This window comes from Ictalurus furcatus, chromosome 6, assembly GCF_023375685.1.
Source record: "Ictalurus furcatus strain D&B chromosome 6, Billie_1.0, whole genome shotgun sequence".
NCBI classification, from domain to species: Eukaryota; Metazoa; Chordata; class Actinopteri; order Siluriformes; family Ictaluridae; genus Ictalurus; species Ictalurus furcatus.
The window spans coordinates 8,548,608-9,125,323 of NC_071260.1; the positions used below are offsets into that span (position 1 = coordinate 8,548,608).

Genomic DNA, 576,716 nt, shown 5'->3' on the forward strand with positions numbered 1-576,716 from the left:
ACATAATCAATTCTGACAGATTCCAGAGCTTCATTCTTGTCTTGATGTTCAGAAGGGATTCCTTATTTAGATGGACACTGCCCTGGAGACAAAAATAGAGGGACACTTAGTCAACTAAAGGTGCAGGTTCAGTCAATTTGTTAAACTTTCCTTTTATTTAACTTCACATGTCCTTCACAAAGAGTCCAAGGAAGATTTGAATGTCATATTCACTCTGTGCTCACAAACTATCTGAATTTGATTTCCAGCTCCCACATAGGATGGGCCTTGGGCTTTAATATTGAAAGGTCAAAATCTGCTTATGGTGCATTTATTCATTTTATTTACGTTTAATTAATTAATTAATTAATATTATTATTGCTTATTTATTTGTTTATTAATTGCTTATTTATTTTTTTTTTATTCATCTATTTATTTCTTTATTTGAGTGGCTGAGTGAGTGGCTTTTTCAATGCCTGTACTGAGCCACAAAACAACAACAACAACGTCTGTGTATGTCTGTTTCTTTAAAATCCTCTACTTGTTCTGAGACCATATACTGTACTGTCCTGTGTTAGTGTTTTGCATGATACATTTTTGCATCTATGTTTGACAGTTTGCTGGATCAGGAAATGAAGTTTCATGGATTGGATCATCCTACAAAAGTCAAATTTGTTTTTCTCCCCCGTCATATTTTAATCTGATGTCTTCTGGTATAACACAAATCACTGTTTAAGTGCTTTCTTGAGTGTGGACTTGAATAGCAATTCATCACCTGATCTGAGTAATCACCAACATTAACCCTTAATATACATTTTTGCTACTACACATATGAGATGTGTGTGCGTTGTAGTGATGCCAAAATAATCTATTAAATTAGGCATATCTGCATAAAATTTCAAAGCTACATAGGATGGAAGGAGTTGATTGTAGTGTTTGAATATGTTGTGTGTAACCAGTTGATCTTGTGCCCTCCTGACATATTATACCCCACCCCAGGCAGTTTTAGTTCAGCAGGATTCCTCCTAATATGCCCTGTGTCCTTTTTTTTTTTTAAAGGAGGCCTTGGAATTGTTGCACCTTCTTCCCCTTAATGTCAGCCATGACAATAACTATTACTTTCCAGCCAATTTAAGTTGAACAGACAGACAGGCTAAATGTTGAAATTTTAGCAGACAGGTAATTATTTGATACTCGTGGAAGATCAAGATTAAAGGTATTACATTATAATGAACACAATACACACCAATACACATTAGTTGTGAAAATATGAAACCATGAAATCATTTAATCATTGTCCACTTTTAATTAAACAAGTGTTCAAATGTGTTTAAAAATTAAACACTCAAATTAAGCATCTGTATGATTTAAAATAGCATTTTACTGCTAATACAATTTCCAACATATTAAATGATAAACAAAGTAAATCATATTGTTTAGCTGTCAGCATCTGAATTGCTTTCAAAAGTCCCAATTAAAGTGTTTTTGTCTTTTTTATGTTTAAGTAAAAGCTGAAATAAATTCATCTCATCACTGGTGGTTGTTTCAGGCTTGCACAATCATTAACGATTACTATGATATACAACACAACAGTTTATATAACACTAATCACATGTTTAACCCAGTACCAAGAACAGTTTTATGTATTTCATCAAAAGCTAATCCAAAATTGAACTCCACACATGGATTGATCATGTGCATAAAGGGTGTTTCCTTTATTATATTTAAAAATGAAAACTTAATCCTGATAACTCACAACTAAGTTCTTCTGGCTCATAAAACATTTAAGGACTAATTTGATAATCCAGATAGCAGAAACCCTTCAGCCTAAAAACACATGCACATTGTTTAAGGATGCAAACACTTTATTAACCAAACAGTGCTGGTCTTTTTAAAGAATCTCACATAAACTTCCATCCATCCATCCATCTTCTCTACCGCTTAATCCTTTTCAGGGTCACAGGGAAACCTGGAGCCTATCCCAGGGAGCATTGGGCACGAGGCGGGGTACACCCTGGACAAGGTCACCTAAACTTTAACAATTTAAAAATAAAAATTCTACCATTATGAGACCATGCTGTTTATTAAGATAAACAGCTCAAATGCTATTTTTTGTGTGATATCCATATCAACCAGTGATTTTGGCCACAGAACTGAATGAAAATATATCAGTGCAAATTGAGTTTTTGTGATGAAAATGCATCTTAATGAAAAATCTAGTGCATTACATCTAATGCAGAAAGAACTCCAAACATATTGTTTGAGCAATGTATTGTTACATAAATGAAGAGCCATCCACAGGACAGCAGATACCCAAACATGAATCTAAACCACCAAAAAACTAATTGGAAATGATGTGTCACTCCGTGTATTTTTATTTGTTGTTCACAACTAGAACAATTAATTAGTTAGTTACAGTTACATTTATATTCTAGACACTCAAAGCACTTTACATAGTATGTGGGGGGGTCTCCTTAACCACCACTAGTGTGTAGCATCCACCTGGATGATGCAACAGCAGCCATAGCACCAGAATGCCCACCAAACAGCAGCTATTATAGGAGAAGAGAGAGTGGTGTAGCCATTTCAGAGATGGGGATTATTAGGTGGCCATGATAGAGAAGGGCTAATGGCAGAATTTTGCCAAGATCTACGAAATGTCTAGAAAAGGACCTTTATGGTAGACCCTCATGGGTTTGCTATTAATCAAAACTAGAAGTCAATTGCCCAGACCCTTTTGGAGAAAACAGAGAGATGGATGGCCATGAAAAAAGCCCAATAACTCAAATTGATGGCAATGTGACAACTCAAATTAATTTATTCAATACCAGCTAGTGGTCAGTAAGAGAGAATTAATTATTAATGGTCAATTAATTATATACTCAGCAAAAAAAAAAAAAAAAACATCCCTTTTTCAGGAGACTGTATTTTCAAAGATTTTTTTTTTGTAAAATGCATATAAGCTTTACAGATCTTTATTGGAAATGGTTTAACCAATGTTATTCATGCTTGTACAATGAACCATAAACAATTATTACACATGCACCTGTGGAACAGTCCTTAAGACACTAACAGTTTACAGGCAGTAGGCAATTAAGGTCACAGATACAAAAACTTAGGAGACTAAATAGACCTTTCTACTGACTCTGAAAAACACCAGAAGAAAGATGCCTAGGCTGCCTGCTCACCTGCATGAACATGCCATAGGCCTGCTGCAGGGAGGACTGCAGATGTGGCCATAGCAATAAACTACAATGTCTGTAATATAAGATGCCTTAGACAGTGCTACATAGAGACAGGAAGGACAGTGGAAAATTACATGTAACCATGTGTCCCCCCCCCCCCCCCCCCAAGACGTGATCAAAAACTTGCAAATGCCTTGGTGGAAGAGTGGGGTAACATTTCATAGCAAGAACTAACAAATCTGGTACAGTTCATGAGGATGATATGCTCTATAGTAGTTAAAGTAGCTGGTGGACACGCCAGCTACTGATTGTTACTTTTGATATCGATCCCCTTTTGTTCAGGGACTCATTATTCCATTTCTGTTTGACAAATATCTGTGAAACCTTTTCAGTTTATGTCTCAGTTGTTGCATGTTTTTATGTTAATACAAATATTTACGCATGTTAAGAAATTTGCTGGAAATAAAAGTAGTTAAATCTGAGAGGACATTTCTTTTTTGCTGAATATGTATTATTATCTGAAAGACATTGTAGTAAAAATTAGATGTTTGGGTTAAACTGTTGTATTCTCCACCATTATATGTAATGAAAATTAGCTGTTTAAATTGAGCTATTGTGATCTCCACCAAATATGCAGGATATGCTAGCAGATCAGCTCAAAGGGGGAAATTTGGCTAATTTAGTATTTCTGAACAACTATTCCTCCAGCCATTAATTGAACTTAGCGTATTCATTAATTATGCATGATATTACCTCCATGGCCACCGGCAATAATATCCTAAATACAGTGAAACATTATTTGAAGAGCATGTAGCAGGATTGGCAATTCAAGGCAGTGGCCCTTGTAAACAAATGAGACGAGTGTGTTTAAAAACAGATGAGACTATAAAACTATTCTACGACATAGAAACTAAGCTAACACATAAACAAACGCATGCACATGCGCGCGCGCGCGCGCGCACACACACACGTAAGCAGAGGTGACAATGGTTTAACCAAGTGCATGAAGTTCCGAATTTATAACAGAGGAAGTTATTTCACAGACCATAACCTGAACAATGATCAATTTTATCAATCCAATTTCACTTCTTTAGAAGGGCTTTAAACTTAATATTATATGCACCAGTCTTAGCTAGATTCTTAGCTTACCTGTTAAGGGTATTTCCTCGTTATGTCCTGGTGTTGAGGGGATGCCCGCAATGGTTATTCGTTCGTCTGGTCGGAGTTTGAGTGGCGTCTCGGAAGACCAACCGGAATGCTGAATGGAACGGCGTCTAGTATGAGGGATGTTTAGAGAGTTGGTGGCGGGAGTTTCGAAAAGCTGAAATGGGAGTGAATGGAAGAGTTGGATTTTAACTCTTTCTGGCTTGTCCCGCCCTCTTACGGTTCCATCCAACCAGAGATTGTCTTACTGCAGGGTGTAAGCCATATGCACTTTGTCTGAAATACTAACATATACACATAATGATATCATATCTGAATTCCCTTACTTTTATCTATCAGAAACGTGTTCCACAAGCACATACATACCACACACAGCATATGTTAAGTACAATATTAATAGTAAAACACAATAATCATACTAGTACTACTATACTAATATATGCTAAATAAATGAAACAAGTAGTTGTAACTTAATGGTTATACACATGAAGGAAATGGAAGGAAACATGGCAGAAAATAGGTGATTGCAATGGTTTTAAAGATATATTCAGAGATTTACAGTCATTGTCTTTGTGGAGTGCCCTGATTGTGGAATGTGCTTATTCAACAAGGAAAGGGGGACTCCTCCCCCCTTTTCTTCCTGCAGTTATCACTTTAAGGGTGAAGGACCTTGGGGTTTATCTGCTGTGTAAGCCATCTGGTTTTGGTGAGTCCAAGAGAAGGGCTTGTTTCTCAACGCGCTTGTGGCATTCGGGGAAGGGGTTTAGTTATGGTTTTACTGCAACATTTAGCCAGGTGGCCACTCTGACAAAGGCCGCTAGTGTTTACTAATGGTGGGTTTGTCCGTCCACCCCAGAATTGTTTGCACCAGTCCCGACAGCGTCTTTGAATTATGGTTTGAGTAGTCGAGGGCTGTGTAAATGGAATGTCTTACATTCTCTTATCATCTCTGCTGCCTGGTTCGATCCTACAACATATATAATATACCACATCATTTATTAGCAAGGTCATTTTATCTATACTGAGAAAAAAGTTCATTGAATTTATTTAATTCAAACTTGTACATTGGATCGGATCAGATTTGAGTTACATTCATACAATTGTTTTTGTACATACAACATGATTTGATCGTGTCATTACAAACCCTGAATAAGGTCAAAGCCTGTACTTTCACCTGTGCTGAGGAGCAAACCCGGGTCACTGGCGTTGTACAACCTCTGTATTATTATTCAACTCTTGTTTCAGTTAAGTTAATTTTAATACTACACTCTTTCTTTGCCTCAGAACCAGCATCCTTGCAAGATTTCACAATGTAATTGAATCCTGTTAATACTTTGACGTGAATTGATTGATACATAATTGAAATTACTATTTATAAACTAGTTTAAATTAAATGTAGTATAAGCCTTTAAATCATGTTTTGATGAGAAACTTATTATTTTTTAATGTAACCTACTGTATACGTAATATGTTCTTTTAAAACTGACCGACGGGTTTGATTCCCGCCACTGCCCTGTATGTGCAGAGTTTGCATGTTCTCCCCATGCTGTGGGGGTTTCCTCCGGGTGCTCCGGTTTCCTCCCCCAGTCCAAATACATGCATGGTAGGCTGATTGGCATGTCCAAAGTGTCCATAGTGTATGAATGGGTGTGTGAATGTGTATGTGAAAATTCCTATAATGTCTTGAAAAAATAAGAAGTTACTTTCAACACGTTATTAGAATAAGAATACACATTACAGTACTGCCACCGTGTATGGACATATTCAATTTGAAAAGATTTATAACATATAATAGCATACAATCAGTGACCACTTATATTAAAATTATTGTAGAAATCAAAGTGACCTAAAAAATGACCTTTAAGGTAAATGTGCATGATAAAAGCACTGATGAGTGTATATTAAAAATGAAATGTTGCTCCTGGGTTTGATTGTTGTTGTTTCTTTTTTTTAATACTAAATAGTAGAAATAAAATAGAAAAATATATATATTTTAGCTGTATTAATCTTGTTTTAGCTACATGCACACTTTGACCAAATCTGTGATCTCTAATTTTCCATACTGCGCTCCTTTTCTGGTTTTCTTATGAGCTTTTATTCTGATGCCCACTCTGTTAATATATCTCTCTGATCACACACACACACACACACACACACACACACACACACACAACCCAATTCCCCAATACGTTGTGGACTTTACAGTGGATCAGGAGTGCAACATTGTGTGAAACTCATTTCTCCTGAAAAGTCCAGGCAGTAAATCACTTGGAAGTCATAATGTCATTGACATGGGCCATCAACGCTTTGCTGTCACTGTTTGCTTTTGGGATTCAACCTTTCAAAGCTCCTGGACAAAACAAAATTAGGAAACTTCCAGAAATTTGACAGAATGATAACATGCTGTAGAATAACAACACATGCTTACAGATCTTGAGCTGAACAAGTCACTTATAAAAGTCCTTGTAATGATCCACTAGGCCATCAAAAATTCATTCAAATGAGCCCAAATAAACATTTATCATATTACATGTATATATCAGGATATTATTTGGTTCCATGTTTACAGGAAGTCTGAAATATATCTGTATACAAGATCAGTATGATGGATATGATAGATATGACAGGTATTAGAAATAACAAAGACTAAGACAGTTCTACACAGTGGTACAATCTCTCTCATCATATGACTGTACTTTGGTCTGTTACCTCAGCACCACACTTGATCTCTCTCTAACTCACCTCTAGACCTTTCTCCTAGACCAGGTGATGTATTTCCAATCTTCAACTGTCCAGTTTCGGTCAGTCTTAGATTCCTGTAACAGCCTTAGATTCCTGTTCTTGGTTAATAGGAGCAGAAACTGGTGTGATCTTCTGCTATTCATAGTTCATCTGCCTGAAGGTTTGATGTGTTATGAGATGCTTTTCTGCTCACCATGGTTGTCAAGAGTGGTTATTTGAGTTACTATAGCCAATCGTGCAGTGCAGTGCATAAAATCATGTAGATGCAGATCAAGAGCTTCAGTTAATGTATAATTCATAGAGTATATTATATGTGATTATATAGTATAGTATATAGTATATACAATACTTTACAGCATGTTACACATACTGTGTTCATTTATGTAATATTTTAATGACTACTTCTTGACTCAATAATTTCATACCTTTCAATTTATACTTATACTTAATTTATAATAAGTATTTTTTTCATTGAATTATTAATCAAAATGTAATATAAAAAAATAAATATCCTACAGTTGATAATTATTAAGCACGAATATATCTTAAACTTAGGGTATTATTCTAGAGATTTTATGTATGTCTAAAACAGACCCTGTCTGAGTCAGTGCATAACTTTTTTCTGGAATGTTGTTTTGAATATGTAGTTAGTATGATCTCTAAAGCATCTATTTTGCCTAATGTGTGCACCAGATTTTGACAGGAAAAGTCAGTGTAAGTAGGTTGTTAAGGCCCTCTAAATTCCCTTTGTGACAAATTCTAGTCAGGAAGGGACATGTGTTTCACTCACAATCAGCTTAACCATGTCAATCCCATCTGTCATTATTTATCAGAAAGCAGCAGTTTTTGGTAGTAGTGCAAGGTTTAAGGTATGTTGTTTCCCTGTTCGCTCTCTTTGTGTTTTGGTAGCTATGAGTTTGACCTTCTGGACAAGCTGATTAAACATGCCAGCGTTTCTTCAAATTTTAAAACTAGATACTTTAATTTCTTATAGCACCACCACATACCTTCTGCTGGATTAAATTCAATCTGTGTCTTGGTGGGGTTGTGCAAACACCCTTATGAGGTGTGGAATCATTGCATTTATTAGTTACATGCATTTATTTTGTTACGTTCATATTGTAGTCTTTCAATAGTTACATATTTTACCATCGTCACATTGATGCTTATATATACAGATTTTATTCCTTTAACCCAGAGCTTCTCAACCTTTTGTAACTAAAGCACCCCCCCAAGCTTCCCCTAACATGTGGCATGCCCCCCCATATTGGAGAAGACCAGGTAGGCCTATAATCATTATCTATTCTATATATAATCTATCTATATATAATCTAATCTATAATCTAGTTTGATAGATAGATCGATAGATAGATAGATAGATAGATAGATAGATTTTATTTTGCTTTTTTGAAAATTACTTTTCATAACTTTTATGATTTTTATGACTTTTATAAAACTATATAACAGACATGTATGGAACATGAATTATAAAAAATGTTTCTGAACACTATAACTACTTTGAACAAGAAAACTTGGTTGTAATAACAGACAAATCCAAAACGTGATCCAAAACGTAATCCATAAACATGCAAGAGGTCAGGCGATTGGCAAACAGGCATACATGGGGCTAGGCAGGAATCTAGGTCGATAACCAAAACAAGACACGAACTAGAACGAGGGACTGGAAGCGGAGAATCCAGCACTAACTTATGACTATGACTATGACGCGAACTAAACTAACGCTAAACATTTACTTACGACTTATTAATCTTCCGCGTTGTGTGCTGGGAAGTGCGCGGTATATATGCGGACATGATTAGCGTGTAAACTGCTATCAGCTGGGAGCAATACAGACCCACGTGAATTCCCAGCCAATGACGGAACAGGGAGGAGACATGACAAACATAAACAAAACACACGTGTCCCAATGTCACTACGGTCGACAGCGGAAAAGCAGATGCTTGCACATTTGCGCTTAGAGCACACTGCTTCAAGGGGGAATCGTGACAGAACCCCCTCCCCAAGGGCACTCCTCCCGGAGTGCCATGAGTCATCCCACTTCATTGGCGGCCCCGGCCCCCTGGGCTGAATGTCCCAAGCAGAGACATGAAACTGCACGGTGTTCTTGGCGGCGTAGGGAAGCAGAGCGAAGACCTCAGCTGGACAGGGAGGCTGAGCGACGACCTCAGCTGGACAGGGGGGCTGAGCGACGACCTCAGCTGGACAGGGGGGCAGAGCGACGACCTCAGCTGGGCATGAGGGCAGAGCGACGACCTCAGCTGGGCATGAGGGCAGAGCGACGTCCTTGGCGGAGCAGGGAAACAGAGCACTGTACTCGGCGGAGCAGGGAAACAGAGCACTGTACTCGGCGGAGCAGGGAAGCAGGGCGACGTCCTCATCGGAACATGAAGGCAGAGCGACGTCCTCGGCGGAGCAGGAAGGCAGAGCGACGTCCTCGGCGGAGCAGGGAAACAGAACACTGTACTTGGCAGAGCAGGGAAACAGAGCACTGTACTCGGCAGAGCAAGGAAGCAGGGTGACGTCCTCGTCGGAGCATGAAAGCGGAGTGACGTCCCCAGCTGAACTGGGAGGCAGAGCGAAGTCCCCTGTAAGGCCAGGGAGAGGAGCGTGGGTCTCCGTGCGGCCAGGGAGAGGAGCGTGGGTCTCCGTGCGGCCAGGGAGAGGAGCGTGGGTCTCCTCGAAGCAGAAGGGGGGAACGCTATTTGCCATGGAGCAGGGGGACTGAGCGACGACCTCAGCTGAACAGGCGGGCTGAGCGACGACCTCAGCTGAACAGGCGGGCTGAGCGACAACCTTAGCTGAACAGGCGGGCTGAGCGATGTCCACAGCTGAACAGGGGGGCTGAGCGACGTCCACAGCTGAACAGGGGGGCTGAGCGACGTCCACAGCTGCACAGGGAGGCTGAGCGACATCCACAGCTGCACAGGGAGACTGAGGCTCTGAGGTCACTAGGTGAACCTTGGGCATGGGCGGAGCTTGGCTGGCCGTGTCGGCGGACTGGGGCGTGAGCGGAGCTTGACTGTGCGTGTCAGCAGACTGTGGCGTGAGCAGAACTTGGCGGTGCGTGTCAGCAGACTGTGGCATGAGCAGAGCTTGGCGGTGCATGTCAGCAGACTGGGGCGTGAGCAGAGCTTGGCGGTGCATGTCAGCAGACTGGGGTGTGAGCAGAGCTTGGTGGTGCGTGTCAGCAGACTGGGGCGTGAGCAGAGCTTGGCGGTGTGTGTCAGCAGACTGGGGCGTGAGCGGAGCTTGGCGGTGCGTGTCAGCAGACGGGGGCGTGAGCAGAGCTTGGCGGTGCGTGTCAGCAGACTGTGGCGTGAGCAGAGCTTGGCGGTGCGTGTCAGCAGACTGTGGCATGCGCAGAGCTTGGCGGTGCGTGTCAGTGGGTTGAACTGGCGCAACCGGGTCAGTAGACTTGGGTGTGAGCAGCATTTGGTCCTTAGGCTGAGATATTAGCAGAGCTTGGGCCTCTGAGCCTGGAGGCTTGGCTTGGGCGTCAGAGCCTGGAGGCTTGGCTTGGGCGTAAGAGCCTGGAGGCTTGGCTTGTGCGTCAGGGACGTGAGACTTGACCTGGACCTTCCTGACTGGAGGCTGGACCTGGAGCTCAGGGACTGGAGGCTGGACCTGGAGCTCAGGGACTGGAGGCTGGACCTGGAGCTCAGGGACGTGAGACTTGACTTGGATCTTCCTGACTGGAGGCTGGACCTGGAGCTCAGGGACTGGAGGCTGGACCTGGATCTCAGGGACTGGAGGCTGGACCTGGATCTCAGGGACTGGAGGCTGGACCTGGATCTCAGGGACTGGAGGCTTGACTTGGATCTCAGGGACTGGAGGCTGGACCTGGATCTCAGGGACTGGAGGCTGGACCTGGATCTCAGGGACTGGAGGCTTGACTTGGAGCTCAGGAACTGGAGGCTGGACCTGGATCTCAGGGACTGGAGGCTGGACCTGGATCTCAGGGACTGGAGGCTTGACTTGGAGCTCAGGAACTGGAGGCTGGACCTGGATCTCAGGGACTGGAGGCTGGACCTGGATCTCAGGGACGTGAGACTTGACTTGGATCTCAGGGACGTGAGACTTGACTTGGATCTCAGGGACGTGAGACTTGACTTGGACCTTTTGTTGGAGCTCGGCGGGTGAGCCCACCTCGTGGGGCTCAGGTTTGAGCTCTGAGGTCACCCTGTCGGTCCCGGGCTGGGTCTCTGCACGGGCTCTCCAGTGGAGTTTCTTATGCTCCCGCCAGCTGCTCTTGAAGCATTCCTGAGAGCAGAAGAAAGCTTCCTGGAGGCCCAGCTTCCTGCAAGTGGGACATTGAAGCTGAGTCTCTCTCCCGCAGCCCTCGGTCATGCATCTCGGGGATTTCGCCCCCGTGTTGGCCGGAAACTGAAGTGGATCGCCGGTTACTGCCCCGTCCATCTCCTCATAATAGAGGTTGAATGGGGGGTCCACCTGGGGCTGTCCATTGACTCTCCACCCCAGTAAATCAAGACCACGAAGTTGTCCAGGCTGTGAAAACTCCTCCATAAACAGCTCTGTAAACTGAGTGACATCATGGAGGGCTGGCGACCCAGCACTCACCAGCCGCTCCGCCCAGTCACGGGCCGGGCCGCAAAACCTGGACACCAGGAACCCGATCCACTCTCTCTTAGTAGGCTTGGGAACCGCCAAGCTGCAGAAATACTCCTGGCAGCTGAAGAGAAACTCCAGCGGGTAGCTCCCCAATCCCGCTGTCTCTGGCGGCAATTCAATGGCGTACCTTTGGGGAAATTGCACGGATGAAAAATGCGGCCAGTAATCCGAGCGTTCCCCGATGCAGTATTGTCCTACGATTTTCCTGGTTGCTGTGGCGTGCCCTCTCTCTAGTCCTCCTGCTGCATCCATGTTAAGGCGGAAGATTCTGTCACACATCGTGACGGAGCAGAGATAAGGCAGATGCAAGTGCAGGATAACAGTTGTTTATTTGTAGAGACAGGCAGGCAGACAAATCCAAAACGTGATCCAAAACGTAATCCATAAACATGCAAGAGGTCAGGCGATTGGCAAACAGGCATACATGGGGCTAGGCAGGAATCTAGGTCGATAACCAAAACAAGACACGAACTAGAACGAGGGACTGGAAGCGGAGAATCCAGCACTAACTTATGACTATGACTATGACTATGACTATGACGCGAACTAAACTAACGCTAAACATTTACTTACGACTTATTAATCTTCCGCGTTGTGTGCTGGGAAGCGCGCGGTATATATGCGGACATGATTAGCGTGTAAACTGCTATCAGCTGGGAGCAATACAGACCCACGTGAATTCCCAGCCAATGACGGAACAGGGAGGAGACATGACAAACATAAACAAAACACACGTGTCCCAATGTCACTACGGTCGACAGAAGAAAAGCAGGTGCTCGCGCATTTGCGCTTAGAGCACACTGCTTCAAGGGGGAATCGTGACAAAATGCTTCAAATTAACAATTGGAATAAGAACTGAGTTAATAATTATGAATGGAAAAAAGAAGCAGCACCATAAATAACTTTACATAATACAAAAAAAAAAAAAAAATTCAAATGAGAGGAACTTAAAGGGTGTCCAACATGTCATCATTATTTAAACAGTATTATTTCTCTACAGATAAAGCATTTCTTTTTATCCATATAGGGCTACTTATATCAGTAGAGCTGTTCAAATCAATGTGCAGTTTAATTTACTTCTTAATGAAAAAAAAATGTCTGACTACCCTAATTAATTTGTGATTATTGGATGAAAATATTTTCTTGTTTTTCCCTTAATTCAGGGTCTTATCTGCAAAGTGCTGGTGTGGCTTCAGATTTTCATTAGTTTAATTAGTCAGTCTGGTTTTGACTGATGAGTTGAATCTGGTGTGGTTGGAATGAAAACATGCATCCTTTGCAAATACAACATGCAAGATTAACTCTAAATTGCTAAGAACTTTCAATATTTTTTAATAGCTAAAAGGGCAGTTTAGTTCCTGTCCTGTGCTGTTGTTTTTTAGCAAAAGCAATAGCAAAATCTCCATGCTAATTACAGAGTAAATGCAGTTGTTTAAAACACATGTGGAAATGTGCTGTATAGCAGTATACATTATGTACAATACAGGTGACAGGAATTCGCTAACAGTGGATCTGTAATAGCTAACAATGAAGGAAAACTTTTTTTTTTTTTGCAAATAATGACTTCTTGAGGAAATTTGGCTACACTATCTTCAAAAGATAAATATCTATAAATGAATAGTTCTCAAAGGTTTTTGTCACTAGACAAGCTGATTGGATTATCTGGGGTTTCATTCTTCTCCAAGTTTGATCATTTTTCCTTGACTTTTCATTAATCAGATATTTTATGTGTAATATGGGCTTATGGGTCATAATAATGTGGAACATGTTTTCCCATCTCCATCCTCTTATTTCCCTTGTTGTCTTCTCCTTGTAACTTCCTGCCTCTCCTGTTGCTCATGATTCATTGTATGATCTTCGTTTTACATTCATCCCTTAGGCCCTGTTTCCTTGTCTTTTTATTTGCTCTTGTTTCTGTCCATTTCTCCACTCAATATCACCTTGGTTTAATTAATCCCCACATCTCACCTCCTAACCTTTGTGATCTTTGCTGTCTTAACACATTTAATTCCAGACCATTCTGTTCCGTCCAATTATCTACCACGACAGATTCTCAGGAGAACCATCAGAAACCCTGAACTCCCTCAGTTAATCACACATATATAGAAACACACATAGACAACTAAGTGGCAATTCCCAAGGACTCACACACTCCCTCTTTAATGGTGTCTCAGCATCATGCTGAAGGATGTCATAATAATCCGTGGGCTATGGCCTCTTCTGCATATCAATTTCCTCCTACAATGCTCAGGGACAGAGGGGAAAGCGGACTTCTTTCTCTCCTTTCTCTCCATCTCCATCCCCTTTAGCTCTTCTCAGTGTCACTAGTTCTCAAAAACACTCCTGTCCACTTCAGGACAAGGTTGGATCCTGCTCCAGGTTGAAACAGCTCTTGCGGGACATGACAAAAATATCAGAGGTAATTGTTCCCGTCTCTGTAGTGCTGGAATCGTCAAACTGAACTGAGTTTGGAGGAGCAAAGTTTAACGGGAGGATATTTTTATGCTGATATCTCCTGTGAGTTTTGAGTAAGGACTGTTCCCTTGTGAAGTTTGAGTCAGTGCAATTTTCCGTGCTGTTAGAATTTTTATTGCCCTGATGTTTATTATTAGATTATTACGATTATTATTATTACAACAGTCTTTTCTAAGTATTAAAATGTATTAAACATTTTATTGATCCCATAAGGGACATCACAGTGTTAAAGCACAAGCTGAATGAAGTACAACAATGATCAAACTCACATAGCACTTAACAACAGAAGATGACAATGTCAGAGACAATATTAACATGACCTAAAATAAAAACAAGTGCTATATGAAAGATAAAACTAATATTTTAAGATTTTTTGATGTGGGTGGACCAGATGGATTCTCCTGTTCACTATTTACATCCTACCTGAACTTCCCCCTCCTCCCTCAGAGAACACCTCTGCCTCAGCATGACTGTAAGGGTGCTTTCACATTTTAAATGAACCATACTCAGTCCCATTAAAGTGGACCTGAATGGAACCTAGTTGCAAATTACCTCAATGCTTTGGGTGTTCACAATACAAGTCGCCTCAAAAGTGGACTCAGTTCTCTTTCTGGACATTTCAGCATTAATGAGATCTCAAGTCACTTGATGTTAACAGCACAACTCCTTCACCATAGTGTAATAGCTCTACATGATGCTACAATGTGACTGTAAAATGTATTTTGCATATTATTTGGATGGGGGGGGGTAAGGGGAAAGACACTCTGATAAGCTGAGTGACTGTAAACATGGCATTGTCATAGGATGCCACCATTGCCACAAGTCAGTTCAACTGTAAGTAATATTACTGTGAAATGGAAGTACCTAGGAGCAACAACAGCTCAGCCACAAAGGGGTAGACCACACAAACTCACAGAGTGGGGCCGCTGAGTGCTAAAGCATGTAGTATGCTACCAAGCTTGTGTCAACAGTTTGGGGAAGGCCCTTTCCTGCTCCAGCTTGACTATGTCCCTGTGCATAAAGTGAGGTAAAAAATAAAGTGAGCCTGCACAGAGCCCCAACTTCATCTACATTGAATTGGAGGCCTTCTCATCCAACGTCAGTGCTTGACTTCACAAATGCTTTTTTGAATGAATGGGCACTAATTACCACAGACACACTCCAAATTCATTGTGGAGCTGCAAAGGGGATCCATTTCCATATTAATGCCAATGGTTTTGAAATGGAATGTTCAACAAGCTCATACAGGTGTGATGGCCAGGTACCCACAAAGTTTTGGCCATATAGAGGAAGTCAACTCCCTAAAATTAAATCTATAAGCAGAGAGAAACCATCCTCCTTCTTCTGAACAAGACAGAATGCTGCATTCTGATAGTGTCAACTTTTTTCAATCATGCCTCTGTTCAAGAGGGAAAGGAAATCTTGACAAGGCCCCAACAAACCCTAACAATTTAGCCAATACACAAACTGGCATGTTTTTGGTCTGTGGGAGGAAATAATCTGACTAACAGTACCCTGTTAGCTAAAACACTTTTGACAAAACAGTTCCTTGAAAGAGCAAGTGTTTCGCACAGTTCCAATTGTGGTGACTGCAAAGTATGAAAATAAAAATAAAGCTATGGTTAATCTAATATTAACGGCTGAGTCCAATGACAAAACACCAGGGATTCAAATTAATTTCTTAATTAAACTCTTTTTTCAGCCGACATCACACTGTTTTATATCCTCTACACTGGTTCACTGTGTGAAAATGGCATTATTTATTTATTTATTTATTTATTTAAAATTTTTAAATAAAAAAATAAACTTAAATCTCCTGTAAGTGGTTGTTTGGGTATCCTTCTGAACTCTCAAATTTCTATGATGATGTTAAGAAAAACAATGAAAAGAATGAATGAATCACATAAAAACAGCCATTTCCGTTATTACCTACAACAGAGTAGCATTCAATCAATTTTGTAATTTAGTCATTCAGTACACTAAATACTGCATGCACAGCAAATGGACATTTGAGGAAATCATTATATCAAATACATGAAATAGAATTACAGTGCCCTCCACTGATATTGGCACCTCTGGTGAATATGACCAAAGAATGCTGTGAAAAATTGTCTTTATTATTTAACCTTTTGAGATTTTGTTAAAAAAAATTCACAAAAATATTCTGCTCTCATGGATATCAAACAATTGCAAACAAAATACAGGTTTATCAAAAAACAAAAATTATATTTTATATATGTAACAATCCGGGGATCTAATGGAGTTGAGTACGGATGCAAATGAAGATAAAGACGTTTATTAAGGAGAGAGGCAGGCAGACAAATCCAAATCGTAATACAATGACGTGGTCAAGACAGTCAAAGGGTCAGGTGATTGGCAAACGGGCATAAACTGGGCTAGGCTGTAATCAAAAACGAGGAAACGAGAAACAAGGTCAATCACAGGAAACATGAAACGATAACTGGAAAATGAGAAACGAGAGCTAGGTCATGAGCTAAACTCAATACTGTATGCTTTGCACAGAGACATGAGAGGTTTAAATGAACAACGCAATCACAGGTAAATCACAGACAGCTGAAACCAATGTTGACACACTTTCGGAAAACAACCAATGACTAAACGGAGGCAGAGACAGAACATAATCAAAACAAATGCACATGTCCACAGCAAACAAAGTCACAGTCATACACAACCAAAAAGCATGAGCACTCGCTCAGCGTTTGCTGAGTGCTCGCTCACCTGGCTCATGCACGCGCATACACTCCGGCTTTTTGAGCACGCTGCAAACTGCAGTGCCGTCTCAAGGGGAAATCGTGACAATACACTCACACACACACACACACACACACACACACACACACACACACATACATACATATATATATATATATATATATATATATATATATATATATATATATATATATATATATAGTATCTCACAAAAGTGAGTACACCCCTCACATTTTTGTAAATATTTGATTATGTCTTTTCATGTGACCACACTGAAGAAATGACACTTTGTTACAATGTAAAGTAGTGAGTGTACAGCTTGTGTAACAGTATAAGTTTGCTGTTCCCTCAAAATAACTCAACACACAGCCATTAATGTCTAAAACGCTGGCAACAAAAGTGAGTATAGCCCTAAGTGAAAATGTCCAAATTGGGAACAATTAGCCTTTTTCCCTCCCTGGTGTCATGTGACTTGTTAGTGTTACAAGGTCTCAGATTTGAATGGGGAGCAGGTGTGTTAAATTTGGTGTCATCGCTCTCGCACTCCCTCATACTGGTCACTGGAAGTTCAACATGGCACCTCACTGCAAAGAACTCTCTGCGGATCTGAAAAAAAGAATTGTTGCTCTACATAAAGATGGCTTAGGCTATAAGAAGATTGCCAAGACACTGACACTGAGCTGCAGCACGGTGACCAAGACCATACAGCGGTTTAACAGGACAGGTTCCACTCAGAACAGGCCTCACCATGGTCGACCAAAGAAGTTTAGTGCATGTGCTCAGCGTCATATCCAGAGGTTATCTTTGGGAAATAGACGTATGAGTGCTGCCAGCATCGCTGCAGAGGTTGAAGGGGTGGGGGGACAGCCTGTCAGTGCTCAGACCATACGCTGCACACTGCATCAAATTGGTCTGCATGGCTGTCATCCCAGAAGGAAGCCTCTTCTAAAGATGATGCACAAGAAAGCCCGCAAGCAGTTTGCTGAAGACAAGCAGACTAAGGACATGGATTACTGGAACCATGTCCTGTGGTCTGATGAGACCCAGATAAACTTATTTGGTTCAGATGGTGTCAAGCGTGTGTGGCGGCAACCAGGTGAGGAGTACAAAGACAAGTGTGTCTTGCCTACAGTCAAGCATTGTGGTGGGAGTGTCATGGTCTGGGGCTGCATGAGTGCTGCTGGCACTGGGGAGCTACAGTTCATTGAGGGAACCATGAAAGCCAACATGTACGGTGACATACTGAAGCAGAGCATGATCCCCTCCCTTCGGAGACTGGGCTGCAGGGCAGTATTCCAGCATGATAACGACCCCAAACACACCTCCAAGACGACCACTGCCTTGCTAAAGAAGCTGAGGGTGAAGGTGATGGACTGGCCAGGCATGTCTCCAGAACTAAACCCCATTGAGCATCTGTGGGGCATCCTCAAACGGATGGTGGAGTCGACATCTGTGATGTCGTCATGAGGGAGTGGAAGAGGACTCCAGTGGCAAAAATGTGAGGGGTGTACTCACTTTTGTGAGATACTGTATATGTATACAGTATCTCACAAAAGTGAGTACACCCCTCACATTTTTGTAAATATTTGATTATATATTTTAATGTGACAACACTGAAGAAATGACACTTTGCTACAATGTAAAGTAGTGAGTGTACAGCTTGTATAACAGTGTATATTTGCTGTACCCTCAAAATAACTCAACACATAGTTATTAATGTCTAAACCGCTGGCAACAAAAGTGAGTACACTCCTAAGTGCAAATGTCCAAACTGGCCTCAAAGTGTCAATATTTTGTATGGCCACCATTATTTTCCAGCATTGCCTTAACCCTCTTCGGCATGGAGTTCACCAGAGCTTCACAGGTTGCCACTGGAGTCCTCTTCCACTCCTCCATGACAACATCACAGAGCTGGTGGATGTTTGAGACCTTGTGCTCCTCCACCTTCCATTTGAGGATGCCCCACAGATGCTCATTAGGGTTTAGGTCTGGAGACATGCTTAGCCAATCCATCACCTTCACCCTCAGCTTCTTTAACAAGGCAGTGGTCGTCTTGGAGGTGTGTTTGGGGTCGTTATCATGCTGGAATACTGCCCTGCGGCCCAGTCTCCGAAGGGAGGGGATCATGCTGTGCTTCAGTATGTCACCGTACATGTTGGCTTTCATGGTTCCCTCAATGAACTGCAATGGTCTTGGCCACCGTGCTACAGCTCAGTGTCAGGATCTTGGCAATCTTCTTATAGCCTAGGCCATCTATATGTAGAGCAATATTCTTTTTTTCAGATCCTCAGAGAGTTCTTTGCCATAAGGTGCCATCTTGAACTTCCAGTGACCAGTATGAGGGAGTGTGAGAGCGATGACACCAAATTTAACACACCTGCTCCCCATTCACACCTGAGACCTTGTAACACTAACAAGTCACATGACACCGGGGAGGGAAAATGGCTACTTGGGCCCAATTTGGACATTTTCACTTAGGGGTGTACTCACTTTTGTTGCCAGCGGTTTAGACATTAATGGCAGTGTGTTGAGTTATTTTGAGGGGACAGCAAATTTACAGTGTTACACCAGCTGTACACTCACTACTTTACATTGTAGCAAAGTGTCATTTCTTCAGTGTTGTCACATGAAAAGATATAATCCAATATTTGCAAAAATGTGAGGGGTGTACTCACTTTTGTGAGATACTGTATATATAAGTTTAAAAATATAAATAATCAATAAAAATAAAAAAAAGTTCAGTTCATTGACATGAGAGCAGAGTGTTTTTGTGAATTATTTTAACAAAAGGTTCAAAAAAAGGTTAAATAATAAAGACAATTTTTCATATCCTTCTTTGCTCATATTTATCAAGGGTGCCAATATTAGTGGAGGGCACTGTATATCTAAAGTTATGACAAATCAAGTGGCATCTAATGGCACTGCATAATGGCACACCAGCATTTGTTTATCAGTAGAATGTGATCAGAGCAGTGGAATGAGCTGCAGAGTAAAATTAACCAATCAGTGACCGAGCAATCAGAGCTGTATAGACATAATGAGAAAACATTTTAAGTATTTATTTGGATCTTGTAAACAGCACTTTCTGAAAAAGCACTCAACCAGAAAATGAGCAAATCGAGGAAGCATTGTAATAATAAATAAACATCCATTATGACAAAGGGTGTGGCACATCATGGCCTTCAGAGAAATTGTTCAGTGAACTGCCAGAATTTAAAAACAACCAAACACAGCCTCAAGCACATTTAGTCTTTAATGGTCTATTCACCACTGCACACAACTCGCTCAAACAGCACGTGAACTTTCCCTTCTTGCATATTCAATTCCAGACAGGTATTTTCTCCACTTACCTGCCATTATGGATATACAGGAAAAAATATGAGGAACCCTGAAGGACACCCACGTCACCTGCAGTGATCCATCACATGTTTGAGTCTTTTAGCTGTCAAGCTTTAAAGCTCCAGATGAGATATAGAAACTAACCAGCTGTCTAGTGACTCAGTGGATCCTTAACAACTTGCATATTATAGTACATAATAATTATAGCTACAGTCATCTGAAAAAATATGTACACCCCATGGAAAATGTTGGTTCCCTTTCAAAGGGAACTCCACGTTGCGTTTAGCATAACACTATGGGGGGAGAGCCCTCGCATGCGACCAACATCTGAAGCTTGTGTAAAATCATGCCTATTTATAGGCCTGCCATGATCAGGTGATGTGGCAATTAAGCGCATCATGTGATATTCAGTATCTCACAAAAGTGAGTATACCCCTCACATTTTTGTAAATATTTGATTATATCTTTTCATGTCACAACACTGAAGAAATGACACTTTGCTACAATGTAAAGTAGTGAGTTTACAGCTTGTGTAACAGTGTAAATTTGCTGTCCCCTCAAAATAACTCAACACACAGCTATTAATGTCTAAACCGCTGGCAACAAAAGTGACTGCAAACAGTTTGCTGAAGACAAGCAGACCAAGGACATGGATTACTGGAACCATGTCTTGTGGTCTGATGAGACCAAGATAAACTTATTTGGTTCAGATGGTGTCAAGCGTGTGTGGCGGCAACCAGGTGAGGAGTACAAAGACAAGTGTGTCTTGCCTACAGTCAAGCATGGTGATGGGAATGTCATGGTCTGGGGCTGCATGAGTGCTGCCAGCACTGGGGAGCTACAGTTCATTGAGGGAACCTTGAATGCCAACATGTACTGTGACATACTGAAGCAGAGCATGATAAGTATGCAGTATTCCAGCATAATAACGACCCCAAACACACCTCCAAGATGACCACTGCCTTGCTAAAGAAGCTGAGGGTGAAGGTGATGGACTGGCCAAACATGTCTCCAGACCTAAACCCTATTGAGCATCTATGGGGCATCCTCAAATGGAAGGTGGAGGAGCACAAGGTCTCCAACATCCACCAGCTCTGTGATGTCATCATGGAGGAGTGGAAGAGGACTCCAGTGGCAACCTGTGAAGCTCTGGTGAACTCCATGCCAAAGAGGGTTAAGGCAGTGCTAGAAAATAATGGTGGCCACATAAAATATTGACATTTGGGCCCAATTTGGACATTTTCACTTAGGTGTGTACTCACTTTTGTTGCCAGTGGTTTACACATTAATGGCTGTGTGTTGAGCTATTTTGAGGGGACAGCAAATTTACACTGTTATACAAGCTGTACACTCACTACTTTACATTGTAGCAAAGTGTCATTTCTTCAGTGTTGTCACATTAAAAGATATAATCAAATATTTACAAAAATGTGAGGGGTGTACTCACTTTTGTGAGATACTGTATATATATGGCACCTGTGAACTGTGCTGTCAGCCTCCATTATCTTCAGCGAGACTGCATGTAGGTTGTTTGTGTAAAGAAACAAAAAGACGCTTCATTTCCTCTCTATCTTTTCTCAAAATCTCTGGACTTTTCTATCCGTTCAAAAAAGAGAAGAAAAAAAGGAATGAGCGAGGGAGAAAAATATGAGTGAGAGAATTCAGGAAATGTGTTATGCCTTGCTCCTGTTTCATCATGGGGAGTAGTGCATACTTTCTGTGTGAAGTGTCTAGGCTTAGAGCATGCAACGGCGCCCTCGAGAGGTCTGACTGCACATAGTAACTCCTACATTAGGCAGCTCCGCTCGCGACTCGCTGAAAGTAAATCCCTGACACTGCAGAAAATGTCTGGGTTACGCATGTAACTCTGTTCCCTGAGAAGGAAATGAAACGTTGACGTTGCGTTAAGCATAACGCTACGGGAGCGCCTCTCGCGCGCGACTGGCATCTGAAGCTTGTGTAAAATCATGCCTATTTATAGGCCTGCCATGATCAGGTGACGTGGTGATATAAATATGGCATCTGTGAACCGTGCCATCAGCCTCTATTATCTGAAGCGAAGACGCAATTCACAGGCCTGCCCTGGTATGACAAAGCTACGCAACGTCTCGTTCCCTTCTCAGGGAAAAGGTTACATGCGTAACCCAGACGTTCCCTTTCAAAGGGAACTTTGACGTTGCGTTTAGCATAAGACTATGGGAACGAGAATACCCACTCCATCATACCGAGGGTACGGCCTGTTCAAAAAGACCCAAGCCCGAGAGTCACTGCAAGACACTCGAGCCCGGGGTGGAATGAATATCCAGGCTGTAATAACGAATGAATGTGTGTGGCGTAGAGCACCCTGCAGCAGCACACAGATCCTGTAAGGATACCACTTTGGACAAAGCCTTCGCAGAGGCGACCACCCTAGTGGAATGAGCCCTTATGCCCAGAGGCGTAGCGAGACCGCGCGCCTCATAAGCATTAGAGATTGCTTCCACTATCCAATTAGAGATGAGCTGCTTTGACACAGCATCACCTCTACTGTCGCCGCCAAAGCAGACCAGCAGCTGCTCAAACTTACACCACTGGCCGGAGCGGTGGATATAAGTACAGAGAGCCCTTACTGGACACAGCAGGTGCATTCTCTCTCATTGGGGAATGGAGGAGGGCAGAAAGCCTACAACACCACAGGGTGGGCAGCTGATGTAGGCACCTTAGGAATATAATCCGGCATAGGATACAGGAAGGCCTTGCGCTAATCCAGGGGGCAAAGTCAAGGCAGGAAGGGGCAACAGAGAGAGCTTGTAGATCTCCTACTAAATTATCACCGGGGACCATATTTGAGCCGGCCAATAAGGTGCTACTAGCAGCAGGCGTAGATGGTCTTGGTGAACTCTCGCTAGAACTTGTGGGAGCAGAGCGATTGGGGGAAAAGCATATCGACGTGACCGCGGCCATGTGTGCAACATGGCGTCCAGCCCCAATGGTGCAGGAGGAGTGAGGGCAAACTACAGTGGGCAGTGTGTTGTCTCCTCGGTGGCGAACACATCCACTTCCTCTTGTCCAAACCTCCGCCATATGGACTCCACCACTTGTGGATGGAGCCTCCATCCCCCGGGCCTCAGCCCCTGCCTCCGATGTCTGCCCCTACATTCCGGCTTCCCGGAATGTATATTGCACTCTCTGACAAGAAATTTCCCTCTGCCCAGATAAGGATTAGTTGCACCTGCCTGAACAGGGGGCATGAACGTAACCCTCCCTGGTAGTTGATATATGAGACCACCACTGTGTTGTCTGACACAACTAGCACATGGTGACTTCTCAACTAAGGAAGAAAGAATTTCAGTGCTAGGAATATGACCCGCATCTCTAGGCGATTTTATATGCCACTCCAGATGAGTGCATGTGCAATAGGCCCAACGGTATGACGTTGGCTGCTGCTGCCATAAGGCCCAACAGTCTCTCATAGAGACTGGAGGGGATGCCCAGACCTAGCTTTAACTTGCTCAAAGTTGATAGGATCGATCCTACGCGTGTTGGGGATAGAAACGCCCTCATCATAGTAGAATCCCATATAACCTCTAGAAAAGTTGTCCTATGCACTGGAGAAAGCATACTTTTCTTGAGGTTCAACCTGAGCCCCAAGCTCCTCATGTGGGCAAGAACAACATCTCGATGTTGACCCACAGTTCCCTGGATCGTGCTAGAATTAACCAGTCATCCAGGTAGTTTAGTACATGGATGCCCTGGAGTCACAAGGGAGCCACAGCAGCATCCATGCACTTTCTGAAGGTGCGAGGGGATAAAGCAAGCCCGAAGGGAAGAACCCAAAATTGGTATGCGTTGTCTCCAAATGCAAACCTCAGGAACTTCCTGTGACTGGGCGATATTCCTATGTGGAAATATGCATCTTTCAGGTCTATCGTCACAAACCAGTCCTCGAACTGAATCTGTGGCATGATGAGTTTGAGCGTCAGCATCTTGAACCTGTATGTCCAAAGAGTATGGTTCAGATGACGCAGATCTAAAACTGGCCGTATACTCCCATCTTTTTTGCGGACCAGGAAATAACGGCTGTAAAAACCTCCCTCCCTTAGGGAATGGGGTACATGCTCTATGGCCCCTTTGTCCAAAAGGGATCTTACTTCCTGCACTAATGGTGGGCTCTGCTCTGTGCTGACTACTGTGGTGAGCACACCTCTGAACCGGGGGGGTCGAGCTCTTAACTGGACCCGGTAACCCTTTTCTATGGTAGACAGAACCCACGGAGACACAATTGGCAGTAGTTTCCATGCTGCCAAAAGGTCTTTAAGTGATGTTAGCTTTTCCACATTCCATTGGAGGGAAAGCATCAGATTTCCGTCGTCCTGTGACAGCTCGCTGACCAGAGAAGGCTGAAAACGTGGGATGGCCTTGGCCAGGGCAGGCACTACAGTAGCACTAGGGGCTATCTGCCCTAACAACCTCATGCCCCCTGATACGTCCCTCCGTGGCCCATCAAGAACGTTCCTTCCATGCCTGCTTTGCTTTTATGATCATTCTTAGGCCACACTCGCCTTCTGTGCCTCCCTCGCACTAGCGCTGGAACTCGACAGGACAGGGAAGGAACTGGCTGAACACCGCCATTTGCTGTTTTGCCTCACAAAACCTGTCGGCGATGGCATTAACCGTGCCGCCAAACAGGCCGGAAGGTTTAACAGGGGCGTCCAGCAAGGAGACCTTATCTTTGTCTCCCATCCCTGAGAGGTTGAGCCATAGGTGCCTCTCCGCCACAACCAGGCTACCCACTGAACGGCCGATATGACGGGCCGTTTGTTTGGTCGCCCGGAGAGATAAATCTGTGGCGTGGCGCAGCTCTGCCACTGCCTCGGGCCCAATTACCTCCCCAGTATCGAGCTCACTCAGCAAGTTTGCTTGGTAGGCCTGCAACACTGCCATTGTATGCAGTGACCCACAAACAAGACCCGCTGACGCATAGACTTTGCCCACCAACGCCGAGGTGGCCTTACATGGCTTAGAAGGTAAAGTTGGCCTCCCTAAATTACCTGCCGTTGATGGAGAGAGGTGCCTCTTCTCCAGGCCAGAATATATTCAACTTTTCAACTACCATAGTAATCACCTCAAACAATATGCTTGAGAGCTGCTGTCAGTTTTTGGTGCAATGGCACCCTCTACCGACTCCTCGGAGTCAGCGAGGGTGTTTTGGCTTTCCATAGGGGAAGGAGGAGTCGCAACGCAAACTCCAGAGTCAGGCAGAGAGCCGGACCCAGAAGACAGAGCAAGAGATAGAGCAGCGCTCGTCTCCGGCTCCTCTTCCAAATCCATACGAGAACCCCACGACCTTAGCTAGCTGGCTGGCTGCCTCAGCAGCGGCCGGCCCAGATCTGTGAGGCTCTGAAACCCAACTCCCTTCGGACGAGAAGAGAGCGAGCTGAGAGCGGAGCTGCCTAATTGTGAAATGTTCACAATGCTGACAGACAGACCCCTCGAGGGCTGCTGTCGCATGCTCCATACCCAAACACTTCACACAGAAAGTGTGTCCGTTCGAATTCGGAGTTCGATGGAGTAGGATGCGAAGTTGGAGGCTCCTGCTGATTTCGATTAAAATTGTAATTAATTTGCGCTTTTCAGTCATACAATAGATTTTGACTCATTCTTCTCCGTTTCTTTGTTTGCACTTTTAATTTTGTGGCACGTTAAAATGTCTGGAAAGAACATGAAAACCTGTGGTAGCTTTCAGACACAACTGACGCCTAGTGTGCGCACCGCGAGCAAGTCCCTTTCTTCCCCTGAATCCGCATCCCCGAGCGGTGACCCTGACTTTGCCGCAATCAGGCTTGAGCTGCTGGCTTCACTGAGGAAGGACATCGCCGATATTTTTAAAAAGAAGCTCCAGGAGACTCTCAGGGATGCGCTGTCTACTATCCAGCTTGACCTGCAGGCCATGAACTTTATCACAGCTGGCTAGTGATAAAGTTGCTACCGAGGCTACCGTATCAACACTGAAAGGTACTGTTGTGGAAATGGAGCACGCTCTCTCTGGTTGCACCGATGACATAGCTCACATGAAGACTACCATCGAGTCTCTCACTGTGACCGTGACTCAATTAGAGAATAAATGTGAGGGTTTGGAGTCGAGGTCATGGCGCAATAACGTTAGGATAGTCGGAGTTCCAGAGGGCCCTGACACATGTACAACTGCTGCTGTGGCGGCCTTGTTAAAAGAGGCGTTTGGTCTGGAGAAGGAGCCGGTTTTGGACCGGTCCCACCGGACCCTTCAGCCCAAGCCCAAGCCTGGTGAACGACCACGAGCTATTGTGTGCAGATTCCACTATCACAGTGACTGAGTTGACATTTTATGCCGTGCGAGAGAGCTCCAACGGATTAAAGTATGGGATTTGACCATCTCCGTTTTCCCTGACTATACAGCCAAGATAGCCCTGGCCCGAGGTTCGGCGTCAACTTTGTGGTATTGAGGGCGCTCGCTATGGAATACTTCACCCAGCTCAACTTCACATTACATATAACAGTGTTCAGAAGGACTTTATTTCAGCGGAGGAAGCAGGAGACTATGTTAAACTCTTGATATCGGGGTGAACTGCATCACCTACACAATGGCGTCTTTTTTGCTCTTCTTTTATTTTTTGCACTCGGCCTTCCAGCTCTACAGTATTCGGATTTTTATTGAAGATATCGTCGTTGCATTACTTCGCCTAGATTTTGTGGACTCACTCCTCTTAAATCTACTTCTGTATTAATGTGGTTCTCTGTTTCGATGCTCTTACTGGGTTAGAGTTTCTGTTTATTAATTTTATTAGTGTTTTTTCCTCAGCTTTACGTGCTACACTGTTATATTATTTGTTACAAGTCTTTAAAAGTTAAGGACATTATATATGTTATTGTGCACAGACTGTTTATCAAACTTGAAGTCAGTAGGGGCCTTTCCTCTTACTGGAAATTTTTGTTTTGGTAATTTTGTTGGTTAGTTCAGCTTACTCTCCGAGTTGTTTTCACATTATGGACAACTTTTGGTTATTGTGGGAAACACTGCTGTCTCCTTTGTTTTATGGAGACTTTGGGTGTGTGTGTTTGGGGGATTGTTGGGGGAGGGGGAGGAGGTCCCACTTCGGCTCTAATTGGCTATTTATATCCCTATGGTTTACTTTATTTAAATGGTTAGTAGTAATATGGATCCCAGCATAGCTGGGACAGGCACGCCTTTAAGATTTATTAGTTGGAATGTTCGTAAATCTTTATTGCAGATATGTAGACTTAGTGGAGGACTTGCATTACCCAATTTTCAATTCTATTACTGGGCTGCGCACATCCATAAACTTTGCTACTGGGTTAAATCTCCTGGATCTACTTGGTGTAAATTGGAACTATCTTCTTGTAGGGAATCCTCTTTACCTGCTTTACTTTATTCCTCTCTACCTACAAAACTCTCCCTATATACTGATAATCAAGTTGTCCACAACACACTTAAGACTTGGTATCAATTTAGACGGCGCTTTAAATTTGTAGGTGCATCCTCTTTGGGTCCTTTAGACAACAACCACCTATTTCCTCCATCGTGTTTGGACTCTACATTTTCAGTGTGGTATGACAAGGGCATTAAACAAGTTAGAAATCTGCATCCCAATGGTGTCTTTGATAGGTTTGCCAATCTGTCATCTACTTATGACCTCCCTGTGACGCATCTCCTTCGTTATTTTCAAATTCTGAATTTCATTTCTAGATGTTTTCCTAATTTCCCCTCTGCGCCTCCTGAACAGGCTTGGGAAAGCTTGTTTTCAAACAATACACATCAGAGAGGAATAATTTCTAGGATTTATGATTTTATTCTGGCGCTAGGTAGTGAGGCATGCACCAAAATTAAGAATGCGTGGGAAACGGAGTTAGGAGTACAGATAAGGAAGAGTGTTGGGAACATGCTATAGGGAGGGTACAGTCTACCACTTCTTGTGCCCGTCTTGGACTTATCCAGTTCAAAGTTTTACACAGAGTCCATCTGTCCAAGTCGAGACTTTCTGTAATATATCCGGACGTAGAGGACAAGTGTGATAAATGCCATGGCTCTCCCTGTCATCTTGGCCATATGTTTTTCTTCTGCCCTGATCTCCATGGTTTTTGGTCTAGTTTCTTCACCATCATGTCCACTATTCTCAGGGTAGATTTAAAACCTTGCCCACTGATTGCTGTATTTGGGATTCCTGATGCCTCAGTTCCATTGAGCTCGATACAAAAGGATGTTATCGCTTTCACATCCCTTATAGTAAGACGTTCCCTACTGTTGCATTGGAAGTCTGCTAAATATCCATCTATCTCCCAGTGGCTAAAGGACATGATGTTTTTTTTAAAACTCGAGAAAATAAGGTATACGATGTGGGGTTGTACTGACAAGTTTTTTTTTTTTTATAAATGGCAACCCTTTATTGCATATTTTATGGAGTTACAGACACTTCCCACTTAAATTTTTGTGCCTGTTCTTGGGTTTTACAATATCTATATAACCAGCAATAGTTATTGGTTAGCCGTGATGAGCCGGGGTGGGGGGCAGGGGGTGGGTTTGTACTTTTCAATTTAGTTTTCCTTTGTTAGTATAAAAAGAAAAAAACTGTGAATGATAGAAAGCGTGTCCGTCTCTTCCCATGCTGAAACGGGAGCAAGGCATAGCACACTTTCTGAATTCTTTCTTGCTCATTCTTTCTTTCTCTTTTCTTTTCTTTTTTAAAAAGGGAAAGAAAAGTTTCGAAATTTTGAGAAAATAAGAGTAGAAATGAAGCCTCTTTTATCACACAAACAACAGACATGCAGTCTCACTGAAGATAATAAGGCTGGCGGCGTGGTTCACAGGTGCCATATATATATATATATATATATATATATATATATATATATATATATATATATATATATATATATATATATATATATATATATATATCATGCGACGCACTTAATTGCCACATCACCTGATCATGGCAGGCCTATAAGTAGAGGCATGATTTTACACAAGCTTCAGATACCGGTCACGCACGCAAGGGCACTCCCAGACTGTTATGCTAAATGCAATGTCGAAGTTCCCTTTGAAAGGGAACCCTCAAACATCTTGCAACTGAAAGAATATTGCATAGAAGAGTGGTCAAAGAGTGGACAATAATGCATAATGCCTACAAGAAGTTATTTCTGCTAAAGGGGGTGTAGTACCTTATGATGCCAAGGGTGCACTTACTTTTTTCCACAGAAGAATATCACATGTATTGATATTTCTCTTTGAAAAAAATCGAAAAACTAATTTTCTTTGTGGTTTTGTTCAAGTACAACCGCATTTCCAAAAAAGTTGGGACAGTATGGAAAATGCAAATAAACAAACAAAAAGAGTAATTTGAAAATTCAATTCACCCTGTACTATATTCAAAACACAATATTAATACATTATTTGATGTTTGACTTTAACTTAATTTATTTTTGAAAATATACATCCATTTAAAATCTGATGACTGCAACACACTCCAAAAAAGTTGGAACAGTTGACTGTTTACCACTGTGTAACATCACCTTTTCTTTTATTAAGCATTTGGGTACTGAAGACACCAGTTGGTTAAGTTTAGCAAGTGGAATTTTCGCCCATTCATCCATGATTAATTTCTTCAGCTGCGCAATTGTATGGGGCCTTCGTTACCTTATTTTGCGCTTCATAATGCACCATATATTCATAATCGGAGACAGATCAGGACTACAGGAGGCCATGCTAGCACCCGCACTCTCTGCTTAAACAACCATGCACTTGTAATCTGGGCAGAATGTGGATTGACGTTATCCTGCTGGAAAATGCAGGGACGTCGGAAAAGACAACATCTGGATGGCAGCATATGTCCAAAATGTCTACATATCTTTCTGCATTAATGGTGCCCTCACAGATGTAAGTTACCCATGCCATGGGCACTGACACACCCCCATACAATGACAGACACCGACTTTTGGACCTGACGCTGATAACAGCTTGTATGGTCTTTTCCTCTTTTGCCGAGAACACAACAGCTGTTTTGTCCAAAAACTATTTGAAATATTGACTCGTCAGACCAAAAAACATGATTTCATTGTGCTACTGTCCATCTCAGATGAGACCGAGCCCAGAGAAGTCAGTGGCACTTCTGGACAGTGCTGATGTGTGGCTTCTGCTTTGGCCCGGCTGACAGCCAACCAGAAAAAAATGTCACCTGGGGCTGACTGAAGCACAGTACCTGGGGTACCAAATCGGCCGGGGGCTGTTAAAGCCACAGGAGAAGAAGCTGGAGGCATTTAAAGACTACCCCCGGCCCACATCAAATTTGCAGGTGCCTTTTTGGGGCTGGTGGGGTACTACAGAAGATTCATCCCTAAATTCTCCTCTTTAGCTTCCCCCCTCTCAGACCTAACCAAGAAAGGCCAGCTGGACTGGGTGAAGTGAACTGAGCAAGCAGTGCAGGCATTCCAGGCCCTCAAACAAGCCTTCACCAGCTTACCAGTCCTCCAGAATCCTGACTTCCCGCTGCCCTTACCCGGGCTGCTGATGTAAGATGGTGGCACGCAGTAGTGCAGCGGCTTCCTGAGCTCCCAGTTCAGCTCTTAGTGTTTCACCGGTTTTTCCGGTTATAGTTAAGGATAGCGAGAGTACATACGCAGGGAGGTTTGTGCATATGAATGCTGCGAAATTAACAGCAGATATTAAGAAAAACTGCCACAGAACCTGATATCAAAGCTGGGCTCAGAGGCAAGACGTCAGCTCAGAGGCAAGAGGAAGTGCTGTGCTCGGAAGCAGAAGGGGGCAAGCGAGCTGGCCTGCAGGCTAAGCTAAAGGCTCACAACAACAACAGACTGGTGATTCCATTTCTTTTTTTTAACCAGTGTTCGGGCGTTGGATAACAAAATGGATTTATTAAGGCTGTAAATGAATGTGTACACGGTGATGAGGAACTGCTGTGTGCTTTTATTAATGGAAACATGGCTTAAAGCTAGGGAGGTGCTTGGAGAACTACATGACAACATATGCTCTCTCCAAAACAAGCACCCAGACACATTCTATGTGATTGCTGGAGATTTGAACCATGTCAAACTGACAGACAGGCAGGGTCCTGAAAGCCTGTGTGCATCAGCTCTCAGAGTTACTGACTGTATGCAATCTGGGCCCAACACACGCCAACAGTAGGCCCTGAGATGGGGGGGTTGCTGTGATGGCGGACCTGCAGCCCACACACACAATGTGCATCACACTCCTCGCACAACTGCCGGCAGGGTGCTGAACAGACAGCGCTATTTCAGCACCCCGATAGTTTTCGACACATCGTTGCAAGGTGGTAGAAACACACACGGCTGGCAGCAGATGATTGGAGTGGTGTCTCCTCACCATCTGGGAGAAGAGGAGCAGCTATTAAAGGGCACAGCAGAGTGCACGGCATGTTGAGTTCAGTCTCCGTGAACACAGCGAGTGATTTGTCTCTCTATCTCTCTGTTTTCAGACGATGATGAAGACGACGACAAGCTCAGAGGAGAAACTCTGCCAGGCCTCCTGGGTCCCGCCACATGGCAGTTCCAGCCCGTTCATCACGCCCCATTGTGGGAAGAAAGCGACCCACGTGGACATACTCAACATTCCTTCACTTCCCCTTTTACACTTGAATTTAAATAAAAAATCTTCACAGTTTGCACCAACTCTGTCTCCCAAGTGTCTGTGTTCTGCCTGGCCCAGCCCTGAGCAGCTACAGTCACATGACTCATCTTGGCCCAAATCTGTGGAAAATCTGCAGTAATTTTGAAAAAATTGCAAGCTCCTCCAAATATTGCAGAGTTTTCTTGATTGTGCATTAATTTTTGTTATCGCAAAGTCACAAAATCCTGGAAGGACTGTTCAGTTAAACTTTTCATCAAAATGTTTTTACTATTTTCACTTTAATTTCCTACATACCCACAACTCCATTCGACTTCCTGCTGATAGTTGTGCCAATGATATTGGAACATCTTCCCTTGGAACATCTCTACATAAAGAGAGCGATGCAGCAGTGTTTTAGTCCTTTAGTCTGTCCAGCTTTCTCACCTCCTCATCAGCTTCCAAAACTTCAAATTTCATGAGAATACTGATTTCATCATCTTGCATCTCGTAGACCACTGACTAGCCACACAGTCTATGCTGTAACTCAATAAACTAGCTAGCACAATCACAAAGCATATCACAAATATTATACAATATTAACACACTGAACATGTTTCATGGTGAAATTATTGTTTAGGTCATTACAAACTTGATCACATGTTTTCTTGGAGTAAAATGATGAGTGGTTGCAACTACAGTGGCAGCCATTATATTTTCACATATTATATATCTAACAAATTTGTTCATTTGCTTTTGTTTACTTTTGTTACCTTATTACACATAGTGCCAGGTATAAATAGTTCATAGTCTCTGTAGTTTTTAATGCTAAGCAGCACAGAGACTTCACATTGTAAGGCAGAATAATTAACACACATTCCAACACCAGTTCTGCTGCCAACTTTTGCATTCACGTCAGTTCAGTTGTAAAATTTTCCTGAGCAGTTGCCATTATGATTTAGGTGTTTCACTTTTCCCACAAAATATTTAATTTGACTAATTAAAGTTAGCCCCAGGGAGAAGATATAGCACGGATATGCTACCAGCATGAAGAAGCTGCAACCTTCATCGAGAGTTTGAAATGTGACATTCTTGTTATGCATTGGATCTTTAATTGGTATCATGGGTTTCTCCCATTAATCTGAGGAAGCTGAGACTGAAACTCACAGCATAAGATGGGGGAACACATTGGCTCGATAAGCTACACGGTATCACACTTGCACATTTGTAACAATTTGTATGAGTCAATTTATATGAAACGTTGTAAAGTTAATACTATGTACAGGGCTAGTATTCATAGCATTTCTTTTTTTATACAGAATTGAACAAAATCCAACCAAATAACCATTACTGATTACACTTCAGGCCACAGTGGTGATGGATAGAAATACATACACATGTGATCAGTACTCTAAGATATAAAGCTGCATTATTGTTTCATTATGAGGTCATTGAATAATGAGTTTACAAGCCATTAGACAACTTTAGAGTTACAAATCTACAAATCAATTAAAATACTTGCTTGTTTTGTTATTTTAGCACAAAAAAAGCTAGGAAGTGTAACATACACAGTTGATAACAATCTGTGCCTTACTGAATATCTTTTCCAAATCAAATAACTATCTGATTCCACAAGTGAAAAAAATGAATTATGTAATATCATTAGCATTCACAACATTAAATGATATATCAAAGCAAAGTGCAGGCACAGATGGACTTCTCAGCTTCAGGGGCAGAGCAGCTGGCATGTCTGACAGGTGGCTGGCACTGATCCAAGTATAGTGAAGGAGCCTCGGGTGGCATGGTGGCACTGTCCACGTCTTTGTGGGCACCTTTCTATGTCATCTGGTGGTCTGCCTGGGCACTGTCATCGTTTGCGGTCCAAAAAGAAGGTTGAGGCTGCCTGGCACTCACAGCTGGCATTGCTGGACACACCTGTCACCATACTGTCAACCTCCTAGCATCCTGGACACCACGAGAATGGCAATGGTGACCACCAGCTAGGTGGCAAATGTATCAATGCTGTGCCTGGAAATTTGTCTTTGGCTGTCCCTATTTCAAATCCATTTCTGTTGTTGGTAATGTGATAGATAGATTAAGTGAATGTCAAAGTTATACTAACGTCAACTTCATTACATTCTATTGCACCAAAATAGCTTCAAAACATTTAAACCGCCCACATTTATTTATTTATTTATTTAAATTGAAAGTTAATGAACAGCTGCTTGTTTTGGACCTGATTACAATTAACGCATCCACTTACGTATGCTGTCATGTGATTAACTGGCCTAGTGTGAGTTTAAAAAATAGGCCACACTTCACATTAGGCTGTTTTTGTGTTTCAGAGGTTTCTCAGAGAGAAAAAAAATGACTATGATTTAGTTTAAATGATTACATACAGCAATGTATCCATGTATTACCCCAATGACAGATGAATTATGTCACATACAGATTAAAACATCTGATTATTCAACATTAGTAATTATATGATCCAAAGTATATTGATAAGTATCAGAATCAGGCAGGTTTTGGTACCAATGCAGTTTTTAGTAAGTAAAGAAGCAAAATAATACTCAGAAATGTTAAGTACTCAAAGGAGCTGTGAAAGACTTGACTAGGCATAGGCAAATTCAAAAACCAGATAAACAACACACTGTCACAGTATAAACAATGAGCAAGACTTTGCAATGAACTGAGAGTAGTCTGGGTTATTTAAAGGGTGAGGGCATCATTTAAAAAAAAAACAATGGTAACTTGTTTTGGTATTTAATTGTACACCTGAAAATGATCTGTTACATTTGGTATCATAGTAATTTGCTGGAGATTTTAGCATCTTATCTTAATTTCAAAGATCAACTCTAACCAAAATCACAAATCTGTCAGCAACACAGCTGTGTGATTAGACTACTTGTTTACACAATTTAAAGTACTGCAGATGTTTAGGGGGAAAAAAAATTGCCCGAGGCAGTAATATACCGAGCAATATTTGGGAACAAATTAAGGTCATAAATCCAACAGCCATGGTGCATAATGGCACAGATGATGTGTTTTAAACTTCTCTAGAATATTTGGGCTGTGTGTGTCTTATCAATTCATGCCAAGAATTCATTACAGACTTAAAATCCAGTAATATGACTATTAATTACCATGATTTGTCATCGTAAAAGTCATTCCTCATTCCATTTTCATTCTAATGCGAATGAGGCAAGAGATAAATAAAGATTTTGTGGAGCATGCAGTAACGCAGTAATTTCAGAATTTGGAGATGTGACCCAATAATGCCACAGCCTTCTTTTCTCTCTCACTGCCACTGCAATTCAACACTGATTATGGTTTCACGCTCATGCAATTTGAATATTTACCTCGTGCCAAATGGTTCGCCCCCAGCTCATTTACATTTTGATTTGCATGCCAATAGGCAGCAGGTTCGTGTAATAAATATGGAGCGTAATCAGTGTCATTCATCCAAGGCTGAAATGAAGGTTTGGGGTTTGTCCCGAGCAATTATGCAATCTAATGGTGGACATGTAGGCTTCGAGGTCACACATGCTAATCATCAGAAAACTCGGGCGCAAATTGGACACACTCTGTGACTCAGGTGATTGGTTGTCTCAAAAAGTAAAACAGGGGTTGGGTCGCTTGACTTGTGCCATCTTGATTGTAATTCTCGGCTGTTGTCTCGTCACAGTCAGGGATACGTGATGAGAATGCTGAAGAAATTTGTCTAAAATTGCCATCCAAATCTTATGCCTGCCATCATGAGGCACACAGGCTTCTGCTCCCATTCTGAGGTTTACAAGCATCTGTTTAATCTTCTTTGATGGACTAGTGATTATGACCAACCTCTCTCATTTACATACTGTATACTGATTCAGGTGATAATTAGCATAATGATATATTTATCACTACTAAACTTATACAGTATACTCTATATTACAGTATATACAAGAAACAGAAAGCTGATTTGAAGCAATATAGAGGTCATAAACAACCCAATTGTCATGCCCAATTCATAATTTAATTGAATTTCATTTTAGTAAGGTCTATTGATAATAAATCACTCGCACTCCCATTTGAAACTTTACATACTGTAAGAGCTGGATGTATTCAAGGCCTGTTTTGATGGGTAATCTTAAAATATAGCATTTAGAACTTGACCACACAAATCAAAGTCCATAGAAACCCCCGAGTATGTTTTGTGACTAGTGATGTATTTTTTAATCATTCATTATAATTCACTGGGTCAGTCACTCACAGCAATGCAATTTCATGAGCCACTCAAATTTGATCAGATGGAGAACAGAAAATGGTAAGAACAAAGGGAGGGATGTCATGCAGCTTGTCTACATCAAGCCATGGTTTAATCCTCTCTGGCAGGCTAATTTGAGATCCATAATCATTCAGACAGAAACTTTCTGTGCAGTCACTCGACTACTACAGAAAAGAGGAAGTAACTGTTTTGAGTTGCATCATTGAAACCGCTGAATAGCTGAACTGAAACACATTCCAGTTTCCTATGTATTTTAATATTAAGCTGATAATATTTAATGACAAACTGATAAAATGTTGGAAAGGAAAAAGTCATAATACAATTGAATTTGATTTCAAATGGTCTCCCAGTTACATATTCATAAAAATTTGCCAGATTCAGGTCATAGTCTTAAGTGCAGGCACGGTTAGCGTTCACACATTTTTTAAAAATAATTTGGTACCTGAAATTTAATTAAATCTATCCATATTTCATATTACAAGTTCTTTTGAGATCAAGTTTGAGATCATATCTAGCAGAGTAGATAATCATAACTTTATGCTCATTTCTGAAAATTAAGTCCATTATAATTTTCTTTTGCTTAATATTATCAAAAGCAAATTAATTCCCTTAAATTATAACAGTACATCTGCATAGAAACGTTAACCTAAATTATTGTTAGAAACAAAGATTATATTGGTGGACCTTAAATGGCTTATATACAGTAGAATCTTTGTGTACTATGCAGTGTTGAATAACCTTTACAAACTTTAGCAATAGATTGAAATTGCACAGGATTGCATCATCATATCAAACATGTTTCACAAATATTACAGTGAAATCGCAAGGGAAATCAGTTTCATACTTACCTGAGCACATGTGGACTGTCAGAACACATAATACTCAACTCTCCTTTTTGTTAGTGGCTAAAAAAAAAAAACAGATGAATAAATCAGGGGTCTGTTCTTGAGGTCTTCATTCACTCAATGTGAACAACAGCATATGCAATAAATAAGTCATGAAACCCCATGTACAGACGTGAGATGGTCACAGTCACGGGACTTCCATGTCCTTTATGAAAAATGCAGATCTCTTAAGCATAAGCTTTTATATTTTAGTCTAAAAGTGCCATACAATCGCTGGTGCTGTACAGTTTTCACAGTAAAATGTATGAGCACCACAGAGAGATTTTGTAATACTGGTCTGTAATGATAATTGCTTAAACTTTCAAAGTCTCAGCTTATTCAGTTATTCATCTTAAAGTACATTATCCAGTAACTACTATAATTTATTAAGTGACTACAGTGAACTAATAGGAAATACGTGTGGATATGAGAGTAACAAATGTAAGTTTAAAGAGTTAAATGTTGAGCATTTTTGCATCCTGGGTTTTCCTATTTAACAGGAATTTCCAATAATGTGATTTTGAAACTGAGTCATTTTGTTCATTAGATTTATGTTGATAGTGTTGCTTGACTAATCATATTACCGTATTACTAATATTACCATATTACTAATCATAAATATACACAGATACACAGATGCCAGATTTTAATATTCAGCTAAAGAAAATGTAAGTCTATGTTTGTATGTTTCCACTGCTTGCTTTTACACTGGACATTTTTTTTTTTCTTACAATAGTGTTCCTACAACAAAATGTTTGCTTGCTCTTCACACTAAAATTTTAGATTATTTGTATTATGTGGGAATTTGTAGAAATACAAATTTATAAACTTTTATTGAATGAATGTGATTGATCCAAATTTACTTTTTAGATCATCTTGTTTTCAAGGGGGTCCTTATAAATAAATATATATATATATATATATATATATATATATATATATATATATATATATATATATATATATATATATAAAACAAATAAGCAAAAAAAAGAAAAGAAAGAAAAAACAATACTGTAAAGAGAAACCATTAGCAATTCTACAAACACAAAGAAATAAGTAAATTAGTGAACACAACCACTAAATGGCCACAGAAAGGCCACAAACAAATTAACAGATGTTTTCCCAGCAATGATATAATATTATATATTATATTATATAATATATGTATATATATATATATATATATATATATATATACGATGTGTCCAAAATAAGAAAACAAACTATTTTTAAACATGTAAAATGATGTCAAGGATCGTATATTTGAAGGTAAATTATTACAATCCAAGGTAGCCTTATACATAAATGCTTTCTTTCCAATTACTTTTTAAACTGTAGGAATGGAAAAGAAATATTGTGTGAAGTGCCTCAGTTGATATATTGAGGAATATGATACCAAAAACTTTAGTAAATTACAAGGATAGTTAAAATGTAAACATCTGAAAATAAATTGCAACCAGTGAATGGACCTTCTTATGTTAAGTGGAGATATAAATCAGCAAGTTAATCACTGACTACACCAAGTTTTGCATTGAAGAAGACTAAATGTGAATGCAGAATGCAGATCTACATGCTCATGTTTGGAAAACATTTTTTTTTTTTTTTGCGTGCACACACACACACACACACACACACACACACATACACACACACACAAAGGTATGATAGGAACATGCCAAGGAGATTTTCTAGTTCAGGTGCCCAAAATCCATAAAATACACCCAAAAAAATTCATGTAGCAAAATACTTGTCCAGTGTTGTGTAAAGAGAAAACATAATGCAATATTTAGGTACTTCTTCAAATTTCTGGTGTTTCTATTAGTTGTTCTTTTGCACAAATTCAACATTTCACAATAGAGGGATCTGCCCTAGAGGGATCTAAAAGTCATTCTAAATTAATTTTGCAATGGATTTGTAGGAATTTTTAAGTGCAAATGCACGAGAAGTACTAACTTTAGTACTATCTTTAACTACAAAAACTTCATGAATTTTCAATTGAAAAATGTCCAAAGGCCAAGTAAAATTAAACAAAGTTGGATAATTTCTAGGTAATTTCATAGGTTTAGAAGTCGATCACAAAGACAAGATCAGAAAGAGAAACAGATGCAGATCTGCTCTACTATGAACACCAATCCACAGAGGCAAAGTTTCAAAGAAATCCAGTCTTAAAAAAGTTATAATATGCGCAAGTGTGTGAATTTGTATGTGCATAAGGGCAGTTTGCAATCTACATAAATGAGGAAGATTACCCTGACAAATTTGTATCTGACACCTTTGGGAGTTAAGGGCATACAAAAGTCTATGAGCCTGGAGCAGCACAGTTCACAACACATGAGTCCTCATCAGGTTATTTAATAAATGAGTCCTCTAAAGAAATAGTCTACTTTAAAAGTCCTTGACACAGTCCAGTATTTTGACAGATGATTACTTATTTGTGTGTGTGTGTGTGTGTGTGTGTGTGTGTGTGTGTGTGTGTGTGTGTGTGTGTATTGGATGGAGACGATAGCTCATAATTTCAGCTTTCATTTCCTGATATTTATATCTGATGTGTTAACAACATAGTAAATGACACATTTGGTTTGAACCCACCCATTTTTCAAGTGATCACAAATACTGGAACATGTGACTGACAGGTGTTTCTTGTTGCCCAGTTGTGCCCTGTTAAACTGATTGTTTAAACAATAAATAGCTGAATGTCTTGGTTTGAGCCCTATGCTTTTCTTGTGAAGACTGCATCTGTTGTAAAAAAAGGATAAACTAGCATGAAGACCAAAGAGCTGTCTATGGGAGAAAAGCAAGCCATTTTGAAGCTAAGAGAAGAGGGAAAATTTATCAGAGCCATTGTACAAACATCGGGCATGGCCAATACAACATTTGGAATGTCCTGAAAAAGAAAGAAACCACAGGTGTACTAACAACCAGACCAGATCAGGTCGGCCAAGGAAAGCAACAACAGTTGAAGACAGGAACGTTGTGAGAGCTGTGAAGAAAAATCCAAAAACAATAGTCAGTGACATCACCAACAACCTCCACAGGGCAGTGGTGAAGGTATCACATTCCACCATTTGAAGACTTTGAGCACAGAAAATTAGAGGCCATTCCAAGATGCAACCCACTCATCAACAGTAAGAATTGGAAAGCCAGATTGGAATTTGCAACAAAATACCGAAACGAGCCACAAAAGAACCAAGATTAATCTCTACTAAATTAATAGAAAGGCCAAAGTGTGGAGAAAGAAAGGATCTGTTCATGATCCAAAACATGCAAGCTCATTGGTCAAGCATGGCAGAGGTAGTGTTATGGCTTGGGCTTGCATGACTGCTTCTGAAACAGGCTCACTAATCTTTATTGATGACGTAACTCATGATGGTAGCATCACAATGAATTCAGAAGTTTACAGAAACATTCTGTCTACCAATTTACAGACAAATGCATTCAATATAATTGGGAGAAACTTCATCATCTAGCAAATCAATGACCCAAAACACACTCCCAACTCAACAAAGGACTTCATCAGGGGGAAAAAGTGGAGGAATTTGAGAGATTGGCCAAGTCAATCACCAGACCTTTACCCAATTGAGCAGCACTTCACCTACTGAAAAGGAGACTAAAGGGATAAACCCCAAAAACAAACAACTGAAACAAATTGCGCTACAAGCCTGGAAAAGCAACACAAAAGAAGAATGCAACAGTTTGATGATGTCAGTGGGTCACCAGCTTGATGCAGTTATTACAAGCAAGGTATATGCTATTTTTTGTTATTTACTTAAATTTCCTTCAAGACTCTTTGTTCCAATACTTTTGCACACATAAAATTGGGAATTGGGTGGAATACATCTGCATACTGTAAATCACTACTAAAAGCACAAACTTTATCTTAAAAGCATGCCTGTAGTGTTATTTACATAATTTATTCTGTTACACTGCATCTGCATTATATATTACTTTCTCATTTGTAGCAACACACACATTAGGTCCATTGTATAAATACCTGCTGGCCAAATACCTGGTAGTGCTAGTGTGCAATATAACATTTCTTGGTATTATTACATGCAAGTTTCAGAGGGAAGAAGGTGTTTCCTGTCACTTCTAATCCACTGAATGTCAGTCAGGTAATCAGCTCAATCTGACAGTCTCTGGCTGCTTCTAATTTCCTTGAAACCTCAAAATGAAGATCTTAATCAGTGTTTGCAAGCACTGGTGTCAAGCAGCACCTGGACTGACTGGATGATTAATTTAGAAATGTGCAGGTGGAAAATGCCTAAGTGTCATTTAAGACCAGGCTGCATATTTTAAAGAAATCTCTTATCCAAACAATTGATTTTCACATGATGGCATTTTTCTAGCACTGCATAGAGCCACTAGAAGGAAATGCTGCCACTTTAGGCCATGTTCAGTATTCATGCAGAAACACATAATTCTACTGCTACTGACAGTGAAAATATACAAGAAAGTATTATGGGATCAGCTGATTCATGCACACACACACACTTTCCTGTCGTAAAGTTTTCTTTTTTTCTGGTTATCAGACATTTGCATTGTGAGAAGTTGTTGCTAACCACGGTCACAAATATATGTCTTATATTTAGAATTCAAATATCTAATTTAGTCAGTTCATTGTGTCCTAAAATTGCTGAGATTGCAAAATCTAAAGCCTCTAAATGTTCCATTATGTGCCACAGATCCAGTGTAAATAAAGACATGCAGCGTTGCAATTGAATTAGGTTTGCAGAAATATTGACTGATTCAGTCAAGAACATTTATTTCCCACTATAAGTTCTGCCCATGAAAATATTTTGCCACACTGAGTTCTTTCTTGCATATAATCATCTTTTTAAATTGCGTGCTTCGGCGTATTTTGTCCTCTTTGTCTATCTCATAGGAAAATAATGCAAAACTGTCTTCATTTTAATCCGCATTTATTGTTTTATCTTTATACAACCCCAATTTCAAAAAAGTTGGGACGCTGTGTAAAACGTCAATAAAAACAGAATGCAATGATTTACAAATCTCATAAACCCATATGCTATTCACAATAGAACATAGAAAATATATAAAATGTTTAAACTGAGGAAATTGATGGCTGCAGCACATCTCAGAAAAGTTTGGATGGGCAATAAAAGGCTGGAAAAGTAAGTGTTGCTAAAAACAAAACAGCTGGAGGAACATTTTGCAACTAATCAGGTTAATTGGCAACAGGTCAGTAACATGATTGGGTATAAAAAGAGTATCTTAGAGAGGCAGAGTCTCTCAGAAGCAAAGATCGGATGGAATTTGGATGGAAGCATATGTTGCTCTAAAACCTGTATATACCTTTCAGCATTGATGGTGCCTTTCCAGATGTGCCATCTGCGCATTCCATAGGCAGTAATGCACCCCCATAGCGTCAGAGATGCAGGCTTTTGAACTGAGTGCTGATAAAAAGCCGGATGGTCCCCCTCCTCTTTAGTCCTCTTTAGTTTAGAGGATGCGGCGTCCATGGTTTCCAAAATGGATTTCAAATTTCGATTCGTCTGACTACAGAACAGTTTTCCACTTTGCCTCAGTCCATTTTAAATGAGCTTTGGCCTAGAGAAGACAGTGGCGTTTCTGGATCATATTCACATATGGCTTCTCCTTTGCAAGCAGCATTTGTGGATGGCACTGCGAACTGTGTTCACACCTAATAAGTTCTGGAAGTGTTTTTGAGCCCATGCAGTGATTTCCATTACAGAATCATGCCTGTTCTTAATGCAGTGCCTCCCGAGGGCCCGAAGATCACGGCATGCAATATTGAGTTTCACCCTTGTACCTTGCCCACAGATATTTCTCCAGATTCTCTGAATCTTTTGATGATATTATATACTGTAGATGATGAGATATTCATAGTCTTTGCAATTTTATGTTGAGGAACATTATTCTGAAACTGTTCCACAAATTGCAGACGCAGTTTTTCGCACATTGGTAAACCTCGAACCTCAACCTGCCCATCTTTACTTCTGAAAGACTTTGCCTCTCTAAGATACTCTTTTCATACCAAATCATGTTACTGACCTGTTGCCAATTAACCTCTAGCTGTTTCTTTTTAGTAACACTTACTTTTCCAGCCTTTTGTTGCCCCCTTCCCAACTTTTTTGAGACGTGTTGTGGCCATCAAATTCAAAATCACCTTATGTTTTTCTTAAAATGGTACATTTACTGTTTAAACATTTATTATGTTTTCTATGTTCTATTGTGAATAACATATGGGTTTATGAGATTTGCAAATTTTTGCATTCTGTTTTTATTTACATTTTACTCAGTGTCCCAATGTGTTCCATGCCGTTATTGAATTCCCGACTCTGATTAATCAGAAGGTATTGATTAATTTTCACCAGTTTTTGCAAAAGTTTAAATCATTGATATAGTTAAGTTTTGTGTTAGGAGATGTTTATTTATCATTCATGAAAGGAGTCTCCAGTATTACCACTTTGCAAAGTAAGTACATTGTACTTTCCGGTTTTTCAGTAAATTAACAAGCTGTGTTTTATTTCTGTTTTTCAGTTCAAGAGAGAGAAAAACTAGAGGATGGTGTGGAAATGAGTGTTTTTAGCTCATACAACATAATTACAGTAATAACAGGAAGTAACTTGTCTTGTGGACATTCCATAACAATAAATACAACTATAAATGGTTAAAAGTTAAAAATGCTAATCATTTGTAAATCACTGTGGTTTAAGAGGAATAACACTTCTGGACATGCTGTTATAGGAAAATATTGTACTTCAGGATGGAAACAGCAACCATGATTTACATCAGGCTATGTCACACCACCCCTGTACTGATTATTTACCTAAAACTGCACTACATGTTATATTTTAATCCCTACTTAATGAAATTAATGAAAACTGTGCAAAATGGTTATACACTTTTGGATAATACTATACATGCACATATGTACAGTATAGCTCTCTGAATTTGGCCAAGGCATCTTTTTTCTCCAGAATATTTGTCATATGGCACAGTATGCCTCTGCCTCAGTGTTCAGGAACTTTGCACCAGTGAAATGCACAAATTTGGTGATCTTTTTTGACAGTTGTTGAACTCCTTCTCCAAGACCTCATTTCAGCTCTCTCTCTCTCTCTCTCTCTCTCTCTCTCTCACTCTCTCTCTCTCAGTGTGTGTGTTTATTTTTATTCTAAGCTCCGATACACAATCTCAGATAGGACAGAAATTTTGTGTCTGGGCCTTGCAAAATATCATGTATTACAGATTGCATGGCATTGTATTATACCACAGTGCTGTTGAATTCTCTTTTCTGATTGTTCTGAAGGTGTTGATTACTTTTCTGTAACAGCAGCTCTGAGAGTAGTGCCAGCTAAACACATATCAAAATAAGCTTCTAAGACTCTTGTGTTTTTAAACGTGACATTTCCTTCCAGTCAACCAAAGTGTCCTTTTCCCATCATATCACTTGATGTAATGCTTGATTGCTCCTTTTCCCCTTCCTCTGTTTGTTTAACTGCCTCGTTATTTATTCATGAATCCATCTTGTTCCATTGTGATTAGCATGAAACCTCTCAAAACCAAATTACAGTGAGTTGATATTGTGATTATGGATGTGCTGGATGCCTGCCACCTTTGTTATCCAGGAAATTGCACCATACTTTGTGCACCTGCTACTTGGACTGCTGTAGCTTACATGCTTCTCTCACTCTGCTCCAAGAAAAAAAAGATAGAAGAGCACTAACCCACAAAAGCTCTAACTCACATTTTCAAACAAGGACATCCAAACCAATATTTAGTCTGTATAATTGAACTTCCCACTCGCTGCCACCTGCCAAATCAATTTCATCATTTTCATCAATTTTCAATTCAATCTTATGCAAAGTTCATACTAATCCAGGATGATTTCATGTAAATGACATCAGAGAACAGCTAACTTTTAAATGCTTCTTAATGTGTCATACACGTTTCCAATCACATGGTGCTACGTTAAAGAGTGTTTCTGTAAAATGGGTAAAATAATTCTATAATCTCCCCAAAAAAGGCTTGGATGGCCACCCGAGCCCACTTTAATAGGGGTCCAATAATCCTTGACATCTGCTCACCAAAAAACATGCTCAGATAAATAGCAAACATGGCTAATCCGGTCTAACTGGCCATGCTGCCTGTTTGAGGGCAGGTCAATCTATCTTTGCAATCAGCAGTTTGTTTGTTAACAGAGCGGAGATTGATCTTTTCCAACAGCTGCAATCAGCAACAAGGTAGACATTTGGGGTTGCAATGAGTTAATCTTTAATTGCAGCTCGGACGAATTGGTTCAGTGGTGCAGAGGTTCTGTGTGTGTGTGTGAGTGTGTGTGTGTGTGTGTGTGTGTGTGTGTGTGTGTGTGTGTGTGCGCGCATTTGTTTGTTGAGTGTGAACATTATTACTGGGTGATTCATCAGAAGATTCATTTTTGATGCTAATGGAGCCTTCGCACCATAACATATATTTCAATGTCTTCCAAACAGTATGCCTATTGGCATATGAGAAAATTATACAGGCTTCCATTTCATATCTTTTGAATCAAAGTTAAGGGAACTTAGGTCATCGACTGACCTTTAAAGGATAACGTTTTTTCTTGCCAATTTCAGATTGATCCAATGTCTTTTTGCCGTTGACCTCCTCCTGTCTTGGTGCTGATTGAACACTAAAGAATAAATCAGGGAGGGTTTTTTTTAGATCAGTGTATTGATCTTTTAGAGAAGTAGTGATGTCGGATCTATTTCCAGCCAATGTTTTTTGCTCATTAAACGCTTTTCTCAGAGGTAACATTTGACTATTTTACCTAGAATGCCTTAAAATTCTGAAAAGCAACCCTCTTTTGTCATTCTTTTCCACAGATTGATGAAGAAAGAGTGGTTTGGGCCTCATTTAAAAGTGTATCTATTCAAAAGGGATCAGATTCATACCACATACATATGTAGCATTTTTGTACTCAAGGCATTTACAAATATAAAATGTAAATCACCCCAAACTCACTTGAGAACACTAGTATCCTGATATTTGTTGCTATCCAAACTATTCAACATTCTCAGTGTAGAATATTTCTGATATCTTTACAAACTTTGCACACAAAATCCCAAAATAAATTTAAAAAAAATTGTACCAGATTTCAATGAATACCACAGCTTTTTAAAATGTGTTATTACTATTATTGTTGTTGTTGAATGTATATTTTTACATCTAGCTGCAACATACAGTCATACACTGTCCAAAAAATAATTCTGTAATAATAATAATAATAATAATAATAATAATATAATAATAATAATAATAATAATAATAATAATAATGTCACTGGCATTTAATATTTTAGACTTAGACTTTAGAAGTTTATTTTTTGTTTATACACACTTTTTTCCCTAGGTAAATGCATCCTTTTTTTTTTTTTTTTTACTCATGGTATTCCCACATTTAATTTTGATACACATTTTAATGTTTAATTTTGAATATAAATGATTTTTTATAATAAAATAAATTTTAAGAATATGGGTAGATTTTTAAATAATTTGTGTGGAAAAGTTTAAAGTTTTTATATATATATATATATATATATATATATATATATATATATATATATATATATATATATAAACACTACAACATCCTGGTCACATAAGTGTGCACACCCCTCTCTACTAATACATTATGGAGGCACCTTTTGCATTTATTACAGTCTTAATCACTACCTCTCTGTCAACTTTGTATACATGGAAGTGCCTTTAGACTCTCAGGGGATCTCCTGGGCACAGCTGTTATTGAGTCATTTCACAGATTTTCTGTGGCACTGAGGTCTGACCTCTGGGCTATTCCAACAATTTGATCTTCCTTTTGTGAAGTAATTTCTTGGTTGACTTGAATGTGTGATTTGAGTTGTTATGTTAGAAGGTGAAATTCTTCATCCTCAGTTTTTGAAACTGGCCAGCAGGTTTTATTCCAGTAGAGCTTGATGTCCCACCTGAAAAGAGGCACAGTCAAAGCATGATGTCACCACCACCAGGCTTCAAATTAGGTATGTTGTTTGGAAGCTGAGCTGTGTTTATGTGCCAAACATATCTTTAAGAATTAAGCCAGAAAGCTTCACCTTTGTCTCATCAGACAATAAGATATTGTTTAGGGTGATCAAATGTATTTTTTGTTGTTGGTTTGTTTTTGCAAAATTTAGAAAAGCTTTGGTGCTCTTGGGTTCCTTTTTGCCACCTTACCCTATAATCCAGACCTGTCCAAAGCATAGTGGCATAGTGACACCTGAGGCGGAGCAGGGAAGAAAAGCAGTGCTCTCGGCCGCACCAGGAGGCGGAGCAACGTCTTCAGCTGAACAGAGAGACTGCGCAGCATCCTCAGCTGAACAGGGATGCTGAGCGGCATCCTCAGAGCAGCATGGAGGCTAAACAACATTCTCCGTCGACTATGCAGGCTGGACAAGACCCACAGTGGGGGAGGGAGGGAGATTGTTCCAGCCTGGTTGGAAGGCCCCCCTTTGGCATACCCCATGATGGAGTACATCACATTGAGCCATTCCCAATTGGCTTTAGTTAGGGAGAATTTTCCCTCCTACTCCCACCTTGCCTTTCCCTTTCATAAAGGGCCTCTTGGCGTTCTGTCACGATTGGAGGCAGAGACAGATTCAAGTGCAGATTATAAGTTTTAATAAAGACCAAAACAAAACACAAAAAGACACTATGACTCTGTGGCAAAACACTAAGGCTAAGAATGAACATAAACCAAAGACCATAAACACAGCAACAGATTCAACAGCAAAGACAGACAAACATAAGACAACCAGTGTAGTGCAAAAATGAAGTTCACTTGCAGGTGGTCATGTGACATGATAGTGTGGTGCATTGGCTGCTCGGAACTGTAGTCAAGAGTTCCTTCTCTGATATTACATGACAGTCCAGAATATGGGGAACTGTTCTCACATGCAAGGAGTGACCACTAAAGATGCAACAGTGTAGACTTTTTAATTTCCACTGTATATCAAACTCCACTTACAATATACACAGTGATTTCAAATATAGATGAGTTTGTTAATTTCTATCTTCTGACTTAAAGGAATTTCAGGATTCAGCAGGTGAGCTCAGTCATAAACTTTACTGTGTCATTACTGTGCCATTTTTATATGTGCCCATTTTTTACATGTTTCCCCTGTTATATTTATTGACTGATTTCACACTCCTTTACTCCTGTTGTCGCTTCACTGTGCTACTGTTTTACTTTAGCCACCTCAAAAGAAGTCAGTGCATAATGCATCATGGCATAAGAGCCATCAAGATGTCCTCTCCTATCCTGATAATGTATAAGCTTCTGTTCACACATGAGACTTCTTCTGATTTCCTGTGAATTGGACAAGGTCTTACATTGACACTTCTACACTATCTGTTCTTAAATTCTGATAGAAAATAATAGATACATAACATCAAACACAAACACAGAGGGTAGGTGTTAAATTGTTGCCATATGGAAACAATGTGCAATGGTGGAAAGTATAATATAGTCCAAAAGGAAGCATGTAAAAGTTTATAAATTAAGATAAATTTTATATTCTAGAAAGGATTTACATTTAGTTGTGAAATGTATGTGGATGGATTTACTTTATCTCTTTAATACTTTCTCTTGAAACATAACATTTACAAAATAAGGTGCAATTGCAAAATGTCTGAAATTACAGAAGTTGTTCTTACATTGAATGTAAAAAAAAAAGGTAAATATACTATTAGAGAAGCTTAGAGTGCATTTGCACAGGATTAGCATATAATGCTGTAATCTTCACCGGCTCGGGCTCAGTCCGGAAAAAGTCCAGAAAAATAACTGACGTGACCAGTTCACACTGGGTTAAAATCACGGAGAAGCTCTGGAAATTATTACATAACACCACCTCCCCATATAAATTTTGTCCTGTCCAAATAGCCCTTTAGTAATTTTTTTTTGCTATGTAGTCCTGTTTCAATTCGTGAATCCACAGTTTCATTATTGCATGTTGTTGCCATATGGCAAAAATTACATTTTACCATTTAACAGAATATTCACAATATGTCAACTTGTTTAAATGACAAAAATAAATCTTACTTATCTCAATTAGTGTTTCAGTTTTTTTCTTTAAGTAGTTTTGCCTACATATTGAATAATTAATAACATTTTTAGATCCATCCAATGATGACCTTCACCATGCCATGTGTGTGGAGAAAAGTAAGTGCAAGTAGCAAATGGCATTTTTTAAATTCAATTTTTTTTTTTTTGTCAAAGTTTCCCCTGTTTTCAATTTACATTGGAAATTTTGTATTATTGCCAATCAAAAATTTGAGATGAATTAATTATTGCCATATGGCAACACCGTGCAGTAAATGATTAAATAATCTTGTTGAAGAAATGTGCTTATGAAACTTTTTCAGGCCATTTTTCCATCAGCAATGTGCAGTGTTACAGCTTTTTACAGGTTTTTAAAGCTTAAGTGACGGCTACATCGCTCAGTAATTTCCACATCACTGCTTGACTGAGTTGGGGTCAAACTGGCAGCCGGCAGCTAACTGTCAGTGTCAAAGGTGTTATCCCACTAGCAGGCCTTACGAGGAATGTGTCATGTCAAAGGGAAATTCCCACAAGTCCAAGAGGGACCCAGAGACAGAAGTGACATGGCAAATAAGACCTGAGTGCTTGATGGGCAATGTCAAAGCTTGACAGTCTGGGAATTGCTATTCATTCACTAAGTTCATTCTTTAGTAGCAAGGGAAGCTATGAAGTATTTCATTTTACAATCAAAACTGTAGGTTTGAGAAGTAAACTGTCTTCTTGTTTTTTTGCTGTCACTGACTTTAAGCACTCAGTGATGACATTTTAAATGTTCATGATGAATCCTGCTTAATAAATATTAAACTTGCTTTATAATTCTGCACAGGTCATTATCAGTCAGGTAGCAGTGCAGTACGCCACATTACATTATGATGACACTATAATTACAAAGAATTAATTGTAGTACTATATTAAAGCCTTAAGAGGCATAAGAGTTTAGAAAATATTTTTAAAAACCTATAATCATAATCATTAAGGACTGTCAGCACAGGCGTGATAGAATGTGTGACCAAATATATTTAAGTATATTGGATTATATTGGATTGGATGGAAATATATTGGATTTATTTATTTTTTAACGTGGCAGAAGATTTGTAAATTCAGAAATGCGTTTTATGTGGCGTTCAAGAATCCAAACAGCAATACATGTTCTCAGGTTATCATAATTTTCAATTTACATTAGCATAATTTGGAGACTTGCTTATCCAGAGTGATTTACAGAATAGATTTGTGTTCTCCATCAAACGAATACATACCCATGCTAGTAGAATTAGTTCAGGGACTAAGAATACCATTAATCCTCTGTAAGACAATTTGGTGCAGGAGTTCATACAAAGCAGCCCATTTCTCTGATTTGTGTATGTGTGTGTGTCTGTGTGCGTGCATCATGCCATGTGCTAGACTGGCATCCCATCTGGGGTGAATTTGCCCACCTTGTGCAAAGTGTTCCCAGCATAGGCTTTGGATTCTCATGACCCTGACCAAATAAAGTGGTTCTGAAGATGAACGAATGAATTCAAAAGTTTATTTCACCACTTGCATGTCAATACATGTAAAAAAATAAATAAATAAAAAAAAATCGTTTGAGATTTCTATTCAACACAGTAGCAAAATGAACTAGGAATAAAACCACTACAGAAAGAAGCACTCAATCATTACATAGCAGTGAAGATTTCATGAAATTTTTCATTGGTAAGATTGAAAATATTAGATGTGAAATTCAGGGTATTAAATTATAACCAGACAGTATTCTAACTAACCCATTAGATGATAATTTAGCAATATCAGATCAATGTTTAGAAGGTTTTGCTCCCCTTAGAGAGACCGAACTTTTGAACGATTAATCTCTTCAGCAAATTCATCAACTTGAATACTAGATCCTATACCTACATGTTTTTTTAAACAGATTTGTCTTGGAGTAATTGAACCACTTTTAAATATAATCAATTCTTCCCTTAGCAATGGCTATGTACCTAAATCACTTAAATTAGCAGTTATTAAACCCCTGATTAAAAAACCTGACCTTGACCCCTCTCAACTGTCCTATAGACCTATATCAAATCTCCCCTTCAACTCTAAGATCTTAGAAAAGGTTGTAGCACAGCAGCTATGCTTGTATTTACATAGGAATAGCATTCATGAAATGTATCAGTCAGGATTTAGACCTCATCATAGAACAGAGACAACGTTAGTTAAAGTAGTAAATGACCTACTACTGGCCTCTGATCAGGGTTGTGTCTCGTTACTTGACCTTAGTGCAGCTTTTGATACTACAGATCATACTATTCTCCTTGGCAGATTAGAAAATGTTGTTGGCATTAAGGGAACAGTCCTCTCCTGGCTCAGGTCTTATCTGACCGATCGTTATCAGTTTGTAGATGTAAATGGAGACTTCTCCACGCATAACGAGGTTAAATTTGGTGTTCCACAAGGTTCTGTTTTAGGCCCACTGCTTTTTACTTTATATATGCTACCTCTAGGTCAAATTATTCGTAAACATGACATTAGCTTCCACTGTTATGCTGATGATACACAGTTGTATGTTTCAGCGAAGTCAGAGGACAGACAGCAGCTTAGTAAAGTTGAGGATTGTGTAAAGGACATTAAACGTTGGATGCTAACTAACTTCCTTTTACTTAATTCTGATAAGACAGAAATACTTTTATTAGGACCACGTGTAGCTAGAAGTAAGCTTTCTGATCACATGGTTACTCTGGATGGTCTATCTGTTTCATCATGTGCAGCAGTAAAAGACCTCGGTGTGATTATTGACTCCAGCCTATCATTTGATGCTCATGTAGATAATATTACTAGGATAGCCCTCTTTCATCTCAGAAATATTTCTAAGATAAGAAATATATTGCCACTACATGATGCAGAAATATTAGTTCATGCTTTCGTCACCTCTAGACTAGATTACTGTAATGCCTTACTGTCTGGATATTCCAGTAGGAGCATAAACAAACTCCAGTTGGTCCAGAATGCAGCTGCTAGAGTCCTAACTAGAACCAGAAGATACAACCACATCACCCTGATTTTATCAACACTGCATTGGCTCCCAATGAAATCTCACATTGATTATAAAATACTATTATTAACTTATAAAGCATTAAACGGTCTCGCACCACAGTATCTAAGTGACCTTTTCGTCTTCTATGATCCGCCACGCCTACTTAGATCAAAAGATGCAGGCTATCTGACGGTACATCGAATAGCAAAGGCTACAGCAGGGGGAAGAGCTTTCTCTTATAGAGCCCCACAGTTATGGAACAGTCTTCCAATTAGTGTTCGGGACTCAGACACAGTCTCACTGTTTAAGTCTAGGCTTAAAACGTATTTGTTTACTCAAGCCTACCCTGATTAGACTTTCTATTATGCTAAGCACACTCCTAATAATCTTTTCTCTCCCTCTCTCCTTCTGCCAAGCCACACACAATTTTATGGAGATACTAGAGATCCTGATCCTTTCTGCTCTCCGGACCTGCCTGATCCGTTTGGGATGTCCTACCGCTGGATGGAGCTCTCATCTACTCCAATTCCAGATTGCTGGGACTACGGCTGCTTTTAAGGCCAAACAGACTTCATATAAATCCATAATGAACATTTTCACACTATCTGTTGTTACCCAGATGAGGATGGGTTCCCTTCTGTGTCTGGTTCCTCTCAAGGTTTCTTCCTCTTAACATCTTAGGGAGCTTTTCCTTGCCACCGTCGCCACTCAGTGGCTTGCTCAGTTGGGATAAACTCGCACCTTTATTGATATTTCTGTAAAGCTGCTTTGAGACAATGTCTATTGTAAAAAGCGCTATACAAATAAAATTGAATTGAATTGAAAAAAAAATCAGACCCTACCTCAACGAATAGGCTACACAACTACTAGTTCAGGCTCTTCTTTATCTCATAACTGGACTATTGCAACTCAGTACTCTCGGGCCTCCCAGCCAGCTCCACCAAATCCCTTCAACTGATTCAAAATGCAGCAGCATGCCTCGTCTTCAACCAGCCCAAAAGAACCCATGTCACACCTATCTTCATCTCCCTCCAATGGCTTACTGTAGCCGCCAGTATCAATTCAAGGCCTTGATGCTCACCTACAAGACCTTGTCTGGAACAGCACACTCCTACCTCAACTCTGTCTTGAAGGCTTACGTTCCCTCATGCAATCTATGATCAATCAATGACCGACGCTTAGTAGTACCTACTCAGCGTGGCTCAAGGTCCTTTTCAAGAACCTTCAAACTCACTGTTCCTCAGTGGTGGAATGAACTTCCAACCTCAATTCGGACCGCAGAATCTGTCACCATCTTCAAGAAACAGCTAAAGACCCACCTCTTCTGTGAACATCTAATCAACCCCCCAAAAAAATACAAAAAATAAAAAATAAAAATGAATAAAAAAAAATGTAATAACTTACTCTGGCACTTACAACTCTACTCTGTGCACTTTGCTTCTTCTGGAACCTAATTAATGGATCTTGTATGGTAGCACTACTTTTATTGTTCTCTGCTTGATATTGCTTTGCTTGTATTTTCTCATTTTCATGTCGCTTTGGATAAAAGCGTCTGCTAAATGAATAAATGTAAAATGTAAATGTAAAATTTATCAAATATATCAATCTAATATATCAAGGTAGTTTAAGAGCTCCTAACAGGAATATGAGTCCAACAGGGTTAAGAATGAATGAATGAGAGATAGAACCTTAGAATAGTATATACCTATTAAAAGACTATTAAAAAAGTACAAATAAAACTTTTGAATACTTTTTCCACTAACAAGAACTGTTTTAGACTCATTACTCATTTCATAACTGTTAATTTCTTGCTTGAACTGCATCTGACAGACTCAACAAGCTGGTTTGACAGGCTGACAGACTCAACAAGATAGTGAAGAAGGCCAGTTCTGTTGTTAGTCAAAAACTGGACAATCTGGAGACAGTGGTGGAAAAGAGAATGAGAGACAAAATCAGGTCCACTCTGGGAAACCCCTCTCATTCACTGTATGTTGAGCTGCTGCAGATGGAGAGCACCTTCAGCCACAGGCTCATCCCTCCCAGGTGCAAGACGGAACACTTCAGATGTTCCTTTGTGCTGACAGCCATCAGACTGTACCTAAAAACCCTGTCCCATGACTTGACTTTCCTTTACTACACTACATATATTGTTGTGTTATGTGTACTGTATTGTACTATTTATATTGTTTACATATAACAATAACTATGAATAGTCATATGTTTATAATGGTTATACTGTACAGCTGCTATAGGTATATTGTATTGTGTATACTGTACATATGCAATATGTATATGGGCTATATGTATATTGTGACTGTACATTGTTGTTTCTGTTTATATTGTTCATAAGTACATTATATTGTTTGCTCTTATGTTTATATATTTATATATGTATCCACTGCATTCTTTATATATCCCTGTATTTTTCTCCTTACTATCTCTATTTTCTTCACCTGTCTTGCTGCTGCTGTGACACACAAAGTTTTTCGCCTGGGGTTTAATAAAGTATTATCTTATTTTATCTTATTGCAATCACGCATCATTTGCATTAATATTTTTGAATATTTCATCCAAATGGTAACCACACATATGGTCTTAATTAGTTGCTTTATCCTGGTCAGGGTCATGGTGAATCTAGAGTTTGTCCCTGGAACACTGAGTGTGAGTCAAGAATACATCCTGAATGGGACACCAGTCCATCACAGGGCTCCATGGATGCACATATACACACCTAGGGGCAAGTCACCAATCCACAATCCAATCACGTTTTTGGGAGGTGGGAGGAAACCGAAAAACTTGGAGGACGCCCAGGTGGACATGGGGAGAACGTACTAAGATGAGGATGGGTTACCTTTTGAGTCTGGTTCCTCTCAAGATTTCTTCCTCATGTAATCTCAGAGAGTTTTTTTTTGCCACCATCGCCTCTGGCTTGTTCATTAGGGATAAATATATTAATTTAAAATTTATATCTGGAATTTATATATTGTCCATATATGTCCATTGCTAAAAGAAATAAAATTGAACTTGAAAAACTCCACACAGACAGTAACCTGAGTGCAGGATCAAACCGCAGACCCTGGAGCTGTGAGATGGCAACGTTACCCATTGCGCCAGCATGCCATCCTTACTGTAATCATGCTTGAGAAATATAAGTTTCATCTGTCATTCTTCACCCTTGATATTTTATCATGACTGATGAAATAACTCTGAGTGGTGTATGTTTAATGTTATATATAAGAAGGTCATGTCTAATCTCCACATAATTCTAGATTATTGAAATTAACTGGAATTAACTTCATCTGGTTAAATCCTTAATTGAAATATTGAAAATTTAAAAAAGAAAAGTTACTGAAATGATTCTTAGGACATTAGATACAAGTCTGCATCAAGGGCATCTATGATTATTTAGACATCTCTGGCAGGTACATTCAGACACTATTGACACTGTCTATCATCATTGCACCCTCATGAGACCTTTCTATTGCCGTCGGCAGAGGAGATGATATGTGATGGACTGTAACCATGTATTTTTATATTGTATCTGGTGGCAATGTCAATTTTGTATAGATTCCCTTAGATTGTCCCTCCCTCAGTCTCCCTGCTTCTCCAATCTCTCAGCTCTTTTGTCCTTTTCGACCTAACCTTTTCTCCATTTCATTTCAATTCAGCTTTATTTGTATTGGTCTCCCTACTTTCTTTCTAATGGACTTTGTCCCAAAACATTTATAGGGGTCTTTCTCACTGTTTGACCATTTCACTTTCAGTTTTTATTTCTCTTTATCTATCCCCAGCACAGATCTCACACTGTGAGTCCGCCATGGCTACAATGCTTGTCCGTCTGTCGCCATTGGACATGGCCCCTCAAGCCAGTGGCATGCTGGGAGGTTGAGCCCACCTAAATTGTCAAGGAAAAAGCAACCTGCTGTTCACTGTGGGTGCTTTAACTAAATTTAACACACTCCTGAGCACAAGAAGGCCAGTGTACATTGTTCCAGTGCCCTTTCTGTGATTGTGCCTACTGTGGCATGCATTAATCACATCAAGCTGAAGTCAATGCATCCATATCACATATCATGCTATTGTGTTATCACTGATTTCCAAAATGAAAGTGCTTTATTTTTATTCTTGAAACAAAATGAAATATTCCTGATGGTTTTAATAATTGTGACTTTTGATGCATTAATAAACAACCTGCACATAAGATAGGTAAAATTTGCTCTTAACTGCTATTAATATGGCACATTTCACTTAACACTTTTGTACTGACAATACAATATATGTGTTATGGGTCTGATAGGAATACATGAAAGGGGCACTTCATTTAGATCAGCCTGTTCATTTGCTGTATTGAAAAGTGTTACACATGTGTAGTGAATGAAAAATATATATTCTTATATAGATTGTGAGAGAAATTCAGATTTTTCTTCTCATATTCATCTTTTGATCTAAAACCCAAATGTCTTCAGTGTATTGCAAAAACAAAAGAATTGGACCTGTTGTTCCAATAATTTTGCAGGGGACTGTACACTGAAAGTTTTAAATACTTTTTTTTTTTTTCATTTATATACCACAGAATTGTTGAATTCTTGATTCTGATTGGTCATAAGGTGTTGATTAATTTTCTGTACTAGTAAATCTGACAGTAGTTTGACCTGCGATTCAAATAAAGGTGTAGAGTAAGGTACTCGTTCTAATTCTGTCTAATAATAATAAATAAATTGGGGAAAAAAACATTAACAAAGAAAAATGTAATCATTGATTTAGTGACATTTTCTGTTAGGAGACGTTTATTTAACATTTATAGAAGGAGTCTCCAATGTCAATAAGTTAATACGTTTTCTGTCATGTCTATTAGGACAGAGGACTGTGCTTTCCACTTTCTCTGTGACAAAGTTGCTTTCTTTTCTCTTATCGACTTCAAGAAATAGGAAAAAAAGATAACTGTAACGAAACAGGACAGTTGGCAGGAAGTAAGCAGGAGCGCTGTCTTTATTAACAATCCACATAAACAGACAACAAAACACAGGGAGTGCGGTCTATACGGGACTAGTGAGTAAACATGAAACTAGAATTGAGGCAGGAAACGGGACATGACAACAAAGACCGCTTAGCATGCTAAACCTAGATGCTACACCCTCAATACTGGTGACTTTCACTCTCAGGTATCTAGCTACAAGTAATATTGTGCGACGTGTGCATCCACCAGAGGGGTTTAAATACCCAACATAATTACTACTAAACATGGACACCTGGGGCAAATTAACGACAACTCAAACATGAAGCGAACAAACCAAAACAAACGTCACGTGTCCACTTCACCCAGTTCAGTCCCTAGTAAGCAGCGCCACAATGCCATCTGCTGGCCATGGCATAACATAACCCCCCTTCAAAGGCGCCAACAACCCCCCTCCAACGGGGGTCCTGGGCCCCTGGGAAAGCTGTCTCTCGCTGACACAGAAAACGAGGCGGCCTCTGCCGGGCAGCAGACTGGTGGATCACCACCCCCGGCGGCACAAGAACGCTGGGCGCTGCCCCCGACGGCACTGGAACGCTGGGCGAAGTCTTCAGCAAGGCTGGAAGGCTGGGCGGAGTCCCCAGCGGGGCTGGAAGGCTGGGCGGAGTCCCCAGCGGGGCTGGAACTGGGCTGGAACTTGGAGGGACTGGAACTAGACTGGAACTTGGAGGGACTGGAACTGGAGTGGAGCTCAGGACAGCCTCCTCGGCCGGACATGGCAGCGGGATGGCCTCCTCGACTGCTGAGCTGGACAGCAGGACAGCTTCCTCGGCTGTGCAGGGCAGCGGGACGGCCTCCTCGACCGGGCTGGACAGCGGGACAGCTTCTTCGGTGGGCAGGAGCTCCACCGCCGAGACCTCCCCGTAGGCCTCAGGCTGGGGCTCCGAGGTCGCCGAGTTGACCTCCGGGGGGAGCCCCACAGCCGAGACCTCGCCGTAGGCCTCCGGCTGGAGCTCCGACGTCGCCGGGTTGACCTCCGGGGGGAGCCCCACAGCCGAGACCTCGCCGTAGGCCTCAGCCTGGAGCTCTGCTGTCCCCAGTGTCCCCCCCAAAAAAAGTTCTGGGCTAGCCTTCAGTTCCAGACTGGGCAGCATGACTGGATCTTCCACAGGGCAGCAAGGTGGAGCGTTGTTCTGCTCCACGGGACGGGGTTGAAGCGGTAAGTTACAGAGCAGCTGATTTACTTCTTCCTCCAACCGCTTCATCTGCTGCCTCCATTGTGCAGCTTCATACTCCGCCTGCTGTCTCCTGACTGCAGCTTGGTGCTCCTTCTGCTGCTTGCGCTGCCAGGCGTAGTACTCCTCCAGTGTCGGGAAGTTCCAGTAATAAAGAAATTTCCTGACTCTGGGTTCTCCTGCTATTTCCATTGCTTGGGCGCGATATTCTGTAACGAAACAGGACAGTTGGCAGGAAGTAAGCACAGGAGCGCTTTATTAACAATCCACACAAACAGACAACAAAACACAGGGAGTGCAGTCTATACGGGACTAGTGAGTAAACATGAAACTAGAATCGAGGCAGGAAACGGGACATGACAACAAGACCGCTTAGCATGCTAAACCTAGACGGTACACCCTCAATACTGGTGACTCTCACTCTCAGGTATCTAGCTACAAATAATAATATCGCGTGACATGCGCATCCACCAGAGGGGTTTAAATACCCAACATAATTACTACTAAACATGGACACCTGGGGCAAATTAACGACAACTCAAACATGAAGCAAACAAACCAAAACAAACGTCACGTGTCCACTTCACCCAGTTCAGTCTCTAGTAAGCAGCGCCACAGTGTCATCTGCTGGCCGTGGTGTAACAATAACAAGTGATAACAAGAACTAACGTGTCTCGTGGATGTTCCATAGCATTAAATATAACTATAAAGCCATGTTCCAAAATCTAGTGGAAAGCCTTCATAGAAGAGTAGAGTTTATTATAACAGCAAAGGAGGACTAAATCTGGAATGGGATGTTCAACAAGCACATATGGGTGTGATGGTTGGGTGTCCACAAACTTTTGCCCATATAGTGTATATTATTACTTAATCTTAAACTACATAACTGTCTCCGAATCTCAACAGACTTTCAGATAAAAGTAAAACCTTTAACCTATTGTTCATCAGAAAGCACAGAATTCTCCCCTTTTTGATGTCAGCTCAAAGCTAAGGTTTTGATCAGTTCACATGTCTCCTTTTGAGCAGTTTTGACCTAAAGTGCCTCATGTCCCAGACCAAAACAAGCGGCTTACACCATGCCATCTACTGGGGACTTACGACCTGGGATTTGGGATGGTTGATTCATCTCGATCCATATTCGCTTATCAGTTAAGCACTATATTTGGCACCGCATTATGCTCTTGATCTTCTTTGACAAGCCTAAGCCTGCCGTGATGGGGGAGATTAGAGCAAGAAGAAAAATTTGATTATGACTATGATTATATCTGTATGCTTATTGAAAGTTTTTGTGCATTTATTCCCTAAGTGTCTCTTCACAGCAGTGAAAATAGCAAAATGGAATTGCATAAGCTCTTCCTGGCTCAACTTTTCCATCATGCAACACAACACAACAGAGATATTTTTCAACTGAACTGAGTACATGTCCTTTGTGTACAATTCAGCCTGGTTTAAAACAACAATCAAGGATTTATGGAATACAACATGATTTGTTAACAGCTGCATTAGCATGAGTTGATGAAATTAGGCGTATGCAAGGTCCGAGATGGAGTTCAGGTGGTTCAGATGGAACCAGCAATGCAAATGACCCACAATGTAATGAGACACACAGAAGCTGAGACATCCAGCCAGAGCACCACTTTGCATGCAATTGTGATTCAAAGCAAAAATGGCAGTGTTGCCCAGGGATCCAAATCCTCATCCATCCAGGAGAGCTCTTACAAACCCAAATCTCTCAGTGCCTCTTGATTAACGGCAGTGCGATGGTAATGGTAAATGTTTTTTTTTTTTTTTTTTTTAAACAGACTGGAGCAAAAGCAAAGAAAGTTATGAAGAAGGAATCGTTTGCATGAAAAAAGAATTATATATATACCAAAAGAAAAAATCTAACACAAATTGACACAAATGTCAGATTAAAATTAACATTTTTAATCTGACATTATGAAATTAATATTGTTAACCTGAGTTAATGCCAACTTTAGACCAAGAATATGCCTACTTCATGGCATAAAACCAGTACTTCTAAAAATTAAGTGCACTAAAAAATTATATAGCTATAGCAGAAATGGAAAGAAAGAGCTGGGGGTGTGGAAGAGAGATAGAGGAAATGGTCAGTGGAGAATACTTGATTACCAGATTATCGCTACACACCAATCCCCTCAGGCAATCTGTGAAAACAAATGCATTCTGAACACGTCCCAATCCATGGCCTCCCTTTGCATAGTAATATGGCCACCCATTTGAGGATGTGATTTGGAGCAAGATGTTCAATGTGGGAGGACAGCAGACAAAGTGAGTCTGGCATCAGATACCCAGGGCCTGTGGACATGCCCAGGGAAATACAGCAGTCTAATCTATTGAATTGGGCCAATTTTTATTAAAACTAACGTAAACTCACAAAAATTCTAATAATTCAAATTAGAGGCGCACAGATTCCAGCTACAGTATCTTGAAATATCTGTCAAAACTGAGTACAGATACTTATATATATATATATATATATATCGTCATTCTTGACAGTGCCAACAAATACAACAATTGGTAATGCAAGAAATGCAGCAGAAGGACAACTTGTTGACAGAAATAAACAGTCCAACAAGATTATGTCTAGTTTAATGGGGGGAGATATCTCTCTCACTTAAAGAACATAAGCAACAATGCTCTAAAGACATTAATCCAATGATTATGGGAGACTAGGTTTAAGCTACCTTTTCTATGCCTGCCACGACATTGGGCTATGTGCACTAGAGAATTTCCATATTGTTGATTGGTACTGTATGTCAATTGTATCAATCACAATGGCGCTTTACATGCTTGGCATTAACATGCATCCTGGGCAATCCAATTGTAAGTGGACAGCTTTAAGCACAGGTGTAAACACGGTCCAATGTGTTTCGGAGATGCATTGTGATCCAATGACTCAAACCACCTTTGGTGGTGGTCTGGGATGTAAAAGACCACATAATATTTGTAGCGTGAATGCAGAAGCACCCCGATGCACCTCGAGACAAAAAATCAGCAGTACTTGCTGTCAGAAAGCTTGTCCATGCTCACAAAGTAAGTGTGTATCTCTATAGAGATTTATAGTTAACTTTATCAGATGTACAATGCATATGAATTACTTCTGGGAGTAGAGAAACTGCTCTGAGGTCCCTGCATGTCAAACTGAATTAATATGCATGAAGTAAAGCTAACATCAAATCTACTGTAGCATTGGCCATTGCCCTTGTAACTATATTTAGCGTCCGGTGTGGTTTGGAGCTCTTAAGAACAGTGTGACTGTTTCTGGCATTCAACTAGGGATCTTAATTAGCTTTGAGAAAACAAGCATGAGTTGGTTCAGAAAAATTATATGAGCTATCTGCGTCCAGTGCTGCCTACTTTCACTTTGTCACTAGATTTGGTGACTTTTTAGATGCTTTTAGGGACCTTATGTATTTTTATATATATTCTTTAATCTAAAGCTATGGATTAATTTTCTATAACAGCCACTGTGACAGTAGCTCCAACTGTATTTTAAATAATAGGTAGGTTTTAATGAGCTCATTCTAATACATTATTGTTTCTATAGTAACAGCTCATTCACAGGCATTTGTTTGTCCGAGGCTCAATATAATCTCTCCTAAAACTAAGCAGATAAAACAAACATGTTGCTTAATAAAGATAAAATGTATAATCGTTGACATGGTGAAGCTTTGGTATTTATTAAACATGTATTGAATGTGTCTCAAGTGTCTGTATTTTGTAACTGTCACGGTATTGTTGAGGCAGAAGATGCAAGTGCAGTTAAAGTTTATTAAAAGAAGGTGCTAGCAAAACCAATGACATGACAATAAGGACAATAAGCATGTATAGAGCATACAAAGCAAAGAACATATAGCTATGAGCGATACTGGGGTACACACCACAAAAAACTAATACAGTGACAAAAGATTGACAATGAAACACACAGAAACCAGAACTTAAATAGGGATGCTTATAAGGAGTAACACAGAACAGGTGTGAGTGATCAGTGAGACATGTGACATGGTCATGTGATGTGCTGGGGCTGAGGAGTAATGTAGTTCAACATCCCTTTGGCACTATCATGAGAGCACCCCCCAACCCCCCAAAATCCTCAGTGGAGCAAGGAGACAGAGTGACATCCTCAGTGGAGCAAGGAGGTGGCGCAATGTCCTCAGGAGAGTAGGAAGTCGGAGTGACATCCTCAGTGGATCTGCATGGCATATTGAAGACTGAGGCAGAGCAGGGAGATGGAGTGACGCCCATGGCAATCCCGTGATTTGTAGTGGCATCACTTGTGGCAATGGGGCAGAGGAACATCCCCAGAAGAGCAAGGAAGCAGAGAGACATCCTCAGCGGAGCAAAATTAGTAGAGCAATGTCTGAAGTGGGGCCAGCCAGGCCCGGAGACCCCTCCCCAAAAAATTCCCAGAAAAGATACATGACATCAGGCCCAGCATTGAGTTGGTCCAGAAGGGCCTCAATCAAGAGAGAGCAAAAAGAGAGGCTGGTGAGGGAACAACTGTTTATACAGTAGCTGCTATAATGTAAGTGATAATATGATTGAAACTTGTTTTGTGGACATTCCACATAAATGTATCTATAAATGGTTAAAAAACTGGAAATGTCATTCATTAATAAATTTACATTCTAATTGCTGGCAAATCTCTGTGCTTTATGAGGAATTAATCACTTTGGAATGTGGTCTTATAAGAAAATAATTTACTTTAGGGTGGCTTTGGGATCATACCAACACAGTGTACATTATTTTCCTATAACATCATGTCTCAAAGTTGTTTATTCTTTACTTATTTTCTATTTCAATAAAACAATATTTTATTCTATTCTATTATATACTGTACTATATTCTATTTTTTGATTATGTTATGTGATGACTTCTTGAGACTTTCCCCTGAAAATAGTCGGCAACACTATCTAGATTTCAGCTCTGGGGATCTTCTTGCAAAGCTGCAGAAAAAAAGTGTTGCAATGGGGATAAAAGCAGGAACCAGTTAACATTAACTGAAATATTGTGAGTTCTGGCAGAAAACAGCCTTAACACTGTAAGAGCTAATTGGCTACTTATGTTTTGGATCTGTAGAATACAAAAAAGGTAATAAAATAGACTTGAAAATAATTTTTGCTACAACCGAAGACCGTTTCAGTAGACTTAAATCAAATACTGTGCTTTCTATTCATCACTCAGTCACCTGCCCCTTCATGCACATTGTCACCAAATACACCATGTCAAAGTTTAAAGATTAGAAAGATGTGCACTTAAAACCAGACACAAAATATATTTTTATTCATTCTAACAGAGGCTGCTGAGCTCGGGGAGTGACTCATTGCTGCTTCTTGCTAAGAGCTTCAATCACTGTCAGTACACACAAGAATGTTCACACTTGTTATGTGTGATGGAGGTGAACCAGGACGGAGTGGTTATGTAAATCACTCACCGCTGCTGTGCACTTTCATCTTCAGATGTTTATGAATCGTTGTTTGCTTTGTCTGATTTGTCGGCTGCACAGGTAGCGATGCAGTTGTCATGGAGCTTTTTGGGACTGTGAGGGACCGTGAATGCCACTGCCTTTCATTATGCCACAAGAACATTGTGTCTATTTCTATTTGAGATGTTTAGTTCTACATTCATTGCTATAGACATTTTCTATCTCTTGTACCAATTTCCCTCTTTATAGTTTGATCTGATATAAGGTAGTACTTAAAGACAGAATATGACATATGACAACAGTAATTTGCTCTAGAAGCCTTGATATGTTGATTTAAGTAACGTTTATACGTTCCAGACACTTTTATATGGAATTCATGATAATCACCATGTTCAAAGTGATAGTTCAAAAATCAAATTCACAGCATTTCCACTCATCCCTGCCAACATTTGTTTGATGTCTGATGTTTCCTTCTTTTGATTTGCACTGGACATTTAGAGAAAACTTGTCAGTTTAGCTTCTTAAAAACTGTATGTGTAGTATTCACACACTTGCCTTGAAATTGGACACATCACGGTGCAGCTGTGTTCACTCAGGCCACAGTGCTCAGGCTCCACATGACAAGACACAGAGCCAATAGCAGTGAATTAGCTACCTGTTAGCTAACCTTTGCTAGATAACTAAAATAAACAGAGTGGAAAAGGAAACACAGAATTAACTCAAAATCAGACTTCAATCAACTTAAATCCAGCAGACATTACCCAGTGTGGACAACTAAAACACAAGTCTACATAATTAGTCAAGTAGATGACATTAGCTAGCTAAAACAACTGAAAACACCTGGGCTTGCTGTCATTTCAATAGCTATTTAGTAAAAACAAAACAAAATGTATTACTTGTCTAAAACTAAATATATACCACTCTTGAAACCTTTCTTTTTCTCCTCTTCTAATTGTTCTGTTAGTGTCTCTTGCTCCTCTATGCGCTTTGTCAGCATGTATCCTCTATGTTTAACCTCCACTGATGATGTCTCTGGGTTTAGGTCTGCAGCTACTTTTGTCTATTTACTGTAAGCAACAGTGTCATATTGTGTCACAAGCCCGTAGTTAGGCATTCACTAAATTCCATGGGTTTCAGTACCACAACATAAAATGGGCATTTCTGGAGGTGTGGCAAAGATGACCCGTTACAAAAAAATTACAGGTCACTGAACATGCGCAGAATAGTTTTTTTGCGCGGGCATTCCCCGGATTAGCGATGTAAGATTAAGGTAAAAACAGTCATATTGGTAACTAGTTTTTCAATTTAAATCCTGTAAATGCTAAATTAACTAGTTCTTCCAACTGTCAACTTTGTTCTTTCCGTGTAAATAAAGTTGAGAATGAAAACATGAATAATTATGCGTCTGCTTTTGATAATGGGGCAACAGCAGAGGAAACGATACTGAGGTTAAAAGGAACTAAGGTTTCACTGCAAATTTTTAGTCTTGCATGATAGGACGCATAATAGAATTGATGTAAACTCAGTAAGACTTTGAGCTTATGTAAGTGAAACAAGCAGTTCATGACAATAGTATTTTTCAAACATGAAAGCCCTGTGATCACGGACAGGTATCTGAAGATATAGCAAGCAGTATAAATGTAAAAGGGTATTTGGCACGAATTCCCTTTGATCACGGACATGTATCTGAAGTTATAGCAGAATTAATGTAAAAGGGTACTTGGCACGAAAGTCCTGTGATCACGGACAGGTATCTGAAGTTATGGCAGAATGAATGGATAGGGTATTTGGCATGAAACCCCTGTGATCACGGACAGGTATCTGAAGATATAGCAGAATGAATGTAAAATCACTGTGATCACAGACAGATCTGCAGTAAATGGCTTTTCTTCCCAAACTGCGCATGATCGTTGACCGATGCAGATTCTCAAAATAGGCAATGCCTATCTGATAATGCAATATCTGTTACACTGTGTTATGTGTTACACTGTTAGGGCAGTGGTAGCTCAGCGGTTAAGACATTGGCCTTTTGATTGGAAGGATGTGAGTTCAAATCCCAGCACTGCCAAGCTACCACTATTGGGCCCTTGAACAAGGCCCTTAACCCTCAACTGCTCAGTTATATAAAAATGAGATAATTGTAAGTTGCTCTGGATAAGGGCATCTGCCAAATGCTGTAATGTAATGTACACTGTCCTGAAATCCCTGGGGAAAAAAATGCCTACCCCTGTAGTTAAGAAACCACATAAAATATGCCAAATGTGTATGACAACAATTGTTTTTTTTATCTCCATTTTGTTATCCTTCATTTTTTAAAATTAAATTTAAGTGAGTTATAATTTTTTTGGTTTACAAGACAGCCTTAGTTAATTGTTGATTTCAACCTCCAAAAATGGCAGGCATCACAATGTCTGTCACATAAAGGAGGCACAGACAGAAGCAAGTACAGGGTATGTAGTTTAATTCAAAAACAAGAAGTCCAAAGGGTAATGCAAAAATCCACAACGTTAAACAGGCAAGGGTTATATGATCAGGCAAACAGGTCAAAACAGGCAAGGCAGTGAATCAAGGTCAGTGGAGTAAACAAAGTCAAAACCAGAATATCAACACATAGTAATTCTTGTTAAGGACAGAGACAATAGCAACTGAGCGTATACTTTGCAAAGACATTGTGTCTCTATATACAGTCTCTATATACTGTGGAGTGAGTGTGTGTGAGATTGGTAACAGGTGTGTGTAATTAGAACCCCAGAGAAGATGAATGTGTTTGTGTGTGGGGAGGAAGTGTAGTCCTGGTAAATGGAGTCACTGGTTTGCTGTGATATGACAGAGCCCCTGGCCCCCTCCTGAAGGGCTCACTCCAGGAGCAGAGTTTTTCCTGGGTTTGCCTCGGGGTCGTGGTCCTGTCCTTTCTGGATATAGGGCATGAAAATCTCTGCATGGGTCTAGAATGTCCTGAGACTGAACCCAGCTTTCTTCCTCCAGCCCATAACCCTCCCATTCGATGAGGTACTCTAGTTTGCCCCTCCTGCGCCTGGAATTAAGAATGTTCTTTACCGATGTCGATGTCCAACGGTGCAGGTGGGGAGTCGAGTGGTACTGCCGTGGCTAGAGTGCCAGGGACTGGTTTGTGGCACGAAACATGGAATGACGGGGCTATGCGGCTGTGTCTGGGTAGGTCCAGCTTGCATGTGACCTCGTTGACCTGTCTGATGATCTTGAAGGGTCCTATGTATCTTTGGCTGAGTTTTTTGCATAAGTATGGTTGTTTGAGATCCTTGGTGGAGAGCCATACTCAGTCTAGGGGTGTTCACTGCAATGACGATCAGCCTTTGGCTTGTAGGTGCGTGTAGCTTGCACTAGGCATTGGTGTGTGCTCTCCCAAACTTGTTTACTTCTTTGGAACCAATGGTCAACAGACAGGGAGTCGGTGGAGTTGGCATTCCATGGAAATAGAGGTGGCTGGTAGCCTAAGACACACTGGAATGGGGTGAGATGTGTCGCTGGGTGACATAAGGAGTTCTGAACATACTCAGCCCAGGGGAGAAATCTGGACCGATCCTCTGGGTTTGATGCACAGAATGTCCAGATAAACCTTCCTATCTCCTGATTGGCTCGTTCCACTTGACCCTTAGCTTGTGGCTGGTATTCTGAGGTTAGATTGATGGTGATACCATCTTTTCCATGAAACATGACCAGATTCTGGACGTGAATTGTGAGCCCCGATCACTGACAATCTCCTCTGCAGTTCATCAGTTGCGAAGGCCGATGGGATGGTTGACAGTGGAATGAGACTTTGAAAATCAATCAGCGGTCACTAAGGTAGTGTTGCCTTGAGACTGTGGTAGGTCAGTGATGAAACACTTTCACCTGGGCAACGGCAGGATGGGACCATGGGCGTTCCAGTATGGGTACAGGCCGAAGCTTGCCTGCGGGCAGTGTTCGATGCACCTTAGACTGAGCACATGTTGAGCAGGAGGACACTGCGCAATGTACCTCCCTTAACATGTTGGGCCACCAGTACTTTTCTCGCAACAGGTGGTAGGTGCATTGAGTACCTGGGTGTCCAGTGGCAATGGTCATGTGGACCCAGGAAATGAGCTCCAGCCAGTGCTGCTCAGGAACAAACTGCTTCCCTGGTGGACATGCAGCTGGGATTTGTGATCTTGGGATGCATGCAAGGGTTTGATCCAATTCCCATTCGATGGTGCTGACTACACAGGAACGTGGTAGAGTGTACTCCTCGTGGGTGTCTCAAACTCCTGTGCTGTGTAGCCGGGAGAGGACACTGACTTTGGTATTCTTGGACCCGGGTCTGTAGGACAAGGTGAACTGGAATCGTGAGAAGAACAGGGACCAACGGGCTTGATGAGGTGTCAGGTGCTTGGCTGTTGAATGCTTTCTTGAGTTGATTTAAAGCTTCTTGAGCAGCTGGAGTCCAGGTTAACTGCTTCAGCTTGCCTCATAGAAGGGATGTTAAGGGGTGTGCTATGGAGCTGAACCCTCTGATAAAACGTCGGTAGAAGTTGGCGAAGCCCAGAAATCATTGTAAATCCTTGACAGTTCATGGAGTGGGCCACTCCACCAGTGCCTGCACCTTGCCTTGGTCCATGGTGACTCCCTCAGGGCTGATGATATAGCCCAAGAATGAGATGGTGTGCTGATAAAACTTGCACTTCTTTGCTTTAACGTAGAGCTACTGCTGCAGGAGTCTTTGCAAGACCTGATGTTCATGGCGTACATGTTCATCGGGGATTCAGAGTAGATCAAAATGTCGTCGATGTACGTGATGATACTTCTCCCCAGCAGGTCTCTTAGGACATCATTAATGAGACATTGGAAAACTAAGGGGGTGCTAGAGAGCCCATATGGCATGACCAGGTACTCATAGTGGCCCGAGGTGGTACTGAAGGCCATTTTCCACTCATCACCCTCCCGGATATGGACCAGGTTGTAAGAACTATGAAGGTCCAGCTTTGTGAAGATGGTTGCTGACCTTACTTGTTCAAGGGCTGCAGGCACAAATGGCAAAGGATAGCGGTACTTGACAGAGCATTGGTGGAGGCCCCGGTAATCTATGCATGGCCTGAGGCCACCTCCCTTCTTCTCCACAAAAACAAAACCAGTAGAAGCGGGGGATGTAGAGCATCTGATGTACCCTTGTTGGAGTGCATCCTGAATATATTCCTCCATGGCTCACTGTTCTGTCTGTGAGAGTGGATACACCCACCCGTGAGGTGGGCTGGTTCTGGGCAGCAGCTGAATTGCAAAGTCATATGGGCCGTGTGGTGGTAGTCCACTTGCTTTCTCCTTGCTAAATACCTCAATGAGGTCATGATACTCAAGTGGAACATGAACTGGAGAAGGTTGGTTGGGATTTTCCACTGTTGTGACTGCTAGTGGAATAACTGGAGCTTGAAGACAGTGTGCATGGCAGTAAGGAGACCAGTGGGTGATTTGTTTGTCAGAAACGGTGATGTAGAGAACGATGTTTTCCTTATGGAGTGTGCTGATCTGGAGGAAGAGGGGTTCTGTGCAGTACGAGATGATCCCTTCTCCGATTGGAGCGCCATCAATGGTTGAATCTTACATGGCTGCAGTAAGGGATGAACGGGGATGTTGAACTAGTTCACCGTGTCTTGATCGAAGAAGTTTCCTGCTGCTCAGGAGTCTCTCAGTGCTGTGAGAACAGAAGACACCCCTGAGTGTTGAAACATAACTGGTAGAACGAAGGCTTGGTGAGAGAGTAACTGGGATGGACTGACCCTTAGGGAGCAGGGTCTGGAGTCCCCGCTCTCCCAGGTGTCCCGACAAGACTTGAGAGGGCACTGCCAGATGAGATGTCTTTTCTGCAGTAAAAGCAGCGAAACTCTCGAAGGCGCCTCTATCTCTCCTCCACGTGGAGCCCTGCACGCCACAGCTTCATGGGCTCTACGGTGGCATCTATCACTGTGAAACTTCCCTTGCTACATGCTGGACAGCGGCTCTGAAGAAGTCGATCAAGTCGGATGGCCAGGTCACTGAGTGAGTTGAGGGTGACTTGATCCTCGTGGCAGGCCTGTTCTGTCACTACTTCCTGGTTAAGTCCATTGTAAAACACCGTCTTTAGAGCGGGTTCAAGCCACTGACTCCTTGCAGCAATGGTCCGGAACTCGAGGGCATATTCTGCAATACGTCGTGAGCCTTGAGAATTAGTCAGGAGCTCCTCTCCCGTTTCCTTGCCATCAGGAGTGTGATCGAAGACGTGCCGGAATAGTCCCGTAAACTGTTCATAAGAGGAGCTGGGCTCGCCACCTTGCTCCCACACCGCCGTTGTCCAGGTAAGAGTATTACCAGTTAAGAGCTCCATAAAGTACATGACCTTATGTGTCTCCAGCATGCCGGGATATCTGGCAAAGAACAAGGAGTATTGCAGGAGAAAACCCTTGCATTATGCAGGATCCCCAGCATACTTCTCCAGTGCTGGTATAAGAATATCAACACTTAGTAAGGCTTGGTAACGACAGAGACAATAGCAATTTAGTGTATACTTCGCAAAGACATTGTATTCTAACAGTCTCTATATACTGTGGAGTGAGTGTGTGTGAGATTGGTAACAGGTGTGTGTAAATAGAACTCCAGAGAAGGTGAACATGTGTGTGTGTGTGTGTGTGTGTGTGTGTGTGTGGGAAGTGTAGTCCTCTTCGACCATGTTTGCAGTTGGTGGTGCAACCTGTGAAATGGAGTCACTGGTTTGCTGTGATATGACAGTGTCTTAGAGTTTTTTCAGAAATTTGCTTTCATATGTCTTGAAAATGACATTGTGACTATGGAAGCCCATGTATGCCACTTTTTTAAAAAAAAAAACAAACAAACCTGGAAGTCATTTTAAGACACTATAAGTCATAATTATGAGATAACAAGTCCTAACTGTGAGATATTAAGTCATACATCTAAGATACTCTAAGTCATATTTAAGAGATACAGTCATACAGTACTGTGAAAAAGTATTTGCTTCTGATTTCTTCTGTTTTTGTATATATCTCATACTAAATTGTTTCATAAATTAAAACAAAATCTAAGATAAAGGCAACCTAACTAAACACAAAATAAAGTTTTTAAATGATAATTTTATTTATTGAAGAAAAAATGTTATCCAATACCAGTTGGGCCTTTGTGAAAATGTACTTGCCCCCTTAGTTAATAATTCCCCAAATCTATGAAACTGCATTCATAATAGGGTTCAGCTGGACTAGACACAACCAGGCCTGATTACTGCAAACCCTGTTCAGTCAAATCAACATTTTTTCAATAGCATGAAGTTGATTAAAAGGTCTTACCCAGTAACACACTATGCTGAAATTAAAAGAAATTCCAGAAATGATGCGGAAGAAGGTGATTGAAATAAATTAGTCTGGGAATGGTTACAAAGCTATTTCAAAGGCTTTGGGACCCCAAAGAACCACAATCAGAGCCATTATCGCCTAAATGAAAAAAGCCGGCACAATAATGAACCTTCCCAGAAGTGTCCAACCTTCCAAAATTCCTCAAAGACCATAGCATTTACTCTTCCAGGAAGTCACAAAAGACCTAAGGGCAACATCAAAGGACATACTTGCATCAATAAAGGTCACTGTTCATGACTCCACTATCAGAAAGACACTGGGCAAAAATGGCATCCATGGACGAGTGGGGACATGAAAACCACTGCTAACCCAGGAGAACATTATTCCACAAAAAGAACATCATACCTATGGTCAAGCATGGTGGTGGGAGTGTGATGGTGTGGGGACGCTTTGCTGCTTCAGGGCCTGGGCAACTTGCAATAATTGAGGGAAACATGAATTCTACTCTCTACCAGAAAATCCTAAAGGAGAATGTCCAGTCTTCATTCCATAAGTTGAAACTCAAGCGCAATTGGCAACAAGACATTGATCCAAAGAATAGGAGTAGGTTCTAGTCCTAGTGAAAGTCTGAAAGTAGTTCTAGTGAAAGTCTGATCTCGGAAGCGTTTGGTTGCAGTTCTTGCTGCTAAAGGTGGTACAACCAGATTTTAAGTTTAAGGGGGCAATTCGTTTTTCACATTGGTGATAGGTGTTTGATAACTTTTTTGCTTAAATTAAAAAAAAATAATTTCATAAAAACTGTATTGTGTGTTTACTCGGGTTGTCTTTGTTTTATGTTGTATTTTGTTTGAAGAACTAAAACTATTTAGTATGAGATATACACAAAAACAGAAGGAATCAGGCAAATAAGGCAAATACTTTTTTACAGCACTGCATTTACAAGATACTAAGTCATAATTAGGAAATAACACAATAGCCTACTCTTCCAATTTTGATCTTAGACAGCATGGTCCTAACATGACAGTATCACAAAATTAACCATTAGAGACCTATTTTTCACAAATCTTATCTAATACACTTAACAAAAACAGACAAGTGGTAGCTTTTATTTTCTACCAGCATCACACATATGTGCAAAAAAGTTTTGGCCATGTTCTGACTCCAGTAAGACTGTTTAATGAGGTACTAAGTAGATTTTTGTTTATTTCTGAATTTTGTTACATGATACAATGCCATTGATGCAATAGTTAACAAAGCGCTTTATCATGGTCTTAGTGTGTTATTAATGAATAATGTTACACAATACAACTTAAAATTTAACAAACATTTAGTGTTTATTTATAGTCAACTAAGGAACTTGTAGCTGAACTCAATCAACTAATGGTACTACAAGTAGTCTAAATAATAATAATAATAATAATAATAATAATAATAATAATAACAAATTGATGTTTGCATTTAACAAACTGCTAAATTCCCTCATAAACACTTGCATTCATATCATATGTTCTCAAAAGTACTCACAGTTTTACATTCCTGGGCAAAATAAAATAAAATAAAAACAACAAATAGGCCAAGCCCAAAATAGCAAAATGTTACACTTTTAATAGTCTTAATAACAAATCATTGGTCAGAAAATTTGCAAAAATTAAACAAATGCACTCCTGAGACCTCCTGTGCCACCATTTGCTTGTTTAGGTTTGCTTTAGTGAACTGTTTTGAGAAAAGCTAGAAACAGGGAAATTCACTTATATAGTCTTCTTGTACAAAAGTAAAATCATGATAATAATTAAATGTGCAATGTAAAATTCAAACTAACACATGTCTGTGTGTACAAAATTAAAATAAAGCAAAAAATAAAATCAATTAAATAATAAAATAGAATGAAATAAAATAAAAATAAAAAGCTATAGGCAAGTTTGCCCACAAGGCTTAAACTCAAAGGCTCAAAGGCTTTAAGGCTTAAAGAAATCAAAGGGAAAAGCTATCCCATACTAAGTTACTTTATATAATTCTTTAATTCTTGGTAATTCCCTTTCCTTGTTGTTAAGACCATTAAAAGCTTAATATTTTGCCATTTTGGCCCATTTTTTTTGTCCAGGAGTGTACATCATAGCTGTGCCACATGCTAGCCTGTGATATGTGTGTTGCATAACTCTCAGATGTTATGGTGCAGCATAAGCCACCACATTATCAGGACTGAACTGAAGTTTACATGACAGTTAAGCCTAATGGCCATGCTGTGTCCAAAGCACATAGTCAAGTCTGTTTAAGAAACTAAATAACTCAACAAAGCGGACTGATGAAAGTGTGAAATAATTTAGACATGCAGTTTGCCAGATGTTAAACTAGAAGCTATAAGCTTACATTACTTTTTGCAACAATACCCTCAGAGACACAGCACAGAACTAAGACTTTTTATACTTTAGCTTGTCTTGGCTGATTGACTACATACAGTGCCCTATATTTATATTGGCACCCTTGGTAAATATGAGCAAAGAAAGCTGTTGAAAATTGTCTTTGCTGTTTAACCTTTTGATCTTTTGATAAAATAAAATAAAATAAAATAAAATAAACCCTCTGCTTTCATGGATATTAAACAATTGCAAACAAAACACAAGTTTATCCAAAAATATTTATGTCTTTGTTAAACATAGGTGTGCAACAATTAGTGGCACCCTTTTAGTCACTACTTTGTGCTACCTCCCTTTGCCAAGATAACAGCTCTGAGTCTTCTCCTATAATGCCTGATAAGTTTGTAGAATACATGGCAAGAGATCTGAGACCATTCTTCCATACTGAATCTCTCCAGATACTTCCAATTTTAAGGTCCACACTGGTGGACTCTCCTCTTCAGTTTACCCCACAGGTTTTCTATGGGTTTCAAGTCAGGGGATTGGGATGGCCATGGCAGGACCTTGATTTTGTGGTAAGTAAACCATTTTTTGTGTTGATTTTGATGTATGTTTTGGATCATTGTCCTGCTGGAAGATCCAACCATGGCCCATTTTAAGCTTTCTGGCAGAGGCAGTCAAGATTTCATTTAATATCTGTTAATATTTAATAGCGTCCATGATGCCATGTATCCTAACAAAAAGTACAGGTCCTCTGGCAGAAAAACAGCCCCAAAACATTAAAGTGCCACCACCATATTTAACTGTAGGCATGAGGTACTTTTCCATATGGCAACCTCTCTGGGTACGCCAAAACCACCTCTGGTGTGTATTGCCAAAAAGCTCTATTTTGGTTTCATCTGAACCCAATCCCATTTGAAGTTAGAGTCTGGGAAACTGAAGATGCTTGAGTTTGTTTTTGGATGAGAGTAGAGGATTTTTTCTTGAAACCCTTCCAAACAACTTGTGGTGATGCAGGTGACATTGGAATGTAGTTTTGGAGACTTTCTGATCTCAAGATGCAACTAACTTCTGCAATTCTCCAGCTGTGATCCTTGGAGATTTTTTGGCCACCCAAACCAACCTCTTAACAGTTTGTTGAGACAATATAGACACACGTCCAAGTCCAGGTTGATTCATAACAGTTCCAGTTGGCTGGAACTTCTTAATTATTGCCCTGATGGTGGAAACGGGCATTTTCAATGCTTTTGCTATATTCTTATAGGCACTTCCCATTTTGTGAAGTTCAACAACCTTTTGCCGCACATCACAGCTATATTCCTTGGTCTTACCCATTGTTATGAATGACTAAGGGAATTTGGCCTATGTGTTATTTCATATTTATACCCCTGTGAAACAGGAAGTCATGGTTGAACAATTTCCTGTCCCTAGTCACCTAGGTGTACTATTTATTTATTTATTTTTAAAATATAAATGGGAATATACTTCAAATATATTTTCTCATATGAATGCATAGGGGTGCCAATAATTGTTGCACACCTACATTTAACAAATATATATATTTTTAGATAGACCTGTGTTTTGGTTTGCAATTGTTTAATATCCATGTGAGCAGAGTATTTTAGTGACTTTTAGATCAAAAGGTTAAACAGTAAAGACAATTTTTCACAGCCTTCTTTGCTCATATTTACCAAGGGTGCCAATATTAGTGGAGGACACTACATAGGAATCTTTTTTATGTTCTTTTTAAATTTTACTTTAAACCTACTAAACACCCAGAATCATCTATAGACAGCAGCTGATAACAGTGTGACCTTCACCAGGTCGGTATTGTGTCTCCACACATTTTGACTACCATTTAAATTAACTTTAATGCTTTAGAGATTCTTCTGCCTTTTTTTTTCTAGGGAGAAATACTAATGTGTATTTTTTTCTCCTATGTCACATGGTTAATCCCTTATACTGTTCTCTATACAGAGCAAAATAATAAATAAATAACACCTTGTTGGTAATATTCAAGGCCTTGCATGTTAATATAATGCATGTTTTTAATCTTCTCCACTTTCAAACTGTCTTTCATGTGCAAACAGTAAATAAATAGCAAAATCATATTCTTATTTTTATGTATTAATTATATGTACAATATGATATGGGTAACCACTATAATCTGTCCAACTCTAATCTCTGAAATGCTTTTTGGTGAGCAACACACCGTGACACAGTGGAGGGACATTTTGTTCAAGTGCATACTTTAACAGATGGCCTACAATTACCTTAAAATGGCCCTTTTTGTCACCAGCGCTCTAAAGTGAGCAGAGAATTCATTACTACATGGTGCTTGTGAAAGGTCTGTGAAGTATAGTCTGCCCTTTCAACTCTGACATCATATTAACAACAATACATCAGGTAATTAGATTTGTGACCAGCAGGTTGGCTAAACTGCAGAGCTATAAACATATAATGTCAGGAAGTCAGCCATTAGGCAAGCCTTTCTTCATGGGTTGAGCAAACACCTCATTCATCTGTGAGGCGTCTGTGAGGCTTGACCAGTGACTTGTAGGTATTAACTGACCACAAAATGCAATTCATATACAATATATGTCTACTTGATTTAAATCAGGTGGTGATGGTCCTGTCTAACTAAGGGTTCAGAAGTCCTGGTTTAGTTGAAAGACAATAAATTAGTGCGATCAATTAGATTAGACTTGGATCAGGGCTGGCAATCATTAAGGTTAGACTTTGATCATGGTTAGCAATTATTGAGATTAGGCTTGGTTCAGAGTTAGCAATCACTGAGATTAGGCTTGAATCAGGGTTAGCAAACGCCGAGATTGTTCTTTGGCTTGAGGTTAGCAACAGTTGAGACTCGGTTTTGGAACAGGGTTGGCAATAGTTCAGATTAGACTCTATTCAGGACACTCAAGATCTTCCAATCCAACCTTGGCAAACCATGTCTTCATGGAGCTGACTTTGTACACAGGGGCATTGTCATGCTGGAATAGGTTTGGGCCTCTTGGTTCCAGTTGTATACTTCCAACTTTGTGGCAACAGTTTGGAGAAGGTTCACATATGGTGTGATGGTCAGGTTACCACGAACCTTTGGCTATATAGTGTATGTGTACATAACGATGGATGAAAAATTGGGGCACTGATAGAGACATTTAAATTTTCCTACTCTTTGCCATCAAGTTATAATGGTGAAATAAATATGATGTTGATTTTTTGGACACTTAAGGCGTTGTAATTTTCCAGCCACACTACAATGAAAAAATTAAAAGGCCATAGAGATGAAAGAAAACAAAGAGCTCTCCCAAGACCTTCATAACCTTATTGTTGCAAAACATATTGACGGATACAGACATATTTCAAAACAAATGAATCCTCCAGTAAGCACCATTGGGGCCATTATCCGCAATTGGAAGCAACATCACTCCATCATCAACCGGCCATGCATAGGAGCTCCTCGGAAGATTTCTGACCAGGGAGTCAGAAGAATAGTCAGAAGAGTAGCCCAAGAGACAAGGACCACACAGAAAGAGCTCCAGAAACACTTGGAGACAGCAGGCGCCATCGTCACAGAGAAAACAATAGGCAATGCACTCCACTGCTCACGGTCACCCTGCAAGACTCCATTACTAAAGAAAAGGCATGCCGACGCTTGTTTAAAGTTTGCTACAACTCATTTGGACATGCCTATGAAATACTGGGAGAGTGTAGTCTGGTCAGACGAGAGCAAAACTGAACTTTTTGGCTGTCATACAACACACCATGTTTGGAGAAGAAAACAATGCATCAGGGCTAGCAATAACCAAGAGTTAGCAATTGTTTAGATTAGACTTTGAGCAGGGTTAGCAAGAGTTGAGATTAGGCTTGGATCAGGGTTAGCAATCACTGAAATAAGACTTAGATACGAGTTACCAATTATTGAGATTAGGCTTTGATTGTAGTTAGCAATTGTTTAAATTTGACTTGGATCATGGTTACCAACAACTGAGATTAGACTTGGCTCAGGGATAGCAGTAGTTGATGTTAGATTTGGATCAGGGTTAGCAATAGTTAAGATTAGACTTTGGATCATGGTTACCAATAATTGATATTAGACTTGGATCAGGGTTAACAATAATTGAGATGGCTTATCAATAGGAGTGCCATCTGGGTTCACATTTGTAAGATATAATTTTGGCAAAGTTTAAAACAAATATACAAATGTCAATTATTAAATAAACTACAGGAAACATAACTATTTTATTTGATGTAAAATGTATATAATTAATGCTATTATTATTATATAATGCCATTCATGAGCAAATCTTTTTGTTAGCTCTCACATTCCATAAAATAGTTAGTTGCATACACTTTTCTCCAAAAGTATTGAAACAGCAAGACCCATTCTATTGTTTTCTCTATACATTGAAGCCATTTACTGTAGGTTTGAGATAAATGGTAAAATAAATGGTAAATGGCGCACTTATGTAGCGCTTTTATCCAAAGCGCTTTACACTGTGTCTCATTCACCCATTCACACACACACTCACACACCAATGGTAGCAGAGCTACCATGCAAGGTGCTAACTTGCCTTCGGGAGCAACTTGGGGTTCGGTGTCTTGCCCAAGGACACTTCGGTATGTGGAGTCATTTGAGCCAGGAATCAAACCACCAACCCTACGATTAGTGGACAACCCACTCTACCAAGTGAGCCACATCCGCTCCTATAAGTATGAGATAAGTATGAGATAAGTATAAGATAAGTATGAAGAGATGAGAAAAGATGAATATTAAATGATAGATAAGAATTTCAACTTTCATTTCCTGACATTTACATCTAGATACGTTAAACAACTTACATCCTAGCACCTTTGGATGCAGACCACCCAATTTTTAGGTGAGCAAAAGTATAAGAACAGATAATCATAAAGTAAATAATACTTAATATTTGGTTGCATATCTCTTGCTTGCAATAACTGCATCAATTTGCTGTCCCACTGACATAACCAAAATGTTGCTTTTCCAGACTTTTACTGCATCTTCTTTCAGTTGGGATTTAAGGTCTGGTGATTGACTTGGCCAGTCTAAAATCTTACACTTTCCCCCCTGATGAAGTCCTTGTTGAGTTGCAAGTGTTTTTTGGGTTATTGTCTTGCTGCATGATAAAGTATCTCCCAATTAGATTGGATGTATTTCTCTGTAAATTGGAAGAAAGACTGTTTTTGTAGAGTTCTGAATTCATTCTGCTGCTACCATCATGAGTTACATCATCAATACAGATTAGTGAGCCTGTTCCAGAAGCAGCCATGCAAGCCCAAGCCATGACATTACCTCCACCATTCTGACTACTGAGCTTGTATGTTTTGGAACATGAGGAGATCCTTTCTTTCTCCACACTTTGGCCTTTCCATCACTGTGGTAGAGGGTAATCTTGGTTCCAAAACTTTTGCGTGTCATCTCTATATTTACTTGCAAATTCCAATCTTGTCTTCTGATTCTTACTGCTGATAAGTGGTTTGCATCTTGTGGTATGGCCTCTATATTTTTGCACTTGAAGTCTTCTTTGAATTGTGGACTATGATACCTTCACCCCTGCCCTGTGGAAATTGTTGGTGATGTCACTGACTGTTGTTTTTTGTTTTTTCTTTACAGCTCTCAGTGTTTCTGTCATCAACTGATGTTGTTTTCCTTGGCCGACCTGTTCCATGTCTGGTTGTCAGTACACCAGTGGTTTCTATCTTTTTCATGGTATCCCAAATTGTTGTATTGGCCATGCTTTGATAGATTTTCCCCTCTTTTCTTAGCTTCAAAATGGCTTATGATCTGTCGTCTCTTTTTTTTTTCCCATCTCAAACCCGCATGTCTTCAATGTACAGCAAAAACAGTAGAACTGGCCTTTCTGTTCCAATACTTTCAGAGGGGACTGTAAATGGATCCCAACCACTTTCACAAATACACATTGTGGTCTACCTTTTCAACCATTTTTCAATTGTGAGAAGCATACAGTACAGCTTTCAGTTTCTAATTACACAACCAAATAACTCTTGTTATTTATTTATATATAATATATAGTGTAAGGCGTTTGTTGGATAATTTCAAGTTATTTTCTGAACCCCTTCCACAGACTAATCGTCCAGACCTTGGCCCTCATTTATCCCCTTTCTTCACTTGATTGCTGCTTCATTTTCTGCTTCATTTTATGACTTGTATCCAAAATGCAGCCAGTTGCATGTAATTAATATGAGTAGCCATTACCAGTGTGTTTCAGGGAGGGCCACCAATTAGCCTGTCTGTCACTCACTGATCCCTAATTAGAAATTATCCCCGTTAATGGCTCCAAATGCTGATGCAAATGGAAAGCATACCTGCCAAGCAGCAAATGCAGGCCCTGGTGAATATCTAATTAAGTTCTACCAAGTGTTGGTTTCTGGCTCAAAACCACAGCACTTAACCGCTCTGAACTGCACACATCAAAACTGCCATCACTAAACTGGACAGCTTGCTTTATTTATTTATTTTTTTCCTTCTGAAATAAAGCTGATTATATGCAACAGAGAATGTAGATTATCAGATATTTTAGTGGAGGAATCTTAGAGGCAGATTAATTAGGCTCTAATTAATCAGGAAGCAACAGAGGTGTAAAATTATTTATAAGTTGCAAATAAACAATTAAGAAAACAGGTTAAAATAATTGTAGTATAGCAATATGTAGCATAGTATGTATAGATAAAGCTCAAGAATATTAATTAACAAATAATAATAATAACAACAACATTTTATGGCCTATATTTTAAAGTACAACTTTAAAATGTTGACCATATTGATTCATGAACATGTATTCACATATTAGGCATTTCCTGCTTGATTTTTTTTCTACTATGTTTGAAGGAATATGACGGGTGCAAACAGGTAAACTGCTCCATAGTCTCTCTAACCCTTTCAGTCACACACAGCCTTTGCTATAATTATCCATTAATATATACAGTTGCAATCAAAATTATTAAACCCCCACGGCAAATCAGGTTTATTCTCAAAATTTACAGTTTCAACTGTTTGAAATGAACAAATCAAACAAAATCAATTAAAATAGTTCAACGCAACAAATGCTTCATGTGGGTTCCCCAAATTCACCTGAAAATGCAACTTATAATGACTTCTCCAGTCTCAAAATTATTCAAGCCCCTGAATAGAATCCCTCACAACAGCACAAATATGCATACAGGTGTTGTTCTTAGCACACCTGATGCAACTTATCAAGGCTTCATTAGTTGCACCAGGTGTGCTTGAGCTGGAACACATAAAATACCTGAACTGGCTAGGGGTTTGTTGAGTGTACACTACCTGGATGGGGCAGGAAAAAAGGAAGTTATCAACGGCTGCAACCAGATTTCTGAGAAGGCAGGTTGTGGAAAAACCCTCAAGTAACTGCAAAAGACCTGATGCAAAACTTGGTGGCAAAAGGCACTGAGGTTTCAGTGAGCACAATAAAACACATACTAAACACAGAAGGTTTCCATGGCAGAACTCCAAGACGTACACCACTACTGACCCTGAAGCACAAGAAAAGTCAGCTCAAAATCATATAAATAAGCCACAGAATTTTTTGGATTCTGTTTTGTGAAGCGATGAAACAAAACTGGAACTTTCCGGCATGATGGATCAGCGGTATGTCTAGAGGAAGAAGAATGAAGAAAGAATGCTCTGTCCACAGTCAAGCATGATAGTGGCTCGGTGATGCTCTGGGGATGCTTTGGATCCTCTGGCACTGGAAACCTGCAACATGTGGATGGCAAGATGGATTCATCGAAGTATCAGGAAATCCTAGGAGAAAATGCCATGCTGTCTGTGAGGAAGCTGAAGCTTGATTGTCATTGGACCTTCCAACAGGACAATGATCCCAAGCATACCTCAAATTCCACCAAGGCTTGGTTGCAGAAGAAGTCCTGGAAGATTCTACAGGTCATCACAGTCACTTGACTTGACCCCCATAGAAAATCTCTGGTGGGATTTGAAGACCACGGTTGCAGCACCCAAAACAAGAATATAACTGAACTGCAGGCCATTGTTCATGAGGAATGGGCTAAGATTCCTCAGGAACACTGCCAGAAGCTGGTGTCTGACTATGCATCTTGTTTGCAGTAGGTCATAACAGCAAAAGGGTGCTCTATTAAGTACTAAAGATGCTTGTCATGAAGTGGTTGAATAATTCTGAAACTAGAAAAGTCATTATAAATTGCATTTTCAGTTGAATTTGGGGAAACCACTTGAAGCATTCATTGTGTTTGAACTATTTCAATTGCTTTTGTTTGATTTGTTCATTGCAATAGCTGAAAATCTGTAAGTTTTGACAATAACCCAAACAATGCAATCGGGGTTTTGCAATGGGGGTTGAATAATTTTGGTTGCAACTGTATCTTACAGGGAAACAAAAAAACAGCAGTTTCCAGAAAAATAAGTTTAAGCCAGTCCCAGGCATTCTGGACACGATCCAAAATGTGTCACGGAAGCAAGCGAGTCTTTCTTCCTGGTTTTCTTCCTGGAAGAGACAGCATGTGAGTGCCAAGAGAGTTACCTATTGAGTCAGAGAGACACATTGTCGCAGATGCGGCTATTGATTTTCAGGTGCTTTTCTAACTGACAAGTTGTCAGTGCCACTCAAGGGAATGTGTCCACACAACCAAATGTAACATGAAAAGAAGAAGGAAAAAATGTGAACAGCAGCACAAACTAAGAGCTGGAAGTAATACAATAAAATTATATATAATATAAGACTTTGTGAATTATCACCGGTTGTGACATAATATAGGTTATGTAGGTTTGGACGCAAGTGCAGATAAGAGCTTTATTAGAGTAAAGGCAGACAGACAAGTCCACAACATGAGACAATAACATGGTCAAAAACAGGCAATAGGTCAGGCAATTTACAAATTGGCATAAACGAGGTGAAACTAGAATTGAATAAGGAGAAGGAGAACAGGATCAAAACTATGGCAGAGAAACAAGGATCAGTGGCTTGGCACAGTGATAACACTCAATACTTCGTCCCGAACATGGACACACAAATGGTTTGAATAACAAACGTAATTAAGGGTGAACATGAAACAGCTGAGACTAATGATGACACATAAGGGAACAACCAGTGACAATACATTGGTAGAGACAGGACAGAAATCATCACAAATGTACATGTCAAAAGTAAACAAAGTCAATGTTACTGAAACCCGGATGCGCACGCTTGCGCTTCAAGCGTCGGAGCGTGCTTCGTGCTACAGTGCTAGTGTGAGTGGAAATCATGACACTGATCCTGTTTATGAAAGTGTTTTACAGAAAATTACCACAGTGTTTAGTTAATAAATATAACGGATAAATTTAAAGCATCCACACAAAACTCCAAGCTAAAATGATCAAGAGTGTTTACACAGAGACAGCAGCCATTTTGGAACAGAGTTTACCTGGGAAAGTAAAAGATTTGAATTAGACTTCCTCATTTAAAGATTTTTAAGTGGAAATGTTTATTCTAATCTGCAACAAACATCGTTTTAATTTCAAATTGATCGTACTGATGTTTTTTTTCTGGCTTTTATTATCTACCTGATTTTAGACACTACCGCCTGAATACAAAAACACAACAATGAATAAGAAGAATAAGAATAAGAATGATTACAGGAGATGTACACACGTAACAATTGATGGCAAGCATGGCCATAATTCCCCTAATATACACCCACAGCAGCTGTAATAACATAACAGCAATGCCTACTTCGCAGTTGGTTTGTTTTAAAATCAGTAAAGCCATGAGCTTCGACACTGTCCCAGTCATCAAGCATCACTAAATCAGTGCCTATGAACTCCACTGAGATCCCTGGAGAGGTTATCGAAGCATGGAGCACACCACAAATCAGTAATCAGTACAAACCTCTGCCATGCCTCAGTGCTTACTATTCCATAACAGTTTTCAAGAAACTCAGTGGGGCCATGCTACTGTTTCCTCAGGGACCTGTAGCTGTCATTCTGAGCGCAAAGCTAGAGTGAAGATGATGACACAAATACACACACACACTTACACACTCATACTCTTCAGCACAAACTTTTCTCCTTCTCCCCTTTTTATTTCAAACTTGCTCAGATTACTGACCATATAACATTCCAAACCTCAGAAATCCAGCCAAATAAAAAAAAAAGTTCCTCACAGATTTGATTATACCTATTTGTTCTGCAAGGTTTGCGGGGTGAGTGCTCAGTGGAATTAAATGCAGCAGGTCTGATTAGTGCTGAAATTGGGCAGCTCAGACAGAGATAAATTCCTCCACTATCCTTATGTCTACTGGGTGTCCAGCACCTTTTAGAGCAAAGACATTAAGAAAAGGTCATGTAAGGAAACACCAAATCTAATACATTTAAAGGCTTTTTTTTGTTTTTTTGTTTTTTGGAAAACTGATTACATTGTAGTTGATTCCTTTATGCTTTCTGGGCCATAATATTACAGGAATTGGACCATGTATTGTGCCTACAAATAGTCAGTGTGTATGATGGTTAGTGACACTTCTCTGTAGAAAAACATGTTATCATGTGTAAATATCTTGAATACTGTCAGATTTATCTAACATTTCCTATTATAAGATTACAATAAACCATCCATCCATACCGCTTATCCCATATAGGGTCGCAGGCAGCCTTGAGCCTTTCCAAGTAAACTCGGGGCACGAGGTGGGGGGCACTCTGGACAGGGTGCCAACCCATGACGGGGCGCAATCTCACACACTACGGACAATTTGGAAATGCCAGTCTGCCTGCAGTGCATGTCTTTGGATTGTAGGAGGAAACTGGAGTACATGGAGGAAAGCCCCGGAGCACGGGGAGAACATGCAAACTCCATACGCACAGGGCCGCAAAGATCATTAAACCAATTTCTAGACATTTGTTTACTACTTTCAAGCTTGAAATATACTGTTGGCAAAAATAATAATAGTAAAAATAATAGTAATCAGCAAACAGAATATAATTTCAAGAAATTACTAAAATCATCAAAAAAACAGGCTGCATTATCTTATATTTGATTTATAATAGATACTTAATAAGAAATATTTGATGAATAATCAAGATATTTTCACTTGATAAGATATTTTTTCCAGTGTTGTTAGTGTCTGTGTTGTGCTGCTGGTTGCAGGGATGGATCATGGTGCTTGTTACAGGTCAAATAAAATGCTCCGCCTGATTTCATTCAGTATTCATAGCATTTCTATTGCATGAGAGTGATTCTGTTCAATTTCAGTCATGAAAAGCAAAGAAGGCTACCCTTAACCTTTCAGTGCATATAAATTCATGTGAATATCAATTACATTTGCAATCAAAATTATTAAACCCCCACTGCAAATCAACTGTATATGAACTGGCTCACGAAAGTTCTTTCACAAAATATGCATAGATGACATTTAAAAAAAATATTGCAAAATGCTGAAAATGTAAGGAATCTGACTCAACAATTGGTTCGGGTATAAAAGCATGCACTGGACTATTTCCAGTCTGCTAATGAAAAGGAGCCACAATGTATAAGCTAAATTGCATTGCATATCTTTTCTCTTTCTAGTACCAATGCTAACTGATTCAAGGTAACTGATGATCTGTTATGTATTTTCCTTTAAACAGACTTTATCACAGTAAACCCTTGATTTAGGATGAAAATGGTACACCAGTAAACTTTTATGAGATAACTGAGGTACTTTATAGTCCACTGTAGAAGCGTGTAGGTCACAGAGCTTCAAGGTTTATGACACAGCAGCTGGTGGGCAGAAATTCTGAGATTTGGGATGTAAATGATATTAATTAATAGGTAAATTATATCAACAGGCACCTGCATTTCCTGAGCGTTGTAGCTCACATTAGCAGAACTTTCCCCGAAAGCTGGCAATCATGAGCTGCACCTGTTCTTCATTCAGGGAGATATTTAATGGCGCTTTACACATACCCTCTCTCTGTTCAGTCTTGACTCTCTTCTGTTCTCTTCTTCACTGTCCATGATGCCATTAGTACAGTGCTTTTATTAAGTTGCACTGTGATTTCTTTCAACTGTCTATATTTTTGTTCAGTCCTCAGTCCCTTTTTGAAAAGAGGAGGTTTAAAATACCTTGGTGTCTACCTGGGAAATGAAAATTTCTTAAAGAATTGGAAAGGACTAATTGAGAAAGTAAAAGTATGTTTGGAAAAATGTAAATGGTTACTCCCTCAAATTGCATATAGAGCACATATTCTTATTCTCTATTAATAATCTTGTGGCATCTTCACTATGGCATAGACTTTCTTGTTTAGATCCCCAAAATGAACTTCTTGCAAACATTCAGAGAGAACTGGTGGACTTTTTTGGGATAAGTACCACTGGACTCTGCAAAGCATCCTGTTTTTGCCCAATGAGGAAGGAGGCCAAGCTCTAGTTAATCTTGCCTGCAGAGGAGCCACCAATATCTGTCTCCAATATATCCAGAAACTTTTAATGGGAACTTATAAACTTGAGTGGGGACCATTGGCATTAAGTATTTGAAGGAAAGTGGGTAACATGGGACTAGATTTAGCCTTGTTTTTAATGGATCATAAAAGTCAGAATTTTAATGGACCCCCCCCCCCCCTTTTATCAAAGTTTATTAAAAAATTTTATATCTCTGTTGAAGACATTCCTGATCTAATTAACCTATTGTATCATGAAAATTTTTTAAATTAAAAAAAATATTGTAAATGAATCAGGATATGAGCTACAAAATTCTGACAAATCTGTTAACCTTTTAGGAATTGCAAAGAAATTTCTTGATAAGTTAGCTTCGATTTTAACCTCTGAGGAGAAAGCATGTTTGAAGGAATTTGGTACAGGGATGTTAGTCCATGTAATAAAGATCTTATTGACAGCGATTCAGTTGGTACGTCAAAATTCAAGAGGAGACTAGCAGCTTTTTCTGAGTAGCTGCAAGGAGCTGCAAATTCTTCACTATTATATCATATGAAAATATCCCTGATACTATTTTTCAAAACATTGTGATATCACTAGTTTTGATCAGATTTCACAAACATCCACTACCAGCTTGTAGCCTGCTAGCATCATTCTAGCCGGCTACTGCTAGCCAGCTACTGCTAAGTCTTGTTTACATTTTTCCCACTCAACCACCATTGTTCACAATGGCAAATGTGTCAGAAGTTTGCCTACCTTTTCGTGCAGGTGAGGACACTTTCGAGTTGCACACAGTGCAGTTGGAGCTGGAGGCCGTGGAGAAGCAGATCCACGACCTACTAGAAAATCAGGCCCAGCTGCATGAGCACTTGAGATCTCATGCTGATGCTTACAACTCTAAAGTAAGTTTGCGATGTAATACATTTACTCCCGCCAACTCTACTCTGTGCGTTTCTCTGCACAGGGACCATGCACCCAGGATGCGACCAGCCCAGGTCTCCTTCACTCTGGCACCAACATACCATGGACCCTGGGTACACCAGCAGCAGAAGGCACGGGCCAGACTGTGGGCAAGGACCTTTCCCCCTCCACCGTCCCCAGTCTTTGAGACTTCCACCTGGATCTGCTTTGCCCCCTCCACAAGACCAAACCCAACGCTGTGATCATCAGCGACTCTGTCATTTAGAATGTCCGACGTCACCTCAACTAAAGGTAAGGTACGCACCCACTGTTTTTCTGGTGCTTGTGTTCTTGATGTTTCTGCACAGGTAAATCCTGACTTTGGCTGCCTGATCGAGACAGCAGATCATCCATGACAAAGATCATCGTGTCCAGACCTCTCCCCATATACAGACTTGGGCTTGAAAGGTTCAGTAGACTTTTTGCTCTAAACAAGTAGTTACTATCATGTTGTAATGAACAGAATCTGCTCTTTGTGAATAATTGGAATATTTTCTGGGAGTGACCTAGGTTGTTCCATGCTGATGGCCTGCACACCAGCAGACTTGGTGTGGATCTCCTCTCAGACAACATCTCCAAGATGCTACATACCATATGACTATTTACATCCCGTGAACGAGTAAGTACAAACATCAATAACAGTTGTGATAATCAATGTTCAAATGACTTATATAACAATACGACATTTGTAGTCCAACCTATAGAGACTGCGTCTGTGCCCTGAATAACAAGAAAAAATAAAATTATTATAATACATGATTTAGAAAAAATCTGATTTCAATTAAACCGGACAATAGCAAAAGAGATGAACAGAGAGGACTTTTAAATCTTGGGCACTAAACATTAGATCCCTCGTGCCTAAGGTAATAGTTGTAAATGAAATTGTCACAGATAATAATTTTGATGCGCTCTCTCTTACTGAAACCTGGCTTAAATCAAATAATTATATTGGACTAAATGAGTCCACACCACCTGGTTATTGTTATAAACATGAGCCCTGTATGATTGGTCATGGGAGAGGTGTTGCAACAATATACAGTAATACTCTTAATATTACTCAGAGAATAGGACACAGGTACAACTCATTAGAAGTGATTGTGCTTAATGTTACACTTTTAGGTATAGGAAAAAAAAAATCGTACTATCTCTTGTTCTGGCTACTATGTATAGACACCCAAGGCCCTACGTAGATTTTTTAATAGTTTTCAGATTTCCTTTCAGACTTAATAGTTAATGTGGACAAAGCACTGATTGTCTGGGATATCCACATAGATAACAAAAATTATGTATTAGGACTTGCATTTACAGATCTACTGAACTCCTTTGGGGTCAAACAAAATGTCACCGGACCCACTCATTGCTTCAGTCATACACTAGACTTAATTATATTTCATGGAACTGAGGTTAACAATATAAATATTCTACGACGTAGTGATGATATCACAGATCACTATTTCATTTCATGCACACTGCCTGTAGCTGAGATTAGCCATTTAGAACTGCGTTATCAAATGGCTAGAACTATTATTCCAACCACCATGGACAGATTCATAAGTAAGTGCCTGATCTGTCCCAACTGCACCTAGTACCTATAAATATGACTGAACTTGATATGGTGACTAGCAATATGGGCACTATGTCCTCTAGTACTCTAGATAATTTTGCCCCTATCAAATTAAAAAGGTTAGAGAGAACCATCCTGCACCTTGGTGCAACAATCATACTCATGCTCTCAAGAGAGTAATTTGTAATCTTGAGCACAAAAAACTAATCTAGAGGTTTTTCGAATTGCGTGGAAGGACTGTATGTCTAGCTATAGACAGGCTCTAAAAGCTGCTAGGGCAGAGTATCTACGTAAACTCATAGAACGTAACCAAAACAACCTAAGTTTTTATTCAATACAATATCTAGATTAACAAATAATGTGACGTCGCCCAAACTGAATATTCCAGCACAGTTTAGTAGTAACGACTTCATGGATTTCTTCACTGAGAAAGTTGAAAGCATCACGAATATAATTGGAAATGTACAACTAACAGCAGCATCACAGGTTTTAGCCTCCAATATCATCTCCCAAGTACAATTGCAATCCTTTACTGCTATTGGACAGGAAGTGTTTACAAAACTCATCAACACATCAAAATTACAGACCAATCTAAAACCTTCCATTTATGTCTAAAATATTAGAAAAAAAGTTGTGTCTGCCCAATTATGCTGTTTTTTGCAGAATAATTGTATCTATGAAGAATTTCAATCAGGTGTCAGGCCCCGTCACAGCACACAGACTTCACTTGGCAAAATTACAAATTACTTACTTCTAGCATTTGACCAAGGCTGCATTTCTTCTTCCACCTTAGGAATATTGCCAAGCTACATAACATCTTATCTGTTTATGATGCAGAAAAACTAGTTAATATGTTCATGACTTCAAGACTAGATTATTATAATGCACTGCTAGGTGGTTGTCCTGCATCCTCAATAAATAAGTTACAGTTAGTCTAAAATGCAACTGCCAGAGATCTTACCAAATCACAAAAATATTAACACATTACCCCAATTTTATCATCTCTACACTGGTTACCTGTTATGTTACGTATCGATTATAAAATACTGCTACTCACCTATAAAGCCCTAAACAGCCAAGCTCCTATGTATTTAACCAATCTTCTATCACGTTACAATCCTTCACACACTTTAAGGTCACAAAACTCTGGACTTTTGATAATACCAAGGATGTCAGTCTACCAAGAAGGTAGAGCTTTTTCACATCTATCTCCTAAACTCTTTAATAGTCTTCCTGATAATGTTTGGGGTTCAGACACACTCTCTCAGTTTAAATCTAGATTAAAAACACATTTCTTTGACCTAGCATTCACATAAGGCATCTCATAATCTTGTTATGCAGTCATCTCTGATAAAATGATAACAATTGCGCATGGTTACCTCATGAGGAAATTCAATGAACAGCAGCCACACTAATCCTTCTCCATTTGTTTCCTGTTCCTAATCAGTGAATGTGCCAGCTCCAGCCTCTACGAAGATTCCAGATGACGCCAAGGCCTGTGAAGACTTTGGATGATACCAATGCTCTACACATGTTGCTCCTGGCATAGCAGTGGGCCTGAACCTTTCTGTTCTTAAGGCCAGACTGGACTGTCCTAGTGCACTGCTTCTGGAGTTCTCGTCACTTGGAGGCCAGTCACTGTTGATGAGGAGGGCTCCATATGGACAGCCTAGGGACCCTTGGAAGCCATGGAGATGGCATTGGACTGCAGCTGATGTGGGCAATTTTGGTGCGGTGTCTTTTTGCACCTGGGTCTCCATCAGTGGACAGTGCATGATTTCAACAGAATAGACTTCATGTTGAGACTGTGGTGAATCTCCTGATTACACAGCTGCACTTTTATTTTATCATGTAGCACACAGTTATAGAAGGGATTTATTTATAATTATACTATTCGTTTGTACCCAGATGAGGAGTTTCTTCCGTATATCATCTCAGGGAGTTATTTCTTGCCACCATCGCCATCGCCTCTGGCTTGCTCATTAGGGGCAAATTTATCAATTTAAAATTTAGATTGGAAATTTATATATTTCTGTAAAGCTGCTTTGTGTCAATGTCAATTGTAGCAAGCACAATGCAAATAAAACTGAATTGAATTTAATCTTTTTCCAGATATTGAGATCACACCTGTTTTAGATAAGCCTCTCATCACTTGTCCTCTGTTGAACTTGGGAGTTAATGAAACATTGATTTTTGTTCAGTAGGAGGGAAAATTTTTATATAAATTTGTTGTGAAAGTAATTCATCAACATAATCTAAGTAATAAAACAGATACAGTATGGAGAGAGACACTGGGGATCGAAGTTGAAACCAAATCTGTCTGGAGAGCACTTAAACCACCATTAACAAAAAATTGAGAATCCTTCATGGGGCCATTGCAGTAAATGCTTTTGTTTCTATTTTAAACCCCACTGTAAGTGACAAATTGCCTTTTTGTTTGGAACAAGAGACCATTTTTCATTGTTTTATATATTGTAAGCAACTCCTTCCTCTGTTTGATCTTTTAACTGTTTTGTTTGATACTTTCAATATTCTCTTTACAAAGCAAGATTTTATCCTGGGTTTTTTGCAGTCCAAAACAAAATCTGAAATGTCATATTATTAATTTTATTGTGGGAGAAGCAAAGTATGCTGTTTATATCACCATTAAGAATAAGATAGAAGAGAAATCAGGACAAGATGTTGTATTAGTTTTTAAAAATATGGTTAAGTCAAAAATATTTATTGATTTTAATTTTCATAAATGAATGAGTGCAATCGATGATTTTGAAATTCAGTGGTTGTCACGTTTTAAAAATGGTTATGGATGCAATCGCAGATTTCCAAATTATTTAATGAACAAACAAACAACAAAACAAAGACATGGAGACAACTCGCCAAAATACTGTGGCTAAGGCTAAACATAAACTATCAAACAAAACATAGTACAGGGACACAGGTCACGAAGACAATTACGTGAGACAAACAAGCAGTGCAAACAGTGGCTGTATATACGAGTGCTCATTAAACAAAAACTATTACAGGTGCAGGTGGTCATGTGACAGTAATATGGTGCAATGGCTGCTGGGAAATGAAGTCCAGAGTTACCTCCTTGATATATGACAGTGGTGTTATTAATGCTTTGTGTTCTGTTGTTGATGAAGAACAGAGAAAAACATAGATCTTTGTAAGAGAGTCAATCCAAAAAATTTGTATTGAAAGTTTTTCACTTTAATTACTTATGGTCACTTTAAAATGATGTAAGTCTTTGAAGCACTGTTCCAAAAAAGTAATCGAAAAATAAAAAAAAATCTCTCCTGGGTGGGGGGGGGGGGGGGGGGGGATAGATGTCTCTAATCACTCTCTTTGCTCTAACTTCACAATGTTAATGTTGCTTTATTAACTGTTAACAATCAACAATTTTTTAACAATTAACACAATTCTTTTTTCTTTTTTTTTTTTTTTTTACATCAACTTCTTTCTTATTTGGCTTAGTTCCTTCATCTTGCTTCAGCTTCAATCTTGTTTTGTTTTACCCCAAATTTTTAATCAGAATTTGCTTCAAAATGTACAGGGGTTCATTTATGATTTGTTCTTGAATTATGATTATGTACAGAATCATATCTGTGCTAATTAGCCAGACAACATGCTAGTGGAATAACTTGCTAAGAATAAGATTGTAATAAATGATAGTGTCTCCTAGACAAGTTCATATTGTCTTGATACGTAAGAAGTTAGACTCCTCAAACTTTAACTTTAGTTAATAAATTTGAAAGACTAGAGTAGCTGATATGACTTTAATAGTCATAAATTGATTCAGGGAATGTACAGTATAATGCATTTATGAATATGTAATACGCTCCAGTGTTTCCATAATTTCATATGGCTTTCATGGTATTTTACTGATATCTGCTACATAATTTCAGTTACAACAGTGAACATTCTTCACAGGATCTGAAAATGTAAAAATCTTAATGTTGTATATACAAAGACTATTACAAGAAAACCTCCAGCCATTGAAATAGATGAAACATGGATTGCTTCCAAATATCCATACTACTCTATACAGTAGGCGAAAAGCAGTACACCAAAGAAGTAGTATGTTCGAATTGTCAGTGTTCATCAAGAAATACTCAGATGACCTACTGCTTCCACCAAGATTCTGCAGTATGGAAGCAATTAATACTGTGCTATCCCATAATGCAATGGGAATGGCGTGGAAGAGCTGCCAGAATCAAAAATGGCAGAAGGCAGCGTGTTGGCTCTTTTGAAGTTCACATGACAATGCCAGCATGGCACCTGTAGTATGTCTGGACTGTATTCATACTACAGGCATATACTGATCAGTATGTACTGTATCAGCGGCCGAGCAATAGGTACTGAATCGAATGCAGTAGGTATTGTCACAGTACGCAATTTCGGATGCAGGGATGGCTATGCATCAGCCAATTCAAGATGACCTTGTTGGGGCTTCAGTCATTAATTTGTTCACGCTGAGGAAGATAAAATCGCAGCTAAACACATTTTTTAGCTAACACATTAGCTAACTATTTAAACATTTTGAACCATGCTCATATATGTATGTTAACAACAAACGAGCAAATCAGTGTGTTTTCGATTGTAGGCATGTTGTAGGACATCGTGTTCATCATAATAATTTTTATGGGATTGCTTTTGTTTTGTGTGTCTTTTTTTTTTTTGCTAATTGACTTAACTATTCAAATATTCCCGTAGAAATAAATTCTATTTGAGTGTTGTAAAATAGGCCCCAATGCCAAATGTAATTAACTGACATTTGTTTTAAAGAACATTAATAAATCAGTCTGTTTGATAAAATATTTTTTTTAATGTCTGACTACCACACAGAAACATTTTGTTTAAATCTATATTTTGTGGTGTAAAAGTTTAATTATGTAAAAAAAAAAAAAAAAAAAAAAAAAAAACAACAACAAAAAAACAATACTAATCAAATTCACAACACAAGCTTGCTGAATTATCCACTTTAATCACAGTATAAAGCTCCATGGTAATTAACTGTGATTTGAATATTAGATACAAGCCTTCTCATCTTTTTTAATCCCTGAAAACAGCAAGTGAGGCGTCAGTGGTGTGAGCAAGGTCAGATTTGGGAATACATTGTTAGAAAGCAGCCCATTATACAGTTAAATGGTGCAGAAGATTCAGCCAGACCTCCATCAGTTTGATGTTCAATTAATTAATTTGTAGAGGGTATGTCTTGGCTCACTTTAGTTTTCTTGTGTGTGTGTGTGTGTGAGAGAGAGAGAGAGAGAGAGAGAGAGAGGGGGGGGGGGGCTGTTGTTGTGAGCTAATTTGCATGCTCATGCACATATCCACATTCGCTCTATTTTCTGCACCTGACATGTCACTCCAGCAACCTGCACAATCAAGATTGATGAGACCTGGACATTTGCATCATTCGAAACTCTTTTTTTTTATGCACAGGCAATCAGATGGCAAGAAGGGATTGTCAAATTTGATGTGACAAGCAGTTGGCGGTGAGAGTTGGGTCACAGAAGAAAAAGGCAGTGAAATGGTTAATGATGGGCCAAGTGACGGCCTTCCTGTTGATTAAACAAAGGATAAAAACCTCTGAACATAAAAAGCAATGACAGATATTGCAGAATAGGATATATAAGGTCAAGGAAACATAATTACTACCTAGAGACCAAGAGAGAGAGTCTGAAGGCTTCTTCCAACTGACAGTCATGAAAGTGTGAAGCTGTAAATGATAATGACACCTCAGGATACATCTTCAGCTATGTATCCTGACAAACTGTTGTTCAAGGAACAAAAGGGTTTGTTCTGGGCTGTATAGTGCAGGAATGGCATTGATGTACTCGAAAATCTTTAAAATGAAATGTTATCTTGATGCCCATGATAGATGATTTGAAAATGATTTTAAGTTAACGATTTACATGCAAAATCAAATTAAAAGGAAAAATACTTACAAGCTGTTTTATCTGACACTTTTATGTTGTTTATACTACGTTTATACTACACCCAGTACTTGGGTGCCGGCCCGATACTGTGCTCATGTACTCGTACTTGTACTTGTAAAACTACCCGCACCGATATCACTTTATGACAACGTGACAAAGCCTAACCTCTCGTCAGTTGAGCAGGTACTTGGAAGAGGAGCAGTGTCAGCATTTTGATGATATTTTAAGATAAGGGATGATGATAAAAGTAGAGCAGATTGCAAACTATGTTCTGCTAAACTGTCAAGAGGAGGGGTAAAAAATAGCTCATTTAACACAAGCAATTTGATTAAACATCTAAAGAACAAACATAACGCCGAGTGCAAAGAGTTTGCTAATGTTAGCAGTGGGAAACAGCAACAACCAACTTTGCAGCAAATGCTGGAGAAGCGAGAGAAAATGTCCAGAGACAACCCACGGGCAGTAAAAATAACAGAAGCTCTTACCCAGTTCATTGCTCTTGATGACCAACCGTTGTCAGTTGTAGATAATACAGGATTTCGTTGTCTTCTTGGTGTACTTGAGCCGAAGTATGAGATTCCCAGCCATCACCACATTACAGATACCGCATTACCACAGCTGCATGACTTGGTGAAAAAGCACATCAGGAACCTGTTGCAGGACATTTCGGCCTTGAGCTTCACCACTGATATTTGGACTAGCAGTGTCAGCCCAATGACTCTTATAAGTTTAACAGTACAGTGGATTGATGAGGATTTTACTCCCCAGAGAGTCGTTTTACAAACAACGAAGTTTAGGGGTTCGCACACTAGCCAAGCCATAGAAGGTGCGTTTGATGACATGCTTCAGATGTGGGGCATTCCGAAAAGTGTGAAATACTCATATCGGTACTTGGTATTGGCATCTACCCAAATGTAAGTACTTGTACTTGTACTTGGTCTGAGAAAAGTGGTATCGGTGCATCCCTAATTTGATTCCTAATAGCATACAGCTGTGATTTTTATCATAAGCGACATAGGCAAATCATTCTGAATGGGGCACCATTTTGTATGTTGAATTAGACTCGCACTCAACATACAGTCATGCTTGAGCACATACTACGGTATTGTCCATCATCTAATTTTTTTCTGGCCTCATCAGATCACATCTCTCAAAACATCCACAGTAGAGGCCTGTTTGAAAGTCGAAAGGTCAAAATTGAAGATTAAAATAGCTCTTCCTGATAGACATGACATGAGATTACTGGTTAATGTTGTTGTTTCACTACCTGTGTATCCATGGTGATGTATTTAAAAAGGCATTTTAATTGATGAATTCAGAAACATATCATAATCCCTCACTCCTATTGTTAATCGCCAAATCACTTTGCTTAAAGTTACACCTCACTCAACTTTGTGACATCACTTGCCCCTTGCACCTTGTGTTATTAATACCCGCTTCGATTCCTGTCACCACAAATCATAAACTCTTTTAGAAAATGAATGACTTTTGGCTATCTCATCACATCGCTCCACTACCAAATTACTGAAGATGAATGAATGATTTTCTGAGAACAGCTTTTTTGAGGAAATTGTAGATATGTTAAGTCAGTAGAACATCCCTCTGCTTTCAATATGTATTACATATTCTGAACCATAAACAGGCTGTAGGTGAATATTGCTTCATTTGACTACATAGGTTATAATGATTCATACACCCTAGAAAGTGAACTGTATACTCTTTTAGGAGTTTGGAATTTGGTTCAGAGTGAAAATGCTCAATATTAACATCTCAGCCCTTGTTGTCTGGCACTTTAAGGCAGATGTATTCAAACTTTTTTCTCTCCATGAGCCCTTGCCATTTTCTTTTAACCTTGTTTTTTTCTTTCTGCTGAAAACCGTTTTTGACAATGTTTTTAAATTGATAGTTGAGTCAGACATACTACACTGATTTCGCAATAATCAACAATAAAAATCACATTAAAGAACTTTTAATTTTATGACAGAAATCATAAATCATTACAAATTTGCATCAATTGGCTAATCTGATGTTTTTATCAGGGAAAAAGGAAGACTGCACTTTTGGTTTATTTTTGCATTATGTTGTTAAAATGCAGAGCTCCTAGACAAAATGTCTGAATCAGTCACTGAAATATATATGCCTCACAAGCAATTCCTGGGGCGTGCCGCACAGTTTGAATACCTCAGGTTTAAGTGCTTTAAGGGGTTAGGAACCTTGCCTAGGGCATCTAGAGCCTGTGCTACTGACATGTTTCTTGATGTTAAAAGCTTGCCTGGATTTCTTACATGCATTTGGTCTCACAGCTTTGTGATACTTCGTGTGCATTATGTCATCAAAAATATCCCCAGTTGTTCCACATGTTCATGAACTGAACCTGTTAGCTACAGTATGAATATTTTGAGATTTGCAGTTGATAGCTTTCAGAGTGCATGTTCATCAGCAAGCTTTAATTCAGTTCAATTCATTTTTTATTTGTATAGCGCTTTTAACAATGGACATTGTCTCAAAACAGCTTTACAGAAACATATAAAGTGATTTTAAGTGTGTGAATTGTATCCCTATTGAGCAAGCCGATGGCGACGGTGGCGAGGAAAAACTCCCTAAGATGATATGAGGAAGAAACCTTGAGAGGAACCAGACTCAGAAGGGAACCCATCATCATATTGGTAACAACGGATAGTGTGAAAGTAAAAGAAAGTTCATTATGGTTTTAACATAAAGTCTGTTTGTTGAACTAGTCCACTGTTCACCAAAGGAAACCTGAGTGCAAAACTGCATGTGGTAATTGCAGTCCCAAGGCCATAGTAGCAACCGTAGTCCCAGCAGCCACAGAGAAAATGTCCATGTGGACTTGAGGTCCAAAACCATTTCCACCATTTCCGTGTTTATTTGATTCCAATGGACTTATATAAACACTGTAGGGTTTAAATTCAACACTGTGGTGTTAAATCAACACTGGTGACTTTGCTGTGCATGGTACTTCAAGCGGTACCATCCTAAGCAATCTCCAGGCTGTAGCCTCCAGTTGATGAGAGCTCCATCCAGAGGTAGGGTATCAGGATCGATCAGGCAGGTATGGAGAGCAGAAAGGGTCAGGATCACTGGCATCTCCATAAAATCATGTGTAGCTCGACAGAAGGGGAGAGGGAGCGGGAGTTAAAGAGAGGGAGAGATTATTAGGTATGCTTACTATCCAATAATGGATAGGACTGTGTACTTTGCATAAAAGAAAGTCTATTGGTAAGCTTGAGTAAACAAATATGTTTTCAATCACCAGCAGTTGTGTAAAGCCAACAACTTGCAGTTCTTTCACCCTGTTCAGTAGAAGAGTGAAGCCCAAAGTAAGTAAGCAGGATGATAAAGTTGCTTCTGTTTATGTATAGTGTAGCTTTTTTTTTTACTATTCTGTTGTGATTCATGTGGTTACATACTGTAGTAGGTACTGCTATATAGTGATGTGTGATACTATTATCACAAAAATTGTTTGTTTTTTTTTTTTCTCATAAAATAATGTTTTCATGTAGATGGCAGTGATCAACATGTGTTTGGACACAATTTTATCAAAACATCCAGAGTTTTACTCGTTACAAAGGCTTAATTAAAATTAAATTAAAATGCTGTAATGTGTCACAAACTGTAAAAATCTGACTTAAACCTCCTGGTTCAGGTGTAAGAGTTTACAACATTTGTGCTACAGGCCATTTGCCAATTATATATAGCCACTGCAAAATTGCATTGCTTATCTTTTCCCTTCCTATTTTAGGACTCCAGTAGCAGCACTGATCCAATGTGGTCAAAGCTGATAATCTGCTATCTTTTTTCCCCCACTTTAAGCAAAATTTATCTTGGTAGGCCATGGGTGAAAATATTCATTTCCACATGGTTTTGCTGCCCTTATGGAGTATACGTCATCAGAAATTTGACTTATATGAATTATCCCCTCAAACATGACTTTCTTTTCATTTAACTTCCCATGTAATCCACTTTCCACTGATTTGCGTGAAATGTGTTTTAACTGAATACCGTGAAGCACAATGATGAAAATATTCACAAGAGCACAATGTGACAAGTTAATATACACTGCAGACTTTCACGCATGGCCTATTTGTCCATTCTACAAAGTAATGATGTCATGGAAAATGTTATGCATGTTTACATTTCCTGCAATTTGAAAATGTCACTGCATACTGAGCAATGCAGGTGAGCTTATTCATTCCAGTTAACATTTAGCAGAAAGTCAGGAGTTTCAGAGCATACACAAGGGGTCGTCCAGTGGTGCAGATAAGGACCACTGGAAGCTTCACCCAGTGAGGAAGAAGCTTTATCCTGGAGCATTGTTTAAAAAATTAACTTGCTCATTTTCTTAGCAAACTCACACTTGATGGTGGTTAGCTACAGAACTGGCTCAGCAAAATCAAACACGCTACGACAGAGCTGTAAACTCAATCAACATAAAAGAAACATAAACCAAAATGCTGGTATAAAATGTACAGGCACAGATAAACACACAACACATTTCTATGTTCAGAATTAACACCAAATCTAACAAAACACAAATATTTAACTTCAAAATAATAGACAGTGATGAAGGATCCTGGGGATGCAAATTTGAGTCCTCTCTACAGCTGAGCACTCAGGAAATTCTATCAGAACTATGGATGTAACCAAATGCGAATGTACCAAAAGTGCTGCTCTGTAAGTAAACATAAACCATTAAGTTCAGACACTAGGTCAGAAAAAGTTTCCAAAAGTTAAAGACATTTTCCCCCCAATCCTCTGTATTATCTCCATTAGCTTTTAGTCTGCAATTACTGTACGTAGCAAGATCAGATGTCTGGTGCTATGACAATAAAAACCAATCAGCCATAATATTAAAACCACTGACAGGTGAAGTGAATAAAAGGGAGTATCTTGTTACAATGGCACCTGTCTAGTGGTGGGATATACAGTATCTCACAAAAGTGAGTACACCCCTCACATTTTTGTAAATATTTGATTATATCTTTTCATGTGACAACACTGAAGAAATGACCCTTTGCTACAATGTAAAGTAGTGAGTGTACAGCTTGTGTAACAGTCTAAATTTGCTGTCCCTTCAAAATAACTCAACACACAGCCATTAATGTCTAACCCGCTTGCAACAAAAGTGAGTACACCCCTAAGTGAAAATGTCCAAATTGGGCCCAATTAGCCATTTTCTCTCCCTGGTGTCATGTGACTTGTTAGTGTTACAAGGTCTCACGTGTGAATGGGGAGCAGGTGTGTTAAATTTGGTGTCATCGCTCTGACACTCCCTCATACTGGTCACTGGAAGTTCAACATGGCACCTCATGGCATGAAATGAACAGCTCATTTCTGTTAAAAAATATGATTTGTTGCATTAATATGTTTTTTTCTTTATCTTATTAAAACCATTATTGTTCAGTAGTAACATTTACAAATAAACAATTTTAACCCTTTTTTTACCAGTACTCACTCATTCCATTCCGCCGGCGGAATGGAAACCGACTTATCGGACATTTTCAATCAGTATAAACAAATGAATTATTTTATCACCGCAAATCTGTTATAAGATTGGCTTTCTGTGTGTGCAGTGTCATGACAGTGCTCACATGAGGCTAAGCATGCGTATTTTTATACGCCGCTGCGAATATGGGCACAAACAGGATATGACATCATCAGTCAAAACCAGGCAGAATCTCGTTTTAAGTTTTTATAATCTTTCAAAGCTGTGTTGTAAAGTACAGGATAGCATGATACCGCTAAAATTAGCCCTTCCATTTTTAATTAATTAATTGATTTATTTATTTATTTTACTAAAAATGTCACACAGTGACGTCACGATCATCTATTGGCCATACATCTTCACGTGATATGATTACCCAGGTCAGAGTTCACCAAAATTGAACTTTCATCATGTAGCGATCTTGCGTTTCAGGTTTGCCGTTTTCGGATGCGTCTGCGTGTTAAAGCCTTGTGTGACCGCCCCATGACTGGTGAGTTTTGTTTTGGAGGAAGGCAGCGTGGATTGAGCCGAAGAGTATTCCAGCATGGAGTGGACACGGTCCTTGAAAAGTACGTAAATTATGTTGCTTTCTATTTTTTGCAATTTTTGCAGGTAGTGTGGAACTATATTTTTCTACATGTAGCATGGCAGTAATTGTTTTAACATGTAGCAAATTCACTAGCATGGGTTCTTTGATAGCTAAATAGAAGTATAGAATTATTATATAAATATAAAAGTCACTTTAGCATTTACTATGGGTGATTTTGGGTACTTATTGTATTTTTTGGGTACTTATTGTATTTTTTGACCAGGAGTATTGTAAAATACTCCTGGTCATCCTCAAACTTCGTCTGAGGCCTTCTCCCCCAACACCCACATGGAGGTTTCCACTGCAAAACTAACAGCTCCATCTACCCTCCAGAGAAGTCAGAGAAGAGGGGTCACTTGTGTGTCACTCATTTGAGCCATTAGGAGAGCCAGTGCTCCTGCACCTACAGCACAACCTGAACAAGTTCAAGTTCAACAAGTTCAAGTGGTTTTATTGTCATTTCAACCATAAACAGTGCATCCGGAAAGTATTCCCAGCGCTTCACTTTTTCCACATTTTATTATGTTACAGACTTATTCCAAAATGGATAAAAATTCATAATTTTCCTCAGAATTCTACAAACAAGACCCCATAATGACAACATGAAAGAAGTTTGTTTGAAATCTTTGCAAATTTATTAAAAATGAAAAACAAAAAAAGCACATGTACATAAGTATTCACAGCCTTTGCTCAATACTTTGTTGAAGCACCTTTGGCACCAATTACAGCCTCAAGTGATTTTGAGTATGATGCTACAAGCTTGGCACACCTATTTTTGGGCAGTTTCTCCCATTCTTCTTTGCAGGACCTGTCAAGCTCCATCAGGGTGGATGGGGAGCGTCGGTGCACAGCCATTTTCAGACCTCTCCAGAGATGTTCAATTGGGTTCAAGTCTGGGCTCTGGCTGGGCCACTCAAGGACATTCACAGAGTTGTCCTGTAGCCACTCCTTTGTTATCTTGGCTGTGTGCTTAGAGTCGTTGTCCTGTTGGAAGATGAACCTTCGCCCCAGTCTGAGGTCCAGAGCGTTCTGGAGCAGGTTTTCATCAAGGATGTCTCTGTACATTGCTGTATTCATCTTTCCCTTGATCCTGACTAGTCTCCCAGTTCCTGTTGCTGAAAAAATACCAACAGAATGATGCTGCCACCACGATGCTTCACTGTAGGGATGGTATTGGCCAGGTGATGAGTGGTGCCTGGTTTCCTCCAGACATGACGCTTGCCATTCAGGCCAAAGAGTTCAATGTTTGTCTTGGTCTTGGTCTGAGAATCCTTCAGGTGCCTTTGGGTAAACTCCAGGCGGGCTGTCATGTGCCTTTTACTGAGGAGTGGCTTCTGTCTGCCTACTCTTACCATACAGGCCTGGTTGGTGGAGTGCTGCAGAGATAGTTGTTTTTCTGGAATGTTCTCCTCTCTCCACAAAGACAAGCTGGAGCTCTGTCAGAGTGACCATCGGGTTTTTGGTCACCTCCCTGACTAAGGCCCTTCTCCCCCGATCGCTCAGTTTGGCCGGGCAGCCAGCTCTAGGAAGAGTCCTGGTGGTTCCAAACTTCTTCCATTTACGGATGATGGAGGCCACTGAGCTCATTGGGACCTTCAATGCTGCAGAAATGTTTCTGTACCCTTCCCCAGATTTGTGCCTCGATACAATCCTGTCTCGGAGGTTTACAGACAATTCCTTGGACTTCATGGCTTGGTTTGTGCTCTGACATGCATTGTTAACTGTGGGACCTTATATAGACAGGTGTGTGCCTTTCCAAATCATGTCCGATCAACTAAATTTACCACAGTTGGACTCCAATGAAGTTGAAGAAACATCTCAAGGATGATCATTGGAAACAGGATGCACCTGAGCTGAATTTTGAGTGTCATGGCAAAGGCTGTGAATACTTATGTACATGTGCTTTTTTTGTTGTCTTTTATTTTTAATAAATTTGCAAAGATTTTAAACAAACTTCTTTCACATTGTCATTATGGGGTATTGTTTGTAGAATTTTGAGGAAAATAATTAATTTAATCCATTTTGGAATAAGGCTGTAACGTAACAAAATGTGGAAAAAGTGAAGCGCTGTGAATACTTTCCAGATGCACTATATATAACATTATATAACACTGTATAACATTTTATAACATTATAAAAATGCAGGCTGCATTTTTATGAATACTTTAATGGAACCTTAATTGATATGTATAAATTGATGTATAATGCATTATGAGCATGGTCACTGGAAAAAGCAAGTGTATCACTTAAGTAATTATAACAATAATATAAATGTAGCTATAACTTATAATAACGAAGTATAAGTCATTATGTGTCATTAAAAATGTGTTTATAGAGCAGTAATACTTGCTTATAAGTAACTATAAATGGGGCTATGATTCATCATAAGCATGGGCTTCATACAAAGTGTTACCGGAAAATCAATTAGAGCCATTGCACAAACATTGGGTATAGCCAATACAATAATTTTCATTGTCCAGAAAAAGAAAGAAACCACTGGTGTACTAACAACCAGACCTTGATCAGGTTGGCCAAGGAAAACAACAGCAGTTGATGTCAAAAACTTTGTGAGAGCTGTGAAGAAAAACCCAAAAATAACAGTCAGTTTATCACCAACAACCTTCACAGGGCAGGGGTGAAGGTATCACAATCCACCATTTGAAGACCATTTGCAGAAATATTGAGGCCATACCACAAGATGCAAACCACTCATCAGCAATAAGAATCAGAAAGCCAGATTGGAATTTGCAAAGAAATACAGAGATGAGCCAGAAAATGTTCTGGAACCAAGAGTAACCTCTACCAAAGTGATGCAAAGGCCAAAGTGTGGAGAAACAAAGGATCTGCTCATGAACCAAAGCACACGTATGGCTGCTTTTGGAACAGGCTCACTAATCTTTATTGATGATGTAGCAGCAGAATCAGTCCAAAAGTTTACAACAATCTGTCTTCCATTTTACAGAGAAATGCATCCAAACTAATTGGGAGGAATTTCATCATGCAGTAAGACAATGACACAACACTGGCAACACAACAAAGGATGGAAGTGAAAGGTTTTAGACTGGCCAAGACAATCACCAGACCTTAACCCAATTGAGCAGCATTTCACCTCCTGAAGATCAGACTGAAGGTAGAAACCACCCGAAACAAACAACAACTGAAAGAGGCTGCGGTAAAATCCTGGAAAAGCATCATAGCAAGAAATATAAAACCAAATATAAAGTGTTATTTACTTTAAATTACTTAGAGACTACCTGTTCCTATACTTTTGCTCACCTAAAATTTCTAGATGTAAAAATCAAGAAATTAAAGCTGAAATTCTGATCGATCATCTCATATTCATCTTTTGATCTCAAACTCAAATGTCTTCAGTGTATAGCAAAACCAAAAGAATTTGCCTTGCTGTTCTAATACTTCCAAGTGGGACTGCATTTTTATGCACTACAGAAACACATTACAATAGTAGATATAAACCAGGCAAGAGCTTCTAAACTGACTATTTTCAAGTCTGTCCATTAAAATATCACGGTCAATAATGTTAACTTAAATACTGCACTTAAATCATCCAACAATAACATCACAGAAACAAACCACTTTTTCCAATGCCAGTTCTGTTCTATGTGCTTGAAAACAAGAACTGAAATACACCATACTTGTTATTTCTCCTTAAATAATCGTCCAGTATTGATCCAAGGTGTTTCATCTGCAAATTTGTAAGACAGCTGACTGAAAATGTTAATTTGTTTGTTTGTTTGTTCATTTGTTTTTGTACTGTGTGAGATACAGATACAGAGAGCAACTAGCTTTTCAAGTGATTTTCTGACTCTCTCATTCATCATATTTTTTGCCCTAGAAATCTATGTACCATTCAGCATGTTCATGTACACTCTTTAACATATTTTGTAACTTATTCTAAATACTTTTATCACACTAGCAAATACAAATGTAAATTTACCAATTAGTAAATTTTTGAAATACAGCACAATGAAACAGTCTTCTTTCTCGCTTAGCAGTTACATATACATGAGCACCACTGTCTGTGGCATTTAGCTCCAAAACCAGATAGAACAGACACACACTGGGATTTAACAGTACGTTAATTAAATGAGCACCCCAAGTGACATAACACTGAGCACAACAGTAGGGGAGACTAATTTGCAGGAAGCTGCAGAGATCCAGACCCACAAATATTCTTTCTTTCACTGTATATTCAAACCTGGGTATTCCACACCAATTTAGAAGGCAGGGATGCCACAACAGAGTCATATCTTGTAGCAGACCTTTTACCAAGTCTAAATAGCCAATTATTCTGAGTTTAAGCAAGATTATTATAGGGATAACACATTGACAAACAGTCTCAGGCCAGTTGTCATGTTGCAAAATAAACACACAAAATGTCCAGAATTTTTGTTCACTTTCTTCTTTATTAATATAAAAATCACTATTAACATTGTTTTTACTGTACTGTTTATGAAAATATAATATAATAATTGGCAAATGATCATCAGCTCTATCATTTTTCAGTAATACAAATTACATGCAAACAAAACATCTGGGTTACGTATGTAACCCTATTCCCTGAGAAGGGAACGAGACGTTGCGTTTAGCATAACAGTATGGGAGCGCCCTTGCGTGCGCGACTGGTATCTGAAGCTTGTGTAAAATCATGCCTCTATTTATAGGCCTGCCATGATCAGGTGGCGTGGCAATTAAGCACATCGCGTGATATAAATATGGCACCTGTGAACCATGCCGTCAGCCTCTATTATCTGAAGCAAAGACACAATTCACAGGCCTGCCCCGGAATGACAAAGCTAGGCAAAGTCTCATTCCCTTCTCAGGGAACAGGGTTACATGCGTAACCCAGACGTTCCCTTTCAAAGGGAACTCGACTTTGCGTTTAGCATAACAGTATGGGAACGAGAATACCCAGTCCGTCATACCGATGGTACGGCCTGCAAGACACTCAATCCCGGGGTGGAATGGATATCCAGGCTGTAATAACGAATGAATATGTGTGGTGTAGACCACCCTGCAGCAGCACACACATCCTGTAAGGATACCACTTTGGACAAAGCCTTCGAGGAGGCGAACGCCCTAGTGGAATGAGCCATTATGCCCAGAGGTGTAGCAAGACTGCACGCCTCATAAGCAATAGAGATTGCTTCCACTATCCAATTAGAGATGTGCTGCATTGACACAGCATCACGTCTACTGTCGCCGCTAAAGCAGACCAGCAGCTGCTCCAACTTACACCACTGGCCGGAGCGGTGGACATAAGTACAGAGAGCCCTTACTGGACACAGCAGGTGCATCCTCTCTTGTTCCGGTGTGAGGAACGGAGGAGGACAGAAAGCCTGCAACACCACAGGGTAGGCAGCTTAATGTAAGCTTGATGTAAGCACCTTAGGAATATAATCCGGCCTAGGATACAGGAAGGCCTTGGCTAATCCTGGGGCAAAGTCAAGGCAGGAAGGGGCAACAGAGAGAGCTTGTAGATCTTCAACTTGCTTGAGAGATGTCAGGGCTAGCAGAAAAGCTACCTTTAGAGTCAGAAGCTTCTCAGAGGCTGACTCTAAGGGCTTAAATGGGCCCTTGACAGACCTTCCAGGACCACAGAAAGGTCACCGAAGGTATGCGCGGCCTGCAGTTGAGCCTCAGCCACCTGACAGCACGCATAAACATCGAAGTTAGAGGATGTTGCCCCACAGAGGCTCCATCAACAGGGGCCTGGCTGGCCGAAATGGTAGCCACATAAACCCTGATTGTAGAAGAAGCCGACCCCGCTGAGAAATGTTCTTGTAAGAACTCCAGGACTGTAGCTATTGTGCAGTTCACTGGGTCTACAGTTGATCCTTGCGGATGGGAATCTCCCAAGGCATTCCATCTAGCAGGGATTTTATCTCTGAGAACCATATTCGAGCTGGTAAATAAGGTGCTACTAGCAGCAGACATAGACTGTCTTAGCGAACTCTCGCTAGAACTTGTGGGAGCAGACCGATTGGGGAAAAGCGTACAGATGTGACCTCGGCCGCATGTGCACCATGGCGTCCAGCCCTAATTGTGCGGGAAGAGTGAGGGCGAACCATAGTGTGTTGTCTCCTCGGAGGTGAACACGTGCAGTCCCGCTTGGCCAAGCCTCCGCCATATTGACTCCACCACTTGTGGATGGAGCCACCAATCCCTGGGCCTCAGTCCCTACCTCAACAGGATGTCTGCCCCCACATTCCAGTTGCCCAGAATGTACATTGCTCTCACTGTCAAAACTTTCCCAATGGTATGACGTTGGCTGCCCATAAGCTCCAACAGTCTCCCATAGAGACTGGAGGGGATGCCAAGATCCAGCTTTATCTTGCTCAATGTTGATAGGATTGACCCTACGCATGTTGGGGATAGAAACGCCCTCATCGTAGTAGAATCCTTATAACCCCTAGAAAAGTTGTCCACTGCACTGGAGAAAGCATACTTTTCTGAGGTTCAACCTGAGCCCCAAGCTCTTCATGTGGGCGAGAACAACATCTCGATGTTGAACCGCCAGTTCCCTGGATCATGCTAGAATTAACCAGTCGTCCAGGTAGTTTAGTACACGGATGTCCTGAAGTCACAGTGGAGCCAGAATGACATCCATGCACTTTGTGAAGGTGCGAGGGGATAAAGCTAGCGATATTTCTATGTGGAAATATGCATCTTTTAGATCTATCATCACAAACCAGTCCTCATACTGAATCTGTGGAACGATAAGTTTGGGCATCAGCATCTTGAACCTATATGTCCGAAGAGTACAGTTCAGATGACGCAGATCTAAAATTGGCCACATACGCCTCTATTTTTGTGAACCAGGAAATAACGGCTGTAAAAACCTCCCTCCCTCAGGGAACGGGGTACATGTTCTATGGCCCCCTGCACTAAGGTCAGGCTCTGGTCTGTGCTTAATACTGTGGTGAGCACACCTCTGAACCGGGGGGGGCGTGGGGGGGGTTGAGCTTTAAACTGGACCCGGTAAGCCTTTTCTACAGTAGACAGAACCCATGGAGACACATTAGGCAGTAGTTTCCACGCTGCCAGACGGTCTTTTAGTGACGTTAACTATTCTACATTCTATTGGAGGGAAAGCATCAGATTTTCGTTGCCCTCTGACAGCTCGCTGACCAGGGAACACTGAAAACTTGGGACAGCCTTGGCTAGGGGAGGCCCTACAGTAGCACTGGGGGCTAACTACCCTAACAACCTCATGTCTCCTGATACGTCCCTCCATGGCCCCTCAGGACCGCTCTTCTTTGTCTGCTTGGCCTTTATGACCATTCTCAGATCAGGACTAGTAGCAGGCCGTGACTGTGGCCGCCTGGTCCCCTGGCTGTCTGTGGGGGTTGGCGGGCTGATATACTCACCTTCTGTGTCTCCCTCGCACTAGTGCTGGCGAGTTGTGAACTCGACACAACAGGGAAGGAACTGGCTGAATGCCGCCATATGTCGAACTCACTCAGCAGGTCTGCTTGGTAGGCCCACAACACTGTCATTGTCTGCAGTGACCCACAAGCAAGACTACTACTGCATAGACCTTGCCACCCAATGCCACGGTGGCCTTACACGGTGGCTTGGATGGCAAAGCCGGCCCCCCTAAATTACCTACCGTCCATGGAGAGAGGTAGCTCGCAAGCACCTCCTCCACCTTCAGCATAGCTAAATAGCCATGCCGTTGATTCCCCAAACGGCCGAATAATCCAACATCGTGGGGTTATAAATACGGCTTATGCATGGTTTTCCCCCAGAAGCCTGATATTATGTCATGCACTTCTGGAAGAAAGGGGAGTTTGCTGCAGTGTGAGGGATTTACTTTCACTGGGGAGAAAAAAGCTCATCCAGCCTTAGTAATCACTTCAAGCAGCTCTTTATTTTCTGTCCTCAGTTTTTAGTACACCATTCTGTTCCTATTACTTTTATTTTTGTGTGTAGGGGCATGCGGTGGCTTAGTGGTTAGCACGTTCGCCTCACATCGCCAGGGTCCATAAGAGATCGAATCCATAAGAGATCCCCCGGACCTGAGTCAGCTAGCTGCCTCGGCAGCAGCTGGCCCTGATCCACAAGGCTCTGAAACCCAACTTGCTTTGGCTTCCGAGAAAAGCGCGAGTCCCGAGATGAGCTGCCTAATGTAAAGCGTTACAATATCCTTAGACACTTCACACAGAAAGTGTGCAATCCTCCCCCGTGATGAAATGAGAGCAAGACGTAACACACTTCCTGAATTCTCTCACTCATATTTTTCTCCCACGCTCATTTCCTTTTTTTTATAAAGGGATAGAAAAGTTGTGAGATTTTGAGAAAAGGTAGAGAGGAAATTAAGCATCTTTTGTTTCTTTACACAAACAACTGACATGCAGTCTCACTGAAGATAATAAGGCTGGCGGCGAGGTTCACAGGTGCCATATATATATCACACGACGCGCTTAATTGCCACGTCACCTGATCATGGCAGGCCTATAAATAGAGCCATGATTTTACACAAGCTTCAGATACCGGTCGTGCGCAAGGACGCTCCCGTACTGTTATACTAAAGGCAATGTCGAGTTCCTTTTGAAAGGAAACACAGGTTGTGCAACAATTATTGGTACCCTTTTAGTCAATACTTTGAGCTACCTCCCTTTGCCAAGATAACAGCTCTAAGTCTTCCCCTATAATGCCTGATGAGGTTGGAGAATACATGGCAAGGGATCTGAGACCATTCCTCCATACAGAATCTCTCAACATCCTTAAAAATTCAAGGTCCATGCTGGTGGACTCTCCTCTTAAGTTCATCCCACCCAGCTCTATTTTGGTTTCATCTGACCATAGAACCCGATCCCATTTGAAGGTCCAGTAGTGTCAGGCAAACTGAAGATGCTTGAGTTTGTTTTTGGATGAGAGTAGAGTCTTTTTTCTTGAAACCTTTCCAAACAACTTTGTATTGTAAACTAGTGGTGATGTTCGTGACTTCGGATTGTAGTTTTGGAGACGATCCGACCCCAAGATGCAAATAACTTCTGCAATTCTTCAACTGTGATCCTTAGAGATTTTTGGCCACTCGAACCATCCTTTTCATTGTGCGTTGAGACAATATAGACACACATCCTCTTCCAGGTTTATTCATAACATTTCCAGTTGACTGGAACTTGTTAATTATTGCACTGATGGTGGAACACTGCTCCAGTATAATTTTTATTTTTATTTGTTATATAGCTCTATTAGTGACAGCTCAAATCAAGGTCAGATTTTTTAGATCAATCCCGTTTGTACTGAAGTTAGTTCATTTAGGTCAATGTTTTTCTCACTGCACATTAATCAGGAATTATTTTTAATATGTGCTTTAATATGTGCTACCATGTTTAAATATTTCTGCCAATGGACAGGCTAAAAATGGAAGAACCTTGCTAAATTCTCCGTTCTCAGTGGAATATGGCTCATAACTGTCTAAACAAGTTCTAAAGGTCACAGCAATTACTGGATATGCACGGTAAAACTTCGCATACAAAACAGTCTCTCCTTGATGATAAAAAAAACCTCCACAGAACGTTCAATTAAAGGCCCTATGCTAATTTGTGTGCAATCAGCTCTCGAAAATTTCAGCACACCAGATGCATTTTTTTTCTCACTCACTTCCCATTTTTCCAGTCATCTACAAGTATAGTGGCCAAGATAATAATAGCATCTTAGACATTAAAACTTAATTAATTGTATGAAGCATTATGGTGGCAGTATTGATGAAAAAAAACAAAGCAAATGTGAAAACAACATGTAAAGTCTGCTTTTAAAATATAAAATCAAGTACACACTTAAGAAGACAGCTCTTTGAAGGGATCTTGGTGGGGCTGTAGGTGTTGAGATAGTCATCGCTGGTTGTAACTGGATTTCATATAAATGAATAATAAAAAAAAACAACTTTAAAGTTAATATATCCACAACCTTTACATTTATCAGATATAATTTTCATAAGAGTTCATGTATGCAAATTTTCCATCATAGGCTATATTGTAATATGTGGTAGTCCACCTAAAATGATTACAGAATCATTCCAGTATGAATGATTGTTCATGCAGTCGGACCATTGATAAGTGAAGAGGCATCCATGTAAATGTTAAGGTTTATTAATTAGTAGGGCTATAATGATGCATCACAATGGCGAAAAATTTACGTGGGAATGTGCAATTCACATCATGGGAATCAGCATTCTATTAATTATGTATGAAATACAATTGCACTGTTTGAACACCAGAGGTCCCAATCTGCGCAACCCATAGAGTTAAAATAAGGTAAATAGAGTGCTGTATATTTCTTTCTTTTTCTTTTTTCGTGTCGAGGTTCCATCATGGTGGTAAGATTAGCCACTCAGTAGTATGATACTGAATATTGCCTGGGGTGCGCCGGGGGGGGAGCTCCTTCCGTGCACACACATTCACACACCCATTCATACACTACGGACACTTTGGACAACTTTGCCAATCCGCCTACCATGCATGTCTTTGGACTGGGGGAGGAAACCGGAGTACCTGGAGGAAACCCCTGCAGCACGGGGAGAACATGCAAACTCCGCACACAGGGCCACAGTGGGAATCGAACCACCATGATAGACCATAATGGCATTATATGTTGTAAAATTACACAGTCATGTTATAACAGTTGAAAAGAGATCTTCAGTAGCTTTCAAATCCTACCAGCAGTGTGCTGCTACATATTACAGTGAATGAGAAAAAGACAGTGGAAGCCGGCCATTTTAGTCGACTCTGGAGCTCTATTACCAGGTAAAATTATGCCTCAGGCTTTGCTGCGAGCTGATTATGTTTCAATCAAGACATTGTTTATTCAATCAAATTATTGGGAGAATTTATAAATTATTAAAATGTGCATTATTTCGCATTGTTTATGATTAATAAGTAAAACAGGAGTCTTTTCAGTCATCACTTTTTTCATTTATATTCTTTTTCAAAATATTCTGTGAATCTAATTGAATAGAATTGAGAAGCCAGAATTTTAATAGTGACCAGAGTGTATCCTTACACCCTTAATAATTAGTTAACTAGGGACTAGTAGCATCGCACTATTAATCAGCTGAAAAGGCTGAAGCCATAGCACACCATGATCTTATTGGTACAGTAATGTGGAGAAATTAACAAAGCACATTCTGTAACCAAGTAAAGCTCCTCAAGGGTCTTGTCATTACCTCAGTACTGTCTCAGTGTGTTGCATTACATTTCTCATCATATAGAATGTTAGTTTCTCCCACTTTTCTCTAAACAGTTTTCAATCCGTCTCTAAATTCTTGATTGTTCAGCCAGTGAGAGACAAACCAGACACCATGCTCCTTTTGCCCTCATTTTTCAGCCAACGAGGCAGGCAGCCCTCTGAACTTTAATTAAAGCAGAAGATTAAGGAAAGCCATTGAGGTTGGTGGAGAGGGATTAAGTCTTATCTCTCTGTGTCAAAAAGTCAACTTTCAGCATGTCCAGTCAAACCTGCTATGGATCTGAGCACTTCCAAGCACTGCCAAGATGTTCTGGGCCTTAGATCACCTGAGGTACACTTATTCTCCTGGATGATGAAACATCACAAAGCTGAATGTGTCAGCTCTGCCAGAATCCTGGGATGGTTAGCAGCGCAAAGTGACTGATTAAAGAAAGCAATAGTCAAAAAAGACACTGTGAATTCCCAGCAGTGTTTGTGCAGCTCGAAAGGTGATGGAAATGTATTTTTCTACCTCATTAAAAGTTCCATTCTGCCAAGTTGCTGTAACTCTGGAAACTCTGATTTGAAAAGGCATCACAGATTGTATACACCACACATTTGTACTGTTGGCCATTGGAGTTTAACAACACAGTGATTGGCATTTGCTGTAACACAAATGGTAATTTCCAATGAGGAGTCTTATACAGTGTCATTGGTTTTAAAACTTTTTTTTATTTTTCTTAGTTGCTTGTGCAGTGGGGGGAAAAAACAACCTGTGGAACAAACTTAATAAGGTCTTAATAAGCTTTCAGACCCAATTAACTATTTAATCTTCTTTACTCATTCCTTCTGAAATGTCCATTTCTGTTTCCTTTGATATGTCTTCTTAAATATTCCCAGAGATTCCTTTCAGGTATTTCTTTGTTTTTAATCCATTTGTGTTTTCTAGGTACAGTTTACTATAGAGCCAATTTCTACAGGTTTCACTGAGGTTACTTGCATTGTCAAAGAAAGACAAAAGTATACACTTTCTTCTAACAACCTAATTGATCCTGTGACTTGTTTTGTATCTTAATACATATATTATGCAAGGCTTAAGCAGAACTTTTTCAGAAACATGCAGAAAGCACTGTGGTCCATTGCAATAATGGAGGATGGATCTTAACACAGATTTTACACTTAAGCCGCGTCCTACCTCATCTAATCTGATGAAATATTCATTAATCACAAAAATCCCAGGATCCTTCTTAATGTCCAGTGTGCATATGCTAATATCACCATGTCTAACAGCAAGACCAGAGATATTACAGAGGTTCTCAGAACAGAGTGATTGCCATATGTACTTGCCTGTAGGGTGATAATACCATTTTAATAATATTTATAATATTTATAATATCTAGGTAATATCAAAATACCACTATTTGCAAAATAGGTAGCAATTTTTTGTATTGAGGGATGTGCAAATTAGGAACTGAGTTTCTTACAGATTTACAGATTTGTTGGCTTCATCCAAAAAAAAAAAAATGTCCTTATGGTAGTATTATTTGTATGATCTAAGATTACCACAACACTAGAACCCTGTTAGAGAGGTCTTAGTGTGGTGGAGGTATTAAAACCCAGTATAACTAAAGTACTAAACCTACTCCGGTCACTTGAGTGTTCAGTACAGAGGTTCGATATTCATTTGAAGACAATCAGTGACTCACCATTTCAGACAGCCATAGGAAGTTCGCTCATTGTTAAAGTTTTTCATTGTTAAGTCTTTCATAAATTCTCCAGCAGCACTTTATAAAATATTTGTGCAATGCTTATGAATGTGGAACTTCGCAAAAAGGAACTATGCAGGTACCCTTCAAATAAAGTGTTAATCATTGGCTTATTTTGTTTGCTTGTTTGTTTTTTAAGAGGATGTCTGTAAATTCCTTGCCTTTGGTATACAATGTTACAGTATCTCACAAAAGTAAGTACACCCCTCACATTTTTGTAAATATTTGATTATATCTTTTCATGTGACAACACTGAAGAAATGACACTTTGCTACAATGTAAAGTGGTGAGTGTACAGCTTGCATAACAGTGTAAATTTGCTGTCACCTCAAAATAACTCAACACACAGCCATTAATGTCTAAACCGCTGGCAACAAAAGTGAGTGTACCCCTAAGTGAAAATGTCCAAATTGAGCCCAAAGTGTCAATATTTTGTGTGGCCATCATTATTTTCCAACACTGCCTTAACCCTCTTGGGCATGGAGTCCACCAGAGCTTCACAGGTTGCCACTGAGTCCTCTTCCACTCCTCCATGACGACATCACGGAGCTGGTGGATTTTAGGGACCTTGTGCTCCTCCACCTTCCATTTGAGGATGCCCCATAGATGCTCAATAGGGTTTAGGTTTGGAGACATGCTTGGCCAGTCCATCACCTTCACCCTCAGCTTCTTTAGCAAGGCAATGGTCGTCTTGGAGGTGTGTTTGGGGTCATTATCATGCTGGAATATATGCTGGGATCATGCTCTGGGATCAGTGCCAGCAGCACTCATGCAGCCCCAGACTATGACACTCCCACCACCATGCTTGACTGTAGGCAAGACACACTTGTCTTTGTACTCCTCACCTGGTTGCCGCCACACACACTTGACACCATCTGAACCAAATAAGTTTATCTTAGTCTCATCAGACCACAGGACATGGTTCCAGTAATCCATGTCCTTAGTCTGCTTGTCTTCAACTGTTTGCGGACTTTCTTGTGCATCAAGTTTAGAAGAGGCTTCCTTCTGGGACGACAGCCATGCAGACCAATTTGATGCAGTGTGTGGCATATGGTCTGAGCACTGACAGGCTGACCCCCCCACCCCTTCAACCTCTGCAGCACTCATACGTCTATTTCCCAAAGACAACCTCTGGATATGACGCTGAACACGTGCACTCAACTTCTTTGGTTGACCATGGCGAGGCCTGTTCTGAGTGGAACCTGTCCTGTTAAACCGCTGTATAGTCTTGGCCACCGTGCTACAGCTCAGTGTCAGGGTCTTGGCAATCTTCTTATAGCCTAGACCATCTTTATGTGGAGCAACAATTCTTTTTTTCAGATCCTCAGAGAATTCTTTGCCATGAGGTGCCATGTTGAACTTCCAGTGACCAGTATGAGAGAGTGTGAGAGCGATGGCACCAAATTTAACACACCTGCTCTCCATTCACACCTGAGACCTTGTAACACTAACAAGTCACATGACACCGGGGAGGGAAATTGGCTAATTGGGCCCAATTTGAACATTTTCACTTAGGGGTGTACTCACTTTTGTTGCCAGCGGTTTAGACATTAATGGCTGTGTGTTGAGTTATTTTGAGGGTACAGCAAATTTACACTGTTATACAAGCTGTACACTCACTACTTTACACTGTAACAAAGTGTCATTTCTTCAGTGTTGTCACATGAAAAGATATAATCAAATATTTACAAAAATGTGTACTCACTTTTGTGAGATACTGTATATAATTAGAGCTGTTATCAGTTTAGTGTATTTGAAAGTATTAAAATTAGTTGTTAAGGGTTAGGGTTAGTCTCTAAACCACTCAAGTAACAGTATTCAAGCCATTATGCATATACAGTCATGTGCAAAAATAAGTGAAATAAATGGAAATTGATGACTTTTTTGACATATTTTGGAGTCCCGCCAGGGCCATGTGTTTGAGGTTTGCATGTTCTCCCCATACTGCGGGGGTTTCCTCCGGGTACTCCGGTTTCCTCCCCCAGTCCAAAGACATGCATGGTAGGCTGGTTGGCATGTCTAAAGTGTCTGTAGTGTATGAATGAGTGTGTGAGTGTGTATGTGAGTGTGTATATGAATCCTGTGATGGATTGGCACCCTGTCCAGGGTGTACCCCGCCTTGTGCCCGATGCTCCCTGGGATAGGCTCCAGGTTCCAGGATGTTGTACATGCAAAAGTCTGTAGTTTTCACAACTATACATACTGGGCAAAAAATTCCTAGGCTGGCACATATTTTTCACTCATTCAGTTTTAGCTAATTTGCTATAAACAAGCTAATCTTTGCAAACATCATTTGGCTGATAAGTTTGAATGCCATTGATAATAATGATCCAAATTGCTTTTTAGTGTTCATTTTTCCGCCATGTGAGCAGTAAGGTTAGAATTACAGTTGTTATTCTAATGCAAGCAATTGCTAAAATGGAACATGTAGGTAGTCTACCATGTGGTTTTAATCATAATTGGGAACACTGCACGTTAGACATTTTCAGCAAGAAATTCATGAATGTAAACACATCAGATGAACAAAGCACATATGATTAGCTTTGTAAATGAGGCGATTGTGAAGGGCATTGCTGACATAGAGAGACATACTTTATATACAGTATATTAATTTATAATTATAACATAAAATTATAAACTGATTATAACCTGGGTACTTTTAGGTTAAACTTTAACAGTGCCAACATTGTTTTCGCAAAACATAGTGCAATTACTTTTTAAAACACAAGGTCATTTTGATTTACAGCATAATCATTCTCCATGAATATGCGATCATCTGTTGTGTACTGCTAACATTTCAATAAACACATAAAAAATATTAAAAACATCTGCCAGAGGGAAGGAAAGTGTTTAAGGCTGAAAAGCTGATGAGGCCTCATTATGAAACTGTAAGCAGGTTATAAAAGAACATCAGCATCAGAAAAGCATTTGGCAAGCATGTGTTTGGCACTGACTGGTCTGGCACACCTCTTCATTTAATTTGTTCTCTCTCTCTTTGTGTGTGTGTGTGTGTGTGTGTGTGTGTGTGTGTGTGTGTTTGTGTGGTGCAGAATAATAAATGCCCCCTATGACTGCTAACAATAATGAAAGCACAATTCAGGAACATACTACAATTGTTCCCTGGTGTTGATATTTAATTGCATACTAGTCTAGAATATACATTTAATAACTCTATTTTGTGTGTGTGTGTGTGTGTGCATGTGTATGTGGGCGTGTTTATGTGTCTGTGTTTGCACTAAATCTGTACTTTGCATTGCAGCCACAATATTTTTGTTTCATATCCATTACTGAACATTATATCATTTTGTGAGCATCATCATAGCAGAGAAATTCCAAACATTACACATGCGACCAATCAGCACTGTCATTAACAACAGCAACCTAATATAGTCTATTTATCATTTTACATTGTTTTGTCTTGGCAGGGAAATACTGTAAAATTGTTTGGCTTGAGTTAAAGTACTCCGTGATTATTTAAATAACAGACTTCACACTTCCCGCATAATATAATGCTCTTCTTGCATCAAGTTTTTCATATCGCCAGTGAATACTGTACAACTGCACAGAAACCAAAAAATAGTCTTGTGTTATAACTGATATAAATGATTATATCCTTTCTTGGAGTTTTGTTTAGATTTTGTCCATTTAATTTTTTGTTATGACATAGTAATCATTATTATTATGTTATTTTGGATATAAAAAAGTCTACACATCCCTGTTACAATTGCAGGTTTTTGTGTTGTTAAGAAATCAAACGAAGATCAATCATATCATATCAAATCATTTTCTTACCTTTAATGTGATATAGCAACCAACAAAATTCAAGTGAAAAATGAGCAAAATTTTCAGAAAAAAAGGAAAAACTTACAATAACCTGATTGCATAAGTGTGCACATCCTTTTGTAATGGGGCATGTGACTGTGCTGTGAATTAAGCAAACACAACCAAACTCATGTTCAAAAGAAATCATTGTACACCTGTCATCAAGGAAGTGATTCTGATTAACCCCAAATAAAGATGCATCTTGTACGGGATCTCATTGTCGAAAGGTATCGAGAAGGAGAGGGGGACAAAAGCATTTCCAACAAGTGGAGAAAATGGGGTACCACAGTGACATCACCATGAACAGGACATGCCTCCGAAATAGTCAAAGGACAAGAAGAAACCTCAGGGAGGCTGCCAAGTGACCTAGAGTACAGCAACAATGAAGGAGCTGAAGGAATATCTGATAGACCAATTGATTGATGATGCAGAGCTTATAAATTACATTATCCTTTTTTGTTGCTTGTTTTTATCTATTTCCATAATATTTTTTATATCGTGTTAATCTTTATTTTTATGATACAGTATGGCTACTATGGTTTAACTATAATTGTATGATTTTTTTTCAAAGGATGAAATCTTTGTGAGCTCAATTTACAAGTCATCCTTGCGAGTGTGGGAATTCATGTGGACACATCTTTTCTGACACTTTTTGCTACGCTTTAGGGTCAAAGTGCATTTTCTAACATGTATTACAATTGTACTGATTCAACCAGGTTTCTCACAGTCTTGCAAACAGAAGTGGCATGCACAAACTCTGAATACAGTTTAGTGCTGCACTAAGTGTGTAAACAACTGTACAGAATTTAGTGGAACATTAAGGAAATTTTTAGACATTAAGGAAAAATAATACTCGAAATATACTTCCAGTTGTTTTTTTTGTTTTTTTTTTCTTCTTTTTTCTTTTTTTTTACTGGCATGGCTCACATTTGTTTTGTTTTTTCACAAATATCTCCATCAACTGATTTTTCCAACACACCTGGAGACTAACACACCTACAATTGTGCTGGCTCTCTGCTTGCTCCTTTTCTCTGGCCCCATAATTGTTTTCAGTGAGAGTTCAGTACGCACAGTCGAGTGTGAAATCCATTTGCAAACATAGCTGTGGTCCAGGGAATTGATCTATACCTTAACAAATAGTTGAGTATTTGTTGTGCATTTTGCATGCCACTTTATTACATTGCCTCATGTAAGTGCCAAGTTGTATAATAAGTAAGGTATAAAACAGTCATGCTGTTATAGGAAAATAAGTAATACCTTCATATTATTACCCCAAAGTTGATTATTTTCAACTACGCATCCTATCATGCTTAAACCTCAGCAATTTGATAACGAGTATTTTTTTTATTCATTAGTTAAGGGCATGACATGCTTTTTAACCATTTCTAGTTACATTTAATGTTGTGGAATATCCACAAAACAAGTTACTTCCTGTTGTCACTTACACCATAGCAGCTAAAAACATTTACACCAGCCTCTGTTTTTCCTCTATCTTAAGGTTAATAAGACATGTCATGATACTAATATTTTTTTTATTTTTTTTTTATTTTAATATGTTTGTTATTAGGTTTGGATTATTTGGAGAGTCCACCATAGTGTATAATGTATGCCAGTGTGACTGAGCCATTACAGATAGCACATTAGAACACATTAATATAAGCCTGTGGATTGAACTAAAGCTAACACTAGTGTCATAGTTGCTCAGTCATAGAAAATTAATCTATGACAATTCAACAGTAAGCATTTTTCAATGTAACTCACAGCCTGGACCTAGATGTGTGAAAGTTGTACATGTAAAGCCAGAAATGTAAAGACAGCAAGGAGTATTCATAAACCTCACAAGATTTGACACCCAAAAAAGCAAGCTGGATCGATGTTGCAGGAACACATGCATAAATTCTGATCTGATTGTTCAGACTGACGTCACACTGCTATACTGTATTTCAGTGTGGGGTTTCAGTCCCACATATGAAAGTGGCTCAAATCAGAGTTGAAACTGTCAGAAGTGATAGATTTTTTTTTTAATTCACATGAAAAAAATAGATCTGTGTCACATACGAGGGAAAAGATTGGACTGGAATTTGGGACACTGTTGCCTGCAGTGTAACCTAGTGTCACATTCTTTATCTGAGCTGACAAAAAACTGAACAAGCTTAACCTTCAGCTACAAGGAGAAGATGAAGACATCCAACACGTGATCAGTGCAGAGAATACAGTCGGGGTGAAGCTGAGTGTGTGGGTCACCCATCTGAGGATCTGAAAGCTGGGACACTTACCAAATGTGGAAAAGATATCTGACAGTGATGCATTTCAGCCTAAAACACTTCTGTGGCCACCTGGACAGAGTTCAGCCAGTGTTTTTAGGAGTTGAATGACATGTGATGTTTATCTCAAACTCTTTCATGGCTACACAAATTGAAAAGTGTTGCTATGTTAGAGAAGGTCTTTGTATTGCCAAAAACATAAACATTGAGTTAATTTGGTTGCACAGTGACACTGAACTTGAAGTGAGGCTTTTCGAGATTTTTTTAATAAAGAGAGGTGGCCTTTTGCTGTATACTTTGCTTCAAAAGTGAGTGCATGTTTTGGATTCCAGAGATGAAAATAATAAAATAAAATAAAATAAACCTCTTAGCCATGTCTTAGATTCAATCTGTAACTTGTACATTGTATATGAACATGTACATATTTTGAAAGTTATGTAAATAAATTGACATGTATTTTCAAATATGAACATATTATGAACATGTACATTTTACAGAAATAATTGACTCTACCATATGTTTAATTTTTGTTGCATATTTTGAAAGTGATGTGAGTAAATTAGCCTGAGTAAAAAATGCTTGAGTAAGGTCCAGGGCCCAGGCCCTTCACTTTGAACAAAAAATGCATGTTTCCATACACATAAATTGCATGTAGATTCAGGCAGCCTATCAGTGACAGTAATATCAAGTGTAAACACAGAGTGAAACACCCCATACATTTCATATGCCCTGGGGCTAAATTTATTCAAGCCCACTTTGCTGACACGTCTGTAACACATCGTCAGCAGTGAGTGCATGTGAACTATAGAAGCAAGTGTTGAAATGAACAAGATAGATTGTTTCAGTCAGTCTCCTTCAATATTTTTTAAAAATTCATTCGGAGGTATTAGAAATAACTAGACTATACTATCTAATCAAGCTACAAATCACACAAATGGACAAACAAACTATAAATTTTATGCCTATGATGAGACCCCTACTATAAGGCTCAAACTTAATGTTTTCATAATACTAATGCTGAGTTTCTGATGGGTAGTAAACTGTTTTACTCCTCTCATTGAATATTGTGATAAGCATTTAGTAGCAGTAGTAGCAGTACTAATAGTATTAATATTAATAGTAGTAGTATTAATAGTGTTAGTTTTAGGAGTAGTAGTAGTAGTAATAGTAGTAATCATTACAGTAGTAGTAGTCACAATATTAGTAATAGTATTAGTAGAAATGGTAGCAGTAATAGTATTAATATTAGTAGCAGTAGTAGAACTAGCAATAGTAATAGCAGTAACAGTCATAGCATAAGTAATAGTAGTATTGGTAGTATTGATAATATCAATAGTCATAGCAGTAGTAGTAATAGTTATAGTAGTAGAAGAATTTGTCAAAAAAAAAATTAGTAGAAATAGTAGCAGTAATTGAAGTAATATTAATAGTAGCAGTATTCATAATAGTTACATCCTTGCGAGTTACAGTAATAGTCGCAGTAGTACTTGTAATAGCATTAGTAGAAATGGTAACAGTAGTAGAAGTAGCAGTAGTACATATAATAGTAATAGTAGTCGCAGTAGAATTAGTAAAAATAATTAGAAGAAATAGTTGAAGTTGTAGCAGTAATAGTAGTAATGTCAGTACCAGTAGTAGCAGTAGTACTAGTAGTAGTAAAGGTGGTAATAGTAGTAGTAGTATTGATAGTATCAGTAATAGTAGTAGTAGTAGTAGTAGTAGTTGTAAGGGTAGGAGTAGTAGTAGTAATAGCAATGCTAATAGTATTTATAGTAGCAGTAGTAGTGGTAGTGGTCAATTTGGGCTTAAATTTTTCATTTAAAAAATGTAAAGCTATTATAACCTAAGTCCACAGGTCTGCGTGCATAAGAAACTCTATTCAAATATGTGATGCTGACTTTGACAGGTGGCTCAGATCCTGCCGACTGCCCTGCCTTCCTCCCACACAGACACCCAGCAGATGGACACTGTGAGCTAGCAAGTTGCCAGACTGGCATCTCCCCGTGTCACTGCCTCTCACCTGGTAGCCTCTGAGGTCATCTCTGCCAGCCATGGGCACCCAGTCAAATAAAGCCAGCTATTAGAGAAAGGAGAAAAGAGGGTAAGAATTTCACAAAAGAAAAATCACAAAAGCTATTGAATACACCATTCAGGTATAAAATGTCACATTTATTTCCTAAAAAGGCTATACAGTGCTTGAAATTTGAAGCAGTAAAACAGTAAAGGACAACAATAATAACTCCAAAGAGCAAGGACTGTATAAGACTTTCAAATTTTGCTATACTCTTTTTGATGTTTGGAAACAGGATAAGTTTAAATTTGTATATCTTAATTAGATTTCTTAGTCCAAAGTATTTGTCTCAGTGAAAAATGGCATTATTCATGAATAAATCTAAATATATAAATAAAAATAAATCAAAAATCTAAAAATAAATCTGCTTGGTAGTGCAGTTTAAAAAAAAAAAAATTGATAGCACATCCTCATCCATTTTTCATCTGTCTGCCAGCAATATTAGTCTGTTATTTTTACATTAAGGTTATGTTTTGAGTGATCGAGTATCCCACATTGGCACTGATGTCAAGCAAAGTGTCCAAGCGGACTTCAGAACAAATAAATCAACACAACCCAAACCAGTCTATTGTTTTTGTAGAAGTGAGCCAGGCCACCCATCTGTCAGGGCATACACAAACACACACACTGTAGCCAGTAGCTGGCAGCTTGACCCAAAATAACATCTGCGATCTTTTGCTGCCTGCGTTCGTTATGCAATATTCATGCCCACAGGAGCAAGCATGAGAGTGTGCGGAGCCCGATGGCATCTAGAAACACAGACATGCAGCTAAAAACAGATTTAGCTCAAATGTTAGAGTGTATATTAAGAGTTATTAAGAGCATGTACACTGAGAGAATCAGTGATCATCAGACAGTTATAATGCTGTTGTTTGGGAGCAGTTTGCACTTTATATAAATTCTTCACCAAACACCATCCAGTGCTCAAAATATGTTGTTGTTTTTTTTTTATCAGTGTATTTACAACTCAATAATAAATACAGTCATTGGTTTGAAATAGTTTAAAATGAATAGGACAGGTTTGTTTCAAATCAATGCCCATACACACATCCCAATTCATCTAAAAAAAAAAAAAAAAATCACATTTTTTCTTTTATTATTTTTGAATGAGTACAATAAGCCAACATTTTGGTCATATTAATAAGCATTTTTTCACACACATATACAATTTCTTTTGTAATTGTCCTCAATAATCAAGGTTAGCAAAAGGATGTGTAAAAGTATTAAACACAAAGAAAAATTCTTGCAATCTTTATATGGTCCCATAAAGGCTGCATTAAAATTGACATTACCACCAACATATTTCATGTAGACATTTATCATCTCTTTATAACCTAAATGCGGATAATATGATTACCTGAATCCAAGGTAGCACAATTTATGTCTTAGCCATGCCATAGTAGCTCCCTTACTACTTGGGATTTTGGCACAAAAGCGTTTTTTTCTTTTTTACTGAAACAAAAGTACATGGCATCCACAGAATTAAGAGCTAGCATGTACGCATTGGCAGGATCTGCCTTATTAATCCTGATACTTCTTCTGCTTGGAGACTTGCACTTACTCACTTTCTCTTCCTGTGGATGGTCCCAGATGGATACACTAAAGATGTGCACTTCCCAAAAACTGGATTCACGCTGGCTTCAGTGTATAATCTCACCTTGATACTATAGACTTGTACCTAAGTACTGATGCTCGTAATGAATATCCATTTTATGAATAAACAAATTTAGTACAGTTTGATTTTATAGTTTATAATTGTGGAAGAGAAATGATTTGCAAACGCACTGTCTGCTGTCACTAAGAAGAGGACAAGTTCCCTTTTTGAATCACTCAAGGTTTCTTCCTCATGACCTCTCAAGGAGTTTTTCCTCTGCCATTGTCACCTCTGGCTTGCTCATTGGGAATCTAAATATAAATCTACATCTGGATTTCTGTAAAGCTGCTTTGTGGCAATGTTTGTTGTTAAAAAAAAGTGCTATATAAATAAAATTATTTGAATTGAACTGATTATAGATTTATTAGAAATCTGCATTTTTTAATACATATAACAAGATACAAGTGCCACCAATAACATCAACATTTTGCAGTTTCATCTTCACTAAATCTACCTTTAGTAATATTCTGAATAAATAAGAGTCACATATACAGTAGTAGCTTCATCCTAAAGTACCCTGTGTTGTCACTTTCAACTCACATGACTAAAAATGTTAATTAATAATTAATTAGTAGACAACTAATCACAGGAAAATTATGGCAGGTATGTACATATACCACAGTGTTTTTGAATTCTCGATTCTGATTGAGACATTCTGAGATGTGCAATTATTTTTTTTAGTAAATGTGCAGTGGTGCCACGCGGTAAAGTTACCATGGCGTGTCTAGTTTCATGTCATAGTTAAATGAGTTTCATGTGTTACAACCTGCTATCTTGGGACGGGAAGTTTTGTGTGCTGTGACATTTTGTGTGCAGGTCCGAACTCCCTCCCAGACTTTCCAGCCTGCCCTAGCCTGCCTTGCTCCGGCCTCCAGGATGACCTCACTGATTGGTGGCCATACTTAAAGAGGAAGACAGAGTGAGAATGGGTGGGATGTTGGAGGTGTTTATGTGTGATTTGTTGTTCAGAGATTGCTTGGTTTATGTTGCTTGCCCTTGTGGCTAACTCTGTATTTTGACTGCTGTTCTGGTTTTGACTTTTGCCTGGTTTTCAACTTTGAGTTTGGTTATCCCTATATTGTTATTGAGTATTCTCTTCACTTGTGTGTGTGTGTGTATATATATATATATATATATATATATATATATATATATATATATATATATATATATACACACATATACATACACATATATATATATATATATATATATATATATATATATATATATATATATATATATACATACACACACACACACACACATATATATATATATATATATATATATATATATATATATATATATATATATATATATATATATATATATATATATATATGTATGTATGTATGTATGTATGTATGTGTGTGTGTGTGTGTGTGTGTATATATATATAATATATAAATAATGTTCACTTGGTTCACTGGCAGTAGGGGTGTGGCTGCCATTTCTTTTGGGAGAGGGTTCCTTTTGTCTCTGTTTCTTTGCTTAGGTAGTTAGGGAAGAATCCTTGTATTTTTCTTTCTTTTCCTTTTAGGTAAGCTAGCTACCTAAACAATAGAATTCTTTTGTTTATTATTTTGGCCTTGGCCCATCCTGAAGATATGCCTGGTTGGTTAATTTGTACAATTATGTATATATTGTCTGTTACAATATGCCACAACCTTTTTCGCACAACCTTGTTTGCGTTGTTATTCCATTATTTAAAGATCAATCAACTTGAATCCCGAGCTGGTTACTCTGGGCGGCCCAACCTAGACTGGGCCGTAACAGATGTCTTATGTAAATGAGTTTCATGTTATAGTTGTACGAGAGTCCCATGTTATTCTTAAACACGAGTTTCACGTCATAGTTAAACGCGAGTTTCACGCCATTGTAAAACGAGAGTTTCATGACATTGTTAAACGATGGTTTCAGGCCGTAGTTAAAAGAGAGTTTCGTGTCATAGTTTTGTTCTAAGTTTGTGTTTCCTGCCTCATTTCTAGGTAATTGATAGATGTTTAAGTTAGTTAAATGTGGTAGTGTTTCCACGCCCTGTTTAAGTTCATGTTTCTTGTTTCAGCTCTAATTTTATGTTTAGACCTTATTTCCTGCCCCATAGTATCTTGACTTTAGTGTATAAATAAAGACTTTACTCCTGCACTTACTTCCTGTCCTTGTATCATAACAGAGAGAGAGCAAGAAAAATAAAGAGAGCATGAGAGAGCACGTGTGCTAAGCAAGTATCAATATTCATTTATTCGTTGTATTTTTTGCAGTAAAAAAAAATATTAAAAAACCTGTGAATAAGTATGCTTATCAATATTTATTTATTTGTTCTATTTTTATATTATCAGCATATATTATTAGCATGAAAGGGGAAAAAAAAACTTCTCTCCCTCTCCAATAACTGCACATAAATGCCTCAAGCCTCTGTTACTAGCTCTATAATGACAATTTGGAATTAGCAATGGAGGCTTGAGATGGGATATGTAATAAATTAGTTCCACATGCGAGAGCATTTTAAGGACAAAACCTGACAAATGTCTTGAAATAAAACCTCTGAACAATGTTTTGAGTTGTGGTAACTGTGGTATAAGCGGAATAATTGACTCCAGTCCGTTGAGTTATTAGAAAATAATGCACATCCGAGGTGTAACGACCGCATTACCACCTTAGGGTGTGCATTATTTTCTAATAATTCAATGGCCTGTTGTCAATTATTCCTTACATATTTCATATAAGCAATAGTTATGTGTGATTTAAATAAAAAAAATTTAACTGCTGATGTAACATGATACTCAATTTGCATTTTAGTGAAATGAGTAAAAGACAGGCAGGTCCATGCATGCATCAAGGGAAAAAATTAACAATCGTATTAGACAGCTGTTGTCACTTCTGTTGTCACATACAATAGTTATCATCTTCAATGATTAATGCAATCATGCTTTAAAAAAATTAATTTCCTTTCTGTTGTGGAGATAAAAACTCCACAACATTCCAATGCTCAGATATCCCTTTTAATTTAACAAGACCACAAACAGCAGCGAGGTCAGAGTGCAGCTGCCCACAATTCAGCAGACATGAAAAGGTGAAAAACAAGAAGATGAGAAGTTCAAACAGTCAAGAGAGAAATGAGGACAGTGTTAGCACTGCTCCAAATTATCCACAAGACTTTATAGCAGAATCTCTTCAGTTTCATAGTAAAAAAAACTAGTACTGTGCCTTCTCAGTCAATCAGAAGCATTGAGCTGTACTTTGCTGGAGCACCTTTGCAATTACTGTGAGAAAGAAAAAGCACCTCTGTTTCTCAAAATACAATAACAGATTGGGGGAAGATATCATCTTGGCAGCTTTCTTCCAAATTACAGAAGGAAGGAAGAAAGAAAAAAGAAACCTAACCAGCTGTTATTGCTTTTATGTCATCCATTAGTGAGCATCCTGTCATATGTACTCATCTTTAAAAAATATTTCTCTAAATACCCTAAATACCAGGCTCAACTGAGACATTATTGCAGAATAACAAGCAAAGACTAATAACAATAGCTGGGATGAAGTAATTATATTGATCAATACCACAGGAATTTGTAAAACAAATCCACATTGAATCAGATCAAATGTGCAATTGATGCAATATTTAGGGAAAGCTTACTGTAGGTTTAGTTAGTTAGTTAGTATCTGGTGTCTAACAAGGAGCCAAGCTATGGCATTTAAATGTCTCAATTTGAAAGGTCAGATGGTACTTAAGGTCACTCAGTTAATTACTGAACTTTTTAAATGGAGAGAAACCATAACAACATGTCTGTATTTTCCTGAAACAAAAAGCATAAGAGTGAAAACCCCTAATAATTTCAGTTTAAATTTAAATACATTCTGTAACTAAAGGAAAATTGTACACTGCAGGATTTCCTCCTAGACTATTTTCAATGCACTTTCATTATCTCAAGGCAGCTGATGTGGTGAGATGTTTGCGTCTCGACACGGCAACATGATCACCTGAAAGGCAAGGTGCCTAATTAACTTTGACTGCAAAACCATGTCTTGAACAGATGTTTGAGAAGATCCCTGTCTCCATTCTTTAATTACAAATCTGTGAGAGTCCTCTTCAATTTGTTGATAAAGATTCACAGATTGGGATAATGGGCCATAGTCATTTACATCAGAGCTGGCATAAGGGTAACTTTAATTGAAAGAGAAACTTGGAAGGAATTGTGATTGCGTTAAAAGTTGATTACATGCAAGTTTGGATTTTTTAGTACATGAATGGATCTACTTGTCCCTTCATATATTGAGATGATGTCATGGTAGTGTAGGGGTTTGTGTACTGTCAGGACTATCTCACCAGAAGGTTCTTTCTGAGGAGAAAGTTCAGACAAAGTGCATGACTAAAAAAAATAAAGCTCATGAAAGGTACAAAAAATTGTACCTTGCCTGGATTAGGGTTACTGGGACTGACCCCTAGACCCAAGCCTGTTGTTGGTGTCCGCAGATGAGCATCTGATAACCAGTCCATACTCATAACTCAAAACTTAGAAATGGTGTCAGAGAGCCATCTTGTGGGTTCACTACCTGTAAGATGAAGAATGGGTATCAGTTGGGCAATAGGCACGTGATAGACAATCTTAGAATGGATCAAGCTGTAGTTTGATCAACTGGGTCTCAGGAGAACGTTGTACAAATTCAAACAGGTGAAGTCATAATAAATGGTACAAATGCTCCTAAGACCAAAGGATTGTGGACACCTGACCATTACACCCATATGTGTTCCTTCCTCAAATATTGGAAGCACACAATTGTATAGTCTTTGTATCCTGTAGCTTTACAATTTCCCTTCATCAGAACTAAAAGGCCCAAACCTGTTCCAGCATTACACTGCCCCTGTGCACAAAGTGAGCTGTGCTACTGTATCTAACCATAGAGATGTAATTGGAAAATGGGTCTAGTACTGACACAGATATAGATAGATAGATAGATAGATAGATAGATAGATAGATGGATGGATGTGCTCTCAGGAAAACAACTTTTGCTGTCTTGTGTTCACAAGAAAAATAAAAGAAGAAATCATGCATGGCCTTTCTGGATTTCTGTAGGAATGGTATCTTCAAAAAAGCACATGTGGATCTGATGGTTAGGTGTCCCCAAACATTTGGCGATATACTTTATATGTTTTTATACAAATTGGAATTTTTATGAATTTGTACATGAGACCATATCGGTCCAAACAGTTTTAGCCTGCTACACATACTGCCTACTTTGTAATAAGTCTTCATTTAGTGACATCAGATCCACTGCCTGAATGCATGAACACTGCACCTACATGATGCCAAAATTACTGTATTAACAAGCTTCAAACTTATAAACGCCTCTTCTCTAAGTGGTATTTTAGGAACTTTTTGACAGCCTTCTATCTCTGACCAAATGTGAACCACCCAGATGTGCTGCAACTGTCATGGCTGCCAGTTGGCACCGTTTTTTTCTGGGATTTTTTTTTTTTTTTTGCTTGGTATCAAAATCATACCAAGCTTCATAAAGCCACTTATGTGCGCATCACATTCTCACTAATTCATTACATTAGTTAAGGAAGATAAAGCCTGAGACGTATTAGAAAAGTAGCATCATCAGGGTTGTCAGCTATTGCTTTCTTACTATTTTAGTTTCCACTCCCTGTGTTTGCTCACTCAACTGCCTTCAGCAACTCATCCATCCCCTCAGCTCATCTAACACACTTCATTTCATGGCTAGAAATGGCTATGAAGCTGGTGTAGCACCAAACCGTATCAGGGCTCACAAAATTAGAGTTTATATTGCTTTCGCTCATGGAACATTTTTAGAAAGTATAATGAGCAGGAGTGATTTTTGGTTGGAAAACCTAATCCTAAACACTCTGTTCACTCTAACCTTAAATATTCATAATGTTGTCAAGCTTTTGGGAATTCTTGCAATGGTGAAACCATGTATTCATTCAAATGCACAAACTTAAAAATCACTGACTGACTGTATTTTCAGAAAATACAGCAGTAATCATTATGCTATGAAACTTTAGAGAGACCAAACCAGAATGTTCAGCATTCAACAGCTGCAACTGAGACTTGCATCACCTGAGTCATCTGTTTTATTGAGTGGAGAGATTCTTCAGAATTCTCCAAAGTACCAGACGGACCCTACAGTGCAATACCCTCAACAAAAAGCTCTTTCAGCTCTGCGGAAAACAAATCAGCCATTGAATACAAACACACACACACACAAACACACAAACAAGCACACACACACTTACTTTCAGCACCTGTACAAAATTGCATTTTCAGATTCCATTCTAAATTGTGTTTGCCCATTTGCGAGCTTTGCTTCCCTTTTCGATCGGCCCATTTTGGTTATCAAACAAAGCCCGGGATCGCTGTGTCTGAGGAAAGGTGTTGACTCAAAGTCTGCAGGTGCTTTATATTCACGCCCAGCCTGTTGACAAAATCACTAGAGACTCAATAACCTTGCATGGAATATTCTAACTATTACACGGCTAACGTGACCGTCCTGATTAGAAACAAGGGCACACCTGCTAAAGGTATTGCTTAGCAGTGCAGATGCAGACACAGACGCTTTCATTCTTTTCATCTACATGTTATTAATAATTACCTTCTTAGAAAAAAAGTTTATTTTAAAACCTAGAAACCTTAAAGCTTTTGGTAGTTGCAACTCTATGTCAGTTTTCCTTTTTTTAGAAAGAGTTTTAAGTAATATCACTTCAGGAAACAAAAGAACCAGTTTCTATCTTTTCAAAAAAAAAAAAAGTCTGAAGAACACCTTTTCTGAGAGTGCAAAAGAGAAAATGCAGTATTACTTTTCTACCTTACATAAAGTAATTTCATAGTAACAACATCCTTGTCCATGAGACACAAAGCATATGATATCTTTTACATGTTTCTGCCTACAAGCATCATTACGTTGAAAACCGTGAGAGCTTTTCAGAACACAATATAGGCACTAGACTGAAAATAGTTCATGGAATCTTACCTAGAGGGTATAGAGCTGTAGTAAAGTTTGTCTCACATGTTTGCCGACAGGTTATGGAAAAATAAGTCTGCAGGTGGTCTTTTGTAGGTAGTACATTTTGAGTCCTTGCTGGTAAGACTAGTAACTACATTTGTACTGTGCTGTATATATTTACATTCCTCAATGGTTATTTGAAATAAGGAAGTTAAAGGGTCTGGGATTCAACCTAGAACTGTCTCTGAAAAGGAAACCCTCTTGTAGGGTTATATCTTTACAGATTCCTGGATTTCCTGTTTACTCTTAAAGCACTGTTTAGGACTGTTTGGGGGAACTGCTAATTCACAGAAAGTAATCTATTTGTATTTAATCACAAGAAAATCTACCGCCATTAACCTTGCCCTTCACCTCATCCGAAATGCTTTGCCTATTTCAAACCCATTTGCAACTTTGAGACTGTGTTAGTTCTTCAAGTTCTTCATTCTGCACATTAAAGTTGAACTCATGGACAGCTCCAGGCTCTCCAGGCAAGAAGCAGATATCAAACAGCAGTGGCTGTTCTCACACAGAGGGATTACCTCAGCAGACCCCTGTGAAGCTACAGAGACACTATCCTTACTGATCACAAAGACGGCTAGATCACACAGCCTGGAATATAGGTGCCAATTAGGGATGAAAGGTAGCTTCAGTATCTCGCATGAGGGAGAGAGGCTTTTTGTTTCTATCTCTGCGAACAAGAAAGATCTTTTCATCATTCCTGAGAGCTTGACTGGTTGAACTAAGTATTGCTGCTTCTCACTCAATAAACTGAGCTTCAGGACTGTGCTTATGACAAATCCATGATGACTGGAGATGGTGATGGATCTGAAGCTTTTGGGTAATGATATGGAAAAAGGAATCTGTATTGTTGTACATTGTTGAGTGAGGTGAATACACAATTAGAGTAATGCAGAATAAGGCACTGCATAACATATCCAAAAACTAGTACTGCATAAACTATTCTAAGAAAAGAAACATACAGCAAAAATGTTATATATGAAATATCTAAATGTACCATATAAAAGGGTGTAATGTTCATTTATGTGATGTGTAACACTGTCACATTAACTGATATTTCTTCTGAGTTTATCACTACACTAATTGTTCAGTTTCAAATTTTCATTGATGCATAACTATTAGAGATAAGACGTCCTGTATATTTACTGAATAAGTCTATTTCTCTCTCACACTCTTAGATTCCCTTTCTTGGTCACACTGTATTCTGAGAACAATTCATTTCCATGAGCTTTATTCCCTTGGGGAGTTCAACATGTCAGAGTTTGGATGGGTTCGACAGATAGTCATCCAGGCGGAAAGCTAACCATCTCAGTTACTCGGACACCTGATGCCAACGTTAAGGCTATTAATATTTAAAAAGGACCATGAGCACAAAAAAAATGGTGCGCTCATATATAGTTACTATTGTCTGTTACATAGTAACGAAGCTAAACCGCTTCTCTTTCACTTGATGATCAATGGGTATTCTGGTGTTCCTGTGTTTGTTCGAGACAGTTGCTAATAATTCTACTGAGAAACACAATAGCTTATCTCAATATTGCAGACAACTCTTATAAAAATGGCAAATGGGTAAGGCCAGAGCTAGATTGAGCAGAGGTGGGCAGAGTAGCCAAAAATTTTACTCAAGTACAGGTATAACTACTTATAAAATTAATTATTCAAGTAACAGTAAAAGTAGTAACGTTAATAATTACTTGAGTAAGAGTAGTAAAGTATCGAATGAGAAGACTACTCAAGTAGCAGTTGCTAATTATTTCAGATCTGATTAAAATGAATGGGAAATCCTGAATCTCAGGGCATTTTCACACCTGGCTTGTTTGCAGTGTTTGTTTTGGAACCTGGTGTGTTTTCTCCCTTGGTTCGGTTCCCTTAGGCATAGATGAACACAACAATCGCACTTGGATCCACGCCAAAATGCATTGCAAACAATTGCAAACAAACTCTGGAGTGGTTCACTTGTGGTCAGTGTGCGAATTTATACATTGACTTTTGGTGGGGTCAGCTTCTTTCAGTTTGCCCAGATTAACTAGTTCATGCATCAGTGAACATCATAACTTGTGTGCATCAGTGAACCACTGTGCTCTATCCTTAAAACAGCATATGAGCACAACCCTTTAAACGCTATAATTCATACAGTACTGTTCAGCTTTATGTGACAAATAGTGCCATGAATGCCTTAAAAAAGTAGTGTGTACTTTCTGAACTACTCCTCAACTTACTTGTCTTTTCTTGCCAGTAAAAAACTGCCTTATGTCTGTTCCCATTCTCTTACTCATGACATCACCAGTGCTAAATGAAATCTGAGTGCAAAAAAGGCCTGTTATTTATATGTGAAAAGGTCACTGCATTAGGTTTCAATTAATTACCAACCTAAATTATACATGGATAAAACAGACATTCCTGAGTCATGAGTTTTTGTATGAAACAGCATCTCAGGATGTCAAAATTATATTGAAATGATTCCTAACCATTTCACTGGAGTGGTCATGAGATGATGATCATGAAAGAACTCGTTTTACCGAGACTTTAAGGTTTTTGTTATGCATAAAATGATGTGATTGGTCTGTTTGGCTTACCAAACCAGGAAGTACCTTACAGGAAGTACAGGAAGTCACTGTAACTGATCAGCAACGAGCAAGTGACATTCAATAAGGACCTCCTCTTTGCCCCTTTGAGTTTTGAGGTAATGTTGATGTGTTTCCCACTTTGCTTTGGTTTTGTTGTGTTTTCTGATTCTCTGTTATGTTATTGGATTGATAATGTGATTTGCACTTGCGGACCACCGTAAGCTAGTGCTTGACTACAAATGTACTAATGTACAAATGGTTGATTGGTGAGGGATGAAACAATTCAAAGGAGCATTAAGCAAGATTAATTGTAATAAGTCAAGATTAGGTCTACACTACATGGCCAAAAATTTATGGATAACTGACCATCGCTCTCATATGTGGTTCTTCCTCAAACTGAGGTCACAAATTTGAAAGCACACAAATGTATAAGGTGTCATTGTATGCTGTAGCATTACAATTTCTTTTCACTTGTACTAAGTGGCTCAGACTTGTTCCAAACTTGTTCCAACATGATAATGTCCAACATGAACACAAAGCAAGCTTCATGTAGACATGGTTTGCCAAGATTGGAGTGGAAGAATTCAACCCCACTGAACACTTTTGGGATGAAATGGTACACAGACTGCACCCCAGGCCTCCTCACCAAACATCAGTGCCTGACCTCACTAATGCTCTTGTAGCTGAATGAACACAAATCCCCAGAGCCATGCTCCAAAATCTAGTGGAAAGCCTTCCCAGAAGAATGTAGCTTTTTATAACAGGAATGGGGGACTGAATCTGGAATGGGATGTTCAAAAGGTCCACATACTTTAAACTACAAAGTGTTTTTTGTTTTTGTTTTTGTTGACCCTTTTAACTTGCCATTATTCTGGACTATGTAGAAAAATCTCCACCCCCATGATCTATAGGTCCTTATAGAGTTCAACAAGAGGTAGCATGCTAACTGGTGTTAGCATTAGAAAGGATTTTCATGACAACACTTTCAAGCAGTGAGGTATACTGTTTAGTATTAAGGGCATTGCTTTATACTGATAAAAGAACTTTGTTTTGCATCACATTGTGGATATTAGCTCACAAGTAAATGAATACCTAGCTAGCGTTATGCTAACATTGCTTGATAAGAGATGCAAATAAATAAAAACACTATCATGTACCAAAAATGCGGTCCTCTGTCATAGCTAAAAACAAGAATTGTACACATTTACATTACATTTCAGATTATAGCCTGTTATATTCCAACAGTCCTGATTCAAACACACACATTTTAATGCATTATATTTCAAGATAATAAGCAAATATTCTGAGCTGTCAAACTCATTTGTGGCTGCCACATACAATAGGTATATATGGAATCAAAGAGAAGGTTTTGGAAAAGCTTTAAAAGGATTAAAGCAAGCACATCTGATGCAGCAGGTTGATGAGGTTTGAGGTAAACAGGACTTAGGAGGAAAAACAGAAGTGAGTGTCCAAACTACGGAAACAATACAGGCTACAAAGACAAATGTGAAAGAAAAAGTATGAGTGAGGGAGACTTGAGGCTGCAGTCTGTTTGCTGTAATGAGATGGCTGGCTGCCCACATGAAGTCAGGGACAGGTGAAGAAAGCAAAGCCACCATAGCTACATCTTAGCCACCACCTGAGTCAGACTTGTCCTGTCAGCTCCAAAGCTAATTGGCACCTGCAGAGGAGAAAGGACTGGTTCACACATACATACGCATGCACACACACACACACACAGACACACACACATACACACAGTCCTTTCTCTTTCCTCTAGAGATTTAACTATTAGGCAGCCCACCACTCATTCAAACTTAGCCGTGACTCAAGCGCAAGTCACAGAATCAAAACAAGCCTATTATTATTTTGTGATTCGAGAAGCATAAGTGTGTGGGTGACTTCAATAAATGTGCCAGAAAGTTGTGTGAGTGTTAAGAGTGTCTCAAAGTGTTGAGTGTCATGCAATTTGCAGTCTTGACTCACTTTCTAAGGCATTCAATGTCACACTACTATGCCTAATATATCAACACGAACCAAATTGGTGAGGATTCCTCAGTTCTTATAACACTTCCTCCAGGATAAACCATTCCCAACACTCTGAAGCTTTCAGACAGGTTCAGGATGGGGCAAAGCATGAAAAAAAACTGCCTGAGGACAAGCACTGCGTTTTTGGCTATATCAGGTTTCAAGAATATAGGAATACTGCAAGGTGCCAAAATTGAGTTTTCTGATTGGTGTCTTCCTTGGTTATAAGAAATTACACATTTCTTGAGGGAGAAATATTCAAAATCCAAAAATACATTCCCAGCTTAATGATATAGAGATAACAGGTTTAGTTTTCCACAGCATTTCTTTATTTAAAATCACATTTAAGTCATAATAATTCCAATAAGTAAGGTACAGGAATAAAAACATGATCCTGCTGGGAGGTAGCAAGCTTGGGACACACTCAGATTCGACAGATACCTCAGCCTGTTTCCTGTGCCTCAGGATCGCATACTGGAGAATGTTTTCCCCTCCCACATGCATCAACAATCTGACGGAGATAAGACGGCCCTATCTCATGGAGTAAGACTTTCATTACCTTCACCGATAAGCCCGAAGCGAAATAGGTGACATTCCAATCACGCTAAAACCAGCTTTCCTCGGCAAGAGGATCTCAGGGCCAACTGACAGCACTGATCTCCAGACATACCATCTACATAAACCCTTATGTTTTATACACTGTTTAGAAATGAATATGTCATTGACCCAACCTGTCTGTGAATTTGATAAAAATGCAATTATTAAAGTAATTATACAATACCAATTATTAACTATTATTTCTACCATGTTCTGAAAATTCTCAAATCTGTTTGTTCACAAGACATTAGTAGTAACACTTTTCTGTAAGAATAGCTCTGACAGTAGTTCTAACACTAATTCAATTGATTTGAATTGGTTTCTATTAATGGCCTACTTCTAATACATTATTGTTTCAATAGTAACAGTTCATTCACAGAGATTTGTATGGAGGTGGCTCCACATAATCTAAGACTAATAATAAAACCATTTTAAAATGTGCTGTTATGCATTTAACAAAACAAAAAAGCATAATCATTGATCTGGTAAAGCGTTCTGTAAGGATGTGTATTTAATAGTCCATACTTCAGGATCAGTACATTTTGGACAATGGTAAAACTTGCAGAAACAGTTTCTACATGACAAGCAGTGCATTTTTTCTGCCTTATTAACCTCAAGAGAGAGAAAAAAAATAGAGGATGGTGAGGGAGCAACTGTTTATAAGTGATATAATATGTGATAACAGGAACTAACATTAAATGTAACTATAAATGAATAAAAAGTGCTTTGTGTCATTGGCAAATCGACATGGTATAAGAGGAATAAAGTACTTTAGAATATGCTGTTATAGGAGAAGACTCAAGTTTGCAGAGGTTACAGCTCACCACTTCACATCAAACAATATTAAACAATAAAATAGACACATGGTGGCTTAGTGGTTCCTTGGTGGCTGCAGGGCTGGGGGTCTGAATCCCGCCTCTGCTCTGCACATGTGTGTGATTGTGCGCTGCGATGGGCTGGCCTCCCATCCAGGGTGTCCCCCACCTGGTGCCCCAAGTTCCCTGGGATAGGCTCCAGGCTCTCCCACAACCCTTTGTAGGATAAGTGGTACAGAAAATGGATGGATGGTTGTAAAATATACACATAAATGCTTAAAGATCCTGCTGTTGGCAAGGAGTGTTATTGAGATCGAGATAAATGGGCAAATGATTAAAACTCAAATAACAACCATTTAAGTATATGATCATACATTATATGTGAACCTGAACATAATTTGTGTAACAAATCAGATCTTTCAAATGAGTTTTGTTATCCATTAGTAAAAAGCAAGGGGCGCATGGTGGCTTAGTGGTTGGCACGTTTGCCTCACACCTCCAGGGTCAGGGGTTTGATTCCCACCATGGCCCTGTGTGTGCATGAAGTTTGCATGTTCTCCCTGTGCTGCGGGGTGCTTTATTCCTCCTGGTACTCCGGTTTCCTCCCCCAGTCCAAAGACAGGCATGGCTAAAGTGTCCGTAGTGTATGAATGGGTGTGTGAGTGTGTATGTGATTGTGCTCTGCGATGGATTGGCACCCTGTCCAGGGTGTACCCCGCCTTGTGCCCGATGCGCCCTGGGATAGGCTCCAGGTTCTCCGTGACCCTGAAAAGGATAAGCAGTACAGAAGATGGATGGATGGATGGATAGTAAAAAGCAAAGCACATTGTCATGCTGTAGAATAATTTGTGGTATTGGTCCATATTATAGCTAAATTAAAGTAACATTAAATATTAAAATGGGGCTTTTTTCTTAACATAATGTATGGGGTTTAAAAAAGGAACCAAAAAGGAAAAGGTTATATTTGGTTTTGACGAGTGAGTCTGCCAATCCTGTTCTCCAAACCCTTCCTCTTTCAGCTTCACCTCTCAACCTTTTAGTTATGAGTCAATTTCTGTTCCTTTCCTGTGCCTTGAGTATTTGCTCCCTCTTCATCATCACTGGCTCTGAACTTTTTTTTTCTGGCAGGAAGTAATATCGTTGGGTTAATAAAGTGGCTTGAGGAAATGTTCATATAATGTACATGGTTCAACATTATCCTCCCTCTCTCTCTCACGCACACACACGCACACACACACACACACACACTTTTTAGGGGCCAGTGGCTTTAGAGGACACCTGAAAGAAAAATGGAGTTACACTTTCTTACAAGAGACATTTCATTCCTTCGCCCTTAACATGAGACAATGCAAATTACCCTCTCATATCCATTTTTTACTCACTCCTGCTGATATCATATTCAGGAGATATTAATAATCTATTAGGAAGCATGTAAATGGTTGACAAATGGCTTCTTACTAATTCATCTGTATTGTAAAATTCAATTTCGCAAGTTGAAAGGACCCACCTGACCCCTTAATGCATCTTATTCTAGTTTTAACAACTTTTAAAATGATCTTTCACTGTGGAGATGAGGGTAATGTTACTGGAGCTACACATTCTCTATATGAATATACTACTGAAGGGAGTGTTGTTGGAATCTGGCATCGCATTATGAGCAAGTCTAAATGAGTTGCAGTTCATGATATTGATTTTGGGCATTGGTAATGATGTGTATGTCATTTTGTATTTTTCGACCAGTGTGTCCAAATTATTGGTACCCTCTGATTCAAAAACAGGGCCGTGTTTGGGGTTCCACCCAGCATTTAATTGCATCTACAGCCTTTGCCAAATGATTCGATTGCTCTCTCACACAAATTGCATGAGCCGTTGGGTTGTGTCACGTGTCATGGAGGAAACATGTGTTAGCCTTCACCCTCCCTGGTTGGTAGCTGTCATGTCGTAGGAGAGATTTGAAAGGGACTTGGCAGGTGACCAATTAGGGTAGAAAATTGTGAGGAAACAAACGAATGACAGACATATTATTAATAGTTCACCTTAGATAAAGCGGAAACTGATTGAATGACAATGGTTCTATATCTTCATTTATTAAAAATAACAGGTTCAACAGAAATGCCTTACCAAGTTTATTCCAGTCACTGCTAATTTCCCAGGACCTGAACAATTCCTAGCTATTTCAGCAATAATAGCTGTTAAAAAGTTCCTCAATTAGTCATTTGAGGAGCCTCTAGATCAGTGGTCACCAACCCTCTTTCTTGAGCTCTACCTTCCTGCAGATTTCATCTCCAACCAAAATCTAACACACCTGTTTGAGTTGACCAAGAACTTCTTAGGGCAATGATTAGATGGTCAGGTGGGCACAATTATGGTTGGAGCTAAAGTCTTCAGGAAGGTAGATCTCACAGGACCAGGCTTGGTGACCACTGGTCTAGGAGACCGAACCAGAGAAGGCAATCAGTTGGTGCTCAAAAGATATTGCAGTTGTTCAAATACAGTATATTTCTCACTTTTGACCAATGTACCATAGTCCAGACACCCTGTGCTTTTCATATCAAATGGAAATACACTACCAAAAAAATACTCTCTATAAACTTGGCCTCTAGCCCTATATTTACCACAAAGTGACTAATTTGTCACTGCTGACGCACAAAGGCCACAGTCATAATCCTAATCGATGGCCTTGGGAGTTGCAAGACCAATCCATCGCTCAGTCACAGAATCTTTCCCTGTGCTGTCTGTTCACGCCTGAGGATGGCATGCGCCAGGCCAATGACTTTTTTCGAAAGTAAGCAGGCTGCTCTTGTGTGTTCCTTGGAGGAAACAGGAGTTTTTAATGGAGTATTGATTAAATGAGAATAGGGAGCACGCATAGAAGCAGTGCAACATTCAGTTATTACAAACTGCTTCAGCATAGGCTAAGCACAGCATGATCAATAGTGATTTAATTGTGCTTTTTTTGTGGGGAAAAATTGTCTCATAATGAAAGACAACAAAAGACACCAAAATAGCCTAAACTATAGGGGACAGGTTTGCATACCTGGAGTTTAAATCATCGTGGTTTTAATGAACGTATTTTAAGGACTTCTGCACTTTAAAAAAAAACTCATTTCAATACAATCGTTCATGAACATACAGTGCATCCGGAAAGTATTCACAGCGCTTCACTTTTCCCACATTTTGTTATCTTACAGCCTTATTCCAAAATGGATTAAATTCATTATTTTCCTCAAAATTCTACAAACAATACCCCATAATGACACCATGAAAGAAGTTTGTTTGAAATCTTTGCAAATTTATTAAAAATAAAAAACAAAAAAAGCACATTTACATAAGTATTCACAACCTTTGCCATGACACTCAAAATTGAGCTCAGGTGCATCCTGTTTCCACTGATCATCCTTGAGATGTTTCTACAACTTGATTGGAGTCCACTTGTGGTAAATTCAGTTGATTGGACATGATTTGGAAAGGCACACACCGGCCTATATAAGGTCCCACAGTTAACAATGCATGTCAGAGCACAAACCAAGCCATGAAGTCCAAGGAGTTGTCTGTAGACCACCGAGACAGGATTGTATCAAGGCACAGATCTGGGGAAGGGTACAGAAACATTTCTGCAGTATTGAAGATCCCAGTGAGCACAGTGGCCTCCATCATCCATAAATGGAAGAAGTCTGGAACCAGCAGGACTCTTCCTAGAGCTGGCCGCCCGGCCAAACTGAGCGATCGGAGAAGAAGGGCCTTAGTCAGGGAGGTGACCAAAAACCCGATGGTCACTCTGACAGAGCTCCAGCATGTCTCTGTGGAGAGAGGAGAACCTTTCAGAAGAACAACCATCTCTGCAGAACTCCATCAATGAGGCCTGAATGGTAGAGTGGCCAGATGGAAGCCACTCCTCAGTAAAAGGCACATGATAGCCCACCTGGAGTTTGCCAAAAGGCACCTGAAGGACTCTCAGACCAAAGCTTGAACAAAGATTGAACTCTTTGGCCTGAATGGCAAGCGTGAAACCACGCACCACTCATCACCTGGCCAATACCATCCCTACAGTGAAGCATGGTGGTGGAAGCATCATGCTGTGGGGATGTTTTTCAGGGGCAGGAACTGGGAGACTAGTCAGGATCGAGGGAAAGATGAATGCAGCAATGTACAGAGACATGCTTCATGAAAACCTGCTCCAGAGCGCTCTGGACCTCAGACTGGGGCAAAGGTTCATCTTCCAACAGGACAATGACCCTAAGCACACAGCCAAGATAACAAAGGAGTGGCTACAGGACAACTCAGTGAATGTCCTTGAGTGGCCCAGCCAGAGCCCAGACTTGAACCCGATTGAACATCTCTGGAGAGATCTGAAAAATGGCTGTGCACCGACACTCCCCATCCAACCTGATGGAGCTTGAGAGATCCTGCAAAGAAGAATGGGAGAAACTGCCCAAAAATAGGTGTGCCAAGCTTGTAGCATCATACTCAAAAAGACTTGAGGCTGTAATTGGTGCCAAAGGTGCTTCAACACAGTATTGAGCAAAGGCTGTGAATACTTATGTACATGTGCTTTTTTGTTTTTTATTTTTAATAAATTTGCAAAGATTTCAAACAAACATCTTTCATGTTGTCGTTATGGGGTATTGTTTGTAGAATTTTGAGGAAAATAATGAATTGAATCCATTTTGGAATAAGGCTGTAACATAATAAAATGTGGAAAAAGTGAAGCGCTGTGAATACTTTCCGGATGCACTGTACATATGTCTGATTGCTGAGTTTTTATAAGAAAATATTGTTCTGAGGAAGCAAAGGAACACAAATGAGACAAACTAACATAGGCAAGTGTCAGTTCATTTTAAACACTTGAAATCTGTATAGTAGTCTCTGTGTCCATATCTGTGTGATTTTAAATGATTTGTCTATATTTAGCACCTCATGGACCTGGTTTATAACTCATTCATTCACTCACGCACTCACCCACCCTTGTTTAGCGGGCTCAGGTCCTCAAGTAACATTTCTGTGCAACCCTGTTGAAATGAAGGAAACTGGCATAGCTCTACACTGACAGAATCTGAGGAATCTGTATATGTTTGCTCTCATACAAGCAAAATAGAGAAATATAGCCACAAGTGGCAATCAACGTGGGTCCAAGCACCTTCAGCAAATATTGCCCCCAGTGGCTAGTTCTAGCCAAGTTACATAGAACAATAAAGAGTTCATAGTTAAACATACTTAGCAAGTTTTGTGAATTTTGCTCAATATTATTTGCATGAAATGTTGCTGAAAGCCTAAAGGGCCATGTTTAAGAAGTAACCCAATGGTCATTAAAATCCAGTTACAGATAAGCATAATGATGCTACTTAGCAAATTACAGCTCAATCAGACTTTCGGTTTCTGAGAAATAGCTATTTGAACTTAATTCTGCGACCATCAGCATTCATACCCCAAACTTCTGTAAAATACTATGGATTACTCCTTTGCACATGGTTTCCATAGTGACCATCATTTGCTTTTGTTTACGTTTGCCATGTGCCTTTGTTTTGGTCCTGTCTCTGCCCCGTCATGTCATTGATCTATTACCTACTGTGTTCACCTGTTTTGTATTAGTTTGTTCAATTTATACCATGTCTCGGTTCCATGTGAAATCTTGTCATGCTTTAAGCCTGCAGGTCCAAATCTTAGACCTCGTACTCAGCTTCATGTTCTTTGTTCCTGGTTTTGACCTTTGCCTGTTTAACTCAGAATATCCCAGTTTGTTGCTGCCTTCTTATGTATTGACCCCTGAAAACATTATAATGTACCATTAATTACTCATACATCATCTTTTGGCTTCTATAGTAATAATAGTAAAATTGGCAAGAGATGCAGTGACCTTGTTGGGGAAAATTGGCCACTAGAATGAAGGACACTAAAATGAATTTGTCCCTCCCTCAGTCTCTCTCCTCAGTAAACTATAAAAGGTAATGTGAATCAGTGATATTAAATATGTATGGGCATACTCTTAGGGGATAAGCTGCCCTGTGGCCACCCATGCAAAAATGTCATTTCTGCAGCTAAGATAAGGAATTAGTCAATACAGACATCACCGTGGGGATCTGATAAGCCTTCATCACTTCATGGCACTTTTCAAACTTTCCTTTAATACCCCCCCCCCAACACACACACACACTTCCTTCCTTTCTGTAATAATAGCCCTCTTCTATTGATGAGCTGAAAATGAAGAATATGATATTTAAAAAAGCAACATAAAGATCTTGTCCATGTTTAATATAAAAAAGATGAATAGGCTTATAAGAAAATGGTGTGATATAAAATGAACTCAGGTAAACTGGAAATGATGGTAAGTTCTATGAACTCTTAGTTGTGGACATATACAAATGCAAACAGAAGGATAATGTCAGTCATATCAACACAGTGGCATGTCTGCAAATTCATATAAATAAATAGCATATGAAAAGTTTAATGTCTTAAAATTGGGTTATGAGTAGGGGTTAATGCATTTAGCTTTCTCTCTCTCTTTTAAAACTGACCATGCTCAGATTCTTTTGTATGAAACCGTATCTGATCACCCTCAATCATTAGAATGCCTACACATTTGGTATGAAGTTGTTTGCATTTTGTCTGAATGAGACTTCCTTTCATCACTGTACAGTATTTAAAACTATTTCATATCAAGTGAATGTTTTAACATGGAAATGTAATTAACGTAGTTTTCACAGCCATCTACAACAGATCCCCGCAATATGTCCTAGCCATATTTAGCATTACGATGGTTTTCCAAGAACCTGCCAAAAACTGATGTGTAAGCACAGATGGCCATTATGGCAACAAGTGACAACATCCACAGCATGAACAGAGTCTTGACAAGCAACAGCAATGATACAACCTGCTCCTGTGCTAAACTCCTAGCAACATAATATAATAATTAGAAGGGGCTTTATTTTACATCATAGAAATAAAGAAAAGGTGTAAGCGCTATCCCTCATCCTTGCCATAACCTTAACCATTTCTAACTTGTGAATTTGTTATTGGGACACAATTTTGAACATCAACTCATCTTCATTATCTTTTTTGCCCATAAGTAGTTCCAGCAAGTTTTCAGGGAACAGACTCATTAAAACACACGCAGACCTACTGGAGAATACTAATGTTGGATTGCAAATAATTTTACCATTTATGATGGTAAAAAATTTTAAAAAGTTTTATAGCTCTCTCTCTCTCTCTCTCGCTCTCTCTCTCTTTCACACACCCATACACACATTTTATGTCATACTGACAGTAACGCTTCCGTGTCCCACCTCCCTTTTTTGCTTTTCTTAAAAGTGCTGAAGCATGAGGACCTCCATATTTCAAGTGTGTCCATGCATGACGGGCGAGATGTCAGTGCCTCGGCCTAGCTAATCTAGGGCTTCCATTCTGTCACGAAGGCCTTCACCAGGCAGTAATTCCATAATAAATGTGTGAGCTGTTGCTTTAATGTGTGTAGAGCCCCAGGGGTGAAAAGGTTAGGGTTTATTGCAGGAAAGCAACTGGTGCAATTTGGAAACTGCAGGGAGGATCAGAGGAAGGATTCAGGAGGGATTTGAAACATAGGCTACACATTCGATTATTTAGGCTGGTTGCTGCTATTTACATTAGAGTCGAGTCCAAAAGGCTGAATCCACTATCCAAGACTGCATTCTTTCACCATTTTGCTTGGTTGATCATAATTATTATGTAAGAATACAATATTGAAAACTATTTTTAGGTTGTATGAAAGTGGCTTACAGTGCTAATCCCTCACCCAACCCCTTTCTTTAATATGGAGTTGCTGCTAAAACAGCCTCCACTCGTCTAGGAAGGCTTTCCACTAGATTTTGGAATGTCGCCCATTCAGCCACAAGAGCATTAGTGAAATCGGGCACAGGTCTGGGGTGCAATCAGTGTTACAGTTCATCCCAAAGGTGTTCAGTGGGGTTGAAGTCAGGGATCTGTGCAGCACACTCAAGTTCCTCCACTACAACCTTGGCTACCTACAACTTCTTAGTTCCAGTGAAGGGAAATTGTTATGCTACAAGATACAAAATCATTTTAAACAATCATGTGCCTCAAACTTTGTGGCAACAGTTGGGGGAAGGAACACAAATGGGTGTGATGGACAAGCATCCCCATACTTTTGGCCATATAGTGTATAATAAGGTGGAGTTTATCTGGAGGGTATCAAGTACAGACTAGTGATAAAATACTTTACTTTTATAGGTACATTGCCTATTTTATATTAATATGTACTGTAAATGCTGCTGGCAATAGTGTCTTTAAAGAGTAAGTCGAGTGTCCACAACACTAGGCACTTGGTAGATGTATAGCACCTATATGTAATACCATATGTAGTAAACAAACATTGTGAATATGAAGCCATTTAAAATTCAGGCTCATGGATCTTAGTGTAAGTTACTAAAATGAGCTGCACTATGTGATGGACAAGCGTTACTTATGTAAAGATTATATCAGGAAAGTGTTACTGTATAAGGGAGGTGCTTTAATAGTTATTACAGAGACAGGAAAGACATACTAAGTATGTGTATATATATATATATATATATATGTATATGTTTGCAACTGGTTTTATGTTCACACATGGCAACCAGGTTTTCATAACCTAAAGTTCTTTTACTTCAGACACATAGCAATGATTTGCACATCCACTGTGAGATATTCAAACTGAGAGCTTGAGAAAATAAAAGTTGTCATGATTTCCCTCATGCAAAGCACTGGAGCCTGAAGCACTTCCAGGTTTTTTAGTGACATTGACTTTATTTACTTTCTACACGTGATTTCTGTCCTGTCTCCACCTCCGTATTGTCATTGGTTGTTTCCCTTATGTGTCATCATTAGTCTCATCTGTTTTGTGTTTACCATTGATTATGTTTGTCATTTAAACCCCTCGTATCGTGTTGTTCGTGGGGAAGTATTGTGTGAGTATCACCACCATACCAATCCTTGGTCCTCTTGATGCCCATTTGTAGATCGCCTGACAGATTGCTTGTTTCTGACCATGCTTTGTTTCACGGTTTGGATCTATCTGCCTTTCTCCAATAAAGCTTGTATCTGCATTTGCAACCTCCATACATAACAAAAGCTAGAGAATTTTTTTAATTAAATATGTTGCATCAAACAGTTTCAATAAATTAGTTTTCTTACTAGCTTTGACACAATTCTATTTCTATCTCAATTCACATCATTTTGGTATTAAAGCTTTAAAGGTCAAAGCTTTCCATAAGGGTTACTTCACTTGCTAATGTGGCAAACAATGATGAGAGCTACCGAGGAGCTCTTAGCTTCCAGACCTTTATTAGTGAAGCTACCAATTTTTGGGTTAAGTGCTTCTAAGTTAATTAAGCCCCCTGGCTTGTGTAGCATTTTAGTGGAATTAGACCAAGATCTTAACAGCTTAAGGTCATTAATAGCCCTGGTGCACAAGATGTTTGTGTAGACATCTATGAGCAGAAATCTATCTGATTTTATTATTTAAAGATGAGAAAACTAAGCATTCATATGAAGGTGGGCATAAATAATAAAGTCAAATGACCCATTTTTGTTAGCATGTGCATATTAGCATTTGGTCTCTGATAATGAGTGTTTAACACTTCCTGTTGGCTTTGCTCCAATTCACTCCTTTAGTCTCTTCTTCGTTATCTTGTATTCCCAAGCTGTTCATCAAACTTCACAAATGAGGTGTGAACACCCAAACATGCCATTCTTCATGTACCATACTTAAGTGTGACCGAGTAGCTTTGATTATATGGTCAAGTTGAGCATATGCTTAGAAGCCAGATGTCTAGGTGGTTCTTATATACTAATTGTAGACAAGAACCACCTACTTTTCCAGGAAGAGGCCATTTGACTGACATTGCAGACAACCCCGGACAGATGTTTTACTGTAGCTTGTAGGCATAGATATACAATAATCTTGTTTACTCACTAACTGTTTCAAACTAAACTCTGGAACAAATATTAGATGATTTGACTTGTGTCATGGTGTTCGAAAGTTTTTCTTCCCCTGTGCAAGAAAGTCGGAATAGCCAATCAGATTGCAACATTCAAGATTCTCAAGTTTATATAAGTTTATAAAAGTTTATAAAAAAGTACAAGAGGCATATACGATGCTGAGGCTGGCCCAGGCACAAATTGCATTAGCAGTGGCCATCTTTTTTCTTTTTTCCCCCAAGCCACTGAAAACTACACTAACCAGGTTTTATAGGGAAAGGAGGGTCCTCTTATGTGGGAGCTGTCTCCACAGCTTATGACCAAGTGAAGCATGGAGGCTTCATTAACAGTGGTACATTAACTATACTTCCTCAAGAAAGTTCTCTTAAGAAGAGAGAAAGGGATACTGAGGGCTAAAGGCTGCAGGTCAGTATGCTATAAAAGTCATTGCTTTTCATGGCCTTGCCTGCATGGGAGACCTCCCACTCCACCTCAGGCCATTAACTCCTCTTTATAGGCCACAGTGGGGCTGCTAAAACAGGCCCCCATAATCCTCCCTGCCACCTTCACCTGCCCTTCCAACACCCACAGGGAGTGAAGATGGCAACTAACAGCTAATGTGCCAACCTGTTAGATAAAGAGACATCCAGGGCCAAGTTATTCTCAAGCTTGTAGAAATGGTTGACCAATTGGAAGAGGTCCAAGGATGGATCGCTTAATGTCAGGGAAAGCATGATGAAATAATAGTTAGTACTAATTCCACAAGCCCAACAGACTTTAACTTTAAGTAACGAATATTTTTTCCATACCCAGCTCATTTTCTGGCCCAAGTTGATTGGGAGCTGTTTCGTGTATACACTAGTGCCCCATTGTGCCCCTCATACAGCCATTTTGCCATCAAAGCCAAACCCACTGGAAAAATAATTGTCTGGAAGGTTCATGGTTCAATGATATTGGTGTCACTAGCTTTAAGCATGATGAAATAGTCAATAAATGCTTTTTTTAAAATCACAATTGCAACAGATATTATAATCCATTGACCCAACGCAGGGCACAATTGCACACAAATTCACACACCCATTCACACACTATGGACAATTTGGAAATGCCAAGCAGCCTACAGTACACATCTTTGGACTGGGAGAGGAAACCTGAGTACACAAAGGACGGAGAGAACATGCAAACTCTGCGCACGCAGGGTGGAGGAGGAATTCAAACCCCCAACCCCAAAACATGAGAAAAAATTAGTTTCCTTTTTTTATTTACATGATCAAGTCTGGTGTTGGGCATTTTCATAATTCTTGTGACAACACATATAAATGTAGAGAAGACAACAATATATACGACAGGTCCTTTTTGATTTATGATCCTGTTTCCTAAAGTGTGGATGCAGCAATATTTAATGTCTAGGCAACAGTACTGTGTCAGTTGTTTGGATTATAATTTGACAAGTATTTGAAAATAAACTCTGGTATTTAAAAAAAAAAAAACAGTAAGAGCTAGAAGTTCATTTGAAGCTATTAACGCAATAATCGTTCCCTGACTGGAGAAGAAACTAATAAAAGACAGACAGGTCTGCTTTTCTTAGCTCTTGGAAAAAATATTCAGGGATTTTAGCCTGCTGCTGTGCCATGTTCCACTGTCACTCATCCTCTCACTGTCACTCCCTTACTCACACTCTGTCTCACACACACACACACACACACACACACACACACACACACACACACACACCTCATGATCTTGACTGAACTGTTTGTACCTGCTAGTGTCTAATTCAGAAAGTCAGGCAAGGAGGATGACTAACTGCCACTACATCACAACCGATGACTGTTTGCCTATTTTTGTACATTTAGATTCTAATCCAGAGGGGTACGTTTCTAATTCTAAATGTCAATATTATCTTCTAGCAAGTGCAATCGAGATCATAGGTATCACAAGAACACAACGTACCAAGACACCAGTCTAAACCATTTCAAACTGCCCGATTTGGACTATGTAACATTATAGTAACATATAAAGTAAAGAATTTCTTTCTAAACCCACCTGCTCATTTTCTGGCACAAGTTGCCCTAAATAGCCTTCCAATTTTTATTTTTATTTTTAAAGATACTCTTCTAATGGCTAACACAATCTCATTATTTTAGCCAGGGAGCTGTCTCGCATATACACTGGTGCCCCACTGTGCCCCTCATACGGCCATTTTGCCATCAGTGTCAGAGCCGATGGGAAAAATAATTGTCTCAGAGATGGGCCGGCCATGTGAGAGGTGGCACAGCGTTTGAGGTGCCACAGCTCCCTCTGCAGGATGATTATAGCATAAAAACAATCCATGCCCAAAGTTGAGGATAAAAAACATTAACAAATATGATGAGCCTGTCTCAGTAGACAAATAACTTTCTTTTAATTTAGACATTAAATGTACTCTATTATATCTTATCCTCATGGAAAGTATTAGCGAGATTAGCATTTGTAGAGATAGACAGAAATGCCTGTATGAAACTTGAAAGAGGTGAACGTCATGTGACATTCTAAATATTGCAATTTTACAAAGATGATTTCTATTTTAACATGTTAATATATAATTACCTGAATATGACATGTATATGTATGTATATATAGGTGGGGGCGGTGGTGGCTTGATGATTAAAGCTCTGGGTTACTGATCAGAAGGTCAGGGATACAAGCCCCAGCACTGTCAACCCGCCACTGTTCGGCCCTTGAGCAAGACCCTTAACCTTCTCTGCTCCAGGGGTGCTGTATCATGGCTGACCCTGCGCTCTGACCCCAACCTCCTAACATGCTGGGATATGCAAAAAAAAGAATTTCACTGTGCTGTAATGTATGTGACAAATAAAGACTCAGTATCATTATATATATAGTCAATAAAGCACCTGTCTAAAAATAGTGTTCCATTTTAATCTGTCCTGAGAGAAATACTTTTTGCCTTAACCATTTAACCATGACAGCTGTAATCTCAGTTTATGAGCTGGACCTGAGCAATATTTAATTTCTGAGCAGACATGATAGTGTTGTCTACCTTTCTCTATATTCTCTGGGAGAGTATAAGAGCTTTTCTAGCATGCCGAGCCTGCCAAGCCACTGCTGTCATGCTGAAGCCTGTTGTTTCAGCTCAGCCAGCAGTCATCTTTCAGAGGGAACAATGGCACAAGCCAATCGACTGTGCACAGAATCTGTTTGAAAGCTCTTTTCACATGGACAAATTTTAAGGCAGCATTTCAAATCAGCGCCAAATACTGAATCTGTGCATTTTCAGAGTGCCAAGCAACTAATTAGAGTGTAATTATACAAGGACTTTGGTCATTGGAAGACAGGCTTCTCCAATCTGTTCCCTGTAGGACATTAGTAGATGTATTGCCTCTCTTGCAAGTTAGCATTCTTCAACTTTGTATCACTTACAAATTCCTTTGTGGCTAGCATTTAGAGTTTTTGAGATTATTAGTTAATTACTAATAAACTTGTAACTTTGTGTATATATGTGGTATACAGTGCTGTGAAAAAAATATTTGCCTGATTTCTTTATTTCTGATATTTTTTTGTGTATATCTCATACATGAATAGTTTTAGATCTTCAAACGAAATACAACATAAAACAAAGGCAACCTGAGTAAACACACAGTGCAGTTTTAAATTTTTTACTGAAGCAAAAAATAGTTATCCAACAATGTGAAAAACTAATTGACCTTAAACTTAAAATCTGGTTGTGCTACCTTTAGCAGTAATAACTGCAACCAAACACTTCCGATAACAGGAGATCAGTCTTTCATAGAGCTGTGGTGGAATTTTGTCCCACTCTTCTTTGCAGAACTGCTTTAGTTCAGAACCAGGTTTTCGAGCATGAACTGCTTGTTTAAGGTGCTGCCACAGCATTTCTGTTGGTTCAAGTCAGAACTTTGATTAGGCCACTCCAAAACGTAAATTTCGCTTTTTTTTTTTTTTTTTTTTAGCTATTCAGAGGTGGACTTATGCTATGCTTTGGATCATTGTCTTGCTGCATAATCCAGTTGCGCTTGAGGTTCAATTTACAAACTGAAAAGTTACTTACAGACATTCTCCTTTAGGATTTTCTGGTAGAGAACAGAATTCATGTTTCCCTCAATTACTGCAAGTTGCTCAGGCCCTGAAGCAGCAAAGCATCCCCACACCATCACACTTCCACCACCATGCTTGACTGCCGAAACGATGCTCTTTTTTTGTGGAAGTTGGTGTTTGGTTTACGCCAGATGTAACAGAACCAGTCTTCCAAACAGTTCCACTTTCGACTCATCAATCCACAGAACATTCTCCCAAAGGTAATCAGGCCTGGTTGCCTCTAGTCCACCTGTACCCCATTATGAATGGGGTTTCATAGATTTGGGGAATTAATAACTATGGGCAAATACATATTGGATAACTTTTGTTTCAATAAATAACATTATCATAAAAACTATATTTTGTGTTTACTCAGGTTGCCTTTGTTTATATCTTAGAGTTTGTTTTCAATTTAGTATGAGATATACACAAAAACAGAATAAATCATATATACTTTTCACAGCACTGTCTACAGTTAATCAAAGCATCAGTATATTAGATATGAAGTAAATAATTTACTGGTAAACTCAGTGCTATAGTTTGTTGTTGTTGTTGTTTTCTTCTGCACTCTCATTAAACACCTCTGTGCTTGAATAATTCTGTGTGGGTTAAAACCACTACCAGCCTTTAATTTAAATGGAAATGCTGTAGAAGAATATTTTTCTCAAACCTACATTATTGCAGAGGTGAACAGGAAGTCTTCATCCTGTGAAGACTGCCTCACACATGATGGAGACCGCTATAACCTTTTTGTGATTTATAGATATTGGAACAATAAACCGCAAGAAGACAATTTTGTGATTGTAAGTTATTGAACAAACTGTAAAACATAGACAAGCAATATTTTTGATGTAAAAACTCACACATATTCAATGGCGTGCAAAAAACATTTCTGCATATAAGTCACATCATGCTTCAGTGAACAATCATACTCGGATACTGGACATTTGTACCTAAGAGCTGCTACTGTAATCATAATGAGTGTCCTATTTTCAACTCAGGACTCATTCACAATTATTCACGCTCAATACTGAATATTCAGTATTCTTTTCCCAAATGTAGGGCTGTTTGCCTTTTACCTGTGTAAATGGTGTCACCTGGAGGTAAATGGGCCCCATTTTGGGTCTCCAGGTTTCATCCTCCTGTTGTATTTTCCTTGTCACTGTTGCCTCTGACTTGTTCATTAGGGATCTAAATCTACATCTGGATTTCTGTAAAGCTGCTTTGTGACCATGTCTATTGTTTAAAAAAAATATATTATACAAATAAATCAAATTAAATTCAATTGAATATTTAACTGTTTTACTTTTATTTCCTGCGAGGGTTCTAGGCATTTATAGAGGAGAGAGTTATAGCTTAAAACACACGTGACTTGTCACACTTTGTGACACTGGTTACATTACAGATATTAATCCATGTTTGACAAGAGAAGATAAACCATCTCTAGACAAACAATACTGACCCAGACTGAGAGATTAAAGGCTCAGGACACCATTGCAGGTTTTTTGAGTTAATTAGCTGATTAGAGCTCTTCTCAGATCGACATTTCTGTATTATAAATTCTTTATTATTTTGAGATACTGGATTTTTTTATTTCCATGAGCTGTAAGCCACAATCATCAAGATTAGAACAAAAAAAGCTTGACATTTTTCATTTTATGTGTAATGAATCTAGAATCTATGAAAAAAAGTCTCACCTTTTGAATTAAATTATGGGAAAAACTTTCACAATATTCAAAATTTTTTGAGATGTACCTGTAAATCATTACACTTTTCTAACACTCATCACAGTGCCTACATTTCTCTAACCAATCTTAAGCAATATACTAATGCTAATATGGATAATAGTGAACGCTAGTCTTATGTAAACTACCAGGGTTTGTGATTGCTGTTTGCTTGATCAATTTAAAAAAAAACTCTTTAAAATTAAATCTTCAATAGAAACTCCAGACATTATCTCTCAAGTTGATATCAGCTCAATTGGCCAATTGGTAAATAGCACAAATGTATTGAGAAAAATGGCTGCTGGAGAGAAAATCAATATTAGCACATGAGCATAAAGGGTACGGAAATGACTTTCCAGACTCAAAGTAAATTTGAGTCTCACCTCCTGTTCTGGAAAGAAAAGGAAGAAATTTCAATTTGAGCTCATGTGTGACAAAAAAAAAAAAAAAAAAAACACAACAACTTGAAGTTAAATCCATTACATTAATGGTATTTGGCAGACACCCTTATCCAGAGCAACTTACATTTGTCTCATTCATACATCTGTGCAATTGAGGGTTAAGGGCCTTGCTTAAGGGCACAACAGTGGCAGCTTGGTGGGGCTGGGGTTTGAACTCCTGATCTTCTGAGCAGTAGACCAACACCTTAACCACCGAGCTACCACTCACAATAAAATATTAAATTCTGCAAATTAATCTAATATTGGTATGCCTGATATCCTCCTAACGTATTGTGTACACACATATACAATCACCATACACAGATGGATGCAGATACAGGTCAAGATTTTCAGTTAATGTTGACATCAAACATCAGAATTGGGAAAAATGTGACCTCTGTAACTTTAAAATTTTTTAACATTATTTTACATCATGTGGATGGTCGGGTACATGTGTATCGCTTAGCTGGGGATGAGATGGCACCAAGATGCACTATGGGAAGAAGGCAAGCCAGCAGAGGGAGTGTGATGCTCTAGACAAGGTTATGCTGGGAAACCTGACATTCATGTGGATGTTACTTTGACACCTTCATACCACTTACCTAAACATTGTTGCAGACCAAGTCCACTCCTTCATGGCAATGGTATTCCCTAATGGCAGTGTCCACTTTCAGCAGGATAATGCGTCCTGCCACACTGCAAAAATTGTTCAGGAATGTTTTGACAAAGAGTGTAACGTGTTGATTTGTCCTCCAAATTCCCCAGATCTCAAGTCAGATCCATGGATGCCCTACCTCACAACTTACAGGACTTAAAGGATCTGCTCCTTGGTGCCAGATACCACAGCAGACTTTCAGAGGTCTTGTGGAGTCCATGCCTATATGGGTCAGAATATACTGAATATTAGGCAGAGGGTTTTAATGTTATGGCTGATTGGTGTCTATAAACAATGAATAGTGGATGCCTCAACAAAAAAGGGTAGCTGCAGTGAGGAAGTGATTGATTTCACATGCTTCACAGGGTTCAAATGTCAGAGCATGCTAGGGGGATTGCAGCAGGATTCACTGATGACAGGATTCAAGTAATGACAGACATGTTTAAATGCTACAGCCAGCACGCACATGCTAAATGTACTCCATGTCTCTATCTATGTATCTTTCTATAGGGAGTATTGTGAAACTACAAGGCATAAACAGTAGTTATATGTCAGTGTTGCTCATTGCTTGCAGGTCTTCCTGCCTATTTATTCTTACAGGCATGGCTGAAAGCAAATGGAGATTTTTTTTTCCTTGAAGAAGCAATTTTTGTCCAAAAATGAAAATCGAAAAGGCCAGCAACCTCAGTACTTCCCTCGAGCTGTTTTGGTCATGATACAATGCAAAATGCTCCCATTAACAATAAATAATAGCCATACCCATTTTAGTAGTCCTTACATCATGTAAAACGACTTCGCTGCAGTTTCACGGCCTCTCCTTCCCTAGTGATTACACTGAAGTATTGAACGCTGCTTGGAAACTAACTATAGATGGGTTATTTCTTGACCTTCTTCTCTCTCTCTTTCTTTTTTGCTCCCAGCCCTCTCTCCTTCCTTTGCCTCAGCAGGCTCACTTCTTTTTCCATCTGCCTTGTGTCACGGGCTGATCAATGAGAGGGCACAGTGCAGGTCTCTGCCTGACAGGACCGTGTTTCATTTTCCATTCTCATCTCTTATACAGTGGTGCTCCTTTCATTTCTCCCTTTTCTCTCTCTCTCCATCTCTGGTCACGGATGGCACTTACAGGCGTGTCCCAGCAGGGTCTAGATGGATGACACTTTGTCAGAATTCTCCTGACAAAGCCTTCGATGTTGCCGCTGTCTGCTGTTACCGATCCTGATTGTAGCTTAGAATGATGCATGAGATCTTCAGATTGTATAAATGTTTAAACATTCGTAAACAGGCAGCACCCACAAAGCTATTGCGGAAAATATGGTGATTTAAGAAAATGTTAGCTGTTCAGACCAATGTCTGCAGTTGCTTGAGGGAAAATAAGCAGATTCAAGTAGGAACCGCAGCTATTAATCTTGGGTAATAAGACATGCTGAAAACAAAGAGATACAGAATTTAGAGAATGTTTTGTAGGACTTGATTAAATGCTACAGAATGTTATAGACAAACCTTTAGAAAGCTTTATCCCGGGGGAGGGGGGTCCCACTTCCGGCTGGGACAGGCACGGTTTTAAGATTTATTTGTTGGAACGTCAGTGGTAATCCTGTCAAGAGATCTAAGGTTTTTACATATTTGAAACGTCTTCCACTCGAACTTTAATTTGAAAGTAGGAGGGGTCACTATTTTAATTGACAAAAGGTTACAGTTTTCGTCCACTAACGTTATCGCTGATGCGAACAGTAGATATATTATAGTTGCTGGTACTCTAATGCAAAGACAGGTATTGTATACGCTCCTAACTTAGATTAATTTTTTATTTATTTATTTATTTATTTTTATAAATGGCATCCCTTTATTGTATACTTTATGGAGTTACAGACACCAACTGTGGTCAGTTTTAATGTCAGGTTCATATAACACCTGAGTCAAGTGACACAGATTTGTGTTATAACACTTTACAGACTGACTTACATTAGTGAGATAATGAAGGTGAGCATTAGCAAATGATGCCCTGAAGAGTATAATGAGTTTGATACATGAGGCAACATCAACATAAGGCATGTCAATAATTACAGAGTAATAATGATGAGCTTTGTGTCTTGACCGTAAATTAGAGTGAAGTTGGTCTTAATGTTTAACATGTTACAGCACAATTTTTATACATTATTCAACTCAGATTATACAGAGGTTGCCATTTAAGTCCCTGTGTAAGTTGGACTCGGATTGTTCTGTCAGGTTCTGTCAGGTTGACAGCAAAAGCAGTCTTTGGCAATTTTATGTAAGTTTTCATTATCATCACTCATGGAGTCCTGAATCTTAAAGACAACTTTTAGAAGTGATTGGAAGTATTGGCATGGAAATATATACAAGTGAATGACAGACACAGAATTACTAACTAGGTGTGTGTGTGTGCGCACATGGGCACTTGAATTTTCCAAGAGCTTCTACATTACAATTGATGAGAAACAGAAAAATGGCCTGAGTTCAGCTTGTGCACCACACACATCCTTCAGATATTGGATAATATGAAAAATGTGATTAAACAGCCTTTGAACTGACATTAGAAATGCACCCCATGCCAGCTGGAAAATATGTAATCACAGTCAGAAATTGTTTTCACAAGACAAAAATAACAAGATCATAAACACTGCACACAAATTAATGAGACATTTGCCACTCTTTCTCCGACATCATAGAAAATTTATTTAATCTAAACATGGCCCAGGGCAAAATAATAGCAATTTTCATTGCATTTATTTTTCATTGTTTTGTGCCGTTATTCTGATCATCGAGCTAATTGGGTATTAAAGCATCCAAATCTTTGTTCTTGAAGCCTGTAGTCCAAAGAACATTAATTAGATAATTGGGAGCTGGAGGGGAATTTGACACACGTTATTCCTGTCTCTGTTTTAGATGATGCCTGACAGCCATTTATTTTCACTTATTAAAAAGGTGTATCATAAAATGTCCTATTAATAAACTGTCATTTTATTATTATGATTAAATCAAATAAACTAAGTGCATATACACTGTGTATAATGTATACTGTATAATATACCCTGAGAGGCCAGTTTATTAGGTATATTAACTATTTTATGTTACAGTACCTTGTTGGGAAGCAAGCGCAGGCGGTATGAAACAGGAAGGCAAATCAGGAAGACGGAACAAGGTCAGGCGATCTGGCGAACAGTCAACACAGGGCAAGGCAGGTAATCGTGGTCGAGAAACAAAGTGCAAGATTCGATAACCAGGTAAATCCAGAACTAGTACAATGGCTTGGTCAACGACAGAAACGAGAATTCTGTTTACTTCGTGAGCTCATACTGCGCGAACTTCCTCTTAAATACTGTGTTTGTGTGTGTGACTGTGATTGACTGCAGGTGTCCGTAATCAGAATTTGGGAGAATGTGAGCGTGTGCGTGTCTGTGGAGTGTAGTCCTCGTCGGCCATGTTTGTAGTTCGTGCAGCATTCTGGGAAATGTAGTCGCGAGTTTGCGCCAACGTGACAGTTTATGGTGTATTAACTAATAAACTGGAAACTTGGAGTAAAATAAAAGTAGAACACGCTGCAAAATATGAGGCTTGAAGTGTGTTTAAATATGTTGAAATATGAAATATGTTCTTAAACAGTGAACGATTAAGAGAGGGGTAGGAAGGAAAGGAAATAATTACTGTCATGTCAATGCCAGAATCAGCATTAAACTACAACTCCCAGAATACAGCACAGCCTACAAACATGTTTGTGATGAAACAATTTATGAATCTGTTCACTGAAAGTGCTAATCTTTTGGCCATGGCCATTTGGTCTCAAGGAGGTGAGCAAATTACGTCCTACGAACACTTCCTGCAACTCTTCCAAAGAGAGTTTGACCATTCTCCCGAGGTAAAATAGATTGGAGAGCATTAAAGCAAGGGACCCAAAGCGCTGCTGAAGTTGCACTCAGCTTCCAAACATTGGCAGCAGGTAATAGCTGGAACAAGCCATGATGACCAGGTATCCCTCGAAGTACTGTTAAACTAGACACCTTACTCAGGAATAGAGGAATCACAAAAGGAGCCTCCCACCAGTTTCAGAACCCATGCAGCTGGGCCAGATTAAGTTAAAGGATATGGAACACCATGTGGCAGTTCCCAGCACCAAGCAGCACAGTGCTTATCACGGTCTCCTGGCCAAGTCCCACAGTCTACCTCTGAGTGAGCATCCTCCATGACTCACTCCAACACAGTGAGTCCATCCTGATACATTTCTCACCCAAATTTTATACTGCTAATTCAAATCACACACTCAGGGAATGTCTCTTATGTTACAAAAGGTTGCAGTGGACCCCATCCACTGAACAACCATTCATTAAATTCAAGGAAGCATTCACTTCAAATCAAGTCAATCCAGTGGGTTTTTATTGTCATTCCTCTATATAGTTTGTATGCACTGGAACAAAATGACATTTCTTCAGGACCATGGTGCAACACTGAACAGTATGCAAGACTACATAAATTGAAATACACAACAGTGTGAGATGAGTGCAAAACAATAACTACACAGAACAAAACAATAAATACACAGGACAGTAAATACATAGGATAATAAATACACAGAACATGGACTATAAACTGTAAGCTATTGTGTAATGTAGCAGCACAGGTATAGCAGCAAACAAAAAAGTTCCATAATATAAAGTGACTGATGCAGCTTTGTAAAGTGCAGTGTGCAGTAGTACTGAGTCTTACTGGATTAGTACATGTGCAGTGGTACAAGTCTTACTTGGTTATGTGTTTGACTAGCCCAGGTGAGCATTGGGAGGCAGCAGGGTGTTGAGTAATCTGACTGCCTCAGGGAAGAAACTGTTGCAGAGTCTGCTGGTGGTGGCACGGATGCTCCTGTAACTTCTGCCAGATGGTAGGAGGGTGAATAGTCCATGAGAGGTTAAGAGGTATCATCTGCACTGGTGGCTTTGCAGATGCAGTGGTTGTTGAAAGAGATGTCGATAGTGGGTAGAGAGACCCCGATTATCTTTTCAGCTGTATCTGTTCGCTGTAGGGTCTTGCGGTCAGAGGCTGTGCAGTTCCCATACCATGTGGTGAGACAGCTTGTCAGGATGCTCATCTATCGTCCCTCTGTAGAAGTAGGTAAGAATAGGATGGGGAGGTTTAGCTCTCTTTAGCCTCCGCAGGAAGTGGAGGAGCTGCTGGGCCTTCTTGGCTGGGCAGATGGTTTTGAGAGTCCAGGAAAAGTCCTCAGTCATGTGCACATCAAGAAACTTTTGACTCTCTCCACAGTTGTTCAGTTGATGTGCAGTGGTGAGTGGTCCACTTGGGTTCTCCTGAAGCCGGCAGTCATGTCTTTAGTCTTATCAGCATTAAGAAATAGATTGTCTCTATTGTCTCTGCACCATTCTGTGAGCTGGTTCACCTCCTCCCTGTATGCTGACTAATCATTGTTGCTCATAAGGCCCACAACTGTAGTGTCATCAGCAAACTTGATGTTGTGATTAAAACTGAACTTAGCAGCACAGTCATGAGTCAGGGTAAACAACAGTGGACTGAGCAAACAGCCCTGGGGGGTACCAGTGTTCAGTGTGGTGGTGCTAGAGGTGGAGTTGCAGATCCTGATGGACTGGGGTCTCCCAGTCAGAAAGTCGAGGATCCCATTGCAGAAGGAGGTGTTTAAACTGAGCAGGCTCAGCTTTGTTTTCAGTTGTTGTGGGATGATTGTGTTGAATGCTGAACTGAAGTCTATGAACAACATCTATACATAATTGTCCATGTTAGAATTCCCTAAACACTGTCCAGTGGGAAAAAGGTTCATACTCTTTGCCTTCAGATACAAAGTGATCATAGTGGCCCATACCTCTCCCACCACAGGACACACTAGCAATCACAGGACACAACAACTGCTACAAGGGAAATGCTGGTTGCCAAATATGCTACAAGACCTTCATAATTTTGTCTTATCATGTTAAGTTTGTGCCCAGGCCAAAGTACCTTGCAGGTGGGCAAATTCCAAATAAATATATAAATAAATAAATGCAAATAAATAAATGCCCATCTCAAGAATCTCAGGACAGTTTTCATATGTTACAAATGCTGCTGCTGGCATATGTGCTGTGCAGGCTGAGTATTCTGTCCATGAGATGTTGAAACATCATTGGGGCTCCAAACAAACCAAACCGAAGGGTGATAAATTGGTCTTACACAAATGGACTGGGGGGAAAAGTAATTTTTTTCTCAGGATATTGGAGTCAAGGAAACCTGCCAACCCCTTGGTTAAATCCAGTGATGAAAATAAAGCAACCTGAACCTCCCCAACTGAACAGTTCATCAATACATAGCGTTGGGTATGTGTTAAAAATATGTGTCAAAAGTAGACACAGTGGTGACCTTTCTTAAGTCCACACAGAACCAGACCAACAGGGCTGCCGCAACAATTGTGGGACTCCATGATTACTCTCATGTTGAGCATAGCCTTGAGTTCCTCCCAAACTAGCTTTTTCATGTGTTTGGGTAAACAATAGGGGCAGCTGCATACAATCACACCTGGTGGAGTCTCGACATGGTGCTCTCTGAGGTTTGTGTGCCCGGGTGGAGGCAAAAACACATCGGAAAATTCCTCTTGTAACACAGCAACCTGTCTTCTCTGGCACTGCAAAAGATGGACTCCACAAGGGTAGAATGAGCCAAGTTTTGGGAACCTTCGGTCCTAGATCCTCTCTCTCTGGAACCACCATTGCCAGAGCCACAGGAACCACCTTTCTCTGTAGTTTAGATTGAGGTGTTATATCGGCAATGCAACACCTCTATCCCCAACTCACTGTGTGAACTCAAAGGGAACCTTTGTGAGTAATGTAGAGGTCAATGTGGGAAGTAATACAAGCATATTATCTCCTTGTGTAAATTCCCATAGCCAAGCTACCCTGTACAGTCTGGACTGCCGTTCTTGGGCCTTCTTGCCGTTCTTGGGTGTTAGGTGACTCAAGGTGTCAAGTTTTGCTCTCAGGTCCAAAACATATTGAATTTAGTTTTTGGTGAAGGTGAAGATCCTCCCTTGAAATATTCTCTAATGGTTTCTAAGATACCACAGGGCTTGCACCTGTACAATGATTCAAATGGGGAGAACCCTGTGGTGGCTTGTGGGACCCATGGTTTCCAGGTATCATGTTGCATAGTCCACTAAAACTAACACATAGTGATGCCCTCATGCAGTCTGTTCTAATGAGATCTATGCCAATTCTTTCAAAGGGATCCTTGATCAATAAAAACGATGCAATATCACTTTTGGAGTGCCCAACGAATTCACCAACTGACATTTGTGACATGCCGCACACCACCTGCGAACAGTGCCGCAAATGTGCAGCCAATTAAAATGAGCCATGAGATGGTTTTATCTTTTATCCTGCCTGAAATGACAAGCCGTGGGATTATTGTGAGCCACATAGAACAGCATTTCCCTATGGCTCTTCGGTACCAACAATTGGGTCATCTCTTCCTTGGTACGATTGTCCTGCATCAGTTGATATAACCTATCCTTGATAATTGAAAAATACAGGTGGGAGAGCACAACATAAGGCTCAATTTGCTGACCTCCAATTATTCTCACTTTGTCAGAGGTATGCATCTGTGTCTCGTCATGCAGTTGTTCCAAGAAGAAATCCTTGCGGGGAATCCCCACAAATCCCCATGTCCCCCTAACATTGATCTTACAATGACGGCCCTGGCACTGCCACCCCAGTCAACTCTGCACACATTCCACATCATACCTTGCTAATGCAGGACCCCATTCACAAACATTTCTCACACTAATGTCCGAAACCCTGGCCAATTTGTCCCAAGTTTTAGTATACGGGTGAAGTGAAGTGGGCTTCCCCTGACAGCAAGGGGAGGAGGCTTATGGCCTACTTCTGAGTTGTAGTCACTTACTGCTTTTATCACAGCAGAAACAACAGCACAGTTCTGTTTATGACACTGTTCATTTGTAAAACACCCAACTGAACACTGTAATTCCAATTAAATATGGATAAAATCTATTCATGCATACCAACTGTACACCTGTACCAACATGATAGATCAGGTTTCTTAACATTATTACTGTAAAATACTGTTCATTTTTATTATTTGTTATGCTTGTATTACATCTGTTCATTTCTCAAAATGCATGAATAATGTAGGCTTTTCCCTAGATTTTTACTAGCCCTAGCTCTGTAACCAGTGGGATCTCAAACTCAGCGTGCTACTATAAAGGACTTATTTCTGTGAAAATTTCAGGTTTGTATCTGGTCCCCCACAGGAAATATTCAACATGAAAATTAGGAGAATTTTTTTAATTGCACTTTCTTGCGCACATAAAAAAGAGAAGTCTCAAAACTAAAATGTTCTGCCTGCACATTTTACTTACCTAGGTACCCCCTAAAAAAATTAAGACTGAGACTTGAACCCGGATAAAGTGACCCAAAAAGTGGAACTGTGAGCAATCTTGAACATTCATTTGGACTTACATTCTAATTCTAAGTAATAAGAATGTGCAAAATGTTTATATATGTACATGTACAGTCATAGTTAAACCAAGTAAAATAAAATAATAAAAACTGGTGGTTTTGTAGTGCCAATATATAAAGGTAATCACTCAAAAAAAATAGGAACATTAAAATTGGTTGAGCAACCTGTATTGGATCACTTGAGATGGAATGACCCAATTAATATAATACATACTCATGTTTACACACTTTTTAAATTTGTTATGGTATTTTAAACAGTTTTCCATCTTCTCACTGCCTTTAGTCATCTTTATTCTTGAGTTGAGTTCATTTACACTGCCATGGGTATCTTTGTTTTCCAAACTCACTGTAGATAGAGGAAATATTTAACTTTGCAAATATCTCATTTGCATATTGTAACCCCCCCCCCCCCAACTCTGTATAACATACTGTAACACACACTAGTTGTGGACGTATTTACATATAATGTATATCCATAACCATTATGTATCAGTGTTTGTTACACATTCAGTTAATTTGTGTACATGAATTGTGTAGGTCATCTCTGTCTCTCTATCTATCTATCTATCTATCTATTTTAAACATTACATATATATAGTGCTACACAAATTACATTCCCCAAATATTCCCCTCGAAATACTCCATTACCAATGTCCAGGTAAAATGTATAGCAAATTATGAGCAAATTAATACCTTTTTGTATATTAACAATTAATCTGGGATTGGCACTTGAAAACATAATTTTAAAAGCCAATCCCAAACCAATACCCTGCTAAATAACAGCATTTTTTTTTGTCTAGCTAGTCTGTCTCATGCCTTGTGGAAATGCTGCCATAAAACTAACTTGCACTTGCATTACAAATTTACAACTTGGTTGCTCTTTTCCCCCCCTTTTACTTTCCCCCCCCATATACTCACAAGAAGGCACACCAAGGCGAATGTTTCATCAAGCCTCTATCCTTTCTTTCTTGAGCCGGGCCTGCTGTTACACTCAAGGCTAATGCGATTGTGCGTTAGATAACAGCAGTATTGACAGATGGCTCATTAGGAAACAGCATTTTGGCACTACAGTTGCATGCTGAAGCCTTGAAACTTGTTTACCACAATACAGAATCTTTGGAAAGACAATTTTAGTGATGCAGCCCCACTTCCTGTCTTCCTGACTAGGCTTGTTGCCATGGAGACAAAGATCTGGGGTGAAAGGTTGTTGAAGAAAATGATGACTGCACAATGAATGCCCTGGAAGTGTCTTCAACACACTGGTAAGTAAAAATGAGTTGCTACTCACAAACACTGAATGAATCTGTTATACTGTACATTGAGTTGCCTGTTTATTATGTACTAATGCGCTGTAACTAATGGTGTGGATATTTAGCGTATACATATATACACAGCCGTTGTGGTGAGAGTTTATTATGTACCTACAGTGTGTACCTAACTTGTTGCTATACTCATTAGCCTTTATATCTCATAAATCTACCATAAAGGTCATTTTATAGGCCTTTTCAAGTGAAGTATAGGCATAGACTGTAGGGCTGTATTCAGAGTTGGGTAGTGAAGCATGCCTATGGAGGATTAGAGTGGACTGGAGTGGTTTTCTTAAATCTGTTATGTTTTACACTATAAATACACACCAAAAATCTATGGAATGACATTTTAGGCTAATATAAAATACATAAACTTAAAAATTAACAAATTGTATCATCCCTGTACAGTAAAGGAAAAGGGATCCTTCCCACATGGAGGACATTGAAGCAGACAGCATCTTATTCTGAGCCATTTCTTATGATAAAGTTATGAACAGCATTTAAAGTGAGTTGTTTTTGTCTGCTAATTGTCTAACTCTGAATACAGTACTTACTGACTGTAGATCATTTTCTACTTTACACAGTTTCTCAGCCACCTCTTCCACATCCATCAATGTAAAAAGAGAGCAGATATTGTTTGGGTGGTATATATTCTCAGCACAGCGGTAACTGACATGACAGTGTGTATGGTGCTGTTCTTAGTGTACTACTTTTATTTCACACAGAAGACACAATAATGTCAAATATTTATTAAACTACACCAGTCTTCTCTAATACAAGTCCAATATAGTGTGTGCTTACTGACAGAAAGCCAGTAAGACACAATAACACATAATATACTGAGCCAAAAACCGATGATGACAATTAATGTTGTGTATTCAAAGTGTGTATGTGCTACCATTTGAATGTAGTCTTGTGTACAAACAAGATATTCAGACAGCTTTCAATGTCATATGAGGACTGTCGCCATATCACTATATGTTGTTTAATTAATAGGTATCAACTGAACAAAAGATCTTTTGGTTTGTTTATGTTGCCAAATCTCCAAGTTCCAGAATGGCTCAACTGAAAGTAATTTGAAAGTCAAACATTTAGAAAAGGAAAGATCTACATTCCCGCCATTTCTGCCATTACAGGAAGAGATGGGACCTCCCTTCATCTGCCATCCCTTCTAACGCCTGCCAAGCATTGCCCAATCACATTACAGCCTTATTGATGTCAGCTATTATCCACAATGCCCGCCGTCTCCGCACCCCAGCGCGGATTTTATAAAAAAAAAAAAAAATAGAGAGAGAGAGAGAATAGAGAGAATGGGGAGGCAATAAAGCCCACTTATGAAGACGTATGCTCACAATTTCAATAATTTTATATTCCCGCCATTTGAGGAGCTAATGATAAAAGGGTTCTCTCCGTAAGTGCGGCTAACCTAATTTCAGGCCTCAAAAATGTATTGGAAGCTCGGGTCAGCGGTCGGGCCTCTTCTTAATGCCACACTTATGGATTGCTCTTGCCTGCAGCTCAGAGTAAAATCCGGGATGCCTTAAAAGCCTTCTTCTCTGATCTTTAGATTATGCTAAGTAATACTGTGGCAATGGATTTCACTGCCCATTAAGGAAAATGTGAGGAAGGTGATTCACTCTGTCGTGTAGTGGTAGAGGATTATTTATTATTTTTTTGCATATAATGAATCTGATGTTTTATCATCCCTAATGGAACATTATGCTAATTGCTTGGGAAGAGTACAGGAAACACGCAGATCTGGAGTTTTTGCATTTCATGTAATCAATGTGCTTATGATGCAAATCGGTAGGTTGGGGTTGGGTTACTGATCGGAAGGTTGGGGTTCAAGCCCAGGTACCGCCAAGCTGCCACTGTTGGGCCCTTGAGCAAGGCCCTTAACCCTCTCTGCTCCAGGGGTGCTCTGCTCTGACCCCAGCTTCCTGACAGGCTATGTGTGAAGAAAACAATTTCACCGTGCTCTACTGTATATGTGACCAATAAAGACTCATTATCATTAAAGACAGCATGCAGTTTAAAGTTTGCTTATTTGGAAATTGATCCAACTGTGAAATTTCCCACATACTTTATCAGCCTTGTGTCCTTGTGTGTTCATCTCCATAAAAATTAATAAATGCTGTGTAATAAGTACGGAATAAAACACGACAAAGCACATCATAAAGTGTCTTATTCCTCTATACTACAGAAATTCGCTAACGATAAAAATGTTTAAACTATTAACGAACAACAACAAATGCTTTTTATCCATTTATAGTTACATTTAATTTTGTGTAATGCCCTGTTATCACTTACATTATAGCTCCCTCTCTCTCTGTAAGATAATAATGTGGTAGCTCAGTGGTTAAGCTGTTGGACTATTGATCAGAAGGTTGTAAGTTCAAATCCCAGTACTAAGAAAGGCCCTTAACTCTCAACTACTTGGTTGTATAAATGAGGAATATAAGCTGCTCTGGATAAGGGTATCTGCCAAATGTCATAAATATAAGACAAAGAAAAATAGATACGAAGAAATCAAAAAGTGCAAACTCCTCTCTCCTGAAGACTCTCCTGTGCTGGAAACTTATTGACTTCTTACTGAAATCTCTGACACCCAAGACGCCTTCCATAATTGCTAAATAAATAAAGAAAACATCACCATATCAATGGTTATATGTTATTCCTTGTTAAATAACCAATCTAAAAAAAAAACAAAAAAGATCTAGTAATATCTCTGCCTAGTAATATCTTCATAATGAGCTGTTACTATAGAAACAATAACATATTAGAAGGATGTTTTCATTAATATAAACATGTGATTTGAATTACTCTGAATTATTATCAGAGCTCCTGCTACAGAAAATTAATCAACACCTTCTGATTTCAGATTTTAACAGCACTGTGGTATAAAAGGTAATAAATGTAATGATTGGCAACCATGTACTTTTTTCTTAAAGCAACCTCAGAGTCCTTTGGAAAACCTGCTCCTACTCCAGACCTAGAGAGCCAAAGCAATACCTTTTTACTTCATATAACACACTGATTCAACTCAACATTTAATTGCCAAGGCTTTCATGGGCCAAATGTGGTGCCAGATGAAAAAAAAAGAAGGATAAATATTCCATACCATCCATAGCTCCTCTTGCACATAGTCGATAATCATATAAAAGGAGGTATCACCACTAGAAAATAGAGAGTTTTAATTTGGTTGCCTTCCAAAACCTCATATTAGTCACTTCTTAGAACTCCCAAAAAGAAATATATTTTATTTTAGTCCCTTTAATGACCTCATCCTGAGCTGCTTTCACAGACCTCCACAATATCTTCCTCTAGTTTCACCCACAGACAGCAGGATGTTAGTCACTGCCTCCTAAAGAGTCTGCTTTATAAATAGTCGAGCTGAATCATTGGCCTCAATAAACAGGCTCAACGACATTAGGCCAGGCGCAATCTATTTACCGGAACTTCTCAGCAATATATTGGCTCGCAGGAAATGGCAAATGATGAAACATGGTTAGGAAAGGCAAACCCGAGTTTGTGAAATGCAGGCTGGAAATCCGTTGCCTAATGTGCCCATTAACCTGACGATACCCAACGTGATACTAGCAAGAATTATGCGCGAATTAGGGCGGCGAGAGTACAGTGATGAGCAGTGATTTAATATGATCATCGCCGAGGCGATAATATTATGTTTCAAATAAGGGCAAGGGAACCATCATCTATGTTGAATTGGAAAATGTGTTTATCAGAATGTAATGTGATTTGGTTTTTCTGCACCTGGTGCTAGTCTACCCACCAACACTAGCTCCAAAACAGGTTTCCAGAGTCAATGTGCAAAATGTTCTTGATTCTAGGAAATTAATAGTAATGTCAAGACTTTCTAAGAACAAAATGTCCCATCTGAAATGGTTCGTCTCTCTGTGAGACCCTTAAGAATATATACTGTACAGTATATAGCCATACAACTTTTGAGAATTCCTTTAGGAAGAATTTTTCCTAATTACTATCCAAAGAAACATGGTGGAACCTTAAAAGTGGAAGACTGAAAAACAAAAGCATGAAGAAGTGAGTCAGCTCTGACAGAAAAAATGGCCTGCACTAAAACCACCCTAAGAAAAATACATCACACAAGTTCCGCAACTCTGCTTCCCAACTTTGCAGAAGCCATTAGTCGGTCATTTACGGTTTGTTTTTCACTCTGTGTGTTTGCTCAGTGTCGATCATGTAATCTTCTGCCACGCTCCACGGCTACAGTGTCTCTCCTGATGCATGGCTGATCTGTAAACAAGCTCTAATTAGCAAGCACTAATGAGAGTGAGAGAGACAATCAGAAAAGCGTCTGATGTCTCTGCAGTACACCGCTGTTCCCCGCAAAGTTGTTGGAGGTCATGGACCCCCCGCCCCTTTCCTCCCTGAGTGACACTTTCTCAAGGTAAATTTGTGTGTGTCTTCCTTGCACTCTCTCTCTCTCTCTCTCTCTCTCTCTCTCTCTCTCTCTCTCTCTCTCTCTCTTTTGCTCTCTTCTAAGGTGGTGCCTTGGCTCAGTGCATCATTCATTAGATTACAGCAAGCCATTAGTGTCTTTAGCCAGCATGGGAACTTGCAAATTCATTGTGACTCCACGTTTGGCATATAAAGCAGACCGGAGCATCTTACTAAATACTAATGATAGGATGAGGTTCACAATTATACAGAACTTTGGACTATTAATGAGGCTTGCAAATAAATCTTTCCACTCTTGAGTTTATTCCTGCTTGACATTTAATTGCCACAGAGACCAAATTTGGTGTGTGGGTCAGGTTTTTGGCAATCCTGGCCTCGCATGATTGTAACATTTCAGAGGATTGAGCTGTGCAGCGAGCCTTTTGCGGTATCTAATTTTACTTCTTTTTCAGAAGACCAGAAAGAGAATGTTAAGACGGTGAACCTAAAATGAATTTAGAATAAACTTTACAGTGTTTTAGTTTAAGGTGTGCACACACACATACAGATACACACACACATAAAAAATCTGATATATGAAACAGAGATTGTGGAAGTAGCTGTTATCACCTGCACAGCCTTCATTAGTCTCAGTCGGACATTTCCAGTATGCCCTACTCTCAGCACGGAGATATTGATGCTCCTCTGAGCTTATGCTTCATTTGACTTGTGTGCCTTAAGATGTAATTGATGATTCCTTTAAGGACTATATAAATGCTTGTAACAAATAATAGACCTATTGATTGATACTTCAATTCGCTATGTATAGAGCCGCACAGTAACCGAGGCACTGTAGGCCCATAGATGTGGATATAATAAACAGCCTTACTTGATAATAAATATCATAACTTGAGATGAATTCATCTTAATGATTCCCATAGCCACACACACACACACACACAAACACACACACACACACACACACACACACACACATAACTACAACATATATAGTACAGTACATAGAGTATGTAGAAAGAAAACAATGCTTAGGCAGTGTTAAATAGTGCTATACTTGCATATGTGCTCATTTGTACTGAATTATTACTAATCTGCATGTGGAATATATTGCAATCATGCTTTGTGTGTGTGTACTAAATGTACTTGCATGTACTTGTACTGATTTCTGGGCAATGTAAAAATAAATAAACATATAATTGAACTGGTGGGAGCACGGTGGCTTAGTGATTAGCACGTTTGCCACACTCCTCCAGGGTTGGGGGTTCGAATCCCGCCTCCGCCCTGTGTGTGTGTGGCATTTGTATGCTCTCCTCATGCTTCGGGGGCTTCCTCCAGGTACTCCAGTTTCCTCCCCAGTCCAAAGACATGGACATGCATGGACATCCAAAAATCAGTACAGATAAATGCAAGTTCATTTAGTATACATAAAACATGATTGCAATATATTCCACATGTAGATTAGTAATAATTCAGTACAAATGAGTACATTTGCAAGTATAGAACAGCTCTAAATTGTCCGTAGTGTGAGTGTGTGTGCGATTGTGCCCTGTGATGGATTGGCACCCCATCCAGGATGTCCCTTGTGTCGCCTTGTGCCCCGAGTTCCCTGGGATAGGCTCCAGGCTTCCTGCAACCCTGTGTAGGATACGTTTTCCAGACAATGGATGGATGGATATAATTGAACTATATAACCCGGGCAGCAGACTAAAATATGAATAAGGAATTAAACACTTGAGGGCGTACTGTTACAGGAAACAACAGTGGGGTGGGGTGATGTGGCCTGACATGAAGCAGAGTTACTGTTACCATCCTGAAGTTGATTTTTTTTATTATTATTATTATTACACTACATCAATTTGCCAACACTACTATATTTTATTTATAAAAGAAGGACATGCAATATTTTTACACATGTATAGTTATGTTAGTTATTTTCAAGTTATAGTTATGTTTAACACACAAAAAAAATACTGGACATATTATTGAGAAACCAGAAACACAATGTCATCTGTTGTGAAGACTATCCTGTGGTGGACAAATTACTGACTGTTACAAAGCACTGACACTGAACACTCCTTCCATAATTGTCAAACATTTTCTTACAGAATCTTCACCATATTAATGGTTAGACCTACCTAATTTTTGGAAGTGCCTTCACACAAACAAAACGTGTTTGACATGCAGGATGATTCATCCATGACAATCAAATTAATCTGATGGCATAGTCGAGAAACAGGAAGTGAGTGCATGTCTCAGCGATGGTGTAATCTATTCAATTTTGCAGATAAGTAAATGACTCCAAGAAGTTTTGTCTAAATTCCCTCTAGGGGGCGATAAAATTCACAAATTCTCAAAAAAGCTAAAAATTTCCAAACCACTCAACAAATTCTTCATTCTCTTGATTCTCTGGAAGATGGAAGTGTTCTTTGATGTAACAAATGTGTGATTAGCCAAACAGGAAGTTGGTCATTTTTAAATTTAACAAAAGAAAAAATTCATCCTTGTGAATTAAAGAGTTAAACTCATCAAGCGCAACCACTGTGATTTCACTTTCAGGGGAATGGCATACTTCATTTCAAAACTAGTGTGAGAATCAATGTTAAGTGAAATTATATGAGGCAAATCATTTTAATGTTATAAAAAAGTGAACCCTTAATTAAGTGTTTGTAAATGTTATGTACTGTATATGGAAGTGCAATGTAAAAGTGCAACTGAAAAATCTAGAAATGATTTTTCAAATATTTTTCTTTGTTAAATAACAACACGTTTTATTTATTCCATTTATTATAAGCCTCAGATTATGTGGCCTGTCCACTATTCAAGTCCCTGTGAATGAGCTGTTACTATAATATACTCAGCAAAAAATGAAATGTCCTCTCACACTGCTTTTATTTCCAGCAGATTTCTTAACATGTGTAAATATTTGTATTAACATAAAATCATTCAACAACTGAGACATAAACTGAAAAGGTTTCACAGACATTTGACAAACAGAAATGGAATGAGTCCCTGAATAAAGGGAAATATCAAAAGCAACATCAAAAGCAGCTGCTTTAAGTACTACAGTGCATCTCATCCTCATGAACTGTGCCAGATTTGTCAGTTCTTGCTGTGAGGTGTTACCCCACTCTTCCACCAATACATTTATCTACAATACAATGTATCTACAATACATCTACAGTGTTCTGGGGGACACATCCATCCATCCATCCATCTTCTACCGCTTACTCCTTTTCAGGGTCACGGGGAACCTGGAGCCTATCCCAGGAAGCATTGGGCACAAGGCGGGGTACACCCTGGATAGGGTGCCAGTCCCTGGGGGCACATGGTTACATGTAATTTTCCACTGCAAGGACGATCAGCTGTCCTTCCTGTCTCCCTATAGCACTGTCTTAGGCGTCTTACATTACAGTAATTGCAGTTTATTGCTCTGGCCATATCTACAGTCCTCATGCCTCCCTGCAGCAGGCCTATAGCATGTTCACGCAGGTGAGCAGGACCCCTAGACATCTTTCTTCTGGTGTTTTGCAGAGTCAGTAGAAAGGTCTCTTTAGTGTCCTACGTTATGGTAACTGTGACCTTAATTGCCTACCACCTGTAAATTGTTAGAGTGTTAAGGAATGTTCCACAGGTGCATGTGCAATAATTATTTATGGTTCATTGAACAAGCATGAAAAACATTGTTTAAACCCTTTCCAATAAAGATCTGTAAAGCTTATTTGGATTTTACAAAATGCGCTTTAAAATATAGTCTCCTGATAAAGGGACGTTTCTTTTTTTGCTGAGTATATAAGCTTAAATCACTTGCAGCCAGAAGGCAAATCACGCTTCCTGAACAATTACAAGAGCATTTAACTACTGCTCAGTGGTATAATACTATATGTTCATATTGAAGAATTTTTCCACAAGGGACTCACACAAACACACAAGCAAGAGAAGGCATTGACCCAGACTTGTGTTCGAGGATGGAAGTTGCTCGAATGCTGGGCTGCTGACTGACCACTTATCCTGTCTGCTGCAATCTGGCCTGGCACACAGCTTGACGAGCTCAGGCTTCCACTTGACTGCTAAACTGAAGGCAAACAAGACCTGGAGACCTGTGGGAATAGAGAGAGATAAGCTCTGTGTGTGTGTGTGTGTGTGTGTCTATGAGTGTGTGGCTAAAATCAAATATATATAAGTGACTGCCATATATATATATATATATATATATATATATATATATATATATATATATATATATATATATATATATATATATATATATATATATGAATGTGTATGTGAGTGTGCCCTGTGATGGATTGGCACCCTGTCCAGGGTGTACCCTGCCTTGTGCCCGATGCTCCCTCGGATAGGCTCCAGTTTTCCCTGTGACCCTGAAGGAAGAATAAGCGGTATAGAGGAGGGATGGATGGATATATATATATATATATATATATATATATATATATATATATATATATATATAATGTAACCACTTTCAGCTGATAATCATATATATATATATATATATATATATATATATATATATATATATATATATATATATATATATATATATATATATATATATATAAAATGTAACCACTTTCAGCTGATAATCACTTTCATCTGATAATCTGTATGTGATATATGTGTGTGATTTTAGCTTGGTTGGTGAACGTGGTTGTGTATGAAACTCCCAGCTCTGGGCTGACTAGCACCAACCGTGACAGGTAGAGATGAGCCATGGTCTCTGAGTTCAATAAGGGGCTGTCGCTCGTGGCAAAAGCCACTCGTGCTCTTTCAAATTAAACTGATGCCTCATGACCGCACGTGGCAAAACAGATTTGCTCATCATGAAGAATGACTTCTAATCGCTGGAAATGCGGTTTTCAATAACGAATGGGGCGGCGAGACTGGGGGAAATTATGATAATGATCAGGAGGTAATAAAATCTGTATCTATCAAGCTGCTGAATGTGGCACCGTGCTGATGGTAATGTGCGTTCCCAGAAAGGCCTGAGGAAAGATCTAGTACAGAGGATAACCTCGAAATGCTTGATGTGACCATTAGAAATAATTAGCAAACAATGGGTAGGTGGTTCTGGGCAGATTTCATGCTTCTCTAAGTTTCGGCAGAAGTCACAAGCTCATTGGCAAAGACACCATTCTTTAATGAGACAGCAATTTGCAGTCGTTAAATTAGCATCCCTTTTGTTTTTAATTTCCAGATGATTGAACTCCAGTCCTCTGAGCATATTGCTACATCTAAACAAATCACAAAAACATGTAAACCTTACAAATCCTCAACTGACAACACCAGGCATTAACAAGGCTTTTAATACCTTATCTATGAATTTATGCAAGCTCCGCCCACAATACATATTTGACAAAAAGACAATTAAACCACTCTAGCTGACAACACAAATTTCTCAATTTATTAGCATCTGTCTGTGACATATGTGACTATATGGGAATGTTTAATTTATTCAGTGCTATTTAGCATAACAGTATTTTCATTTTCATTCAGCATTACAGCATGTAAATAATAACACAACAATTGACCATGAATGGTATGACACTATGTTTTTCCAAGCTTAAGAAAAGAACAGCATTAAATACAATATTTTGAGCAACTACTGGACTATGGGATTCCAGACCAGGTGTCAAGTTAATGCCATGACCCAAGATTCTTTGTAGACTTTCCATACTTACAATATGAACTGGCTGGAGACTTTGGTCCTAAGATGACTTCCTGTGGAATTTCATGACGTCAAACACATGCACTGACAAGAGCATTTTAGAAGACCTGAAAGAGGAGCAAGAGTTTGAAATCCTGGGAACACTGTTACAAAGTCTGCCAAGAAGTATCGAGTGTGAAAAATGGAATGTCACACCTGGACACATACCATACAGGATTTGGTTAGCCAAAAATGAGATAAGAGAATGAGCTGATGGGTCCATGTCCATGCCCAGCATCAGCACGCTTCAGGATCCTCACCTTCTGCCTCTGCATTTACACAGTATCCTGTGCTATAATAGCTGATCCTAACGCACACCAGTCTGGAGGTGAATGGTCTTCTTCTAGGATGGCAATTCCATTGTCATGAAAATGCTGTACACCAAAACTGGGTTTCGGTTACTTCTGGTATTTCTTTAGACAAAGTAAAGCTAGAAACATCAGTCATATAGACCAGTGGTTCTCAGTGGACTCCTGGAGAAAGCTGTGATATTTTAATTTATTTATAGCATTGGAAATTACAACCTACCATGATCAAGGTAATTATACTTATCATTGAGTTCTTATAATTATTAGACTGTTTGACTGGTCAGATGAAATGAATGGGCCTAATCCCAACCTTTGTCACTCAAAAACAACAACAGAGAGCCTAGTGTATTCTGTATGTGGAAAGTTCAGGAATAAAAAAAAACTAATATTTTTATTACACACTTAAATAATGTTCATAAATGAAATCTGTGCTAAGGGAATCCGTGGATTTTGTTTTATAGGGGTTTGAGGCTGTAAAGCATTTGAAACATTTGCTTTTGTTATTCAATACAGCAAATAAAACTCTAGGCAAAGCTGTATATACGTGTACTTCAGAGCAAAAAATTCAAAAAGTTAGAAAACTTCCCAAATTGATGTTTACATATAATGTATTTCTCCATCATAGCTCATAGGGGAAAAATTTATAATTAAATTGGGCACCACAAACTTTCCATCAATACCCAATGAATAATTTGTGTATGTAAGTAAATGAGTTATTTTATTTTGTCAGGTGTCAGAGATGGTGACCGTTGCAGGTTAATTTCTTTATTAAATCAAAGGCAGACAAATCTAAAGGTCAAGGTCAATGAAGGCAGAAGTCCGGTGATGTACAAACAATGATTCTTGGGCAAGAGACAAAGACATGAACCAGAAACCAGAAACTTAATTGTCACCATAATCACTGTAGCATAGGATGGAATGGCTCGGTATCACCAGGTACAGGACACTGAATGTATACTTCAAAATGAAATGGTGTGAAGAGAGTCCTTACATATCGTGTGGCTGTAATTGTGCACGTGTGTGATCAGTAAGATGATGAACATGAATGGATCGGATTCATTTGTCCAGCACATCCCACTGATGCTCGTTCAGATTGATAGCCCAAGTCAACACCTCAAAGTCTTTTTCATGTTCCTCATGTTTTTGTTCCAAATTCCTGAACAATTTTTGCAGTGTGGCAGGGTGCATTATCCTGCTGAAAGAGGCCACTGCCATTAGGGAATACCATTGCCCTGAAGGGGTGCACTTGATCTGCAACAATGTTTAGGTAGGTGCTACCTAAAAGTTACATCTACATGTATGCCAGGACGCAAGGTTTCCCAGCAGAACATCACACTGCCTCTGCCGGCTTGCTTTCTTCCCATAGTGCATTCCCATGATGTAAAAGAAAACGTGATTCTGTCACTGGTTCACCAGTTGTCCTTCCTTGGACCTCTTTTGGTAGGTACTAACCACTGCATACCGGGAACACCCCACAAGATCTGTCGAGTTGAAGATGATCTGACCCAGTCGTCTTGCCATCACAATTTGGACTTTGTCAAAGTCACTCAGACCCTTATGCTTGTCCATTTATCCTGCTTCCAACACATTACTGTCAAGAACTGACTGTTCACTTGCTGCCAAATATATCCCACCCCTTGACAGGTGACACTATAATGAGATAATCAATGTTATTCACATTATTCACTTCACCTGTCAATGGTTTTAATGGTATGGTATATACAAAAAAGTTGGGCTTCCCCAATTGTACAATCTTAGAATACAAATTCTTAAAATTACTGCAGTAAACATAGTGAGGGTAGAGCAAATCAGTTTACAGTTATATAGCCTTTAAAGAGTTGATTTAACACTGTGATTAAAATGTGTAACAAATGTAAATCTAGGCAAGTACACTTCACATACAAAACTGTTCTTACTGTATAACTGCTAAATGCAAAATTAGTTAACAAAGCAGTTTGTTATTGTGCTGATATGTTTCATAGCTCAAGGGAAACTGTGTGGGTTACACTCAGGAAATTACGGCAATACTGCATTACAGTGTATTTGCTGCCAAGGAGAAGTGAGTTTTTACTGAAAGATCCACTGCATATAGTAACATCTAGGGCATTTTTTTGTTTTCTATGATGTAATTTATTGAACAAGTATCCTATTTTCCATGCAATACTTTTCTATTCCATCCCTATTCTATGAATCCCTTACGCCATTATGAACCACTTTGTTGTGTAACATTAAACTGTCTGAATACACTTTATTAATCTATCATATGACTCAATCCTGCAATACTTGCAACACAATTCTATAGAAAACTCCCAGAAACTACCCCTTTTGCCATCAACAGTTCTCATAGCTTCCTCTGCATAGGTTTTTTTAAAGGATGATAGCTGCAGGTCTCTGAATCACACCTCAAACACTATACTACACTCAGAGCCATAGATATAATTTGCACTACATTTACATTTACATTTATTCATTTAGCAGACGCTTTTATACAAAGAGACTTACAAATGAGAAAATACAAGCAAAGCAATATCAAGCAGAGAACAATACAAGTAGTGCTACCATACAAGATCCATTAATTGAGTTCCAGAAGAAGCAAAGTGTGCAGAGTAGAGGTGTAAGTGCCAGAGTAAGGTTTTTTGGGGGGGGTTTAGTGGTTGGTTAGGTGTTCACGGAAGAGGTGGGTCTTTAGCTGTTTCTTGAAGGTGGTGACAGATTCTGTGGTCTGGATTGTGGTTGGAAGTTCATTCCAATACTGAGGAACAGTTAGTTTGAAGACTCTTGAAAGGGACCTTGAGCCATGCTGAGTAGGTACTACTAAGCGTCGGTCGTTGATTGATCGCAGATTGCATGAGGGAACATAAGCCTTCAGGAGAAAGTTAAGGTAGGAGGGTGCTGTTCCAGACAAGGTCTTGTAGGTGAGCATCAAGGCCTTGAATTTGATGCGGGCGGTTAGAGAAAGCCAGTGGAGGGAGATGAAGAGGGGTGCGACATGGGTTATCTTGGGCTGGTTGAAGACAAGGCATGCTGCTGCATTCTGAATCATTTGAAGGGGTTTGGTGGAGCTTGCTGGGAGGCCTGAGAGTAGTGTGATGCAGTAGTCCAGTTTTGAGATAATAAGAGCCTGGACTTGTAGTTGTGTAGCCTGTTTGGTGAGGTAGGGTCTGATTTTTTGATGTTGTACAGGATGAACCTACAGGACCATGCAGTTGTTGAGATGTGGTCTGTAAAGGTCAAGCTTTCATCAAGAATCACCCCAAGGTTCCTGATCGTCCTGGTTGGGTTGAGTGTGGTTGAGCTGAGCTGTACAGTGAGGTTGTGGTTGATTGAGGGACAGGCTGGGATGACGAGAAGCTCAGATTTTGCCAGGTTGAGCTTAAGATGGTGCTCCCTCATACTGTCCGAGATGTCAGACAGGCAAGCAGAGATTCGTGCTGAGACAGATGGATCATCAGGCTGGAAGGGCAAATAGAGCTGGGTGTCATCAGCATAGCAATGATATGAGAAGCCTTGAGACTCAATCACCTGCCCCAGAGATGTAGTATAAATAGAAAAGAGCAGTCGACCTAGAACTGACCCCTGAGGAACCACAGTTGTGAGTTGCTGAGTTTCAGAAAAACCTCCCCTCCACAACACCTTGAAGGATCTGTCTGAGAAATATGATTCCACCCAGCACAGAACTGTTCCAGTGATGCCCAGGCTGGAGAGAGTTGATAGGACATGACACTATGATGCATTCCCATCTCTTTTAGATGTGCTTCACTTTATGCCTACCACTTTTTAAACGTATTTTATTCTATAACAACTCATAGCAGAAACCTGAAAATAATCATTGCTAAGACCAGGCACACAAAAGTGTCTTTGGTCTTTTGTCATCATTACATTGTCACATGATGCTCTAACAGTTATGCAGTGCATGGACAGTAAATAAGAATACAGGTGCACCTCAAAAAATTTTAATATTGTGGAAAAGTACTCTTTTTCCCCATAATTTAATTCAAAAAGTGAAACTTTCATATATTCTAGATTCATTAAACATAAACTGAAATATTTCAAGCTTTTTTTTGTTTGTTTTAATCTTGATGATTACAGCTTACAGCTCATGGAAATCAAAAATCCAGTATCAAAATATGAGAATAAAGAATTTATAATACAGAAATGTCGACCTTCTGAAACGTCTGTTAATTTATACACTCAACACTTGGTTGGGGCTTTGTTTTGCATGAATTACTGCATCAATGTCACGTGGCATGGAGGCAATCAGCTTGTGGCACTGCTGATGTGTTATGGAAGCCCAGGTTGCTTTGATAGTGGCCTTCAACTGGTCTGTATTGTTGGGTCATTTTCCTCTTGACAATACTGGGTTAGGCGAGTTGGCTGGCCAATCAAGCACAGTAATACCATGGTCAGCAAACCAGTTACTAGTAGTTATAGCACTGTGGGCAGGCGCCAAGTCCTGCTGGAAAAGGAAATCAGCATCTCCTTAAATCTTGTCAGCAGATGGAAGCGTGAATTGCTCTAAAATCTCATGGTAGATGCTACATTGACTTTCGACTTGAGAAAACACAGTGGACCAACAGCAGCAGATGACATGGCACCCCAAATCATCACTGACTGTGGAAACTTCACACTGGACTTCAAGCAACTTCTGTGCCACTCCACTCTCCACTCTTCCTCCAGACTCTGGGACCTTGATTTCCAAATGAAATGCAAAATTTACTTTCATCTTCCCCATGATTGTGTTTGTGTGTACTGAACCAGACTGAAAGATTAAAGGCTCAGGAAACCTTTGCAGTTGTTTTGAGTTAATTAGCTGATTAGAGCCCTTCTCAGGTCAACATGTCTGTATTATAAATTCTGTATTCTAATATTTTGAGGTTTTTTTTTAATTCCATGAGCTGTAAGCTGTAATCATCAAGATTAAAACAAAATAGGCTTGATATATTTCACTTTATGTTTAATGAATCTAGAATATATTAAATTTCCACTTTTTGAATTAAATTACAGACAAAAAATTGCTTTTCCACGATATTCAATTTTTTTTTTAGATGCACCTATAGTTCTGTTGAGATAAATGCTTGGTGCTGAGATGAGTATTAAATAAATGCTAGGTTTTTGCTTACTTGTTTTTTTCTTACCGGGTGATATCATGTGAGCTTTTTATGAAGTTAGCAAGTGTTGATCAAAACCATGCCATAAAGAGAAAACCATGTTGTAAATAAAATATTTTGAAGATCATGGAATGCTTCTAATGACCAAGCGGGTAAGGTGTTTTATGTATGTTTTACTGATTTCGTTATATTGTGATTGTCAGTGATGGAAGACCAGTAATATTTGTCATCAGCTTGGTTTCGTGACTGGCGTTATTGTAGATAGTCCCTTATGTTAGCAGGCTGGAAATTGGACTGTAGGCTAAACTTGGTTAGACATTTAGCTATATCATCAACATGGATATGCTAAAATACATGATGGTCACAAAAATTGTAGCAGCATGGCTCAGACAAGTAGCTATTGTAAGAACTGTAATGTACTATACGATCATACACATTATAGAAATAATTACATACTATTGTAAAGTATACATAATGGTTACATTACTATGAGATGTTTTTCTTGCCATGCCCCTAAACCTCACCCATTTCCATTTGTATTTGCATTTCTCAGTCACCACTATGGGAAGATGAAGCCAATTCTACAGTCAACTGCACATTGTGTAAAACTACACTGAGAAGTTTTTGTAATTTATTTGTATATGCTTTAATGGAACATTAGCACTTCACTTTGGATGGAAGTTTATGCTGTTTATGCAGGCATAATTCTATAATGGAAATCACTGCATGAGCTCAGAAGCACCTCCAGAACTCATTGTCTGTGAACACAGTTCACTGTGCCATCCACAAATGCTGGTTAAAGCTCTATCATGCAAAGAAGAAGCCATATGTGAACATGATCCAGAAATGCCACCGTCTTCTCTGGGCCAAAGCTCATTTAAAATGGAGTGAGGCAAAGTGGAAAACAGTTCTGTGGTCAGACAAATCGAAATATTAAATTCTTTTTGGAAACCATGAACTAAAGAGGACTAAAGAGGAGAGGGATCATCCGGTTTATTATCAGAGCTCAGTTCAAAAGCCTGCATCTCTGATGGTATGGGGTTGCATTAGTGACTATGGAATGGGCAACTTACATATCTGGAAAGGCACCATCAATGCTGAAAGGTATATACAGGTTTTAGAGCAACATATGTTTCCATCCAGATTCCATCGCTTGTTTACTTCTGAGAGAAGTAAACAAGCTTACCTCTCTAAGATATTCTTTTCTTCTCTACCTCTCTAAGATATTCTTATCTTACCTCTCTAAGATATTCTTTTTATACCCAATCATGTTACTGACCTGTTGCTAATTAACCTAATTAGTTGCAAAATGTTCCTCCAGCTGTTTCTTTTTAGGAACACTTACTTTTCCAGCCTTTTGTTGCCCCATCCCAACTTTGAGACGTGTTGCGGCCATGAAAGTCAAAATGACCTTTTTTTTCTTAAAATGGTACATTTACTCAGTTTAAACATTTGATATGTTTTCTATGCTCTGTTGTGAATAATATATAGGTTTATGAGATTTTCAAATCATAGCATTCTGTTTTTATTTCCATTTTACACAGTGTCCCAACTTTTTTGGAACAGAGGTTGTACAACAACTAGCACTAAGCAATAACATGATAACTATTTTTATTATTAATCCCTGCACATTTATACTTTACTATGTCCTCTAGTCTAAGGGTCATGTTTGTGTGCAGTAAATGTGTGCACATGGACACTGTCAATGTACCAAAAGAACAAGTGAAGAACAGCAGCTGGACTGTATTATTTCAATGAGTATTAATACTACTAAATCAGTCCAGAGCAAAGGAGATAATTCCAGTAAGATGAGAAGAGAAAAGGGGGTCGTTTTATATTTCAGTTGATTCCTGCTTGTCAGCAGTGGTCAGAGACTGGCAGGTAGTTAACCATTGATGGATGCCAAACTGACACTGACTATATAGTTTCATGTGATTTGATTCCTCATTGTGGTTTAACCTAGAATGATTCCAGTTAACATGGCCTGGCAAAAAAAAAAAAAAAAAAGTATTCCAGTCTCAAGATTCTCACTGTAAAACCAAGAGGAACTTGGATTGTTTTCTTCATTTCAAGCGACAATTTTCACCAGGCTTTATTTATCATATTTTGTAAATAACATTTGGTAAAAACTGAGGATTTGACAGGACTGTTTTTAGTGTTCAGTATTCTCAGATGTCTAAAATGGAGCACAACATAAAAATAATCACAGATGAGACCAAAAGGAATGAAAAATGAAGTGGAGCACGGTTGCTGTCGAAATCTTACGGCAAGGTTTCAGCAGCGTTAAGAATATACCTGCTTTTTTTTATCATAGCTCTACACATCTTGTCATATTTACATGTGAAACTGCAGATATACTCCTCTGTTCTTTGTGTTCCAAGTTAAAAAAAACATGAAGCGGAATCCTGTAGCATCAGTAGTGGATTCGATCTTCAGAAAACCAGCAGTGTACAACCATGGATATAAAAGCTTATGTCTGCAATAAAACCAAAGGCTTGTCAGTCAAAAACTTTGCTTGTGCAAGGTCAGCTGAAACTATGAGCATCTACTTTTTCTATTTCAACTCTACTTCAACTATTTTTTTCTAAAAGCAAAGTGAAGGAAAAGTTTTTCAACTTTATGACTTTGTTATGACACGTCACTAAAAATAGACATAACGTGGGGTGTCAGCATGAAAAATTAAGAGCTGTAAATGATATCAAAATTATCCTTATTGCTCATTATAGTATAATAGATAAACTGATGTTTTTTAATGATTTATATTAAATGCTTTCTGTGTTTATGCTTTATGTGTTTACCTTAATGCTTGGCATGTTTTGTTCAATATTTTACATGTTGTGTTTTAATGCTTTACATGTTTCATTCATAGCTTTTCTTTGTTTACTTTAATTCTTACATGTTTAATGATTTAGATACTTTAATGCTTTATATTTAAGGCTTTACATGTTAATCTTATTACACATATATTTAATACTTTATTTGTTCATTTTAATGATTTATGTTTGCTTTAATGCTTTACATCTTTAATGCTTTACATGTTTGCTTTAATATTTACACTACTATGCAAAAGTTTTAGGCACCATATTAACTTTGTTATAATATAAAAATATTTTTTATTTTATGACTTTTACATTATTAAGTTAGTAAAAAAAAAAAAAAAAAAAAAACAACGACAACAATTTACATTCCCAAACATTAGTTTTCTAGCACAAAATTAAATGTTACAGAAAAATGATTGTATGTCAGTAAAGAAAGCAGCATATTAAGTGGTAAAAGACACATTTCAGACAAAAAAAACCCCAATGAAGGCTGCTGGGTTTTGCTGTAAAAATAAGAAGCAAGTGCGACAGTCAAAGTTTCCAGGAGAACTGTGGCTGGTTCTGCAAGATGCTCAATAAAACTTACAGCTCATTTCCTTATAAAACTGTACAAATTGTACTGGCAGTTACTATTTTTATTGTTGTTCGTCACACCATATATTGACTTTTTTCATTTACTACTGTTTACTGCTCTTTACAGCATTTCTTTGCATGTGCCTAAAAATTTTACACAGTACTGTACATGTTTCCTTTAATGTTTACATGTTTAATGTTTACATGTTTGCTTTAATGTTTAGATCTTTAATGTGTACATGTTTGCTTTAATGCTTTACATGTTTACCTTAATGTTTACATGTTCACTTTAATGTTTGGAGTTGGAAGTTGGATCTTTTAAATGTAGTTAATAAACAATGTTAAAAATGTACAGAAAAAGAACTCGTTGAATTGGCAGCACAGATTTCATTTGAATTTAGATGTAGTTGGAAGGTCTGGTAATAAAAGCATGAATTCTGATTTTAGGGTAAATACAAATCTCTTAAAAGGATATTTAAGTAGCAAAACACAATTACTTGAATACTTTGCTTTTGTCTATTTGTCTTACAGATCTCATGCAACCGTGAAACCGAAGCCTCATGATTCATGTCATGGGAGTTTCCTCTCTTACCTTTTTATAACATTCTTTGCTTGCTTCACCTGTAAGTCACTTTAGATAAAAAAATATATATATCCTCCAAATGCTCTCATTTTGGCACCATGTACAAATGCACATACAATTAGAAGGAATGTGTCCGTCTTGTGGTGTAATTATGGATCTGTTGCGGATTACCATGCCACTGTCCCTGCTTTCTGATTCTTTGATTAGCCTAAAAACTCTCTACATGTGTATCCTGGCTGTTAAAACTTTCCCAAATCATCACATCACATTTACAAATCTAACATGTTAATGTGAGACTACACATTTTGTTTTATTCCAAAATATAGTAAGTAGCTGATCAGAGATGTTTCTGAACTTTAACTTGTGGCCTTTCTTTGTTGGAAACCTTCATGCATTTTGTTTATCTGATGAGAACATGAAATACTTAGTACAATAATTTTCCCTTAAAAAAATTGACAGAATGCACATGGCCTGACCTTGGCATATTCTCTGTTAAAGGGCTGTGTTTGTTCACACTCTCCTTCAGCAAGGCCAGTTAGTGGGGTCTTAACGTCTGTTGCACCTGACATAACAACAGCTGTGAGTGTCTCACACTCTTACTATGAGTGTGAATAACATCTTTCTTTATTTAAGGCTCCAGGGAATGAAGGCAAATGATTGTAAACAGATTTAGAATGAAAGTACCAGATAAAATGCTTGTGTTTAAGCTCTGTATTGTTGCACTTTTTTTTTTTAACCATGTATTTTATTTTATCATTGTGGTCTAAGAAATAAACATGACACTTAAATTCACTGTCTCAGGCGTGAGAAAACAATATCATGTGGCACATACACCGATCAGCAATAACATTAAAACCACCTGCCTAATATTGTGTAGATCTCCCTGGTGCCACCAAAACAGCTCTGATCCATCAAGGCATGGACTCCACAAGACCTTTGAAGGTGTGTTGTGGTATCTGGCGCTAAGACTTTAACAGCAGATTCTTTAAGTCCTGTAAGTTGAGGGGTGGGGCCTCCATGGATCGGATTTGTTTGTCCAGCACATCCCACAGATGCTTGGTCAGCTTGAGATCTGGGGAATTTGGAGGCCAAGTCAACAACTTGAACTCTTTGTCATGTTCCTCAAACCATTCCTGAACAATTTTTGCAGTGTGGCAGGGCACATTATCCTGCTGAAAGAGGCCATTGCCATTAGGGAATACAGCTGCCATAAAGGGGTGTACTTGGTCTGCAACAATGTTTAGGTAGGTGGTACGTGTCAAAGTAAGATCCACATGAATGCCAGGATCCAAGGTTTCCCAGCAGAACATTGCCCAGAGTATCACACTGCCTGTGCTGGTTCAGTGGTTGTCCTTCCTCTGAACACTTTTGATAGGTACTAACCACTGCATACCGGGAACACACTACAAGACCTGCTGTTTTAGAGATGTGCTGACCCAGTCGTCTAGCCATCACAATTTGGACCTTGTCAAAGTCCTTCACTTGCCCATTTTTCCTGCTTTCAACACATCAACTCCAAGAACTGACTGTTCACATGTGCCCTAATATATCCCACCTCTTGACAGGTGCCATTGTAACGAGATAATTGTTATTCATGTCACCTCCCAGTGGTTTTAATGTTATGGCTGTATGGTGTAACATGGTGTATTATATGGATACATTCTATATTTTATGTATATAAGGTCACCTTGATTTTTCACAAAGCTAGCTTTAGCCTTTTGGGTCTCTGAGCAAGATATGAATTGGGGTCCTCCTCACCAAAATGACTAATTTAGCCCCAGAACTATTTTGAGGTGGGGTTAAATTGGTGGTAGAATAAACAACTGTATTTAATGTCTGTTTTCATGTTCTTTTTAGAAACTTGGTTAGTAGAAAGTACTCCAACTTTCACATGCATGGAACATAAATCCATCCTGTACATCAAACGTGTACGTACACTTTCAATAAGTATTTTATTAATTACACATATTTGGATTTTTTGTCTTTTTGCTGGATTTTTATTCAAGTGTTTCTTGTTGATTATTTAAAATATAACATTAATATAATAATGAGTCTTTATTGGTGACATATACAGTGAAATTCTTTTCTTCACATACCCCAGCATGTCAGGAAACTGGGGTCAGCCATGATACAGCGCCCCTGAAGCAGAGAGGGTTAAGGGCCTTGCTCAAGGGGCCAACAGTGGCAGCTCGGCAGTGCTGGCGCTTGAACCCCTGACCTTCGGATCAGTAACCCAGAGCCTTAACCGCCGAGCCACCACTGCCCCCCACTGTAATATACAAAACTGTAAGCTTGCATACAGTACAGCCAAGTGCAAATGTTTGTATCCCCCATGAACTCTGGGCAACAAAAAGAAATATATTCAGGTATGTCTATTTTACAATTTATCTACAAAAAAAAAACATAAAGGTAAGAGAAATTATTAGTCAATTATGTCCTTTATGAACGGATTTGTGATCAAGAAAATATTACAAACAAAAATAATGTGGTTTATTCCACCAGTTTGAACATTTCTTTATAGTTCAGGCAAGAAATACTATCACTAGGTATATACGTATGGTTGTGTGTGAAAGTTTGCACCCCCTTGGTTTATCTACAAAACAGGATTTAATGTTGTTGGGTATAATTATCTAAAGGTGTCGAATCAACTGATTTTGATTTTTCATCCGCATCCTGGTTGACAAGCTTATTTAACATTTACATTTATTCATTTAGCAGACGCCTTTATCCAAAGCGACTTACAAATGAGGAAATACAAGCAGAGCGATATATCAAGCGAAGAACAATACAAGTAGTGCTACCATACAAGATTTTTAATTTAGTTCTAGAAAAGCAAAGTACACAGAGTAGATGTGTAAGAGCCAGAGTAAGGATTTTTTTTTAAAGCATAATGTGGGGTTGGTGTTTTTAGGAGTTAGTTACGTGTTCAGAGAAGAGGTGGGTTTTTAGCTGTTTTTTGAAGATAGTGACAGATTCTGTGGTCTGGATTGAAGTTGGAAGTTCATTCCATCACTGAGGGACAGATAGTATGAAGGTTCTGGAAAGGGACCTTGAGCCACACTGAGTAGGCACTACTAAGTGTCGTTCGCTAATCGATCGCAGATTGTGTGAGGGATATAAGCCTTCAGGAGAGTGTTGAGGTAGGGGGGGTGCTGATCCAAACAAGGTTTTGTATGTGAGCATCAAGGCCTTGAACTTGATACGGGCAGCTACAAGAAGCCAGTGGAGGGAGATGAGGAGGGGTAACATGGGTCCTTTTGGGCTGGTTGAAGATGAGGCATGCTGCTGCATTCTGAATCATCTGGAGAGGTTTGATGGAGATGGCTGGGAGGCCCAAGAGTAGTGCATTGCAGTAGTCCAGTTTTGATATGGCAAGAGCTTGGACTAATAGCTGTGTAGCCTGTTTGGTGAGATAGGGTCTGATTCTGTTGATGTTATTCAGAACCTACAGGACTGTGCAGTTGTTGAAATGTGGTGTGTAAAGGTCAAGCTGTCATCAAAAGTCACCCCAAGGTTCCTGGCTGTCCTGGTTGGCTTGAGTGTGGTTGATCCGAGTTGTACAGTGAGGTTGTGGTTGATTGAGGGGCAGGCTGGGATGCTCAGATTTTGCCAAGTTGAGCTTAAGGTGGTGTTCCCTCATCCTGTCCGAGATGTCAGACAGGCAAGCAGAGATTCGTGCTGAAACAGATGGATCATCAGGCTGGAAGGACAAATAGAGCTGGGTGTCATCAGCATAGCAATGATATGAGAAGCCTTGAGACTCAATCACCTGACCCAGAGATGTAGTATAAATAGAAAAGAACAGTGGACCTAGAACTGACCCCTGAGGAAACCCAGTTGTGAGTTGCTGGGTTTCAGAAAAAAGCTCCCCTCCACAATACCTTGAAGGATCTGTCTGAGAAATATGATTCCACCCAGCACAGAGCCGTTCCGGTGATGCCTAAGCTAGAGAGAGTTGACCGGAGGATCTGATGATTCACAGTGTCAAAAGCAGCAGAGAGGTTGAGTAAGATGAGGACAGATGATCTTGAGGTTGCTCTTGCTAGTCGAAAGGCTTCAGTGACAGAAAGCAGAGCAGTCTCCATGGAGTGACTGCTTTGAAGCCAGACTGCTTGGTGTCCAGGATGTTTTTCTGTGTGAGAAAAATGGAGAGTTGATTGAAAACAGCTCTTTCAAGGATTTTGGAAAGAAAAGGGAGGAGGGAAACAGGTCTGTAGTTGTCAACTGCAGCAGGGTTAAGTGATGTTTTTTTAAGCAGTGGGTTAACCCGGGCCTGCTTAAATGAGGTAGGGTATGTGCCAGTAGAGAGGGATGTATTAAAGATGTATGGGAGTGCAGGTAATAGTGTGGGAGAGATGGACTGAAGAAGGTGAGAAGGGATCGGGTCAAGAGGACAGGTTGAGGGATGGCTAGAGAGGAGGAGTTTTGAGACATCAGTCTCTGCGAGAGGATAGAAGGAGGACAGTTGAGAGTTACATGGAGGAGGAGCCGGTCTATATGTGTCTGTGGTTGAAAACTGGTTCCTGATTGATGTAACCTTGTTGGAAAAGAAAGTGGCAAAGTCGTCTGCAGTGAGAGAGGTAGGGGAAGGGGTAGGAGGGGGACAGAGAAGAGAGGAAAAGGTTTTGAAGAGAGTACAGCTGTTGGGAGAGCTGCCAATCTTCTCTTGGTAGTATATGGCTTTGATAGTGGAGATGCTATGGGAAAAAGAAGGACAGAAGTGTTTGTAATTGGTTAGGTCAGTCAGATCATTAGATTTACATCATTTCCTTTCAGCTGCTCTTAGTTTGACCTGGTTGTTGCGCAGAGCTTCTGAGAGCCAAGGGCTAGGGGGTGATGTGCGAGCTGGTCTGGTGGTTAGGGGGCAAATGTTGTCAAGAGAAGATGTTAGAGTGGAACATAGCATTTCAGTTGCTGTGTTTAAGTCCAATGAGGAGAGGTGGCTATCAGAGGGAAGTGAGGTTATGACCAAGGAAGAGAAGTGTGAGGGGAAAGGGAGTGAAGATTGCAACGAAAGGAGATAGAAGGTGGAGACAGTGAGGGGGGTGAGGGGAGAGAAAAAGAAAACTGGATAAAGAAATGGCCATAGGTGTGGAGAAGAGTAATAAGAAGATTTTGTGTGGTGCAGTTACGTGTGAGGTTGAGGTTGAGCTGTTTGCCGGCTTTGTGAGTTGCTGGGGTGGCGAGCTGCTTGAGGTCAAACGTGGGAAGGAGTTCAAGAAAATCAGCTGTATGCGGCTTTACTAGGTGAATGTTGAAGTCACCGAGGACCACAAGAGGAGTTCTCTCATCTGGGATGGTAGACAGTAGCATGTCAAATTCTTTGTTGAACTTCCCCAGTTAACCTGGCGGATGATGAACAACAAGAAAGTGCATTTTGGCAGTGTCAGAAACTGTAACTGCATGAAATTCAAAGGAAGTGAAGGATCAACGGGGAGAAAGACATGTAGATTTCCATGTTTTGCAGAGAAGCAAACCTGTACCACCCCCTCATCTGATATGGGAGAAGTTGAAGTTGGAGGCTAGGGCAGCGGGTATGGCAGTGTTCTCAGTATGGATCCAGGTCTCAGTCAGAGCCAGCACACTGAGGTTGGAGTGGGTTGCAAAGGCAGGAATAAAATCTGCCTTGGTGACAGCAGATTGGCAGTTTCAAAGTCCGACAGAGAATGAGAAGGAATCTGCAGAGGCCACATGTAGAGAACGTAGGTTGTTTAAATTGCATACTTTTCTGGTCTGTGCCTGTGTTGAATAACAGAGATAAACTGATGACACATGTTAGTGTGTTAACAGGTAAACAGTGAGGGGAAGAGAGGAGGAAATAGTGGAGAGAGGGAGAAAAGTATACTTAGCAGCAGGAGTGGTGTCTTGTCTATGTCCTTGCTTGGTGAACTCACGCTGGTAGACTCGCAGGTCTTTACACGACAAGGGCTGATGCTTCCGCGTCAGCGTTTCTTAGTTCTTAAGTGCTGTGGTGGGGTGCTTCACAGCTGAGCATGCCTCTTTAATTAGCAAGACAAAGTGTAATCACGTGAACGAGCGAGTCCCGACCAAAATTGAATATGAATATCGGAATTAGCTTTAATCTAGCAATGTGTAAACAACTCGTAGCAACAGGGAAGTGCAGTTACAGCTTCTAGCTGACAATCGATGCTAAAACTAGCTTCAAATAAAACTCAAGAAAGAAATAGTCCTTGTGCCTCTGGGGTTTCCTCCGGGGGACACTGGTATCCTCCCCCAGCCCAAAGTCCAAAGACATGCACTGTAGGTTGATTGGCATTTCCAAACTGTCCATAATGTGTGAATGGGTGTATGAGTGTGTGTGCAGTTGTGCCCTGCATTGGGTTGGTACCCTGTCCAAGGTGTCCCCCGCCTTGTGCCCTGGGTTCCCTGGGATCTGCTCCAGGCTCCCTGTCACCCTGTGTAGGATAAGTGGTATGGAAGATGGAAAGATGTTTAGTGACTCCATAACCAACTCTAAAATCCATCATTCATTCATGTATGAAAGAAACACAACCAGAAAGAAAAAAATCCAAATTTCAATCTACTTGAGAAAAATATATTATTATGATTGCTTCACTATTAGTAGCTTAACATACTGTATTCTAAACATTTTGTTAGATCATGATCCTTGATGGTTGGCTTCACCTTTTTTTTTAAAACATATGTTTAATAGTTTTATACATTTAACACAAATGTTAAACAGATGCAAACAGTACATGCAACTGGTCTTTCCCCCAAAACAAACATGTGGCAGTGTATGAAAATTATATATATATATATATATATATATATATATATATATATATATATATATATATATATATATATATATATGGCTATATTTAACTGGTCATACGAGCAATTGAACAGCTCGATATACTATACTGCTCAACGAAATTCCTAAATAAATACTACAGAACGAAAAGAAATCATAAATATAAATAAATGAATAAAAGCAGGTGACACGGTCACACACTTGTGCGCGCGAGCTGCGTCACTTTTTCCTTACGCATTCCGCGTGCCGCTCTCTCCCGGCTACGCGTTAACGCGTCAAACCGTGCGTAAAGGCGGTTGGTGAATGTCCTTCCTGCGCCCCTCACTGGCCTTTTTGTGCGTTTCCGGGTCTGCTGCGGCGTCTGCTGCTGTTTTTTTTAGTACCGAGCGGAGAGGAGATGCACACGGCACTTGAGTGAGGTAACTATATAAAAAAAACCGCGATTTTGTTTTCACACACTCCCACAACATGGATTCGAGTGGCGTATCGACGTGTAGTCAGTGGTCTTGTATTTTATTTGTTTTTTAAAAAACCGATAAAACTGGAGCTGAGATGTGGAAGATCCCGGGCTTCTCGTGCTCTCGCCTCGCTTAAGGCGCACATTGCGTTGACGTGTGCCTTTACGGAGCCTATAGCTTAGCTTAGCTTAGCTTAGCTTAGCTTAGCTTAGTTTAACATAGCATAGCATAGCATAGTTTATCGTTAGCTTCGGTCCTGCTGTATGTTTTGTTTACGATAGAGATTTACAGATTAAACGGGTGTAAAATGATTGACTGTTTAAGCGAACAAGGCAGAAATTGAATGAAAATTTTAAAGTTTGCTGTTAACACTACAAGTGTGTGTGTGTGTGTGGTTCACTCAGGTCTCGTGATGATTAGCAATAGTAATGGGGAGTTTGTTTTAGCGTGGTCAGAAAAATAAATAAATATACAAGCAAATAAATAAAAACAGTGTTGATGAATTTGGTGTGAAACTGTAGCCGGATGTTGTTATGGACTCTGTGCTGCTTGAGGTAACTAATTTAAATGGCTCATCTCTTAACCCTTTCAGTTCTCTCTAATGTATACACTTTAATTTAGACTTTTTGTCGTTGACTTTTTAAACGTGACTCGTAATCTTAAAATTTGTGTCATTTAGAAAATGTAAAATATTTTTTGTATAACCTCACTTTCTGTGAGGGAACTTCTTAACTTTCTGCCATGTGACTCGTGTTGCAGTGCTGTAAAAGTGCGTTTTTTTAATTATTATTATTACAACTATATTTTTCTTTATTATTTATTTGTTTATTTTAAACAACGAAATGACATTTATTACACATTCATTGTTTGTGTTTAAGTGTGATCCCCCCCCCCCCCAAACATGTAAAGTCCCGTATAGGGTTAAAGCACGCTGTAGCCTGAACCCGGGTTGTGTCTCAATCCGCGCACTACTTCGCGCGCTATTTAGTGGACTTGCTATAAGGAAGTACAAGTAGCGGAGTGGCACTATCTAGTACACTGACTCGCGGTTAGGAACTAGTCACGCGAATGTCAGTTATGTTGGTCACTATTTACAGCACAGGTTATTGGAATTATATACGATTATGTAATAAATGAGTTTATAAGTTATTTATTAAAATGATCATGCATTAGCCACACAAGTTTAAATTATTTGTTAAGTATTTTAAACTACCTATGTTTTAGTTCACTCTGTGCAGTGGGGAAGTTTAACAGCGTCACACTGGATGTGCACTGCATTACAAAACAATGTTGTGAAACGTCATTATGGTAACTCGTCTGACATAATACAGGATGTGATACGAAATGTCTAAATTTGGCGTTCCTTTACGATGTGTCACTGATGTATTTGGACTAGTGTACATGTATAGAAGCTTGTGTAACAGGTCCTAATACACTACCCACATATCTGCTGTAACAGTGTACAATAACAGCAAGGTTAGATTGTGTTTTGGCTTTAGCACATACTTCTGAAAACTAAGATGTGCTGGTAAATGCGTGTGATAACTTGAATTCAGGATACACTACAAGTCTGTGGTATGTTCCTGATGACATCCTATACCTACCTGTTCACCAGTAGTTTAATATTAATCTGACGAGTATTATTTTGATTGGATACGATTTCTGGAAATATTTAAGTAAAGAGGATGTTTTTAATAACTGTGAACGCTTCACCCAGGATAAGCGAGCTCTCTTATCCTGGATGGGAGTGTTGTCATGTCAAGGTACACGTGAATTACATTCACTTCATTGTCGGATTTGTGAGGCGATCATTTGTCGATCACATGGCAATAATGTGTAAGTAGGCGCTACTTGCGCTAAGAACAACAACTTTCCTAAAATGTGTCAGTGGTAGCTCAAACTGCCACTGCTGGGCCCTTGAGCAAGGCCCTTAACCCTCAACTGCTCAGTTGTATACATGAGATATATGTAAGTCGCTCTGGGTAAATCTGCCAAATGCCATAAATGCAATGTGAATGTAAAACCCCAGAGAGCGTTGCTTGTCTGACAAGTCCTCTTAAATGGCTGTTTATTGTTCTGCATTTTCTGTGCCTTCTTTCATTCTGCTGTCAGCAGGAGATGAAAGAAAGAAGTGCTTCCTGTAATTAATACTGAAGAAAAAGTGCAGAAATTCATTTTTCTACAGGATGTAATGGAGTCTTTTCCAGCATGTTCAGTCAGACAAGGTTACAGTGCTGTGAAAATATTACGGACTGATTTCTTCTGTTTTTGTGTATATTTCCTGCTAAATTGTTTAAATTAAAACAAAATCTAAGATAAAACAATGGTAACCTGAGTAAACACAAATACAGTTTTTAAATTACAATAAAGTGCTATTTATTGAAGCAAAAAAGTTATCCAATACCAACTGGGCCTGTGTGAAAATGTATTTGCCCCCATAGTTACTAATCCCCCAACATCTATAAAACTGCATTCATAATGGGGTTCAGCTGGACTAGGCACAACCAGGCCTGATTACTGCAAACCCTGTTCAATAAAATCAATACTTAAACATTTTAACCAGTAACACACTATGCCAAAATTTAAAGAAATTCCAGAAATGATGAGGAAGAAGGTGATTGAAAGGTGATAGTGTTAGAAAGCAATTTCAAAGGCTCTGGGACTCCAGAGGACCACAGTGAGAGCCATTATCTCCAAATGGAAAAACTCTGCACAGTAGTGAATCTTTCCAGAAGTGACTGACCTTCCAAAATTCCTCCAAGAGCACAGCAACTCCTCATCCGGGAAGTCACAAATGAGCCAAGGACAACATCAAAGGACCTACAGGCCTCTCTTGTATCAATAAAGTTCACTGCTCATGATTCCACTATCAGAAAGACACTGGGCAAAAATGACTTCCGTGGAAGAGTGGCGAGGTGAAAACCACTACTAACCCAGAAGAACATTAAGGCTCGTCTAAATTTTGCCAAACCTTGATGATCCTCAATCCTTTCGGGAGAATGTTCTGTGGATTGATGAGTCGAAAGTGGAACTGTTTGGAAGATTGGTTCTGTTGTATCAAGTGTAAATCAAACACCAAATTCCACAAAAGAGCATTGTACCTGCAGTCAAGCATGGTGGTGGAAATGTGATGATGTGGGGATGCATTGCTGCTTCAGGCCCTGGGCAACTTGTAATAATTGAGGAAAACATGAATTCTGCTCTCTACCAGAAGATCCTAAAGGAGAATGTCCAGTCTTCAGGCCGTAAATTGAAACTCAAGTGCAACTGGATTATGCAGCAAGACAATTAGTAAGTTTACATGGACATCAATAATCCAATATTAACCTGATTAAGACAATACCTAGATTAAGAAACTACCATGTAAACAAATTTTTGATTACCTTAATCCGACCAAAGTCATACTCGAAGTAAGTACAAATTGAATTAAGACATGTGGAGTATTCCTGTTTTAGTCGCATTATCGACGTCCATTACAGACATGTACACATCTTAACACTATTAACATCGTGTGGGAGTTTCCGCTGCATTTTGCGACAGGACACATACACACATGGCGGTGCTCAACCGTTTGACGGCAAACAAGAGCATGGCTGCGTCCGAAACCACGTACTTACCTACTATATAGTAGGTGAATTACATGTATCTCAGCTGCTACATAGGAGGTAAGTACACGGTTTGGGACGCAGCCCACAGTTTCAAGCAGTCGTCTATTTGCACGTATAGCATGACCAATAATTAACTGCACTTGAAGCTTTCTAAAAATTAAAAATAAAAAAAACCCAAAACTGTATACGGTACCATAACGAAGACAAACTGTATGTCGATACGTGAAATTCTGGAGGGAACATCAGAGGTCGTGGCGTGGGGACGTAATGACGTGTGCCGTTCATCAATCTGTGTTCTATAACGTGTAAAACAGGAACGTGAAAGGAATATTGTAAAAGTGACTTATGTAAACATCTTAATCACCATATTGTCTTATTCAGAATAAGGTCAATAATTAGATTATTGCTGTCCGTGTAAACGTAGTCAGTGATCCAATGCATAGGAGTAAGTCCACCTCTGAATAGCTCAGAAAAAGCTAAATTAAAGTTTTGGAGTGGCCTAGTCAAAGTCCTGACTTGAACCAATAGAGCTGCTGTGGCAGGACCTTAAACGGGCAGTTCATGCTCAAAAACCCTCTGATGTGGCTGAACTAAAGCAGTTGTGTAAAGAAGAGTGGGCCAGTTATCGGAAGTGTTTGGTTGCAGTTATTGCTGCTGAAGGTGGCACAACCAGAGTTAAAGTTTAAGGGAGCAAATAGTTTTTCACAGGACTGATGGGTGTTTGGTAACCTTATTTTGTGTTTACTCAAGTTGACTTTGTTTTATGTTGTATTTTGTTTGAAGCTCTAAACCTATTTACTATGAGAGTTACACCAAAACAGAAGAAATCAGCATTGGGGAAAATAATTTTCACAGCACTGTATATATCACCAGCGGTTATTTCTACATTGTATAGAAGATTAGGACAGGACTAAAATCCCAGACATATTCCGGTAATAATTGCATCACCCCATCTCCTTGTGTAAAACTAACCCAAATCGAATCAAGCTTAAGACTCTTGGTCAGACCAAAGCATCCCGATAAAACTGTGTTCCAGACTGATGTTGTCTAGGTTTGGCGATGTAAAACTCTGAGCGCTCCACTGACTCTCAGACTCCTTGTGACTTTTTGTCTCACCTCCTGTAATGATGTGTGGATAGAAAAACAAAACCTGGGTGAGAAACAAAAGATCCCACGATTTTCAGGGGAGTAAGAAACTCTAGTTAGGATCAAGAATTGACATGAAATCCCAGAAGTAAAGGCTCATCGCATTTTTTACTGTGCAAAAGATGTGAAAAGTTTGAAAAGCAGTATGCAGTTGTGTTTCCAATTGAACTCGAGTCAGACTGTGCTTCATTGTGGACTAGTTTTTCATACACATGATATAAAATTCATGGTTTGCTCCAGTCTCTTAGTAGTGCTTAGGGCTTTTTGTGTGAACATCAGTGTAACGACTATCCACTTTGAGAGTGGTTTAGCAATGAATTTTCTGTGCAGACTCTGAACATGATTGTATAGGAGTTCAATTGCATAATTAACTTGTGTATATAATAATTTCCAGTCACGTGCGCTAGTGCATGACTGTTCACAAACCACACAAGGGTCCTAATGAGTGTGCAAGGAAATAAGGCAAATCCCCTTTTCCTCAACCTACATAATTATTACGTCTATAAGGAAGTTGTGTAATTGGTGTTTTATTAATATGGTGTATTAATAATAATATTATTATTATTTATGCATAATACACATAGATCTATTAGTGTTTGTTAGGTACAGGCTTAAATAGGTTGCCTCACCGAAAGACTTATGCCAGTAAGCTCTGGATTTTTCATGTGTTCCCTCTTCCTCTTTCTCATGCTTTTTTTTTTTTTTTTTTTTTTTTTTTTTTTTTTAAATATATATACATTTTTTTAAACTAATTTTTTTTATACAGCTGATTTTCATGTGCTTTAGCATATTGGCACTTTTCCGAAATACTCCTGCTGTGCACATTACTGCTGCTGTTTAATGGAATGAAGAAACTCCACAAGCTACTCTTTACTCTCAATCAGAATGGTGAAAAGGACAAGAGGAGAAATAGTTTTTGTGCAAAACAATCATTTGGTTCAATGTTTCCTTTCTATGAGCCCATTGAATATATTAATCACTGGTTTAATTACAAAAAAACAAACAAAAAAACAACAATGGGCCTCATTTATCATATTTTGTTGTGTGTGTGAAAGGTTTACGTAAGCCAAATGGAAGTACACCTTTCCGCCAAGTTTACAAAGGTTTCAGAAAAGCTTTGTACTCAAGTGCGTATGTATATCAGTTATAAAGTGCAAAGCGTGTTCCTCAAGCAGCTCATTTGCATGTAGTGACGCCCACAAAACTCCATAAAAGGTCAAATGTACAGACAGCTGGGAGCACGAAATGAATGATCAGGGTAAAGGTGAAAGTTATTTTGACTCACTTTTATGGCAATAAAAAAACTTTAATAACAATAATCCCCATTTATACTGTGCCATTTTTTAAAGTAATAATTGAATGATTCACTTTATTTGTCTTAATTTATGGGTTTGCGTTAGCTCGCTTCTTTATTTTTTAATATTCTTTAATTAATTCCAGTAATGTAAAATGACTGGTACTAGCATGAGGATGTGTTTCTGATGGAGACTCCCAAGCACTTCTATAAGTTGCTCTGGATAAGGGCGTCTGCTAAATGCTGTAAATGTAATAAACGATAAGCAATTTAAACTCGACAGTATGTTCCAGATATAAAAGTGCAGTAATCCATGCACATTTTATAATTTGAAGTCGGTCACATTAGGTAGTCACCTTATATGTAAGTTTACACACAGGAGCCCAAGTAGGGTGTTTCAAATTTATGGGATTTTCCTGAATACCAACTTTTTGTGTAGACGCTTGTAAGGACGATTGAGGAATAAATCCGTTTGTATACAGCTTGATAAATGCAGCCCGGTATCCTCATCATAAAAAAAAAACAGCCTTGATCAGGGTTTCTCAAACTTCTTGCACAAAGGGACCCCTTTAACAGTAAAATAATTTCCATGCAGATTTACTTCATTATTTAAGTTTGTCAAGTATTATTTTAGAGATATGGTGCTTTCTATTGCTGAACATTCCAGTGATAAAACAGTTTATGTCTGACTTGCTTTGATCATGTGGGTTGTGATTTCCATCACTGTAACGAAGTTAAAAAAAAAATCATAAACCCTACTTTGAGCACCACTTGATCATTATCTCCAGTTTATGCTTGTTGAGAATTATATAAAAAAAAGAAACTTAATTTAAAAAAAAGAAATAATTAGTTGTTTAGGACTGACAAGGCTAGCCAAAGGGTTGTTGGCTAAACAGCTTGTTAGCAGTTTGTGTGATATTGAGTTTTCTCCCTGCTCGTGGTTTAGCGTTTAAAAGAAAAAAAAGAAAAAAAAATCAGTTTAATGTAATTTTGCAGTTGTCAACATCATCTTACACGGACTCATTTAATTCCGATTCCGAAGACGTGAATATCTAGTAATTACGGTAATTCTGACATGGAGTGACTCCATGGAGACACCTGTGAAAAAATATTCCCGACTCATATGCGGTTCATCTCCTGTTTCACCATAAAGAACCAGACTGCTCTTTGGCAGTATTTTTCAGGTATAACTTGTACTAACGTATTGCAGTGTTAAAATGTGGAGCTCCTGCTCAAAAGTGTGTAGAAGTTGGTGGGTCTGGTAATGTAATATAATATAATTGTAGTAAATGTGAATGGATATCATGGCAGTGTAATACAAATCGCTATATTACAGAAGCATAGTAGCTATGTAAATCAGCTAGGGTCTGAAGGATATTAGTTGGCAGATCAAATCTGACAAATCAAGCTGACAAAGCACCGATAAGGTCCGTGTAAGGAAGCCACTCTGATTTCGTGTGACAGCATTTTAAAAACACCCAAAAACAGTGTTAAAACATGGCTTTATATGTGACCTCTTTTATTTGTAGGAATGTAGAACGGCGGTGTGAAAATCGACTGTGGTGAGATAATTGCTCTTTGGTTAATGTTTTAGTAAAAACACACTACTTGTGTGGGTGGATCGATGGTTCTGCGTGGAGTTAGTAATCTATCAAACGCTAACAGTCTTCTCACACGTTTCAGTTCCTTCTCAAGTTCTTGATTGTGTTCCTTTTTACTCCGTTGTGACAATAACAGAGATTGGCGTTCATGACTTGTTTAGTCTGTGGGTTAAATAAAACAATGTAGGGAAGTAAGATCACACAGATGACCTTGTATGTGTGTTTTTTTTTTTCTCAGTAGTGTGTAAACTTTGAGGATGGACAGAACAGGCTGTTCTTATTAAGGGATTAATGCATCAACACGAACGTGTGTGTAAAGTAGATTTCACGAACGTTTTGTCAGCATTTTCAGGAGATTTTACTGCAGAGCAGCCAATTTTGAATCACCGCAGAATGATTTGCTGGTAAAAGTCTGATTAAGAAAGTGGGCTAAAGGTGTAATATTAACCTTTGTGTGTCTGTATAAGACACGGATTTAATATACGGGTTTGTCTGTGCACTCAGTGACCCATCTCTCCATCTTGTTTACAAAGCAGATAACATCGTGTGAGATGTCCTTCATGGCTCTTGTCAAGGACTTGAATGAAGTGCTGTATACTAGGATGACTTTTTACATGAACAAATGTCCTTCTGTCTGTTTTATTATTATTATAATTATAATTATTATTATTATTATTATTATTATTATTATTATTTTTGTCTTGTTTAAATTGTAGCTAGAGAGAAATCTATGTCTTCTGAGGTGAACAAATTAAACAAAATTAAGTTAGGTATTTTATGGCCCATCAACTACGAGACATCTGAGGTAACGTGCTCGTATTTTTAATTTTTTTTTGTTCTCATGTTGAATTACAGTCAAGCGTTTTATGGTTACCTCTCGTCAAATTAGTGCTTATCAAATAAGTCTCGGCACATTTCATTACCTCTGAATTAACTCCAGCTCAGCCGTGTTTATGAGCTTTATGAGCTTCACAGCAGCCGATGCAGTAGGACTGGGTGGTACAGCTAAAAAATGTATCACGATATAATGTTTCATATCATTTGGTATCGATAATAGTTGATCAGTTTAAATCTTTTTTTTAAACAAAGACAAGTAGGAAATAAAGGTTTGAATTTAACCACTGTATTTTAAATTTTCCACTTCATTAAGGCAAACAACAAATAATTTTTGTTTTAACAGTAAAATGCAAAATAGAATTTAAACAAATATCTTCTCTTATATCTTGTATGAAGATTAAATAAATAAGTGTTAAAGAAACTCTTGAACTTAATAAATAAAATATTACAAAATGTGTGCAATGTAAAAGCAAACTTTTAAAGGTGATTAACATCGCATTATAGCGCAGATTGGGACTCCTGGTGCTCTGGTTTGCGCTCAGCCTGTTAGCCTAGTCTCGTATAAAACTTCCACTTTAACACTTGCTTCCGGATAACACTGTGCAGAGGTCCGCGCCTGACGAGTCAAGCTCCTGCTCTGAGGACACTCACTGTCCTCCCCAGAGCTGACATTTTAACAGAAAACACAAATAGTGGTAAGAGGTCACATTTCTTCCTTGCCCATTGTTCAGAGTCACACACACCGTACATATGCAGAGCACTGCGCATACACACTACAAGTCTCTTGCAGCTTGTTTCTCCATACTTGGCCAGGACGGTTTTTTGCAAAGCTCACACACAACAGTGTTCTGATGTTGGTCAGATGAAAAGAAACCAAAAATTTCCTCGGCAGGCTCTGAACTCATTTTCACATGTGTTTGTGTTCTGATGTTACATGGCAACGGAGCAACCGAACCCCACAGATACGTAGCTTATTATTGGCTGTTTGCTTGTCATTCGTCGCAAACTCCTTTATCAAGACATATGTTAGGCTGTTTATGATCCAGGGACGGCGCACGCTTGAGGGTTGTTCATGCAACCAAACTTCATGTCTGTTTACTGTATTGCGCGTTATACCGAACATTTTTTCTATCGTTACCGATAAAGGTGTACTGTTGATGAATACCGATACCGTTTTATCGCCCAGCCCCACGATGCAGTATCAATACAACTCAGTATCTTGGTTTTCAGTTGATCCGAGCGGGAACACACTCCATCCACCATACACGTTCACACCATTCCAGATTTCCCCTTCATGGTGTTTATCATAATGCTGCTGTTTCACACACCTTTTGCTGCTATGACTATATAAAATCAACACAGCAAAGTACACCACACTGTGCTTTATTTACTGTGAGCATTCAGAAAAACTGGTTAAACTTTAAAAACGTTAAAATATTTGTAACATTTATGGAATGCGCAACATTCCATAACCAGCTCACGATGCTTTTCCTTTTACACCAGATGTGAATACAGATGTGTGTTCAGCATTCATTTGTGCCTTCTGGCTTAGTAAATATTATGTATAAATAATCTGTCAGACCATTACTAAAAAAGTCTTAACTGTATTTGATCAAAGTTTGTTTATCCAATGAAACTTTTTCCCCCGTACTTTTGCAGCTGGAACACGACTGTAATTTTAAGACACCAATGTGCACTGCTCCTGTAAAGTTTTCTGAACTGCAGCTCTTGTCCTGTTCAAGCATATTGTCAGTGTAGTCACTGTACTGCTTTAACAGATATATAGTCCCCTCCAAAACTATTGGAACGGCAAGGCCAATTCAATTGTTCATGCTATACACCAAAGACATTCAGGTTTGAGATCAAAAGATGGATATGAGATAAGAGTGTAGGATTTAGATGTGTAAAACATAGGACCTTTTGTATCCCAATTTTTAGGTGAGGAAAAGTATGAGAACCGATAGAGCTTGAAGTAAATTAAAGTAAATGACACTTAATGTTTGGTTACATATCCCATGCTTGCAATAACTACACCAAGCCTGTGACTCATTGACCTCACCAGATTGTTTTGTGTTGCTGTTTTGTGTTGTTGTTTGTTCTTTTGTGTTGCTTTTCCAGGATTTTACCGCAGCCTCTTTTAGTTGTTGTTTGTTTCAGGGCGTTTCTCCCTTCAGTCTCCTCTACAGGATGTGAAATGCTGCTCAGTTGGGTTAAGGTCTGGTATTTGACTTGTCCAGTCTATAGTCTTCCACTTTCCCCCGCTGATAAAGTCCTTTGAGTTGGCAGTGTGTTTTGGATTGTTCTACTGGCTATGCCCAATGTTTGTGCATTGCCTCTGATAGATTTTCCATAATTTCTCAGCTTCAAATTGGCTTGCTTTTCTCCCATCGACAGCTCTCTGATCTTTACATTGGCTTATCCTTTTTAACAATGAATGCAGTCTTCACAGGTGAAACTGAAGGCTAAAACCAAGAGCAGATGTTCAGAGCTATTTATAGTCAATCTAACAGGACACACCTGGGTAACATTTTCCAGTATTTTTGCTCGCCTACAAATTGGGTGGTTTGATTTAAAAATGTGCTATGTTCTATGTTGTTTAAGACATTACATATAATTACCAGGAAATAAAAGATGAAATCCTAAACTCTCTTCTCATATTCAAACCCAGATGCCTTCAATCTACAGCAAAGACAAATGAATTGACCTTGCCGTTTCAATAGTTTCGGAGGGGACTGTAAATATCATGATGCGCATTTGGTATCATGGAAGTATCTTGTTATATGTTTTTGACAAATTAGTCCTATTGGGTATCTCGGTTTTGTGTTTTCCTCCATGTAGCACACCTCCTAGTAGGCACATTAAATGTGCGGTGTGTTTAAAATTTCTTTAAAATCTAATAAGTCCCAGAAAGAGCGCTAAGGAAATGAAGACGTGCTTTCAAATTTTGCATGTCATCAAACTCTGTAATGCTTTAGATTTGGTAAAAATGTAATGGCTCATCTGAACACAGTAACGTTACTTTATTATGTAAATGTATGACACTTCTTACATTTATATACAATTACATGTTATAACCCCATTACAGTTACTGCTCTCATAAAAACACAATTACTTTTGTTTCTAAATATAGCATCAAACAACATATTTGATCAAAATGTTAATTTTAGTCAGTCATTTTGCTTTAGAATTTAACTGCCTTTAAAGTCCTACATTTATTACATTATTATAAACAATTTTATCTATTAACTTAGAGCATTTATATTTTTCCTTTAGATTTTATTTCTGCATTTTCATATATTTTATATTATTTATATGCATTTTTATTCTGTATATTATTTTTTTCTGCTTTTCATTGCATTTCTATTTTTTGTCCATTTTTCGAAAAAAAAAATTGACTACTTTTCGTACTTTCTGTTTTAGCATCACACTATAAAGCACACTGAGCTGCACTTTTAAACATACTAAAGGTGCTTTATTATTATTATTGTTGTTGTAGGAGTTCAGTTCCTGTGTACTGGGATGTTTTTCTTTTCCATTGCTTTCTGTCCTTTTTCACACTTCACTGAAGACTGTAGTCATTAAAGTTATTGGGAGGAAGCTGGTGAACCCTTAATTGTCCAGCATTGTTAAACACGCACAGTTGAACAGGAGTAAACAGGCTAAATGCACAAAGGGCGCCTTGCACATCGATCTGTATGTTCTGTTACTGAAGGAGTTTAACATGGAATAAAGGTGGTAGTCAAATCTACTCCTACAGTATGTGCAAGTGGTCTAACCGTATTGTTATCGATCTGTCTGTGGCTGAATATCGGCCGAAGCTCACCTGCAGCTATTATTTTTCTTCTCCGTTATCATTTTGTAATTCACCATGGCACAACACAGAACTGTCTAAACTGGTATTTGCATTTATAACGCAGGCTTGAGGCAAACCTGATTAGTGTGTCTTAAGAATGTTGCCATTACATGGCTTCCTTTTACAGAGAATTACAGTATGTGTGTGGCACCAACGCACCCTGATTGTTACATGCAATAAATGCAAATGTCATTAACACAGCACATCTGTACTGCATCATTAGTGGGGAGAAAGGAGTATTGGTGTAAAATAAATGAGCCAGTGAAAGGAGTTTATTGTACATAAGAGGCTTGATGCCGTGCATCGCATTTACATTTACATTTTTGCACCTATCCAAAGGTCTATTACAATTGAGGCAGGACACAATTAAGTAGGTGAGGGTTAACTTTAAATATATTGGCCAGAAGAATGATGGTACAGGCCAGTTAACCCTTGGGGTTCCCAAACTAGGTCTTGCTTGATTTACAAATAGGTTCATGAGAGAAACAAACAAACCCCTTTTTTGTTTTCATTTATTTATTTTGCAGATGAATATTATGAAGTACTGTTGTAAGTATTATATGCTTCAGAGAGTTTCTGTTGATTAACCATTCACACTAACATTTTGTAAATTAAACAACATGAAAAAGATCCAAACCATGTTAAAAATTACGTCCACTACATTTCAGTTCATTAAAGAATTGTGGCTGGAGAAAACTTAGGAATTATCCCAAAAGCTTGCAAATCCACAGGGGCAAAAAAAAAAAGAAAGAGGGGAAGCAAAGACGTCATTAGTTTGATTTGATTTCAGGCCAACAATCAATAAAACAAAATACATATATGGGACATCCTTAGCATTGGCATTTGTAATTTAAATAACAAAATGAAAAGTGTGTAAATGACGTATGTGTGCTAATATTTTGAAATGTTACTGGGACTCACATTCAAGCAATCCAAGTACGTGCTATGTTCGTGGTTTCTGCTCCCCGATTTGCTGCACTAGCAATAAACAGTCTGTACGGGATTTTCCTGAGGTTTTTTTTTTTTTGTAGATTGTTGTGTCCAAAAATGCTTCATTTTGCTGCAGCTTTTTAAAAAATTTGCGATGCAACATTTTTGGGTTTTTTGTGCGGGAAAAACTACGTGAATTGCCGAAATCGCAATTGCACAGAATTGTCTTTTGCAGTGACTACGTTTACATGGACAGCAGTAATCTAATTATTGACCTTAATCTGAGTAAGATAATAATGTGATTAAGGTGAGTCGCTTTTAGAATACTCCTGTCATGTTCCTGTTTTACATGTTTTAGAACATAATTAGATTAACAGCCCGCGTCATTACGTCACCGCGCCACGCCGTCCGACGTCCCTCCAGAATTTCACGTATCAACATACAGTTCATCTTCGTTATAGTACCGTATACAGTTTTGGGTGTTTTTATTTATTTTTTTTACGAACGCTTTAAGTGCAGTTAATTATTTGTCATGCTATACGTGCTAATAGACAACTGCTTGAAGTGGTGGGTGTGTCCCAAATCGCGTAGTTACCATCTATATAGTAGCCAAGATACATGTATTTTTCCCCACTACAGGCCTATAGTAGGAAAGTATGCGATTTGGGACACAGCCGAACTCTCTTGTTCGCCATAAAACGTAAAACTGCCGTGTGTGATCGTGTCCTGTCGCAAAATGCAGTGAAAACTCCCAAACGACGTTCATAATGTGATTAAGGTGTTTACATGTCTCTACTACATGTCCATAATGCGACTAAAACAGGAGTACTCCACCTGTCTTAATTAGATTATTGCTTACTTCAATTATGACCTTAATTAGATTAAGGTAAGAAAAAATTGCTGTTTACATGGTAGTTTCTTAATTAGAGTATGGTCTTAATCGGATTAAGAGTGGATTATTGTTGTCCATGTAAACGCAGCTAGTGATGATTGTTGGTACATGCGACCTTTTTAGCTGTACTCATGCTTGACACACGTGAACTGCAGAGGGCTTTGGCTGCATGCACGTTGTGATGATGTCAAATGATGTGTCTTGGCCCAGGTCTGCAGAAAACCTGCAGTAATTCTGAAAAATCACAAGCTCCTCCGAATATTGTGGAGTTTGCTTGATTCTGCGATATCTGCAAAATCCTGGAGGGACTGAATAAACAAGAGCAAATTTCTCTTTCCATCTTCCTTCATTAGTTCCTCAACACCATCTAGTGACTCAGACTCAAGAAAACACAAAGCTACGCAGAAAGTTATGGATTTGCAAGAGAGATGAAGTTAATGAAGGAAAACCAAAAAAACGCCAAGGCTAGGGAAAATTCGTCATATCCATAAAAGTTTGGGAACCGCTGAGTTAACTGCTAACAAGTGAGCAAATAATGAGTATCTCTAGCTGGTTAATTATATTTGTTTGAATGGCAAACCGAGATTGTCCTGCAGTGAGAATGATCTTCTGTTATAATCACATGAAGATGTGACGCAAGGTGATATTCTACCATAATAAAGAAATCTGATTAATTTATTCCATCTTCATTATGCTTTACTATTTTTATTATTTTTAATTGTGCATCTCACTACCCTATAGTATTGATTTTTAAAATGTATCTTATTTTTTATTGTTTTGGGGAGGAAATAAGACATTATATATATATATATATATATATATATAAGTTGTATATAAGTTATATATATATATAAGTTGTGTCCCAAATGAAGTACTATACACTTACACTATGCACATGTGTACTCTGCCGTCTAGTGTGTGGATTTTAGAACGGTAATATCATCTCAAATATATCACTAGTAGTTTTTTTTACTAACCGGAAGTATAAGCCGCTTCCTAGTCGACAACGCATGACGTCATACGCACGCTAGCATTAGCAGACACCCGAGTCACCGATAATGACTTTCTTCAGTTTACTTTCTGTCAGCGTTACCTTTTATTCCCAACATGAGGAAGAAAGTGTGTAACCTCCAAGTCTTCTAAGGCAGGGGTGCATTTTAAACACCGTGGAAATCAAACTGATGCACGAGGACAAACTTATGTTTATATCCAAAATTCTCCACTGTGTGTAATGGGCAGCGGAAACTGGTGCAAGCTGCTTAAAAGGTTTAGTTTAATTTAAGTTTATTGTCATTAAATGCTGTATTTGCGTGCTTGCAGTGTAAATTCTGTCATTTATTATAACGGAAGTGATGTGTTAGTAACGAGGCCGCGTTGCTGATCATGCGCTGTGTAGACGCACTGTGTGTGTATTGGGTACTTTTCTGTTTTGAACAAACAGTTGTGTAAAGTTTTGTCTTGTTTATATTTGTAATGCTCAGTTTGTGAATTTTATTTTAAATAAGCAAAAAAAGGTACCCACATACATCTGTGAGGTCATATCATGAGATTATTTTAACATTTAAAAAAAAAAAATTATTAATTCTAATTAATTAATGGCCATGTAGAATATCTGCACTTTATATTCACTATAGCATTTAATCACCATCTTATAAACGTTGCACCACTACAAAGTATCCATCACTAACATTAAAGTATCGGCACCCTAGGCTTTGTTTTGGGTCTCTCGTCCTCCACCCAACAAGAGCCGTAGGAGGAGAACCACCACCACAACACGCATTTTAACATAAAACAGACCAGAGTCACATGGTTCTTTATTCGTGTCAGGCCGAAGACTTTGAATAGAACTTTACTAATCGATATGATTATTAGACCTGCTATTATGTTATGATGTGCTTAAAGTGCTTGATTAGCTGAACCCTCAAAGCTGTTGCTATTGTTGTTGTTTTAATTATTTACTAACTTTTTTATGTGGTAGTTTAGTTTACTCCTTAATGACATCAGAATGGACTATTTTATAAGCAACATAGAATCTCAGACAAGTTTTGCATCATTCTGGGAAGTTTTATAAAAAGTACCACATTTTTCTCTACATTTTTTTAGGATGACTGACTTCTAGCAAATTTCGTTTCCTAATTCCAAACCACCATGTCACATGACTCCTAGTGTTCTTCCACATGATTTTATTTCAGTACAATTTGTGCTTTGGTAAAAAGTGGAATATGGACGACGAGGATTCATACATTGTTTCTATGTGCAATAATAATATTGTTGTCTGGTTTCTGTAGTTTACATGTTATAACCCCATTACAGTTACTGCTCTCATAAAAACACAATTACTTTTGTTTCTAAATATAGCATCAAACAACATATTTAATCAAAATGAATATTTTAGTCAGAGTTATTTTTATTCCTTTCTATTGCACGCTTTTTGATTGACGCGTGGACTCGCGCTCATTCAGTGAAGTTTAATGGAGACTCATTTGCTGTCAGGATGAGCCTTTATGTAAAATGGAAATACTGGCATGAATTTCTAACATTTGCAGATAAGGATATAAAGGTGAAAATTACATTCCTGGCTGAAGAAAACATGTCTGGAACACATTAAATAGCACACACCTCTGTCGCAGCATCTGACACGACAAGCCACGTTAATACACTTACGAGTTTGTTTGAAGTGCTTAATGTAAAACATTCTCCTGTTATGGATGACCGGGATCATGCACTTTTCCCAACAGCAGCTCACTCTGACCTCCGCTGTTTCTCAGATGTGTTTTATTCGTAGAAATGTGTTTTGCACCATTATGAAGTGACGTCATTGACGTGGGTTATCCACTGACCCAACTAATCCATAATGAAGTTCATTGTCGATTATTTTAATTGTCGATTTTTATAGATTTTCATCGATTAGTTTTTGCAGCCCTAGTCGATTTTAACACATTTTTCATGTTACTCAGAGGATGTAACTTATACCACGTGTACCATCTATTGTTAATGATTTTTGGGTAAACCTCATGATCATGATGAGCGTTGCCATAAGAAATTTTTCATGAAGTAACCTGGAGCTCAACTGGCCTTCAATTAGCACCCAGAACTTCAGACTTGTTCGTTGAAGCATTCCTAATGCTGGTTTCTGCACATTTTCACAGCTCACTGATGTCTCCAGGCTTTTTTTTTTCTCCTGCAGCATGTGGTCGCCCCAGTAGCCGATTAACTTAAATCCCCCTCTCCACCCACTCCTATGCATACAAGTCCACATCCACGCCTTTATGACATGAAGGAGTCAAGCCTGCAGGCGTTCTGAATGGTGCTATAGGAGAGCATGTAAGGCTGATCATCTCAGTCCTTCTGCATGACTACTTCTCCTATCCAGACACATCTTTGGATGAAAGGTACGCAGTTCCAGGACTTTGCCACAGCCTGGACACCATCGCAAACTAAACCGCAGGTGAATCTTGGCGTCATGATGAACTCGCATAGCCCGACTTGGTAATGGTTAGAGGTGCTGTTTATAAAAAAAAAGTGTAGTTTTTACTCTCATTCGTTCCACTTTATTATAGACTTCTTCTTGTGGAGAGGGCCTGAAAAGTCGACCCCTGCTGTGTGGAGATCAGCTACTGTATCCTGGAGCGCAGCTTGAAGGTGACAGGGTTGGATGAAGTACCTTTGGAAAGCGGTACTATTTCTTAACGACACTAGTGGTGGTGCTTACAGACTTTTTGAATAGTGTGCACAATCTAAACATCTTTGTGACACTGATCTCCGTATTTATTTCCTGTTTGCATATGAGATCGGCTTGCTTTTGAGCGAAGTTTCTATTTTGCTGTATATATGTGAGACACTGTGAAACTTTGTAGTGTTTTGACAGGGTGAGCTCGAGCATCAGATACCCATTGTCTCTGGTAATCTTTCTGGGGTCGTATGTGTTTAGGTTTATGGTGTGGCTGTTTATTTTTAAGGTGGGTGTGTGTGTGTCTTTGTGACTGAAGGATCAAAGATCTTTGGGCTTGGCTCACAGAACCCCAGGCATTCCTTTTTGTAATTTTTTTTTCCTTTTATTTGGATCATCCCCTAACCTTGCACAAGACAGATTTAGACAGCTGGGATTCGGTTGATGTTTCGATTTACTGACTACTACTGTATGACCTTCAAGCGATCTGTGTTTTATTAGAGGGCTAATAACAAATAACATCAGTAGCATTTTTTTAGGTTGTTTTGGGGTTTTTTGGTACTCATTGATAACGGTACAGATAATGAGTAAACAAATTATTATTAATCAGTCAGAGACATAATGGAATATTTTATTTTGCTGTTTGTGAATATTTTCTGCTTAGTTTCATGTTTAACATGTTTTATCAAGTCACTTGTGTTGCAGGAAGTTGCATGAGTTCCTTGCCTGGATCCTTTCACAGAGAAGAGTTTGCGGTCCGTTTTGATTTGATTTTCCATCTTTAATCGGGAAATATTTCTAATGTCAACTAGGCGTGCGTCATATAGTATCATCTGGTATCGAATATTGGTATTGGAGGATTTTTATGAATTATGGTATCGACCAATACGTAATACCAGTACAGGTATCGAAGCATCCCTAAATTTGCTCCTGATTTACAGAAAGTTCTGCAGAAGTTTAGTCGACTGAATCCTTCGCACAGCTCCACCATGCTTAATTTCCCCAGTCGTCGCAGAGCACACACTGTTCCTCCCACCATCTGCTTCTGTGTTCAGATTCATTTGTTCATCGCTATTGACCCTGAGGGCTTTCCAAAACATATGCACATGATACACTTTTGAAGAGCTGTGTGCTCATGTGGACTTCTGCTTCTGTTTCGTCTATATTTACATCTCTGCAGTTTAACCGTTGTCAGACGGTACAATAGAAAGTGGAGCGCGTCATTTCTTTTGACAGGAGAGAAAATGGATTGCTCACGTTCTCCTAGCTCATGAAGGGCATTGTGATTTCATTAGGCGAGTCGTACAGTATGTTTGGGGGGGGGATTGGACAGGCAGCCTTCACCTTCTTGCGTGTGTCATTCTGATAAAACGATGGGAAGAGTCAGCAATATGGAGGCTGTTTCCACCGATCCAGGAGAGGGACTATTACATATGAACATGAGTCATTGTTTGTTCTCACTTTCTAAACAACCTCCTGTCCGAGTCACTGCATACATCAGATATTTTAATGTCTAATATACAGGGTGTCTGCGAACTCAGGAACCGATGTGAGAAAAACTACATAGAATTAATTTTGTTTGTATTATTTACAACATATGCTCCGCATGTTCACCCTTATGCTCTACACATTTTCTCAGCCGCTGTTTCGCGTTATTTGTTTTTTTCCCGCCAAAACATTTGGATTGGTATATTCACATCTTCCCATTGGTTCCTGACTTTTCAACCACCCTGTAAATGCTTGATTTAAAGCTTATAAATGTGCTTAATTTTTAATAGAAGACTGGAGAATGCTTGATTTTTCATTTGTAAGTGGACTTTACATGGACCATGCAGTTAAAAAAAAAAAAAAAAAGTTCCCCCGTGTATATCACATCGTGTTGTGGCACCTTGAGTTCCCAGTAAGCCTCTTTAAACTAATCGTGCCACACTGGCAAACTCCTGCTTTCTAACATTATCATTACCATTAAGCCCAAATTCCAGTTCAACTCAAATTGGCTAGAAAATTGGCTTCCCGTCTGTGGGCTGAACACACAACACGATCTGCACGCAAGATATCAGTGTTGTCTTGACGTTCATGATTTCTTCCCACATACCTGTGTTGAAATGAAATGAAGACAAATGACAAACTGTCAGCATTTTAACACACACAAAAGCTAATACCAGTCCATGTGGTACTGATATCAACATCTTGGTTTAGTTAGAAGGTCCCAGAGCGGAAACCGCATTGTGATGGATCAGAAGCTTCACTGAAGTTCAGTCAGATCTTGTCATCATGCTTTCCTTTACTGAACTTAATCAAAGTTTGTTTGAATTAATCATCCAGTTTTGGCTGATTGATATCCGTAGACTCACAGCTCAGTAGGTGTTTATATATTATATATTTTAGATTGTGCCTGCTTGTGTGTGTGTGTGTGAGAGAGAGAGAGAGCTAATTAAACAAATGAAGCAGGGTGTGATTAATGCGATAATTCAGTTGGCTAATCGAGACCCTTTTACTGTAAGCCTCATCAATCTGGGTTACATGTTGAGCAGTGAACCAGCCATGGACTCGTGCTTGTGAAAGACAGGAGAGACGAGGAGAGCACATGAGAGTCAGTCATATGAACTCAGCTGACTTAAAGACTTTGGGAAGTGGGTGTGTATGTTTCCCTCCTAAAAGGGGCAGTTTTTGTATTTTTTCTTTTTTTTTTTCTTTTTCTTCTTCAATTTTCCTAGCTATGCTCATGAACGATGAAAGATCTGTTCAACCGGAAAAAAAAAATTACCTGCTTTAGGATATTGCTGACCTTCTAGTGTGCAAATTTTTTTCCCCCTAGAATTCATCTTAGCTGTGTTCAGCCTCCTGACCCCTACCTGACACTCAACAGAGGAAACAATACATTTGGAAGCAATTCGCCTCCTGTGCGCTTGTTGAACGAACACCCATGAGGAATGTATTTTTGTGTTAGACTCGGCTCCATGCTGTTCAGCTTCTCCACAACCTGCGATCATAGAATGTGTACATTTGACAGCATGATGCCATTTCAAAACAGCAGCCAATCTTTCCTTGCACTCTGCATTCATTAGTAGTACAGTGTGTAAGACCACACACACATCTATAGATTTTCAGGATTATACTATAATTCTAGGCTTGATGTAGTGTTAATAAGGGATAGATTAAATAACAGGAAAAAATGATTTAATATTAATAGTGGAATCTGCTTGTATTTCAGTTTCAGAGCAGAGTGAAGAGCTGGGGAAAACATCTTTGGATCAGGACCGGGGCCAAAGTGGCGGGCCATAGTTTTATGGTATGTACTGGTGTTTATCCAGCTATTTTAAGAAAACTAAGTTTTACTTCTAGTTCTGGAAAAATTGTTGAATTAAATGATCTTGTTCAAGTTCAGTTAATGAAACTTCACTTCAGTGCTTTCAGCTACTTGTGACCCTCAGTTTGGCATGAGAGGCTGTTTTTATAAGGCTGTAGTGCGTGTGTGTGTGTGTGTGTGTGTGTGTGTGTGTATGTGTGTGTATGTCTATGTCTGTCTGATTTTCTCCTAGGCCTGAGGTGACCTGATCACAGCCTTCATGTAAGCAAATATGAGTACATTATCAGATAACGCCTTCCGAACAGATTTAAACACAAATAGGAGGAGTACTTGTGGGTTTTTTGTTTTGTTTTGTGGGAGGTTTCAAGCAAGTAGTTAGATCTGAAGCTCACGTGACAAAGAAAGGTCAGATTAATTAAAATTGAATGATGCATTTACAGCATTCATTCACTCATCCTTATTATCTGCCTGGTCAGGGGTGCAGGCTACTAGACCAGGCTACAAGTTTGTTTATATTTTAAGGAAATAGAACCAACTCTATTTGTTAGAAAACGAAAACAAAAAAACAATTTGAGTGGGATTACAGTGGGATTAAACCTTCTGGTTTACGCCATACCCACTTTGGGTTTAAGTCTAAATACATGTACGAACAGTGTTTCCCACAGGTTGAGAATTTACTTGTGGTGGTGGTTGATGCGGCGCGGGGCGGTGCCGCTTCAGTAATAAACTGGTCAAGCAAAGGTTTATGAATAAACTATTTATTTAACAGATAACTACTCAAAATAAAGAACTATCTATATGTCCACATAAATAAATATTAGGAAATAAATAACTACATATTAAAAAACATTTTCAAAATATATTAAAAAAGAAAACGGACTCAGATTTTTGATGAACATGTCAGAATTAACTATTTCAAAATAAATAACTATTAACATTATGGATTACGTTTTCAAATGTGCCTATTTGCACAGTTGGCATTGCTTGCTGGAACATTTTATTTTCCTTGGCTTGGGAAAAAAAACTTTTCCAACGCCTGTCTGTTAGGGTATGGTTCAGGGGCAGGTCCACTGATGGAGATTCTGAGGCATGCAGCCAGGTGCTATACTTTCAACCTGTTTCTTAGGTCAGTTTTGTTCTGAAATAAAAACAAACTTGCATAACCATTTTGAATGCAATCATTTTGAAAATTTACGTGTTTTGCTGTCATGCATGGTTGAAAATCACTTACGTTAGAAAGCTGTTGTCTTAAGTTAACATTAGAGCTACGTCACTTTGCACAGAATGTTCAGTCCAGTGTCGAGACTAGCTCTACCATTACTAGAGAGCTAGCTAGCCAGACCAACTAACGTTACTTTACCTTTTGTAGGTTAAAATAATGTGTAGTGTTAATGTTTAATGTTAACACATTACGAAAAAGCATTCTTTTTTAGGCATCCAGTACACAAACTGCTAAGTGTGGTATTTTTATTATCAAGTTAGGAAAAAAGTTAACTTATAGTACCTCAGAAAAAGTTGCCGCTGCTAGTCAGTCTCCCATTGAATTTTGATTTACCAACTGAATCATTGTGTCACACATGCCTGACATGTGCATTATCTTGAGAAAGTGGGGGGAGTTGAAGGTCCGCTGGTTTGTGTTCATTATGAACTGACAGTTGCGCATCTTGATTGAAAAGAAAAATTGGAATTCAGATTTTATCTACCTGGGCGGGTCTTAATCTACCTGGGCAGGCAGCCCAAACAGAGCCTATGCTTGGGAAATATTGATGAATATTTTGAGCACTAAACAGACACACCCAGTGTCGTTGTGTTCTCTCCTAGTGTACATGTTCGAGCTCCTCTAAACAGTAATCTCTTTTTAAGATTAAGAGAGAGATATAATACTCGGCACGGTTATGACTATCAGAGTGATCATTATACATGCATCTGGTGCTGAACATGTGACTTTTCTACAACACCTCTAAGCCTCACTGAAATTCCTTCAGCCCTGTTCATCTGCGCATGCTTCTCCAGCAGCATTCCGAATTGTCTCATGATATTTTTTTCCAACATGTGCCTTTGCTAAAAACCCCTTTTTGCAGGTAACAAAGAGCACATTGACAGCAGGCAACACAGTCTTATTTGTGAGTGCCGGATTGCCTCAGAAAAGGCTGCGCTATTGCCCTATGCTATCTCCTCCGGGGTTCAGAGGTCACTCTAGTTGCATGTTTATAAACACAGTCGGCGAGAGCTCAGAGGAAGGCTCATAATTACGCCAATGTTTGAAACTGAAAGCCAGAACGCCACCTCACTTGCGTGTCTTTAATTTGCTTTAGCGCGTCGATCGGGAAGCCCACACAGAAGCTGGTGTAAGTACTACACATGAGACACTGAGGCACGAGAATCCCATTGAAGTGGCGCCGTTCATGTTTTAGGGGCACGTTTTCAAACAGCATGTGATCTAGATTAGCTGTTCTAGTGACGCGTGAAAGATCTATCGTCTGCTTTGAAGTGTAATAAAGAAATATTTAGGCAGCGATCTTTTCATCATAGCTTAGAAATAGACTGTTTGAGGATATTGCTGACCTTAAAGTGTGTGAAAGTTTTTTTTTTACGCCCCCAGGACTAACGACGTGATTGTCTGATTGAGTCTTGAGTAATAGCAATTTCACAGAAAATTTAATCTTAAATGTGATGTAGTTATAAGAATGAAGAGCTCTGTGTTGCATCTGTATTGCTCTAAGAGAATCTGTTCTTCTGAAATGAGAATGCTGAAGATTGGCATCTCTGCTGCACCGTTACCTTCTATGCCGCTGATCCTTGAAAGAATGGAAAAACAGCGGTGTTTCATTCAAGACACCGTCAGCTTCTTTCGCTCCTAATCCCTTAGCGCACGTGCATTTATTTCTGTATGTGAAGGCTGTGATGGAAACCTCTCTCTCTCTCTCTCTCTCTCTCTCTCTCTCTCTCTCTCTCTCTCCTGCACAATGCATTCTTTTTGTAAACAGCACTTCTCCATTGCAGTGTCCTCTTTCTGTCATAAGATTCTCCCACAAAAAAATAGCAACATCTGTTTCTCAGGCTGTAGTCTTTTCTGCTACTTCTGTCACTCACGCCTCTTTTATTGTGACCCCATCCCCAACATCAGGCTGTTGTAAGTTTGTCAACATCTGTCTATCATCTTTGCTCATAAAGCTCGTTCATACTTTGGGTTCTGCTTCATTTCCAGATCAGAACCTTTTTGTTTTTGTAGTTTTTTTTTTTACTCAATCTAAGGCAATATAATAATCAGCTGCAGATACGAATCCAGTAAAGTCCTCGATGTATGTTTATTAAAACTGTCTACCCTGTTTGAATTTATGGTGTTCTGGTTGTTTGGTGCTATTCAAATTGCCAGAGGCTGGCCGGAATATTATTATTTATTTATTTGTTTGTTTGCTTGTTTGTTTGTTTGTTTAAATGCACTGATGTTCCACTCATTTCCTGAAACAGCATGTTAAATTCAAACTGCAAAGCATAATTTTTGGTAATTAGCTTGCTAATACTTGAGCAGTCCATACAGGATTTAGCAGAATTTTTTTGTGGTTGTTGCTGCCAAAAATGCTTGATTTTTCTCCCTTTATTTTTTTCTTCAAAATGTTTTTTTTTTTTTTTTGTGCTTTGTGCTTTTATGGGAGGAAAACTATTTTAATTGATGAAATCGCAAATGCACAAAATTATTTTTCACCGTCTTTCACAGTAATGTTTGTGGGTTAATGATTAGCTGTATTCATGTCTGAACTTTTAGCTGTATTCATGTCTGATGCACATGAATTGAAGAGGCTGAGTTGAGCTTTGGCTGAATGTGCATTGCGATGACGTCACATGGCGCATCTTTACCCAAATCTTCGCTAAATCTGCGTTAAATTTGTCAGCCCCTCTGAATATTGCGGAGTTTGCTTGATTTTGCATTAATTTCCGCGATCGCAAAATTGCTAAATCCTGGAGGAACTGTTTGAGCTGCCTCACTTTACCTTGCACCTTGCAATGTGTGTATTTCAAATCCCTTTGTACGAAAGCTCTTCAGCATCCTTGCTTTGTTATTACTCCAAGACAAAAGATGACATTCTGTCACCATCTGACCTCTGTCTCTGAAACAAAAGAAAATGTCTCTGAAACATTAGGAAAATGTGTGTACTAACCTCTCTGGAATTGTGTCATTACTCATGGTCTCATCATTTAATAAAAGAGATTATATTTTGCATGCTACATGAAAGCAATTTTTATTTATTTTTATTATCTTTTATGTATTTGCAGTGGTCTCGAAGTGAAGAGACGATGAGAGTTCACGTGCACACCAAGTTTTGCTTTCTCTGTGTCTTCACCCTCCTGTTCCATCAGTGCACTCACTGTCATGAAAGCGGCCATCACCACCACCACCACCATCACAGTAATGGTCATGGTCATGACCATGACCACGACCACGTCCATGACGACCACCAGATATCAAGGGAGTCTTACTTGAGTCCACCAGATCACCCAGTGCCCGAGAACCAGAAAGAAGCAGCAGAGCATGAGCAGCAGTTCTACATCCAGCAGCTATTTCGCCGCTATGGCCAGCAGAACCGACTTGACTTCCGAGGCTTCCAGAACCTGCTGCTGAGCCTGGGGTTAGGCGAGGTGCGAGTGGTGGAGCTGGATCATGACAACCTAGGCCATGACCACGTGGCCCATCTGGACCTTCTGGAAGTGCAGGAAGGACTGCATTCGCATTCAGCTGGTCACACACACTCACATCCAAAGCATTCCCATCACAACCACCGCCATCACTCCCATGGAGAGGCTGATGGAAGCTCTTGTAGCCCCAGTCTCACTGCAGTATCCAGACCTACTGTAGAGAGCAAGCCTCATGGACGGAAGGGCAAGGATGGTGACCACGATTATGACCACCATGTACATGATCATAAACCTGAGCATGGAAATAATCAGACTCTCAGTGTTGATCATGACCACATGCATAACAGTCACGAACACTCAGATGGTCACTTACATGACCCCGATCATGAACAGGACAATACTCAGACTGAAACACCTGACCATGACCATACACAGGACAGTCACGAGCACTCACATGTTCACTTGCATGACCACATGAAGCAACGAACCAATGAGCGTACACAGGAAACCAATGACCTTTCTGGACCCTCTTTAGACAACACCTTCCCCAGTAGCCATGACGATAAGAGACAGCCTCATCGCCATGGCCATCATCACCATAAACACCCCCACCCTCACCACTACCATCATACTCCAAACAACACAGACCAGATGAAGCCTACACAAACAGCCTCGGCATCCCTTCAGCTTAGAAATTCTGAGGCACTCACTCTCCAGCCCTCCAGTCTGCCTCCTACCTCAATGCCTAAGAGGACAAGGAGGCCACAAAAGGGTAAAGGACAGCGTGGACGAAGCAGAATGCCCAACTCTACCCTAAGCTCTGTGGTGGATGATAACTATCATGATCATGACCACCATTTGCACCATCAAGGACAGACCAGCAAAGAAAAACGTGCAGTACCAGAAGAGTTGACGAACCCAAACTCATCTTTGGCTGGTCAGTTTGAGGACATGCCTCACCAACACGAGGAGGTAGCTCACTCTTATTATCTCATTATTTCTGCAAACTCTTAAATCATGTTGAATCGTGCCTTACTCTTTGTCCTCATCTTGTCTTTCAGTGTCTAAATCTCACCCAGCTGCTACACCACTATGGCCTGAGTCCCGACTCGCTCATTTCCCCAGCACAGTTCACCTACCTGTGTCCCGCCCTACTCTATCAGATAGACAGTCGCCTCTGCATCCGCCATTACCATCAGGTCGACGTTCAAGAAGCACCTCAGAACTCAGGTACAAGCGTGGGTTAATAAAGTCACCAAAGTCCTCATTATTTCATGCTTTAGGGCTGTATCAAATGGCACCACACTCCCACACACACGCATCGACATTGACGGTAACACGTCAGCTTAAGCTGCTTCAGGTTTCGGAATTTTTTCCTCAGATAATACATGCAAACTAAAACTCCTCAGGAGTCCGTGCCAAGTTTCTAATGCACCATTTTACTACATTGGTAATTCAAGTGTCGAACCGGTACTATACTGTACGGTCATAATGTGATAGCTTTGCTGATATCTGAGCCGAGTGACAGAATCTGGGAAGCCAAACAAACGTGTAGTTAACAGTTTTACCTCAGCGCATAACCACATTTACATTTCTCTCAGGAATTTGTTTTTATTTTAAAAAAAAATGGGTGTTATCTAAATTAACCCTTTTATACTTAAATTATTTATGTGCATAGCCAGATTCTTTACATTTTCTTTGTTTTCCTCCATTAAACTGCATAATATATGAAGTTTGATTCTGTTTAAATATCTAAATATCAGATAGTACAAAGTAAATGGATTGTCCATGAGTAAAGGCTGAAAGTAAAAGGCTAAAAGTAAAAGGCTAAAACAGTATGCCTGAAATAATAATAATAATAATTAATAATAATAATAATTAGATTAAAAGAATAATTATTTTGAAAATCTTCCAATCTCCAAAATCTAAAATATGTAATGCTGAAGACATAAAGTTGAGAAATTATCAATTTGATAATTTTTTTTTATGTTTTCAGTTAAATCTGGCAAAAACATTTTTTTTAAACTTAATTTAAAAAAATCTCTTTTAATGTAGAATGTTAGTACATTTTGAAAACAGCAAATAGTATAGAGAGCTACATTACATTATTTCAGGTGAATTACATTTATACTATTATATTATAAATATATTTTCCTAAGAGATGTATGTATGTATGTATGTATGTATGTATGTATGTATATATACAAATCTAAAAAAAAAAAAAGGAACAAATTGTCAAAATGACTGAGGGAATCTAATTTTATATGATGTGCGAGAGTTCAGTGTGAATGATCTGTTTGTTTTTGGCTGTGTCTTCCCTGAGGAAAGATTCGCCTATGTGGGTGTGAACACTGGAGACTTCTTACATCTGCAGAAAAAAAGACATTAATACTGAAACTGTAGCAGATATTCTTGTGTTTAGATGCTGAAGCAGAAACTCCAAAGTGGACCTGAACTCCTCGAAGCCAGTTGTATAGATACAACCTAAAGTCTGTTTTACATTGTGCGATCTTTTTGGCACACTCTGAGACCCGAAATGAAACCATGGCCCAATTCTATAACATACTGCCTGATAATGTTTTCTTCTGAATAGTTTCTGAATGTTAGTATGTTCTGTGGACGTCAGCTCAATGTGAGCTCATGCATAAAACTGGCTTGCATTAACAGAAACAGCGCCAGGTCCAGAGAAATGATGCTGAAGAAGAGGAATGAATGCCGGTTCTTCATTGTGTGCTTTACTTAATACAGAAACAGGGAAATGTAATTCATCCACCATTTCCATCTCTCACATGCTGTCACCATTCAGCAATCGCGTACACATTGTTCTTCATCGCCACTATTGTATTTTTAGCTGTCTGGTGAATTTTGTGTCATCCTGTGCTGTCCTCCTATGGATACCGAGTGCTGTAGCAATGTTTACCAGTCCCTCCAGAGTCACAGAAATTAATGCAAAATCAAGGAAACTCTGCAATATTCGGAAGAGCTTGCAATTTCTCTAACTTACCGCAGATTTTCCCAGCTTTATTTATTCAAAGTTTTATAATTGACCGTCAATTCATGTGAAGCACCGTGATACTTTAAAAAAAAAAAAAAAAAAAATTGTATTCAGTATATTTCTTCCTAATCCATTAAAAAGACCTAGATAAACCAGTGACTCACACTGATAACTAGGCCAGCACATGATTAATTAATTGACATGTGTACTAGTCATTAGAAGTGGGGAGAAATGTGTGTGTGTGTGTCTGTGAGGGAGAGAGAGAGAGACTGACACGAGTGTGAGGGTGCTATTTATTAGGCCTATATAATTAGCGTGTGGTCTCTGTGCGTGATTGCTTTTTCCTCCAGAGACAGCGTGCACTTCTCCTAAACGAGCGTGGATCGTTTATAAGTTTATAGTCTGTAATTTTCTGCTATTCCCTTCAGAGAAATACAGTTTTAGCAAAAAAAAAGTGCTAATTGCATTTTTTTTTTTTAATGATTCCACATATTAATATGGTTAACTGTAATTAAAAATATCGCAATGTGGAGTCACACAGTGATCAGTGTTCTTTTTTCTTCTTCTTTTTTTTCCCTTAACATTTATCCCAAAATTAGGAAATCTGTACATGAGGTGCCACAATAAATACTGTGTTGGATTCAGGCATTTTAGTAAAATTGATGAATTAATTATGACCTTGTGCAATTTTTTCAGAGGAACAGGATTTGCAGTTGTTATAAACAGTACCGCCCAATGAAAAAAAAAACAAAACAATAAAAAGTCTCCTCAATGTACGACCTCTAAAACTTTTAAATAACTCTCATTAAAATACAATTAAAGTGATTGCCTAATTAAGCTAATTAAGTAAATTTTTGCTTAGTCTATTACCACACCAGCATATCTAATCAGGGTTTCCATTGTGAAGTTAATGCATATTTTCTTGTGTGTAACCTCACGGTCTACCTTAGTCTGTACTTAGGATGCTTTCACACCTAGTGGTCTGAATCAGAGAGATTCGTATTCGATTTTTAATTTAGTTTGCTATTTGATTTGGTTTGTTTTTATGTTACACATAGGGCTTTTAGGGCTGAAAGCAGCCATGTAAAACTCTTGCATTGATTGGTTAAAATTTTGTGGAGTGTAGAAATCTCAAAAAGTACACAGAACCCAGAGCCTTTTCATTTTGTGTGTCAAATCCATCTCTTTCTCTCTCTCTCTCTTTCTGACTGTGTTCATCAGTCCAGATATCCAGACCACATATGGAATTTGTGCAGTGCGACAGCACTGTTCTTTGTCTCATTTTGGGCCCCACGACTCAGTTGAGTAGATCACATCAACAAAAAATACTGCACATAACCCCAAACGCACATGTTTGGTTCACTTCCTGCAGTTTAGGATAAGCGATATAGAAAATGCAAGGATAGGTGGATAGGTCTCTAATGGTTAGATGGTTTAGACATGATTCCCTTCCATGTTCATTAAGCTCCGCCCCCAGGATCTACGGTGCCCTGTAGAGTCTATATAAAATGGCTGACAAAATGGCAAGCAAACATTCTGGACAGGAAGTCATTTTTCCAAATTGTTTTTGTCACTGATTTAATACACTTTTACTAACACTTTTTAATCATGTTCTACTTATCTCTCAGGTTATTTGCACAAGTAACAGACTAAAAAAAATCGACTGTTGCACCTTTTATGTTCTGTCATTCATTCACACTGCGTCGAGCTGATCTAATTTACACTTTAGCAGCACTGAGTACTTGCTCTTGTTGTTGCAGTATGGATCTGGGTGTGGAGCTTTGTGTCCATCACCGTGATCAGCCTGCTGTCCCTGCTGGGCGTCGTGCTGGTGCCCATCCTCAATCAGTCCTGCTTCAAGTTCCTGCTCACCTTTCTGGTGGCTCTAGCAGTGGGCACGCTGAGCGGCGATGCCCTCCTCCATCTGCTGCCTCACGTAAGACCAAATTCAACTTGATGAGGCTGAGTGACGTGTTTAACAACCTCTGATTGCATGTGTACTGCGTGTTATTGGGCATTGCGATAGAGCTTGAGGATTGTACTTTGTCAGTTCATGCGTTTATTTTTATTTATTTATTTATTTATTTTACATATTCTGTTTTGTCTTCTAGTCTCAAGGAAACCATGACCACAGTCACGGTGAGCATGAACATGGAGACGAGGACACAGATTTGCTCACGGAGTTTGACGGTGTGTGGAAGGGTCTGACGGCACTGGCAGGAATCTACCTCCTGTTCATCATCGAGCACTGCATCAGGATGGTCAAGCATTACAAAGACCATGGGGTACGAGGCTGTTTCAGACAGGACAGTGACTGCTGAGTAGGGCTGGGTCAGCGCTATTCAGATCCACTTCCGAGTGGCCAAATGGGAATATCATGTGGGTTGTGAGGTCTGAGACAGAATAGCGAATCAGAGAAAGACTGAAAGATAGTAGAGTAGAAACACAAAATAGTACACATTGATATGTCATGCACAAGCACATCCTAGTACTAGTAGTGTGCAAGTACTGACTGAACAAGTGTTCCAGTATAATCTTTGGCTTCAGGATAATCACACTGAGCGTTCTAATGTGTTTAGCTAACATTAGCTTAATTGGTGATCTAATCGAGAGGGGGAAAAAAATAAAAACAAAGACTAAGTGGAATTTATCCAAGTCAGGCATGATCGCATTGATTTGAATAAAATGTTGGTATTGCTCACTCATGATTATTTTCTGTTTGCCATTGTAGTAAATATAATATGATTGATTAACAGACAAACTCACATGGGCCATTTATAGATTGATTGACGGACAGTTGGTTGAAATAGCCTGGTTTAGGATACGGTATTAAATCTGAAAACTATCTAGAAACTGATAACAACCATGACACCACAATGCAGGTATTTTAGAACAGAAAGGAAAGAAAGTATAGAAAAGGGAGCGTTTTTAAAATTTTATATATATATATATATATATATATATATATATATATATATATATATATATATATATATATATATATGTATATATATATATATATATGTATATATATATATATATATATATATATATATATAAAAATTTAAAAAACGCTCCCTTTTCTATTTCCCTTTCCAAAAAAAAATATATATATATATTTTTTGGCTCTGAAGTGGTTTTCTCTGTGCAGGGTGGCTTCAGTCGGAGGAAAAAGAGAGGCGAGGATGGGAAAATCGGCAAGAAGCTGTCAGATCACAAACTAAACAGGCACTCAGATGCGGAGTGGGTGCATTTAAAACGTTTAGATGATGGTAAGTCACTTATCAGGCCACTTTTGGAAAAAGGTGATTTAGATTTGCAGCATTTAGCAGACACTCTTCTAGAAAAGTGCTCATTTAAGTGCTTAGTGAAGAGGCAGGTCTACAGGCTGTGTTTAAAGACAGCCAGTGACTCAGCTGTTCAGACACTACCTGATATCTAAAGGTTTTTTTTTTTTTTGTTTGTTTGTTTTTTTGGGCTGGCGTTCAAAATCAACTTTTCCGCAATCAGCTTCCCAGAGCGACACTCCGATGATAGAACCGCAGCCTCCAGATTCTCCCAGCAAGACTCCGCTGGCCACCACAGACTCGGAGCATACTGTGGCCATTGAGGAAACAAGCAAGAACGAAAAAACGAAGAAGCAAGGCCACGGCCACTCACATCATGGCCACTGCCATTCGGAGAAGGACATGAAAGATGCCGGCATCGCTAGCATAGCCTGGATGGTTATCATGGGAGATGGCATGCACAACTTCAGTGATGGCTTGGCTATAGGTAAGGAGTCTAGAACTTTCTATGTGCTTAGACAATAAACAATCACAAAAACAATAATCAGCACAAATGGCCACCATAATGATGTCATATTAATAAAAAGATGTGATGAAGAATGATGGAAACTAGAGGTGAATAAATGCTAAAAAATGACAATAGTTTGTTATTTCTGCATTACATGATATATATCATGATATATAGGTTTTGTGAACAAACATCAGCAAAGCAGTAGCACTGAATTACAAATTATTTAATTCTTGTTTACAAAAATATACTATTTAGCACTGAATTGGAGAGTAATTGTAATAATTATAATTTTAATATCTAATCTGCTTCTGATCAGAGTTTTTCATTTCTATAAAAATACTGTCAGTATAATATAGATATAGTGATAAATTGTATCACAATACACTTTTCTGACATCGTAGGTAACGTCTTGAACAACAGCGAGGTTGAATGCTCGATTCTGATTGGTCAGAAGGTGTGCGTTATTCTCATATGATGTGCTATAATATGAACAATAAACGAAAAATTATAATCGTTGGCAAATCGCTGTGGACTTGACACATTCCAGACCATGCTGTTATACAAAACAATTCACTATTCTGCGTATCGTGCCACATCACACCCCTCGATGTGCATTATTTTCGTATAACAGCATGCTCTCGGAGTGTGTTATCCCTTACATATTGTCCAGTCATGATACAAATTAATTTATAATAACAGGCAATTCTGACTATGAGTTCATCTCTCCAGCACTTTTTATTTCATGGTCAGTCTTTTCTTTACATTATCACCCACTTCAGAATATTTACTAGAATACCAGAACAGTTGTGGGAAATGTGTAGTAATTAACAAATTCTTCTAACAACTAGAACTTTGTGGACATTTACAAAATATAGAAACCTACCTATATATCAGAGCTGTATTCTGTATTTCAGGTGCTGCATTCAGTGCCAACATTACAGGGGGCATCAGTACATCTGTTGCTGTCTTCTGCCATGAATTACCTCATGAACTGGGTAGGTCATTTTTCCCAAATAATGCAAACGTTGACTTGGTTGTAACTGCTTTATTTGTCAGAAACTGAAATACACCCCATGTCATTCTTCCACAACATACTGAATATTACCATTTAAGTGGTAACTTTGTGTCGATCGTGCATCTATCCATCCTTAATGACTGACAACTGAGAAGAACTCTTTTCCTATTGTCTTTTATGCGTTACTCATCTTTGTTACAATTTTCAGTGAATAAAAGCAAGATTTTAGATTTCTAATATCAGGCCAGTGTTGTATTTCAAGTTAGCATTTACATTGACATTTACAGTGTTTAGCAGACATCCTTATCCAGAGCGACTTAAAGAAGTGCTTTGCACATCCTCATGCTAGTTCACTAGGTCAAGCATTAAGAGTACCATCAGTCGAAAAACCCTGCTGGGAAAGCTAGTACAGCAAGAAAAGAAGACACAAGGTCAAGGGATTTTTAATAGATTAAATCATTCATAATTCGCATGCTTGGTGAAGTGGTAAGTCTTTAGTCTTGGATTGAAGACGGTTCAGTGACACAGCTGTTCGGGCAGCCAGGGAAGTGCATCCCACCACCTGGGTGCCAGAACAGAGAAGTGTCTTGATGCACGTCTTCCTTGTTCCTTGTAGCATGATTCGTGTACTCACTTGCTTAACTTTTCTGCACCTGGAGGATGAAACGTGATACTCATCTGGAAAATGTTATGGTATTTTAAGTAGCACAAAGCTTTTCTTCAAAACTTTCTGCCGTTGTCATGGTGGTTGTCATGAGCGTGTCTCAAATAAGATCTAGAAGATGCAGAAGACATGTAACAATCATGACAGGTTTATTATTGCTAGGGTTGTTACGGTTTCATGGTTAGTTATGGTGTATGATCCGATGCTTACTTCACCATTGACTTTTTAAATAAAATACAGGTTAAAATCCTTTGATTAGTCTACCCATTCATTTGTTAAAAAAAATAAAATAAATAAATTAAAAAATAAAATAATTAAATTATTTATTTTTTGATCAAGTTCTTTTCTCCAGTGGTTCTCATGCCTTTATTGTACGGCTGCAACTTCCCAAAAAGTTAACACCGACCTCCCTCTGGACTCGCCCTAAATCACACTACAGCAACTTCTGCTTTCTCCACACAGGGGACTCGACTGCAAGGAAAACCCTGTGTCTGTGTAATCACAGCTATCAAACACACAGAAGCGCATCGTGTTGCTGACCAGAACCATGCGAAACATATCTACAGTGGATATAAAAAGTCTACACACCCCTGTTAAAATGGCAGGTTTTTTGTGAAGAAAAAGACAGACACTAAGATAAATCATGTCGGGTGTTTTCCTACCTGTAATGCAAAATTGCAACGTAAAATACAAATAAAGTGAAAAACAATTTAAAAAATAAAATTGGGGTGGGGGGGTTGTGGTTGGACGTACAATAGCCTAGTTGCATAAGTGTGCACACCCCTAAACTAATACTTTATGTTGAAGCATCTTTTGATTTCATTACACTAGTCAGTCTTTTTGGGTACAGTGAGGAAAAGAAGTATTTGATCCCCTGCTGATTTTGTACGTTTGCCCACTGACAAAGAAATGATCAGTCTATAATTTTAATGGTAGGTTTATTTGAACAGTGAGAGACAGTATAACAACAAGAAAATACAGAAAAAAACGCATGTCAAAAATGTCATGAATTGATTTGCATTTTAATGAGGGAAATAAGTATTTGACCCCCTCTCAATCAGAAAGATTTCTGGCTCCCAGGTGTCTTTTATACAGGTAACGAGCTGAGATTAGGAGCACACTCTTAAAGGGAGTGCTCCTAATCTCAGCATGTTACCTGTATAAAAGACACCTGTCCACAGAAGCAATCAATCAATCAGATTCCAAACTCTCCACCATGGCCAAGACCAAAGAGCTCTCCAAGGATGTCAGGGACAAGATTGTAGACCTACACAATTCTGGAATGGGCTACAAGACCATTGCCAAGCAGCTTGGTGAGAAGGTGACAACAGTTGGTGCGATTATTCGCAAATGGAAGAAACACAAAAGAACTGTCAATCTCCCTCGGCCTGGGGCTCCATGCAAGATCTCACCTCGTGGAGTTGCAATGATCATGAGAACAGTGAGGAATCAGCCCAGAACTACATGGGAGGATCTTGTCAATGATCTCAAGGCAGCTGGGACCATAGTCACCAAGAAAACAATTGGTAACACACTACGCTGTGAAGGACTGAAATCCTGCAGCGCCCGCAAGGTCCCCCTGCTCAAGAAAGCACATATACATGCCCGTCTGAAGTTTGCCAATAAACATCTGAATGATTCAGAGGACAACTGGGTGAAAGTGTTGTGGTCAGATGAGACCAAAATGGAGCTCTTTGGCATCAACTCAACTCGCTGTGTTTGGAGGAGGAGGAATGCTGCCTGTGACCCCAAGAACACCATCCCCACCGTCAAACATGGAGGTGGAAACATTATGCTTTGGGGGTGTTTTTCTGCTAAGGGGACAGGACAACTTCACCGCATCAAAGGGACGATGGATGGGGCCATGTACCGTCAAATCTTGGGTGAGAACCTCCTTCCCTCAGCCAGGGCATTGAAAATGGGTCGTGGATGGGTATTCCAGCATGACAATGACCCAAAACACACGGCCAAGGCAACCAAGGAGTGGCTCAAGAAGAAGCACATTTTAAGGTCCTGGAGTGGCCTAGCCAGTCTCCAGACTTTAATCCCATAGAAAATCTGTGGAGGGAGCTGAAGGTTCGAGTTGCCAAACGTCAGCCTTGAAACCTTAATGGCTTGGAGAAGATCTGCAAAGAGGAGTGGGACAAAATCCCTCCTGAGATGTGTGCAAACCTGGTGGCCAACTACAAGAAACGTCTGACCTCTGTGATTGCCAACAAGGGTTTTGCCACCAAGTACTAAGTCATGTTTTGCAGAGGGGTCAAATACATATTTCCCTCATTAAAATGCAAATCAATTTATAACATTTTTGACATGCGTTTTTCTTGATTTTTTTTTGTTGTTATTCTGTCGCTCACTGTTCAAATAAATCTACCATTAAAATAATAGACTGATCATTTCTTTGTCAGTGGGCAAACGTACAAAATCAGCAGGGGATCAAATACTTTTTTCCCTCACTGTAAGAGTCTATCAGTATGGCACATATTGACTTGGCAATATTTTCTCATTCTTTCTTGCAAAAGCATTCTAAATCCATTGGATTTAAAAAGGCATCTCCTGTGCACAGCCCGCTTCAGGTCACCCCACAAATTTTTAGCTGGATTCAGGTCTGGGATCTGGCTAGGTCATTCAAAAACATTGATGATCTTGTAGTTAAGACGTTTCTTTGTTGATTTGGATGTATGCTTTGGGTCATTGTTGTGCTGAAAGGTGAAATTCCTTTTCATCTTCAGCTTACTAGCAGACACTTGAAGGTTTTGTACTAAAATCGACTGGCATTTGTAGCTATTCATGATTCCCTCCACCTTGATAAAAGCCCCTGTTCTGGCTACAAAGAAGCAGCCCTAAAGCATCTACTTGTAGTAAAAATCAAGAATAATGTTCACAGAGAAATAAATTTGAGAAAGGTAGTCTGAGGTAGTGGCCTCAGACTTCTGGACCCTGCTGTATTTTAGTATAAGCAAGGTTAAGCTGGCTTTAAGGATGCTGCCAGTCAGTATGAATCACTCCTAGTGCAGCCGGATCTTTTGTGCCTTCCTGCAACAATACTATGCTGCAATATTTCTCCTGCTTGTGTGAGTAATTGCTTTTCATTTCCAGTGATGCCTCTCGCATCCCAAAGCGATCGATCACCTCATCCCAGACATCAGCTGGGGAACAGAGACATTCCATCTATCTCTCTGTGTATGTCTGCCTCCTTTCATGTTTAAGTGGAAGGAAAACAAACAGTAACCAAAATGGCTATGCCATAGATCGATCAAGTCTGAGACAAAACAACAAAAGCGCAAATATTCTTCATAGTGTTTGGGTTACCTGGCCAGAAAATCTGCTTGTTTTTGAGTGAATACCTAGGAATCCGCATGTATCCTATATGTATATATGTATATGTTTATAAATGTTTGCTTCTTTGACTGACTTTGACTTTCACCGACTTGTTTTGTTTATATTTTTGCCATCCCAAGGGAATGATGGGTCTGCCAGCACCTCTTCATGAGGCACGGCGTGGTGGTAATGAGTGCTCTTTAGCACCTCGAGGCGCAGCTAATTTCCATTTGACGGCTGTTTTAATTGTGCCTGTCGACACAAGGGAAGTCGAGAGCTAGCACACAAGCGCCGCACAGTTGAAACTGTCACGTCTCCACCGGTTTTCCTGAGATGGATTGATGCATGAGACACATTAATGCATTCTAGACAGTAATTAGCAGGGAAGGAGGACAGGAGACACGACATAACAGGAATCTAGGCCAACAATCGACTTTTTTGGCATTTTCACTCCGTCTTGCTTGGGGATTGAGACCAAGTGCCAATCGGCTGTGTTCATTTTTAGCCGTCATCTGAAATGATGTGCTTTTGAGATTAGCGCAATGGAAGCATGTACATACTTGTACATGTCTGATGGGTCGTCCTTGAATAAGCCATTGTTTGTGCTGTGGTGTGGTGTGATGTATGGGTCTGACATTCTACCTGTTTTTGCCTGTAGGTGACTTTGCGGTGTTGCTGAAGGCCGGTATGACCGTAAAGCAGGCTATTGTGTATAACTTGCTGTCAGCTCTCATGGCCTACTTTGGCATGGTGATTGGCACAGCCGTGGGTCAGTACGCAAATAACGTCACAAGCTGGATTTTCGCCGTGACTGCTGGGATGTTCCTCTACGTGGCCTTAGTGGACATGGTGAGTATTAATGCACTACTGAGGAAAAAAGCTGCAATTCCTGTAGATAAAAAAAAAAAATCACATGAATGTTTGTTACTGAACACCATGTGGATGTGTATTATATTTCCACGTTATCATCCAGTCAGTAGTAATATGATACAGAAGAGCGGTTTGTGAAGTATTTTGCAACAAAAATACACTTGACAAACAACGTTGTTCATAAATGGCAAGTTTGCCTGAATTTCCATTGAATCTAACGTCATTGAAGTTTATTTTCTTTTTTCGAACAGATGCCTGAGATGCTGCACGGCGATAGTGAAGAGCAGAAACGCTGCCTTCTGGGACACTTTGTCTTGCAGAACGTAGGCATGCTCACAGGCTTTGCCATCATGCTGCTCATCGCCATCTTCGAGGACCGCATCGTGTTCGACTTCCAATTCTAGCTTTGTCTCGACGTCCTCCTCCGAAAACAAGGCACGAAGTGTCCTCGCGTCTCATTCATGTCCTCCTGTCTTCATTTGCTCTCCAAGAGGGCCTCGGTGGCTTATGGTGGACATGCAGACCAAAACATTTCCAACTTAGCAACATTTCCCTCCCTATCGAGTTTAAAATGCGAGTAAGCACAATCCAAATGCAGAAACGCAGATGTCTCTCTCTCTCTCTTTCTCTCTGTCTTCAAAAGCTCAAAGCGCATGTCCCAGTGCTTGTCTTAACATGTGTATCAGTATGTGAACATCCTCTATTGAAGGAATATCCCTTTAACATCACGATTATTGATAGACTGTTGAGAGAGGCAGCTAGTGCATCTATCCATCCATCTGAGCGTAGTAGTCCAGTAATACGAGTTGTGTTTTTACGTGTATTGCACTTGCAGGCCCATTCATGAAGAAATGTGATGTCTCGCTGTGTTTTGTCTCGTGTTGTCCAACCATCATTGTGCTAAAGCACAAGTCAGAGCCACAAAATTCTCCAGTGAAAAAAAAATATATATATATCTTTACACACTGTACCAGCAACAAACAGCAGCCATTGTTTGTGCCTGGCTTACAACTTTAAAAAAAAAAAAAAAAAAAAAAAAAAATGTCTTAATGTGCGTTCCAGCAGCGGTTGCGTAGATTTGCCTGCTTTTCACTATGCTGTAGTAACTCTACTGTTCCTAGTTGTAGGAAGCGCACTACATTTCTCACGCCCTTCAATTCCTTTCATCAGCAAATCGTGTGAAAGACATCACCTGCCATCCATTTGAGTATTAGTCCAAAAAAAAGTGCAGTGTTTTGAAGCAAGGTTAGAATAATCTAACGGCAAGGTCGAGCTGCTGCGGAGTAGTATTTTGTTAGCTGTGATTTATTGGATCTGCCAGATCACTACACATGATATTTATTAGTGCGGGTCAGTCGTCAAGCTCTCGTTGTTCTCGTTTGCTGCACAGCACATTGTTTTAAATATACATGTTCATACAGTATATCTAAATGACAGTGATTTCTTTTGCCTGAATGAATCAGTTTAATGCTGTTTCTTAGCAACATTCATTACCATAATTATGCTTTTTATTTCAGCTTGTTCTACTGGTCAAATCAAGGTATTACACTTCACCCAGGGTGCTGAATCTTTCCTCATGACACACAATCAGAAACAGTCCTTTGACAACGGTTAGTAGATTTAGTGTAAATTCGATGATTTATCGTCGTAACTTCTTTGACAATCCAAACTCCAGGTTATTATTAGGCTAATTTGCACTTGCTCAGATTTCTTTGTTATTGAAACAAATGATGGATTTTTATTATTTAAAAAAAAAACGATGCAGTATGTGATGCTGTTTTGAAGACGCTGACCACCTCACAGCACTGCACTCCACTCGTAAACTTTCCCATCACACATTCCATTGGCCGTGTCTGATTAGCTTCCCAAGCTAACACTCCTGTGATCTGTTCTCTTGAATGTATATAAAGATCAGTCGCCTTCATTTTGCCAACATTCTCAAGTGGACCTGAAACATGCATGTGGCATGAGTTAAATGGAACAAACTGTTTTTTCATTTTATTTTTTTTCTGTTTTGGTCAGTGTTTGATTTCTATTAAATAGAGTAAGACGTATGCTATGAGTGTTGAGCATTTTGTTGGTTTTGCTTCTCAGTTATTAGTGTTAAAACTTTAGCACAACGAGGTGGACTTGTGAGCAGAAAGTGATGGAGACATGATTTCTGTGTTCACCTTGATGTTGGAGTTTGGTCGAATGAACTAAAGCACAAGGTGGTTCAAACAAACTTTTAATCTAATTTTCTGGATTATAAGTTTGAATAAGTATGAACTCGCCTTAAGGCATGTGGTACGATTATAAAGCGCTTGTATAACACTCATTTACATTTTAATTTCCATCATGGTAGTGCAGCTTGTATTTAACAAAAAAAAATTAATAATAATCAAATGTCTAGTCTTTATAACCCAAAATAACATTTCATTACTTTAAAGATGAAAAATGTGAAGGATCTGGCATTGACTTTTTTTTCTTTTTTTCTTTTTCCCCTGCGTTTCTGAAAGCCTGGCTGTAAAAATGTCTTCATCACATTTGTTAGTCTTGCTGATGTCTCTCTGTCTAGAAATAAAGGTCCGCCAACAGCTCTTTTTGTGTTTGAGCGTGTAAACTTTTTAGCCTGACAGGATTGAAGGCTTTTTCCAAAATAAATAAATGGTTTTAAGGCCAATGTCAAGATCTGAAGTAATGGAAGCCACTTTGCCACTTTATAAAAGTAACCCAAAAAATGACAAAGCTGAGAAAAGGCTGTCACCTGAAGAATCTGGAACATCTGAAAGGACTACGAGCCATACTTGAGTAAGTTTTATGGATGAATTCATTACACTTAAAGGTCTTGAGATTAATAACAGTATAAATGTGAACAATATAAATGTGAGACTTAAATATGCCACTTTTAGCAATTGCTGCTTTATGAGTTCAGCTGGCAGAGCAGAGCAACGCCACGACGAATCCAGTGCTCAGGTGGCACATCTGAGTCGAGGCTCATGGCGATGACGTAGTTGGTGGAGTGGCCCGTGGTGGACAGCGTCCCCCGTCTCTCACTCGTCTTATACACGGGTGAAATGTAGCACAGGCGCTCTGGGATGTCCTGCTTCCTCATGGGCTTGAGCCAAATCTACAACAGTGCACATTAATGAGGAGAAGCAGTTCATATGCACACATTCAGTCAGACGTAATGCAACTCCCAAGTACTACGTGTGTGTAGAGAGATTTTCAAATCAGTTACAATCACAGTATTACATAATCAAAATTTTAAAAAACCTGATGAGAACAGTGACTTTTTACTATTTGTGTGTTATGCTGCATTCCCGACAACTGGGCAGTTCTCTTCCTACGTAACTGCATTCACACGAATTCAACCGAAAATAAAATTAATACTCATTTTACAGCTGTCTGCAAAAACTGAAATTTAAGTGTTATTTGGTTAGGGCTTAATTTAATTCAGTTTTATTGGTTAGTGCTTAATTCTTATTTAAAGTGGATTCATTTTATTTTCATGAAATTGCATGTTGATAAAAAAAAATCTTGCAGAAAATGAATTAACAATTAAATGATCAAAGTATCACTGTGTTTAATCATTTCAAATATGAACAAAAACTTAAAAGACCATTTAAAACCCTTAAATCATGCTGGTATTTCTTGTTCTTACTTTTCACTTTGAGCACTGTCATGAAACACACCTTTCCTTTTGGGAAGTAGGATCTTTCTTACTTGGTCATGAACACAGCATTAGCACTATAATACAAGAGTAAGTTCACTAACTAATGCTAGCTAGCTACAGTGCCCTCCACTAATATTGGCACCCTTGGTAAATATGAGCAAAGAAGGCTGTTAAAAATTGTCTTTACTGTTTAACATTTTGATCTTTTGTTTAAAAAAAGATCACAAAAATACTCTGCTCATGGATATCAAACAATTGCAAACACAAAACAGGTTTATATATATATATAAAAAAAAAATCTTTGTAAAATATAGGTGTGCAACAATTATTGGCACTCTTTTAATCAATACTTTGTGCTACTTCTCTTTGTCAAGATAACAGCTCTGAGTCTTCTCCTATAATGCCTGATCAGGTTGGAGAATACATGGCAAGGGATCCGAGACCATTCCTCCATACAGAATCTCTCCAGATCCTTCAAATTTCGATTTCAATTTTCACCTCTTCAGTTCACCCCACAGGTTTTCTATGGATTTCAAGTCAGGGAACTGGGATGGCTACGGCAGGACCTTGACTTTGTGGACAGTAAACCATTTTTGTGTTGATTTTGATGTATGTTTTGGATCATTGTCCTGCTGGAAGGTCCAACTACGGCCCATTTGAAACTTTCTGGCAGAGGCAGTCAGGTTTTCATTTAATATCTGTTGATATTTGATAGAGTCCATGATGCCATGTATCCTAACAAAATGTCCAGGTCCTCTGGCAGAACAACCTTTTGTCGCACATAACAGCTATATTCCTTGGTCTTACCCATTGTTATAAATGACTAAGGGAATTTGCCCTATGTGTTACCTCATATTTATACCCCTGTGAAACAGGAAGTCATGGTTGAACAATTCCCTGTTCCTAGTCACCAAGGTGTACCAAAAACAAATTTTCAATATCAATGGGAATATACTTCAAATATATTTTTCTCATATGAATTCATAGGGCTGCCAATAATTGTTGCACATCTACATTTAACAAAGATATATTTTTTTGGATAAACCTGTTTTGTGTTTGCAGTTGTTTGATATCCATGAGAGCAGAGTATTTCTGTGATTTTTTTTTTTTTTTTTTTTTGACAAAATAGCAAAAGGTTAAACAATAAAGACAATTTTTCACAGCCATTTTTTGCTCATATTTGCCAAGGGTGCTGATATTACTGGAGGGCACTGTGCATACAAAACACCAAAATGTCTTTAATGTTATGAATAAAAATTTTTCTATAAAAGTGCAAGTTAATAGTAATACATTATGAAATTAAATGAAATGTTCCTCTCATCTTGGGGCATCTTCTTTACTTTTGTGCTGCTGTTAATGTTGCTAAAAGGTAATGGAGGTATATTTCACTAAAAATCTTTTCACTTGCAGTTATTTGAATGACAAAAATTGATTTTAAATTGTTTTTCTGAACATATTAAGTTCAGTACGTGCTTTATCCTGGTCAGGGTTGCGGCAGATCTGGAGCCTATCCCAGGAAAACCGGTTGTAGTAGGTAGGAATACACCCTGAATTGTATGCTTGTACACACACATTAACACAATTATTTATCTCCAGCAACAATTTAGAGTCCTGATTATTCATATGGTCCAAAATATACTCAGTAGTTGTAGTTAAACAGGACATTTTACTCGGTTGGTTACTCAAAGTTAATAGCACCCCCTAGTGCCCTATAATGTGTTGGGTTGTTCAAAAACGTATCACATTTATGGTGGTTGTTTACCTATATAACATTTTAAAAATACATTTTATTTCGATCTAAATATCAGCCAGTTTTATTAGACAAACTATATCAAACAAGCCCTAATGTAAACAAGTTTACTCAAGCTTTAGGGTAAAAACCTTAAATGTCATCCTGCATAACTCTTCCTGCTGTAAACCATAACCCAACCAGTGTGTATGGGTGGACACATTTTTATATCTTGGTAGGGACTAAGTATGTGAGAGTTTTGAGTTTGTGGAGACTTTTGGCTCATTCCTAATGAAGAAAACTGCTTTTTGATTTTTTTTTTTTTTTTTTTACAACAAAAATGGCAGCTTATACTTAAAACCCTAAAGATTTCCTTTTAGTTATTGAGGTTAAGGTTACAGTTAGGTTTAAGCATTAATTAGCTGCATTAATAATGTATGCGTGTGTTAACTTGAATAACAAGTGAGAAGCTAGTAAAAAAAAGCTTTGTTATAAATGTTTAGCTTTTTGTCAAAACCTGATTCTTGAATTAAGTCACCTTGGAATTTCTGACTATTAAATGTAAATTCGTGCGTATTTCACAGCATGTGACTGAGGAAGCGAATTTGAATAGAGGTTTGGGAAAAAACAACTTTGGCAGCTGTAGATTTTACTCTGCAACATTCATGCAGTATTTTGTATAAATATGTAATTGGAATGTCTTCCAATCAGTGTGGAACAAAGACAGAGTGAACTTTTTTGAGTTGCTGAGCTGAAATGGCTTTGCACTTTTCAGAAGCCCCAAGATAACACCCAGCAAGACAAAAGCTCACCATGTGCGTTTTGTCTCCCGGGTCACAGCAGCTATAATTAATCATTCGTATACTGGCTGTAGTGAAGGCTTTGGGGTATTGTACAGAGATGAAAAGCTCTGCCTCCCAGAAGCTGAGCCACATAATGTCTGGAGGAACTCTGTTCTCCTCCCTCGTGTGCTGTGTTTGAATTGCAACACATTCTCAATTGAACTCTGTGTTTACAAGACTTCGCTGAGAAGGTTGGTGACGACCTGAGTTAATGAAAAGGAAACATGGAGGAATCTCCGATTATGAAGTTTATGAAGGTGTTCAACGAACCCTTTTATGCAAAGTTTCAACTCTTCAAGTTGTGTACTCAAAAAAAAAAAAAAAACCCACATTCACCACTGGCTGTAAAGTTCTTCTGCCCCAATGACTTCAAAAGTGTGCAAAGGGGAAATGTCAATCAAATGATCGACGCTGTATCATAAAGTAGGCCACTGTGATAAAAGTGTCATGTAATGATAATCACTACTCTAACATCTTCTGGGACTGGTAGTGTGTGACTCAGGAGATACAACCTATATATATATATATATATATATATATATATATATATATATATATATATATATATATATATATATATATATATATTTCTCAGTCAAAACCAAAGGAAAAAAAAAAAATATATATATTTTCGGTTTTGATGGAGAAATGAATAATGCATGTCCTTTAACTTTTCCAGCTTAAACATATGCACGCATAGCACCTTAAGGTTAGATCAGATGTGCCGACTCTCACACTACTGATGTGCGAGTCTCGTTGTCTCGCATATCATCTCCGCTTAAACGTTTGGCTCAATTATAATCAGTGAAGTTTTTGAACATAGCAAAAAGGGTTATGTAGTGAGTGTAATTTAGGGTCACAGTAGCAAAGTCTCTAGTCAGTAACCAACTTTATAAATTTATAGCACAGCGCTGTTGAATTCTCAGTTCTGATTGCTCAGTGGTGATTGGTGATTAATTCTCGATAACAGCAGCTGTGACAGTAGTGCAGGCTGCCAAACAAATCACAGGTTTATATTAATGCGCTCACTCTAATGTGTTGTCATTTCTAAAGTGACAGCTCGTTCACAGTGAATACTCCACATAATCAAAACTAATGATAAACTTTTTATTATTATTATTATTATTATTATTATTATTTTAATATAAATGTATTCTTGTTTAACCCAGGTGCTATTAGAACATGTAAGCAGTACCATTTTTCCTCAGAAGTGTTTTGACACATACAACCAATTTTGTAGCCAGCTGCCTGAAGGAGCTCTAAGCTTTCTGGAGGACTGTATAATAGGGTGATGTGTAAGGACATGCAGCGCTGTATGTAATTTCTGTTTTATTTTTACCCTGTTGATTAAATTAAATAAGGTGTCAGGTGTTATTATACACCGTGTCGATGCACAGTATGTAACAAAACTCAGAGGGATTTAAATATGGAAAGGTAATAAATAAGGAAATGATGAATAATTACCACTGGCATGGTGTCGTGGAGGACCTTGGGGTACGACTCTGCCAGCAGCTTCTTTTTTCTGTCCCAGCGCGCCCCGTCCAGGAACAAACCACGGATGTAGACGCCTGCCAGGGATGAGAAGAGACACCATGGGTTTCATAAACACCCACAGCCATGAACTGCAAACAGGCTAGGTCTATCTCTCTCTCTTTCTATCTCTCTCTCACACACACATGCACAGAGAAACTTTTACAAACCCTGAGTTTCGCCTGAAGAAGAAGCCCTAGGGCAGGCATAAAGGAGTCTAAAACTTGGTAAACACTAGTGGATACACACCCACACACACACCAGCTGTCAATCTGTGGATGTGTGTGCATGTATGCGTGTGTGTGTGCATTTGTACAGCCCCCTGAGGAACAAGAGCTTCATCACATGCTGATGAACGAGCGACAGGGGTCTGATGTAAAAGAGCGAGGTAATGTTGACTCTGATTGATAGCCCATGGGCACGGCGAGGGGTTAATGCGTCCTCTCTCCTCATGTCTCCCTCTTTTCCACCATCCCTCACCTCCTCTCATCTGTTCTGTCACATTCACTCAGGTTTTAGCCTTCCTTCGTTGCTTTTTCTTTCCTCTACGTATGTATCCGTATCTCAATTTATCTGTCTGTTTGCGCATGCATCTGTTTGTCTCTCTATTTCTCTTATTTTCTGTCTGTACATAGGCTATATATGATACAGTCTGGAACTCCATGTGTTTTTATATTTTTCTTAATCCACCCATGTCTATCCATCTATTCAGCCATCCCAACCAGCCAGTTTAATAGGAACACCTTTATAACTGCTGTTTCCAGAAATCAGCAAATCAACTGGCAGCAATGCAGTGTATAAAATTATGTAGATACAGATCAAGAGCTTTAATCATATTCACATCAAACATCAAAATGGAGTTAATATGTGATCTCAGTGACCGTCTCACTGAGAAACTGTTGCTCTCCTGGGATTTTCACACACAAGAGTCTCTAGAGTTTACACAGAATAGTGTGAAAAACAAAGAAATATCCAGTGTGTGGCAGTTCTGTGAGAAGAAACACCTTGATGATGAGAGAGGTCAGAGGAGAATGTCTAGACTAGTCTGAGCAGACAGAAGGCTAATTCAAAGCATCCCTCTTTATAACTGTGGAGAGCAGAAGTGCATCTCAGAACACACCAAATCTTGAGGCAGATGGGATACAAAACAGCAGAAGACCACATCTGGTTCCAATCCTGTCAGCCAACAACAGGAATCTGAGGCTACACTGTGCACAGGATCACTGAAACTGGACAGGTGAAAGTTGGAAAAATATTGCCTAGTCTGATGAATATTGATTTGTGCTGCAGGATGTCTGGTAAGGTGAGAATTTCAGGTCAGAAATCAACAGCATGAATCCATGGACCCAACCTGCCTTGTGTCAAGATTTCAGACTGGTGGTGGTTGTGTAATGGTGTGGGGAATGTTTTCTTAGCAAGCATCATTTGAATGCTACAGCAGTGTAGAATATTTATATGCACAAATTACCATCTTATAATAGCTACTTCCAGCATGACCATGCATCATATCACAAAGTACAAGTCCTCTCAAACCGGTTCCATGAACATGACAAGTTCAATAGCTTCTACAGTCAGCAGATCTGAATCCAACCAAGCATGTGGTAGAATGTTAGAATCCCAAAGGAAAAGGTTTCCAAACACCTTGGGGAATCCATGCCACAAAGAATTGAGGCTGCTCTGAGAGAAAAGGGGTTCTAACCAGTATGGTGTTCCTAATAAACAACTCTCTGTTTCTGTCTATATATATCTGTGTTTCTGTCTGTCTCTCTTTGTCTTACCGTCCTCAGGAGGCTGTGTGTACTCCATTTCATCCATGACGTGGAAGTCGAAGGCGAGCAGGTCAATAGGGATGGTGTGTTTGCGAGCGTAGTTCTGCTGTGCACCGGTCAGGAAAGCCTGCGTGAAGAAGAAGCCTGACATCCAGAACACAGCCGGCATGCCATTATTATACCAGTCCTACACAAAGAAAACACACAGTTAACACACCATATGCTTATTACTGCTATCTCGTACAATTCTATTAGAGCTGGACAGAACCCCGATCTTCATTAACCCACTACACCATAATGTTAAAATACTTCAAGAATATACTTTAATATAGCAAATCATCATACTTACAGTATGTTGAAAGTACAGTGATATAAATAATAAACTTAGGTCAGTGGTTTGTGTTAAACATGCTAACATGTTTACACTGGGGGTATTTAAAGCCAAACGCTGCATATACAGAACAATACAACAAAATTAAAGGCTCTACAGGAAAAGTATGTTTTGTAATCCATGCTGAAAAGTAGCCAGTGGCACAGCTTAACGGCTGAGGTCATGGTCTGTGTGAAAGCTAATAAGTCGTTTACAGGAATGTGATAATCCACACATTAAACTAAACATCAAAAAGCTTACTACCTTACAGCAGTGATTACACAGGATTATGATTAAAGTGCATAGCAAACTATTTGAGTCAGATGGTGAGCATGTGACTCCACCCCAAACCCCCTGGCTCTTACTGTATGCTGGAATACTCTCTGGCAGTGTTTTTGTGACCACAGCAACTGTACAGCATCAAGAAATACGAACTCATCATTGTGAGAAACAAGTACTCCTATTGCATTTCTCTTTTAAATTTTATAGCAATATGACTGAGATCATTAGGTTTAACGTTCAATATATCCTACGTTCAGTTATTAGCAATAGGAACAATGTTTATGGAAAAAAAAAAAAAAAAACAGGCCCAGAAATCCTTACTCATGCTTCCCGATGGCCTTTTAACCCGCTGGTAGAGAGAGTGTTCAGTGTGATGCTCGTGCTACAATTGCACAATGATCTTGGGTTGTTTTTTTTTTTTTTTTTTTTTTTGGAAAATCAGCCCTGAAAATATTCTATACAATAGAAATAATTAGCGAAATGGGGTTATACAATCATAACGAGCCATTTATAAATCTCTTACAAGATCATTCACTGATATGTGTCAGTTTAATGAAATCTCATTTACATCCAAAGGTAACAACATAATGTTGCTATGACATGGTTTTTAATCACACAGTAATAATTGCCAGGAAAATGTGTACGTGCTTGGGGTTAAGCACTGCTTTACCTAGCATTCCTCATCAGAGGCACCGAAAAGCCTTAAAGCACAAGCCTGCACTTTGTAAATGTGTCATCAGATACGTGAAGTGTTCTCTGAGATTCGACTAAAAATGACACAACACTTGGCACATGGTGGAAAAATATCATCAGAATTTTAAATAAGGGATGTAGATAATTAAGAGAAAATTAGCATATCGACTGTGTTACTAATTACTTGTTCACACTAGACGAGCGTGAATGTTCAATAGCTGGGGTTGGGTGGTGGAATGTTGGGAGGGTTTGGGCTAATCCTGATAATACAAAAGTACTGCTTCATACAAGTAATGTGTTTATGGGGGAAAAAATAGAAAGTGAGTGCAAGAATTTGTGTGTCAAAATGTGAAACAAGCTAATGAATGAAGTAATGAAGTTCAGCTAACACTGATCAGCTTATTGCACATCATGTTAATGAACTGCTGAACACACCATAATAACAGCTTCTCTAAATTTCGCCCTAGCTGCCCAACAAGATGTAACACTGATTTGCATGGATTGGAGACTCTACAAGGTTCACGTTCAAGGTTATATTAAAAGATATAAAGAATAAGAAGCACTGTGTGAACAGCCTTTTCTCTGTTATAATTGCTATGTATTGTAGTAGAGGAACGTACAGTACATCATCTAGAAACTACAGGATGTAACTGAAATTCTCTTTGAGAAAATAACACCAATTCCTCTAAACTTGATTTAAACAATTAAAACACAGTTATCACCGTAAGTACACTGTCAAATTCAGCATAGAATACAAAAGCTTCTCTTTTCTACAGATTCTTCTATTTTATGCCTGATAACTAAAGTGTTCTACTGCCCCCCTGAGGTGCAAATAATATGCCACTACATTATGTTCAGCTCAACACAGATAAATATGCAGCTGATTTGGAGTTTATCTGCAGGACCGACACATAACTCAGGACAGCCCGATCTCACCTGTAAGAATCTGAGCCTCTCCAGGAAGTCGCTGACGTATCCTCCGAGAGGTTTGAGGCTCGGGTACGATTTTTTCATCCACATACCGGGAACACGGCCCTTCAGAATGCTCGTCACTACTTCCTCTAACTCAGCCGACATCACCACCAGACCCTGCCGCACAGACAGGAAAATTTGTAAAGGTCTGGCACATATACAGTACACACCTCAGACAAAACAAATTGCTTAAACCTAAGCGGATTTTTACATTTAAATCACATTCTGAGGTTTTGGAAGTTGTGACATTTTGACATTTTTTTTGACCAAAGCACACAGTGACTTAGCCTTTGAAAAAAACTATGGGAACCCTTACCTTCATTTATTCCAACCTTAATGTTATTTACTCCAACCTCATATCCAAAAATGTGAACAACAGACATCTGAATAACATTTTTTCAGGATTTTTTCCACTGACTTTTGTGTGCTTCCAATTTTTTGGAAATAGTTTGGAGGAGGAACACATAGGTGTGATGGTAAGTGTCCACATACTTTTGGCCATACAGTGTATGTAATGTTTCAGCACAGAAAATCAAATTTGAGATATCATTATATACCAACTGATTAATTATATACCAAATGATTATACCAGTCAGTTGTACATTAAACATTTTAATACATTTTAAAGATACTCAATCTCCAACTATAGATGTAACATGAAAGAAGATAATTAATAATGATTGTTTAATAATGTTTTATCAAATAGTCTTTCAAATATTAAGTTTTCTAACCATAAAATGCTTTTGTAATTCTCACAGTTTGTTTGTGGATTCAGGAATTTACATATTTATGTTTATTTTATCCATGATTAATGTATTATCAAACTAGCAAGGCTGAATTAATTAGCCTCATGGGAGTTTCCACTTGGCAGGGAAGCTAACTGGTATTGAGAAGCTGTCAGTACTAAGAGCAGATTTTGTACTTCTTTGAGATAAAACTGTGCCTGAAGTTGCATTGTCTTCAAATCGCCTGCTGAAATGCCATATGTGCGCGAGCTGCATAAAACTCACATATTGCTTGGAGTAACAGCATTTTAAAGTTGAACTTTGGCCAACTGTCTCCATGTTCCCCTTCAGCCAAAATTTAATCTAACAAGAGCTCATATTGTGAGACTCTGCACAAACAGCGGCCGAGATTAAAGAATGACCGCCTTTTAGAGCGCAGCGATGTGGAGGAGAAGGAAATAGAGAAGAATGAAAAAGGGAATAGAGAGGATAAAAATCATGAAATGAGAAGTAAAAAAAAAAAAAAAAAAAAGGACAGGCACCCTGGGGCAGGCAGGAATTTAAGTGGAGAGATGGAGGAGATGAAGGGGATTATATTAGGGTTAGATTAAGGGATCAGGGGCCACAGGGTGTTCAGTAGTGCTGCTCTCTCATCAAGAGAGGAGGACAGCGTTAACCAGGATTGGAGCTGTCAACCACACAACAGGAGGAGATCCAGCACAGGTACAGAATCTTCAGGGCCAGGTACACTAGTAAGAAGTGAGGCAAAAACTAGGGCATCTGTCATTACATCTGTCATTTAAATTACGCAAAAAGCATAATTTAAATATGTTTAAATATGCTTATCATTCCTAATTATTACTAATATCGGGCTGATAATGGGTAGAGAGAAACGTCATCTGTATCAGTGATATATCTGTATCAGTCATATACATATGACACTAACTATTTTGCTGGCATTTACATGAGACCTGTTTTTTAGTTCATTTTAATCAGAAGGTGGGAGGGAAGAAAAGAAACAACACTGATTTCATATTCAAGGTTAGTACAAGGAAATCCAAAGAAAGTAATGCAGCTTTGTATATGGGATTAATATTAACAGTTGATCTCAAACTGAGTGTTTATTGTATCACAGCTGATTTAACTCAAAACTCAAGGCTCACCTTCATGCATCTTAGCCCAAATTTATAACTTTAACTTCAAAACCAAACCCATGACCCATACAGACCTTAACTTGAGGTTCCTCTAAGGTACTTCAAAGACTCCAAAGTTTGCCTAAAATTTCTTTAAGGGTCCTTGTGACTCTAAAGCTCCTCTAAAGTTTCTTTAAGGTTCCACAGAGACTCTAAAGCTCGTCTAAGATTTCTTTAAGATTCCTCACAGCCTACAAAGCTTGTCTAAGGTTTCTCTGAGGTTCCTCAGAGCCTCCAAAGCTTGTCTGAGGTTTCTCCAAGGTTCCTTAGAGCCAAGCAAGCTTGTCTGAGGTTTCACTAAGGTAACTCAAAGAATCTAAAGCTCCTCTCAAGTTTCTTTAAGTTTCCTTCAAGCCTCCAAAGCTCCTCTAAAGTTTTCATGGAGATTTCTCAGAACCCCTAAAGCACCTCTAAGTTTCTCTAAGATTCCGCAGTTTTTAAAGCTCATAAAAGGTGTCTATAAGGTTTGTCAATGCATCCAAAGCTTGTCTAAGGTTTCTCTAAGGTTCCACAGAGACTCTAAAGCTCATCTGATGTCTTTAAGGTTCCGCAGAGCCTCTAAAGCTTGTTTAGGATTTCTTTAAGGTTCCCCAGAGCCTCCAAAGTATCTCTAAGCTTTCTATAAGGTTCCTCAGAACCCCTAAAGCACCGCTAAGATTTCTCTAAGGTTCCAGAGAGCCCCTAAAGCTCGTCAAAGGTTTCTCTTAGGTTCCTCAGAGCATTGAAAGCTCATAGAAGGTTTCTCTAAGGTTCCTCAAAGTCTTCAACGTATCTCTAAGATTTCTCTAAGGTTCCTCAGAGCCTCCAAAGCTCCTCTAAGATTTATCTAAGGTTCCTCTATGGTTCTGACCTTGATGGCCTTCTGGATGTTGACACATGAGTCACGGATGGTCTGGAGCAGCTTGTTGAAGCGGCCCATCTCCTGCACCAGGACTGTGTTCATGCTCTGCTTGTAACTGGTAGGGAACCTGCGCATGACTGCCTCGGTGCCAAAGTCTTGTGGCAGTTTGCTCAAAATGTCTGCTGCCACCTCGTACACCATGTCGTCAGAAGATTTAGCATCACCGCCTGTCATGCGAGACTGGAGGGAAGAGAAGAAGGAGAAAAGCTGTATTAGCAAGGATAAGAAATTCACTGCCATAGTTTAACACCAGGACACTGCTTTCTCTTTGCTTGCAGTTCATTCTGCAAAGCCACAAAATGGCATACTTGATTTCGAATACACAGTACATAGGTGAAAGAGTTTCACTTATTCCTGACTGGTCCTGTCTGTACCTGAGCCTGCACTTACTGTTGAAATTCCCCAGAAGTAAAAGATGCACACACACAAATTAACAAGCAATGACTAGTCCCTCAGAAACATACACAGTGTTTCAGTTAATTGTCTCATATTCGATAGTGTGCCAATTGCAGCCATCAGTTATCTGAGCCAAATTGGATCATTAGCAGCATGCAAACATCACAGCAAGTTGCACAAAGTAACAAGGGTAGATTTGAATGAAAGAAATGGCATCAGCCTGACCATTATTTATACCGGATATCATGTGCATACTACACACACTAGTTTTCTGCACATGAACATCATTTACACATCCTGATTTGATGCATAAACTCCATTATGCTGGACATTGGACTGATAAACATAGCACTATAGCTCATTTGACTTTGCAATCTGTGGGGCAATGGTAGCTCAGTGGTTAAGACATTGAACTACTGATCAGAAGGTCACAAGTTCAAATCCCAGCACTGCCTAGCTTTCACTGCTGGGCCCTTGAGCAAGGCCTCAACTGCTCAGTTGTATAAAAAATGTAAGTCGCTCTGGATAAGGGTGTCTGCCAAATGTGTGTGAATTACACTCAGTTATGTTTTATTATTTACACTGACAGACATTTCATCCAGAATCAAGAGAACCGAATCAAGATGGTCTTGATAAATCTTAATAAGACTTATTAAGATCAATAAGTCTTTTAAGTGCATAAGTGCACCTTATACACTTGATTTAAGTTTGAGCATTGTGATTTCAGTGCATTCCCCATCAAACCTGAGTGAGCAGGATGCTGTCAAACAGGAGCTGCGTCTCCACCTGGTCCTTGGTGATGTCAGCGTTGGCGTTCATACCGAAGATTTCTGGCGACGGGTACAGTGGGAGTGATTTGGTGTACTCTATGTAGCTATTATGCTGCAAAAGAAATGAGACACTTCCTGATGCACACATCCAGAAAGCAGAGACACTAAATAACGATGGAGCACTTAAAGCACGACACCCACGAGATCGCTGACATTTATAATAATGACTATGCAAATCAACGTTCATGAATAAAAGATTTCGGCAGAAAATGGCAAATAAAACTGAGCGTAGATTATACATGTGCTCGCAAATAAATTAGGCAGCGGCCACTGGTGGCATCCCACCGTGCACAGTTATTGAACTTGGAGCTCATTATGATTTTCAGAACTTTCTGGAATGAAAAAAAATGAGTGGGCAAGTGAATCAGAAGTGATGCATTTTGCATTGCGTGGGTGAGTTACATCTCTTAGTCATTTGATCTAAATATCATCAAGTTCTGGTGATAAGTTTTCATTTAGACTGTATGCCAATTTAATGAAAGACACAGTTCTGCAGTAAGTGGGAAAAAAAACTGTAATGTTTAGTTTTAAGTGTTAACATTATTATTATTTTTTTTTTTTTGAATGAATGAAATGACAGCAGTAATCAAGATCTCTGTGTGTATGAGATCTTACATCCCCTTCAGGCGGTGAGTAGTAAATCCCGCTTGGATCGAACTTGTACTCCAGGTCTTCAATGATCTTATTGGTGTAGAAGATGGAGAGGATGGTGCGGAGTGTCCGGCGGTCCCAGTCATCCGTAACACGTCCTCCATAGTTACACTCTCCTGTCATGTAGCGCAGTGCATCAAACGGCACTTCCTAAAAATTTTTTAAAAAAAGGCAGTTTATAGAGTCCAGTTGGGAGAGATAAAGATCATCATCATCTCTGGTGGTGATTTTCAAACTGGGGTCTCTCAGGTTTAATGGTTATTGGTTTATGTCAGTAGAATTTATTTTCTAATGTTGGTATGCATCTAATTTAGACTGAACCACAATCGAAACCACTGCTTCTCATATTATGCAATTACATTGGAATGCAACCATGACAACAAGCATAAGTAAGAGTTCTGGCTACCGTTTAATTGATGTTTTTAGGATTTGCAATTAAACTAATATTTGTAATTAGACAGCAGGAAGTTATGCTATTTATATTCTGCAGTGCATGGGGATGTTTAAATTAACATTTATGAGACCAGAGTGATATCATGAGAGAGATAAATATACAGACAGGTGACAAACTGAAGGAAAAAACTCATAGAAGAATGTGTTCTTTTAAGGTGTAAAAAAAATTTTTTTAGATCACTATGCTCCCAAAAGTTATTCCCTCAGCTGGTGATTTCATGATGGTGGTGGTCAGTGCTGTCTAACATGTTGCACGAAAATCTCACACAGGTGTTCAATTGGGTTGAAACCTGGTGAATGTGAAAGCCATAGTATATGTATGATTTATATTGTTTTCATCCTTATCAATCCATTCAATGAGCCCTTGTGACCTGTGGATGGGGGAGGAGTCATCCTGGAAAATACCACTCCCATCATGATAGAAATGGTTCACCATAGGGTAAAAGGTGATCAGTCAGAAGAGGACCCAAAACATGCCAGCAAAATGCTCGCAGCATAACAGTGCCAATGGTTTTCCTTTAATTTGTCACCTGTCTGTGTACAGATGGGCTGATTGTTTCCGTGTTATAAAACTACGATGCTTTGCATGTTGGAGTTCTTTGCCTCTGCCTTGTCTTATTTTCGTATATCAGGAATCAAGACATGCTAGGGAGTGTTAGGGGTCTTAAACTTCTTATAGTAATCAACACTGTTACTTAAAGGCACCTGGAAGTTCCTGATCAATTAGTATTACTACTGCTGCGTTTATATAGAACTTGAAGACCCAACAATGAGAAACTTTAAAATGCTTCCACATAGCCTTTTTTTTATTTTATTTTTTTTTTTTTACTGTTAATCTGCCTGCCCAAACTGTTTAAAATCCCACCTGAGCCCTGATGGGTGCAGGAGAGCAAATAAAACAAAGTGTTTTAATCACTTCCTAATTATCCATCCATCCATTCATTTCCCATACTGCTTATCCTACACAGGGCATGGGGGAACCTGGAGCCTATCCAATGGAACTTGGGGCACAAGGCAGGGGATGAGGTGCCAACCCATTGCAGGGCACAAACGCACACACACTCACACAGTACAGCCAATTTAGAAATGCCAATGAGCCTAATCAGTTAATATTGGAGTGTTTAAAACCCCATCTGTCAATCACTCCAGATTCATATGTCAATTGGCTCATCTGCTATCTTCGCTAGGGGGAGAAAAGATGACTGTTCTTTCTGCATATTTTATATATTTTAAAATGCAGTGCTTCTATGCAAAAATGCAATAATGTTGAGAGGTGTGTGTGAGTAAGAGCTTAAGTCAAGCCTTTTGTCCACTCAGTCAATATCAGACAACAATAATTAAACATCTTAATTAAACATATGGTGACATGAATTTGTGTGAAGAGGGAAATAAACATATTTTAACAATTTCATACATTCCTACGTTCTAGTACAATAACTAGACTTTGACTACTATCGGTTTTAAATAGCACTTTTCATTGTAAGTGATGAAATAACAGATTTCATAATAATAATAATAATAATAATAATAATATTGGACTCAGATTTTTGGGCCCTACTGTACATTCAGCAGATAAAAAAAAAACTCTTTAATGGCAGTGTCTCACTGCCTCCTTTTCCCTACTGTCTCATTCGATTAGGAAAAAAGCAACAACCTATGCTGGTGTCTCATTTTCACACCAAAGACTCTTTTCATTATGTGCTGCAGTGCTAGGTGTCAGTTGGCGAGTTCAGAAACACTTCCGAGGGGTTTCAGAAATGAAAAGGTGGAGCTGGTGGCGCTCAGATCGTGACATTTCCTGCTGAAATTTCCCTTGCTAATGCCACAGAGGAAATGTCAGTGTGTTTTTTTTCAGGGGGTTCTTGATCAGTTTATGCAGAGTGCTTGTTTTGAAAGGCAGAGCAAGAGTAGCATTGAAAACGGCTCTGAAGCTGTGGAAATGTCAAGGATTTTTTTTCATGCTTCTTCAGAGGGATTTATTAAAGTATTGGTGGGGTGCGTGAAAATAAAGTCGGAGACACAGAGATTGTATTAAGAGCGCATGTGATAGAGTGCAGGCGGGTGAGAATTGGTTGATGTCTGTATGAAAAGACGAGCAGAAGTGGATGGGATGTGTGTGTGTGTGTGTGTGTGTGTGTGTGTGTGTGTCCTCACTTCATACTGGTCCAGGAACATATGCAGCTGTTGGACAGAGATGCGCAAGTCAGTTTCGTTGAACTCATAGGGGATATTCCAGCCCAGGGGGCCGAACTTCCTTCGCTCTTGGGTAAGAGCATGAAAGAAACACAGGCCATAAAGGAGTTTCTTGAACACAACCTAAAACACACACACACACACACACACAAATTAAACTTTTAGATATACAAAACTCATGACCACGCCATTAATGATAAAACACCTGAGTGAAGAAAACGTCTTCCTATGAATGAACCTTTTTCCCAAAACACCTATGTTCCCATCCAAATGCTTTGCAATTTGAAAAGTAGGCGTGTTTACATGAATATTGGAGAGGCTAAAACATTTTTCTATATCATTTACTCCTTTATCACATACTCTCTCAATCACTAAACCAGATGTTCCACATTAGCCCCATCCTACTTTTTGAGAAAAACCCCAGACTCACTGGCTTTGAGTTGCTGTTGAAGAACTCCGGATCGGAGATGGGGTTCATATAAAGAGAGCCGATGATGTTGGAACGCAACCCCTTGGGGGCCTCATTTGTCATCTTGACACCATTCTGAAGGACGGCCACAGGGAAGTTAGGTGACGGGTAACTGGTTAGCCACAGACGGAAGTCTGGATGAGTGGTGTCTTGGTTGAGCTCCTGGAGGAAAATAAAGTCAAACTTTCAAATGTTGGTATGGAAAAAGTGTGGGATTTATTGATCATAAACTGGTACCACACTAAACCAAAACCAGTGCTTACTTTCAAGTACTACAACAAACTGTAAAAACTAGTTTCCTCCAAATATCACAAGTATCACAACTTAATTCTTGCACCACAAACAATAATCACCAATTTCTCCTACTACCAAAACTAGCTTCTGGGCAACTGGTTCAACTATCAATGTAATGACTACTTTCTACAAAATGTTGCAAAAAACTATACTTCTAGTTTCAACTTTCATCTCACTCCTATTCAAATAAACCATGTTATCCAGCAGTACCTCACAGACCCGTTCCAGAGTGGCCATCCAGGATGTGGCCAGGTGGCAGTTTTGCAGCACCACCCAGGTGCCTTCCTTCACTCCCACTTCAATCATATTCATCGCAATGGGACCCTGGCCTTGGCCCAGTGACAGAGAGGTCAGCTTATTCCCTGTGAAGCCCTGCAAGTAACACATAAAGGTACAGTGGTTAGCATTGAGTGTAACATACTGTAACCTACTGCACTTTTATTCACAAACATTGAAAACAAGGATGAATACATAAGGAATAAAACACAACAGGGCAGCAGTTATAAGAAAATAATCAGTGATGGGGTGGTGTGATGCAGCCTGTTACTGTTACCACCTTGAAGTGGAATACTTTCCTATTACACCTCCTTAGAAAGTGTTTTGTTCCACAGTAATTTGTCAATGATTACAATCGTTAATATATTAATGAATGACATAACATTTCATTACATAGATGTTATACAAACATCTCCTAACATAAAATTTCACCATATCAACAGTGTCTTTTACAAGTTATTCTAAATAAGTTGTTACAATAGAAGCAACTTATCATATGAATTACAGTCTGCACAATTACCATATATGCTGTTACAGAAAACCAGCACCTTCTGACCAATCAGATTTGAGAATTCAATATCGCTGTGGTATAAACTGTAAGAAGTGGTCAAATTTAGTGGATGAATCAGATTGGGACATGTTTAACCTGTTCGTCTCCAAATTTCAGCAGAGCTGCCATGGGGTCAGAACCTGGTGAGAGGATGAAGATGAGGGGAGCGCAGCAGTGGCTGTCTCCAAATGCCTTCCCCAGGTTAAAGGGTGGCGCCTCAATAAACTGCTGTCCCAAGCTGTTTGACACGAATTCCTGCACCATAGGATTGATCTGAAAGAGAACAAGTAGGGAAAAGTTCAGTTTTTAGCACTCATAACAAAGTGAATTGCACTATGTATGAAACTCAGTGTTGAGAGATGTACATGATTGTTTCACCTTGTCTGGTCTCAGGCAGCGTATGACCAACATTCTCTGAAATTGTCCCAGTTTCTCCTGCCACTCTCCAGGAAAAAGTGTGTGATGAGGATCCTATGTAACACACACACACACACACACACACACACACACACACACACACACATATACACACACAGCTCTCACTACCATAGAAACCATAGTTTCCACTGCCATGCTTTAACAACCCAACACAGACATCTTGGATAATGTTCCTTCAGGTCCAATAAGGAAAACTAGGAGCTGAGCTCAGCATCTCATCTATTATTTCCTTAAGAACATTTTCCATACATTTCCATACTACTGTGACATGGGGTGAGTTATTAAACACACCTTGCTGTCATACACTTCTTTCCAGCCATCTCTGAGGCGGGCCAGGTCCTTGCGCAGGCCCTTGAAGCACTCCAGCTCGTCCAGGCGGCAGATCTCATCCCAGGATTTCTGAGGCAGCCACATGCAAGGATTGGAGTGAGGGTTATCCAGACCCACGCCACCTGTCAGCAGAAAGCGCCACTCATTCTCATCGATCTACAGGATGAAGTGTCAGGAAAACACAAGATCGTATTATAAAACAATCTTATATTATTCCTGATCCATATTATATTAGTGTATGTCTTGCAATATGGTTCCTGTGTTTATTAAACAGCTGTAAAAAAAATAATAACATGAGAGGAGTGCAGCAGTCTCAGAGTGAATCTCGATTTAGAGAATCAAACGTGGACAAATCCACACTGAACATGCATACTGATCTTTATAATTAACATGTGATCTTCAGTTGCGTCCAAGATTTATTTTGTAATTAAATTCTGAGTTGACTTTTTTGGTTTAAACTTCATCCCTGGACATGGTGGTCTATATTCACTTTGATTAACGAGTTTCTACATTACCCAAAATGCTGTTCATCTACTTGCTGATAGTCATGCCAGTAGGATTTAACCTTTCAGTTTATATCTAAAGGAAATGATGCAGCAGCACTTTAGTCCTTTCATAAGGTTCCAATGTTCCAACTTTCATGTTAATAACAACCTATAAAGTTGTGGATCGCTAACTAGCCAAGATGCTGTAACTCAGTACATTCTGCCACATCAAGTCCAATGTTTGCTGTCTACACTCCTCCTACATTGGATTTCTCACTAATGTGACATTGAACAACAATGAAAAATGGTGAGTAAGGAAAGAAGCTCTTGCTCTTTTTGATTTTAGCAGCCAACAGCAAAACTTGACCATTATAACTAATGTTTGAGATCGTTTTTGAAATTAAGTATTACACTCTGTTGTAACTGCATGAGCAGTGTGACACCAACATGGCAGACAACCGCAAACTTCTGATGGGAATAATGAAAATACAGCACCAACCAACAAATTAGCACTTGAATGAAAAAACGCATCACAGATATTTCAATATGAACATAATTAATGTGTTTTAGTTTACGTCAAACAAATGTACTTATATAGAAGTACATTTTAGTTGTCTGGGCATGCTAAATTTGTCCAAAGGCTACAAGATATCGATTGTTTTTATACCACAGTGCAGTTGAATTCTCTAATCTGATTGGTTGGATGGTGTGCACCATATCCGGATGTAACATGAATGATTTATTAATGTTTATATTAATGTGCTCATTTTAATATGTTATTGTTTCCATAGTAACAGCTCATACTGTACATAAAGACTTGTACAGTGGACGCTCCACAAGTTACTCTGGTATAAACAGAATAACAAACTCCAGACCGTGTGGTTAAGAAACTAATGCACCGCTCTAGCCTTTATTATTGTGATTACAGGCCAGCGGCCGACGTACAAAAGAGAAAGAGCGCTCCTCCCGCGACTGCCGCTAGGGTACCGAAAGGACAGCTCCGCTTCAGCACGACCAATGTTTTGGACAGCCGGAGAGCGCGTGGCTGTGAGGTGGGGTGGCAGACACACACACGGCTGGCGGCTAATTATCAGCGCGGCTGCTCTCCACCAGATAGCAGTCAGCGGGAGCATATAAAAGGCCCAACCTCCACTAGCAAGGGGAGAGAAAGTTCCCGAAACGTGACTAATGCTATGTTTTGTGTTTCTTCTAGAAGATTCAGACACGACGGAGGACTTCGCTGCCTGGCTGCATCCACAGAGCTCCCTGACTGCCGAATGGGATCTCAGCCACACTGGAAGACCCCAGCACACCCTCTGCAGCCCCGAGGACGACACCAACCCCTGAGCACTTCACCCCACTGCACCTCTTTTCCACCCACATGCTCACAGTAGTGAATAAAACTCTCCACGTTTGTCACTTAAACGGCCTCCTGTGTGTCTGTGCTCAGCTCACTGCTGTCTAGGCTCGCTAGATTATAAATTGTATAATGTACAGTATGTTATTCCTTATATATATTTTCTTGTGTGGACAGTTCTTTCATCAAATTTCATTGTGTGAATATAGCAACAATATCAGAATTGCTCCATTAATCTGGCCTGTACAGTATGTGAGCACCACAAGAGATACTGTATGTTGCTCCCTAAAACCATATCAAGTGTCAACTGTGTTTCACCAAGAAGCATTTGGGAGTTATGTGGAAAAAGCTAGACTGCTGAGTCTATTCACCTGAGAAATTGATCCTCAAAAAGATTATTACTTTCAACAAAATACAAATTTTGTGCTCTGTTCGTGGCACTGTACTGCATATCATCATGTTGCAGAGGAGTTCTCACTAAAGAACTAAAGGAGGCCTTCAGATAAGTCTTCACGATTGAAACGCTTGTTCATCCATGCTTAATACAAGATATTCAATATAACCTGGATGACTGAAAGAATTCATAGATTTGAGATCTTTAGATCATAAAACATTTTCAAAACACAAATAATCAGGCCTTCATGCCACATGATCTAAACAGGGTGTCTTCTAAAATGGCAGGTATTATTTTGCACAAGAAGAAAAAAGTTAAGTGTATATTGCCTTGTTGATAATCTGCTTGGATGTTGTTTGCTTGAGGCCCTCTGCCTCATCCCACCTCAACAGAAATAAATGTGTAAGCATTTATCAGAGTATTGATCCTTGGGAAATAAATTCAGCTGTACAAATGCAGCATTAGATTTTGGATTTTTATACACTACACTATGAAGGTGTGCACTAGTTACAATATGTAGATTACTATATCTGATGAGTGCCATAAGAATATGTGATTATTATTACTGGATTCAGTTATTTCTATATTTAAATTGTGCATGTAATATTAATTGCAGTCAGTTTTATGCTCATTGTATCTAATAACTTAGCTGATTGATTTCTCTAATAACATTTTGTGAGCACTGCAGGTATTCAGCATGGCTGTGGAAAGGAAGCACTCACAAGCCTTTCATGTTTAAGCAGGTTGACATTGAGGCAGAAGGCGAAGAGCAGCTTGTCCTTCTCGAAGAGTGATCGGCACACGTTGACATACAGCGAGTATGTGAAGTGGTCTCTTAGGATCTGCAATCTGGGCACACAGGCAAATCGGCAAGGAAGAAAAAATGAATAATGTCAAAAACTTGGTGCAATGACTTTAAAAATACGATCTTACTTTAAAGAGTTTTACAGAGAATGATCATTATGCCGATAAAAGGTAAGCATCTCCAATAGCTAAATGTTTTCTAGCTTTTAAAGTTCCTATAAAGCTCTTAAAATGCAATAAATCAACATTGTGCTCTGTTACTAGTTAAGTGATTTCATGAGGTTTCATGAGGTTCAGCTTGCACTTATTTTGTGTTTAGCTATGTGTCCATTCCATTTACAAAATATTAAGGAAACAAAAAAACATTACAATACAACAACATCTACAATACAATTATTACTTTACACTTGACTTCAACTCAACACCTTGAATATTGAGCAAATACAATATTGGCTAAAGCAACAGACTGGACAAATATCAAGAATTCTGTTGAATGTACCATTGTGCAATATGATTTGATGCATCAGCCAATTTTGCTCAGTTTTTCTTTAGCTCTGACCTTAGTGTGCTTAATGCCCTGAGCTGGTAAATACTTAAGTAAAAGTTTAAAGTGGATTGAGACAGCTAAGTGGTTTATCACACAGGGAAGAAATATCTTGGTGGTAAAAACAAAGAATTTTCAGATCCTGCTACAATGCAGACTGGAATTATATGTAAGATCCTTTGAAGTTTAAAAATGGTTAGTGCTCAGTTTACACAGCTGCTGTCCAACTGAATTATCTGCCACCAGTCTGATAATTGTAGGTGCCAGTGACAGTTCATTTAAAACAGTTTTTTTTTTCTTATTTTGATTTAAATCTGATTGCCAGAGTCATGCAGATTTCCATCTGTTATCTATCAGCTAAATGTGAAGGTATGCCAAGAACATATGCATATCTTCCAACATATAGTTTAGGCCAAAAATAAACAATCCAACATGTCTGTTCAGATTATTGATTACTGCTCAGAGCCTCAAGAGGCTCAGAGAAGCATGCTGAATCCTCAAGTCTGCTAAATAACCACAGCTGATGTATTTACTATTTAGGCAAAAACAAATTTCTTCTATGCATTTGCTTTTGGTTATATTTTGTTGATGAAAAGATGAAAAAAAAAATGTGTTAAAGCCTGTTTTTTGAGGCTAACTGTAAGCTAAAAGATAACCTAATGTCTTCTAAAGAATCTTTATAAAAATATCTTGGACAATTAAAACAAACAAATGAACCTCCTATACAATGACCTACACAAAACATAGTCATAAAATACACACAATTTCTACTAAACAACTAATGTGGCTTCACACCTCTGCTCCAGAACCTCGCTCTTGTCCGAGTTCTCGATGGATAAGATAAAGAGATTGATGAACCAGCTGAGTGAGTACTGGTACATAGGTTCAATGTTGGCCAGGTCAGCGATGGAGAAGAACAAGATGGCAGAGTGGACTGCAATAGGTGTGTAGCCCATACGTGTTTCATCAATCTTTCTCTCCGTCACCTCAGCCACAGCCTGCTTCTCTGAGATTTCATTGGCCAGCACTTTGGAGGAGGAGAGAATCTGGACAGCTGTCTCGTCCTCCAGGATGTTCCCTTTAGACGCCGAGAGTACTTCCAAGATCTTGTCTTCGATCTCCTGAAGCTGTCTGCAGGACGAGGAAGGCATTATCAGGGCAGTCTAGTAGGTAAGACCCTTCGATACAGTATGTCACAAAACATCTTCAAGATTACACTGCAATTGCAATCAACTTGATGTTTATTATTATTTTTTTATTATTATTATTAGACAATTCAAAATGGATGAAAACATTTATTGTTGTTTATGAGAGATAAGTGTCATTGGTTATGTAAGAAATAAAACACTTCAGGGATGTGCTGTTATAGAAAAATAACCAACAATTGGGTGGTGCGATGCTCCCCGATATGAAGCAGAGTTACTCTTACCACCCCGAAGTTGATTATTTTCCAATAACATTGTCCCAAAGTGTTAGGAGTCAGAACTGTAGCGTTTGCCACCACTGTGCCTTTACAAGGACCAAAAAGTATGTTCCTGCTTTGACAAAACTTGTGTTTTTTCTCAAAACTAATGCATCTGATTGATCTCATCACCTTCTGAAACTGGTTTGTTTAACTGGTCTAATCTTAAGCGGCTTCATGAGTTAAACACAACCAAAACATCTAGATTATCCAAGTCCACTGTCCTAAACTGCTCACAGTTCAAGTGAGCTCAGTCACTCTTGTAGAAACTCATAGAAACTTCCACATAACAACTGGTACCATATTCTACAGAAATAATAGGGCTATTGGGAAATAAAAGTTCTCTCTGGTCATACCTCTTGTTTTCTGCTCCTTGCAGGATGAGGGCTTGTTTCTCCTCTTCTAGATCTGGCCTCTCTCTAGCCACCACTATACCAAGCAGCTGGTCTTGCATTCCCTCAGGTGTGATCATGAAGTTCAGAAGTGTTACCTAAACATAGAAAGTGAATTTGGATAAATCACTGGCACAGACAATTCCTAATCAGACTACATATGTTTAACTATATTTAATTGCTGTTCATGTTTGGTGTCTTTCAAAATTGATTTCTGTTGCTGTGTAAAAAGGCATTAAATATCTTTATTTGATTTTTAACTAACACTTATCTTACACAGGGTCACGAGGAACCTGGAGCCTATCTCAGGGAACTTGGGGGACAACATGGACAGGGTACATAACACCCATTGTTTTAATCTTGATGATTACGGCTTACAGCTCATGGAAATCAAAAATCCAGTATCTCAAAACATTACAATAAAGAATTTATAATACAGAAATCTTGACTTGACAAGAGCTCTAATCAGCTAATTAACTCAAAACATCTGCAAAGGTTTCCTGAGCCTTTAATCTCTCAGTCTGGTTCAGTACACACAACCACAATCAATTTTCAAATAAAAGTAAATTTCATTTGGAAATCAAGGCCCCAGAGTCTGGAGGAAGAGTGGAGAGGCACAGAATCCAAGTTGCTTGAAGTCCAGTGTGAAGTTTCCACAGTCAGTGATAATTTAGGGTGCCATGTCATCCGCTGGTGTTGGTCCACTGTGTTTTCTCAAGTCGAGAGTCATTGCAGCGTCTACCAGGAGATTTTAGAGAACTTCATGCTTCCATCTGCTGACAAACTTTATGGAGATGCTGATATCCTTTTTCAGCAGGACTTGGCACCTGCCCACAGTGCCAAAACTACTAGTAACTGGTTTGCTGACCATGGTATTACTTTGGTTGATTGGCCAGCCAACTCACTTGACTTTAACTCCATAGAGAATCTATGAGAGACACCAGACCCTACAATACAGATGAGCTAAAAGCAGTTATCAAACCTTGGCTTCCAGAACAACTCAGCAGTGCCAAAGACTGATTGTCTCCATGCCATGCCGCATTGATGCAGTAATTCATGCAAAAGAAGTCCCGACCAAGTATTGAGTGCATAAATTAACATACTTTTCACAAGGTCAACATTTATGTTCATTTTATCTGTAACGAATCAAGAATATAAGAAAGTTCCACTTTTTTAACTAAATTACAGGAAATATATATATATATATATATATATATATATATATATATATATATATATATATATATATATATATATATAGATAGATAGATAGATAGATTTTTTTACATGACATTATAATTTTTTCAGTTGCACCTGTACATGTGTGTTACATATACTATGTGGCCAAAAGTTTGTAGACACCTAACCAATACACCCATTGAACATCTTATTCCAGATTTATTCCCCCTTTGCTTTTATAATAAGCTCCACTCTTCTGGGAAAGCTTTTCACTAGATATTGGAGTGTGGCTGTGGGGATTTGTGTTCATGCAGCTACAGGAGCATTAGTGAGATCAGGAGCCGATGTTGGATGAGGAGGTCTGGGGTGTAGATGGCATTCCAGTTCATCCCAAAGATGTTCAGTGGGGTTGAGGTCAGGGCTTTTTGCTCATTTTGCTTTAAAATGTTAGTTACATGTCCATCTTATGCACCTCCTTCCAAACTCGCATTTATTTATTTATGCAGCTGCCAGATTGTATGCAATAGATTACAGTTGTGAAAGAGAAGAAGGTGCTTCATCCTATGCCTGCTCAGTGAAGTAATGCCATAGACAATGAATATGATTAACTCTTGTTTCAGGAGCATTTTGAATTTGTCGTCTATATTTTCACTATTACAAGCAAATCAAATGCATCACTGTTATATTGGCAGGGCCTTAAAATGCGCCATTTGAGGCAGGCATCCATCAAGACTGAATAGGTGAAACAGCTCGAAAACTGAAGGTGATATAACGATTCATTCTTTTTTTTGTGACTGATAGTTTCATCTCATGCTGGAAAAGGAATAGTGCTATAAAAAATGCATTATAAAATAAATTCAATTGGCCTTGAATATACAATACTGAAATTTGTAAGATCTCATCTTGGCTTCCGGCAAACTGCAACTCTTAGCAAAAAGGACACAAAGATGCTTCATTGCTACAGAATCCTTTCAATTTGTAAGGATGACAGTGCTCATAAAGAGAAAGATTCAAGAAGCATTTCCAAAGATTCCTGATGCCCCTTTATTTAGAAATAAAAATCTTGCATATCTATGGGACTGTGGGATATAGGAATGCAAATTTGAGCACATCTGATGTGCTAGGGCTTATTATTCATGACAGATGAAGATAGAGATAGCTCGCTGCATGAAATATCTCTGCATCTGTTTGCTAGGGAGAAGCTGATTCATTAGGGGTGCGTACACAAACACACACACACACACACACACACACACATACACACACATACACACACACTCTCATACACACACCTGTTCCCTGCAGCTGAGTTTCTGCCTCAGACATGAACATGCAGCAATTATGCGAAATAGATCAGCGTGATCTTGCACAGGCCTTCATTACAAACATCCAAAGCTAATGCCTCACCCCATTTGTGTTTATCTACAGCAATTTCTGCTAGTTATCCTCTTTCTGCTTTCTGCACAGTCCACTATCGAGAAACGTTATCAGAAATTAAAGCACAGTTTTACTATGCTGATTCTTTCTTGTTATCATTTTCAGCTGAGAAATTTGTGTATAAATTTGGTATCTATCCTGACCATCCTGATTGTAATTCAAATAAACCATATGCTTCTAACATACACTGATGAGTCAAAACATTATGAAAGCGTTATGGGGGGTCTGGAGCCTATCCCAGGGAACTCGGGGCACAAGGCGGGGGACACCCTGGACGGGGTGAGACTCATACTCAGTTTGAAAATAAAAATGGTGTCAATCCATATGATAAAAACTATGACACATCGTTCATAAGTTAATTCTAAAATATTGCAATCAATTGTAACACTAAATGGTGGCTTAGTGGTTAGCACGTTCACCTCACACCTCCAGGGTTGGGGGTTGGATTCCCACCGCTGCACGTTCTCCCTGTGCTGTGGGGGTTTCCTCCTGGTACTCCGGATTCCTCCCCCAGTCCAAAGACATGCATAGTAGGCCAATTAGCATGTCCGAAGAGTATGAATGGGTGTGTGATTGTGTCCTGCGATGGACTGGCACCCTGTCCAGGTTTACCCCGCCTTGTGACCCATGCTCAAGGCTCGGGATAGGCTCTAGGTTCCCCGTGACCCTGAAGCATAAGCTGTATAGAAAATGGATGGATGGATGGACCACTGCTTCATTAATTGTTTTCCCTATATATCTGAGACAGGTAATTTAGCTTTTTTTGTTTTACTTGTTTAATGGAACAAAACCAGGTCTTGAGAGTGTGTCCTGCTGTTGTCAGCCACACATCTGTGCTGCACGCATGTATGAGATGGAGATATCAGCTTTAGATGTTAGAGACCCAAACAATCTGCACAGCTTTGAAAGCAGTGAGAGCCACTATTATGATCTCCAACAATGATCTTTTCTCTTTTATCTACTGGATGGCAAAGGGGGGGGGGGGGGGGGGGGTGGGGGGGGGGTATGGGCAAATAGCAGTACCTTAGCCTTAAGTTACTTTCAGCACTTGTGCAGTCTTTTGTCTCTAATGCTATATTCTAGTTTGGAGAGTACAGCCTTTCATCACAAGATTAAATCAGAGCTATCTGTGTTTGAACAGGAGGGACAAGGAAGCACAGAAAGAACACTGTGTGTGTGTGTGTGTGTGTGTGTGTGTGTGTGTGTGTGCGTGTGCGTGTTTATCTGAATCAGAACACATTGTACTGTGGTTTATTTTCCAGTTTTCCTCTGAATAACAGTGCACCCTGGGATCTGCTAGGTGGGTGGCAATGTACAAATTTGCAGCATGTGTATGTGTGTGTGTGTGTGTGTGTGTGTGTGTGTGTGTGTGTGTGTGTGTGAGCCCTACCTTGACTGAAGTCTCTGGCAGATAGTGTGGGTTTCGTAGCTTGGTGGTGATGTAGAAGCGGAAGTCCGGTGCGTACTCTATGGTGGAGTCTCCCAGGCGGATACACACACTCCCGCCCTGCTTAAACGTCTGCTTCAGCAGCAAAGGCTCCAGAATGGGGTCCAACTCCTCACCCACATTTTCCAGCAGCACTGGAAGACAAGTCATTGTGTGTGGTAGTACAGGCTACCATGTACAGTACAACTTCACATTTTCAGAGAGTATGAAATTCATCATGGCACAGTCCTGTAGCCAGTATCTTTGATGTAATACAAATAAAACCACATAATTTAGACTATAAACAGTGTGTGTGTGTGTGTGTGTGTGAGACATTTGTTTCATTCGACTGCTTTTCCCCATCTCCTGTAATGATCTTGCTATATCATAAACAGTATATCAGGAAATACATAATAGTTCATTTTCAAAATGGCTGGATAAAATAGTGGGAAATGCAACAATAGTCAAAACTTAATGTACAGGGTGTCCCAAAAGTCTGCAAACATATGAGACGTTGGTTTGTCTGTTGATGTTCGTGGATGTCCACTTCTCAGTTGGTTCGCAACACTTCCGGTCTTTTTGGAGTTGTTAATAAGTTTGGCAAAAGTGTTGTGTGTGATGTTCCTGGTGAAGTCCATCTCAACCTTGTGACAGCTTCCCGATCCATCCATGAGAATGATTTCAATACATTCTTCTTTTGTCAAAGGCATTCTTAAAGGCTATCTGAATATATATATATATATATATATATATATATATATATATATATATATATACATATAATGTATGTGTGTGAGTGTGTGAATGTGTATGTGATTGTGCCCTGCGATCCTGCGATGGATTGGCACCCAGTCCAGGGTGTAGCCTGCCTTGTGCCCGATGCTCCTTGCGATAGGCTCCAGGTTTCCCCGTGACCCTGAAGTATGAAAACTTTTGGAAGACATTTTGCTAAAAAGTGTTAATTTCCCCTATGTGTAGAGACTTTGGGGACACCCTGTAGAATCTTTTTTAAAAATCAAGTAATGTAATGAAAAAAAAAAAAATCTGATGTGGTACAAGTAAAAAATAACTTTAAAAAATAACAAACCGAACTTAAATTGTCGGTCATATTTACGCTGATTTTCTTCATACTTGTGCACATATGTTGATCACCACTTGTTCCAGATACCGTTCATTTGCATGTAATAACACCCACAAAACTCCATAAAAGTTCAAGCACAGACATATGGTGCAATTTCTTTTGTCATAACTGAATGATTCGTTTTGTCTTCATTTATGGGTTTGTGTTTGGCTCGCTTTCTTTATTTATCATATTCTTTGATTAATGCCAATAATATAAATTGATTAGTTTTCACAAAAAGTACCTGATGGTACTCTTGGTCCCTGACCTAGTGAACTAGCATGAGGATGTGTTTCTGATAGATACTCCAAAGCACTTCTGTAAGTCGCTCTGGATAAGGGTGTCTGCTACAGTAAATGCTGTAAACATAATAAAAATAAGCAATTTAAACTCGACAGTATATTCCATATATATAAAAAAAAATGATTTGAAGTTGATCAAGTCAAGGTTTACATTAGTTAGTCTTCTTAACACACTCAGGAGCCTGGGTAGGATATGAATCTTTTTTCGAAATTATGGGATTTTCCTGAATATCAGATTTCTTGTGTAAACACCATATGAATGATGTACGAATAAATCTATTCGTATCCATCTAGATAAATGATGCCAACAGTGTGTATTATATGTGCTTTGTCTTGTGTCCCTCATTTTGACATCCTGATGTTTTTGAGTTACCATGCCTCCTCTCTCTCCCTCTCTCTTTCTCTCTCTCTCTCTCTCATATGCCACGTTTGAGCTCACAGTGTGTAAAACCCCTATCAATTTCTGCTCAAACAACTGACAAAAACTATAACTCACAATAACACCTATTTACTCAAAGGCTATGCAGGGTTGCTGAGGTGGGAATTAAAGCAGTGCTTCTCATCATCAGTGCTAAAAACAGTGAATACTGAGGAAATCATTCAAATACAAACAGAGCCATCTGGCCTATTCATTCTCTCTCTCTCTCTCTCTCTCTCTCTCTCTCTCTCTCTCTCTCTCTTTCTTTCTTTCTTTCTTTCTTTCTTTCTTTCTTTCCTCTCTCTCTCTCTCTCTCTCTCTCTCTCTCTCTCTCTCTCTGCTCAGGGAAAGGGCTGACAGGCAGGGAAGGCGATCACAAAGTCAGATTGGTTTTCGTGCCCACCTTTGAGCCGCCTTGGAGGATCAGACATGCAAAAATTATGCTGCTTCCAGGCAGCGTGCGTTCTGGAAATAAGCACAATTTTCATTGCCCAGAGGTAAGAATGTGAGTATTGCTCAGTTGTTTTAGCTTGCGTTTTGAGTTTTTCAGGTTTCCTGGTGAAGAGAGACCCCTAGGGAGAGGGAGCAGTATTACACATGTGGTGTAAATATTAGGTTATATAGCAGAATTGCTTGAATAGATCAGAGTGCACAAGCAGGAAGAAACCATTTGGAGTGGATAAGAAAGAACAGTAATGGGATAAAATGCACTTTGGTTGTATAAGAAAGCCCTACGTGGAACAAAGTTGGCAAAAAAAATACTTGAAAGAGAAGGTGTCCACAAAAGTTTGTGGCCACCTCACCAGCACACCCAGATGTGTTCCTTTCCCAAACTGTTGCCACAAAGTTGGAAGCACAAAAAAGCATGACAATACCCCTGTGCACAAAGGCATGAATGCATAGTTTGCCAAGGCTGGTGTGGAAGATCTCGAGAGTCCTGACCTCAACCCCACTGAACACCTCTGGGATGAACTGGAACACTGACATGCCGGCACCCCAGACCTCCTCACCCAACATCAGTGTCTGACCTCACTAATGCTCTTGTAGCCGAATGAGCACAAATCCCCACAGCCACCCTCCAAAATCTAGTGGAAAATCTACCCTGAAGATTGGAGAGTTATTTTAAAGGCAAAGGGGGCATAAATCTGGAATATGATTAAAAAGCATGTATGAATATGATGGTCAGGTGTCCATAAACATTTGACCAGATAGCATATTTAACTATAAGCAGAAAATTAACAAAGGAAGATGTGTCATTTTTGGCAAGTTCCTGTAGTGTAAGTGACTAAAACCCTCTGGAGTGTGCAGTTATTGCAGTTGGAGTGTGCAGAAAATAAACAACACTGGCAATTTATATGGATGCAACCTTATATTAATACCCCATTGAAACAGAAGGTGGAGAGGACAATGAATTGAATTGTTCATTGGGGTACTGATACTTTTGCCACATGTTTTTGAAAGAAAATACTCTAATTACTCTACCACAAAGTACCATAGAGTGTGTCTCTTACTAGTCATATCATTACAGTCCTATATGATGTTGAAAAACAAATATGAGGCAAAATACCTGGCGTGCCGAACTGAATGCAGTTCTCCAGCATTCTCACAAAGTCGCCGTCGCTCAGCTTAATAACGTGCAGGCTGTTGGCCTTCTCCATATTCTTTACCCACTTGTTTGCTTGGCCCTGTGGGTCAATCATCAGAGGCCATCGCCTTGCGTTCCTGCAGTGGAGGGATGTTTGAGAAACAAGTAAGGAACATTTCAGGACCTTGTAAAGATCATTCTCAAGAACACTCACATGCAAGAAACTCCCTTTCTTTCTTCATAAATCCCACCTGAAGTATTATTTTGAAACATTATGAATAGTCAAGGTTAGGGTGAAGGGTATATTAACAGTAGTGTCTTTTTCAGTTACATGGAACATGCGAGCAGCATTAGTGGATCTTGCAGGAAACATTTATAAGAAAATTATAGCTCATGAAGGGTAGTCATATGTAAGGAATTAACTTCTTTCAACACACAAATAAAAATAACATTTGCCAACTTGTTAGGTTTTTGTATGACATTAATCTTAAAGAATTTAAGGAACATGCGTGGGACCAATAAGGAACACTTACATGTAAGGAATCCTCAACATGGTCCTCAACATTTATGACTGCAAGTTAATAATGAGAATGTGAAACAAAATAGTTATGTTTCCAGGAATGTGTGATAAAGATAGAGTACAGTATAATGATTCAGATTAGGACAAAGAACAGGAGAGCAGGTTTATATTTTGCAATTCAACCAAATCATTTTTCCTACACATTTATCATGAGACCAGCTTAGTCACCTTCAACAACATCAAGAACACTATTTCATTCTTCCAGTGTAAATATTTTCTATTTTGAGCACATATTGTCTCCAGGATGTGCATTATTGCATTATTTCTCAAGAATAGCATTTCTCTAATCTTTCCTCACCTCACAAACATAATTCACTTCTCAATATTACAAACTGCAAGAAATAGTAAGATTTTTTTTTCCACATATTGTCACAAAGGCTCTTATATTGCTTCCTAAAAATACCATCAGCTATTGCCCTGTCAAATCTTGTGTAGTGAAGTAAAGCTGGTAAGTACTGTCCCTCTATTAAAAAAAAAAAGATACGTTTTAACATACTCTCACTTAGTCAACAGGAGTTTAAACAGAAGCCATAGATTATCATTTATATCATAATTATTGGACGTTATAATGATCTTGGATCAATTCCACAAACTTAGCTTGTGGAAAAAAGTAATGTCAAAATCTCCTCAGTTAGAACTTTTAAAACCTTTTCAATGCCAATTCTACTTTAAACGTAATGTAACACCTAATTTGCTGCAATGATACATTATACCACAAACAACTCACATCTAATAAACATTGTACATTTAAGTGTATTCTACAGCAATAAATAAAATATGAAAAAAAATACACCTACATCTTCTGAAAGTCACACCACCAAATAATTTTGGAATCTTTGGCAGACACAGTTTTTACCCAGCGAGACTATTTGCTATTGTCTAGCCAGTGTGTGTCTGTACATGCTAGCTGAACAGCATGTAGTTACAGTGAGGGAAAAAAGTATTTGATCCCCTGCTGATTTTGCACGTTTGCCCACTGACAAAGAAATGATCATTCTATAATTTTAATGGTAGATTTTTTTGAACAGTGAGAGACAGAATAACAACAACAACAAAAAAAAAATCCAGAAAAACGCATGTCAAAAATGTTACAAATTGATTTGCATTTTAATGAGGGAAATATATATTTGACCCCTCTGCAAAACATGACTTAGTACTTGGTGGCAAAACCCTTGTTGGCAATCACAGAGGTCAGACGTTTCTTGTAGTTGGCCACCAGGTTTGCACACATCTCAGGAGGGATTTTGTCCCACTCCTCTTTGCAGATCTTCTCCAAGTCATTAAGGTTTCGAGGCTGACGTTTGGCAACTCAAACCTTCAGCTCCCTCCACAGATTTTCTATGGGATTAAGGTCTGGAGACCGGGTAGGCCAATCCAGGACCTTAATGTGCTTCTTCTTGAGCCACTCCTTTGTTGCCTTGGCCGTGTGTTTTGGGTCATTGTCATGCTGGAATACCCATCCACGACCCATTTTCAATGCCCTGGCTGAGGGAAGGAGGTTCTCACCCAAGATTTGACGGTACATGGCCCCGTCCCTTTGATACGGTGAAGTTGTCCTGTCCCCTTAGCAGAAAAACACCCCCAAAGCATAATGTTTCCACCTCCATGTTTGATGGTGGGGATGGTGTTCTTGGGGTCATAGGCAGCATTCCTCCTCCTCCAAACACGGCGAGTTGAGTTGATGCCAAAGAGCTCCATTTTGGTCTCATCTGACCACAACACTTTCACCCAGTTGTCCTCTGAATCATTCAGATGTTTATTGGCAAACTTCAGACGGGCATGTATATGTGCTTTCTTGAGCAGGGGGACCTTGCGGGCGCTGCAGGATTTCAGTCCTTCACGGCGTAGTGTGTTTGCAATTGTTTTCTTGGTGACTATGGTCCCAGCTGCCTTGAGATCATTGACAAGATCCTCCCGTGTAGTTCTGGGCTGATTCCTCACTGTTCTCATGATCATTGCAACTCCACGATGTGAGATCTTGCATGGAGCCCCAGGCCGAGGGAGATTGACAGTTCTTTTGTGTTTCTTCCATTTGCGAATAATCGCACCAACTGTTGTCACCTTCTCACCAAGCTGCTTGGCAATGGTCTTGTAGCCCATTCCAGACTTGTGTAGGTCTACAATCTTGTCCCTGACATCCTTGGAGAGCTCTTTGGTCTTGGCCATGGTGGAGAGTTTGGAATCTGATTGATTGATTGCTTCTGTGGACAGGTGTCTTTTATACAGGTAACAAGCTGAGATTAGGAGCACTCCCTTTAAGAGTGTGCTCCAAATCTGAGCTCGTTACCTGTTTAAAAGACACCTGGGAGCCAGAAATCTTTCTGATTGAGAGGGGGTCAAATACTTATTTCCCTCATTAAAATGCAAATCAATTTATAACATTTTTGACATGCGTTTTTCTGGATTTTCTTGTTGTTATTCTGTCTCTCACTGTTCAAATAAATCTACCATTAAAATTATAGACTGATCATTTCTTTGTCAGTGGGCAAACGTACAAAATCAGCAGGGGATCAAATACTTTTTTCCCTCACTGTAATGCTAGCCTCAGTGTTGTATTATCCTTATTCCACAGCAATTTGCCAACAATTACATTTGTGAATTTTTTTTAAAGTAAGACATCATATTTTTTTTTTATCTATTCCCACATGAAAAAATACTGTAGTATACTGTACTTTAGTATTTACTATGGTAAACTGTAGTAAACTGTAGTATAATGTAGTATATTATAGTAATTACTATGCTTTGATAATATATACAACAATGTACTGTAGTATTAACTATAATGAATTGATAAACTGTAGTATACTTTAGAATTTACTACAGTAAAATGTAGTAGATTGTAGTATAATGTATATTATAGTATTTACTACACTTTGTTAATGTATACTACAGCATACTGTAGTATTAACTATAGTGAATTTATAAACAGTGTTTTAAATATTAGAGTTACTATAGAATACTATGGGATACTACAGTGTGTTCTAATGTTTATTATAATATTTGGACTACAAAGGTTTACAACATTCACCTGTGCTGTGAAGGTTGTCACACATATTGTAGTACAGTATAGTACAGTTGTAGAATATTTACTACAGTAATATAAAAAAAATAATAATTTTATATTACTATAGTAGGGTTATCACAACAAATTACCACATATCACTGCAATTTACTATAGTATCTTTATTATAGTAAGATTCAAAAACACTATAGTATTTACTACAGGAATTCTACTACATTTTCTATTGTAAATTTAATCTATAATGCTATTGTATTTTTTTCATTAGTTATATTTTAATGTTGTGGAATATCTAGTAAGTTTCTGTTATCACTATTGTTATAGCACCTAAACAAAGCTATTCCCTCACAGGCCTCTTTTTTTCTCCCTGTTAAAGAGTAAGAAAACGTAAAGTTCCATCTGTAGGCTACCTCTGACTATTACAATGCATGACAATGGAGACTCAAACAAATCTGAAATAAACATCCCCTGTTTGTTCGTGCTTCCCTCTCTGGCTGTCTCTCTATAGTTGGATCCATCGGTCAGTCATCGTTACCTGTTGGACCTGATTTGACCAACAGAAACATGAAGATCTGGCCAAAGGGGTGGATTTTTTGGCTTGAAAAGCAGCACACCAGAGCCCTTGTTTTAGCTCACTCACTGACTGCTTGTTTGAGTGTTAGCTTGTGGTAGTGTTTGCTATAGTTTAGCTGCCTTGATTGTTGTTTGTCAACTGTCAGCTAATTTCTCGCTTTATTATGCTACCTCCTTTGGTTTGAGAAAGGCAACTCATATCATGTAGGTACTACTGAATGTACACATTATATTAGAGGGCGGATGCTTTTCCATGAATTTTTTGGTAGTTTAGCCTATAGTGTACTTAGTTTTCTTTTGGTGTTTTAAGGTTAGACTAGTGTAGTGCTGTTTTGTTATGTAGTTTTCATTGGTACCATTCATATTCGCTTTACAAGTTGAGACTATCTTCCTGAATATTCCCTGTTGTTATCTGTCAATGCTCTTTGTGCAATTGCTATAAAATGTTTAGCTATAGTTCCAACCTCCTGTCCATCTCATACCTATCACCATCAGCACTATCATCCATGCAACTCACAATCTGAATTTATTATTGTTCTCTTGCTCACTCTAGACCCTAGCCTGGGATGGGACATAATAGTATGTTGTTATTACTATAGAAACGATAACATAATAAAAATATGTAAGTGCATTAATATAAATGTGATTTGATTTGCAGCTCGCACAACTGTCACAGCTGCTGTCATAGAAAACTAATGAACATCTTTTGACCAATCAGATTCAACAATGTTCTTGTTTAAAGAATTATGTTCAGTGATATATATTTTAGCATGTCACAATACATAATGCAATCACAATGTAAGAACAATAAGATGTTTACTGCATAGCATGTATTTCCCTGAGATGGCCAAGCTCACATCTAGTTTCAGCTGTCACACAGAGTGAGAGTAAATATAAACTATTTGGGACCACGTGGGTGCTGAATACAGGACTCCATAAAGTACAATACTACACAAACATATGATCGAACATGACAACATTTCCTGGATGTTTGGATTTGAGGAAGTACATACGAGATGATGATTGCGTTGTCAATGGAGAAACTATCTGATGGAAGGCCAGCGATGATCCAACTTCTGATTTTCACCGGCTCTCCCAGAGAGAGCATCAGAGACACGTTCTTAGAGCAGGGGATCGCTCTGGTTTTACACAGCTCGATCCATTCTTCTGTAGCACTCTACAAATGCACATACATGTTTACAACTATATTTACACAGGTCTCAAAAAAATCCTCAAAATTTGTGCAAAATTGCCTTAATTCATGATTAGTCAGTTTGGAACATCATTAAATCCATTATTTAAAGGAAAAGATTGTCAATAGGTACTCCAATAATGAACCAGTAAAAGGAGGGCATTAGTAAGAGAACAAAGAGGCCAAGGGTAATGCTGAACATGGTGCTACCACCACCATGCTTCACTGTAGAGATGGAATGGATTTCTGGCAGCTTAACTGTGATTGTATGTAAATTTCATGCTAAAAATGCTAACATGGGTGAACATGAATGAATACAAAAAAAGTTCATTCAGATAGTAAGATGCTCATTTGATATTGTTTGATATTCTTGAGTGGAGCATTCACTTAGAGCTCATGTATAAAGAAAGTCAGCTTTGAATGTACTTCCTCAAGAAAGTTATCCAAGTGAAATACACATTTTACAAATCTGACCCATTTAAAGTGCCAATCGTATTCATTCATTTAGTCATCTTCAGTAAGTGTTTATGGTGAATCCTGAGCCTATCCTGGAAACACTGGGCATGATGTGGGAATAGATGTCAGTCCATCACAGGAAGTGCCAATCACATGCATAGTAATTCCAGCTTTAATATTGGCTGGAGAGTTTTGTTTCAAATGAAAGTATGCCTAATCTTTAAGCAACAGTGATAGCTACTATATTACCTCTCTTCTATGAACTACATTTTTTTGTGGGTTCTGACAGCAGGATATCTTGTTCCAAGCTGTTAGGAATATTGCTTGTGTATATTTGATAGCACTCCCACATATCTCAAAATTGAACACAGCTTGAAAAAGCAGCAGTTATACTAAGCACTTTTTTTTTTTTATAAGAAAGAATGAGCACATACCTCAAACTCTCCTGGTGTAAAGATTGCAATGGTACAGTAAGACTAATTAAATATTTTTTTCCCCTTTAAGGATCTGCCTGCAGTTTTAAAAAAGGAAGCATAACTTTTCTAAAATATGATAAGAATAAAAATGCATAGCATACACCAGTGATATCTAATAGCTGAGCTGGTTGGTTGACTTTATTTTTGTTTTAAACTATAATTGCTTTGTACACACAAGCATAATATACTTCTGTGTCTTTTATAGAAGGAGCGTCTGTGGGAACACAATGAAGTTAAAGTGCTCCTGTTTCCCCAGTCACTAGTCTAAGTTCACAACATTATCTCACAGCATGCTTCCAAATATTTTCCCTGGGTTCATTCATTTTTCATAGGCGTGTGTGCCAATAATGACAAAGAGACTGCAAAGGCATTTTAATATAGCTCCTCGTGTGTCTCATAAAAAATGATTAAGTTAAATATTTAGAAATGTGATGCTTGTGCCGCCTGGGTCACATCAAACAAGGAGCTTTGAGACGGAAATGAAATGGAGAACCGGGCTGGGTTGTCGCACGTTCGGAATATGGTGCCTGACAAATGTGTGCGTGTACTGCGTGTGCGTGTGTGTGTGTGTGTGTGTGTGTGTGTGTGAGAGAGAGAGAGAGAGAGAGAGATGCTTTACTTTCATTATATTGTCTTCACAAAAATAATAACCCGAATGCTTTGAAATTGAGGGCAGATATTGTGCGTTCCCGTGAGGAAATATTTTTACACAAAATGGAGCATGTGTTTGAAAAACTAAAAGATGCAAAGAATTTGCTTTAGGGAAACTAAAGTTTGGGCTATTTTTGAGTGAAATAAACTTTCCCGCACTTGCTGATTTAGCCATCAATCCAAGGAAGTAAAGGATTGTGTTCATAAAGTCTGATTTCATCTAAAATAAGATCAATTGTAATTCCACTTCCAGTTTAGGCCCTCAAGTTAATTTTTTATTACACATTTATAGGCAGCACAGAGGCATAGCAGATATTGCTGGCTCACAGGTCTCTGGTTCACTCTTGGTTTGCTGGTTTTCCCCACCTCACAAAAGCATGATGAAAGATTGCTCGGCTTTAATAAATTGCACTTAGTTGTGAATAAGTGTGTGAATGGTGCCCTGTGATAGACTGGGGTCCCATCGAGGGTGTAGTCCTGACTCATGCTGTGCTTACTGAAGTAAAGTGTTTACTGAAGATGAATGAAAGAATGAATAAATGAATATACATATATACATATATTCCATATATACAAATTCCACATTTTGTTATGTTACAGCCTTATATCCAAAATGGATTCAATTCATTATTTTCCTCAAAATTCTACAAACAATACCCCATAATGACAACATGAAAGAAGTTTGTTTGAAATCTTTGCAAATTTATTAAAAATAAAAACAAAAAAAGCACATGTACATAAGTATTCACAGCCTTTGCTCAATACATTGTTGAAGCACCTTTGGCACCAATTACAGCCTCAAGTCTTTTTGAATATGATGCTACAAGCTTGGCACACCTATTTTTGGGCAGTTTCTCCCATTCTTCTTTGCAGGACGTCTCAAGCTCCATCAGGTTGGATGGGGAGCGTCGGTGCACAGCCATTTTCAGATCTCTCCAGAGATGTTCAATCGGGTTCAAGTCTGGGCTCTGGCTGGGCCACTCAAGGACATTCACTGAGTTTTCCTGTAGCCACTCCTTTGTTATCTTGGCTGTGTGCTTAGGGTCATTGTCCTGTTGGAAGATGAACCTGTGCCCCAGTCTGAGGTCCAGAGCGCTCTGGAGCAGGTTTTCATCAAGGATGTCTCTGTACATTGCTGCATTCATCTTTCCCTCAATCCTGACTAGTCTCCCAGTTCCTGCCGCTGAAAAACATCCCCATGGCAGCATTGTGGTGGCAGCATGATGCTGCCACCATGAAGCTTCACTGTAGAGAGGGTATTGGCCAGGTGATGACTGGTGCCTGGTTTCCTCCAGACATGATGCTTGCCATTCAGGCCAAATAGTTCAATCTTTGTCCTGGTCTTGGTCCGAGAGTCCTTCAGGTGCCTTTTGGCAAACTCCAGGTGGGCTGTCATGTACCTTTTACTGAGGAGTGGCTTCCGTCTGGCCACTCTACCATACAGGCCTGTTTGGTGGAGTGCTGCAGAGATGGTTGTTCTTCTGGAAGGTTCTCCTCTCTCCACCGAGACATGTTGGAGCTCTGATAGAGTGACCATCGGGTTTTTGGTCACCTCCCTGACTAAGGCCCTTCTCCCCCGATCGCTCAGTTTGGCCGGGCGGCCAGCTCTAGGAAGAGTCCTGGTGGTTCCAAACTTCTTCCATTTACGGATGATGGAGGCCACTGAGCTCATTGGGACCTTCAATGCTGCAGAAATGTTTCTGTACCCTTCCCCAGATCTGTGCCTCGATACAATCCTGTCTCTGAGGTCTACAGACAATTCCTTGGACTTCATGGCTTGGTTTGTGCTCTAACATGCATTGTTAACTGTGGGTCCTTATATAGACAGGTGTGTGCCTTTCCAAATCATGTCTAATCAACTGAATTTACAACGGGTGGTCTCCGATCAAGTTGTGGAAACATCTCATGGATGATCAGTGGAAACAGGATGCACTTGAGCTCAATTTTGAGTGTTATGGCAAATGCTGTGAATACTCATGCACATGTGCTTTTGTAGTTTTTTTTTTTTTTTTTTTTTAATAAATTTGCAAAGATTTCAAACAAACTTCAGTAAACACTTTACTGTGTGTATACCTGTCTATAACTAGATGTGAAAGCCCCCAGGTAGGCTACTATAGCAGCTGAGATGAGAATATCTCCGGTTAGATTGGTGTACAGTTCTCCCAGGTTCAATGCCGTCTCACTCCAACGTGTCTTCTCCCCTCCCAAACCACCAATCAGCTGTTCTGCTCTCTCCAGCTTCTTACTGCACAGCTCCACCTATCACAAATAGTTAGCTCACATTATTTGACCTAAATTTGTATAATATAGTAACATTGTATCCTTTAAAAGAAGCATCTAACATGGAGGCCTTGATCATTCCTGGCACAGAGGCTCGAATGAATTAAATTCATATCCAGTGTTAGATTAAAAAAAAATGTCTGTTGTTGTTGCTAAGATGCTATGTCACATCCATAAACTCGACTGTTACCAATCCCCATGGCCGAAACATTTTTTCCTTTAGTGTCACACACACAAACATTCCTGAACAGAAGGAAAGCTGAGTATTAAAAAGGAAATGTTTCTCAAAGGTAGCATTTGGGGAAGAATTAGATGTTGCCCCTGTGCATGTGATGTTCGATATGCTTGGGGGAGCATGGCATAAACAATTTTCTCCATTGAACAGGGAAAACAGACAGCCTGAAAAATAAATAAATAAACAGACAGAAGAGACAAGGGAAAGAAAAGAAGACAAAACATGAAAGGTAGTGAAATAGGGCAGAAAAAGGCAGAAGGGCCCTAGTGGTGTGTTTAACCAAAAAAACTGACAGCCAGCTCCCATAAACAAATCAGAGCAGTGTGTTTGGGTGTGTGTGGGGAGTGTTTGTGCTTCTGTGTGTACACAGAGGGTGGGTTTAGAAAAGAGAGCTTCACTTTTCTGACTTCAAAGCAGGAACAGCATGATGTACTGAAGAAAAGTGCACACAAAGGCAAAGCCATAGGGCTTTTCAAGACATTTGAAGATAAAACAACTAAGTAAAGTTTTCAAAAATGAAAGATGTAAACAAAGCCCACACAAAAAGACCATCAAAAGGGGCAGAATTTGTAATCAGTTAAAGATTAATTGTGTTTTGTCTCTTGGAATGTTTTTCCAAGAGGCAAGCAAAAACAAAAGTTCTGTATACCCACACTGGATAAATTTATGCAGCCACCACAGATAAATATCACAAAAGAGAGGCAATATATTTATCCATGCCAATAACCAAGGCAGATTTTGTATTGTTAAAAAATATATACAGGAATGTTCTTGGGATTGGCTCTGGATCCACTGTGACCAGGATACAGCGCTTACAGCCTCTTCACTTACCAATAAATGGTTTCTAAAAACAAGTCTGTACATTTATACCTCATACTTCAAGGTTAGATTACTATACTATGTAGATTACTGTGTTTGCTGTTAAATTTCATTACACCAGTGGCCTATTAAAACTATAATACTATTACTGACATGTAGACACATGAGTCTTAAAATTATGACTAACCTGATTTTCCAGGTCAGCTTTCTTGTTCTTGTTGGTCTCCAGAGTCTGGTGAAGTTTGGCCAATTTGTCCTGGACCTCCTTTAGAGCTGCCTGCTTCTTTTGGAGACTCTCTGTGGCTACCTTCAGCTTAGCCTCTGCTTGAGCCAACTTCTCTTTCTTAGGGGCCACAACTTTCGCAACCCTGAGAAAGAAGACATTACAAAGATGATTTATTTAACCATAAACTTTTCAAACACCTTTGGCTCTACGGAATGACTGAACAATGCTGACTGTATGGGAATCATTCACGTAGTGGTATAATTTAGGATGCTTACTCTTCCACTCATGTTATACAAACTCACTTGTCATAAGAGTCCATAGCACAGACCCACTTGCAGAGACCCTCAGCTGCGGTGGAGGCCGTCCGGATCTTCTCAGGGACAAAATCTGGGTTGGTGATGTATTTGTTGCGGATAATAGTCATGTAAGCGAGTGGAATGTTGTCTTTGTTGTACTCATGCAGACTCTGCAGGAACTTCATGTCACCCAGAAGCTTCTTGGCTGGGCCCCAGAAGTCCTCAATCTTTTTGCCTGAGCCGGAAGGATCAGGGATGCGGTCAGGTTTTATGCCTTTCAGGATACAAATGGCCTCCATCACAAGTTTGACTCCAGCTGGAGGGCTCTTCATTGACTTCACCACTGTAATGTCCTACAAAGAAGCCAACAAAGTTTTGGGCTGTGCAAGCAAAGTACTTTTGATGCTGGAGATAATTTATTTCTGTGCGTGTGTGTGTTTCCTTGCCTGTGGAGTAAGTGTATCAAGTGCGGCCAGAGCTGACTCCAGGATGGGCAGAGCAACAGCCAAGTCAGTGTCACACTCATCTTTGATGGCCTTGGCAGCCGTGGCCTGTTCATTTGCCACTGCCTCATCCATGCGAACCACCTTTTCTGTCTCTGCCACCTCCACAGATTCATGTTCAATCACCACCATCATCTCGTCCACCTCTTTGCTAGCCACCCGGAGCTGAGGCTGAAGTGCCTCCAGCTCCACTTGCATGGTGGCCACTTGAGCGGCAGCAGAGTCCAGTTTCTCCAGACCAACCTCATAGCGTCGTTTTAGCTTCATCACCTCACTGGGGACAACAGGATGGCATTTTAACATAGTAATATACATGTTTAAACATTTTCCATCAGCTGAAATTCTAAATATATAAATGCACATCATACTTAACAACAAACTCTCATAGTCATGGATAAAGACCCTTACGCTCTTTTGCACTCCAGCAGGACTTTGAAGGTGGAGATGAGCTCCAGGTAGGAGGTCGGGGTGACATAGTTGTGGCGCTGCAGTTCAGCCAGAAAGCGTTCTGAGAGATTGATGGTGGAAGTGTGGAAGCTCTGACACATGTCTATGCAGCCAGTGCGAGCATCATCTGTCATCTCAATGTCCTCTAGGAACCGAGATGCCACAGCCTGTAGAGCATCATCAGGCCAGCTCTTGAGGGAAAAATGTAAGAAATCACAATTCAACAGGTGGTCACATACACTATATGGCCAAATGTTTGTGCACACATGACCATCACATGCATAGGTTCTGGTTGAACATTCCATTCCAGAGTTGGTCCCCCTCTGCTGTTATAATAACATACACTTTTCTAGGAAGACTTTCCACTAGAAAGCTGTGGGGATTTGCCTATTCAGCCACATTAGTGAGGTCATGCACTGATGTCGAGTGAAGAGGCATGGGGCACAGTCTGCATTCCAGTTCATCTATAGTTAAATACGCTATCTGGCCAAAAGTTTGTGGACACCTGACCATCACATTCATACATGCTTTTTAATCCTATTCCAGATTTATTCCCCCTTTGCTGTTAAAATAACTATTCACTCTTCAGGGTAGGTTTTCCACCATATTTTGGAGGGTGGCTGTGGAGATTTGTGCTCATTCAGCTACAAGAGCATTAGTGAGATCAGACACTGATGTTGGGTGAGGAGGTCTGGGGTGCCGGCACGTCAGTGTTCCAGTTCATCCCAGAGGTGTTCAGTGGGGTTGAGGTCAGGGCTCAGTGCAGGCTACGCGAGTTCTTCTACAACAAACTTAGCAAACCATGTCTTCATGGAACTCACTTTGTGCACAGGGGCATTGTCATGCTGTAACATGTTTGGGCCTCTTAGTTCCAGTGAAGGGAAATTATAATGCTACAGCTTACAAAGACAATCTATACAATTATGTGCTTCCAACTTTGTGGCAACAGTTTGTGGAAGAACCACATAGGGGTGTAATGGTCAATTGTCCACAAACTTTTGGCCATAATTTGGGGATATTGACATGATTTAGCAACATTTTGCACCATTAAAACCTTTTACTTCAACTAACACTAACAAGACTACTGTGCACCTAATTTAGTGACATAACCACTGCTATTAGTGGTGCGAAAGGGACCCTTATGAAACAAATGTGACGCTGACCTGGAACCAGTCTATGGTGCAGCAGTTGATAAGTGCAGGGAAACGTCGCAGACGGCCTCGGAAGGCATCGCCTATTGGACTCATGGCCAGCACCACATGTAACTGACTACGACAGCGCTCTACGAACATGTTGAACAGTGCCAGAGGACTTCCATCTGTCTGCTTCTCCCGCTCCCGCTGGCGATCCAGAACCCGCATTCGTTCGCAGATCTCCTGCTTCTCATCCACAGCAAAGAGATTAGGAACTTCACCCGTGTTGAGCAAATTGCTTACATCCTCGAGGAATGACTCCATCTTTATCTGAGTGTCAGTGAAGAGGAAGACACCATGGGATTCACCAGAGGTTGATTTGCGCATAATAAGTTTTAGGTCATCACGCCATTCTGTCATCCCATAACTCCTAGAGAGCTCCACCTGGAAGAGCTCGGCTTCAGCCATGTGAGCAGCCAGGCGAGTCAGGGACTGCCGACCGCTCCCTCCAACCCCGACCAGAAGCGCATGACCCCTCGGTTGTTTTAGGATACGAGAGATCCTGCAGACATGTTCAATGGCAAATCGGAAGAGCACAAGGTTCATGGATGCTTTGCTTATGTTGTTATACTCCTCTAGGTGGGCCTCCACCACTTGGTGTAGCTGATCAACACCACCAACTTCACGGTAGTTGCGGTCTTCACCCTTGGGGTCCTGGAAATCACAGAACATGAGGCTGCGCAAGTCATTTTCAGTTATGCATCCATCAGAGTCAAAGTCCAGGTGCTTGAACAGCTGATGGAAGTCTTCCTTTAGGTGGGCTTTGCAGACCTCCCGCAAGAAGTCCACCATCCAGGTGCGGTCTGATGGGTGAACCAAGCGGTCGTAATAAACTCTCTGCACCTGAGACAATACAGGCATTATGTCAGAACTTTCTGAGTTCACTCAATATCTGAAAACAGGCCTCCAATATAGTCCAACAAATAGGTTGTTCTTAAAATATATTTTGTTTTTATCACTCCTACCTCATGCACCCACAAGCGTTTAATAGCTTTGGGGTCCTCTGCAGTCTCTGGGCAAGATAAGCAAATGCCCTGGATGACACGGGAGAAATCCCGCAGGTTGAAAAGATAATGAGACTTGGCTGGGGTAGGCAGCAAGTTCTTAGTGGCCTCCTGATACACTGCCAGGGTGGCACTCACTATTTGAGAAGTAAGGCTGGAAAATGCTGGAGGAAAGGGAAGTCTAAGAAAAAGCACATGCATACATATTTATTTTGGGATATTATGTAAATGTCAAAACTGAATGATGACTAAACCCAAAACACTAGTTAAGGACCAGTTAGAATGTTCTCATTTATTTACTGCCAACATTTTCCAGCTAGCTGTTATTTAGTATTAGAACATTCAGAATTATGGACTAAATACTTATTCAAGCTGTTACACATGATTCTACTCCTAATACAATCCCTTGCTAGACCTCAAATTATACACCTAAAATGACTGAACAAGAGAACTACAGCTGCATATTTAGATCTAAAGGATAAGAACAATAAAATCAACTTGTACACCGCAGACATTTACCGTATAGTTAAATGCCAGTTTACGATTCTGGAGAAAATGGTATACATGGTCTTCTCATCAAACTCATTTATTGTTACTGTGTTAAAATGACGGAGGAAGCGAGGTGTCACTGGGTTTCTCCCACCACCTGGAAATGACAAAAATGACAAAAAGACAAGGGGAAGTACATCAGACATGCATTCCATTATGTTCAGCTATAGTGTTTGTTAGTAAAAATATTCAGTCAACATGAGAAATAAAACCCCTTTCAGGGACAATATAATGGAATGCAGTGCTTTGAATCCCATAAAAAAAACTGAATGGCATATGGTCATTGATCATGGTGTTTATTCACATTCTGTGTGAAATATCCAAACCTACCTGGAGGCCCCATGGCACACATCAGCTGGATGTCCACCAGGTTGATCATAGAGCAGTCCTTTATGTCATACCAGTTCCAATGGTCCAACCACTGGCGCAGAAGCTCCACAGGAGGCTGAGCACCATACGTCTCTCTCGCAGGCATATTCACATCATCCACGAACACCACCTACACAGAAAACACCTTCAAGCTTTTCAAGGAACATACTTAAATCTTACAATAAAATGATGTGCTTTAGCATCTTATCCCAATGCCTGGACCACGCTACAAGATGTATACAATCCTTAGCAGTTCTGAAACTGAGACCTCAAACATGATGACAAATTTCACAGCTAGAATTGTCCTTAGGTCATCAACCCTCTCAAATTACAAATCTCAAATAAAAAATTAAAGTTTTGTGCAGAATAAATCACTTACAGATTATGCTTTTGAGTCAGAGTCGCCAGATCCCACAAACACACATTCACTACAGGTGAGTTGCAAATAACAAACATGTTGGAACATGAAAAGATTGAAAGTTGGATTTTACACACCTCCAGATGACCTGGAAAGACAAGCATTTAAGAGCCTAAAGAAATCTTCTGCAATTATTGGACAAGGAAGATCAAGATCAAGATCAAAATTGATTTGCTTATCCTCTAGTGTGGCCCAGACATAATTGGACTCTGGTGTGATGAGTACATACAATACATAATAAAATAGAAATTATATATGTATATATATATTATTATTATATTATATCCTATGTAGAATGTATTATAATATCACACCATCTTCTTTCCCAGAGGGGGGCCAAACACGCCTTTGCGTCTCTTGTCTAGTTTGGACATGATGATGTTCTGACTCTGAGAGGCTGTGGTTTGGGCTGAAAAGTTGATTAGCAGAGGACTGTATGTATCCTTGTTGAGCTGCTTCAACAGGAAGTCCTGTGGAGCAACAAAGAGTTTCAATTAATCTCACGGGAGGGGTTTGGACCACAAGTTCTGCAAATATACTGTATGGGGAAATGTCAATTTGCTCATACTGTACGATGCCATGTGCTATTTGTCTACTGAGGAGGTAGACAAATAGCACATGGCATTGTTATGGGGGATATTTGACATTAAAAGCCTGCTTTTAAACAGACTTTAAAAGACTTTATAGACTTCAGACTTTTAGATAAGTATAGTAATATGAAACAATTACTGCTTTAAATACAATGAATGTCTACAGATGGCATATAAAGATATAAGTTCCTGGATCTGTAATGCTTTTATATGAACAATTAATAATAATGACACTTCACAGTCACCAACTGCCTCCATTTTCTGTGGGTCAGATAATTACCACCCAATAAGAAAGCATCCCAAAGCATCTCTGCTTTGAAATGATAAAATCCTGCATCTACCACAGCCTGAAACACCATGTAGTGAAATCATGTAATGGTTCCTGAAAGCGCCAAGCACCCTCATATGACAAGTGACATGATTTCACATCCACTTTCTCAATGTGGCCATTAAAGTCATTTGCAAGCATTAAAAAAATTAATTTCATTGAAAAGCCCTTGGTTGTGCGAATGAATGGATGAGAAAAGTAAAAAGGGAAAAGCAAAAGAGAGGGTGAGACTGAGTGAGTGTCAGATGCTTAGTGTCTACTGATTCAGAAGGATGTAAACATAATCGTTGCAAAATGGCTGCTAAAAGTGTTATGACACTATGAATCATTCTCAGTCTTCGCCAAATGAGGACTGATCGCCTTCTTCTCAACCGCACCATAAAACACGTTCCGTTTCATTCTTCAGTGAAAAACTACCTCCGGACGTACTTTGCCCCTGCACTTGTAACCGTTAATCTATAGCGAGCACAAGGGGGCTCATACCATGGCTGAGTGTGTGTATATGCCTGTGCGAGAGTGTGTAAAATATGAGCGTAACGAGGCGGGTAATGGATGAGGCTGTTAGTGTGATGGATCTCCAGCTGGTTGCGCCAAAAATAGGAGCCGTTTCCTTTCCTACTCTCGGTTAGAGGGATAGAAAGAAGCAAGGGGGTGCGGCAGGGCGCCGTCGGTCTCAGCCCGCTGGCTCATTTATCACAAGCCGCTGTCATGCACACACATGCAACACACAGATACATGCTCTAGCTCCAGCAGCGATGAGGTACTGAGAGTGTGAGTGAGAAGCCCCCTTGCTGCTAAATGCATTCGTTAAATTTGTCTCCGGTGGACAAGATCCCGCAAGGAATTGTTTATTTCCGTCTGCCTTTAGCTGTTCCTCAGAGGCTGATTAAAAGCTTAGTTTATTCATTTATTTATTTAGTTTTTAAGTAAAGACTTGATAGATTAGTGCCACAGTGAAAAGGGGGCCTTTATACCATCTTTCCTATTTCTTATTCCAATAGCTTTAATAAAATTAACATCAAGAAGACACATGAAAGTGTTGAAATCAGTTTCAGAAGAGATTTCCAGTGTTTACTGCATGCAGTACACCTCATTCAGCTAATGAAGGGTTTCAGAATGAAGTGGTGAGTGGAATCAGGTGTGAATGGATGTGATGAGTGTGCCACATACACATCTTGCAATTCTGAAAGCTCAACTAATTAATTGTGAAAAAAACATATTCACATTATAAACTATTATAAGCATAATAGTCACCAATAAATACACAGTCTTCTTATGACTTATCTTGTTTTGTCTGACTGTTTTCACTCTCTTTTGAGTACTTTACTTTTATCTAAGAATGTAATATATTTTTCCAGACACACTCACTATGATGTACACACTCTTGCCGGTTCCTGTGGGCCCCACAAAGATGCTGGGCTTCTGGTGCGTGACAAGCAGCTCCATCAGAGCCGTGTAACGCACTGTATCCTCCGTGGGCACGATGATCTCATTGAACTGCATGTCTTTGGGGATCGGTGGAGCCTGCCTCAACTCCTCGGTCCACAGCTCCCATCTACCCTGACCCTGAGTCAAATCACAGAGTTGAACAAGCATTTATTTATTTATTAATGCACATTAGCATATTTGCTGAACTTTATTTACAGTGCAGTCTGTATGGAATTGAACAGAAATGTAGTTATATGGCTTCTGTTTATTGGCTTTAGAAGAAAATAATGACAAATAGGATTATTTTAATTGAAGGGTATTTACTTCTCCAGTTAGTGAACCTAGAAAATAATTAACAAACTCATTTTAAGTAATCTGCCATATTACAACATCAAGTGTCAAGTGGGCAGGATGAAAAAATAAATCAGTTTAGTAGACTCCTTTAGTTTAGTTTAATGACTCCTCGTAAATGTGTTAATTTATCAGTATTTATCTACATTCATTCTGAATGCACAAACAAATTGAACATACGTACAGTATAAAACCTTGAATGCAAATTTATACAGTACGCAGTGCCTTGCATAAATGTTCAGCCTGGAATTACACAGACCTGCATATGGGTGTGATGGTCAGGTCCACATACTTTTGGTGTATCTCTAGCACATTTTTCAGTAGCTATGTTTAAGGCCCTGAGTTTATTGCTTTATTTTGGCCCCTAGTGGAATAACAGAGACTAGCTCTTTTTAAAAATAAATTAATTTACTGCAATTTTAATTTAGTATTCAGATTCTAAATTCGTAAAGACCTCGCTAGAGACAATATAGACCCAACGACGACCCAGAACAGAGCAATCTGGAGACAAAAGATTAGGAGAGCCGACCCCAAGTAGATATGGGAAAAGGCCGGACAAAGAAGAGATTCTAAATTCATTTGGTTGGCTGGATTATAACCTTTATCTAGAAATTTCTTTCCATATATAGTTCCTGAAATTCATGAGTCTAAAAAATAACTAGCCATAAATAAAATAGAATTCCACTTCAATTAATGCATGCATTCCTTCTTGTAATTTCTGGTGATACTCTGCCAGGCCTGTAATAGAGGCAATCTCAGTTCTTGTTTTTTTCAGAGTCTTTCTGTCTTCGGATGTGTCTTTAGTAAGTGAATGCAGCTCATTGGGGTTCACGTGTGGTGATTAGCCAGTAAAGTGGAAAATAGCAGTTCAGATTAATCCATCCTGAAGTCATGGATTACAAACATTAACATGTTTGACAAATGCTTGGATAACGAGCAGGATAATTATAACTATAATTGGATCATTTTAATTAGATAATGATTTTTTTTCCCTCTCCACAATTTTCTCAGTTCATTACACAGATAAAGTTTCAAGTTTTGCTTTAGGACTTCACAGAACTCTACAGACTTTTTAAAAAATTTTTTTTTTAAAAATCATGGCCTGGCCTTTCTGGACTTATGGAGTAAGTCTTTGGAGTATACAAGTGGTGTATGTCTGATGGTCATGTAATGGATGTAGAGAGATGGATGCAAGTGAAGGTAAGGCAGTTTTAATGAGAATAACAATCCAAAGCGTAGTGCAAGGATCAAAAACGTTAGACAGGCAAGGTCAGGCGTTCGTGCAAACAGACTGGAATAGGTAAGGCAGAGAATCGGAGATGAGGGCAAATCAGATTCAAAACCAGAGAAACTATAACAGAGAACGGCTTGATATACACAGAAACAATCATAACTGAGTGTATATTTCACGTCCAAACAAAGACACACAAGGGGTTTAAATAATACACGTAATCAAGGGGCTAACAGAAAACAGCTGATTACAATGATGACGTAAGAGAAATACCCAATGACAATACAGGGGCGGAGACAAGACATAAATCATAAAAAAACACACGTGTCAAAAATAAACAAAGTCAATGTCACTGAAAACCTGGAAGAGTGCACCATCGTGCTTTGGGCTGTTCATGCGTGCTCAATGCAGCACTAGGGGATAAACATGACACCGATGAATTTTTCTATCTATGGTAGCTTATTTAGGCTTTTGAATTCTCAAACCAGACTGGACTGAAAATTTTGATTAATTTTGTATAACAGCAGCTCTGACAGAAGTACCAGTCTCAAGGCAAATCTAGGTTATTTTAACGCACTTGTTATAATTTCTATAGTAACTTACACAGGGATTTGTATGGTGGACGCTCCACATGAATAGGTTTTAAAAATCATGTAATTGCTGATATGGTTTTCTGGGTGACACTTATTTAGCAGTTTTGTAAGGAGTCTCCATTTCAGCACTTTGTAAAAGTCAGAAGTAAAGCGGAGGGCTTTGCACTTCCAGTTGTTTAATAACGTCAAGAGAGAAAAATGAGACGGTTTATAGCTTCTATAGTGTTAAATGCGAAAAGTTAAATGCAACAGCAAACTTCTGTGGTATAAGAGGAATAAAACACTGCTGTTATAATTAAAGAGATAGTTCACCCAGAATGTCACCCTCATGTCGTTCCAAAGACTTTCTTTCTTCTGTCGAACATAAAAGAAGATATTTTGAGAACTGTCTCAGTGGGGTTTTTTTGTCCATACAATGGAAGTCAATGGAATGGGCACCAAAACTGTTTGGTTACCAACATTTTTCAAAATATCTTCCTTTGCATAAAAAAAGCATTTTATGCTATGTCCTTAAATGAAGTATATCTATTTCCTATAGCTTAGATTACCCATTTTTCCTATCTTAGCAATGAAGCACAGTTGATTTTGACATACAGCAGTCAAATGTTCAAAAGAGGAGGGAACATATTATAAGAAGGCTCTTATTATGGATATATAACTTTGAAATGAAGCCATCATTTTGCTTGCATGATTGTTTAAATGTTAAATCCATAGTCTTGTGTCACTTTACAATGATTTACAGACGGCACTGTATCTATTAGCTGTACTTCCCTATCCAGAGTGAATGTTACTGTGTACCACACAGTGAATAGTAATTAGTTCAATCTCACTTAGACCAAGTGACAATTAAACAAAAAAGCAAGCGTTAATAGGAAGCATATCAAACGCTCTGAAACACATCTGACACTCTGAGAAAGAAGCCGCTTTCTACTTCTGTCTGTTGACGAAGCCTGACAGAAATACTTATTTCCAGACTGTAATGAGGTATGAAATTGATGCATTTGCCAAGTTATGCACAAAGCCTTATTAGACAAAATTAAAGCTCATGACCAAAGACTAATTATGTATCACACTTTTACAAGAATCCGCATTAAGGATAGATATAATCAGTTTCTTACACTGCCTGCAATGTCACTGATCTTGTAATCTTGTCAGAGACAGAGATATACTTTTGTAACCAGGGTTTTTCAGCAGCGGCTTGATACTTTATCTTGACAGAGAACAACTCTTCATAATGTTAATTTATGTACAAAATGGCCATTTATCCTCTAAAGACCAGCTTCCTAGTGCTTTGTGCCCTTCTCCTGTCCAAATATGTGTTGTGATAATATTTAAAGGGGAAAAAATAAAATGAGTCAAATTGGGAAGAAATTGTTCCCGATGTTTGCTTGGATTTAGAATGAAAATAAAATTTAACTCATCTTTAGCAGACACCATTCGATTTGCTTCTCCTTTCATGTCAGTGTTGCTCACCTCTTTGATGAAGCGGTACTCATAGAGAGTGCCCTCAGCAGGTAAGGGCACTGTGAGCTGCTTGCTTGGTGCCTCTATGTGCTCCAGGATGCCATGGCTTGCTCGCGTCTCCTCAGTCAGAGCACCTGTTAGCAGCTCCCTCACCAGACCATCAAACTTCACTCTCCCAGGCTCTGTGCAGCTGGCACCCACTGACCACACCAGAGAGAACACAAAAATACCCTAACCAAGAAAGAGAGTCAGCGAGAGAGTAGAGAGAGGGAGAGAGAGAGAGAGAAAGAAAGAAAACCAAGTCAGTTAGCTAAGGGTTAGTTACAATGGAGTTTTGTTCCACTACCAATAACTGCTTTTTAATTAACAGCTTATAAAATAATAGGAATGAAAAAATGTCAATTCACACTGTAGAAATCAGCATTCAATTTATTATTTCATCTAATGCAATTGCACTGTTTGGACACTAGAGGTCCCTAATCTGAGTAACCCATTGGGTTAAAATATATAGTGCACGCTGGTCACATGATGGCATTCTTTCATTGTTAGCCTGCACCATTACTGGGACTGTGCACTTGTGAAGTGACCTAAAGCTCAGTATCATAACAATCAACATGCATTATAGGTTATATGGTTACACAACCACATTATAACATTTAAACAGAGCTCTCTGGTAGCTTTTAAACGACACTATCCCTGCGCTGCAACAATCTGCAAGAGACCACGGAAGTCTGTGTAGTGAGGGGTGTGTCGTGGTTAAAACGTCACCCTTATTAACTACGTGGCCAATGGGCGCGCTCCATACCACAGTATATAAGTGGTTGTTTAGGCCTCCTACAATGCGTCATGGTCGAAAGCCCGCCCCTTCCTTTAGTTGCTACAGAGGTATGCATTTTAGCGTTGTCGCTTAGCATGCGATTTACTTGTTTAGTGTGAAGTTGGGCTATCTAGTCTGTGTGCAGGTGTGATGTGCCGCTCACTCTCAGTACGGTGTGCCGTCAAGGCTCCCATCTGTGTAGCATGGCAGTTTAATGTAGTTCCGGTCGGAGCGCCAGCTGTTGCTATCACAACTATCAAAGAAGCTATCATGATTTTCGTATGTGCCATCGTGAGTACTATGTAATCGGATCACGGTAGGTAAATCACTTAGTTCAATTACTCGAGCTAAATGACTTTGCATGCTTTCCAAATTGAGGTTGTAACACCTGTTTGTTCTTAGGGTCCTTGATTTTGCATGTGTTAAGGTGCGCTGATTGAGATGTGGCTGTTTCGGTATTGCTCCTCCCACTCACTCGCAGAGCCACGTTGCTGCCTGATTCTGCTGCTTCAGTTTGTTTTGCTTTTACTTATGTCTGTTATGGTCACTAAGATCAGTCTTATTGAATTCAACTGTTGTAACAGTATCAATTATGCTGATACTGCTATGTGGTAGTGGCTTGTCAGTTTTGGTAAACTTGTTACCTGTAATCAGTTTGAGCTTGGGGTTCTGTCTGTGTTTGTGACTGTAAGCTTCTTTGTCTTGTTTCATTCTCTTATTTGTCTGCTTTGAGCATATTTTAATTGACTGTCTGTTTTCTACTTGTAGGAGCTGAGGCTGGGGGGGGGGGAGTTCTTTGCTGCAACTTGGGCTTTACTTAATTAAGGGTTGTTATTGCTGTTTATTTGCAGTGAACTTTTGTGGGTATGATTCTGATTAGTGGGGTGCTCTTCCCTTCTGTATAGCTGGTGCTGTCGTACTAGCCTGCCCTTCATACAGGAAGCCTCAGTCCTCCTGCAGTTGTTAATTTCCTCTTGTGACGGTTTTATTTGACCAATACCTGACTGTGCTGGCTGGGTTTTTTTATTAAAACAAAATTCTTGGCCAGTTTTTAACTTCAAAATAAAATGTATTTTTGTATGGAAACCCATGCATCTTGTCTGTTCAAAGTAGAATGTATTTGCTTATCTTTATTTGGGTTGTTTTCCCCACTTTCTCAGGCTGGCGTAGTTGGTGCAAAGAAGGAAACGAGCCACTTGCTACATCTGTATATTTCTGGTTAAAATGAAGTGTCAGGCTCTGCTACGTAGCTCATTATATTTCAAATTACTTTCTCAGGTCAGACTAAAGTTTCTTTGAATTTTGTAATTTTGGGGAGATTCAGCTTAATTTCTTTTTTGAAATCTGAACCTGTAGTACATCTTGTTTACAATATTAAACCTCCGTTCATGGCTATTCTCATGTAATATCAGAGCAGGAACTCTGATCTACAGTTCCCAGCAGCCACTGCACCTCACTGCATCAGTCACATGACAACCTGCACCTGAATCAGTTCATGTTAACGAGCACTTGTGTATATTAGCCACAATTTTACCCACTCTTTCTTGCGTTTTGTCTTTCTCTGCAGTTGTTTCTGTTAGGATTAGGGGCTTTGTTTAATGTTATTCTTTGCCTTGGGTTTTGCCACAAGTTTTAAAGTTACTGGTTTGTGTTTGTATTTTCAATTAAAAGGTAACCTGCACTTGCATCCACTTCTGCCTCTAAACTGTGACAACGTAAGACCTACTATGGCTGCAGAATTCTTCAGGATCCAAGAGACCCTGTATGAAAGGGAGAAACTGAGGTGGGAGAACAAAGAGGAAATTCTCCCTAATTAAAGACAATCAGGAATGGCACAATGTGATGTACTCCATCATGGAGTATGCCTAAGGGGAGCCTTCTAACCAGGCTGGAACCATTCCCCCCTCCCTATCTTGGCCAGCATGCTGAGTTGAAGGAAAACGTCGTTCAGTCTCCCTGTACAGCTGAAGATGTTGCTCCACCTCCTGGTGTGGCGAAGAGCTCTGCTTTTCTTCCCTGCTCTGCCTCGGACATCACTACACCAGACTCCACTTCTGATCTTGTCCTGCCTTCCTGCTTGGCTTATTCTTTGCCTTACTTCTTGCCACAAGTTCTATAGTTACTGTTTGTATCTTCAATTAAAAGCTAATCTGCACTTGCATCCATCTCTGCCTCTAAATAGTGATGGCTTTTTTATTTATTTAGTAATTGACTTAGCAATTGCACGTTGTTTTGCACTGTTTACAATTCAGAAATTAAAAATGAGTCTTTTCAAAATTTTTCTTAATTAAAATTTTGCTCTAAATTGTGGGAATCAAATTTGTGAATAGAACTGTGACTGGAGTATATCATTAAACCCCTAGACAATACGGTTTAGCATTTAACATCAATCTTCACTCATTTTAGTCAATATAGCACATATATGAATTAGAAACTGATTCATTTAAAGATAGGAAGTAATGTGGAAGAGCAGCACAAAATAAAATGTTAAAATTATATATATAAAAGGATAACTCAAACACATCATGTTTGAACAGTACATCATTGTAATCAACTCAATAACATTTTAGATCAATTTTTGAGAAGTGATCTAGAGTCTAGGTTGCTGTTGTATAGCCATAGCTCCCTGAAATATAATTTCAAGTGCACAATTAACTCTAGAGTTACATGGTTCTGTGCATCTCTTTCAGAATATTCAGATAAAATATTCAGGGGCCAGCTGGTTTTGGTCAGATTGCTACTCCTTTAGTACTTGTTGAGGACATGGCACTCAAATTGCTGTGGGAAACAGACATTAGGAAAATAATTTTATTTTAAGTTGCTGTGAGTTTGAGGTGTTGTAATAAACTATTTACATTTTGATTATGATTGAAAGTTACTAAGATCCAAAATGAATAAAATGTATACAAAGTGCCAATGGATAAATAATAACAGAAACTTTATATTCTGTCATCATTCTGTGTGACATCTTGATGCCTCAATACAGAGAAAATCTTGCCTAATCAAAGCCATCATTGCCCTGCTGCCTCAAGTTATGGCATCATACTTTTAACACAATATATAATAACTAAAAATACATTTAAGCAATATATTATTGCAAACTGTACTAGCATTAAAATTTCATTCATACATAGCCCACTGCTGACCTAACTAACTCCATCAAATATTCTGCAATGTTTCTAAACTGGATAATGGTTTATAAGCATCAAAATGAATCTATTGTGACACTACTGAAAAGCAATTACTACAGGCAATAAATACAGAAAATAGTTTCAGCTCCACATGTGTAAGTACCTCTCTCTCATTTGAATTGTGTGGTCTTAAAACTATTTCATATAAACATTTACATTTATTATATATAAGTTTGTCTGTCTAGCTGTGTTGACAAGGAGGCAGTGGTTAAACTAGGAGAGAGCCACAGAAGGTAAGACCCTGTCATAGGCTAATCAATAATGCTACACGTCTGGATCAGTGTTGTTTTGTGCGCTGACATGATGTCTTAAGGGGCCAGGTGGAAGAAAATTATCACACCTTCATAGAAAGAATGAGAACTGACAGACAGAGAGTCTGTCTTCATAAGTTTAACTTCATAAGTGCCAGACATGAGCTGGCGAGTACACTCTAAGGGTTATATCTAGGGGGAAAAAAACTTGGATCAGATTGTCATCAGTTATAGTACATACATACTCTCACTGAGCACTTTATTAGGAATGCTATAATACTACATATGGCCTCCCTTTGCTCAACAGCATCAATTCTTCATGGCATGGATTCCACAAGATGTTGGAAACATTTCTTTGAGATTCTGATCCATGTTGACATGACTGCATCACACAATTCCTGTAGATTTTTCAGGTGCACTTTCATGCAGCGAATATCTCGTTCTACCACATCCCAAAGGTGTTCTACTGGATTCAGATCCAGACTGGGAAGGCCACTTATGAACACTGTACTCATTGTCATGTTCATGAAAGCAGTTTGAGATGACTTTTGCTTTGTGACATTTCCATCGGAAGATGGAAAATTGTGGCCATGAAGGGATGCACATGTTCAGGAACAATACTCAAATAGGCTGTGGCATTCAAGCAATGATTGGTATAAACGGGCCAACGTGGTCTTCTGCTCTTATAGCTCATCTGCCTCAAGTTTCGACATGTTGTGAATTCTGAGATGCTTTTCTGTTCAACACAGTTGTACAGAGTGGTTATCCGAGTTACTGTAGCCTTTATTTCAGCTTGTCAACTTTTCTGTCAACTTTTATATCCTCCTCTGACCCTCTGTCATCAACAAAATGTTTCCGTCTGCAGAACTGCCACTCACTGGATGTTTTTTCTTTATTGCACCATTCTGAGTAAACTCAAGAGACTGTTGTGCATGAAAATCCCAGGAGATCAGCAGCTATATAAAAACCTCAAACTAGCCCATCTCACATCAACAGCCATGCCACAGTCAAAATCATGTGAACATTAGCTGAAGCTGCTGGCCCATGATTTTATACATTGCACTGCTGCCACATGGTTGGCTGATTAGATAATTGCATGAATGAGTGTATGCACAGGTGTTCTGAAAAAACTGCTCAGTGAGTGTGTATATGTATATATTACAGCACAACAAGCCTCACTGTCTGGCTCGGGAGTGAGTAGGAATGAATACCTGGAACAAAATACACTGAAAAATGCTTCCATCATAGAAAGAAGCAAACAACACACTCAATCCTATTGGTAGTTGCCAAATCACAACTCTTCTCATTTGCATTAGTGCACCTTGTTCATTTTTGTAGTATGGCTCATCCTGCCCACACTGTGAAGCCAAAATTATTAAATGGAACTCACTCTTTTTTTCAGTGAGAGCTGGTGATGGGCTCCTCAGACAAGGAAATAATTACATAGCAGTGCCTTATTGTACAATATTGGTTGTACACCTGGAGGAATGTAAGTTTGGATAAAAGCAAATGTTCAAGCAGAACACAAGTTCCAGGATGATGACTGAATGGAACACTGGGACACTGTAAAGTAACTGCTTCTCAATTCCAAAGAAAACCTGTGTGATTTTTGGAAAAGCTGGTAAGCATAGAGCAAAATTGGCCAGAAACTAGAGTATGGCTGGATCTGACTAAAGACAATGGTTGAATCCTTACTTTACAGGATTGATGCTGTTATTACGGAAAGAAAAAATGTAACATGTAGTAGAAGGAAATGACATATAAAGTGACTCATATTTTGGCTGGAGAACATCTTTAATCTTCTGTAAGTACTTTATTTTGTTGGTCGTGGCACAGGGTAGGATACCAGTCTATAACAGGGCATCACGCACATATTGACAAACATTCATTTATACCTAGGGCAAAAAATAGTAGCCAGTAGATGTTTTATGGTGGTGGGAGACAACCTGAGTATACGGGGAGAACATGTGTATAACACACTAGGCAGTACTTGTGCGGTTAAGGTTTGTGTACTCTCACCTCAAGCCAGGAGCACACATTTCTCTCGCTCATGACCTTCATCTGGCCCTCATCTCTAAACTCGTCCATCATGCAATCCATCAGGTTCATCAGGGAGCGCACCAGGTTGGTGTCTGATGTTGGAGACAACTCCTTATGTAGGTCATAAAAGAGAAAGAGCAAGAGGTCAGATCTCTCTCTTTTATCAAGAAATGGTACAACTATGCTTGGAGGTATCACTGTATCAAATGTGAAGATGAAATATTTATTTCACTAAAAACTGGAGAGACTGGGTAGTCATAAGCTAAAATGCTAATGTGTTCCCATAGTTTTTCTTAAATACATCTTATTTACAACGTGAATATTAAACATTTCATTACTGAAAGCTGGTGGGACCAGAGAGCATTATGCTTTGTGATTGCTCACAGGGCTCCATTTCATTTTTTTTGACTTTTACTTGAAAACATTTTAGACAAAATGTGATATTAAATATGTCATCACTGAACACTGGAGGCAACCCAAACAGTAAGATAAAAAAAAAAAATGCTAAGATTTACTCCTTAAAACTATCTGTGCACAGTAACTAATATGTACATCAGAAACAGCTAAAGTGTGCCACTGTGACTGCAAATCATAAAAGATTGCCATGTTTTGTGAATATCAGGACAAAACATGTTAATACTGTGCTGACATGATATCAAGTCATTTTGTCTCTTTTAGTGTAAATATCAGAACGTGGTAATGGAAATTAATGTAGGTGTGTTTTATTTAGTAATATGCAGTAGAGGGGAGAGAATTTATTAATATTATATTGCTATTATATTTTGGTAATCCTCCATATGGACTATTTCCATAGATGCTATGTTCAGAAGAGTTTATATATATATATATATATATATATATATATATATATATATATATATATATATATATATGTGTGTGTGTGTGTGTGTGTGTGTGTGTGTGTGTGTGAGTGAGAGAGAGAGAGAGAGAGAGAGAGAGAGATGTTTCACTTATGAACTGTCAAAAACTAAATTGTGGAAAGAAAAAAAAATAAAAGAGAGAGGGAGAGAGAGAGGCTGGTGAGGGAATGACACAACTATAACTTTATTTGTTTATCATAGCTATAACTTCAGTGTGAACTGGAACTTCTCTCTGATGTTCCAAAACATTAAATCTAATTATAAACCAGAAAAATGCGTGACATTTCTTACATTGATAAATTTAACATTGTAATTGTTGGCAAATCGCTGTGGTATAAGTGAAATAACACACTCCACACTATGCTGTTATACAAAAATAATACAGCAAAACACTCCTTTGGCAGGCATTATTTTCGTATAATAGCACAGTCTGTCATGTATTATTCCTTACATGTACTATATGAATGTTACAGGAAATCCCTACACATTACTAAAGATACAAGTCACACCATTTTGTAGGTTTTACCTATAGAACTATAAATAGATTATTTTATTTTCCAACCTAAAGACTTAGGATACAAAAAGATAAACAAATGCCTTTTCTTCTGGAGACATAATGTCAGCAGTGATTTATGTGCTAATCTGTGTGAGCACCTTGGTCCCTTTGTGGATGAGCTGCAGGCAGGCAGGCAGCATGCGGTCGAAGAGGCCAGTGATGAGGTCTTTCTGCACGGAGCTCAGTACGGACGGGAGGGTGTTGAGCCAGGAGATCATTAGCGGCCTCCAGCCCAGCATATGGGGCTCCATGTAGATCATACCACAGCGAGACACCTGCACACAAACACCACCCATTCTCAAATTGTCCCATTTAAAAGTAGACGGATTTCCTTTGTGGTACTTTGTAGTCTACAGTTCTGTATTGTTTTCTATGCTAACTGGTCCATAGTGCTGTGATATGCTGCTGGTTTAGGTCTTTCTTTCTCTCAGCAGGCCTCAGCTGGAAATAACAATGGACTGTTTCTTTTACAACAAAGCAGTTACAGCTTATTAGTTAATGTTCAGCACAAATCCCCAGAATTTGCATTTCATAACACAAGGATACTGGATCTTTGACCTGATATGACACTATCCTCAGATAACAACGAAGCAGCTTTTATGTGGGAGCCTTGCTTATAGCATCTGTAATAGCATGTGTATTTTTAATGATTTAAACCCTTAAATTCAATGCTCCAATTGTACGTGTGACCTTCCTCAGGTTGTACCAGCTTTAAGCACCACAAAAAAATAACTAGTTGATTTTACTGAAAGGGTTTAGCTTTTTCTTGAGGAAGATCACACATTCTTAACACGGAATCGCACAAAATCAGACCATTTACATAATGGAAAAGACTTTTTATGACTCATTTCTTTCTATTCTTTTTATTGTTTAATTCCATTGCTGGAGCAGGTGCAGAGGTCTTCAGAGGCTGAGGACATTATGAACAGCCCATTATAACTGCCACGTTCCATCATTGAAATGAACGTCACATAGTTTTGCCCCTGTAGCAGTTGAATTTGAATAAATGTTGGTGGATTAGGAGCACAGATGTGGGGCTCTGGGAGTCACAAGGAGCTAGTGAGGACCTTACTGAGTCTACTAGCATGTTAGCTGAATTGTAATCGAGTTACAATGAAACAATGTGGAGTGAGGGGAGGAAAGTTGGAATGAGAACCAGCAAGATTTGAATAAAGAAGTGTGGACCAGAAAGAGAGAGAGAGAGAGAGAGAGAGAGAGAGAGAGAGTAAAATGAGAGGGAGAGACAGAGAAAGCCCAGAGAGATAACAAGAGAGAAAAGGACTCTTTATGTTGCTGCCAAATCCTTTAATTTTGTGTCACAACACACACATTTTCACATTTTTCTATCTCAGCTCTCCCAAAGGCAGAAACACACTGCCTCTAATCAATATCGACTTTAATCTGATGGCAGTCCCTGCATGAAACACTTAAACGCGCGCGCGCGCGCGCGCGCACACACACACGCACACACACACACAAACACATTCTTATTTTCCATCTTCATCGCTTAAATCAGACTTTCAATACAAATCTGATAAAAATTCAGCGCTTAACACTCATGGCCCATGGACCATGTCTCATCTCTTTAGATGTTGTGACTCATATAAACAATATGTATGAATACAGACACCAAAAGCCTCTTTCTATGCTTGAGACTGTGTGTGTGTGTGTGTGTGTGTGTGTGTGTGTGTGTGTGCGCATGTTTTTTTTTTTATCTCGGTGGGGACCAAATGTCCCCACAAGGATAGTAATATCTGACATGTGACCTTATGAAGACATTTGGTCCCGATAAGGGAACCTTTTTTTTTCAGCTTCAAAAACTAAAAAAGAAAAAAGGTTTCATTTTTGGTTGCTGGCGATAAAGTTAAGGTTAGATTTAGGCATATATAGCATCAATTAGCTGCATTAATAATTATGTCAATGGAAGGCCCTTACAAGGAGAGTAAGATAAGAGAATGATGGTAAGATAAGTGTCCCATAAAGAATGGGACTTAAATCTTTCTGTTTACATAATTTCCCTTTGTTACTTAAAATAATGGGCTGTAATATAATGTCATATAAATCTAATATATATGTCATGTATTAATGAACTGAACAGAGATTTTTTTCTCCAAACTTCTGTCTTAGATAAAATGGTTTTGTGCAGAGTGAGCTGGCATTGGAGGTTTTAAAAGCCAGTGTCAGCGTGTCATTACAATCTGCAGATGAAGCGCCTGAGAGAAAGAGATTGTTGGAAAAGAAGGATTGGTAATGGATTTCTCATAGCTCCCTTTTTGACAGGCTTGCTGGAAAAAACCTACCACATACCAGAGATAATCTGATTTTAGTCCTTTTTAGCTGAACATCAAAGTATAAATTTGCACATGACATGCCATTTGTATGCATCAATGATGAGTAAATAGAGGGATTCATTTTCATCTTATTTCATCATATTTACATCAGAAAAAAGTGGTAGCTAGTGGTAACATCCACACAATATTTCAGGTCCAAATATTGAATCACTCAAGCTAAAAATGACTCTGTTGACATTTCTACGAGAATTCATTTGTTGTCTTTCGCAGCTTAACCTTTATGGCCCATTTAGATTTTTACTAAATATAAATCTAGAAACCTTATGTTCTTTGCCATATTTCATTTCTATTTTCAAATTTCCGGCCGCTATCAAACTTCCCCTTTATCTCCATGATCCTAGAAAAGGTTGCAGTTCAGCAGCAAAGATCATACTGCTATAGAAATCACATTCATTAAATCGTTCAGTAGGGTTTTGGCCTCATCGTAGTGACATAGCACTGGTTAAAGTAGTAAATGACCTACTACTGTTTTCTGATCACGGTTGTGTCGCCCTGCTTGTATTACTTGATCTCAGTGCAGTTTTTAATACAATAGATAACAAAATTTTTCTAGACAGTTGTTGGAGTTCAGGAAATGACTTTTCCCATCTTATCGGTTGACATCAATTTTGTTTTGTTTTTTTATGGCAATTTCTTTACGCATACAAAGGCTTCCGACAATATGCTGATAATACATAGCTCTATATTTCAGCAAAGCCAGATGCCAGACACCAGCTTAATACAGCTGAAGGATGTGTAAAGGATGTTAAACACTGGATGCTAAGTAACGTCCTCCTACTTTATTCTGACAGGACAGAAGTACTTTTACCAAGGCTACAGGCAGCTAGAAGTAAGCTTTCTGATTATGTCTGGGACATAATTGTGACTGTAACTGTAACATAATTGTAACTGTGACTTTTCAGTAATATTGTGTGAAGCAAATAAAGTTATAAATGACCTACTACTTTAAAGCTCATGTATATAACATGACTCAGAAGCATTGCTAAGCTAAGAAATATAATACAATGTTGCTACATGATACAGAAAAACTAGTTCATGCTTTTATTACCTCTAGGTTGGACTATTGTAATGCCTTGCTGTCTGGATGTTACAGTAGGTACATAAACAAGCTTTAGTTAGTTCATAATGCAGCGGCCAGTGTCCTTACTAGAACCAGTAGTTTTTACCACATCTCCCCTATCTTATCCACACTGCACTGGCTCATAATAAAAATTTGCCTTGATTTTTAAAATACTACTAACGACCTATAAAGCACTGAACGTACTTACTCAGTAATACTTGAGTGAGCATTTGGTGTATTATGCTCTGCCACACCTGCTTCGATCAAATAGTGCTCTGTATTAGTACCTAGAATAATAAAGACTTCTACTTTTTCCTACAAAGCCCACCAGTTGTGGAACAATCTTCCAATTGCTGTTTGAGACTCAGACACAATCTCAATTTTTAGGTCCAGTTAAGTCAGACATTTGGTTAAATATATTTTTCTCTAAGGTAATTAAGATGCAGATGTTGGGGGTTTATGGGCATAGAAAGTTATGGTAAACTGTTTTGATGCTTCCTAAGAACTCCTGTCATGATCATAAAACCTGTCCTATGCTCTTCCTGGTCTCCTAATAGTAATAGACCTGTGTTTCTGTGTGCTACATGCATATAAATAAATTCCACATGCCTTCAGTACAGGTAGTATTCTTTGTCCTTATTCTATACGACTGTTTAATGTAATGATCAAAATCCCACTAAGCGGTGTCACCCAGTCAAGCACCGGTTGGCTTGCGAGTCTCTTAAGGTTTGTTTCTCAAAAGAACTATACAAATACATTTGACAATGTAACAAACACCATTTACTAAGCAGTGAAAGAACCTTTTGCAACTTAGCATACTAAGAGAACAGGTTATTAGTTGTTGTTATTATTAATAAGCATGGGAAATGTATTGTTAGTGTCTCTCACCGTGGCAGGTGAAGCCACTTCCAGGTCCATAGGTTCAAAGATGAGGCTCATTTGAGGAGACATTTGGATGATCTCACCGCTCATCAGGCACAGTTTCTTATTGTCATCAAGCACTGTGTTCATGTTCTCAATCCACACTGCATCCACAGGACCATCAAAGATCAGCCACTTCCTGTCTGGTGTCTGAAGAGATGAAAAATGTGTTTTTTGCTACACTGGCTGAGAGGCCAGCCTATAAGGGGCATTTTCGCATTTTCACGGACTGACTAACAGATTGAGTGCCACTGTTGAAACATGCATGCGTGAGATGTCTAGCTACACTAAAATAAAGGAAATACAGTATGTGGTCAGATTTAAGAGATTGAATATAGCTTACATGGAACTATTAAATTATGTAGAGTGTGATCAATTCATGTAGAAAGTAAACGCTACTGGGAAGAAATAATTACTGTATAGCATTAAACTAACATGATCCAAGCATGTCAACTAGAATAGTGAAGTGATAAATGTTGATTCTATGAGCTTTTTTTGCCAAGCCATCTAGCGAGCTGGTCTAGAAGAGGCATTTTCTCACACTGACTGGCTGACTTACTTCCACTGTTGGGTTTGAGATCAAAAGATGAATGTGAGAAGAGAGTTTGGAGTTCCAACTTTTATTTCCTGGTATTTATATGTAGATGTGTTAAACAACATAGACCATAGCACATTTTGTTTCAGACCACCCAATTTGTAGGTGAGCAAAAATATTGGAACATGTGACTGACAGGTGTTCAGCTATGCCAAAGGTGGAGAAGGTTCTTGCAAGCTACCTCTCTCCATCGAGGGCAGGTAATTTAGGGGGGCCGGCTTTGCCATCCAAGCCATGTAAGGCCACCTCGGCATTGGTAGGCAAAGTTATGCGGCAACGGGTCTCACTTGTTGGTCACTGCCTACAATGGCAGTGTTGCAGGCCTACCAAGCAGACCTGCTGAGTGAGCTCGACATATGATGGCATTCTGCCAGTTCCTTCCCTGTACTGTTGAGTTCACCCGGGCATCCACAAGTGGAGTCCAAGCCAGCGCTAGTGTGAGGGAGGCACAGAAGGTGAGTGTGGTGACCTGCCTCCCCCCGCAGAAAGCCGGGGGACCAGGCGGTCACAGTAGCGACCTGCTAATAGGCCTGATCTGAGAATGATCATAAAGGCCAAGCAGACAAAGAAGGAGTGGTTCTGAGGGACCATGGAGGGATATATAAGGGGAGATTGTTAGGGCAGTTAGCCCCCAGTACTATTGTAGGGCCTCCCCTAGCCAAGGCTTTCCCAAGTTTTCAGTGTTCTCTGCTCAGCGAGCTGTCACAGGGCAATGAAAATCTGATGCTTTCCCTCCAACAGAATGTGGAAAAGTTAACTGACGTCACGTCTGTACGCTTCTCCCCGATCGCTCTGCTCCCACAAGTTCTAGCAAGAGTTCGCCAAGACCATCTATGTCTGCTGCTAGTAGCATTAGCCAGCTCAAATATGGTTCTCAGAGATGATATCCCTGCTAGACAGCACTCCTTAGGAGATTCCCATCCACAGGGATCTACTGTCTCAACCTGAGGGCTGATTTATCACCCTCGGCTGGAACGATGGACACTGTGGGTCTGGCCCCTGAGGGGCACCAGCTCATAGATTCTGGTCTCACAACTGAGGATGTAGAGACCATGCTGAATGTTAGAGCAACATCCACAAGGATATTATATGTGCTGAAGCGGCAACTTTTTGTCTCATGGTGTGAGGAATGTCAGCTAGACCCAGTAAACTGCACAACTGGAGCTCTTATAAGGACGTTTCTCAGCAGGGTTGGCTCCTTCTACAATCAGAGTCTACATTTTGGCCTACCATTTTGGCCAGCCATGCTCCTATTGATGGAGCCTCTGTGGGGCAACATCCTCTAACATCGAGGTTTATGCATGGTGCCAGGTGGCTGAGGCCCATCTGCAGGCCACGCATACCTTTAAGGGACCTTTCTGTGGTCCTGGAAGGTCTGTCAGGTGCCCCATTTGAGCCCTTAGAGTCAGCTTCAGAGAAGCTTCTGACTCTAAAGGTAGCTCTTCTGCTGGCCCTGACACCTCTTAAGTGAGTAGGAGATCTACAAGCTCTCTCTGTTGCCCCTTCCTGCCTTGACTTTGCCCCTAGATTAGCAAGGCCTTTCTATATTCTAGGCTTGATTATATTCCTAAAGTGCCTACGTCTGCTGCCCAGCCAGTAGTGTTGCAGGCTTTCTGCCCTCCTCCATTCCCCACACCTGAACAAGAGAAATTGCACCTACTGTGTCCAATAAGGGCTCTCTGTAATTATGTCATAAATAAGTAAATAAGTCAGAGCAGCTGCTGGTCTGCTTTGGCAGTGACAGTAGAGGTGATGCTGTGTCGAAGCAGTGAATCTGTAATTGAACAGTGGAAGCAATCTCTATCGTTTATGAGGCGCGCAGTCTGCTACGCCTCTGGGCATAATGGTTTGTTTCACTACAGGGATCGCCTCCTTAAAGGCTTTGTCCAACGGGGTACCCTTACAGGATGTGTGTGCTGTGGTGGAGTGGTCTACGTCACATACATTCATTCAATATTACAACCTGGATATGCATTCCACCCAGGGCCTGAGTGTCATGCAGTGACCCTCGGGCTCAGATCTCTTTTGAACAGGCCATGCCCTAAGTATGATGAAATGGGTATTCTCATTCCCACAGCATGAAGCTCATGCAACATTGAGTTCCCTTTGAAAAGGAAAATCTGGGTTACGTATGTAAACCTGTTCCTTGAGAATGGACGAGACATTGCATGGCTTTGTCATACTGGAGCATGCCTGTGAATTGCGTCTTCGCTTCAGATAATAGAGGCTGTCGGCGCTGTTCACAGGTGCTGTTATATCACACAATGCGCTTAATTGCCACGTCACCTGATCATGGCAGGCCTATAAATAAGCATGATGTTACACAAGCTTAAGATACCAGTCATGTGCGATTTTCAATTTGTTGTTAAAAAGGATAAGCTAACATGAAGGTCAGAGATCTGTCTATGAGAGAAAAGCAAGCCATTTTGAAGCTGAGAACAGAGGAAAAATTGATCAGAGGCACTGCTCAAACATTAGGTATAGGCAATACAACAATTTGGAATGTCCTGAAAAAGAAATACACCACTGGTGTACTGAGCAACAGACACTGAATGGGTGGACAAAGGAAAAAACAACTGATGACAGAAACATTGTGAGAGCTGTGAAGAAAGACCCAAAAACATCAGTCAGTAACTTCAACAACAACCTCCACAGGGCAGGGGTTGAAGGTATTACAATCCACCATTTGAAGAAGACTTCAAGAGCAGAAATATAAAGGATAGACCACAAGATACAAATCACTAATCAGCATGCAAAATCAAAAAGCCATATTGGAATTCACAAAGAAATACAGAGTTGAGCCACTAAAGTTCTGGAACCAAGATTAACCTCTACCAAATTAATGTAAAGGCCAAAGTGTGGAGAAAGAAAGGATTTGCTCATGATACAAAACATACAAGCTCATCTGTAAAACATGGTGGAGGTAGTGTCATGGCTTGGGCTTGCATGGCTGCTTCTGGAACAGACTCACTAATCTTTATTTATGATGTAACTTATGACTGTGGAAGCAGAATGAATTCAGAAGTTTACAGGAACATTTTTCTACCAATTTACAGAGAAATGTATCCAAATTAATTGGGAGGAACTTTATCATGCAGCAAGACAATGATCCAAAACATACAACCAACTCAACAAATGACTTTATCAGGGGGAAAAAGTGGAAGGGTTTAGACTGGCCAAGTCAATCACCAGACCTTAACCCAACTGAGCATCATTTCACCTCCTGAAGAGAAGACTGAAGGGAGAGGGACAAACAAACAAGTGAAAGAAGCTGTGGTAAAAGCCTGGAAAAGCATCGCAAAAGAAGAAATCAACAATTGTCGATGAGTTGCAGGCTTGATGCAGTTATTGTGAGCAAGGGATATGCAACCAAATATTAAGTGTTATTTACTTTAATTTACTTCAAGACTTATCAGTTCCTATACTTTTGCCTGCAGAAAAATTGGGTATGATACAAACGGTTCAATGTTTTATGTTGCTTAATGTGACAAGTTGAAATGTGTTAAGTTAAATAGTCAAATGGTTTAAAAAAAAAAAGAGTTAAAAGAGTGTTTATTTTTCGCTGTTGTTCCATTTTAATGTGTTAATACATGATGATTCAAATGAGTATAACGCTGATCGGTCATCTATTAGGATGGTCTGAATCCTGCACTCTGGGATCGATTGCTTTAGTCTCTGCCCATATACCTGGAGGAAAAGCAGTAATTTTCCATTCGAGTAAAGCTCTCATGGAAGTAGCACCGACCGTCTTACTTGTGACTTATTTCTCCTCTATATAGATAGGGGGACAACATTTTGGAGGCACCGCTGGGATTGCTGCTCAGATGTCCAGTGCCATAGCCTGTACATTGAATTCTGCACCAGCTAAATCCCCCATACTACACCCAGGCAGGCTGCAGCGAGGCATGTGTTGCTGTTTAAGGACGGCTGGAAGTTGGTGGTCAAGTACACATTTCCTGAGGCCAGTTAGAGATCATCGGGGACAGTAGAGACCCACCAGTTCAGAATCAACTCCTACATGGTTAAAGGCCCCTGCACTGTCAACATGTCAGCCCTGGAAGAGCTACAGGAAGAGGTAGGAGAAATGTTGCACACCCTAAATAGAGACAAATTACTGTGAATCTGTGACTTTTTGAAGATATCAGGCGTACAAAGAGCAGATGTTAAAGGAAAATCACACATCTCATTGGTGACTCACATTCTAAAGCACCTTAAAAGAGAGGAAGTGGCAGAGCAAGACGACAACGGGATGTCAGAGTTATTACTACTGAAAGACAAAATTGCAGATATGTTAAGTGGCATCAATAGTGAAAGGGCACACACTGAACATGACATTCAGGAGACAGTGACACAGAAATAAATGGATGAACTGAGTATTGCAAGTGAACAGCAAAAATTTGGAGTCATGCAGACTACTACGGTCAATGCTTCTGTTAATAGTTCTGTGCACCAAGCTACTGCAGGCTCTCCAATAAACACCAAATCTTCAGCCAATGCCCAGCAGCAGCCAAGCCCACACTGGCGCAAAGATTTCAAAATCTCTGGACAAATAGGCAAACCTGGCCAGAGAGATAAACTGACATTTTCCAGCCTTGCTCATCAGATTGAGAATGGACTAAACAGAGGTTATCCTGAAATAGAGATTATGGATGCTGTGATCAGAGATCAGCGGTGATATTTCTCCAGGCTTGCAGCTACACAGCAGCTTGTAGACTCTTCCCGCAATGAGGTGCATTCTGCGTTCCCACTTCCAGGAAAAGAGCACCACCGAGCTCTACAAACAGCTAGCTTCAGAAGCACAGCATAGCAAGGAGACACCCCAAAGCTTTGTAATGCGGGTCTTAGATCTAAGACAGAAAGTATTATTTGCATCCCAAGAGTCAGAATCACGGCTTAAGTATGAGCCAGCTCTAGTCCAGCATATGAGTCTACACACAGTGCTTACTGGTCTCCAGAATGACAGTATCAGGATAGACATGCAGCCCCTTCTGCTAGATACTGAAACCTCAGATGAGCTTTTGTTAGAGGTTAAACACTGTATGTGCAAATGAGGGAGAACGAAGAAATAAAAAGAGGTATAGCACCCCGTAGCCAGCTATAAGTGTAAGTGTGGTCCAATCAGAGGATCCACCACCTACAAAGTGCTCCATGAAAGAAGCTAGAGCTAAGGTACCACCTGAATTGATGACTGAGTTAGCAGAACTTAAGACAGGTGTTGCTTCTCTTAAGGGTCTTAGTGCAGAAATAGCTCAGATTAAGGACACACTACAACAGCCTATGTTTCAGCCCCAGTCCTATGGGCCACCTTCAGCGAGGATGTCAGGCAGAGACCCCCAGCCAGTTTCCCACGAGCGGTATTATAGCAGCCAGAGCCAGTCCCAAGCCCTGGCCCCAACACAGCCCCAGTATGCCCCTCACCTGTACACGAACTACTTTGCTCACATCCGAAGGAGGTGCTTTGTCTGCCAGCAGACCAGATCCAATGAACGTTGTACGCACTGCTACCGATGTGGGAGTGGAGAACATTTCCAAGCTGGGTGCAAAATCAGAGAAGTTAGACCATCAAGAGAGGCTCCTTTAAACGAGAGAGGGTTACCACTGAGGGACGAGTGTTAACCATAGCTAGTGGAACGTCCCATAACTGTGCAAATTGTGGCAAGAAAGATTCAGCAAAGGAGCTGAAGCAATGACCTCACCTCAATCACCTCACTAGTTGGCAGACAGTGTTTTGTTGAATGCTATCTGAATGGTCACCAACTCCAAGCTTTATGGGACACAGGGTCCCAGGTGTCAGTCATTGATGAAAAATGGAAACAGGAATACTTACTGAGCTTCAGACCGAGAGATGTTTCAGAAATCCTGGACTCACCTGACCTCACATTGACTGCAGCAAATGGAAATGAAATGCCTTACCTGGGATGGATTGAGACATCCTTCCGGCTCGCCTCAGAAACTAACCAAGCCAATGAACTGCTGATTCTAATGCTTGTGATGAAAGGGTGTCACTGTCCCATCATAGGTTTTAATGTCATCGAGCACATCTTGGCAAAGACTGATAAGAGCAAACAGTACAGTACTGTGAAGAAATCTTTCCCAAGTCTCAAAAGAAATAAGGTGAGAGCTTTCATACAGGCTGTTGGTGCAGAACAGGTAGATGAGTATGCAGTGAAAACAAAGAAAGAGATGGGTGCAGTACCAAAACACAGTAGCATTCAGATTGAGTGTCGTGAAGCTGCCCAGCCTTTTAAAGATGGCATGACCATGTTGTTTCAGCCAGACCTGAACCCCCAGTGGCCAGATGATCTTGAGTTCTATGATACACTAGTCAGAGAGTTTTTCCAGTCATCACTGTTGATATTTCTAACCCAACTGACCATGACATTGTTTTGCCAGGGCACACTGTAATTGGCACAGTACAAACCGTAATGACTGTGTTACCTGCCCAGATTTTTTAAAAGGCTTTAACACCAGCCACCATGAACCACACCAGCATCCAGGCCCATGTAATGGTAGTGAACAGTGGGATCCACCTGTAGATGTAAGTTACTTGAAAGAAGAACAGAGACAGATAGTTAGACAAATGCTCAGAGAAGAGTGTCATTCCTTATCAAGATCAGACAATGATATTGGCTATATTGAAAGATTGCAAATGGCCATCTCTCTTAAAGACCCAGAACCAGTCAAACGCACATACATGTCAGTACCCAGGCCACTGTACCAGGGGATGAAAGGTTACCTACATGACCTAATAGCACAGGGCTGGGTTAGGAAGTCGAACTCGTTGTATTCTTCACCTGTTGTGTGTGTGAGAAAAAAAGATGGCACCCTTCGGTTGTGTATAGATTACAGAGACTTGAACAGTAAGACCCATTCTGACCACCAGCCCATCCCTAGGGTCCAAGACATCATGGACAGTTTGGGTGGTAATTCCTGGTTCTCTCTTCTAGACCAGGGAAAAGCTTACCACCAGGGATTTACTTCTGAAGAGAGCAGACCAATGACAGCTTTTGTTACTCAATGGGGACTCTATGAGTGGATACGCATCCCTTTCGGTATGCCCCTTCTGCTTTCCAATGCTGTATGGAGGAATGTTTGGAAGGGCTCTGGGATGACATCTGCATCCCTTATCTGGACGACACACTGGTCTTCAGCAAAAGCTTTGAAAATCATGTGGAGGATGTGCGAAAAGTGTTGAAACGCCTCGGAGAGTATGGCATCAAACTCAAACCAAGTAAGTGGGACCTCTTTAAATCTGAAGTCCGTTATTTGGGGAGAATAGTCTCTGCAGAGGAAAGTAGAGTTGATCCAGCAGATTTTGAAGCAATGAGGGCCTTGAAACTCATCAGACCACAGAATGTGGGCCAACTCAGAAAAATGCTTGGGTTACTCACCTACTACAGGCAGTACATTAAAGACTTTTCCAGAAAGGCCAATTGCCTGTATGATCTCTTGAAAGCAGATTCAAATGAGGTCCCTGAAAACACAAGAAAACCAAAAACAAAGAAAATGACTCATGTTATGCCCTCAAACAAGCCAATCACGTGGACCGACCAGCACCAGCAGGCACTTGAACAGCTAATTGACTGTTTGCTCCATCCACCAGTGTTAGGGTTCCCTGATTTCACTCAGCCATTCATAGTACACACTGACGCATCACATCAAGGCTTGGGAGCACTACTGTATCAAAAACAAGATGGCAAACAGAGTCATTGCCTATGGCTCCCGCCCGTTGACAGCAGCTGAGAAGAACTACCCCTATCATGCAGGCAAGTTACAATTTCTAACTTTAAAATGGGCAGTCACTGACAAGTTCCGGGATTATTTGTACTATGCTCCAACCTTCACTGTGTATAGTGACAACAACCTGCTCACGTATGTCCTGTCCACTGCAAAACTGAATGCAACCACTTCCAGGTGGGTTGCAGAGTTGGCTGATTTTCACTTCACAATAAAGTACAGACCAGGGAAACAGAACAGTGACGCAGATGCTTTGTCAAGGATGCCACTGGATGCAGAGTCACTGATGAGAGAATGTTCTGAGGAGATGCCACCTGACGCCATAGCTGCCACCATTCAAGCCGTTGAGGTTCAAGAAGCGAGCCTGCCATTTTCAGCCGTATGTATGTCAATCTCCACCGAAAGTGAGATAACCACTGCATCAGTCAGTCCTATATCAAAAGATAAGTTAAGAGATACACAAAGATCGGACCCATGCATCTGTCCTGTGCTAGATACTAAACTGTTAGGCTCCAAACTGCTAGCTAGAGAGCTAAAGACATTCAGCCCAAAGACAAAATGCCTGTTTAGAGAATGGGAAAAGCTGACAGTAGACAGTGACGGCATTCTGTACAGGAAAACCAAAGCCCACAAACAGTTGGTCCTACCAGAACAGTACAAAGGAAAAGTACTGGAAGAGCTGCACAATAACATGGGACACCAAGGTGCCGACCGCACAGTATCTCTAGTACGTGAACGCTTCTTTTGGCCCTATATGCAATCTGACATTGAGCACTATGTGACAAAAGCTCGTATCCACCTTGACTGATGCAAAGGTGGATACGAGTACATCCTTGTCATTGTTGACCATTTCACCCGTTTTGTTCAAGCATATGCCACCACGTCAATGTCAGGGAAAACTGCTGCAAACCTCATCTTCAATGACTTTGCTCTCAAGTTTGGGTTTCCCTCCCGCATTCATCATGACCTAGGGGGAGAGTTTGAAAATCAGTTGTTCACTCACTTAAAGAAACTCAGTGACATGGCCGGGTCCAGAACAACACCATATCACCCAATGGGGAATGGTCAAGTGGAGCGGATGAACAGGACATTGTTGCAAATGCTTAAGATGCTGACTGAAACACAAAAATCGAACTGGAAAGAGTCTCTGAACAAACTGGGGTATGCCTATAACTGTACCTGTCGTGAAGTGACAGGTAAATCACCATTTTATCTGCTGTTTGGGAGATCACCTAGGCTTCCAGGTGACCTGCTGTTCAGACTGTACACAGAGTCAGGATCCAGTCAACCAGATTATGTGGAGAAATGGAAACGGGGTATGGAGGAAGCATATGCCATTGCAAATGAGAATGCTCAGAAAGCTGCTGAGAGGAGTAAAAGGTATTACGATACCAAAGTGAGGAGTTCAGTGCTACAGCCTGGTGAGCGGGTCCTGATCAAAAACCTGACACCAAGAGGAGGACCAGGTAAACTCCGTGACTACTGGGAAAATACAGTTCACACGGTGGTGAGACAAATGGGATCTGATCTGCCGATCTATGAAGTGAGACCAGAAAAGGGTAAGGGACGTTTCAGGGTCCTGCATAGAAACCTGCTCATGTCCTGTGATCACTTACCTTTTGAGACACAGCTTGAAGTAATTAAAAATGACAAAAGTAAACAGAAAAGAAGGCACATGCATGTGTGTCAGCCAGAAGACTCATATGAAGCCAGTGGAGATGAATATGACCTTCATTATGAGCCAATTCAGGTCCCCACACCACCAGCAGTAACTACTGAGAGACATGTTAAGCAAGAGAGACATCCTGAACATGAGCCTGAACCAGTAGAACAGAGAGTTGAACTAGCAGTCCCTGTTGCCATGCCAACCCAGCCTCTCATTGGAGATCAGCCAGAAGAGCTCATCACACCTGAAAACGTGCCGGATGAGGAGATGAACGTACCTGCTGAGAATCTGCCTGATTCACCAGATGCCTCTCCTGCATCCAGTGCTGCTGAACATGCGGAGCCGACCTACCAGCTACCACAGAGAGCGAGACACCCGCCAAGGTGCATCACCTACAATCAGCTGGGTACTCTGTCCTGCTATAGTATCCAACACAGCTGCAGTTATTGCCTTTCTACCCTGCACCAGGACTGGTCCCATGGTTGCCACCCTTGCAGCCATACTACCTTCAGCCACCCTGTATGTATGGACTCCAGCAAACATGAGTTTACAGATGTGACATACTGAAATAGAACCATGAACTACTAATGGACTGTTTTCATAGACTGTTTTCATGGGCTGTTGAAATGAACTTTGAATTTGTAGACTGCACAGATCATTGAAACCGATGGACTGTTGATCAGGAGTATGTGCAAAGACTCTTTATGGACTGTTTATACAGTAGCCAGTCAACAGATATGGACTGTGAATATGGACTGTTGACATATTTGAACTGTGATCTTTCACCTAAGTACCACCTTACAGAAGAGGATTTCCAGTGTCAGGTTCTTGAGAGACTGTTGAAAGGACAATTGTTGGATTGATTTAATGTTGAGACGACATTTATTTTGTAAGGGAGAGTGTGACAAGTTGAAATGTGTTAAGTTAAATAGTCAAATGTTTAAAAAAAAGAGTTAAGAGTGTGTTCATTTTTTGCTGTTGTTCCATTTTAATGTGTTAATACATTGATGATTCAAGTGAGTATAATGCTGATCAGTCATCTATTAGGATGGTCTGAATCCTGTACTCTGGGTTCGATTGCTTTAGTCTCCGCCCATATACCTTTAGGAAAAGCGGTAATTTTTCATTCGAGTTAAGCTCTCGTGGAAGTAACACCGACCGTCAGGCTTGTGACTTATTTCTCCTCTATATAGATAGGGGGACAACATTAACGCATTTAGACGTAAATAAAAGCTGAAACCTAATCTCTCATCTCATATCCATCTTTTCATATGAATATGATTTCTCACCTCATATCACTCCCAAATGTCTTTGGTTTATAGCACAAACAAATTAATTGGCCTTGTGGTTCCAGTAGTTTTGGAGGGGACTGTATTTTGCCTCCTTTCTGGGCTTTTTCGTGACCTTACTGCCTTCTTTATGCAAAGGAAATTGAAGTGCACATTTCAATCATGTACAGTGCATCCGGAAGGTATTCACAGCGCTTCACTTTTTCCACATTTTGTTATGTTACAGCTTTATTCTAAAATGGATTAAATTCATTATTTTCCTCAAAATTCTACAAACAATACCCCATAATGACAACGTGAAAGAAGTTTGTTTGAAATCTTAAAAAAACAAAAAAAAAAGCACATGTACATAAGTATTCACAGCCTTTGCTCAATACTTTGTTGAAGCACCTTTGGCACCAATTACAGCCTCAAGTCTTTTTGAGTATGATGCTACAAGCTTGGCACACCTATTTTTGGGCAGTTTCTCCCATTCTTCTTTGCAGGACCGCTCAAGCTCCATCAAGTTGGAAGGGGAGCGTCGGTGCACAGCCATTTTCAGACCTCTCCAGAGATGTGCAATCGGGTTCAAGTCTGGGCTCTGGCTGGGCCACTCAAGGACATTCACAGAGTTGTCCTGTAGCCACTCCTTTGTTATCTTGGCTGTGTGCTTAAGGTCATTGTCCTGTTGGAAGATGTACCTGTGCCCCAGTCTGAGGTCCAGAGCGCTCCGGAGCAGGTTTTCATCAAGGATGTCTCTGTACATTGCTACATTCATCTTTCCCTCGGTCCTGACTAGTCTCCCAGTTCCTGCTGTTGAAAAACATCCCCATAGCAGCATCGTGGTGGCAGCATCATGCTGCCACCATGATGCTTCACTGTAGGGATGGTATTGGCCAGGTGATGACTGGTGCCTGGTTTCCTCCAGACATGATGCTTGCCATTCAGGCCAAATAGTTCAATCTTTGTCCTGGTCTTGGTGCAAGAATCTTTCAGGTGCCTTTTGGCAAACTCCAGGCGGGCTGTAATGTGCCTTTTACTGAGGAGTGGCTTCCGTCTGGCCACTCTACCATACAGGCCTGATTGGTGGAGTGCTGCAGGGATGGTTGTTCTTCTGGAAGGTTCTCCTCTCTCCACAGAGACACACTGGAGCTCTGTCAGAGTGACCATCAGGTTTTTGGTCACCTCCCTGACTAAGGCCCTTCTCCCCCGATCGCTCAGTTTAGCCGGGCGGCCAGCTCTAGGAAGAGTCCTGGTGGTTCCAAACTTCTTCCATTTATGGATGATGGAGGCCACTGTGCTCATTGGGACCTTCAATGCTGCAGAAATGATTCTGTACCCTTCCCCAGTTCTGTGCCTCGATACAATCCTGTCCCGGAGGTCGACAACACTTCCTTGGACTTCATGGCTTGGTTTTTGCTCTGACATGCATTGTTAACTGTGGGACCTTATATAGACAGGTGTGTGCCTTTCCAAATCATGTCCAATCAATTGAATTTACCACAGGTGTGCTCCAATTAAGTTGTAGAAACATATTAAGGATGATCAGTGGAAACAGGATGCACCTGAGCTGAATTTTGAGTGTCATGGCAAAGGCTGTAATACTTATGTACATGTGCCTTTTTTGTTTTTTATTTTTTAATAAATTTGCAAAGATTTCAAACAAACTTCTTTCAAGTTGTCATTATGGGGTATTGTTTGTAGAAAATAATAAATTGTATACATTTTGGAATAAGGCTGTAACATAACAAAATGTGGAAAAAGTGAAGCGCTGTGAATACTTTCCGGATGCACTGTAAACCACTATAACAGAATACCTGAGAGGTGGCAAAGGCTCTGTAGGTCACAGCAAGTATGCCATCTGACCACTCATGAGAGACAGGGTCAAACTGACCATACAACTGACCCATGGTTATAGACTTGGGGTTAATAACAGTGATCTGAACCTTGTTCTCATCCATCAGGCCCTGCATAGGAGAAAAAAATATTAATGTTATTACCAGAACATTATTAATATTATGTGCATTTTATTTAGTATGCAGTTAGAATATGTTACCATTTACATCTTGGGAGTTTGTGAACAATTGTGTCTGCTGTTTTCCACCCAATAATTTGGAATCATCATAACAAATAATTTAAGTTTTCCACTTAAAGGGTTTTATCATTCCAAAGTCCAAATGACATTCAATCTCCTACATGATCATGTAAATTATAGTCTATATCTATAATCTCCAAAAACTAACGTCATCCAGTCTTCCTGAATGAAATTTGTACTGAAGATAAGTTTGTGTTTATTATTTATTTATACAAACATCTTTGGTCTGAATATGCTGTTTACACATAATCTTCTATGTGCTCTGGTCCTCATTATGCTGTGTGATTGGTACAAATGCTGTTAGCCCACAAAAAACACATATATTAATTTATATATTTGTTTTTTCTTTGTTCTTGCTGAAGGCTAACAATGAGAATGTTCTTAGGTAATTGCATACTATCCATCAAACAAGGAAGAAGTCTAATGAACAGAAAATTGCAAGACATGAAAACATCCGGCATCACTACTGGGCAATATCCCTCACCAAATTTGCAGAACAAGAAGTGAAAAAAATTGGGTTATTGGGGGGGGGGGGGGTTCAAAATGGTGGGGTGGGGGGAGGATTCAAAATGGTGGAAAATCCAATATAGCAGAAATGAACATTATGGTAACATTGTGGTTGAACTTGACTTGACCCAAATAATCAGAGGAAAGCGGAATCATGTTTCTACAACACTGTGTTGAATTATCATTGTAAACATATGTCCAACTTTGCCCTATTGGTGGTGCTAGAGGGCTTGAGAGTCGTACACTCAAAGTACTGTTAAGGTAGCTGAAACTGTGCTCAATCACTGTGCCAAATTTCATAAAGGTGTATGAAGCATTCTATGGGCCACCATAGACTCTCATGTGGAAGATGAAGAAGAAGAATAAAACAGTGTTCTGACAAACACTGGTGGAAAGGTTCATTTTTAGACATTGGAAATGTAGTTCCTTCAAGCTCCACACTCAGCCCTGTGTTATTTTCATCAGACTACGGAGACTGGTGGATTATTGAACACAATTACCATATATTTTTATGTCAATTATCATGACTTATCTCCCAGCTTCCTTTGTGTTTCCTTCACACAAGTAGGACCTCAAACTAAAACTATTTTTGGTCATTTTGGTTTTCCACAAATAAATTACACCAGCAAACTATAATACCTTAGATCAGTGAAGGGTTAACCTTACTTGAATATTTAGTGTTTGAGTTTACAGGGACCCAATATTTAAAATGCACTTAGAGGAAAATGGTCTTTTTAAGTCAAGTGGAAATAGAAGATCTCCAGACTTTCTTTATGTGAACTATCAACAAAATAACATGAACTACATAATTATTATGAAAGCTACTGTGGCCACCTTTTGAAATATTTAGGTTCTCCTCTCTTATTTGTTAATACTTCCTGAATTTTAGAGCTGTGAACTCGACTTCCAAGTGGGGCAACTTCAAGCAAGCAGCTCTGCTTGAGATTCATGTACTAAATCTGCAATTTATGTCTCGTGACATGTGGGTTATACCGCTTGTACTACTTTGGCTCGTTCTCAAAATTCCTTTTGAGGTGGAGGCTGAGATAGGAAGTGTGGATCCTCAGCCTGCCTACACCTATTCACAGCTATTTGAGAAATGTAGCTATTTGAAAGCTCAGTTTGAGTGAAAAGGTATGGATAAAATTTACAACATGGCTGATTATTTGAGATATGATCTCTCTCACACACACTTGGATGTACAGGTCTGAACAAACATTCCTTACTCATTAGGTCATGGTATTATTGATGTCAGCTTTTATTTCTGGGCATAGTGGTTTATTTTGAATTAAATATGTGACAAGACTGATGTGTAAACAATGATAATGTGGTAAAGAATACAGAAATGGTTATACGGGCACTCTTCTGTTATACAGATGAGGATAATATCTCTAGCTGCAGTGCATATAATATTTTTGCCTGAAATCTTATACAAATCTTATAGATTTTGCCTAAAATCTTTACAGAATGCATGTATAGTATTTCAACATCGGTTTGATAAACTAAGGGAAAGAGTTCTATTTTTAGTACATATAGTTTACCAAACCAAAACACTTGATGCAGCTGGTGCAGTGTTGAAATTATTGGCACTCATTAGTTAAATGGGCGGAAAACATTGTATAAAATAAAACTTATATGCAATTAAAATTTTCCACTCAAACAATAGATGTTAATTTGCCAACTTCATTGGCACTCATGGCAATGAAATTCATATCTGTATTTCAATTTAAATCTGATGTTCGCCTCACACTGCCAGGGTTTCGGGTTCGATTCCCGCCACTGCCCTGTGTGTGCGCGGAGTTTGCATGTTCTCTCCGTGCTGCAGGGGTTTCCTACGGGTACTCCGGTTTCCTCCCCCAGTCCAAAGACATGCATGGTAGGCTGACTGGCATGTCCAAAGTGTCTGTAGTGTATGAATGGGTGTGTGAATATGTATGTGACTGTGCCCTGTGATGGATTGGTACCCTGTCCAGTGTATACCCTGCCTTGTGCCCGATGCTCCTTGGTTCCCCGCAACCCTGAAGAAAATGCGGTATAGAAAATGGATGGATGGATGGATGGATGGATAGATTGGCATTCATCACCATCACCCTCCATCAACATGAGCATACTACATGCACCCATCCAAACAGCAAGAAGTATTGTGAGGGAGGTAAAGAGGTTTTACACAGCTTTCATACATCAGTTGATTCCACCAACATAAAACTGTCTGAAAGTGTTGTATACTTCCTGGAGACAACGCACAAAACCGGACCTTCTTCAGTCCTCATTAGAACTGCAATTGGAGTCATGCGGTGTGGTCTGATAAGAACAAGACATTTTTTGTCTGTGCACACCGTCAGGATGTTGGGCAACACTAGGGCTATATACAAGGAACTGTTGGCTTGCTACAGAAACTGAATTAATTATTCAGAATGATCAGATAATGTGTTAAAACCAGCGATAAATACATATACAAAAAGAAGGTGCACAAAGATCAAGTTCATGATCATATTATACAGTGTTCAATCATGCTTAGTAACTGCCTGGTCAGTGTCATGGGGGTTTAATTCAGACCTCTAGTTTGTTTATTATTTTTTTTATATACTGTATATTTTGGGAAATAAAACCAAAAAATTCATTAAAAGACATCGTGGGCAAGTAGAAACAATAATAAAAATAATAATTCCTGAACACAATTCTAACTGACCAATTATGAATTCAAGTGACAGATGAGGCCGAGGAACTGTCAGAGCCAGAATTCACAAGCCATACTGGTAGTGCTGGTATTTCTAACACTGCATATTTCCCTGAGTTTTCCACTGTTGGTGTGTAGTGGTAGGGTTCCATCCATCCATCCATCTTCTACCACTTATTCCTTTTCAGGGTCACGGGGAACCTGGAGCCTATCCCAGGAAGCATCAGGGTGCTAGTCCATCGCAGGGCACAACCACATACACACACACACACCCATTCATACACTACGGACACTTTAGACATGCCAATCAGCCTACCATGCATGTCTTTGGACTGGGGGAGGAAACCGGAGTACCTGGAGGAAGCCCCCGCAGCACGGGGAGAACATGCAAACTCCGCACACACATGGCTCCGGCGGGACTCGAACCCCGGACCCTGGAGTTGTGAGGCGAACGTGCTGTGGTAGGGTTCATTAAAATAATAATAATAATAATAATAATAATAATAATAATAATAATAAGTCTGGTTTACGCCACACTCACATCAGATTTAAATACAGATATGTATACTTGGAGTAATAAGCAGATACAGATCATGGCATTGCATTACACCTCTACAACAGAGACTACATTTACATGCTGTTACGTCCTGAGACGTAAGGGAGTAGAATACGCAAGCAGGTGCAGGTAAAGACGTTCATATTTAAAGGAGACAGGCAGATAAATCCAAATCGTGAAACAGATGCGTAGTCAAAAGCAGGCAGTGGGTCGGGCGATCGGCAAACAGGCATAAATGGGGCAAATCAGGAATCGATGTCGCGGTCACAGAAAACAGGGTCAAAACACAAAACAGGAAACATAAAGATATGACAGGGAACTGGGAGCGGAAATACTAGCGTGGTCTAAATGAACTAATCTATCGTGGTAAACTAACTAAATCTTTCAAGGTACGTAACATGGACAATCTACTATTATACTATACTATATCTAATACTCCGCGAGATGTACAGGGAAGCGAGCGGTATATATCCCAAACATAATCAGTGCTAAGTGCTGGCAGCTGAGAACAATAACGAATACAATGTTTATATGCGTACAGGCATTGGAATATTGTATACGGTATACATGGTTGTTGTAAGTATGTCTGAGTTGCCATTCCTAAATACCTAGCTTGCAGCTAAGCATCTGTTAGCAACCACAATTCCTTGTGGACTGAGCATGCACATATATCTCCTTTCAGTGGATTTTCTGAATAAGGTGTTTACATGCAACGCATTTCCAATTAAAACAGGCATATACCAGGGGTGGGAATCAGAATATTGTCTTAATCTGAATTGGGCAATCAGATTACGGTGTTTACAACATGACATAATACTGATTAGAATATTGCCAAATTCTGATTAATTTCGGAATATTGATGTGCATGTAAACAGTCAATGAAACAGTAGCATCTCCATTTTGCAATGGTCATTTCATCAGGGCTCTACGGTAACAATTTTTGAGGAGCACTTGTGCTATTATTTTAAAAATTTAGGAGCACAGTAAAAAATTTAGGAGCATGGTTGAAGTTGACTTTTTTTTTTTTTTTTTAAGAGATGGTAATGTTAATGTGCCACAATATAATGCACAAGTAGGCATGAGAAAACTTGAGCTTGACAATTATGACAGAATTTAGGAATATAGTGTGAGCCATGACAAATTAATTTACCTTCTGATAATCTAAATTGAATATTTTCAGTTAATTTTACAGGCTGTATGCAAAAAACAACTGTTAACCTGTTCCACCTTGTAAACAAATACAAAAAACCTCAATGTTCAGTCTTTGAAGTCTGCTCCTCTTAAATATATTTAAAGCTACACTATTAGCCATTTTCCAAATTCTCCAAAGCCAGTTCTCAAACCGCTCTGTGTAAATTGTGTATATATCTAAATAATCTCATATAGAATGTCATTGGGTGAATTCATTTACCCGCCAGATGCAAAGCGCTTTAGTTTAATGGTGTTCATTACTGATGCTCCGATCAGGATTTTTACAGCCAATACCGATTTCTTGTCATCTTGATTGACCAATACCAATCCAGATACCAATCTTTTTTTTGTTTAAGCTTTAATCAGGAGGTCACTTTTAATTGAATTAAAATAATAGCAATGACGGATACTGTTGGTTAATTGATAAATGAACAAGCATAAAATATTTATTTTTAAATATCTTAAACAATAAAGAGTCCTAATAAAAAAGTAGATGAATATAAAAATGATCCATATTAGGAAAAAGAAGGCTAATAGCCTTCTAAAGAAATAACCTACTAATATATTCAAATTGATATTAAATGTAACCCATAGTAATTAAACATTATTTCTCATTTCATTTATATTTTATGAATTTATTATGTCTATTTTTTATATTCAATTATTTATTTATAACTTAGCACATTTTCTGTCATTACATTTCATTAGTTTTTTTGTTTGTTTGTTTGTCAGTTTTAGATGGGTTCCCCCAGTACAGTGCCATGTCTGTTGATAATATTGCGTGACCAGTAAAAGATGGCGGTTTGTGAGATCGGCAAGTTGAGAGAAGCAGCTGATATACAGTTACTCTTTTCATCATAATGGGTTCTTTGCAGTATTTGCACACTTGTTTGGTTGACTGAGGTGATGAAAAGCAGTGTGAAAGTAACTGTTGAGCATTTTGGACTTCCTGTAGTTTTTATTCTGATTGTATTATACAACTCCGAACAGGTCACTCCTAACTATTTTTCATAGTCGCACAAAGTACTTTTCAGTCACAAATGCAAGTGAAATGGTCGTACTGTAGAGCCCTGTTCTTCTGTCTCCGGATTTGAACCCTATTGAATCAAACATGGTAGGCCACATATTAAAATCTCAGAATATAAAGGAGCTTGAAATATTTTGTATAGAAAAGATCCTCTACAAGTGTCTCCAACCTTTTTAGACATAAATTTGAGTCCAGTATTTTGCAGAAAAATCTTTTCTGTTTGAAAAAATATGGACTAAAAAAACTAGATAATTTCTCCATATTTTCAGTCTCAAAATATCATTGTGTTGTGTGTGTGTTTTTTTTTTTTTCTTTTTTTTTTTCATGAAGGGGACCAATAATTCTGGAGTTGACAGAATAGTATAGTATAGTCTATTGTATATTTTCTGATGTCATTTCTGAAAATGAGAATTTATAAGCAGATATTGTACCCTCCACCACAATATTATGTGTTATGGATATCATACATTGAAATTTTCACCTTTCTGTTCGTTTAAGAATAAGAAAAGAAACATGTTACCTTCTCACAGATATCGTTCAAGGCAGCAGCGAGGACTCGATAGGCACTCGTCTTCCCTCCAAAAGGCTCTCCCACCATCATGAAGCCATGACGCACGATCATCATCTCAAAAACCTGCAGGATCTTCTCTGCAAAGAAATCTGTTACCTGCAAGTTCATCTTCTCACTGTTCTCTTTAATGGCCTCCAGCAGGATGCTATAGTCTGGTTTTGGGAGTTTTACACCAGGAAAAAGATCTGAAGTGATTCCCTAGAGGGAATTAGTAAAGGAGGAAAAGTAGTTACAAAAAGAGACGTCAAATGGTCCGAAATTAAAATCGTGTCCATACAAAAATGTGAACTGAAAATCAGTAGTAATCATATATAAACTTTAAACTTATAAACTTTACATCTTAAAATAAAAAAGGCATACACTTTTACCTCAAACAATGGCAAATTATGAGTACACTGCACATCCTATCAAGTGTAAATATTTTGAATATGGGCAAATTTATCTACTATTTCTTATTATGAGGTTATTATAAATTAAATATAATATTCAGCTTGTTAGATTCTTCTTTCTAGAAACAAATGCCTATAATTAAAAAAATGACCTGGTTTAATAAGATAGGTTTAATAATCACATTTGGTTTATAGTACTCTAATAATAGGAAATACTAGATAGATCTGACTACATTTAAGATAATTTTACTTGCTAAGTAGTGTAAAAAGGGTGTAATGTCTGCTTTCACAATTATTAGCTCAGCAATGAGTGGTAGTTTGCCATTAGTAACTTTCATATTAATAAAGGTAAATAAATCATATGCTAGATAAATCAAAGGTGCTGTCAGATTTGCCAACAAAAAAACATTTTAGCAAGTAGAGAGGGAAAACAACCCTTTTATCACAAAAAATGTACTGTAAGTGGAACAAATGGCTAATTTTTTCAGATGTGCGTCAAGCATCAGTAAGAAAACAAGCGAAAAAGTCCTAATAAATAGCAGCTCCTCCAATTTTGTGGTCTCCAAAAGACCATAGCCCCGCCCACTTGTTTTCTATTGGCTTAGAAACCAAAGTTTCACAGGTAAGCATCTACCTAGATAAAGTCAGACCAAAGCAAAAATAACAGCTACCAGAAGCAATTGCGCATCTTTCATGTCCAGTGTCCTTTCTCCTTCAGTGAATTGGCTATCTGCTGGCTTAAAGCTACTTTTTCTGACTGTAGCATCTGGTCAGAAACTCATAAAAACTATGTCAAAAGCGTATATGCTGGCACTTCTGTACAGTTGATGTATGTTGAGCTGTGTAAACAGGCATATGCAAATTTTACCTCAAACAGTGGCAAATCATGGGCTAAAAATTTGGGAAGGTTAACATCGATGATGGACCTCAGCAGAAGAATGTCCTCGTTCTCCTCAGGGAACTTCAGCTGTGACATTTCAAAAACACAGTGAGGATGTGTGAGAAGGCAGAAATGGAGAAATAACCAAATGGAAAGGAAAGGGCAACCCTCGAGGTTAGCCTCGAAGTGAAAGACTTATCACACATACAACTCTTTGATGTCTTTTGGGGAAAGTCTCATTCACACACTCCTCATGTGCATTTTTTTTCTCATTCTTTACTATCGCTGCCATTTACGAGTCAAGCCCAGGAGGCTGAGCGCTTACTTCTTCACTCCACAAGTCATTCCGCAACAGGACGAAAGGGTGCAGTCCCGAGTGTGATGATGCAGAAAACAAATTGGCATCGAAATGGCATGCATGCATTCATTTTCAGAAAGCTGCATAAAAAGATACTGTGCTGAAATAGGAAAATAGTGGAGGGAAAGGGAAGGTTTTGAGGTCAATATCTTTTCCTAGACCCTAAAATCATCCTGATTTTTGCTAAAGTCTGAAATCCATTTTGGTGGCTTACGTGCTTTCTTTACAATGAGGGAAAAACAAGAGCGCACACCTTTTAGATTTTTGAAATTTAATTAAATAAACTATCAAATCATATCTAAACATTGATGTTTTTATACTGTATGGACATATACACAAAATATACCATAGTTTAAAGCTCAATAGCATTTGAAGACAATGACTTACAGTCACAAAACCGTCTGGAAAGTGTTCCTGTAGGTGTCACGTATGATGCACACCTTTTGGATTTTTGATAAAAAGGTGTGTGTTATAGCTGACACCTAGATGAACACTTTATAGTTGGTTTTATGACCAAGTCATTCCCTTCAAATGCTACTGGAGTTAGAAACATGTATACCAATACGTAACTTTAGAGACAGTCCCTTAATTTGCGCATATCTGCGAATACCGAACGTCCAACGTCAAGCCAACTTTATCCCAGTCCGCTAGGTTAATCTTCTCTTGTGGCTTGTCTGCAAAATCCCACCACTAGGGGCCGGCCCAGAGTAACATGTTACAATAGTATCGGCAATCCATTGCTCTTCCTGTGAGACCCGGATGTGAAGACTTGAATTTTAAGACCCGAATTTTAAGACCTGAATTTTTGCAGCCTGAATTTGTGAGGTTGATGGTATTTTAACAACTAAATATTTTGGAATTGTATTTTAGGAAGGTGAATATGTGTGCATTGAATTTTGAATGCTGGAATTTTGTTTTTCAATCAAAACAAATGGTATGGGGCTAAGGCAAAAATGTATTTCTTTCAGATATAAATAATAAGTAACCATTGACCAAGTGATATTTTGAACATCCTGAATATCTGATGAAGTTGGCTTACCTTTAAGTTTCCAGCGGCGGTCAGGACGGATTTGACAGCCCTCATACCATAATCATAGTGGCTCTGAGAGGACAGCTGCTCAGAGCAGAGTCGATACGTGGCCACGATCTTCACTGAGAGCGGACGAGCAGTTACAAAACCACAAGAATAGAGCACAATCTCGGCGATCAGTGCGTAATCCGGAACCATCATAGCCACAGTGCGGAACAAGGCCTGAGACAAAGGTTTAAAAGATGTGCATGCCAAGAGTTCTACACTGATTGACTTTACAGACCATACAGACATACAGACATCTGTATTATGGATAAACATACGTCTAATGATGAATTAGTAATAATACATTTAGCCCTCATCTTTTCCTTCCAAACAAAACTATCAATATAATATGTGACATCAAAAATTGCAAAAGAATGGAGCAAATATGTGAAGAGGAGATTCAGATACATTTTGGAAAAATGCAATAATTAGTGGACAGCGAAAACTAGATTGTATATAATATCTCAAATAAATTTGAACAGTCAAATTAGTAAAATTATAATTTTTTCATAAACTGACCTAACGACAGAGTGTTGCTGGTTTCATTCTCATGACTCATTCCTTAAAATAATTTTATAAAACGTGTTCTATATACAGTATAAAGTGATGTGTTTTTTTTTTTGTTTTTTTTTCCCAATATTTTCATTATATTATAAGACACTGGCATTCATTTGGCATTCACTTTTTTCCCCCAAACATGTTCTATTTATTTAATATAATGGAACATTCATCCAAAATACAAACTATACACCTTTTTGTGCCAAGAGAATGCAATACAGCTAAACAGTATTAAAACAAAAAAAAAACAAGTTGATCTTAGGAAATTAAAAACACTCAACAGAATTGCATTTTAAAGCTTCAGCGATTATGTTCCTTAAAGATTAAACCTTGTTAATCCAGTAAGATTTTAATTGAGTTGAGAACACATGTTACTGCAGTACAACTAAGGGAACTCTGGCAGGAAAATTATTTGAGTGCGTGCCAACTGTGCAGTGTGCCACATGCTTCAGGTTTTGTTTCCATTCTGGCAGATGTCTCTGGGTACCCATGATATTACCATAAGGGCCATTAGCTCCACTTTGTGGAGAATCTTTGGCCTTCGAAACATGAACGATTGAGGTAAAAGCCAGGTCAGTGAAGTGTTTCATATCTAAAAATAGTTATTAATGGATGTGATTGGCTTGTGTAACATGCTTGTGTAACATGTTTGTATTAGCCCCAGAAGGAGTTTTTCAGTTAGTGTCCTTGATCTACATATTGTACCTTCAGGTTATCAGGCAGTTCAGAGCGGCCAGCATATCCTGGGTTCATAGTGATGAAGACAGCACAGGATGGGTTGAGCCTTAACTCCGTACCCTCAAACATCAGCATCTCGGCATGAGCTGCGATCCCTACACAGCAACATGGATTTCTTAGAACTTCTTAGGGCTTTAACAGACAGAATGCTAATGGGGCTAAATTATTTATTTGAATGAGTGCATAATTAGTATAATATGTTTCTAAATGCAGCCTTCATTTCATCTAACTGTCCATTCAATTATCAGTGAAGTGAAGTGATTCAGATCTTTAAAAAGCGGATTTCCCTTTGTGATATCTATTATTCCTGACTCTGGCAAGAGAGGTAATCTACAATTCAGAACTCACATAATGTCATGATTGTAAAGCATCCTTATGGTGACTTAATGACCATTTCATTTTGACCCAAAACTCTAATGTAAGACGTGGGCTAAGTGAATTAAACCATGAATTAAAGCAAGAGTGAACAATCAGCATGACATTCTTGCCAGGCAATATTAGCATTCGTTTAATACATAATATCATTTTTAATAGCCACTGAAGTTGTTAAAATCATTGAGAGCCACTGAGAGATGTCATAAATGGCGTAATGACCTCTTTTATCCAGTTATGTCTATTTCAGAAAAGCAAAATTATCACAGATGGTTCACAAAAAGTCTAACATTTTCATAATGGGGATATCAACATAATTATACATTTTGACATATAGATTAGTGTTGCGTGTGTTGCCGCTATCCAGAGTGTGCATGTGTGACCATGATTACCAGAGGTCTGGAACCTTTTCAGCTGGCAGAGCCATAAAAGCAAAAAAAAAAAAAAGTTATGATTTTAGAGCCAGGGAAAAGTTTACTTTTTTTTACGTTTTTATACATGTCTCCTTATTATTATAGTTATTATCTTTACTACTATTGCAGAATTATAAAATAATGGTAATGTAATAAAGACCATTTCACATTCTGCGTGTTCTTGTCGTAACAGCCTGCACTTCACCTAATAGGCCTGTAGGTTGCACTTTGACTTAATTTAACCAACTATGATAATTGAAGTATTCATTGAAGTAGCCATATATAGCTCGTGAGCCACAGGTTCCCAACCCCTTATAGGGGGTTAAGAGACACTGCAATTTTTTCTCAAATCAGCATCTCTACATGTATGGCAGCCATTCCATCCCAGTGTCTGTTGAATTCCAACACAGGCACACCTCATTCTACTGAATGAAGTGATCACCTGAACCAAATTTTATTTAATGAGGAAAAGTATAAAAACCACTGTCTTTGTCATCCAGCTGGTCATATTGCAGGAAGCTTGTGATGACCACAGCAGTGGTTTTTATACTTTTCCTCATTAAATAAAATTTGGTTCAGGTGAACACTTCATTCAGTAGAATGAGGTGTGCCTGTGTTTGAATTCAACAGACACTGGGATGGAATGGCTGCCATACATGTAGAGATGCTGATTTAAGAAAAAATTGCAGTGTCTCTTAATTTTTTCCAGAGCTGTATACTGTAGATAGACTCTCCATATACACACACCTCTCTGAATTGTGAGAATTTGTTGTGCCACCACAGACAGCACCTCCAAGTCAATGCGATTGAACTCGTCAAAGCATGCCCACGCACCACAGGATAGCAAGCCCTACAAGAAGCAGATAAAATCAATCAAAAAATAAATAAACAAACTAAAGGAATCAAAGCTGTTCCCTCGACATTGCGTTTAGCATAACACTATGGGAGCGCCCTTGAGCATGCGACCGGCATCGGAAGCTTGTGTAAAATCATGCCTCTATTTATAGGCCTGCCATGATCAGGTGACGTGGCAATTAAGCGCGTCGCGTGATATATATATATATATATATATATATATATATATATATATATATATATATATATATATGGCACCTGTGAACCGTGCCATCAGCCTTATTATCTTCAGCAAGACTGCATGTCGGTTGTTTGTGTAACAAAAACACGCTTCATTTCTCCTCTATATTTTCTCAAAATCTATTAACCTTTCTATTCCTTTGTAAAAGAAAAGAAAAGAGAAAGAAAGAATGAGCGAGAGAGAATTCAGAAAGTGTGTTACGCCTTGCTCCCATTTCATCATGGGAGGAAACAGACATGCTTTCTGTGTGAAGTGTTTAGTGGTGGAGAATGCGATGGCAGCCCTTGAGGGGGCTTGTGAACGTTTTATGATTAAGCAGCTCCGCTCGCGACTCGCTCTCTTCTCGTCCGAAGGGAGTTGGGTTTCAGAGCCTCGTGGATCTGGGCCGGCCACTGCTGAGGCAGCCAGCCGGCTCAGGTCCTGGGGATCTCCTAGGGATTTGGAAGAGGAGCCGGAGACGAGTGCTGCTCTATCTCTTGCTCTGTCTTCTGGGTCCGGCTCTCTGCCTGACTTTGGAGTCCGTGTCGCGACTCCTACTTCCCCTATGGAAAGCCAAAACACACTCGCTGACTCCGAGGAGTCGGTAGAGGGTGCCATTGCACCAAAAACTGAGAGCAACTTTCAAGCATATAAAGAGCTGCTTGAGGTGATTACGAGGGCAGTTGAAAAGTTGAATATAGACTGGCCTGGGGAAGAGGAAGTGGCTCGTAGCAGGCTGGATGAGCGCTTCCTCTCCAGTGAAAATAAATATGAATCTCCCTCACACCACAGAAAACTCCCCTTTTTTCTAGAAGTGCATGATGAGATATCACACTTCTGGGGAAAACCATACACTAGCCGTGTTTATAACCCCGCAATGTCTGATTACTCAGCCATCATGGGGAGTGAGCAGCACAGCTATTTAGTGATGCCGAGGGTGGAGGAGGCGCTTGCGAGCCACCTCTCTCCATCAATGGCAGGTAATTTAGGCAGGCCAACTTTACCTTGTAAGCCATATAAGGCCACCTCTGTGTTGGTGGGCAAAGCCTATGCAGTAGCGGTTCTTGCTTGTGGGTCACTGCATACAATGGCAGTGTTGCAGGCCTACCAAGCAGACCTGCTGAGTGAACTCAATACTGGGGAGGGAATTGGGCCCGAGGCAGTGGCAGAGCTGTGCTGCGCCACAAATTTGTCTCTCCAGGCGACCAAGCAAATGGCCCGTCATATCGGCTGTTCAATGGGTAGCTTGGTTGTGGCGGAGAGGCACCTATTGCGCAACCTCTCAGGGATGGGGGACAAAGATAAGGTCTCCTTGCTGGACGCCCCGTTAAACCTTCCGGCTTGTTTGGTGGCGCAGTTAATGCCATCGCTGACAGGTTCAGCGAGGCAAAACAGCAAACGGCGGCATTCAGCCAGTTCCTTCCCCGTCGTGTCAAGTTCGCCTGGGCCAGCGCGTGTCAAGTGGAGCCCAGGCCAGCGCTAGTGTGAGGGAGGCACAGAAGGCGAGTGTGGCAGCCCGCCTTCCCCCGCGGACAGCCAGAGGGACCGGGCGGCCACAGCCACGGCCTGCTAACAGGCCTGATCTGAGAATGATCATAAAAGCAAAACAGGCAAAAAAGGAATGGTCCTGATGGGCCATGGAGGGATGTATCAGGGGGCATAAGTTTGTTAGGGCAGATAGCCCCCAGTGCTACTGTAGGGCCTGCCCTAGCGAAGGCCATCCCACGTTTTCAGCCTTCTCTGGTCAGTGAGCTGTCACAGGGAAATGGAAATCTGATGCTTTCCCTCCAACAGAATGTGGAAAAGCTAACATCACAAAAAGACCATCTGGCAGCGTGGAAACTACTGCCAAATGTGTCTCCATGGGTTCTGTCTACCATAGAAAAGGGTTACCAGGTCCAGTTCAGAGCTCGACCCCCCCGGTTCAGAGGTGTGCTCACCACAGTAGTCAGCACAGAGCAGAGCCCAATGTTAGTGCAGGATGTAAGATCCCTGTTGGACAAAGGGGCCACAGAACATGTATCCCATTCCCTAAGGGAGAGAGGTTTTTACAGACGTTATTTCCTGCTCTGCCAAAAAGATGGAAGTATGCAGCCAATTTTAGATCTGCGTGATCTGAACCGTACTCTTCGGACATACAGGTTCAAGATGCTGACGATTAAACTTATGCCACAGATTCAGTTCGAGGACTGGTTTGTGAAGATAGATCTGAAAGATGCATATTTCCACACAGGAATATTGCCCAGTCACAGGAAGTTCCTGAGGTTTGCATTTGGAGACAATGCATACCAATATCGGGTTCTTCCCTTCGGGCTAGCTTTATCCCCTCGCACCTTCACAAAGTGCATGGATGCTGCTCTGGCTCCCTTGCGACTCCAGGGCATCCGTGTACTAAACTACTTGGATGACTGGTTAATTCTAGCATAATCCAGAGAACTGGCACTTCAACATCGAAATGTTGTTCTCGCCCACATGAGGAGCTTGGAGCTCAGGTTGAACCTCAAGAAAAGTATGCTTTCTCCAGTGCAGAGGACAACTTTTCTAGGGGTTACATGGGATTCTACTACAATGAGGGCGTTTCTATCCCCAACACGCATGGGATCGATCCTATCAACATTGAGCAAGATGAAGCTGGGTCTGGGCATCCCCTCCAGTCTCTACAAGAAACTGTTGGGCCTTATGGCATATAGATCGCCTAGACATGTGGGCCGTATTCCTAACACTGAAGTTCTTTCTTCCTCAATTAAGAGGTCACCACGTGTTAGTTGTGACAAACAACACATCGGTGGTCTCATATATCAACCACGAGGGAGGGTTACGTTCACGCCTCCTGTTCAGGCCGGCGCAACTAATCCTTCTCTAGGCAGAGGGAAAATTCTTGTCAGTGAGTGCAATGTACATTCCGGGCAGCCGGAATGTGGGGGCAGACATCCTGTCGAGGCAGGGGCTGAGGCCTGGGGGTTAGAGGATCCATCCACAAGTGGTGGAGTTCATATGGTGGAGGTTCGGACAAGCAGAAGTGGATTTGTTCGCCTCTGAGGAGACAACACACTGCCCGCTGCAGTTCGCCCTCACTCCTCCCACACTATTGGGGCTGGACACCATGGTGCACATGTGGCCGAGGTCACGTCTATATGCTTTTCCCTCGATCGCTCTGCTCCCACAAGTTCTAGTGAGAGTTTGCCCTTCTGCCTTGAGAGTTTGCCTTCCTTCATTCCTTGCACCTGGATTAGCCAAGGCCTTCCTGTATCCTAGGCCGGATTATATTCCTAAGGTGCGCACATCGGCTGCCCACCCTGTGGTGTTGCAGGCTTTCTGCCCTCCTCCGTTCCTCACACTGAAACAAGAGAGGATGCACCTGCTGTGTCAAGGAAGGGCTCTCTGTACTTACGTCCACCACTCCGGCTAGTGGCGTAAATTGGAGCAGCTACTGGTCTGCTTTGGCGGCGACAGTAGAGGTGATGCTGTGTCAAAGCAACACATCTCTAATTGGATAGTAGAAGCAATCTCTATTGCTTATGAGGTGTGTGGTCTTACTACGCCTCTGGGCATAAGGGCTCATTCCACTAGGGCGGTCGCCTCCTCGAAGGCTTTGTCCAAAGGGGTATCCTTACAGGATGTGTGTGCTGCTGCAGGGTGGTCTACGCCACACACATTCATTCATTATTACAGCCTGGATATTCATTCCACCCTGGGCTCAAGTGTCTTGCAGTGACCCTCGGGCTTGGGTCTTTTTGAACAGGCTGTACCCTCGGTATGACAGAGTGGGTATTCTTGTTCCCATAGTGTTATGCTAAACGCAGTGTCAAGTTCCCTTTGAAAGGGACCGTCTGGGTTACGCATGACCCCGTTCCCTGAGAAGGGAACGAGACGTTGCATAGCTTTGTCATAACAGGGCAGGCCTGTGAATTGCGTCTTCCCTTCAGATAATAGAGTCTAACAGCATGGTTCACGGGTGCCATATACATACATACACACACACACACACACACACATACATATATACATATATATATACATATATATATACACATCACATGACGTGCTTAATTGCCGCATCACCTGATCATGGCAGGCCTATAAATAGAGGCATGATTTTACACAAGCTTCAGATGCCGGTCGCGCACAAGGGCGCTCCCATAGTGTTATGCTAAATGCAACGTCTCGTTCCTTTCTCAGGGAACAGGGTTAGATGCGTAACCGAGATGTTCTACTTTCTAATCTATAAAGCCTCAAACTCCTTTGACCATCTCTATTCTAACAAGCAAAGTCTTGAAGTTTCTCAGAACAGAAAGAATGGTAGCTGCACTTTGTGTTTCTCATGAAGGTACATAGGTGAACCATACAGTTTTCATCACAGTTGTAAATCAGATAAAAATAAAAATATATAAAGGAATGCAGATCCTGAAAATCCAAAATATGAAGATCTTTTAATGCTTCATGTATCTTAGTTTATTCGCATGTATTTCAGATCAGTAAGAACAATTCTTACTACAGTAGGGTGCATAGTTCTAAGCACAAGGCAGAAAAAAATCCATTTTAAATTTACTCTAAAATTTACAGTTTAAAGTTACAGTGGATATAAAAAGTCTACACATCCCTGTTAAAATGGCAGGTTTTTGTCATGTAAAAAAAGAAAACACGATAAATAATGTCAGAACCTTTTCTACCTTTATAGTGAAATTTTAACCAATTAAAGTGAAAAACAATAATAATTTTAGGGGGAAAAAAATAAAAAATGTACAATAACCTGGTTGCACAAGTGTGTACACCCCTAAACTAATACTTAGTTGAAGCACCCTTAGATTTTATCACAGCATTTAATCTTTTTGTAAGAGTCAATCAGTTTGGCACATCTTGACTTAGCAATATTTTGCCATTCTTCCTTGCAAAAGCATTTTAACTCTGTCAAATTGGCTGGGCATCTCCTTTGCACAGCCCTCTTTTTCTCTACTTGTTGATTATCCTTTTTGCAGTGTTCCATGATATATCCAATGCCTTGGAAATTTTTTTGCAACCCTCTCCTGATTTATATTTTTCAAGAATGAGATCCTGTATGTGTTTTTAAGCTCTTTGTGCCCTACATCTTTTCCAGTTGGCTGTTACCAAGAAGAAGTCAGGAAAATCCTATAGGAACAGCTGTACTTTATTGGGGGTTAATCAGTCACTTTAATTGGTGGCAGGTGTATACTAATTAGTATTTAACATGAGTTTGAATGTGACTGGTTGATTCTGGACACTGCCACATTCTCAATTACAAAAGGGTGTGCACAGTTATGCAAGCTGGATATTGCAAATTTTTTGTTTATACTTTTTTCCCCAAAAACATTTCTGGGTGTTTGTCACTTAATATTCATATTTTGCAATTTCACAATAAAGGTGACTAATGTTCTGACATGATTTAACTTTCATTTTTGACATCACAAAAACCTGCCATTTTAACAGGGGTGTGTAGTATTTTTATATCCAATGTATATTCTTCAAACAAGATAATTATGTCTTAAAAGTACAACTCAGGAAACAAAGGGAATCTGGACATTCTGAGACAGAACAACATTTTATTTATTAAGCAATCTAGCTGGATAGTAGATCATTAGGTGGCTCTATAGTAATGCACAGTATACAGTAAAAAAAGAATATATATCAGTACATTTTCGATAATCCTTTCAGAAATTGGTTGCTTACTGTCCACACAACTGACATTTTCACTGTTCTGCTGCTGCTCAAAGTGTTTAAACCAGAAATGGTGGAATTGATCATTTTCCCATTCATTGTACTGTTTTTTTTGTTTGTTTGTTTTTTTTTTTTTGTTTGTTTGTTTTTTTGAGGTTCTGAAAGATGAAAGAATTTCTCACAGTTCATTTAAGTGGTAAATCATGAGCAGGGAATAATCAATATCACACAAGGCACTGAGTCATCACACTGATCTGCAATTCAGTATGTTGATACATAGTTCAATTGGATTATGTTCCTTATTAAAAGCTTGTTACTGGTGATTAAATAATTTTAAAGCAATAAAATGCAACCAGCTGGTCATGCCCTCTTACTTGTCTCTCTTGTTTTATGCACACTCTGCTTTGGAGTAGGAGAAGCAGCCAAGATGTGGGCTACATTTTACGCCTACATTTTAAGTGTATGTGCTAATTCACTTTAAATAGGGTGATAAAATCACAATTTTGCATGCTAGCAAGAAACAGGTTGCAAGTTTATGCAATCGAATGTCTGAGTGCACCTTCTCTCTCTCTCTCTCTCTCTCTCTCTCTCTCTCTCTCTCTCTCTCACACACACACACACACACACACAAACACACACACACACACAAATCTACATAAAGGTTCCAGGTAAACAACCGACTCTTATAAGCGTCGGTTATAAATAAAACCCTGCCTATGATCCATAACGGCTGTTAAGTTTTAACATCTCTGGATTCATCATCAAACAAGCCAGGCTTGCCAAAGTCTCTGTTGCCATGGCAACTGGCTATGTTCTTTTCTAGCTTTTGACCGCATGCCGTCTCTTGAGCTTCACCTAAAGTACATCTTCATACAAATGAGCAGGAGCTCCTCTAAGCCTGTATTCCTTTTCATTTCCTTGCTAACTTCATTTTTAATATCGGCTATTACAGCCTTTTCTGCTGATAAGAATATTTTTTTCAAATAGCTGATATAATTCTGCATTCTGTTCAGTACAAGTTTAATATAAGCTAGTAATTGGGTGTTTTTTTAATCTAATAGTCAGATATAAAACCTAATTCACATAGGTATTTCTGTCGTCACAACGGTGCGGGCAAAAGTGTGGAACTCAACACAAATTTAATTTACAATACAACCCAGACCTCAGGTAAATGTCACTGACCTTAAAAAACTTTCCCAGAGCAATGTAATCAAGGCCATCAGAGCAGTTGAAGACAACACATTGCTTAGCCACAGCTTTGGCTAGATCTTTAGTCGTCTCGGTCTTCCCTGTACCTGCTGGGCCTTCAGGAGCTCCTCCTAAATGCAAATGCAGGGCTCCAAAAAGGGTTCTAGGGACAAAGGTGTGGGAAGTTTTTGCCAATTTGGTCAAAAATTAATTAACCTTTTTCACTTTCTTTTTTTTAATTATTTTGCAAAATATAAAGTTTTATCACCAAAGTCAAAGATAAATTTGGTTATATAAGTTTCTGTCTGCAAGCAAATCATCATCTAGCATAAATGCAACAATATCTTTGTTCTATTTACATTATGTTATAATATTGTGGCTAACATCAGATAACATTAGCATTAAATTAACATTTGTGAGCTATAGACAATATATTTAATGAACTGGACCTTCAATTAAAAAAACCAGGACTGAATGTCAAGCCCTGTAAGACGTGTTTGTGTGGCTGCATAGAAACATGCATTGTATGTTCTAATTTATTTTAATATTATTAAATGTTTTACAAGAACATTTTAAGCAAAATATCGTAGAAACCTCAGATTTTAAAAAGTTAAATATCTTATATTTTAGAGCTTGCGAATGCAGTCAGAAAAAAATAAAACTTAGTGAAAAGCATATATGATCATAATACGTCTTTATTGTTTCTGTCTTTTGATATTGTTAAAAAATAATGTACTTCATAATTTGAAGTAATCTTTAATCTGTTGCTACGTGGCATGTCAAAACTGAGAAGTGCTATATCTCAAAATGGCTCTTCACCCAGACAGAAACATATTAATACTAAGGTAATGAAGTGTTGGTGCCACACATGAAATTTAGAGCTATAAAGAGGAGAACTGAACTGATGCAGCAGTCCATTAATGTGCAAATTTAGTTCCAACGCACAATTTTTAAAGATATTGGCCATACTTTTTCCCCATAAACAATACTAATGCTAGAGTAGATCTTTTTGGAGACTGTAACTAGAATATACTGTGACTGCAGAGATTATTACTGTAGATAATTAACTAGACCATTTCTTTAAAAAAAATAATACTGATTTAGAAATCATTTTGAATATCTTTTTCCTAAAGTATTTTTTTTGCCCCCTTGGTTACTTATTAGTAAACTAACCAGTATAACAGATGATATATCTGACTACATAAAGAATTTTAAATCTCCTTATTTTTAATATATTTTCAATGGTTGCAAGTTACAAAATTAAAGCAAATATCAATACACAAACTATAAACACAAGGAGGATTATGATTAAATGTCTTTGTAGAGGTAGAAGGGAAAAGAACTGCACTATATGAGTAAAGTTTAGCATAAAGCTGTTCTGACCTGTAGCAGCGATCAGTGAGAGGGGTGATGACCAGACGTGGTGTGTTACCCAGGTACTCGTAGCCATAATCCAGGCCTGCATTAATCATTTTCGTCTGAAGCTGGTTCTCCTGCAAAAGTAAAGAGAAATGCTGAAAAGATAGAAGAGAGTACTGAATGCTGAAGAGAGTTTTTCACAGACACTGTATACAACACTCGTATCATAGTATGGGGAGAGATAAACAGTAGTACCCCCCATGGAAATTGTTGGGTTTTTTTATATATTTGGACATGCAAACATTTGATCATCTTTGAAACAATGCGTATTAATGAAGTTGATATACTTGAAAAAAAAAAAAAAAAAAACACACAATGGAAATTAGCTTTTTAAATTATTTATTCAACATAAATATCAATAGATGTGATATTTTTCTCTGGAAAAAGTAAGTACACCCTTGGCCTCAGAAGCTAGTATTGCTCCCTTTAGCAGAAATAACTTCTTGTAGGCATTTTGCATAATTGTCCACCAGTCTCTGACATCGGCTTGCTGAAATTTTTGACCACTCTTCCATGCAATATTCTTTCAGTTGCAAGATGTTTGAGGGTTTTTTTGCATGTGCTGCCCGTTTCAAATCCCCCCACAAAATTTTCATGGGATTCAAATCTGGGCTTTGACTAGGGCATTCCATAACCCTCAATTTCTTCTTTTTGAGCCATTCCTTGGTGGATTTACTAGTGTGCTTAGGTTCATTATCCTGTTGAAAAGTTCAACTTCAACTTTCAGACAGATTGCCTCACATTATCTTTAAGCACTCTTTGATAAGATGCAGAATTCATAGTTGAATAATGAATACATGCTGTTCTGTCCCTGAGGTAGCAAAGCAACCCCAAACATAACATTTCCACCACCGTGCTTCACAGTTGGTATGAGGTGCTTCTCCTGAAAAGCTGTCTTTGGTCTGTGCCAAATATGTCTGCTGATACTGTGGCCAAACACCTCTAACTTTGATTCGTCTGTCCAGAGCACATTGTTCCAAAAGGCCTGGTCTTTGTCTATATCATCACTGGCAAACTGTAGTCTTGCAAAGGCTTTTTCCTGGCATGCCTACCATGCACGTTGTCACATCTCAAGGTTGGAGTTCGGAAGCAATCGCAGAATTTCAAATAGTTTATTAAACGAACAATAAAACAAAGACACTAGGACAACTTGCCATAATACTGTGGCAAAACTAAACATAAACTAACAAGATCAAGAAACATGGTAACATGGAACACGGTGGTCTAAGACAAATGAAAGAGAAACAGTGCAGACAATGGATATATATAAGTGTGCTCATTAACAGAAATGTGAATCAGGTGCAGGTGGTCATGTGACATGTAGTGCAGTGCAGTGGCTGATGGGAACTGAAGCCCACAGTTACCTCCTTGATATATGACACACGTCAAATTTGTGCAATCTCTTTCTGATTGTAGAAGCATGCACTTTGACACCAACAGTTCTGAGACTTACTAGCATACCCTGTGATTAAATTTTGGGGTTCTTGGAGACCTGTTTTTGCATCAGATGGTCTGCTCTTGGGCTGAATTTGCAGTCCTGGACAAATTGGCAGTCACTTGAAATCTGCACCACTTGTAGATTATTTTCCTTACATTGGAATTATGTATTTCAAATAATTTGGAGATCTTTTTAAATCCCTTGCTAGACTCATAGGCATCCACAACCTTTTTTCTAAAGGCCTTACAGAACTCTTTAGAGCTTGGCTTTGGATTTGAAAGTGTGATAAATGTACAGGTGTTCTTACTTTTTCCATGTGACTGATCTGGATTTTTTTAATTAATTAAAATTGTAAAAATTACGATAAAATCTTTCATTTGATAGTGTATCAAGTTTAACAACAGGCACTGTTTCAAAGAGGATGAAATGTTTGCTTGTCCAAATATGTCCAAAAAAACAACAGTTTCTATGGGGTACACTTATTTTTTCTCATGACTGTAAGCCTAGATGATATCATGAATATTATTAGTTATGTAAAAACTGTATCATTGTATTGTAGATTTAGGAAAGACACAATTCTGTCTCTCAAATATTAAGAACATTGCATATGCCAGATTACACACACACACAAACACACAAACACACACACACAAACACACACACACTCACAATCCAGTAATAACGAAGCTGGCTGAGCCACTCGAAGTTGTTCTCGTCATCCACACCCTTGTGCACAAGCGAGGCCAACACATCACGAGCATGCACATCCAACACCACCAGCGCTCCCAGAGTCACGCGGTTCTGTTTGGACAGTTTCCCACGCACCAGCGCCACTATATCCTCGATCTGTTTGTTATTCTGACGCAAATAAGCTTCCAGAGCCTAAGAAAGAAAGGAGCAGAAATTTCAGATTGAAGTCTACAATGATATTAAAGGCACAATACTTTTATTTTTTTTTAAAGTCCATAAGTTATAATTTTTTAATCATTTTTAAGAGTCTCCAGAAAGTGATGAAATGGAAAGAGGGAAAATAATGATAACTAAGACTATTATATTATTCTTCTTATTATTAATTGTACCAGAAAACTACTTATAATTTCACAAGTAATGTCTTAAGTAACAAAAATGAATGTGGGTGTGTAGCACAGACCTGTGGTCCTGTTACAATGGCTTTGTGGATGTGTTTGGTCCAGTACACCTGAGACACACACAGTACTGTCTGACCTGGCCAGGCTCGTACCCAGTTGATCCGCAGCTCTTTAGGGTACGCCTCAATTGCCTCTTCTATCACCTGCAAATCACAATGAAAAACAAGTTTACTTGGATATTAAAATTTTTTATAACCTTATTTGGTGAAGTTAATGCTACAATGTCTTATTAAATACTATGGTATTGTGAGACATTGTTTAACAAGATGTTTCATTTTTTTTTACTTATAAAAAAATGTAATGGTGTGCTTTATGCGTCTGATATAATCTGAAGTGCTAATGCTTGTAACGTCTTATTTATGATTATATGATATTATACAGTGTGATATGATCTCAGTAACCTAGGCCTTTTCAGTTCATAGAAACATGTCAGTTGTTTGCTGTATGTTACAGATACTATACATGGAGTGCAGGTCTGAAAATTCTGAGATATTACTTATTTACACTGTTAATAGGTGAAGATAACTCTTATGTATAATAATATACAGTAGATGAAAAGCTGCAATAAGCCCAATGTCAGGTGGAATAAAACTTGTTTGAGATATGGTTACCATGGGGTAAGTTTTATATTTGCGGAAATATCTGAGTCTGTATTACTATATAGTCAGTATACTGTAATTTAATTCTTGTGTAGCACTACACAGCTGTTATGTTAATCTTGCAAAAGCCTAATATACCATCCCAAGTTGATGGAATCACAAGTGTGAAAATCTCAACTACCGTGGCTAAAGCAAAATTTCTTAAATTCAAATCACACATAAGGTGTGTGATGATAAAATGTACATGAATCCAAACAGGGCTGATTATTATTGTCCAGTAACAGCATGTCCTGGAGTCTTTTATTCTCTTTATACCACACAACTTGTAAATGTTAACATTTGTTATTCATTAAAGAAAGATTCAGTGTACTTTTTTACGAGTTTATGGTTAATTGTTTAATAATTTAAGAGTGTCACTTATAAACTTTGTTATAACAGCAATCAGAAGCCTAGAAGTCTTTCCCTCACCATCCTCTTGTTTCTCCCTCTTCAAATTAATAATGCAAAAAGAAAAAAAAAAAAAAAAAACACACACAGTTTGTAATGTTACTGAGAAAATGCAAAGTGCAAAGCCCTTTATCCTGAAGACTCCTTCCAACAAATGCTAAATAAATGTCTCCTCATAGAAAACCACTATATCAGTGATTATATGGTGTGTTTTTAACCCATTTATGTGGAGCATCTACTATACTATATCTGCTATGCTATAAGTCCCTGTGTACTATAGAAATTATAATGTATTAGAACAGTTTATTGATATAAACCTATAATTTGACTTTTAGCCAGAACATACTATTAGAGTTGCTGTTATAGAAGATTAATCAACACCTATTTTGGTTTAACAGTTTAACAACACTGTGGTATACATAGAACTAGCATCTAAATATAAGAAAATGCAGTATACACAGACTAAAATGTTTAACTGAATAATACATTATACAGGGACTAAAAACAGGACATGATATAAATACAATTTAGTGCATGGAGGTTTTTTTTTCTTTTGACATGAACAGAAAATAAGGGTTCAGGAATCAATCCCAAGTGAAATTGCCTAGCACCTTGTGTAAGGATGTGAGCATGCCACTCTCCAGCTCGAGGAGCCATTTCTCAACCTGACCGCGGGCTTTAGAAGTTGAGATGATGTCCAGCAGCTCCACCACCTCACCCTCACTGCTCTTCATGTGTGTGATGTCCAGAACTTCATTGAACACAACACTGGCGATGCCCTCAAAACACTTCTTCAGATGTGGCTGCACTCTGAAAAGGAGTCCAAATAAACTTTTAGGAAAGCAAAATGGAATACAGATTCTTCTCAACTTCTGGGTGTCGCTGTAAAAAAAAAAAAAAAAAAAGTCATTCTGTACACTTACAAGTATACTGTGAAAATAATGAAATAGTAGCCTGCAGCACAAAAGACAAGAGCAATAGACAAACCTACAATACAATACAAATCAACAAATACACATGACAATTGCACTATTAATTGCACAGTAATTATACAGAAGTAGCAGGATAAAACCAGTGGGATAAATGTGCAAAGCTGATAAAAATGTTATTTCTATTTTGGCTGTTTGAGCATTTATCCAAGTAAAATTACAGAATGCTTATATTCTGTAGTTAACAAAAAAAAAAAAAAAGGTTTAAAGTGTCACTTACTATTAACAACCTTACAATACTATTCAGCCTGCTTGTTTTCAACACAGACTTATCGACTTCCCTTCATGACTATATGTTTTTGGCAATATGCACTTAATAACTAGTTCCCTAGCTAACAAAATAAAACAACAAAGTTACCCATGCTATAGTGAATAAGTGGAGTAGTCTAAGGCCTTACCCACAGTGAGCTCCATGAAGATTGTATCCTGCACAGAGCCCTGACCTCAACCCACTGAACCCCTTTGAGAAGAACTGGAACACCGAATGCATCCTCAGACCTTCTCACCCAGTTCCTGACCTCACTAATTCTCTTGTAGCTGAATGAACACAAATCCTCACAGCCACGCTCCAATATCTAGTGGAAAGCCTTCTCAGAAGAGTGGAGCTTATTATAACAGTAAAGGGGGATGAAATCTGGAATGCAACGTTCAACAAATACATTTGGGTCTGATGGTCAGGTGTCCACAAACTTTTGCACATATACTGTAGTGTATAATGAGCATGCTAAGATGATGCATGCTTCTGAAGCAAGAACATTTATGCCATTTCTGTGAAGCAGTTTGATATGGTGCATACTAGCAAAGATGGCTAAGCTAAGCAAGAACAGTATGCTGTATGTAACAGGATGCTGAAAGTAAGAAAGGGATGCTGAGTTTATATTGTATGTAGTGTTAGATTCAGACTTTTTCCTAGTGTTATTTTGAAACAGGATGTTTAATGGCCACGATGTTGTCTGATTAGTGCAATCTCACATCTGCTGATTGTTAACATTGAATCTCCCAGCCAGTCTAGTTTATACCAAAAAGATCTGATCTGTACCATCAGACTAGTCACAGGACTAGAGCAATGGTGCAGCTGACACTATACTTCCTGTCTCTCTGAAACCTTATCTTCCATAAAGTGACATGTTGCTGATCTTTAGAGCAAAGTTACCAGGGAAACGCCACAGCGAAAAAATTGTGATTTAACAGTAGCGATCTCAAAAAATGACCAAAACAGTTAGCACTGATAACAACAGTCAAATTAACTCATCCTCTTCGGCTCTCCACACTGACACTACAATGTGAAAGCACAATGTCAGTTGCGTATTGTATTTTAAATGAAGCACACAAGCTCTGTCCTCATTCAGTCCCCATTTATCCCAGATTTCTCAGTATTACTCTGATGGATTCCAACACACACGGGCACTTTCCAAAATTCAGCTTTCTATAAAGAGCTGGGTTCAGTTAAATTCTCAGAGGAAATGACAGAGCAGAGGACAAAGGGATAATGTGCACATGTGTGTGAGAGAGAAAAGGAGATGAATGAGCCTAAGAAAAGGAGCACAATCAAGGAAGAGAACTAGGAAGAAAAGAGAGGGAAAGAGAGGCAGTGATTATGAGATTTGTGGAAGTAAAAGTCTCCGTGTCGGTGCACACATTCATTATTAAACTAATACCTTGGGTGAAATAAGACAAGGATTGCTTATCAGCCAAGGCTATTCTCAAGAGAGCCACACCATAGGAAGTATCCCAGAATGTCATATGGAAAAGAGATTCTATAATTAAATTCCCACAGTAAGTACAGGATTTTCAGAGGCTCAACATGAGTTTTTTTTCCAGGGCCAAACACAGCTAAATTGCTTTTCATGTGTCCTTGCTCTTCTGGTCCTACTGTGGATTCAGTACGGGCTGCGGATAGATGCATTTTGATTAACATAGTGACTCTGTTAGAAGAACAGACTGCATAACTTTAATATCACATTGTCTTCAAATTAGACTGTTAAATTTTCTTTTCTGTATTACTTGATCATATGCAGATTTTAAACTTTATTTATCTGATGAGAACTTTCAGTAAACAAATGATATATGTTATGACATATGGCATTCGTATTAGCTAAGAGAAATACAGACTTCATAAAAGCTGCCCAAATCTTTCCACAAATCTTTCCAAACACTACTGACTACTACTAATATTCCCTCAAAACTAGCCACAAGTTTATATTCCCTCGAGCTTACATTATTTCAAAACGGGCTACAAGTGTACATTCTCTTGAAACTAGCTGCGAGATTGTGTTCCTTCAAAACTATCTACAAGCTTATATTTTGTCAAAACTATCTATGAGCTTTTGATGATGACACCACACACCTCAATAGCGAAGGGAACACCAGACACCAGATATGAGTGGGGTTTAATATTATCCAACAAAAATGTAAATAAATGTAGGGGTGTACTTACTTTTTCCATGTGACTGACCTGTTGTCAATTTTATGAGAGTTTTATTTGATAGAGTGTATCAACTTTATTAATAGGCACTGTTTCAAAGAGGATCAAAAATGTTTGCTTGTCCAAATATGTATAAAATAAATAAATAAATAAATAAATAAAAACCATTTCCATGGGGCATACTTATTTTTTCCACTTGACTGTATATAGTTATTCTAAAAATAAATGTAAAATAGACTGCAGGCAAAACACAAATTTACTGCCTTCATAAGCATGAAAACACCTTACATAATACCTATCAGCATTAGTTTGGTTTAAAAGGCTATTTGGCTTTAGCAGCATGGTTCATGGTCCAGCAATTTGGTTTCAAGCTGTTGTTGAAATCAAGTCTAATTTATTAGGACCTACTCATGAGTCCCAAGAATGAGGTCAATTTTTTATGTAGAGAGGAAAAAGGGTCTTGGATGTACAATAAGAATTGCCAGTCTATTCTCCTTTCTGTTCTACAATTTCAACCTAGGAAGTTTCACCCAAGTATACAAAAAGCAGTGGTGCTCTCTGCTAAGAATTAACCCAGAACTGCATTGCTGTTTTTATTTTGCAGACAATGTATAAGAACAGTACACCAGTCATTACAGCCTTTTGTTCCTTTACCCAATTATTTTCCATATTGAAAAACTAAACATGTTTATAGGATGGAAGCTTCAAACTCAATTTAAAGTTTGCCAAAAAAAAATCTGATCTGCACTGATCTCTAAATTGATTCAATATGGGTTGATTTCTCTGCCAGGTTTTAATTATAATTTTCCAACAAGATGCAGTGATTTTACTCCCAAGTTGAATTAAAAAATGGATTGTTTTTTTTATTGGTTCTTTTAAGGGTTACATGTAATTATACTGGAAGCAATCCAACACATGGTTTCAAATTAACCTACAAACTCTTCATGATTTTTTTCCACCCTTCTAAACATTGCTATGAAATGAATTCTAAAGAAAAAAAAAATCTAAATTAAAAAAAAGAAAGATAATTTCCATTGATTTTTTTTCTTTCTTATTTTTTTTTTTCAAAAAAGGCAGATCAAATTGAATTTGATTCAACCCAGATTTGACCCTGTACCTGGTTGGGTCCTTTGTCTCAGAGAGAATCTCCAGTAGCTCATCGTTGGACAGAAAGAAGAAGCGTGGAAAGAAGAGTCTCTTCTTTTCCAGGTACTTGTTCAGGCCTTTCAAGATGAGCTCTAGGAACTCGTTGCTATTCTTAAGCTTCTCCAACATCTTATCGATGGCCACCACAGCCAGAACATGCTTGTCCTAAGGCAAGAGACAAAATGGGTTTCACATCAGTATGAATGTCTGATTTAAAATTTCCCTACACAAGTGTGATATTTCTTTTTAAGATCTGGTGATTAATTTTTATCTAATTTGCAATATTGGTCATAAATGGCTCAGAATAGGAGTATGCACAGGTTTTCAAATCCATTTGATGGGCCAGGATTTGAGTGAAATATTGAAATCACTATTTGGATATTCTTTATGTATTATATCCACATGAAATCAATGGGAAATATGAAAAAGTGAAGCAACATCTGGCCAGATGTAGTGGATGGAGAGTGCAAGACTGTCATGGTGTGCGAGTTAGATCTCAGGAGTAGGCATTTTTTTCTCTCATGCAGGTGAGAGTGAAAGATCAGATATGAAGCTTATGGGACAAGATGGTGCATTCTTAGCCTTAAACGACAATTGACACAAATCGCGTACCTCAAATTTGTAGTTTAAGCCCTGTGTTGCTCTTACTTTTTCCATTCATTGGTTTAGTAAATATTACATGACTATCAGATTACACATACATTAACACAAACTTTGTCAATTCACTGAGATTTTCAAACATCCTGCCTGCCTTTTCAGCTCTGTGGCACTTAAAACTTCTCATGAAGACTCTGGAATGTGAGCTTCTACAGTAGAGCTGTAGCTGAGCTGACATTCAGTAAAACTTTTCTGTATGTTCGATATTTCTCTTCATTATTCCTTTATACTACATCCGTCAAACACAAACACGTGTGCTGCCACTGACAGGATGAAAGTTTAATTGCAGTCGACAAATGATGCTTGATTACGCTGCATGAAAAAAAAACAGCTTTTTCTTTTCTAGATGTTAACTGAAAACCCTTTCATTAACTTGTATGGATATCCAAATATTAAAATTAGGCAGAAGGCTTAGCCGTAGTGCAGAAACCGCAAAGGCCGTGTGCAGTGCAGCAGATATTTACACTAATTATTTTTTAAAGTTCAAAGTGGAGGAAAGTACCGTTTTGTACTGTCAAAATAATGAAGGCCAATCTTTAAGCATAAACATCAAAGCTTCTCGAAAGGATTTATAAGATAACACAAAGCACATTGCAATCACAGCATACGACGATATAATTAAAGTATAATAGTTTTTTCCAATTATTGTGCAGCCTGACAGTCTCAAAAGAGACAGTATTTTTTATTATTTATTTATCCATCCACCGCTTACTCCTTTTCAGGGTCACGGGGGAACCTGGAGCCTATCCCAGGGAGCATCGGGCACAAGGCGGGGTACACCCTGGACAAGGTGCCAGTCCATCGCAGGGCACACAATCACACACACATTCACACACCCATTCATACACTACAGACACTTTAGACACGCCAATCAGCCTACCATGCATGTCTTTGGACTGGGGGAGGAAACCGGAGTACCCGGAGGAAACCCCCGCAGCACGGGGAGAACATGCAAACTTCGCACACACAGAGCCGTGGGAATCGAATCCCGACCCTGGCAGTGTGAGGCGAACGTGCTAACCACTAAGCCACCGTGCACTCTTTCAGCAACTCTTTCAGCTATAGGTTCAAACAACGCATCAAGAAATGAAAAAGCATATGCTATGCAATCAACATGGATGTACACCATCATTTCAGAACACAGCTGTCTCACATTCGCTGCTTTTAAGTCAAAAAGGTTTAAAGCATAACAAAGGTAAATAATTCAATCCAGCCTCTGTGCAAAAGGTTGAATTAAAGGTCTGTCCTTCATCTGAAACAAAGCAAACAATTAGAAGCACTTCCTTCCCATCTGCCCTTCCTTTCTCTCTCTCTCTCTCTCTCTCTCTCTTGCTCTCGCTCTCTTTCTCTGCTCTGTTCATTGAAGTTTGAGAGAAACTAATAATTGGCCCCTGAGCCTTCAAATTCTGATTGCTATTGATTTTCTATTAACCACGTCTGGGTGGTTTGGAGTTGAAGTCTTCGCGAGAGATTTTGAAGTTTAATCATCACTCTGGGATGAAACATGATTTCTGAAAAGGGATTCTTTGAATGTGTAATGAAGGGATGGTAATAACCTAAAGCCTCCTCCAAATCACCTTTTTTTCTGTGAGAAAGGTGATTCTAATGAAAGAGAGTGTGGAGAAGCAAGATAAGAGACCTGCTTTATTACATTAGAGTCAAGGTGAATCGGCGGGAGCAGCTGCCTGCACAAAAAAAACATTAACGTCCTCCTTTAAATGAAGAAATCATATTATTGACCTTAAATCGAAGAAGAATATTAAACTTTTTCTTTAGACTGCGTGACTGTAATTATACTCTCATTATACGTTCGAGTGAGGTTGAGAAACCGAAAAGTTGACTATTTTCCTTTTTCTATTGTGTTCCTACTCATTTGATCATCTTCCCTTTGAGAAAGGTGGATGGGATGGTAGAAAAAAAGCCACCTTTTTTAGCTGTAGCGGGTGATCGTTGGCTTTTTCAACAGTGGAGAAAATCATGGAGAGGCACAAGGCTTAATTATCAGCAGGCATTCAAAAGAAGCTTATGTATTTAAACACATTTGCAGTGTTTTGTCTGTTCATATGTCTGAGGGAGAGAGCCGCTGACATGTTCGAGGAAAAATGGTGGAAAAAGAGAGACACCATGTGGAGATTTCCATGTTGCAGTTTATGATATTACAGTGCTGCACTATGTATGCAATAAAATTATATGATCCAGCTTCTCTTTTACAATATGTATATCTAAGCTGTTGTGTAATCTCATCTGTTTTATTGATTTCTGCTTTTCATTTGTTCATCACTGGCAGGAAATAAGTCATTGAATGTGGGTACAGTTGAGCATAATGAAAGCTGTGATAACTGAAATCGGGTGATATTTAAAGAATTAAAACCCCATCCTTATTTCTCATTTTCTCGAATGATGTGCCAGGGTCGAGGCCTCCAGACAAAATCTATAATTTCTATTTGATGGTGCTGCCTTATGGCGTCTCGCGACAACAGGCTATCGACGTGTCTCGTTTCACAGCAGCTGAGAATGGCAATTGCACCCTTCAGAGTCTCAAAATGAGTAGCTGTGTGTGTGTGTGTGTGTGTGTGTGTGTGTGTGTGTGTGTGAGAGAGAGAGAGAGAGAGAGAGAGAGAGAGACAGAGAGAAAGAGCGACAGTAAAGCAAGACAGATTAGAGCCTGTAACCCCTATCAATAGCCTGAGTATGTTCTCATTTGGTATGACATGCAATTTATTTCTACACAGAGAGAGCTTAGCAGAATATCAAGTAAAATACCATTGCTACAACCCCAACTTTTTCTACCTTCTTCAAGTAGTGATTAGATAATGCAATCAAAACAATTTTTTCTCTAAGTAGAGTCAGCTGTAAAATTATTGAAAGTCAGCAGCCAGCAAAATCACGTCCAAGTCATGGTTTTAACTCTGCAGAACATAGATGTACAGCATTAAATTTATATGTAATGTACTAAACCCTGTATGAAAACCCTTTGTCTGTGTTGATGACAATCCCTTAACAATGACAATTTATTAACAATTTACAAATTCCTGAGATTCGGTTAGCCAAACCTTCAGGACAACAATCAGTGGACAAAAAAACACTACACACCCCTGTTCAAATGGCAGGTTTTCGTGATATAAAAAATGAAAGTTAAATCATGTCAGAACCTTTTTCACCTTTACTGTAAAACATTAAATATATATATATATATATATATATATATTAAGAAACAAACAGCCAGAAATGTTTTTGGAAAAAAAAACAAAAAACAAAAAACTTCCAATACCCAGCTTGCATAAGTGTGCACACCCTTTTATAATTGAGAATGTGGCAGTGTCCAGAATCACCTAATCACATTCAAACTCATGTTAAATACTCATTAGTATACACCTGCCATCAATTAAAGTGACTGATTAACCCCACATAAAGTACAGCTTGAAAAGCTGTGGGCCGCAAAGAGCTTACAAAGCAGGTGCGGGATCTCATTCTTGAAAAATATTAATCAGGAGAGGGTTACAAAAAATTTTCCAAGGCATTTGATATACCATGGAACACTGTAAAGACGATAATCAACAAGCAGAGAACTACTAAGTGGTGATATTACTAAGAACAGGATGTCCCTCTAAAATTGATGAGAAGATCAGGAGAAAACTAGTCATGGAAGCTTCCAAGAGGCCTACAGACACATTAAAAGAACTGCAGCAATTTCTAGCAAGTACTGGTTGCTCCCTACATGTGACAACAATCTCCCGAATTCGGGAAAAAAAAAAAATTCCAACAACATCCAATCTCCCAAAATAATATAATGTGTTAATTGAATGGAATAATGTGTTATGGTCTGAGACTAAAGTTAAACTTTTTGGCCATAATACCAAAAGATATATTTGGCACAATAAAAACACAGCACATCACCAAAAGAACACCATCCCCACTGTGAAGCATGGTGGTGGCAGCATCATACTGTTTTCTTTCAGCTGGAACTGGGGCTTTAATTAGGGAATAATGAATATCTGCAAATACCAGTCAATTTCGGCACAAAACCTTAAGGCTTCTGCTAAAATACTTAAGATGTAGAGAAATTTCACCTTTCAGCATGACAACGACCCAAAGCAAACCTCCAGATCAACAAAGGAATGGCTTCACCAGAACAAGTTGAAGGTTTTGGAATGGCCCAGCCATAGTCCAGACCTAAATCAAAGATCTGTTGCGTGACTTGAAGAGGGCTGTGCACGAGATCTGCCCAGCCAGTTTAACAGTTAGAATGAAGTTAGAATGCTTTTGCAAGGAAGAGTGTCAAAATATTGCTCAAGTCAAGATGTGCCAAACTGAATGACTTTTACCGAAAAAGATTGAATGCTGTGATTAAATCTAAAGGTGCTTCAACTAAGTATTAGTTTAGGGGTGTGCACACTTATGCACCCAGGTTATTGTACATTTTTTATTTATCATTTTTCCCCATTATGATTGTTTTTCACTTTAATTAATAGGTTAAATTTTACAATAATGGTAGAAAATGTTCTGACATGATTTATCTTTGTTTCTTTTTTTTAAATCAAAAACACCTGCCATTTTAACAGGGGTGTGTAGACTTTTTATATCCACTGTATATCATTAAGCCTGCAATAATGTTCTACATTTTACTACTATACTAAGAACTACATATATATTGACCTACCAAGCTGACTTGCTTAATGATGTCCCTCCAGGTTTTATCCACAGTGGTGAAGCGGCGTCCCTCCTCTGGCATCTGGGCCATGATGTCTGGAGAACTGAAAATGGGCTCTAGGTAAAGCCATGTGGACTGCACCTTCAGCCACTCATCTAAAATCTCCTGCAGCAGCAGAAGCTTGCCCTCCCAGTCTCTACACATGACACAACCCCACAGATTTGCTCAACAAATGTGTCTAACCAACCATAGCTTTATTTTGAATTATTAATTTCCAACTAGGAATCTATTATAGTGAATGATAGTAGGCTCAGCTTATTTAAACCCATAAAACATTCATTAAGGTTTTGTAGTGTAGATATCTCTCAAATGCCTCAAAGACAATGAATAATCATGGTTATTATGATCTTGGCTTTTGTTATCTTCTATCCATTATTTACTCATTCTAGCATTGTTCTCCAATCACTTTAAATAATTACTTCAGGCACTACACCTGCAGAACATTCAAATCCAGAGAATCACTGTATCTTGTCTGTGAGTGCTAGTGAGCTTAGCCAAACTCATTAGAGTTTTTCTCTGTAAAATTGCTCTATGTGTAATTTACCTTAAAAAAACAACCCTCAAATGCTTACCTTATCTCAGCCTCGAAGGGTTTAATGAAGGGTGAACCACGCATCGTCTGTGTCTTGACTATATGATCATCCAGCAGCACCTGGATTTCATCCACTGAGGACAGAATGGATGTGCCGGTTTCACGGTAGGGCAGCAGGTTGAACTTCATGCCTGCCCATTCACCTGCCATGCGCTCCATGGCCTTCTCCAGTGAGTACTCTTTGCTGGCTGCCTCGCTGATGCTCTCAAAATTGGACAAGTGGGTTTCAAGGTGCAGAGGAATGAAGTGGGAAATGCAAGCCTCGTCTTCCGAAGGCTTCAGGGAGAAACCCACCACAGCTGACATGGCCTCCCAATGGCGGTCTCGCAAGCCTGGATTACACAGCACCTGGTGGTGGGAAAGATATTTTTGAAGACAGGATTTTATTGTGAACAAAAGGACAAAAGAAAAAAAAGTTTCTCATTAGAAGCAAGCAGAAGTGATGAAGCACCTCGAGTGAATGGAAAATTAAAAAATGGCTGATTCGACTTACTACTGCTTAAACTTTTAAAATTGATGTGGTTTCAACACTCAAGCCATTAATCCAGCTTTGCTGCTGACAAACAATGAAGTATTTTATTAATTGTCTCCAAGCATACACCAGTGAACTCTTGAATGAGTTAAAATTACAAGTAAAACATGTGAAAACCCATTTAAAATAAACCTTTTGGGTAGTGTTTGGGTGTGTTTTTATTAGGTTTCTAGAGAAATAAGACCCTAACACTTAAATTATTATAAATAGGTACTTGAATAGAGATCCACCAAAGCTAATTAAGGGGAGCATTAAAACAGTAAAACAATAAATCACTTTATGCTTTACAAGGCAAATTCATTTCAGAAAAGCAGGTTTGAACTGTGTATGACACAGGCAGCATTTGGAGTAGGAGAAGACTGCATAGCTTCTGGAAAATGAGACCATTTATATACATAGTATATCCAAAGACATTTAAACCTATACCATGAATTCTATTATAGGAATGTCATTATAAAGCTGGATGTGGGCAGTGGTAGCTCAGTGTTTAAGACATTGGACTACTTGCTGAAAGGTCATGAGTTCAAATCCCAGCACTCCCAAGTTGCCACTGTTGGGTCCATAACCCTGAACTGCTTAGTTGTATAAATGAGATAAATATGAGTTGCTCTGGATAAGGGTGTTTACCAAATGCCATAAATGAAAGTATAATATCTTATTGAAATTTTTGGGTCTCTGTGTAGCAGTGTATCCATAAAGTCCCTATTATTATTATTATCATCTTAATAATTAAGTACCTGCACTAAGGGGATGTGCTGCTTGAAGTTCTCCACCTCAGTTTTCACTTGGGTGGCGATGTGAAGAGCCTTGGGCGAGTCCTGAAAACCTTTTTCCAGTTTGTAGAGTGAGCGCCAGTAGTTGCTGATGTCGCCCTCCACCTTGTCGGGGTTGATGGACGTGAGGGGGCCATTAAGCCACTGCTGGTGCTCAGCCTGAAACTCAGTAGCTGTCTGGTACAGGCGAAGGTATGGCAGCAGCTGTTCTTGGACTTTCTTGCGTAAAGGGTACTGGGAGATGGGCCATCCAAACACTTCTTCCTCTGAGTTGAAGCCCTCGATCTTGGGGAGAAGAATCAGATTAAAACTGAGGTGAAATGGATGATCAAGTTGACCTGTTTTTTGTAGATTTCTATCTCTTTAAAAAATTTCAAAGACATCGGCAAAGCCAAGGTTAAACTACAAATTTAAATTCTCCATCACTCCGCATATGGACTAAGAAACTGAGAGTCATTTACATGGTTGGAGTTCATGATCAAAATGCTTTTATGAGAGCTTTGACTGCCTTACTTTCTCCATGGCAGCCTCCAGCTTGGAATTGAGTGCCTGAGCGTTTTTCAGATACTTGCTGAGTTCAGATAGGTCCCCGAAAGCGGTAAACTCCTCCACCTGCTTTGCGTAGCCTTCCAGATCTTCCACAAACCTCTTGCACCGCAACTGTGAGGAATAAATGAAGTCATTAATATCTTGCAAATCATAAATGCTAATGCAGCCTAGCCTGTCAACGTCGTCTCCTTGTTGTGCCTGTTGTAAATTTGTTTTGTGCTCCATTACAGATTATTAGCTTACGGTATGAGGACATTTAATTAGTTTGAATTGCTAATGTAAGATGTAATCTAATTGTATGTTTTACTTTAGCTTCTTTGCTGTCTCTCTTATTTTTCTAGAGCGTATATTTGATGTTCTCTACTGTGTTGTGAAAGAGCAATCATTGTTGCTTAGCTATTAATATTTGGGTTTTTCTGTTGAGTAATTTTTCTTGGATATGATTTGTTTTACCTTAAGGAAATCCTGGAATTGTACAGTCTTCTCCTTAGCAATCTCTCTGTGCTTGTCAAAGATGGAAGGCATGCGCATGTTCCACTGGAAGGTATTCTTGTTCAGGTTTATGTCCATTAGGGAAAACTCATAACCAGCCAAGAAGCAGAGACGACTCATGGATTCATTGAGCTGGAGCTCCAGTTTGGGCATCTCCTCAGCTTCAACCTTCTTTATGTAGGCCTATAATGAAGGGAAAATGGTCAAATGGTCAGAACTAGAGTTTAGTGAAAAATGGAGCTGAGAGTTAATATATTTGTATCTGCTGTATCACCTTAAGAGCCATGAGTTCTTGTGTGTTTGAAGGAGTGCTATGGGCTTTTTTTGCAATCTTCTCAAATTCATCACATAATCTGTAGATATTGGACACACACACATAGGTGAGGAACTTTGAAGCACAACATTGCACTGTTCTGAAATTTATAAGAAGCTTATATTGAGAAATTGTATGTCCAGGATAGGGTGGTTAAGGTTGCATTGTTAGTCATGGCATGATTAGACCCTTACTTCACCAATGACTGTTACAGAACACAGATTAAACTGCATTTCTGTGTATTCCATGTCCCGTCTACCCATTAATTTTTTTTACCTGATCAAATTCTGTACTCCAGTGATTCTCATCCCTTTTGTGTCCGGCTGAAAGTCCCTCTCTAAATCATAGAGCAACTTCTGTTTCTCAGTGCAGGAGATGAGAATGCACTGAAAACCCTTTGGCTGTGTGATCCACTAATGTTGTAAATATGTTACACTGTTACTTCTGCTGACACTCCTAACAAGTTTGTGACTTTATCCTACAAGATGACTACTAAATACACAGTAGCACATGGCATTGCTGACCAGAACTAAACAAAACATTTTTTTTCTTGGCTAAGCATTGCTGCACACTGCCATGTTAGTAATTTTTTTTCACATTCTTTTTTTACATGCAGCTTATAACAATGTGATGCGATCTTTTAGTAATGTTGTGTGTAAATGATTGTGTAAGCCAAACCAAACAAAAAATTTCCACTGAATTTACAAAATAAATTACCACACGTGTGCCTGGCAGCTCATTTGCATGTAGTGATGCCCACAAAACTTCAAATTCAAGACTACAAGCAGTTGTGAGCATGAAACTATATATGACTGGTTTCCACGAAATGTTCTCAATGGTACTCTCAGTCCCTAATCTAGTGAACTAGCATGAGATGTGTTTCTGATCGATACTCACTTCTATAATCACTCTGGATAAGGGTATCTGTTAATGCTATAAATGTAATAATATTCCAGGTATAAACATGCAGTTGTCCATGCACATTATATGATTTGAAGTTGATCTAGTTAAGGTTTACACTAGTTATAATACGAGTAATGGTAAATGGTCTGTACTTAGCGGTTCCAAAGCACTTTAAACTGGTTCTCATTCACACACGCACTCACACACCAATAGTAGCAGAGCTGCCATGCAAGGTGCTAGCTTTCCAACAGGAGCAATTTGGGGTTCAGTATCTTGCCCAAGGACACTTCGGAATGCTGAGTCACATGGGCCGGGAATCAAACTGCCAACCCTACGATTAGTGGACAATCCGCTCTACCACCAGAGCCACAGCTGTCCAGAAGGATATGAATGTTTTTATGAATTTATGGGATTTTTTCAAAACCAAATTTCTTGTGAAAACTCACATACTAATAATAAATCTGTTCATATCCAGCTTGATAAACAAGGCCCAATTTAGATAAATTTTATGGAAAGGACTTTTGTACAAAGATTTCAGAATAGTTTTTTCCTCTAATTATTACCTCTGACTTGTGTGGTATTAAATGGTCTTTAACTACAGTGATACTGTGAAACTGTGATTTTTTTAGACTAGGTTGTTTTACCATTACAATTTCAAACCATAACACCTCCAGTTTTATCTCTGACCCCAGGTCCATTTGTTTATTTATTTTTTCTTTTTTATAACAAATAAGCATTTAGTTTTCATTTGTCACTTGTTTCTCTCCTGTTTTTCATAGTTAACTAATACTAAAACACCTATTTGAATTTATTTGCTTTGAATTGTACATTGGTATCCAGTAGTGAGATAAATGTTAGCACTCACTTTTTATTGCAGTTTTGGTGGTCCTCCAGCAGACGGGTGACCAGTTTCTCCCTGAGTCCCTCCGCACGCTTCACTAGTGCACGGATAAGCTCATGGCAGTGCACTTCGAACATACCAAGTCGTACCACCTGTCACATTTAATAACAGTGACAGAACCCTGAATGAATCTCTGACCATATTATTTGTGTCTTATTAAACCCAGTATCACTTCTGAGTGTTTTCAATTGCTGCATTAGAGCCATTAAAATGTGTTACAGGCTCACTGTTTTTTTCTATACCATAAGCCATTCAAGACCAACAACTCATGTATTTATTTATTAATTTATTTATTTGCAGCACATTGGAACACATATCCAAACGTAAATTGTGGTGCATGCATTGTTATTACTAGTGTTTACATTAATAACTTATATTTTTGAAAGATAAATAAAATGTATAAAAGAATGTATGAATATTTGAATGGTTTTGAAACAATTAATGTTCTTGGTGGTGGATTTGGATTTCAGACTTTTGGAAAACTACCATACATAACTAAAAATCTTAATATCTGGTCTTTCTAAAAAAAAAATAATAATAATAAATAAAAAATCAAATAAAAAAGGCAATCGAGCATAATAAGCATTATTTCATTCTGTGATGGTGGTAAGACTTTACAAAATGTCAGAAGACTGATGCAATCAGTGAATTTAAATCTTGCAACGTTGTGGTCCTTCAGGCACAGATATGAATGTCCCCTCTATACTGTATCAGATTTACCAAACCTAATAAAAAAAAATGCAAATATTTGACAACTTTAAACCCATATTGATGAACAGCCATTAAAATGAGACCTGAGCCTGGATTCATAAAGAACTTTCATGAAATACCTGAAAGTAACACAAATGTAGCAGAAATGATAGAAAGTTATTGAGATCCTGTACCATACTTCAACTGACCTTGCAGGAGTCATACTGGATCTCATCAGCCAGCTGCTGGTAGCGTGTCGCCTCCATCATCATCTCCTGGAAGGTGTGCTGCTCCACCAGGAAGTGCTCTATGTCCTGCTCTGCCTGTTGCGATACCAGTGGCGCAAATTTGTCGTAGAGGCGCACATGCTCAGTTGGGCCACTGCTCTCCTCACGTATCACCTGCCGAATTTCATCCTTTTGTGCCTTCAAGATCTCAGGCAGGATGATGGGTTTCAGGGTTCTGGCATCCTCAGTGCCTGGCTACAATAGATAGTCAAAATAAAGGACAGTGTAGAAATTGTGTAGGAGTCAATGATCAAATGTAGCCTCGTTATTGTCAATAAAAGTCATTTTCATTTGTTTTGAAGTCAAGTAAAATTCCAATTCATATCAATACCGTAAAACATACAAAATATGGTTATTATACCATACAAGATTGTGTTGTGCAGAATGTAGGGGAAAAGGTTCATGTCCTTGATAGAAAACATTCTAGATTTATAAAAAAGGATAAGAAAAAAGATATACAGACTCTTACCCATTCTGAGTATAGTTTTGTCTCGACTCGAGGCACCAAGCTGATGCATTTCAACATTTCCTCATAGACATTCAATAAAATGACCTCAAAGTCCTTGAAATTTGGCTCGAATATGATCTTGTTCTGCTTTAGGATCAGCTGCAGAACAAAGCCTGGATGCTCATACGCTCTTACTGTACGCTTCAGGGAGAAAACAAAGGGAATTATTTAATGCTGGCAGTTAAATTAAAGACATGTAAAGGCTATTAAATGTGGCATGCTCTAAAATCAAAAATGCACAAATATACTGGACCAAAAACAGAGTGTAAGAGAAGTGTTACCCAGAAGGCACATTCAAGAACACCTAATATAAAAAGTATTTCAAGTGGCCCAGATGGGAGAATCATGTAGGGTACACGAGGCAAGATAAAATGCTTTGTTAGTTAAATGCTATCACAGATAGTGGTGCTTACAATAGTAGATCTGTTATTTATTTTTCACTGTAATAAGATGACCTTTTGACCTTTTGGCAGACCTGACTTGCATTTAGCAAGTGCCATTAATTTGTCAGACAAAATATAACAAAATTCAACACTTCAGATTATTCTCACTACATGTATCTAAGCTGAGAAGTGAGCTTGTAACTGCAAGTAAGGAAACGTTATGTAAACTATACAGCCTGACACTAAAGTGTGTTCTGAATGAAATGCCTGCTGAGATAGCTTTCTGACTGGAAATGCTGCTGTGACTGGTACAAGTAAACAGTAGACGTTGAAAATAAAAAAAAAATCAAGCTAGAAAAATATAACCTCTTAAACTTCCTCATTCTCCAAACATATTAGTTTACTTTTACTTTTCCTATTAGCATCACTGCCATTGCTGAATAATCACAGCACTGACTGAATAGTGTACTTTAAGAGTAACAACCAAATATTAGGCTGGAAGTTTAATTAAGGAGTTAATATGAGCACATGGCATGCACTGTATGTCTTACTGGGTCCTGAGCTATCAGGCGTGTGTAGTCATGAATAGATTCCAGGGCCAGACTCTGGAGCTGAGAGGACATTAGGGCAGCCACGCAGTTGAAGAAGGACTGCAGCTGTGGTAGACTGTTATTTCTGGGGACCAATTTGCGCTTGCTTCCCTGGTAGAAGATTTGTTGCACATCAGGAAGCCACCTATTTTATGCAAAACAGATTATTTTTTCAGTATTTTTGCTGTCCTGTTCTCTTTGCCACTTATCATTAGACGTCCCATCAAGCCAGGCAATTTTTATTTCTTACTTTTGCAACAAAATGACCTAATGCACACGAAGAGTGTGCATTATAGAAATCTAGGTTGTTGTTTTTTTTAGCATTTATCCCATTTTAGATGGAAATTTGGACAGAAGAATAAATCTCTAGATGACAAGGATATAAAATTTGGTATATGAAATTGGCATTACATGCTGGGATGTAAAAGTAAACTAATAGCTGTGTGCCTACTTCTTCAGCAGGATGTCTTCAGCACTATCAATGTGTCGGCTGACAATCTGCTGAAAGACGGAGAGCTCCATAGCCTCCTCTCTGGTGTGGAACTCTGTCACATCGAGAAGACGTAAATTCCTGTGCAAGAAGATCATCATTCATGGTTAAAAATAAAGGAATGGAAGAAAGAGAAAATGGCAAAATAGAGTGGAAAGAAAGAATAACTGAAGCACTGAACATAATGTTTTATGCAAAAGAAAGATTTTCATCTAAATTAAATCTTGGACTGTATTACTAATAATACATTATTTCAAGAAAACCAAACAAGCCATATGAGCATCTGGAATGCATTTCCTTATGTAGGAGTGCTCAGCACTTTAATGATATATTATATCATTTGAAAAACAGTAAACACAAGCTCCCTTTTTTGCCAGAATGATTTACACTTCTGCATTTACACTTTTTTAATTAATAAATATAAACTTCTGAATAGCTCAGTCTTGTTCTACTGCTAAACCCAAAACAAATACAGAGGCTATATCTATATATATACAGAACATTGTTTTAACTCACTTGAAAGACACATGCCACAGGTTCAGCACAGACAGCATGGTGGGGTTGATGGCATGGAGATGCTGGCTCATTCTTTTTTGTGCTTGATGGAAGGATGCTTTCCAAGGCTTTGGCACAATTGCCATCCTGAAAGACATTGTAAATAAAGAGTTAATTAAAATAAGAATGTTAAAAAAAAAGCAGAACACAGTGGCAGTGGTTTTGACATGGACGCCTCCACTACCAACAAGTCTAGTTTTTCCTTTTACAAATTTGTAAATTTGCATGCCTAAAATATCCTTAAAAACATACTTCAAATATGAAGTAAGCTATTGAAGAATCACACTGTTTGGATCAATTCCAAAATCGAATCATTTCATCTGCTGGTTATAATGATAATTCTATATAAATCCTACAAACATTCAACTGCTTGTTCATCCATTATGCATTATGCAGTGGAGAACACGACGGCTGTTTTGTCCAAAAACTATTTGAAACATTGACTCGCTGGACCACAAGACATGATTCCACTCTGCTACTGTCCATCTAAGATGAGACCGATCCCAGAGAAGTCAGCGGTGATTCTAGACAGTGTTGATGCATGGTTTCTGCTTTGCAAAGTAAAGCCTTAACTTGCATTTCTGGATGCAGTGGCGAATGGTGGCAAAGGTTTACCAAAGTATTCCTGAGGCCCATGTCTGGCTCATGGCGGTTTTTAAGACAGTGACATCTAAGGGATCGGAGATCACACGCATTCAGAAGAGGTTTTCGGCCTTGCCCTTTACGCACCAAGATTTTACCAGATTCCTTGAATCTTTAAATTATATTGTGCACTGTAGAAGGTGAAATGTTCAAAATCCTACCGACTTGTCTTTAGGGAATGTTGTTCTCAAAGTGTTGGATAATTCGCTGATGCATCTGTTGGCAGATTGGTGAGCCTCGACCCATCCTTGTTCTTGAAGGATTAGGCCTTTTTTGATGGCTCCTTATTTACTATGATTGGACGATTGTCTCACCTGTTTCACATCACCTTCTTATTTCATCTTGTCACATCGCTATTAGTCCAAAATTTCCCCTGTCCCAACTTTTTAGGAATATGTTGCATGCATGAATTTCAAAATAAACGTTTATCTTCAGAAAATTATGCAGTTGATTAGGTAAAACATCAAATACCTTGTCTTTATACGTTTTTTTGTTTGTTTGTTTGTTTAAATACAAGTCAAAGTACATTTACAAATCAGTCCTCTTTGTTTTTATGAGCGTAACCCATACTGTCCCAACTTTTTCAGAATTGGGGTTGTATAATTGCATGTCTCGTCCTGTTTTATTCCAAGGGCTGTCCCAAGCATGGGGCAGGGCCAGTGTGAGTTAGAGGATGTGGCACCCTACTTAGCACTCATTTCTGTCATCTTAATATCAAATCTTCTATATGATACTTAGTACTACTACTGTAAATCATTGATCAAATACACATAAATAAAATTTTAATGAGCAAAACCAATTCTGACCATGTAGACAACATTACTGTGTACGGGGATGTCTTAGACATGTACATTCTAAACCTGTCCGTTCTCTGCTTGTCGTCATTTTTAAACAATTAGTCAGGTGATGGTTAGGAAGCGAAGTAGCGTCACACACTTAAAAAATAAAACGAAACACAATATGCCTTATATAGCTCAGATAATGCTTTAGTATTAAGTCTTACTTCATAAAATCAACTAAAACATTGAAATCAATCAGGATGTTTAACTTTTTATTTAATCTTTTATCTTTTTTTTAAATATTTGCGGTCACACCAGTCGCACCACCCAAACAACGGACCTGATTATTTCTTACATGGTCCACCCAGTACTGATGTAAATAGATGTACAGTATCATCAGTGTAAAGCTGGCATTCTTCACTTGAACCTCATTGTTTTGTTTTGTTTTGCTTCTGATGTGGTTTAGCATGTTAAACACATTTACTCTATGAGAATATTAGAATTCAATTAGACTCACTCTTCTCTGTGAGGTGGAAGACTGTTCACCTTCTGTTCTTCATTTTCTCTCGGGTCACGCAGAGCAAAATCCACTGTAAAAGCAGGCAGGGAGTGATCGACGTTATTATCATAAACTATTCATGTTTGGGCAGTTCAGTCAAATTATTTTCTAATTAATTCCAAATAACAAGTCTACCAAGTCTATCAAATGCCATCACCATACAACTTCATTGATTAATTAATTAAATGTGTGTTTGAATGTGACTCAGAATAATGTTTCAAAATAGGGTTAGGGTTAGTAGCATACAAATTGTTCATAGTTAGAGCAATATTCATAATGTTTATTTGTAAAATAAATTAATTTCAAAAAATTAAAAAGGAGATTGTGAGTTTCTCTCATGGCACATATGTAAATCGAGTTACTCCATATGGGGTCTAGTTTGGGAAATAAAGCTAGAAGAGTTAACTGGTGTTATGCGCTATGTGGGTGAAATCCCTCTCCTTCACAGACCAATAAAGCAATATTCAGTAGTGTTATACCTATAGCTTTCTTAGCACTCAGCAAATAATCCTCTCTTATTTCATCTGAGAGAATCTCAACCGATCTTGTTAATGTGTTCAGGTGACTTGGCACCCGGCTCAGAATACTCTCCAGCCAGGAATCTTCCACAGGGGCCACGTTCTGCGTGTCAATCCCGTATCGAATGTAGTTATAATATTTCTGAAGGAAAAAAACCCAGCACAAAAGAAAATCATCTTTTGGGCCAAATCTAAAAATCTAATAAAAATAAAAAGTTATATCTTCACTGCTGAATAAATAATTAATCATATTATTATAATACTAGTGTTTGCCAAGTTTTATAACAGTGAGATATAAATACATTATCTTGCAGTAATTTAGTGTAAGGCGTTCCTTTCTTGGATCCCACAGCATTAGAGAAATTGTTGAAAAAGTTTTTTTCATGCAGAATTACATGCAGTAGTATTCATACTGTAGCAGCTACTTACCAAAATTCTTTTCTCAGTTAAAGTTAGAAAGCCACGTGGAGCTTGTAAACTTTCACCCGTATCTGATTCCCCCTCCCTTTGACAATCAAAGTGGAGAAACAAAATAGTAATTAATAAGAATCACTTAAATATATGGTCCTCATTAATAAAGACGTGATACAAATTCTTAATGTAAACGTATGATTGTTTTCTAAAAGTTAACCCTTTCATGTATTGTGTCCACGCTTATGGGCAGTCCATTTAAAGCTCCATTAAATATTAAATATTGTAGCAAAATACTGTTGCATATCACCTCCCAATCACTTGAGAGCATTACTGTAATTTAACATACACTTCTGTAGCTCTCTAAACTATTTGTTGTTGTCAATCTTTAAAAACATTTCTACATAATAAAAAAAATAATAACTCAAAAATTGAATTTAAAAATATTTTTGTGCCAGACTCCATTGAGCACCTTAGCTTTTTAAAAAGTAAGTTGTTGTTTGCTTGTTAACATACTTGCATCATGTAACAGTCCTAAATTGTTTTTAAATTTTGTATTTACGAAAAAAAAAATATTTTCTATAATTTTGGTCTTCAACAGTAAATATTTTAGAACTGAACAGTTTTTGGACATTAAAAAGTTTTTTATTGTTATTATTTGAAGTATAATATTCGATCCCTTTTTTTAAATCATGGTTTTCCTACATGTGGCTAATCCATTTACTTTTAAATGATATTTAGACAAAATGAAAGATTATATATTATGCTTATAAACAATTTATGTATGAAAGGGTTGATATGAATTAGTAATAAAATGTTGATATGCATGGAAAAACACAACTGAAGCTTTGTGAGTCTTGGAGAAACTGAAAAACATCAGATCCAAAAATCCCTGTAGTGGGATAGTAGTGGGAAGGAACTGATGTAATCTTTTTGGAGAGGGAGAGAAATAGAAAATGACTGAAACAGAGTTGACTGTGGCATTATCAGCACCTGGACATTCTTCCTACTCTTGAATGAAAACACACATTCTACCATGCTGAAATGTACTCGTTTAACTTTGTGTTTTTATGAATGTGTATATTTTGATATTATGTTATCCACCCTGAGATTACTGAGGATGGCACCACACAGCACCCTAAAGATGGCTGTGGAGGTTCTCACTTGGATAGCCTTAAGCCAGCAATTGCTAAGAAAAGTTAACACTCAAGTCTCCATCATTGAACAGTTGATAATTTCAGAAACTTATGATGAGAAAGTATGATGCTCATTCTCAAGTTTCTTTTAACACACTTAGCACTGACTTACACTATACAGTTATAGAAGTGTAATGATTTATAATCACACTATTCAGTGTTCACGCAGATGAAGTTGGGTTCCTTTTTGAGTCTGGTTCCTCATGTCATCTCAGGGAGTTTTTCCTTGCCACCGTCACCTCTGGCTAGCTCATTAGGGATAAATTTAAATAAAAATTTCATATCTGGATTTCTGTAAAGCTGCTTTGTGACGATGTCCATTGTTAAAAGCGTTACAGAAATGAATTGAACTGAATTGAGAGTTCTTTGTTTGATACCTTATGAATATTCAACAGTGCGCAAATAGACAAGACCCATTTTTGAGTATATATTCTACCATGAAGTGCTACATCCTTCGATAAACAAATATCTGCTTGAGTAAAGATTGGAACCTGACTGTTCACTCGTGTATCAATACTTAATTCCCAGTTACTAAACATATGATGACTAAATGTATGACATGAATGACAGGGGCAGGCAAGTCATGGCTACACACACCATCTCACTTAAAAACTGCCCATGACACATTACATATACAGCATATACAAGCCAAATAAACATCAAACCCAATATTTTTTGCACATAAGATGCAGCTTAGGCAGAAAAACAGAAATTAATTGTTTAACCAGCCATTAATAATTTAACATTGAGAGGAATCACTGTGGTCTTGGCACTCTGATATGATTGAACATTTATAACATTTATAATATTTATACAGTCGGGGAAATAAGTATTGGACGCCTCAAAATTTTTTTCAGTAAATATATTTCCAATGAGGTTATTCACATGAAATTTTCACTCAACTCAAGAAATCCACACATACAAAAAAATCCAAACATTAAAGTCCATAAATGAAGTTATGTGTAATAAAGAGGAATGACAGGAAAACCGTATTGAACACGCTAACTGAAATTTATTTAATACTTTGTTTGCCTTTGATTGTAATTACAGCTTCAAGACACTTCCTGCATGAAGAAATTAATCTGCTGCAGTATTCAGGTGTGATTTTGGCCCATTTTTGTAAACATATTGTCTTTAAATCAATTGGATTCAGGTCAGGTGATTGACTGAGCCATTCTAACGCCTTGATTTTTTTTCTCTGAAACCAATTGAGAGTTTCCTTTGCTGTATGCTTTGGATCGTTGTCCTATTGGAAGGTCCACCCACGTCTCATCATCATCCTTGGTGGATGGCAGCAGATTCTTTTCAAGAATCTTCTGGTAAAGGGCTCAATTCATCGTTCCTTCAATTATATGAAGTCTGCCATGCGATGAAAAACAGCCCGACACCATGATGCTTCCACCACTAAACTTCACTGTTGGTATAGTGTTTTTAAGGTGATGTGCAGTGCCATTTCTTCTCCAAACATTATATGTAGTATGACAGCCAAAAAGGTAAATTTTGCTCTTGTCTGACCAGAATACACTCTCCCAGTATTTCATAGGCTTATCCAAATGAGTTGTAGCAAATGATAAATGAACTTAGACATGCCTTTTCTTTAGTAATGGAGTCTTGCGGGGTGAGAGTGAGCAGTGGAGCTCTTGCCGAGTTGTCCTTGGCTCTTGGGCTACTCTTCTGACTATTTTTCTGACTCCCTGGTCAGAAATCTTGCGAGGAGCTTCTGTGCATGGCTTGTTGATTATGGGGTGATGTTGCTTCCACTTGCAGATAATGGCCCCAGTGGTGTTTACTGGAAGTTTTATTATTTTATTCAGAAGTTTTGAAATACATTCCATCAATATGTTTTGCAACAATAAGGTTGTGAAGGTCTTGGGAGAGCTCTTTGCTTTTACCCATCATGATGTTTCTTGTGCAACACCTTGGTAGCGTACAACCTTTTTATAGACCATCAATTTACTAACCCAGCTGATATTAATTTGCACAGATAGGAGGTATAATTACTTACGGATTTCAGCTGGTTCCTTGCCTTACCTTGCCCTGGAGAACTGCTTTTTCTTAGTGTGTTCAATACTTTTTTCCTGTGTCATTCCACTTCATTGCACATAACTTTATTTATGGACTTTAATGTTGTGAATTCTTCATATATCCAGATTCCTCAAGTTAATACTGATGTCTGGTGAAAATTTCATGTGAATAGCCTCATTGGAAATATATTTACTCACAAAAATGGTGACGCGTCCAATACTTATTTCTCCCACTGAGCTAGATAGCACTTGTTATTATTGTTCAAGATTAAGCTTAATGCCAATTAAACAGATTAGTAATTCACAAACATCCACTTGGAAAATGAAATGTCTATGCTATGCTACTGGAAAGTAAGAATTTAATCCATATTTCAAATCTGATATTCAAATTAACTTAGTTCTAAGCAAAAGATCAAAACAATTGTGATTCCTATTTTATCAAGAAATCATCACTGCTTTCATGCTGTGGACTTTTAGTAATCGCAAATAATCTTAATATCATGTGCAGCTGAATGAGTGCATTAACTTTCCCTCTCAAACATCATGTTATATCATTATAGATACACAGATGGGTGAAATGTTATGCTGTGACCATGTTGCTTTCATGGTTCGAATCCATTGGTCTTCTTATCCTACATTTCTATCCTGATGGGTGTGGTCTCTTCCAGGATGACTCCGCCCCATTCACATACCACAAGGACCCACTGAATGACTTTATATATATATATATATATATATATTACATGATTTGTATTCTGTAACACTGACATGACTAAAATACATGGTATCTTTCATTCATGTTAGCCAAAGGGTGCTAGTGTCTTTTACGTCCTTAGAACCCAAACCATTATTCACATGACAAACAACATTTTAATTTAACTCTTTTTTTCCATAAGATATGTTTGCATTTTAATGGTGTAATGTTTTTTTCTTTCTTTTTTTTTTTTAAAAAAAAAAAAAGACAAAAGCTCATACAGGTTTATTTTTACATAATTTATTTCCTTCTTTTTTTATAATTAGTCATTGACACCTTCATTTAAGGGGACCATAAATAACCTAACAAAAACTCCTGTTCCCTGTAATGATGATAAAAATAGTGCAAAGCAATAAATAATCATCAAGAACTTGGTGACACCATAGGTACTGACACTTGAATTTGGAAAAACTGTACCTACGTGAATATGCTGATGAGAGTCCTGCGAAGCTCCTCACGATCTTTTTTTGACTTCACACATCGTTTGAAGGATTCGGACACTCTGGCTGTGCTGCGTGCTCTCTGGCTGTGCTGCATGCTCCCTCTGAGTGTTTCTCCTGGGAAGAAAAGGAGCAATCAATTGTAATATTGATTTTAACCTAACCCAAGATGTCATTATCTCTGTCAGTAGCAATATAAAGTGGTAATTGGCAATTTTTAAGGTTTTCATCTCAACTGGTTTTTCTACTTTTGATGAATATGAAGTAATGAGGTCTCCAGTTCCTGTGCTCAGGTTACTGTCTGTGTGGAGTTTCCTATGTTCTCCCCATGAGCTTATGGGTTTCTTTTGGGTCTCCAGTTTCTTCATGGAGACCCTAAATTGCCTTTAGGGGTGTGTGTGTATGTGTGTGTGTGTGTGTGTGTGTGTGTGTGTGTGTGTGTGCGCATATGTGTGTGTGTCTGCGTGGTGTGCTCCGATGATCTGGTGTCCCATCCAGGCTGTATTACTCCCAGTGTTCCTGGGATAGGCCCTAAATTCATTGTGACACTAAGCAGGATGCAGCAGTTGCTGAGGATGAATAAATGAGCATTTGTTTGTCAATGTGTAGAGTAACAGCCATTACACCTGGTCTATCTATACCTGACCTACATTCTTATATTATAAGTTATATACTTTTTAAGCTTTTCATTCAAAAAGAAAAAAATACTCTGACCTGCAAGGCAGCAATATTGGTGTATTCCCCTGCCAATGATTCTGTGACAGCCCATGTCCACTTGATAGCCAGACTATTAGTAGCACATTGGGATGTGGCATGTGGATGTGGAAAAAATGATAGCACACTCCCTCTACAGTTTTTGGCATATTTCAAATTAACAAGATGCACTTCAGCTTATATAATGCAATGTAGAGGGTGTTCAGAAAGACCAGGTGGAATGTATTTTCCTGGCAACACCAATACCTACTATAGAACCTTGTTCAAATCCTTGCAACAGGTTATTTAGGAGAACCAGACCCGATCAGTGATCCAGAAATTAACATCCGTCCCTGCAGCCTTCAAGAAAGTGAGCCACACATTAGTGCCATTCTCTTGTATGCAGGCAGTAAAAGCATGGAGGCTTATTACTTTACTGAAACCTGCGTTCTTCCAGATGATTCTCCCAGAGTACTTGAAAACAGACTGGCTGCAGCATTTGCATGAAAACCATGGTTTCAGAGCGACAAGAAAAAATGTTGAGGGAGGTATGGGCAGGACAGCAATAGTGCTGTCAACAGTGTGAAACCTGAACCACGGCCAAGCTTTAAACCTTTAAATCTCTTCACTTTTTCATGGTCAAGGATCATAGCGCCCTGTACTTACTTTTAGGCAAAGTGTAAAAGACAAGTGATGAGTGCGCAGACTGGGTTGGAGAACAACAGAGACGACTTCCTGTGGCTTTTGAAGGTGTGAGAAGAAAAATGTAGGTAGCAGCCAGGCCAGCTCGGAAGCCTGTCCTGCTGTGATATTGCAAATTGCCGCTGTTCCTTAAGAATTATAGATTGCATTTTTTTTTACTGGTCGCTGCTCATACATAATGTGAAGCCTACTTTTGTTAGTTGTCAGATGTATTTTTATTCAGGTGGATGCTGATACTCAAGGGAGTATCAATGTTGGCTAGTACAGACAGTTGGTCTGTTTATGGAGGTATTTTGCTCATTTTAATTAGTGTGGTTTATCTAACCATGTCTTACAATTTGGTCAAACATGCAGAATAATGCTGACAGAGCCTATAATTGCTGCAGATACAGATATTTTCCCTAGCACATTACATGGGTTACTGTATTTCATAACAAAAGGTGCATTCGGTTCACTTTTTAGATGGGGTGGCTGATAACTGATGCTGAAAAATACACTCGGCCAATCAGATCCTGACCTCCACTGGGAACTGCATTTAAATGCTGTATTAATTAAGACTTTCAATTTGGATGTTCTTATAATGTAATGGTGTTTGTACAAATTTTAAATACAATTTACCAACATCACCTAAATTACTTGCACGTCATTCTTGCAAAGTTACCTGAGTTTGGGAAAAGCCCTTTTGAGTGTTTCTTTTTTCTTGGTTAAAACTATTCCTTATGGCCAGAATCCCAAGGTATCATAGCTGAGCACCTACAGTATAATTACTCCTAGTCACACAATGTTTATTAAAAATCTCTTGTCTGGGCATATTGGTGCACAATTGGAAGTGTAAATAAGACATGAAGGAAAGTGAGATCAAATTTAATCACTGTTTTTCTTCCATATTTACAAATACCAATCTTTTTTTGTGTGTGTAGCATAACCGCAGAGCATTTGCCATATTTCTCCGGTTTCATCAGATTTACAAAAGTTTTGGAAATTCTAACATGTGTATGTTGGATCACAGCATAAACTGCAAAACGCTTTCTAATGATTTCTGACATTTCTAATTTTGTTGGTTATGATTCAAAACAGCTTGGGGTAACGTGATTGCTGCTGTTACTTAGAAACCTGTGGTCAGAGGAATGGTAAAGATTAGGTGAATAAACCATGTTCATCAAATCTATATCATCATAACTAGAACACTTTGCAGCCGATTAGGTGTTTTATATTTGAAACTAAACAACTGTAGCTAATCACTGCTCTTTATATAGCTCATGTGTCTAAAAAATTGTAGCTGGTGGCTCTTCTGAGCATGACCAGCTGTTGTGATAGTGCATTAGGAGCTGTGTGTGACTTCAAGATGCAGTAGGAGAGAAATACTTTCTGGGTAGGAATTGCCAATGAATAAAAAATCAGAGATGCTGAGCAATGCTGCAAACTTTCATGTTGGAGAAAATCATTTTAAGTGCTTCACTTACAGTAAAAATACCAGCTGGGATATTTTTGAGCCAGACAGAATTTGGGACGGAAAGTTTTTTATACTATATATTGAACAACATATTAATCTCATCACATGATGTGTGAGGAGGATGTAAATGATCAGTTTAAAAAGGAATGCACTGTCTCTTACTGGAAACCCTAGTGGGCACTCCATGGTCTGTGTTTTCTGTTTGGCCCAGGAGGACGAAGCTTGGTTTTGCATCCTGCCACTTAGGCTTCCCACGAACCTGAGGGACACAAGCCATTCAAATAAGAAAATATCAGTCATCACAAACACCTAAAGTATTCTGCCATTCTGAATTTTGCTCCTGTTTATCACTCACCTTTGGAAGTTGTGGCAAGAGATGCAAGGACCTGTCTGGGGACAAGGGGAGCTTTTTACACCCCGATGCACCCTGCACGGAGGGAATGTACTTCGTTAGAATAATGCACCTGCCAATTTATTTCTCTCTAAAAAGTTCTCAATGTAGAGTATGAAATAATGATTCCACTCCATGAAAAGTAATCCAAAAAGGAATTCCTTCTTTCCTTATACTGATAATATTAATAGAACGTTAAGCTGCAAGAAGGGATGGTTTATATAATAAACTGTAAAAAAAAAAATGTTTAACTCTATATATTCTTTGACTAAGTGCTATACATTTTGAAAACTGGTGGCATGGTGGTGCGGCGTGTAGCACTGCTGCCTTACAGTTCCAGGGTCCCCAGCTTGAACCTGAATGTAGTGTTTCTGTGCATGTTCTCCCATGACTGCGTGGGTTCTCTGGTTTCCTCTCATGTCCCAAAAACATTATGGTAGGTGAACTGGCTATGCTAAATTGCCCTTAGGAGTGAATGACTGTGTGAATAAACTGGTGTTCCATCCAGGGTACAGTCCTGCCTCACTGCCCGGTGTTCTGGAATCGGCTCTGGATTCACTGCAACTCTAACCAGATAAAGAACTAACTGAAGATGGATGAATGAACGAATGAAATCACTCTTAGCCAGTGCAAGTAACATTTAGAGTAAAACCAAGAGTACAGAAATGAGCATAATCCAGAGGTTTTCAAACTAGGGGTTGCGATCATGTCTCATCACATGATTTACAAATGGGGTTGCAAGAGAAACTCATCTTCTCTTTCATAATGTTACTCATTCGAGCAAGCCACATTTAAATGAAGTGTACATATTATTTTAGCATTTTTAGCAAAAATTTAAAAAAATTTACAAAAAAATTTTTTCCATCATCTTCCTCCTCAAAATAAACTAGTGCTGTCTCAAATCACATACTTAACTAGACCATTATTGAGTACTAACACTAACCAGTTTTCGTTATAGTGTTTACATTTAAAAAAAAAATACATAAAAAAAAACTCTCATGTACCTTCAAACCTACCAAAGTGTCTGCTTTTGCATTTGGTCTTCTGGATTTTCTAGATTAGTAAATACTTTTGAATGTAAGGTCAGAGTTTTGGATTTGAGATGCAGCTCATGATAACAATCACAACAATGGCAGAACGTTTTAAAGAGTACCAGAGCTCGTCAGTGTTTTTAATGTTGCTGCGCATTAAGTCACTGAACATTTTACAGTTTGACTCGGAAACCTGATGGCATGTTTTGTCTCTTACGTGCAATTCACTACATCATACACAATTTCATACACCAAGTACAAACCAGCCATATCTGCTTTAACATGAGTCAATGCAAGGGATATTCCTTTGGTGTTTAGTCACTTATGTTACACATACATACATACATACATACATACACATTGTATGTTACAGTGTTCACATGTTACAGTAGTCCTGCATGAATCTGGACTTCTTCTTTTTTTGAAGGATGATCAAGGCTTGGGGTAACAGAAAATTCCAAATGTCCATTTGGGGGTCATATGCCCCAAAAGTTTGAGAATAATCTTTTCTTTTCTTTTCTTTTCTTTTTTTAATAACTAATTTGATATAAAACAGGTAAATTGTAACACACAGGCCTAATCAGAGACTTCTACTTTCAGTCCCACACTGCCCTCTAGTGGCACCACGAGGACTTTTTGCTTAATTTAGTACAGGCTAAAATATTGTCACGTTCTTATGGATGTGAACGAATATAAAATGAATCAGAAGAGATATATATATATATATATATATATATATATATATATATATATATATATATATATATATATAAAATTAAAAATACTATGGAACGTGTGGAAGTTCATAAAAATTGTTTGCATTGCATGAATTGATTCAGGTCTTACCTTACTTTCCATTTTAGACCACTGGAAATGCACCCTTACGCAGAATCAGCTGTATTTCTATTTAATTAGTCAACCAAAATATAAAATAAACTAACTGGCTGGCTATCAGCCTTGTCTAAATTTACTAAGCTGTTAAACATTAAGTTCGAGTGTCTGGAACTGTGAATGAGCAACGCCGAGTCTTCCAGTACTGAAGCAGTGCCGCATTAAAAGTAATAAAACATGTTACATTCGCTGTAACGGAGTGTGTAACATACTTTTAACTACCTAGCCTATGTTCTAACTTGAATCACCGTACAAAGTTGTCGTTGCTACGCCAGTAACCAAGGAAGTAGTCGTTTTCAAGCGAGTCGGCTCCTTGAGGTGACTGTTGACAGGCGACTCCTATACATGAGCCGAATTTTTGTTTGTTTGTTTGTTTGTTTGTTTGTTTCCACTCCTGCTTGGTGAAGATGTACTGTATGTAGCCAAGTGTATAAGTGTAGTGATTATTTATTATTTATTTATTTATTTATTTATTTATTAGGATAAATTGAAATGGTTTTGTTTAGAGAAAAAAATAGCAATCGGCCGTTTAGAAGGCGAAAGAGTCGACTCTTATTGGTGAGCTGAGTCAAATGATATCACTCATTGTTCGGTACAAACCATGGACTGAGTGAACGCAGGTTAATAATAATAATAATAATAATTATTATTATTATTATTATTATTATTATTATTATTATTAATAATAATAATAATAATAATAATAATAATAATAATCTAACCATTTTTTTGGTTATGATTCAAAACAGTTTGGAGTAAAGGGGTCGTTGCTGTTACTCAGCAACCAGATTTGGTGAACAAAACAGTGTTATATGTCATAACAGCATATATAGCTACTATAATCTTCATGTGAGTGAAAATCATTGCTTCGTTAAAAAAATATAAGTTAGACTAGTAATCTCATCACATGATCACATTAAACTGTGAAAAAAAACTGACGTTGGTTAAACATTCAAATTCACATTTACATTTACAAGGAAGTGCGAGCGCCTTGCGGAACGAGCTCTGATTGGAGGATGCTGTAACCAAGGAAACCACTGCTCCTCGGGGTACGCGCTTTCTCTGAACAATAACAAAGATTCGCACGCGACACAATATGTACAGCCTACATACACACTGTACACACAATATAGCTTTAATGTACACTGAATAAGGTGCAAGAGTTATAGTTAATGTCTTTATTTTTATTTTTATATTTATGCTCATAGTTTTCATAGCTTTATAATTTTTTCATGCTTCTCATGTTCATAACTTTCTCTCTTGTTTATCTTATTAATAGGCTATTATTTAATTTCTTGTGTTTTACTGTTATTGTTAAGCACCAGTACACAGAGAAAAATTCCTTGTACATGTAAGCCCAAGGTACTTAGCAGTAAAGGTGATTCTGATTCTGAAAAGTGGCCTTTAAATTCAGATTATGTCCCTCCAATGACTTCTAATAGAAACTAAATACAAACGAATGAACATACAAGTTAAAAGAGAATATTTATATATTACATTCAGAGAAAGAAATGCAAACTTGTATCTTAACACCTTCATTCGTTCATCTTCAGGAACTCATTTAACAATATCCTGGCCAGGGTTGCAGTGAATCCAGCCTATTCCAGGGACACAGTCCAGCTGATAAACACAATAGAAACTATCACAGAAATTCAAATGGTTTCCACTACAAATACCATTACAAACCGTCAGACAACCCTTAAAACCATTACCATTATTGGTCTTTAATGGTATCCACTAGACATAACATGCCACACACACACACACACACACACACACATACACACACACACACACACACACACACATACAATTTAGAGTCCATCACAAATCTTCACATACAGTACACTATCTAAGAAAATGACTTTCGTACTTTCATAATTTTGATCATGAGGGAACAGCTGTGAGACTACAATGTCACTGATGGGTTGAAAAGCAGCAGTCCGGTGCTCAGGAACTGCCATTGAAAGGCTAAAGGATGATTAACACACACTGTGCATGGAAAATATAATCTCTGGTCTTTAACTATAACTATATAGTTAACTATGTTAACTGTAAACCTGTACAGGCTGTACAAACAAGGTATGAGAGAATCTGATAAAGTGCAGGTGGTATACAGTACAGTGTTTAAAACCCCCAGCAACACTTACTGTACATGCCTGATACAGTCCTACCAGAGTCACACACACCATCATGTCAACCACATGATATCTACACAGGTAGCAAAGTGACAGTAGCCCAACATCTAGCTATGTTATCCCTCCCTATAAATTGTTGGACTGTTAAGTGTGCCTTTGACAATGTTGGCCAAGGTGGATTTAAAAGTGGATGAAAATCCATCAGCCCTGATGGCCTAATGTTGGCCCAATAAAAAGCCCCTGTATATTTATCCATGTAAATTAGGACATTTTATTGCCAATTCCTCTAGAATGCCCTTAACAATAAGTGTGCAGTAAGGCATGGCTTTTCGCAAGTCTTTTAATTAAACTGGGTCTTTTCTATTAGCCTATGTTAAAAATGTAATATACAGTGCTGTGAAAAATTATTTGCCCCATCCTGATTTCTTCTCTTTTTGTGTATTTCTCATACTAAATTGTTTCAGAAAACAAAACAAAAGCTAAGATAAAACAAAGGCAACCTGAATAAACACAAAATACAGTTTTTAAATGATAATGTTATTCATTGAAGCAAAAATGTTATCCCATTACAACTGGGTCTGTGTGAAAATGTATTCGCCCCTGTAGTTACTAATTGCCCAAATCTATGAAACTGCATACATAATGGGGTTTAGCTGGACTAGACGCAACCAGGCCTGATTACTGCAAAGTTGTGTTTAATCAAAGCAATACTTAAATAGATTTTTTTTTCAGCAGCATGAATTTGGTTAAAAGGTAAAAAGGTCTTACACAGTAAAACACTATGCCAAAATTGAAAGAACTTCCAGAAATTATGATTTATAAGGTGATTGAAATACATCAGTCTCGGAAGGGTTGCAAAGCTATTTCAAAAGCTCTGGAACTCCAAAGAACCACATTGAGAGCCAGTATCTCCAAATGGAAAAACGGCACAGTAGTGAACCTTTCCAGAAGTGGCAAACCTTCCAAAATTCCTACAAAAGCACAGAAACTACTCATCCAGGAAGTCACAAAAGAGCCAAGGACAACATCAAAGAACCTACAGGTCTCTCTTGCATCAATAAAGGTCACTGTTCATGACTCCACTATCAGAAAGACACTGGGCAAAAATGGCATCCATGGAAGTGTGGCAAGGTGAAAACCACTGCTAACCCAGAAGAACATTAAGGCTCATCTGAATTTTACCAAAACACACCTTGATGATCCTCAAACCTTTTGGGAGAATGTTCTGTGAATTAATGAGTCAAAAGTGGAACTGTTTGGAAGACAGGGTTTCTGTTACATCTGGCATAAACCAAACACAGAATTTCACAAAAAGAGCATCATACCTACAGTCGAGCATGGTGGTGGAAGTGTGATGGTGTGGGGATGCTTTGCTGCTTCAGCACCTGGGCAACTTGCAATAATTGAGGGAAACATGAATTCTGCTCTCTACCAGAAAATCCTAAAGGAGAATGTCCGGTCTTCAGTCCGTAAGTTGAAACTCAAGCGCAACTGGATTATGCAGCAAGACAATGATCCAAAGCACAGGAGTAAGTCCTAGTCCTAGAAGTAAGGTTTGGGCCTCTTAGTTCCAGTGAAGGGAAATTGTATTGCTACAACATACAAAGACATTTTTGACAATTGTGTGCTTTCAAATTTGTGGCAACATTTTGGAGAAGGAACATATACGGCTTTGATGGTCAGGTGTCCACAAACCTTTGGTCATTTTGTGATATTTTGGAGCCCTTGTTATTTTGGGCTAATCATGGCAGCCATAATATCACCAAAAAAAAATGCTTTTAAGGAACCACAAGATGGCAGCAGTGACCACGTTTCTAAATCGCAGCGTTTTAGTGCAGCGTAATACAGTAATGTGAAAGTTTTATAATGATCAGGTCGTGCACCATTTGCGCCATTAAAAAGCTTTATCTTTGTGATACATACTTCAGCCTATAGGTTTATCAATGCAACAAAGCCGAATGAAGTATCTAAACAACGGATCATAAAAAAAATATAGCCTAAAATAAAATTCGCAGCTGGATTACTGAGACCGCCATAAACCCCAATCAACATTTTTTTATTTACATATTGATTTAAAAGATGTGCATGCATTTATTTATTATCCAACGCAAATATATACGACATTTGAGCATGCACAGTGCATGGGCATATACTTTCTGTGCTTTTACTGCATAATCTGATAATAATTATGTGGTTTTAATGTGACTGGGGATGGCTGCACTCTGTAACTGGTACCTGCTGCTTCCATAAATAACCGAGTGGGGCTGGAACACGGGCGTTTCTCCACCTGTTAGTATCAGGTAAAGGGAAAAAAAACTCAGACAAACTGGATGTCTGCAACACGGAAGTCAAGAAGCAGTGAGATCGGACTCGACACAGGAGAGCTTGGAATATTTATTCATTTATTTATTTATTTATTTATTACAAGCTCCAGGAATTGAGCTCTAATCCGGACACTGCACTTCAGGTGATTGCAGCTGAACGTAGACGCGTCACAGCCTCTACATCCAGGGTCAAAAGGCACTGAGTTTCCAAAGATGCTTTTCCTGCTGAACTTTTAAATCGCAGGAACGTGTGGAAATGTCGTCGGAAGGTAAGATGGAAAATGAGCTGAGCAGCGGCGAGGTGAACCGCGCGCTCACGGAGTTCGTGTTGTTCGTGGCGCGGTGCGTGCTGCTGCTCTACCCGGTGTACGTGTGCGGCGCGTTCGGCCTGAGCGTCAGCTGGCTGCTGCTCGCGGTGCTGCTGTGGGGAATGTGGGAGAAGAACCGGCGGCGCAAGGGCGAGCGCGTGGACGCCGCCATCGACTTCGTGGAGAACGAGTCTCACGTGATCAAGCACGAGATGCTGAAGGCGCTCAACTCTCCCACCTGGGTGGGTAAAACAAGGGGGCGTGGTGAGGGCTTGTACTATGGGGTGGCCAGGTTAAACCCAGTGACTTTCTTTGGGGTGGCAATCTAGGGTGGTGCAAAACACAGCTATAGAAAAATGTCTCTTCCTGTATATTTGTATGGCATGGGACGTAACAGGCACAAATCATGGGTAGCATACTGTAACATCTTACGAAGTATGTTAGAGTTACGAAATACATAAGAGTAGCTAATATCGAACTGAAGAAATCCAGTGCCAAATAATGACCATCATAAACCTAAAAGAGTTTGACCAGCATTTGCTCAGCTGTTGGTTTGTTGTGGCCAGGGAATAGTTGGGTTCTGTGTCGGTGAGGTAAACTTGCTTGTTCCTTCAAGACACTGACAATCCTTGCCATTGGTGTCAATGATGAAATTAAGTTTTCCAGATATGTTGAAGTAGGTGTTCTGTTATTATTCAAACTAACCAGATCACAGTTAGGTTTACCAAGTCAATTAATTTTGCATCATATGACCTCAATAACTGCTACTACTACTACTATTACTACTACTACTACTACTAATAATAATAATGTCTTACTGCCAGCTATTAGCTAGGTAAAAACAAGTTGCTTGAAAGCTATGTGATTTATCGTCTGTTGCTCATTATCATGATAGTATCGTCCTTTGCAATACCGATATCACTGCAATAACTAAATGCTTAATGGCTATGAGCGCCTTGAGCAATCTCCGGTCCTGTGCAAGAGAGTTAACTCTCTTTTGATTGATCACACCATTCTATATGTGCTTTCACTCTGTAGCATTTAGTCCATTTGAATCTAATCTTGGTGTCATTAATTCCTCAGTGCAGTTCATTAAGGCAGGTGTAAACACAGCAATCACATAATCGCATGTGGGAGACTAGAGCAACCAGTTCAAGGCCTTCTAACCTGCAGTAGGCCGCAGTCTCGGTCACAAATCATTTCTACCTTCTTGTCCTTGCTGTGTATTTTGGGTTGTGGGCAGCAATCATTTTTCTTCTAATCTGACCCACAAATTCCAACAGGAATGCAGGATAGGATTCTCAAAGTGCCTTGAACAAATTGCCTAGTTCCTTGTTTAATCATTTAATTAGTACCAGATCGATGCTACCTCCATACTTTTTCTCCATTCTTTTTCACTGGTTTCTACACACATTCACCAAAGGTTTGTTTACCTATTAACACTATTGTTGACCAATGATACAAAGAGTTATACGAGTACATTTTCAGCCACATCACCTCATACACACCCTTCAGCAAATGTATTATGCTTTTAAGGTTTTTTTTTTTTAATCACATAAATATATGTGAGCGAAAATTGTGCAATGTTAAAACCAAATCAAATCGCAAACAAATCAAATTTCACCTTTCTGTTGCATGTTGCACATCATAATTGCAATATGCCTGGACATGTTCAAACCCAGTTAACTGTTTTAAGTTAGCAGGAAAGTTCTTGAGCATTGTTTTTAAGAACATTTGATTTGTTTTGTGGCTGTCCTTATAACCCTTGTAGCATTTCCTGCAACACTGATACAACCTTTGTAGTTCTAACTGCATCCCTGCACAAATGCAAATGTTGTTTATATATATATATATATATATATATATATATATATATATATATATATATATATATAATATTAGTGTGTATATGTATGTCTGAACCAAACTGAATAATCAGGCCAGTTTTGAAAATGACTCGTACTTTAAAAGGTTTCCTGATTTTATGATTGCCATCTTCCCAGAATATCTCATGGTGTTGGTGTGTACAATCCAATCTTAAACCCTCTGATCTACTCACAGTCTGGATATGCCTGCTCCATTATAAAATAGAAAATATTAAACATTGTCAGTATTTATGACTCATTATGCTGTAGTGTAGATGCTGATAACTTTGATGTCATGCTAGAATCCATACCATGACCAATGACAGCTGAGCTAAACTGGTGTTTGTCTTCTGAAATGACATTTGTTCATGTTCATTTTGAGAGATCCTGAAAGCGTATGGTGTTTTGTTCTGGGTAAATCTTATATTGTGAGAGGTTTGATGACTGAACAACGATCCAGGACATCTCACATTTTCAACATTGGTTAGAATCATATAAATCGAACCATTTTAGCACACGTTTTTCAGAATATTGTGATGTTATTTCATAACCCTAACTAGTCGAATACATTCGTGAACATTTTGGCAATGTTTTCTGTTAGCTGGATATATGGTTTATCTGTATCGTGCATGGAGCTCTGAGGTGGATTTCCTGCTTCAGTTCATTTAAAAGGCATGATGAAGTGGTGGAGTGTGTAATATTTTTTTCCATACCAACTTGCTTTAGTGTGGTGTGGTTTTGGATTTAGGGCATTGTGTCATTCCACTATTGTGTGTTTGCAGGGGTGTGGTCTTTGTTGCGTTGCCTGGGAACCTCACAGGCAAAGCAGGTTTCATTTCTAAGCTCCACCTCTGCCTTTTGGTGTTTTTGATGCCAGGTACACGGTGCAGCCGTGTATGTGTGTGTATGTATGTGTGTGTGTATGTGTGTGTGTATGTGTGTGTGTGTATGTGTGTGTCGAAAAAATAAAAACGGGTGCTTGTCCGAGGACAAAATGTGAAATATGTTCTCTACAGTGATATTCCACCTCTAGAGCTGTTCAGAACATTGTGCTTCAAATGCATTGAATGTGTATTTTAGGAGGAGCACTGCTTGATTTTGGAAATCTTTAGCAGTGAGTCATACATAGCAACTATCATAATGGTACCGTTGGAACGTAATTGTGTTAATACAAACCAGAAAGAAGGTGTGATTGACAAGAACATAGAAGCCCAGTGTTATTGTGAAAACACTTGAGCAATAGCCTTCAGTAATTTTCCATAGATAGTAACTATATTTGAGATATCACACCTGAACGCTGTGTGGTTCTGCTTTTGTGAGAACACCTGCATACATTAATAGTGTTAAAGAAGTTAATGGAATTTGTTCCTCTTGCGTTATTCTGCTTTATGCACACATGTAATCCTTTACTAAATAGTTTTAAATCATTGAGGTGATTTCTGGCCTTTAATTTTTCTTCAAAGTAAAATTTTTCTATAATGGCTAAAATTACTTTTTTTTTTTTTCTTCATCTTGGCATGCAGTCAATTTATGCCCATCATTGTGATAATACTGAGAAAATGTCACTGTTTAGTTTGACAGTTTTTTTTATGTATCACTCCCGAACACCTGCTGCCCATTGGCTACAGAAGACGTTATTCTGCACACGTTAAATATTAACAACAGCATTTTCTTCTTTCTGTATGTTCGTACTGTATTTGTATACAACTTCTATTTGATGCCTCCAGAAGTAGTTTTTTGTTGTCACAATGTTGTGTATTGCACTTAATGTAGTCTTGTGTACTGTTCTGTGTTGCACCATGGTCCTGGAGAAACGACATTTCGTTCCACTGTATACAAACTATATAGAGGAATGACAATACAAACCCACTTGATTTGACTTATGGTACATAACTAATAGGTTCAGGTGATATCCATATGATAATCTTATTCTATATCTTTTCTCATCTAATGCTACTGTATTCAATTGTTAATGTGCATATCTAAATACAATACACCCTGCATACAGTATTATTCTTAAAGTACTAGTTTGCATAAATGGGGGTTTTGAGATTTTCTGCCCTACTTCTGTAATTGATTGGACAAAACATATTAGTTGCTTAGTTATTGTTCTGCAGGGGGTTTATTGTAATGTACATTATTGCACTATTGAATGTAGTCACCAGGGATTAAGGTTAAATTGAAAGGTTGGGGTGGAGTGTGTAGTTTCATAGTTTCAGTTAGATCTCATAACATGTATAGAAAAAAATTGTTATGAAATAAAATGAAAAATATCACACCAGCCCAGTGTTTGTGATATCAGATTACGCTGTGGATTAACCAGATCAACAAGTCAATATAACAGCTAACTCACCAGCACTGTTAAAATCAACTTGAGATTTTGAGCGTGCTCTCAGTGTTCACTCACTCAACTCGCTTCAGATTACACTACGGACAATAAAACTGAATGATATTAGTTAAAGATGAAACATGTTTGTCTTTTACATTTTCCCTTTGAACTATGATTGGACTTTATAGTTTCTGTCATGCAGTGACCACAAATTTGGTTCCTGCGGTCCTTCATGCCTCAGATTATTTCAAAGCAGAAAATTTGAATTTTTACCCTCTCAAAGTTACTCAGGGTGTCAGAACTTGTGGATCATTTTGCCTAACGTCAACCCATTGATGTCACTTCGAACAAGATGCGGTCCAGTTTGACACACTGGTACCTCTTGAGGTGTTTTTTTTTGTTTTGGTTTCCTCTTTGTCATTTCAGGGCTTGCTTATTAAGGATCTCAATCTACATCTGGATTTCTGACAATTATCTATTGTTAAAAGCACTATAGAAATAAAACGGACTTCTGCTGGAGATGCAAGGCAATTAGTTTAATGTAAACTTCAAATTACATTTGCTTGTTGTTTCTACCATTTTTCTTGCATGCAGTTGTCAGTAAAAATGATGGAAAGTATATCGAATAGGACTTTGAGGACTTTGCTGTTGTATGTAATTGTGTTCTATGACTGACAAAGTATAAAACACATAACCTACATTCATGGCTTATTAATGTATTGGGCCACCACAGGCCAATAGCTTCAGTGTGCATTAATGCAGATGCTACACGCCTCTGGAATGTCTCTGGAAAAGATTTTGGTGTTTAGATGGTGGTGGTAGTGGTGGAGGGGGTGGAGAGCGCTGTCTAACACATCGTTTTGTATTGCTTTACAATGATGCTTCCCTCTGAGGGAACAAGTAGACCCAAACCATGCCAGCAAAATGTGCCACACAGCACAACAGAGCCACTGGGATTTCCTTTAATGTGTCCTTTAATCTGTAAAACTGTTATTTGTGTGTGATAAATCTTTCTCATATTTGTCCAACTGTCCAACTATTTGTCTTTCCTCTCAATAGATTCAATTTAATGAAGTTGAGAAGGCTGCCTGGATCAACAAGGTAAGAAAGAAAGATTGAATCCTGTCTCAGATATTGTATGTAATACCTGACATTAATAACATTCTCTTTAATGTCTACTGACTGATAAGGACACCATATTAACAGTTTATATAATATACAATGTGTTATTCTCCAACAAATGTGATAAGAGCAAGGCAACGTAGGTCTTTGCATGCTTCATAAAATTCGCTTGACTCAGCCAGTAAGTCTTGCAAAAATATCCTTCAAGCGGAATGACTAACAGGAGTGTTTTATTGTGTCATTGTCAAAGTGTGTCGTTTTTTTTTTTTTACTGTACCATGTCATAGGATGTACTACATTCAAATGGGTTCTTGTCCTTGAGCTGTGTAGCAATAAAACTTATTGCTTATTGTGGAATGTCAAGGACAAGTACATTTTCACAAGCAATGTGGCCTGGAAAAATGTCGGTAGCTACAAATGATCATTGGGTGTAAGTTCTCAAATAAGGCTGGCCATCTTTTCTGTTATAAGATTCTCCATAATTGGTATGATGTATCATTTTACTAAGCTACAAAAATAAGAAGAAAATTTGGTAGTAACTATTTAACAAAACTGGCCTTTGCTCTAATGATGTTCTATACAGTATTTTAAGAATTTTAAAGATTTCTGCTGTGACACTTGCAGGAAAAATATTTGCAATTATGAGATTCTTCAGGCATGACTGTGCTGCCACGATCTCAAGACAGTGTCTTCTGAATTTTATCAGATTCTTCATCAAGCCTGGCCATTCTTTGGCGTCTACATGGACAAGCTCCTGAAGGAGAACATCCAGCCTACCATTAGGCAATCCAGCCCTCACCTCAAAACCTTCACCTTCACTAAGGTCCACTTTGGCCAGAAGGTGAGGAGAACTGCTCTAACAGACACAGCATACATTACTGTACACTTAATGATGCATAGAGGTTCTTGATCACCCTTAGACATTGGTGGACTTCTTGCTCCTTTCCCTGGACTTCTTGCTCCCATTAATAAATCTTAAGCAATCCTAAGTTGATAAAGTAATATGAACATCTGGCTGGTGGTGTTTCAGGCTCCAATAATTACAGGCGTACAAGCGTACACACAAGAAGCAGACATGAGGGAAGTCATCCTAGACTTCAACATTGCGTAAGTTCTGTATACAACGTGAATACATATATCAGGAAAAAAAGGATCATATAGAATCATTTTTAGTTTCTATCTAATCTTTCTGTGATTTTAGTTCTGTCCTTCAATAAGGTCATTGCAGACACAACTTTTCAACATTAAACATTTCCTAAGTGGATTTTAAATAACATTGCAACCCTACAGTTCTCCCAGGTAAATCTGTGTTGGTGGATTTGGTTCATCTCGCTATCACTGATTAAATACTTCATGAATATTTCTTAGTTACATGGGGGATATTGACATCGCCGCAGATATAAAGCCACGCATCTCAGCAGGAGTTAAAGAACTGCAGGTTGGCCCTGATTGCCTTTTTTTGTCAGTGTACCATAACGATGGTTTTCATTTTGGAATAAGAATTTTGTGGTGCTGCTTTAGTTTGTGTGTGTTTTACTGGTTTGCGCATTTAATACAAGTTTGTTTAGTAGCATTTTACAAGTCCTAATCTGAGAGATAGTTGTAGGGTCTGACCGAATTGTATCATGTGTAGGACTGGTATATGAAATTTGGTTGTAAAGGGCATTCTTGAAATGTTAAAACATTAATACATACTTTTAACGTTTCAGTTTTTGAATATTTTTAAATACACAGAAAATACAAGAAAAAAATCTGAAGATTTTAGTAGTTAATCATGATAGATATTCTAGATATTGTAGATTTTCAGACTAATATTTAATGGAAATCATTAATTTAGTCTTCGCACAAAAAGCTTTGCACAAATATGCAGTGATACAGTTTGACCACTCCTTTACCTGTAATTGAAACTCTTTTCTCGTTCAGCTTCAGGGGATGCTCCGAGTGATTCTTAGCCCCTTGATTGGCCAATCCCCACTTGTGGGTGGGGTCACGATGTTTTTCATCCGTCGACCTGTGGGTAACATTTTTGTTATACATAATACAATATAAATTTATATTTATCCTATTGATGAAATAAACATTAGTGCAAAAATTATTGATTGATCATTAATTTCAATTCCCAGAGTTTGCACTTGAATTGGACTGGCATGACCAATCTCCTGGATGGTCCAGGACTACGGTATGCACTGTTTGATTTAGCTTTATATTAAAACTGTGCATGTTCTCCTCGTGTCCCTATTCCTTCAATAGTATGTGTTAATAAGTGGATTGGCTATGCTAAATTACCCCTAGGTGTGAATGAGTGTGTGAATGTGTATGCAAGGTGCCATGCGATGCACTGACGTCCCATCCAGGGTGTTTTAACACCTCATGCCAGCATTCTCAGGTTAGACTCTGGATCCACCATGACCCTGAGTAGGAAAAGGTCTTGTTTGTAGTTTAGTTTTAGTTATTAATAATCTCTTTGTTTGGGTTTTTTTGCTTGTTTGTTTGCTTGTTTGTTTTACACCTAATGAAATTCACACACTTCTCTGCAGACCCTTTTCCGAGACGGCCATCATGGACATCATCGCGTCCATGATGGTCCTACCGAATCGTCTATGTTTCCCATTAATAGACCAAGTCAAGGTGGATGAAATGAGATTCCCTCTGCCTCGAGTGAGTGCAATCATTGTGTCAGTTAAATTGCAACTGGTAGTAAGTGGAACATTCTGTAAGAAGATTTGAACTATTGTGGATCAGACTGGATCAGACTTTCATAAGTGACATAAACTGTATTAAGATAACACAATATTGGTGACTGCTGTAACCCGTTGGGGTTTTTTTGGACGTTCTCTAGGGTGTGGTACGTGTCCATGTGCTGGAGGCTCAGGATCTGAAGGCCATGGACACAGTAATGATGGGACTAGTAAAGGGCAAGTCTGATCCATATGCAGTCCTTACAGTTGGCAACCAGCGTTTCAAAACGAAGACCATTAAAGAGACCTTGAACCCCAGATGGAATGAGGTGTATGAGGTAACAGCTAATGTTTTGCTTTGCACATAACTACAAAATTTGCGTTCAAGCAGATGTCCAATCAACATTTTGCGTAAATGTTTATATCTTGCAAATTACTCTATATTAAACAAGATTTTGTAGTTTGATATATTATAAATGCCTAAGCATACAAATTAAGTTTCTTGCAGCTTACTTGTTAAACCTGCCAAAATTTCCTGGCACACTGACAGTAAATTGAGCAACTATCGGGATCAGGGGGTTCCACAGAGCAATATACTAGGCCTTGTTGATTATTTTTGTCCACAGTGATAAATCTGTATTTATTTCTCTTGAGTACAGTTCGTGGTTCATGAGGCTCCTGGCCAAGAGCTCGAAGTGGAGGTCTATGATGAGGACACGGACAAGGATGACTTTATGGGCAGGTGGCTATTTCTGTTTTGTTTCTGTTCTGGAGTCAATCTGAGCATACATTTAAATTAGAAGTCTGAGTAACAGGCACTGTGTTAACCTGAGGTAATATTTAATGTGTATTCAATTCACACAGGTTTAATCTGGATTTTGGTGAGGTGAAGAAGGAAAGAGAGATAAAAAAGGTATGTGCCGTTGCATGGTTATAAACTAGCTACATTATTTGGGAATAGACCGTGGAATATCCATACTGATATAAACCTCAATACCATTTGGGAATAAAATATGAAATATTCTATTGATGTAAACAACTACATTGTTTTGGAATAGAATCTGGAAAACTCTAGTTATGTAAATAAGGAGATTATTTGGGAATAGAATCTGGAATATTATATTGATGTAAATGGCGTGATTATTTGGAAATAGAATCTGGAATATTCTATTTATGTAAACAGGGAGATCATTTTGGGAATATAATCTGGAATATTATATTGATTTAAAAAGCTAGATCATTTTGGGAATAGAGTCTGGAATATTCTCCACAATACTATTTCTTGTTTGATGATACATGAATTTACATTCATCAGACTTTACACTAATGTTGTAATGCTACTAGGACTATGCTTCTAACTACATTTTGAACCCTTTGTAATAAAGCAATGAATGTGCTTCAGGATATAAAAAGAAGTGTAGTGTAAGGGTTGTTGCAAAACCATAAACAATATTTACATTCCCTATCGTAGTTTACTCTTGGAATTAGTTGTGAATTAGAGGAAAATGTGGCCATTTTTATATAATGAGATAATAAGTAAACAAAGTACAGGAGTATTAAGAACTATTTGTGGTTATTTCTGGGTTGGGACATAAAGGTTAATCTTAAAAAGCTTAATCGATGAGCGCACATAATCTTATGCTAATAATAATTTATAAAAGGGATTGTGTGTAGGATGTGGTGTACATGTCATCTTATAAATCAGTAACATTTATGCATAAGCACATTACTGTATGTTGTTTACATTTGCGCAAAGTTTTTAGGATAAAAGGTATACACATGAGGTCTTGGGTCATACAGAGCTTCACTGTATTCATAGAAAATTAGCTCAAATTAAAATGCCCTGAACCTTAAACATATCATTATTATCAATTACAATTTAATTAAAAATACATTTCACTGCTATTCTATATGATTTGATGATCTTGATGAACCTTTACACAATGGCTTCAATTTTACAGTGGTTCCTCCTGCAGGAGATTGAAAAAGGAAAAGTACACATGAAACTGCAATGGTTTTCTTTGCAGACTGATCTGGAGCTACTGAAAGAGGTAACCTGGCATACGTACTGTAGATATTATGAAGATCACTTGATTTGCCCACACATTAGGTGTGTGTGAATTTCTTTTGTTCTTTTTTTTCCCCCGATTTTATTTCTTTTTATCATAAAAGTATTTTTTTTAATGATAATATAGCATTGACTCGTGTCTATTTGCTTCTACACATAAAGTCTAGAAATCAGATACTCATGAATCTAAATATGAAACAATGTCCACTGTGACCTGGAAGTAGGCTATTCTAGAGGCTATTCTATGGTTAAGATTTGTACTCTGGAGCCTTATATACTGTTTTCATAAAAGATGTGATAAAAATGGGCCCAGCATATACAGGAATACTGTTGGAATTGTTTAAAATATTCTTAAATTGCAGCACCTGGAAAATGCTGCAGATTTTTTCATCTGCCCCATTGTCCTTCTTTACTGTTACCCAATTTTTAAAAAGCACACACTGACCCATATCAGCAGTACAACAGGTACTTACACCAACGTTTATCTAAACTTTTGCTACTATTTACCCAGTAACTGCTGATACACATCTGGGTCATTCACAATTCTTCGTTTATTTTAGCCCCAAAAGTGAAACCGAAATGATGGAAATACGAGTGCTTTTTGTAATACGTGTTTTTGTATGTGCAAATCAAATCTCATTTGCATGTAATTTCTTCTTTCCTCTCGAAGTGAGTGAATGCAACATACACGAACCACGTTACCATTCTTAATTAAATTATTGAAATATGAGACATTACTTGTTTTGATTTTGTTTTTGATTTTGATTTTCTTTAGGCCACTGATGGCTGTGCCTGTGCCATGCTTGCTATATATTTGGACAGTGCCTCTAACCTACCTGTGAGTAAATCAATGGCTTCTTCTTCTTCTTCTTCATCTTCTGCCTTGTAGATACTAGAGTCAACTGTCTCCATGGTTTCCTTATTTTATACTGTGAATGATTTTTTTGCATTTTGCACATATAACCATAATCAGGCGGTTGCAATTTGATTCTTCTTGCAACTTCGCTAGATAAAAAGTTTATGGTTTAACATTGAAAAATACTATACAATTATTTACATATACAACACTGTTACAGGATACTAAACACAAAACTGACTGATACAGCTTATTCATATACCAGCTTGTCTGCTTTACAAGATTTATGATGTATTAGTATGATTTTTCTGAGTGCAAGTTCCTTTAGATTGAGATTTAATCTCACATCAATGTTTTCACTAATGTTTCCTTTGTGTCTGTATATATTTAGAAAGACCATAATGAAGTAAGCCAGCTTGAGAAACATGGGAAGCAGCCCAAAGAGGCAAGGGTAAGTTGTCATCGGTTTTGATTATAGCTCCGCTTTCACAAACAGGAAAATACTTGGACGCATATGTGTCGTTTTTCTGTTTTTCCTAATACCACACCATCGTTCAATCAGACAACAAAGACGGGAAAGACTAGTGCCTTCGTTCTTTTAGTCACATGATCAAACAGAAGTATGTTTGTTTTAATATATCAAAGCCTGCATATACAGTTTGGATTATTTTGTGCTAATGTAAGTGAAAGGACACTTTGTAATATTTCATACAGGCAGCTGCCTACGATTGGTTTTAGAGATGTTTGCTGAGCATTTTTTCCCCTAAGGGTTAAATGAACCAAATGAACCAGAATTTGCTGTCCATCCAGTTCTCATGCACTCATCTTTCCACTTTATCAAGTGCAGTGCTTCAACTTGTGCCCTGTGTATCCTGTTGCCTAGATGTTTTGTTGAGACCGAAAAGGAAGAGTTGACAGCCAACACTGCTTAGGGGACTTTAGAACATGTGACCTGTTAAGCAAATCAGTAGACAGGAAAGAAAATTCCCTGTTTAATAACTGCTGGTAAAGGGATAGTTGAGGGACAAAAATGAGACTGAGCTTCATTTCTGTAGCTGTCTTTCTTGAATTCGCTTACAAATATCAAAACATCTGGCAGCTGGAGTTTCCTGTTAAATTACGGTGATCTTTTCTGCATAGTTATGTTTATTAGCAATTTACAATATCATTTTTTTCAGAAGGACATTACTGCACAGAGATAAATATGAGAACTACTATAAAAGTTCCCACAAATGTTCCTAGCCTTTCATTGATTGTTCATTTGAGTTTTATTTATTGCCTTGCATTTCAATAGAAACATTTTTACAGTTTTGGTTTTGTGATTGCTATGCAGATATTATTTGCATGAGTTAACCAGCACTTCTTTTTGTATAGATTAAGAATGCAGATGCATGGGCTAAAAAGCATTCCAAAGTTGCATGAAGACATGGCATATTTTGTGAACCTTGATGGACAGGGTTTGGAAACGTTTTGGTTTGTAAATCACTCCTGGGACTTGTTGAACCGGTTTCTATTAGGAACATTTGACCTGACATGCCACATTCTACAGCTACAGCTTGGTTTTGCTTGCACAACTATTGCGATATGCATCATACAAACTGGACATTATTGCAAAATGACAGCTGATGGTTGATTATTACATTGTTTTTGTTTTGGGTTTTTTTGTTTTTTCCTTCTCCATCTATTTTCCTTGTATGGATTAAACATTAATTTATTCCCCCAATATGTGCAAAGGGAGCCTCAAGCATTTATGGGTTTAAGTGTTTTGTTGTGCATTGCAGCTCACAAGGAAGCAACACAACCCCAATTCTTATGTGAAGTTCTCCATAGACCAACAAAGCCAGAAAAGCAAGGTACTATTTGCATTACTACTACTGAGAAACTTCAGCGCCCTCTGCTGGAATGTATTAGCACACAGAAACAAATTGTAAAATAAATAGTATTTACTTTTTTTTTTTTTAAGAAGCTTTCTATAAGCGTAATGCTTTTCCTCCTTTTTGTTAAGTTTCTAACCCTGTCTTTTATTCTTTTTTTTTTCCTTTTTTTTTTTTTTTTAGACTGTGTATGCAACTAGAGATCCTGTTTTTGAGCAGTACTTCACATTCTTTGTGCACAGTGTGGAAAGCCAGGTGCTTAACATTCAGGTATGATAGAATTTGCCATATACAAGTTTCATATTGTTTTGTATTTGAAGTTACAGTACTAAAATGTTCATGTTTAGCCTGGGTGAGATATGGATGAGCATACTTTGCAAAGTAACAGTGTAATCAGAAGGTAAAAGGTGGTAAGTAATTTAGAAATGAAATCACAGCTTGCAGTCTGCTATGCACTCATGTAGCTTAGTGAGGGTTTATGCTGATTGATGCTAATATACAGTGGGATCCAAAATTTTGAGAACAATTGATAGTCAGTTCAGTTTCTTAGTATTTGGTACGTCCCTTTTTTGCTTTAATGACAGTGCGCACTCGAGCTGGCATGGACTCCACAAGTTCGTGCAAAACCTTCTTATACATTTTGGATCAAATCTGTCTGAGTGTCATCTGAATGTTTGCTTCACTAGAAGAAATTAGAAATGAGGATAATCTGACCTTTTGTACAAAGCAGTTAACATGGTCAATATCACACATTTGCTTACATTTAAATAGGGACCTGGAAATAGTGCAGAATGCAGAATAGTGAACATTTACTTTCTTTGGACATTTTACTTTCCTAATTGGACAAACCAAGTAAATAGAACACTGAAATAGAAAACTGCACTGTCGGATGGCAGCACGGTAGAAAAGGTTACTGTCTGTGCCAAGTTTCACATGTTCCACGTGGGTTTCCTCCAGGAACTCTGGTTTCTTCCCACCTAACAAAAACATGCTGGTAGGTGGATTGGATAGACTCTGAATCCATCAGGTAAAATACTTAAGATGGATGAATGAATTAATTAATTGTCATATTAATGCATTGATAATTAAAACAGACAGGACAGGAATAAAGAAATAAGACCTGGCCTTAAGGCTTGATCACATGTGATTTTATTATTATTATTATTATTATTATTATTATTATTATTATTACGCATGAAAAGGAGCAAATGAAAATAAAAAGAGATAGAAACAGCCATATTTGCCTCCCAATAAGTATAAAGTGAATTTGATGATTATTTCACATGCCTCATGGTTTCAGGTGATGTTGGCTGAAAAGAAAAGTTCACTGGGCATGCTGACTCTGCCTCTCAACCGGCTTCTCAACGCCTCAGACTTGACTCTGGACCAGCATTTCCAGCTGGAACGTTCCGGCTCCAACGCCCAGCTCAAGATGAAAGCCATCCTCAGGGTGATTCTGTTTGTGTATTGTAGTCCTGGTAAAGCTTTACATTTTTAGTATGAAGGACATCTTGCGCTTGGTTCCTCTATAGTTTAATTAGTGCTTGTTTATGTACTTCCTTGCTAATGTATATATTTTTTCAGTCATTAATCTTTATTTAATGGTTCCTACAAAGCCTCATTGTCATAATGCAGTCTCTCTGTGTGTTTCCAACATTTTTGCAGCACCAACACACTTTTGTTATATATGTGTATGTTTCAGTGTGTCCAGTTTCTTTACTAAGCTCTTTATCATCCCAGATCCTGAAACTGGAGAAGCCCAAGCCCAAAGTTTCAAACCCTTCAAACCCTTTCAAAGATCCTCAGCTCCAGCAACCTCAGCAATCACAGCCAACTCTTGACTCCTTGAAACCTGAAGAGAGAAACCAGGCCACTACGCTGTCACAGATGCAAGTGCCCATCAGTTCTTCCAGCGGGCCCCAGGCTGAGTATATGGCCCGGAGAGGTTCTCTCCTGGTCTCGGAGAACCGTCTGACGGGCTCCACACGAATGCGGCGTTATGACTCGCACAGCCTCCTCTCAGAAAACTCTATCGCTTCTTCACGCTTCGACCTGGCCGAGGGTGTCCCTTACCCAGAGTGAGTATAATGTACAGTATAACACCGTGTGTACAATACGAGTCTGGTGACAGTAACAGAAATATAACAAATGAAGATTGTCACAGGAATGGTTAGGTAACTTTGACTTTTTAGTTAGACATACTTTTTACAGAATTTTAAGATATGGAGCTTATGTATGAGTATGTTTTTCTTTGTTTTGAACTTGTAGGGGTAAAATTGTCCTTTAAAAATGCATAATTCAAAATTTCAGGCTACAGTTTTGAGATATAAAAAAAGAAGCCAACCCTAAATACAAATCTCAATTGCTTTAACCGAAACAAGAACTTGACCTATATCTAGCCATATGCTAACTACTAGTTTCATAAGGTCATAGCCATATGCTAACTGAGTTTTCATAATTATTAAATGAAAAGTGACTGACACAATGCTTCTGGCAAAAATTGTCAAGTATACAGTAGTTAACACTGCGTGAGAGCAATATGGACCTTATCTTATGCTAACTAGTCAGAATGAGGTTTCATGTCTTCTTAGCGTTGTTTCGTATTTTGTGGTAAAATATTCTCCTAATATGCTAAACATTGCTTAGTACATTGCTTGGGTAGACTGCTAAACCCTTAACACGACTATCATTGTGTGAATGAATTACAGCGCCATCATGAATCACCAGGGCAGCTTTGGCCAGATTCAGATAACTATTCGTTATGCCACGCTGAGGAACAAGCTCACTGTGACGGTCATTAACTGCAGGTGATTTTCTAAACACTGATGAAGCTTCTGCTTCATGAAAAAAATTAAGTAATTAATGGTGTATTAGAAAACATTGGTCACTTATATATAAATAAATCATCCTTTAAATTTTCAAGACCTACAACTACTAATCAGTTAATGCTAAGATCATGCAGAATAACCTGCTTAAGTAGCTAGTTGTTGTTGCTTTTTTAATGGAAAAAAAACTGCTCAATTCTAAAACCAGGCTATATATAGTTTTTCTAAATTGAAATCTCCTGTATCATTGCTTGCTAGGAACCTGTTCCCCTGTAACGCCAACGGCTCAGACACCTATGTTCGCATTTACTTGCTTCCTGACCAAAAATGGAAAAACCGCATGCGCACAAAAGTGAAGACAAACACAGTGGATCCAAACTTTGATAAGAAGTGAGAATTTGTTCAAATGACCTACACAGGTATTGCAGCACTGCTAATCATTTCTTGTTAACTAAATATACATATGCACAAACTCAGGTTTGAGTTTTCGGTGCCATTGGAGGAAGCAAAGACCCGGAAGTTAGATGTTTCTGTGAAGAACAATCGAATGTTCCATACCAGAGAGCGAAAAGAGATTGGGATGGTAAGAAAGATGCATACATTAAGAAGATACAATAACTTTTCTTCAGTTAGCTTTGGTCATTAATCAACAAAACTGCCATCTGTCCTCTATCTGCAGGTCTTGATTGATCTAGCCCAGTTGGATATTGTAAAAGGTTCCACAGAATGGTTAGTAAAGACAAAACCCTCTCTTTTTGTTGTTGATGTGTAAACATTTTGTTAATCTGGTTCATGAACAAACACACTGCTGGTTTCAAGCTCATTAGTCTGAATTGTGTATGCATTTTTTCCAAACCAGGTATGAGCTCAGTATCCCAGGGCTGAAGAAAGCTATCTAGAGGAATGAAGATCATTGATCAAATTGAACTGACTCCTTCAGAAGTTTCTGAATTTCTACACCTCTGTTTACATTTTTATTACTGAATTTCTCTTGCCTCTCAGGTAGTGGAAACTATGAGAATCTTTATTTTTATTTTAACACTGAAGAACTCTAAAATATAGTGCTTTTTTTTTTTGAATCATCAGTTGCGAGTGGAGTTTTCACTTGATGATGGGAAGCAGGCTTCTTTTTTTTTCTTTCTTTCTTTGCACTCCATGCTGAACCTTTTTTTTTTTTTTTTTTTTAAATCATACTCGAAGTACTGGTACTACTTTGTGTCACTACTTATGTCGCTTACATGCACGCAATAGTTCTGGATTCATGACATTCTCTCTCTCTCTCTCTCGCTTATATATATATATATATATACATGTACATTCTCATGATCTGTTCTTTTCTTTATAGGAAATGTGTTGCACATTTTAATGCATTGTTCATTGGTTATGTGATGTTTACTAGATTGTAAAGAATATGCACCTGTTCCACATTCCAGCTCTTGACAAACCAAAGACAAGTAATCAGTAATTCCTCAATAACTGTTGTCTGGAACACGCTGAGCACTATAATGAAGCAAAATGTGCACTCTCAGTGAGGGTCTTAAAGATTATGTTTAGGAGAGGCGATATTTAGCAAATATATATCAGGGAAATATTTGGACAGCATGGAATGTGAATATGTTTTAAAACAAAAACGTAACTGACATGGATGCATGTTCAGTACTTAAGCATATATATATATATATATATATATATATATATATATATATATATATATATATATATATATATATATATATATATATATATCAAAAAGGATATTCTGTAATTTTGTAATCATAGAACATGAATTGACATAACAAACTAATTAATGGCAAAGTGTTGTTATATTTCTGTTATTTTGCTCAGTATTTTTCTGTATATTTTTTTAAACAGTGGTTGTGTTGTATAAAACACTGGGAAATGTAAAGAAAGGGGGGAAAAATCTTATGACGACTATTAAATAAACTATGGCTTTTATTAAAGTTAAATTGAGTGTCAGAAGTTTCTAGATAGGAAAATGTGAAAAGTTGAGTTACAAGTGAATAGTATGCCCTATTCAAGCTAACTAAAGAGTGACATTATTCTTAAATGTATTTTTTTTTTTTTACTAAATTGAAGGTAGAAGTTATATACAGTGAATATCCCACTTTCATGCTCTTTGTTTTGTGCATAAACATCATTAATTGTCTTGAAAGAACAAGAAATGTTTGAATACTGGAGTCATTAATTTGACAGACAATAGATTAACTTCTCTGTAAACAAAATCAAAGTGCATCATGATTTAGAAATCAGTGTAAAGACAGCAGCACAAAGCATTAATAAACTGTAAAAGTCACAGCACAGCATCACATTCCTTAGTTTTTGGATGTAAGCTAAGGATATTGCTATACTGATGTAACTAAAAATACCACTGTCCTATCAGTGACTTGAAAAAAACTACATCAAGAGAAATATGTGTTAAACTTGTTTACCGTGTTAATAGTTCTTATAGACTTGAACCAGCTGTTTTGCTGTTTAAGCAATTCCTGGTGTTAAGGCAGGGCTTAGTATGTGCTGAAATAATGTCCTGTGATATTTAAGTAAACTATATATCTAGAACACTTCACAATATGGTCACAACCCTGAACGTCATTTGCCAAGAGGCCACTAGTTATAGAGATATAGTTATACTTCGGATCAAAACTCACTGGCTCTCAAAAATAAAAGCAGTGTAAAGACAATCGTATTTTGAACAAACCTAAAAGCAGCATTGCATGCCTTTTTTGTAAAACACAACTGAAACATGGTCATTCAAGCAGTTTGCATCACACATTTGTTAGATTCAGTATTGTATTTTCCACATTTTGTAGTGTTTTTTTGTCCATTTTCAAATTCCATGGACAAAGTTCTGGAAAAGTATGTATCAATGGTTGTTTATCATAAAAAATATCCCAAATGTTGGATATCCTACATTAAATTCATTATTAAAGCTTGGAAATTATATGACACACCTGTCACTCTGCCTAGAGGAGACCATTCACCAAATGATCAGGTAAGGAGGGCATTAGTCAGAGAAGCAACCATGAGGACAAAGGGAAAGTCTGAAAGAGCCGAAGAGACCCATAGCTCAGATGGGTTGGCATTGCGAAAAAATCAAAATCCTCTTTGGCAAAAGGCATATTGGAGACTCAGTAAACATGGAAAAAAGTTGACTTTTTCGGCCTTGGCATAAAGCACTTTGTTTGGTGGATCCTGAGAACACCATTCCCTAGTCTGTCATTCTATCTCAAGTGGTCCAATGAAGGTTGCTGGACTGTTTTTAATTTTTTTAAAAAAAAATTGTGATTACCTCTATGTATTGGCATCACAAAACTAACATTTCTTTTTTATTTTACTTGGTTATCTATGATGTTTGTCTTTGTGTCATGGCACACAACAACTTTTGGTTATACAGCTGTTTAAGGAAACCTCAATATCTCGGCTCAGGGTGGTCCTGCCTCCTTGGAACAAAAACTGATGTCTAGAGCACATTATAAGGTGGACATACTGTATATATGGACATGGACATATATAAACATTTTGAACATTCTTGTTCCTTAGACTTAGAACTTAAGTCCAAATGTAATGCTCAAGATTGCTCACAGTTTCACTTTTAGGGTCAATTTAAAATGGCAAGAATTCGAGTCTATTTTTTTTAGGGGTTACCTAGGTAAGTATAGTGTGCATATGAAAGTTTATGTAAACAGCTGTATAACCAAAATTTGTTGTGTGCCATGACACAAAGATGGCCATCATAGTTAAACCAAATAAAATCAAATTTATTTTTAAAAAATTGTGATTTTGCAATGATAATACATAGAGGTAATCACTCAAAAAAAATAGGAAAATTAAAAATGGTCGAGCAATCAACTTTGCGATTATTGGATCACTTGAAATGGAATGACCCCGTGATGAAGCATGGTGGTGGTAGCACTGTGCTCAGAGTTACCCTTTGCAGCTTGGTTGATTCTCTGGGTTTCAGAGGACATCCTCCTCTAGACAGAGTTACAGTTCTCCTACTTGATTTTCTTGCACCAGAACTAATATTGACTATTTTTGCAATCACAACTTTCATATTTTTTGTAAATACTTTTTCAAATTAAATAGATTCCACCCTTCACTATTATGGATTATTTTGTGCTGATTGATGATATATAATCCCAATTAAGTCCATTTTGGTTCCAGGTTGCAACACTACAAACTGTGGGAAAAGTTCATGGAGGCTGAACAATACAAGGCACTATGTTGGGTTTGTGTTCATGAATCATGCAGCCCTCTTTGGTTTACAGTTCAGGTAAAAGTAATTAAATATCCCGGATATGCATGGTAATCACGGAACACCACAAAGATGGTTGGATGAGCTGTGTTATCCACCACAGTGTCATAGAGATCTGTGCCATTAGCGGTTTTGGGAGGCGGATCAATCATTGCTGAGTTTCCAAGTGTATAGTCTCCAGTGAGAACTCTGCAGAAATACATGTGTTTCTGTCCTTGTGCATTTGGTACTGAATATGTGTGGCTGGAAGAGTAGCTTGCATTAAGTGCAAAGTAGGTGCCTTTTCCATAGGCTGCAGCTGCAATGAATCAACATAAAGAGATCAGTTAATTTAGCCACAGAGGTTGATGGAGTACAGCAAAAGCTAAAACACTGATCATTCCTGTTATTATACCATTTTTCCCTGCATAGCTCCGGTTGAAGCCATTTTGATTTATGTGGCTTATTGACTCTTCTCTGGTTCCATGAAACAGCATCTTCTCATTGTTCTGATGGCCATTCATTAGTTCCATATGTTGCTTGTTATTTTGGTAGTTCTTCCACATGCGAGGATTCTGTATCCGTTCAATCTACAAGCAGCAAAAAAGAAGACCGTACAAAAGCCGCATCGGGTATTTAAGAAATGGATATAATGTATCTAATTTATATCTCTCAGAAGCTACATACCTTAAGAACATTGTTATTACATGTTTTTCTAAAGTGGCCCAGGACATCATTGTACTCTTTGCTGCTAGTTTGCAGTGGACAAATTTTGTGTGGCTCATTAGATGCCATGACGACCCATTCCTTTGGGAAGTTCTCAGTGTCTGCAATTGAAAAATTGGTTAATTTAATTTAATCAGAAATGCTTAAAACTTTTAAGGACATTTAGTAATAGCTCTGATTGGCAGAAACAAGTTATTTCCCAAGATTATACCATAAGTGCATTAACCTTGATTTACTAGATAAGGGGTGGTCCGGATGAGGACCTGGAAAAGTACTTTAGTTGATTGAACTTGAAAAATATTGTAGCAGAGCTGATAAATGTATATTAAAAATATATATATATAAAAAAAAACATCAGCAGTTCAGCGACTAGCAGATTTTCTGTTGCATTTTATCCAATTACATGCATCTATGTTCTTAATTTAGCTAAAGGAAGCTCACCGGACCAGAAACTAGCTACAGGGCTATGGACATTAGTTCAGAAAGGGGAGAGTTTCCACAGACTTTCAACAATTTTTTTTTATTTTATTTACCGGCTTTGCTGATGAGTGAATGGACTTGTTAAACATCACTTGATTAAAGAAAAGTCAATGATGTAAATACAGTGTTTAAAGATGAACACATTTACTCTCCTTGTATCAAATTCAGAACAAGTATCTCATCTGTTCAGCGTTCATGGCGCTAGTCAAAAGTGGTAATATCTATGAAACATCACTATGAAACAAAAAATAACCACTTTGAATGGTCTTAGTTCTAGTCACAAACTAATCAGTAATTCCATCTATCTATCCATCTTCTACCGCTTACTTCTACCGCTTGTCTCTTCAGGGTCGTGGGGGAGCGACCCTGAAGAGACCCTCCCTGGAGCCAATCCCAGGGAGCATCGGGCACAAGGCAGGGTACACCCTGGACAGGGTGCCAGTCCATCGCAGGGCACAATCACATACACACTCACACACACCCATTCATACACTACGGACACTTTAGACACACCAATCAGCCTACCATGCATGTCTTTGGACTGGGGGAGGAAACCAGAGTACCCGGAGGAAACCCCCGCAGCACGGGGAGAACATGCAAACTCCAAACACATGGCCCCGGTGGGAATCACACCCTGGAGGTGTGAGGCGAACGTGCTAACCACTAAGCCACCACATCTGTTGTGGCCTATTCAGACCTTTGTAAGCAAGAAGTTTTATGCATCTGGACCTTTACAAATTTTCCTCCCATACTCCTGTACGAGAGAACTTAAATCTTTGTAGAAATAATAAAAAAGTACCTCTGGTTTTGTCAACACGCCTGATTTCCATCTGGTTACCACCACTAGCCCTCACAGCAGGACCCTCTGGCATACTGACTTTGTACACTTCTTTTTGAAAAGTGATGTCCACTTGTTTACTTGACTTCAGAGAAAATGCTTTTTCTAGTTGGAAGTTTGTAGCTAGGTCGAAGCTGTGGAACTGGCCACTCTGTTGGTATTGCCAGTCTACCAGCTCAGCTGTTAATTCCATGCTCTTCTTCAAGGTCACTTCTTCTCTTGTTGTTTTCAGCATGGTGTTGATCTCACCTACAACCACCAGGACATCCCTGCTGAGACCCTCTACTGTAAGTGTGACCTCCTCCGAATATGCTGCTGTAGCCGCCTGAGCCTTGTGCTCAACTTTCACTCTAACATCCATGGTTCGTTGCAGTTCCTGGATTCGTTGTCTGTCTTTCTCAGACAATTTGTGGATCATTGAATCACTGATGTGCTGAAATGCCTGTTCTTCTGAGATCTGCTTTTCAAGAAACTGCTTGGTTTCATCTACGTGGGTTTTGGAAGGCCCACAGATGGAGAAGCAAACCAGAGTCACCACCTTGTCCTCGATTACAAAGTCCTTCTCTTGTGGTGACTTGGTATCTTTGGTCTTAGAGCCCATAAACAACGATTTGGTAAATGCTGTTGAAATGAAAAATATGTGGTCATTTGGGATGAAAAGATTTCTTACATTAGTTAAAAACATCTTTAAAAGTTCTTGTTCATTATTAAGTGCTAATAATTGAAAACACTTTTGTGTAATGCACTACTTGCATTCATATGAACCAGGGGAAAAAAAATCAGGAAGACGTACAGGTAAGTTTTGACCAGGTACTCTCATTCTTCTGCTTTTCAGTGGCTTCTCTTTTCACCATACTCTGATGAAAATCTACCAACATGGGGGCCTGGAAGATCACAATGCGCACCATTTTGAGTGAAGACTGTGGAGTCTGTGTCAAAAAGTCAACTACAGCATCCATCATGCAGTCTGCAACATGGCCTGCATTAACTCCACCCTGACCTGTAAGAAAGATGGATTTATTTTCTTACACTTGTTCTTTGGAGCACTCTTTGTTCATGGTCCTTCAATGGTTTACCATGAAGGGGGCCAACCATTGAAGGATCATGGGTACGAATGCAAACTGGACCAACAAAAATGATTCATAATAAAGTTGTATTGTAATAATGCTCATAATAATTTTGGACTGAATCAGCAATTATTTCTGCACAAATGTTAGTGCAGAGATCAGATGGCTAAAGAAATAATGAAGCTCTTGTTTAAACACTGGATGACACTGATAATCAAAGTGATAATCAACATTTCCTATTGTAATCTTGAAACTCTGTAAAATCTGTCAGTAATGGTGTTTTTCTATAAGTAGTTTAGGTAATAAATGTAGTGATAGACAGGGTGTTTTGCAATGGACTATATGAAATAGAAAAATGTATTTTAAAAATCCATAATTTGACAGCTTGATGGGTTTTCCCCAGCCACAATACCTTTAAATTCTCTACCCCATGTCTAATCAGTAACTATGGTATTTAGCTGCAAGTTTCAGTGTGTTGCTTATATAGTGATACTGCAGTCTACTAAAATATCTCACTTTGTTATCAGCACCAGATCTCTGAACACAATGTTTAACACAAGTCATGCCCATGCATACATGAATGCTCCAGTATTGCTTATGAATGTGTTATAAAAGCCCATTATATATTATACAATGTGTTAACAAAACATTATAGATAACACATGGAAACTGGTTATTACAATATAATGGCATAAGCTTCGCTTATTAAATTAAGCATCCTATAAGTCTTTACATATTTTGTCATATGCAAAGTATTTATAAAAGTGTTTGAGTTCACCTGTTCCAAAGGCAGGGAAGGCAATGGAGGTGAACCCCTGCTTCACAGACATTTTTAATGCTTGCTTAACTCGTTTTTGGATTGTTGCAAGATTACTTGTTGCTGAAACATGGATGATCTTTTTGCACTGAAGGTTCCCTTGTTGGGTCATTATCAGTCCATTATTTTGCTGTGCTCCTGTTAATATGTAAATTACGCATCAAGTCACAAGCAGAGAACATTTAGATACATTTTTCTGTGATTATAGAAGTTCATTTCATTAATATGAACAGCTCTCACCTAGTTGCTGGCACTCAGCTTCAACATTTGGACCTGCTCCATCTAAAATAGCCTTTGAGACACCTTACAAATTAGAGATACATTATGTATTAATTATTTTGTAGCAGCTGGATGAATAATAACTGACACATCACAAAATTTAAATTACAGGGAGATTCTAAGTTGCGCTTTAAAACTGCAATATGTAGCATGTTAAAACAAAGAATGAGGTGTGATAACTGCATGTTTCAACTGTACAAATCAACTGCAGCATGCAGTAGACTAACTTTGATTGTAAATAACTAAAGGTCAGTTATTAACTGAGCATCTGGCAGATTGATTTTAATAATACAAATGCATTGTGGTGTAACAGCTGTAACTATAATTTCATTCTCTCCGGTTAACAGTCTGTATTTTGCTACAATAGGATTCCAAGCATTACCAGAGTTACCTGATTTTAGTGTGAAATTGTCATTGCTTGAGTTTACAATGACATCAGTTGTCTCCTTAGTGATGTCACCACTGAGAACCTGAAGCACAACTCCTCCCATCGTAGTCTGATAAAGCCCTGCCTTTGGTGAGGTGACCACTGAAAACGGGCCTATAAATTAATCATAAACATGAAATAAACACCTCTGAAAGCTATCGGAATGTTACTTTTCACACATTTTGTTATATTTGTGGTTTTTAATATTTGGTTTGACAATTAACCTTTGCTGGAGCCACTTGCTAAGGATGACTGGATGTTAAACTTTTTGTTGAATTCATCTGTAAAAGCCTGGGAATAATAAAAAAAAAATAAAACAAACACACACTAATAATTATGATATATGGTCAGCATACAATAGACAATATGCCACATTTCACCTGCATTCTCAGGTCTTACACACAACCCATCTTCCAAACACATTTATTATTTTTAAGGCTTAAAGCTACTCTGCTTATGGCCCACCCAGATCCTCCACCACTCATCTTTAGCTGTTTACCTCCTTAATAATATGGGTTTTTCTTTCATTTTCTTTCATGCATATTTATGTTTTTGTGTTGTTGGTTTTGTATATGTTTCTTTTCCCCCTCTGTGGAGCATGAAAGGTACTACATTACACAGAGCACTTAGTGCTATAAGAATTTGTTTTATTATTATTATTATTATTATTATTATTATTATTATTATAAATCACACTCTGGCACTCCTTACTTACCTGGATGGTTTGATGGTCACTGGGATGGAGAGCAAACATCACGTTTTGTACATGACGTGAAGTCCTGTTTTTGCTAAACTTAAGAACTGATTCCAGCATAATGGAAGCCACCAACGCCTTTGGAAATCCCAAGTTCCCTGTTCCAACAGCAGGGAACACAATAGACCCCTGCTTCTGTTGTTCTGCCTGACCTAAACATTCATCCATGATGCCTTCCAACTGCAGACAACATAATCCATTACAATTATGTTACAACCAAACAAAATCTACTATAGAAAGAAAATGCAGGTATGGTAAAACGGATAAAACCGTACCATCTGTGCTGATCCTTTTCCCTGGTTCCAGTGTGGGGCAACAGCATGAAACACCAATTTGTTTTTTAGATTGCAACCACTAGTGATGAAGACTGCTCCACTGTTTGCAGGTCCTGTAGCCTGCTGGTTAAGAAGTGTCTGAATCTGGGGCCCTGCTGCAGCAAGAATGGCTTGTGCAATAGCTCCATGGTTAAGGGCCAGGTCAGATGATACAGAGTTCACAACCACATCGAACTAAAGACAAAACAACAGGCAAATATATTACTACAACTTTGGCCCAGGAGAATGATAAAAGTTAAGAAAGAGCATGTTAGGTTGGAGAATTGAACTCACTGAAGTGTCCTGAATGTTGCACATTGCAAGAGTAATAGTCAACCCTTCGTTCGTCTTAACACTCTGGGATGATCCTTGGTTTGACGAGGTTGACGGTTTGGGGTTTTGCTGTGGGACTCCCGAATTACCCCTGAATGCTGGGCCCTGTCTTGTGGAACTACCCCCATACACATTCTGCACTGCAGCTTCTAAAGCTGCAATGGTTTTATCATTTTTGTCAATCAGATGGATCTCCTTTAAACACGTGTCTCCATTTAGGAGCTCAAAGAATTCTTTCAGTGCTGAAACAATGGTGTCTGCACAAAGGTTTAGTGGGAATCCAAGGTTGCCTGAACTAATGGCTGGTATTGCTAATGACTGGCAATACTCTCTGTCAGCAAGATTCAGACTCCTTCTTACAGCATTTTTCAAAAGGGTAACTGCATTCTGAGGGTTAGAACTATCATAGTGTGGTCCTACTGCATGAATTACATGCCTGCAAGGCAATTGTCCAGCGTTAGTAAGGACAGCCTCACCTGGCTTCAACTGTTTCCGGATTTTAATCATCTGATTACATTCTTCCTGCAGTTGCGGTCCTGCAGCATCAGAAAGTGCTTTTGATAGACCTCCATTGAGGTCAAGCTTTTCATTGGCTGCATTCACTATAGCATCTACAGGATAGATGCACATGTCACCTTTGTTGACTACAATCTCCACTCCATGAGGTGTACGAGCTCTTATTTTTTCTGTGATGTTAGAAGAAATCTGGTTCAGCTCATGTTCATCTACCAACTTGACAACACACCCCATTTTGGTCTTAGCTGTTTCAACAATCATCAATTCCTTATTCCTAAAAAACTTCTTGGCACCAGGCTTATCTACTTTAAAGATGTCGCAGTAAACAGACGAAAGTAGATTCTCAAAGATAAGTTTACACTCAGAGACATGAAACCTTGGGCCACTCAGAGAGACTGTATCATCCTTAAAGCTAATGTTTACATTGTTTTTCACAATTTCACTCCAATCTTCCTTTTTGTGCTCCTTTATAAAATTTACAATAATCTTATCGGCGTGCAGGGTTGTGGTAATGTGAGAATTGTTCAGCACATAATCAGACAGCTGTTCCTGAACTGACTTCACTGATTCAGCAAATCCAGAAATCACAACTTGGCTATCTGATGTGTCTATTAGCATCCTCATAACTGATGAATTCACTGTGTTAATTAAGCTGTCAACAAGATCTTGCCATTCTGCCATCTTGAGCACACTGCTATCTTCTATATCAATGCATGCATGATATAATTGTGCTTTCAACTGATCTTCACTATCTTTCAAGGACTTCTCTGTTTTAGCAACAAGAAATGCCTGGTTGTTCTTAATCTCCAATGATGTACGGATTCCCTTGGATAAGAAAAGTTCATTGGTCAGTTCCTCTATGTCTCCCATAATCAGAAACTGCAGAATAGATGGGTGGAGTTCTATCATTCTCCGATTTAGGCCAAGAACCTCTTGCAAAATCTTATTCTTTGACTCCAAAACGTCTTGTTTTATCCCAAAAAGAGTTAACTTTTGACTGGGAGCATTGTAACCCAGCTTCAGTTCTGGAAAGACGTTGCAGATTTCGTACTCCAAACCATCTTTCATGATGAGCTCATAAATAGATAGAGTCATGGAGATCTCATCTTCAATGCTGCTCTTCTCTCTTTGGATTTTTTGTGTAATCCTGTTAACAGTATTCTGTGCCACATCCCCAGTTCTGCGTACATCTTCCACAAGGCCTGCGATGACCATTATTCCTTGACCTTCGTGAAGGATCAAGGTTACAGGTTCAGATGACAACAGCTTGTGGACTTCTGCTTCTAGTTCAGCCCATGCTTCTCTCTCAATCTTGATTTCTAGTGACTTATATTTGGACATTGCAGTAGTGAACTCAGCAGACGCCTTCTCCCTCCACATCTGGACAAGTTTCTTTGTCTGTGCACCTTGATGAAGGATGGAAGGTAGAGGACTGATTCTTACAGCTGGGTCTTGAAACTCCAAGTGGCAGAAATGCTTCTGCATATCTTGCATGATTAGATCCAGTGTTTTCTGGCGTTCTTGAAGATATTTCCAGACAGATTTATCAATATTTTCTATCAAAGATTCTGGGAGTTTCAAAGTGGGTCTCTCTTTACCATAGAGGGCAACTCCCAGTGATTCATAGTATGGAAATACTCTGATGGGGCTTTTTCTAATCTGATGTTGTTTTCCAAGAACCTTGTTTACATCTGGAAAAACAAAAAATCTTTGTAACACAACATCATTATTTGAAAGATCTTTACATAAGATTACTCTGTGTGCTAAGCAAAGATTCTGCTATAGCTTGCAAAGTTTGATATTGCTTATAATGAAAGATTATTTTCATATTTTGTTTTCTTCAACAATTTCAGATATCATTATTATTCTCTTGCTTCATACAGTATTTTGTGAAAAGTGCCATACCTGCGTGAACTTTAAATGTGATTATAGCCGATTCGTTATCTTCAAGCATTTCCACGTCGCCCTCTACTTCACCATACTTTTCAAAATAAAGCATGATATAGTCAGAGTTCATGTCTGATAAATCTTCTACTTTCACCTTTGTAGTCATCTCAAGAGGACTGATTTCCAGATTCTTCTTCTTGAAAATTGAGTTCTCTGGGCAAGAGTTAATGAAGCGTACTGCATCTAAAGCACAGAACGTTATAACATTCACTTTAGATTAAATTATCATACTGGCTTAGGGGGGCATATATTATTGCAAGTTAGTACAAATGTTGGGTTATAGCTTTACTATTAAGGGATAATGTATTAATTTATGTGGCAACAAACTACACTAGGTAAAGAAGGATGAATTTACTTTAATCACATTTTTAAAAATAAATTCGAATAGGTAATAATATGCGTTTTAATGTTTTAATGTGAATGAGCTTTAAGTATTTAAAATTATTTACCTGTCAATACTTTTAGTGTGGGTGTTTTACTCAATTTGTTTTAGCACAAACTAGCTATTGTTTTTTTTTTTTCTTTTTTCATTGTGTAAAATTTGCCAATAAAAGTATGTTTTATGTGGTGGGTAATGGTTCACCTTTGTTGTTAGTAAAAGTAACCACAGCACAATCACACTCAGGAATGACTTCTATGCTGACGTCTTTTGACTCAGGGCTTTCCCTGAGAACGTTCTCTACCAGCATATCCAGGAACTCATGTTTCAGGTTCTGGATGTTTTTGATTACAGCTGATTTGTGAGATGACTCCTCACTGTCTTCACCCGGCCCAATGTCCTCTTCTTCTTTAGTTTCATTTTTGGTAGACAATTCTTCTGTAAAGAAAATGCACTTATCAGAGCTCTACGGTAACAATTTTTTAGGAGCACTTGTGCTCCTAATTACAAAAATCTAGGAGCACAGTAAAAATTTAGGAGCACGGTTGAATTGTTTTTTTTTTGTTTTGTTTTTTAGAGATGGTAACGTTAATGTGCTACAATATAACGCACAAGTAGGCATGAGAAAACTTGAGCTTGTCAATTATGACAGAATTTAGGAACATAGTATGAGCCATGACAAATTAATTTACCTTCTGATAAACTAAATATAATATTTTCAGTTAATTTTACAGACTGTATGCAAAAAACAACCGTTAACCTGTTCCACCTTATAAACAAATACAGTAAACCTCAATGTTCAGTCTTTGAAGTCTGCTCCTTTTAAATATATTTAAAGCTACACTATTAGCCCTTTTCCAGATTCTCCAAAGCCAATTTTCAAACCGCTCTGTGTATATTGTGTATATATCTGAATAATCTCATATAGGATGTGATTGGGTGAGTTCATTTATCCGCCAGATGCAAAGCGCTTTAGTTTATTGATGTTCATTAGAGATGCTCCGACCCGGATCCAGATTTTTACAGCCAATAATGTCAAATTGATATTAAATGCAACCCATAGTAATTAAACATTATTTCATTTATCATTTTATTTATATTTTACAAAGTTATTATTATATCTATTTTTCATATTAAATTATTTATTTCTAACTAGCGTAGTTTCTGTCTTTACATTTTATTCGTTGTTTTGTTTGTTTATCAGTTGTTCCTTTTAGATCGGTTTCCCCAGTACAGTGTTGCCATGTCTGCTGATAATATTGCGTTTTTGTGGGGTTACATCAGAACATGGACAGTGGAGTTGACTTTTCTAGTGATATCTGGCAACCGTGAGCTTAAATGAAGTGAATGTACTGTGTGAAGAGTTGGTGAAGAGAGTGAAGGGAGAGCAGCAGCGTACTGTATGTTTACAGACTGAACAGTTGTTACTCTTGATTATGGATGGTGAGGAATTATTTAATAAAAAAGTTTGAATAAAACCCCAACTTGTAGCGTTAGCATTATTATTAATTTACTCGCACCCGACGCCACCTGTGTTCAGGTCATTTTGCGTGATCAATAAAAGATTACGGTTTGTGAGATCATCAAGTTGAAGCAGATGATGTACAGAGTTACTCTTCATCATAATGGCTTCTTTGCAGTATTTGCACACTTGTTCGGTTGACTGAGGTGATGAAAAGCAGTGCGAAAGTAACTGTTGTGCGGTGTAGATGCATTTTGTAGTTTTTATTATCTCTGAACAGGTCACTCGCACTGGTGCACCTAAATATTTTTTCACAGTTGCACAAAGTACTTTTGAAAATGTGACTGAAGTGGTCGCACTGTAGAGCCCTGCTTATTAAATTTTAACTAACTAAAGATAATATTTCAGTGGATTATGTTAGACTATAAGATTGGTGCTTCCTTGTCAATTTCACCTCTAGAGGGAAGCATAAACAAACAAACAAAAAAAGTTTGAATCATGACAGAATGACTCACCTGTTTGACCTGTGTTAACCGAAGACTTTGTTTCCTGAAAAACAAATGTTATGAGCAGTCATATTTCCATAAACGATTTTTTATATCAGTTAATGTCTCATAAATTTCATTTAATATTTGGGGAGGGGGGAAATAATCCAATAAAATATTCACCTGACTTGGTTTGGCCTCAGTCGGAGGAAGATAAACACTTAGGATCACAAGGCATTTACCCAGCTTTATTTCATGGCTTTGCTTCTCAAGAACATTCTGTCTCACTAAAACACAAGAAAACATTGTGCATTAGGTAAGATTTGTGAAAAGCTGAGTTTAAATGTATTTGGCTAAGGTGTATGTAAACTTCTGACTTCAACTGTAGGTCTCCAAAGGTTTAATGGGTGGAGTTGAATAAAATTTGAATGAGTATTTTACTTATTGAGCCCTCCCCTATTTTCACCCATATACAAGAAGCTCTGCCTCCTATCAGTATTTATGGTAGTTCAACTGGAGTTAGCATTCTAACTAGAGTTACCATTAGCAAGGACTTTCATGACATCACATTCAAGTGCACTTTGACATTCAACTGCTTGAAAATACTTATAAAATACAACAGGTAACAGTTTTATAAATAAGAAATGAATATCGACTAACTGATCTTTTGGACACAATATGGTCAAATATTCTGTTTATTTTTGCTCCGTGTACGGAAATAGATCCCGAGCCCACTCGCTATATCACAATGATTTGTATATTCCCATTAAAGGTGCTTCCAGTGAAACTGACTTAAATTTTTACATTTCATCTTCATCTGACAAGCTTTCATATTTTAAGTCAGAAGCTATATTCATGAAAAAGTTTATCGTTTGCCATGTCCACTGATGATCTCGCTAGCTTTACTGTAGTAACGGTTTCAATAGACTGCTACTAAAATTTTATTTGACCAACACAGACCATGGAGTTAAACATCCTAGTGCAGTTATAGTAAATATAAACACTCTTGGAACATCGCTTGTCCAATTAAATTAGTGGACTGGGACTAATGGTGCATTCAAGTCATGTCGGAAAGATAGTATTTATGAGTTGAACACACATGAACACCACCACAAAATCGTATTTACGAGTGGGATACTCTGGATTTTCTTTGAGCCCAGAGTTTCAGAGTTGGGCGCGTGTCAGTAAGAAAACACGATGGAATCAATAGATGCAACGTCTGTAGTTGACGGCAAATTTGTTGAAATTGAATGTTTCCTCGCCTCAGAAGTTGATTTCAGTTATTATGTGTTTGGTATATGTAGCAAGTTATTGAAATACAAGCAAACTCCTAAATTCGAACTTCCCAGGAGGACTTGAATGTACAATTCCTGTTATATAAAACTCTATAAACATGGAAAATTCTCCTCATGATGATTTAACAGGATGTAAAGTATATGTGTTGGTGGGCGTGTCTATAAAATGACTGACAAAACATTCCATAGAAGGTTTCCAAATGTTTTGTTGTTGTTGTTTTTCAACTACATAATACACTTGCTTAAACTTTTATTACATTATTTGTACTAGTAAGATATGAAAAAATGTGAACTATTGTACCTTTAAGGTGCCAAGTGGTACTTTTTCTTGTTGCTGAGGTAGTACTTTTACTGTTTATCTTTTACCTGGGAGGATGTATGCGACATGGTGTGTACCTAATTAGCTTTTACAGTAAAGCTTTAAATGTATACCAGTGGTCCTTGGCGTTTAATTAAGCAACTTATTTTTATTTATTATTTTTTTAAGGAACGATATATTACATACATACTAAAAGTACAAACCATGTCCCCTTAATGGCACCAGGCCAGCAGCTACAAGGAAAAAATAAAGTTTCTGACAGTGTTGAATAGTCTATACGGTTGTAGTTTGGTCTATTTGTTAAGGCTGTGTGTGTGAAATTATTATTATTGTTGTTCTTTTTTAATCAATCTACCACAGATGCATTAACAATAAATAATTGTACCTTCTTCCGTTTTGAAGCACACCGTCGCTGTCTGGCCGTCAGAAACCTCGTACTGTACCACACAGTCTCCTCCATTAGACTTTTTGCTCTGGAAATAAATAGTGAGCTTGTTTTTCAGCTTGGGGGTCCTGGGGTCCCATTTTCCCTCCACGATCAGGGCAAAGGGAAAATTTTCGTCCATAGCTGAGTGTGTAATGTCGAGTCACTCTGGGTCGAAGAGGTTTAAGTGCTAAAGTTTCGCTTTTGTTTTACTCGATATGGAGATTTAGAGTAGCTTGAAGAGGGCGGATTTGTTCAACATGAAGAACCTCAGCACATACCCATGACTTACACCACAGCAAGATGCAATATATTCATATAGAAAGTCTGTAAAGGTGACAAACTTAAAAATAAAAATAAATAAAAAATTGTAAAAGTCGAGCGCTTATTGAGACTATTCCAGGTCGTGTTATTTACATAGGAGGCGGGATTTAGGCGGAATTACTCTTGGTTTCCTGTAAATGTAACACCAGTTTTCTCACGGAAACGCTTTTACTTTCGATTTTTTTCTTTTCATAGCCGAGTGTTCTCTCGTTACTCGCACGAGTATTTTGCTGTTGACACAAAACCAGGTAAGAAATAACAACTTTAAAGTACGCATAACGCTTTCTATTTGTAGCACAAAAACAGTACGAGTACGGAGTGTTTAGAAAAGCGGTTTGTGGGGACCTAAAGTTTTCTGTTGTCACCCTGAGGTAAAATTCTCTGCTTCATTGTTTACCATTGGCAGGATACCTTCTCTCTTACGTTTCATTTTGTTATCAACTTTGCCAGGAATATTCTCTTAAAATTCCTCAGGAGAAGTAGAATGAGACATGATATGGTTTGGTTGTTTTTTGTTGTTGTTGTTGTTGTTGTTGTTGTTGTTGTCGTTGTCGTTTTAAAGAGTCAAAACAAAGAGAAAGGCTGTGCTTAGCATCAGCTATGTTGTGATATTTTCAGGGGGGAGTATGCATACTCCATAAGTCGATAGAAGTCACCAGATGCCGTCACAGACTCTTTTGCATACGCATATTCACTGCATTGTTATGATCATTTGAATATCAAAACGTTTTATATGAAGAAAGAAGATTTTCTGAAGACACTGAAGGGATGTCGCAAATTGCATACTTATGCGCTATTCTACGCCATTTTGTAGTATAAATAGTATGAGTAGTGTGTTCACACTGAAATTTAAAAACAAGACGTGCACTTCAAGAACCCCAACCAAAAAAAAGTAAGTAAGTGTGGAATGTTGGATACTTGATGCACCGTTAATGCTCCATTTAAGATGATACTACACTTCTAAATTTCATACATTAGACAGTAGATTAGATGCATGGTGCACAGTGTAAGTGCATAGTGTGTAGTACGTCATTTGGGACAACTTTAGAGTAGAATTAAAGATAAAATATTTTATACCACAGAGGGGTAGAATGCTCGAATCTGATTGGTCGAAAGGTGTGCATTATTTTTGTATAACAGCACATGTAGTTCTGTGTGTAAAATGAACTTGTAGTTTACAGTTAGTCTGGAAAGAGAGCGAGAGAGAGGTTGGTGAAGAACAGTTGTTTATCACAGCTATAATATAGGTGAGAACAGGAACCAACGTGGATGTTCAACAACATTAAATCTAACTATAAAGTGTTCAAATGTGTGACATGTCTTTCACTGATGAATTAAACATCATACTAATTGCCAAATTGCTGTGGTGTAAGTGCACTAATACACTCCAGACCATGCAGTCAACAAAAATAATGCAGTTCTTTGCTAGCAGCACTCCGTTTGCGTTTTGTGCCGTATAACACCCCTGAGTGTGCATTATTTTTTTGTATAACAGCCCAGTTTGTCATGTGTTATTCTTTACATAATAAAATATAATAGAGAAGCACATTAGTTTCCTTTTTGAGCTCATTTGGTATCTAGAGTAAATCTATATCTACGTCTGAACTTCTGTAAAACTGCTTTGTGACACTTTGTTGTTAAAAGCACTATAGAAATAAAAGTGAATTCATATAGCATTTCTTATTGAAGTCATGGGACATTGCACCACAAACTAACAATTTATGTATTTACAAAATAGGCCTACTACAATTTATATCAAGAATTACTGAGTTTGTCAGCCTTGGCTTGCTAAGTCCATATCTGGATTTCTGTAAAGCTTTGTGACAATGTCTACTATCATTGTCACACACTGGTGGTTAGTTGACCATACCTGTATAACCAGCAGCTGTAGTGTGAGCTGTAGAGCCATTTTGAATGCAGGACAGTCTGCTCTAACATTTGCTCAAAAAGCTACTAGATTTAAATATTGTCGGTAAAGGGGTAAAATCACAGAGTTGGCAAGACTGGAAATAACACTAGCCTATAACATCTTATATCTTAACCATGTACTACTACCATTTAGTGGTAAATCGTTATTTTTACTTTATCTGTTCATACTGACTTTCAGAAAAGATTTTAACTTGGAAAACAGATTTTCTAAACCCTGTTATCATTGTTATTGTGTAAGAAATGAATTACAGAATGTTACATAGGCCTAAACCAATGAAAATGTGTCCCAAATTATCAAACATGTAATTAAAATGGTTTTTAGTCAGTTTTAAAGGGTCATGAAACCTCCCTCTTTCAGTTCAAGTCTATCTCTCAATGTTTTTGAAAAATGCAGCTTAAATGGCCGTGGATGGCTGTGCGAAGAAGGGAGGGGAAGTGGGCGTGGCAGGGAAAGGCAGGGGAAGAAGATGGGGGGGCGAGCCTTAAAGAACACTCACAATAAAGATGGATAGTGACAAAAAGTTTGCAGTGGGAGCAGTACGCAGGGCTCTGATGAGGCGGAGGACTTCTCTCCTCCTGAATCCCCAGGGCTAAATGGAGGCACAATAGATAGCGGTGCAGGTCCTCTGCCCTATCTATTTGAACCATTAGCCCTGGGGTGACTATGGAGGAAAACATAAAACAAAACCGGAGACCGCGCGGATGGAATGGTAGCTAGCTAATAGGCTCGAGCTTTTCATGAATAAAAGGTGAAGGCTCTTTCCTTCATTGCGGACTCTCATTGCATTGTTTTGCACACGATGGCCCCCGTGGAGCTTTAACCGGTTTAATTAGCTCAAAAGGCAAGTAAAACTGTTATGGTTAAAAATTAGACACATACCGAAGTCCACCTTTCTCCAATTCTCTCTCCCGAAACAACACACTCGAACTCTTAGACCATTGAAACAAACACTTGCGACCCATTTGAACGCCTCTCTCATCTGTAGGAAAGCACCATGTACTGTCATGAATAATTAAGAGACAACATCTTCTCATAGGATAAGAACACGCAGGCTCATGAATAATTATGAGACACAGATGCGTTATCGATGTACTATAGTACATTATAGTGACACGACGAGATTTTAAACCCTGAAAATTAAAATAGCAGAAAAAAATGTACCAGTTTTCTCCTACAATTAAAATTAACTGATGCTAATATTGTCTTTTATGATGTGGAATATGAACACCTCTGTTAAAATCTCTGTTAAAATCTAGAAAATGTAGTTTAGTTTTTCCATGATACTTTAACAAAAGTTCAGCCATGCTTCTATAGAATATGATTAATTTTCCTTCACATTTAGATATTCATCAATTTGTTAAATATTTTAGAAGTGTATCGACAAAACAGAAATGGAACAAAATGGAAATTCAAAACCTGTCTCAATATTTTGAATTCATCCTACTTTTACAAAATTAAAGGGGGTAAAAATTGCCACATAATATACAACACAATACACATAGTATATCATTCAGCAGTTTCTCCTGCTGCTCAGTGATTAAAACTTCTACTGCTATTTACTGCTATCCCTGAAATCTCTACATGTTTAAATCGTTTAAAAAAATTTAAATGCAGGGAATACACATACTTAGACAACACTGTATATGTTTTGTAAATAGTACATGAAATTAATACAGATAAATAAATATCCTATTTTTACAGTATATACCACTGAGATATACTGTACATAAGGGCCTGTATAAATATGCCATAAATAATGGCATAATTTAGAATCATTAAGACAAAGCCAATCTTCAGCCACTAACTCCTTTCAATTAAACTTTCAAAATAAAATCCCAATGAACTGTGCTCATGCTTTCTTCTTTTTTAATTTATTTTTTCCTTTTAGTCATGGAAGATGGCAATGCATTGGTTCCGTTGCAGCCAGAGGGGATTGAGATTCTGAAATGCAGTCGTGCTGCATTTTGCTATGCACTAGCAGGAAAATTTGGTTGTACCGCTCAGATCCACAATGTGGAGGATCATGCAGCTTCATTGTTTTCCCACGGCAAAACAACCATTGTGCCTGAGATTAAGTACAGCAAACAGCTGCCTAAGAGCCTGACGGTGTCAGTGTGGAAAGATGATCTTACTACGCATAAGGCAGATGCTGTGGTAAATGCAGCAAATGAGTATTTGAGTCATGGAGCAGGACTTGCTCTAGCTCTGAGTTTAGCTGGAGGTCCTAATATCAAGAAGTGGAGTGAGGACATCATAAAACAAAAGGGTAAAGTTCCCACAGGTGAAGTTGTTGCAACACCAGCTGGAAATCTCCCTTGTAAAATGATCATACATGCTGTTGGACCCTGTGTATCACCAAATGCAACAAATGTGGCACTTATGGAAGCATCAAAACTTTTGGGAGAAACTATTTGGAGCATCTTACAAAAAGCTAACTTTGAAAACCTACAGTCTGTTGCAATCCCTGCAATAAGCTCAGGCCTTTTCAATTTTCCACTGCAAAAATGTGCAGAGATCATTGTACAAACCGTGAAGGAATTCAGTAAAAAACGCAATCCAGGAGCCAGAAGCCTCGAGGTTCGTCTGGTGAATAACGATGATCACTCAGTTCAACAGATGCAGAGAGCTTGCTGGGAAATTCTGGGCCCATCTGACCAAATAATGCCAAACCACGACAATGCACCAACACAGTCTCCAGTCTCCAGTCTGGATCTGGGGAATGTGACTCTCCACCTCAAAAAGGGTGCCATTGAGGATGAGACAGTAAGTTTAAAAAAAATTACCCTCTATAAACTAAATTATAATGGAGCACTTGGACTATATGGCCAAAAGTTTGTGGGCACCTGACCAATCACAGCCATATATGGTTTGTTGAACATCCCATGTTCTGGGGTGGATTCTGCATTCCAGTTCAGTGGAGTTGACGTCAGGGCTCTGTGCAGAATATTCAAGTTCTTCCACTCCAATCTTGGCAAACCATGTCTTCATGAAGCTCGCTTTGTGCACTGGGGCATAGTCATGCTGTAACAGGTTTGGGTCTCTTAGTTCCACTGAAGGGAAATTGTAATACTACAGCATATAAAGACATTCTATACAATTGTGTGTTTACAACTTTGTGGCAACAGTTTGGGGAAGAAACATATACTGTATGTGTGTGGTCAGGTGTCCACATACTATTGCCCATATAGTGTATGTAGTAATAAACAATGAATTAACGTTTAACCATCTGGTTACATTTGTGGCATATCTGACACATTTGACAAATATACCTTGCATATTGACTCATTTTTTTTATATACAGTATAATTGCTAGTAGGTTAATATTATTGTTAGCCTCTAATGTTGTATAACCATTTCATTATCTTTGTGTTTGTGTTTGTAGACAGATGTGATTGTGAACACGATTGGCGCCGACTTAGATTTATCAAAAGGGCAGGTTTCAGCTGCTCTACTGACTAAAGCTGGCTGGAAGATTCAAGAGGAATTAAGACGTACTAAACATGGATATGTTCCTGAGGGTGCTGTTATTTCAACTACTGGCCATAACCTGAACTGTAAGGCAGTGTACCACACTGTCTGTGCACCAAAAAGCTTCACTGGCAATAAGGCCAATGAGGTTGGATTTCTAATATATAACCAGTTAGGGATACTAGACATTTATAGCAAGTAACTCATTAGCACTCTGATTTAGTAGCTAAAATTTATTCAGCCCTTTATCATGGGTGATTTTTAAGTAGTGTTTGTGTATAGCTCCAAATGATTTTTTTCTTTGATAGCAAATTCAGCATGTCCTTCTTTTCTAGTTGTTTAGTTTTTTGTCTTGAAAGTTGACCTTCATCAAAAATATGCAACATTGTCTTTTCTAGATTCTTCACTCTGTGGTCACATCTTGCCTTAGTAAGGTAACTAGTATTAGGGGTTCATCCATATCTTTTCCTGCTCTTGGGACAGGCAACCTTGGCCTTCAAAAAGATGAAGTTGCTCAAATTATGACCACTGCAGCTGTGGAGTTTTCTAAAAACTATACAGGCTCGAAAATAAAAATATTATTCGTGATTTTTCCAAAGGACACTGTGACACTGAAGGTACACTTAAGCTTCCATTTATTCTAATATACAACTTCTCATCAGCTATGGTATTAGTTACAGTACTGTATATCATGAAATGTCAGAATGTCAGTTCATTGGTGTACACTGTTGACATACAGTATTGGATGTATTTTAGGCTTTTGAAAAGGAAATGGCTTCCACTAACACAAAACTGCAAGCCTTTCAAAGCTCCAGCAGCACCAATGGCAAAAGTGAGAACATTTTTATAAAAAGTATATTTTTATCTCTGTGATTGTGTGTCAAACAGGTTTGTGTGTCATTGACCTGTAAGTGATTGTGGTTTCCTGATATAACATAGTTGCTTTGAGATTGTTCAGTCCAAGTTGTCCATCTGTCCGAGGTTCTCGCTAGTGCAACATCTAAAGAACGAGTGGTTAAATGTTTGTAGGATTTATACTAGGGATGCACCCAAATGAAAATTCCTGGTCGAAGCCGAAACCGAATATAATGAACAACTTGGCCAAAGGCCGAATACCAGACATTTTTTCCATTTATTTTGCCATTTTTTTTTCACCATTGCATAAATTAAATAGTCAAAATGTGCTTTTTACTATTTTGTCTTGCCTTTAAAAGAAAAAATCAATTACAGAAATTACAATTTCAAAATATTTAACACTGAACATTTTTTTTTTCCATTCCAGCAGGCATAGGCTACCAACAAGGCACAATACAACTTTAAATAAATAAATTAGTAAAATAAAAATATTTCTATGTGGCCATCTTTGAGCCCCCCTTGAATAGCCTATGTTAGGCCTATAATTGACTGCTGAAAGAATGTAACACTCTGTAGCCCTCAACAGAAAAGTGCATGGACCCACAACAAATGAATAATTGTCCTAGACATATGCCTACTTCTTTAGGAAAAGTGGCAGGTTCTTCCTTATGAAAAGTGTCTTCTCTGCTTTCCCACATTGAAGTCGGTTCCTCTTCTCATCGATGACATGAGAAGCAGCACTAAACAGTCTCTTGCTGTCAGTGCTTGTGAGTGCTTTTTTTTTGATAGTTGATCATTTCAGAACAATTATGCCTTAGAGATAATGAAATGGTTAAAAACCGGTATAGGCCTACGCTACTATTTTTCCACAATGAGCTATAAAATAGGCTATATAATAAAAAATATACTTTTTTTTACTGGATCTACTTCATAGGTGTCCCGTTATACATAATTAATGATGCCTGCCAACCAATCAGAAAATAGTAGGCCTATTTTTCCTATCCGGGGTAGCAAATAATTTAATAATTTCATTTAATGCATTAGGCTAACTAACATTAACAATGAGCAATATATTTGTTACAGTAGGCCTGATTAATCTTTGTTAACGTAAGTTGCTAAAAATATAATTGTTCACTGTTAGTTCATGTTAGTGTAAGTACATTAACTAATGTTAAGAAAACTTTTGATTTTAATACTGTATTATTAAATGCTGAAATTAACATTAAGATTAATAAATGCTTTAGACGTATTTTTCATTGTTAGTTCATAACTTATTTAGTTAACTATAGTTAACAAATGGAAACTTATTATAAAGTGTTACCAAAATATAGCCTAAATAAAGTCTTTTACGAATAGGCCTAGTCTATACCTGCGAGCCATCTGTGCCAGGTCGGGAAAGCGACCTTGATTGGTCCTCCAATATTCGAGAGGGTTATTGCTCCTGGGGATGGGAACTTCTGAGAGATAACCATCTAACTGTTGAGCGGTTGAGCTTGTCCTCTGTCTTGCATTTGGGTTATTCTCTTGGAGGGTCTCATCAAACATGTCAGATATCAAGGCTGTACGTGGCTCATCTGTGCGGGACCGTTTTCTCTCTGCGCTGTCTCCCCCATCTCCTGCGCTGTGCGTCCCCTGACCGTCTCCATCACCAAGTGGCTTTCCCAAATCCAACTCGGCCTGGATAATTTCTCGTGTGTCCTGCTTTGTCCCCACATCCAAGTATTGCTCTTTATATCATGGATCAAGTACAGTCGTGATGCAGTACAAGGGTTCGGAGGCCGCCTGACAGCCTCTAAGAGTGCACTTTTAGTTGTTTTCACTCCTTGGTCAGCCTCTTTGTTTAGAAGATGCTTTAGTGCTGCAAGGAAGGGAATAACATCTGCCACAGATGCGCCAGATGAGCTTATCTCTTTTGTTAGTTGCTCAAAGGGGGCAAGAAGAGAGAGAACGTTCTCGATTAACACCCACTGTTATGCAGTGAATGTCGCGGGCAGATCATAATCTGCTATGTATGCAGTCAGTACTCGCTTTTGTGCAAAAAGTCTTTCCAGCATATAATATGTATAGTGCTGTACGTTTTTCCAGATGTACCCCTTCTAGACAGTTCAGCAGAACACTGTCTGTAAATTAAAGCATCGTGCGTCCCACTCTGGTTGCTAGGCTATTTGGTTGCGTCATCAAACACATCACTGTTCGGTCAAATTTATTCGGCTTTTCAGTTATAGTTGGATAATTTCGGTTGCCGAACGTTCGGTGCATCCCTAATTTATACGGAATTATCACTGTAACCAGCAGATGAAGTAATTATATTTTAGAATTGATGCAAGCAGCGTCAAGGTCATAGCCAGGTCAAAAGGTCAGAAATAGTTTATCTTCGATAGCTTCTTTACAGTTAAAATATATTATATTGCCAGGGTATTTCTGGCATACAAATTAGTAATATGAATCCCCATTGAAATTGTTTGCCTTTTTTTATATATATAATTAGTAGAACCTGATACGGTGCAAATAGTCAATACCGGCAAAAAACGCAGACGGAAGCACTAGAAAAAAGAAACTATCATGAGCATATAAATGTATTTCTACCATAATTACAAATAATAAGTAATTGTTCCCAATCCATCTTTTATTTTTCTGACAGGTTCAGCTTTTCACGGCAGTCCTTGCATTGAGCTCTTTGCCCCATCACCAGAGGCAATAAGAGAGGCTAAACGATGGTGTTATGACATGCTGCATTTGTCCTCTGTCAAATGTCCTCTGAAAATATATAATAATCACATTGTGCACCTGAGTCAGGAGGATCATGAAAAGCTGATGTCCCTTCAGGTTCCACTTAATGTTATCATCACAGAATTCTTTAGGAAAGGCAAAGGAGGCATTATTATCAATGGTGACCCTGTATGGGTCAATTGTGCAGCATTGGAGGTGGAAGCCATGTTATGTCGGGCCCAAGAGGACTTTGCTCGGCATGAAGAGGAAGACATGCAGGGCGATTTGGAGTATATGTATGTAGTAGACGATTCTGGGCAACGACAAGAGACTGAGAGGATGTGTATGTTCTCTGTACTGCATTTGTATTACCTGACAATACACAAAAAAATTCAATATGTATGTATGTTGTGATTTTTTTTCAACATGTGTATGCATAATTTGTATCCATTGCCTATATTAGCAAACAGGTTATATCAGAAGACACCCATAAACCTGGATGACAGGACTGTAAAAGAAAGGATGAGAAACTTTACAAAATGCGGCCTGAGGATTGTGAAGGTAAGCTGATTTTTCACTTGTGTCTTTGTACTTAGGTTAAAATGATAAATGATCACAACAACATTTCAAGTGATCATAATAGCATTTTTTTTAATTAATGAAGGTTGAATAACAATCTCACAGTGTGCCTTTAAGGGTGTATTAAAAATCCAACAAATTCTTCCAGGGCAATGTTTTTATAGCAGTATTTAAATTAGAATGCTGTTAAAGTGATTGAACTTGATATGCTTTTCTTGGATTTGGTTGCTGTAGATGGAAAAAATCGAGAACTATGCTCTGAAGCAGATCTTCCAGTTGAACAGCAAACGTATAAAAACTCAACCTCAGCGTCTGTACCAGTGTGTGAAAGCACAGTTCTGTGATCTGATTTGCAGAGTGGGCTTCCAGAGGGAATATGCACCACCTGAAGGTACAAAACCACCACAGATGTACTGAATGGGATACTTGACTTGAAATTGATAGTTAATGTTACTTTCTCTTGATAATTAATAGTCACCCATCACTAATAATACTCTCTGTACTTCCAGAACAAAAGTATGGAGCTGGTATATACTTCACGTCTGAAGTGGACAAAGCAAGATCTCTGTGGGCAGACAATGGAGAAGAATATATCTACTTCATTGAAGCTCAAGTACTCACTGGGAAAGACAAACGTGGTTCAGCAGAACTGATTGTGCCTCCTCCAATTGAAAAAGATCCTCTGGTTCGTTATGACAGTGTGACCAGTGGGAGCGGCATTCACATCATCTTCAATGGCCAACAGGCCTACCCTACGTACCTTATTACGTGCAGCAAATAAGCTTTGTTTTAGCTAAACTCTCCATTTTCCACCAAAGCATTCTGTCTTTACATTAAAATAAGGTTTTACATTACATTCACCGAGCACCAATGCCTCATTCAAGAGTTAATTAAAGATGTCAAAAATGAAACTTAAAGCTTGCTAACCCTAACCAACAAAACTATTAAAACAGTAAATAGATAAACCCAGTATTTAATTCAGTGAACTTAAATTAGTTTTATTGTTGTACTGAAAATGATTTGGATTATACTTGCTTATTGTGGAAACACAAATGTAAGTTGTTTTGTGTAGCTAAATTACACACATGACCTAAGAAAAAAAGTTTAATTAGTCAAAAATAAAAAAACAGAAAGAGGACATCCTGGTGTACATTTTGATATATAATGTAAGGCATGACCTTGCTGATGTCAAATCCTCTTTGCAAAACTCTGAGCTGTCAGCTTCTCTTCTCTTCTGGTTTGTTCTGGGCCTGTTCCTTTAATTGTTTTACTTTAGATGCTTCTGTTTCAGGGAATATTTGTTAAGGGGTGACTTATAAATTCAGATATTACAGTAATATGAGTAGTTTAAACACATTCTAATTATATATGTTATGTTTGAAGTTAAAAATTAAGATATAGCAGGTTACTCTGTTGCATTTTTAATGCTGTGGATTTTCTACTTTCCCCCTGAGTCTCAGCACCACATGGTTGAATGGCACATTTAAGAATGACAGAAAATGGGACAGGGGCTGTATAAATGTAGGCACTACATTAATAAATTTATAGAATAACCTCTGCAAATTTACATATATATTATTTTTGATTGCACTCTTTTGTGAAGCTATGGCACATTTTATTTTCATTTTTAATACTGAGGTTTGGAAGTGTGTGGTGTTTTCTGGTCTGTCTTTGATTGGAGCAATAAAATCTAACAGATTTCATATTCACTATCTGCGTTCACTTGATTTATTTCGGATCTGCGTAAAAAGTGAAAGAGCCGGCAGATTAAATTAAATCTGATATATAGACAGGTTTAATTTGTAACACAAACACAGTATCAGCTTTGTTGACCTGCACAATGTTGAACCACAACGTTACTGTACATACTTTTAAATATAAGAACACAATGGTGCAGGGCTAAGCTGATTAAGGAATCAGGAAATGTTTTTGAAGCCTTGCAGTCTTCCTGATTTGAAAAGAAAAAACAAATCAGATCCTTTTTTAATATCCCTAATACCCCCTTTATAGGTTTATCGGTTTAGTGGAGATAGGTAGGCACTTTACAATTTTGCAGTCTGCTATATGAATTTATAACCGGCCCTAAACTTTTCATGAAGGACCGTTTAAAGCAGGTTTTAACACGAAGAATTGCCAAACACTGAATCTGGAAAGTACAACGTCTGAAAATCTTTGGCCCTTCTATCTACAATGACGCTGACTTTCAACTGCACTTCCACAGGAATGTTACTGCCATCCTGGGTGATGGGGGATGGGACCTTTAAACGTTCATAAAGGAATGTTCTAACGTGTAAACACCTGAATTTCATATTTGGCTCCTAAACATGTCAGTTTTCAAAGATGCAAGCAATGATGCCACCACACATGAAGGTAAGTAAAACCAAAAGTGCAGCAGCTCCATTTTATTGTCCTGAACTCTCCACTATAAAAACTGAAAGTCAAACGATGTGAAGTTTCTCATTATCTTTTCTGTGATTTAAGTCTTAGTTCTAATCCATGCTTCACTGCTGGTTGACTTAATACATAATACAATGTTTTTAGAAATCATTCCAAAGCTCATAAAAATCTCATTCTATGAAATACCATTTTGGCCTGGTTTAATACAATCTGTTCATTAACAGCAGGTCTATTAGGTCTGATATGCTAAAGTTACAAGTTGGTTCCATGATTGGCATCTCAAGCCACAATGATACTCACATACACTATATGGCCAAAAGTTTGTGGACACCCGACCATCACGCTCCAGATTCACTCCCCGTTTACTGTAATAATAAGCTCCACTCTTCTGTGAAGGCTTCCCACTAGATTTTGAAACATGGCTGTGGGGATTTGTGCTTATTCAACTGCAAGAGCATTAGTAAGGTCAGGCAATGAGTCGGGCGAGGAGACCTGGGGTGCAGTTGGTACTCCAGTTCCTCTCAAAGGTGTTTAACGTGGTTGAGTTCTTCCACTCGGCAACCTCGGCAAACCATGTCTTCACGGAGCTCACTTTGTGCACATGGGCACTGTCATACTGGAACAGGTTTGGACTTCTAAGCTCCAGTGAAGGGAAATCATAATGCTACAACATACAAAAGGCATTTTATGCTTATAGTTTGGGGAAGGAGAACATATGGGTGTGATGGTCAGGTTTCCACATACTTTTGACCCTATTTTACACTGAACTGGGAAATGTGATGTTAAACCAGTACAAGGGCCAGACTAGCTCAACCTGTGTGTTCTCCTTGGGCTCCATTTTTACCCATTTTCATGTTCTAAATACTTAAACTAATGTTGCCAGCATGAATTTGGCTTAGTTTCTTGAGGGAAAAAAAATTCTTAAATGAATTACATTCAGGACACTTTTCAAAGTGAAGTGTTAGATCTGAAGTATAAATCAGATTTTAGTGTCTCACTCCCTACCCCTCCCTACACCTGTGCTCTCAGCAAACAGGAAGTGCTTTTGTGCATCTATCTATTGATATCATTTGTAATTCTTAGTGCTGTGATTACTGGGAATGTACTGCGAATTTAAATGAAATGTTACACCTGTATTGCTTTAAATTCTGGCCTGAGTCAGTAGGACAACCACTGTAGTGAAGAACATGAGGGTTAAAAATGCAACTCCCTACATCACAGGATTCACAGATGATAATTCGTTGGCCTCGGCCATTTCGTTTCCGTCCACCAGGAGTGTGTGGATGATGCCGTCTCTCCTCCTGCCGCTGCTCACGGCCTTGATGCAGCAGTCATGGTCGCCCAGAGTGAAGTGTGTCTCTGTGCCGTCATCCACAAACTCCCCCTGCATTTCGATCAGCACAATAGAACAATTAAAATTTTATGGTGCGTCTAAATCTGCTATCGAATGGCTGCTTTGGTCGCACTATAAAAATGGCTATTATGTGTCTATAAAGATTTGTGAACTTCACTAGGCCCTGTCCATACCTCTTAAACATGAACTGATGCTAATTGCAAGCTTTTGATATTACTTAAGGTATTGTCTATATGGCTTTATAAAGTATCATCTCATTATAGATAACATTACAGAACAGGAGTACAGGTCAGTGAGTGAAGCTACTGTAACTGTCAACATTATAAAATGAGTGCAACATTTATCTGTTTATTCACACTGGAGCAAATTCTGTATCGGTGTATTTATGAATGTTCATGACTCTCAGTATTCTCTCTCTCTTTCTCTAAAACACAAACATATGTTACTTCCGGCTACTTACGGCTGTCTCCATTTTCTGCCCATTGCACCAAATGTCCATGGTGTCTTTTTCTGTTCAGGAAGAGAGAGGAGAGAACACATCCAATCATTTACTGATGTGCTGTAAAGTTCTGACAATAACAAGTGCAATAAAATGTCGCTCATGACTGTGTCGACAGCAAAGGTCACTGCAGTTTCTTCTTCTTATTCACCCACAACTACTGTACATGCAAAAGTTCTTTCAAAAGCCCAACACAGGCTTCACTCAGTTAGTATCGCATACAATTTTGGGAAGTTCCAGTGGCTTCAGTGTCATCTGCCCCACCCGGTCCTGGCAGAACATCTATTTTTAGAGGAGATAAATGAAGCCTGTTGGCATGTAAAAGTTGTTCTGCTTCATTACAACAACGTTGTAATGAAAGCGAAACAGCTACATGTCGTGTGAAGGTGTTAAATATTTCCGTTTATGAATGCTTGACCGCCCTGTGTCTATAATACAACAAACTATCCTGACTACAGCGATTTGGTTAATGACAGCAGCAAATTGGTGGTGTAACACAGGAGACTGGCTTATTTGTTAGTTACGCAGTGACCATGTACGTCAGTAAAAACACTCGCTACCTTGATAATAACACCATAATACATAGCACCAGGTATCACATATATAAAGCAGGTTAACTCATCACTGAAGTACAGTGATTTGCATATATATTCGCCTCCTTGAACTTTTCCACATTTTGCAGAATTACAACCTTGAATTGAAATGAACCTAACTGGGATTTTTACAGTTTGATTTATGTGTCATTTGTAAGCGCAGTTTGCATCATTTTATTGTGACACAAAGTTTAATCAAACAAAAGAAATCTGACATTTGTTGGTTGCATAAGTATTCACTCCCTTGAGGCTTTGCTTGCAATTACAGGTGTTTTCTGGGATGTCTCGATCAGTTTTGCACATTTGGATCCTGATAGTTTTGCACATTCTTCTTGGCAAAATCGCTCAAGCTCAGTCAGACTGGACAGAAACCAACTGCAATTTCAATTTCGGTTTTGCCACAAATGATTAATCGGATTGAGGTCTGAGATTTGCTTTGACTGGGCCATTCTAACATATTCAGGTTCTTGGTTATAAACCACTCCATTCTAGCTTTGATTTGCCAGTGTGTTTAGAGTTGTCCTGCTGGCTGTTTTCCAGTCCCTGCTGATGAGAAGAAGCCCCCCAATCCCATGATGCTACCACCACCATGCTTCACTGTGGGGTTAGTGTTCTCAGGGTGATGAGCAGTTCTGAATTTCTACCAAATGATGCACTTCAACTTTGGTCTCATAAGACCAGAGAATCTCTTGTACATGAAACTCCAAGCGTTATTTCATGTGGCTTTTTTTCAATAATCTCTTTCTTCCAGATACTCTTCCCTAATGTTTCGGATATTTATAACCAACCCCTTATTGATGCTTTAGCAGAATTTTGTCCCACACTTGTCCCAGATAGCTCCTTGCTTTTAAACAACATGAAACTTACTGGCCAGTTTATTATATACACCAACCATGTTGATCCATCTTGTAGGTACACAGTGAGAGACTAAAACTGTTTTCCCTAAAGTGTGTGTCATTCCTTCATTCAGTGTCAGTTGCTGACCACTGGTAGACTTGTTGTTCAGCAGCATGGCCTTGTCCAGCAACTTATTACCCTTGTGAAACTCTCAAGTTGGCATTTAGGACTTAACACAGCATCATATGTTCATTTAATAAATACGGTTCATAATAATGCTTCATAGATCAGAAGCTTCTTACCCAGGACCACTCTGCAGTCTACGCCATCCAGGTTGAGCAGCCAAGTGCTTGTAACCTTAGAACGGTTCTCCATATATTTCTTCAGGCTCTTGCCGTTGATTTCCAGTGTGTATTCATAGGCAAACCCACTCACCGCGTCAATGTTAATGGTGGCCTTTGTGTCTGTGCTTCCTACATAAAACGTCTCCTTGCCTACCAGCTTGAACATCCAGTCTCTCCTCAGGACCTCCTGACAAGCAAATGAAAAGATGTATACGTTCAGGCATATTCTTACACTCACACATGGGTTAGAAATAAAATATTATTATCATTATTATTATTATTATTATTATTATTATACATTTTATTTATAGGTGACTTACATGACACTCAAGGACACCTCACAAACACAAACACACACACACACACATACACACACACACACACACACACACACACACACACACACACATATATATATATATATATATATATATATATATATATATATATATATATATATATATAAAATCTTATAATTAACCACATAAACTTAATCGCTGGGGACACTATATAATTATGTGGATTTATTTTCTTGTCATTTTGCATTAAGGTAAAAAAGTTAATATGGCCAAAAGTTTGTGGACACTGGACCATCACATCCATGTGTGCTTGTTGAACATCCCATTCCAGATTTCTTATCTAGGCTTTCCACTAGCCTAGATCTTGGAGCATGGCTGTGGGAATTTGTGTTCATTCAGCTACAAGAGCATTAGTGAGGTTTAGGCACTGATGTTGAGGTGCAGTCGAAGTTCCAGTTCATCCCAAAGGTGTTCAGTGGGGTTGAGGTCAGGGCTCTGTGCAGGACACAGATGTCTTCATGGAGCTCACTTTGTGCACAAGGGGGCTTGTCATGCTGGAACAGGTTTGGGCCTCTTAGTACCAAGGGAAGGGAACTTGTAAAGCTATAGCATACAGAGAAATTCTATACAGTTGTGTGCTTCAAACTTTACAGCAACAGTTTGGAAAAGAACTACATATTGGTGTGATGGTTAGGTGTCCAGATACTTTTGGTCATACAGTGTATTCTTCACTCTGAAGAATGGCCTGAAACGGTTATGACTTTCCACACCTTGCCATCAACATTGATGACCCGTTTCCCCGTGGTTGTGCCATGTTCAAATTCAATCCTGTGCACCCCATCACTCAGGGCCACGTCCCAAACTCCAACCAGGTCTCCGGACATGATCCCTCTGCCCAGAGATCACCAGTGGAGCTCCAAGATACCTTCAGAAAGCAAGCAAGCAGGAAGATTAATCCAACTTGAGCAGTGAGATAGATATATTCATCAGAACTTGACTCTTCAGGAACTTTTAAGGACCTATACATCATTACCACACTAACATAAGCCATACATTTTAATTTTTGAGCTGAGCTGCTCTAACATTGAACACTGTGTTCTTACTGGAGAGTTTAGCTAGCGGTTGTTTTGGTTTAAAGCCCAAAAAAGTCGAAAGAAAGAAAAAAATAGAAAATTACTCTTAAAGGCTAAAATGTAGCTATAATTTGGGCGACCGTTTAATCAGCTTTAACTACAGTGTAACCAAAGCTAGCTAGCAAGCAGCTACGCTTAAGCTAATGGCCGTATCCTAAATTGCTAGACGGCACATATAGTGCCCCACACAGCACTATTACTTCATACACTACGTAGTGCACCTACATATAGAGTCATAAAACATTCGGTATTCGGCCAGTGTGCTTTGAAGCGGCTAACGCTCAAGTTTCTCCTGGTGTGACCAGCGGTCTAACTACCACACCGAATAAAAACAGTACATTACCTGGATTGTAAGACGATTCAAGCACTAGTGTTGAATAAATCTTTTCTGTTACGTTGCCTAACGTTTCTCCAGAATTCGCCTAGTTAGCTCAGTAGTCCCAAAAAAGCTAGCTAGCTAGCTAGCTAACAACAAATCGGTTATCTGTCTAACAATACATGTAACCATGGTAACTGTTCGCCATTACCACCGATTAAAAAGGTCCCGTTATCGCCCCCTACCGGCCCTAATAATGGCGTCGTGTAAAGGAATTGAATGTGGTTCTACCACTGGAATAAATTTCTTCTGGTATATGTCTCATTCACCTCGTTATTACCTGTGGATATGAGATAACAGCAAACACTGCTTCTTTTCCTACCTACAATAGGCGTTTATACAGTGTACAGTGCGTTGCATAAATATCCTCCCTTGAACTTTCCCACATTTTGAACTGAAATGGATTTACGCAAAAGTTGTGACTGTGTAGGAATATATCCATCTCCCTTCCTTCCTGGAAGGTTAAAAAGTTTGTTAGAGAACATACCTAAAGGTACCTATCCATTTTCTGTACTGCTTACCCTACACAGGGTTGCAGGGAGCCTGGAGCCTATCACAGGGAACTCGGGGCATGAGGTGGGGGACACCCTGGACAAGGGGCCAGCCTATCACAGGGAACAATCACACACACACACACTCATCAATTCATATACTATGGACAATTTGGAAACGCTAATCATCCAATGTATTTGGACTGGGGGAGGAAACCCGGAGGAAGTACCAGGAGGAAACCCCCGAAGCACAGGGAGAACATGCAAAGGCAGGAATCGAACCCCCAACCCTGGAAGTGCGAGGCAAATGTACTGAGCGCTCAGTGCTTAGTGAACATCCCATTCCAGAACCATGCATCCATCCATCCATCCCCTCTTTTCTTTTAACAGCCTCCAGTCTCCTAGAAAGACAGTCTACTAGATTTTGGAGAATGGCTGTAGGGATTTTTACCTGTTCAGGCGTAAGAGTATTAGTGAGGTCAGGTACTGATGTCGGGCAAGATGGAGTGGTGTGAAGTCAGTCTTCCAATTCACTCCAAAGGTGTTCAGTGGGGTTGAGGTCAGGGCTCTGTGCAGGACACTCAATTTCTATCACACCAACCTTGACAAACCATGTCTTCTTGGACCTCACTTTGAACAGAAGCACTGTCCTGGTGAAACAGTTCCAGTTATGGTAAATCGTTATGTTAAATAAAAAATATAAAGACATTCTAGACAATTGTATGCTTCTAACTTTGAGGCAGCCATGTGGGGAAGACTCGCATATGTATGTCATGATCAGTGTATGTGTAGTGTATGTGGTCTGCTGTGCCACATTGAGCTGTTTATCTAGGGGCACAGGTCTAGCCTTATGGGTAGTGGGCATGGATGACCCTTCAGTAACGTCAATAAAAGACAAAACCATGGCATGTTCAGTCAGAATGGGGCTATTAGCAACACTGGATGCAGTCTGTTGCAGACTTTTGAATGCATTGAATTTGCATGTCATCCATAACCTACAACCACAGATTGTACCAATATATAACAATACCACTGCCAGTATTGTTATATAGATATATTAGATATTCTGCAAATAAATTATTACTGGTTGTATTTAAATTACAATGCACCTTTTTCTCCAGTCTACCAAATTAGCTTGCTAACATTACTGTTACTGAAAAGATTTTAGAAAAAAAAAAGAAAAGAAAAGAAAAAAAGGATCTTGTAAGCAGATTGTAACCGGTTTTTATAGTAAGAACTTGGCAATGGTAAGGTTAGTAGAGAGAGAGAGAAAAAACTGTTTGCTGGTACTGATAGTTAACAGCTTTTCGAGAAAGCTTTTTATTTTTATTTTAAAATATTTTACCTCTGTGCCCATATTCTGTGCGAGACTAGAGCACTGGAAAACTTTTCTCAGGAAGTCCGTCACTAGAGGGCACTGCAACATTCCCATTTATCCAAACCCTAGCACTGCAGAAGGTTTCAAGGCATTACAATAGTTCTATCACACAACCAATTAATAATAATAAATATATCAAATATAAAAGAGAAGAGGAGGGAATTGTTGAAATCAAATTATTGGTACTAATGACTATGTGATCATGCTTAATTTGTTCATTCACTCATCTTCTGTAACCGTTATCCTGGTTATAGGGAATGTGGAGTTTAACCAGGGAACTCTGGGGTGCAAGATAGGAATACACTCTGGTTGGGACACCAGTCCATTGCAGGGCACCAAACAAACATGGATACACCCACACTTAAGGGTTAATCCATCTAGTGGCATGTTTTGGGTATGAAACTGAAGAGCCCAGATACACCCCACATTAACCTAGTGAGAGAATGGGAAACTGCACAGACAGTTAGTGAAACTAAGGATCGAATTGGAGGCCCTGGAGTAATGCTACCTGCTGTGCTACTGTGGATATATAACTGCCAGGATGTACCATAGCTAAAGATTTGATCATCAGATGGCACTTTCTCAGGTTTCTTTTGACATGGGGGAAACGGGTTTAGACATGTTTAGAAACAAGCCTGCTATGTCGTTTTGATTGAAAGTACACAGAGAGTATGCCCTTTCTTTAATTCTTCATCATCCTTGTCTTGGCATCTTGTAAGTTTTTAAATGTTTTCACTGGAGAATACTATATTTTTAGGTCAGAAAACAGAAAAGAATATGGCTTGGTTTGAGGGTGACAGAACCAAGTACACAGTCATGTTATCAGGAGGAGTTTCCGCAGATTACTACCAAGTGAGAGGCATAAGGTGTGCAAGGATTTCTTCAGTACATCAGTGCCTGCTTTCAGATAATGCTCTTTGAGGTTCTGGAGTGATAAGCCTCTTAGAATAATGGGTGGCATAATTTACTTGGCATACTACATCCATTATAGTGTACACAAATGTCATCTTGATGATGGGAAGAGGGTAAAAGGAAGTTGTAAAAAAAAATGGTTCTTGGAGATCCCTAATATTTATATGTTGTTAGAACTGAGTTAAATGCAGTAATATCTTTGTGGAAGTATCTTCATCAACCTCCTCAGGTTTGTACAGTAAGCTGGAGATTAATTATAGGTATTTTGTCCTACAAAACACTTTTTGTGTGTTTTTTTCTTTACAAACACAATATTTTACTATATTACTATAGTAGGTCTACTTAATGACATTTTACAGTGCTATTTAAAAAAAAAAATGTGTGTAGGAATTCTTAAATGAATTTTAAAAAGCCCAAAGTGTTCTTGTCAGATTTTATCTGAGGAGTCAGGTATAGCAAGAAATGCATTGATTGAAAAAGGGGGAAAATATTAATAGATAAACAGGCTTAACATCCATCTTTGTCAGAGGCCTTCTTTCTCAGAATGAATAAACAACCCCTCGAATATAATCTAGTGACCTTCACGCCAGCAAGGCATTGTCCTCCTTTCTGCCTTTAGGCTCTCTATAATATGCAAGGAATAAAACGTAATAGTGTGCCCTGTTCTAGGAAAAGCAAATGTACTTACATCTCTGACTATTATAAAGTGCTGCCACTGGAGATTCATTAAAAAAATGCAGAATAAATGTTTCCTCACAGATAACTTCACCATATCAACAATTACACATTTTGAAATGATCAGTTTATCTGAATCATCTGCCATCTGTCCCTGTGTATGTTACTATAGAAATGCTAATGTATTAGAGTGAGCACATTCATATAAACCTGTGATTTGTCTTGTAGCTGAAGTGTCAGAGCCATGCTGAAAATGAATCAACACCTCCTGGTCAATCAGATTTGAGACTTCAACAGTCTAATTTGGCTATGCTAAACTACAAGGTGTAAGTGAGTGTGTGCATGTGCATAGTGCCCTGTGATAGACTGGTGTCCAATCCAGGGTGTCTTCCTGCCTCATGCCTAGTGTTCCTAGCAAGTACTGAAGATATATGAAAGAATAAAGGAATTTCCCTGGATGTGCTTTTCTACTGCCGAATGATTTTAAAAGTACATAGGTGTGATCATTGTGCAAGACAAACATTATATTGCCACAATTTAGAGGTTTAATTATAATCAAAACAAATATAAAAGAAGCTATAAACATGTGGCAAAAACACTAAGGCAAGGAATAAACTTGACAGAAGGACCAGAACAGAAGTGAGACAATTAAAGCAAGACAAAAGTGCAGTGAAAACAGTCTCTCTCTCTCTCTCTCTCTCTCTCTCTCTCTCTCTCTCTATATATATATATATATATATATGTACACACTCTCACACACACACACACACACACACACAATGCTCATTAACTAGAATGTGATTCAGGTGCAGATGGTCATGTGAACGTGATGTAATGCAGTGGCTGCTGGGAGCTGTAGTCCAGAGTAGCCTCTGGGATATCCATGACAGAACACCCCCCACCTTTACGCGCGGCTCCTGACACGCTTACTAAGTCCGGGAGGGGGTCCTGGACTCCCAGACCAGATGTCCCCAAGTGTTCCAAAGTTCCCTTGAATGTCATCTCTTGCAGAACCATAAAGAGGACGCTTGGCATGTTTTCTGGAGTACGGATGTGGGACGGTCTCTTCCGTACCACAGAGAGATGACAATATCCCCAGTCTGGCTTGGGCGTGGAGCTATAGACACCAGACAGCCAGCGGGGGGAACGAAGCTCAAGGCGGACCCTGAGAGGGGAGCGAGGTTAACCATGGACCTAGAGGGGCAAGCAACGCTCTCCGTGAGGCCAGATAGGGGAGTGAGGTTCTCGGCGAGGCCAGAGAGGGGAGCGAGGTTCTCCATGGGGCTAGAGAGGGGAGCGAGGTTCTCCACGAGGGCAGAGGGAGGAGTGATGCGATCCATAAAGCATGAGGGGGGAGCGACGTCCTCTGTGGAGCAGGAAGGGGGAGCGACATACAGCGCGAAGCAAAGAAAAGGAGCAATGTCTTCAGCAGAGCATGGAGGCAGAGCAACGTCCTCAGAGGATCAGAATGGCAGAGCGACGTCCTCAGCCGAGCAGGAAGGCAGAGCAACGTCCTCAGTGGAGTAGGAAGGCGGAGCAATGTCTGAATCAGAGCCTGGTGCCTACACCAGAGCCTGGTGTAATGACGTCCGAGGCGGAGCAGGGAAGAAAAGCAGAGCTTTTGGCTGCACTCGGAGGCGGAGCAACGTCTTCAGCTGAACGGGGATGCTGAGCAGCATCCTCAGACAAGCAGAGAGGCTGAACAACGTTCTCCGTCGACACATATATACAGTGCTGTATAAAAGTATTTGTCCCCATCCTGATTTCTTCTCTTTTTGTGTATATCTCATACTAAATTGTTTCATAGATTGAAACAAAATCTAAGAAAAAACAAAGGCAACCTGAGTAAACACAAAATACAGTTTTTAAATGATAATGCTATTTATTGAAGCAAAAATGTTATCCAATACCAACTGGGCCTTTATGAAAATGTATTTGCCTCCGTAGTTACTAATTCCCCAAATTTATGAAACTGCATTCATAATGGGATTCAGCTGGACTAGATGCAACCAGGCCTGATTACTGCAAACCCTGTTCAATCAAATCAACACTTAAATAGAACTTTTTCAACAGCATGACGTTGGTTAAAAGGTCTTACCCGGTAACACGGTATCCACGGTACCCGGTAAACATGTATTCCGCTATCTACCAGAAAATCCTAAAGGAGAATGTCGGGTCTTCAGTCTGTAAGTTGAAACTCAAGTGCAACTGGATTATGCAGCAAGACAATGATCCAAAACATAGGAGTAAGTCCTAGTCCTAGAAGTAAGTGAAAGACCGATCTTCAGTTATCAGAAGCATTTGGTTGCAGTTGTTGCTGCTAAAGGTGGCACAACCAGATTTTAAGGGGGCAAGTAGTTATTCAAAAGGGTGATAGATGTTGGAAAACTTTTTTGCTTCAATAAAATAAATAAATAAATAAATAAATAAATAAAAACTGTACTGTGTGTTTACTCAGGTTGCCTTTGTTTTATGTTGTATTTTGGTTGAAGATCTAAAATGATTTCATATGAGATGAAAAACAAAAGAATTACTTTTTCACAACACTGTAACCAGCTATAGTATTACTGGCATAAATGTCAGCATTGTTGAAAGAGCATCCTGATACAGCTAGGTTTAAGCCAACTCTTTCATGGGTGAAGCTTGGATCCAGGCAGGGAAAACTATGCCTATGACTACAGCACTGAGGTGGTGTTCCCAATAGCATAGACTGGTTCCACACACCCGGTATACAAGGACTTTGAATCCTACTATGTCTGGTGATTTTTGGTGTTGTTGGGCCAATTAAAAAGTTGTCTTAGTGTGGAAAAATAATTATAAATTAAGATCTTGTGTGGATTCTCATGGGCATTGTAAATTTCATTTCAACTGCCTTCAGGAAGTTTATTATTTTACAGGGAAGGAAGTCATCAGCCACAGCAGCAAAACCAATTGCTTCTGTTTTGAGTAATTTGTTGATGTGTCATGGGGCTTTGGGTAAGCTTGATCCTTACATGTCCTTATGTTACCCAGAGCAGTAGAAGCCTGGTTGCTTACTGTAAATGAAAAAGCCAGATGAATGAGAAAATATGAACGAGGCTTCCCAAAGATCAATAAGCCATAACATAATTTACAAGCTATGACATCAACACCAGTGGCAGGTGGTGGAGGACCTGGGAAACTGTGAGCTTTCTCAGGCACAGAACTGTGTTGTTTATTTCTGAAATGTTCTTGTGCAACTACAACTAAACGCATCATGTACTAGGGAATTTTGAAATAGTATTGAAGACAAAGTCACTAATTGACACATATACCTTACAGCACAGTGAAATACTTTTTCTGCACAAGGGCTCAACAGTGGCAGATTGGCAGTCACCACTGCCACATGTTAATGTATTCACCATTAAATCACCAAAAACTATTTGTTAATATATATATATATATATATATATATATATATATATATATATGTGTGTGTGTGTGTGTGTGTGTGTGTGTGTGTGTGTGTATGTATGTATGTATGTTTGTATTGGACTGTTCAAGATAACTGGACTTCTTTACATCTAAAGCAGCCTGGTCCCAATGAGGCACTCAACCGATCAGAAGTAGAAAAGAAGTTTTAAGGAACTGCAGCCTGTGCTCATCATCTCATTTCAGTTAAAAACACTCGAATGTGCTTGGTTTTTCCTCGAAAAGTATGACCTGCTGCAATCCCAAGCTGTATTACTTGAACACCACCTTGTTTGGAACAGCCATCCACTCCTACAGCTACCCACTTATAATACTTATGATACTAAGCTCTATCTTGTCCCCTGCACTGTAGGGTGCATTTCCTCAATGAAGACTCACCACCTCTGAGTCAACCTTTCAAAGACAAGAGCTTTTTGTTGTTTCTCACTCTAACATACCATCACCTTCAAGCTTAGGTCACTCCCCCCAGCAAAATTTGCCAACCAAAGATTCTTACTGATCATACAGATTTCCTCCTTATGACATTAGGAAGATGATGCAATGTTCATGACTGTTTCCCAAGGCACTTGTAAATGACTTCCATTCATCATCAGTAACATCATTATCCATTATCCTGGTTAGGGTTGTGGTGGATCCAGAGCCTATCCCAGAAACATTGTTGTGTACTTTGAAAACACCCTGGATGGGATGCCAGTCCATCACAGGGCACCATGCACAAACACTATCCTAGTAAACCCATCTATGATCCAAGTCATAACACCCTCATACATCTCACTAAAGCCTAAAACCAGTCTCTTTGTACTTGTAGTTCCACAATGGTGGAACGAACTTCATTTGTTATGAAGATGCTTTCTTGGCTTCTTCATGTACTGCCTGAAGACACAGCTATTCTGAAAGCACCTAAATATTGTAAAAACACTTTTGGCACTTGCTGTCTGTGTATTCTATTGAATTAAATTTAAAATTCTCACATTTAAGGCCCCACTTAATCATGCTCCCACTTACCTCACTAACCTCTTGGAGAACTACACCTCTCCCCGCTTACTGTGATCCTCCTCATCAGGTCTACTAGCAATATGAACTTTAGCACCATGGGTGGAAGAGCCTTTAGTCACATTGCCCCTAAGCTCTGGAATTCCCTTCCCCATCACATCCGCAACTGTGAATCCATTTCAAGATTCAAAAGTTCTTTAAAAGCTCACCTCTTCAGGCTTGCATTTTCTCTGTGATATGGTTACATAATACTTAATTTTAATATGTGTTTTAGTGTTTTATATATAATATTGTATTATTGTGTTTTAGTGTTTTGTGAATTGAATTTGCATGTTGTATTTGTGAAGTGACCTTGGATGTCATGAAAGATGAAATGTATTATTATTATTATTATTATTATTATTATTATTATTATTATTATTATACTGTATGTGTATATGTGTCAAGGCATGGTCTATTTTGTCCTGTGATTACCCTATTGATGTTAACCTGGGTACTTCCTGGTTACTCATATTTCTCCCTTATTGTTATTCTTAGCATTTATGACAAGATACATGATTTAATAGGTTACATGTATACATTTGTCAGTTTCCCTACCTTTTTACTGCTGTAACCAGATGAGGGAAATGAAGGAACTACAGTAGGCAGTAGATCCGGCTTTGCACTGAGACTCCACATCATTGTGACTACGTAATTAGCTAGAATAAAATGAGCAACTAATGCTAGAGGAACTATATGCTCCAGTTTACAAAGGTTGCCCGTCACAACAGCTTTGTAATGATATATTATGATGTACCACAAAAATTCTGGAAGTAGCTCTCATTTTAAACTGCAGTGTTCCTTCTACTTTGTAGTGGTGCAATAGTTCATATTTAGATTTTTGTATTATTACAAATAAGACAGATTTATGAAGAACATTCAATTAAAGCAAGTGTATAAATGCCTGTGAAGAACTGAAAAATTGAAAGTCTCCAACATACTCCTTGGATGTGTTTACATGTCTCTTCTGTCGCTCTTGTTATCGACGCTCTCCCAAGGACTCTTCACTCCACCCCTGTCATTAAGGCTCAGAAAGGCAAACCTATCAGAATTCAGAGTGTTAAACATTCAGTGTCACTAGATTCTCTTGCTGTTGGGAAAAAAACACAATCTTCTGTAAAAACGAATGACAGCAGAAGACATCCATGTAAAGATTAAATCTTTATCTTTAATAATAAAAAAGTGCTGTTATTATGATACTAAATGTTTCAAATCTACATTTTAACACCATGTTTCAGGTAACAGGTTAGGGGGTTTGTGTATGGAAAGCAACAGCCAAAAAAAGGTTTATTACTTTCAATAAATCTAGCACATTTGCCTCACACCTCCAGGGTTGAGGGTTTGATTCCTGCCACTGTCCTGTGTGTGCAGAGTTTGCATGTTTTCCCCGTGTTTCAGGGGTTTACTCTGGGTACTCCGTTTTCCTCCCCCAGTCCAAAGACATGCATTCTAGGCTGATTGGCATGTCCAAAGTGTCCATAATGTGTGAATGGGTGTGTGAATGGGTGTGTGATTGTGCCCTGCGATGGATTGGCACCTCGTCCAGAATTTACCTCGCCTTGTGCCCCATGCTCCCTTGGATAGGCTTCAGGTTCCCCGTGACCCTGTGTAGGATAAGCGTTACAGAAAATGGATGGATGGATGGACATCTGAGCTGAGATAATAAAGGTGTCCATAGATTTCCTTTTAAAGGTGAAGGGCACCCTGACTGCAAAAAAGGTTTAGAATACCAGACTATACTGCAAGCAAACATGCTGAAGCTTGACAATTAATACATTCTTATTTATTTACTTATGGGCAGGGGTGGCCAGTGGCACCTTCGCATGGAGCAAGGACACACTTATTATTGTCGTTGTCAGTGCAGATACAAAACACCATATGATGTGAAATCTTGCTTACTTAGTCATGTTAGTTTGAGAAATTAAAGAATACACCCCTATCTCTGGGAAAAGTTCATTTCAACAGCACTATCAATGACTGTGATGTTTTGCAGAAACAGTCACATTTAGCTAGCTACAGTAACACCAAAGCACACTAGGCCACAGTGAACAAACAGATGAGCAAACTTTGGTCAAACATCTTTACGCTAACATTTGGAGGCATAAAATTGGGTATCTTTAGTGTGTTATTAGCTACCACTGATTCAATTCAATTCAATTCAATTTTATTTGTATAGCGCTTTTTACAATAGACATTGTCTCAAAGCAGCTTTACAGAAATATCAACATGGTATACAGATATTAAAGGTGTGAAGGTACTGATGATATTGAATTCGTAACACTATTGTTTAAGACAGGGGTTCCCAAACCAGGGATTGTGGCCCCATGTGGGGTCGTTTGAGTTACAAATTTACAAATATGGGGCGGCTGTGGCTCAGGTGGTAGAGCAGGTTGTCCACTAATCGTAGGGTTGGCGGTGCGATTCCCGGCCCACATGACTCTACATGCCGAAGTGTCCTTGGGCAAGACACTGAACCCCAAGTTGCTCCCGATGGCAAGTTAGCGCCTTGCATGGCAGCTCTGCTACCATTGGTGTGTGTGTAAGTGTGTGTGTGAATGGGTGAATGAGACACAGTGTAAAGTGCTTTGGATAAAGGCGCTATATAAGTGAGCCATTTACCATTTACAAATGGGGTTATAAAAGAAACTCACAATCTCCTCTTTTGTTTGATTTATTTATTTACAAATGACAAATAATAAAGATGGATATTGTATGCTAATATTTTAAATTGTTACTGGGATTCACATTCAACTAAGCCACATTTAAATTCAAGGTGTACATACTGTACTACACTAGTCTTTTTCAAGATCCTGAATTGAGCAAATAAATGGACACATTTCCCTGTCGGTCTAAACAAACTAGTTAAACAAACTAGTGTTGTGTTTCAAATCGCATATTTATGTTCTATTCTAGACCATTATTTCACTAACTGGTTTTCTTATTGCAGTTAGTATTTGAATCTTAAAAAACTTCTTATGTAGCTGTCAAACCTAGAGAAAAGTCTTTTTTTGTTAGTTTGTTGTTGTTCTTGTTGTTGTTTTGTGTACCAGTCTTCTGGATTTTCTAGATTAGTAAATACTTTTGAATATAATGTCAAAGCTTTTGATTTGAGACACAGACCAATGACAACTTGACAACTGCAGAAAGGTTTACGAGAGACAGAGCTTGTCAGCCTGTTTGTCAACACTGCTGTACATGAAATCACTAAACATTTTGCAGTTTGACTCGGAAACCAGATGGACAGGGATGTTTTGGCTCTGACATGCCATGCAGTGAATGTCTCTATTATTCCTCCAGATGTACCCAAGATACGCAGGTGAGTGTGTGAACAACATGGCTTGCTCTACCGCTGTTTCTAAGTGTGCATGCAAAGTCATTTGTCAAGTAGAGACCAGACCCCTCTGCTTCACGCCGGGTCATACTGTATCACACCATCCCTGGCAAGGAGTATTTTCATATAAGAACATGACACTTCCCACTAGACAGGAAAGTCAGTGCAAGGAATATTCTGGTGTTTTTACTCACTTACATTATACATACCGTATGTATGTTACAGATGTACTGTACATAATAAAATCTTCAAATGTTACACTAGTCCTAAATTATGAATCATTTTGTAGTTTACCCCGGACGTTTGGGAAGCTCTGGTATAAGATTTAGCCTAATGTTATGTCAGTTATTACTTTTGTACCTTGCTAGACGACAAACAAATATTTCTTAGGTGTGTGTGTGCCTTTTATGTCCAATGGGGATCCTACTCAGGCCATACACAGATAAGGGAAGCCATATTATGTCATGTTCTCTGGATGCGGATTAGTATTTTTGCTATATAGATCGCCACTCTGGGAAAAGCATTAGGTCTAACCAGGCAACTCCATAGCTACACCTCTGTCTGTCCTCTTAAGGAAATGCAAAATTCTGCTATGGACTGTATAATAAAACCATCAGTTGCTGTTCAGTAACTGGGTAGCATTTGTTTACAAAAGAGAAACCATTAAGAAACGCATATATATATATATATATATATATATATATATATATATATATATATATATATATATATATATATATATATGTATGGATGCTGAAAAAACAACAGAAACCAGAAATTCTAATGGTTTCCACTACGACTACTATTAAAACCATTAGTAAATGTAGTGTGTTTTGGGCCATATTCTATTAGGATTTAATGGTTTGTATTGGTTTCCACTAGACATAAACATGCCAGCAATAGAACCCAACAAATTACCAGTAGAGACTCACAATGACCATTATACTTTCCATTAAAACCAATACAATTCACATTATAACCATTAAAACCATTAGATTTTCTGCAGGGTATAGCAGTCAGTTATGTTTTTTTATTTTATTTACACACACCCACCCACACACACACACACACACACGAATGTTTGATTGCGTTTTTTCAAGTGTGCGGCTCTTTACAGTCCACCTTAAAAAAAAAGAAAGAAAAAAAAAGTAGTATAGTTTCCTGAAACGCCCCATGCCTAAAGCCGCACACACACACACACACACACGCGCGCGCTCACACTACCTGCCAGCATAGTGTGTGTGACTGTGTCCAAATTGAAGTTGAAACACACTGACAGGATTTGGATTGAGTCGCTTTCTTTATTATTATTATTATTATTATTATTAATAATAATAATATTATTATTAGTATTATTATATGTCCAAAGGATTTCAATGTGTTTGTGTGTTGTTGTTGCTGCTGCTGGTTTTAAATGTCAGCTCTGATTGGAGACTAAAGGCGGAACATCATATTCAGCGTGTGTAACATTTAAAGACGTCTTTTCAGCTCTCCAACACCTTAAATTTCCTTAAAAAAAAAAAAAAAAAAAAACAAAACTCTAATGACTTTGGACCTCGGACACTTCAGGAGTTTTATTCACAGCTGGACTTCCACTTCACCTTGACGGATTTCTCCCCCAGGTAGCTGCTGGAGTGTTTCTAAAGTGTGACAATGTTGGATAACGACAGGTATGCAGGCAAGAAGAGGAAGAAGCCTGTCCAAAAACAGTAAGTTGTGTTAATTATATTATAAAACATGCTTTGCTGATAGAAAATGTGCTCTTTTTTTTTTTTTTTTTTTTTAAGTGAGTAGGCTGTAAACATGTATCAACAGGTAGCAATAGTAGGCTGTAAAGCTATAAAGTGGTGAGCCACATTGTTGTTTGCTTATTTGTTTTGATTGGGAAACCTGTTTATTATTATTATTATTATTATTATTATTATTATTATTACTGTTATTATTATTATTATTGCCATTCATAATATAATTGAGCATAATTGTTAATCCTCAAAGAGTGACTAGAAATCCTAAATCGCACCCCACTAGATATTTAGTGCGCTCCGCATTGTGTAGCTACCATTATTTCATTTGGTGTTTAGGGCGCCTATGTAGTGAACAAGACAGGATTTGGGCACGAGCGAAGTTCGAGAGCAGGAGCTTTGCTCGCACGCGATGCTCGTGAGAGGGAGGGGGAAGAGCCGGGCTCCTCTGGCCTCAAGTATGTTAGTGTAATCTGATATACACTACACCCCCACCCTCACCACCCATTTCTCTCTCTCTTTTTTTAATGTGGGAAAGCTCTTTTCCCTCTCCACTACCCCTCTGTTGACATATTTTAGGACCCGCTCTGTTTTTTTTTCTTCTTAAAAGAAAAAAAGTTGTTCACACGAAACGAACTGAGCAACCCCAGAAATGAGTGAAACGCACGCGAGTCGAGAATCTGCTACTGCGCCTGCGCACAAGGCTCTGCCTCATTATCGCCATTATTATCGTCTACTGTATGTAAAGGAAACACGAGCTCAGCTAAAGATACATTCTGCTACTATGAATATAGAATATGCTGATTTTATATGCTCAGGGTTTTATACACAATCAAAAGGTTTTCAGTTACAATCCAACTGCATCCTTATCACGTTTAGCAATCCATGGATTTTATTAAAAACAAACAAACAAACAAAACAATGAATCTACATTTTTTAAAGATATTACAACTCTGAGGGTGATGGGTTAACTTTCCTATTTAGATAGGTGTGTGTGTGTGTGTGTGTGTTTGTTTACCCTAATGTTACCTTATTATCAACATACTGTTACTATGTTCATGCAGCTATATTGCTCTGGTTTGTAATAAACAGTAATAGACCAGGATAAGGTTCTTATCCTGATGCAAGTATGTATATATAGTATCATTGCACAATAATAATAATAATAATAATAATAATAATTACCTCAGACATTAACTCATTATGAAAGAGAACTGGAAATATTTTAACCAAAGTGTTTTAAACAAAGTGTTATATTCATAAATGTAAGGAGTAAACATTAAATGTGGAATGTGGAGTTTTGCAGATTCTGCTGTTTTATACAGTCTTTTCTATAATCTTGCATTTTTGTTATACTATGTGCTTCTGGTTTTGTTTATGTATTTTGTTTATTTTTTTTCTTTTTTACATGAACCTAGCTGGCATTGATTTGTTTTCACTGCTGTGAAAATGTTGTATGTTTGAATGCCCTATAGTTTTGGTTGTTGATTTTAGGATTGTGTATGCTATATTACTTAAAGATTCTTAAATATTATCATACTGTTTCATATCTGTAACTAGACTGAAACTGATACTACACATGTAATGTGGACCACCTCATTTCTTCCTTTCGGTCTATCACATAAAACCTCATCTCGCGAATTTATCTCGGTGACGATTGCTACATGTGTTTTAGATGTGTAACATGGTTGATGTGTGATGAGTTCACATTTCATCTGAGTGATTCATATTTAGCAGGCCAGTACTGGGCGCCAGCCAGGCTAAGATCATTTGCAAATGGCGAAGACTGTTGGACTTCACAACCTCGACGCAAGCACGCATGTTTAATTTTAAACCAGAAGAGCGTAGCCATAGCACATCTTGACAACACCTGTGCTCGATTGCGTTCTGAGCGTGTGTAATTATGTTTCGCCTACTTGTTTGCATTACATTTTATTAATGAACCGTTGAACAGAACGTTGCATGTTCAAAGACAAATACAGTCTTGCCAGTCTAAACATAGTCCCATTATTAGCATGGAGGAAGTCGGGGAGTGGTTTTTGATGTGGCTTTGAGGAGAGGAGGTTTAATGTTTCCCAAATAGACGTTGCTTTGGTTGGACACTGTCAGGATGGTGGAGGCTAGAGAGTAGCAGTTCACAACAACACACACAGAGAGGTGGCTTTCTCAAAAATACACATTTACACCATGTAGATTATTATAACCAAGATCTATTGCTTCTTTGTCTCTGAGCACACTTTCACACAACACACAATATCCTAAGAAAACTCCAAGTCCTTATGATTCTTACAGTATGTTACACTACAATTATAAAACTATACCATTAAACTGCAACAAAATACCAGACTGTACACATATGAAAGCTAACCTTTTCTATATGGATGATGGTTGGATGTAAAAAAAAAAAAAACCCAGACAGTCCATTTTTGAAAACACTATAATGACTATAATTATAATAGAAAGACTATAGTCTACGATAGATGTGCACTGTGTGTCACATGATTTCATAGTATTCCAAATGGGACACCTCAAAATGAAGCCTGTGTTGACATCTTTACTTATGTTGCATTTGACTAAATCTCTAAACTAAACTTCTGACTAGGAAAAGCCAACGAAAACTCTTCGGTGGTCTTCTCAAAACCAAGATCAGCAAGTGACGTCAAATCAACATGGCCGCTCACAGCATCAATAACAAACAAAGTAGCACCCCTTACTTTTAAATGAGTTATACTGTATATATACAAGTATTTACTTTAAATCAATCAATACAAAGACATATTCACTTGATAAATCTCTAACGTTGACTATAAAGTTCGTTGTTTTGAGGAGGTAAATATACATCACTCATCAGAGTTAGCTGGATAGGTTGTTTCTAACAAAAGACGTGTGGAGGTGTGCGTGGTTTTTTCCCACTTGGTAGTTTGATTTGGACGGTCATTATGAGAAAATTATGTCATTATGAGTTCAAACTTCCACACTTACAAAGTAAGTCGAACTCAACTTACTCTACTTCATGGTAGCTGATAATCCTGACGTTTCTGTTTTTTGTTCAGAGACACAAAGTAGCCAAAATCCAAAACATCAGTCCATTTTATGTTTGATTATTTTTTTTGACTGATATAAGGTTTATACACAGATTTTAACCCTTAAATTTTGAACAAGTCTATGTGTCTATAATTACTTTGGAAGGTAATAAAATATAAATAAACAACTATAAAATAAAATCCTAGAAACACTGCAATTCTAGGTCACGCAATTCTAATCTCTTATTTATTCTAGTCATTGTTTATGATGGCTTTGTCTTAATTTGTGTTTTTACCCCCACAAATGTTGTTGGATATGCATTTGTCAAGTTTCTCTAGTTTAAAACAAGTCCTGCTTTCATTTTCCTTCAATAGGAAACCCGCTACCGATGCCACCAAGTCCAATCCATCGAAGAGGCACAGGGATCGCTTGAACGGCGAACTGGACAGGCTGACCAACATGCTGCCGTTCTCCGAGAACGTGTGCACTCGCTTGGACAAACTGTCAGTCCTGCGTCTGAGCGTGGGCTACCTGAAAGTGAAGAGCTTCTTCAATGGTTAGTTTGAAACCAGTTTGTTTTATTTGAATAAAAGTAGACAGTGTCAGTGTGGTTTTTGTTCAATCCGAAATCTGTAATGTTTATCGGTCACTATAAGGAATAAAGTGTTTGCTTTAGGGTCATGACCTAACTCAAGTCAGTAACCTAATCTAAGGAAACAAGGAAATCATTTTTGAAACACTCTCCAGCTCAGGTCATCATTGTAATCGAGTCCAGATGTGTTTCCATTGTGATTTAAGTTACAAAACATTTCATGGTACTAGGCTCCATAGAGCAGCCTACAGGGTTCTTCAGTTTGCCCTTTGGATACTAACCCATCACCATGCATTGTGGGATTTTATAAAAACGCTGGAAATCCTCCATTATACACTCCGGCATGGCTCAAAAAAGAAAAAAAAAACATCCAAATTGATTGCACTTTCAGACATACTGTTTCTTTTACAGAAACAGTTCAAAATAGAACCTCTAACTGTCCAAAGAACCCTGAAGAAAGACTTTTTCTCCCCTTAGACTGTTATCCCAAGCAGAATCTACAGATGTTGTAATGATGTCATGACACTCTACTGGGTATATAGTGACTATGGCGGCCATCAAGATGAATATTTTGTGCATAGGAATGATTAGCATGTGGAGAATCTGATTTAACAAACCAGGAGCACATCCTCATGACTTATACTGGTGGCTCCTAAACTGTTAAAGATCAAACAAGTTCATATCAGAAATGAACATCTGCTATGAGACAAATGCCATGCATGACCTGAAATAATGACCAAATGTCTAGACAGTTCGACCTTTAATTCTTTTACTGGATTTCTATCCATTGGCCCTCGCAGCAAATCTATCCATATTCCGAGACACAGCGATACACTGCCATTAGATATATTATGATAAAAATCTGTTTGGCCAGGATTAGAATAAATTGATGCCAAACATGTACTGAACAAAGGAGAAACACGTGGCTTATTGAAATAACTATGCCAGTGAAATGAACATACATGAGCATCTTTTATCTTGCATCAAAGCGATTAGTCATACGAAATGCCATTGAGTCAATCATTTGGCTTCATTCAGTCATGAACCACTCATAAAAAGGCTGGGCTGTCTCTCTATTCTTGTGCTTAACTACACATCTTAACCACACCTTATAGGGCCTAGTCTATGGTTAGAGAAAAAATTCCTTCAAAACTGATCTATTTCATTGATGGACATTTGCCTGAAATGAAGCACATTAAGAATAACTAGCAATTTTGAATTATACTGATTGGCCATGCCGTAAAAAAACAAAAAAACAACAACATTATTTATGTAACACATGCAAATGATTTACACAAGAGCTAGACTGTTTTTGTTTCTTCTTCCAGTGCCTGGAAGTTTGCACTTAAGATGTTGATAATCCTTATGCTTTGACTCCTCCCTGCATTCATGACACCCCTAGTGTCTTACCCTATTCCTCATTTCGCACTTTATGTATGAGCATGCCACACGAAGCGTCCTGTGTTCAGCAAATTAACCGCCAATGAACGTCTGGTAACATGCAGAAGCATCACGGACAAAGCCTCAAGCTGGTTTCACGCTAATCAGTAAAGTGATCTGTTTTGTGCAGCACTCTATAAGTAGCTCTTGGCCAGTCAATAGGAGAGCAAGAGGTTTATCTGAGTCTGGAGTCTGCTCCAAACTATATGAGAGCAAATTCCTTCCACTCATACTTAACATTCGCTTAATCTGGCGCACCAACATTCATTTTTCCAGAGTTGTGTCAACCTGAGCGTAATCGCACATGCTGTAAATATTGCTAGAAGACGTCTTGCTGATATCAGAGGTTCTTAATTATTACGTGTCCCATAAAAACTTTGCTCGCTTATCCTTTATTCTTATCTTGTCTTTGGCTTAACAAGCAGCAAGAGATGATTATGTGTTATGGGAAATCCATACTATCTAATCAGAGTTCCTATGTTGAGAATGTTCACATGATCACATTGTGTTACAGTGTTAATTGTTGAGTGATGCAGAAGCAGACTTCTGTTCCAATTCTTTGCCCATAATTCATCATTTACTCAAAAAGTGCTATTAGTGTCAGCAACTTCAAACCTTTTTACAGGTAGGCATGCTATCAAAAAAAAAATTAAGTGCTAGGAGGCACTTTTTATTTCAGTATACTGTATAGTACATCAAAGATAACCATCAGTGGAAACATGATAGCTTGACTCACTGAACATTTTCAGGTCCATACTCATCCCAAGGAAACTTCCAGAAGAACCACACATAGATGTTTTTCAAACAACTTTTTCATAAACTGTCATGAGAAGTTCTGTATCCGGGATCTTACACTTTGTCATGCAATATTACGTAGACTTCACCTGCAAATGATTAAGTGAGTGGTTTCAAAGATTTCTGATTGTGTTGGCTAGGTGCAAACATTTAAATGAACAATACTTAAAATGGCTGACATTTTGTAAACTGTCCAGTATCAGATTGCTGTATTGTGATTCCAGGCCGATTCCTTACAAGCCTTTGTACACAGTTGAATGTGATTCATTGTGGTTCTGCACATTGTCTTTGTATTCCTCTGACTGAGTTTAAATGTGCATGATTATGTGTTTTTGAAAATGTACAAAGAAAACAGGTTTGGCTGTGATCCATCTAGAGCTGCACATGGACAACGCTCAAAGACGTCGTCTTGCAACTTTTCATTCGGTTTCACAATGACACAATGACATTCCAACACAAATATTTTCCTCCTTGAGCGATTGAGGAAATGCTTAGCACGCAAAGTGGATCTGTGTAGAAAAAAATGCACCTCTTGTTAAGGAGGGGAGAGTTTACACCTCAAGATCTGACTAGGAACAGATGTTTGAACCATTAGTTAAGAGCTAAATCTTTGCTTTGGAAATTGGAAACTGAACCAGCTAAAACAACCATTTATAATGTCTTTTGATAATCCTTACTTTATGATTTGGGGCTTTTGTACTTTCTCTGAGGGTCACATACTTTATTCAGATTTCACTGAGACACAGTGATCAATCAAGGCACCAAAAAGCCCTTTAATTTTTAGCAAATGTGCACCTATCAAAACAACCTTCCACCCCCATGCAAACTGCCGGATTATCAGATCCTGGCGTCTAAATTTAGACATATATTGGGCTAGACCATCTTTGTTTTAAATCGTAATGACGCCAGCACATCGGTTCCTTTTCTCAAGCCTTTGATTATCATCTTGGAAAATGATAAAGATCAGGCGAGCAAAATCCTCAGTGGAGAAAGATGGGCCTCTACGGAATCCAGATAAGCAAGCACACATCAGGGCTTGTGTGGATCTGAGCCGGGTGCAAATAAATGAAGGGTTCTAGCTTGTTCTGTTAAACCGTACTTTCAAAATGTGCAAATATACTCTACCACCTGATGGAGAGGTTGGAACTTATTTACGCTTGTGCTAGAATTTTTTGGAAAGTGGTTGGTAGAAAAACAGTGAGCGCCACCAGTTCCTTCTGGTGAAATTACCTTTGGAATGTGGACTGGTTTGTTCCTGTTTATGTGCATAAACAGAATTGAATAGAGCATAGAACTGATGAATAGATCTTTCATCGAAGTAATGATAGAGAAGACTGATTCATAGAAAGTGAACACAAGTCTCAAAATTTTGCGATATGCCTCAGAACTGATTGCAGGAGTCATCTATTCTCTACCTATTCAAAGGACCTGCTGTGCTTTAGATTGTGAGTAAAACCAGAGTAAGTGCATGCTAGTGTGTGTAATCCATGAGCTAAGCAATTTTAAGCAATCAGATTAAAGGCGTAGTCATAAAATATGTTTTATTATTGCCCAACTCTCTACAGACACCCTTCTCAAGAAAGAACCTGGTGAATCTGTTTTAACTTGGACCGCAAACAAATGGTCAAAAATATAATAAAATCTGGACTGTTTTTTTTAAAACAGGAGTGCCATTTTATTCACACACATATAAGATGTATTTTAATAGCATACCCTTTGAATTAAACCAGAAACCTCTTTATTTACTGTCAGATGAAACGATCAGTTAAAGTCTTCATCTGATGTTCAACTTATAGCTTGCATAGACTTCCTCTCTCGTAATTGGAAAGCAGAAGTCGAGCGTGGTCTTGTCTCATATCCATAGGAGAAAGGTCCGGATTTCCTTTGAAGGTGCTGAGGGCAGGATTTCCATGTTTGAATAGTGTTAACAGATCATAATAAATTAATTTCCTATCATTCATTTGGAGATACTGTATTCACTTCCTGTAATATTTCTTATTTACAAACAGGCGTGATGAGACCTGATATTTATTGTAAGATTGCATTTTGCAGTACTAATATTGCAGACTCCTGCAACATGCAAATTAGCAATTTAAGAGCAGGGAAGCAGTAATAACGATAAATGTGGACAGAAAAAAACCTGAAAGACCTGGTAAAGCTTCTCCAACCCTGCTCATTATTCGCTGTTCCTGAATTTGGTGTGTAACTTTGCAATGTACAGAATAAACATCCTAGATCTCACACAAACACCCCCAAACCACCACCATCCATTTCCATCATCACTCACATCATACTGTAGTCTTGCAAGCCAGACTTCTAGCTAGTGAGTTCGGTTTGTTTTGTCAAATAAACATGGCCAAGAAGATGACCACATGACCACAAGATGACCTTTTCTCATAACTTGTATGTACAATAGATTGAGCTTTTGCGCATGAGACTGCAACTCAACCTTCCCCTAACTACTGTACACCCGGTCTTTCCACAGGTTGTGAGAAACATTGTGAGATACTGGAACATCAAAATCTTGCTTACCTCAGTTTGGCCTTCTGAGCATTTTAAGCATGCATTAACTATAAATATGGCATTTGTAATAAATAAATAAATAAAAATATATATGCATTGTACCATTGCATAAGTGACTTGCAACTTAGCTAAGTAGTTAACTAGTTATACCATTTTATTCAAAATAGTCTAATTTACCAACAGATTTAGCTGCCCATTTTCTCTGTAAGCATTCAACACAATTTACAATACACATATCCCAGACAACATAACACACAACATATTGACCATCCATATATCCAAATATTGCACCTTAAGCAGATGCATTTGTAGTCATATTGCAGCCACATATGGTAGTCTTTTGATTAGTCTCAATGTTAGTATCCTTGAATTCAGGCTCTTTGCAGGTTTTGCAGTTTTACACTGTTTTATAACTGCATTTCAACAGTTTCATACTCTATTTCTGTTGAATGTTGAATGAATGTTGTTGGGAGTACATACAAAGTTTGTAATGTTCTGCCTGAAGCAACATTTCTTTTTCCAGTCTCTCTGTAAGCAAACTTACCCTGAACATTGTATGAAAAAATGTGTACTAGGCCAGATTTGGGAAAAACTTCATTTTGCAGATCAGCTTTTGGACTGAGCACCAATGAGTGTGAGGTTAATGGTTGGGGACCCAATGTTTACTGCAATCAACACACTCATGTCTCTCCTGCAAGGGTCCCTCGGGCCTCTGTAAGCACCGCTGACAAGAATGCTTCCTTATCTGAACAGCTGCCGCAGGAAAAGGCCAGGATGTGGCCTCTCCCTGCTCCGGCCGTCTACTCTAGTCACGCAACTGTTTGGCTGCTACCCATTAGCTCTCTATTGTCTCATTTATTGTCCACACACACACACACACATGCGCACACACACACACACACAAGCCATATTTTTTTACTCCAAAAGCTGAATCCTACACATCTTTTTTTTCCATTGCTTCCACTAGAGCTTTGTTTGTTTCAGGCTCTTTTTTTTTACTTGGCCTTCGTTCCCTGCAGAGATCTGCCTGCTGTTTTCCCTCACCCTTACTTAACTACTGAATATAGACGCATCATATTATTGACTAACTACGCTTGCTCATGGAATAAGCGTGTTTGCACGTTATTTAAAGCAGGGCCACCTTTTAGATTGCTGGTTTCAACAACAGCGAGTTAGTTTGGTAAATCGTACATGAGGGTTTTTTTTTCTCCTCTGTCTTTGTCTTTATTCAGTCTCCCAGAGCAACTCGTGCAAGTCTGAACATGCCTTTCTGTCTCAGATGGTGCATGGTTCCTTTGACATGAAACAAAAGCTTAGTTTAAGATTAAAATTGTGGTGGATGATGGGGCCAAGATGTGAATGTGGTTTGTGTGTTTTCTGGAGAAACTTTGGAAATTCAGGGGGAAAAAAACTATTGCATGGTTTTGCTGATCATGTAGCAATACAAGTTCTTGATTCGATTAGTTCAATGAAACAGGCTTTTACAGTGATAGGGCATGATTTAGGCTGTTATCCAATCTTGGTGTTTTAAATGTTTTTACTCAGGATGGTGAGGACATATTGATAAAACACGTGACAATAGTCAAAACCAGCACAAAACATTCAAAGGCAGTTTCATGTTCACTGACTATGTGCTATGTGTGCCTTTAGGATAAGGGCCTGCCTTGGTTTCAGTTTAGTCAGATTGCTATTTCATAGTTTGTGAAGAAGGACTCAACAAAAGAACAAAAGTGTAATAGTAAACCATTTAAAACCATCCAGATTAACTGTGTGCATTGCTGTGCGTTGCTACTGCCCCGAGAATATCCTCAGATAAAATAACCATCACAGAACCGGGAACTACGAGTTAATTTGACTTCATAAATCAACTGACAGATTTTGTAGTGTGGTCTTCCTTTAAATTCACAGCACTTTGTAGTGTCATTGGAAAGAACTGACACATTGTTCATTGTCTATCTACATTGCTAGTTATGCATGATTTAGGTCTGCCCCAAAGCCATCGTCCATATGGGAAATCTAAGAGATAGCGGCTTGGAGAAACATGTTAAGATACAGGTATAGGTATACCAATACGAATAAGGAAGCCCAGAGTACCAAGTGGTTATTTCTATAGACCTGCACTTCTATAGACCTGCACTTCCTGCTGTAATCATAAATATTCATAACATGCTTCTGCTGAACATTTTGTATTTTAACACATTTAATACTGTTTGCTCTTTCCTTGTGTTATCTGTCTCAGAGAGTTTTTTGTGACAATGTCTTAGTGTTATACAGTTACAAATTGCATTAAATTCAATATAACTTTGAAATATTGCCTGACACAGAATCCAGATACAAGCATATCTACCTTCTTTATTTTATTTATTTATTTATTTATTTAATTTCTGTAGGATTATTGGGCAAAACAAGATTAATAGTACTCAGATAAAATGTTTATTTGGGTAGCAATGGCTTGATTTTTATAAAAGAGTTATTACTATAAAGCATTGACCCTATACAACTACCACACTGTAGTAATGCTGAATCTAAAATTATGAAATCTGAAATCAGAAATAGATGTTGTATGGAATAGACGTTACCTAAAAGGAAACGAAAGAAGATACAAGGACACTTCCCTAACTCCCTAAGCAAAAAAAAAACAGAGACAAAAGGACCCTCTCCCAAAAGAAATGGCAGCCACACCCCTACTGCCAGTGAACCAAGTGAATCATATATACAGTGGTGGATAGAATGCACAAAAACAGGTACAGGGACAACCAAAGCCAAAAATCAGAACAGCAGTCAGAATATAGCATAAAGCAGCACAACCAAACATACACTTTAAACCACCACCACACATGTAACCACCTCCAACATCCCACCCCATTCTCACTCCTCGTCCTCTTTAAACATGGTCGCCATTTAGTGATGTCATCCTGGGAGGCGGGAGCAAGGCAGGCTGGAAACTCTGGGAGGGAGTTCGGACATGCACACAAAAAAAACTTCCCATCCCAAAGATAGCGGGTTGTAACACATGTTCAAACCCTCTAAGAAATGATCGAGATACAGTGGAGCAAAAAAGGGGAAAAAAAAGTCATATAAGCACAGTCTGTTCAAATGAAAGCAAAAAAAAGCTATGTTCACATCGTTCACATTACCTTGAGAAAAAGGACAACTTTAAACACTATTGGGAGCTGCAACCATTGATTGTGCAGCATGAAGTTATATAGTTAAATAGAGCCATTACATAAACCAAACCAAAGCCAAAACGCAACAACACAACTAAAAACATGTCAGTATTCGCTGAAAACAGAAAAGGAAACATCTTGATTAGCACAAGGGAAAAAAATGCACTTTTTCAGTTTGTTATACAATAGTTAGCTTAGCGGGGAAACAAAGATTTCAATCGAAGTTGCTTGTGCTATTTTTTTTCTACTCAGTAACTCTGCTTCCTTTAGGCAGGTATTCAGCATTTGCATTCTCATTAATTCCATGCAAAGTTGACATCATCTAATTTTAAAAACAAACATCTATTTTTTTTAAAAAAAGGACAAAAATAACCCAGTAGATTCATTTAGGTTCATAATGTCTCTGTAAACATCCTGTAGCTGTCAGTTTTCCACAGCCTCTCAGACCGACGTGCTATAACCAATCAGCAGCGAGCATGCAATCTTCAATAAGGACTCTCCCGTTCCTTTGAGTTAAGGTTGTTGTGTTTCTGAAGTTGCTGTTGCGTTTTTGGTTTGTTAATGTTTTTGGGGTTTTTTTGCGCCACTTACAGGCCACCATATACCATAACCATAACCTTGCATGATATACGTCAGTTTGCGTAAATGAGCTAAATCCAACATGAAATGTGTTTAGTGTATTTGGTTAACTTAAAATTTGTAGCAATGAGCAATGATGATGCAGGCTGTCCTTTTTCTCCATTACAGCCACCATGAAGAAAAACAGTTCGGAGTTTCTCACAGTGAACGGTTTAGACACAAGCAAAATGGATACCATGGGCTTCTCAGAGGGGGACCTTCTCCTTCAGGTGATTGATTGTATATTAGCACTAGGACTAAATTTTGATTATTTAATGACATATAATCTGTTTATGCAATCCCCTTTATTGCTCACAGTCAGCAGTTGGGACATAGTGCATGTTGCATAACTCAGTAGCAATACAGAGCTATTAAGGTGGATGAAGGTGACTCCAGGTCATTTCTAAAAAAAAAAAAAAAAAATGAGGACGTTATGACAAGATAGTTTGTTCAGGCTCTGTTTATGAAAGAACAGTCATGCTTAGCAACAGCAAACAATGCAGTCTGGTCATTTCTCCTTTTGCTTGGTTTCTGCTGTACTCAGGAAGTCTCCTTAGTGAAAACGTTCACATTTGTTGTACAACCAATTGATTTGCAAGCATGAGACTGTGGTTATATTATAATGTCAGATGGTTTTATATACCGTTAAATGATCTTATAGTGTATGCAGAGGAAAATATCTTTTTACTACAACACCTAGATAGTAAAGCAAGCTTCTGCATCTCCGAGAGGGGCCAGTTCCTAGTACCATCACATTTATTACAAGACCATTGTCTTTTCTTTGTACTGCATTTATTTTCGCTAGGCTCTAAATGGTTTTGTACTGGTGGTCACTGCAGAGGGTTATGTCTTCTACACGTCACCAACCATTCAGGACTACCTGGGCTTCCATCAGGTGAGAGGCACTAGATACAGTGTACCAGTTACATTACTGAATGGTGACTTAGCTATTATACTTTTGAGAACGGTGTTACAGTTTAATTAAAAAGAAGCTCTGATATTGAGTGCTGGTATTGGTATGAAAATTACTCTTGGATCACACATGAATTGAATTTGCATTGACTTATTTGTGATTAGATGCATCCTATGTGCTTTATGCAATTATAACAGAATGTCAGTATTGTAGAATCGTGTCAGGTATCTGCGATATTTAGAACTATGTATGTATTGTCTATGTATTGTAATAAAATAACTAGATAAATAGATAAATATATAAATAAAACACGCATGAAAGTGTGGGGTTTACTGTTTACTATTTGACACTGTAGACCAATAATGTGTTCTGCAAAAGGTATCCATGTTGTAAACAATACCACACACAACATAGAAACTGTTTTCCATTCGTGTCGGTATGCATGAACAGCTTCTGTAGCCAATTTCATTATTCATGCACTTTAAAATTATTGTTAATTTTTTTTTTCACTTTATTTTGCAGTCTGATATGATCCACCAGAGTGTGTTTGAGTTCATCCACATAGACGACAGAGCCATGTTCCGAAGGCAACTGCATTTTGCCCTGAACCCAACGCTATTAAACGTGGAAGCTGATGGTTAGTCAGTCTTCATTTACTTTGTTATAGATTAGTTTTATATTATTTTTTTTCTCTATTTGACAATGTACAATAAATATTGTTGTGTTCTAGAGCATTTAAAACATTGTGACTGTCGTATTATTAGGATTTATCAGGGTGGAGAGACGCTTTGAGACATTCCAGATAGTAAAACTCTGAAGAAGTGTAATGCACATTTACACCTTAACCTGCACTTTAGGTTTTCTTCAGATTGACATTATCAAAATTCCGAGGGTTTTTAAAAAGCTTATTATTTTGAAAACTCAAGTACTGTTTCGTTGTATAAAGATCTATTAAGGCTCTATCTGTCTCTCTCTTTTTATTAAACAATAGAGACCATGTTATGATCATACTGTACATGCTACTCAGTAAGTTTTATTATTTCTGAAATATTTTACAATCTACAATGCAAGATATTTCACTTTCAAATCTGGGTCATTTCTAAACAAGATATTTTATTTAACGTTTTATTTGAAAACATTTTACCAATCAATATTTTAAATAATATTTTTTCTATAAACCTTTGATTAAATTGTGCTATAAAGGATATCAAAATGCATTAGAACACAAAATACCAAAAGTTAGTGTCACCCTGTTTCCCTCGACAAAAAGCCAGTAGGATCTTTCCATTGGCTTTTGGATTATTGCAGAAAATAAGCTGTGAGGCCCACAAAAGTTTATGATTCTTACATGTTTTGTTCATCAAGACAGTCTTCACAAATAAACACAACTTTTATGAATTATGAAGCCTAAATACAATCGGCAGAAATAAAAAAGCTAACGTTATCAACGAACTACACCACTACTACACAAATGGACTTCAATTTCACCACCGCTAAGCTTTATACCACTACAATTAGAAAAAAAACACTACAATTGGAAAATACTATAAATTGATCAATCTACAAGTTGGAATAGTTTGCAAGAGTGGGAGTATAAACCCAACAAGGATATAGTAAATGAGTTTTCCTGTTCGGCGTGATGACATTTAATGTCCCCAACAACCTTTGTAGTCCCATTTAGCCACTTGCTATCAACCACCTTTTTCAAGACATGTAAAAGTTTAACAAAACCACAAGTGGGGTATTTACTGATGTGTTTTATGTCATAGAATAAAACGTGAAAATATTTTGAGCTTGTGTTTACCACAGACCTTATTACAGGCATTTAACCAAAAACACATTCAAAAAACACATTGACTTTTGGACAATGGAACTGGTAATGCTAAAATACTAACTCATTTCAGTACTTGTTTTTACAGCACTCTATTAAACACACTGCATGTAGCTAGCTAATATCTGTAACGTTCCATGTTAATGGTATTTGAAATTTGCTGAAATATGACTATTTTTAATTGTGACAGAACATTTACACATCGTAAAGCTAGCGAGTACATTAGACCAAGACTAAGCCTGTTTTGTGTACCTACTTTTTACTAAACTAATTGAGTAAAACATTTACTATAAGAAAACTAATATTTTCTTCTCTGCCATGCCGTACTGAGGCTTCTGGTCTCCTCTGACAGGATGTTAATTGGCCATGGCTGTCTATGTTGTGCTTTCATTTTGAATGATGATTGGGTTGCTGATAGAATTAAGGGTTTGGAGTTATAACGTATGTCACTACTACACAAGAAACTTTGTGGGGAAAAAAAAACTATAGGAGAATGGTGAAGCTTAAGTGTTTTTTTTTTGGCTAAAGTGCCAGACCATATAAGGTCACAAAGTGTACTGAAACCAAAGTGACATTTGCTGTAACAACAGGATGTTCACTGTATATCAGTTTGTCACTGTTTATTATATTTCACCTACCAGGTACCCAGAACAGCAGTGACATCACACGGAATATTGTAACCTACGACCCACAGCACATACCACCCGAAAACTCATCTTTCCTAGAGAGGAGCTTTGTATGTCGCTTCCGATGCCTCCTGGACAACTCATCTGGGTTTCTGGTACAATCTAGGATTTTTCCCATTTAAATAGACAAATATTATAGGTGTTCACTGAATACAGGTTATATTCAATATTCATTATGTTTCACTTTTTAGAAACTGAACTTTCAAGGAAGGTTGAAGTTCCTGCTTGGCCAGAATAGGAAGGCTGAGGATGGTTCTCTAGTCCAGCCTCAGCTTTCTCTTTTTGCCATTGCCACTCCTGTTCAGCCATCAGCTATTCTGGAGATCCGTACTAAGACACTAATATTTCAGACCAAGCATAAACTGGACTTTACTCCTATGGGGATTGACTCCAGGTAAATTCTAGAGTTTTCCATAAGGCATATTCTTCTGCTTCTTCTTCTTCTTCATTTTTGTTACACAAGTCATTAATTCAAGCTGAAATACTGAGCTACCCTATTTCTTTTCAGGGGCAAAGTTGTGTTGGGTTACACAGAAATGGAGCTGTGCATGAGGGGGTCTGGATATCAGTTCATTCATGCAGCGGATATGATGCACTGTGCCGATAATCACGTTAGAAGTATGTATATATCCAGGTCTAGATAGAGAAATCTTATAATACAGTATGGAAAAAACAATGTTACATTGTGTGTTGAAGTCTGTACCTTGTTTGTGAATCAGTTATTCATAATGTTTAATACTAAGTACATATTCATGATTAAGCAAAGTGAATGTGCCAGAGTAATTTGTTTAGTTGTTATTTTAAAAAAAAAATCCCTTTATCCCATACTAGTGATAAAGACAGGTGAGAGTGGAATGACAGTTTTCCGACTTTTAACCAAGAATGGAGGATGGGTTTGGGTGCAGGCAAATGCCAGGCTTGTGTACAAAGGAGGACGTCCTGACTTCATTATTGCTCGTCAGCGTGCCCTAGTGTACGTATGAATTAATTAAAAATCCAAAAGGAGCCTACAAAGCACATATGTAAAAGGCTTAAAAATAGAAATTAAGATGTGAGCTCAATTATTTTCTGTTTCCCGTTAGGAATGCGGAAGGAGAGGAGCATTTGCGCCAGAGGAGAATGCAGCTTCCCTTCAGCTTCACCACAGGAGAAGCAGTGCTTTATGATACCTGTCCGATGCTTGACATGACAAATCTCAAAGACACAAATGGAGTTACCCAGAAGACCTTGGTTCCAAGCTCAATCCTTGATTCTATGCAAAAACAGGACAAGTCCATCTATCATCAGGACACCAAACCTCAATTTACAGAAGATGATGCCTTCACGGATAGTTGGGCTCTCTTCAATGTGCCCAATCATACTGTGCAAGATGAAACTGTGAATGAGGAGGACACTGTTGGGTCCATGATCGACACCTTGGAACAGTTGGCTCACAATGGCGATCTGTGCACAGCTCTTCAGCAAATGGAAGTGGACACGGCCGATCTGAAAGAGTGGGAAAATGCCCTTTTGAGGATGACCAAAGATAGTAATGGTAATGACAAACCACTTAGTCTGGATGAAATTCTCACCAATGACATATTCTCCTATGTGGAGGATGCCTTATACAAGGACAACAATACGTGTTGTCTTTCACAACCAAACACCATCAAAACTGATCCATTTGGAGGACATTCGGCAACTACAGTGCATTCAGGTTGTGATTTCACACATTACAACTTCGACAGCGAAGGAGCAGACAAAAATGATTTAAAGGCTGATAGAAAACTGAACTCTATCGCTGTGACTGGGCAACAAATGGACAGAATTGTTGGTACAGATGCTACCATGGGAAACAAAGTCCCATGGTATTCAGATAAATCATCCCAGGATCACCTGAATAACTCATCCCACTCAGAACAGACTGGCCTGTTCACACGTGATAGCAAAGTCTCACAGCTGATCACCCAGACTGAGATGCATCTGGGATTAAAAGTGACACAAAATATATTCAACATTGTTCCTTTCAATGGTTGGGGGCCACCGAAACCCACTGAGAATGGCAGAACATCCAAGCTGGAAAGTACAGAATCCTACTGCCAGTTTGCGTCCTACCCTACTAATAACGCTAAAAATCCACAAATGAACCATGTACCAAATCATATTCACAAACTAAGCCAAACAACTACAAATCTTTGGAACAATATGAGTACAGGGGACCATAATCTCTCCTTGACCCCATCCAAAAACTGTGTCTCCTCTATCATAAACTGCTCAAATCTCTCAAAATTCCCCCAACAAAGCCAGATCCAAGCTTGGCAAAATGCATCACCAGAGCAGCCCTGTGCCAGCCTAGTCAAGAACAGACTTGCATCTGAGGGCTGTTATCATACTTTGGAGACCCCTGGATTCCCTCCAGCTGATCTTCTGCCTGAGATCTCTCAGAGCTGCAATGATAAACATATCAACTTCATCAGTAATGTGTACCAGTCACCACAGAATGGACTGTCATCTAAAGAGTGTTCACCGCTCAGCAGCTGCATGTTCGAGAACCACTCTCCACTAAGTACAAACGCAGATCAGCAGCATCCACAAGCACAGGCTGTGACCATCTCATCATGTAGCAAGAGTACATTACCCATCAACCAGAGTCCACCGCAAGCATCCTGTTACTTTCAATGGGCGTGCAGTGAGCCTCTGGTGGGCACGTCATCGATTCCACAAGAGGATACTTGCATCAGTCCTCCGTCGTGCCAGATAGGACCAGGCATTGCTACTCTCGACAGTCACAGTGTCTTCCAGAGATACCTTGACTGCAATGGACACGTATAGGTAATAAAAACACACATAATTATAATATGTCATAATTAACTTGTAGAAGCTTGTATAGTCCATAGGATATTGGTAGGCGCTGTACTTGGAAAATGAACTCCAGGTAACCTTGAACCTGGAGGCTCTAGTTAAGTTTCTTTCTACATTGGAGGGCCTACTGTTTAGTATGTCCTAATATAAGAAGTCAAATTGTTTGAACTTGGTGGAAATAGTTTTGCAGTGGCGCATGAGTTAATAGATTTATACGAATGAGAACAATTAGAGTTTGAGAAATGCCAGGATTTAGCGATTTTGCCATAGCAAAAATTAACGCAAAATCAAGGACACTCCGCAGTTATTTCGCAGAAGCTTGTGGTTTTTCAAAATTGCCACAGATTTGGGCCAAGACGCGTCATGTGACATCATCACATTCAGCCAAAGCCCTCTTCGATTCACCTGCGTCAAACATGAGTACAGCTAAAAGGTCTCGTTTACCAACAAACATCACTGCGAAAGACCATGCAAAACAATTGCATCCAATTGTAATTTTGCCAATTCAAGTAGTTTTCCTCAAAAAAAAAAAGCACAAATAATTCCACAAATTGTATCACAGATTTTGAAAAAGGCCACAGGAAAATCAAGCATTTTTGACCCCAACAATCACAAAAACCCTCAGTGAAATCCTGTATGGACTGATTACATGATTAAATATTCAGATTTTTACTATCCATAGTTCTAAAAACATTCTTTCTAGATGTTTTTATTGAAATATGGTACTGTGCAAAAGTCTTTTTTTTTTTTTTAGTAAAAACATTTTAGATTTCCAAACCTTAGTTTTCCAGCACAAAATTAAAATGTTACAGAAAAATGTTTGTATGTCAGTAACGAAAGCAGCATATTATGTAAGAGACCACTTTTCATACAAATAAACATAATGAAGGCTGCTGGGTTTTGATACAAATATAAGAAGCAAGTGCGACAGTTAAAGTCTACAGAAGAACTGTGTCTGGTTCTGCAAAATGCTCAATGAATCTTGCAGCTCATTTCTATAAAACTGCACAAATTGTACCTGAGACTGCTATTTTTTTTTTGTTTTAAAGCAAAGGGTCATTACACTAAATATTGATTTTGTTTTATTTATTACTCTTTACTGCACTTTATAGTATTTGTTTTAATGTAGAAAGATTTTATTTCACTATTTTTGAAGGCATCTTTGTTCTACAGCATTTCTTTGCATGTGCCTAAGACTTTTTGCACAGTACAGTATGTTTCCTCAATCACAAGGACAATTCTAGCATTTTAAATAATGATTACTTGCAAGAAAATCTGGTCACTTCCGACTACCTGGGTCAAAGTGTGAGATTCACTTTTAGAAGGAGATCACACTAAGCTAGCAAAGTTTTAGACATCTTTAGTCTTGTGGTTTTTTTTTTTTGGTTTTTTTTTTTACTTTGTTTTGCAAGAAGACTAGGCAAAATTGGAGAATAAGTAAAAACATTCCCACATTGTTTTGTCTGGTTTTCCAGGCTGCCACAGATACATATGATAAGTACATACTAAATTTAAAGTATGAATACTTATTGCAAGTAATCTCTAAAAAAACGAAGTTATAAGTGAAGTAATGGTTTTGTCATGAGTATAGTGTCAGGACACTATAGACCAATATAGACTTGTAGAGGTTTCATGTGCCTCTATGATCATTTGATCACAAACTGTCACATTTTCCTCTTTTACAGGCCAATGACCATTACTTTGAAGACATCACTATTTCCTGTCCTCGCCTTGTCAGTGGACTTTCTGAGAACAGCAAAGGAAGCTGACATTAGTGGACACGCGGGTCTCGGAAAAAAACTTACTGAGCTCCTTTGTTTGAACATTGAAATAGACCCCGCAATGAAATGTACTTGTGTTCTCTATGTTCTGCGCAATTGTTATTCAAGTACAACAACGAAGTAAAGTTGATTGATATTGTTTAATATTAAGCATTGTCTATAGTAGGAATAAGTTCGGTCCAAATTGGAGCCATTGTAATGAAATGAATCTTCAAGTTGTATTTTGAAATGTATTAGACTGATGTTTGATGGCTTGTGACTTGACAGGTTGGCGTTTTGTTGTTGTTGTTATCTAGCTCGCTTTCTTGATTTCTTTTAAAGGATATTCCTTTAGCACAGTGTGTTTTCCACTTTCACAGGGTATCTGATGATATTCACTCTGTATAATGTCAGAGTGAAGTCCACAGAGGAAAAAACGTCCATAGTATTCCACCGATTCTATTGCATGTTTTTTTTATAACATACTACAGAATTATCTACACTTGATCTCCACCAGTCTTTTAAATAACATCGATAACGTAATAGCAATATTTTTAATGCACAGATGATTTTTATCAGCAAGACGCAGTAACATTTACAAAAATTGTTTCGCACTTCTATGCTGTATGTATATTCTATATAATGTATATTCACCTTAAAACTTATATATCATTCACTTTTTTTTTATTCATTTTAACTTTGTGATATTACTTTTCACAAATGAAATAGATTTTCCAAATACAATCATGGAAATCATTTTATATACAGTATATATAAAGAAAAGTTTCACTTGAAGTATTTTTCATTCTGTCTGAAAATTTTTCTAAAATCCAAAATGTATTATGTTATTTTACAGTTGAGGCCAAAAGTTTACATACACTGTAAACTAAAAACTTACAAAACCATACAACTCCTGTGTCAAGTCAGTTAGGGCATCTACTTTATTTCAATACAAGGTAATTTCAATTATAAGTTGCTAAGAGACAGACCTTTTTCAGCTTTAATTTCCTATATCAGATTTTCAGTGGGTCAAAAGTTCATATACTCTTTGTTCGCATTTGTTGTCGTTGCCTTTTAACTGCTTGAACTTGAATCAAACTCTTGGAGCAGCCTTTCACAAGCCCATTCCACTTGACATAACGGGTGTAACTCAGTCAGGTTTCTGGGCCTCCTTGCCCAGACACTATTTCAGTTCAATCCACAAATTTTCAATGGGATGCAGGTCAGGTCTTTGTGATGGCCACTCCAATACTTTCCTGTCTTTAAGCCAGTGGTCACCAACCCTGTTCTTGGAGATCTACCTTCCTGAAGACTTCAGCTCTAACCATAATCGTGCCCACCTGACCTTCCAATCATTGCCTTAAGAAGTTCTTGATCAACTAAAACAGTTGTGTTAGATTTTGGTTGGAGATGCACGAAAGTAGATCTCAATGAAAAGGATTGGTGACCACTGCTTGAGCCATTTTGTTCCACCTTTGGAGGTTTCCTTAGGGTCTTTGTACTCCTGGAAGACCCAGATGCAACCATGCTTTAACATTCTGGCTGATGTCTTGAGGCATTGCTTCAGTATTTCTAGATAATCCTTCCTATTTTCTTGTGCTCCTTCTTTGTATGAAAGGCTTTTAGACCATGGTGATTAACTCTCTTAATGGTGGATGTACATACTTTAGCACCTGATCGCTCCAGCTCCTTCACAAGTTCCTTTTTTGTTGTCTTGGGGTTCAGTTAAACTTTTTGGACCAGCGTTGACTCATATTTGGGAGTTAATTTGTGCCTCTTTCCTTAATGATGCCATGTCTGTGTGGTCCCAAGATTTTTATAACCACACAAAAATTTGACAGATGCTTGTACCTTCAGATGATTGTAAATTGCTCCTAAGACAGAACCAGACTTGTGGAGGTCCACGATAGTTTTCTTTCTCTGAGGTCGTGGCTGAGTTGTTTGGATTTTCCCAAAACAACTGGTTCTAAACACAGCCACATGTGCACTCGCAGTTCAGTTCTAATTTTTACAATTGGCCAATCAGAAGCTTCTAAAAGTCATTACATCAATTTCTGGAATCTTTCAGACTGTTTAAAGAGACAGTCAACTTGTTGTATGCATACTTTCAACTCACTGGAATTCCGATATAGTGAATTAAAGCTGAAATAAATCTGTTTCTAATCAATTGTTTTAAAAATAAAAAGTAGATGCTCTAAAGAAATACCAAAATAAATACAAGGTAACATGAAATGTGTGGAGCTTGAATATCTTTAGCATTGGTGTATGTAAACTTTTGGCCTCAACTGTAATTAATTCAAAGTACTATAGAGTCATAAAATATAATAAGTGTCATACAAATGTCCTTTTTTTGAAACCTTTATGATACAGGTACTTGCTCTCAGTTATTGCTCTAAGTGTTAAACAAAGTACCAGTTCTACACAAACATAAAACTGCATTTTTAGTTACTGAGTTTAGTGGTTCTGTATAGGAATACAGTTTTTCAGCACATCCAGACCCCCCCCCCCCCCCCCCACTACCATGTCGATGTAATAGCTGTGCTAAGAATAATCCACTACCAAAATACTAGCTGTTCAGAGGTGGTTCCTTTGTACTCACAGACAGAGTAAACAAACACAAACTGTGTATAGAAACAGGCTAAAGTTCTCATTCAGTTTCTTTTGTATTTCTTAACAGAAATCCAGTTTGGCTTGTCATTCAAAATACCGAATACATTTGAATTATATTTACTTTTGTGTGTGTTAGTTAATACATCACAAGCTTCAAAGTTTATTTTATTTGAATATTCACTGAGTGTTTAATAGTTTAATAACATATTCATTTAATTTAGTTTTTTTTAAAGTATAAATTAGAAACAAGTCTCACTTGTTTTTATTTAGTATGATTTAGTAAAACACTCATGAATACATGTAACAAAATAGCAGTAAGGTAGGTCAAAATAACCTGATTAAAATATACACTGAAGTTGCTTGTACAGTTGCAGTGAAAATTATTCAACCCCCATTGCAAATCAGGGTTATTGTCAAAATTTATAGACTTTCAGCTGTTTACAGTGAACAAATCAAACAAAAGCAATTGAAATAGTTCAACACAACAAATGCTTCAAGTGGTTTCCCAAAATTCAACTGAAAATGCAACTTATAATTATTTCTCCAGTTTCAAAATTATTCAACCCCTTCATGGCAAGCATCTTTAGTACTTAGTAGAGCACCCTTTTACTGTTATGACCTGCTGCAAACAAGATGCAGAGCTTCTGGCATCCTTCCTGAGGAATCTTAGTCCATTCCTCATGAGCGGTGGCCTCCAGTTCAGTAATATTCTTGGGTTTGCATGCTGTAACCGCCTGCAAATCCCACCAGAGATTTTCTATGGGGTTCAAGTCAGGCGACTGTGATGGCCCTGTAGAATCTTCCAGGACTTCTGTAATTTGGTGGAATTTGAGGTATGCTTGGGATCATTGTCCTGTTGGAAGGTCCAATGACACCCAAGCTTCAGCTTCCTCACAGACAACATGATGTTTTCTCCTAGGATTTCCTGATACTTCAATGAATCCATCTTGCCTTCCCCATGCTGCAGGTTTCCAGTGCCGGAGGATGCAAAGCAGCCCCAGAGCATCACCAAGCCACCACCATGTTTGATTGTGGACAGAGTGTTCTTTCTTTATTCTTCTTACTCCAGACATACCGCTGATCCATCGTGCTGAAAAGTTTTGTTTCATCGCTCCACAGAACAGAATACCAAAACTTCTGTGGCTTTATTATATGATTTTGTGCTGACTTTTCTTGTGCTTTTAGGTCAGTAGTGGTGTACATCTTGGAGTTCTGCCATTGAAACCTTCTGCATTTAGTATCTGCCTTACTGTGCTCACTGAAACCTCAGTGCCTGTTGCCACCAAGTCTTGCTGCAGGTCTTTTGCAGTTACTCGAGGGTTATTCACTACCTGCCGTCTCAGAAATCTGGTTGCAGCCGTGGATAGCTTCCTTTTTCTGCCCCGTCCAGATATTTCATGTATTTTCTACCTAACCATAGCCAGTTCAGGTATTTCATGTGCTCCAGCTCAAGCACACCTGGTACAACTAATGAAGCCCTTGATTAGTTGCATCAGGTGTGCTTGAGACAACACCTGTTTTTGCATATTTGTGCTGTTGTGAGGGATTCTATTCAGGGGGTTGAATAATTTATATATATATATGAAAATGCCCCTAATTTGCATTCTTTTCTGATTCAATATGTAAAGACAATTTTCATTACAAGTTATATTATTGACAAAAACTTAAGGAAAAAGTAGAATCTCTAAAATATTTACATGAATTTTAGAGTTTCTTAGTATTTGGTATGTCCCATTTTTGCTTTAATGACAGTGTGCACTCGAGCCGGCATGGACTCCAGAAGTTTCTGCAAAACCTTGTGATCCATTTGATATCAAATACATCAGAATGTTGTCTGATCAGACGCTTCAATAGAAGAGCTTAGATATGAGGAAAATCTGACCTTTTGTACAGCAGTTAACATGACCAATATCACACATTGGCTTACATTTAAATAAGGACCTGGAAATAGTGCTGTAACTTGAATATTAAACATTGAACATTTACTTTCTTTGTTTTTAAATATTTCAAAATCACAAAACCTTCTGTTTATTTCCAATTTAAAATAATAAAAAAAATATTTTATATAGAAATATGGAGAAATATTTTTTTGGGAAAATAAGCATTTTAAACAAATATAAAAATACAAGGTAATATCAAGACTAACACTATTAACAACAAATGCAACCATTACATGCTATTCCAGAGGGCCAGACACAAAAAGACTTTTAACCTGTATTTCATCTCCTTGCAGCTTTTCTGACAATATATAACAGTATTAGGAATATCACCTGTTTATAAACCATGAATTATATATATATATATATATATATATATATATATATATATATATATATATATATATATATATATATATATATATAATATACATTTACTGAATTTAATTATCTAAAAATATTCAAATTAGCTGGAGAGCCATATTTCTTTGTCATTTTAATTAGAACATTATTACAACATATGCGAGGTAGAAATAAAAAAAGAAACAATATTATTTATTGCAAATCTGATCAAGTCGGTCCAAAACAATAAGGAAGAAAGAAAGAAAAATCAAAGAGAGGAACTTTTATTATGAAAGCCAGAACTGATGACGTAAAATTTGCGCGACGATAAAGCTGCCTCGGTCAGACGGTCGCTTTCGGTGTCGGAGGGACACCCGGATTTTTATTTTTGATCGTGTCTGTATAAACTTGTGCGATGGCTTCACGGATTTTCCGGTTGTTTGTACCCTCGAGCGCAGCGGCGTTTAAAACCGTCTCACTCTCACAAACGGTAAGATTTAAAAATAAACAGTTATTTTGAAGACGAGGCCCCGACAATTCCACAAGCCAAGGACACACACAGCAGCCTTTATAACAACAACACACCTTTAACAGTCAGGGTCTTCACTGCGCTGCAGCAATAACACCAGTATAAAGACAATAAAATGATAAACTTCATTTGAATCCGAGTTCTACACGCGTGTTTGTAGAAGTGTTTGCTTGTGTGTAGCTACGAGCGCTGGATGAGACATCGCGAGATTTCAGCGAGATGGAGCAGAAAAACAGGAACACAATAAATAAGCCAGTGACAACAAAAGTTAAATGTTTGGTTCACAATTTGCAAACAAAACACAATACCCCATTAAAACAAACGAAAAGTGGCACCTTAAAAGAAAGCCAGTGTCATCAAACGTTACAAGTTTAATGTAAAATTAAATGGTGACCTCTTTGAAACAGTGAAGCTGTAAGTAAATAAATAAATAAAAGCAAACGTGAGGATTTGTTTGTTCTTTATTTGCCAAAACACTAAGGTCTGCAAAAAATCTTTATTTTTATATTTAATACAATAACTTTTTTTTGTTTATAGAAATAAATATTTAACACTAAAAAGGAGTAACAAATCTTTAAAAAAAAATTAACATTTTATAGGTCTAAAAAAGTTCTAACACCACACCAACTGTTTCTAATTAAATTTATTTTAAATTAAAATTATTTTTAGAATGCAATTAATAAAAAAAAGTATCCATGTTAGCTAGGTGTACTGTGATAATACTTAGTTACAGTTAATAATACTTAGTTATATTAATACGGTGATAATTTATTATATCAATATTGCCAGAGCAATATCTTCCTGCAGTTCTTGCCTGGGTTCCCACTGAAGCTAATTAGCGTTAAGCCTGGTCAGTACCTGGATGGGAGACCTGGGTAAAACTAAGGTTGCTGCTGGAAGTGGTACTAGGGAGGTCAGCAGGGGGCTCTCACCCTGTGGGGCCTAATGCCCCAGTATAGTGACAGGGACGCTATACTGTCAAAACAGCACTGTCTTTTGGAAGAGATGTTAAACCGTGGTCCTGATTCTCTGTGGACATTAACAATCCCAGGACACTTATCATAAAAGAGTACCCCGGTGTCATGCCGAAATTCTCCCATCGGCCCTCTATCAATTCCCAACTCTGAATTGGCTGCATCACTCTCCTCTCCACCAGTAGCTGGTGTGTGGTGGGCGTTTTGGCACACTATGGCTGCCTCCACATCATCCAGGTGGATGTTACACACTAGTGGTGGTTGAGATTTCCCTCCAATGTTATGTAAAGTGCTTTGAGTGTCTAGAAAAGCACTATATAAATGTAACTGTGAAAGTGTATTATTATAGCAATATTCTAATCATCGTATCAACCAGCCCATGGCTAGACACTAAATCTACACTAAATTTACACACCTGAACACAGACATGCTGAATGAGGCTATTGATGATTGTATGTTTTCGGATTTAAAAAAAACAACAGTTTAGCTGAAATTAGTGTCATTTCTGATGTGAAACTGTAAAGTTGTAGGTGAGTGTGAGCAGAATCACAGGTCAAGGAATGAGAGTGTTTCACTGGTGGGGGAAAATAATCTTTTATTTAACCCATTGGAAGATTATTTAATTTTATTGTTCTTATGATTAAAGGCCAGGTTCCACACGTGTCCAGTGCGAAGTCTGCGATACGGATGGTGGGCGTACGTTCTGGGCGAGAGGACCACGCCCAGGCTGAAGGAGAACAGCAAGATTTTCTGTATAGATGGCAACATCTCGTCCGGAAAAGGGGCGCTTGCACAGAAACTGGCCGACCGGCTGGGTAGGTGGAGCTACAGGACAGCCGTGTTGTTTCCTCTGTGGTCGAGTGCTTATCCTCCAAATTCGAGTTGTAACCCAACAGCAGCATAACCAGTGTTGCCAACTTTGTGTTGTCAGAGGATATTAGTTAAAGCGCAATAAGAAAGCTGCTAGATGACATCATAGACCAGTTTGCATCCAAATTATTCATCATGATTATTAGCATAAAAAATTGCAAATTGGGGAAAGTTCACTTAGAATAGAGTTTTATCAGAATAGAAAGTACTCTAATTTGTTTCTTAAAAACTGTCTTATCGAAAAAGTCATCTTTCACCATGGTTAAACTTTTATGCATTTATGAAATACTATACTTTTATGAAATGAAAGACAAAGTGCAGTACAAAAATAAGCAGTGACTGTGAGTAGTCATGAAAGGTGAATGGTCATGAAGCTAATGGTCATGAAGCTTTATTAGTAAATATCTGCAAGATGAGAATTTAAAACGAAGAATTGTGAGGGTGGGACAAACAGTGGTGATTAGTGGTTGGTCAGTGGGAATAGTGGTGATTAGTGGTTGGTCAGTGGGAACAGTGGTGAGTAGTGGTTGGTCAGTGGGAACAGTGGTGAGTAGTGGTTGGTCAGTGGGAACAGTGGTGAGTAGTGGTTGGTCAGTGGTGAGTAGTGGTTGGTCAGTGGGAAGAGTGGTGAGTAGTGGTTGGTTGGGGGAAGAGTGGTGAGTAATGGTTGGTCAGGGGGAGGAGTGGTGATCATTGAATGGTTGCAAGCACAACACAGGCTGAATCCCAGTTCACCTACTTATACTATGTACTAAAAGTATGTAGGTGCTCTCTTTTTTTTTTTTTTTTTTTTTCTCTTCTTTTTTTTTGGGTGAAGAAAAACGACACTTTTGAGTGTGTATCAAAAGAGTATGCGAGTACTGGGACATAGTAACACATCATGTAACAGAAGAGGAAGTTGTTGCCCGGTTATGCTCACTGTAAACGAACTCCTCGTTGCATTTCTGCTTTTCTTCATTCATTATTACTTATATCATGTATACTATCTAGTTTAATTTACCATTCCCTTGATTTATTTTTCCACAGTTCATTTACACCGCTCTAGAATACGCCCTTGAATTTGGCGACGCAAACAGTCACAAAACTCCTCCTCCGTTGCGCAAGGAGCTGTGGGCAATATTCGCTGAAAAGTGTCCATGAATCCGCACTTCGAAAATCTACCGGAAGCAATAGACCATCCGGGTATCTTTGAGATCCTCATTTCAACACTAATTCTAATCTCTGATACTATTTAGGACTGATAGTATACCAATTGGGGCGCAGCAGCAGTCAGGTGTTACACAGTAATGGTGAAAAAAGTAGCTAGATTTGTCACTAGGCGCTTTTTTTTTTAATTAAAGTCGCTAAAGGGTTCTAAAAAGGTCAACAAAACTAGCCTCCAAAGCTACAATGAGCTTAACCTTCCAAGCTTCTAAATTATTTTATGAAACCAGCAGTGTAGTAGTAGGTTATACTTTCAAGTGTAACCTGAAAACAGGAAACAACGTGTACCAAAAAAAGCATTTGAAGTTGACATGACATCCTGTTCATAAACCAAAAACACTGCCTTTCTGATCAGTACTAAAGACAGCTGTAATATGGTGTTGTTTTTGTTGCTGTAGTATCTCGAACCTTGCATGAACCATTAATAATAACAACCACAACATTAAGATTATTAGATGAAGTTTATGATAATGTGTGTGTGTTTTTATCACCACAGAAATCACCGGTTCATCAGTGTGAAGTCCTGCCTTTTGTATTCAAACTTGTAGTGCAACAGAAACCTTAACATACAGTGAGGGAAAAAAGTATTTGATCCCCTGCTGATTTTGTATGTTTGCCCACTGACAAAGAAATGATCATTCTATAATTTTAATGGTAGATTTTTTTGAACAGTGAGAGACAGAATAACAACAACAACAACAAAAAAAAAAATCCAGCAAAACGCATGTCAAAAATGTTATAAATTGATTTGCATTTTAATGAGGGAAATATGTATTTGACCCCTCTGCAAAACATGACTTAGTACTTGGTGGCAAAACCCTTGTTGGTAATCACAGAGGTCAGACGTTTCTTGTAGTTGGCCACCAGGTTTGCACACATCTCAGGAGGGATTTTGTCCCACTCCTCTTTGCAGATCTTCTCCAAGCCATTAAGGTTTCGAGGCTGACGTTTGGCAACTCGAACCTTCAGCTCCCTCCACAGATTTTCTATGGGATTAAAGTCTGGAGACTGGCTAGGCCACTCCAGGACCTTAATGTGCTTCTTCTTGAGCCACTCCTTTGTTGCCTTGGCCGTGTGTTTTGGGTCATTGTCATGCTGGAATACCCATCCACAACCCATTTTCAATGCCATGGCTGAGGGAAGGAGGTTCTCACCCAAGATTTGACGGTACATGGCCCCGTCCATCGTCCCTTTGATGCGGTGAAGTTGTCCTGTCCCCTTAGCAGAAAAACACCCCCAAAGCATAATGTTTCCACCTCCATGTTTGACGGTGGGGATGGTGTTCTTGGGGTCATAGGCAGCATTCCTCCTCCTCCAAACACGGCGAGTTGAGTTGATGCCAAAGAGCTCCATTTTGGTCTCATCTGACCACAACACTTTCACCCAGTTGTCCTCTGAATCATTCAGATGTTCGTTGGCAAACTTCAGACGGGCATGTATATGTGCTTTCTTGAGCAGGGGGACCTTGCGGGCGCTGCAGGATTTCAGTCCTTCACGGCGTAGTGTGTTACCAATTGTTTTCTTGGTGACTATGGTCCCAGCTGCCTTGAGATCATTGACAAGATCCTCCCGTGTAGTTCTGGGCTGATTCCTCACTGTTCTCATGATCATTGCAACTCCACGAGGTGAGATCTTGCATGGAGCCCCAGGCCGAGGGAGATTGACTGTTCTTTTGTGTTTCTTCCATTTGCGAATAATCGCACCAACTGTTGTCACCTTCTCACCAAGCTGCTTGGCAATGGTCTTGTAGCCCATTCCAGACTTGTGTAGGTCTACAATCTTGTCCCTGACATCCTTGGAGAGCTCTTTGGTCTTGGCCATGCTGGAGAGTTTGGAATCTGATTGATTGATTGCTTCTGTGGACAGGTGTCTTTTATACAGGTAACAAGCTGAGATTAGGAGCACTCCCTTTAAGAGTGTGCTCCTAATCTCAGCTCGTTACCTGTATAAAAGACACCTGGGAGCCAGAAATCTTTCTGATTGAGAGGGGGTCAAATACTTATTTCCCTCATTAAAATGTAAATCAATTTATAACATTTTTGACATGCGTTTTTCTGGATTTTCTTGTTGTTATTCTGTCTCTCACTGTTCAAATAAATCTACCATTAAAATTATAGACTGATCATTTCTTTGTCAGTGGGCAAACGTACAAAATCAGCAGGGGATCAAATACTTTTTTCCCTCACTGTACAAGTCAGCTTGAAACTGCACCTGGAAGAGTAAATAATCTGCACAAAGTTATTTATTCATTTAGGCCATTTGTGTATTTTTGCATTCAGAGCATAAAAACTTATCCATATTTATTTATTAGATGAACTACTTGTATCTTTACTTGATATCAGTGAAGTTCAAGTTTGAGCAGGCTTCTGTGCATTTTAAAGGGAAGTTGTTTACCATACAGTGCCCTCCATAATATTGGCACCCTTGGTAAATATGAGCAAAGAAGGCTGCGAAAAATTCTTTATTGTTTAACCTTTTGATCTTATAAGTATATTAATATAATAATATTATATAATTCAGTAGTTCCAAAACGTTTACACCTCGCCACACACATCACTGACCACCAGTCCTCCAGAACAGGTTGGAACAGACTGACCTGCCTTTCCAGTTCTCAGAGAAAATGGACTTACACAGGCAACAGCACAGCTTGATAAATACCTCATGTTGATTTAGAAAATGAGCTGCCCAATCTGCGCTTCACAGATATTAACACTTAACACGGTCTGGCTGACTTATCACTTTTAACCTCCTAAATACATTTATCTTGGGGGGGACAGCAACAAAACAATCGGTATCACTAACCTCATCGTTCACAAATCGCCTTCAGTTGCTCTGTTATCGTGTTTTCTACAGCCTGTAGACTTTATCCTGCTTATCTCGTCTGTATCTAGGGATGCTCTACATGCCTGAGCCTGACGTGCACTACGTGGACAAAATGACTAAAGAGAAAGTCCCTCTGGATTCAGCTTACAACGGCAACTGCAGCCTAGAGAAGTTCTACCTGGATCCCAAAGCCAGTGACGGAAACTCTTACCGTCTGCAGTCCTGGATGTACCTGATGAGGCTGCTGCAGTACTCAGACGCTGTCGAGCATCTTCTCACCACAGGTTCAAAACAACCGTTTCTTTAAGGCTTTCCTCTGACAGAAAAACTGACTCGTTATTTTTCAGAATACGTAGATTTAAAATGTTCTGTGCTGTTCCTTCAGGCCAGGGAGTCATCCTTGAACGGTCTCCTTTCAGTGACGTGGTGTTTTTGGAGGCCATGTTCAATCAAGGCTACATCAGGAAGCAGTGTAAGTCCTGGTGAAGATTTATTTAGGCTTTTTAGGTGACCCTGTTTGGGTCAAAATGTGAAATGTGGGGGAAAAGCTGTCTAGTGCAGAGCTGCAGGTGTGAATGTGTCTGGGGAAAAGTGTGTGTGTGTGTGTGTGTGTGTGTGTGTGTGTGTGTGTGAAAGAAATATAAAATGAGTTCTGTTAGTATGAGGTGGAAAGGTGTGTTGGTCAAAAGAACTAATAAACAAGAATGAATCACATCGGTATAAATGTAGAGCAGAGTTACTGTTATCACCCGAAAGTGGATTATTTTCCTAAAAAAAGCATGCCCAGAAGTGTTTTATTCCTCTTAAAACTCAGCAATTTGACAACAATTAAAACAGTGAATGATGCTTCATAATACTTTTAATTGTTTATACAGTTGAGGTCATAAGTTTACATAAGCCTTGCAGAATCTGCAAAATGTTAATAATAATAAAAAAAAGAGGCTTAATAAAAATAGCATTTAGTTTTTTCTTAGTCCTGCCCTGAATAAGCTATTTCACATAACAGATCTTTTCATATAATCCACAAGACAAAACAATAACTGAATTTACACAAATGAACCAGTTCAAACGTTTACATTCACTTGATTTATAATACTGTGTCTCGTTACCTGGATGATCAACAACGGTGTTTGTTTTGTGATAGTTGTTCGTGAGTCCCTTGTTTGTCCTGAGCAGTTAAACTGCTCACTGTTCTTCAGAAAAATCCTCCAGGTCAAAATTGCAATTCTGTGAATATGCGGAAGATGCTGGAAAAGCAAAGAATGTGCGTTCTCAACATCATATTCACAGAATTGCAATTTTTGCAATCATACTCGCTTGTAACATTTACAAAATTACCACAGATTTCGACCAAGATGCGTCAGGTGACATCACAACATTCATCCAAAGCCCTCCTTGATTCACATGCATTGAACATGAGTACAGCTAAAAGGTCTCAATTTCCTACAATCATCACTGAGAAACAATTTTGTGCACTGCAATTTTGCCAATTCAAGTAGGTTTTCACACAAAAAACTCCACACGTCGCATCGCAAATTTTGAAAAAAGCCACAGCAAAAGCAAGCATTTTTGGCCTCAACAATCAAAAAAAAAAACTGTGAAATCCTGTACGGACGGAACAGTGGCTGTATGATGTTGACACCCATCTTTTCACACTGAGGACAACTGAGGGACTCGACCACAACTATTAGAAAAGGTGCAAACATTCCCTGATGCTCAAGAAGGCAACACGGTACATTAAGAGAGAGGGGTGTGTAAACTTTTGAACAGGATGATCGGTGTAAACTGTTATGTTCAAATATCTTACTACTGCCCTTCAGAAGGTACATACGATATTTACATGTTTCCCAGAAAACTAAATAATCATTTACCGTTAACATTGTGGGACGTCCACGAAACAAGTTAGTTCTTACTATTACTTATGTTATAGCAGCTATAAACAGTGAGTCAATGTCTCTTGAAGTTAATCTCTCTATCTCACACACACACAGATGCCGCTTTTCATGTTACGTCGGAACTGTAAAAAATATAAACTCCTCTGTCCTGAAGACTCTCCCATGGTGGAAAACGTACTGTTATACAAAACACTGACACTGGAGACTCCTTCCATAAATGTTAAATAAATATCTCCATAAATAGTTTCACCATATAAAAATTTCTACATCTTATAAGTTAACAGCATTTTTTTCCATTTACTTTACTATTAGGCTTGGATTATGTGGCGTGTCCACTACACTACTTCACAAACAAGCACTCACTCAGTGTTTGGCTGTAAACTGGACTGTTTTTAAAGCCTAAAGTAGTATTTGTATTGGGAAATGTGGGGAAAGAAAGTAGACGTTTTCTAGTAGTATCTGTTTTTCTCGTGCCATTGTCTAGCTATTTATCTGTTTCTGAAAGTGGAACTTTAAGTGTGTGAAGCGTTTCTTTCTCTGGCCTGCAGGTGTGGATCATTACAATGAGATTAAGGACATCAGCATCTGTGAGTTTTGGGCCCCTCACCTCATCATCTATGTGGACTCTCCTGCTGAGGAGGTGCAGAAGAAGCTCAAGGCAACTGGAAAGGTGTGTATGATGAACACCACTTACTCCCCAAAAAGAGCTGAACAAAAATGTCACTAGTTTCCAAACCGCATTTAGAGTTCAGCTTTAACGACTCATCAAGCCTTTAATGACTGGATTCCGGTGTGGGTTCAGTAAGGATAACGCTAATCCTGCATGCTCATGGTGCCTTGTAAGTGGTAATTTGCAAGTTGTTATTAAATTGTTATAATTTTCCATCTCAAGGTGCTTAGCGTGCGAAGTAGGAGGAAAAAACATACTCCTTCATGAAAGCATATCATTTGTTTGCTCCGTGAGGTCACGTAAAGCCAATAAGCTACTTTAATCACGCTTTTACAGTTACAGGCCTGAGTGTATATTGGTATTGGTTCTACTACAGTGCTAGTAGAGCTTTAAATCTGCTATGTCTATTGTTAAAAGTGTTACACAGAAAACAACTAGCCGGCTTACGTTAGTGATAACTCTAATGTTGATGATTGCCTTCTCGAAACAGTGGTTAGTATTGTCAGTGTTATAGATTTAACAAAGTACTGTTAACCAATCTAAAGCCAATACTACTATAAACTCATTTAAAAGTATGTGTGTGAATGCGTGAATGAGAAACAGTGTAAAGCACTTTGTAGAACCGATAAGGTTAAAAAGCGCTGCATAAGTGCAGACCAAGACTAACAGTTGACGAGACAAGAATTTCATGTTCTGGGGCTTTCGGTGGTTGTAGGCAGGGAATTACAAATTCGCTTCGAACGCAGCATTGAACCCCACAGTGCTTTGGCCTTCCTGGAATGCAGCGTGTGAGACACTTGTGAGTGGAAGGTAGCAACCTCAAACTTTGCAACGTTTTCTAATCATTCAGAAGTTTGCTGTGTTAAAAGCATCAAGCTTAAAATTTTGCTTTCACAAATCCCATGAACTCGTAGTCGTTTGGCTGTTGCTTCATTACAGGGATTAAAAACGGATATGAGGACATTCAAGTAGTGGTCATACAGACAGTTTCTGTCTTGAAAGTTATTTCTGAATGCCCCTCGTTGAAATAACTATGAAAGAGAAACGGAGCAAACCCTGCCTTCAAATCCTCCTCGGAAGTTCATGATTGCGCTAGTCATAGTCAATAATTATTTTATCGACATACTTTTATCAGACATTTCACAACATAAACACAATATTACAATTCTGCACAAAATAATGCGAATACACAAGTGAACTTTGTGTACGTTGTGACAAGTCACGTTGTGAATACGCTCTTTCTGTAACGACGCATTAAAATACGGATAATGAAGAACTAAAGCATAAAGAATTCACACTACTGCATTACAGTAGTGTCTAATTGTAATTATTTCAGCAAATAATAGATAAACTATGTGAAATATTTGGTTTAATTTTTGCATTTTCTTGTCATCTAAAAGGCTTTTGAGTTGTATTTAATTCCACTTTAGTCATTGTTTAAAATGAATAAAGATGACATGAAATACTGACTAAATTTAAAGGATATTTTCATCAGAAGACAAAAACTATGAGTAAAAAACAGTGTGGAAAAATAACACTGCAACTGACCTGAGAGCCTAGGTTAAATTCTTTTGATTTTGTTATTGTATGCACTTTAGTTTCAAAATAAATGCACTTTAACAGCCAGGTTTGTTCTTTGCAATAAACAATGACATGGTGCTGTTTGGTTTGTATTTATTCGTTGCGCCCTCTTGTGGACTGTTCATTTAAAAATCCGGTAACCGAAATAATGTCTTTAGAATTCAAATATAATTCGAATTTTGGAAGTATTTACGTGGAAAATTCTAATAATATTAGTGGCATAAAATGGTCTTAAAATGACTATCATTTATCGCAACAAATTCTGGGAACAAAAGTAGTTATCCTAACAGGCCTACATTACGACGTGGTGTGTTCAGGTGGTTTTGTTTGGGATAAAATGTATGGTGTAGGAGAACTTCTTTTGTGTTTTATTCCTTTTTTTGTATGATCTAGTTTATTCATACTGAAAGAAAATGAATTGAACAGTTCACGTGCAAAATTAACACTTCCTTCAAATTAAATCTTACCGTCTGCTGTAAAGACGCATTCACATTCATGTTGGCGACCGGCATGACTTATTGGAACGTTGCGAATATCTCGAGTTGTATTTACGACACTGTGGTGGCGTTCATGTGCGCTCACCTCATATTTACACTATTTCCAACAGGACCTGAAGGCAGCAATAGATAACATAACTGCAAACAGCTTGTCACTTTGTTCACCGTCGTAGCTGTTGGTGCTTCCTGAAAGACAGTGTTGAGTTAGGTTTACGTGGTACAGTGAAATATCACAAATAACCAGAACACATGTTTAAAAAAACCAAAACAAACAACAAAAAAAACATATAAAAACATTCACTTTCTGGTCACATTCTAATCCAGTGTGCAAATGCAGTGCCTATAGATACACTCTATGACCAAAATTATGTGGAAACCTGAGTATTGAACATCCCATTCCAAAACCTCAGGTATTAATATTGAGCTGTTGCTCTTGGCATTCCAGTTCATCCCAAAGATGTTCAGTGGTCCTGAGGTCAGGACCCTTGAGTTCTTGGCAACCTATTTCATCGTGGAGCTCGCTTTGTACACAAGGGCATTGTCATGCTGGAACAGGTTTGTAGTTGCAGTGAAGGGAAATTGTAATGTTACAGCATACGAAGACATTCTATACAATTATGTGCTTCCAACTTTGTGGGTGTTTGGGGAAAGAACGCATATGGGTGTGATGGTCAGGTGTCCGGATGCTTTTGGTCATATATAGCGTATGTTCTCTTTAAAACTGCCTTTTTTTTTTTTTTTTTTGGAGTTGCACGCCATTGCCTGCTGTAAGTTCATGATTTAAAATACTTCATGTATATGTAACATGGTGCAGATTGAGGGTAGAGCTACTGCTTTTCTCAGAGCTCATTTTTTCGTTTTGGCACATTTCAGCAGGATGAATGCAAAATGGAACTTTTTGGATTGGTTTGTGAAAACGAAACCCCTGAGTCTGATCTAGATGCTAGACTGCAGTCAATAACAGAGGACTCCTCACATCCTGCACAGCAACTGTGAGACTGTCGGGTGAAACCTGTAATTATGATTGATTTTTAAAAAAAAAAATTTCCCCCTCCCTATTACGTTTTTGAATGCTCATATCTGATTAGTGAGAAGGCATCAGTCGATTTTATTTAACAGCAGCCCTGAGAGTAATTCAAGTCACAGGTTTATTTGAATTCGTTCAGATAACGTACGTGTTTAAAAAGGAAAAGTAATTGATGTAAAGTTTTGAGTAAGGAGATGTTTATCATTTATGCAAAGATTCTCCAGTTCAGCGCTTTGTAACAGTCAGTAAACATTTCAGGACGGACGGCTTTACGCATTCTGGTTTCTCTGTAACATGACATGCTGCGTGACCTTCTGCGTGACATGCTGCGTGACATGCTGCGAATTCCATGACCTTCCATCATAACGGCATGTTTTCCTTGTTGGATCATTTGTGATTGAAGGCCAGGCATGTGCCGATAATCATGTACACTTCAATTATTCTGTGGTTTATTTGTTTTTTGGCAGATTATTTCTGAAGCTAATAGTTTCACTTATATGGTCAGCGAGTGTGCTTTCCCTCCTCCCTTCAGATGCACTCAGCTGATAGCAAAACACTTTAACCCAAAGGATTTCCCACCCGCTGATGTCAATCTGCTGAATTTTGAAAAATCATGTGTTGACAGCACAGTTTGCGTTCTAGACTGTTTCAGATGGATTTAACACTGATCTTGTGCATCTCTTCTCCAGCCCTATCTCCAAAACATATCCCTGTCATACCTTAAGAGCATCGAGACTGCATATAAAAAGACCTTCCTGCCCAAGATCAGGTAACATGCATCCACTCTTAAATCTGCATAGATCTATATCAAGCAACCTCGGTTGCAACCTTGACAAAGCAGTAGATATGGTGCAGCTATTTATATGATGAATTGTTATATAACGGTTATATAATATCTACTTTAGAATTTTAATGCATATACACATTCATTACTGTAAAAAATATGGATGGTTCACTGAATCAGGAGTCGCATTTATGAAAGCGTGCGGAAAACAAGTATCAAATTTGTGCATAAGACCCGCACATACGCAGTATTTATCACATGTGCATATGCACAGCTTCACGCAGTGGGCATTGATAAATCCCACACATTCTAAATTGATGTGCTCGTTCACTGCCACACTCATTTGCATAAAGAAACTCCTTCAAATCACCAGTGCTCTCCACTAATATTGGCACCCTTGGTAAATATGAGCAAAGAAGGCTGTGAAAAATTGTCTTTGTTGATTGATCTTTTGTTCACAAAAATACTCTGCTCTCATAGATATCAAGCAATTACAACACAGGTTTATCCCAAAAAAACCTTTGTTAAATGTAGGTGTGCAACAATTATTGGCACCCTTTTAGACAATACTTGGAGCTGTTAGCTTGGCAAAGGAAAGTAGCACAGAGTCTTTGTTGGAGAATACATGGCAAGGGATCTGAGACCATTCCTTCATACAGAATCTCTCCAGATCCTTCAAATTTCAAGGTTCACGCTGGTGGACTCTCCTCTTCAGTTCACCACACAGGTTTTCTATGGGTTTCAAGTCAGGGGACTGGGATGGCCATGGCAGGACCTTGATTTTGTGGTCAGTAAACCATTTTTGTGTTGATTTTGATGTATGTTTAGGATCATTGTCCTGCTGGAAGATCCAACCACGGCCCATTTTAAGCTTTCTGGCAGAGGCAGTCAAGTTTTCATTTAATATCTGTTGATATTTGATAGTCCATGAGGTCATGTGTCCTAACAAAATGTCCAGGTCCTCTGGCAGAAAAACAGCCCCAAAACACTAAAGAGCCACCACCATATTTAACCGTGGGCATGAGGTACTTTTCCATATGGCTACCTCTCTGTGTGCACCAAAACCACCTCTGGTGTTTATTGCCAAAAAGCTCTATTTTGGTTTCATTTGACCATAGAACCTGATCCCATTTGAAGTTCCAGTAGTGTCTGGCAAACTGAAGATGGTTGAGTTTGTTTTTGGATGAGAGTAGAGACTTTTTTCTTCAAACCCTTCTAAGCAACTTGTGGTGATGTAGGTGACTTCAGATTGTAGTTTTGGAGACTTTCTGACCCCAAGACTAACTAACTTCTGCAATTCTACAGCTGTGACTTTTTTTTGGCCACTCGAATCATCCAGTGCATTGAGACAATATAGACAAACATGTTCTTCCAGGTTGACTAATTACATTTCTAGTTGACTGGAACTTCTTAATGGTTGCCCTGATGGTGGAAATGGGCATTTTCAATGCTTGTGCTATTTTCCTATAGGCACTTCCCATTTTGGGAAGCTCAGCAACCTTTTGCTGCACATCACAGCTATATTCCTTGGTCTTACCCATTGTTATGAATGACTAAGGAAATTTTCCCTATGTATTACCTCATATGTATACCCCTGTGAAACAGGAAGTCATGGTTGAACAACTTCCTGTTCCGAGTCACCCAGGTGTTCTTTATATATATATATATATATATATATATATATATATGTGTGTGTGTGTATATATATATATATATATATATATATATATATATATATATATATATATATATATATATATATAAAATATATTTTCTCATATGAATTCATAAGGGGGCCAATAAGTGTTAAACATCTATATTTGACAATTTTTTTGTTGTTGTTTTCTTTTGGATAAACCCGTGTTTGCAATTGTTTATCCATGAGAGTATTTTTGTGAATTGAATTTATTTTGAAAAGATCAAAAGGTTAAACAACAAAGACCATTTTTCACAGCTTTCTTTGCTCATATTTACCAAGGGTGCCAATATTGGTATAGGGCACTGTATGCTAAACAGCTTACCTTTAAAACACACAGTAGCCTGCTTTAACTTCACCAATAATTAGTAAAGATACAAGTAGTTAGTCTAATAAATACAACCCCCAATTCTGAAAGTTGGGACAGTATGGAAAATGCTAATAAAAACAAAGGAGTGATTTTTAAATGAACTTTGACTTGTACTTACACAAAAAACGTATAAAGACAAGGTAGTCGATGTTTTACCTAATCAACTGCATAGTTTTTTGAAGATAAACATTTATTTTGAAATTCATGCATGCAACAAGTTCCAAAAAAGTTGGGGCAGGTGCAGTTTAGGACTAATTGCGATGTGACAAGTTGAAATAAGAAGGTAATGTGAAACAGGTGAGGTAATCGTCTAATCATAGTATATAAAGAGCCTCCAAAAAGGCCTAGTCCTTCAAGAGCAAGGATGGGTCGAGGCTCGCCAATCAGCCAACAGATGCATCAGCGAATTATCCAACACTTTGAGAACAACATTCCCCAAAGACAAAGCAGTAGTATTTTGGGCATTTCTCCTTCTACAGAGCACAATATAATTAAAAGGTTGAAGGAATACTTTGATAAACTTTTGTCAATCAACACCATTTGCCGCTGCATCCACCTTAACCGCAAGTTAAGGTTTTACTATGCAAAGCAGAAGCCATACATCAACACTGTCTAGAAGCGCTGCCGACTTCTCTTGGCTCGGTCTCATCTGAGATGGACAGTAGCACAGTGGAATCATGTTTTGTGGTCCAACAAGTCAACGTTTCAAATAGTTTTTGGACAAAACAGCCGTCGTGTTCTCCGAGCCAAATAGGAAAAGGACCATCCAAGCTGTTATCAGTCTGAGGTCCAGAATCCAGCATCTATCATGGTATGGGGGTGTGTCAGTGCCCATGGCATGGGTAACTTGCACATCTGTGAGGGCATCATTAAAGCAGAAATATATGTACACATTTTGGAGCAACATATGCTGCCATCCAGAGCAGGACAACGCCAAACCACATTCTGCCCGGATTACAAGCGCATGGTGGTGTAAGTAGAGTGTGTGGGTGCTAGCGTGGCCTGCCTGTATTCCTGACCCGTCTCCGTTTGAGAATGTGTGGTGTATTATGAAGAGCAAAATAAGGCAACAAAGGCCCTGTACAGTTGTGCAGCTGAAGAAGTGCACAATGGAGGAATGAGGACCAATTCCGCTTGCTAAACTAAACCAACTGGTGTCTTCATGCAGCGGCCAAATGCTTAATAAGTATTATTAAAAGAGAAGGTGATGTTACACAGTGCTAAACAGGCAACTGTCCCAACTTTTTTGGAGTGTGTTGCAGTCCTCAGATTTGAAATGAGGTGTATATTTTCAAAGGTAATTTAAATTCACAAAGTAAACCATCAAATAATGTTAATAAACGAAAGCAAGTGATATTTCCCGTGTTGCGCGCTCTCTCTCTCTCTCTCTCTCTCTCTCTCTCTCTCTCTCTCTCTCTCTATATATATATATATATATATATATAATTTTATATATATATAAATAAAAAACTAACTCTGCATTATCATTTTTACCTGCTATTACACTTTTCTACTACTAGGGGTTCTTGTGTATGCACTGTAATTAGTGTGTGGAAATATATTGTATGCTTTACGCACAAAGTATGCACGCTGGATAAATGAAGCCCCGGGTCTTGTATTTATTTATTTATTGCGTCCATATTATGATTGTTTTAGACTCTAAAGGTTACACAAAAATTTCCTTTTAATGTGTGGCAGCCTGGGAAAACCCATTGCATGAAGTTTTGACATTTTTATCTTTAGTTTAGTTTATGGTCTCTCACATTCGGTTTGTTATCAGCTGAAAAGTTTTAGGTTGTGTTTTTAGTTTGGAAAAAGTTTAGCATGTTGTCGTCGTTGGCAGAGTTAATTTCAGTTTGATTTGAGTTGTATAGTGCTTTTTTTAGGAATAGACTTAAGCAACTTTGGAAAATTCTGGATGTAGATTTTATGTTTAGAATTTTCACACTAGCATCTGATGGGATTTCCCAATCACTCTCATGTGTATTAAGGCGATACGCAGTCTCGGAAGTAATTGCCTCTAATTGTCTTTGTCTAATTGTAACCAGTGACACCTTGAAACTTTTCCTAGCTTAATTGTAACACACAAATCTCTGCTCATATTTCAGTGAAGAGGCCGAAGTGCTCGCTTACGATACCACACAAGTACAGGATATCGAGAAGGTAATGGCAAAAAAAAAAAAAATCAAGACAAAGGTTTTCTTCAGATTTTTAATCAGAGATCATCCTCTTTTAGTAAAACTATGACAAAAGTCTTTTTTTTTTGTTTTGTTTTGTTTTTTGTTTTGTTTTTTGTCCCCCCGACCCAAATACACAATTGTGTATGTAAGACATAATTATGTATGTATAATTTATACTGGTGTGTGTGTGTGTGTGTGTGTGTGTGTGTGTGTATATATCTCTCAGATTGCAGAGGATATTGAGTATCTGAAGTTTGATAAGGGCCCGTGGTTGGAGCAGGATGATGTCACGTTCCATCACATGAGAATTCTGTGAGTGTGAAGTTTTAACACTGTAAAACTCTAGATCAAGCGTAGGGAAGATAAAGCATTCTTGAACTTCAAGTTCTTGCCCTTAGACCTTTTGCCACAGCATAGAAATTTTTGTTCATATATCGTGCCCTTTTTGACTGACCTTAACGATGGCTTTTTATTGTATGCATTTTAAGACTGTAATAACAAGCAGATTTGTCTAGCATCCATAAATTTCCTCCTACATCTGTTTATTTCTGTAGTGTGGAAGATAAACAGCAGGTGGCAAACATGACCTGCATCCCCAGATACATCCCCGAGGTCACCATCGGCGCTCACGAGTTTGACAAAAGCTACTACTCATTCAGATCGGTACGTGAATATCCGCAGCTTGCGCTGTTAAGAGTGTGTGTGTGTGTGTGTGTGTGTCAGGATGGGATGGATGGTCACCTCGATTAACTCCCGGACTGTACTGTAGCGGCTCTAGTTAATGCGTTCAGGGATCGTGGAACAACTAGAGCAGAAAAGCAGCAGTCCTTCAAAGTCCTTGAAAGCTAATTCAGAGGAAGAAAACAATGAGTGAAGATTTGCCAAATGGAATTTTTTTTTTTTTGAGCACTTCATCAAAAATGTATTACAACGGTAGGTAAAATGATTAGGCATCAAACTGCAGGTTGTTTTTGTTGCATATTAAATGACCTTCTCACGTCATAGGAGCCAGATTACTGTGGTATCTTATTTTCAACATGCAAGCCCAAGAATCCGCAGAAGATTTTTTTTAAAGTACATGCTGGAAATCTGTTAATGTTAAAGATTTATTTCAAATTGTACTTCCTAAAATATACAGCAAGTTTTAAAGTTTTCAGCTTCATACAGTAGAAATGTACCGGAAGATGAATTGAAATAAGCTGCATTTCTACATTTTGTTACAGTTGAAGTCTGCGAGCGAATCTCTCTGTATTCTAGCGCTTTCCCAGAAACAGATACCTGCAGTGTTAAAGCTACGTCTTATATTTGTCATAATATTATTTTAAATGCAACACTGAGTAAATCCATTGACAAAATCGTTTAAAAATGTTGCTTTCTTGCTTCATTTCAGGCTTAATTAACCCAAATGTTCAGCACAATTTTGCCGTCTGCCCTAGCCTTTTATTTTGAATTGATGAACACCAAAACATCATTCGTGACTAACAAAAACTCATTCAACGATCCCTCTGCATTAATTAATGCACTATGCATGCTGTACCAAAGTACAGTTGAAGTCCCATGTACTTTGGCTTGGCCCCATATAGTCTGATCCGCTATAATGATTTATTTTCTAAATGATATTTCATTGCTACGATATCTAGTAATGTTGATTGCATTATATTACCAGACCTGCCAACCTTTTTCATGTTGTTGTAACACTGGAGTATGCTAGCATGAGTTACCATTTAAAAAAAAAAAACAAAACAAAACAAAAAAAAAAACCTTTTCTCCCCAGTGAAATAGGAGATATAGGAATTTGGAATATTTAACATTGGTTAACCATATTTTTTAGGCACGTTACTGAAATATTTCAGACAAAAATTTCTGTTTTTAGTTGAAAGAGGAAAAAGGGAGATGTATCAACAGATCAACATTGAAAGTTTTGACCAAGTGGACGTAAGACAGCTTATCTGTAAAAGGATTATATTGAATATGTACTGCTGCTGTTTTTTTATTATTTTTTTTTTGTGTTCATTTTTCATTACTGTCGATTTCACTTAAAAATCCAACATCCAGCTTTGCAAGCAAGCAGTTACCGACCACACAGCTGATAATATAATTGCACCCTTGTGTACTCTCCTTAAAACCTAAATTGGTGGAAATGCTTGCGGATGATTTAAATCATATAGCTCAAGGAAGAAGAAAAAAAAAAGGTAAATCACGAGCGGGGGAAAAAACTGAAAAATCAGTATTCATGGTTTGTTCTTCCCTGTCCTTCCCCGTTCTTACTTCCGTTCTTCTCCTGGTCAGGTTTTTCATTCATTCATTCACGTCTGACCCTAACTTAAATCAAACATCCTGATTTCAATTTCTAGCAATATTGATCTACAGATAAGTAAAGCCGAGTTGCCAGTTTATTAGGCACATACCTCTCCTTCAAGTAAATTTTACATTCAATAAGTCATGCAGCGCCTGACAGCAGCGTGTGTGGTATAAATCAGCGGTTTTAATTATTCAGTTATCTGACTGGGCTTAGAAAGAGAGAAGTGGCACATGTGGGTGAAGACAGGTTGTGGCTCAGAGGGTGGAACAGTGTGCACAAACAGATGGTTCACAGTCAGGCAAATTGCATCAAACTTCAGCTGTTGGTAGCCCATTTGACACAATGTCAAGTGCCAGGAGAGCATCAAAATCTGACTTAATGTTATGGAGTGGAAGAAAAGTTTCCTGGTCAGAGTCCCGTTTGCATCATGCTATGGAGGTAACAGAAATTGACACAGGCAACGTCCAGAGAGACGTCCTGTTTGATATCAACAGACTCCTGCAGTTATTTCTTCATGACGCAGCATTCCGTCACAATGTACACAACATCTCTAAACATCCATAGCCAGCCGAATCCATGCTTTTCTGAAGAACATGCTACTGGATGTGAATTATTATTATTATAAACTGCATCCTGTGCGAATTATTTCGTTATATATGGAAGTGGAATGCACTTTCAGCTCCTAAACAACAAAATGACTTGTCTTTATTTTTCTCTCTGGTGGCATTAGCTCATATTTACTGCAAAAAGATGGCCAAGGATTCCTAAATGGCACTTCGATATGCCGCAAGTGACTTCGTACCATCATCTCTGCCAGAAAAAACATTCGCACCTGACCTTTAAGCCCGAGTGCTTGGGGAATGGCTTTTTCATGAGCTGCGTCTCGACTAGGAGGTGTAAATTACACTATTGGATGTTTCCGACCGACATTTAATTCCGTGCTGTATTTTATTGCAATATGCGTGAGGCGCAATGCACATAAGTAATACAAGTGGATGCCTTGACTTAATTGTTCATACGCTCCAGGAAGGTGCTCGAGTCTGATTCTGATTAATTTTACCACATAAAATGGCATGAATTGTTGTTAAAGTAGCACAGAATAATAATCAAGGATTCATTTCATTCATTGATCTACACCTAAACTTGTTATTGTTCATGTGAGTTTATGTTACACACCTCTAGTCCTGGGGGTTTCTTTGCTTAACCCGTCTACTTGTCATTTTTATCTAACTGCTAATGGGACTCGTAATAAAACATTAAAAAACAAGACGGGTGAAGAGGCGCTGGGAAGCAACGGCAGTTCACTGATAAACTCTCTCACCGGACAACAGCAATTTAGAAGCAGTTTTTCTCCAACTCGGATTACGCAGCTCTTTGTCTGGATCAAGCTGTCAGCGAACTTTCCCCATTAAAAACCTTTACCTCTTACTAGCTTGATCGGTGTTGGCAAAACGATCCCTGAGAGGCCATTTGTCTCGGCTTTACTGAATATTCAGGAAGAGATGAGAGCCTTTGTGTACTTGTGCTTATGCCCATGGGAAGGGGAATTTACCTGCTTTTGTTATGAAACTGCTGAGTCCACATTGAAAGTTTAATACTCCAGCTTCCCTTCTTCTTTTTTTTTGGGGGGGTGTCATATTTTGATTTGGTTTTGATTCAGTTATTGCGCTTTCTTTGTTGGAGCAGTGTGTATTTATCATTAGCCCAGACAAGGTTGCTTTTTATTCTTAGTTGCCCAGTGGACAGTACTCTCAGGAGGCTAGCAATCAGCACTGTTTTCTTTTCAGTACTTTTCTTTTCAGTACTTTTCTTTTCAGCACTGTTTTCATCTTCTCTCATTCAACAAGCAGAGAAAGAAAACCCTGACTCACTGTTGACTTTTACAAGACAAAAGTTGCACCGCACAGCACGATTATTTATCATGCTCGGCTGACCAGTGACCTTTGCGTAAAGCTACACACAATCACCTTGCAATTAAATATACTATATGGCCAAACATTTGTGGACACCTGACCATCACATTCATGTGTAATTGTTGAACATCCCATTCTAGATTTAGCCCTGCCTTTGCTGTTATAATAAGCTCCACTCTTCTGGGAAGGCTTTCCACTAGGTGGCTGTGGGGATTTGTGTTCATTCAATTACAAGAGCATTAGTGAGGTCAGGCACTGATGTTGAATGAGAAGGTCTAGGGTGCAGTCAGAGTTCCAGTTCATCCCAAAGGTGTAGAGTGGGGTTGAGGTCAGGACTCTGTGCAGGACACTTGAGTTCTTCCAATCCAGCCTTGGCAAGCCATGTTTTCATGGATCTCGCTTTGTGTACAGGGACATTGTCATGCTGAAACAGGTTTGGGCCTCTTGGTTCCAGTGAAGGGAAACTGTAATGCTACAGGGTACAAAGACATCCTATACAATTGTGTGCTTCCACCTTTGTGGCAACAGTTTCGGGAAGAACCACATAGGAATGTAATGGTTAGGTGTCCACATACTTTTGGCTATATAGTGTATGATGAGGGGGAAAAATAAAGACAATAGCCAGACTGGAACAGTATCTTTTGCAACTCAAAGCTACACGCTGTCCATTGATTTTTGCTGACTTTTGACAATCACTCATTAAACAGAAATTTAGTTTTATGTACTAACTAACTAGCTTGTGATATTTCAGCTACCTGTTTTAATCTAATGCGTTTTGTTTCTGGGCAAACAATGCATTGAACATTACAGATTTCACTAATGGTTATGATTTGTCCATCCTGATTATACATTAAAACTCGTTTCCATTTGTATAGACATTTACTTAGACTTTATTTATACATTAGTGCAGGAATTCACCTGGCCTTCCAGCAAATAATATGCTTTTAAAGTGCCCATGAAGTGGTTTGAGTGCCATGTCTCGATTCCATTTGTTGATTCATTTCCTTTTGAAACAGGAAGTCATGGAGGGAGCATGTCAAAGGGCTTGATTGATTTCCAAAGCAGCCAATAATGTTAAAGATGTGCCGCATATCCCGCCCAATCTAAACAAACTAAAGTTTTCAACTGTAGAGCGATACGATATGCAGTTTCTTTACAAGGCGGGACAAATGTGTTCTTGAGAACTTTAATGGTACGAGTATGGGATGAATCTTGTACGAAATACTTTACGAAAACCTCTAAAACACCAATTTTGATTTCTGGAAGACTTGTGGAAACTAGTCTCTAACATTACTGTTTCTCACTTTAGCTTCCAGGGAAGCAGTACGCAGAGGGTTACAACGAAGACGCAGGAGACAAAGGCATCTGGCTGAAGTGAGAAGTTGTCTGAATGGAAAGCAATGTAGAGGAATCCTCTGACTTGCCACTCTTGTTTGTCCACATCACAGTGGAGAGAGAAGTTAAAACAGATGGTGTATTCTGCTGTTCCGCAGCTGTTCTGTAAATTATTATTAAATAAATGGTATATGTTGAAATTAGTATGTTTCTCAGTAGTTTTGAGTTCAGGACATTTTGTGAAAAATTTCAAGAAAAAAGTGTGTGTGTGTGTTGGGGCGGGGGGGGGTAGGGAGAAAACACACTGAGCGGCTGTTTGGTACTTAGCATTGCTCACACACCTCGAAAACGATGGAAATGCAGCCATGAAGAAGTGAAATCTGCTTTCATCTCATTTCAGTGCACCAAGACGGTGACTAATCGCCCCAATTAAAAGTCGCTTTTGAGACGCACGACGAAGAGAGCTCGCCACAACTCATTAGCCACCCGAAACCACTCGTTTCTCGTTAGTCCCAGTCCTCCCCTCCCGAAGATGCTATCTTGGGCCGGTCTGCGGTTTTTCTTTCGTTCATGTTGCCAGGAAGAATGCTGATCCAGAAATAGCAGTGTGCCACTAGTGATTAATTCCTGTCTTTTGTGTGCCGAAGAGGCTTCAGATTACCATAATCAACTCGTGATTGCAAGTGCTGATACTTTCCGTCCACAAAAAAAATTACTGATTATTCATGAAGCTCTCCAATTACACTGAAGTAGTTAGACTTATTTCTTTCTTTCTTTATTTTTTTCGTAAAAACGTGCCATGACACCGAGCAATCAAACAGCTTTGATCTGTGCATGGCAGAATATCTGTGTCTCTTTGATGGTGCAGAAGTGCAGACAGATCCTGCGATGAGTGATTGGGTAAAGGAGTAGAAGAATGAGTAGAACAGTGATGTGATGGTGTGCAAAAATGGGTTTTTAGAAATCCTGTGTCTGATTCTGCAGCCAGTTGAGTTGAGCCTGCAGTGAATATCAGGAGGGAAAAAAAAAAAAAAAAGACTGATACATGTGTCTATTAGGAGAGAGCGGTTAGACTTTACAATTTGTTCAGGCTGAAATGTGGAGCAAGAACATTAAATCTATCTTTATGTTCTTATGGTCATGTTTTTGGGATGTGAGAATAACAATGTGAAATAAAAATGTTAAAATAACCAGTATGTCTTTGAAAAAAAAATAATAAAGGTGATTTCAGTCACTGTGTATATATAAAAAAAATAATTAAAAAAAAAGCAATTTTTTAAAGCCATTAGTTAGATCCCCAAGCAAAGGAAGTGCTTTCAGGTGCTTTCTATTTGTGAATAAAATCAGCATCTCTTGCTGAGTAGTGAATATAGGGTTAATGTGGATGATCCCAAAGATGCAGCTCTCCAGCTAGCGGGGAAAACCACTGGATGGCAGACTTCATACATGCTTCAAACACCAATCCAAGTTGTTTCTGGTCCTTGTAATTTTACCCACTTGCCAATCGAGGGCACTGTTGAGACTTTTTTCCACAAAGTAAATCTAAAATATAATTTCATGGTGCAGAAGACCTTTCTTTCCTTCTTCTCCTTCTCCTTCTTCTTCTTCTTCCCTTGCCCCTCAGCTTGTGCCTTAGGTGTAGCTGACATTAAGAGGCTTTGATTTTGACAGCACTCTTTTAAATATATAAATATTTCATGGCCTGCGATCCTCTCTTAGTTATTTTAGCTCTGCTGCACTCGTCGTTGGATGCTGCAGCATATCATATAATGGCTGGAGGAAGAAAAAAGAAATGGAAAGAAACTTCCATTTTGTTTAATAATAATACATCAGGCAGTACTGTTCAGGTCTACAGGAACTGAGCTTTATTAGCATTTGTAGGCAGCTGTACTTGGTATGGAAAAAAAAAAAACTTGATTGGTTATGCTGTTACAGGAAAATAATCAACGGTAAAGTGGTGTGACGCAGCCTGATGTGAAGAGGAAGGACTATTCTCAACCAGAAGTTGATTCTTTTCCAAAAATGCATGTCCTGGAGTGTTTTATTCCTCTTGTACTGCAGCCATTTGCCAACGATTCATTTTTAAAAATGTATTAAAAGACACAGAATACTTCTTATCCATTCATAGTTACATTTACTGATGTGTAATTGTCATAGTGGCTATAAGCAGTTGCTCCCTTACCAGCATCGTTTTTTCCCCGTCTATCATGAAGACTTTCCTGTGGTTGAAAAGGTAAAGAAACAGTCTCATAAGCGAATGTTACAATTCTGACACCGGAGACTCCTTCCATAAATGTTAAGTCTCCTTACGGCAAGCTTCACAATCTCAACAATTACACACATTTTCTAACCAGTTGATTATTAGTTAGATTTTGCGCATGAGCTGTTACAATAGAAACAATAACATATTTGAATGAGTGCATTAATATAAACTTTGCAGGCAGCACTATTGTCAAGAGCTGCTGTTATAGAAAATTAATCTACACCTGACCAATCAGATTGGAGATTTTCCGCACCGCAGTGGTATAATGAGTTTTAAAAGGGCAGATTTCTCTGGTCGGGCTGCAGAAGTTCGGAAAACCATGAGGCCTCGACCTGCGTCATGCTCCGGCTGGTTTAATCCGGTGTGACATTACCATCTGAATCGTGGATCGTTACAGGCAGCTTGTTTAGCAGTGGAGAATAAATGAGCATGCTGGAAAGATAAACAAAGCCTGTGTTGCAGTGTTGACGCACAATGGACACAGAGAAGCATGACAGACCGCATGAACAGCTGTCACAGGCGCTTAGCATAGTGTAGAAGATTGAAAACTGATCTCTGATCCTCTTTTCCTTTAGATGTGATTAGGGAGAAACAGTGTGAGTAGGTCACTTTGCTTATAAATGTACATACCTAAAATATACGGTAGAGCTGTAAAACTCAAAATTTGGCTTGCTCTTTAGTGGGCATTTCTGCTTTGCTAGTCGACTGTGAGTGTGCAATGAATTCAAATGGCTCCTCCAGCAGCCTAATAGATGCTCTGATAATCCGCTTTTAACCGCCAGACATCTAGCTTTTCCTGTTAACGCAATGGAAATGGATTGTGCTTTGCAAATCCGTCAGCAGGAAGAGCATGGCATGGCTGGCGTATACTGGAAATTGTGTTTTAATATTGAATATTTAGATCTGGCTCAGCTGGATGGCAAATTCAACATTTTTTTTTTCTATTATCCCACATCTGCATGTGAAGTTGAGTAATTTCCTGATGTGAAATAAAATAAGTTCTGCACCTAGATCACTACCATGTGGTTTCATACTACCGTATTATAAGTGGCACACATTCTATTTCAATACTTAACCAGGCTGGTGTACATGTAAATATGTATATATATTTATATATTTCCTGATATTTACATCTTGATGCATTAAACAACTTTGAATATGGCACCTTTTGTTTGAACCCACCCATTTTTCAAGTGATAAGAAATATTGGAACATGTAACTGAGGTTTCAGATGTTTCTTGTTACCCAGGGGTGCCCTGTTAAATTGATTGTTTAAACAATTAATAGCTCTGAATGTCTACTCTTGGTTTGAGCCCTAGGTTTCACCTGTGAAGACTTCATTTGTTGTTAAAAAGGATAAACCAACATGAAGACCAGAGAGCTGTTAATGGGAGAAAAGCAAGCCATTTCAAAGCTAAGAAAAGATGTTACATCAATCTGCACCATTGCACAAGCATTGGGCACATCTAATACAACAATTTGGAATGTCCTGAAAAGGAAACAAAATAATGGTGTACTGACAACCAGATATGGAACAGGTCAGCCAAGGAAAACAACAGCAGTTGATGATGAACCTTGTGAGAGCTGTGAAGATAACCCCCCAAAACAACAACCTCCATATAAGAGGCCAACAACATCCATATAAGAGGCCATACCACAAGATGCAAACCCCTCATCAGCAGTAAGAATCAGAAAGCCAGATTGGAATTCGTGAAGAAATACAGAGAGGAACCACAAAAGTTCTGTGTATACTGTATTCTCTTCTGATAAATTCATTTCTTTCCCCTGTGGCACTAGATCACTAAAACATCTTTAACATCTTTACAAAGTGCATTTGTGACCTTGCAAGGGTCATGAATGATGAAGACTCATCTTAATATCCAAAAGTATTTCCTTTCTTTGTAATTTGAGTACGCTTTAACTTTTTCTGGGAGCCAAGAAGTGGATCTGTGCTCTCTGCTCCACCTGGAAGTCCTTGGCATTTTCTGTGTCCTTGTGAAATCAAACGAAAATGGAAAAAAGATGAAGAAAAAAAAAATCAGGAGCATGAAGAAAGCCCTTGGCTACAATTTCACAGCCCTGGTGTCAAGAGTGGGTGTCCTTTTTTTTTTTTTTCTTTTTCTTTTTTTTTTTTTTGACAACTTTCCATTTTTACTGTCACTTTAATCATATTTCATACATGGTTTTAAATGAGTCATTAACATGCAGGTGATCATGTGATTTGTGGAACTTTTGATTACTTTTGCACCTCCGTCAGTGTGGTCATGAGGTCATTTTCCAAGGTCTGCTAGCTGCTCCTGAATCAGAAATGTTCTGGTGCTTTTCGTTCTGGCTTCATGTGTGCCACACGACTATAATTTTCTATCATATAATTGTGTAATTAGAGTAATTTCCACAAAAACCATTATATAAACAGCAATTTCCCCTCATAGCAGTGTTAATGGACTACAGTGTTTTACTTCCTCTCCAGAACAGTTTGTTTTCTCTCTGTGAAATTTAATATCAGAAATCCTGCATATGGATTTGTTCTAATTTAAATCACAGATGATTTACTGCTATACTGGTTAAAATTGGCAAAGAATCCACACCGCTGTCAGGATGGTTTTTTCTTTCTTTCTTTCTTTCTTTCTTTTTTGCAGATTACACTTGGAGGCGGCTGTGATAAATTGATGAGGTTATGATAATGGCTGTTGCTTCACAGCTTTATAATCTTCCTGTCAGTTTCCCCCTAGAATCTTACAATTTGTAGGACTGAGCAGGGTTTTTCTCTCATTTTAGGAATACTTTCTACAGAGGTTGAAGAGATCTGCTCCTTTATCAGTACAATTTCAGTGTCATGTGTAAACTATATAGTAAGAATGACCAAATACCATATTGCATTACTAAATCAAAAGTATCGAAACAGAGGGTTTGTTTTTTTTGCAAGACCACACAACTGGTTGGATAAACTTGACATCAATGTACAATCAGCCAGAAATATGGCTAAAAAAAGCAAAGTTGATGTTGATTTTCCATCATCCGGGATTTTATCAGCGAGAGTAGAGTCAGTGGTGCTGGAGGCTACATCACATCACATCCTCCCAGAAAATCTAATACATTCGGTGCAAAACCCTGAAGTTGTGAAATGATAACTGCTGCTCCGTTCCTGTCTGCCACTTCTTCCAAGCATAGTGTCCCTCCGGCTTTCGTTCATATGCTGCCTTGATCAAACCCTCATACGGAGTAAGCACATCTCAGAAATCTGATTAAGTGCACAGGTGATGCACTGGGCTGACCCGAATTGAGAAGTTTCAAAAGGTTGGCTTCACTCCAAAGTTAATAATTTTCTCTGAATGTGGAACGTCCAAAACTAACTTGGCTCCTTGCAAATTCAGCAATTTGAATGACCTGGTTTACCATGGAAAGTTTGAAAGATGTATAATGTATATTAGGGATATAGCCGAATATGAATGCATTATTTGCACTGAACGGATAATGTGTTCTATACAAAGACATAGACTATTATTACACTATTTCCAGAAAAGTTCACAGGGTAGAGCCTAATACTCTTTTTTGACTAGAGGCCGAAAGTCATAATTCCTGACCTCTGACCAGGATCAAACAAAGAAAACGCCCCTTCAACTCAGAATTGATTAGCTTGTCGGAGGTGGAGGTGTTCATGTTTTTATTCCACATTGTAATTTGAATGTGCAGAAGTCGAAAATGATGCAATTCCGATATCCGACTCTACATTTCTGAGGGAACTTGAATGCAGAACAAGGATGTACATCATGACTGGGATCCCAACCAAAAAGCTTGAGGGACAAGTAAAGCCCTACACAGTGGTGTGTGATCAACAAACAGCACTCTTAGTAATTGCCTACAGAGTTCATTTAGGCTACTAATTTGTTTATATTTTGGGAGACAGAACCAACTAAATTCGCTAGAAATTACCACAGGTAGGTCGGTAGGCCTAATAACTGTGTAAACAGGATTATAAAAACACAAGTTATAAGAAAAGAATCAATAACAGGGTGGTTTGATGTGGCCGAGTTACTGTTAGAACCCTGAAATGGATTATTTTCCTTGTTAAGTGTTTTATTCCTCTTTTACCACAATGATTTGCCAACATTTATAATTTTTTAATTATCTAAAGAGCGACAACAATTATAGTTATATTTAATGTTGTGGATTGTCCATGAGTTATTTCCTTTGATCAAGTCCTCAATCCTGAAGACGTTCCTATAGTGGAAAACTTTGTGACTGTTACAAAGCGCTGACACTTAAAAAGTGGAGACTCCATGTTAATGTAAATGTTAAATAAGCATGTCCTTACAGAAAACCTCACCATATCAGTGATTAGATGTTTGTCTGTGTTTAATGACGCACATTTTAATGAATTTATTATTAGATTATTTGGATCTTCTGCCATATAAATGAATGAGCTGTTATTATAGAAACCATAATGTATTAAAATAAGAGCATTAATATAAACCTGTTATTTGGATTACAGCCGGCGCTACTGTTAGAGATGCTGCTATAGAAGATTAATCAACACCTTGTACCCAATCGGATTTGAGAATTCAATTGTGGTATGGGTTTTATTATATGGGTTATATTTTATATATATATATATATATATATATATATATATATATATATATATATATATAGTTCTTAAGATCGATATAATGGGAACGTGATCAAAACAAGTTTTCAATTTGATTCAGTGCTAAGATCTTAAAGTCTGGTCACCAGTTGTAGGTTATGTTTTCAGTTTTTCTTGTTTTGTCAGTTTTGGCATTTAAATGACCTCAAAAGATCTTTTCTGGAAAAGATACTGCTTTGCAATTCACATAAACCAATCTGAGATCTCCAGCATTTTATACGCTCTATAGTCTATTGGCTTCTTGATTTCAAGTTTGGTCATGTTAAGGTCATGAAACCATGGAGTCAGTGAGAAGGAACAGGGTAAAGCAGTGACATGGACAGATGTGACAGATGACCTCAATGTGATAACCCAGCATGTAGCGCTTACCATCATCATCGTGGTTCAGTGATAGCAGCTTATGAGGCCCAGGCACACTGGATTCAGTTGACTACGGTGTTGATCCCTGCTGTCATCAACCCCAAGACTGTAAACTACAGTAGCACATCATTCTTTGGCAGGGTTCCATATGAAGAGCACAGTGTTTGCGCTTGAACTGGTTCGCTAGGGGGAGTTAAGAAATTTACATCCTTCAGGAAGACCAGCAAATAATAAATTTACATTTATTCATTTAGCAGACGCTTTTATCCAAAGCGACTTACAGATGAGAAAATACAAGCAAGCAAATAAATAAATATATAAACCTTCGAGGGGCCAACGTCAACTGTACATTTGTGATGTTTTCTGCTCTTTCAATCTTTCCCCATGAAAACTAAAGGATAGTCTGAACATGCGTTTACAGTATAGGGCAGTGGTTCAAAAGACTCATCTGACATGACCCAGTTAGACTCAGGCCGATTTGACTGTCCATGAAAAAGCAGCTGAGCCTTGTTGGAAAGGAACACAGTATCGGAGCACCTGGTCCCAGTCATTCTTGAATATTGATGAATTTAGGCAAGACAAATTGATTCAATTTATATTAGCAGAATTCACGCTCAAACCCTGAGTCGAGCCACAGTCCATTTTTGAGTTTGTCATTGCACATTTGGGTGTTGCTCAAGTTAATGTGTGATCTAGCACTAAAGACAGCATTCTAAACTGCTCTGTAATTACCTTAATTATAAAGCACTGTGTCTCTTTAGGTTATATTAACACTTTTTTCTGAAACTGCCATCAGCATCTAGAATAGCACTGATACAAACTCACAACATGTGAATCTGTCTCTCAGTAATCAAACCTGAAAAGAAGAAAAATGGGTGTAAGGAAATCACCCAAAACGCACCTTGCAGGCTTGCCACTTGCTTATCAAATGCACTCGCTGATGGATTCACAGAAGCCATCAAAGCATTAGCATGGAGGCAAAATGCTAAATTGATCAGATTTGATCAACTCTACTGAATTATCCATTAGCTCTTGATCTCGCTAGCAGCCCAGGTGTATTATATCCTGGCCAACATCGTTTTTCTGTACTGAGAAAACAAGTGTAACAATGTAACATTTTCACAAACACTGGTGATCTAAGCTTTAAATAGAAGTTTTAATCATGTTTCCATATGTTAAACACGGAGGATACGAGAGGGAGAAATGACTTTAGGGAATCCATGAAAATCCAGTTAATTTGATCCCTGGCCAGAATTAAGCCCTGAGCTCTCATAAATTACCATTTCATTAAGATTCGGAAGGCAAGCAGATTTAAATATTCATGATTTCCCTCCCGTCTTTGATTAGATTTTAATTACAGGACTTTGTCTTAAACAAATGGGGGGGAGGCATTGGTATAAAGGAGCTATTTGTTTTGAGGGATAATGAGTAGCGCACCTGAAAGGTAGAGAAGAGATGGATCATTCAGTGGAAGAGACAAAAAAAAGACACCGGGGACCTATACTTTGTCTCATCAGTTTTGTATATATACACACACATGCACACAAGCACACATCTATGTATCTATCTATCTATGTATCATCTATCTATCTATCTATCTGTATATATATATATATATATATATATATATATATATATATATATATATATATATATACACATACATACATACACTACCGGTCAAAAGTTTAAACACACTCGTTCTTTATATATTTATTTTTTCCATATTTTAGAATAATAATAAAATCATCAAAATTCTGGAATAATGCAAATGGAACTATGCGAATTATGTTGTGATAAAAAAAAAATCCAAAATAATTTTCTATTTTAGCATCTTCAAAGTAGACACCCTTTTTGCCTAGAATTTTCAGAAATGCATTCTTGGCATTTTGTCAATCAATTTCTTGAGGAATTTCCCTGAGATGCTTTTTAAAGAGTATTAAAGGAGGTCATACTTATGCTGGATACATATCTGCTGCTTTTCGGAATATTTCGCTCCAAGTAATCAATTAAATTTTTTTATTTTTTTTTTGTAAATAAAATGTTAGTTTTCAAAAATATATATCAAAAAAATAAATGTCCTCTTATATTCAACTGCTTTTATTTCCAGCAAATTACTTAACTTGTAAATATTTGTATTAACATAAAACATTCAACAACTGAGACATTACCTGAACAAGTTTCACAGACATTTGATGAACAGAAATGGAATAATGAATTCGTGAACAAAGGGGGGTGGGGGGGTCAATAACAAAAGTAACAGTCAGTGTCTGGCGTGGTCACCAGCTGCTGTACAGTACATTTCATCCTCATGGACTTCACCAGTTTTGTCAGTTCTTGCTGTGAGATGTTACCCCACTCTTCCACCAAGGCATTTACAAGTTCTTGATCACATCTGGGGGAACACATGGTTATGCGTGGTTTGCCACTGCAAGGACGATCAGCTGTCCTTCGTGTCTCCCTGTAGCACTGTCTTAGGCGTCTTACATTACAGACATGGCAGTTTATTGCTCTGGCCACATCTGCAGTCCTTATGCCTCGCTGCAGCAGGCCTATGGCATGTTCACGCAGGTGAGCAGGAACCCTAGACATCTTTCTTCTGGTGTTTTTCAGAGTCAGTAGAAAGGTCTCTTTAGTGTCCTAAGTTATTGTAACTGTGACCTTAATTGCCTACCACCTGTAATCCGTGTCTTAAGGACTGTTCCACAAGTGCATGTGCAATAATTGTTTATGGTACACTGAACAAGCATGAAAAACATTGTTTAAACCCTTTCCGATAAAGATCTCTAAAGGTTATTTGGATTTTACAAAATTATCTTTCAAATACAGTCTCCTGAAAAAGGGACGTTTCTTTTTTCCTGAGTATATATATAAAAGAAAGGCGAATTACAATCACAAGTCCTGTCATTCTTTCATGCCTTGTTAAGGAGGATCAGTACTTTCCTTTGCTCTCGAGATGCAGTTCCTCATCAGTCCAGAATATTTCATGACCTCTAACAATTATTCAGAGCATGACACATAAGTCAATCATACAAACAGGATTACGCATATGAGCTTTAGGGTTTTGTCCCTATAAGGAATTGAAATATGCATGAAAATCATTCTGGTATTAATTCAGTATGTCACCTTGCCTCAGACATTGGTCATAACCAAGGACATAAGCAGGCATGACGTGCAGAACAAAAGAGAATCAATTTTGAAAGGCCATGCATGTCTATAATCTGGTTCTGTGTCACATTTCTATTTCTGCGAAACACAAACTGTCATCATGTTTGACTAAATCTCTTCCTTGGGAAGCAATATTAGGCCAAGGATTTTAAACAGATCCTCAGAGACCGTCTTAAACGACACGGCCTTGCATCATCCCTGACATCTTGTACTTACATAATGACTGACTTTTAATGTCGATATATTGAAAATCCCTCAGTGTTCTCTTGTAATATTATGGGCTGAACCCTGACTTGAGCTGCACACATTTAACTGGCCTTTTCGCGAGCTCAGAGCATCTGTCACCTCTAAATGAATCGTGACCTGCCTGATTTAAGTCTCCGCATGGGAGCTGTGTGCCTTAGGCAGGGTTTTTACAGAAACTGGGACGTTACTCATTAATTCCTATACACTGCAGGAATTCTGACATGACAACACTCAAATTGGTTTATTGTCCTCAACCTTGCTTTGTTTCTTAAAAAGCACAAGCAAGGGTAACATGATGGTACATGTAACTGCATGTGTTTTTTGTCATAATTAATTTGAGCTTTGATTAATCAAGCAGGCTGTCGTCAAAAACACATGACCAGTAGAACATTAGAGCATTATACAGCAGTTATGTTGTATTTTACAATGTACTTTTTGATGGTTTAATATTGATTAATCATTCCATCCTAATATTGAATAATTAGATATTTCAGTAGTTTAATATGAACACTCAGGAGGAATTAGAAACCACTTTTATCACTTTTTTTCTTGAATTTCAGACAATGCAATCATATTTGCATTTGCTTTTAAGTTCCCTTCCTGAGATTGTTTTTGGGGAAAGGGGAATTCAGGAGACGTACATGAAACCAAATAAATTTCTAATATAATAATATACATTATGTATGATATTTTGAAGCTATATTTGTCTCTAAAGATTAGAGATTATCACCATTTTTTTCCTTTTCCGCAGGACTGAGTCTGATTAGATTTATTTAGTGCATTTATTTGTTGCTGCTGTGGAATAGTCTTTAATATGAGACCCATAAGGCAGAGATAGCACAAAATGTCTTTATTGTTAGTTATTGTACTGCATTTCTGCTGTCATTGCAGATTTATTTCTGGTCTCCACACAATACAAAGTTATTTGGAGCATCAATGTTGTATTTAAGGATGTGGGTTTTTTTGTTGGAGGAAGGCTGCAGGGAGATATGGCCACATGCACTATGCCACTACATGTCAGCTTAAATGCTTTGTGCCTTTACTTTTAGTTGAATTTAGTTTGTGGTTTTGGGCTTGGCTTTCCGCCAGAGAGCAGAAGCTTAAATCAGAGAGAAATTTGCAACAAACTAATTTTTTCTAAACTAAAATTACACTTCACCATCATCTCTCTGTTTCTCTCTCTTTCCCCCATCCCCCCACTCTCTCTCTCTTAGCCTATATCTTAGCCTGTTATATAACATCATTGTAATATCACTAGTCAGTCTCGTCACTGTGTAGACATATTTCTTTAATAAGAATTGATTTCTATTTGATGCATATGGATCCTCTGGTCTAACACTTCCCCATAAAAAGTTTTTCAAGAGCTTAAGCTACAGTCTATTATCTATTTGTATTATCTAGAAACATGAACACTTTATGTGTGCTAATATACGTTCATTTACTCAGCACTGTTTTCTTGCCTGGATGTGGCTGTAATAAGGTCCGATAAATCAGCTCTTTCCTCCAGTAATTGAGCCTTTTGGGGATACGCAGGCTCCATGTAATGGCTCTCTTAAATACACTGATTAAGATGACAGTCTGCGCTGACTCATCTGATATGCCTGGACGCTTCCCTGGATCAGCAACCACAAGCTTATGCTTTCTTCATGAGTCTTCTAATGACTCAGTGGGCCTGCAGTAGCTCAATACATGGATGGAGTCGAAAGAGTTCTGGGTGAAATGGAGCCGTTTCTGTAGTGTTGCAGGTTGCATCTGAGGGAAAAAAATCATACACTGTCAAAGTCTGTGTAACTTCAATGCATAATTGTAACAAGGCTAAATGATGCGGCCATTAAAAAGCAATCCATGTGCAATGATAGATGGGATGAGGGGTAACTGTTGTCAAAGCTTGCTGCCTGGTTCATTACGTTATCTAGTTTAATTTGATTGCTCCAATACCAGTCCTAACTCCAAGAAACCAAAAAAAAAAAGCAAACTCAGCCAGACTAATACACAGAAACTGTGCAAAGTTATAGGCTAGACCACACTAGCAATAGGGATTACAATTGAGATTAGGTAATAGGTCAGAAGCCTACATAAACCCTTTCTTGCAGTACACTGGTGTGAAATCGACTTTTTCAATCAGTGTAAGCAAATTTATTATTTTATTGCTGCAAGTCTGTTGTAAGATTAGTCAGGACATTGTTGGGTTTCTGTGTATAGAGCATCGTGACTCTGTGTTTAGCTGCTGGCGATGAGGGCATTGGGAAAGGGGAGGGGTGTGAGCCCTTTTCTGGGCAAACGATTCACACCTCTCCACAATAACTATGGTACAGAGATAAAATGTACAGCACAACTAACGTTTTTTTTAAATACTCAAACACCAAATACAACTGCCACATTATAAGGTTTAAACCTAGTAGGCTAGGTAAAAAAAAAAGAACTATTTAAGAAAAACTGCAAATTGTTAAAGCCCTGAGTGCCTACTTTCATAAGAGCCATTAATCACTACTGTAGAGTGTGACAGCACAAATAAATTCAATGCTGAACAAGGGCACCCCCAAACCAGGCAGAAATTCCATTTTTTGGCCTCTGGTATAAAGAGGTAAAGCCTATCAACATTGAACCAACCAGTTTAGAGTACACTTTGTTTAAAAATGTGTCTAAATCTAAGTCTGTATCACATGAAACATTTTATATGAACACTGGGCTAAAACAAAAGTGGCTTACTGAGTTAGCCAGATTGTATTTATGACCCTGAACAAATTGTTGGCTTTAAACAAGAATAGATTGTTCATTTTATTGTTATAAATATATTTTTTCTGTGCATAGTTTGGTTTCCATAAGATACTAAATTAAAACCTGTAATGCTTTACAGTCTGTCAGTTGCTATGGTGAGTCCTTGAAATCATTCATATTGGCTGCATTTTGTATTCTTGTCTTTTACAAAAAGGATAAACTGAACAAGCAGCTTACAGCTTACTTTAAGTAGGTGGAGCTCAGAGGTCTCAGCTCTGGGTCTACCTATTCTATGGATAGACATTTTAAATTCAAGTGTTAGCATGAGATGTGAGACATGATGCCATTGCCGCCCACAGCATTACTGTACTGGTTAAATTAAATGATTTCCCTTAGATAAGAGCAAAACCAGCACATGGGTACAATTTCATTCATTCAAGAATTTGAGAATAGCAAATTGGGTACAAATAAAGTAAGTAAATACAGTGTAGGAATCATTATTATTATTATTATTATTATTATTATTATTATTATTATTACTATTATTATTATTATATAGTGCTACATGGATTATATTAAATCTTGCTACATTAAGCACAAGAAAATAACAACACTGACTGGCCTGTCCAAGCATCCCTACTGTTCTCATTCCCAGTTGTTGACTTGCTGATCATGGTTTCAAGTCTAACCTTTACAGACAACACAGAAACATGCTATTATCTCAAACAGCTCAATCCACAAATGCTAATCCAGTTCTCAGTCTTCACAGAACTAAAGAACCAAATCTGGCATACGTCATCTTACAAAGACTGGGGCCAAAGTCTGTTAAATGATAGAGCAAGTAATACCCCCAGGAGAAGGACAAACTGCCCCTTGTTCAACAGATTTAAGTGGTAATTTAATGACTGAAGGACATGGTTTACACTGAAGTTCATGAGACAGAGGAAGAGTGAGGTTAGTGGTCCTAGCTTTTCTTATAACTTCATTCAAGATGCCAAGCTATCAGTTGTTTTGCTACAAATAATTCTTTAGTTAATATTGTATAAACTTTCACGAAACATTTGTCTATACAAAAAGCAAATGTCTAAAATGTGTATTTTTCTTTGTGAAAACACAAACCTGGGCACTGGGTGGAGATCCCAGAACTTGATTGTGCACCATTCAAAGACAGTAAATGTTTAATATAAATCTGAGGGAAACTGCTTCAGAAACAAGAGTTATGTTACGATCACTGACTCACCTATAAACTTTGCTAGAACCATTTCCTGTTTAACACAAATATCAGCCTCCCTTGGCCTGTTCAAAGTCATTTTGAAATAAGTGTCTAATATTTAATGGTAAAAGACTACCATATATGAGTGCCTTGTATTTCACATGCCCCCCCCCCCCCCCCTCTTGTTATAATAACCTCCAATCTTCTGGGAAGGCTCTCCACTAGATTTTAGAGCATGGCTGTGGGTATTTACATTTACATTTATGGCATTTTGGCAGATGCCCTATTCCAGAGCGACTTACAGAATTCTTTGAAGTCTTTATCAATAAATATCTTGTCATACTGGTTCACTAGGTCAGGGACCAAGAGCACTATCTGTCTAAAAACCCTGTAGGATATACAACTTCTCTGATTAAGATACCGGTATATACACTTCTTCAGCACTTAGGCAAACCATATCTTCATGGACCTCACATTGTGCACAGGGGCATTGTCATGCTGGAGCAGGATTTTGGACTTGACCCCTTAGTTCCAGTGAAGGGAAATTGTAATGCTACAGCACAGCATACAAAGACATCCTATACTATTGTGTGCTTCCAAATATGTGGCAACAGTATGGGGAAGGAACACATAATTTTGACCATATAGTGTACATTTTTTTTTTTTTTTACAACCACGACGGTCAGTTTATTCTCAAATCTAAAACCACCTTGGCTTCAGGTCCAATTCCATTTCCATAACACTTAATTGGCTCTGTTTTGAGGTGAAGCTGTTCAAAAAAGGCAGGCCATGTTGTCCTTTGGTGTTGCTGCGGACATCAGGGTTATCTGGTGTTGTGGTAATTCTTTAGTTATTAGTCCTAACAATCTAAAAATAACCAGCTGAACTCAAATGGTGTGTCCAACTCCTGTTCCACCCCCAGTGTGTCCAGATGTTCGGCTGAGTGTCACATCAATGACCCTCACAGCTGGAGAAAGGTGGTGTGGCTGGAGTGGATTTGGCCTTCGCTGTGGGTGAAGGCCAGAGCAGTGGGAAGGAAATCAGAAAGGAGGGAGAGAAAAGTAGGTTAATGGAAATAGCACAGTTTCTCTCTCTCCTCTCTAGAGTTAGAGGCATATGCTTTCTTCATCATGAATTTCCCTAACTTGATTTGCCTAGTGAGGGATTTCAGTACTGAGTGTGGCCCCAGCTCGATTGTACTGGCAGCTGCTTAGCTCATTGTTCTACTCTTGGTGCATTTCATTATGTAAATGTGATATAATAATACAATGAAACCACACTATGGGTACAGTGTTTCAAAATGAAATGAAAATCATTACTGGGTGTAATATAATGCCACGATATACGGTTAGCTGCATTCCTATTATTCCCACACAATCCAGCTGATTACGGTGCTGGTATGTACAACCAAGATGTACATACAGATTTCCTCTAATTGCCTGTAATTACTCTTTTGGCCTGACAATCAATGTCGAAAGCAAGGCACATGCTACATGATAAGTGTAATTAAGTAGCAAAATAAACTTCAAATGATTTTGTGTAATATTACACATACTCTGGGACGTCAAATTTAGTAGGGACGCTAGGGACATGTCCCTACCAATATCCAGCAACTACTGAATTGTCCCTAGCAATAATTTTGATCAAACAATTAAAATACATTTATATATAAAACCACTGTTGTCTGTCGGTGTCTTGTGGTTTTTATGATTAAAAAAAAAACCAAAAACCTTTATTTAACTAGGAAAAATCTAATTGATATTAAGAACCCTTTTACAAGAGTGTCCTGGCCAAGACAGGCAGCAGCACAATTTGTGGTACACAAACAGTTAACAGATTTCGTTCTCTACTATGAGTCCTGCTTCCCTAACCCACATCGCTAATAGGACTGGCTTTGCCATTTCTTGCTAACATGTGAGAGGCTGTAGCTATATCCGGTTGTAAGAAGTGCCAAATCTCCGTCAACTAGTTGCGCATCATACCGAGGAAGACACCATCATTAAGGAACATGAGGAATTCACCATCCTTAAACCAACAGTTCTGTTCTGTGCATGAAAATACAGGGCAAATCAATCGCGTCTCATACTGATTCAGGGACAGTGCATTTTTTTCAGTGCGTGGCAATCCCATATTAACGGGATGAGTGGCAAGCCTAAATGTTAGTTTGTGTGTGTGTCTATACTTTGACTTGTAAAGTAGCTCCTAATGCCCACCTTTCTTTTTTTGGCCACTATCCTGACTCAGCATATCACCATATTATCCTAACTGCCAAACACACACACACACACACACACACACACACACACACACACACACACACACATACACACACAAGATATTAGGAGCTTCTTTACACTTTTAAGTCAAAGTGTAAATCACTTAAAATATTTTCTCAATTTCTTATGTGTAGAATCAACAATAATGGTAATAATAATACTTAACTAAGCCATAAATGTTTTCCCTCAGTGTTCATGTGGCATGTTTTCCCATCAATGTGTTATTTTGTCAGGTCAGGTGACAGCAGCAGTCTTGCCAGGTAGTATCTCAGACAGAGCAGGAAGTGTGGCAGGTGGAGAGGCAGGGTCACAGGTGAGGTCGAACAGTGACATGGTGACATGTTAGTAGTGAGATTCAGCATTGTGACAAATGTTAGGCTGATGTACTGTATGGTTCATCCATGTGTGTTTGAAATGAAAGCTTTGAATAGGCACATGTTGTTGTCTCTGCGGACTGCTTTTATGTCCCCACCAATGTCAAAATCAAACCTACGCCCATTATGTAATAGTTTAGAATAACAAAGAAGAAACACTATGAAATAACACATAGAACTATATCTGGACTAAGGAAATTATTCCTAATGAACCTTTACAGTGACTTGTTATCTTCTTATCCAGCTTCTTGTGGAGCTTCAACCAGAAGGCTTTTCTTAAGCTTTCAAAATAGGCAGAGCTCCTGAGTTCTAAATAAAAAAACAAACAAACAAACAAAAAAAACTCATTTGGGGAAACAATTTAATTTTAATTAAAATATAAATATACATTACTTTACCTTTAACTTGAACATTAGGACATTTGGGCATTAACTTTTATTACTTACATTTGTCTTAGAAACAAATTTCGACCACATTTTAACCTTTTTTAAAATGAATGAATTTATTTATTTTTTAAATATACAGGTGTCTTAATCAGAGAAGTTGTATATCCTACTGACTACATTTGTTATGTAAGGTATAAATAATGAACCTGTGTATTGCTCCAGGGGTGCCGTGTCATGGCTGACCTTGCACTCTAACTCCAACTTCCTAACATGCTGGGATATGCAAAGAGATGAATCTCACTGCACGTACTGTGACAAATAAAGACCCCTTCTTCTTCTTCTTCTTGAGAAACTCAAAGTTTAAAGCTCAAAATTGTCTCTCTTGAAGACTTTTCCTGTGGTGGAAAATTGAAAGGAACAGACACTGACACTGGAGACTTCTTCCAAAAATGTTAAACATCTCCTTATAGTAAATGTCGTCATATTAACAATGACACATACACTATATGGCCAAATGTTTGTGGACACCTGACCATTACAAACCTTGTTGAATGTACTTGTTGAACATCCCATTCCAGATTTAGTCCCCCTTTAATATTATAATAACTTCCACTCTTCTGGGACGGCTTTCCACTAGACTTTGGAGCGTGGCTGTAGGGATTTGCCTATGGCTGTAGGTGTTCAGTGGGGTTGAGATCAGGGCTCTGTTCAGGACACTCAAGTTCTTCCACTCTAACCTTAACACACCATGTCTTCGCTTTGTGCACAGTGGCATTGTCATGCTGGAACAGGTTTGGGCCCCTTAGTTCCAGTGAAGGGAAATTGTAATGTTACAGCACACAAAGTAGGGCAATAATCCGATTATTTTGATCAATATTGAGATCTCAATTATTTATCACGATTATTCATTGATTTTAGGGACAACATATTTTTATTGTACTGACACATTTAAATAAACAGACCGCTGCTTTCACCTCCATGTTGTGCTACATTCCTGCTAATGTACAAATCTTTGCATCAAATTAGACTGATCCTTAAAGTGCATCATCTCGTAGAAGCAAAATATAAATAAAATTGTACCCAAAATATAGGATAAGTAAAAATGCCATCAACCAAATGAAAATATGCATCAAATATAACAATATGCAACTAAATGAAAACAATTCAGGCGAATGCAGAAAAGGCAATAACAGTGTTTACAGGAGGAGAGACGCAAGACAATTTCTTTTAGGGGATTACAAAAATTTAGGAGCAAAGTTTAGTGTTTTTATTTATTTATTTATTTATTTTTAAAGAGACAGTAGTGTTAATGTGCCACAGTATAACACACAAGTAGGCATGAGAAAACTTGAGCTTGTCAATTATGACAAAGTTTTTTCCCATTTGGCGTGATGAGGTTTAATGTCCCCGACAACTTCTGTAGTGCCATTTAGCATCATGCTAGTGTCATAATTTCCCCTTGCGCAAGCGCTGGAGCTCGCAGAGAAACTGGCAGCTCGAGCACTGAAATGCTAAATCCGTTTTCGGGTTTTGGCACTACAAAATGACGTCAGCCCTGCACCGCTCTATGTGATTGGCTGTAAGTGTAGGAAGCACTTGATTTGAGTGGAGAAAACAGCTGAGTTTTCTATGCGCAGAGGACGAACTTTAAACGTCAATATCGCAGTTGATCATGTTCATTTAATCGTGGGCAGTCATAATCATAATCGCGATCGATATCCGATTAATTGTGCAGCCCTAACACAAAGACATTCTAAACAGTTGTGTGCTTCTGATTTTGTGGAATCATTTTGGGGAAGGAACACATATGGGTGTGATGCTCAGGTGTCCACATACCTTTTCCAGCTAGTGCATTTTCTTTGTTAAATAACAGCACAAATGTTATTCAAATCCTTTTGTTATTAGGCATCAATTGTGTGTTTGCCATAGAAGTCCCTTTAAGTTAGCTTTTACTATAAAAACCAGAAAATAAAAACACAGAACTACTGCCAAAGCTGCTGTCATAAAAAATAAGCATATATAATCTTTCCATGCTGTTTGTAAGTAGTAGCAATGTCAGAATGTCAAAATGTCCTTGCATCTGGACAGCAGATAAAAAAAATCCAAATAATTTGTTACTCCTTTGAAAATGTCTCACAATGTAGTGTCACACACACTACATGTAGGATTGTATAGTCACACTTCTACTTTTTATTCAAACAATTATTAAATTATTTCAAACTGTACAAATATCGTAATTTTTCACTTGGGATCAGAAGACAGATTATCCCACGCCTATAAACAGAATTAAACACAGAGTCGTAATGTCTCTCAGTGTCCTGCCTGCACTTTGCATTTCTCCAGCAACGAGCTCCCTGTGACATCTATTAAGATTGAGTGTTCGCCATCTCTTTGCAAATCCCACAGTGTGCTGAGCCACTTGTGGAAGACAAATTGCTTTCTTGAGTTTTATTTCAATGTTTCCTAACCCCCCATCCCACCCCCTCTCAAAAAAAAAAAAGAGAAACCTTCCTCTCTTTTGATGTACGATAAGACTGTGAGGAAATAAGAGTTGGCAACATGGTATTTTAGCCTTTGTGTTGAAAGCATTGAAAGCTTAGTGAGGCTGTTTGATTCACATGTATGCTTTACAGCAGCACAGCATGCTGGATATTGTTGAATCAAAGACGAGCTTCAATGGCAAGGCCTTTAAGCTTGCTGCCTTTCAAATTTAGCTTTGCAGCAAAGCGCTGCAGATTGGAATGGCTTGTTTTCTGTTTTAATAAAGGCAAATAGATGTAATTTGTTGACTTTGACTGGGGGTATTAAAGGATTTTTAACAGATATGACAGACATTGTGATTAGATGTAAAATATAAAATGGTAAATTGTTTAAAAATAATATATAAAAAGGCATTTTTGGTATGCTTTCACTGTTGTGTTTGATTAATCATATCTCAGTTGCGTTTGATACAATGCATAAACCCATGATTTTGGGCATGTAAACAATGCTACAATGTTGCCAGTGGTTTAGATATTAATGGCTGTGTGTTGAGTTATTTTGAGGGGACAGCAAATTTACACTGTTACACAAGCTGTACACTCACTACTTTACATTGTAGCAAAGTGTCATTTCTTCAGTGATGTCACATGAAAAGATATAATCAAATATTTACAAAAATGTGAGGGGTGTACTCACTTTTGTGAGATACTGTACATTAATCTGTGAATTAATGTTTAATGCATAGTGAGATGGTACATAAGATGTATATACATGCCTTTATTATATTATGTACCATATGATTTATACTAGGTTCATAGAGGTTCATAGGGTGAGTTGCCTCATTGTACTCTTTGTTGGAATCTGCTGTATTCACAACTGAAAATAAAATTTCATAGCAACAACAGCATGACTGTTTGACATGCTGCATTTATTGAGTAAGTATAAACACATTGCTACAATGCTGCAGGAATTGTTCCCAGTATGCTCCTGAATTATCGACATAAATTATAACTGCACAGTGTGCTAGAGTCTCTACAGAGTTCAAACAACACCTTTCACAAACCGGCACTCCAGACTTACTCTACAGTGCACTATCTGTAATAACTCAGTTTCCATGACATCTACAGGTATTTCTGTGAGATTGCCCATTTTATTCTGACACAATGCTTGTAATGATGATGTTTTAGAAATTTTTAATTATATTGTATATTTGTAACACCAACCCAGGACCTTAACACCTCCGGTTCTTGCTGCTCTCCGAGGTCTGAGCATTGCTTACAGTCAATAGTCTCTGCTGTGTTTGACTTTGTGCCTGTTCGTTTGAAATATTCTTTGGATTATACAACCCCAATTCCAAAAAAAAAATTTTGGTATTGGGGTTGTACTTTGGCCTTAATATGTATCTGACTGAGTTTTGACCATTGCCTGTTTCACACCCTGAGCTTTGAGTTGTGTTGCTTGGATTTTTAGAAAAATGTGCCTCCTGAGTCGGTTCGGTTACAATATTGTCTTATATAATATGTGCAGCATAAATAAGCAAAAATAATTAACATTAGTTGAAACTAAAAATAATTTCTCTGTTCTATGGGTTAGGTTTGAAAGGTGTCATGGAAACAGGACTAGTCAAGGGAGAGAAATCTGTCAAAGCTGATTTAAGCACACGTTTAAGCACTTTTAAAAAGCAGACCTGGAGATATAGTTAAAGGCAATGAAAAAGCATCATTTTAACCCTAATCATGTTAATTAAAAGGTAAACTAATCTACCCAATTACAATGGATTGAATTAAGTATTCCCCCCTTGAACGTTTCCCAAATATTGTAAATGTTACAACCTGAAACTGATATGTAATGAATTAATGTGACACCAGAACTAATTTAGTGTTTTCACAACCACTATTACATTTTCTATTTATAAATAATTTTGCAATGTATATACATTTTCTCCTACTTTAATATTATGGGTTATTTTGTGTTGATTCCCAATTAAGTCAGTATAATTTCCAAGCTGTAACACTACAAAATGTGGAAAAGTTCAAAGGGGGTGAATACTTAAGCAAGGCGCTGTAAATAAGAACTTAATTAAATCTTGATGTTACAAAGATACCAAAATATACTATCTGATAAAAAGGGATGAAGAATTAAAAACCTGACTTCACATGATTCATCCCAACTCTGTAATTTTAGATTATTAATATTCAGTCTTCTTGTCAGCTTTAGATTTAATGGGTGGTCATCAAGATCAAAACTAGCCTTTACATTTAGTACTGGATCAGAAGATCCAACACAACATCATTATCAAGTATGCCATTACTAGTTTTATGCTAAAGACCATTGGTCAGCATTCCTTTATTGAAACCTTTAGTCATGGGGAACTCCTGATCTTGCTCAATATAATGTCAAAAAGATCAGAAGATCTGTTCATCCAGGTGCTTATCATTTCATGGCTACTGCATCTCTTTAGCGTCCATTGTTAAACCACTGTAGGTGGTCCAAAACCACTTTGACATGCTGTGTTCAATCAACCGAACAGTGTCTGTTACACCCCTCTTCATCTCACTCCACTGGATTCCTAAAGCTCCTCGTATTAAACTTTAGTTATTCTGCCTTATTATTTGACTATGGAGTAATCTAAATGGACTCATCAATGGCTTTGGCTCCATCCTGATAGCTGCTGTCTCAAGGCACTAAAGCTGTACTAAAGCCTCACACTACACACTATGTATCTCATTTTTATAGGGTTGTCTTAAAGTCTTAAATAGAACATTAAAGGTTTGCTCTTAACCCAAATAGCAAATGACTATGCTGTAGCTCATATTACTGAACCATTCCAAAACAACCACTGATCAATTTTCAGTTTAAACTGTTCGATATGCAAGTGTAAAAAAAGTGTCCATCAGATCACACTTCATTTTATTAGTAGTTTATATTAATAGTGCTCTATTAATAGCAGCAATAGCATTAATAGTGTATTGTACTGTACTCCAAGTATCAACATACTAATTACTAATAACTAAAAGTTATGCAAAATGCAGCATTTGAGACACTATCTGAAAGTACATGTTTTTTCCATTGTAGGTCTATAATAATAGAAAAAAAAGATTTTTGATAAAAAATAATAATAATAAAAAAAACTTTGATGTTGGCTTGAGAAAGCAAGACATCAGCTAAACAATGCCCAAATACTTTTGGAGCTAGGCGGTGTCCCAATACTTTTGGAGCTAGGCGGTGTCCCAATACGTTTGGAGCTAGGCGGCATCCCAATGCTTTTAGAGCTAGGCGGTGTCCCAATACTTTGGAGCTAGGTGCCATCCCAATATTTTTGGAGCTAGACAGTATCCCAATACTTTTAGGCTTCAGGCTGTGTGCACTCAACTGTGTGTGAGTTTTGACAGTTGGACCCAGACTCTGAACATTCCCTCAGTGTAAGTGAATGGGAGTTTTGGGGAATTTTCATCATCTGCAGTGGGAAAACTGGGAGTCTGACCAGTTTGGAGGAATAGAGCCTGAACAGTGTGATCGGCCTGAAGGACTGTGGTGAGTTTGTTGGAAATAGCTTGAAAGCTCAAAGAGTTATAACAGTCAGAAATTTCGAATGCAAGTCAATGCGAATTTTGGCCACTTTGAGCTTCTGTATCATAGCAACTCGAGTCAGAACAGGCTGAATGTCTGTGCCGAGTTTGGTGCATGTACTGCAGCTTGAAATCTCTGGGAGGAGTAGCAATTTCATTTTTTGGGTCTCAGAATAATAATAATAATGAAAAAATAAAAATATAAATACTACTACTACTACTACTACTAATAATAAGCTTATAAAGCAAAATAGTATGTTGACTTTGTCAGGCCAACATAACTAGCCTTCAAAAAGGTTATTCCTAGAGAAAGGCTGTATATTGAAAGAAATACACAAATCAGAAAACTTCATATCACTTAATCAATCTACAGTAATTACTTATTTATTTATTATTGCTATTAGACATTTTGTGTGTCTTGCAGACAATGACTGGATCATTTGTTTAGCTGCTTCTCTAAGTTCTACCTATAACTATCTTGCTGGTCATTTGGTAAATTCTTACTTCCTCAGCATCAGAGATTCTGTCAAATGAATAAATGTGACTGGCATGATATTAGCGCACAAATCATTTACAAATCATGTTTTTAGCTCTGCTTATCTGCTTAGTTTTTAGCTTATGCTTATTTCATCCCAACATTCAAATCCATGTGTGTAAAGGGGATTAATAATGCTACTTCAGTTTTCACTAATTCTCAGCCTACAGATACACCTTCATGAACTGATTTCTGTAGGAATTAACCACTAAGGTGATTCTCAAGTCCACACTGAAGACATATTAAGTTGGTTGGTACCATCTTTTTGTTATTCCTGTTGGAAGTTGTGGTTGATGTCACAGGAGGACATAGTAATGAGGTTACAGTTCTTTAAATTTTCCAGTGATGTTCAATGTCAAATTAATGAGAAATCCAAGCTAGAAGTAGTGGAGATGCTGGTGCAAACACTGGACTCATAGTTTCAGAATGCAATGCATCTATATAGTACAACACAGTGCTGAGTTATGGCACAAACTGGGCTTGAATAGTATAATAATAATAATAATAATAATAATAATAATAATAATAATAATTATATATATATATATATATATATATATATATATATATATATATATATATATATATATATATATATATATATATAATAAATCACTGTGTGTAATAAAATTGTGGATATACACCAACATGTCGATGAATAAGTTTGAGTCAGTTTAAAAAATCAGCCGAGAATTTCATTACAAAATAAATCTTCGGCACCATTAAAAATGAATGTTAATTAAAATATTGCTCAGGGAGGAGTTTCCTTTACTATTTAAATACTAATGTCACACTACACAGGTCCATCTGGGGTTTTTTTTACTCACTCTATTAAGAAAGTTAATGTTTGTGACACAGCTCAAAGATTTGGAGAGCATATGTCTTGCACTTTTTTGTACATTCCCTAATTTAACAACTTATTCAATTCATTAGTTAATAATGAATCCCTTCAAATGCTGTATCTGTCAATATTGCATATTATAAATCTAGCCATTTTTCATAGACATTCCCGAAAATGTAACCGTGCGTGACATATTTCACCACTCTCCACTCATCCATCCACATGGCCTAAAGTATATTTTGCTTCTGGCAAGAAGCAGAGCCATGGGATATATTCACTCAACACTTGTGAACCAAGTTACTGAAAAGCACGCCGACATCCATTTTCACAAATTTATTTCTGTCGTTCCCCAGGTTGGCCATGATGCCCGTCCCAGATGGAATATTTATCATTTGCTTTTAGTTTGAATTACCTTTCTGGAATGAATAAATCATCTGAGCATCAAAATGATGCAGAAGCATTAATATTTTAAAATGATGGAAGTGCGTTCATGATAAAAGGTACTTGGAGGTGCATCATTTAAAGTGAAGTTTTACAGTGCTCAAGAAAACACTTTCTACTTAAAAGTCAAGGACTTTGGTTTTAAAGATGGCAGGAATATTTATTTGTTTGTTGGATGGTTCTGACCATTCTGCTGGTGCAGTACAGTAGCTTATATAACAGCATGGACAATAAAACATCCACCCTTTTTATATTCTTTAAAGTAAAATGGCAAGATGGCAAAATAAAAGTACTATTGACCTGTGTTGTTGTACAAGAATTTATTGAGACATTGTGGTGGCACTTTCCAATATGCCTTCCTTACTTCCTTTGGTGTTGATTTGATGCACGATATACTGTTGTATTCAGATGTGACCTCTCAGGCTGGGATGGCAGAACACAGACACTGGGCAAACAGAGGTGTTGCCAATAATGGGTATTTTATTCACCCTTTAAGTGTAAAGGTGAGGGGGTTACTGCGTGTGTGTGTGTGTGTGTGTGTGTGTGTGTGCGTAGGCCGCAGTCTTCCCAGAGCAAGGCACCTTGAACGGGCTGGAGCGGCCATGTGGTGGTACCCATGAACCCTGCTGGAGGTCACGGGAGCTGGCATGAGGCACTGCGCGGCTGGGGAGGCTCTCCAGGGCGAACGGCATCATCCTCATCGTCATCTGCGTCTACATTGAGAGAGAGAGAGAGAGAGAGAGAGAGGAATTACTGGATACGCTCACAGAGAACGAACTCACCACACCGGCTCAGCTGCACCCTTTCATATCTGCTCCTCTTCTCCTAGATGGTGAAGAGAAGCCGCACCAATCATCCTCTGCTAGCTGTGTGTGTGTGGCTGCAGGCCCGCCGTCACATCAGGATAATGGTTAATATGCCCAGCAACCAACAGTCCCCTTGGGGATAAAATTTATTCAATTCAGTTCAACTCCTTGATACCATTTCATGTCCAGTTTTTTTGACCATGAAAATTTAGCAGTTGCATTTTGCAACTCCCTTGCATCACCGTTAGAAATGAACAATTTGTTTGCTCCTGGCATTTTATATTCTGGAGGACTTTTTGTCTTTTACGAGGATATTTTCTTTTCTGACTAGTTTGTTTAAAGTTACCCAGCCATTACAATTTAATTAAACTGAGAAATTGAAGCAATTACTCACTCTAGTCTGCACCAGCATGGATGCTTTCTATAAATTCAGCAGCAAAAGTTAACAATGTACAAGCAATCCCCATAAAATAACAACTGACTGCAACACTGGAACACATTTGTGTAGCTAACCTATCACTATAACGTGTACAGAATAATAAAATATTCACCAGTTAAAAATCTGAGGTTGTCCAGTATGGAGCTTGAAAACTGATAACAGTATCTGTATATGAAATTTGTAAATTTCAGTCAGTGCCCTAAATACAAATCTGTATATAAAAATAGAGATTTTATGTAAATTAGACTAAAAGTGAAACATTTGAGATTTCCAGTGAAAAAGAGATGGTCAAATACATTAAAAACTGTTCTAATAAAATAGCTAGTTTTCTCCTGTGTTGTTAAACACTCAATGCTTAGTTCATGCCCAGTGTAACTATTTAGGTAATGTTGTAGATAGTTAAATAGCAGCCAAATTTTCCTGCTTACTATAGGAATTTAGTCGATTTAGTAATTTAATTTTAGTAGAATATAAAAGCATATATATATATATATATATATATATATATATATATATATATATATATATATATATATATATATATATATAAAATCAGCAAAAAATTAAATGTCCTCTCACATTCATTCAACTGCTTTTATTTCCAGCATATTTCTTAACACGTGTAAATATTTGTATTAACATAAAAACATTCAACAACTTAGACATAAACTGAACAAGTTTCATAGACATTTGACGAACAGAAATGGAATAATGAGTCCTTGAACAAGGGGGGGGGGGGGGGGGGGGGTCAATATAAAAAAATAACAGTCAGTGTCTGGTGTCCACCAGCTGCTTTAAGTACTACAGTACATCTCATCCTCATGGACTGCACCAGATTTGTCAGTTCTTGCTGTGAGATGTTACTCCACTCTTCCAACAAGGCATGTGCAAATTCTTGATCACATCTGGGATGACACATGGTTACATGTAATTTTCTAATTCAAGGACGATCTGCAGTCCTCATGTCTCCCTGAAGCAGGTCTATGGCATTTTCACGCAGGTGAGCAGGAACCCTAGACATCTTTCTTCTGGTGTTTTTCAGAGTCAGTAGAAAGGTCTCTTTAGTGTTCTAAGTTATTGTAACTGTGACCTTAATTGCCTACCGCCTGTAAACTGTTCGTGTCTTTAGGACTGTTCCACAGGTGCATGTGCAATAATTGTTTATGGTTCATCAACAAGCATGAAAAACATTGTTTAAACCCTTTCCAATAAAGATCAGTAAAGCTTATTTGGATATTACAAAATTATCTTTCAAATACAGTCTCCTGAAGGGGGATCAGTACTTTCCTTTGCTCCAGTGATTCAATTCCTCATCAGTGCAGAATATTTCATGACCTCTAAAAATTATTCAGAGCATGGAACATAAGTCAATCATACAAACAGTAAACCATTTTTGTGTTGATTTTGATGTATGTTTTGGATTATTGTCCTGCTGGAAGATCCAACCACGGCCCATTTTAAGCTTCCTTCCAGCGGCAGTCAGGTTTTCATTTAATATCTGTTGATATTTGATGGAGTCCATGATGCCATTTATCCTAACAAAATGTCCAGGTCCTCTGGCAAAAAAACAGCCCCAAAACATTAAAGAGCCACCACCATAGTTAACCGTGGGAATGAGGTACTTTTCCATATGGCTACCTCTCTGTGTGCGCCAAAACCACCTCTGGTGTTTATTGCCAGAAAGCTGTATTTTGGTTTCATCTGACCATAGAACCTGATCCCATTTGAAGTCCCAGTAGTGTCTGGCAAACTGAAGACGCTTGAGTTTGTTTTTGGATATAGAGGCTTTTTTCTTGAAACCCTTCCAAACAACTTCTGATGATGTAGGTGACTTCGGATTGTAGTTTTGGGAGATTTTCTGACCCCAAGATGCAACTAACTTCTACAATTCTCCAGCTGTGGTTCTTGAAGATTATTGGCCACTCAAACCATCCTCTTCACAGCTTATTGAGATAATATAGACATGCATCCAATTCCAGGTTGACTCATAACATTTCCAGTTGACTAGAACTTCTTTTCCCTGATGGTGAAAATGGGCATTTTCAATGCTTGTGCTATTTTCTTATAGCCACTTCCAGTTTTGTGAAGCTCAACAACCAAAATATGTGTTACCTCATATTTATACCCATGTGAAACAGGAAGAATTTCCTGTTCTTCAACCATGACTTCCTGTTTCACGGGGGTATAATTTTTTTTTAGTCACCCAGGCATTCTAAAAATGTAAAATATCAATGGGGATATACTTCAAATATATTTTTCTCATATTAATTCATAGGTGCCAATAATTTTTGCACAACTATACTTAACAAATATTTGTTTTTAGCAACCTGTGTTGTGTTTGCAATTGTTTCATATGCATGAGAGCAGAGTGTTTTTGTGATTTTTTTTTAAAACAAAATATCAAAAGGTTAAACAATAAAAACTATTTTTCACAACCTTCTTTGCTCATATTTACCAAAGGTGGTAATATTAGTGGAGGGCACTGTATATAGATACCGTGTATGTATATACACACTCACCTTCCATCAGTTTTGTTTGTGGAAATGCCTTGTTGATAAGAGAGGGCAGAGGAAAATGGCCAGACTGGTTTGAGCTGCCTGGAACGATATAGGAACTCAAATAATCACTCTTTACAACTGTGGTGATCAGAAAAGCATCTCAGCATGCAAAACACATTGAACCTGCAGGTAGATAAGCTACAACAGCAGCAGACCACATCAGGCTCCACTCCTGTCAGCCAAGGACAGGAATCTGAGACTATCATGAGCAGAGACTCACTCACCATGGACAATTGAATATTAGAAAAACAATCATCTGGTCTTTTTCCAGTCTTCAGCTGTCCAGTTTGGGTGACACATGACAGCCTCAGATTCCTGTTCTGGGCTGACTGGAGTGGAACCTGATGTGGTCTTCTGTTGTTGTAGCTCATCCACCTCAAGGTTTGATGTGTTGTGCATTCTGAGATGCTTTTCTGCTCACCAAGTTTGTAAAGAGTGCTTATTTGAGTTACTATAGACTTCCTGTCAGCTCTGACCAGTCTGGTCATTCTCCTCTGATCTCTCTTATCAACAAGGTGTTTCAGCATGCAGACCCTCCACCCACAGGATGTTTTCTTTTTTTTTTTCTTTTTTGCACCATTCTGTATAAATTCTAGAGTCTGTTGTTTCTGAAATACTCAAACTAGCCCATCTGGTACCAACAACCATGCCACGGTTAAAGTCATGGAGATCACACTTTTCCCCATTGTGATGTTTGCTATGAATATTACCTGAAGCTCTTGACCTGTATCTGCATGATTTTATGCATTGTGCTGCTGCCATATGATTGGCTGAATAGATAACTGCATAAATGTGCAGCTATACAGTTATTCCTAATAAGGTGGATGGTGAGTGTGTGTGTGTGTGTATATATATATATATATATATATATATATACACCCATTGTACCTCATTCCAGTTCCTTCCTGTTTGACTCCACTAAACGCCACTCCAAGTCTCTTCATTTCACCTCACAAACGCAGCGATGACTGTGACTGGATAAATTATGAGTTTGGCACTCTGAAAACATCTGTTTCCCTAGGAAATGCTTCACTTTTGGACAAATTTACCTAAAATCTTTATTTTTGAGGCTTAAATTCCTGAGATTTGTGTTTCAATTTAATTTTTTTCATCTCAAAATCTTAACCAAGTTGAAAAAACAAAAATGTGCGATGTGTACAGTATCTCACAAAAGTGAGTACACCCCTCACATTTTTGTAAATATTTGATTATATCTTTTCATGTAACAACACTGAAGAAATGACACTTTGCTACAATGTAAAGTAAAATACAAAGTAGTGAGTGTACAGCTTGTGTAACTGTGTAAATTTGCTGTCCCCTCAAAATAACACAACACACAGCCATTAATGTCTAAACTGCTGGCAACAAAAGTGAGTACACCCCTTATTGAAAATGTCCAAATTGGGCCCAAAGTGTCAATATTTTGTGTGGCCACCATTATTTTCCAGCACTGCCTTAACCCTCTTGGGCATGGAGTTCACCAGAGCTTCACAGTTTGCCGCTGGAGTCCTCTTCCACTCCTCCCTGGCGACATCACGGAGCTGGTGGATGTTAGAGACCTTGTGCTCCTCCACCTTCCGTTTGAGGATGCCCCACAGATGCTCAATAGGGTTGAGGTCTGGAGACATGCTTGGCCAGTCCATCACCTTCACCTCAGCTTCTTTAGCAAGACAGTGGTCATCTTGGAGGTGTGTTTGGGGTCGTTATCATGCTGGAATACAGCATACTGATCATGCTCTGCTTCAGTATGTCACAGTAAATGTTGGCATTCATGGTTCCCTCAATGAACCGTAGCTCCCCAGTGCCAGCAGCACTCATGCAGCCCCAGACCATGACACTCCCACCACAATGCTTGACTGTAGGCAAGACACACTTGTCTTTGTACTCCTCACCTGGTTGCCACCACACACGCTTGACAGCATCTGAACCAAATAAGTTTATCTTGGTCTCATCAGACCACAGGGCATGGTTCCACTAATCCATGTTCTTAGTCTGCTTGTCTTCAGCAAACTCTTTGCAGGCTTTCTTGTGCTTCATCTTTAGAAGAGGCTTCTTTCTAGGACGACAGCCATGCAGACCAATTTGATACAGTGTGTGGCGTATGGTCTGAGCACTGACAGGCTGACCCCCCACCCCTTCAACCTCTGCAGAAATGCTGGCAGCACTCATACGTCTATTTCCCAAAGACAACCTCTGGATATGACTCTGAGCACGTGCACTCAACTTCTTTGGTCGACCATGGCGAGGCCTGTTCTGAGTGAAACCTGTCCTGTTAAACCGCTGTATGGTCATGGCCACCGTGCTGCATCTCAGAGTCAGGGTCTTGACAATCTTCTTATAGCCTAGGCCATCTTTATGTAGAGCAACAATTCTTTTTTTCAGATCCTCAGAGAGTTCTTTGCCATGAGGTGCCATGTTGAACATCCAGTGACCAGTATGAAGGAGTGTGAGAGCGATGACACCAAATTTAACACACCTGCTCCCCATTCACACCTGAGACCTTGTAACACTAACAAGTCAAATGACACCGGGGAGGGAAAATGGCTAATTGGGCCCAATTTGGACATTTTCACTTAGGGGTGTACTCACTTTTGTTGCCAGCGGTTTAGACATTAATGGCTGTGTGTTGAGTTATTTTGATGGGAAAGCAAATTTACACTGTTATACAAGCTGTACACTCACTACTTTACATTGTAGCAAAGTGTCATTTCTTCAGTGTGGTCACATGAAAAGATATAATCAAATATTTACAAAAATGTGAGGGGTGTACTCACTTTTGTGAGATACTGTATATAATTCAACTATATGAAATTCATATTCCAATACTTTTGTCAGTCTTCACTATCTAGTGGCCACAGCCAACTATAGTGTCCAACATTTGTACCAGAGAGAATAACATGTATGTAGATATATCTTATGTTATAAATAAGCAAGTTTAATTTTCCCTGGAGTCTCTGGAACTGTTTGGCATTTCTGACCCTTCTATGCACAGCTCAGTTTTACTTTCTAGTCTTAGTAACAGTCAAGGCAGCTCAGATGGAAGAAAAATACATTTTATTTTCAAGCACAGATCTGCTACATCATCTCATTGCTGTTTTTTTTTTTTTTTTTAGTCTTTACAGTTTTTTTTTTTCTTTTACAAGGGTAACTCTAAAGGTGTCACCTTTTGTTTCTAACAGTATATCCTGACTGCTACTTAACAGCAGAGCAGGCTAAAAGGTTAAAACCTTTCTAAAAGGTTTGCCTTAAAAAAGAAAGAAACAGAAAACCTTGGGCAACTTTCTGTTAATTATGGAAGTTCATGTGTGAAGGTTAGAAGGTTGTGTGTGATTTGGAGCTTTGGGTTTATTTTCCAACTGTACCCTTGAGGCTTTTAATTAATCACTGAAAATCTGACTTGCTAGGTTTGCTTTTGAGTACAGTTGTATTGTGGTTATAGGAGTATAACTGTACTGTGTGGAGGGCTGGAGTGGAGGGATAATCAGTCAAATTGTGATGCATCAGTAGCGATTATGCATTATGTATGCACTTTTTATGTGGTTAAGGTGCAGCAAAGATCACTTCACATGAAAAACAGCAGGGTCACATGGCATTCATCGTGACTAGGCTAATCATTTTTGACTGCATGTCCGACTGCATGTGGAAGTCAATTTGGAATGAACTTAAAGGTAATTTTGGAAAAAAATAAATGTCAATACATTCTCACCTGCACTACATATTGTCACCTTAGACTCACCTTACTGTCAAGACAGAACCAGGACTAGAGCTTATTATTATTATTATTATTGATTTCCATTAGATTTTTTTTGTGCTTTGCACTGTGCACCGTGAATTTCTTTTTACCACTACTGTAATGCTGCTATTTTCATCGGGATCAATAAAGTATCTATCTATCTATCTATCATTGGTGGTTACAAGACTGGTAGTTTTAAGGCCTCCTGAGTTTCAGCAGTCTTTTTAATGGTCTGCACTTATATAGCGCTTTTATCCAAAGCACTTTACACTGTGTCTCATTCACCCATTCACACACCAATGGTAGCAGAGCTGCCATGCAAGGTGCTAACTTGCCATCGGGAGCAACTTGGGGTTCAGTGTCTTGCCCAAGGACACTTCAGCATGTGGAGTCATGTGGGCCGGGAATCAAACCGCCAACCTTACGATTAGTGGACAGCCTGCTCTACCACCTGAGCCACAGACACCCCACTTCATTACACATCCTTTTCTTATCCTTTTATTAATCTCAATCCCGGGTTACCCAGTGACCATGGATCTGGATATTTCTAATGCATAAAGGCACAAATGGTAATCAAACACTTACAATATTAACTTATCTCAAGGTAATAAACCCTGGTAGTAGGACAGATGTGGACCTTTCTTTATGCCCACAAAAAACGATTTATCAATAACTTGTTTAATAAAAATCTTGCCATTTGTAAAAGCAGGCTTATTATTTGGCTCATATTAAAGCACATTATTCAGTAGCTACTATAAATGATTCAGTAGGTACAGTGAAACTAATAGGACAGGTATGCAATTATAAGAGTAAGCAGTATGTCGGGAAACACAGTAGCTCCGGAGAGTTTAATTGGGTTAAAGAAGAAACTACTGTAGATGCCGTATATATATCGCCTCACTATCACTTATGAGCATTTCCAATCACATTACAGGTTTTCCTCATGTTCTATTTTGCATTTTGGTTGAACAGTTATAAGTGAACTTGCTCAAGAGTCAAAAATAACAAGTAAATACTGAATACCTGTTATTAAGGCTTTCATATACTGTAAATGTAAATATACTTAGTATGTGTGTGTGTGTGTGTGTGTGTGTGTGTGTGTTTAAGTCTCTCTTGTCTAGCACACTCGATTTGAAATGTAACAAAATCTCTGAAGTTAAAAATCATGTGGTCAGCTTTAGTTGTAAGGTGGAACTATATGACGGAGACTTATGGACATTTGAGGTGAAGATGAATCTGCAGCAGACTGATGGAATGAGGAAAGCGTGAAGGAAAAGACGCTTTATGATCCAAAGCACACTACCTCATCTGTAAAACATGGAGGTGGTGTCACGGTTCGGCTTGGACATGTTTGGTTGCCAGAGGAACCGCCTCACTTTACTTAATTGATGTAACAGGTGACAACAGCAGCAGGATGAATTTTGAAGTGAACTGGAGCATTCTAACTGCCCAGAACCAACCAATATGCTTCAACACCCAGTAGCTGGTATTCATTTAACTTTTTCAGGGCTCACTGAGCGTGCATTTCAAGCGGTAATCAAAAATAGCTACATTTCAGGCCTGGGCAGTGTGTATACCCAGAGGACCTGGTCATGTCCAAGTGTTGCAGGTTTCAGGCAGTCAACTTCAAAAGTCTTAAAGGCAAGTACCAAGTAGGTCTAATTTACAGTTATGTTAATTTGCTCAATTAAGTCTACTGAAATGGAAGGACTATAAAACTTTAAATTAAAAGATACCTTTGTGTGCTTTAACCTCAAAGTCCCTATTTCATTTCAAAATCCAGCATGCCGATGAACAAAAAAGAAACAATAATGTATACAATCAATTTATCACTGTCTGGTTCCTTACCGAATACATGCTATCTTGTTTCTGATCCAATACATAGTTAAACAATGCTGATTGTCAGCAGTAAGCCGGAACGCATCTAAAGATTTCATCTTATTTGCATGTGAAAGATATTATACCTCTTTTGTCCACAGCATTATGGTCGCTATTTGATAGTCATTTCAGTCATTTCATATTTCATCTTTGCCTTCATTTACCTGCTGATTTGTGTCAAATACACACAATTTCTCTTTGCGATTTTCTCAACCAATAGATGTGCACTTTCAGTATAACACTCTTGGATGAATCCAGTCCGCTAGGCAAAATACTTAGCCAAAGTCTTCTCAAAATTTCTGTATGTTCTATAATAGTTAATATAAGAGTGTATACGCTTTGGCAGTGAACGCCATGTGACCATGTGACCAAGTTTGATCAGATATTAGGCTCATCAAGAAAAAAAATTGTTCAAGTTGTACTGTATTAATCCATGGATTTGAATTCAGTCTCTCCAGCACTCATATGAAATACTCCTTCTTGCTCTCGTCCATGGCATCTTGAAGAGCCGGATCTCCCTGGAGGGCTGCGTCTGCCGTCTCGGCAAATTCGCTGCCCTTGGCCTCATTGGTGTGGTACGTGCCCTTGTGTTGGTACATGTAGCGAAAGAGCACGAAGAGCAGGCAGATGAAGACCAGGACTACCACAGCAATGACGGCTGGAGAACAAGAGATTAAATATGATGATATTTCCTTATACGTTAATAATCAGCTGTACATTTTTTAAAAATCTACCAGTATGGCAGTGAGTAAAATCAGCTTCTCAATAGAGCTAAACATTTAAGACATACAGCTTCAGTCTTTAAATATATATTGTGCCCTGAAGGCATAAAAACTCTAAGAATTACTCCATTATGCACACTGTAGTGGCCTTGCACCATAATTTGCAGATTCATTTATCTCGAAAAGTGTTAAAGTGAGTTCCCCCGGAAATTTATCAAATCTAATTAGTAACCTGTCTATGTATCTCATTCTTAATTCTTCCTGTGTGAATTAAGTTAAGAGGGTGGCCCTTACATTCTGATTCTTTCACCTTGTATAACCTTTGGGAACTCTTCTGCTGGTAAAGGGGGGCTAATGCAGAATTGATCTTCCTTTTTCAGGGCAAAATGCTGAGCTTTTTACAGGCACAACATCGCCGCAAGTCGCAGAGCAGAAAATTGGAAGCATTAGGTCAGGATGGAGCACACTTGGAATGAAGCACCTTAATGTTTCTGGCACACAGACACGGCCTTTTATGAGTTCCTTCATCAGAAAGTGACAATGTTTTATATCGGCTCTCGGACTTCATAGCACTGTAAGGCCAGGCGTAATAGCTCTGTAATACCTCAGACTGGAGCAATCTGAGTGAGAAGCTTAGCTCGGAGAACAAAGATACGTCCTATGATTAAACAATATATTACTGCTTTCCTCAAAAGTTATTTATAAGTTAAGAGACCTTTGTGTCCTTTGTAACACCTCATAAAGAAAAGAGTATTATTTAAATGTCTTTTACTTACCACCAATTATCACGTTGAAGATGCCGCTGTGTGAGTCGTCTAAGATATATAAAAAAAAAAAAAAAAAAAGAAAAATTATTCTTTATTAGTATTTCTTGATGACAAACGACTCTACTTCATTCAAATCCAAACATTATCATTTCAGGTCAGATGATACTTGTTTCTGTTCTAGTGATCTGTAAATGATCGTCAGCCACTTAATTACTGTACGACAACGTCTAAAGGGGTGGTCCAACTACGTTTTCCCTCCCGATCAAAACACTGTATCTATCACGTCCTGACCTCCATTAAATATTTACTTTCCACTGACTTTGTTATTATAACATCTGTGAATTTTTCATGAGGCTTTGTTTTTATAGACAGCTGTCCCCTCGCTGTGTGGCACTGCGCCTCATCGTCTCTGCCACCATGGGGACAAAAACCTTGTTAAAGGAAGCGATTGAAGATAATCATGAATTATTGCACAGGGAACATCTGCCGGCCTCGTCTCGACTTTTGCTGAAGGACAGAATGGGCATATTGAGCCTCAAACATAGCTTTTAAACATTTAAAAGTAAAAAAATAACAGAGTCAATCAGTACTAGACCCCACTAAAGAAGGACAATTAAGGCCCTAATCACGCGTTACAGTGAGTCGCGTGGCCGTTGTCAAACACTCATTAGATTGTAGTGTTTAGTGCAGACATATTCTGCTCGATTAAGGACATTACTGAACAATTTTGTCCCTATCCAGCAAAAGCAGGAGAGGAAAATACAGAGGATTAAATTCCCCATTAAATCAATTTAAAAAAAAAAGTTTTGTGGCTTTTAGTATGAATATGTTATAAGCGAGTGTGCTCCAAAACAATGACACAATTCGTATTTAGAAGATATATGCATTAAAAATTCAGTCTCTCTCTACCACAATGCGGATCAACAATTTTGATGACATTATTCTACATTTCAGCTTCTCATCAGATTTTCTGTCCAATTAAATGCTCTCCAACAGTTGTAGGATTCCTGGCTGAGGTAAGCAAAAAACTTTTGGTTATTTAAAAAGAGGAGGAGCCACACGATATGTCCCGCTCGGGCTTCCTGTTTCAGTGGAAATTACGTCAACACATCGAAAAATGCTACGCGTTTCAAGACATTTCACAGGGGCTTTGAATACTTATACTGTTAAAAACATGTCCTAATTATTGCTCATATATAAAAGTAGTAAATGTGTAACTTCATAAAAAACAGCTATGAATGGTTAACAATTTGGGGTTGCCAATCACACTTCTTACAACTTCATTTCGCTGAATGTTGGAAGAATATCCTATTAATATCTCTCTTGCTTGATAGAATTACTATAAGTATTGTGTGAGCTTTACTTGGATTATCTTCATTGCTTCAGAGATTAAAGTTATTCCATCATACTTCTTTCTAAAGAAAGAACTAACTAAGAAAAATCATGAGTTATGCTATTGTGTGCATGTACACACACACACACACACACACACACACACTGTGCTCCATTCTGGGAGGGCAACAGCACCAGGTCTGCATTATATAATGTCTTAATTATAAAAAATAAATAAATAAAAACTACAATTTTGCCCAACATACAATATTGTGATTAAATAGGCTTATTACACATGTTAATATCTTCAGTTATCCTCTCTATCATGACGTGCCCCGCTATTCTGGCAGGTGCCTGAGGGTTACAGTTATCCTTATGACTTCATTTCTAAGAAATCTAACTAAACATTTCTTGTTCATCAGAATTCCTATCATTTGTAAGTGAGATCAAGTTTGGTGATCTTCCAAGACCAGAATTTGGTCTTAGCTATTCAATTGGTGAGAAATTTTAGGGAATATTTACCTGTGCTAGATAAAACCATGTCTGTATTAATGAGGAAATTAAAGCTCCTATGAACAGTTTGTATCTGATCTTGATTTGATCTCCTGACATGAATAAAACAAAACACAACATAAAAAAACAACTTGAGCCTTTTTGGATAAATATCTAAAACAATGTACTTCTATCCCATTTGCTGAAAGAACAGTTGTTCTTTCTAAAGTGAACAATACTCCAGCGGAAAAAAAAGGAAAAGGAAAATCCCTAATGTCTAATAAAAGAACAAAACTCGCCAACAATGACTCCCTTGGTGGCTTGTATTGCACCTGAGAAGACAGAAGTGCAAACATGGTGTTAAAAACAAGCACTTTCATTTTTCCTGTGAAGCTCCTTGTTTCATGAAGGTGTCCGCTAGGAAATGTTTCAGCCCTGATGATGTGTTATCTTTTAATGGGTGTGTGTGTGTGTGTGTGTGTGTGTGTGTGATGGGGGGGGGGGGGGGGTCGTGGATGAAAAACACGCTTTAAGTTTCGTGCTCTTCCTGTACATGATTTACTAGATAGGTAGAAGGATGTCTTTCTGCTCAGGGGATTTCACACACTTACATGAAACTGTGTGATGATTAGACCAGATGAGATGTTTAAATGATTTTTAATAAAGATGCTGTGTTCATACAATAGAACAGATTTTTGGAAAACACAAACTTAAAAAGAAAAAGAAAAAAAGAATAGCAATGTCGCAACACCAGTATGCATACATAAAGTGCCAAGCATAAATACTTGCTCCCCTTGAACTCTTTCTACATTTTATAGTGTTACAACCTGAAATGGATTATATGATATGAATCAACACAAACTAGCCCGTAATGTTGTTGAAGATACCAACCAAACATACATTTTGTGATTGCATAAGTATTCACCCCCATTGTTGTGAACCCTCTAAATTAGTTGTGGTGCTACCAGCTGACATAAAAATGACCTAACTATTTGAACGGAGTTTACCTGTGTTGTCACATAATCTCAACACTAAGTACACTTTGCCTAGAGAAGGTCATCCACCAAAAGTCAGTGAGTATTCAGAGAAGAAACCGAGGGTAATGCTCAACGTGATTGTGCTACCACCACCATACTTCACTGTATGGGTGGAGTTGGAGCTGTCAAGGTCCTTGGGGGTGAATATTTATGTAAGCCACTGTACCTATCTGATAAAAACTGCATATATCAGTACAGGATAAAAAAAGGAGTTCTTTTTAAGAATAGTTCCTCTTTAAGAGTGTAATATTTATACTGTGGCACATTTTATTATGTGTCTTGGATTTTATTTAAATGCAATCTGAAATGCTTTTATGTTAATGCAACCCAAAAAGCTAGGCTGCGTTCGAGATGAAGTCCATTTCACATTGCTAATTATGTGATTGAAATTTTAATCAACGCAGTCACGGAGAGAGGTGTTATTTTCCCAACGCATACTGTGAATTGAAAGCGCAAGTGGAAAATTATCTTTTGCTGCACATTCAACTTAGAAAAATCATGGTAGAACTCACGCTTTCTGTGAATAGACAATTTTGCTGTTCTTGTTCATTTGCTTTTATTCACATCACAGCAGGAGTGAAACCCCCAACCTCCCTTTTCCCCTTTAAACAAAAAAAGATAAAGAGCACATAATCTGAAATAATCACAATATAATAAGACCATACAAACATTAAAACAATGGAATCCTGAAAAATAATAATAGCTCAAATGTATATCAGATTGTTGCTTATTGTGTATCTGATGGTATTTGCATTTCAAATGTATAGCTATCTATCATATACTGCATTTCTAAACCCTGGACTTAACAGGTTACAAAATAACTATTTTAATAATCTTAAACGATCAGTGAAATGTACTGTATATTCATATATATATATATATATATATATATATATATATATATATATATATATATATATATATATATATATATATATATGTGTGTGTGTGTGTGTGTGTGTGTGTGTGTGTGTGTGTGTGTGTGTGTGTGTGTTTTCCAGGTTTACTCTTTACCTTTAAATCCGTAACCATGATATACTGGATGTTTTTTTATTCCTCACCTGTGGACCTGAAATAAAATTGTCCCTGTCCTTTAACACATTTAACACCTCTTTAAAAGGGTCCAAATCCCTGCTAAATTTGTTGAGCAAACACCAGGGAGCCTGTCTCACTCGGAGACATCCCTCGTTAGCCTCGTTAGTGAGACCTGCTAGCAGCTTCAACACGGAGGAGGACATCTGTGCAGCACAGCCAGATCTGAAGATCATTTCTTTTTCTTTTTTTTTTTTCAGGCTGCTGTGGAACCCAAAAGGGTCCAGAGAGAGCCAAAGGCATTTAGATGCCAGGGAGCTTTAGTGTCATCAGCTCTCCGTCCTTCTCATGCTTTCACACATTTTAGCGACTGCACACCCGGGGGTAAAGCTGAGCTTGAGGGAAGTCTTTTTCTTTCATTGCCTTCCCAGAACTGGAGCTAATCCCATCCAAAGCCGGCTTTTTGAAGCGCACTGGTAATTGTCTCCACATGGGAAGGACATTGGATCTGGAAGCCAAAAACTGAACACTAGTCCCCTTCAGTACTTGGGTGGGGTAAACATTTGCTAGGCCAAATTCATGCTAATTTCCCTTTGTTGCCTTGCTGTGTGGGTTTTTACATTTTAAATGAGGTATTTTAAATGGTCTGTGTCTTCAGCAAGCCATTTAACCCAGTCATGCTGTTAATACAATATGAGATCTTCTCAAGAAACAAGCAGGATCCATAGTTCCTGAATTTGTCCAAGTTCATTCTTTCTTCAAACACACTTGTATTTTTTTTCCTTATCACCTCGAAACTGCACCAAAATGGGAATTGTTCTTGTTTTGTAACCTTTGTCTTACTATCTTTAGTCTTAGTCATAACCTGTTAAAGTCCAAGTTTTGTCTTGTCATGGTCACAGCTGAGATGATCTTGACTTCAACACTAAAGTCAACATACTAGCCAACAAGAAAACAGACATGGGTCAGATATGACAGGCTATACAACAGGCTCAGTGGTTAAGATGTTGGACTACTGATTGAAAATCCCAGCACCACCAAGCTGTCACTGCTGGGTCCTTCAGTAAGGCCCTTAACCCTCAACTGCTCAGTTGTATAAATGAGATCAATTTAAGTCACTCTGGATAAGGGTATCTGCCAAATGCCGTAAATGTAATCAAGGACTAATCACAGAAAACCTGGACACAAATGGGAAACACACCAGTGACAGGACAGGGGCAGAGACAAGACTCAAAATCAAAGCAAAACCCACCCTGAGAGGGGGAATTTGTGACAGTATTGTTTGGTGTGGCATTATTATCCACTGAATCACAAATGTTTATTATGGAACCTCCACAAAATCATCATGTGTTTTAAGGGAGCTGGCAACCATGTCAAAGACTAACATTGTCTATAGACAGTGCAACAGACAAATGGAAAAGTAATTTTGCTATATACCTGCCTAATATGATTTCAGTGATATTATGGTGGCTTTTATTATATAACCAATAGACAAAATGCTTTTCTGAGGAAACCGTGTAACTCAAAATCTGATGTGCTGACAGTAAAAATGCCCCAATTATTACAGCAGATTAGAACGTATCAGAGTTACACATGCACGCGATCTACAGCACTGTACTCTCAAGGTGACTCCCAGCTTTGAACTGTGAAAAGGTATTAGCAAGAATTTCCACTACGTTACACTTGCTCATAATGCATTTACTCTCTGTGTAATTGCAACATTGTGACCATTAATCTGCTATCGATTTTACACTTATCACATTCCTGCAGCATCACACTGTTGAGAACATGGTATATTGCTGCAGAAATTACAGCAACTTTTACCAGCATATGATCTGCCACTGGGGCCGTATAGTATTTCATAAGATAAGGTTTCCTCACATAGGGTTATCGCTGGGTGATTATCTGATATGTGCTGGAGTGTCAAAACACGCTAGCCTGAGGTCCTTGGATGATGTCTGAGGAGAGGAAATGTCAGGACGGACCATTATATCTCACGTAATGATGAATTAACCGCGCTTTCGATGTCTGTCAGCTGAGCACCCAGCTGTGGTACAAATGCCTGTGTTCAACTGAGAGTGAAAACAGCTACTAAATGCCTTGCTAAACTCCTCTCACACCAACTGTGCTTTCTCTCATAGGTGAGGACCTGATGTTTATTATTTTGCATGAAGAGGGTCACAAAAAATCCATTTCAAGAGAATATAAGGATAGGCCATGAGTGCATACGAAAACAGAATGGGTTATTGAAGTATAGCAAACTATGAAGGTATTTTTGTTTTTACTGCCTTTTATTGACCTATATAGCAATTGGACTTTTAGTTTTGTTGCGTGAAACTGTTTTAACATCAAACATATACTCTATATGTCTTTTCTAGAATTACTCTAGAAGATACTGTTTATGTCTATAAGCCTGGTGGCACTCATTACAGTTTCAAAGAAAAAAAGTGTTGGTCTTAGGGCAGCAGAGTGGTGTAGTGGGTAGCATTGTCACCTTAGACATACAGGGTTCTTTGTTTGATCCTGAACTCTGGAGATTCTCATGTTCTCCACATGTATGGGTTCTTTAGTTTCTTCTAATGGTCCATCCACATGCACATATATAAGCATAAAGGACTCATGCTGGAAGTATTTTTATATGGCATTAGACAGGGCTAAGTTACTTAGATTAATAAAATAATTGAGACACATATACTAGACAGGATTGCGGTGGATTCAGAGCCAATCCCGGGAACACTGGGCATGAGGTGGGAGGGACGCCAAGCTATCACAGGGCACACACATTCACCCACTCGTTCACACTTAGGGGCAATTTACCATAGCTAGTTCACTTACTAGGAGGTTGGGAAACCGGAGAACCCATAAGATCCCCATGCAAACATGAGAAAAACGTGAAACTCTTCACAGACCCAAGCTCAGGATTGAAGTAGCCTAAACTCAGGAACAAATCGAGGAACTTGGGGATGTGTGATGGGAATGCTACCCACTGTGGTGCCCTGCTGCATTAAGACACCCTTACAATTAAATTAAAATACAGTATACTGGTGTGAATGGTTGTATGAATGGGAGTATGTTCGTGTGTATGCGGCCCTGCAATCCATTTTGTACCTCACATCTGATTAACTAACCAATATGTTTTAAATATGCCTTTAGAACCTGCTTAGGAATCACATTTGGATGATCCACCCACCCACCACCACCACCAAAAAATAATTACAGCTGGCTTGGGAAACATTATGAAATAGCAGTCATCTGATAATGTCATTGTGCCATCCGACATGGACACACACAACACTCGCAACACTGGCGAGCCAAACCTCATTCAGTGCAAGCAGAGTAGAACCTTGCGGCATGGTGAGAGACGGTGGCTGGTACTCCTAGTATATGAAGCCATAGCTAATGACCATAATGGAAATAGATGATAGGTTTTAGGGGGAGAAAGAGCAGCCTCATTTTCTAATAAAGCTCTAACCATCCACACAAATATTCAGGCCCAGTTAATCAACACAGTTTAATTAGGTGCATTTTTCATTGCCACGTCACACTCTGCTGCTTTAAAACACCAGAAAGATGAGAGTTCTCCCACTGCTGTACTTTTATAGAAAAAAAACTGACACCGATATGCTGAATTTGTAGAGGAAAAGATTGATTGAAAAGGCGGTTTAATGGATTTCCTTTAGCCTGTGCTAGAGAGAAAATTGTGATGAACCATTTATTTACTACACTTGCTATGAGAAGAGCCACTTGTGAAATTATGTAATGGTCCTGTGTAAATCTGTCAGTTACTGGCGAGAGGTAGACTGTCTTAGAGGGGATGCCTATATACAATCAAGGTTTTACGAGCCTTTATTCACCCTCTCCTCGGATGTTTTTACTATCACTATTCTCTATCAACCTGGGAAGAAGAAGCCACTGTATTTTTTCATAGCTTGCAGAAGTGATTCTATCAGAAAATTGGTGCTTCAGGGAGCTTGTGTCAAGGCCACGGCAAGTTTGTCAGGCTAGGACAGGTGGGGCATGGCAATGTTTTATACCAAATGTGTATTGTTAAGACCATCTCACAAATTGTTTCATTGTGTTACATCAGTCATAGCTCTCCTATCTACCAAATCTCCAAGCTTAAGTTATAGTCATCAAGCTATTAGCTAATGTTATGCACTTGCAGCCAGTATTTTATATCAGTTTCATAACCCCAGTTTAAAATAAAGGAACTGGCAAATAGCTAGGCTGCATAAATCCTTGTTGCAGAAATAATTCCTTGTTTCTGACTGTAAATTAGCTCAGATGTTTATGTATAGTGAGTTACTGCACCAATTTTAGCGTGAAGGACCAACTTTGGAAGGAGTTTATTTTTTTATATGGAGTTAGACAGAGCTGAAGGTAAATGAGGCTTTGAAGTTACTAAGATCAATAAAATTGTTAAAGACACATAATTCATTAATCTCTAGCAACTGATTTATTCTGGTCAGTGTCTCACTGGTTCTGAAGCTCAGTGGAACTATTTATTTCCGCTGGCATCAGCTAACAGGCCTTTAGATCCATGGTCTCTTAACTTTCAATTCAGAGATGCTTGGTGAACATAAAGACATTTAAGAGACATTCACGGACAGTGATAGCTTTTGTCTCTTGAAGATGTAGAACAGACATCATACCTAATATGGACCAAAAGAGCCAGATCAAAGTGGACCTGGACCAAATAAATATTGACTAATGGATTCTTGATGGACCAATTTAATATATTGGTCATCTGTGGATGTCTCAGTCAACTCTCAATGGAATAAACCCATTTTCCAAACTTCAGCTAAATCTAGAGAAAACATCAAAATTCACAGTCAGTGACACCTTTTAATGTGTCTCTTAAAGACGTAGAACAGTTAACTTAATCTAGACCAAAAGGATTGGTCCAGGTGCACCAGAAACAAACAAATATGGACTGATCATAGTGTCTCTTCATATACTAATTTATGTCAGGCCCAATAATGGATATCCATGGACATCGTTGGTCTGTCAGGTGTGACCCAGTTTTCTGAGCTTCAACTAAATGTAGAACAAATATTGAAATGAAAGATGAGAGCACCGAATTTATGAAAATCTTGCTATTGCTTTGGTTTTCATCATACGACATACAATAGCAATGACTCGTAAAGATTCCACAGCAAGCCTCCCAGTCTGATGATGTATCAACTAGGTCAGATAGTAGGAAGAGCTCAAAAAGGCACAACTGCACAGATGTAGTCAAAGATGTCAGCAGTGACTATTACTCTAAATTCTCAGCTGGAGAGGAGGAAGGAGTCAAAATGGAGAGCTAGCTGAGAGGTGGAACAGAAGAATAGTGAGGGGGAAGGGGAAAAAAATAACAACTCTCATAACCTTGCCTTATTTCCCTTAGTGAAAAAAAATAATAGGTGGTTGAGAGACGAGGCAGAGGCAGTATGAAGGCAGTAACTACTAGAGGGCCTTCGTTAGGTTCTGGGGGAGTGAGATTGAAAGAGTGGTGCTTAGATAAGGACAAAAAGGGAGAGAAAGGGAGAGATATCACCAGTTTAGGCTAGAAAGAGGCTACGCCTTGTAAAGCACTCATGGTATTCTGGCTCTATCCTTCATAAACATGTGCAGCCACTCCTCAAACTGCACTCGTTCATTACGAATTGTCTCAGCTATTTGGCAGCACAGCACTTGTTCACTGATTTCACTCCCACTTTATCTTTTTTTCCCCCGTCTGCTCCTCTCACTGACCTTATTGGGAGAAAGATTTCTGTTCTTGGGCGCTTAGAGCTCAAGACAGCTGCAGTGTTTTATTATTTATTATTTAAATGTTCAATGAATGGCCTTTTCTAGTTGCTCTTTTGCTATAAATGTTGTAAGTCAATGTCCTAGCTCTCCTATATGATATAAAACTAAAATTCTGTAGAATATGATGTAGGAGATTTGTAGGAGTTATAAAACTACAACTCTGTAGTTACATCATACTGTAATTTTTCCATGGGTGTCAAAGATTTAATGGAAGATACTTAAACAATAATTTGACTTCATTCAAGTACATTAAAAAGGTGTCACGACAAATTAGCTGTGATGCCCTTTAATATTCCAGTCTTAACCTTGGTGCTCCACTCGATGCTGCTGACCCGCCGATGAACTGCTGCAGTTTACCCTTGTGTAATTATATGTGTACCATTCTAAATGAGAGTCATTGCTTTTAGCAATAACAAAATTACCTATGCAGACAAGAAGGTTTCAGTCACTGTGATGTGCACCGAAATGCATAATCAGAGCACCATAACTGATTATGAGCCTCATTTCCTATAGATGCTGCTTGTAGCCTCGTCAAGGTCGTCCCGTAATCACAGGGACTTGGACATTTAATATTTCAGAGCGATAGAAGTGCAAGTAATGGATTAGGAAATCGCTAGGAAAAGTGAAATTGCAAATGACCCGCAGGTCGCTTGGCCATAGATACAGTTTTCCAGTGACCTAGAAATCAGATTACCATGCAGGGAAGGAGGGAAAATCAAATTGAGGAATAGAGCCTGAGGGAATACCATGTACCTGTGATGATAAAGATTCTTACTTGAAGTACACCTAAGGGAATTTAAGGCCAAGTACACAAAAAAGAAGCTCTCAAATTCATTCTGAAAATTCACCTCTGCAAAGTCTGCTGATGAAAGCAAATGGGTTTTTATTTGGTCTTGCACAAGTTTGTTAAATAATCATTAGCCATCTTTGGTCCTACACCATGAATTAAAATAACATCTCAAACTTTCAAGGTTACTTGAGTTTGCCGTCACCTCCTTGCCTTTTCCTTCCCTCCACCCTGCCACTCTAAAAGCTTTACTTTGATTAAGCACTTGCAGAAAGCTTCTCTACCTTTAATTACCTCTACCTCAATCATTTTGTTCCAAAGTATTATATGTGAAATCACGTCCTGCCTAATTAAATAATCATCCCTCACTCTGACAACAAAAGGAGGGCCATCATTAATCATCTCATACCAAAAGGAGAAATGTGAGAATAACTGGAGGGCAAGTATGACCTTTCAAGAAAGAGGTCCTTGAGTATTTATAGGTCATCTTAGGTTAGCTGTTATTTTCATCCAATTGTCACTTTTCCAGTTTTGGACACTGGATACATCATATAATTAATGGTAAATAAAGATGTGTTAGAATGTATTTTCCTATTAGAGCTATAATTGTAAATTTAATTGTCATCAGCTCTATTTAGCTTCTCACACATCTGTTTGGTTTTGTAACAACACTTTTTAAAGGTGCAATACAGCAAACTAAGATACACACCAAAAAAAAAAAAAAAAAAAAGGAAATCTGCAAATAGAAATGAGACAATGCTATCAAAAGAGACAATGCTGTGTGCCGACATCTTTCTGAGGCTGTTTGGGTTCAGGAGCCCATCATGACCATGTTTAGTTCAAGTGCGGTGGGACCATGGGGCTGTTCAGAAGGTTTTGGGGTGTTTCATTTGCTCTCTGCAGACAACACAGGCATACACACATCTTTCCTCGCAGTCTCACACAATCTCATGAGATTAGCACTCAGTTGGAAAGGCTCTTGCAAACACATCTTTCCCCTTAGCCCCTCTCCTCTCTGTGCCTTTTGCAGTTGATTTCTTCAGACAATGCTCTCTCTCTCTCTCTCTCTCTCTCACTCTCCACTGCCTGAGGTCACGTGGTTTGGAATTTGAAGCTGAAGTGAAAACTGTGCTGCTATCGCACCCAGCCATATGTCCTGTGTCTAGCCTCGACAGAGTTCTCGCTACTCTTTTTTCCCCTCTTAGTCCCTCAGGTTCAGACTGAAGGATCTGGAGGAACTGCATGAACAGGGCCATTAAGACTGGTTTCTGTCGGAAGACTGCTTGAGCAGGCAGAAGATCTCGTGATGAGGTCAGGTGACTTTAGCTCAGTGTGTCATGTGCTGTCTATGTATGAATGTTATTAATGGTGCAGGACAGAGTGTGAACCTGATCATCTTTATGGAATAGCATGTACTAACATTACATTGCCTCACAGCATATTACATTTCTTATATTGTGTAATAGGAATTTCTCCTAGGTTTAATTATAACTCCAGACTTTACATTTGGTGCTTTTGGGTAAGTCACAGTTCGTTGGCAAGAAGATAGTTTTCCAAAGAAATCAAGTTTATTGACTCTGCCCTCCCCTTCATTAATCATTGTGCATCTTTGATAAATACACTGGCTGCTGTTGCCCAATGACAATCCCTTGATATCCTTCCAGTTTTTTTTTAAAAGTTCAGATCAAAATAAATGTCTGTCCAAACAACAAACTAATAATCTGCAGTGTTCTCAGATATCTATCACAGAGACTCCAGGGTACATTTGACTCTATCTCACCTATGATATGCTTACATCTTATTTAAAATTATGTTTTAAAAAATATATTTATATATTTCTTGTGCCCTCAGCTCAAAGTGTGCCATCATTCAAAATCACTTAATTATATCATATTTTTTAAACAAGGTCTCAATGCTATTTAACAGTTGAATTCTCAATTCTGATTGGTCAGAAGATGTTTATTAATTTTCTATAAAAGCAGCACTAACAATAATTCCAGCTGCAAGGCAAATCACAGGTTATTGTTTCTATAGTCACATCTAACACAGGGACTTGTTTGGCGGATGCTCTACAAACAGTAAACAAATAAAAAAAAATGTGTGTACAGGTAATCCTGAAATTTTCTATAAGGAGACATTTATTTATTAAATATTTTTGGAGGGGGTCTCCAGTGCCAATGCTTTGTAACAGTCAGAGGTAAAGTTGTCTTACATGTCTTTGGAAAGTCTTCAGGCTTTGAGGTTTCTCGGTAACACTGCTTTGCAAATTTTAACTTTAACTGGATAAAATAATTTTTCTTTATTCAATAAAAATTATTGAATATAAATGAAACACTTTGGGACATTGGGCTGTGATGGCATTATTAGAAAAGAATGAACTTTGGAGTCGTAACAGAAACTCCACTTCACATTAGGCAACATAACACCACTGTGAAATTGATTATTTTCCCATAACAGCACCTGACTTTGATATTTCCACTAGATTAATAATTACCCAAAGCTACTCTGTCCAATTATTACTCTACAGTGCCCTCCACTAATATTGGCAGCCTTTGCAAATATGAACATAGAAGGCCGTGGAAATTTGTCTTTATTGTTTAATATTTTGAAATTTTGTTTAAAAAAATCACAAAAATACTCAAACTATTGCAAACAAAACACAGGTTTATCAAAAAAATATCTTTGTTAAATATAGGTGTGCAACAATTATTGGCACACTTATGAATTCATATGAGAAAATTGAAAATTGGCACCCCTATGAATTCATATGAAGATCAATGGGAATATATATTTCCATTGATATTTTACATTATTAGTACACCTGGGTGACTAGGAACAGGAAATTATTCAACCATGCCTTCCTGTTTCACAGGGGTATAAATATGAGGTAACACATAGGCCAAATTCCCTTAGTCCAAGCCCAAGGAATATAGCTGTGATATGCGGCAAAAGGTTGTTGAGTTTCACAAAATGGGAGGTGGCTATAAGAAAATAGCACAAGCATTGAAAATGCCCATTTCCACCATCAGGGCAATAATTAAGAAGTTCCAGTCAACTGGAAATGTTATGAATCAACCTGGAATTGGATGTGTGTCTATATTGTTTCAACACACTGTGAAGAGGATGGTTCGACTGGCCAAAAAAACCTCCAAGGATCACAGTTGGAGAATTGTAGAAGTTAGTTGCATCTTGGGGTCAGAAAATCTCCCAAAACTACAATCTGAAGTCACCTACATCACCACAAGTTGTTTGGAAGAGTTTGAAGAAAAAAGTCTCTACTCTCATCTAAATCCCTTGCCATATATTCTCCCAGATCAGATCCCTTGGCATATATTCTCCAACCTCATCAGGCATTATAGGAGAAGACAATGTATTGACTAAACGGGTGCCAGTAATTGCTGCATACCTATATTTAACAAAGGTTATATACATACATATATATATATATATATATATATATATATATATATATATATATATATATACATACAGTATCTCATAAAAGTGAGTACACCCCTCACATTTTTGTAAATATTTGATTATATTTTTTCATGTGACCACACTGAGGAAATGACACTTTGCTACAATGTAAAGTAGTGAGTGTACAGCTTGTGTAACAGTATAAGTTTGCTGTCCCCTCAAAATAACTCAACACACAGCCATTAACGTCTAAACCGCTGGCAACAAAAGGAGTATAGCCCTAAGTGAAAATGTCCAAATTGGGCCCAATTAGCCATTTTCCCTCCCCGGTGTCATGTGACTTGTTAGTGTTACAAGGTCTCAGGTGTGAATGGGGAGCAGGTGTGTTAAATTTGTGTCATTGCTCTTGCACTCCCTCATACTGGTCACTGGAGTTCAACATGGCACCTCACTGCAAAGAACTCTCTGAGGATCTGAAAAAAAGAATTGTTGCTCTACATAAAGATGGCCTAGGCTATAAGAAGATTGCCAAGACACTGACACTGAGCTGCAGCACGGTGGCCAAGACCATACAGCAGTTTAACAGGACAGGTTCCACTCAGAACAGGCCTCACCATGGTCGACCAAAGAAGTTGAGTGCACGTGCTCAGAGTCATATCCAGAGGTTATCTTTGGGAAATAGACATATGAGTGCTGCCAGCATCGCTGCAGAGGTTGAAGGGGTGGGGGGCCAGCCCGTCAGTGCTCAGATCATACGCTGCACACTGCATCAAATTGGTCTGCATGGCTGTCATCCCAGATGGAAGTCTCTTCTAAAGATTATGCACAAGAAAGCCTGCAAACAATTTGCTGAAGACAAGCAGACTAAGGACATGGATTACTGGAACCATGTTCTGTGGTCTGATGAGACCAAGATAAACTTATTTGGTTCAGATGGTGTCAAGCGTGTGTGGCGGCAACCAGGTGAGGAGTACAAAGACAAGTGTGTCTTGCCTACAGTCAAGCATTGTGGTGGGAGTGTCATGGTCTGGGGCTGCATGAGTGCTGCTGGCACTGGGGAGCTACAGTTCATTGAGGGAACCATGAAAGCCAACATGTACGGTGACATACTGAAGCAGAGCATGATCCCCTCCCTTCGGAGACTGGGCTGCAGGGCAGCATTCCAGCATGATAACGACCCCAAACACACCTCCAAGACGACCACTGCCTTGCTAAAGAAGCTGAGGGTGAAGGTGATGGACTGGCCAGGCATGTCTCCAGAACTAAACCCTATTGAGCATCTGTGGGGCATCCTCAAACGGATGGTGGAGCCGACATCCGTGATGTCGTCATGAGGGAGTGGAAGAGGACTCCAGTGGCAACCTGTGAAGCTCTGGTGAACTCCATGCCCAAGAGGGTTAAGGCAGTGCTGGAAAATAATGGTAGCCACACAAAATATTGACACTTTGGGCCCAATTTGGACATTTTCACTTAGGGATGTACTCACTTTTGTTGCCAGCAGTTTAGACATTAATGGCTGTGTGTTGAGTTATTTTGAGGGGACAGCAAATTTACACTGTTATACAAGCTGTACATTCACTACTTTACATTATAGCAAAGTGTCAAAAATGTGAGGGGTGTACTCACTTTTGTGAGATACTGTATATATATATATATATATATATATATATATATATATATATATATATATATATATATATAAAACATGTGTTGTGTTTGCAACTGTCTGATATCCATGAGAGCAGAGAATTTTTGTGAATTTTTTTAAACAAAAGATCAAAAGGTTAAACAATAAAGAATTTTTCACAGCCTTCTTTGCTCATATTTACCAAGGGTGCCAATATTAGTGGAGGGCACTGTATATAGCTTTACTAGGACACTGCTGCATATAGTATTTCTATGATTTTTCCACAGTGATTTACCATACTTTGATTACTTTTAATGTTATTTGCCTTGTCCTACAGTTTTATATATATATAAAAAAGAATGAAATAAACTACACAAGCTTAGACATTTCTTCTGAAATTTGTGCTAAACCAAGCACAGGTAGCCTATTGTTATCAGTCTCTTGCCTGCAGAGTTTGAGAAGAATTCTGTCATGAAAGAGCCACAGGACGTCTTTCTAATTGGTTTAAATATACACACGTGGTGAAAAGCGGGTTTGCCTGCCCACTACAACGAACGCAGCATCCTCGCAGAATTAACCAATTAGCTTTTTGGGTGGGCTAAGAGATGAAACGTGATCGATTTGATGTAGAAACACAATTAGCCAACCGTACAACCACAGTACAACCACTTCATTATCTACGCCATCGTGCTGACAACGTTAAAATGAATCACCCCCGGACTGTTTGGTCTATGAAGCATGCAGCAACAGGCAAACAATATGCCTTATTAGCCATGCTATAGCCTTACCATGGGATGCAAAAGAGAGATTATAAATAATCAATCAAAATCATGAATATTTAAAAAAATAAATAACTTAAAAGCTGCAAAGCATGCTCGCAAGCTTTTCCCTCTAAACATATACACACTCACCCACCCACCCACCCACACACACACACACAAAGGTTGGTGGTCTTTTCTTAGAGTGGATATACATCTCTGGCACATCCTCTTTGCACAAGCTTATGCATGTGAACACATCATATTGTTTTCACTCAGGATTTTGTGCAAAGACAAGCAAATGACAGCGTCACACAGCACCTGCATGCATAAACAGCAGGTAGGCACTTATATAAGAGCTGTTTCATGTTATGTATTTATTAGAGGACTTGGATATGAGCTTATTAACAAGCCAAGATAAATCAGCACAATTTGCCCTGCTGGGCTACGCTTAGGCAAGCAGCGTGAAACACACACACTCCACATCTCCAACCCTTAAGGTTCCATCTTCGTTTCATCCTTCTCCAAGAAACAGGGGGAAAAAACACAGTTCTGCTTCTCACATTGTTTTTTTTTTGTTGTTGTTATTTTTTTCCCATGCAAGCTCCCTGACTCCTCCATTTCTTTACATTGATTTTCCTGTCCATGCTATCTTTCCACTCCTTTTCCCCTCACCTCACCTCACCTTCCACCTCCTGCCTCTGTCTATCTCTGTTGTTATTTATTTTGGTGAACATGGTAGCTCACCAATTTGAAAAAATAGAACAAAAACAATAAAACAAAAAAACACAAAACAAGAAGCTTTATGGACCATGATAAAAGTGATACATAGAGTGATAACAACAATTTCAATTTATTTTATTATCTATATTATTTTTCAGTTAATGATAAAGTTTAGATCATAAGCAATGCCTGTCATAAGCAATGCCTGTCCTAGTAATCCCACTTTACTGTACTGATATGAAATAACATAATGTTTTTATCTGTTTTAAATGTCTTAATTTCCTCAATTAGCACAACAAAGAATTGTGACGGTCCAAATAATTTGGTGCCATTATCTATTAAATTACTACAATTCTGTATCCATTAACCATAATTTCCTGTCTTTAAATAAAAGCTTAAGGGGTCCTGTCTCATTTCTTACAATCCATTCATGTACACGTATCAAGCTACTCCACTCAAACACAGACACCAAAATACATACAACTGACTGGATGATTTTATCCATAAGACCAAACCACTCAGTTGTGGCTACTAAATATAAATGATGCATCATTGCACACAGAATATCATTTCATTAACAGAATCAATGAAATGACTAAACATAATAATTAAATACCAAGTCATACAGAAGAGGAAATAATAAAACAAGAAGCCATGAGTGGGTATGCGTCACAATGATTTTATCATGGGTAAGGGCATTGTTAGGCATGACGTGAAGCGATATTTTCAAGCGTGGTTAATAAATCTTGTATTATGAGCACCTTTATGGCAAGCAACAAGAACAATGATGAGAAACAGCCAATGAGAGTGTTAAAGGAAATCCCTGAATCCAGGTGATCATCTATCTATCCGTCCATCTAGAAATTATTTGGCATGTCAAACCCAAGTGGTCATTAAGAACAGTAAAAATAAAAACAAACATGATTCCTGGTGGCACACAATATAAAAATGGCTATGTTTCTTTATCTATGCCTCTAGTTCTCTTTGCAGAACAGACAGTCCTCATTGCCAACATTCTCTCAATCAATCCTTCCTCCACATTTTACTTGTCTTTCCTAGTTCCCATAAATAAGTGCAGGAAGATGATACATTATAGACAGCTCTTGCATTTATTTTTGTGAGAAAGCAGGATTTGGGGATCAGGCATGCTTCACCTAGGATCAGGTGAAAGATTGTGCAGTGTGTGAGTCTCTTCACGAATGCTTGTGTAGTGCACATACCACTATGTCCACAAAACTTCAGTTTGCAAGTGATAAAAGTCATGTCATATGAGAAGCACAGGATTTCTGAGATTTTTGAATATAAACACTATCCTAGAGTTTTTACATATATGTATGAATTGCAACACAAGTGCAGATGTGTCACAGATTCCCTCTCAGTGCAACATGTGCTGTTTTCATGTTGTTTTTGCTTTGGGTTCACATCATGTGCTTTTGTTTCTGTGCTCTGTCTCTGCACCTGTCCTGATACTGATGTGTTACCCGACTGTTTTCACCTGTTCTGTGTTTTGCCTTGATTAGTTTGTCTATTTATCCCCTGCTGTGTAATAGAAGTATTATTATGCATTTATATCATGTCATTAAGTTGAAGCCTTGACTTCTTAACACCTTAACACCTTTTACTGCAGTGCATTTATTACATTTAAATATTCTCCAGTCTAGTTATAAAATGAAGCGCCTCACAAATGTAAATTATGTTACTTTCTTTAGAGGATTTGATCATAAAGCAGGTGACCTGATTAAAAGAACTGCATGAATGAAATTGGAGCTCATATTTGCTTTGGTCAAATCGTATATGGAGATCCGCAAGGATCGTCCTTAGCTCTTTTCTTTTTAATTGTACTACAGGGTGTCCCAAAAGGGTCCATACACAGGCGAAATTAACACCTTTTAGCAAAATGTATTCCAAACTTTTTCATACATAGTTTATGTTATATATATATATATATATTTTCAGATAGTTATTAAGAATGCCTTTGACAAAAGAAGAACATATTGAAATCATTATCATGGCTGGACCAGGAAACTGTTGCAAGGTTGCAATGAAGTTTAACAGGAAAAATGGCAAGCACACATGACACTGTTTCAAATTTATTAACAAATTTAAAAAGATTGGAAGCCCACTGTCGAAGGCACGACTGACGTGGTGCTGGTGTACATAGTCCCCTATGTATGGAGACTTTTGTGACACCCTGCTTTTTAGATCAGTAATTAATAATTCAGTTGTCAAAACTTCACATACTAATACCTTTTATTTATAGGGATTGATGAAGGGTTGCATATTTAAAATGCATGTTGATGAGCCAAACTTTTTTTTTGTTGCATGTCACACAGGCCTCCAGTCTCAAGAGATGACACATTTTACATTCCTGGTCCACTTGTAGGTTTTTCCCTCATTAGGACTTCTACATTTATTCCACTGTTTGGGGCATATCTTTGCAATATGTTTTTGTTCATTATAGCCTTAATAAGCCTTACTCCATTTGATATTTTTTTCCCCTTTTGATCATACTTTGACCTAGATATTATGCTTTTATTTTGATTTTGATTGCACGCTGTCTTGTCCCTGCCAGATTTTGTCCCCTGCTGCCTATACTGATGTTAAATCAAGCACAGATAATGACACTGTGCATGTATTATGCCTCCTGCACGTTAAATTTGCTTTAGTCTAGTAGAAAAGAAATTGTCCAGGAAACCTTCATGTGGCAATTGACTATGGTAATGTAATGTATATGACTAATTATTTGTCTTTTAAAAAGCCCTGGAGTCTGTCACACTGCACTTAAATTAATTATAGGACACTATTTTCACATTCATCATTTTGAACTGTAAAATGAAATTGGGTTAGGCATGTTTGGCTAAAGAAGGAGGGAGTACTTGTTATTATTTATTTACAAGACTGTACCCTCATATATTACTGTTATGGGTAATACAATTTATGCTACACAATATATTTGCTATAGATTTTCATTGTTTTGCTCATTTTGAAGCAAATGCATGATGCATTTGAAGCTACTGGGCTATGGCACCACTAAAGAAATTTTATTAAAATTTAGGATTATAAATACAGTTTTTAAGCAATGCAGTCAACCAGCCTCAAAATAACAGTGCCCTACGTGATTGCTTTACCAACTGTTTTCATGGTCTGCACCCAGTTTGCCTTCTAAAAACCTCGCTCCTGCGGCGGCATGCCAGTTGGCGGCCATGCAGCACGTGTGTTTTTCCCACTTCTGTCCAATCAACCCTTGAAATGTCACAGCAGGAAGTCATCAATTAGCACTGAGATCAACTCTTTCACATCCTCTTCAGGGACCAAGGCAGCCAGCGGTGGTGCAACTTTTACGCTTATTTAAATATCACTATGCAAACAAGCAGCAGGTGACCACCTCAAGCTCCTCTGGAAATTGGTGTCAGCTACTAGTTTCTCAACACAGGACTGTGTCTGCAACCCTGAAACCACCTTCATGCCTTCTCAGGTTTATAGCACAGTGTGAGGTAAGTAATACTGCACACTAACAGTTTTTGTTTTTTTCCTAACACCTCTTGGAGGAATATCACAGCTTTGATGACCAGAAAGAGCATATAAGCATAAGTCTGGGAAGTGACTGTGTTTCCTATGTTCTGGGATTCTCGAACAAGGTGCTTTGGTGGCTGGAGAAGTTGTTTTGTCTACTTCTCTGTAGCAAAAATGGGACTTAAAAATGTATAAGGCCGAAAAAGCAACAGACATGCCCACTGGATTAGACAGATTTATAAATAAAACGCATCTCCCTGGCTTTTTACTATGCAGCTTTCGAATGTCACTCACTTTAGTGTCTCTAGACTCTGACTTGTCACTGTGTATCCATGTGCTGAGTTCCTGTTTGGAGTTACCCAGGGCTTGAGGGAATAACATGGGGAGTTTGAAGGGGAAGCAAAGGAAGATAACTGAAACAGAATGTCTAGTCCACGTAAATGGAGCTTCAGTGATGTTACTTTCTTGAATTCTTTGCTGTGGGCAGTCTTGGGTCAACCTCAGCCAAAAGCATCAGCAGATCATTCTGAATGTTTCATTAAAATATCTCAAGCATATTCCGTTTAAAGCCGGCTTCACACTGTACGATTCTGCAGTCATAAGGGAATGGCAGTAGTATAACACACAATGTGACACGCACACTGTGACAACAAAGCTTATAAATTTGTATTATTATTTTTAAATGAAAATCTCAGTGTGTGTGTGTTGTTACAACACTAATCTAAAAGCCACCTGTAGGAAGAACAAGCGCATTGAATTTACATGAAACTCAAGTGCACCGAACATGCTAATGGACAGAAAAAAAAAACCTCATTACCTTGGGAACATTTCACAATCGCATCATGCTGATTGATAATATAAGCAGAACGTAGCAATTTAATCACCGGTTATCTGACATCCAACAGTCTGTTACTGAATTCAACCACGGTTGTATTGAGGTCATCTGATACAATGTGACAAGTAGTAATCTTAAAAGACCACTGAAATTGCAATGGAAAACAGGCTGAAAGCAGTGGTTTCTGTCCTGGAGAGAAAATTCATTGGGGTTTTTCTTTTGTTTTGTTTTGTTATTTTTTTTAAAATCAACCATGTCTGAATTAATTAATCAAGTAATGACCAGGCTCTCGTAAATCTGTTAGTCTGTTCACTGTTGTTCATAGCAGGAAAAGCACAAAATTATAGTGTTCTTCAACTAAAACCAGCCTACAGGGAAATACTACTCAGATGGCCAGTTTTCTTTTTTTCTTTTTCTTCGTTTTTTTTTTATTTTTATTTTTTTACTTTTATATGATGTTGCACACTTTATTAATTCAATAAGGGATGCAATTCATCCTGTATTTTTGTACACGTTGTTTCACACATACAGCACAAAGTCTTCACAGTGACAGGAATGACATAATAGTGAACAAAATCAAACCAGTTCCACAAGAAATAGCAGAAACACTCTAAGTCAGTGGTATTGGGCAGAAAATGACAGGCACTCTCTGTGTGAGATTGCACATCAACGTCATATCTTGCAACGCATGGTTGCCTGTGAAACGCAAGAGACTGTAAAAGTACAGGTCTGAATTTGAGACAGGATACCAGTAGGTCAGTTTACAAATATTATATTATGTAAACCAGTAAGCAAGGTTGCTAATATTATAGTATGCTATATAACTAAGCCTAGCTTGATCTTGCTTATAATATTCCATCTGTTCTCAGATTATAGGGAGATGTATTTTATAATTCCGAAATATAGTAGTTTACATTCTATAAATTTGACAAGTTAGAAACTCTTAATACATAACCCTATGAGTATATCCTATATATGATAATTCACAAATATCTCGTATTTCAAAGTTGTTCTTTTTAATAAGGTGTACACTGTCAAATCACCATTCTGCTGTTATTAGAGATGTTGTTGAAATAATTCCATTGTAAATTTATAAAATTAGGAAAATAGTTTGAAAGCATGATCCCCCCCCCCCATTTATTAGGGGGTGTTTAGGGTTTTTCATATCAAGGGAGGAAACCCTAGCCACAGGTATAACTGCATTCTCAGCAGGTATAAGTGCCTCAACAACTCACCAAGCTCGCCTGCTGGCTTTTCATGTTTCCTGCAGTTCTCACTCTGAGCCACACTCCACTTCCTTTCTCCTGCCTAATCAGAAGGAATCTCGCTATACAGGTCTTATGTGGCAGTGAAACCTGTGGTTATGCAGTATCACTCAGTGTTCATGGACAATTTTCTACATTCAGTGGAATTTTTTTTTTGATTGACACAAAGTATTGATGAATATTAATTGTTTCCTTTTCTAGCAGACCTGAAAAAAAGTGGAACACTGGATAGCTGAATCAACCTTATATCGATAATGGGGCTGAATGCTGTGCAGTTCCTTTATACTTCTTAAAAGTAATTCAGGTTAGGCATTTCAGAAATGTACACTGGTATATTAGCTGACCGTGAAATGCAGTCAGGTCTTTCAAATGTCACACATTCAAAAGAGAGAGAGAAAACGGGAGAGTGAGTGAGAGAGAGAGAGAGAGAAAGAGAGAGAGAGAGACACACACACACGTCACATAGCACAGCATTCATGGTCACAGTGTGCAGGCCCTGAATGTATTAAATCCACAAAACTCCATACTCACCCATATTTTCGACCAATTCAGTTGCATTAGATGCCATTCTCATTGAGTCAGGCCTCAGAAGCATGCGAGGAAATGTCTGTGAGAAAGACTGAAGGGGACAGCTGAGAAAGAGAGAGGGAGTGGGTGATTAGAGATGATATGGTGCCCGTTGAGGGAGAATGTAGCGGGAGGAGGGAGGGATTGCTTCACTGGGATCTCAAATCACAATGGAGACAGAGGGAGGAAATGGCTGAAGACTTGTGTTAGACTTTTTCTGTTCCAAGAGTAACAAGCGTTAATCGTCATTGGTGAACCTTGCATCTGTTATTTTGCAATGCCATAAAAAGTGTTACTCTTGTATGTATACTCAGAGTTTTTTCTCTCTCTCTACAATCTAACTTTGAAATGTATCTAGCTCAGCCAACCATGGATGACTGAATGTTTATATTTAGCTTATCGCATTTTCCAAATTTGCTCTTGCCCACCATCTGCTTAGCTATGAAAAGATTCCGAATTTGAAGCCACTTGCAATTAACAACCCTCTTTATCCCTAATTTTATTAACTCATAACTCAATTTCCACTCAAAGTTAGGAAATTAAAAACACACCTTTAGTAAGGCACTGTTTGCAAAATAACTTCCACCCATGGGGATGCCACAAATGCGATAATTAGTTTGTTATTCTGTTTTTATGTCATTTTTTTGTGTTGTGAATTTCCACATGGAACTCATAATGTAGAACTAATTACTCCAAGAGAGGTATATTACACAGAAAATTCAATAAATGAAATTCTTCATTAGAGTCAAAATGGAGTTAGTCTGCTCACCCTGGCCTTTATTTTGGTCAACCTTGCAGACTGCTCTGATGGTTAATAAATACTAGAAGAAGAGAAAATGGAATAGAGAGACTGACACAGTGGCTTATCACACTCCCTCCACCCTTGTTATTTGCTTTCCGTCAAAAGGCTTCAAGGTTGTCTGACCTGTTACTTGTTTGACTTGTACACCATCAGAGCGTTCACTGCTGTACAAAACAAATGTCAATATCTAGACATTTTCTAGTGAACTGTGAAATTGCCTGGTGAGTAATTGCACCAAAGAATGCTTCAAGTTATTTCTGCACTCTTATTATTATTTTTTTGTTGTTGTTGTTGTTGTTTTAATTTCCAATATGTTAAGTCTATCTGATAGAAATACATTTTTATTTGCTTAGCAGCTAATTACTTCGGACTGAAAACTGGGTCTTTAAAGAAATAGACTAAATAAGTTAATGTTAGAATATCTTTAATGTGTTCACACTTTTTATATTATAAAGTTATGTAGATAAATGAGAGTGGTTCACCAAGATATAAAAACACCCCCCCGCCACACACACACACACACACACACACACACACACACACCATCAGTTCCTTCCTACTATGCCACAGGATGTAAGATGTATCCCCTCCATAATTTTTCCTGTTTGTTGTGGCGGAGCTGAAATTGAATCAGTGAATCAGTGATAGAACGAATTTAAAACACTCTCTCCTGCACGCCAGAAATATGTTGTGTGTAGGTGGTAAACTGCTTTCTGGTGACTGTTTGATGACTAGTGACTACATATATTTCCACAATTTAAAGGCTTTGAAGCCAACATGTGAAGTAATGCCTGTTCCAAGAGACTGGTTAAGATGACTGATTTCAATGTTATTGTCATACACAACAATGGAAAACCAATCCATTTTGAGATCCTGAAAGTTATAGGTGCTGCCCTACAATGGTATTGTCCATTGAGCAGCAGTAACAGAATCAATTTGGGATAATTAATTTCCCTCAGCTACAGGTGGTAAGTTCTGAGTCATTATCTTACTGCAGTGTAAAGTGCCATCCACTGTTTTTCAACCGTATTGGTTGGATCTGTGGAGTTGAAACATGTTGTTGATCCATCCCTCTTCTGCCATTGAAGACAAGTGACTCAGTTCACTGGCAGCCGTAAAAGTCATGATACTAACATGCAATGTGATGCTTTGTATCATGAGCAGCTGTATTTCTTCTCCATATGTTCCTAATTTTGTTACTCTGGCACAGGATGATCTTCAGCTCATCTATATCCTTAGACCTATCTGATGTTGTCTACTTATTGATGTAATTTTCTCTTTAAGAAATTGCATACTTCAGATTTCTGATTTGAATTGTGCCTTCTAGTTTACTTTCCTTGCTTTTCCCCCATCCTTGATTTTTAGCTCCTCCCTCTGAGGAAGCTTTCCTTGCTTTTTCCCCATCCTTGATTTTTAGCTCCTCCCTCTGAGAAAGTGAGGAAAGATTGCAAGTAGGGGAACTTCAGGAGAAGGTGAGGGCAATCAAGGACAAAAATATTTACCAATATGAGACATCCTTGCTCACTGAAGCATCACTTTAAAGCTACTCTAGTGAATTCACTTATTGATGACATGTTTATATTGGATGCAACTATTGAGAAAAGTGAATAGGTTTATTAACATTATTGCACATGGTACAGTACATGACACATTTAAATCAAGATGTTTTAGACTACACAATATTCTACTCATTACACAACTTAAAAGGTTGATAAAGCATGGCATATTTTAATTGACTTTCATTCAATGATTTCATTTGTACCCACTGTTTCTATAATAAAAATAATACATTTTGTATTTGTGGTATCATTTTTTTGTGAGAGATGGAGCGTTTATACACCACATTACAATAAAAAGACTTCAGTGTAGGAAGGACCTGTGTATCATTGATCTAGAAGCCTCCTATCTCCTCATTCATTGATTCCTTCAAGTGCATTTTAGGAATTGGTTAATCTTTAAAGATTGCTGACTAGGATCAAGAAGTTAAAGAGGCATCATTTAGCGCACCATTGCCATGTACCATAGTAGTCTTCTATTAATTTTTTTACTCAGAATTGCTTACTTCTTTTAGAAATATATCCATTTTGATATACAAAAAGTACCAAAAGTATGGGAACAGCAAGGCCAATTCTATTGTTTTCACTATACATTTGGGTGTGAGATCAAAAGATGAATATGAGATGATAGAACATAAATTCATCTTTCATTTCCTGATATTTAAAACAGGGCACCTTTGGTGTTAGACCACTCAATTTTTAGATATGAAAAAGCATAGGAAAAGATAGTAAATTAAAAGTAAATAATACTTAATAACACAAAGTTAATAACACTTGTAATAACACAATAATATTTGGTTGCATATCCCATGCTTGCAAACTGTTGACCCACTGACATCACCAAACTGCTGAATTTTTCTTTTGTGTTGCTTTTCCAGTCTCCTCTTCAGTAGGTAAAATGTTCCTCAAGTGGGTTATGAAGTCACTGATGAAGTCACCTCATAGTCATCTTTTGATCTCAAATGTATTTCATGTATAGTAAAAACAATAGAATTTGCTGTTGCCTTGCTGTTCCAATACTTTCAGAGTGGACTGCATTTTTGTTGTTTTCCCAGATACATTACTTGAGAGAAGACTACAATAGGTGTGAAATATTACAGGTAGGAATAACTCTAGACCTTTTGTTAGCTCTCTCTCTCTCTCTTTTTTAAAATAAATGTGTCAATCCTGAAAGTCCATTAAAGCATTTGATAAATACATTAATATACGATGTTATGCGTCATAAAGTTTCTCTTAATGCTTTTCATCTACTGAAAAACAAGTCCGTCATGTTGTGTGTCGTTAGGTCAGTTCAACTCACTGAAAAAACAAACAAACACCTAAGAATTTCAGCAATGAAACAGGAAATATTTCTGCAATGTGCAGCTGTGTAGATAATACAATGGACATTTTTTTATGCCAATTGGCGTGTCAGCCAGGGTGGATAGTCTATTAAAACCTCTTTCCAGCCCTGAACACCCTTCATTCAATTTATTGTTTTAGGAAATATTACTAAAAACAAAACAAAACAAAACAAACAAACAAACAAACAAAAAAACAATAAGATTTCGATATGGGTAGATTAAAGGTGTACATTACTGGCTTTAAATAAAACTCTTACATTACTGCTATTAAACTTATTTCTAATCAAACAGCTTTAACTGCATGCTCTGCCTGCCTGAAGACATTTCAACACACAAATAATGTGGATGTCCAGCCTCGTTATAAAGCAATAAAGCACTACTTGGCTTCCATGGCAGAACACAAGTGTTAGCAGTTATGTGCTAAACAGGCATTTTTTTTGCATCCAGTTCTCCTAATATACCACTTCACTGGCACACTTTTTGCAAACCCTCAGGCACAAACTGAAAGTTTGTGGACTTTCAGTTCCTCTGCAAATTTTCATTTTATCTTCACGGTTGAAAAACAAAAAAGCTCAAGGCGTGTGTGTTTTAAAATTAAATCTCCAGAGAAAACACATTGACAGATGTCAACAGTTCACAGTAAAATTACACAATTGCCTTTTGACATCAATGACTCGAGTTATGATTAGAAGGACTAACATGCTTTTTGTACCTTTATAGCTTGAAAGCAAGTACTTTTTGCTAAAACAGCAAATAAAAATGTCCAACTTACCAACTTTCTCTGAATTGCCTTGCAACAAGTTGTCTGACTGTGTGCTCCTCCTCCTGCACAGGAAATACTTCCTTAGACAGCTGAGAACATTGGGAAGGGACTTTTCAAGGCTCTGCGAGGAAAAAGAAACAACTGCTTGCTCAAGTCCTGATACTCTGTGCCCTTCTTCTACCGGTGTGTAGCTAGGTCTAATGAGCTGCATGTGAACTTTCGTGTTTTTTTTTTTTCTCTGTTTCCTCCTCCACCCCTGAATTATTCCCTTATGAACCATCTGTGGTGCTTTCGACCCTCCCCCTGGCCGTGTAAATAACCCACAGCTGTTGTCAATACAGGGTCTGGGAAAGTGGTGCAGGGTGGAGAGGAAAAGGAAGAGAGAAATATGGAGAGAAACAGACTCTAGCTGCTTGAAGATTAACATAATTTGCTTATATATTAGATTGGAATAGTTGTATTAAGATCTAGTTAGTATGATGACGTGTGCTTTGGGAGCATTCTGCTATTTACAGATACTTATTAAAAGTTTGTACAGTAATGTCTGATACCACAAGCCTGCTTATTTAAACTTATGATAGTCACACTCCTCTAACAAGATTACAATCAAGTTAAAACGTCACATAGTGAATTCCTTCTCCAGAACTACGGACTGTTTATTATGATTATACTGAATAATACTATATAATTGCTACAGTTACACACATATGATACACAATATTCAACTTTTTTTTGTATTTGTTAAAAATTATTTCTTACTGTATATAGCATCCAGTAAGGAGGTTGCACATCTAGTTTTGTTGTACTTGTGCAGTGACATTAAAAAATATTCTGTTTTCCAACATTAGAATGCCTTATGTAACTATATTGCAACTCAATGTATATATTTCTAAGCATTAAACATAAATAACTGCTTTAACCGTGTCTTTTGAGGGGCTTTAAAAGCATGTGTCTATTACTAACAACTGTTTTAAAACAACTTCATAACAGTTAATAACAACTCCACATAAGTAAATATACATTTGAAAAGTTGTCTAAAAGTGAAAATGCTGCATTATCTAATACAGTCCCCTCCAAAAATATCCGAACAGGAATCCCAATTCTATTTTTTTCACTATTCATTGAAGACATTTTGGTTTGATATCAAAAGATGAATATGAGACAGTAGATCAGAATTTCACTTTTCATTTCCTCATATTTACATGTAGATGTGCTAAACAACTTAGAACATGGTACCTTTTGTTTGAACTCACCCATTTTTGAACTGATCAAAAGATATTGGAACACATGACTGATAGGTGTTTCATGTTGCCCAGGTGTGCCCTGTGAAACTGACTGTTTAAAGAATTAATAGGTCTGAATATCTACTCTTGGTTTGAACCCTGGGTTTCACCTGTAAAGACTGCATTTGTTGTTAAAAAGGATAAACCAATATGAAGAACAGAGAGCTGTCTATGGGAGAGTAGCAAGCCATTTTGAGTTTGAGAAAAGAGGGAAACTCAATGCAATGTATGCTGTGTAGTCAATACAACTATTTGGAATGTCCTGAAAAAGAAAGAAACCAATGGTCTACTAACAATCAGATATGGAACAGGTTGTCCAAGGAAAACAACAGCAGTTGATGACAGACACATTGTGAGAGCTGTGAAGAATCCCCCCCCCCAAAAAAACATTCAATAACATCACCAACAACCTCCACAGGGCAGGGGGGAAGGTATCACAATCCACCGTTCGAAGAAGATTTATAGGCCATACCACAAGTTGTCAACCACTCTTCAGCAGTAAGAATCGGAAAGCCAGATTAGAATTCACAAAGAAATACAGAAATGAGCCACAAAAGTTCTGGAACCAAGATTAACCTCTACAAAAGTGATGGAAAGGCCAAAGTGTGGAGAAAGGATCTGCTCATGATCCAAAACATACAAGCTCATCAGTCAAGCATGGTGGAGGTAGTGTCATGGCTTGGTCTTGCATGGCTGCTTCTGGAACAGACTCACTAATCTTTATTGATGATGTAGCTCATGATGTTAGCAGCAGAATGAATTCAGAACTCTACATAAACAATTTGTTTTCTAAGTTACAGACAAATGCATCCAATCTAACTTGGAAGAACTTCATCATGCAGCAAGACAATGACCTAAAACACACTGCCAACTCAACAAAGGACTTCATTGGGGGGAAAGTGGAAGGTTTAAACAACTTTTAAAACAAATAACAACTGAAAGAATCTGCAGTAAAAGCCTGGAAAAACATACAAAAGGACAACAGTTTGATGCTGTCAATGGGTCACTGGCTTGATGCAGTTATTGCACTAAATATTAAGTGGTATTTACTTTAATTTACTTTTAAACTATCTGTTCCTATACTTTTGCTTGCCTAAAAATTGGATGGTCTGCCACCAAAGGTGTCATGTTCTAAGTTGTTTAACACATCTAGATGTAAATTTGAAAGTGTGTGTGTGTGTGTGTGTGTGTGAGAGAGAGAGAGAGAGAGAGAGAGAGAGAGAGAGAGCTGCCTCTAGTATTAAACAAATGGAACAAGAACAAACTCAAACCCCCAAGATCCCATTTAAAAAAAAATGAAGCACATTTCAAGTCTACATTATAATTAGATGAACTGAGCCACAATTGGCTCAGGTAGGATTATAAATCTATTGTTTTATTGTTTGTTTACAGAAGAAGGGAAATTTGAATGTAAATACATTCTGAACCCAATAATCATTAGTTCATGTTATTGTAATCCAGAATTACCTTGGGTTAATTAAATACACTACACAGTAAAAACAACAACAACAAAAAAAGCTCTATTATTCATTGTGTATAGCTCTAGGAATTAATTCTGCATAACTGTTTGAGTACTATAGCATATAATGTGCAAACAAAAGCCATATCTGACTCTAAATTCAATGTCAGAACTCAAATGAAAAAGTTAAATGTTCCCAACTGTGAAATTAGAGTTAATATGCAAATAGATGAAATGTCTGCTCGAGAGAATTGTGATCTAACTTTGAAATTCACATTATCCTCCAGTCAACAGTGCTCCGGGAAACGGACGCGCATTGATTGACTGTGATGTAAGTAAAGCTCGCCTACGTGGAATGCGAATGGCTTTTTAATTGCTGCCATTTTCCTCTTTAGAAAAGGCGGCATGACTTGTGGCTGCTGGAGACTGCAGATGCTTCACAAACTGTTTCTGCCTCCTTAAGCTGCTTGGCATGGGCCAGATGTCATCCCAACGTCCTCCATCAATTACTCTAAAAACAACAACAACAAAAAAATGTCCTAACTCTTGGGGAAGGAAATGTCGTTTCTGTCGTCTCCTTAATGAACCTATTTATCAGCATTGTAATTCAAACAAAAAGATGATTTACTCAGACATCTGACATGGAAGTGAATGATAATGTTGCAATTGGTCGCAATTCACCTCCCCCACCCCCATCCCCCCGCCCCGCATCTAATATCCCATCTAGTTTGACATGATTTTTCTCACCATCCAAAAAACAGATTTATTCCCTTTTTTACACTGGAACACTCATGAGACATCCGGGGTGTCTCCTGGCTTCCAGGGCCGCTCGTTCTCATCCATTAGTAAGACAGTTGTTTACTATAATTACAGAAAACACAAGCCTGCACTCGCCCAGGCAAGTAGGTCCAGCCTGCCTTCCTCTGAGTACATTGCATACTCGCTTGGAAATCGATGGCAATGGAAATTGTGCCAACAAATTCCATTAACACCTCTCTCGGCTACAAGATGATAATTATTTTGAATGATGTGAGCTCCATAGGTAATAACTCGCATCTGTTTGGTGTTGATTGTATGTGAATGTGGCCTGATAGGTCCTTTAGCTGAATTACATGCATCCTGTTTGCCTCCCAAAATATGAGATTTGAGATACTGAATATTTGCAATAGCATGGTTTATTTTGGGGAGTTTATATGAATGTGTGAAGCTGATCGATGAAAATAAAATAAAGCAAGGGAACTGAGAAACATGTAAGATTAAGCTGCAAATGAATTGGACTGAAGGCAAGCTCACACATTTATGACTGTAGCTAATTTAATTATTGCCACCGCTACATGGATAATTTATAAAGAACCCCAGATGCAATTTTAAAAATAACTTAATTGTACTTGTAGCTCCTTTAATAGGTTTTCCACACAAGTGCCAATCTTTCACAAAGCCTCGACTGTTGGCTGCTTTGAAAGCCCAGTAAGTGGACAAATGCATATTCTCGAAATATACTGAATGTGTGACTTGGCTGAAGCATGCATTTTCTCACTAATCCAGTCTGGCTTTAAATTAAGCCGGTCTTCTCTGGGTACTGTTGTACTTCAGTACCAGAATAAATCTAGGCAACCAGAGAGAAACGCTCGCAATGTCAATTGGCCGTGTACTGTCCGTGTTACATAAATAACTCATAAGTAGCACTTGAAGTGGTTATGAAAGAAAGAAAATTGAATGTTGCCTGGAATTGACATCACTTTTATTTATTTTTTGTTTAACATTTGCAAGTTTCGCCGCAAGGACCTCACGTACACTGAATATAAAGCACTCAATGACTGATGCGACAAGATAATATTTCATAATAAACACTGTCGACAAGCATGTATACACAAATTAAAAGTCATCTCAGACTAAATTTTGCTAACGAATAAGCTCTTGTCATTGGAAACCCAGGGACTACATTTCTTGCACTTGACAAATGACTTGTCTTTCCTGTAAGCAGTTCACATACTGCAGGGTGCCGAAGTGTGAGTCCACTACCAAAACTGTTATTACAAACTAATCCACTTTTATCAAGTTCTATTTCTCAAACAACGTTCCAGTTCATGACTTAGGAAGCTATTCAGATATATCGGTTATGGGTCAGGCAGCATACAAAAAGGGATCTGGCTGAGTTTTAAATAGTGTGCTCTTGAAAAATTTGTATCAGATGAATAAAAATGTGCATCTGTTTTTGAAAAATTATAAAATAAATCATTCTCGGTAGTGGAATCTATCTATGTCTATATCTACTGTGAAATTCATTCAGTGTGTGGGTTTAGGCCAAGAATTTGTTCTGTTCAACATGAGTTCAAAAACTATGATGATAACAAAATGCCTGTATAAGTAACGACCTGACCTGTGAAACTGACGTAAAGCGGAGCTACTGAAGTTGATTATTTTCCTATAGCAAATTTTTTATATTGACACATCACACTTTTTTAAAATCCATTTATAGTTACATTTAATGTTGGACAGCATCTGCTAATTCCTGTTATCACTTATTTGTTAGCAGCTCTAAACAGTCTAAACAGTCAACAGCTTTGAATCTGACACTGTAGACTCCTTCCATAAACACTAAATAAACATATCTCCATATCAACTAAACATAAAAAAAAAAAAATGGAGCACAAAAATCCCTTAGTATGTTGTTACAATAGAAATTATAGTATGGTAGAAGAAGTGCATTACTATAAACATGTGACTTGAATTACCGCTGGCACTACTGTCAGAAAATAAATCAAGATCTTCTGACCAATCAGAATTGAGAACTCTGCAACTCTGTGACACCACATTCTTATTTGTGCTATATGTATTTAAAATCCTGCCATTTTTAATCTTTAACCATTATTATTTCACCGTGACACAAATGCAGATGGTTCACAACATGGGACGTATCACGCAAAACATGATGAAAACATGACAAATTACACCAATGACATCATTAATTAAGTAACAGGTGCTGAATGGCATTCATCTTGTATCGGGATATCAGTCAGGTGTCAGTATGACCACGAAAAGTGTTTCACAAACCTGGAATCACTTTTGACCTGAGGATGGGTGTGCTCTCTCAAAACATGGGTATAAACATGGAAAATAATAAAGATAAATTAGAATGGCTATGAAATTATTAAATTCTTATGAAATGTTTTAAATAATATATGTGGGTGAAAGCATAGAGCAAGGAAAAAAGTTCAGTGCTTGTTTTGACCAGATTTAAAAACTCTTTTCTTTGTCCAGTCAGACATGTTTATGTGACCCCAAACCCACCTTCAATTTTTTGCTAGAAATAAGAAAGTTTGTGTGAGTGCTCCGAGGGCTTCCGGGAGTCATTTGTTATGTTCAAGTGATGGTGTTAAAAATAGCAATAAAAGTGACGCTGCCATCATGGAATGTCACCCATGGCAGAGAGGAAATGAATGGAAAAGAGGAAGTGGACCTGAGAAAAAGAATCTGTTGGGAGTGGATGGGTGCTTTGCTTCATACATGGACTCCTTCATCATTTATCCAGGCTTCATGTCTTTGTTTTGTTTACTTCACTCAGAACATCTTGAGGTCAAACCCATAATCTGCAAATAAATGAACAAACATCACGTGGCATGATATAATGATGTAAAAGGGCACTAATGCCCTCCAAAGGTGACACTGTAGTGCTTCAGAATGCAGCTGGAGTTCATTTGGGGTGACCATGCCCAGCAAGCACTGGAGTCATTCCAGTGATGTGCTATTGCTGGGTATCATAATAGCTTTCTTTATGTTTTATCGACTTTTATGATGCTGTGAACACAGCAAGACTTCAGCCACTGAAATGAAATGATCTTACTGGGCATTACATGAGTTATAAAATGGAAGCAATTGTTTCTACAGTGAAATATGATGCTACTATACAGTGATTTGTTGATATAATTGACACTCAAATAAATGCTGCAAAGTGAAAGTGGTTCCAACAAGCTCTTTTACTCATGTTACTTTTACTACATTTATGAAATTTCTGACAATAAACAGATGCACTATGCTTTATGACAAGGTGTTAACAAGCTATTGTAATAGAATAGATTAGTGTGATTATAAAATAGATGGGCTGCAACAATGGCTGCTCTTTTTTCAATCTTTAACTTCCCAGTTTTGGTGAGCCCGTGCCCAATGTAGCCTCAGATTCCTGTTCTTGGTTGATATAAGTTGATTCTGATGTGTTCTTCTGCTGTTGTAGCTCATCTGTGGTTCATCTTGTTGTGTGTTTTGAAGATTCTTAATTTGGTATTTACATCCAAATCTGGCAAACGGTGTTGGATTTACAGCACTTTTTATATGTGGTTTTATACAAAATAATGTAAAAATAATCATGGATTAAACTGTCATTTTTAATACTTAGTGACTGCTTGAAATCTGGAACTGATAGACATCACCAGATGCTGGGTTTCTTCTATGGTGGTTCACCAGCCAGCCTTTACTGCAGTTCCTGCTTGTTCTTGGGTGTTTTGCATTCAGCAATTGAAATACAGCTTAATAGGATTCAGAATTCAGCTTAATAGGATATAGCCCTACACACTTCAGAATTAATACTTTTGTCAGCAGTCACTTCACAACATCACAAAGGAACTGGTATCATTGGCAGCCATACATGCCCATAAGATAAAATAGTGTGCTTCAGATCATGAGCAGTCCTTTCTCCATACACTTCTCGTCCTGTCATTCTGGTACAAGTTGATCTTTGTCTCAACTGTCCATAGGATGTTTTTCCAGAACTGTATAGGCTTTAAAAAAAAGATGTTTTCTCATCTAGGCTTCCTGTTTTTGAGGCTCACCAATGGTTTACATCTTGTAGTGAACCTTCTGTATTTACACTGGTGAAGACTTCTCTTGATTGTTGACTTTGACAGAGATACAGTATATCTACATCCTGGAGGGTATTCTTGATTTGGCCATCTGTTGCGAAGGGGTTTTTTTTCACCAGGGAAGGAATTCTGCCATCTACCACAATGGTTTATTGTTATTTTTTGGGCCTTTCGGTGTTCCTGAGCTCATCAGTGCATTCTTTCTTTTATTAATGTACCAAATAGTTGATTTGGTCACAACTAATGTTTTTGCTATCTCTCTCTTTCCTAGCATTTGTCCCGCGGTGCAGGGTCCGCTGCTTGGCATGTTGTTCTCCACTTGATTTGGTTTAGGGCATCCTCAGAGACGGCATTGATACAGTTTCATGTTTCATGTCTTCTTTGATCCGATCCATCCACCTTTTCTTTGGTCGTCATCCATCGGGGAATAAGCACAGTGCCCTCCTAGCAACTAATTCCTCACTGCTATGGACTACATGGCATGGCATGGTTTTTGTTATCTCTCTGATGGGTTTGTTTTGATTCTTCAGCCTAGTGATGGTTGCTTAATGGCAGTGACAGCTCTTTGGACTTCTTTGGATATTGAGAGTTAACATCAACAGATTCCAAAATTCCACTTTTTTTCTGCTTATCTCTAAGTGAAATAATGAGGGAATAACATACACCTCACCATTGAACAGCTGCACAACCAATTGACCAATTACTTTTGGGCCCTTAAAAATGAGGACCACAAAAAAAAAAAGAAAAATGTTATTCCTACACCATTTTTCTTTTTTTTCCCCCGTTACCATATTCATTATTTAATTTCAACCCTAATACGTATGCTGTGGGAGACAGCACTTTGTCCAAATATTTATGGACCCAATTATATTTACAGTACAAAAGATCGGAACTTTTATATGTCGTGTTAAAATGTAACAGTAGAATTTCCCAGTCTTTTTTCCAGACTGTGCAGTGCCATCATCTCTTAATCTCTTTATCCCAGCACCTCCCTCCCTATCCAATCTCTCTCTCTCTCTCTTTTTCTCATTCACTCCCCTGACTTGCTGTACTCTCTGCTCTCCTTCACCCTTGTTTGCCTTCTCTCTTCACGCTTGCTCAACCCTGTGGCCTGGGGAGCAGCAAGAGCGAGAGGTTGTGTGTGTGCGTATGTGTATCTGTGTGGGTGGATATGTGTAATAGCAATTGACTGAAAATCTATGCCACTCGCTTTGGCATAGAGGGTGGCCCAACACCACCAATGCATGGTGCAATGAAAATGAATTGTGATTGGGACAGGTGGTTGCTGTGTGTGTGTGTTTGTGTGTGTGTGTGTGTGTTTGTGTTCACTCACAGAGACAACAGCTGTCTTGGAAACAGCAGGAGTTTGTAGGCGTACGTCTGTGGGGTTTCTTTCATAGCTCAAGCAAGAACAAGATGATGACGTGCAATCATGTTCTCTACATGCTTTTGGTTTGTCTAACACACCTGAATCACCCTCCACGACCCTGAAGGGTAAGCGGTATAGAAAATGGATGGATGGATGGACCTGAATCACCTCAGGTTATAGTTGCTCAGTTGAATGAGGTGTGAGAATCATAAATGGACATAGCGTCCCATCTGGGGAGAATTCTCCCACTTTGCGCCCAGTGTTACGGATTGGCTATGGGTCCACAGCAACCCTGGCCAGTATAAAGTATAAGTAGTTACTGAAGATGTATAAATGAATGAATGAATGATAAACCACCCTAACCACTGACTTTTCACCCTCCTCCCATCTAGCAGGTTTTTCAAGCCTATGTTCCTGCACCGGTAGGCTCAGGAAGAGCTTCCTCCCCATGGCTGTGACCCTGCAGAACTCCACACCTCCATTCTAATGGCACTTTACACTCATACTGCTCTGTACAATTCTGTAGAATCCCCCTCTATACATTTTTAATATATTCACATTCTGTATTATATTGCATATTGTTCTCCACTGTACATATTGTAAGTTATAGCTTCATTTATGCTGTAGTACTTACTTTGCACTTTTCTGTATATAACACTATGTTCTTTTACTTCCATTTAGAAAGTATATAAAGCATATAACACTATATTCTGTATATAACATTATATTCTTGTACTTCCGGTTAGATGCTAACTGCATTTTATTAGCTCTGTACTTGTACTCTGCATAATGACATTAAAGTTGAATCTAATCTAATCTATCTAATCTAATCTAAAAGGACATAATATAGGGTCCTCGGGCTTGCGACTGAGATGCACTGTGGGAAAATAATTTTTTCTATTACTTATTACTGATAAATCTCAAGTGTCCCTCACTCTATGTTCATAATTAGTTGCAGAATATGTCAAAGAACATGTCATTGTCAGTGCTCTAAGCTGAGGAGTTGATGGTGCTGACTTGCATTTGAGGCCTTTACTCATAAAATGTGTACTATTGTGTGGACTATTAAACAAACAGCTGAATGAATATTATGCATCCTGATTGTTTCTATAGGTTGGTGGGTGCACTATGTGAAGGCTAGTTAATCTAAATCATTTTGGTTGTATTGCAATCTTATATCAAAACAGCCAAAATATTGTATATTTACATACAGTATATTCATATATTATTAAGAAGGGAACTATTTTAGGAAGTTAATACATTTTCTTAGGCAAGATTTAGCAAGATTAGGGCTCTAACAGTTAAATAGGTAGACTTGAATAAGATTTAAATGTTTGGTTTTTTTTTTTTTTTTTGCTCACTCCTTGAACTCACCCCATTCCTTCCCATATACACAAAGCTCTACCCCCAGAACCTATGATGGTTCAACCAGAGTAAGCATGCTAACTAGAATTAGCTTTAACAAGGTCCATCATGTCACTGTTTTAAACTGCACTCAGACATTCAACTGCTTGAAAGGCACGTTATAACATGCATAACAGGTATAAACATGCAACATTTGTCTTATACTGATTAATTCATTCATTGTCCCCGAATGCAGCCACAGTTCTTTTTGGTTTGTAATAAGCTTGTATGTGCTCTAAGCTGTGGTATTAGCATGTTAGCATATTAGCATTAGCATGTTAGCTAAAATATTCAGCTAAAAGATTCAGCCATTCAGCTGCCTGAAGTTACTGTATAACACTATAAATGTGCAAAACTTGATTTATGATTTATGATGATGGACATGAGTGCTTTTGTTGTCCTTTTTTTCTTTCTAATAAAAAACAACAAAATAAAACAAAACAAACAAAAAAAACTGAATCATTTGATTTATTATATAAAGACAGCCATTCAAACAATTAAAAGTTTTATACAAATTGTGTTTATATACCTGTCCAGGAAAACCATCACTAATTCTGTGTCCAGCTTTTTCCCTTTCACCACTAATTAATAACTCCATCTTGGAAAATCACTGCCAGTGTTTATTCTGGTTTAATGCCTTTCTTGTCATTAAGTTTTTTTTCAAAGAACAGTGTGTGTTTTTGCTCACAGGAGAATTATCTGGCTGTCCTGAGCACTTACTGCTTTCCGACTGAGATTAGGCAGAGTTTTACTTAGTGCTTATAAAATGAACAAGAAGAGGCCCAAGTAAACACAAACAAGCCTTCTAGAATGCAATGTCTTTTTCTCAGCCACATAATACACTAGTGGTGAGACGACTATTTTTATCCTATTCTATATATTTTCCAGGTTATTTTTATTAGTAAGAAATAAAACAATGCCTGTTGCACCATTAGGCATGTTGGAGAAACCCCTGAGGAGTGTATAATGGGGTCCTTTTCCACTGTGTTCACCAATTAGGATGTCAAAATGTTCTGGGAGTTATGGGTTCTCATCATGATGACACCCATGGAAGCTCAGTGAGCAATTTATGCTATGTTAGAATGTAATTTTAGGCCTACCGAGAGTTTTTTTTGATGAATTTGCCAAATTATCTATGAAAAATATTGATGTTTAATTTTCACTGCCATTCTGCCTTTGTGTTTTTCATAAAAAAGACTTCACTGGCATTATCCTGCAGAAAAATCTACCATTTTTCAAAATTACTTTTTTTTTTTTTTTTTTGCTTTCTAAATTACTGCTACTAATGCAACATCATAGGCCAGCTGCTTTAAAGAAAATAACACAGCAATAAGGCAATTAGGAAATTCACTCAGCACAAACTAGACTTTTCATCATCAGGTAATTAGCTACTTTATGCTTGGTCATTTTCCAGTTGTCTGGCAACAGTGTTTTTCTCATCTGTAACCACAGTGAGGGCAATGTTCATCAATAGCACACATTTCATGAGTTGAATGAAATTACAAATATCCTATCAGTTAGTTCATGAATTAACATTTCATTATAGTTCTAGCAATTGATAATTACTACCTTTTTTGTAGTAACTAATTGTTTTTAATGAATATACAATTACAAAAAGTCAGCTGGAGGTAGAAAGGATCATTTAGTTGAGAAGTTTGAGATCATTGTCTGTCTTTTTGACATGAAAGTCTTTGTTTGGCCTTTACAGATACAGTTAATGCAATGCAATAAGACTAGCTACAAACAGATTTATACATTAGTAACAGACTGTTTCTTTCGTCACATTCAGTGCTTTGAATTATAAATCGACATAGACTAACTTTTTGTAGGTCAACATTATTTCCTGAAGTAACCTTCCTAAAATTGCCATTTCCCATCTATGAACACACTAAAATGTATATGCAATCATTTCATACTTATCAATAGACAGTTGTAGACCCACATATATTGTTGCTGTTATATATTTGTTTATAATGTCCACATCCTTCCTTATTTACTGTTACATTAACTGTCGCAGTGTGATAAAAGTGCTATATGAGCAGCATGGGAGGCAGATGAACCAATTAAAGGGCACGTTTTTTTCCTACACACCATGGTCTAATGGCTTTAACCTTGCACAGACACACTTTATAGTTCAGCAGTGGGGAGCAATAATCAGTGTAAATGGAAAATTTTGTCTCATGTGGCTAGCAAGTCCCAACTGTGAGCAAAAAAACTGGGACAAACTTGCCTGCGGTTCTGACACAGAGACCAACATGTGGCAGAATCTTTGAAATGCAAGCGTTTGGTAACAGATGAGATGGAGAGGGGGCTCAGGGCACTTCATTTGGTAACACTTCATATAGAGGACCCTAGTGATATTCGTAAGACTCTTGCAAATAGGAAATGTCAGTATACATAGAGTAGTCATAACACCTCAGAAATTGTACACACTGTATGACGTACTGTATAACCATGTTTTTAAATGTTTTATGACGTTATTAAGCAAAGATATGGCTGTTTTCCCCATTGGCTACTTTTATAAACTGACTGTTTTACTCACTAGATTGTTCCCAATTGCTGTTAATATTCCATCCGCATTCATTCAAGGGGACAAATAATATTGAGTGCATGCGGATGTGGAAGGCAAGTGTGAAACCTTTCATTAGTGCTGCACGGGGTTCCCGGAGCAGTTTAACTTTCGGCTGACATCCTGACCTCGGCTTTCTGGCACTGACTAACTCATTTCTCTCCAGGGCGAATGCACTGTACTGGAAGAGATTGAATCAACATTAGATGTGAGGCAGAACAGACTCGGTGTGTAGGGGAGGACAATTCACTGGATTTGTGGGGTGGGAAATTTAACATGGATGGCCTTATTTGGACAGCGATCCAAAACAACTTTGCAGCTTGACTTTCAATAATCTCTACATAATTATTTGTATTCTTTTTTTTGTGTTCAACATGACAATCTGACAGTCTGGAGTCCAACCAAAATATACAGAAATGGTACTCGATACATGCATGGGATAAATTTAAGGGGTGGAGCACTTGAAATGAACTCCTCCACTTTTGGCTTAGTTATGTGTTTGTTTTGGATCTCTGTGTGTACCTCATGTTGCCTCAGATATTTCAGCTGAGGGCTTGATATGTCTTTGCCTCAGATATTTGAGCTTCTCTTGCTATGTACCTACTATATTATAGTATAGATATAACGAGTGATGAGCTTGAGCATGTAATGATTTATTATACATTTATATTTGAATTGTAAATGGATTACGAAAGGCCATATTCAGAGTTGAGTTACTGGAGCATAGTGAGGAGATAATAGTGAAATTGCACACATCTGTATTCAGACCTCAGACACAACTACAACTGCATTATTCAGAGAGATGCACAGGATTTGCACATGCATGGTACACAACTAAAACAGAATTGTTTCCATATCGACTGGTTCTGACCTTGTACTTAAGAGTAAGTGCAGCATAACTGTCTGACAGTTTGACACTAAAATATATGTTTTGGTCTGTAAAAGCACTACAAAAATGCTATAAAGTATGATAAGCATGTGCTAAAAAAGCCTATCAGTTTAAATAAATGTGAGTAAAATGAAAATGTGCAAAAATGACTGACTTTACACTGAGCAGCGTTTAGATTTTAGACAACCCCTCATTGCAAAAAAGGGGAGGAGTTGTACAGTCTAGGAGAAAATATCTCCTGTAGTGTTGGTCTTTAGTGGTCTGAGTCATTTGCTGAAAGTAGCCCTTCCCAGGAAGACTGGTTGTGGAGTACACCCTGGATGGAACAGAAGACAATCACGAAGCACCATGCACACACACATTCACAGACATTCATTCATAACTAGGGACAATTTAGCATAGCCAGTCCACAGGTATGTTTTTGGGAGGTAGGAGGAAACCAGAGAACCTGGAGGAAATCCACATGGACAAGTGAAGCACATGCACAGCACCTCCAAACAGACAGTAATCCGAGTTCAGAATCAAACCGGTGACCTGGAGCTGAGAGGTATCAATGCTATGTACTGTGCCACCGGACAACAAAAACATTAGCACTGTTTTCATAATCCGATAACTCAAAAATAGAAAATACGATGCATGACAAAATAGTGTATATTCCATGAACACGTTACAATTTCATGACCTCTCATGATTGATGTAGGACGATTCATTCAGTGATATATTGAGCTCCTAATAGACCAAATACGGCACAAAACTACGATTCCCATCAGCCTCTGCACATCACCTGACCATGACACTCACCAAGTACCATGACTATTTGCACCTGATTCACGTTTATGCTTAATGAGCACTGTTTTTAAGCCCTGAGGCCTGTTGCACAAAGCGAGTTGAACAAACTCTTAGTTGCAGAGTAAGTATTGAGTTGACAAAACCAAACAAATCCAACCTGGGTAAACAGGTTTCATGATGCTGGCAATCAACTTTTTCAGTCAACCCAGGTTTTAACCCTGAATCCATGTTTACTCATCGTGTGCATGCACATAAAAGCCAGATGTTTGCAGCAAACAGTCAATAGCGTTCAACATGGAAAAAAGCAGGTGTGCATACTTTTCAGTTGAAGAGCAAGAAATTATTATATGAAAATATTAGGAACTTAAACATACACTAATCGCGAAAAGCAACACCATTGCGGCTGCCAAGGCTTGGGAACACTGCTGATTGTGTAAATGCGTAAATTTACTATAGGCTCACATTGAGAATAAATGGATTGAAAACTTAAAACCCCAACATATTTCATGTAATTTCATTTTTATAAATGTTTAAGATTCTAAGATTTATGTTATTTGTGTTGTTTGTGTTGTGTTAAAAAAAATAAACAATGCACTTGCATCTGCCTCTAGTACTAAAATCTGACACATACAGTATATCATCATATTAGCCTTTTTTATTTTTCATTTTGAAATTGTCTTTTGCGTTCATATCATATTGCCCTTGATAGCAAACAGAAAGAAAAAAAAAATTCTTTCTTCCATCCATATTTTATATCCTGAAGCCTGTTCCACGAAGCGAGTTGAACAAACTCCAAGTTGCATGGTAAGTTTTGAGTTGACAAAATCAAACTAATCCAACCTGGGTTAACAGGTTTTATGATGCTGGCAATCAACATTCTCAGTCAACCCAGGTTTTAACCCTGAATCAATGTTTACTCAGCATGCACAAGCACATAAAAGCCAGACATTTGCAGCAAACAGCCAATAGCATTCAACATAAAAAATAAAATAAAATAAAATAAAATAAAAAACAGGTGTGCATACTTCTGGTTGAAGAGCAAGAAATTATTATGCAGAAATATGAGGAATTTAAACCTACACTAACCGCAAAAATCACACCGTTGCCGCTGCCAAAGCTCAGGAAGAGTGCTCATTGTGTAAATGCCTAAGTTTACTTTTATAGGCTCACAATGAGAATAAATGAAAACATATTTCATGTCATTTCATTTAATGTAAATGATTTTTTTTTATTATTAAATATTAATAAAATAAATATAGATTTGTGAAAATATATTAGGATAGGAATAATGCCACCACATCCAAATATGTACCATTCACAAACTAATCGCAAAGCAATCTAAGCAGTACATGTATTGCAATACAAAACTACTGTTTGTGGTACAGTAAGAGTGTGGCTTTGGCATGTCACATTTTTAATGTGCTGCTTGAGAAGCTGGTATAGATAAACTATACCATCTGCTGAAAATCTTTCATACAGATGGTCATTGGGAAAAGCCAACACAAACACTAAAAGGTTAACTTTAATGGGACAGATTTATATCCGTTTGCTCACAGCTGATAGGTCCAAGTTGGGTTTGAGTTTTCTTACCCAGAATAAAACCTGCTCCGGAACAGATTAGCTGTGTAGTGGAAGTTGCCATGGAGAAGAAACCCGCTAAGAAACAATTCACCTTGTTCAGGCTGAAAAACCTGAGTTTGCTCAAACTAAACGCAAACTTACCTGGGTAGCCACCAAAACCGGCTTTATGAAGCAGGCCTTTGATTTAGTCAGGCTTAAAAGGAAGTGCATGTATTTACTATTTGAACGCTATAATTCTGACAGATACTATTTAGGGAGTATTGTTTGTTCCTGTTTACGTTACAGATTTAGATTACTGATGTTTAATTTTTATTTTAGCAGGTTATTTAGACTCTTCCTGCAGGCTAGTTTTGTTGTTTGGATGTTGACCACTTCAAAAACTCCAAAAACTCTTGGTGTGTAGAGATTGTGGAAGCCATCAGCACGTTTATCTCCCAATTTTCATACATCATTATGTGTGGTGTATTGCAAATGACTTTTAAGGAATGAAGTCAGGGAAAGAAACATCAACAACAACTTTGGGATAAACACAGAACTATGTTGTCATAGAGATTATCCAGCATACACATCTCTCTCTCTCTCTCTCTCTCTCTCTCTCTCTCTCTCCAAACTTCTAGAACCTATACACTATAAAAAGGGCCTCACAATGCACAATATTTCCCACAAACTAACAAATGATGTGATGAAGGCTTACCTTTAACGTGTTCTGGGATTAGCATTCATAGATTTTCTCACATTTTCTGTTATTATACATCCAGGAAAAACTCTCTCTAAAATCAATTGTATTTGGTGCTGTGGATTTTTCATGCAAACTTTTCACTTGTCATTTTTATTGAATATCACCTGGTGAACCCTTTCAGAGATTTGGCAGTCAGTGTGTGCACCTTTCAAAAAATACTTTAGAGACAGTGGTAATTCAGTGGCTAATGTTCTGTGCTACTGATTGGAATGAGGCCATATTGGAACTGTTGAACCCTTGAGCTAGAAAGCATGACACATTAATAATTATTGAGGGTGTGTGATAAAGATTGACCAAATGCCAAAGTAAATCATGTTAATGCTTACATGTCTGTCCTACAGTACTTGAGTATGTGGTTCATTGAACAGGTACATTTTTTTTAGTTTAACCCTTTCTCGCAGTACACTTGTGTTCAATTTGGCCGGTGGAGTGGAAATTAAATTATTTCATTCAGTATAAACAAATGAATTATTTTATCACTACAAGTCTGTTATAGAATTAGTCAGAACACTGTTGGGTTTCTGTATGTAAAGTATCGTGACTATGTTTAGCTGCTGGTGAGCAGGGCGATGGGAAAGGGGAGGGGTATGAGCCCACTTTTGGGCAAACAATTCACACTTCTCCACCATGACACTGGTACAGAGAGAAAACAAACAGCACAACTAAAACTTTGATAGTCAAACACTGTATACAACTGCCACAATAAAATTATAACAATTAAACATAGTAGGCTAGGTAAAAAAATACTTATGAAAGTCTACAAATTCTTAAAAGGTCTGAGCGTCTACTTTCATATGAGCCATTAACCAATACTGTGGAGTATGACATCAAATAAATTCAATGTCTGAACATGGGCAAATTAAATTTTTTGCCTCTGGTAAAAATTAAACTACTTTTACTTGAGTTTTTTTTTTTTTAAACTAAAACATTCAACTTCGCTACATTTATTTTTGATCACCATTACAGAGTAAAAAAATGCATTTATGTAACCACATAAGCCTAGTAAAAGACAGCATGTGCAAATTAAAAAAAAAAAAAATCTTCCATTTTGTGGCCCAATCTAAATAAAGTGGTTTCCTGACAAAAGTCTGCAATGACTGAGACAGCAGAGACGGATGAGTATCCCTGGCCCAACTTCAGTTATTTACCATATTAAATGCATGATAATGATTTGCAAATCATGGAGTTATCGTCATTTCACAGCTCAAAATCCAAAACTGTGGAAACATGTACAGGTAAGCAAATAGATTACCAGAGTGAGCTAGACTACTGTAGCTAGCCAGATCTTTCATGTTTTATAGTATGAAAGCTTTGTATTAAACTTAAGATATCTGTAATGATTGCCTGTTGTGCTAAATATATAGCTGCTACAGCCTATAGGTAACATTCAGGATAATCTAAAAATATCTTTGCTAGATAGCTAACTATGTCACTAGAAACATGTATGAATGAACACTAAAACCCTAAAAAAAACACTAAAAATACTAAAACCCCAACAGCATAGCTCACTTGGTTAGTTAACATAAATGTTCAACAATTGTTCATTACTCAGATGGAGAACATTTTCAGATTAGTTGTGGCTTTACACAGGCTTTGTGTTTTTCATCAGATGACTTATTTACTCTTATTTGAGTAATGTTCTTGATCACTACTTTTCCTCAAGTGAATTATTACTACAGTAGCAGTACTTTTACTCAAGAAAGTGTGTTTTGTGCTCTTTCCACTACTGTCCCAATCATTATTGTTTAGAAAGACAGAAATAACGGAATTCATAGCTAAATGCCTGGTATCAGCAGAACTCTGTTGATCACAATGGGAATAAAGTTTGACACTGATTTATCTACATTAGCAGGGTTGAGTCATCTTCTCTCCTCAGCCCTGTAAAAACGCCTCACCAAACTTTTATAATCAATGTCATCCTGAGGGGGACTATCAACCCTGCAGCATATATAAATGTTTGCCCTTCAGTCTGTACCTCACCCACATTAATTATAAAAGGTATTTATAATTTAATATCAACACACAGCCTTGACAGGTCCATCATAAAATCTACTATTATAATAATGTATCCGTTTCAGGGCTGAGCAAAATCATCCTACAGTACATCTGCTGTCTGGACTAGGCTGTATGAGCTATAGTTGATTCAAAGTGCAGGGATGGATAGAGGTTTCTGGCATCTTCCAAAACATGCCAGATAAAAATCTCTTCTTTTCATCTGTAATCAGAATTGTATTTTAATTTTGTACCATGCTTTGCATTTTAGTTAAGTAGATTCATTCATTCTACACATACCCGCAAATCTGGACTCTTCACACTCTTGCTGAAGCTATCCAAGTAGATGGTCCTCTGACAACCAGGGACCTTTGTGGCCTCATTGTCCTCATATCCTAAACATATTATAACACAAATGACAATTCAGTTGATCATTAATGATTAATTGGTATGGGAATTTAGCTGTCATTGCAATATTCACAGGGTCACAGAGGAGCCTGGATCCTATCCCAGGCACAAGGCGGGGGACACCCTGGACACACAATAACAGCCATACACACACTAGACCATTAGAGATCCTAATCATCCTACAACACATGTCTTTGGACTGGAGGAGGAAACTGGAGTACCGGGAGGAAACCCCCTAGGCACAGGGAGAACATGCAAACTCTGTGCAAGTGGGCGGAGGTGGGAATTGAACCCCCAACCCCAGATGTGTGAGGTAAACTCGATCCAAACAAACTCCATCCTTTCTGCTTCACTGTGGTTCTGGTGTTCAGCTGCTCAAGTGACATCTTCAGTGCAGTCACCAAACAGAAGAACAGTACCATTATTATATGAATAAAGATTTAATTAATAAGTAGGTTGATTTATGAACAGGCTTACAAACCTCCTGCTCCACTTGAAGTGTGACAACATTGTCCTATGCAGCTTTTCATTCACAACCGAGTACAGGAAGGAAGTACAGAGACATGTGGCCTTTAGCTAGCAAGGCTGGGAGGGTCCTCTATACCAGTGGTCTTCCTTGGGATCTACCTTCCTGCAGGCTTCATCTCCAACTAAAAACAATCACACCTGTTTTAGTTGATCAAGAACATCTTAAATCAATGATTAGATGGTCAGGTGAGCACAATGATGGTTGGAGCTAAAGTTTTCAGGAAGGTAGCTCTTCAGGAACAGGGTTGGGGAACACTATGGTGGCCACTTTGAATTGTCAGGGAACTTCAGTTTAAGTGAAACCTATATTTGTCATTTCATTGCATCTTTTCAAACCTGCAACTTGAGTTGTGGAAGATCAAACAGTTCTTCTATCTCCTGGGGGCTGGTTGTTCTGTTCGTGCTAGACTGGTAGAAAATATTGTGGACAAAATATTATGGAATACTTTGCCTTAAATACTGATTCAGTGCAGTCAGAGACAGCAAGATTTAGGTGGTGAGCAACTGTCACAATTTCTACTCGCGCTAGTGCTGGAGCACGCGGCGCACTCTGAAACCCGAAGCGCGAGCTCTAAGTGTGGGCACGCTTCCGGGTTTGTCAGTGACACTGACTTTTTGTTTACTTCTGACACGTATGTTTTGTTGTGATTTCTGTCCTGTTTCCGCCTCTCTATTGTCATTGGTTGTTTCCTGTATGTGTCGTCATTAGTCTCAGTTGTTTTGTGTTCATCCTGATTATGTTTAGTATTTAAACCCCTCATGTCCATCTCTTTGTTCGTTGTGAAGTATTATGTGAGTTTTCCGTGTACCAAGTGTTTGTTCCTCGTTTCATGTGTTATAGTTTTGATCTTGTTCTCACCCTCGTTCTTCGATTCTGTTTTGCCTTGTTTATGCCCGTTTGACGATTGCCTGGCCCATAGCCTGTTTTTGACCACGCTTTTGTCTCACGTTTTGGATTTGTCTGCCTATCTCTACTCTAATAAAACTCTTATCGGCATTTGCATCTATTGTAACCTCCATTACGTTCTGAACGTGACAGCAATATATTGCACAATTATGAGCAATGCAAACATATCATTCAGCCTCTTGCCCACTCCAGAACTCCTGCCACAGAAATGAAAAATAAAGGATCTTATATCAAAAGTAGCATCTGAGCAGAACTGTTAGTTTAAAAAGACAACCAATCATAACAGAGGCATTGGCAAATTATGTAAAGATGGCCATTGGCAGGCATTTCTGGGTGGTTATGATGTCCACTAACTAATCTTCACCATTTATGCTTGTGATTTTTATGACCCCAATTGCAAAAAAGTTAAAAACAGAATGCAATGATTTGCAAAACATATCAAATGTCTAAACTGAGTAAATGTACCATTTTAAGAAAAAAATAAGGTAATTTTTAAATTTGATGGTCACAACACATCTCGAAAAATGGGGAAGGGGGGCAACAAAAAGCTGGAAAAGTAAGTGTTACTAAAAAGAAACAGATGGAGGTTAATTGGCAACAGGTCAGTAACATGATTGGTTATAAAATCTGAGTCTTTCAGAAGTAAAGATGGGCAGAGTTTCACCAATCTGCGAAAAACTGCGTCTACAATTTGTGGAACAATTTCAGAATAATGTTCCTCAACATAAAATTGCGAAGACTATGAATATCTCATCATCTACAGTACATAATATCATCAAAAGATTCTGAGAATCTGGAGAAATCTCTGTGCACAAGGGTGAAAATCAATATTGCATGCCCGTGATCTTCAAGCCCTCAGTTGGCACTGCATTAAAACAGGCATGATTCTGTAATGGAAATCGCTGCATGAGCTCAGAAACACCTCCAGAACTCATTGTCTGTAAACACAGTTCGACGTGCCATCCACAAATGCTGGTTAAAGCTCCATCATGCAAAGAAGAAGCCATATGTGAACATGATTCAGAAACGCTGCCGTCTTCTCTGTGCCAAAGCTCATTTAAAATGCACTGAGGCAAATTGGAAAACTGTTCTATGGTCAGACAAATCTAAATCTGAAATTCTTTTTGGAAACCATGGACGCTACATCCTCTAAACTACAGAGGACTAAAGAGGAGAGGGACCATCTGTTTTTTTTTTATTTTTTATCAGCACTCATTTCAAAAGCCTACATTTCTGATGGTATGGGGGTACATTAGTGCCTATGGAATGGGCAGCTTGCACATCTGGAAAGGCATCATCAATTCTGAAAGGTATATACAGGTTTTAGAGCAACATCTGCTTCCACCCAGATTCCATCCCATCTTTACTTCTGAGAAACTCTGCCTCTCTAAGATACACTTTTTATACCCAATCATTTTACTGACCTGCTGCCAATTAACCTAATTAGTTGGAAAATGTTCCTCCAGCTGTTTCTTTTTAGTAACACTTACTTTTCCAGCCTTTTGTTGCCCCCATCCCAACTTTTTTGAGACATAATCAAATTCAAAATGACCTCATTTTCCCCTTAAAATGTTACATTACCTCAGTTTAAACATTTTATATGTTTTCTATGTTCTATTGTGAATAACATATGGGTTTATGGGATTTTCAAATCATCGCATTCTGTTTTTATTTACATTTTACACAGTGTCCCAAATTTTTGGAATTGGAGTTATAAGATTTTTTTTAATATATATATTATTTGGGCACTGTCTCATCATTTGGCCCTAAGAACCTGGGAAGAAATTGTATTAGTTTCTCCAAACAAGTTTTTGAATTAATAACAGCTTGATCATTTTAAACTAGACTGACTACAACACTAGGCTGCTTAGTTATAGACATGCCAGTGTTTTTTTTAATCTAAAACAATTGTGATGATACTGTAATATATTATGCCTATCTCTGAGATTATTTTCTTTTGTTATTGCTTCCTTATGGGCACCTGATGAGTCATAGCAAATGCTGGTTGGTTTAACCTATATACCGCTCCTGTGATGCTTCTTGCACAGAACACAAATCATGCCTCTTTCATTATGCTGAAGCCAGAGATGCATTTTTACCCACACTCGGTCAAAACCATTAAAATGATGCTTGCTGTCAGTAAAGCCAAAAAACGGTACAGTACATTGTTAGAAAAAAGATAAGTAATGATAGCACCACAACCAGTAAATGCTAGATTACTCATCCTTGAAATCTGTGTGCTCTCATCTTTCACCTAGGTATTGGCTGTCTCTGATTGTGACTGATAATTCAATTATCACCTATATTTGAACTAAAGTCAGTTTCGAAGTTTAATGTTTAAATGTTACAATAGATCATTACATCATCAGACTTAAGATCACCTGTCAACCTCACCACTCCATGTTGGTTTATTGGTTTCAATTGTTTCAACATCTGTCCATCCAGATCACGAATGTCTCCTGCATTTCACAAATCAATCAAATCTTTCCACCAGCCATAGCCTGAACATAGACATTCTGATTGCATTTGGTAGTGCTGACATGATAGTAAAATTCTAACAAGCACATGTGGTTAAATAATGTGTACTAAGATTTCAAAATGTGCTTTGATTTTATCATTTATTTCAAGTAAATCATAAGTAAAGTAGCTATAGTGGCAACTAGAGGTGTAATGCATTTCCACCCTGTATCTGTATCTGTATCTGTTTAGTGTGTATCTGTATTCTGATTTAGTATCTGTATTCTGATTTAAACCAGAAGTGGGTGTGGTCTATTCTGGATAGACCTAGATAGACCCACAGTGCATCTTATCTAGATGCACTGTGGAATGCTCTGTCAAGCTTTCTATCTAATGTGACTGAGTAAGCTAGGGAACCATTTTTCAAAACAATGAAGTCTTTCCCAAATAAAGAAACTATTATTTATAGGTGACACTAGCCACCTAATCAAATTTTAACAGGCTTACTTCAGTTTTAGGGTTTGTAATATTCCAGGAAGTTCAGAAAAGTCTCTATCAGAATCTATTATGACACTGGGATGCACTTTTTGCTGCTCTGAATCAAAATGCGGTCTTATGAGTGGCATTTCTTTATAATGCTAATGATTTTCTAAGATTTTCGCTTAATCAAGAGGGAGAATGTTTATTTAAGAACAACAAGAAAAATACACACTGACCATACAACAGCAGTGGCTTTATAACTAAAAGCATATAATCATCTTTTGCGAATTTGATGTGGTTTTGTATAGAAATATGGTTTTATAAGGCAGTGTTTAGGTCAGGCTTAATGGAGCACTCCACAAAAAAAAAAAAAACAACTGCACCTCCTATTTGTGTAAGTAGACCTTGTGTACCACTTTCTTTCTCAAGCTTTTGAAGCTGTTCTGCCCTATAGTGAATCTGTGCTGTGATCAGCGATGTATGGATTTGGTCAATATTGTATGCTGTGGAATCCTTTTTGTTTACTTCAAGAGCACTTCAGGTGAGTGATCGAGGAAGAAAAGTGCCAATTACTTACCTCTTTTTAAGCTTCTACAGTAGTTCACAAATGCTTCAAAAGCCATGTTTCTCCCTTAGGTTTGCACAATGCAAATCATAATGTTTGTGATGTCGTGTGTATATTCAAAAGAGGAGCAACACGATTATGCAAGAATGCCTTCCAAACTTACAGATATGAAAATGTCTGACTTTACAGGAAGTCATTGATTTCATCTGCATATTAATTGATCAATATTTACATGTCTGACAAGAAAAAGAAACTTTAGTTAAATTTAGTTAACTGTGTTTTAATTCAGGTTTCCTTTGACAATTAGAAAAAGCATTCTCTATGTGTTGATATCTGTACGGTCCCCTACAAAATTACTTGAATGGCTAGGCCAATTTTTTTTTGACTGTTTTTGCTATACATTGAAGACATTTGGATTTGAGATCAAAAGATGTGTATGAGACAATAGATGAGAATTTCAGCTTTCATTTTCTCATATTTACATCTAGATGTTTTAAACAACTTAAAACATCGCACCTCTGGTGGCAGACAATCCACTTTTTAGCTGAGCAAAACTATGGGAACAGATAGTCTTAAAGTAAATAACACTTAATATTTGGTGGCATACCCCGTGCTTTCAATAACTGCATCAAGTTGGTGACCCACTTGCATCACCAAACTGTTGCATTTTTCTTTTGTGATGGTTTTCCAGGCATGTACTGTAGCTTCTTTCAGTTATTGTTTGTTTTGGCAGGTTTCTTCCTTCAGTCTCCTCTTCAGGAGGTGAAATGCATGCTCAACTGGGTTAAGGTCTGGTGGTTGACTTGGCAAGTCTAAAACCTTCCACTTTCCCCCCTGATAAGTCCTTTGTTGAGTTGGCAGTGTTTTTTGACCATTGTCTTGCTGTATGATGAAGTTCCTCCCAATTAGATTGGAATCATTTCTCTGTAAATTGGAAGACAGATTGTTGTAAACTTCTAAATTCATTCTGCTGCTACCATCATGAATTACATCATCAATAAAGATTAGTGAGCCTGTTCCAGAAGCAGCGATGCAAGCCCAAGCCATGACACTACCTCCACCATGTTTCACAGAGGATTGTCTATGTTTTGGATCATGAACAGATCCTTTCTTTCTCCACACTTTCCATCACTTTGGTAGCGGTTTGGTAGAGGTTAATCTTGATTCCAGAACATTTGGCTCATCTCTGTATTTCTTTGCAATTTCCAATCTGGCCTTCTGAATCTCTCTGCTGATGAGTGGTTTGCATCTTGTGCTTTGGCCTCTATATTTCTGCTCTTGAAGTCTTCTTCGAATGGTGGATTGTGATACCTTCACCTCTTCTCTGTGAAGGTTGTTGGTGCTGTAACTGACTGTTGTTTTGGGTTTTTTCTTCACAGCTCTCACAATGTTTCTCTTATCAACTGCTGTTGTTGGCCGACCTGTTCCATGTTTGGTTGTTAGTACACCAGTGGTTTCTTTTTTCTTTCAGTATACTCCAAATTGTTGTATTCGCCATGCCCAGTGCTTGTGCAATGGTTCTGATATTGGTTTATCCTTTTTAACAAGAAATGCAGTCCTCACAGGCAAAACGTAGGGCTCAAACCAAGAGTAGACATTCAGAACTAATAATTATTTGAACAATCAATTTAACAGGGCACAACTGGACAACATGAAATCCCTATCACTCACATGTTCCAATATTTTTGATCACTTGAAATAATTGGTGGGTTCAAACAAACGGTGCCATGTTCTAAGTTGTTTAACACATATAGATGTAAATATGAGGAAATGAAAGATGAAATTTTGATCTATCATATAATATACATCTTTTGATCTCAAACCCAAATGTCTTCAGTATACAGCAAAAAAATAGACTCGGCAACCTGTTCTAATACTTTCTGAGGGGAATGGATATAAATGTGCCTATAAGTGTTCTGAAGTGAACGTAGTGTTTCATTATCATTCAGCACAGTAAGTTAACGATGTATTCTGTCGCAATATAATTCACAAATGAATGAAGCCAATAAAAAATTACAAACCTAATATATTTCATATTTCAATTACGTGACTCACTGTGTGTTAGATGAATCCTGCACATAAATGCTGATAAATTAAATAGATATATAAAATGTAGAATTTTATATTGCTACATTTACATCTTCTTCTTTATTTGGTTAAAGAGCAGCTTTCCCATGGAGTATGGAAATATTTCAATTAAAGCGTTTTGGTTCTTTCACGTCATAATTCTGGTTGGTCTAGAATAAAAATCTCATGTCACGTGATAAAGAAATTAGCCAAATTGCATATGAATTCTTACACATGTTGTAAGTCACACTGCAAGTTCAACTTTATAAATATCCCATTTTTTACTATATGTCATACACAGTGTCTAAATAAAATACCTATATTTAAAATTAACTATAAATAAAAGCATATTTATTTTGTGAATTTCAGGCTATTTTTTATAGAAATAAAAATCAGTCAGTGTTTAAGTCAGGCAAAACAAGTGCGCCTCCTATTTGTATCATGTTAATGAATTTGGCTTGAGCTAAGCATCATATGAAATTAAAAACCTCTTGCTTGCACATGCTTTAAAAAAAACATAAACAAAAACAACAACAACAACAACAACAACAAAAGAAAAACAATGGAAATTTATAGTGCACCCTCTTACAGCACCATCTATATTTGTATTCATTTACAGATCACCCTCTGTATTTGTATTAATTTACAACACATTATCTGTTCAGTCTGAATAACTAATTTATATTCGGTTACAACCCAAATAGTAGCATAAAGCTCTCAATTATGTTTGGTCTCCAGCCATGTTTGTTTTGTACCATAACGATGGACATGTTCTGCCTTTGGCAAGAATGAACGCAGGAGTTTTGAAGTTTCTGCATAATCAGTTTCCTTGTACAGAACCCTTGAATGTGATCTGATATTTTCACCAGATTTGTGCCTTCCACATGCTCCATCAGCTGATAAGCTCATGCTGGTGGACATATCATACTGTAATTGAAACCACACAGTTCTTTTAGTTAGCACAAGCAAGAAATAAATCTGCTTTTCCAAAGCTGGAGACAAATCAGCCTTTATATGCTTTGGGAATCGAGTTATTAGGGTAGCTAAACATCAAAATCAACTTTAATTGAGCATCATCAACATTTAATGTGCAAACCCATCATAAAAATGAAGCTTACCATTGCATTTTCCTCACTGCTGCTTAAAACCCTCTTCGCCCAGTGAGGAAAATGCGTTCCTCTTGCCAACGTGCATGAAATTGGCTGATTCTTATTCCCACTCCTTGTCAGCCTGGTTTCCTTCCCACGATTTCAACTGCCCTTTGAGATGATGCATTGACTCACTTCTTAAACAAAGCAGAAAAAAAGTATTACAGTTTCAGTGTGGCTTGGCGTGTATCCTTGTTTTTAGAGTCTACTTGTGCAGTGAGGAATGAAGGTTGTTTATTTGAATGAATGTTTTTGAGGCTCTAATTTGGCTAATGTGACTCAATTCTCCATCCGACTAATAAGGCTAGTTATCTCTTTATTATTTTGCATATTGTAAAGTTCTGTATATTCGAAGATACAGAATAGGGATGATGTTTACAATATTAGTGCCTGACAGGGTACTAAAATTGGTTTTGAAATGATTGAGGAATATCTGGCGCAACAAACATATTAATACAAGCTGATTATAAATTTGCCAAAGGGCCCATTTCCTGTGTTTATTAAAACACCACAAAATATCAGAAATCCATGACCTGTGTATCCAGATCATTTCCCCTACCTAATTTAAAAACACGTTTCATCTGCTTTACATTTATAAAACCCAGCAACTTGCTACAAGAAGTTTGAGAGCCAGCAGAGATGGTGTGTGTACGTGTGTGTGTGTGTGTGTCAGCAAATCTCCTTTCATTATTTGTCCAAAAGATAAAGTGCATTAAATGTCAGGGGAAAATCAGCACGTAGGCAGGGGTGATGAGATGATATTTTTGCAAGTGCCTCTGCTAGCCTTCTTCCCACTCAAGAAGGAAAGAGAGCTTTAATATGCAGCTTATATACTGACGTGTTGAAGTGCAGAGCTTTCAAAAGCACAGCATCTTTGTCATCCCTATCTCAGCTTTGTCCTTGCGTAGAGATGGCCACCTTTGAATGCTGGAATATGATTTATCTCTTGCCTTTTTGCAGTGACTGCTCACTCAGGAAAGTCCTAAGTGACCACATGGGACTTTCAAAGCACTGACTTGTATCACATGAAGGGAAAGTGCACATTTTCTATGTCTTTTATCAAAAATGGCCTGCACTTATGGAAAAGTAATAGCAAAGAGAGCATGCAGAATAGTCTCTTAATTTAATTGCATTCTGCTAGTCTACACTTTCCTTCCCAGACTTTTGGGAATTGTTTGCCACTATAGTGAATCTGTGCTGTGATCTACTGAATGTATTTGTTTGATATTGTATGCTCTGGAGAACTTTTTGCTTATCGCACAAGCACTCTAGGTGAGTGAAAAGTGAAAAACGAAAGTGCCAATTACTTACCTCTTTTCTAGCTTCTCCAGCAGCTAACAAATGCTTCAAATGCCATTTGACCTGCTTCTACTATACTGTAGGCATGCTTCTGCCCAAGGTTTGTACAATGCAAATCATTGTTTGCATTGCTTTTGTGTGTTACGTGAGTGCATGTCTATTTTAGATTAACAATATTTCTATGTCTGACAAGAAGAACAAACTTTAGGTAGTTAAAATTTAATTGAGTTAAATATTTAATTAACTGTATTTCAGTTTCTTGTAGGGGGCATGGTGGTTTAGTGGCTAGCACATTTGCCTCGCAGTTTCGGGGTTGGGGGTTCAAATTCCGCCTCTGCCCTGTGTGTGCGGAGTTTGCATGTTTTCCCTGTGCTTCAGGGGTTTACTCTGGGTACTCTCGTTTCCTCCCCCAGTCCAAAAACATACCTTGTAGGCTGATTGGCATTTCCAAATTGTCCATAGTGTGTGAATGTGTGTGATTGTGCCTTGTGATGGGTTGGCACCATGTTCAGGGCGTCCTCGGCCATCTGCCAGAGTTCCCTGAGATAGGTTCCAGGCTCCCTGCAACCCTTTGAAGATTAAGTGGTATGGAAAATGGATGGATGGAAATTTCTAGCATTTCCATTAGGTGGACTGAAACTACAATAATAGTAAGGAAGGACATTGTGAGCACTATAGTAGTGTTTGTAGTATAATGCAATGATCCACAAACTCTCGATGTATTGTATAGATGTCCATTTATAAAATGAAAGTGCTATGTAGTGAACACTGTGTTTCATTATCAATCAGCATGGTAAAATAACAATGTATTTTTATGAATTACATGTCTCCCAATGTAATTCACTAGTAAATGAAGCCAATAAAAAGTTACAAACCTAATATATTTCATATTTCAATTAGGAGACTTGCTGTGAGTTAGATGAGTCATGCACATAAATGCTAATAAATTAAACAGATATATAAATTTTACAATTTTCTCTGACTGCATTAGTGTCTGTATGATGTGGCTTAATAGCAGCTTTCCCAGTTTCCCAGAGGTGAGCGTTGAGGTTTTTTTTCACACCATAAATTCACACAGTGTCGTTTGTCTAGACCAAAAATCTACTCTGACTGCATGTTTTGCTTTACAAATATCACATATTTCCCTGTATCTCATAAACACTATTTGAACACAGTACCTACTTTTACTCTTAATGCTAAGTCTTATTCTAAATTTGGTCAAATCCCTTTGGCAAATGTGACCGAATTGGTGAAAACAAGCCCAAAATTCCATTGTCAAAGCCTCTGCATTTCCGTTTCATCATTCAAAATAGTATTTTGATACTGATGCAACTGTATCCAACTGCGTCAGCATCCTGCTGCCTTCTTTCTCCTCTCTCTGTCTTTCTCTTTCTTCACACCCATTGAGCACACTTCCTCCACTAAGTACACTTATCTGAGCACCACTAATGGTCTTAATGAAAGCTGAACAAGACCCCGTCACTTATCGGCCACATGGGGACTGTGATAATCACGGTGTAATATTTTCACCTCAGGGGAGCATGGCGGAAGCTGTAATTTGAGAGATGATAGGTGGTGGTGTCCAGCGATTCCTCTCCAGTCTTTAGGACCCCTTTTACTGCATTTGTATCCTCTTAGCTAAACCACACAAGCTAAGCAAGACTGCTGTACTTTTGTCCTCGTCCCACTTTCTTCAGTATGGAACCAAATAAGGTGCATCTATTTGAATAATGTCTTAGCATTTAAAAGAGTATGTGCTTCCACCTTAAATGTCATGATATGTATAGCTTCGCTGTGTTCAGAAATGTAATTATTCTCAGCAAAAGGGTTTTTTTTTCATAGGGAAACATGAATGCCATTTTTTAAAGAAAAAAAAATGGTCATGGATTAAAGTATAAAGTATATTCACTGATGTTTGACAGACATCACTCAAAAAAACATTCTTCACAATAGCTGAAAGGCACGAGGCAATTTCACAGCACTTGCGCCACTGCAATCTAATTTCATGGTACTATCGTTGTGCGCCCAATTCTACATTGTGTTAATCTGATGAACTGATCAGAAAAATGAGATCGGAGGAATTCGAATAACTCGCACGGTCAAGTTTGATGTAGTTGCATAGTTACGTTTAATGTGACATGCACACTTTTGCATTAGTACACCATACACATGATATAGGAATGAATTTTCACAGAATGGATGGTAAATATCATTATGTATGTCAGAGTAAAAACATGGTACTATCTGTAGGCTGTGGAAAACTGATAGTGCTCAAAGAGGGGTGGCTTGAATGACTCAGTTATGGATGTTTTGATACCATTTGATTCACACCAAGTACAAGTACATATGTCTGGTTATTCTTTGATTCAGATATATGAGTAACCTACTTAGTATTAAGTATCAAAGGCATCAGAGAAAATTTTATTTAGCTCCGTTTATGTTTAAGTGTGGCCATGAAAAGCACACAAATGCATTTTCATATACTTTCCACTACTAGGCTCATTTTTATAACATTAGCTAGCTTGTTTTAAGTGAAGTTCATTAGCTAGCTACAGTAGTTACCTTGGATTGAGTAGATGTCACACCTGCTAAGCACAGTGCACCACCCAAGCACCATAGGGCTGAAAGAGTCTTGAACTCTTCTTCGGTTATCATTTCTAGTTCCTGTTTGTTGGTTAGATAAAGCACACTGGCCTTATCATTTATGTGAAGTCGTACATGTTGCATGGTTGAATCTTGTTCTGAGTTGTTTGTATTGTTTTGTATTGAGTTGTGTTGGTTTACTGTGTATGACTTTGGCCTTGTTTCTCTGTTTTGCTCTTTTGGAGTTGCCCTTGTCTTGACTCATCTGGATTAACTGTGTGCCTACTCCTGCCCATACCTTGACTAACCTTTTGGATTTGTGTTTTGAACGTCTTGATTTTTTAATTCAAATTGTTTATGGCCTGTTAATATACTTCTTGCAAATGCATCCTAACTTCCCTGGTGAGTCTCCTATGTTACATTGGAACACTGTTACACAGTAGGGTTGCATTGGAGAAAAGGGTTTTGTTTCATTTCGGAAAAGTGAATCTGTACAACTGTAAGTTAAGTATACTTGGCTTAATTGTGTCTGGATCCCTCATTGTCAACGACCAATAGTAGCTGATCATCAAGAGCTATATACTGATTAAGGAACTATTCTTTTCACTCACTCAGCAGATACCTTTTCTTACCTAGCCACCATTTGCTGCTAGCAGTTTGCTAACTGCTAGCAACTCCTTGAGTTGGGTTTTATGTTTTAGATATTTTATCAGGTTACTTGAATTGTAGGAAGATGCTCTAATAGCTCCTCTTGTGCTCCTGCTTTGCTTCGATTTCCATCACTAACTAACATGTTGTTTGTTCATTAGCATGACAATGTATAATTGGCTAATGCCA

The 576,716-nt window shown here is 38.6% G+C and overlaps 9 protein-coding genes across 19 annotated transcripts; 5 read left to right on the forward strand and 4 right to left on the reverse strand.

Moving 5' to 3' along the window:
* The first annotated feature begins 189,372 nt into the window (after positions 1 to 189,372).
* On the forward strand, positions 189,373 to 230,666 carry slc39a10 (solute carrier family 39 member 10). 8 transcript variants are annotated; one of them, XM_053626433.1, is made up of 13 exons: positions 189,624 to 190,203; positions 206,960 to 207,258; positions 207,371 to 207,486; positions 210,695 to 210,772; positions 215,066 to 216,397; positions 216,487 to 216,655; positions 220,181 to 220,356; positions 220,532 to 220,705; positions 221,572 to 221,692; positions 221,931 to 222,194; positions 223,133 to 223,213; positions 227,877 to 228,067; positions 228,340 to 230,666. In XM_053626433.1, the coding sequence occupies exons 3-13, from the start codon at positions 207,466 to 207,468 to the stop codon at positions 228,490 to 228,492; spliced, it is 2,760 nt and encodes a 919-aa protein (XP_053482408.1). In that variant the 5' UTR covers positions 189,624 to 190,203; positions 206,960 to 207,258; positions 207,371 to 207,465; the 3' UTR covers positions 228,493 to 230,666. The 8 variants fall into 8 exon arrangements, with proteins under 8 accessions (XP_053482411.1, XP_053482408.1, XP_053482406.1 ...); XM_053626431.1 differs by having other exon boundaries at positions 206,960 to 207,486; XM_053626437.1 differs by having other exon boundaries at positions 206,960 to 207,452.
* Positions 230,662 to 364,991, reverse strand: dnah7 (dynein, axonemal, heavy chain 7). The gene is made up of 66 exons (XM_053627875.1): positions 364,459 to 364,991; positions 362,863 to 363,147; positions 362,546 to 362,617; positions 362,353 to 362,449; positions 359,324 to 359,459; positions 354,947 to 355,022; positions 354,479 to 354,659; positions 353,958 to 354,030; positions 351,981 to 352,106; positions 351,426 to 351,545; positions 350,936 to 351,119; positions 349,963 to 350,142; positions 349,416 to 349,688; positions 348,481 to 348,608; positions 346,674 to 346,752; positions 346,361 to 346,582; positions 345,872 to 346,018; positions 345,323 to 345,643; positions 344,034 to 344,401; positions 343,411 to 343,597; positions 338,065 to 338,258; positions 334,145 to 334,343; positions 332,490 to 332,630; positions 332,009 to 332,221; positions 329,866 to 329,975; positions 328,477 to 328,645; positions 321,294 to 321,396; positions 319,729 to 319,856; positions 318,430 to 318,642; positions 317,021 to 317,119; positions 315,713 to 315,961; positions 308,957 to 309,106; positions 295,841 to 296,023; positions 291,640 to 291,816; positions 290,084 to 290,215; positions 283,815 to 284,036; positions 280,107 to 280,304; positions 278,135 to 278,290; positions 277,364 to 277,532; positions 277,004 to 277,130; positions 276,446 to 276,665; positions 275,451 to 276,323; positions 274,249 to 274,478; positions 273,784 to 274,114; positions 273,344 to 273,690; positions 273,003 to 273,183; positions 271,555 to 271,740; positions 267,720 to 267,883; positions 262,517 to 262,671; positions 259,074 to 259,264; positions 255,032 to 255,165; positions 254,009 to 254,344; positions 252,588 to 252,714; positions 249,591 to 249,785; positions 249,240 to 249,332; positions 248,958 to 249,134; positions 248,246 to 248,407; positions 247,703 to 247,903; positions 247,234 to 247,395; positions 244,591 to 244,776; positions 243,890 to 244,027; positions 242,699 to 242,929; positions 239,895 to 240,047; positions 237,623 to 237,800; positions 235,779 to 235,882; positions 230,662 to 231,197 (listed from the first exon to the last, which is right to left on the reverse strand). Exons 2-66 carry the CDS (start codon positions 362,998 to 363,000, stop codon positions 230,991 to 230,993), a joined length of 12,102 nt encoding a protein of 4,033 aa, XP_053483850.1. The 5' UTR covers positions 363,001 to 363,147; positions 364,459 to 364,991; the 3' UTR covers positions 230,662 to 230,990.
* Positions 364,992 to 369,172: 4,181 nt separating this feature from the next.
* Positions 369,173 to 386,557, forward strand: esyt3 (extended synaptotagmin-like protein 3). The gene is made up of 23 exons (XM_053626439.1): positions 369,173 to 369,515; positions 374,527 to 374,568; positions 375,296 to 375,430; positions 375,620 to 375,696; positions 375,958 to 376,027; positions 376,513 to 376,602; positions 376,713 to 376,768; positions 377,127 to 377,247; positions 377,429 to 377,605; positions 377,927 to 378,009; positions 378,132 to 378,180; positions 379,229 to 379,318; positions 380,111 to 380,173; positions 380,583 to 380,642; positions 381,973 to 382,044; positions 382,249 to 382,335; positions 383,366 to 383,515; positions 383,806 to 384,143; positions 384,774 to 384,872; positions 385,149 to 385,280; positions 385,368 to 385,473; positions 385,570 to 385,619; positions 385,750 to 386,557. Exons 1-23 carry the CDS (start codon positions 369,222 to 369,224, stop codon positions 385,787 to 385,789), a joined length of 2,481 nt encoding a protein of 826 aa, XP_053482414.1. The 5' UTR covers positions 369,173 to 369,221; the 3' UTR covers positions 385,790 to 386,557.
* Positions 386,558 to 387,338: 781 nt separating this feature from the next.
* On the reverse strand, positions 387,339 to 402,380 carry parp14rs1 (poly(ADP-ribose) polymerase family member 14-related sequence 1). 2 transcript variants are annotated; one of them, XM_053626441.1, is made up of 17 exons: positions 401,966 to 402,380; positions 400,150 to 400,253; positions 399,997 to 400,030; positions 398,224 to 398,454; positions 397,599 to 397,823; positions 395,139 to 397,384; positions 394,806 to 395,039; positions 394,492 to 394,710; positions 394,001 to 394,067; positions 393,741 to 393,890; positions 393,311 to 393,373; positions 393,032 to 393,208; positions 391,980 to 392,186; positions 391,148 to 391,807; positions 389,830 to 389,969; positions 389,558 to 389,732; positions 387,339 to 389,461 (listed from the first exon to the last, which is right to left on the reverse strand). In XM_053626441.1, the coding sequence occupies exons 1-17, from the start codon at positions 402,144 to 402,146 to the stop codon at positions 389,178 to 389,180; spliced, it is 5,397 nt and encodes a 1,798-aa protein (XP_053482416.1). In that variant the 5' UTR covers positions 402,147 to 402,380; the 3' UTR covers positions 387,339 to 389,177. The 2 variants fall into 2 exon arrangements, with proteins under 2 accessions (XP_053482416.1, XP_053482415.1); XM_053626440.1 differs by having other exon boundaries at positions 398,224 to 398,457.
* Positions 402,381 to 402,404: 24 nt separating this feature from the next.
* parp9 (poly(ADP-ribose) polymerase family member 9) lies at positions 402,405 to 413,578 on the forward strand. The gene is made up of 9 exons (XM_053626442.1): positions 402,405 to 402,576; positions 406,147 to 407,021; positions 407,641 to 407,874; positions 408,125 to 408,343; positions 408,483 to 408,558; positions 411,223 to 411,633; positions 411,754 to 411,851; positions 412,104 to 412,260; positions 412,379 to 413,578. Exons 2-9 carry the CDS (start codon positions 406,149 to 406,151, stop codon positions 412,648 to 412,650), a joined length of 2,340 nt encoding a protein of 779 aa, XP_053482417.1. The 5' UTR covers positions 402,405 to 402,576; positions 406,147 to 406,148; the 3' UTR covers positions 412,651 to 413,578.
* On the reverse strand, positions 412,847 to 419,838 carry faima (Fas apoptotic inhibitory molecule a). Of its 2 annotated transcripts, none has more exons than XM_053626444.1 (5): positions 419,669 to 419,838; positions 418,963 to 419,117; positions 417,852 to 418,080; positions 416,081 to 416,130; positions 412,847 to 415,650 (listed from the first exon to the last, which is right to left on the reverse strand). In XM_053626444.1, the coding sequence occupies exons 2-5, from the start codon at positions 419,074 to 419,076 to the stop codon at positions 415,477 to 415,479; spliced, it is 567 nt and encodes a 188-aa protein (XP_053482419.1). In that variant the 5' UTR covers positions 419,077 to 419,117; positions 419,669 to 419,838; the 3' UTR covers positions 412,847 to 415,476. The 2 variants fall into 2 exon arrangements, with proteins under 2 accessions (XP_053482419.1, XP_053482420.1); XM_053626445.1 differs by lacking the exon at positions 419,669 to 419,838 and adding an exon at positions 419,296 to 419,518.
* A 12,356-nt stretch (positions 419,839 to 432,194) lies between these two features.
* Positions 432,195 to 453,697, forward strand: LOC128608594 (aryl hydrocarbon receptor). Its single transcript, XM_053626446.1, has 11 exons — positions 432,195 to 432,679; positions 436,111 to 436,292; positions 445,001 to 445,101; positions 445,677 to 445,766; positions 446,307 to 446,421; positions 448,257 to 448,396; positions 448,493 to 448,695; positions 448,810 to 448,919; positions 449,133 to 449,274; positions 449,384 to 451,112; positions 452,828 to 453,697. Exons 1-10 carry the CDS (start codon positions 432,624 to 432,626, stop codon positions 451,110 to 451,112), a joined length of 2,868 nt encoding a protein of 955 aa, XP_053482421.1. The 5' UTR covers positions 432,195 to 432,623; the 3' UTR covers positions 452,828 to 453,697.
* Positions 453,698 to 458,106: 4,409 nt separating this feature from the next.
* ndufa10 (NADH:ubiquinone oxidoreductase subunit A10) lies at positions 458,107 to 480,644 on the forward strand. The gene is made up of 10 exons (XM_053626447.1): positions 458,107 to 458,281; positions 459,941 to 460,109; positions 464,259 to 464,474; positions 464,576 to 464,662; positions 466,634 to 466,755; positions 470,550 to 470,629; positions 474,819 to 474,873; positions 475,117 to 475,202; positions 475,445 to 475,553; positions 480,415 to 480,644. The coding sequence occupies exons 1-10, from the start codon at positions 458,207 to 458,209 to the stop codon at positions 480,481 to 480,483; spliced, it is 1,068 nt and encodes a 355-aa protein (XP_053482422.1). The 5' UTR covers positions 458,107 to 458,206; the 3' UTR covers positions 480,484 to 480,644.
* Positions 480,645 to 512,799: 32,155 nt separating this feature from the next.
* Positions 512,800 to 544,869, reverse strand: gypc (glycophorin C (Gerbich blood group)). Of its 2 annotated transcripts, XM_053626451.1 has the most exons (4): positions 544,517 to 544,820; positions 540,008 to 540,108; positions 516,872 to 516,910; positions 512,800 to 516,031 (listed from the first exon to the last, which is right to left on the reverse strand). In XM_053626451.1, the coding sequence occupies exons 2-4, from the start codon at positions 540,069 to 540,071 to the stop codon at positions 515,835 to 515,837; spliced, it is 300 nt and encodes a 99-aa protein (XP_053482426.1). In that variant the 5' UTR covers positions 540,072 to 540,108; positions 544,517 to 544,820; the 3' UTR covers positions 512,800 to 515,834. The 2 variants fall into 2 exon arrangements, with proteins under 2 accessions (XP_053482426.1, XP_053482425.1); XM_053626450.1 differs by lacking the exon at positions 540,008 to 540,108 and having other exon boundaries at positions 544,517 to 544,869.
* Between the last annotated feature and the right edge of the window lie 31,847 nt (positions 544,870 to 576,716).

Bases quoted from the DNA above. Each gene is read 5' to 3' on its own strand.
- dnah7 (XM_053627875.1), bottom strand. From the start codon at position 363,000: ATGAGAGGAAACCAGAGAACCCACGCAGTCATGGGAGAACATGCACAG. The intron at 351,120-351,425 runs GTAGGCACACAG...TGCATAAAATAG, and splicing joins GAAGACATCCTGCTGAAGAA to GTGGCTTCCTGATGTGCAAC. The intron at 240,048-242,698 runs GTCAGAACCATA...TCTGTGCGGCAG, and splicing joins ACATCCAGAAGGCCATCAAG to GGTCTGGTGGTGATGTCGGC.
- parp9 (XM_053626442.1), top strand. From the start codon at position 406,149: ATGGAAGATGGCAATGCATTGGTTCCGTTGCAGCCAGAGGGGATTGAG. The intron at 407,875-408,124 runs GTTGGATTTCTA...TGTCTTTTCTAG, and splicing joins CTGGCAATAAGGCCAATGAG to ATTCTTCACTCTGTGGTCAC. The intron at 411,634-411,753 runs GTATGTTCTCTG...TGCCTATATTAG, and splicing joins ACAAGAGACTGAGAGGATGT to CAAACAGGTTATATCAGAAG.
- parp14rs1 (XM_053626440.1), bottom strand. From the start codon at position 402,146: ATGGACGAAAATTTTCCCTTTGCCCTGATCGTGGAGGGAAAATGGGAC. The intron at 400,254-401,965 runs GTACAATTATTT...CTTGTGTTTTAG, and splicing joins GTGCTTCAAAACGGAAGAAG to TGAGACAGAATGTTCTTGAG. The intron at 389,462-389,557 runs GTATAATAACAG...GATTCATTGCAG, and splicing joins GAGCTATGCAGGGAAAAATG to CTGCAGCCTATGGAAAAGGC.
- slc39a10 (XM_053626430.1), top strand. From the start codon at position 208,149: ATGTTTAACATGTTTTATCAAGTCACTTGTGTTGCAGGAAGTTGCATG. The intron at 220,706-221,571 runs GTACGAGGCTGT...TTCTCTGTGCAG, and splicing joins AGCATTACAAAGACCATGGG to GGTGGCTTCAGTCGGAGGAA. The intron at 222,195-223,132 runs GTAAGGAGTCTA...TCTGTATTTCAG, and splicing joins CAGTGATGGCTTGGCTATAG to GTGCTGCATTCAGTGCCAAC.
- ndufa10 (XM_053626447.1), top strand. From the start codon at position 458,207: ATGGCTTCACGGATTTTCCGGTTGTTTGTACCCTCGAGCGCAGCGGCG. The intron at 464,663-466,633 runs GTAAGTCCTGGT...TCTGGCCTGCAG, and splicing joins AGGCTACATCAGGAAGCAGT to GTGTGGATCATTACAATGAG. The intron at 475,554-480,414 runs GTACGTGAATAT...TTCTCACTTTAG, and splicing joins GCTACTACTCATTCAGATCG to CTTCCAGGGAAGCAGTACGC.
- esyt3 (XM_053626439.1), top strand. From the start codon at position 369,222: ATGTCGTCGGAAGGTAAGATGGAAAATGAGCTGAGCAGCGGCGAGGTG. The intron at 382,045-382,248 runs GTACTATTTGCA...TTTTTTTTTTAG, and splicing joins AACAAAGCCAGAAAAGCAAG to ACTGTGTATGCAACTAGAGA. The intron at 385,281-385,367 runs GTGAGAATTTGT...GCACAAACTCAG, and splicing joins GATCCAAACTTTGATAAGAA to GTTTGAGTTTTCGGTGCCAT.
- gypc (XM_053626450.1), bottom strand. From the start codon at position 544,787: ATGGTTCATAAGGGAATAATTCAGGGGTGGAGGAGGAAACAGAGAAAA. The intron at 516,911-544,516 runs GTAAGTTGGACA...TATATATCTTAG, and splicing joins AGGCAATTCAGAGAAAGTTG to ACGACTCACACAGCGGCATC. The intron at 516,032-516,871 runs GTAAGTAAAAGA...CTTGTTCTCCAG, and splicing joins CTTCAACGTGATAATTGGTG to CCGTCATTGCTGTGGTAGTC.
- faima (XM_053626444.1), bottom strand. From the start codon at position 419,076: ATGTCCGGAGACCTGGTTGGAGTTTGGGACGTGGCCCTGAGTGATGGG. The intron at 416,131-417,851 runs GTAAGAAGCTTC...CTTCCTGAACAG, and splicing joins AGACTGCAGAGTGGTCCTGG to AAAAAGACACCATGGACATT. The intron at 415,651-416,080 runs GTAAGTAGCCGG...ATCGAAATGCAG, and splicing joins GGCAGAAAATGGAGACAGCC to GGGGAGTTTGTGGATGACGG.
- LOC128608594 (XM_053626446.1), top strand. From the start codon at position 432,624: ATGTTGGATAACGACAGGTATGCAGGCAAGAAGAGGAAGAAGCCTGTC. The intron at 445,767-446,306 runs GTGAGAGGCACT...TTTATTTTGCAG, and splicing joins ACTACCTGGGCTTCCATCAG to TCTGATATGATCCACCAGAG. The intron at 448,920-449,132 runs GTATGTATATAT...ATCCCATACTAG, and splicing joins TGCCGATAATCACGTTAGAA to TGATAAAGACAGGTGAGAGT.